This window comes from Meleagris gallopavo, chromosome 19 (genome assembly GCF_905368555.1).
Source record: "Meleagris gallopavo chromosome 19, MGAL_WU_HG_1.1, whole genome shotgun sequence".
Classification (NCBI taxonomy): domain Eukaryota; kingdom Metazoa; phylum Chordata; class Aves; order Galliformes; family Phasianidae; genus Meleagris; species Meleagris gallopavo.
This window is the reverse complement of record NC_139422.1, coordinates 4,488,131-5,039,956: the sequence shown is the minus strand read 5'-3', so window position 1 is coordinate 5,039,956 and position 551,826 is coordinate 4,488,131. Positions and strand designations below refer to the sequence as shown.

Sequence of the window (551,826 nt, the reverse complement as noted above, 5' to 3'; positions counted from 1 at the left end):
TTTTGTGTAAATCACACAAAAAGGAGAAACGCTAGGATAAAAAAAAAAAATGCATTTTGCAGTTTTAGCTCATCTACAGGTTCTACAAAGGCGTTCTTTCCACCTGCACGCTCTGCTTTGCTCCCCTCTCCCACACAGCACCACGCACACACAGCCATCACCACACCAACTCGCTGCCTGCAGGACCTCTCTGCTGCCCTGGAGCCTCTCTGGAGCCCTGCTTTCCCTCTTGCCAAGGCAGGCCAAGCACAGCCCAGGGCTCTCTGAGCTCAGTCTGTGTTTGTAACCCATTCACACAGAATTAAGGACCGACTCTGCCTTGCGTATCAGCAGCCTTCTGGTAATTTGTTCAACAAAAGCTCTTGGCATGGTGATCTCCAGCCCTGTCCCGCTGGCTTTTAGTAAATGGCCCCTTTCTGTCAGCTCATTCTTGGATACAAGAACTCATCTACTACACCAATTTACAAGGAGCAGAGAATTCAGCTTCCGTTCCAGGAAAATCTGCTCGGTTCCATTGAACTGTTCAGCAAAAATGGGGCAAACTATTTTTTCTCTGGCAGAAACAGCAGAACAAGACGCTGTGGTCATTACAGAGCACATAAGCAGCAGCTATCTGCGAAGAATTCCACCCTTTTATTGTGAAAAGCCATTTATCTTTGTAAGAAAGGCCCCCACCTCCTCTCCAGCCCTTTGCACAGGGCCGACAGCCCCTGCGCCAGGCCCACGCAGTGTTTGTTAACATTTTACACTATGTCTTGCTACAAAGCTTCTATTGTGTCGCAGTTTTTTTTAACACTGAAGAAATGTAAATGGGCAGACACACTCTGGGAGGTTTTGGCAGTCTGAAGACTTTTAAAGATTGTATTGTTTCCTTTGCGCTTCCTGACAAATCACCATCCTCACTGGGGGATGCAGGACAGGAGCTCACACTGCAGGCATCCAGCTGCCAGCCAACCTGGGCAGGTCTCCGTGTTCCTGTTGGAAGATTTTCTTCTCTGCCATCAAGAATAAAATCTCGGCAGGGTAAGCACCTCTTCCACAGTATGGCTAATCAGCAGATTAAAAAGTTCACATCTGTGTATTATGAAGTCTTAAAGACCCGTAATTTCAGCAAAGCCTCTTGATAGGAACACGTCTTTCTCCTCCCAGAACAAAATAGTCCATACTTTGGGGATTTAATCATTCAGAGAACAGTTACAGTGGAAAATCCATGCTGCTAAGCAAATCTCTGACTATTGGAAAAGTGTTTTAAAAGCCATGTGAAGATGATCATTCTGTTCTCTCCCACATCTCAGAGTAAGAGCCTTTCCTTGTGCGAGCACTCAGACAAAGGAAGAGCAATCTGATGCAGGACCTGACCCAGCAGCTGGCAGCCCTGCTAATGGCAGGGGGGGACCTGATGGTCCTCATGGTTTCCTCCAACCTGAGCTGTTCTGTGATTCTGTGAACAGAAGTTAACACTTCCATGGGATGCCAGTGGCTTCCCACTCATACCTTCCTCTGCTTTTGACTAGGAAATAGTTATGGTTTTTATTGGTTTATTTGTAATCCACTCCAAAATCTTGTTTTCTGTGCACCTCAGCTAGATCGCTCTTTTCAAATAAAAGGGGTTTTGGTGTGGCTTTCACAAGCAACACAATGACAGAAGAAATCACACAGACAGAGCAGAACACATCACCATATTTTGAAAGATATAAAATTCAATACTAACCCATCTAGCAGGTAAGTCCTGTGGAATGTGAAGATCCAAACATCAGGCAGCAGGACAGAGACAAGACAGTAAGAAGGGACAGATTTGGGTGGGAAGTAAACATCAAAAAGTTAAATCATTTAAATTTCAGTATTTCATGAAGACACATACAGAACTATTTGTAAACACACAGAGACAGAGAATCACAGGATTAAATGAAAACAGAACTCACCACACAGAACTGGCTAACAGCTCTGTCCCCCGTTTTCTAGAAACATGCTCTTCAGTTCACTGCAATTCTCAACCCTGAGGTTTTTTATTTCTACAACATGTGTTTAATATCTGCTCTCTCTCCCCCAGCATGGATATTATCAGACAGCACCCCAGAGAAGTGCCTGCCTTCAGGTTCTTTTCACAATTTCTTTCTCTATTGAAGTCCTAGTGAGATTCCTAATGTACCAGTGAACAAAGAGGCATTAACAGAAATGCCAGGAGCACTTCCTGCAGGCTGCTCCAGCTGTCTGCTCCCCACCCTTTTCAGCTGTCCTGCAGGCTAGTTGAGGAATAACTGGAAGAGAGTCAAGTCCTGGATACCTGGTATCACTACAGAAACATGAATTCAGAAGCAGGATCACTGCTATAACCTGGGGCTTCAGAGCTTTCTCTTCCTGTGGCTAATGGGGCTTCCCTCAAATCCCAGCTGTAGGAAATGAACAAATTCTCAATAGCTGCTTTTCAGCAGGAGACATTTACAACTTAGATGGACCAAGCAGACGTAAGATAGATACAATTAGCTGCACAATTCTCTAAGAGTTGCTCATGGACAGACAAACTATACCTTGTCTCCTGAATCCACTGGTGGAAGGCATTAGCATGCTGAGCAAACTCCTGGCGCAGCTTGTCGTTTTCTTCCTGCCTTCGCTGCTCCTTCTGTAGCTCCAATTCACGCTCCTGAGGAACAAACAAAAACAGTTTCAAACAGGGAAATAGGTGGATGGCTTTATCTTATAACAAAGCAAAACCAACAGTGCATTCAAGCACAAATCTGGAAGTCAAGAGACTGAGAACTCAGAAAGTGTCCTTCATAACTCACTGAGGTTAAGACCGCAGTGCAGAACCTTCCAACCAAATCCTTGAGAATTAGAACTGATGCAGCCATTACTTGACTGTATAGCCTGAATGTGAAACTTCCTCTACAGTCAGGATTGAGGGACATGTGCTTTGTCTCTGGAGAGTGAAAGATCACTGAAAATCTGAACAACAGCACAAGCTAATGGATGTTTTTCTTTACTCCCCAAATTTGAGAGATTTCCACTTTTAGTACAGTGACAAACTTTTGCATTGATTATCTGGCAGACAAATTCCAAGGAAGACTCAAAAGGTCATAAGCTACGAGAAGCAGCTCTCCAACTTGCCTTGATAATTTTCTGCAGATTCCTCCAAGTTTCTTCAAGAGCCTCCATAGTAAACCAAGTGTATGGGTTGGAGGCTACACGGAAGCTCTTGATCTGGCGATCGAGCTCTGCCAGCTGGTTGAAGTCAGCTTGGGCAGAGCTAAGTGATGAACGGAACGCATCGTGGGCTTCTCGCAGTGCTTTGATTTCTTCCAGAGAATTGCAGCGCACAGGATCCGTCAGGTCCTCTTCAGCATTCTCAAACCAACTGTTGAAGGCAGAGGCCTTCTTGGCAAAGGTCAGGAAGAGATCCTCAACCTTGCAAAGAGAAAATAAACTGGTTGTTCAATTCTGTAATGCAAATATTCTGTATGAGATTATCTAAAGTCAACAAGCTCAAGTAATAGTTAGCCTTTATTACTCATTCCTTGCAAGTATATAAAAAACTTTTAAGTCCTCTGGATCTCCATAATCATTAGCTGCAAATAAGAAAGCTGCCTAAGTGCTGAGTATTGTGCTGTTTTTCCTCCAAAGAGAACAATTAGATTTTTGTAGCCCCGTGGTTTGGTGACTCACCTTTCTGAAGTGCTCCTGAGCCTCCAAGAGTTTCTTTTTCCTGGCTGCAGAATTAGCAAGTAGCTGATTCCAGCGTTTCATCAAGGAAGCGTGCCGAGCCTCAATGGCCTTTGATTGGATATGTTTGGCTGCCAATAGCTGGTCTTTCAGAGCAGTGATGTTTGCAATTCCCTCCTGCTGGAAAGCCTGAAGTCCAGCATCAAAAGTTTCCTGAAGCATTAAAAAAAGAAATATTTTACATAGAAATATATGCAAGATTATATAAGAATTGTCAAATAAAAATAGAAATATGAATACCAAAATCTGGTATTAGAGAAGTATTGACTTGTTTCCTTGATCACTTACAGATGGAAGGCAGCATCAGCACTAACCTGTTTGGTGAGTAGTGTTTGCACAGAGGAGAGGTCACGGCCGTAATCATCTGTCTTCAGACTGTTTTCTTTCTCACCTGGAAAATGAAGCACATTCAGTAAAAATGAAAACATCTTTATCTCAAATTCTCCCTCAGTTCCAAATTCTGGTCTAACAATTATCTCACCAGAATCTATCAGGTATAACACCGCTCATTCCTTTGGGTTTATGCCTGCTTACTCTAACAAAGTATGAAGCTACACATTGAGAAATGGAGGTGCATTTCAGTTTCTTTCTGCTAGCACACTGTGCTCCAACACAGAACATACCTATCCATGACTCCACCACGTCTGCTTTCCAGTTGAACTGGAGGAAGGCAGAATTCTCATCCAATTTGGCTTTCCTCTGAGCCGCAGCTTTCTCCAGATCTGACACTTTGCCCTTCAGGCCCTTCATCTTAGCAGTTATGTTCTCCACATGGTGATTGTTCTAAATATTAGGAAAAAAACAACAACAACCCTTAAGGTCTTCCAAGGCATCCAGCAAGTGGGTGACAGAGCAAGGATTTTAGCCAAAAGACTTGGTTCTCATGTACAACATGAACATGAAACAGCTCTGAAATTGGTTAACACCAATAGCTTATTCAGCTGCAAAAAAATTGAATAGAACTCTTTTCAAAGAGATGAAAATCAGTCCCAAGAGCAGAGTAAGTCTACTTTGACATGAAGGTGTCCTGGGCAGCTTTTAAAGGCTTTTTTTTTTTTTTAATCAGCTTATATTCACCTTTTTAATGAGATCCTCTCCATTAGCACAAACATCATTCACTCTGTCTTTGTGGACAGTAAAGTCAGTCTCAAATGCTTCATGCTTTTTCAGCAAGCCCTGCAAATACAAAAATACATCAACAAAAACTTCCATATTTGGAAAAAAAAAAACCCACAACAGTTACAGCAAAGGTTCACAAAGTTCTCATCAATGATGATGCAATGAAATCACCAAAGAGCCAACAACTTCCTTCATACCTGGATAGCAGCAAGTGTATCTCCATAATCCTCACTGGCTACCAATGTCATTTTCTCATTGATCCATGCTTCCTCTTCCTCAACATTTGCTACAAACTGCTGGTACTCCAGAGACTCCTCCAGACGCTGCCCCCTGCATGGGTAAAGAAAGGTAAAATTAGCTGCAGTGTTACTCTACAGCTTTTAGATATAAAATATTTGGAAACAATACAGAAGCAGCTGAAAACCTAAGAATGTGCAGAGATTGAAAGCTAACATACATCGCTCTCACTTTTCTTCTAGGCCTCAAAACCTGCAGCTACTGAAGGATTGAAAGGACTCTCTCCCAGCAGCTTCTGTTCAGAAAAATATCCTGCTAGTGGACTTAGGTCAATTAATTTCAAGTCTCTGGTTTTCTGCTGGTGCAAGAAAAGACTGATTGCAGCACAACTTCAAGAAAAGAAACAAAAAAACCTACCTGTCATGTTGCTGTTGAGAACTATTATCACTAAAACTCTTTTCAGAAGTTTCATAAAACCTATTACACGATACTATTGACTAACCAACCATATCTAAAAACCTGAAATTCAGTACATCTGGTCCTTACAAGCCCATGTAACTGCTTTATTTAAATTGTATATTACAATGTCTCACACACCGAGCAGCTGCCAGCTGTTTTAACTCTTTCCAGTGGTCCACAAACTGAGCCAGTCTCTGCTGTATCTCCTCCTTCCCAATCGTGTTATCATCTGAAAGCTTCTTGCCAGTGTCTAGAACGCCCTGCAAAGCAGAGAAACAGATAATTAATGAAGTATCATTCGCTCTTTTCTTAGGCACTCTATTTGCATGCTTACAAACTAATTACTTGCTGAATAACAAAGAATGGCATTCTTTATAAAGCAATCTGTCAAGGAGAGAGGTATTCACCTGGATAGCAGGTTCATGGGCAGCTAATTCTGCTTCCAAGCGCTTATGTTTCTTCCTAAGGTTCTGCACACCAGTCAGGTCTCTGCCATAGTCCTCTGAGCTCACCAACAGTTTCTTCTCTCTAAAATCACGAGAGAAGAAATAGAAAATTTGAGAATTACTTGCATAGATCAAATCTCACAAAAGAAAAAAAAAAATCACTGCAAATAAGGAAATGCTCTTCACAATACAAGTCTTTGTGCTGAGCATGAGGTATCATCAAACAGCAGCTGGCTCCTGACACACAAAAGGGGAATGAGTAGGGAGAAGAAAGGAAAGGCAGAGGGTCTATCATTTCTCTATGAAGGAGAGCTTATCTGCACTGTTTTCTAAGATAGCTGCATTTCAAGTTTACCCGCTGTTGTTCAATTACTGTTTTTAATTTTCCACAAGCAAGACAACAGAATTAGTCTAATCTGAATGATTTCTATGAAGTTCACTTCCTTCAGGGAACTAACACCAATGCAGAAAGGGCATTAAGTTCACTACTACAATTGGCTAGAACAACAGCAGAAGTATTACTTCAGACTGAAAAAGTAAGGTCCAAATTTCTTCCGTGAGCTTTCCCAAAGAAGATTAGTCAAATTGCAGCTATCTGGTTCAAGGCTAATGAGTGCTACTTCTTCCAGCACAGACTTTTCCCTCTTGCAGTTAGACCACAGAGCACTGTAGATAAGAAGCCACACCCAAACTGGAGCAGAAGTCATTTTGAATATAGTTTTCCTTGACTAGAAAGCAAAGGTGACTCCTTGTAGAGACACAAGTAAGCACATGCTCTCATGCCAGAGCCTCAAACTTTCAAAATACGCACTTGATCCAGGACTCCTCGTCATCCATGTCACGGAAGAACTGATGCAGGCGGTGGGACTCGTTCAGCTTCGCGCGGCGGGCAGCTGCCATGCTCTTGATCCTCTGGAAGCGCCCGTTTATAGTTTCACGTTTATCCTTTACTTGGGAGGTATCGAAAGCACTGCTGGTCATCAAACTGTCAGCCTGGCTGTTCAGGTCCTTCAGCCGATCCTGGAAAAGTGGAGAAAAGAGAGGTGTGCATAAGGTTGTCTCATCATGATTTCTATACTGACATAAACATAGAAATCTAACTACTGTGCAGAGCCACACGTGAAGAAAACACGTTTCAATGTATGACTGCAGCACTGAAGCAGTACCTGCAGAATTTGCCAATTACTATGATTTTAATCTGGGGAAGTGGAGGCTGAGGGGAGACCTTATTGCTCTCTTCAAATACCTGAAAGGTGATTGCAGCGAGAGCAGGGTTGGCCTCTTCTCACTGGTGACAGAACGAGGGGAAATGGCCTTAAATTACACCAGGGTAAGTTTAGGTTGGATATCAGGAAAAACTTCTTTACAGAAAGGGCTATTAAGCACTGGAATGGGCTCCCCAGGGAGTTGGTTGAGTCACCATCCCTGGATGTATTTAAAAACCATCTGGATGTGGTGGGGTCATGATTTAGCAGAGGGTTGTTAGAGTTAGGGTAGTATGGCTAGTTTGAGGTTGATGATCTTTAAGGTCTTTTCCAACATAAAGCAGTTCTATGAGTCTATGATTTATATTCCAAAACTAAAAGAGAAAGCAATACTTCATGAGCAGATATATCAGCTTCCAGTAATTGGTGCTTCTTCAGAAGGTTGTTAACTGATGCCAAGTCCTTCCCATAATCTTCAGATGCCAACAAAGCTTCCACCTAGAGGTAGGGAAGGAAAAAGGAACAAAGAATGAGCTGCGTTGTATTTTCACAAAACCTCTTGAAATTATACTGCCTTTAAAATTATACAAATTATTTCCTTAACTTTCTGCAGAGAGGATAAACTTTTGTCTCATCACCTGTTTAATTTTTGTAGAGATTCAAGGCAAACAAGCTCCTCCTCACTTTGTTTACAAATAACATAAAATACACTCACAAGATTTGTAGCCTTTTCTAATGGTTGCATTTTCAAAATAAATCTATGCTTAATCAAAGATGTATAATACTCTGGAAAATCTAAAATCAGCAAAGGGATTAAAAAAGTAGAAAAACAACTCCTGCACATAAATAACCCCCATCTCAATAATTTACCTCTGAAAGCCAGAAATCAAAGTCCTTGATGCCGGTATTGAAATTCTGCTGTTTATTAGCTTCTTTCAGTTTCTGACTCTTCTCTGCTGACTTCTGGACCAGGAACTGCCATTGGTCAGCCAGGGCAGCCAGCCGTGCCTATTGTAAAAAAAATAGGACAAATGCTACAAATGAAAAATGCAAGTTTTGATAAATGCAGCAGCTGAATAAGGCACGAGTTTGGCTGCCAATTCTACGAATACAAACTACACAGTAACTACTGAATGCTGCCTAGCTATAATTCAGTTCAACATTCACATCCTTGTTACAGGATCTGAAATGTTCTCTCTCTCAAAAGTGAAGCAAAATGACTGTTCCTATTTCTACTGCATAGTTGAAATAGAAACATTTCTATAAAACAAGACTTGTTTGTAATGCTTGTTTTTCTCACCCAGTTACCCAAACACTTCAAAGCTGAATGTAAGCAGATATTCTAAGTAGATTTGTTGTACTTACCTTCACAGCATCCTCACTGCCAGCACATGCTCCTCTTTCAATCAGAGAGTTCCCCATATCAATGACTCCACGAATCCGATCTGCGTTGGCATGGAGCTCAGCTTCAAAGGCTTGGTGCTTCTGGTGCTTGCTCTGCACGTGAGAAAAAGCACAACTATCAGAAACTGGACAAAGGGCTCCTGCATTGTTCTCATGGGCCGAGAGGAGAGCATGGCTGTTGTCTAAAGTCTGACCTAAAGTCTCCCTCCGTAAGAATCCTCTTATTAATCTGGGTAAGCATCAAGCTTTGACACAGCAGAACTTCCAGTGAGCTGATGTAGATAACTCAGGCAATGTTTTCTGCATTTTACAGATGCCAGTAACATTCCTTGCACTAACACTCACTGTTCGTGGGTAAAGCTTTCTCCTGTACAGCGCCATCATCTCCAAAAAGCAGCAATTATACAAACTCTAAGCATAAACATAAAAATAGACAATCCTTTCTATTCCTACAGAAATTTGCGAAGCTACTATTTCTATTCCTAACCTACAGACAGCTAACAGAAATCACTGCTGCAATCTGACTTACACATCCTGATATTGTTCAGTCATACATGATCTCACTATACATTAAAATCCAGGATTAACAACCAAAAACTCTTATAAATCTAACTATAAAATATTGATTTTTAAAAGTTTTTCTGAGTTGAGAGCACCATGAGAACAACAGGAGCCTCGAAGTGGGAAGAAATACACAGATCTCTCTCATATATACTTGATAGATCCACCCACCAGAAAGAGGAGAATAGCACAAAAATGACACAACAGAATTTAAGAGTATTAACTGGAAATGCTAGTAGCATTGGACATGGGTATGCAACGTCCTGAGAGAATGGAATGAAAGGAAATGTTAGACTAGAAGTGAAAGATGAAAAATACTACAGCGTTGGCATGAGAAATTCTGCATGAACTGCTTTATTTTGGAAACTGAATGTCCTGACTGCTGAGATTATAGAAATATATCCTTCAAAGCAACACTACCAACAAGTAAAACTCAATTTAAGAGCTGCCAATTGCATACCTTCATATAATTACCATGACAACAAATCCAAGATGAGCATTTGCTTTAATGTGATTTTTTTTCTCAAATAAGAAAAAGGATATCTAATGTACCACAGCCTAAAGAAACAATTACTCTCTCCTTCTTTAGTCCAGTTCCTTCCCTCTCTTTGTTGTCTTCTCCTTTTGTATAACCCCATAGCTTTCTATGTGGTACATATCTTTTTCCAGAGAGCTACTTCTATATTATTCTCTTCTACTTCTCTTGCAGCTACTGCTACAAGAGGTAAGCACTTCAGGTCTACCAGTTTTATTAAATTCTCCATCTTCAACACTTGATGCTGAAAACCTAAGCTAACAGAGCTGATGTTCTGTATCATGGGTCATGTCATCACCACTCCAGATGCAGAAAGGATGACAGGCCTAGCAGGCAGACTTCTAAAAAAGGAGGCTAGCTACCCACTTCTCCAGGAGCTAAGAAACAAACAAAATCCCCACCAAACACCCTGCATCCCTTATGCACCACAAATTAAACAGATCATGCAGAACACCTGCAAAACAAATACAGAAATAAATGATGCTGTATATGCATTAATAGAAAAGCCACATCCATAACATGAAGACCGACAGCTGCACCTGAATGAAGGTCAATAACTAATAGAAAACAAAGAGACTGCATGAACTGATGGATGGAGCAACGAACTGCACCCAGACCTTGTGCTCACATATAAGCTATACAAAGAAAACAAATTCACATACCAGGGCTAGTCCAAACTACTTACCAGCAGTTTGGAAAGCTATAAAACAGATTGAGAGAAGAAGTAGTTCAGTGCACTCATACTACTTCGTAAGCCAGCATTTCAACATAGGAGGTAACTGTAATTAGTCCTTAACACTGAAGAATGAATAAAACTTTATATTTCAGAATGTAAGGTGGAGATAAGACCCAAGAACTTAGTTTCATTATTCTGTTAGGAGAAAAACAGAATAGCTACTCAGCAGTACCTTTAGGAGGCTTGCTGCTGCAGATACCACATATCTTATTAATTACATACATCAATAATTACTAAGAGACTTCTACTTTGGGCCTCTTTTTTATGCATAAGGAAATTTCCATTTTCTCTTTGTTAAAGGAAGACTGTGTCCAACACGGTGCATTATTCTCTCTCACTGAACATGAATTCCTCTGTACACATTCTTTCAAAACAGAGCATTCTTTTGAACCTAAATACCTCCTTATGACTCCTAAGCTGAGAATCATATTCACCTGGATGTTTGTGGGATCTTTATATGACTCATCACTTGCAGTTTGAAGCTTTTCACTGATCCAAGCTTCTATTTCATCAACATCACGACTGAACTGTTGGAGGGTCTGAGATTCTCCCAGCTTAGATCTCTTCTCAATCATCTGAGCTTTCAGACGACGCCACCTGTATGCAATCAAATACACGCGTAGAATGAAAAAACAGGGCTGCACAAGGCATTGCATTTAGCAGCTTAACAGTAACAGTGATGCCAAATGGCACCCTTTCACAGCTGCATCCCATCTAACAAGGCAATCAATGTACCAACCTGTCCAGAACCTCATTGCGCCTGTTAGCAATGACTCCTTTTGCATAATGATCAGCAGCGATCAGTTGGTCAGCAAAAGACTGCAAGACAGCAATTTTCTCTTCCTGTTCAAAAGAGAAGCCATCAATTAGGAGAACTGCGGTACTTTAAACTACATCAAGAGTTGAGCAGGGTCTGGAATGGAGTTTTCTTTCCACTAAGGATGACTATCTTCTATAGGACTGGAAAGATCAACTTCACAAGAGCTTTCACCTGCAGCATTTAGGAAAAGAGCATCTTCCAGACTTTTAGCAGTATGTAAATGTCAGCAGTTTTCTTCTCAAGAAACTGACAATACACCTTCTTCTATTGTAATAAGTAAGTAAATTTCAAGTCAGTAAGATATATATGCAAATACTTGCCACTCTTCCTAGAACTGATTTGTAGACAGTGAAATAACACCTGTACCTGCGGAAGGCACTGCTTTAAACTGCTGCTGCAGATGCCAAATGGCTTTAGAATGAAGCTTGAGAAGCCACGTGGTAGTAATTCATTTTGTTAACAAACCACATCAGAAAAGATATTTTCTCTTCAATTCAGCTACGCCCCTCACCTGGACATTGATTGCCTTATCGAAATCTTCATGTTTCTTGATGAGTGCCTCCACGCTGTCTAAGGAGTCTCCTTTATCTTCTGTATTTAGGAATGCCTCTCGGGCAGCCATCCAGTTTTCAGCTTGTTCACAATCCCGATGAAACAGCTGGGGAGGAAAAACTCCAAAGTATGAGACAGACAGACCATGAACATCACTCATCATTGTGAATGAACACGTTTACAAAAGAAGGAATTATCTTTCTTTTTAAAAATGCAGCAGGGTACCTGTAATTCTAAGCACTGGTCTAGCATCATTCTGCGTTGGACCCAGGCCTTCTCTAGGTCTGTCCGTTCTTGATCTAGAATATCCAGTTTCTCCTTAATCTCTGGGCTGGCATAGTGTCCACGAGCCAGAAGCTGCTGTCCAAACTGTTCAAATGCCTGAAAAGTGCCAGCCCGTGCATCTATTTCGGTGCGGTGTTCCTGCAAGGCACAGAGATTTGTTATTAAATAAAGGACAGAGCAGCAACTGATTAATTTTTGGAACTGTAAGTGGAAAGTGTCAAAAAAACAAACATCTATTGATGTTTGATACTCACTTACTATCTTTCACATACCTGATGCCTTTCCAAAAGAGCTTCAGCTCCAGTCACATCTTTTGCAAGTTCATCTGAGGAGACCAGACCCCGGATTCCATTGATCCAAGACATAAGGTCTCTGTGAGCACAGATTAATATAAAAATAATTCCCTTCCTCCACTAAAATAAGCCAGAATAGGAAAAACAGTCCTTTTTCAATCCCTCCTGTGAAATACTCCTCCAAAACACTGAGTTAGGTATACTCTTCTAGTAATAAAGCAGACAAACTGGGGAGGAGGGGGGATGGACTCTTTACCTGAAATCACTGAGGAAACGCTGCAGGTCATGAGAATCTCCAAGCTTCTCTTTGCGCTGGTCAGCACGTTTTCCCAGACTACTCCAAGCTTGGTTCAACTCAGTACATTTTTCTTGAAGATCTTCAGCTGATTCTGGATGTGACTGGATCAGACGCTGGGCAGTTTCACCAAGAGAATTCACCTAGAATAAAAAAAAGGAAAATAAACACAAAGAAGACAAAAATAATCCTTTCTATAGTGCAATCACCTCTGCTAGATAAAAGGAAAGCTTCTGCATTTCTCACCCTCTCATCCTCACCTTGTCTCCAAGAGCTGCCAAGTCTCTCTCAAAGCCTTCATGCTTGCGCTGCAGAGCCTGCACGCTGGCCAAGTCGTGTCCATAGTTGTCAGTATTTAATGCTTGATTCTTCTCTTCTATCCATTCTTTTGTTTCATCAGCATCTCTGATTTGAGTGGAGGCAAAAAGAGAATAGAAATGGAGGCCATGCTAGGATCTCTGTTACCCACCACACCTTCTCTTTTTCAGAGATGCTCAAGTAGTTGATGGATCTATTAAGCTGCAAGACCAAATTGAACTCTGGCAAAATAGGACAGCAGTTCACATCTCCCAAACCCTCAGCAGTTCCATGTTCCATATTAAAAAGCTTTTCTTTTTCTAGGCAGGATATTTAAAAAAAAAATAAACAAACTTGTTTTGCAGGTAGCCCAACTTCCACTGAACAAATTGAGGGCTGAAATACGACTTGTTAGGTCCTGCTATTTTTTAGAACTCTTATAAATAAAGTATTTTACTGAAATAAGATCAGATATGATCTAAATATCCCACCTGTGGAACCTCTGGACTTCATGAGCACTGCCTAACAGCTGGCTTCGCTCCTCTGCCAACTGCTGCAGAGATCTCCAGCGTTCATTCAGCTCCTGGAACAACAACAAAAAATAAAACCCCATACTGATACTGCAAACCACAGTTCTATAGCATTTCTGCATAAAGAAACTCTTGTATGGCACTGAAGCTTTAAGACAAACAGAAAAACCTAGTATCCAGCAAGTTTTGTTCACCATGCTTATAAACCTCTTTCTTATTCTGCTGACATCTGTGAACATGCCAACTACACCTTCTCCATGTCCATACCCTGATAGGTAATTTTTCACAATTCTACTGAGAAAAGTGACAGTACTGCTGGAAGATATTGATAACAGCTTGATTGACAGCTACACCTGTATTATTATTTAGAGAATGCAGGCAATTTTTACCAAGTAGTCAATATCAAATGAGAAGTTGAGACTGGACTTTCACTGAAAGTGAAGGTTACTGTTTCTGCTTAATTCCAGAGGGAGTACAAATTCAATTAGTCTAGTTCAGAAGAATAATTTTAAGGGCTTTTCCTGACATGGAAGAATGTAACTTGAGAAGGAAATGCTGTATGTTAAATAATTCTCTTGATACGTTTATTCAAAATGGCTTATAAAACATAATGACTGACAAAGACTATGGAAAGGAAGGTGAAATAGTTTCCAGCTTTTACATGAGGGTAGGAAAAGCTGCACTGTTACCTTGATCGAGTTAAATGTTGCCACGGTGTGTACCATCATACGTGCAGACTGTGTGAAAGGGCAGAAATAAAAATGTTGCATTAAAATTGACTTCAACCAGAGCCAAAGTTAAACTGAAAGAAAATTCCTTATTAAAAAAATAAATAAATAAAAATAAAAATTCATCAATTGGCCTAAGTCAAAACCACAGACTTTGTAAAACACAGCTTTATGAAATACATGTAGGGGACAGAAAACAACAGTTATCTGAACAGTTTCACTTCTGATTGAATCAGCAATTAATTCAAATACTTCTAGAATACAGGATGACAATCAAAACTGGTGAAAGCTAATCAGAAAAATTATCACCAATTCCTTACAACACACAATCTCCTTTTATAATAAAAATAATGCTGGATAATGGTAAAAATATTCAGAGTATTTTGATGCATCAGTAAACAGTGGAAGACAAAGATATTGCATACAGATAGATTCCTTGCTGAAGGAACATTGGCATTAGTGCCTTTGACTTTCAGGATAAAAACATTTCCTTCCCCTTGATGTGTTACATAAATAAACGTAATGCTGTAGTTTCTGTTTTATTTTATCATGGATTCAGCAACTTACCTTCCAAGGAGAGGCTGTCTTAGAATCAGTTTCGTCCTGTTTAAAAATGTGAAGAAACAGCTTTAAATACGAAGCAAAATCTGAATCTATCAGAAAATGTTTAGAAATTGAGACATCTCTGTGTTCCACCCTTAACAGCATAAATCGATTTTTACAAATATGTATTTTTGTCATTTTGGGTTATCCTGCTCAGCACTGATTTGTGATGTGGAGTACAAGACCCAGGAAACGAAGAGATCTAAGGTGAGATAATCTTTCTACATCCACTCAGAATCATAAATGAGTTCCTTCATGCAAACGGATTGCAATCATGTCAGAACTTCTACATCCCAAACTGTTGAAAATTGCCAAATGGAAATTAACACTTACTCTGGGCATCATTCCATAGACTTCCTGCAAAGGAAAGAAAAACGAAGTCTTGTCATTTCCTACCAAACAAATCAATGTTTTCTTACAGAAAGAAAAATTCCACTGTATTTGAGAAATGAAAGACAGGAGACATGCTTTGAGGCAGCTTCTTCTATTAGTCAGCTGCCAGCATGTCACAAAGCCAGCAGTGCTCTCACAACCTGCATTGCAATAGGAATGGGAGTTTGGCACTTATGCGAAGAAGCAAAGCTAATTCATGGAATCTCCCTGACATTTAGGATTACCTTAAAGAAAATTCCAGTCATATTAAAAAAAGAAGAAAAAAAGAAAAAAGGAAAAAGCTCTAGATGGTGCAACTTGCACTATTTCAAAAGAAACAGTTCAAAGGTTACCTTGTGATGGCCATACTACAGAAGAGGCAGTATGTGTCTCTAATCAGACAATAAACAGTAACAGCCAGAATGTTACAATGAAACTCCAAGCAGGATAGACTAAAGAAAGGAAGGAAATACTTTAGTTCTCAAGAGTATCAGACTAAGTCAGAAAAAGGAGCAGACCTGGTGCTCTACTGCTTGCACTTCCTCTGCCATCAACCCTTCAGACTCCAGGTCGTTTGCAACCTTGTTTATATCCTTCAGTCGTGACTCGTTAGCTTTTAAATCCTGCAGGGAACAGTTACATTCACAGCATTAGCATTCACACTGGCAAAACATGTGGATCAAGTTGGAACACCAGGGGTGCCAAGAAGTTTGATAACAGCAGGAATTTAGCACATTCAACCTTTACAGTTATCAGTGAATAAAGAATGTGCTGAGAAATCCCAGCTATCAGTGCCAAGTATCAGCGTGTTAAGAGAAACACACTATCACAGCTTTCCATACACAATCTGCAGTGGAATACAGGTCTGAACTGTCAGGTATACAGCATTACCAACACAGAGATCAAAAGTTGTCATCCATACTGCTGTAGATAAGTAATCTAAAAAGCCAGTTTTAAAAAGTACTTTTACTAAAACACTGTCAGCCAAACAGACTGACAGAGACCTCTCCATCAATCAGACAGGGAACCCAGTTAAAAAAAAACAACACAAATAAACGGAGGAGAACTTGCATTTAAATGTTATTAGATGACACATTTTAGCTTCAACCATTAGCTTCAAAAAACAAACAAACAAAAAGACACCACCACAAAACTGCTGTCATCTTCACACCTACACTATTAGGCTGGCTCAAGTTGTGTTAGCCAGCTTCCAAGCTGTAAGTGTGATAACAGGTCGCCAGCTTTTCCACTGTTAGAGTCAGGCCCTGCTGCCTTTAAGTATCCAGCACCTTACCAAAGGGGATGGAACAAATGTGCATGAAAAGTAATTCCTTCTCCTCAAGCAAAGAAATACAAACAAGTGTTGCAAACACAAAGGGGAAAAAAATAAAATCAAAAGCCTATTGGCATTTTGAAGCAGAGAACTATTTCTATATATCTCGTGAAATGCTCTACAGCTGAAAACAAAAACATATTTTTCCTTTCAACAACACAACAAAAATATAGCTTAACTGAAGGTTGTGTTGCACAAAATGGAATTCTTCCAGAACTTAGTTGGTGCTTTTCTGCTATGCTCAGATATGAAGAATTAGCACACAGATCACAACATACCTTCTGAAAATCATCAAATTTCTTCTGTAGCACCTCCACCTGCTCCAAATCAGCACCCACTTCCTCATTAGTGAGAGCAGCTTCCTTCTCATTGATCCATTGTTGAAGCTCATTAGCCTCACGGAACAGCATAAACTTTTTGCAGCTTTTTTCTAGCATGCCTTTACGTTTTTCTCCCAGCTCAAGAAGGGAATGATACCTGGAACAAGCAGAAAAGGAAGGCAGGAGCAGTCAGACTGCATTGAGCAGAGTCACAGTCATTAAACAAGTTCATGTAGCACCAAAGATGCTGGAAGTGCCTGCAATCTACACACTGCTACTCTACAGAATGACTTAGTAGTTCAGGATCAGGAAATGCAAACTGTGCACATCTCTCCTTTATATGGGTAAGCACACTAAAATGAGGCCTCCCACATTTAATGTTTCAGTGGGTAAAGGCAAATCCAAATCACAGCTCAAGGCTACAGCAGCACTACAGTGCAGGAATGACTGCACAGGATACACAAAGAAAAGAGCTAACGTTGTGAGAAATATTTTCCTATAGCACATGAAGTCTGCCATCAGATTAAACCCACTAACCTGACAGCTACTGGACACAAAGTGCCTTACCTAGCTATGGTTCAGTGCAAAATCTGCTGTGGTTAAAAGAGATGTTATTTCTCTGATAACACAATTATACTCAACTAGAAAACACATTAAACTTGTTTTACATGTGCTGCTTGTATATATCTGTGGAATTACCAATGGTATCAGTGAAATCATTTCTCATTTACCTTAGAGGCTTTATTCCACATTTATTCTGAAGTGCTTAAATTGGCTTGAACAAGCAACTGAATCATGAAAGACCAACATGAAAATACAGCAGCATCGTTGTATTTAAGAGCACAAAACCTGATGTCTCCTGTTTGATTCCTGGCAAAATGTCAATTTTCAAAGAACCTGTGCTCAGAAAAGCCTCTAACACTGAGAGATGAACAAGGCTGCTGCCAGAAAGCCTGACATCCTGGGCTGCAATGCCTGTATATTCAACTGATAAGCAGCTCTAAGTCTCTTCAGTAGCTGAGACTTTGTGGTTTCCCATCTATCCTGAATTCAACACTGGATTTTAGGAACCAACAACCTTTTGTATTAAATGGCAGCATTCTAGTCTGACTTGCATGAGCTACCGCATGCAGGAAAACACTTTTTTAAAGCCTGACTCAACTGCAGATGTTTGCTTCAGCATAGTTTTAGCTACTGAGTATTGCAAAGCTCGTAAGAGGACCAGGGGCAAGATTCTACCAGAGGCAGACATTTATGTGATGTTATATATAAAATGGATACACCAAGTATATTTATTTATAGAAACAAGTAACTGTAGCTGCACCTCAGAAAATGCAACACACACTTTTTAAAGAAAACAGTCTAGATATCACTGAACCCTCACTTGGCAAGTAAAATCAGTATAATGGAAAATGACACCATCACCAATCTAGCAGTGCCGACGTGACCAACAAGATAAGCAGCTGGCAGGATGGCTGGCTGCAAACAACACATGAAACACACATCACAACACACTCATCTAAACTAAAAAAAACAAAACAAAACAAAAAACACATTGCAGAAATTGCTTCCTTTGTGTCTCTTTGGAGCAGCTTTCCCAAAGAAAGAAAGAAACAAAGAGAATGAACAGTGACAGTATGGAGACAGCATGGTGTAGAAAGGGCTAATCCTACTCACAGTTCTTCGACCTGTTTCATACGCAGAGATACACTGCCGACTTCCTTAGTTATGAGAGTCCTGCACAGACAGAGGGAGCACAGCAAATGCATGCAAAAAATTAGTTAGATTAACCAAAATAATGAAAGCAGCAGCTCCATCCATGGGTCGTCTGTGGTAGGAGATGGTTAAAAGTTCACATTTAAATGGAGAAATTTAGATGTCATTAAGAAGCAAACAAAGCAAATCAGACCAGAGTGAAATTCATGGGAGGGAACCTCAGCAGTACAGTTGAACTCTCTCTATAAGGTCTCCTCATTTCCTGATCATTGTGCCATTTGATTTAAAACCAAAGGGTGGCCCCCACTCCTTGGCTCTCAAATAAGACACCTCTAACAGCTCTTAAAAGTTGAGGCAAACCCACAGAATAGTTACACATTATTAAAATCCTGAGCCATCCTTTCTTCTAACTGGTATAAATTACCTTATTAGTTTGGTTTACTTTAAGTCCTAGAACTAAAGCTATTAATTATTGAATGACATTGTAATAACTAGTGACTCAAAACAATTGGGTAGAAAGACATTCTCATGTAGAGTAACTATGCAAACAGATGGGAGTGTGCATTGAACTGTCAGCTCTGGCTTCCAAGTAGCTTGATAAGGAGAGCTGGTAGCTCACAGCTATCACTGACAGCCCTTGCTTGAACTAATCTATAACTACCATTTGCCTCAGGAGGTGGTTACCAAACAGTTGTGCAGTTTTCTGCATTTGCAATGGCACGTGTGTTCCTCTTTAATAAAAGAGAAAGAAGGTAGGTTTTAACCCATGTGATGGCACTGCATTTCAGGAAAAAAAATCCAACAAAACCAACTAGCTGGTGCTAGGAGAGCTGCAGCTCCTAAGGAGACATCTCCAGAGGCAGCCCTATAGGGAGGGTACTGTACTTTCGCAGCCAAATTTAAGAAAGCTTTTCAAAACAGATCACACATTAAGAAAGTGACAACTACAAATACAAGAGCTACTTAGGACAGGTATAACTCACAAACAAGTTTAAGTAGTTAGATACAACAACAAAAGGGACACGTATAATACTCAGGTCAGACAGTAAGTTGAGCTCAAGTGTCATGAATTTTACAGTCAAAAAAATGGAAAAAGCAACATGAATATCTGGAATAAGAATGATTCAGTATGGTGCTCCCAGTCAAGGAGCCTCTCTGTTTTGCTCCAATTAATTATTCCCTAGCAGAAGTGGCATCGACCTAAACTTTTGGCACATGTGAGAGCAAGGCCAACCCAGCAAACACTGGATGGGTGTCATATCTCATTAGTTAGATCTTACTGGTTGTCAATTTGCTCCTGTCGCAATGCTATGCTGCCTTGCTCTTCCAGAAGATTCTCTCGGGATGCAGACTGGGCAGGATCTAGTTTTTTCACATAGGCAGCTGGTACAAAGCCCTGACGATCATTAACTTCAACCTTCCACCAGTCCTGTAATGAGAAAATAAAAGCAACCACTGTGAGGCAAACACAGAGCATTAAGTATGCTGCGTACCTGAATGGTGGCAAAGTTAGAGGTTTCTATTAATACAAGAAAACAAGAGTTTGTCCTTCTCATGGAGGTCATTTCAAACTGTCTCTTGTAGAAACCCAGGTTTTGCTTTTACTTCTCTCCTTGTGTTTGGTCAGAAATTCTTCAAATGAAAGGAAATAAGCTTTCTTGCAGACATATGCCCTATGGCATACGGTGTTTATGACTTAGAAAAAGCTGGCAGCCAGAAGGGAGTCATAAGAGTGACAAGAAGTATGCTAAAGTGCTACATGGGAACACAGACTAAATGTGCAAATACTTTAACTTCTTTGACAAAACAAAAATAAAAAAAAAACAGAACTCAACACACAAAACCAAGTAACTCAAGCAGCTCAGCAAACTGCCAGGCAACAGCATACCTTGTTGGTGCTGTTGAGCAGGGTGAGAATATCTCCTTTTTTCATAGTCACCTCCCGAGGACTCTTCTCTTGGTAATCATAGAGTGCCAGCACAAGCTCTTTTCCAGTTTCATCATCAGTGGGAGCAACTTGTTGCTAACAAAGAAGGCCACAGAAGAAAGATGAGTAAAGATACAGAAACTTTTGCATGGTTATTACAACCAAAGCAGCGATCCTAAAAAATACTTCAGCCTTAAAGGTACTGTAAATGTTCTGAAGTGATTCCTGTTGAAATAAACGTAGCACAGATGGACTTATTTTAGGCACTTTCTGCGCTCAAACATTGGAAACATTGTTCTGTTTTCTTTCAATATAACATTGCAGTTTGTTACAATTATAAAGAGAGACAACTAATTTTTTCTTTTTTAAATTAGAAAATTAAGTGCAGTCTGCAGTAAGTTCTCAAACGCAACTGCTGCTATTAAGCTTGGTCTTTAACTTCTGCTGACCCAAGAATTTCAGCAACATGATTAGCATCCTTCCTTACCCTGCAGGACTGGGCCTGTTCCCTTAATGCCTGTATGCTACTGCCATAAGCAGAAAGATCAGACATCAAAGCTTCATGCTTCTTCAGGAGAGCCTGAAATCAAATGATAAAAATGACATGTACACCAAGCCATTTTTACAAATGCTATTTTGCTTAAAATATATTCTTGGGCTCCATACACAGGGAATGTGGGTTCTTCAGAGCTGCCAGACCTCTGATTCTCATGAGAATAGCTACATCTATTTATTCACAGGCCTGATAGCTGTCTAAATGCTTCTAATCCTTTTGCTCCACCTTAACTTAGAAGCATTCTTTTCTTCTTACCAGGAAGGAGTACCAAGTATTACTCCAGAAATAGAGGTAAGTTTGAAAGAATACCTTTAAACTGCAGTTAATTTCAATGAAACGTCAGTCAGCAGTGTCTGGCCACAGAAATATACTGGGATAGCAACTTCTGCATAAGAAAATACTTCAAAACTGATGAAGTACTCAAAGATAAACTCATACAACACTGCAACAGGCAAGAGTTTACTGATACTTACCTCAGTATACCATACAAATTCTCTAGTACAGTGAATACATTGAACAGCAAAATGACACATATAATAATAGCTAATATATAGGAAAAACAGCCATTCTACTTCGATTCTGAGTCAAAATTGAGCTTGATACAAAAATCTTCCACCCTTTTTTCTAAGAATCCTAAAAGCAGCAGAGCTCCTTATTTTCTCTGCTACTGAATGAAATCCTCACACTGTTTATGCAAAAGTAATCCAAACAGTGTCAAATACCTCAGCAGAGTCTTCATCCTTTCCATAGTCTGTGCTGCCTACAATGGGCTCCTTTTCTCTCATCCATGATTCTGCCTCATTAGCATCAGCAAAATACTGCTGAGCTTGCAGAGAATCCTCTAGATCCTGTCGCCGTTGAGATGCCTTGGCTTTCAGAGAGTCCCATTTTTGGTTTAGTTCATTCAATTTGATCTTCACATCTTCAGCAGCAAAATGTCCTACAAAGCAAAAAGAGGAAACTGAAGGACTTAGAGACATAAATAATGGAGACTAAAAGGTCACCTGTACTTCCTGGGAAAAAAAAAAAAAAAAAAATCACAAAAATTAAACCTGTTTAGACCTAGGTAGCCTATTTTGACTGCAATAAGGCAATCATAATTTAGTTCGTCCTTTTGGTTCAGAGAGATTGTACCTGTGAATTAAACTGCTCTAGGAATATTTGAATACATGCATCTGCCAAGATCAGGTGAAAATCTGTGAAAATGGTGACAGGATCCCATCAAGGAATCTATTATTATTTCCAAGTAAAAGAATGACAAGAAGCTCATCCTGCTTACAGGTACCTGTCTACTTCTCTGATACAATCAGTCAGTAATCTTTAATGGTACAGGACTAGAGAACAAAGCCCTTCACAAAGACTCCTGGATTTCTGAAAGACAGAAAATTAACAAAAACTGAGACATACCCTCTTCCACCATTGCATTTCCTTTCTGTGTGACTGCTTTAATGCGAGGTTCATGGCCTGCAATTTCTGCCTGCAAAGCTTGGTGCTTCTTTAGTAGGTTCTGGACACCAATTAAGTCCTTGCCTGAAAAACAGAAGACAGTTAACTGGTTTAAGTCTGATGACCTAAAATTAAAAATTTCAAGGAAGCTGCAACAAACGTCAGACAAACTTGCAGAGTAAGAACCACCACAGAGCACTGCAGAAAATTGAAACTGTAGAATTAACATAACAGAATATTTAAAGAACCATGTGTAAATACATAAATGCAGGCAATGCTAACTGCAGTAAACATTTTAGAATTTTTTAAATATTTTTTAATAGAAAGTTCCCTATAAGTCACAGCAATTCTAACACTTAAATCCTGCAGGTATCAGAATGGACCAACCTCGGTTTGTTGAGGCTGCAATAGGTTCCTTTTCCCTAATCCAGGTCTCTTCATCCTCGATGTCACGGAAAAGCTGCTGCAGGCGAAGAGAATCTGCAAGTTTCTGCTTACGAGCCACCATAGGATCCTTCAGAGCTTCATAACGAGCTACTAAAGCTTCTTGTTTCTTCTTGATATTGTCAGCATCAAAGTGCCCAGCATCTTGGAACTGGCGTGCCTGGATGGTAATGCCATCTATCCGATCCTAAAATTAATTTAGTCATAGTTTTACGTCACAACCTTTACAAGTTTTCAGGCTTTCTGCTTGATGCTGTGAACGTTTAAAGAGTATTTTCAAGCTTTAGCAAGTAAGTTACATTGTGGTAGAGGAAAAGAAACTCAGCTGCACACTGCCAGTGCAGCAATAATTGTTGACAAAAATTCTATCCCAGATTACATTCAGCAGAATATGTAAATTGTATTTAATCTGTCAAATTCATACAGACAAAAGAGTTTTGCAATTTCATTAGCTTTACACATGAGCCACTCTAACCATTTCAGTTCAGATTTTTTTTCTGATAAACAAGCTATGAAGCCCAAACATACAAAACATGAAAATACAGACTCTTACTGTCATCTGATAAAGTCTCTGGAGTGATTCTTTTCAAGTGAGCACATCTCAAAGGGCAGGAAGAAAAATTATTCCCCTCACCTGATGGGCAGCAACATCTGCCTCTAGCAGGGCATGTTTCTTCTGAAGATTCTGAACACTGGTAAGATCTTTTCCATAATCATCAGAAGCCAAGTGACCTTCTACTTCATACAGCCACAGCTCAATGTCCTCTACGTTGCGATTAAATTGCTGCTGTTGATTGGCTTCACGCAGTTTTATACCTGAGAAAGACAGAGTGACAAGAAGATGATTTAAGTTTTCCACTTCACTTAACTCACTTCCTTGTCTTTTCCCAGCTAAAGCCTCTAAAAAAGCACTTGAATTCTTATGGCTAGATCTTACCTTTGAGCTCAGTGGCTTCCAGAAGTTTCTTCCACAAGCTGATGACTTCATTCATGCGAGCTGCCACCTCATCAGATGCGTAGTGATTGACATCAATCAACTTCTGGCCAGCTTTCTCCAGTGCATCAATACGACTCTGATTAGCAGAAAGCTCTGCTTCAAAAGCCTGATGCTTCTGAACTTTACCTTGCAAGTTCGATGGATCCTACAGATAAAGAAAGAAAAATAAATTTTCAATCCAGAATTAATATATATAGATCTCAGAAGACATTTTTAAATTAGACGACACTTATATGCATGCCAACATGTCACAAAAGGAATTGGTGCCACAAATACATCTTTGAAATCAGAACATTTAAGCCATTGATTAGCATGATTACAGCATGATGGAACAGGGAGAAGTTGCAATTCTTCCTGTTGCCATTAATACTGCCTGTTTCAGCAAGATCTGTCTGATGCTGCTTCACATCATTATACTGATTATATTAAGCTTGGTATTGCCTTAAAAATACTCTGATACTGATTTTTATTTTTATTTTTAATACCTTGTAAGCCTCATCGGTCGCAGTTTTCATTTTTTCATTAACCCAACTCTTTAGTTCATCAGAGTCTCTGAAAAACTGCTGGAGATGGAAAGAATCTGCCAGGTGAGCACGGCGGTACATCGCTCGTTCATGAAGAGCATTTCGGCGGCTCAGTAGCTGAAAAAACAAAAAAGAAAAAATATAAGTCAAGCTTTTTTAAGTTCTTCAGTTTATAAGAAAGTCTACTGTATGCACTGAAAGCTCCAGTGATTTATCCCATATTGTAGTTATACTATTTAAAATAATAAAGCAGAAAACCTGCAAACCAAATCTGTGTTAAATACTTACAGCATCTCTGCGCGTAGCAACATCATCCATGGCATAATGGTTATTCTGAATCAATTTAGTAGCAAACTCATCCAATGCCTGAAAGTGAAAAGATTTTCCATTTATTTTGTGTAATAAAAACTGTCTGTGCAAGTCTACACAGAAAGTTAATTCTCAAGAGCTCATCAAAAACTAACAGTCATTAAGATGGCTACTGTTTAAACCCTTTTAGTCTATACCATCCTCTTACATGTGTACAGATGACCATTTATCAAAATCCATCCTCTTCCCCATGCTGGCGTGCTAAGCAAGGAACTGGGTTACTCAGCTGTCTGAGGCAGCAATCAAGCCCTATCTTAGCTTCTCCACTGATTATTTTCCACAGTGAATCATTTTGCAGAGCAAACCACGTTCTTCTCTGTCAGTCCCCACCAACGCTGCCCTCCAATCAACTAATTCATTCATTTCTCACTTCTTTAGTGACGACCCAATATAAATGTCTTACTGTGATTTTCTCCTCTTGAGCACTTAAGGATTTCTCAAAATCTTCATGCTTCTTCAGAAGAGCCTCCACGCTATCCAGAGAATCACCAAGGTCTTCATTCAGCAGAAAAGCCTAAAGCAAGGCAACAGACATCAGTGGATTTTTGTTTGTGTCTTCATCTTCTCGAAAAGTCAACCTAAGCACACTCAGTGATGTTTCCTACCATACGATTGGAAAGAAGGATGCTAATACTGGGATGGTGTTCCCTATACACCTCTAGTAGCCAAAGACTCCAAATAATTACTTTTAGCTTCTTCTTCAAACAGCATTTCACAAGAGCTAAACAAACACAAAAGCAACACAAGGCCAACTTGCCCCAGCTCATAGTTTAAGCATTAGAAAGAAACAGTCATTATAGTATCTTGGGCAGTCACGTAACTAACTGCACAGCACCTTATCCCTAGTGCATGTCCAGTCATAGGTAGAGTCACTGCCACTGGTAATTAAAAATGGTTTGTGCCTACAGAAAATTGGCATTAATGAAAATCAAACTGGAAAGTTCAAATGCATGCACTCACTTCTTGTTTGCTCATCCAGTTGTCAACTTGTTCGGTATCTCTGTAGAAAAGCTGCAGATCCATGCACTGTTCATACTGCTGCCTGCGAAGCTCCCATAGTTCTAGCAAGGCAGATCTTTCATCTGAGAGGATAGTCAGCTAAGGGGTTGGGAGAAGGAAACACTGTATTTAACAGACTGGTTCATTTACTTCTCAATGTAAAATCAAGATGGAAGTCTGAACAGAAATTGTCAGTCTTAAAAGCTCTGTAACCTATTAAGATGATACTTCGCAGCTTAAAATCTTAAAAACTTCTAAATTAAGGGACACAGAAGGAAAAAAACATAATTCTTGTAGGAGTTGCTTTCAAGTTGCCCAACTTACCTTTTCTTTAACTTCATCAGAAGCATAGTGCCCAGCTGCAAGCAAAGCCTGCCCCGACTCATCAGCAGATTTGAAGCTATCCTCATGAGCATCAATTTCTCCCTATGAAATGGAAGTGAAAAAGTTATTTCCCACAATACAGCTTACAATAGAGTGTCAAAATACTACTATTGAAAATAAGAGATGTAACAGCCTGCAGAGTTTAAAGTTTATCATTGAGGTATTTAGATACAACATGCCAAACAAGATAACTAAATTCAAATGCATCACCTTATACTGCAGACAAGGAAAGTATAAATTCACATGTTAAACAGAAACTAAGGATTGGTTTTGAGCTGCATTATTAGTTAGAGCAATTCCTCATGATGGGGAATTAAAACAGTTGTTAGTCCAACTGATTGCTATCAGGTCTAAGTATTTTTGTGAAAATATTATCATAAGCACTTTTAAATAGTTTTCAGTGTATCTACCTGCAATCAAGAACAACTAAGTAAAAAATCCTCAAATAAGAACAGTGAACTGTGTTGTACAATCCAAGGATGCCAGTGATATGACATTAGCAGCCCTGACTCAGAGATTGTGTCAGACACACAATTCAGTCTTAGAGAGCTGCTGACTGGACTTGGCTAGCCATTGTACCTTATGCTCCTGATGTCTGTCTAGAAGAGCTTCTGCTCCAGCCACATCATTGGCAAGCTCATCAGCATTTATCAGAGCCTTCATCTCAGTTACCCAGCTGGTGAGGTCCCGGAAATCTGCAAGAAAGCGCTGCAACCTTATGAAAACAAGAGAAAAAATGTTTGGGAATCATTTGCTTGCGTATTTTCTCAATCCTTAAACCAAAGGTAAACGTTACAAACACGAAAGCAGTTCCTTGGATAAAAACAAGACAATACAATACCAAAATGCAATTAGAATATTAAATAATTAAGTTTTCTCTCTAAAAGAGTCATTCAAAATTAGGAAAACACTAAGTTTAAGAAGAAGAAACCTTTCAGTGTTTCTCCAACATATGTTTTTCATATAACTTATATAGGCAGTAAAAGGAATATTCTTAGCTACAAGGCTATACATCGAAGACAACAGAAACCAAAAGACAGTTTCAAGACAGCCCAGGGCAATGCTCCTGTCACAGCCATACCAGTGTGTGTGGGGGGAAGAACTGACAGAAAGTTTCAAATGCACATGCCTCAGCCTTAGAACAAATAAATTCTCAGATGACTTTCAGCACGTTCTTACAGTTATTGCCTTTGGCACATGTTTAACACTTATCAGAAAAAATGATCAGTTTCTGTTTCTCTTTTAAACTGAAGAGAATATGCCAGTAAAGGCAAAGTGAGAATGATTACTTGGTGCAAGATTTATGGTGGTGAAGACATACACAACATGAGGGAACGAACAGCAGAAACACAATATCAGAAAAGACAAACAAACCACCACATTAGGGTAAGTATCTTATCAGCACAGCTTCTTAATAGTGATCTAATAGTTTAGTTTTCATAGAGAACCACGCAGGTACAGAAACAAGTATGGATGAAAACAAATCCCACAGCAACAAGGCAACTGTCACAGATGAGAGTAATATTTCTTTTATTCTGGGACAGTGCACCCAACAATACACCATAATTTAACTCTTAACAAAATCACAGAGACTCCACAGTGAACAGATTTATAATATGCATATTAAAAAACAACAGAACACAGTCAGATAGCATTTTGGAACGCTACCAATAAAAAGTGAACTTGTCCTAAAAATTCAAGGTGTCTTCATAATTGATGTGTATTCAGAGAATGACCTAGAGCTTTAAAGTGTTTATATAAATAGGTCTTTTTACAAGAAGCTGATGTAAAGTATCATCTGGTGACTAAGACTACTGCTGAAAACATCAGCATCATCCCAAACTTTTGGGAACAGCCTCCCTTTTTTCTATTTCACAGAGTCTTATATCAAATTTGAATATGGAAGAAAGGAAAAAAAGCCATTCTAGCAATTCAGTACTCCTACCTGTAGGAGTCATTAAGGCGAGCATGCCTCTCTGCTGCCAGAGTTCGGATCTGCTCCCAGCTGGCAATCAGTTCCTCGCGTTTCACTTGAATTTGAGAAGCATTTATTGGGTGAGACTGCTGCAAACGGTCAGCTTCTGCACAAAGGGCCTTAACCTAAACCAGACAGTCACAAACACTGAATAAGCTTCTAGCCTTTTAAAAACAGGTTACCTAGTTTAAGTAGTAGGTAAAATGCATCTCATACAAGTACCTTATCCTCCAAAGCTGCAAGATCTCTTTCCAGGCCTTCATGCTTACGCAGTAAAGCTTGCACGCTGGCCAAGTCTCTGCCGAAGTCATCTGAGGCCATCAACTGCCCTTTCTCCTTAATCCAGCTGATAGTTTCATCCACATCCCTTCAAAACAAAGCACAAATTGAAAGTAGTAAATCTTTTAATGAAAGGGGAAGAAAGCAGGATGTTTTCACTTATTGCAGACATACTTGCATTGCAAACTCTTATATAAACACTGCAGCTGATGACAATAAAAAACTAACAAACTAAAGGCACCTGAAAAGATGTGTATACATTTTTTTTAATCCCCAAAAGCACTGAAGTGCGCTGGCAGGCCATTCTTCAGATGGTGTCACCAATTGGAAACTACCAGTCACTTTTCTACCCTAGACCCCTCTCCAACCTCATTAGAAAAACTTCAAAATAGCAAGCAGCAGATAAGATAGAAAGACACTGCTCAAAGACACCCACCCAACCCCCTTCCTGCCCTGAACAACTGGACTGACATCTAGCCAGCAACAACAACAAAGAAAAACAACCTCTTTAAAGGCTCATGTAAGATAGAACAGGGGAAAGCTATCATAGTAAAGACTGGGAGAACTGCCAAGCAAAAGAATGAACAGAACTTCCAGGTGTTGAAAACTTAAAACACAATGACTGTTTTCAGAATTCCCTTTGAACAAGTATCTCAGTCACGAGGAAGAGTAAAACAAAACCAGAGTGGTAGCCCTTCTCACAATACCGTGTGTAGCTAAAAGGATCATCAGACATCTATATACAGATATGACATCACTTCAGCAGATCCAGCCAGGATCATACCTGTTGAAGCGCTGAACTTCAGCTGCCCCAAAGAGTTTTCCTTGCCTCTGTTGAGCAAGCCCCTTAAGACGCTGCCAGCTTGCATTTACTTCATCCTGTTTGGACTTTATAAGTTCCTCCTCAGGGTGCTGTTCCTAGTAAGCAAAGGAAAAAATGCCAATTTCAGATGTTCTATTCTATCAATTGAAAAACCACTGTTTTCCGAGAAATCAATTTATAATCACTGTACTTTCCAAATGATCTCTCAGTTCAGTAGTTTTCCTAAAGTGTCACTGTGTAAACATTGAATACACATGCAGCAGTCCCTCTTTGAACTATTTAGTCAACAGGAAGAGGCCAGTAAACAATATATTGCGTTCTAGAACACAATAATCCTGCCCTGTCTCCTGCCATTCAAATAGCCAGGAATCTAAACACATGTGCAGTAAACAATACAAATCTCCTACCAAACTGCAGGAGTGGGGAGAGGGTAGGGAACATTGCAGACAAAATGTTGCTGTTATATCACATCAGCCAGGAGAGATGTTCAACATACATGAATGTTTACCTGGATAAGTTTGCCAGCGAACTGGTTCACTTCATTCACTCTTTCCTCGTGAGCTGCCAGATCTGTTTGGAACTCTTCAAATTTCTTCTGCAAAACCTCAACATGCTCTAAGTCCTGTCCAAGCTCTTCTGAGGTCACTATTGCTTCCTAGCACAATATGAAAAAAAAAAAAAAAAAAAAAAAAAAGTATATTTCAGTATGACACTACCAGAAACCAGGAAGCAAACTGGAATAATCACATTTTAAACTACGAACTTTCTTACTTCAAAACATGGACCTCTCCCACCCAACACCTCTCCATAATTACAGAAAACATCCTAGGTCACTATAAGCATTATTTTTCCATCTTTGCTTTTGTTCAATTTTCAAGTGATTAAATCAATTCCATTATCATATGCTCACTGTTCTGTGCGATGACCAATGCTGCAGCCATCTAAAACACTGAAACAAATTCTGCTTGGAAAAAACATATTTTTGAAACAAGAAAATGATTGGCCACGCAGTGTCTGAAATTTATGTTTTTCAGTTACTTATGCATTTTGTTGTAGTCTTCTGACACAAGACCTATTTATGAGAAGTGCACTGCCATATTCTGTAACAGTTATGCAGGGTTTAGAGTTTGAACCCACAGTGACACAAAACCAAAGCTATCATTATGAAAGCCCAGATGATCATTTTGTGGCTTTTCTTGAGATTGTGGCTTGTGGTCTCTTTCCTCAGAGTTCAGAGAATTCAAAGCCAACAGTTCTCTTGCAGCAAGTGTCCTTACAATGTGCACCTGAAGATACTGCAATCTCAAGTAAATATGTATGTAATTCTGTACACATGGCTTGCTGGTAAGGCTGGCCACTTTCCCTAACAAATCACTTAGAACATTTATAACAAAAATTTGCTTTTACATGTTGTAGATTTCCCTTACAAGAAACCTGAATTTGATTTCTATGAAAAATATGAAGTTCTTCCTAGAGTAAAGCCCAGGGTTGATTACATCTAGCTATGCTCTCCAAAATGCAGGCTTCCTCTTACTCTAATTCCCATTTTTTGTGGCTGCAAAAGGAAGCAGAGTGGTTTGCATACCTGCTGCTGATACAACACAAATAACCTAAATAAAACGTACCAGTAAAATGAAATGACTTTAGAACTTCTCTTGGGCTACCTGGACTCCGGCTACTATACAAAGATGGAAATTTCCACACAGATAAATCCAATCTCCCAAGAAGAACACAGCGAACAGGTAATGATGTACCTTGTCATTGATCCAGTCCATGACATCTTCACACTCCCGTAAAAACTGCACCAGCTTCTGTGCTTGCAGCAGTTTTACTCCCTTCTCTCTCATTTTTTCCAGTAGTAACTCCCATAGTCGGTGCAGCTCCTGCAGACGAGTCTGGAACAACAGGATGCTGATATTAAAGTCCCATATCAGACAAGAACAAATGTGTTCCCTTCCTGTCCTTAGGATGAGGCTTTTTCCAATGTGTCATGCTCCTAAATCTTACCAAAGAGTGAAAGTACCTCATGAAATCTTCACCGCCACTAATTGATATATCATATAAATGATATAAAATAATATGACAATATAAAATTAGAAATTACTTAACTGAATATTTAAACACTTATTAATTATTGAAACCATTATACAGTTATATTCATAGAAGTGAAGTAAGCATTTTGAGATATAATTGGTTCTAAATTCTACAGTACTGTGAAGTCAGACCCAAAAACTCCAGCAAAGCACTGATGTTCCAATCTTTTAAAATTAAGTCAACTCCCAAGATGCAAATCTTGTTCTCATTTTGGAATATATTTTTATTTGAGACCACACACTTTGTTCCAAGTCAAATTTGTGCCACTTCACAGTATTTTCACTATTTGTCCTAGCAGCAGTCAGTTAATATATTTAGCCAACACTGTTAAGTATTACAGTACTTAAATGCCAGGAGCAGTTACTAGCTTTAATGTTGAGTGTCTGTGGCTGCATTCTGCCTTTCAAGACATTTGGTAGCGACTGTAAATTTTATAGACAATAAAAAGAAAAACCACACTCCCACACGGGCACACAACTTGCAAAACAGGAAAGTATCTGCTCCACCCATCACCTATAAGGCTTTGCTCATCTAGATGTGAAACTTGAAAGTCACGCTAGAGAAGCTTTTGAACATCCAAGCATGGGTGGGTACTTATTTAATCCTTTTAGAAAATTCACGTAGGTAGGTTTCAAGGGAAGAGAAAGCTCACACTACTCCATTTTCTACTGTTGCCCCAAAGGATAATGCAAGCTGTCAAGCAAGGAAGACAGAAGACATGGCAAAAAGAAGTTGCACTGCACAGCCAGGAGTTTCACCTACTCGTATGTGGGACCCAACTTGGGTGGCTGTTACTATTGGGCGCTGTGCAGTCCTGTACGGCGTGAAAGACTGAACCATTGAAAAACAAGTTATCACTCCAAGCACAACACAAGTGAGAATTTACACTGAGCAGCACAGCTAGGAAACATTATTATTTAAGGTCACTCAACCAGCAAGTTATAATGTTCTACTTAAGCAAACAAAGGCAGTGGTTAATATCCCTAACATCTGGTCTTGTGAATTGGCTGCTTCTTGATGCTGTGCCTTTTTGGGAAGAATCATAAGCATCATTCATCATTTGCTTTGTGACTTTCAACACATATTGGAATTATTGGAGATTTTCCAGGCCAAGTTCCTGAACTCTGTGGGTAGAAAGTTCACTTATGAAGCAGATCTATGAGCTTGGTGCTTAAAGTCTGTAAACGTTCCATATAGAAATTCTTTTGTGATTTCACTCAGAGTATTTGTAGAATTTTAAAATGTGTTCTAGAATGCAGAATCATGCATGTAATCTACAAAAACTGTTCTAGAAAAAGTCTGTAAAAAGAAAAAAGTTTTCAAACTCACTCTTATGGTTTCAGATGCAAAATGGCCTTCATTGATCATCTGATTTCCAGTCTCATCCAGCTTAACGATAGCCCCTGAATTGGCCTGCACCTCAGCTTCAAAGGCCTGGTGCTTCTGCAGCTTCCCCTGCAAGCAAAACATCAAAGAACGTAGCTGAGATTTGGTGCACAGCTCTCCTCTACAAATCCCTGCATCAGGATTTTTCGCTTATTTTTTTGCTATTTCGTACTGAAAGCAAACAGTACAATGGCACAGCTGACGTCACAGTTGTACCATGCTTTGTGAGTAGATACAACAATTTAGGTATGTCACTGCTGTGTTTGCTCTCACACATCTGAGATTTCTAACATCAGAAAATCCATCTTCCACACAAGTTTGTTTTCTTCAGATATCTTTTATAGTGTTTATTCACAGAGCTGAAGTGCCCAATAGATTCTAGAATTAACCCAAGCTGGTTTTACAGTACACTGCACTAACTTTTTCTATATTGATTTAGTATATAATCCGCTATCAGAAATATTCCAGTCACATCAGCAAAGACACAACGCTCTTGGAGAGCACTTTGCAAGGCTGCATGCATTTGCATCCAACTTTTGCTCACCACTCTCAGACCAAGTTACACTTATGCATTTGTTCCCACTCCAACTGACGTGGTACATCCTAATATTAACAGTACAACGCCGTAAGATAGCAGTAGGACTTGCCTGCAAATTGCTTGGGTCTTTGTAATTTTCATCAGATGCTATCTGGAGTTTCTCTTGGATCCATTTTTCGAGCTCATCTGCATCGCGTTGGAAGAACTGGAAGCGATAGGAATCTTCGAGTTTTTGGCGCCTCAGAGAAGACAGTTCCTTGAACCTGTGGTAACGGTCCAAAACCTGCTGACGCCGTTCTTGGATATCTTCTGCTGTTTCCAACACTTTTACCCCACTTGGATCCATTTTCTGAAAGCCAGAAAACACTCAGTTAACGTTTTGTTTGTATTATAAAACAAAGGTACGAAGAGATCCGTGAGAGAAGAACCTGGTTTTTGTTTGCTGACCATTGATGCGTATTTCTTTCTTTTAAACTCAAATGTGGTTTACTTACTGTAAATGTATGTAGGTACGTACACAGAACATAAATAGATAGGAGATCATGGAAAAAGAGCATTTACAACAGCATTAAACATCTACTTTTCTTGGAAAGCTATGGCTACCACTGCCTGCCCAGCAGCACGAAGGCCATGCCACCCACAGCTCACCATGCAAGCATGAAATACAGATTGTAAAAGGGTGCTTCAGAAACATGTTTGTGTGCACTTATGCATATATGTGTGTATACATACATATATTCACCTGTAGATATATAAACATCAGATGTTTCCTGGACAATATGAAAACTAAGTTAAAATACTGAGTACAGATAAGCTTCAGTAATGATATTTAATTGTGTTCCTTAAAGAACAGCTAACGAGCCCACAGAAGTACATCTGTATGCATACAGACACACACATACATGGACTGTACATGCATGTATTGATACACACATATGTGTGACACAGCCACTCTGCTCTCTCAGACAATCCAGCAGCCATAAACCCACCCTGCCACACCTCACACACATCTGCAAAAGCCAACCCAGAGGCTCAGGCTCCGTTTCACAGATCTGATGTCGTAAACAGAGAAGGAATTTAAGGAGTACTTTGTATAACCAACAATCTCTCTTCAACTGGAGATCCTTACGTATCACTTCATGCGTTGAAAGCTGTTATTGTTACTGCAGACCCAAAAAATCCTGATCATTGTTTTATCTAATTTCTATTAAGGTTGGGATTACCTTTACTTTTCAGTTCCTAAACTTTCAGAAAGCACCTTTTCAGCAAGGAACTTGTGCATTACAACAGAAGTGTGACACAGATTAAGAAGTACCATTACTGTCAAAGAGTTTGGGTACTTACGTGCTCTTTCGACAACTTGCTATGCATATCAAGCAGCAGTTGCAACAAATAATCAGTGCTTGAGCAATTATGCAATTAATATCTGGATGTACAAGTGCTTACATGTACAGCTTGGTTAATGCTTTTATTATAAATGCTGTAAGCATTAAACTAAACATACCTCCCATCAATCCTACAAAATAAAAAGTGGAAGAGAGAGTGTAAAACTGCATGGAAAGACACAGGCAATCTCTGAAATACATTGTTAAATACAAAATTAAGTTACTTAGGCACTAGCTAGCCACATGCTTTAACTAGATGCATATCTTGCATAATGACATGAAAAACTGGCCAGGGTGGAACACTATCTGCTTGGCTGTGTTTGCTGTGTGGTTTCCAAGCACTCACAGTGGGGCCATGTGGCAGAAAGGATGAGTGGGGCAGAGCCCCCTGCCCAGCACTGCTGTGTCACAGCAGCTGTTACCTGGTGAATTCTGAGCTCAGCTGCACTGCAGTGGTTCAAGGAAGGAAGGAAGGAAGGAAAGCTCAGCTCCGCTCTCTTCCAGACCTGGCTGTTCTGCTGCCAAGAGGGTTGTGGAATAAAGGGGCTGTGTAGGCTGAACGGCAGGAATGAAGCCCAGGGAGACCAAAAGCTCCACTGGATCGGTGTATCCGAGCTTTAAAAGGTCAAACCCCAAATATAGCTGGAGGCCAGCTACGGGTCATCTCCTGCAGAAGACAGCTGTGTGAAGGGCTGCTTCAGACTGTCTTTCCCCTCCAAGGAGCAAGCCAGAAAAATCAGAGGAAGTTCTTAGCAATAATTTCCTTCCCTGTGTTGCTATATTGTGTAGTAACTCCAACAACTCTCTTTTTTCTACTTTTTTCCTTTTTTAAACTGAATTCTGCTCAGCAATGATGAAGGGGCAGTCAGCCTAACCCTAATGGACCACTCCTTGTTCTGGATTTGGGCATCATCAGGAAAAAAAAAGAACCCTCATTATGTTTCAGATCACCACACAATCACCAGATCAACTGTCAGCTTATATATCAGTATGAGAAGTAACCTCTGCAGTGCAAATGATCTCAAATGACTCTAAATCGTTATTTTATTAAATAATTATTAAAATATTAAATTGTTGAAGTTAGTTAGATCACTAAATTATTCTCCATTAAAATAAATGAAGCCCCCCTGTGATTTAGGCCAGTCGCTGGTTTGCCTCTCAGCATATCAGCTATGCAATCTGGCTCCTCTTTTTGCTGGAATCCATTAAAAGAAAGGCTCCCTTTATAACACAGCAAGTCGAGCCAGTCCATTGTAAAAGAAGTGCTTTGCTCTAGCAATAATAGACTGTTCTTTCCTGCAGCAGATAGCTGACGTCAGCAAGGCGAGATGGTGCCAGAACACGATCAGCAGTCGCTGGGGAACTCTGTGCTCTGAAGTCATGGATGCTGCAGAACACCACCCTTCAGTGCCAAGGGACTCTGTGAGGTGGTTCCAAGGCTTTTTGCTTCAGTGCACCATCTGCATTTCAGCCCAGAGAAGGCTCCAAGGAGACCTTACAGCGCCTCACAGGGCCTGCAGAGACTGTGGGGGGTGTAGTGACAGGACGGGCAGTAATGACTTTAAACTAAATAAGGGTAGGGTTAGATGTTTGGAAGAAATCGTTCACTCTGAGGGCAGCGAGGCCCTGGTGCTGCTGCCCAGAGGTGTGGGTACCCCATCCCTGGAGCTGCTCAAGGCCACGGATGGGGCAGTGGGGGGCCGTGCCCACAGCAGGAGCTGGAACCAGACGATCCTTAAGGTTTTTCCACCCAAACCATGCTGGGGTCTTATGGAGGCTCCACCTTCCCCTCCAGCACACCTCCACATGCCCAGCAGCAGATGGGCTGAACAGAAGCTCTGGGGGGGACAGCAGCCCCACCCTGCAGTGCCTGCACAGGCTGATAAGCTGCATGGGGCCGGGCTGCGGGAGGCCGTGCTGGGGTGCAGTGCTCCTCATGCTGCACTGAATGGCTGCAGGAAGCGGCTCTGAACCAGGCTCTGCTCCTCTAAGAGTATCTGCTGTTCTGAATTTGTCCTGTGAGTGCACTTGGAAAGTCACTAATTGGCTCACAGGCAACCCAAAATGCTCCGTCACGCCGCGCTGCTGCAGTGGTGTTCAAAAACAAAATAAAAAGAGCACAAGCAGGTTTAAGACCAGAAAAACAACCAAACAAGAAAAAAACAACTGAAGTTATTGCTCTCCTCCTACAGGCCAGAATAGCCAGCCTGCCCCGTTATGCACACTGAGTGCTGACACACCAACGGGACACACAGCCACGGACAGCTATGGCTGCTGCAGTGCACAATGATGATGTCAGCAATAGTGCTGGGTGTGGGAGGCAGCGAGGTGGGCTCAGTGGGAATGGCAGCGATGCTGGCAGGGCAGGCATGTCAGAGGTCAGCGTTTTCCTGACCTAAATGTGGTTTCAGGGATTTAAAAACTCCAATGCAAACTACGCTGAGTGCTGCACAGTAGATTTTGGCAGCTTTTTCCAAACAATTATACAAAGCTGAAAGAAGTAAACCACTCTACCTGAAAAGCAATCAGATATCACTATATAAAGATCATTATCTTGAGATGTAGTAAAATAATGACTGCTGTCACAAGCCCTGATGTGCTGCATGCATTCAGCACCGGTGACCCCAGCAGCAGCACCACACAGTTCTGTTCTCAGTGTCAACTTGGGCAATGTGGCCCTGAGCCACGGGGACATCATCACTGCCTCCCATGGGATCCAATCACCCATGGCTTTCTTAAAGCAAAGGAACCACCCTGGCTGCTGCTGCCTGGGGAACGATGCAGTTGTGTGTGCCTCAGAAGTAACCGAGGGTATCCATCATACACACCATACTGCAGATTTTAAATGCTAACAAGGGATAATTAAGGCACAGTCGTTTAGCTTGCTATTAATTTAAATCTAGAAAATACAGAAGCGCCAAGGGAAGAATGCAGCAGAACCCTGCATCCCAGTGCTCAGGTTACCATCACGGGTCAGCCAAGGACCGCAGAGCCAAGAGACAGTAAGGCAGGTGCTGCAGCACAAAAGCCCAATATGCTGGAGCTGCAGTGTAGTGCTGTAGAATCACCCAGACCAAATGTAGCACAGGTAACGTCCTAATGTGCCCCCAGAGTTAATTTGGCATTGCAGGGACACAAAAAAAGGTCTCATTTGTGTTTGAAAAAAAGCAGGCTGCAAATGCACCAATGCGGGCTGAGGAAGGCTTGTGCACAGCCATCCATGTTTCAAAACCTGTATAGCAATTAAACACCTGCTCATTTTTCGGCACGTTAACGTTTTTATTCTGCAGCTAAACTGGTGAAGCTGCATAACAGGGTCTGAGTTTGGTGCCTTGATGCATAACTGGGTCGCTGTGCTTCTGGTGTCAGTGCAGCTCTGCTCCAACACAGCACCCCAACCGCACTGCAGAACCGCAGGGCTACAGGTAATGGGATGTTACATAACTCACCCAGCATGCTCCATTCCTGTCATCTTTTCATTATAATGCTAATTCTAGCACAGACGTTCACCTGACTCATTTTCCAAATAGAACCTGGCTGCTGTGTCACCCAGGAGAAGTGTGACCCCTGTTTGCTCTACCATCTCCAAACTGAAAATGGCACAGATGAACAGTGAGAGCACAATGCGTGGGTTATACGTTTGTGCGAGTGGATGTAACAGGAGCCAAAGCTGACTTCAAATGTATGATGTGCTATGATGTAAATCTTACCATCACTGATTTTTAGATAGCTAAAAAGACATCGCACAAGAATTCTCTAAAACAAGAAGCTCTTAGAAAATTAATCCACACCAACAGCTGATAATACTGAACTACAAAGTGTTCACACATCATGCATCGCAGAAATTAGGAAACTCAAAGTATTAGGGGAAAGCCAGACCAGAATGAACAGTGAAGTACAAATAAAGCATTTGCTATGTCATACAAACTGTCAAATCAACGGGGTTTTGTTACAAATAGGTCACTGCAATAAAGGCAGGCAAGTATGGCGACAGCACCACATGCATTACGTAGCAATACCTGGACTTTGACTTTACGAAACGATGACAACATGATGGAAGAATGCAGAGTCTAAAAGGGAGGGGGAGATCGAGATAACATTCAGCTCACTATGAGTGCAAGGACACGGCTTCGTTCTCTTGTTTCTTTTTCTAACACACAAACTCCATCACAGCACACACCCCACACCACCCCTTTGGTTCTCTGCCACACACAGCAGTTCGGTGTTACTGTTCCACGAGTGACTGTAGGCAACAGAACCCCGCATGCAAAAAGGTTACGACCACCAGCAGGAAGAGTTAACATGGTCAGTGCTAACCTTTCCAGTTAACTGAAACAAACCAAGCCCTACCATAATCTGAAAGTCAAAACAGACACTAAAGGAAGTTATCTGGACTTGGCAAATGACGCTTCTCGCGACACAGTAATCAAGTGGGGTGGCTTCATTTCAAGGCACAAATGCAACGAGGAGGTCTCAAATATCTGCAAAGATATTTACTTCCAATTGCCATAGTTAAAAAATACAAAACAACAGTTGCAGCAGGAGATATTTTTTGAGATGGCTCATTATATAGCTGTTAAGCATATCTAATCCAATAAATTTCCAGCTGAAAGCTGCCCTGCTGCCCCTAGCTCTACATTTTCCCTATGAGTACACTGCAGTCCCTGAAGCAGCTCACGGACAAGCGCAGTTTGCTGTCTTTGTGCTTGTTAAAGTCACTGCATGTCTCCCGTGGCATCTGCATAGCTGACCACAGATCAGTTGCAGCAGGGAAGGCAGGGTGCCACCCGTTTGATCAGCAATATCACCGGGCTATGCTTGGCAATCCCCACCAACAGCATCTGCAGTCTGCTCCACCCCATTTTTCTGCTGCCTACACTCCAGGGACAAATGGAAAAAACAGACTCCCACACTACATTAACATGCAGTACAGAACAGGGAGGAATTCGTATCATTTCTTCCAACACAAGGGGAGCGATCCATTTCCCCCCAGAAAGCAATGTATTTATGAAGAACACAACTGCGTGCCATAAATACATGACGTGGATAAAAACAAGGCAGCAGTGACACTGAGCTATGCGCATTAAGTTACCGGGATGAGCTATATGTGTAATGGTTGAGAAACAGGGATTTCACACCGAGGTACCACCCTGTCGTAGGAGATGCAAGGCTCCTCCTGCCTTCCTCCTGTGCAGGAGAAAAACATGCAAAGAGGGCTTAAAAAAAGACAGTCTCCACCTCCTGATATTCTTGTTATTACGATTACTTTAATTAAAAATATTACAGATACATTTGTCCACGTACATCCGCCATGGACATCAAGAAAGCATCACTCCTAGATTTGATTTTAAAAATTCTATTTCAACCCAATGCATTCAGATGTAGTTTCTCCAACCTCCAGCAGTGACAGAAATAAAGGACTTGATGCAAACAAGGTAACCTGCTCACTTGGTGCCAGCAATTCCACTGCTGCACTTACAGACCCCGCACGCAATGCAGCAGAGCGCGCCCTATTTCCAACCTTTTGTTCATTATTTATAACTTGTTTGGCACAAACAACCACAAACCATTGTTAGGTGTGTTTAAAGGCAAGAAAAATAAGAGTCGTACGTGGCAATTTAATCATTGTTTTGGAAAAAAAATTAAAAATGGAGCCTGTGAGCAAGGCCATTCAGAGAACACAGCCTTTGGAATCTTCTGGCACTTCACTCCTAACACAATGCCAGAAGAAAACACATTATTTTTTTTTACTTTTCCAGAAAGATACAGAAGCATTTCAGGCAGGTTGGGTTCCATTTTTGTTGGCTTTTTTTTTTTTTTTTTTCCCTTCCCTGATGTGTTCATTTGCCATCTCCAGACAACTCCTGCTCAGAACACACATACACAATGCAATGGCAGGGCAGATACACTGCTATCTATCTATCTATCTATCCATCCATCCATCCCTGCCATCCACCCATCCACCCCGACACCCAGCAGGGATCTGCCCTGGAACGCACAGTGCTACCCTCAGCTTTTCGTGTACAGTTCTCATCTACCGAAGCACTAACCACAGGAAGGCTGGAATTCGTTCTTCCCTAATAGAGGAAAAAAAACCAAAAGCTATTTTTTTTTTTCTTTCCCTTTTTTAACACAAAGACACATCACAGGGCTACCAGGGGACGAACGCGGCCCTGCGATGATGGAAGCCGCAATGCCCGCACATCGCTGACGGCCCCGCGCTCCCCTCAGCCGCTGACCTTGGCGTCCGCTGCGGAAGCCATTGCTGCTCGCGGGGCCGCCTGTCACCGCCGCCCGTCCCCTCCCCTCCCCGGGGCGCTGAATGGAATTCCTGCCGCCGGCCGCTCCCTGCCCGCCCGCTCTTTATGATTTATCCCCCCTCCCCCCTCCGGGCACGGCGCGCGCTGAGAGCCCCTCAGTGACGGCGCTCAGAGGCCTCCCCCGCGCCTGAAGGGAGCGTACACCTGGCCCCGCAGCGGCGGAGCGGGCTCCGCGCTCCCGGAGTGGGGCGGAGGAAGACGCCCGCCCGCCTCAGCCCGCCGCCTCACCGGCTCTGCGCGCAGTCCGCCGCCTCCGCGCCCGCCGCCCCTCCGCTACGGACACCGCGCGCCGCCGGCGCTGCCTTTTATACAGCGGCAGGAGATGACGTCAGCGCCGCAGAACGGGCTCCCGACTGGCGGAAAGTGCCGAAGGGGTTCGGAAAAAACCGGCGGGGGAAGGGAGGGCCCCACCCATCCGAGCGCAGCAGGGCGGAGAGAGAGCGCATGCGGAGAGAGCCGAAGTGTTCCGGAAAGTGCCGAGTGGCTCCGGAAAGAGCCGAGGGGCGTGGCGGGATGCCTGAGGGAAAGGGCGGGGTGGGGGCGGGAGGCGGTGGTTCAGTTTCTGGTTCTTCTGTGAGCCTTAAAATAAAATTTAAAAAATAAATAAATAAAACGGGGCAGCATCGAAAATTATTTAAAATATCAACGCAGCACGGCAGTGATGGCAATCTCTGCCGCCTTTTCTGCCCCCGCTGGGGCCATCTTCTGCTCCTGAGGCGCGGAGCTGCTGCAGAGGCAGAAGACCCGTTGCAGATTTCACAGTTAAAATCAATAAAGTCAAAGCAGCCTCAGCAGTTCTGCGTTATTAAAGATCTGAACGATGAAGGAGGCTGGCGTTCTAATGTCAAAAGTTGACAAGGGCGGCACAGCTCAGGCTCCCTGCACAAGCCATCTATTTTTAAAAGCATAAATCCAAAGGAAAATGAGCCCTTAGTATGAATGTTTGAAATAGACACGTGAGAAAGGTTTAGCCAATTCTCTCACGTTCTTACAGGCAGAACATCATCAGATCAAAATACTGAGGGGGTCTTGGTGATGTTTGATTTAATAACATTTCTATTTCAGAGTTTAAATGGAAAAACACACTGGCACTGACGCTGCATCAGAAGCCGTAGGACTGCATGGAACCATTGTCTCTAAGGAAGAGTGACTCACAGCAATCATAGTGCATCTGGGCCCGAACGCACAGCGCCTGTACACGGGAGATGCTGGCATTTGGGACATAAATGTGCGTATGAAAATACCATTTTAGTGTGAACACAAGACCTTATGTGCACTGGGGCTTCGTAACACCAAATGGGCCACGTTCAAAGCCACTAAAATAAGCAGAACAGCGTCACACATCAGCCATCAGCTCGAACAGCAGACGCGACCCTAAGATACATCTAAAAATAAATATTGGTTTATTACCAATAACAGAGAATCACAGAATGGACTAGGTTGATAAAGGACCACAATGCTCATCTAGTTTCAACCCCCTGCTCTGTGCAGGGTCACCAACCAGCAGCCCAGGCTGCCCAGAGCCACATCCAGCCTGGCCTTGAATGCCTCCAGGGATGGGGCATCCACAACCTCCTTGGGCAACCTGTTCCAGTGCCTCACCACCCTGTGTGCAAAACTTCCTCCTAATATCTAACCTAAACCTCCCCTGTCTCGGTTTAAAACCACTCCCCCTTGTCCTATCACTGCCCACCTTTATAAACAGCTGTTCCCCCTCCTGTTATTCAAAATTCCTGTGAACATTTAGAAATAGCTTCTAAATACGTGGATGCTCTTTACTGAGGCAGAAAGGGATGCTGTATTTGTTATTCACAAAAATATAGTTACGTTCCTCCTCAAAATATGTCAGAAAACCTCAGCACCTGTCAGGCAAAAGGAAGACAGCTGTGTCCTGCACATACCATCACATCAGGCAGCAGTTTCTAACAGACATTACTGCTCCCCTGAAAAAGAAAAACCAAAGACTGAGCATTTTCAAGAACACTAATTCATGCGTAGAGCTTACATGATATGTGGTAAAAGGAAACTGGGGGAGATTACCAGCATACCAGAACAGCCACCAGTAACACTCACCAAATGAATTCCAGCGTCGGTTTACAAAATACATACATCAAATATAAACATGATTTATTACTAGTTTTTAAGTCAAAGTTCAGTATTTTAAAAAGGCCCAAGTACACTATAATACATATGTTACAACCCTTTCTCAGAAAATTTTATATTTGTACATTAAAAAAAAAATAGAACATTAAATTTGTAATAAAAAAAAACAAAACCATTTCACATCCATGTACGGCCCTCAAATCCACTTTTTACAGCTTTGAATTCTGAAGTCTTCACGAGTATCAAAAAGCTACCTGGTAAAAATAAGTTTTAATTGGCAACTGTATTGTGCAAAAATCATGCACTGCCTTCTAAAACTCTGAAGCAAATTTTCTCATCTTGGAGACCACCAAAATAGTTCAAGAACAGCACTGTACATCGAAGACACCTCCTCCTACCCTCATCTCCCACATCCACTAGGAAGGAAGCCACTGAGTTTACTGACATCTCCCTCCAGCAGCTATAGAAAAGACACAAGCTGCATCAGATTAGAGAGAAAAAAAAAGCTAATACATTTTTAATATTAAACAGATTCTAAAAATGAACTGTTCTCAGAATAATCCACCATTGGCATAAAAGTATTACAGTACTTGATAAATAAAAATGGCATAACATTGAAAGAAGTATACTGATATTAAAAGGCGCTGATAAAATACAATGCAGTGCACTGCAGGAACTCAAGTGTGCCACTTCCCCCTCAAGTGATGGCAAACACTGGCAAAAGTGCTTCGATGAATGCATCCTTTCACCACTTTTTTATTAAAATAGATTATTAATTTCCATTTATTCAGTGGATAACGGACATTTCTGTAGTTTAAGGAACTCAGTTCTTTCCCCATCGAGTTACTATCCATACACCTTTTAAAACAGCAAGTCTACCTCTCTTATATGAAGAGCACCGTCTTGGAGCAAAGTTACATTCAACAGAGATAAATGTCAAGGCTGATTGGCCAAATACCTTTTACCAATCTCTCGGTAATTTCAAGATGTTGTTTGCAAGAAACAGGATGTAAATACAACACCATAGTTGAGAACAAATTATACAAATGAGATACAATAAATAACAAAACTTCAAGGTTTCCCCAGTGTGTTTCCAAGATTGATTGCTCTGTTAAGACTTCATAAAGCTTTGAGGTATTTTCACTTCCATGAACAGAACAGCACCAAGCGAATGTTTCAGTTCTGAAATCTAGAAGTAATCAGAATGCTGCACTTAAAGCATCTTCTGCACGTCTAAACATGCAAAGTAGAAATCCTCAGTGTTCCATAATTTACTATACAAAAGCCTATAAAAATACAAAGACCAGCTTCCATCATTTCCAACAAATAAAACAGGACTCTGTTCCATCCAACATAAAATTATTATTAAACAGAAACAAATTGATGGAACATAAACTTCCTGTCCATCGACGTTCAAAATGTTCAGTCAGGAAGGAGCTCTGACAGCACTGGTATCCAGGGAGGAGAAGTATGCAGCAATTCAGGACCTCCAAAAGGAAGGCTGCAGAAAGCCCTTTGGTAATGGGATGTCCTTTTTCTGTAGACTTTCCTAGTGAAGAAAAGACAACAACACAAAGTGCAAAAAGAAATAAGAAACAGATATCTTAGTTTGCCATCTCTGTATTGTTAACAAAGTACAAAAATTTACAAAAATTTCTTTGAAATTAAAGTGCAAAGTATGATGTTAAAACATGACGGCTTCAGTTTAAGACAACATTCACAAAACAAAATCCAGCATTTAACAGTCCTGCAGGCTTCTTCTAAAAGAATACCTATTCAAAACACAACGCTGCACAGATGCTACAAAGAACAGCTCCAAACATCTGCTTCCTTTTACAGCTAATCAGGGCAACAGCAAAAACAAGCAAGCTGCTGACGAAATTCAGCTGTTAGAAATGACTCAGCAGAACCCTGCCCAACCTGTATGCCTCCTCTCACTGCCACCAGTCTTCACTGAATATCCATTACATCAGCATACATTTTCACTGAGAAAAATACATGTGAGTTAAGAAGGAAGCAAGATGTTTGACATTGCAACTATCATTAAGAAGATTTACTAACCAACAGATCATAGTTACAAGGCTGGACTATCAAGCATGCTGCTAGCAGCACCAACCTCATTATTGGAGTGATGCATATATAGAACAGAGCAAAGGAAAAAAACAATCTGAGAACTAAAAAAAGCTGTTTTACCTCCAGGAATTGCTTGAAACGTGTTAAAGAGGCCTTCTGTCCAACGTTGGTAATTGCTTCAATCCTGCAGGAATAACAGCAAGTCTCAAAATCTACTTAGCGGAGTTTGATTTACAAGCCGATAGAGATGAGAAAAGGTGGAAGAGTCACTTAAGAACAAGCACTCAAAAGTAAAGACAGGGACTATTTCCCATCCCAACACAACCATCATACCGTGGGATATACTCTTCTTGCATCAGCAGCAACAGTTTCCAGAACTGACAGTGGTACTGTTTCATGAGAGCATGGCCACACACCTGCAGTACAGAAACACACAAAGATCAGATTCCAGATCTGGGCCTCAAATTAGCATGACAACTTCAATCAACTTGTTCAATATAAATCGCTTAATATTTCATCTGAACACTAAAAAAGATACCTACATCTACTGAGAAAGAAACAAAGCTCCCTGGCTGCCCCACTGCTGGAACAATCACCTGCTTCTTCCTGTTGTGAAGGGGTGGTCATCACTAACGCCAACTTGGTGTTATCCTTCCTTTCATGCCGGTGCCTACCCTCCACCCACCAAAATATAACACCTCTCCCTAAAACACCATTTGTTAAGGCACACTGTGGCCATCTCCCAGTCTTGAATACTGCAGTATGTATCCGTCAGCGTTCTTCATGTGGACAATCTATCAAATACCTCTGGTGTGTTTTGTTTTGTACTTTACTTTGGCATTTTGTACATTTTTAGAAGGCACTGGAAAAATCACAAGAGCTGCATAAAAATGCATCGTGTTTGACAATGCACCTCTCCTACCTCCAACCTTCAGATTTGGCCCTTATTTAGGACATCCCTGCATCCTAGGCTACAGGATCAATACAGATTAGGCTCCGTCCCTTTCAATGAGAAAGAATCCATCCTGTCTTATAAAGTAGCAACAGAAGCTGAAAAGGCCACAGGACCTCACTCTCTGCGCTGCACTGTACAAACTGGCACCAAATGATGAGCAGATGTTATTCTTACAGGAGCATGCAACTACTTTTAAAATATTAGGAATCTTGAACTAGATTCAGCCCCAAAGCTGTATATACCTGGAAATATTCACATTCCTTTCTGAGGAAAACATGGACAGGTTAAAAAAAAAAAAATTGCTGTTAAAACCCCACCTCAGTCAGCAATCTCTTCTTTCTCGTACTAAAATGTCACCAACTGGGATCCCTTTAACCACCAGTAATCCCTGTTACTGTCTCACCTCAGAAAACAAGCATGACTTTATTTTTTTGTAATTGAAGAGACAAAAATCCCATTTGCTTATGTTCTTTATCAGTGCTGTGCTGCTAAGTGGGCTCACACTGTGACATCACTGACCTCCAGAAAATCATACAGAAGTGTGGCTGTCACAACCACAAGAGGTTCCATGTTCAGCATCTGAGCAAGCCAGCACCACCCATAGCTCAGCCCATGAGGATGTGCCTAGAAAGCAGTAAAACAATTTAATGTTACAGAACATGTAAAATGCTATTAGAAAAAGACATATCTTATAACTTCCATTCTCTTCTATAGTTATTTTCCAACAGCCTTACATACAACTTGTGATGAAAGTACTACAAAAGCAAAGGTCTGTGCTACAAATTACTTTGTACTGCTTTGTTTGTTCCAGTTGTGACCACTTCCCTCCAAATACATCACAAGTTAGTTTAGGTTAAACACACTTCAGCTGCAAGCTGAGTTTTCAATACATCTGGGATAGCAGCAAAGTTCTGACTGTGCTGTTACACATCCATACCCCTTGTTTGTTCCCGTAAGGCCAGCGGAGCTGAATGAGAGCAGCATACAGACGAATCAGTCCGGACATCCGTTTAAGAAAATGATCTTCCTCTTCCATCTTAGAATCCTGAACTAGATACCCAAGCATCCTAAATAGAAGATGTTACAATATTAGTATAGCTAAAAACATTTATATCAATTTTTGCAGCTCTCAGCTTTAAGTCAACTGCGCTGAGACAAAGGATACTCTAAAATTGTAAAAGGTACTGCAAAGGCTGATTGTTACTTTGTGGATCATATATTCCACTGATTTATATCATACAGAATCTTTAAGTCCTGTATTGGATATTTCAGCTGAAACCAAGCCGTGGCTATTATCTGCTCTTTGGGAAGATGAAACGAAAGAACATCCATTGCCCCTAAAAATATTCCCAAAGCTGAAGGACACAGCATCCTCCAGGGGTGCAGCTTCAGGAGCTGCACACTTCTGAGTAAACCTTCAGAGTCTGTGCCAACATGGCACAGTGCCTTCGTAATTAAAGATGGGAGAAAGTGGAGTTCACTCAGGAGAATACATTCTTTGCCCTTCTACAGCTGAAGAACTTCAGTAATTAATTTACCTCTGATATTCTTCCATAGAAGCCCCCTCTTTGTATGCAGGGTAGAACGGCACAGAATAGGGGCATGTCTTGTGCAGATGAGCTAAAAAGAGTTCTCCAACTCGAGGGTGCACTTCCCAGATTCCTGATATCACCAGTGCAATTGGGAAAGCTGACTCACGGTGAGAAGCTACTTCTTCTTCTCCTTGTCTCTGGAGGGGGGAAAAAAGTTGAAGAGGGACAACAGTGTCCAAAAGAACTTCCTAAAGCACTAGCTACCTATATCTGCTCAATAAAGAGAACAGTTCCTCACCACAAATTTCTCTGCAAGCTTGTAATGAACAAAATCCAGGCCTTGTGGGAGCTGAGTCACCAATACAGTTTCCCCTACGCTCTGAACAGGCTTTCCAGAGAGCAAGTTATTGAGCTTGTCAAATATCTGTCTTAGCTGAGAGCCTGTAAATAGACCAGAAATTTAGAGACAGGAGGTCAGGAAAAAGCAGACAAATCTCAATCAGATCCCATCAATAAACCATAGATCTACGCTCTGAGGAGCGAGGCTCCTCCAACTGCTGCGATTAAAGAAATGGGATCATGATGAAGCAAGGTGCCTCTGAGGGAAGTAAGACACTTGAAAACCATAAGAATGCTGTGCTCTAAAGAATCGGGCGCTTCCTATAGCAGCTCTCTCTTGTAGGAGTAATTACAGAACCTGTGGGTACTTCGTGTCCTACCAAAATCATCACAGCTAAAGGCATTACAGTTGGATTGGGTTCTTAGCATTTTCCTGACCTGCAATGGTAGAGATCTGGCTCACAGGGATGGTAACCGCTTTCTGCAATTCCATTCTTATCTTCTTAACCTGCAGAAGAAGAACAGTAATTAAAAAAACCCACCACTACTCTAAAAACCTTCGTAGAACAAGAGGTCTGACCAAGGCTGGAAGGCAGAGCTTCAGTGATATGACAGCGTGAACGAGCAGACTGAACAGAGGCTGCTGTTAGAAACTGTTCTAATGAAAGCTCCCTCACATCCACTAGAGAGGAAGATAATCACTCTTCAGCAGTGTTAATCACTTGTTCATACCTCACTGTCTTTGGAGTGGCTCATTGCACTGAACGCAGCAGCACACTGGGCTGCAGCATCTTGAAGCTGCCGGTGCCACTTCATAATGCCTTCCTCTGCCTTAACTGAAAGTGCTGCATAAAAACAATTTAAAAAGTTAGAGAAGTTGTGCTGTCACAAGAATAAGATTCCAAAATAGCATTTGACAAAACAGTGAAACAGAGCATTAAGAGAAAAGGAGAATGAAGAGACAAAAGAAAGCCCAACCAACCTCCCTTCTGCTGCTTTCCTCCCGATGGCTGCGCAGGGGCAGGAGTCTGAGCTTCTGCCTGCTGCTTCTTCAGTAACTCCTCCTGCTTCTGTTTCTTTTCCTGCTCATCTCTCCTCTTCTTTTCTTCCACAGCTGCAGCAATTTCTTGCTGCATGCTGGAGATTAGCCCTCGCATTTCCTTCAGGGCTTGTTCAGTATTGGCCACATCCATTTGAGAAGGAAAACCTCTCTATCAAGAGACAGAGAAGGCAATATAGCACTAGTCTTTGGCTCTGCTATACGCAGACCACCATATCAAAGAGCCCAAAGCCTTGGAAGCACTAGGTTGTGTTAGAACAAGCTGCATTGGAAGAGAACCATGGGAAGCTTTAAGAAGGGACAAAGGGAAGAACAACCCACTACCTCACTGGTGGTGCGGATGAGTCCTGACACCAGCCCACAGATCTGGTTTCCTCGATTACTGTATGCAGAAAGGTCAATTTTCGGCAAGTCCTTGTGTTTGTAATTGGGATCAATCTGCTGGTTCAGCTGCAGCAGTTCCTCCTGAATTGAATAGAGGCGACGTAGTCTTTCCTGGCCTTCTTCCCTACGCAATCGCTCCTGCTCTTCCTGGCGCTGCCTCTGCTGCTCTGCCTCACGCAGCTTTAGGTTCAGTATCTGGAGAAAGGACGAGACAAAGTAACAGCAGCTTTAGAGGTCCTTTCTGTCTCAAGGAAAGGAAGATGCATACGGAAAAAAAAAAAAAAAAAAAAAAACCACCACAAAAATCCCACAATTTTTCACCAGTTACGGTCTGAATTCCCCCCACAGAAGTACTACAGAGCCTGGAAGAGCACAACTGACAAATTTTGCTGCCTACAGCACCCTTGGAACCAGAGGACTGGAGGCTCAAAGGGCATCTTAGGACTGTTTGGTACTCACAGGGTTGGAGAGAGGAAAAAAAAAGATTCAAAAAGATTCAGGTAGAAGCTAAAGACAGAAAGCATATTCCACTTTCCTCAGTAAGTCAGCAAAGTTATAAGGATCTGTCTAAGAACATCCCAACGTGCCACTTTTATATACAAGATAAAATACTCTGACTCTACAAAAGGCAAACCAGCCCCTAAAGAATAGTGCCTCCTCTACTAAAAACAATACCTTGACCAGTTCCAAAGAGTGGAACAGAAGCCCTCATCAGCAATCTTTGAGCAAAAGTTAGTTCAGTTCAGTTCACTGCTCTGCCCCTACAATGCGTGCGCCTTTACCATATTTCCACCACAATGCAGCAGGGCCAAGGACAGCACCACAAAATATCTTCTCACAGCACAACTGCCACATACTGGCAAATACATCAGTTGGCTCTTTTCACTTCCCACCACATAGCCATGCTCTTTGATAACACAGAACTGTCACACACCTTTGCTCTGTGTCGGTGTTCTTCTTTCAACTTCTCTTGCTGTCCCTGAGTTTCCTTTAAACTAAAACAAACACAGAAAAGCATTCTGTTAAAGACATGAACAAGAAAACACAAATACACACACACAGTGAATTACTTGTAATATTTTTCAAGAATGAATCCTCCCTTTGATTAAACGTTATAACGTCTTAAGGATACCAGAACTAATCTCACCTCTTCTCCATCACTTCTCGCAATTCTTGGATCTCCTGACGCCGCTTCAGCTCCTTCATTTCATCAAACCGTTTCAGCTGTTCTCTTGCCATGTCATATGCTGCCCTCACCATCTGCTCCTGCTGCTCCTGCCGCTGCCGGAGCCTCTCCTGCAGGATGCACAGGTGCCAGAAGCACCACAGTGTAGCACCCGAATTCACCAGAAGGAAATACAAACAGAGCTGTCCAGAGACAGCAACGTGGTCCACGTGATGCTGTCCTACACCAATGTCCCAGACATGGTTTAGGATCAGTCATGCTTTTGTTTTTATTTACCCTTCCTTTCATCCTGTATATCTCTTCATACATCTGAATGCAGCCTTCAACTTTTGCCATTTTAGATACAGGAGGGATTGGAAGGACTTCTTGATTCACTTCTAGCACACCAGGATCACTGCTTCCCTGCAAGGCCAGTATAATAAGTAGAATCAGTGACTGAATACAGTATCAGACGCTCATGGAGGAAACCTCTTAAACTGCACTTTATTCACGGAAAAACAGACAGCTGAGTCAACCAACATGCAATTTGTAGAGCAGTTAAATAACCCAGCCTCACAATTCTAAGGCATCTTCTGTCAGCTACATAAGGGCTGGACGATGACTTTTCCCAATCATTAAATCTGGAAGCAGAGATAGCAAGAGCTCACCGACTTAGACTGGAGGGAACCCCCAGGCTTTCTGTGCATTCACAGATGTTAAGCTGGAGGAAACCAGGATTCATTTATTTTTTTAGACTGCTCTTCAGGAGGAGCTCTCAACCTCCCTAAGAGCTTTTATCAGATCCTGCTGATATATTCCTCAAGTCTACATGGGGCCAAGATGACGCAAACCTTCACCACTCAGTATCACTGCTGTGCATGAAGCTCTCTAACACAGAGCTGCTGACATTTGTTCTCAGGGGGTTCATCAACTTCACTACTCCACAGCTCAGCCTCCCCGCTTTTGCCCCTTTAATGGGAACGCTGCTCTTCGTACCCATCACATCACCCCGGTTATGCTACAAAGAGCTGAAGCACAGCACGCCTTCCTCCACAAATTAACAGAGCACAACCCAAAACGTATCAGACGTTTCACAGCGGTGAGGAAGCTCTTTTTCTCGGTGCCGGGCTGCAGTTACAGCTACCTTGGTCTCACTCCGTGAGGGCGACGAGGGCTCCTCGCGGGCGGGCGCTGAGTTCTCCTCAGCGGGCGGAGCTGCGTGAGAAGCGACTCCTCTGGGCGCACAACCGGAGCGTGCCGCCACCTGGGCCGGCGAACCGGCCATCCTATCCAGGACCCAGCCGGCATAGGAGGACAGCACCAGAGGAGAAATGCATCCTTCCAAGATATCCTGAGGAGAAACGCGTTTTGGCGAATAAGAAACGCGTCGCGAAGGTAACGGCGCGGTAACCCGCGGCTCCGCGCAGCAGCGCCCAGCCTTACGGCTGAAAGGGGCTCCTGCCGCCCCACCCCCAGGAGCCTCACCTCATCCCTGTCCGAATGACGGAAGTATTTCAGCCGGCCTTTGCTGGAGGCGCGCAGGGCTTCCAGCGTCTCCCAGCGCAGATCCCTCGCCTCCATGGCCGACCCCGCGCCTTCATAGGCCGCGCCGCCGCCCCGCCGGGCGCACGGCGACTTCCGCTTCCCCAGCGGCGCCGCCATCGCCTCCTTGCGGCCGGGCGGAGCTCTGAACCTCTCCGCTCACTCAGGAGCCGCAGCGCCGCGCCCCGCTGGCGTCGCCTATCGCAGAAAGCGCCGAGAGCGGGAAGAGCGACTCCGCTGCCGTGCCGGTTTGCGCCGCTTCTCCTGTCCTCGCGCCTTCCACGACGCTGCTGTGTGACCCAACGGCCGCTTGTGGCGTTGCCAGGGGGCGGCTTGCGGCGCCGCTGACGTACGTGAGGTGTGGATCGCAGTGCCCGTATCCGAAGCCGGGCCCAGAAAAATAAAGCCCAGAAGCTTTTGGGACACAGCACAGTGAAGACAAACGCTCCAATAGAATCAATTAAAATTTAGTTTATTTCTTTTTATTACCATAGCACCTTTAGGATTTTTTTTAAAAAAGTTACACACAAAATGACAGAATTCTCCAATAATGATTATCTTAGAAAACCTTTACAACAAATAGTGCCCCATGACACAGCAATAAGATACAAAAGCGTTAAAAAATAAAAGCAATGTCTACGTTTGTCCCCATAAGGAACCGCTCACAGGGAGGAGCAGAAGGGCAGCACAGAGCTGCAGGAACAGCCCCACAGAGCTGAGTTTCCAGAGACACACAGTTGGGTTTGATGAAGGCATGAAGCAGCAGTAGCCACCACTCCACTCTCCAATGGGCTTTGAGGTGATCAGTATTTCACGCACACGCTGAATTCATCCAGCATTCACAGTGAGACTCGGCTGAGGTGCTGCTGAGGTTGAGCTGCAGCCTTCCTTTTGAATACAGATGGTTTGGGCACAGTTCTGGGGCTATTCAGGCTCAGGAGACCAGGATTGGGGTGAGGGGTAAAGCAAAATTAGCATCATGCTAAAAAACGTGAGGATCACAGAGCACACGAGAGTCAAGTTAAAAAAAAACAAAACAAAACAAAAATAAATCATTATTTCTGGTATAAAACTGTTTACAAACACCACAGTGGTTCAGGAGATAATCTCTTGTAAGCACTAAGCCCCAAGCATGTCCCTTATTTTCAGCTTCACGCTTCACTGAGAGGTGGGTGGAATTCTCTCCCACCATCCCATCATCCACTGTACCACCAGAGCATGTAACAACAACAAGAAGTAGAAATAGCACATGATCTCCCCCAGTACAGAAAACAGGGGGGGGGGGGGGGGGGGGGGGAAAATGAAGTGTGAAACATTAACACAAGTAAAACCACTGCTGGGTTTAAAGAGCTGAAAGCATCCAGAGCTAATAGGATGAAAAGGGCCTTTTTCACCCTATGCAAAACCATCCTGTTTTGGGGCACAGCTTACAGAGTAACACCAACTTCCATCACCAAACCAGCACTGCTAATGCTCTGCACGCTAAGATTCTATGCCACCATCATTCCATCATCTCCTGTTGCAAAGAAAACACTTCTCCCTTAAGTGACCCTGAAATTTCTCCATTTTCAACCCATTTTCTAAACAACGTATGGCTTTGATATAGGGCTCATTTTGTGCTTAAAAGCAGAGGTGCAGAGAGCACAGCCCTCAAGGAGAAGAACGAGAGCGGCTGGGAGAGCCCAGCAAGGCACTGTCGCCAAACACATTGGCATAGGAAGATTTGAGGAACTGGACGTAGTTCTGCATGCTGCGATTTGTGCTCTCTGACTGCTCCAACCGATCCTTTAAGTCCTGCAGGCGGCTTTCATAGCGTCGTTCTGCCTGTAACAAAGCACAGAACAAGGCTGAAAGGCAGCAGCGCTCATCCTCCTCACTTCTTCAGTTGTTCCAAGAAATTCTCACAGCCAGCAAGGATTAGCACAGTACTGAACGGCATTGCCACGGATGGTGCTGTAGCCTTTACCGTTTGTTCTGCTCATTCCCAACATCATTCAACAACCCAACAATAAATAACAGGAGACAACGGAGCTAATTGGTTGGCCTTTTTAAACTGATTAGCATAGTTGTGTGGAATCAAACGTACATCTCTGAAAGCTAACCTGACCTGATTCATGTGCCAATCTAATTCCAAGTAAAAATAATGTAAATGAGCAGCATAGATTCACAATATAGAAGAGTCTCACTTCTAGGATCACAATATCTCTGACACAAGTCCCATTTGAACATAATTGCTTTCCTACACACACTTCAGCTTAGAACAAGTTCTAAATGTTTTTTGCAGGGACCTCTGTGTACGGACAGACTGGTACCAGGATGCTGCCAGCATAGTGAGACTCCTCACAAATCACTCACATCATCTTTGTTCCGACGCAGCTGGTTCAGCTCTGTCTTAATCCTACTCAGCTGGGTCTCCAAATCCAGCACCTTGGACTGGGCTGCCCTCTCTCTGGATGTTGCTCGTTCTCGAGTTTGTTCAACCTGCACATAACAACAGGAAAACAACCTTGTCAAGAGTGTCTGTGGAAGAATGATGCCCACAAATCCCCTGTACATTTACTTGGACAGATTCCTGTACATAAGCACCAGGTCAGACCAGGGCTTTTCTTACTTCTGTTGCAGACAATAGTGTCATAGTGGGGGTGGCACTTCCATTTTACAGTTTGGGTAGTTACAGGAACATCAAACAAGAAATCCCTTACTTGTCGTTTGGCATCCTCAATGGCCATTTCCAGCTGACGAGCCAGGGAGCTGCACTCACGGGTCTTCTCTTCTAACCTCAGCTGGCACTGATGGATTGACTCCTCACGCTTTGCAATGACCTGAAGGAACTCCACATTCTGGGCACTCGTTGTTTCTAGTTTTCTAGGTCAAGACAACGCAAGAAAACCTATTCATTTTAAATGGAGAGTGTTTCAGACTACCTTTTTGTCAGGTCTTGACTAGCTTGGAAGGTGATTCTGTACCTTAACACTTCATTTCTCTAATCAGAATTTCAAAGACTGAGGGATACCTTTCTCCAGATGTTGTCACTAACAAGAACTGATAAACACAAACAAAAATAGTTTAATATTCCGTAACCTCAAATCTGACCGGCTAGACTGGACAAGGAGCTGGTATCTCCTGTGTAGGCACAGTCCTTTCTAACAACATTTGTCAAGTTTGCTGCAAGAACCTGAACCTACAACTCCCTGTCTAGTTCCTGATTAGAGATCCCTGTGAGATAAGCAAATGCGCAGAATCCTGGAGGCAAGTGGGGGCATGGGAACAAGACTGAAGATGTTTCAATTCTGCGGGAAAAAAAACAAAACAACAACACACAATAGTATGGAAAGGTTAATAGAACAAGAGAGCCTAATATTTCTAACCTTTCTAGCTCCTCCACCTTCAAGGTGAGCTGCTTTTTCTCCTCCTGGGCAGATTGATACCTCTCTTTTGTCATCTCCATTTTGTCCCCCTGGAGCTCAATCTAAAAATTACAGCCATTGGTTACTTTACAGAAGTCACTATACACACGACCAACCACCTAAAACACACGCCGCTCTCCAGAAGGAAATGTTCAGTTCATATTTCCTAGAAAAGGAACAGTGGATAGAAAGCAAAGCACTGAACACACAAAGCATCCGTTTTGTTGGAGCTTCCAGCTAGTGCTTAGATAGGTATGAGAAAGTTCTTCAAAACTTCAAAGGAAAAGCCAGGTTGGTAGAAGCTTGCATGCAGAGCAGACACCTCTAAGTACAGCAAAGCACACACACTAAGAACAACCACGTACCTGACAGGAGCCCACAGAGACACCACAGACTTAAACACGAGGAAGGTTTACCATTCCAAGCCAAGGAGAGTAAAGCTGTCAAGACTATAAGATTATTTGCTGCGTCCTGAGGCATGACTGTAGATGTCCTGCCTGTCTACAATTGTCCTGAAACACCTACACAGTGCTCCCAGGAACATAAAACAGGGACTGGGAAAACAACCTGAGATGAGGGTGAGAAAACAAGGTTGGGACAGCATTATCAGCAGACCACAGGAGGAAAAGCCAACAAGATGATGGAAGTAACAGAAGGGAGCGTTGACATTTGCAAGTGTTGTCACTGCTGCAGTTCAGGTCCCATTATGGTTCAGCACTGAGGGATCAGAAACCTTTCAAGCAGTAAGCGATGCCGGTAGCTGTGCTGCTAGCTTCTTGCACAAAGACATGGCACACAACTTTATTTTGCAGTGCACGTTTAATCTTTTCAACAAGAGACAAGAACAGAGACGGAGCAGTTCGAACCTTCCTGTGATCAGAAATTCATCTTGGTCTCAGAGATGCTGCGTTGCAGAAGCTCTCTGCCAGTCCCTTACCCGCTGACGAAGATCTGCAATCATGACAGACAGGTCCATGTTTTTCTTCTCATAACTCTGAAGCTGGTCCTGACATTCTGCCAACTGTGTCTCTGTGATCCTGAGGATCTCAGGCAGCTTTTCCAACTCAGCAAGCTGGCTCTGGAACTGCTTGCGAGCCTAATGAAGGCAATAAGCAATTTTCAAATGTTTAGAAACTTTTTAGTTTAGACAATATTCCTTTGAAAGCTTTGTTAATTTGCACCATGGGGACACTGTGGGTATTTGTCAGGTATTGGAGTTCGAAGTGTAATTAAGGTCTTCTACCCGCTTACGATTTGATATCCAAGGGATCCTGGGCTTCAGTTTTACTAGAAGCACAAGCTATTTTACAAGGACAGCTGTTCCACAGCAGACAACGGCACAGTTCTAAGCCACTACTTCCACAGCAAAAAAATGCACTACACAATTTAAACATCTCTAAAGAACGTTATATAGTCAAGAAGCTGTTAAGTCTTCAATAATTTTTGCAGAATGAACAAAGCCTAAAAAAAGCCAATCAAAAAAAGCAATGCATGTCTACAACACATCAGCCTTTAGAGGAATTAGTACCAGTTCGATCTCCTTGTTCATTTCATCCTTAAGTGCCTTCTTCTCTTTATCACACTTCTCCAGTTTTGCTGCCACATCATCTGCTTCCATGCGGGTCTTCAACACCTGGGCACACAAAAAACAACTATACTTTACCCATTATATATTGTTTTCAACACATGTGCTGTGTTTTGGAGTAGCTAAAACTGCTCAAGAATCACCAACAAGTTTCTTACCACCCTAACTATCACTCCAGGCTAAACTTGGAATGGAAATTCACTTTTACTTCTCCTGCCCATATCATTTGGGTTTTCTGCCACATATTCATCCCTTCTACTTTGTTCCTAAATACCAAAATGTCCAAAGTCCACTCCTCTCTCTCTCTCCCCCCACATCCCCCCCAAGAAAAACACAAAACCAAACAACAGGGCAGAACTCATCAGACTGAAAGGTGAAGAACAGGATCTCACTGTTTTCCTTTACCTTTTGAAAAGGAATAAGGAAAAGAAAAATAATTCAGGCCTGTGTTGGGTTTGTCTTTTTCTTTTTTTCCTCCTCTCCATTAATCAAGATCTCTGCCGTAGCTCTCCCTAATGATAAAGTTACCAGTAGATACTGAGGAATGGAATTCTCCCACACTTTAGCATTAAAGCACATGGCAGTCTGAATGCAAAAGAATCAAAACCACAGAAATCTCCAAGAGCAGTGGAAAGATTAACAGAATAAACCACAACAGTAACGAGAGAAAGCACATCTGTGTGAGGAAGAAATCCAAAAGGTGCCCACCTGTGACTTGTAGGTTTCAATCAACTCTTCATAATTCCTGACAGAGCTCTTGAGCTGCTGTACTTCCATGTGTGCTTGATTCAGCTTTTCCTCCATTGGGACCACACTAGCCTGGAAAAAAAAAACAACTTCCCCTGAGTATGTGAATGTAATTATTACACAAGCTGCTTAATGCCATCTAGATTGGAAAACAAACAAACAAAACTGTCAGTGTAAATTAGCAAAACTTCCCTAGCAAGCTTCCCCATCATATTCAGGATATGGTGAAACAACTTTGAAACTAAGCAGCAGCATTAGGGCAATTCACCTCAGTTGTCAGAGGCCAAGAAACTCATAATTTGTTTCTTTGTGCAGCATCTCAGCTTTGAGTCACTGACCTTTAGTCTTTCATTTTCCATTCTGAAAGAAGTGGTCTCTGTAGTTTGTTGGTGCAATTTATCCATCAAGGCATCTCTGTCCTCTCGCATCCTGTCCTCCAGGCCTGCCTGCTGTTCTAGCAAATCTGCAATACGGCTGCCATGAAGAAAGAAAATTAACTCTCAAATGAGAGGAAAGAGTGAAGACTCCTAATACTTCACTATTAGCTTCAGAGACATGGCTTTCCACTACCCTTTCATCCTCCTGGTTTATTCACATATATGTATCTACCACATTCTGTTCAGTTACCTCAATCTTCTTTGCTCACTGAAAACCAACCTGAATTGTCTCCCTGGAACTCAAATGCATTGCCTCCAAGATACACACGATAAAGAGATAATTCTCTCTTGTCTCATATCCCTACCTACTTTTTCTTCCTGCAGCAGCAACTGTAGTGATACACATTTACTATCGTGTGAAAACTGCCATGAACTAATCCCTTTCATTCAAGGATCTCAAACATCTCACAAGAAAGAAATCCCTAATTATTTAAAAGCATTAAAAAAGGCAAAGGATCAGAGAGATTTAAGTTTGAGTAAACCCTTACAGCCCACCTTTGCTGTGGCAAGTAAACAATAGAAGCCACATCTTTGTCTCCAGATCCCTCCAAACTCTGCTACCCCACTGACAGGGCTGGTTTTGCTTGGATGCTTACTGACAACTCAAATTATTTAATGATTGTATTCAATTAAGTCATCCTTAAACTACGAACTCATTCACACTCATGTTAGTTTCTCCATACTGATCTTATTTTAACCTGTTCACTGTAACGATCTCCAATTCAAGGTCGCTCTTATCCTTCACTACTTTGTTGTAGCGACTCCTCCAAGACTCCAGAGTAGAAAGTGCCTCTGCAACGTAGTTGTCCTATCAAAAGGAAACACAGATGACAAAAATGTTACTGGACTAGATGTGGGATATCTAGACAGCATGAGATGCTGGTACGTATAAGCATCATATGTGCAGAGACTTCATTAAGACTTAAAAATATCAAAGCATTTATTCTTGTTCTTCCTGATTCTTCACATAGAGGTCTTCAGCAACACTGTTGTTAGAAAATAAACATAACAGCATGGAAAGGAGAATCCTCTTTGAAGACAGCAAATGAATAACCAGGAGTACAAAACATGGGTAAAATTTTGGTACTGGCTCTGGTCTCCAGTATTCTAAAAACAAGGAAAAGATCAAGGTAGCATAATATCCACGTTCCCTTCTGACCATCTTAACTTTTCTATGTTTCTTTGATATCCTTCAGTAAGTTTTCAATAGGAAATTCCAGTGCATTTTGAAGCCTTTGTACTTTTCTGCTCAAACTACTTTGTGGATTAACAACCGACTTCATTCAGAATTCTCAGCCAAAACCATAAGTCTTTATTTTCCTGGCTTTTGTCAATCCTCAGACAGTTCCGAAGAACAAGGTGGAAAAAAAAAAAAAAAAATCTGACCTGCTAGTTTTGTGACAGCAGAGAAAACTGGATTTGTTCTAAACTTAGCACAAATGGGCCAAGGCCCTGAGACAAAAATAAACCTCATTAGCTGAAAGCAGAGGCTCTCCCCAGGGCTGCTTCCAGAAACCAAAGGTTTAGAGGTACAACCTGAAAGGAGGTCTCTCTTTGTGGATCATCGGTACCTTTTCTGCCAGCTGTACAGCCAGCTGCCCTGCACACTCCTCACTCCGCTCTGCCCGCTCCTTCTGTGCACGGAGGGCTTTCTTCAGGGCTTCTTTATCACGGTCTGCCTTCTGTCTTAGTTCCTTCAATTGCTCCTTGATACATTCCACCTCTGCCTTATGCTGAGCTTCACTGCGCTCCAGATTCTGCAGTGGGGGGAGGAAACACAGCACAGGGAATAATGTCCTTACACCTACATATCTAAAACAGCAACTAATTTCCTAGAAACAATGCAAGAAGATTGGTATATAACCTCAAACCTTCAGCCTGTGGGTACTTGCTACTTAATCTTGCCCTAACATGAACAGACACATCAGCACCAACTCTGAGTGAAAAAAGCATTTATGCTCACATGGATATAGGAAACTGAAAGACTGCAAAGCTATATATACAAAATATATATATATTTAATCCCAATGCATTCTAGAGTGTTGTCTGCTTGTAAACAAAAAGCTACAGCCTACTCTAGCTACACAAATTGTTTCACTGCAAGTTACAAAATAATAACATAGGAGAAAAATTAGCTTGAAGATGCCAAAGTTAAGTACTTCAAGAGAGTTTTTGTTACCAGTCTGGTTTCTAGAATGGCTTAAAACACAGAAATTATTCCCAGTACTCCACCTTGATACAAAAGATTTCACATATTGGAATTAAAAGTTGACTCTCAAACCTCCTTTAAGCTCCAATGGAATGAGCTCACTCTAATTTAAAGGGCCGTAACTCTTATGGCCTCTTGGTACTTCAGAACCAAACTTCTCTGGCCTTATTCCTATTTGTATATTTCCTCTTTCACAAGCTGCTCTCCAGAATACTGATTTCCACCCTGACCAAGGGAAATACGGGCCTACGAGCCTTCTGATCTACCCAAGAACATTGTTGTTATTAACTGAGGTACTTGCACATAATGCTGTTACTTTATGCAGCTGTAGAGCTTAACAAAGTGAAATACTCTTATCAACCACTTGCACACACACGTGCATCACTGAAAACGTACCCGGATCTGCGTGGTCAGCCGGTTGTTCTCAGCTTCCTTGTGTCGTAGCTGTGCTTGTAAATGGCCTCTCACAGATTCCAAAGATTTTGAGAGCTCACCTGCTGTCTTTGCCTGTTCCTAAATAAGATGCAAACAAGTCACACATATTTTTCTTCAGTAAGCAAGTGAGAAGAAACACTTTCCAGTACGTAGCCATTGGTGAAGAAATCTGATGCTGTCTCTAGCCATCTCCACCCTTCTCAGATGGACCTTCACAGCTCCTCTTTTCCAGCAAAATGGGCAACAAATAAATAACCATTTATTTTATAGCAGAGGTAAATGACTGGCCTGGAACATTTGTTCAAGTGAAAAACATCCTCCACATCTCATCCACTACACTTGCCTTTTCCTTCTTAAACAGAGGGGCAAACTGGAATTTGATATCAGGAACCCACCAGACCTTAAGCAGAAAGGTAATTCAGTAGTAGGCCCAAACAAGCAGAGAATACTGCTATTAATCTTAGTGATGGATGTTTTCTCAGTGGAATATTGAGCCCACAGCTGTGTAGGAATAGGTAGCTGTCTATTTTTATAAATATATATGTATAAACAATATATTTATAAACAAACCAGTCATCTGATTCCTTATCAACTAATTGCCTGCAAGTACAAACCCATATTCTGGACTATTTGTGAAGGTGGAGCAAGAAGGAGAAAATAGAATAAGGAAGCTACCTTTTCTTCCTGTATCTGAATAGCAAGATCGTTGATCTCTTTTTCTTTCTCCTGAAGCCTCATCTGAAGTTGCTGGAAAACAAACACTACTCAGATTTTAAGTAACAAACACATTCAGGTTAGCAGGTGGAGGGAAACAGATGTAATTGCCTCCCTCCAGGCACCATTGGATCCACAACTCTGTCTGGTATCCACAGCAACACCACCTTTAGCCTCAGAAAAAGTCTGCTGTCTCCTCAAACAGAAAGCAATAAGGAAACATAGAATTGCTTAAAAGGGCTCAGAACACCCAATTAGAAACCAGGACTTGATAGGACTACATAGTCCACAGATTAAGGACACTGCCTGCATCTCAGATGTTATCATTTCTGCCAATATAAGAACACTTTTTTCATTTTCCTCTGTAGGAACTGAGAAAAAGATGGTGCCAGATCATTCACACAGTTACAAAAGCAGGAACAGAAGGCTTACCCTCTTTATGTTTTGCTATCATTAAGGATAACATGATAAACCTACAGAAAAAATATGATGATATCTAAACTGAAGAACAACATCCCAGCTGTTAGGGTATTTTTGTAGTAGGTATTTTTTTCTTTGCTACCCTCAGTGATACCTTTTTAAAGAAGCATGTAGTATAATTCTTGCTTTGTACATCCAGCACAAAGAAAAGTCAAGCAGAATCATTTGTGCTTGAACTGAATGTGATAAGGACACACTTAAATATCCCTAACTGTTTCTCATAGCAGAATACTGCAAATCATAATAGTGTCCTTGTATGTAGGTCTCAGCTGTGATATCCCCAACCTAAGCTCCGTATTTGAAAGGCTCTGAAAATCGATTCACTTTGTAATGCAGGTTGTTAATCAGAGGGGCTCCGACAACCACGAACAAGAATACTTTTCTAAAAGGCATTAAGTAAGACCAGAAGGCTGAATACAGACAAAGAGCTTGCAATTTTCTCTCTTCCTGCAGAACAAGATATTTTGGTTTGCTTACCAACTTCTCTGTATCTGAGTCAGCCAACATTTTCAACAGCACACCTTGCTTCTGCAGTATCTTCTGAGCATCCCTCTGCCAAATAAATATGTGAGGAAAAACTGTTAACTAAAAAGCCTGCTTTTTATTTTCATTTTGAAGATGGAACTGCAGAAATCAACAGGTCTCTCCCTGGTTGCAGCAGCAACTACCAGAAGATACCAAGCATGGGATTTGCTCAGTACTTCACATATCAAAACCTATCTCAAAAAGCTTTCCCACTTCTCCCATACAAAGATGATAACAAGCAGCACAATGGCAAACTATGAACTTTTAGAACTCTCTCATTACTCAGAGTCACATAAAAGAACTCAGTCCCCTTCTCCAGTCTCACTGGTGGCTGAGAGAATAGTTAACATTGGCCTGCTTGTGTTCAAAGGGAATGAAAACTACAGGAAGAATAGCAACTTCCAGATGAGAAAGTCGACAATGCAGTGCCTGTACTTTTTCATGTAGCCAAAGGCTTAGATGCTGTGACATCCTCACAGCAGAAAACTCGATCTTATTTTAGTGAAGTAGGTAGAAATAAACAACACCATCCTTCTTGACACAATGCTCAAAGGCAGCACTGGGATAAAGAGTTACAGAGTTCTCAAACTCAAGTTCCATTTTCAGTCCATTATGCAATATTGCCTTCAGGACTCATCCAAGTTGAAGCACCCAGCACTGCTCACCTCCCTTTCGTGCTGTTCTCTGAGAAGTTCCCGGAGTGTACGATTGGTTTCTTCAAAGGTGCTCAGTTTCTGCAGCAGCAGCTCTTTCTGTCTCGTCAGCATATTAATGTCTGAGCTGCTCATGTGTTTCTCCTAGAAGAAGAAAAAAAAAAGAAGGGTATTGTTCACATGCAAACCCTGGAATTAAAGTATGAAGCTGAGAAAAGCATGGGTACTGCCACAGTCAGCACCACATGCACAGAAGGTGACTGGATGCTGCAAATAAATACCCAGTTTCCAAAGAGATTTAACAAACATCTGCAGCAAGTTAAATCCCTCAACTTCTTACATTTCTCTGGATCAAAAACTGTAACAATATATATATATTTTTTTAAGACAGCCATAGAACAGTACAATGCAGCAAAGGCCAGAAGAAAAAAGCCAACACCTACAAGATTGAGTCTCTCAATTGTATTTTTCAGGGCATGAATCTCTCTGGCTGCTGCTGCTCCATCCCTCTCTGCTTCACTCAGCTTGGACATCAGGCATTCTTTCTCACGCTGCAAGTACTTCTTCTGTAGCCTGCAATGAGAATTCTGCCATCAGAGGAACATGAAGCTTTGGCAGCTGTACAGACAGTATGAATACACAGTTATTTGGGTTAAAACTGGAAAAAAAATACACTAACAAAGAATAAAAGCTACCTAAGTTCACCTTCTCTCACCATAGGAGTTGTTCTGACAGAAGACAGTAAGTAGGCTCCGAGAGCTTGCAAGGATCACAGCTATGAAACAATAATTTAGAGGGGACAAATTTAGCTTGTACCAAAGCTTACACACACTACTAAGGCCAAATACAATGCTGGGCATCCCCTGGGACCTTAAGTATTACTGGAGATAAGACTTCAAGTGGCTCAACATGAAGCAAGAACACATACTAATGCATACAGCTCCAAGTTTTTAGCCAGAGGTTGTAACCTCAGCAGTATTCACATTTTTGGTAGAAGGAATCCACAGTATTAACAACCTGGTGATCTTTTCAAGAAAAAGAAAACTCTCCAAACACTAATGGCCCAATGGAGGCAAACTCCCCTAATTCTTCAGACACATACAAAGGCATCAGAGATCTTCAGGGATCACTAAGAAAAACACACAATTCAGGCCCTCTCATGGGGGGCCTCAGTGTGATTTTTCACAAAGGTCAGAAATTCTCCTCTAATTTTCAGCTTGGCATTTATTTGTTGTTGTATCAACACAATCACAATCCAAATAATATCTCAACATTCAAAATATTAACTGCAAAGCCACGACAAGCTCACAGCAGGCTACTGAAGCCAACCTGTTTCAGCTTCCCAACAGAGCAGGATTTTTTCCATCCCTATGACCACGCTAGAATCCTTCCCTGCAGCTACTGCCATCTGAATTCCCCTTTGTAACAGATGATAAGAAAACCAAAACCATCAGTTCTTCAGCAGCACCACAACCTAGGGTACAAACTACATCCTCAAATAACATCAGCAGTGAGGTGTCCTGTAAACACAACTCATTACAATGGAGAACTGGAGCTTTCTTACACAGTCAGATCTTTCTCTTCCCTCATGCGTTCAATATTGCGCCTGAGCAGCGTGTTCTCATGTTCTGTTTCTACCAGCTCTTGTGTGACCTCATTCAGTTCTTCTTTCTGCTCCTCCAGCAGACGTTTTGTCATTTGCTGCTTTTGCTCCTGTTTCTGCAACTTAGCCTAAAGATATTGAAATAGAATGTAAGATATTGAAATAGAATGTAAGATATTGAAATAGAATGTAAGATATTGAAATAGAATGTAAGATATTGAAATAGAATGTAAGATAAACCACAAGTTGACCATTGCTCCTCACGCATCCCCCACTGGGCAGCTGGGAGCACAGCAGCTGAAAATGCACAAGAAGAGAGAATAGGGAGGGAGGTTGAACTGGTGCACCAGGTTGGTTTGTTTATGCAGCTGAAAAGAGATCCCCCTGCTTGCACAGAATTGCAGCTAACAAAATGAAAATGATCTTACAGCACAGATTTAGTTAAACGATGCCACCAAATGTTTAGATTCAATTCACTTATTAAGTATCAAAACAGATTTTTTTTATTTTTTTTTTTTTACAATTATGCAAGTAACTTCTTTAATTTTTTGTAGCACAAATAGTATAAAAAAGGCTTAGTATAAAAAATACACTCAAATTCTATTCTCATTTACCAATTTGAACTTCATTTAGCTTTGCATAAATTAAGTAAGAATACAATCTCTGCTACCCTCAGAGGAAATAAACAGTTGCTCTTCCCTCTCTCTCCAAGCATCTAAAGAAATCTGGAAACCTCTACTATCCATTTTTTAAATGGTGTCAAGTACATGAGAGGCTCTTTAGCTGGAAAGCACAGTATCACTGGTCTGTGTATTTTAAGGGAGAATCAGAAGAAACTATTTTGAGGAATAAGTGGATTCTTCAAGAATAGAAGATCAACAGGCTGTGCTTTTCACCTGCTGGAATGACGACAACTCAGATTTTGGGCTTGTGTAGAAGATTATTTGGAAACTAAAGCACAGTGATACCTTATGAAACTGACATGGCTTAACGAATTTTCACAGTAGGGTGTAGTGAATTTTTCAGTCAATTAGTTCTGATTTTCTGAACAGCTCAGACTGATTTCTTTAATCAAAATAAGCAACAGGCTGAGCAGTCTTCACCAAGGCTCTCGTCTCCTCATGCCAAATACTCAGCTACAAAGCCAGAATCAGCAGGTTTTTACTTGGTTGCCTCACCTCATTCTTCAGCGTTCCCACCACATTCATCAGGCTATCTATCTTCCTTTCATATTCATTCATTTTGCAGTAAACTGCATCTTCCTCATCCGTAGAGAGATCGCTCAGGCGCAACACTGACATCATTTTTTCGGAATCTGGAGGTGTAATTTCCAGGCGGTGAGTTGGACCCTAATAAAAAACCAATAAATGGCATCTTTTTTTCAAAGAAGGGCATAAACTGTGTTCTAAACCTAACTACCAAAACTAGAGAATGCATCACATCACCGCAATAAGACTAGAGAGGAAAAACAGAAAGTAATCAGCTCTTTTATTTCCATTTGTGAAAGTTCAAAAATGCAGAAAGAATAAAATAGAAAAAAAAAGGAGAAACTCAAATTCTCATCCTGGAGGAGCCAGGAATTGAAAAGCTTAAGCTGACAACTAATCAGGAAGAAAACAAAAAATACTACGCAGTTGCTGCAGCTGTGAAGTAGAATGAAGATGATTTAACACACGCAGCCCTTAGCTGCTTCTCATGCCTCTGAGCCAGCCTTGTTGCTCTCCTCTAGGAGCACTCAAATATCTCAAAATCCTTTTTAAATTGTAGAGCCCAGAACTGGACACAATATTCCAGGTCAGACCACACCAATGCTAAACACAGCAGGAAATATCAAGTAAATTTGTCTGCATTCTAGAGATGGAAACACACGAGATGGACATCAGCTCTTACTGAATTTCCTATTCTTCTATACTTAAAAATGAAAAGATGTACAAGAAACACTCAAAATGGATTGCGAGTGACAGTGCCCTTCTTTCATATCAGCCCAGCTCCCTCCAGCCTGATAGTACACAACTGATCTCCTGACCTCAGCTAAAGCTTGCTTGAGGGAGCAGAAGCAGCCGTACCTCCCATTTGTAGGTGGAATCAAGGACTGATGTTTTTCCTGGGGGCATCCAGGGGGCCTTTGTTTTCACCTGGACTGCTCGGCGCACGTTCACAGCATTCCCTTTCATTTTATGTCTGTGCTTTTGCTAAAGAAGAAACAGAGAAAATACGAACAATCACTAAGACCTTTTAAGAACTGTTTACAATTTTTATCGCTGCAAAAAGAAATGGAAGATCACTCACACACACACAGTGTTATACATGGTACATCAGGTCAGATGAGCCAGCAGAGGAGGCTAACACGAGCCAGAAGGAAAGGTTATTGCACGTTCAGCTGCTGTATTCTTGCTGTTTATCATGTAAAGACTGTTGTATGACTGAAATAGCCACAACTGTGACATGATGAAAGCCTTGCGCAGCCAGCAGGGAGATTTGGGGACAGGGTATGGGGAAGGAAGTCTCCTCTGTAGGGAGATATACAAAGAATACTGCAATTAAACCCATTTGGGTGCAGAAGGAATAACCTGGTAGATTCCTTCTCTATTCCAGATTAATCTCACAGTACAGCAGCTGTATCAACTGTCAACACTACCAGAGGAAAAAGAATCATACAGTGTGATTGGTTATAAAAGCTCCTGAAGCATTTTCCTTGTTTTAGAGTCAAAAGTATACCCACATTTATTTGCCTTAAATTTGAGGTGCTCTAAATGATGAAAAGTCAAAGTGTGTTTGCACAACTTTAATACCTGATGAGCAAGAAAAGCCATTCTAAAGTATCCTATGGGAATTAATTAATAGGAGGAGGCGACTTCAGTGTCAGACCCTGATTTGCCATTAGCAGCAAAGAGAAAATTAGTGGAGAATTTGTAACAGCATGTCTGCAGACATAAGAATGAGCTAGCAACTTCCATTATTTGTAGAGAAAAACTTGACACATTCAATTTCAGAAGGATGCAAGACAGCTACAACTCAGCTTCAGTATTGCCTTCTGCCTACTGTTGACAGGGGTATAAAGAGATCCTTCTCTGCTGTGTAGCTCTGCAGATTGTCCAGGTGCTTAATGCCAGAAGATGGTTTGAATCCAGTCCTTCTTCTAAACATGTTAATTGTAATACAATCAAGACAGAATGTGGAACAGTTATTTCCTTACCCCAAACCCTTCCTACAAAAACAGGGATGAAGCTAAAGAAATAACAGTATGAGAATGCAAAGCCAAGACATAAAGGGAAAAAATCCCCCAAGCTGCATCACAATGAAAGCAACAATTCTCATAATCACAGAATTGTAGAGGCTGGAAGAGACCTCTAAAGATGATGAAGTCCAGCCCCAATTTCTTAATTAAATATAAAACAAGCCATATATTCTATAACATAATTAAATCATCTTAAACACAGAAAACACGTCACTGAAAATTCACCACTGGCTATGCATATAGTTAAAAAGGGAACTGGTCTCAGTTCTGATACTATGGCAAAACAGACCTCAAAGATTCTGTGGTGCTTCCAGGACTGTCTCCTCCCTGCAGCCCTCACAAGCACCCAGCTGCACGCTCCTACCTGGCATTTTGCAGGTGTGGTTTTCTGACCCTTTTTAATATGGACATGGACAGGGGTGTTTTCATCCACATGGACGTGCAAAGGGGGAGATGAGGAACGGTTCTTCATGGCTCTTCTCCCACAGACGGGAAAGGGCAATACAATGAAAGGAAACCTGTGAATAAGGAAACTGGAAATAACAACATTTCCCTCCGTGCCAGAGAGCAACAGTGGCCAGTTTTGGTCAAAGCATGTGCTGTCTTTCAGTAGCATCTGCCATTTTGAAGTGCATGCTACTATGTTGTAAAGCTATTAACACAAATCATTTCTCTGCTGCTAATATTTTTTGTGGCCATTAAAGAAGAAAAGCAGTTGTATCGACAGAGGGTGCCTGCAAGAGTCACTGGTGTTCAAAGCCCCAGAAAATTGAGCAAATCAAGGATTTCAGTAGCACCAACACCATCAGATTCCGAATAGAAATTTCATAGAGGAAAAGAGCACTAATTTAACAGCTTAGTTTAGAAAAGCCAACAGGAAACAAACAGATCATTCTGAACCTCTAAGTTCTTTCACATGTGCTTAACTTCAAATTCTTGAAGTTAAACCAGTGCTTCAAAGCCTTCAGATCCTTCTTCAGATTTTCTCTCTGTGATGCATACATGTAAAAATTCACACACTAATTGTCTAGTGCAGAAAAGCCCAGAGACACAAGATTAAAGAAATCAGTGTAGGTATGAATCTTTCCTTGAGGTAATGATTCTGCAGTACAACGTAGCTCTAAAGTTTAGAAAAATTCAACAGCAGAGCTCTGTCAGCCCAGGTATAATTACTTACAGTTATTTTAAGGCTTTTAGCTCCTCTTGACACTGTGCTCTGTGCAGATACTGATGTCATTTCATTTTCGATGGATGAGGGAAACCTGATGCAGAAACAACACAAACATAGAACATCCCAAGTTGGAAGGGACTCCTAAGGACCATCACATCCAACCCACGGGCAATAGTGCCAATCTCAGAACATCCTCTTCCTTTCAAACACACAGACACAAACATATCAGATGTATGAATTCAAACAAGAGTCAGCATGCCATTGCTTCCTCTGACAAGTGCAGGGTGAGGAAACAACTGAGATTGTCATCCTTTATGTACTGAGAGTTGGCTTAAACATTGGAAAACTGTTTTCTAGAATGACACAAGAGGACCTTACCCAGACAGCTGTGACGGCAACTCCTAACATCTTCAGAAAAGCTGAAAGAAAAGCCTGCAGCACAAGTCCTTGGTGCTGCACAGCCCAGCAAACACGTACAGTACTGGTGGCCAACCAGCCCCATCCACAGACCTGAACTGGGAGCAGAGTGAGCTGCTTGTCTGGTAGTACTGACGGGATTGGGAGAAAAAAGTGGGGCTGCTGTGCCCAGTGTGTACAGCTATTGGAGCTGCAGCACAAAGGGCTTCACTGCTAACCTTATGGAAACACTGCCTCAAAGTCTGCTGCATAAGGAGATATGGTACAGGCGTTAAAGTGTCATTTTGTACCATACTGCTGCTAGAACAGAATTCAGATAACCCTTCACAGCTCGTGATTAACGTGACAGTTTGCCAAGGGTGGTGTAATCCCCTGCTCTGAATGAAAGCAATACGACCACATCAGTTATGGAAAACGTCAGGCTTTGGCGAGCAGCATCATAACACAGCAGTGACTGACAGGCACCGGGCGAGGAAATGCTGCAGCACGGCCAGCATCACCCGGCTCAGGGAAAGGGCTGCTCGGACAGCTAGGAAGGAGCAGCGCTGCTCTCCTGCACTTCGTCTGCAGCTCTGCCGCTGTAACTGAGGCAGAACTTCGTGCACAGGGCGGTCACACAGACTGCAGGCGAGGAACGGCAGCGGAGGCAGCCTGAGCTACAGCGCGGGGACGGACCGGCGGTCGATGACAACGGATCGCTGTGTCACTTCGGAATTGGAAGCGCACAGCGCTACTCAGGGAAAAGCACACCGTCACCGCGGACGCGCAGCAGAACCGCTGCGTTACACAAACGTCACCACGAGGCACCGAACCCGGGACCTCCTCGGCTCCGCGCGCAGGGCAAAGGGCCGAGCTCCCCTCGGCCGCTCCCCGTCGCGCTCCGAGAGCCGCCCGACGGCCTCTCCTCCCCCTCCCCTTCCCCCTCACCGCGAGGTGCCGAGCGCGTTCCACAGCCGGGTCCGCCTCAGGTGGTCTTCGCCGGCGGCGGCGGCGATGCGGCGGTGCTCCCCGCTGCCATGGGCGCCGCACCAGGGGCAGGAGATGCAGCAGCACTTCCGGGGCCGCCGCGCCGCCGCCGCCCGCGCTTCTCCCATTGGGCGGTTCAAACCCTCCTCGGCAGCCGCGCGCCGCCCCCGCGCCGCGCCGCCCCGCCCACAACGGGCCCCGTCGCCATGGCAACGCGAGGCGCGCGGAGCCTCGTTCTGAGCGCGAGGGCGGACGCCGCACCGCCGTTCTCGGCGCGGAACGGCTCGAGCGAACGCAGAAGCGATGACGAGAACGGCAGCACCGACGCTGCGGCTGCTGATTGCGAATGTTCTTTCACCTCTGCGTCAAAGCAGAACTGAAATCGCAACTCATTCCCCTCTAAAATCTGTACACTGAAGGACAAAACAAACCAGGACTGCCCCAGTAGCGGTTCTCGCACCCAGAGCCCCTCAAAGCGCAGGGTGTGCTTACAGACAGGCTCTGCTGCCTGCAGTAACGAGCTGCTGCCTGCCCACCTTCCCCTTCCCTCAGGGAAACACCACCGACCCCGACCCCGTCACCTGTGAGGGCTGAGCAACCCCACACCCCAACCTGCAGCCATCGCTCCCACCTCAGCTGCTACAGGAGCACACAACAGAAACCCCCCGATATCCCCACCTGCACCAATCCCTCCCAACCCTCCTCTTTTTTCCCCTCCCTCAAAACAAACTGATTTTCAGGGGTGTTCCTGAGCGGCTTCGTGCAACATAAGTGCTTGGCGTAAGCGGTGTCTGTGCAGGGTGAGATGTCTGGGCACTGCAGGTAAGAGCTCACACACATCCCTGTCAGAGAAGCTTTTATCCTTGCACACCATACAGGATCATGAAAAGAACCGTTTACGTGGCAAAGCTCACAGCCTGTCAGCACAGCACGTCCCAGCAGAGAAAGGGCTTCTTTCCCAGAAATGGGGACTCTCCCCCAACTCCCACAGCACTGGGTTTACGAGATTCTATCGCAGAAGAACTCTTACTTAAAATCTAGCATCCAGTGTCTCAGTCAGGAAAAGACATGTGGATGAATGGAGGAAGACAGCTTGAAGCAAAAGCTGCTCAGAACTATCAGACCGGATCCGGCTGTAACACTCCCTAGCCAAGAAAGCAGCTTGCTCTTACAGTAATGTGCTCCGAGCATGGCTCTCACCTAAAAGAAGTCTGCTCAGTGTTTCTTCAGTTCAGTCCGAGCTTCTTCCTTCCAGCAGTGCCCCAAACACCTTTCTTTCACCTGTTCCCATCCTTCTAAATATCTCATTTACACTTACGTACTGCAGGATCCCTCTGTTTGCAGAAACTCAGGACCCTGAGCAGGACAGTTTCTGTGCCTGCATGTCAGTTCATGATGTGTGATCAGTCCATTCAACTCTTTAAAAAATAAAAACCATTCCTCCTTAAGTTTTTTTTTCCCCCCATGCAAGTACTTCAGGAAGGAGGCTGCAGTTGACATCAGGCTGCAGCTCTTTGAATGGCTTCTTCCATGCGCTGGTACCATGGCTGAATCTCGGTGTGGACCATCATGTCATCAAAGGCTTCCAGCCCCTCCATGACCCGCAGCACTCCGTACACTGCCTGTGACAGAGGATGAAGATTAGAACAACACTGAGAAAGTCAGTGGTGGAGAATGGCTTAGGGTATCAACGAGAGTGCCTCTGTAGCCCAGAAAACAGAAAGCAAGGCTCTTTACCTGCCTACAGCACGCTCCACAACTCTGAACAGTAAGGAAGACTGAACAGGCAGAAAGGTAGCATGAACACACACACTGTTTCTTTAAGGAAATAGTTATGAAAAGGATAGAATCTATATGCAGTTATGGAGTAGAATTTAAGCCATCTCAGTATCAAGTCCTGGTGGAAAAAATTTCCCCTGCATTCCAGGGAAGGAATCACACTCTGCTCCACACTGCTGCCTGCGAAGAACACCTCCTCAGCACCAAGTGCAATAAAGCCTATGCAGGTGTGAGGCTCTGTTCACCAGCACTCACTGTTCAGAGCAGTTGTTCTGATTTGCAAACTGCTTTTCTCACTCTTCCACACAATCTGTAACGCCCACCTACAAATGAGTACTGCAGGTTCTTTTTAGAGAACATTTTGCTGAAGGAAATCAGCAAATACTGTCCTATTTTAACAAAAGTGTTCTATGTGCCTGTAGCTTATGTAATCACCTTCTCTGCCTGTGTTCATATTCACCATTTCACATGGATCAACAACTGGGTAATGTGCAATATATGTAACCATAGAAACAGAAATTAACCACTTATTAACCACTTACCAAGTCAGCGAGGTTTGGCTGGCTTCCACCCATGAACAGTCTGTTCTTGCCAATGGCTTTTACCCACTTATCAACTGCTTCATACAAGTCTTCTCGGACATCATCTCGAAGGTGATGCCTAAACAAAGAAAAGAACTAGACTGAAAACATAGGTTTGGTTCTTCAACCTTTCATCATCTCTAATCTTTTGGGCTGATCTTTGCTGGGGAATCGGGAAGGTATTTTAAGGTGAAGAGGACAGCTAGTGTGTAAAGAGCAGATGAGGAGTTCAGTACCTCCACAGTTAGGGAAACACAGCTGTTACTCACACTGCATTAAGTGGTTTGGTTTCAAAGTGAGGTTCTGCTCTTTAAGCTCTGAAGTTCATAGCTATGGCCATGAAGGAATTATGATTGTGCACCTGGTGCTCAGTGGTACCAACCTTTTCTTCAGTCTCTTGCTAATGAAGAACATGGCAATGGCCCCCAAGTACTTGGCAAAGAAACCTTCCACAGTGCCAAACTTCCCCTCACGGACAATGTAATCAAAGGATGCCAAGGCTTCTTTGGGGGTGCGGTAAACATTGGGGGAGATGAGGTGAACAAGCCAATCATCTGCCCATTTTCTCCACTGCATTTCTTCCCTGCAGGTATTGAAAGAGACTTGTCAGTGAATAAGGTATGGAAATCAGGGCTAAAGGAGGCAGAGAGAATCACAGTGACATTAGCCAGAGGTTTTACCAAGGACAACTGTGTCAAAACCCCTACCTAAACACGTGCTTTGGTGACCTCTCTGAAATGCACTCAGCATTATCTTCAGCAAGGCTCCTCCAATCTCCATCTGTAATTAAGACTGAAGATAGAGCACTAGCTTCTCCTCCCCCTGAGAACTAAAGCAGCAAGTACACCCTTGGGAAACTAGGATCTCGTGGCCTTCCTCTGCGACATAAAGGCCAAGAAAGAAACTGGAGGCAACTGAAAGCTGGTATGACCACAACAGAAGGAACTTGGTCACCCAACAGCATTGTTTCAAATTACGTACAACACACAAAGCCACACTAACTACCCAGGCTTTAGACACCAAGGGAGTGTGGCAGGTGTTGTCAGCACCCACAGGATTTAATATATACACTATCCATGAGGAACTCTGGAGCTGGCTTTACACTACTTGAAGGACCCACAAACTTCAGAGCACTTACACTCTCACTTCTTTGACAGGATAGACTCGCTTCGTCTCCTTCTCATCCAGCATGAGCCAGTATTTATTCCCATACTCAAGTACCTCCTTGCCTTGCTCAGTCACAGTTTTCATGGGAGGATAAAAGGACACAATTTCTTCTAGGCTATTCCTCCTGTGGACAGTAATACAGTTAGCACCTGATCAGACCGCTACAAAACTGCGCAAGAGCAAAGAACATATTGACAGACACATACTTAAAACATATTAGTCTAAGTGCACGTGGATCCAAATTCTATATGAAATAAGTTTTGAAAAGACTTTGGAACAGCTGCTCTCAAATAACTATTATTAGTGTATCTTATTTCCCTGTGTCAGACAGGATGTTTTTGCAGGCATAAAACTTCCTACGTTTCTCAAGTGGATCCAAAGGATAGGCCACAGCACAGAAATTTGATTTCACTCTGGACATTATGACTAAATGTAATCTTAGTTCCAGGACTAACCCTAGCACATGCTTAAGCAGTTTTTATGCAAAGAAAATCTCACAGATGAGATTCACGGGACCAGTCATATTCAACTCTTCTTCCATTGTTTTGTTTTCTTACTTCGAAATGAGATAGGTCTTTATTGCACTGATGATCACCGAAGAGTCATTCAACTGCTGAAAAACAGAATTAAACAAACTTTCAGAAATTGATAATACTGAAATTTCTTAATCTTTCCCCCTATGTGCCAACACTTCCAAATTAGTGCTGCAGTCCCTTTTTCCCTCATGAATTTCCACAGGCAGCCCTACCTGCAGATCTCTTTTGCAAACACTTCAGAGTACCATTTTACAGCAACTGGACAGATCAATATGATGGGAAAGGTGTCATAACAAAGGTGTGACGACAGAAGGACCAGAACAATAGAAAAGTGTTATAAAGGAAGGGAAGAAGATTGCTCACCCACATCAGAAGATTCTAGGTTCAAAGGGGAAAGCTTCACCAAAGAAATCCCTCCCCACTGGCAGTCAGCCCTTAAATGGGGTCTAAGAGAGGTGCAGCCAGGCTCTACCCCTTCTGGTCACACAGCAGAACTGCCGTCAGCTGTGCTCTCAGGACTGACTGGGTCCTTTCCCCAGGTGTTCAGAGGTTCAGCTGTGATTCAACAGTTCCCATACACATTTCAAATCTGTCTTCCATTCTGATAACAAAGGACTTGAGGGACAGGTCCACAGGCAATACCATTAGGTTTTGGATTTAAGCACTTTGCAGCAACAAAGCAGAAAAAGCAACACTGATACTAAAAAGCCACAGAGTTGCATCATGAGTGATCTCCTCCCATTAAATGTAAGCAGCCCTTTTTATCTCTAACATGAAATGTGTGTCCTGCATAAGGCCTGAGAGAAGCCAGATAATCACTGGACTACAGAATCACTACATAAAACAACATGTCTAGAAAGACTGAAAACACCTCTCACAAGGCCACGGCTGGGGATACAACACAAGGAACAAATCTTAGCCTTAAAAGAATACAATATGATTTTAAGATTATACAATGTGTGAAAAGCCAGAGATACAAATTTCCCTAACAAAGTTCCCCACAGTAACTTACCAGAGGGCTTCCAGCATCAGCTAGCAGGATGGGCACCTTTCTGTAGGAAGAGAATTTGATCTCTTTCCTCATTATCGGGTTTACTTCCACAATTTCATAGGGCAGCCCGTGATAATCCAGAAAAGCTCGGACTTTACTGCAGAAAGGACAGGTTTTATATTGGTAGAGGGTAAGCTGCAGGTTCCCTGCAGGCAACTGGGGAAGAAAAAAGACCAAAAGCTTTTGTTTTCTACTAAAAAGTATAAACGTTATCTTTATTTCACCCTTATTTTTGTTACAAACCCATAGTCACTGAGTTGCAACACCTGATAATCAGCGTATCTCAGCTCAAAGAGGCTTTCTTTAAGCAATATCACTAACATTCACCTCACAGGACCAATAACTGTTGTGTTTTTTTTTTTCCTCAACATCTACTCAACCTACTGGAAATTCCTATTCTTATTCACAGCCAAAAAAAAAGAAGTGAGATGCAGACAGCAGACTCTTCTGCACACAATCTGGTGTTCTATAACCTCTGTGGAACCCTCGGGGCAGGGGTGCAGGAAGAGGCTTTGCTGTTGGTCGCGGTGCAGTGAGGGGACGCAGCGCTGCACCTCAACCGACGGCAGAGGCTCAGAGCCGGCAGCTGCACGAAGCTTTCAGACACACCGGCCTGCACTCAGACCCGTGGAGTGAACCGAGGGTGGCACGGGGCAGCGCGCACACGAAGCACCGCCCCAGGGCCGCTCCCTGCTTGGCTCCAGCAGCCCGACACGTGCCAGCGGTGTCACACGTTATAAAACAACGCATCCTCTCGGTTCGCTTCTCATTTGCGGTGCGTTTGGCTGCGCGGTCCTCAGCGGGCGCTGGAAACACAGCAGCGGCTCTCCGACAGGCCGCACCACAGCGAGCCCCGGCTTTCCGACAGGCGTTTCCTACAGCTCCTCTAGGGAAACGCGGCTGCAGTTTCTTTCACGTCATTTTAAACCGTTTCTCAATCGAAAACGGGCCACCGGCAGCCGCGCGCTCCACGGAGACGGAAGACCCGCCCCGCGCCTCCCCGGCCGCCCCTTCTCCCGCCGGGCCCGGCGCCGCGTTACCTCCGCGGCCGAGTGCTCCCTCAGCCGCTGCCGCGCCGCCAGGCACAGACCGGCACCGCCGCCCAGCGCGAAGGCAGCGCCCAGCAGCAAGCGGCCGCCGCCGGCGGCAGCAGCGCCCCGCGCCGCTCCGCACAACGAACGGCACGGGGCCCGCAGCCGCCAGGGCGGCAGCAGCGCTGCGAACCGCCAGGCCCTGCCGGCAGCCGCCATCTTACGGGGGCGGGAGGCGCGGCGGGGCGGGGCGGGGGTAGCTGCCGCTGCTCCACGCCCCAAAATGACGGCCGCGGTGAGGGGCGCTGGGCGGTCGGTGACGCAACGACGCGGCTCGGCTCGCTGACGGCAGTGCTTCAGTCTGAAAGAAAGGAAGGCGGCCCCCTGCGGTGTGAAATGGGACATAACGTCTTTCTTCTTCGCCCCAAATAACGGCTAAACCATAGAGCTTTGAGCCGCCTAACGCTGCCCGTTCACGGCGCGTTATTTCTGTCTCAGTCGCGTCCCTCCCGGGGACGGAACGGTTCTCGGGCGCTTGGGTTTCCGCACGGCGGGTGACGCACGGCTGTTAGCGGGCCAAGGACGAGGAGAGGGGGCGCGCTGCCTTCGTCCTTTGCGGCTGAAACGTGAAGGTGACCCCAGGGCGGCGCGAACCACCTCAGACTGCGCAGAACCGGCGCCACCAGTGCTAAGCAACGGCCTGCAGCTCGACAGCAAAGGCGGAGCTGCGGCCTCAGAACCGCAGGGCGCCACAGGCGCCCTCACCCACTGCCCGATAACCACAGACTTTACACGCAGCCTCCCGGCTTCACGTGACGCGCGCGCTGTCCCGCGTCACCCCATTGGCCAGCAGCGTCACCCCATTGGCCAGCGGCACCCCCCGACGCCCCTCCCCCCGGCAGCCCGGCGCTCGGCAGGGCGGCGGCGGCGGCGATGTCGGGGCCTAATGGCGATCCGCACGTGGCGCTGGGCCCCGCCGGGCGGGACGGCGGCGACGAGGACGGAGACGGTTTCGGGGAGGAAGGTGCGTGCGGGCAGCGCGGCCCTCCGTGCTCACCGGAACCCCCGTGTCGACGGGTCCGCTGCGGTTCCCCCGGCGGGGCGGGGCTGTCGTAGGAGGCCCGGGGGAGAACGGGCATCGGGCTCAGTCAGGAGGGGCCAAACCCGGCCCCGTGCGGCTGAACCTCGAGGCTGCGGTCGCTGCTCGGCGTCACCCCGCGGGGATCTGTGCTGTGGGTGTCCATGAAGCTGTTACCTGTTCTGCAGTTAGCTAGGGCTGCCTGCTGTGCGCATTTCTTGGCTGAGCTGAGGCCGTGGATCGCTTTCCCTCAAATAGGAAACATTATTTCTTGCCACTTTTCTTGTCAAAGGAGTAAGCGAGTGATTGCTGTGCTCGCAGCCAGTATCTCTTGGTTAAACTTCCATACAAATATAGGAGTGAAATGAGCACCTCCTCCTCATCCCTCAGCACTGCGCTGTGCCTGGCTCGGTGCTCTCTCAGAAGGAAGAGCCAGCATGCAGTGCTGCCTCCCAGTCCCCTGCCCACCATCCTCGCAGGAATCAGCCCCTGCCTCCCTGCACTCTGCCAGCCCGTGGCACTTCGGGAAGGAGCACAGCACTGCTTTGCCTGGGCCCTCCAATACATCATGGGGATTAACAGTGCTGATCCACATCTCTGTGAAATGCCATTGTACTGAAGCTAACACTTGAAACAGATTCTTTAAATAAAACATCAACTAGGAAACCAGCTATCGGGATTGTTTTAAATTAGTTTGGTTTTAACTCTCATTACCCAAAGTCTTAACGGTGCACAAAAACACTGTAGTTGGACTCAGTGCTTCACACCTCCCTTGGAAAAGGTGTGGGCAGAGCACTGGCTGTGCTGCCCACACCTGGCAGAACCCCTGAACCCAGGCCTGGGAGCCTTAGACATGTAATTCATAGAATGTAAATGCTTGGACACACTGCTAGAATGCCTCCATCCTCATCAGGAAAGTTGATCCCTAAGGCAGCTCTAACTGCTGACTTGCCCTTGGGAATTTGGTCCTGTTGATACATGCATCACTGCATACTGGTAATCACCCTATGGTCAGCTATTTACATATGAGATCAAAGGCTTTCAGGCTGCCCAAAACGAGTTTGTTGCCCCCAGGTACCTTGCCTTAGATCTTGTTACCAGTTCTCCAGCTTCCCATTGGTCTCACTTGACAAGTGAATTCAATACCTGCAGCATTCTGTTGCATTTTACTTTATCCACATGGTGGCAGGTAAGAGAGAGCCAAAATGCTGTGGGCATGTTCTGCGAGAGCATTCACTGCCATCACTGACTGCAGTGACAACATACTTGCATCGAACAACCTCTTATTTCTCTTACTTTTAGAATATGCAGCAATAAACTCCATGCTGGACCAGATCAGCTCCTGCTTGGATCATCTGGAAGAGAAGAACGATCACCTCCATGCCTGCCTGAAGGAACTGCTGGAGTCAAACCGCCAGACCCGCCTGGAGTTCCAGCAGCAGAGTGAGCAGCACAGCATGGGAGCTGACATGCAGGGACCACAGCCTCCTGTCTAGTGCACTTGCCACAAACTTTATTGCTAAGGGGACATTTACTGGTCACTGGTTTATCAAAAATGGAAGAGTTACCTCCTCCCCATTATGTAATCCTTCCTGTGGCAGTGCCCAGCCATTCACCTCCATGTTCTGTTTTCCTTAGCTGTGTGATAGGTGCACTCAAATGGGTGTAGGAGACTTGGCTCTTTTTGCTTCCAGCATTAACACAAGCACGGCCATGTAACGTGGTTGAAGCTGGTTGCAGAAAGCCTGAGGCTGTGCACATTATTTGCAAGGAAGCTCTCTTCACAAAGTAGAAAAATGATCATGGTGTTTTGTACTGCTGACTCCAGCTGAGGAATGCTATAGCTCTAGCCCCTTCCCTCACAAAGCACACGAGGCAGGGCTTGTCATGGCTCCAGGCTTTCTCTGGCAGCTCTGGTCACAGACTTGGAGGAGAGGGTCCATAGATCATCTGCTGACTTGAAACTACAGCTTCCCCATTATTCACATTCACTGTAAGTATTACAGGTAGTCCCAAATCACTGGACTTCCCTGTTCACTTCCAGGCAGATAAGATGAGCTACAAGGTGATCATTTTGACTTAGAAGTCACCTAACTCCTTGAGCTGCCATTAAGGACTCAGGCTTAGAGAGGCAGAGCAGCCTGGTTTGCCCCACTGAATTGGTGACTGTATGGTGCTGTCTGCCACGGGATGAGAGCAGAGCCTTCCCTGTATATTTTAACAGGAGTAATCACGAGCACTCTGGTTTGAAACTTTGTGAATTTCTCAGGATGGCCTGGTGCCACCACCGTGAAGCAAGTCTGAACTATTCTACTTCTGTAGAGTTAAAAGAGTTTTTTTGAAAGTTGAAGAAGTTATAAGAAATCTGTTTTATTAAAATCAGTTGAAACAAAACTTGTTCCTGAGAGTCTCCACTATGAGAACAGACTGTATTAACCCTTATAGTATTAACAGATGACCAAGATGCACATTCTTGCCTAGCTCAGGACACAGAAGTGGTCCGAGAGTGTGCATTTTTGAAAGAAAACCATTCTGAAGAGCAGAATTGGGCACAGTCTCCCAAGAAATAAACTTCTCTGCCTTAGAAGGAAGCAGAGGGGAACTACGTGGTATTCTTAGTGGAAGAAAATGGGAAAAAATGTCTGCATCCATCTACTTCATGAACCATATCCCCTATGAAAAAGAAAAATAATCACATTACATTCTTCTTTCAAGTTCAACAATCAAAGCATCAATCTTTCCACATGATTGCAGTATCCAAACTATACAAGTAATAATCAACACCATCCCATATTAGACACGCTAAAGCCAGGCTTATTTTATTCTTAAAATAAAAACAGCAGTAAAGTTGAAGGTTTTTGCTCTATTAAAAGACTCCGAAAATAAACATTTCCAGCAAATATGGTTGTAAAGGGCTCTCCCTTTAAGGCCACTCTATCTGGGTTTGCGCCTAGAAGAGCGTCTGCACCCAGCAGAGGTAAGACTGGCAGTCTCACCTTTGGCTAGGGAGGAGGGCTCTGCTGCTGCCTCCTGGCTTACGTTTGATGCCTCTTTCTGTCCCAACCCCCCTCCGCTCCCTGGATCCTGGCAGTGGTCTGTGCCTTCCCCTTGCCTGGCTGCATTGGCTTCCTCCTCCTCATACACAGCATGTCCCAGCAACTCCCCTGCGGCGCTGCTCTCTTCGGGGAGCGGGCAAGTGGCAGTGGATTTGCTCTCCTGTAGGCTTTCTTCTACAACCACGATTCCACACACATCAGTCATGCTGGCTAGGCTTTTGCTCTCTGCTACAGAGGTGGCCAGCTTGCCCTTACCCTCTGGAGACCTCAAAGCTTGTTCTTGCAGTGCTGACAGCTCTGTGCCCTCCTTGTCTATCCCATGATTAGCATTCATCTTCTGGCTGGTATCTTCTGTAGTAGTAGGAGGCTGTTTCTGATCATCTAGCAATTGGGAGCTGGAGCCCTGGGAATGCAAGGGAGCCTCCGGGTAGGCAGCTGTGGCACGATGCCTTGCTACCTTGTATCTCTGCAAACACAAACAAACCACTGTGAGAGACAAGTCCAGCCAGATACTGGCACTGCAGCGAGCAGCAGCTGATCCAGGAAAACCTGTACAAAAATAATGGTGAGTGACAGCTAGACTCTGCAAGAGCACAACCTGACTGAGCCGGTCTCCTGGCCTGGCTGCAGAGGCTTTCAAGCAGGGAAAGGTCAGCTCCTGTGAGAAAAAGCAGTGATATTAAAAATGAAATTACTTAGTGTTGAGTGAGTGCATGGCACACCTGTGGCTCCCGAGACAAAAATCATGTCTGGTAACTGTTGATCTCAGTCAGACTCAGGACTTTATAGATACAACAGTACAAGTGACAGCTCTTGCTCCAGCTGCTGCCAGAACCTAACACTGGACATGCACTCTGGGTACATGAGGCCATGTCCTGCCCTTACCTAGAGAGGAGTGGTTTAATGCTTAACAGCCACAGCAAGACTTAAGTTGAAAGCTTAAGGTTTTTTATTCTGATACAATCAGTGCAAAGCTGCTGGCAGGAATACTAAGAGATCTCAAGTATCCTCATCTTAAAAGGTACTGAGGTTATCTCCAGAATAAAGGTGAGCACACGTTCAATAAAATGACTCATTTACACTAGCTAGCATGATAAACCAGTAGAGCTCTGTAAGGAAATTAAAATGGCTACTAGCCATTTTTTCAAGACCAGATTTCAGGAAAAGTGATGCTACATAGCTAACATGCAGCAGGAATCTGCTCTTTGAAGACCCAGATGCAGTATGAAGTAAGAGAATGACACAAAGCTCCTTTCCACAGCAGTTCCCTTTACCATCAACTCCCTTTCATCCTTCTGCCAAAAGGTGCCTTGGACTGGCACTAGCATTAGACTTCACAATTCAACAGAATTATTTTGAGCACACTGGCTTTCACCACTGTAAGCAGTGCTACTGCAGTCTGCAGTGTGGAATTAGAGCACACCAGACAGACAGCTTTACATTTGACTTTAGTACATCATCACAGGCTTCTTGTTTCCCCTCTCTCAAATACTGGGATATGTGTAATATTGTAATGCACTGGAGCAAAGTCAGTGAGTCAAATAATAACAGTGTACCCACATTTAACTAGGCACAAATGTGCCAGTTTGTTTTCACAGTGAAGCTGTGAACTGCCTCACCAGCAGACAGTTCTCTGCTTTGAAATCCTCTGTGAGTCTATTCTGATGAGAATACTCTGAAATTGGAAATGATTTCACTCTGATTGTGACACAGCCAAGCAGAATAGCTGTTAGCCTGCAGATATTTAAGGTTGGACTTCTGCCACAAATAATTCCTCTAAGTCACTCCAGTGTCCATTTGAAGAGTATCTGATTTCAGTTTTTAAATGGGCCAGAAAGAAGGTATACACACTGCTGCTGCAGTTTCACTTCATGCTGATCAAAGATAAGCAAGGAAAGCTGCAAGGCCAATTCCTTCATTCCAAAAATGACTAGCTGCGGGAGAGGATGAGCAACCCTCAAAGAACAGCTGCTTCTCCTGCTATTTGCCATTCCAAATCCACAGCTCCTAAGTGCTGGCTTCTGCAGCAACCCCAACCCTTGCTGAAGGACACAGTGGTTGATTGGGAACAGTTAACCTGTCTGAAAGACTAGCGGGAAAACTCTAAAATGCAACAATGGCTGGGTCTATGGTCAGGAAACATGTTTTGTGTGCCAGCAGGTAACAAAGTCAGCATGGGAGCCTCCCCTCTTTCTAGGGTGAGGGAGTGCTGCTCTCCTACATGGGCAGTGGTAAGCAAAGGAGACGGCAGAGCCAGTGCAAACCCTCATCCACCTCAAGGCACTAATCCAGGCACCTCACCCCTAGCAAGCCAACAAGGACAGAATGAGAGAGGCAAATTCCAAGACAGCCTAGCAGGGAAAGTTTCCAAATAAGAAGCAACAAGGGGCAATGCTGCTTCTTCAGGTGTAACCAGTAAAGCAAAAGAACAGCATCAGCTGGCAGAGATTTATGCTAAGGAGTTTCTATTTCTAGGAAAGCATTGCAGACAGAATGACTGACTTCATGTTGCAGCTGACCCTGGGGACCAAGTGGACTCTTTCAGCTTGTAGCTTCCATATCTCAGAGCACTGTGCTGTTACATTTCCAGATTTCTAAGGTGAATATCTGATTTTACCAGCTCCTCCATGGATGAATCACACCTGAAATGTTGGCTAAAGGAGCAGTTCCTGCGCTCACTGTTGTACTGCATGGAAATATGCGTATGCACCAGCTCTCTTTAAAAAGAATAGCCTCTTTCTGTTTTGCTCTTTCCCCATTTTGACCCACCTGTAATCTGTCTAACAAAGGAAAGAAGAGGCTTAGACTGAACAACAGACTCTACAGGCTCAGCAAACAGATCAGACACTCTGAGGAAGACTTCCAACCAGAAACGGGCAACAAGATGACAGTAGCAGTAGCTGGGAAGCAGGACTGGACTGGTTCTGGATCTAAAGGGGTGATGGGAGACAAGCACGGAGCACATCAGGAGAAAGCTGTGACACAACGGACACCAAGGGTGATGGAAATGAACTGAAGACGAGACAACTAACGTGGCGGATTCACTGAAGAGACACGCACAGGGGTAGTAACAAATGCCAGGCCATGCAATCGCCAAAGGGTCTAACCTGAAAGTTCTCAAAATGCATCAGGGACTTGCAGTGTGCGAGCCGGGCAGCAGAGTCGCTATGGTAGAATTTGTGACACAGCCTGCAGAGGTAACCTGCGACGGGGACCAGAAAATCCAGGCCTGTGAAACGGGAGGGGAAGGGAAATCACAGATCACATTGAATGGAACTCAAAATAATGAAAGTATGTTAAAAGGGAAGTTAAACAAGGGAAGGAGGAAAGAAGAAAGGAAATTGGAAAGCTTTGCTTCTGTTAATGAGGGGTTTGCAAGATGCCTTGCTGAATATCTTGTCTTACCATGGGATGGCTGTGCGCTTGATATTCAGAGAGAAATCTGGCTGCCAGAGCAAAGAAACTACATATAGCATTAAGGGGAAAAAAAAGAAAGGAATACAATGGAAAACTACAGAGAACATGTGATCTAATGTAATGGGATCAAACCAAGCAGAAGACAGCAGGCGCGCAAGAGGAACACGCAGAGAACATTCACAGCATGAATCATTATTCCATCTGCCACACGATAGTGGAAGGTTACAGCGATATGGAAGATTGGTGTAAACAGCACTCTCCTTGGGCACAAAACAGCCTCTGCAGAGCTGCCCTCTGCACAATAAGTGGCCGTTAGAGGTTTGAAGTCAGAATCACTTACAAGGTGGGGACAAGAGGGAGCCATCTGGAGGCAACGCTGCCCACCAGTCCAGCAACGTGTCTGAATAACCACTAAGTAGACTGTGGGGGTTTTGAAGCAGAGGAAACATGCACAGTTTGGGCTCTGGCAGAGAGCTTGATGCCGTCAGTACTGTTCAGTATTTCCATGTAAGCTGCATTTCTGCTGGAAAGTGTTCTCATCAATAAGCTTTTAGGCTCCATTTTTCCAGAGCATCCCTCAATTTCTACCTAGTTTCTTCAGTACTCCTATCCCATTTGCTCTGTTTCCTGCCTTGGTAAGATATCTGGCTCTCGCCATTTCTTCCTCAAAGACAAAAGCAGTTGACAAACATCCATCACAGCCCTTATCATTGGCTTAGAGAACAACCTGGCCCTTCTCCACACAGCAGTGACCTGCAACAGTCTGATGCAGATGCTGAAGCAATATAGCCAAAGAATTTGTAACAGCAGCAGATAGAGCCTATCCTCTCTTATGGCACGCAGCCGGAGAATGTTCTGTGGGCCTTAGTGCTTCTGTGTTTGCTTACCATAGGCTGTATCTGGGCAATACTTCTCACTTCCTTTGTAATCCTCCAAAGACACTTCCTTCAGCCCACTCTGGAAACCAAAAGAGCATTAGTGCCTAGCATATCTATGTCAATTCCCTTCCCTTTTTCTGGTAAACTTTGAAGCAAAACAGAGGATTCGTATACCAGAGACGGAGTTGCATAACATCTGGCTAGTGCCAGATACCCAATGTCAGAGGCCACTTCATGGCAAGGGTTAAAAGCATCCCTCACATTCTGAGCCCGAACTAGTTTAGCTGTGTACCTCCTCTTGGTAACAGCTCTCTACTGGGAAAATTGTATTTATCAAGATAAATCCCTACACATTTGCCATGAGACCAAGCTGCTGCTATTCAAAGAGACTACGTCAATGTCTTTGATAAGAAATTTGTTCCCTTGACAAAAACACTGCTTATGCTCCTCACAACAAGGTGAATGTTTGAAGACACCAATAGGAGCTGTAGCACAGTAGAAATATCCTTCTGCATCCACACATAGTGTTTGATTCTCTTTTGCACTGTCCTGTGCTCTAGAAGAACTCCAGGGCCCTCACTCTCCTGCTGCAGGGTGGCACTAGACTCTAAACCCTGAGCTCAAGCAGACAAGAACAACCAAAGTCACACAGGCCCACAGCAGATTCTCAGATAGATCAGTCCTCATTTGCTTGGCATACCTGCTTGGCAGCAGAATCCTCATTCTCTACCAGCACTACATCAAGGTCTTCTCCCTCACCAGTTCCCTCCTCTTCTTCCTCCTCCTCTTCCTCCTCTTCATCATCTTCAAAACAGCCAACAGCATCCACTGTGATCAACTCCTCTGAATCTTCTGGGCTGCCCAATTCCTTCTCTCCCAGTCTCACCTGACGGTTACAGAAAAGAAATATCAACTCTGCATTCTCCATCTAAACACAGAAGACCCCAGGCTCTGAACAGACCGCATCTTGCAGTAGACGGGCCTGCAAGAGAGGCACAAAGCTATCTTGCTTGCAGACACATTCACTTCCCGTCCCTTTTTCACACAATTTCTCTTAAAACAGGGTTTGGAGAACTGCATGCCTTCCCTTTATCTCTGCAGTAGTCAGGGCAGCTGAAAGCTAATGAGATCTGCAGTGTAGCTGCCTCCAGTGCTGGGTGGCTCTCTACTCTGGCAGCATTACCTCTTTGGCTTTCTGTTTATGCTCAGGGGACTTCATATGCTCCACAAACTTGCGAGGGGTCTTGAAATGGCGGCTGCAGACAGTGCAGAAAGGACGAAGTGAGCGTTTGGCCAGCTAAAGAGAGAGGAGAAGACCAGTCAGTCACAAAAGGCACCACTCTGAAGAAATACAGCTTAAACTTGGGTAAAACAGTTACAGTCCTGTGTCTAAAACAGGCAAACCACAAAAAAAGTGTCTTATTTTCAGGTGAAAGGGATCACTAGCTCCTATCTGTGAAAATGATGGAAAATGTGCATGACAAAGCAAACGTGTTTTATAAAAAAGGTTTTCTAGCAATCTTTCCCTAGGAACCAAATACACACACAATAAATACAGTGGCCTGCCTAAACTTTAACTCAAAAACTTAAAGGCTGCCCACCAATTCCTCCATTCCATTGGTTAGGTAAATACAGTAGGCCATGCTTATTTAGAAAGTTGAGAATTAAACCAGAGTTGCTTCAGGCCATACTGACATAACATGACAGCTGGAAGTTCAGTCTTATACCAGTGATCAAAGGCAGGCAGCATGACAGTGCCCTCAGTGAGAGCATTACCAGCACAACTTCGTGCATCTCTCCAATCACCTTTCTCTTGCTGCTTGGGGAACAGGAGATGCTAGACACAAACTCAATCCCCACAAAAGGTCAGTGCAAAGGAGCAATCTGTGCTATGGGTATTACCTTGTGTTCTTGGGTCCTGCGATGTTTGATCAGATCCCCTGTGAAGTGTATCTGACACGTGTTACACCACCGCTGCTGGGTCTCCCTGAAGTGACAGCAGAAGCATCTGGTCATAACTTTTTACATTCCCCATGGAACACTGCAATATGCAATTTGTTTCAGCATCATTTTCCTCAGTATCACTAACTTTACTTGCTTGGATTTATCTTTTTCATTTTCCAGCCCCTTACATAGGGAATATAGCTCATGCTGACAGAAAGGCACCAGTTAAAACAACTCTCCAGTTTGATCTACCAGATTAAGAACTACACACCAGGTCAAAGTTCACAATACTATCCTTTATCAGGAAGGAACAGCAGCCTAAGGCCTCAGAAACAAGAGGGATTTTGTACGTTCTCCTGGAGGACAGGGGCACCTTGGTGTACTGAGGAATTTTGGAACTCATGTAGATCCCTGCTGAGATTGTGTTTGCTACCTCAGACCAACACTCACCCATCTTTCTCCGCCAGCAACTTCTGCTCCTTCACCATAGGCAGTAGTGAAACAAAACAAACATTGCTCATGTGCTGAATCTCCCCAAGTCGCTGCTGGTGCTGAATTCCAGCCATGTGGGTTTGGAAATTCTAAGAAAAGGTTAAGAGAAAGATCCATTTAAAAATATTCAAAATACAGAATAATAATAGGCATGAGCTACACTTTCCGTTCTCTTAAATGCTGTGTAACAATGAAATGGTATAAAAGCTTAAGACCAGGCTGCCTGGGGATCCACCCACACTTGTTCTCTAGCAGGTTGCTTGCCAGCTCCTCAGAAGGGGTTTGCTTTATCTGCATGCTTGTCATTATTTTTTTTATGCTTCTCTGGCTAACAAGTCTTGTGATGCACCTCCCCACGGCAGCTGGTCATCCAGTTCACTTCTCTGACTATCCACCCCAGTCAGACCTGTGGATTTATACCTGCTGATTGCAGCAGTTGGTCTTGCAGATGTAACAGTAGAATTTAAGGGCTGATTCAGGGCTGGAATCAGCTGTGCCCATCTCGCAGGTCCACTGCCCTGGTTTCAGAGCTGTTGTACTGATAGCTCTGCTCTCGCTGCTCTGCTGGATAGTCACTTTCAGTGAACCTCCAGAGCTCAACACCTGCCAGAAGAAGGAGTCAAGATTAAGTCAAAACTCTAAGCAGAAAACACTAAAAATAACTACTTACATTTTAGACATGCCCTAAGCTCTCTACCCCTTAAGAAAGTGCATTTAAGCTGGAATCCACAGGAAATTGATAAGACTCTCACAATACACTTCTTCTCTCAGCACTGCTAGATCAGAAATCCCTGTGTCGTGATACCAGGCCCAGTAGTACAAATGGTTGCTTCTTCAGCCTCAGTACAGTGTATGATCCACTTACTGAAGATAAACATTGTTTGGTTCCTTGGTAAGGGACACTATCAGCTCAAGCTTCCCTGCAGAATAAAAGGAAGCTCAGAATCACATCTGACAGAGGAAGAAACTCATACAAGGGCGGGTGACACATTTAATCACATCACCAAGCCACAAATGTCTCCAGCAAAGGAAGACTTGAGTCTGATTCATACAATGGGTTGATCTTTATCTGTTTTTGCAGATTTAAACAACGAAAGATCTGGTTTGACATGTAGCACATAGGCAAGATATTTCATGTAAAAGGCTCTCAGGTTGCTAGCTTCAGCCATGTCCCACCTTTTCCAAGATGCCTTTCAAAAGCACAGATTCCCACTATCTGCTCATGTCTGATGCAGTGGCAAGTTTCATAGCAGCTGAACATCTACTACCATCACCCCATTATTTTTTTTTTTACATCTACTCTTCAGCATCAAAAGGTGTATTTTTAGCTGTGTCCCTTTAATACAGATATTTGTTCATGGTTCCTTCAATTCATCTTTCCATCTGAGTACTGAACTCTTAGCAGACCCCAGCATCCACAAACAGGCAGCAGTAGGTGAGGCACGGGCTAGCAGGGTGCAGAAGCAGCAAGTCAGAGCAGACTGCACAATAATTGCAGACATATTATGCCTTATTGCTAGGGACAACAGCTTACAGCAGGAGACGGAGCTCCAGACGTGGGTGCCATCTGGTTCCCAGTGGCAACGGGCATCTCTGGGATGGAGTGGGAGGTTTTATGTTCTGTACCACCCCAGCCTGCATGAAACAGCATCTACTCACCTCAGGAGCCTTCGGTTCCTCAGAGAATTTCCTCTCTTTAGAGAGACTTTCAGCTGCGTACTGCTTTACGTTATTTGTACCTAGGGACAGAGAGTCATTTCAGCTGCCTTAAATCAAAATAGCAATGAGAAAAAAACAAAAAACAAGGCAGCAGGTGAATGAGGTCAGGGAGCTTTCCTCACAATGCTGTTGGCCATAAGCCCAGCTTACAAACCTGTTTCCAAATAAGCTCTGTTAAAGGGGAAACTCTTCTCATCATTTGCATTTGCTAGGCAACAGCAACAGCTTTCAGGGGACTATGTTTGGATTTGGTTCCTACATCTTCTCCTCCTTTCCCCACCCTTTATGTGGGGGAGGACATTTCTGAAGACTCACAGGATCTAGAGATGCTGAATGTTAAATGCAGCTCAGGCAGGGAGTGTCCTAAAAATACAAATCATGGTGTCCAGGAACTCACCATCAGCTTGGACATGGGTGCTCAACTCTTCCTTGCTGCCTGCTGCATTCTCTAATGCAGACTCTTCAGTCACACTTAAAAGACATCAAGAAAACAACCTTATTTGCAATGTTATAGACCAAGAGATTCAGAAGACAAAGGCATAGGCTGGAATCTAGGCTATCACACTCTCTGCTAAATCCCCCAAATCAGAAAGCCACTGGATGTGTATTGCAGGCAGAGATTCAGCAGAAATGAAATGAAAACAATGGAGAATGGCATTCTAGAACAGATTCAGAAGCAGCAGCCAAATAATCTGGACAAGAAAGTTAGAACTGATTCTCTGAATCACTGCCCTCTTCTGCATGAGGCCTGCAGGGAAATAAGCTCATACAGGAAATATTCTTAGCAAGAGCTCTGAGAGCTCATTCCTTTCCTGATTGGCAACCTGCAGGGAAGCTGCAGTATCTGGACATCACTCCAGGTTGCTATGTGCATGAGGGGACAGAGACCTGTTAGAACTGAACAGTTTCTCAATTATATTTCACAGGGGTTTCATCGTAACTGCCTGCTCTATTTGTTTCAATAGTGTTTAATTCCAGAGTCCCTACAGCTCTGTTTCTGGGGGGAGTGGAGCTCTACGAGACACACATCAAACAATTTTGCTTTGTTTGCTTTGGTGCTATTGATCTGCTAAGGAGAAAAAAGATCCTGAGGAGATCGCTGAGGAAAAAAAATAAGCTGACTTGCAGAGGGCACAGAGCATACTCAACAACATCTTTCTCTATCCTCTACTTTTTCCTAAAAGGTAATACTTTCACCGTGGTTTGAATGAATGCCTTCTCTTTCAGGCCAGCCCAATATCCCACCTGCCAGCATCCTTCTGCCAACAGGGAGCAGCACATTCTGCACAGACAAGAATCCAGACTGTGCAGGTACTGAATCCTGCGATCAAAATACACAAGTATCACATAATTTATCAGATTGATAAGTGATAATGTAACTGGGTTACACAGCTATAAATATGCAGCAGAGTTTGGGCAGTGCAAGCATGAAGAAAACAAGAGTGGCTGGCATTAACATTATTTGTCAAGTACTGCCAACAGGCTCAACGCTATTCCACACGCAGACGGTGTCAGCACTCCAGGGCAAGGGTTTGCAGTTTAAACTGAAAGTCTAAGGAGCAATCTAGGGGAGCAAAAGCCATCGCAAGCAGGAGCCAAGAAGGAAATGGTGTTATATGGATACTTGTCAGGCCGTGCTAGAAGAAATGGGTGCTCAAGGAGGATTTGAAGATGAGTGCTTTCCACGCTGGAATGAGGATGCTGTTCCAGGCGTACAGATGGCACATAGGAGAAAAAGCAGAAGTGGGAAGAACCTGAAGTGAAGGAGGAGGCTGGTATTCCTGGCCAATGGAAAATGAAATGATGAAACAAGAAATAAAAGTGTGGCACGAAGTGGGGGAGACCTATCCTCATCTGCGAAAGGCAACATTAGAACAGTAAGCTGTTTTTCTCAGAGATCCATCATCTGTTCATAAAAAGTAAACAAACACTTCAAAAAAGCTAAGGAGTCTTATATTCCAACTAAATACCAGCCATAAGATATGAATCTAATCTGGCACTCCTCAGCTATTGCTTTGGAAAGGATGTTCCCAGAAACAGGTTTGCTGCAGTGAGATCTGTCACCCCTCAGACTTGATACTTTTTTTATTGCGTGTAACAGGACGTTGATTAATACCTACTAAACATTAATGTAATTAAAATTAAATTAACTTTAGCAAACAGATTAACAAAACATGCTCAAAAGCCTCTGATTTAGCCTAAACTGAATTTATTCACTTTCTTGTTAGTTCACTGTCCATAATTCACAATGGTCTCTGCTCACATAATATTTATCACTCTTTCATGTCTTATACGATGAAAGTAATATTGAAACATCAAAATGATCTTGGAATATTCTCCCTGAAGCTAACTATCAATCTCTAATCTACAGATGGGAAACCAGAGAGGTGAAGAAACTTGTCCAGAACCACGCGGTGAATTGTTAACAGGGAAGATCAGAGGACCCAGGAGCCCTGACTCATAGTCATTAACATATGTTGGAGAATTCTCAAATCAGTGCCTCCAAAAATCTTTATTCACTCCTTCCTGTTCTCCCCCTGCAATAGTGACAGTTCTGGAAGAGGTACAGCACTGTACAGATGGCACGAGGAGCTCTGTTACGTGCCTTCCCACTAGATGGCAATACAGCCTTGTCTACTTCTTGCACCCTCTGGAACGACAAGACAGGCCTGCAATGGCCAGCTTGCCTAGCAGATAATAGGATTGCCTTTGTTTATTTTTATCCAACAGACAGGGGTACTGGCAAGAGAACCTTTGCAGAAGGGATGCAGAACTCAACACTCCTGAATATAGGCTTGAATACTATGGAGTATGGATTCCCTTCCCTTTCCTATTCCTCAAAAAAAACCCCCTATGTTCTCTTACTCCTGCCGTAACCTCACACATCCCAAGGCTTTTCCTCTCTGCTGGTACCTGGCTGCTCATTTCCCTTTATTGCACTTAGGCAAGAAAACTAAGAGAAATAGCTCAGAATAGTAAAGCTCTCTCTGCTTCTTAGGAGAATCCTGGCAGGAGAACACAGGAGCAAGCATTACTTTGCTGCACACTTGCATAACACTTATCTTTTGTTTTTCATTCCTATCCTTGCGCCACCTAAAACAGAGACCCCTACAAACACACCTCAGTAAGCATCACCAGATTTCCTGAGTTGTTCACGATCCTTTGAAATACCTCCTAAATGCCACTACAGTACTGCCCTAATTGCAGGAAAATAAAATTAGACAATAATGCTAAAGCCAGTAACTATTTCAATACCACATTCAATAAATACCTCTTCAGTCTTTTTGCTGCGGGCTCAGTGTTCAACATAGATTCTGCTGGAGTTCTTGGTTCTGCAGGAACACAGAAGATCTCCTTAGCAAAGCAGACCATGCCACCCTAAGCACGTCCCAGTGAATGGCCAATGTCTATAAAACTATTTTCCAGCAAATAATAATACAAATTTGCTTATTCCCAACTTGAGAACTGTAGTGATAAGGTTGAATAATAAATTAATAATGACCTAGGAGATTTGAATTTTATTGTAGATGCAATTGTAAGAGGTGGGGTTCAGTAAGAAATCTATGCTTATGTCTACTAAACGAGTCTTTGTCCTACACCAGGGTGACAAGAGCACAGACCATGGACCATTAACCAGGTGACGTGGCCATCAGACAATAACCATCTCATCATCAGGTAATTTCCTCCACCACAAACACGCTGGCCACAACCTCACCACGTGCCTGCGTTTTTAGGTTATGCACTTTTCAATCACAATACAGAAGTGGGGATATTCTATGAGATTCAGTGCCAGTTTCTATTCTGACAACTTGAGTACTCGCGTAAGTCAATTCTTCCTCAGCATGCTGATTGCAACTGGTTCTGTTTCAGGTGTTTGACTCTGCGAGACCAGTTCAGCATGGTCAAGGCCATGTGGAAGCTTGAATTTCAAACCAGTTGTTTTTTTCTTCCATCGTCTTAAAAGCACATTGTCAGGGTGCCTTTGGAGAGCCTTCCACGCAAGGGATATGGGGCAAGCTTATAAACACCAAAAATGTACTTTTTACCTGGATATTTTAACAGCACCACAAGCAGAGGCCTGTGATAGTTAATTTTGGTATTGGCAGTTAGAGAGAAGGGTAAGACTAAAGCTGTCTCCAGCCTTTGCTGCAGGAATAGCCAAGAGGAGTTTATGATCTAGAAGCATTTGTTTCACTATAGGCTCACTCTTACCTGTGGATAGGGAGTTGTTCTGCTCTGACCCTGCTCGCAGCTCCCCTCTAAATTCTACTTTCTCATCACCATGCACGTGAGATGAAGAACCTGCATCCAGCTCCCGCTTCCTGTCAGGGACCCTCTGGAAGTCCTGCAACAGGCAGAGAGTCTCAGGAGAAGGCACAGTTCAAGTGTGGAAGACTACATTATCCAGCACATCTTTTTGACAAAGCAGGAAGAGATATGGAAATGCTAATCTAAGAGGAGGGAACACTGATCAATTAATCCGAGAACCATTTCCAGGACACAAAACGGGTCTTCATAGTGGAAGGGGGGAATGTTTGGTTTTTGAAACATTCTCCAGAACATTAAGAATTGTGCTGAAATTAAATTTTATGAAATCCGTATGAACAGATATGACCCTTATGTTTAAAAAGGGAAAAAAAAAAGCAGCCCCAAAAGGCAGAGTTACATATCCATGATAGTAGCAAGCTTTTTGAGATCAACAAACAGCTCTGGGAGGCTAACTGGGTAAAACGTCTGGCCTCTGAAGAGCAAAGCATTTTTTTATGGTCATTACTTTTAAGGTATAAATTCTGAAGTTTCCTTTTCTTTTAGGTTTAAACAGTTCTGCTATGACAAATTATTTGTCCTGATACGGACGAGAAATCTTTGCATCCTAAATGTAAATACAGACGACTAGAACCTTAGGATTTGACTTGTTTCTCCATTTCTTTGCCAACAGCATGGTGCAAACTTATTTTTCATTGTAAGGCTCTCTCCTTTCTCTTTGTTCTTTATCTACAATCCGGCCAACTGCTCCAAGTGCAAAAGCAGCACTGAGCTCCAGAACGGTGCGAAGCTTTGCGCCCACCTTGCGAAACATCCGGTTCTGCCGCTGGAAGGGAAGGTTGGGGAAGCCCAGACGAGTCGGCTTTAATGAGACCCCGACAGGTGGTGGCCCTAGGAGGGAATGCCTCGTAGCCTGAGGGAAAAACTGCTGCAGTGCTGGGGCTGTCATATTAAATCCACGCAGGTTTCCTACAAATGCAAACACACAGCGCATCAGCATGCAAAGGAGAGAGAAAATCTTACCCCCATACACACAGCAGGGAGAAGGGAAGGGCTCATCCACACAAGACAGCATCCTTCCCCGGGTGCTGTACGACTGCTCTATGCTTCACCCTTTTTAGTCCCCATTGAACGAGTTGATGTGATAGCAGCTATTGCTATATATTGAGCCATGTGATTATAATTGTCCCTGCAGGCTAAGATCATTAGAGCAATTATCTGAGCACACTAGTTTTTGCATTTGCAACAAAGCAAGGTATCGTTTTACAGAATTTCTCAGTAAAAAACGAAAATTCATCCCACGTTTGTGCAGCTGGCAGCTCACACCATGGCGTGGCTGCTATTTAACATGGGCCAGCGACAGCATTTCATTGAAGACAACACCAGACTTTTCAAACAGGAGATTTCACAGTCTTCTCTGCCATCCAGTTATCATACAAGCTCAACGTGTCAACCTGAGACACTTGAGAAGCTGCCATTTCCAATTATAATGCTCTGCTTTCTGAACAGCTCTTCTCAGCATCCACAGACTACTAAGTCTCAAGAGTTCCTAATGAAGCTGGTCCATACTAACCCCATTTCAGAGGTGAGGGAATGGAAGTGCCCAGATGTCTCAGCCACTCCCTCTGACTCTGACCACCATTCTGGGAACCCGGACTTACACTGCAATTTTTTACTTCTCACTTGAATTACTGCATACTCCGACTGTTTAGCAGCTGTTAAAACAAGCCAGAGAAGTATGGAGATGGACACACAAAATTTGAAGTCAAGCTACGCTGTTGAAAACCTGGAAAACAACAGGAAGCATTCCCTCATGTCTGTCTTCAGAACTAATCTCATCTCTTACTACTTAGCATAAATGATCTCTAGCTGTAAAAACACGTAGCAGTATTTAAAAAGAAAATAACCTATAAGGCAAGAAATCATCTCCTGCTCTTGCTTTACTTCCTTTAAAGAATCATAAATATATTTCAACTGAAGTATTTATTTTTCCCTATTCCTACTGCTGAAGCCATTTACAATGAATTATTCATCCCAGTGTCTCCCAGGTTCAGAACTACTAAAGCATCAGATATTCTTACACGTAACCCAAAGCTGAAATGACAAGAAATAAATAAATCAGATCCCTAAGAAGGGCCACACCTAACACGACATCTGTACTACACGTTACCCACAGCTAGCTGGTGCAGTCACTGAAAGAGAAGTCAGAACTCAACTCAGCATGTAGAGCTGAAAAGAGAGGAACAACACTAAATCAAAGAGCTGCCGAGTGCTCATTAATAAACCTTCTCCTGTTTTCATATCTAATTTGCCTGAGGTCTTTGGCATACTAATTAAATACAACTTCTCAATAAGAGATTTTGCTTTAGAGAAAAGGCCAGGCTATGCAAACACCAATGTATTTGAAAGGAGAACGACTGGCTTGTCAGACTTCTTTTCCTCTGCCACAAACACGCACTTCAATCTGGATATATATTCAGAGTATGATTTGTTTTTTATTACTGTGAGTTTCCCTACAACCTGACAAAGATCTACAGAGAGCCACTGGAGTCACTAGAGAGCCCTCTACTAAATGGGCAAGAGAACAAAAGGCAAGTTAACAATATGCAGAATAAATCTATTGTCTACACATATGGGCGCAATTCATACATAAGACAAAAATTCAAGGCATTCATCTAAAGTAGGCACTTTAAAACTGTCCCAGGTACTGATCTTCTGTGTTGAAAACAGCTGTCAGTTTAAGATATTAGGGAAAAAGCTATGTTTTCATATCCTTATGTTAGCAATGCTATTATTAAGGCAGCTTCATAAATTTGTTTTGAAAATATACCAAAAAATCGAGTTGTGGAAACGTAATGATGGAAAAACAGTGATACTACGCTTCATACAAATGGCAGTCATTCCAGGGGACCCAAATTTCACACAACAATTGAAACCTAAATCACTTCTCACCACAATGTACTTTATTTGTCTGCACTCCACTAAGCCTGGACAAAGACAAGCACCTATTTCTGCAAACAAGTTTAGCATATACAGTCAATGAAATAAATTAAGTCCCCCAGTTGAGACAAGCAGATTTAGGAAAAAAAACAACTGTTTTTCTAAATATATTGATGAAAAATACTCTTTCCACCAATTCTATAAGAAAATCCTTTTCCAATGCATGTATTTTGTATTGATCTGGTAGCTTCTAGTGCTATCCTCGATTGTGAACATTAAGGCACGTGGGATTTTCATCAAGTGAAGAACTTTCATAATGTGTAATATGAACAAATTTGAAGGGGAAAAAGATGACAAACAAAAATGCCAAATGCAAGAACTGCAATGGTTAAGGAAGAAACAGCCATACTATGGTTTCAAGCCATGAAGAGTGATTAAATAACTGCAGTAAGCGTCTCCCATAACGACAGTACCTTGCATCTGTTGCATGAGTAAGGCCCGCTGAAGCATAGGATTGGCATTGAGTAGAGATGGTTGATTTGTTGCCCGTAAGCTCAGCATCTGCTGCTGTTGTGGCGGTGGTGGTGGCGGCGGTGGCAAACCACTGGAAAAGAAGGTATTACTCATAAGAATCCAATCAAAACCATACCCCTAATTTTCAGGCATCCGACAGAGTAGCAAAGAGTCGAGATGCTCATATACATGCATGAAAAGATACCGTACACCAACACTGTATCCTCTTTCTTCCACTCTCCTGGAATTTCCAGAGCTGACAGATTGTCTGTCAAGAAATTTGAGGTCAGAGAGAACTCCTTAGCACCAAGCCCACACAGAGCCTGTCAAGCAGCATAAAAAAAACAACCCAGGAGCTGACTGCAGCTCTACAGCATTATGCAGCAGGTCTTCAGTCAAAACCAGTGATCTAGATCAGCAGCTACATTTAACAATGACAAAAGTTCTGAAAAACAGGGAGTTCTCAGTAGCTTAAAGAACGTTTTCCAAAACCTACACCTCCCACATTGAACCAGACAGGTCATAATTGTAAATGGTGCCCCCTAACTGCAAGAACAGGGTGATAAAATGAAGCACAGCCTTTGCATTTAAAACGAGGAGGAAGAATTGTGCTGAAAAGGACTCTCAGGTCCCAAAGAGGGTGGAGCAGGCAGGAGACAAAAGTCTGAGGGAAGCAGCAGGCATTTCTCCAGGCAATCATTTCTGCAGGCAATAGCAAGGTCAGGGCCTCCTCTAAAAATGACTGCTGACACAGCTAAATCTGTCTGGGCTGGAAAGAGGTACAAACATGGATCAGAATAACCGTGTTGACAAAAAAAAAAATAAATAAATAACTCAACCTTTTAACAGAGTTTACAGCAGCGAATCCTCACGTTTGCTGCGTTGGATTGTTCCAGACTCAGAGCTAAGAAATTTATGCTGGAAAAATCATACTTTGAGAGGTACCTGAGCTCTCCATGCTACTTCTCGGTCAGCCTCATTTTGGCATGTTAAGGGTTTTAGAGATTAAAAAAAAAAAGATTTAGAGAGATTAATACTTCCACAACAGAAAGATCCCCTCATTTTCCTCAAAATTACACGCTTTATAAAGCTGTTTCTGTAACTTATTAAATCAGAAAATTTGCTTTTCTCTTGAAATCACACCCTATTGCTGTGAATTTCCACAACGTAAGGCTTCACAGGGCCCAGCGACTGCAATTAAACACATCATTTCAGAGCGTTTTTATGAGTTCAATCAATCTCAGCTCATCGGGGACGACAACTCCATCCGAAACAGCTGTTTTCTCCCTCGTAGATTTTGTAGGAAACCCTGCTTATTTGCCTCTTCGTTTTTGACAGACACCATTTGTTTTTTTTATTTTTTAAAGGAGATAAATGCCATATCCCAGTCACTCAGACACAGCCCCAGCTGTGGTACCACAGCACAGATCAGTTGTACAGCGTGCAATGACCCCATCCTGGCCAGGGGATGGGGAGGGAGGGGGATGGATAGGAGGGAATACAAAATAAAGAAAGCACAAGTTCAATCCGTGTAATATAAATGTTAAAATAAAAAAAAATACAACAGCGAAGCGCGTGCCCCTGTTTAACACGGCTCAACCACGGGTTTATTTCTGAGAAAAAAGGGCATCTTCCATTATCCAGGGACCTCCCCAGCCCCACACGCCACCGCAGGCCGGGAAGGAAGGAGGGGAGTCGAGGGGAGGCTGCTGCCTGGAGCATCCCTTTATCCCTTCGCTCTGCCCCGTGCCGTTTCAGCGCCTCAGGGCCGGCTCGCACTGCCAGCACCCCGCGGCGCGGCCTCCCCACAGCGCGGCCCGGCCCGCCGCCCCTCATCGCCCCCAAAGCCTCCGGACCTCCGTCCAACCCCCCGCCCCCGCCCGCCATCCCCCGCTCCTCTTCGTCGCCTTCCCCGCCGGCGGAGGACAGGCACGGAGCCGGACTTCGGCCGGAGGCGGAGGAGAGCGGTTCCCTCGGGACAGGCCCGCGATCCCCGGCCTCGCGTAGCGGCGCTTACCGGCCTCCCTGCTGCGCCGGGGGATGGTGGTGCTGCTGCTGCTGGAGGAGGTGCTGGAGCTGCAGCAGCTGCTGCTGGAACTGCTGCTGGTTGAACATGGCTGGGGAGCTCCGAACGGGGCGAGCCTGACACGAAAGGCGGCGGTGAGAGGGAGGCGGCGGCGCGGCTCAGCCCAGCGGCCATGGAGCGGGGGAGCCGCCGCCGCCCATTCATTCACCGCGCCGATCCCCCCTTTCCTCCTCCTCCTCCTTCCCCCCGGGGTCATCGCAAGCGGCAGCCCGCGGAGGAGGTTTCCAAACCCCACCTCCTAAAACCCGCTCCCACCCCCCCCTTCCTTCCTCTGCCCGCCGGCACTCACATCGCGCCCCGCGGCTCTCACCGCTCCCGGCCGCCCGCCTCCATCTTCCCCCGGCGGACGCCCGCCCGGCCCCGCTCCCCGGGCACGAGCAGCTCCTTCTGGAGGGCTGGAGGACCCAGCCGCACCCGCCCGCGCCCCCTGCTCCGGGAGAGCGGCCCTGCAAGGCGCGCATCACCCCCGCAGCCTCCTCCCGCACCGCCCCGGCTCGCAACACCCCCGTTTCTCGTCCCTTGCACACAGGAGCGGGGCGTCCCGTCCCTCGGGAGGCCTGGGAGGGGATGGGCACCATCTGTCCGGGGCTGGGGTAGGGGGAATTGATAACTGGCTGAAGGGAGGGAGCAGATGGTGTCCAACCGCGTTAGTTTTCTGGTTTTTGTCTTTTTAAATGGTCCAGGAGAATCCCTGGTCTCTGAAAACAACGAAAAAAATCCCCAAACAACAGCCCCTGGCCATTTGCTGTGCTCACATCTTGACGAGGCTGCCATGAGAATCTGGAAGAAAACAAGCAGCCACCTTTCTCTGTTCAAAGAGGTTGTGGATGCCCCATCCCTGCAGGCATTCAAGCCCAGGCTGGATGTGGCTCTGGGCAGCCTGGTCTGCTGGTTGGTGACCCTGCACATAGCAGGGGGTTGGAACTCGATGATCATTGTGGTCCTTTTCAACCCAGGCCATTCTATTCTATTCTATTCTATTTTACAGAGCTGCTCTGCACTGCACATGGGCTGAGATGACTTTTCTAGTAGGCCCATCCACCTGTGCTTTATTTATTTATTTTCACAAGAGTTCCCACAAAATCATCCCTCCAGCACTTGTTTTCTGTGAGCAGTGACTTAATTTTAAGCATGTCCAATGCACGTGGCCTCTGTGTGAAAAAATATTGTGCTGTCATTCCTTATATTATGCTTATTAAGGGTAAAGACGCACTTCTGCTCTTTGCCATTCCAGAGAATCCATCCTGAAATAATTTACTTTATAAATAGTCTTATTATCCACACCAATAAAGACTGCTTGACTCACTAAAGGCCCCAGGATTGATTGTTAGGTGAAAATACCGTAAGCTGAACACAACTCCTGGTGATATACTGTTAGCACTGACAGTTTTCAGCGCAACCATGTGTTGATTTTTCCTTTTCACACGGTCCCGATTCTACAATAATCAATCTGGAGATGACCATCCATATCAATCAATGAATGCCACCAAAATGCCCACTCATTTATTCTGCCACAGCTGCCTGCACACAGAGGAAACGCTCTCCTGTTAAGCAGTAAAGTTCAAGTATCATCACACGGAATACATACATGGAACAGAAAATGTGTTGAATCTTTCAAATAAATTTGCATGATTGGTCCTTTTTGCTCTTGTAACCACACTGTTACAGCATTTACCAGTTTGACTTTTTGCAGTGGCAAGATGGTTAGCTTTACAATCCTAGAGATGCACGACTTCTGCCTGTATTAACCAGATAGATAAAAGACACATTGGGTTGTAGAAATGACCACAGCTCTGGGTGAGTTGGTGTTAATTGATTTATTTTGTGTATGCTTTGTTTGTTGTCTTCTGTTCTTATTTCTAAAATCTAAGGGTTTTTTTAAGTGTTCTTGGTATGTAACATGCAGAAGTCTGCAAAGGGTCATGTTAGTGAGTATGTAAATAACTTAAGAGCCTGGTGTTTCACTGTTACATGCTCTGATATAGGCTAGATGCTTCCCTTAAAGCCTGGGCTTTCTTCTGCTTGGTCCTGTACTCCAGTTATTCAGTATATAGCCTTCCATAAGCTTTTAAACCATAAGCCTACCATTCAGTGCACAGACCCTACTGAACTGGGACACAAACCTGAACATGGATTTAGTCCAATGCACACACAGTGTAAGTCAGGGTTAGGGCTACAGAAAGTAAAAACACCTGCTTTATCAACCCACGGTCCAAAGGTGATCTTCAGAGATGCAGCAATGTACCAGACATAAGCATCATACCTACTTACGGCTTAACAGAATCCAAAGGTGAAGGTTCTACATTCACCTAATCACTCTGCTCAGTGAAGATATAGATGCAAGTTAACAGTGCAGGAAATTGGACTAGGATTCTTTCTCTCCTTTATCACAAGCAACAAAACAGCATGCTCTAAGTCGTCAGCCAAGGGGCACTGTTGTTCCTTACCGAGCGCTGGTACACAGAACTTCAGCTCTTGTCTCATGAAAATCAAATTGGTTTTGTCTTCCTTCCCCGTGAGGAATATCTCCTTCCCAGTAATTAGGCAGCTTGCCTCTCAGTGTTCAGTATACAGTGTACATATGTGTGAATACATGGAACCTTGTTTTTACTCAGTGTCTTAAGTCATAAAGACTGAGGTATCCCACGGCCAGGGGTGATTACACAAAGGTTCTCTCACTGACAATGGCAGAAAAATCAAACAGTTATAAGAATTAAAAGGTCAAGACAGGAAAATGACCCAGAAAGTACTCTTCAATAAAGAGATGACCCAGCAACTGCATTATGCTCCTACACGATTAAGTGGGGTTGTGACATTTCTTGGTAGATAAGGAGACAGACCATATGAATGGTTTTTATCTAGGAGCTGGATTGCATTATACATTAAGGCGAGATTTTGCTGGGCTATGTGAATTTGTTCCAGGGACCAGATCAGGCCTGCAGATAATCAGACATTTCTAGTTTACAGAACATGCCTGGACCGTGCAGTTGCACGTTTTAATTTTAACTCTGATAAAGAGTTGCTGTGCAGTCCTTGGTGAAGCTGCATATACTTGGATTTTCAAAAGCAGTAATCTCAATTTCTCAGTGCCTATGAGGTACCAAAAAAATCTGTTGCCTACCATTTTCTCTGAAGTCTGCAGTGTTATTACTCACCCATTTCACTAGGATATAAGCTCGTTCTCACTTCCGTGTCTCAAACCTATCAAATTCCTTGAAGAGAAAAGCATATGGAGCTAGAAAGTACTTTTTTTTTTCCTCCTGCTTTTGGAGATTATCCATTGAAATAATGAGTAACAGTGCCAAGTTGCACCAAGCCTGCCCTCAGAGGCTGACAGTACTTACCAGAGTTATTCTGTTTTCCATGTCCATTTTATCTGTAGGACCACATTCACACATGTGAAAGAAGTAGCACACAGTAATTCAAAGCAAAATTATCAGTGAGATATTCGTAACCACTCATTGTTCCATTGCTTCAGAAACCCATTCCCAATATTTCTCCACTGGCAGGGCAGGCCCTTAGCATAGGAACACAGATACTACTTTTACCCCTGTTTCACCAATGGCTAATCTGCTTCTTTCAGGAGAACAATTTGTGCCACCTCACCAGATGTGGAAAGCACAGAGAGCTCAGCTTTGCTGCTCATTTAAACTTGCATTCATATCCTAACAGGCTGTAACATTCAGATTCTTTCCTTATATACATTCTGGCTTCTGTGGAGCTGCATTAAAGACAAACCTTACCCATAGTCCTGTACTCTTTTTGAGGGATTTGCAAACCAGTTCAGCAAACTTCCTGTTTCAGAACAGAAGAAAAATAATCACTATTATGTCCTGTAAGGAAAAACACTGATCACGGCCCTCTGAGCTGTTTTTCTTTCAGATAGCTTTTCCAACCAATAAGAACACTAGAGGAACCTTTTATTTGAGACAGATACAAGAGATCAACAATGCTACCACAGTACCATCACTACTACAGTAGCATTTAAGTACCTATAAAATACTTTAAAAATGTATATGAAGATATAAAAATGCCTGTAGCAATAGAAAAAAATTGGCTACATAATATACTCTACACTGATGCATAGAGCAATAATCCTATCCCTAGTCCTGTGCAGAACTTACATTCTTTCCCTTATTTATAAACATTTCCCAAACATTCATAACTCTACCTGGAAAGAATGGAAACTGCAACATCCGTACTTCTAAGAAACAGTTTGCAGATGACTAGAAGAACCATAAGCTAATTGCATTCCATGTTTTTGCCTCTGTCTCAGAAGACTGAACATTATTTTTCCAAGGGCAAACATTCTGTCTTATTTCACAAACATCGCTGCTCTTCAGTATTTCCCCTAAAGGATGATCACAGAGCTGTTTTTCTCCTAAAGCTTGCACGTGCTGCTGTGTAAGTCACAGGCAGGAGGTACAACAGAATCAAAAGGTCTGTGTGCTCCTAACATCCTTACTAAGGTTCTTGCAGGAGAGAAAATGGAAGGTTTAGGACTGGGATTCTAAGTGCCTGCAGTTCTCATTTCCATCAATGGGAGGTGTAGGTTATCTAGAGCTTGTCGAAAATCCTCACTTTCTTCAGTGCTGTTTGGGTCTGATTGAGCTGTATGACTGCAACTGCTGCTGAAATGCTTAAACAGACCCCATGATATTAATGAGTTCTCATAGGAGTAACACTGCAGGCACATACTGTATTGTCATTGCTCTCAGAGTGCAACTGCAAAGCTGAGGAAACAATAACTTTTTTAACCTCTGTAAGAGTTCCACTAATATTGATCTGTGGAGAGACCTGTGCAAAATTCAGGAATATCACTGCAAATTTTTACCATGTTCTTCCCTCCCATCTTTCTTGTTTACTTGAAAAACACCCTGTCAGCTCCCTCCCATCACTCCAGTTACTTTTGTCCTTGGAGACCTCAATAAGCTAGACAAATGACCCCTTGATGATAGTACCACATATTTCCAAGGTTTAAGTGTCAGTTTAATAGAGAGAAAAATAAAACAGAGTGAATATATGAAAAAATACCTGCAAATATGTCAAACCTGAGCCTTTCTCCTTAAATAGCAGCATAAACTCATATTCCTGATGTCTTGAATGTCAGCTGTTGACATACTGTGCTATCAATGTTCTTTCACAAAACAAATGTATTTATTTTAGCTTTTCCATGAAGTAGTATAATTCTGAATTACTTCTAGACTAACAGTCTCACTAAGAACAAGATACCTGCTTAAAACGCTAAGGAGAAAAATATAATCTATACTGATTGATGTTTCTATTATTAGCAAAAACTGCAATTGTCACAACCACACTAACGATCGCATAACTAATGCAATAGAAGCATTAGAGGCAGGTGTGGATTCATAGGGATGAGTGCAAGGAAAGGAGAAAAGTCAAGTCCTATAAGCATTAATGAGGCAATAAGCATTGATATCAGTGAGCAGCAAGAACAGGGCTTCTCCTGAAGCAAAGAAGGAGGAGCTAATAGGTGAATCACAGAGCTAACAAGGCAGCATTACCAACCAGAGCCTGGTACCACTGCATCCAAAGGGGGCAAGCAGGACAGAGGCAGCTCAACAGAGGCCTAATCAAAGCAACAGGAGCTATAGAGTGGATATAAGGTAAAGCTAGGAAAAGCTGAAGGCTAGCAGTAGGACCAGTGATTTCTAAGCAGGTTGACAACAATGAGATATAACTAATACTAACCTAAGGTAGCAAGTTTTAAGTCAGAAAACTAAGGTAGCAAGTTTTAAGTCAGAAAAGAACCAAGTGGCTCTGTAAGCACACAGGGATGCAACTGAGCTGGAAGTCAATGTTCCTCCATAATTCCCTCAAGCAGTTACAGCCTTGGGCTGACTTTAAATACAGTGCCTAGGACCACAGAAGCTTCAGATGAAGCTAGTTAGTCATCAAGGCTTATTAGCACAGCTGTTGTATTATGTTGTATTGCAGTGACATAGCTGGTAGCTTTATTTTCTGCAGTAAACTTAGAGCCATTTGCTTAAACTTCAGGTTATACCAACTTCTAGGAATAAAGCAATTTTCTTCTCGTGGTTCTTCACGTAATGCTTCAAAGATCCTTGTGGTATGAAGTACCCTTAACACGAGCTCTGACTCATAGAGGAAGGTGACATCGCTCTTCAAATGTCTGATGCTCTTTGGTCTTTGTGGTATCATCTAAAAAAGGGCAGCTATTAACTTTTGCTGGAAAAGCAGTCTTCAGAATGGTTTAGAAGATGCTCAAAGACATTTGTCTACAGCATCTATTGAGTTTCTGCAGCTTGTTTCTTGATATATGCTAGGAGGAAAAAATAGCATCAACAGCCCCCAAAACAACCCACGTGTGCCCTACTATAATGTTACCTATGCAGATGGAGCAGATCTGCTCTCTATTCCTCCTTCAGCTGTCTGACTTGCGTGCTGGTGATGCTCCCAAGCATTTTTTTTGAGCATCTTTCCCACCACAGTGAAGCAAACGGATCCATCCACACATCTGCTGGTTTCTCTGTACACTCAGGTCGGTATTTCTGCATGGATTCCGTTTGATGGACATCTGTGAAACTTTGCCTAGAAGCATTAAAATTAAAAATAAATAAAAATATTAAACAAAACACACAGCTCAGAATCTGTTGCAGGTTTTGGTGCCCCTTCCTCCCATTACCCCCACCCCGGGGCTGTGAGCAGGAGCAGGGCTGAGCTCTGTGACACACAGCATCCCCTGCTCTCCTGAGTCACTGCAGCCGCCCATTTCTCAGCACCTGCTTTCACTGCTGCACTTTCAAATGTGGCCTCGTGTTATTTTGTTATTATAAAAAAGCATCCCTTTGGAAAGGCTAAAGGCAGCTTTATCCATTAAAAATCAGCTGTCTGTGATAAAATGACATCCCTTATTTGCATTTCTGTACAACAAGCATAGCAACAGCAGCAACAGCTCCTCTTTTGCAGCAGTAAGCAGAAATCGATGTGTTTTTCATCCTTCTTTCAACGAGGATGAAGCAGCACAAACGCAGCACTGCTGTAGGTCCCATCTGAGCCAGCTGTGGTGTTCGCGCACCCAGCGGTGCCGCAGGTCCCACCGTGACACGTCGCCACGGGTGTAAAACCTACAGCCGTAGCACTGAACCAACGGACACCTTACCCAAATCCTGACGGAACATCCACAAACCGTGCTGCGGGAGGGATGGAAGCCCGACGGGCCCGCAGCAGGTAGCTGACGGAGCCTCGCAGGTCGCAGCAGCACGCAGCCCCGACCCGGAGCCGCCCCGCACGGCTCCCCTCAGGCGGCGCCCCGACGCGGACTACAACTCCCAGCGTGCAGCGCGGCGCCCGCAGCCATAAGGCGCCCCCCTGCGGCGGCGGCTGGCGCGGAGAAGAGCTGAGCCCAGGCGGCAGCGGGCGGCATCGAGCGGGGCTGAGCGGTGCGGGCCGGTGCCCAGCGGCCGGGCGGGAAGGGGTCGGTACCCGCCGCTGTTAGAGCCGAAGCGGGAGGTCAGCGGGAGCGAGGAGCCGCGCCGCCGCCATGGGGAACCGCGGGATGGAGGATCTGATCCCGCTGGTCAACCGGCTGCAGGACGCCTTCGCCGCCATCGGGCAGAACGCTAACCTCGACCTGCCGCAGATCGCCGTGGTCGGGGGGCAGAGCGCCGGCAAGAGCTCGGTGCTGGAGAATTTCGTCGGGAGGTACGGGGCGGGGAGGGCTGCGGGGCGTCACGGGCGGTGCGGGGCGCGAGCGGAGCCGCGGGGGACGCGGGCGGTGCGGGGCGCGGAGAGCGCGGCGCGTGCGGCAGAGCCGCGGGGTGCGCGGTGCGGGCGGCGCGAGAGAAGCCGCCGGGTGCGCGAGAGATGCGAGGCGTGCGTTGAGCGGTGCACGGGCGCGGAGCTGCCGGCTGCACGCGGCGGAGCCGTTGGGCGCACGGGTGGTGCAGCGCACGCACGGCGCGGTGCAGAGGCAGAGCCGCGGGGTGCGCGCAGTGCGGGGCGCTGCGGTGCGAGGAGGGGGAGGGAACCGCGGCGGAGCCCCCAGCATTGCCGCAGCTCGGGGCTGGTGGGAGCCCCCGTTACGTAACGGGGCAGAGCGGCTCCGAAGCATCCCCCCCTTCCCCGGTCGGGTGTGCGTGAGGCTGAGGGTCAGTGTGCTCCGTGTTCCAACCCCTTCGTGGCGATGGGTGCCGCGTCTGGAGCTGCGGGAAGGACGGGGCTCTCCCTCCCCTGCGCCCGCATCCCTGCTGCTACCATTTTGTGGCAGGCGATGCACCGCTGCCTTCCCTTCATGTGACCTTCGCATTCATCATCTGCAACTTGAGTCAATGGCAGTGCGGTGATCCGCTCCAGCACAGACACACAACACCTGGGGAGGGGTTGTTCCTCAGCTGTGCTGACCTCTTTAATTAATTGCATTCAGCCCTATGCAGGTTTAGCTATCAAGATATTTTGTGATGCTGTAGGCAGCTTGCTGTTGCCTTGTCTGAAAGCAGCAGCTACTGTGATACCTGCTCAGATGCTTACGTGGGCTTTTCTTTATCAGAAAGCTGTATTTATGACAATGTCTGAGATGCTGTTCTCCCACCCCCACTCTTTCTGCTTAAACATACAATACAGAATGGCTTGTGAAGCTCTTCTGCTGCTGGGAAGGTCTGCAGTGTGTACGAGTTGTTTGTTTACCTGCAAGCACCCCAAATTCTCTTCCTCTGCTTCGAACAGTGCTGCATCCCCTGGGCAGAAGGCACAGGATTGTATCTGGCTCAGACAAAGCACAGCTGGAGCAAGATTTCTTTAAAATACAGAAACACATCCAGCATTTGGGATCCTTTCTGGCAGGCGTCCACCAATCTACGCAGTATTCCCCAGAGATGATGGGAGTCGTGCAGGGGAAGGGCATTGTGTAAACACATTTCACTGAGTCTCAGGTCATCAGCTAGGATCCACCTTTTTGTCCACTGACCCACAAGAAAATAAAAGTTCCTACCCACAAAGAGGAAGACTTGCAGCCCCACAGCTTACTGAAGGGGAAGAGGGGTCCCCTGAATGTGACAAGCAGAGTGGGTTCACCTGTTGGCTCTGCTGTTTTCATGCTTTCTAAGTACTGGCAGCCTGACCTCGTAAATCCTTTTTAGAGGATCTGTGCAGGCAGTGCTGCAGTGCTGTAATGTGTAATGGATGGCTGCTGGACCAGAGGAGGGTTTGATGAGGGATAGTGGTTGGGCTGCCCCTTTCTTTAAATTGAGAAAACATAATGGGGTCTTGGTCATCTCCTCTGGGACCAATGGGAACTGGGGAGTGTCTGCCTGCTGGAGGTCAGAACAATGAAATTGTTTTCCATTTTGTGGATGATTCCTGGGAGAACGTGTGACCTCGGTGTCCCATCAGTCCCTCCAGCAGTGAGCTATGATGGCTTTTAGGTAATGGTGGGTCCCCAGAGCAGGAGCTGTGTGAAGCTGTCTGTAGAGAAGTATGTAAAGGAAATAATTGGGCTGGAAATGGAAAACGTGTCAATGGGAGGTGGCCCTTTTCCATTTGATACCATTGAGTGCTGGCTGGGTTACAGAGTGGTAACAAGAGACATCTTGCACAGAATATATGTATATGCTGCAAAACCCAAACCTGCTAAAATAGCACTGGGACCCTGCTGTAATACATCATGTTGTTGTTTTGTGTAGGGGTTGAAAATCACTATAAGAAGCGACGAAAGAGTAGAATAAGCATGGCTCCTCATTGTGATTGTGATAGGGGTGTGAGGAGAAACCATGGCCTGCTGTACAAATGTCATTGTTAGTGTGGCTGTGGCATATGTCACATCTCCAGCCTGCCGCTGGGATGGTGGTGCAGCAGCTGCTCACTGCTCGTGGATTAAGGGTGCTGATGAGTTGCTCAGAGTGCATGGAGACCTCATGTAGTTGGACTGCATGATGTGCTTGGTAGAGATGTTTCAGCAGAGGGGCTGCAGGTTCCTGCAGGGCTGGCTTTCCCATCCATACCTGTGAAACTCCTTCCAAATTATCAAGTTGTGTTCATGCGGTAGGACAGCCTGCTGGTCCCACTGCCAGCCCCAGGCTCTGGCCGTGCAGAACTTCAGCCCAGGGCTGCTGCTGAATCTCACACATACTAAAAGCCTCAAAGCACAGAGTAGCGATGCTGACTGCAATTGGTGTTTACTTATGTGTCTTCCCAAACAAATATCTTTTTTTCTTCCTGCACGTAAAGGCTTCTTAGTTGCTGCTAATTACTCCTTCAGTGTCACTTATTCTGCTGTTAACGGATTATCCAACAGTGCAGAGCCTGTATTTATAATACCAGATGTCGACAAGGCAGCTATGTGTGCTTTTGCTGCCGGGGACTCAGCATGGTGGCTGCTGTAGCAGCTGATGGTGTTAAAATCACTGAAGAGACAAGAGAAGCTGTGCAGAAGCCAGCCAGGTGACACGTCTGTTTGCAGACTGGTTTATCCTGGGCCTCAAAACTGGTAGGAAGGTTAATCTGGTCATCTCTAGGCATTTGCTGCTGCTGTGGTTATGGGCTCAGAGGATAATTCGCATTGGAAGAGACCTCAGAGGGTCACTGAGTCCATGCTTATGGTGTTGGTGCCTTCCTGCCGCTCCCTGGGGGGAGAACAAGGCACCTCTGACTTCTGCAGAACAGATGGCTGAAGGGGGCCGAGGGGAAGGCTGTGACTGTGAGCTGGGAAGAGTGGGTGGAAGGACTTGAACGGAGGTGAAACATCATGTTTCTGATGAAGGGAGCCAAGCAGTGCCAACGCTGTGGGAACTGAATTGGCATTTATTTGATCCCAGACCTGAGCATTCACCTCAGAACCATCCTTCTCTCTTGCAGTCATTTATATCCCTAACCAAATACCTAGAGCCACCAGGCTCTGCTGAATTAACTGATGGTTGTAAATTGCCTGGAAGCAAATTGGAGGCAGGTCAGGACCTAAAACTCAGCTGTGTTGAGCTAGCCCTGTCTCTCCTGTACCACAGACTTCAGCGCTGGAAAGGTGTTCTGTAATATTGGATAAAAGACCAGGAAAAAGGCAGCACTGCCAGAGTGCTGGCAGAGAGACTAATTGCAAGACACATGTAATTATTGTATGATCTGTGAGCTGGACAAATGCTGTTGCCTATTTGCAAGTTAAAACCATAGGCATTTCTTGGAAAATGACTTATTCAGAGCTGCAGAGCATGGTGCAAGAGCCAGGAGTAGGACTCTGCTGTTCAGGGAAATGCATCATGGTTGAATGATGGACCTTCAAATGGCAGCAACCTTTAGTCCTTAGTGAAGAAAGTACCTCTTTTCATCCAGCGTTAATTAGAAGGAAGAAAAAAGCGTGGAGTGCTGTGAGAGAGTGGATAATGTGTTACAATAGACCACAAGATAAATTATTCTAGCTTCGGAGAAATCTATATAGCTTCTAGTGAACACTTGGAGGAGGAGAATCATTAGGAGGAGTAATTAAGTTAAAACAGAACATAAGATGGGTTGCTGTCAGAAGAAAAAAGAATGCCTGAATCTTTGTAAGTTTGTAGGTGCAACAGTGCCTGTATTTGTCCTCTGAATGCTTCTGTTAGTCATGCAGAGGTTGGTTCAAGTGAATACAGGTCTAATATCTTTTCTGCTTCCTGCAGCAGCTAGATGCTCTCTGCAGATCTTGCTGCCTGCCTGTTCATCTTATCTCCTCAGTAGTGACCTCGTATTTCTGATAACTGCCACTAGCCTTAGATTTTCTAGGAAAAGAGAAGCTTATAGCATGTTTCAGACTGTTCACACAGCAAAGAGGAAACCAGCTGTACCTAATTTGGAAGGTGATGCTCATGTCATGCCAGGTGGGGCTTGCTGGGACCTACTGGTGTGTGAAAGTGGCAGGAATCTGTCACCTGGGAGCTGGCAGGTTGGGAGAACAGCTTCTGTGCTAGAGTGAGCTTTCCCTTGTTATCACAGTTACCCTCCTGTTGGGGGTTTTGGAGCTTTTTGAGCATTAGTCCTTGTGGTGATTTGAGATGGGTAAATGGTGTCTTTTGTGCTTGCTCTATAAACAGTATGCTGTGGCACAGAGCTGATAGCAGTCTGCAAAACCAGTGGGGGGAAACTCCTCGAAGCATTCCCCCGTGCTATAGCTGTTGTTGTTTTTCAAAACTCCATGTGCTTACGTTATTACAGCTTTTCAGTTGTAAACAAACAAAAGCGTGCTGAAGACAAATTTTGTTTTTGAAGGCTGCTGATTGTTTCTTGTAGCCACAGATCAATACCTCGCTGGGGATGCCAAGTGAAGGCCTTGAACCCACCTTCCCCAGTGCCTCTGAGAAGACAGAACTCCACTGTACTTAAATAGAAGGTGTGGGAGTCTGTCTGCAGTGCTGTATCTGAGGCACCTTCTGAAAATGTTATTCTAAGGCAGGAAGCTGGTCCCCTTCCTGGCCATGTGAATTACTCAACATTGCTTCTTTGTGCTTCAAGTTCCAGCCTGCCTATCCAAGAGCGAGTAAAAATGCTGGAGTGAAGACTTCTTAGCATATTTAAGATGAACTCTTTTTGTAGGGAAACTGAAGAAGTAGATGACAAAGCAGAATTTAATCAAGGAAATGTAGCTCTTGCTGTGTTCTGGCTTGAGGGGTGAAACTTGTTATGATGCACTGAGCAGCAGATTTATTAGGAGCAAACCCATGAGGACTCCACCCATGTGAACCAATCCTCCAGTTTTTGTTTCAGACCATGTACTTGAGTGGCAAAAACAAAACAGTGACAAGGGGTGGTGGGCAATCGCCTCAAAGCATGTGGAGCTCAGCCTGTATTGCCCAATGTAAAGTTGTTTTTGAGGTGGCATCTGCGACAAGAAGCCTACTGGCAATATGCACAGCAAACCCTATTAATATGTCACTGAGAAAAAAGAAAAACAATTTTGGGTGTAATGCTTTCCTCCTTGGACTCACAGATCCGTAACCATATGAGTCAGAGTACTGCTGGCTGGGAGGAAGGCTAAAATGAAATCTGCCAAGAAGAAGAAAATCATGCATAGCAAGGAAACAGCGCACTGGTGGGACAATTTCTCATTAGTCTTGAGCTGAATTATTTCTGATTTCAGATCTGATGACAGATGGGCCTGGCTGGCCTGAGGTCAGAGCTGTGCTGCAGTGCTGGGGTCTGGGTGCTGATCGTGGGTACCTTCCTTAGAGGCTGTTGGTCTCGGTCACATCATGTGCACTTATCATTAATGGACACTAGAAATGACACCAGAGAAGGTTAACAACAAGAAGCAAGCAGTTTTTCTTAGCAATAAATGGAAACTCTGTGATGATGATGCAGCAGTGCGTGATGAGCCGTGCCTTCCCCACAGCAGTGGTGTGCGGGGCCTTTGCAGTTGGTGCACCTCATGTGCTGTTTGGTACCGAGCATCTTTGGAGGCTGAGGAGGCTCTGCAGAAGCTGGCAGCATGCTTGCTGGGTGTGAGGAGTTGGGATTGCTTAAAAGCACTGATACGCTGCACTAGACTGGCTGGCAGCACTACACTTGAGTGTAGACTTTGAGGTGCTTTGGTTGGAGAGCTGTGGACTTCTTGAGCTGCATTTCCATGCGTGTTGCAGTGTGGATCTCACTTCCTCTGCCAGCTGTCCTGTCAGCTGCCCTGCATCAGAGCCTCTCTGAAGCTCTGCAGTGCCCATCATGGTCCAGGGGGATGAACCCAGAGCTTTGGGCCTGGAGACCTGAAGCACTCGGGTGGTCTGGTCAGGTCTGGAGCAGGTCGGGCTCGTTCTGAAAAGCTCCAAAATTCTGTTTATATTATCCTTCTCTGCTCCTACGTAATAGCAATGGGATGAGGAGCAGAGATTGACCACCACCTCCTTTCAGGGACTGCAGGAAGCAATGAGGTATCACCTGACCAAGCTCCAAGTTACCCAATAATAAGCATAATACATGCTTTAGAAGGATAAATGATGCTCTTGTATAGATGGGACAATGTCACAGATCAGGGCAGTTAAGTTACTGACAGCTGCTTCCTGTGTGACCTTCAGGCTTGTCCTGGCTCCTGGGCTGGTGCTGGCTGCTACAGGTAACTGCTTTCCTTGCCTTCATGGCTCAGCACAAGATGAATGATCCCTGAGCCTGAAATCTCTGATCTGAGTGTTGGATGTTCACAGAGCTCTGGCAGACCCAGCTGGGACCAAACAGAGGTGAGATGGTGTTTTGGACCCTGCTCAGCAGCTTCCTGCAGTTCAGCATAACACACGTTGGATGCGGGCATTGTGCAAGCTTCTCAAACTGTTTTGCTGACTGGAAGCCAACTTGCCAACTTCTGCCACTTTTCTGCAGTCTTATGACTCGTGTGGCTTTTCTTAGAGCCCTGGGCACAGTGATTAAGCTGACAGAAGAGCAGTGCAGATTTTGTATTGAAAACATCCATTTCAGGGATGCTTGTGGGTATCCTTTAAAGAAAAGGACGTTGTTTCCTGGAGTACTTCAGGAGATAGAGCTAAAGAATTCCAAAGCTTCTGTAAGGCCTGCATTTGTCAGATGTGGGCCTTCCCTTTCTGAAAACCAAGGCTTATGTCCCTATAACAGGGCTATAAGCTCTGTTAAAATACTTGTACTGCAGCCATAAAAAATTATTCAGAGTGAAGCTTGGAATAAAACCAGTTCCTCACTCGACTGAAACAGGAATTGAATTCAAGTCTCGGGGGGTGAAAATACTATTTTAATAATTTATTGCCTCAGCAGTCCCCTTTAACACTCCGTTTCCTGTTTCTTATGGCTTCAGGTTGTGTTGTTGCAGCTGTGTTGAAGGGTGAAGAGTTAATACTGCCAGAGCAAGCAGGAGGATTGTGGAGATCCTGCCTGGCTGTGCTAGGACTGTCATCTTGTTTGTGAAACTCCCTTGGTGTAAGAGTGGCCAGCACAGTACCTGGGATGCCTGGGAAAGGACTGAGCAGATATTAAACTGATGCTGCTGTGGATTTTGGCTGAAGATCCAGGCAGTGTTGATGTAATCCTATATAAAAAAAAAAGTGTGTAAACTGCAGCCATGTTTCAGAATAGTTTTTCAGTTCCATTTGGGCTCTGAAAGCATTGCTAGGCAGAATTCTACAGAGAATTTTGTACATTCTCAACATCTGCAAGCATTTTTACAGCAGAGTCAACTTACCCTGGAGATCATTAGAAAAACAACTTTTTTGAGATTAGAGATGCAGGGCTGGGGGAGGCTGTACTGAATTTCTTAGCACAAAGAAGAGATACCTAAAGGCAGAACCTTTGAACAAGTCTTTGTTTTGCTTCTCCTCTTTGCATTCCTGTCACTCTCACATGTGTAAAGGCAGAGTATATTTGGTAGGATCTGGCTCAGGGCTCTGACAAAAATCAGCAGCCCACTGCAACTCTGGGAGCTTTGTCATCTGAGTAATTACAGAGCTCTATGAGCAGAGGCTTATAATAACTGTCCATTTGCTGCCTGCTCACCAGCACAGGAATGGTTCTCCATCAGTGAAGGAGAGTATCTGATGGCCTGTTAGCTCAGAATTAAGCAGAAAACAAAGCTCTAACTCCTATTTTTAATGGTGATATTTGGCTCCACTGACTTGCCTGTGGTTTACTCTGAACACACACTGCTCTGAGTGGGGATGGAGCACGTTAGATTTTTCTCTCTTTCTGGCTGCTGTGATCTCTAGAGTAATCTCTGGATATTTCTTAAGCTGATTGTGCTTTTACTTTTAATAGAAGCTCCTCTGTGAATAGCTGGGAATTGCCTGAGCATGGTGATGGTCTTGTGAGGTCTGCTGCAGCAGTGGTACAGCTCGAGGCAGGCAGGGGACCAACGTACACAAAAGTTGCAGAACATCCTCTGCAAAGCTGATGCTGCAGCTCCAGTGCTGAAGCTCAGGGTTACATCTTCTGCATCAGCACAGCAATTAGGAGGCAGGCAGTGCATTTCCACCATCTGGGCTCTGCTGCTTTGGTTTGGTATATGGGTTCCTAGGAGTTCCTCTACTTGATCCCACTTTTGTGTTTTGTGTAGCTTGGAAATGGAGATGTCTTCAGTGGTTTTTAAAGCAGAAATTAATGCTTCTGCACTGGCGGTGGTAACAATCAGTCTACTAATTTTTCTTCAAGGGCTTAAGAAGTAGCATCTCTGCAGCATGTTTCCAGCCAGGGTGATCCTAATTATATCTGAAACTGCAGAGGTGCAGTGCATAGCAAGGAACTTGGCACTGTTCCTGCATACTTCTCCACACAGCAGAGGTACGCATTGGCATCTTAAATTCCCTCTGCAGGGTGGCTGTGCACCTTGGCCAGGATGTGTTAGGGCTGAATCATGCAGTTACTGTGCAGAACTGCCCTCCCTGCCTGACCCACCAGCAGGGAACCAGCCTCCCTGCTCACAGCACTCTTACCTCTGCAAGGTAAATTCTCGGGGTATATGCATCCAATGGTATTCATCCACCACCTATATCTGGACAGCGATGGTACAGCAGGGCTTGAAATGCCACCTCCTTCCTCATCCAGCTTCTGTGAGTTCTTAATAGTGGGCTCAGAGTATTTCTGCCTCTTCCAATGAACCTTTTCAGTTCTTTCTGCCTTTTGTGGCGTTCAGGCTCTGAGGAGACTGTCTGGGAGTGGAGGAAGTGTCATGCTGCAGTGACGGAACATGCCTTGAGCTATATTTGTTCTCCTTGCAGCAAATACCAGGACGCCAGAGGTGAAAGAGTTTTGACAAGAAATCTAAGATGACACTTACTATGAACCTGTGGTGTCTTTGAATCTGTCATTGCACCAGTTTTCTTCTGTGGAGGAGAGAAAGGCAACAAGGAGGATAAGCTTCTTTATATCAGGAATCTCCATGTGGGGTATAGCATCAATATTGGTTATTTCTGCATGGACTGCTGGTGATCCCCAGCACAGGACAGCCTTTGCTGCAGAACTCTGGAGAGCTAGGGCAGATTAAGACACACTGGTGGTGGAGAAATAGAAAGGTTAATGTGTTGCTCATCAGTTTTAGCATCTGTTAATCCTAGTGTGTTGTAGTGTCTGTGCTTTCCCGTCAGTTCATCATTCCTGTCCCAGAGTTTTATTGTATAGCTTGTTCCTTTGTTTCCGCTCTGCTCAAATTGCAGGTGCTGTACAGGCTGTGTTTTAAAGGGCTGCCACTGTCCTGTTAGGGCAAAGCCAGGATTTGTCAGTAAATTTGTTTGTGCCAAAGCAGAGCAATACTACTGCAGAATTATGACAGATCAGTGCAGCTTGAGGAGACGAGCAAAGATGCTGGGTCATGGGTTTACCTTTTGTGGCTGTAAAAACTGGATTTCTTTTCTACAACTGGGACTGAGCTGAGTTGTTTTTTTTTTTTTTTTTTTTAGGGTATTAATGACTAGAACTGTCCTCTTGAAGGCTGCTGTCTGAAACTTGCAGGGCTGTTATGTTATAATGTTATTATGCCCTGCAGGTGAAGCTGTATGTATAGCAGAATATATTGTCTGTGACTTTTTTCCAGTATTTGTATGCTTAAGTGGGACTAAAAGATAAACTCACTTCCATATGATGATGGAGAAAAATCATCAAGGCATACAAAGTCTGTTTTGCAGCTGCTGGGACGGAGAGCATGGCATTCTGTGCTGGATTTCCTTTGTCCGTGGAGTCCTGCACCCAGGCAGTGCAGTAGGTGCTGTTCCCCCTGGATGCTGTTGCAGGGCGGCTGGGTTGACTTCTTGCTCTTAAATGAACTGAAGATGCAGAGCCCTACGGTGAAATGAGCTTTGTTTTCTTCCTGGTGGGATTCTCATCCTTGAAATCAAAGCTGTGGTTTCCACGAATGCATAATTCTTGCTGCCACATCCACTCCGGATGTGCTGGGCTGCTTTTTCCCTTGAGTTCCTGATACTGTCACGTAGAATCAGTGCTGTGTTATTCTTCACCTTGAATATCCCAAGGCGGCATGCAAGATCCAGGACTTCATTTTCTATTACCCAAAAGATCCCAGGGGAAGCCACACAGCAGCAGTGCTGTGATTCTGCAGCTTCTTAGGACTCTTCCCTTCAGTCTGCTGCAGCTGACAGTCACTGCGGCATTTGCTATAATGGGCAGTGACTTTTTGAGACCAGTCATTGCACCATAGGCTGTACCACTCTCTAAATAATCCTCCTCAGTAAAATGCAGAGCCTCTGAACAAGAAAATCCCTTTACGGCTGCTACCTGCAAAAATACGAAGAGGAAATTGGTTCACGAGTGCACCTGAGGTGTTGGAATGTCCTGCCTTCCTTTCCCATCTGTGTTTCGTTCCCCCTCATGCTCTGAGCTAACCCATCATGGCAGGGAGGGTTCTGGCAGATAAGTCAGCCCTCAAAATGGAGGAGGGGAAGGATATTACTCATTAATTCTTTCCCAGCGGAGAGGAACTGAAGCAAATGATGTTTCGGGTGAGATGGGTTTTGTATGCTGTAGGAATACCCCTTGTTTCTCCTGCGAGCTCTTGGCCTGTGGCTGTAGACACTTGTATGAAATCTGTCAGCCTCAGCAGCTCAGGGCTGATGCATGGCAGTGAGGGAGTCAGGAGCGTGTGGACATAAAAACTGATTTGTTTCTATGGAAACAAGTAGATTTCACCGTGTTGTTGGGAAGTAGGAGGGGAATTATCCCCCTGGGCCTGATTTTGGCTCTCAGATTGGATTGGCTGCTGCACTGCAATTGTAGAGCAGCAGCCCATGAAGGGATTATCTATCTAGTCTGGGATCACAAGCAGGCAGAAGCACGTGGATCCAATCTGTTCCCACTGCAGGCTTCCTCTGCAGGAATAACACAAGGCTCTGCAATTGCATGCCAGGACTCCCTGGGTCACAGCCCTCCATGGTACTTGGTAGTAAAGAATTGACCTTGGTCACTAATAGCTGGAAAGGAAGCCTGCATTCCAGCATACACAGCTGTGAATACATATCCTGCACAGATTTTCTTCCAATTAAGATGGCAAAGGTGATGAACTGTGCTCCTGCTTTACCACTCCATCTAGGTGTGCATTTCTAGCAAAAGCTGGAAGCTATTTGTGGTGTCTGCAAGGACAAGAAGTTGATCTTTCTGACAGAGGCTTCAAGTGCTGCTTGAAATCCCATCTTCTGAAAGTATTTGCCCATCTAGGCCCCAGTGATGACTCTTGAAAGGGAAAGCTTAGATTTTAGGTAGGAAGAAAGCACTCAGTGGAAAACTGGCAAAATGGTGATGTCTGTGTGCAATTGAGCCTCCTCCCAAGGAGTTCCCTTCTTTGTGTGCTTTCTCCCCTCTTACAGATAGGGTGCAGGAGCAGCATGACCTTCTGCAACAGAAAAACTGTCTGCTCGGCTTCTGTCACCTCATGATGCAAGGGGACTTTATTATACATTACATAAACCGAGCTGTGGCAATAGTGTCACAAATCCTTGGTTTGTGCTTTGTAGCAGAACTAGAGAGCTGATCAAATGTGTTAACCCTTGTTCTTTGTTGTTGTTGTTGTTTTTTTTCCCTACGGATTCATCAGAAGAATGTTGCAACACCTCTGCCTTTCCTTCAGGTTATCTTAAAACACACAGTGCATCTGAAAAGCAGGGCTGGATCCTGCTGTTGACCTTTACCATAAAGCTACGGTATTTGGGCCTCCTTGGAATCACTTCAGGCACGCAGCAGCAATCCCTGGGCTGTCTGTTGGCTGTGCTGCCCGCTCAGTGGTCCCATAGGGTATCAAAGGAAAGCGGAGCACCTGGGCTGTAGGAGTACTGACTCTGTGGGTGTCTGTTGCCATGTGAGAGTGCTGCCATGAAGCTCCATAGCTCGATGAGAGCACGGCTTGTGCACAGAGGCTGTGGTGCAGCCGTGACTCAACATAATGCATTCAGCTGTTCTCCAAATCTTGATGTTCTCCAAAGCTAGCAAAGCGAAACAGAAATCAGCCCAAAGGATTCAAATGAAAATAAACAATAGAAAAACATTCTTATCCCACTGCTTTCAGAGACCTGTGGGGAGTCAGGCGGGAGAGGGACTGAGTGAAATGCAGGGGAAGGAGATGTGGAAAGCAGTGAATGAAAAAGGCAGTAATTGCAGTGACTCTTGGGAACTGGTGTGTGCAGTCAGATAAGCCAGAGAAACTGAATTTGATGTCCTCTGGAAGGGATGGAGGGAGGCAGGGGGTGGCAAGGGAGAGAGCCTCTTCAAAGCAAATGTTTTTATAACGATTACTGTGTGATTTCCTTTTTGCTTGAGCAGACTCAGGTCTGAACCCAGCCACCAGCGCTTAAATATCAGTGAAACGGGGGAGCATTTGTTCAGAGCCTATCTCCTGTTTTGTTGTCTGAGCTCCCTCAGCCCACGTTTGGCTCAAGAAATGCCTTCTGTGTGGTGAAACCCACTTCTAATTGATACTTCTGCTCAAGGCACGTGTGTTCTCTCAGAGGCTCCCAAGAGGCACAGTCTATTTCAGTGCCCGTGGCTTTGTTCTGTAGGAAAGATGTGTTTTGGGTTTGTGGGGTGGTTGTTGTTTTTTTTTTTTGTGTTGGTTTTTTTTTTTTGCACGCTTTTGCTCAAGAAGATGACGTGGCACAGAACAGGATTGTTGTCTTTGCATATCTTTATCAATAGCTGGGCAGCTGTGCTGTGTCCCATGATGAGATGGAAACCCATACATCTGCTGTCCTTCTGGCACTTAGTCCCTGATGTGAGGGAGACAAAACTCACCACTGTGCTTGTTTGTGAGGGCAGGGATTTGACTTGCTGGGCTTGCTGTGTGTCAGGTTTACCCAGCCACCCATGCAGTCCCTTGGAGCACACCTTGTATACAGCAAAATGTGGGAGGGCTGCTCAGCCCTTCCTGGTTGCTGGCCTGGATTGCTGTGTGGGGAGAAGTGGCTCGGTGGTGGGGATGCTGCTGGAAAGCTAGGATTGCTTAGAGCAACTGTAAGTACTGTAATTCAGCACAATAGTGTTAACCTCCCTTTGCACTGCTGTAAATAGATCTCAAGGTACAAGGCGGTGGGAGGCCTTCTCTTCTGTTAATGTATATATTGTGATGACACATGAACTATTGCATGACCTTTATTTTTCACAATTGTCTTCTTGAATAATGAATTATTGTGTACAGTAATGTTGCCAGTATGATAGAATGTGGTGTGTTTACAATAGGTCTTTATTTCTATACATATCCATTGTGTGATGAATGTCAATTATGCTCTTAAGAAATACTTGCATTACATCAACTGCCTGTAGATTTGCTTTCTTTCACTAAAGGCCAAGACTAGACTCTCAGTTGTGCTGCAGAGATTGGCAGATAAATAACACATCCTGTGGCTTATACCTCTGGGCCTAAAAGTGCTAACCTTACCAAAAAGGATGTAGCTGCTTAGGAATGGGATCTAATGTATGATTACAGCTTCTGTAGGACTGCTCTCTAGGTTTGCACAATATAGTGTGAAGGAGGAGTGAAAGTTAAATGTAGAGGAAAGTGTTGTTAAGACAGCAGGTGTTTCTGTTTGTGATGCACCTGCTTTTGAATTCTTGCTGGTTGTGTTGGACAGTCTAGCATTTTTGAGTTGCACTTCTGTCTGGGAAAGGTAAGAGCTCATAAAGGGCGCAGGGATGGCAGGAAATACTGAATCTGTAAGGCAGCCTTCCCCTAATGGACTGACTGGCAGAGGATAGAACAGTTGTCCGTGCTCTTGCCCCACGTGTGGATTTATGGCAGCTTATGGTGTTGCTTGGGCATGTGCTTCCATGAAACTCAAAGGATCAGACCAGGAAGGTGCTCCCAAGGGCAGATCCTGCCTTAAGCTTCTGCCTTCTGGTCAGCCTAAGCAAAGTCCATCACAAAGGAGTCCCAGGCGTGAGTGTTTCTGTCAGCGGAAAGCTGCTGCCGTTCCTGAGGTGTTCTAGCAGTCAGTGAGGTTAATAGTGGATGTCTTTAGCCTTACAGGTATTCAGTGGCCAGTATGTTGCATAGGAGTTGTAAGGATTCCTTCAAGACATGCTGGAGTAAGAATGCTTGAAAATATAGTTGTGCTTCAAGATGAAGTGCTGCTTAGGGAGATTTGCAAGCTGTTGGTGAAATGCAGCCTGCATCAAGATGTGAGTGTTGCCATCCATTACCACTACCAGAAAAGCCATCAATCAGAGGTCTGATGACCCCAGATTGCGCTGGGATGCTCGTCATGCGTTGTGCTGTGTGTTAATGAAGGAATCTTATCAGGATGTGTAAGTGATCAACTCTAAGACCTGATGGACGAAGTGAAGCTGGTGCTGGGCCTGAGCAGGAGTGTCTGTGATCTGTGTAGCCAGCCAGTGAAATCCATAGGGATAGAAGCTGTATTTCATGCTGTGAATTGGCGCAGTGCTTTGTGCAATGAAGTTCTGATTGAATTGTTGTCCCTCAGTGCCACCGTGACACAGGAAATAACAAATACTGGCTTTAAAAACCAGGAACAGCCATGTGAAACTGGATACTGTGTGAGTCTTAATTGTCTGAAACTACTAATCTGAACTGGAGATTAATCACATCCTTTAATAACCTTGTCTGCAGATGTTTACTAAGAAATCAAATGGAAATTAAATGATCAGATGGTGTTCGTTCTTGTTATTTGGACTCCTGTTATGTCTTCATAAGCTGCTGCTTTGTTGTTGTTTTTTTAATTGGGGCTTTACCTTCTCTAGTGCATTCTAATCCAAGAATCTCAAAGGACTGACAAACAGACTGCATGAATGCTGTATTGGTGGATCTAGATCAGGATTAGATTTGTTTTTGAGCTCTCTACAGATATCTTCCCAGCTTCCCTGCAGGAGAGTAAAGCCAGTGGTAGAACCATTGGGTCCCTCTTCCATGTGAAGGAAAGGACAGTAATATGGACTTGCTTCCTTTATTGACTACCAGGGACTTCTGTTGCTACCATCTGTTATTTATGATTTATCAGTTCTCTTTGATTCCAATCTATATTTAATGCCACAAGCAATTTGTTTCTCTCCTGTGTCTTCTCAATATATTTGATCCTTGTTACCTGTAACTTCTGATGCTCTGTACCATGTGAGTCATCTAATGAACCTTGGAACTTGTTGATGAATATCTGCTTTTTCTGTCATTAATAGCACCTTTTTGTTCTGTAGGATGCCGAGATACCTCATGCATGGAGGATTCGTATAGATTGCCTGGCTTTGATTAAAAAAAAACTAGTATGGAAGCCTCAGACTTGCTGCCTCCTTAATAAATATTTATTACATGACATTCAGATTGCCTTAATGTTTGAGAATCTGTGTTCAGATTTTGTCCAAGTGTTGCTGTAGAGTAGCTGCTCGATTGCTTTCTGTCCCTCAGATAGTTTTTTTACTACTGTATTACTAATACAGTTTTCAGCCCAAATCTGTACTTTAATGCAGCTCTGTGTACTAAAATAGAAATAAGACTGTAAGGGATGATGTGATTGGGTTTGCCCCGAGGTAGCTCTGAAGCCAGGTGAGAACATGTGCAGTTCGGACTTCAGAAATGAGCAGTGCATAATATAACAGTCAGTACCTTCTCAGGTCTTTTCCCTTGCTGAACCTTTTCAGCCTGAGATCCGTCAGGATTTGCATCTTCATTTCTTTCTGTGCCCTTGTTTAGAGAGGAGATGTATTGCTGGTCAGACCAGAATTTAGCTACGAAGAGTATGAAGTGTATGTACTGAAGTCTTCCAATAAGTGTCAGTTTGGGGAATGGAGCTCACTGAGCCCAGCTAAAATGCGTAGAAGTGATACCTCGGTATCTTAAGGAGGAATTTCAAGTCTATACCTAAATGGAAGATAAGCAGATTAAGTGTTTATTTCCTAAATGCAGCATTTCTGCCTCAGTTTTAGTTGCTACTTTATTATTCATTCTGGGTGGAACTTAGCATTGGGAAGTGGCACAGGATGATGTTATTGCCTTAAAGGCACAGAAAATAAAATGCTTTCACATCATCCCTGCATGTTACGAATGAAACAGGAAAATAAAGTAGATTTTTTCCTTCTTTAGGTACAAAGTAAATGACAAACAATTGGTACTGGTAGCCTAATGAGTAGCTCGTTCCAGGCACAGCATCTTGCACAGTAGTATATGTAGCCGGGCTGCTCTTGGTGCAGTGATGGAGGCTGTCTTATTCTGGTAGGGAAGTCCCTGCTGCCCTCATTCCAGATCTGCAGCGTGTTATCTCTAGAAACGTTCTCTTTCCCCTCCCCACTCCCAGCTTTGCTACTGTATGTCTCCTTGCTAGAATGGAACAAGCCACTTTATCTAACCCTTCTGCTCTCATCTGCCCAAGTCAGCTGGCATGTCCTTATCTCATGTATCCCTCTCCTGAGTCTGGCTTCATTTCATCACTTGGTGCTGCTCTTTCAGGAGAAATCCATTCCCCTGGCTGCTGAAAAGACTCGAAACCTGGGCTGGGTGTGCTGTCCATGCCCCGTATGCTTTGTTATAGTTTCTTTACAAGAAGCAATTTATTGTGCCTGCTGCAAGGAGGGCAAGCAAGGCTGCTGTACAGTGTGCTCTCCTGGCATCCAACCAGGCACAGAATTTATGGATCTGTGCTTTTTAAAAGTCTGATCTGCAAGGCTTAGCCTGAGCAGGAGGATGAAAGGGTTTGTTCCACAGACTGTAAAGAGAGAGGATGGGGAATAAAATAATGAGAGAATATGGATGTGATGGGATGATAGTGTGTGAATACCTGTAAAGCTTTTTGGCTGGAGCTCCTATGGGTCAAGTATAGGGAAAATCTGGAAGCTGAATTGTATGCATTTCTCAGTAGCTTGTGGGTAAGAATACATTAGTTTTCTTAGATAAGGGATCAAACTGTACACGTTCAGAATGTAAGTACTAAGATAACTCATTTAGCTGACTTGTTATGGATTTGGGTAATTAACCTTGAGTTTCACTGGGAAGAGAGACTTCCTGGAGGAGGAGCAATGATGTGGCTTTATTCCTGAAATAACTCACTGTGTATGTATTTCTACTGACTTACTTTAACATTAACATAACTGCAGTGATATAATGCTGCAGGTAGGCAAGCCAAGGCTCCCAAAACTGGATAGTGTGGAATTCTGCATGGTGAGAAACTGAAGGAAAACTCCTTTAGTAACATTGTTATGTAAAGGTTGAACTTAAGCAGTGTGCAGTTCTGGGATGAATGACTCTAAAAAGGGAAATACGTAGTTAAAACGTGGTCAATTAGTATTTCAAAGGATGGGGTTAATAACAAGCAGAAATGTGTTGGCTTTATGATCACTGTTCTATTGGAGGTACTCCTGGTATCTCTTCTGCTGTTCAGAGGAAAGCTTATTGAAAAATGACTCCAACTTTTTAAAATCCTCTTTATTTTTTAGTTTTGTGTCTTTTGTGAGAACGTTGTTGTTGTTTTTTTTTTTTCCTTGCAATACCCTGGAAGCCACTCGGTGACGCAGTATGTGGTTTCAGTTTTCCTCTGATGCCAGGATCTCGATGCTGCAGAGGTTTTCTCATTCACCTTTGCTCTGAGCTGTGACAAAAACCACAGAGAAATCAGGTTTGGGACCAAAGCAGAAAGCTTTGGGAAAATGTGGAGGGGACATCATCAGGGGGTCTTAATTCCTAAAGGACTCATTCTTATAAATTCAAGTAGTGTTTTTCCTACAGTGAGGTAGAATGTAATGCTGCAAGCTGGAGATCAGTAGAGTAGTGCCTTAGTGCACTAGAAAGCAAATCTGTAGTGTAACTATGCCTTTTTCTTACCTACAGTAAAGTAACAGTAAATCAGCGCAGCTTGGATTTGTTCTTATGCTAAAAGAACTGATGCAAGAGTAGGACTTTGTCACATATTGACCACAGACATCCATAGGAATGGAGCTGAGACAGCAGAAAACTGCCTGAATGATGCAATGCCTCAAAGATTCCAGGGTTAATCCCGCTGGAATGGAAAAAAATAGAGCTGTATTTATTTGAAAAACAAATGAAAGATCCCAGTTAACTCCTTATGTTTCTGGAAGTCTAAAATAACGAGGATGGGTTACAGTCTGTGGTAGAGTTTTATCAGAGGTCACTTTGCAGTAAGCTTAGTAACTTGCAGGAGATATTTTTGAAACATTAGAGGTTGTAGGATGCTCCTTGCTCTCCTTTCACTTGAAACCACTCTGCATCCTTTTATAGTACTCAGTTTAGAGCTGAGGAAAAGGGAAATGCTCCTGCTTTCCTACTTCCTTGCAGGTTTACATAAGCAATCAGTGGTGAAACTGATTGCTGAAATCAAGTCTGCTCACTGCCTGATGTATTAAAACACAAAAGCTCATTCCTCATCTTCATTTCATCGTCAGTATTAAGGCTGTGCAGGTCAAGGCCATGGTGCAAAACACTGAGGGGCATGGATTTCTTTTCCTACAGTTACTACTGAATTAGCAAAATTATGCATTGTCACACCTATCAGTAGAGGGAGGACTGTGCCAGAGTGGAAGCAATGCAGGCAGAGCGTCTAACGGAGGTGCCACATTCATGCCGCAGACAGCACGTTCTGAAGCAGTGCTTCTCCAGTAGGTAGGGAAGCAAATAAATTGTGTGCACAGTGACTTCTGAAGAGGCACACGAATCAGCTGAGTGCTTGGAAACCAGGCTACAAACTGGCAAGGTCATCAGAAGATGTGGTGAGCGTGCCTGACTTTGCTGAAAAAAGAAAAAGCAAAGGAGAGCTTGTAGCCTGTGGGTGTGAAGTCAGCATTAGGGAATGGGTAACAAAAGGCTTCCTTCCTTTGAAATGGCTTGGAGAACGGTAGCATTTCGGGTTCTTGTGAATTTAGGAGGCTGCTTTTGCCTCGTCAATACTTGCATTTCCTTAGGTGGGAGAAGCCTTGAGTGGAAGGAGGCCTTTGACTGCTATTTATTCTGTTTCAAATAGATGATATACTGTTTGCATGCTATAACAATAGTGTCCTGTGACACCCCGAAGTATGGGTGATTTTGTTGTAGCTGGGGTAATTGTATTTTGTTAGAAGAAGGCTTTTCAGTCTGCTTCAATTTCTCAGCCTGATGACATAGAGATTAATTATTTTCTAGTGTACATATAACAGTATTAATTGGTCTCTCCTGTTAGCCTGGAACTTCATCTGAAAGAGCCTTGACTGCTAGAGACAGGGCTGGTGGGAGCGTGCTGTGAGCATGGGCTTCTTCAGAATGGTCCGTCCTCCTTGGGGAAGGGCACTTGGTCTTTTTGCCTTAGACTCTATCAGAGCCATGGCTGGAGTGCCTTGCTGGGCCCCACGAGTGCTCATAGAAACAGAAAAGCTGTGGATAGGGAAGGAAACGATCGCTCATTCATCTGAAATTTCCTCTTTCATTTCAGGGACTTTCTGCCACGTGGCTCTGGCATCGTGACCAGGCGTCCTCTGGTCCTGCAGCTGGTGAATGCCAGCACAGGTATGCAGTGCGTGTCCGTGGTGTGCTGCTGGCTTCCCATCCTAATCCTGACAGGTCTTATTTCATCAGTGGCACTGCTCAACATCTGATGCATTAAGAATTCAAAAAGAGAACGCTTCTCAGTTACTTCGTTTGAATTAAGCAGCGTTTCGTGCATACGCTTGTCATGATTTTCCTTTGTCTGTGCAGCTGTGACTCTTATGAGTGGGTATGACCCAAAACCTAGAGGAACTTGCTTATAGTCCCCTGAAATAAGCGGGTGGGATGATTCTAGTGTACTTAAAATTAAGTATGAGAATGCTGGGATCTGAAGAGGAGTTCCTGCAGAGTTCTGTGACTGGAGCTGTGGGCTATTCACTGCTTCATTCCCTTTAAGCATGAGATCTCATTGAGGAGTTGGCAAGTGACTGTTTCAGGGTATTCTTCCTCGCTCGTCAGGTGGACCCAACCTGTTTACAACAGTCCTCTAGCCTACAATAAGGAAGCAACTTGACTTGTGAGGATTTTTCATTTGAAATAGAGGGTTCTTGAATTGGTTAACATACTCAAAGACCAAAAAAAAACCCCACCAAGCAGTTCAAAACCATGTCAGAAGGGTTTTTTGCTACTTTAAGACTCCCTTGAGTCTGTTCTCATCATGTCATGCAACTGTTATTTACTCCCACTACTTTAATACAGAATTGCTCCAAGTTCTCATGAATACAAAGGTACTTCCCAGTCCATCTGTGGAAGTTGCAGGCATGTGTTAAGCTTGCTTAATATCAAAGTCTTGGGTTATTTCTTGAATGAACATGAGTGAGGATGCAAACTCTGAGACCAGAGCTGGACTGGGAAGGTCTTGAGCTTATAGATTCTCTCAGATGTTGCTGCAATTGTGGCTGCAGTAATTTCTTTGTCAACCACATAGGAGCTAGGGAGAAAGACCCTTCATTGCCACACTTCATCCCTTCAACTGTTCTTGGGTTTCTTTTTAATCCAGGGCATTTTATTAAACTTCTAGCTGTGAGTTTTTTTCACTCGTGTGACTGTTTCTAATCTCTGCTTCTGTTTCAACAGAATATGGAGAGTTCCTGCACTGCAAAGGAAAGAAATTCACAGATTTTGAGGAGATCCGTTTGGAGATTGAGGCTGAAACGGATCGTGTTACTGGCTCCAACAAAGGGATTTCCCCAGTGCCCATCAACCTCAGAGTCTATTCTCCTCATGGTGAGTCTTAATGCAGTCTCTGAAGTCAGAGGATAGATGAGGCAGATTGCTGTCCTGTCATAATGTAAATACAGAACAAAGATGAAATGGAATGTGAATGTACTTTTTTTGATTTAAATCCCCACGTGCCTGGGCTATGGTGCATCACACTGCCAGTCTTTGCCATGTTTCTAGAAGGACTTTGCCTGCCAGTTGAAGCATCTTAGAGACAGCTGATGCCTGTGCAGAAACTTCTACCTTAAAAGACTTTATTGCATCAGTGTGGACCTTCCTGTAAAGACCTGCAGTCTCTCTCTGTTCTTTGGGGAAATGAATCGCTGACAATACGACTAATAACAGTTAGCAAATAGTTATTGCTCAACTTTAACAAAAAGGAATTGAAAAACTTTGTGCTTCTGAGTTGTCTTCGGTGCGTTATAGGCATAACAAAAGCATACACTGAAGCTATGAATGTTCCTTATAGACCAGAACATTCCAACCTTAACACTCGCTTGTGCTGTCTCCTGTTTCCTGTTTACAGTCCTGAACCTGACACTGGTGGATCTACCAGGCATGACCAAAGTCCCGGTGGGGGATCAGCCCCCTGACATAGAGTTCCAGATCCGAGATATGCTTATGCAGTTTGTCACCAAAGAGAATTGCCTCATCCTGGCAGTATCCCCAGCCAACTCTGATTTGGCCAATTCTGATGCCCTGAAGGTTGCGAAGGAGGTGGATCCTCAAGGTAAATCTCTTGTTTTAGAGATTTGTTTTTGATTCTCCAGGCTGTGATTAGCTTAGCATTTTTAGTCTCCTGCCTATTGTCTTAGGTGGTGTCTTCACCAACGTATGCCCTTCTGAGAGGTGGCTTTGAGCGTTAGTGGCTACTCTAGAAATTGAATTATTCCCCATGTCTTTATTTGAGCCCTGTTTCTGAAGAGGTTGAGGGTTTTCCTCCCTTCACTTTGGTCATCTGTGTTCTGCCTGGAGAAAAGTAGGAAAATCTTCCCTAAAATCCATCTCTGTGGTAAAACACATGAGTGTTTGAACAGGGTATAGCTGAGAACTGACCTCTGTTACCTGGTCTGCTGTTGTGACCTCTTGGCTATTATGGGAACTGTGACATTTGAACTCAAGAGCCACTGAGTAGCCAAGCTGGGCAGTTTGTAAGCTTTCTGAATAAAGCAAGATATTACACAGTTATTTACTTGATCAGGTATGTTCATACTCTACTTTTTTTTATTAAGGGCAACGCACTATTGGAGTCATCACTAAGCTGGATCTTATGGATGAAGGAACTGATGCTAGAGATGTATTAGAAAATAAATTACTTCCTCTTCGCAGAGGTACGTTTCCTCACGCTTTGTGTATGGTCTTTCTTCATTTTTCTTGTATAAGGTATCTTTGTCTCATTCCTTTTCTTCAGTGTAATTGGAACATCTGTTATGATGTGTTCTTAAGCCATCTTTGTTCTAAGCTGGAATTGAGAAGCTGAGGAATAGGCATGAGTCATGCTTAAGAAAAAGTAACTTTTAGGTATTTGTATCTTTATAGGTAGTTCTAGCAGAAGCATAACCCCATGCTCTTATCTTTGCTTTCTTCATTACAGGCAAGCTGCAAAAATGGGATACTCCCTCCCCCCAGCTCTCTTATTTGATGAGATTACTGTAGTGCATCATGTGAAATCACATTGGTCTGTGCTGTGCTATGTGCTGTACGTAGCCATAATGAAATACCTGCCCTAAGGAAGTGAAAGGAAAAGTCTTGAATGGAAATAAGGTGTTCTTTGTGACTGGGGGAACAGTAATCAGTAAGCTAATTCTCAGTTGCATAGTGGCACTCCTGTCCTGCATACCAAAGTTCCAGACCCTGAGTCACACAGAGGGAATTCCAGTTTTAAACTCTTCTGATTGGTTCCTAATGTGCTTCCCTTAAAATTTCCCATTTGCAGTGTTGTTTCCTGGATAGCTTCCTTCTCAGCCTGAGCCCCACTTGCATTTTCTACCTTGCAACCGCCTGATCTTTAATCCCATTCCTACAGGTTACATTGGTGTAGTCAACAGAAGTCAGAAGGACATTGATGGCAAGAAGGACATTCAGGCAGCTCTGGCTGCAGAGAGGAAGTTCTTTCTCTCCCACCCAGCCTACAGACACATGGCTGATCGTATGGGAACCCCCTACCTGCAGAAAGTGTTGAACCAGGTACCATCACCAGTTGAGAACTGCTGCCCACTGTGCCCTTTATTCTGGGATAGCAAACTTCTCCCAATTTCATCTTAAACCTTCTTCCTGTACAGCAATTGACCAACCACATCCGTGACACCCTGCCAGGGCTGCGGAACAAGCTGCAGAGCCAGCTTCTCTCCATTGAGAAGGAGGTGGAGGAGTATAAGAACTTTCGTCCTGATGACCCTGCTCGCAAGACCAAAGCTCTGCTTCAGTGAGTGGCCTTCACTGCGTGTCCCTCCGTGGGAAAGACTGCCTAGCTATGTCTGCTATTTTCTGCTTTTGTCTGTGTTTAGGATGGTCCAGCAGTTTGCTGTGGACTTCGAGAAACGCATTGAAGGCTCTGGAGACCAAATTGATACCTATGAGCTGTCAGGAGGAGCCAGGATTAACCGCATCTTCCATGAACGTTTTCCCTTTGAGCTGGTGAAGGTACTGTTTCTCTGTATGCTGAGATCCTCTTTCTCTCTTTTGTTGATAATTTTTCCCTTTTCCTTTGTTTTCTTGCTTCTTTTTACATGTTTCACCATCTGTTTTCCCCCTCTTTTGACTTTCAATACTTGATGTTATCACCTTACTTTTACTTCTGGTTGTTTCTGTTGTTGGAACCTCATAATACTCTTCTCTCTTAATTCCTGTCCTTGTAAGACAGCTTTGTTTCCTCCCCCCACCCCCCCCAGTTAATATTTCTTTTGCTGAACTCCTAAGGCAGTGCAAAATAACTTCCTTTTGACACAGACAATGGCGCATATTCCTGCAGATATGTACTTCAAGTTGCATATAAGTGCAAACAGCTTTGAAACTTGTATTGCCATGATCTCAGGCACCAAACTGGGCCTGAATCTGCCCTAACGCATTTGCAAGAGGCAGGAAAGAGGATGTAGATATACTTGGCCTTGCTTTTTGTCTTTCCTCTATGGAAATAGTGTAGGCACTGCTCTACAGATGTCGCAGCTGAAGAGGATCTGGACTGGCTGAAGAGGATCCAGGCAGCCTGGTCTAGTGGCTGGCAGCCCTGCCCATGGCAGGGAGGTTGAAACTGAATGATCTTTGAGGTCTTTTCAACCCAGGCCATTCTATGAATGAGGTTTCCTGGACGGCCAGATATATTAACCTGATCAGAAGTGATAGAGAAAAACTTTTGTCTGTTTGAAAACATTAAGAGCCAAAATGTTCTTCTCCCCTATCTTGTGCACTTTGCTGTTTCCTTTTTCACTTAAATTCCTTATTAGTGTAATACAAGAGCCTGCCTTGTATTAGATGATGCAATTCTGTATGTGAATTTTACATCTCTTGGAGGCGTTTGCTGGAAAACAGCTGCCAAGACCTCACATTAAGCCTCAGGAGACAAAACAGTTTGTTTTGGAAAGCAATCTAGTGCTTCAATCCTATTGCTTTATCTCTAAGTAGTTCCTTGGGAGCTGCTAGAAGGTTGGCACCTGTAAATGCAGGCCCTTAGCTATTCTTATCTGTTCATTTTTGTCCAGGATATCTGCTTTGGCAATACAAGCTTTATGGCTGAACTCTGCATCCAACATCTAGGCAACATTCACCTGTCACACGATACTGGCACGGGACCTCTTTTCTGTAAGAAGTGCTGTTATGTATGCAGGGTTTGTGCCCATTTCTGATTAAAAACTCTCTTTTGGTGCAGATGGAGTTTGATGAGAAGGAGCTGCGACGGGAGATCAGCTATGCCATCAAGAACATCCATGGTATCAGGCACGTATCACGCACTAGGCAGACCACTGGCTGCGTAGTCTTGTAAATACCTCTAGACCTTCCCAGTGGAGTTGAAGACTTCAGAGGTACGGTAGGTCAGCCACAAGGGAGAGAACTTCCTTGGACACCCCGGTCGTTTGAATCTGGGAATAGGGACGAAGTAGCTTGCTTTCAGTTTCCATGTGAAAATTGCAGAAGGTAACACGGCTTTGGTGACTAGTTTTCTCCCGCTTTGTTTCTACATAAGAAAGGATTGAGGGATGCAAACCCATACTGCTACTTCACTGAGTTTTAAATGTTGGTTTTCACATTATGCTTCCATTTTTACCAACATCTAAAACAGTTGCTGGCCTTGAGCACCACCTCCTCTGGAGATCTGAGGGAGCATTAGGGTGCCCGACCCAGCAGCCCCAGGGATTGAGTCCCAGGGGACAGTCAGCAAATACAGTTGCATTCCCCCTAGTGAAGGTTAACAGCCCGAAAGTGCAGTCCTGAGACACTGAGTCCTGCCGTTCCTGGGAAGGTGACCAGGGTCTGGTGCCTGTTGTCCAGCTGGGATCCATTTTGCCCTTACATGCTCCTCTGTGGAGGTGCCAAGCATCCCTGTTTTCTCTGGACTCCAGGACTGGTCTGAGGGGTACGATGCTCCCAGCCCTGTGTGCGGGGTTTCAGTGGTGGTGGTGCCTACTCTGAGATGCGTGTGTAACGTGACGTTCTCCTTGCCCCTTCTCCCCCCCTCCTGCCTTGTCTTGTCCCCTACCCTGGGTGTTTAGAACCGGTCTCTTCACACCTGACATGGCCTTTGAGACCATTGTGAAAAAGCAGGTGAAGAAGATTAAAGAACCTTGCCTGAAATGCGTGGACATGGTTATTTCGGAGTTAATCAATACCGTTAGACAGTGCACCAAGAAGGTAACTGGAGGCAGCATGGAGCTGGCACCTTCCACCCCTCTCTCTGGCTGCGGCACAGCATTGTGACCGGGGCAGGGATTTGCCTGCAGCAGCACTCGGTGTTTCTAACCACCTCCTCAGCATGACTAGACCTGAGCGGTACCAGCCTGGGACGATCCAGCCAACAAGCCAAACAGAAAGGGAAGCACTGTGAAACGTGGGCAGTGGGCTTGTTCCTGAAGTGCTTCAGAGCAGAGGGATACTGGAGATGTCCCCTCTGTGCCTCCAGTTCCTAGCATGACTCCTGATTCCTTCCTAAGCCATGGGTATTTCTTATGGGGCCACGTTTGACTTAAATTTAGATTGAGTTTATTTTCCAAGCTGGAAACTGGGATTTAAATTTTGTTCCCTCTGCTCTCTTAGAAGTAGGAGGGTTAATCCCAAACAAGCCCTTAGTATCAGGGCAGAGTGCTCCTGGCTGAGTGTGTGGAGCTGAACTTCAGAGGCTACAGTGGCTATGGGAAGCGTTCCTGTGGTGTTTGGCTTGGCTTTTGGTTGGCTTGGTCCATATCCTGTTCTGGAAGAGCAGCACATGGCTGAGAAGGATCAAGTTAGGAAAGTCAATCCACCTTTGGGCTCTTCAAGAGGGCTCCAGACTTTGTCATTTGGGATTCATGTTGATATTTATTGGAGCTTGGGGAAGGAGCTTGCCTTAATTCTGCTCTCTGGATGTGGAAGCTTTTGTTTCTGAAGCTGGGGTTGAAAAGCAGCAAGATAGGAAGATATGTTCCATTCCTCTCAGCCATGGCTTGCTGCTTCAGCCAGGGCTGGGTGCTGGTGAAAAGACATTTGAGTTAGGATGGGAGCATGGGCACTGGAGACTGGAATCGCCACGGGCTGTTCAAGTGCAGGTAAATGGGCATTGCAGGAGTGTCTGGAGCTACCTTGTCCCTGCAAGGGTGGGGAGAGGTGCCAAGTGGTGATAGCTGCCATCACTTGCAGAGATGCCTAGCCCTTAGGGCTCGAAGCTCCTGTAGAAGGGCTCAGGCATGCAGACACACTCTTTGCCCCCTGGGACAGCCTAGAAGAGCAAAGCAGATGCAGGGAGTTTGCTCAGGTTTCTAGTGTGCTGGAGGAGCTTTCTTTTTCTGTCCTGCTGTTCTTTCTTGGGGTGTGTGACTGTGGGGAGCACCCAGAAAATTGCCATTAGAGCCTGGTGACAGGTAAGCACAGGCCCTCAGGCTGCCAAGTATCCAGAGTTGCCTGCTAACTGGATCAGAAGGGCTCTCCTTTTTGTGCCCTCTGAAACTTCTCTTGGATTGTTCTTCATCCATCAGTTACTGTTCAAAATCTCCCACTCACTGTCTGTGTTTGCCCCCTTCCATACATTTCCCACTTTTCTTCATCATTTTTGTTCCTTCTTTACTGATGATTCCAATAATGAAGAGACTGTTCTGACAGCAGCAGGTTCCTCCACTCATCAGGTGGTGGGTACAGCAGGCTGGGAGATGGGGGGGTGGAGAAGAAGAGATCACAGGACTGTGAAGGGGGAATGGCAAAGGCTGAGGATCAGTGTTCCACTTTAGCATCGATCCCACTGCAAAGAATTTGGCTGACTGCAGTGCTGGTTACTGTGTGTGCTAGTAGTCATGGTTACAGTTTTCTGTTTCAGGAAACAATATCATCATTCAGGTGGTACGTAGGTATGTGAAGGCAGTGACTTTATTTTTTTTTTTTGTTTGTTTGTTTGTGTGGGTTTTTGTTTGTGTGAGGACCTGTGAGCCTGGCCTTCAGAGCAGTGCACACAGTGCTGGGTTAGCAGGCTGCTGGACATGTAGGAATAGCTGCTAGGTCTGAGGGTGTGAACAGAGCTCCAGAAGTACCTTGGGTTTGCTCTGAATGGGCTGCTCTGACAGCTTGAGAGGCTGCTGGGCTGTGGTGTACTCTAAACCTCTTTGCTGCTTAAAAGGCAGATTACTGTTGGTCCTATAGCATGTTGAAGAGTGTTATCAGAGTGGTGTTGCTTGGGGTTTTGTAGATGTTATCTGTAGGGATACAGAGAGGTACATAACTGATTTTAAATGGAGTGGTGTTTATAATTAGCTCTGAATGCACCCCAGGTTTGGCTAGAAGCTGCACCTTTGGAATAGCAGGATTTCATTCCTGCGTCAAAGGCACATCATCCCCCTGAAAGCACTCAGAACTTATTATGCTGTGCTAAAAAAGTAACTGAGATTGTGTCACAGAGAGCACCTGGTAGAAGCTATAAAGTGTTAAAGATGTGCTGGAGAAACATCTTTGGATGCAGTAATAGTCTCAAGTTAAGATTACGTGTTTTGTAACTGCAGTTTTTGTGGTCTTTCTGCTTTGCTATCCCTGAGGATACAGACCACTTCATACAGTGTCAAGGCATGGAATACCTCCATATAAACCTCAGCAGGCCTGTACTGGGTCTGGTGCCATAGGTTGGCTGGTGCAAGGCACGCTTTGTACAGCTGTGCATGCCCTGTAGCTTGTTTGTATTTCCTAAGCATTGGCTACATCTGGTCTTACTGAGGAGTTATCTGTTGCCAGGAAGGTGAGTAAGGCAAACGATGCTCTGTAAATGGAAAGTTTTATCTGAATCTCTGAGACATATCCATTCCATTCAGTCCTCCTGCCAGCACAAGATGCAAATGACAAACCTTTGAGTCTTAGCTTAGCTCCTGTGCAGGCCTGGAATAACATGGAAAGGATAACCATGGTGTGAAGTGGAGGGGAATGCCTGAGATGAGGGGAAACGAAGCATGGTGAGCCTGTAGGAAAGAGTCAGTGGCTCGTTGTGGGAAGCAGCTATATCTTAAAATCTGAATAAGCTTTTCTTCAGGAAGAGGTTATTTGATCCCTGGGGGTTGCCATCCGTTCATCTTGCTCTTCACAGCTCACCATTTCACCAGCCCAGTTGCTTCCACCTCCGTCCCTCTGCCACATCCATTTGCCTGTAGACTCTCCTGATACTTGGCAGTGAACAGGCCCCATAGCAATGCTCACCTGGTTCAGTAAGCTAATGGAGTGAACCAAAATCTCACTTCTCATTTTGCCTTGTTTTCTCTCTTTTCCCTTTTCCTTCCTTCTCTTTCCTTCCTCCTCTGCTCTTTCTCTGCTTCGCTCTCTTCTTCCTCGTTGCTTCCTCCCACCCTGCCCCTGCCATGCAGAACGGGTCTCTTCACGCCTGACCTCGCTTTTGAAGCCATAGTGAAAAAGCAGGTGCAGAAGTTGAAGGAGCCAAGTCTGAAATGTGTGGATATGGTAGTGAGTGAGCTCACATCCACCATCAGAAAGTGTAGCGAAAAGGTAAAGAAACAAAAAACACCAAGAAAGGTCAACGCCCACCCCCTTCCCACACACACTTGTGCCGATTCTCTGCACACACCACAGGACCAATGGCAAACCTAGGGAGAGAGAAGGGATGAAAAGATGCTCTGAAGGAGAGCAGCCATCTGCAGGCGTCAGTGCAGGTTCGAAGCAGTGGATCAGGAGCAGCGGGCATTAGCTGATGGGCTCCGTGGCTGAGACGTGGGCTGGGACCCAGTGGTTCCTCTGTACTGTGCCCTCTTCCTCTCTGTGTCTCAGTGGTGTTCAGCTCAGTGTGGAACAAGCCCTTTACTGTGCCAGTCCCTGCATACTTGGAACTCCTTACTTGTTTTTGCTGGGACCCCCTCTCTAAAAATTCTACGCAGGAGAAGGGGAACTAAGCCAGAGGGAGTAAACTTATGTCCCCCCACAGCATGAGTATCAGCAGGCCTCACCTTGCCCTACAGAGCGTGCACAAAACAACAATCAGTTCAAGCTTGAAGCACAAGCTATTCTCCACGAGATGCACAGAGTAAACAGAATACTGACCCAAGAGACTTGGTGGGGAAAAGCTTTTCCATGCATGACTCCCGTTACATCATTCTCCTGCTGGTACCTCACTCCATGGACTGTGCTCAGTTGAGGTAGTGTGGACGCTTTCCTTTTTGCACTGCAAAGCATTCGAGGTGAGGCCTTGGGGCAGTTTGAAGGGAAACTGCCATAGGTGTCAGGTGCACGTTGCGTAGGGCTGGGGCAGCAGTGGGTCTGCCTCCCAGGCCAGCTTTGTCCAGGAGGGGGCACCACGTGCCTCCTGAAAATCAGGACAGATGTGGCAATTAATTTGTGTTAAATTTATGAGCAAGGGGCCAGAAATATGTCTGGCACAGCAGTAGCGTATTCTGGGAATTGAGTTGCAAGAGCTGTTTCTCTAGTTATTTTAAGCCTTTGAAAATTGCATTTCTGTTCTTGCAGACTCGCCATCCATACAGCCTCAAATTGGGAAGGAAGGGAAGAGAACTGATATGAGCTCAGTTGGTGTGGGAACTAAGGTGATGAGGCCTGGTTGTGCTTAGGAATATGGAGCTCACCTCCACTAAGGAGACATCGTTGTGCCTGAGCTCTGCCCGCTGTATTTTGTGAAGACTGCTGCTGTTGGCGAACAGCTGTGGCCAGGCAGAGTGGCTCCATTTCAGCCTGTTCTTCTCATGGGTCTTATTTGATGGCTTTGACTTCTTTGGCACTATTATCTGACAGAAGATGTCCTCTGTAGATGCTGTAGGGAGAAGAATCATGAGAACACCACCTATTGAATCTCAGCTGTGTTACTGGGTCATACTGTTAGTGGCTTGACAGCCAGAGCTCTGTAGGTTTTAACCCATGATGCGGTGGACGACCCATGGGTGACACGTTCAGAAGTGTTGCAACCAAAATATTTCCTGCAAAAACAAACAAAAAAAAAAAGTGATGGTAGGGTGTTGTGGGAAGCTAGTGGTTGTAATAAAATTTAGCCTGAGGGGCTGGAGAAGCAAATGTTAGAGATGAGTGACTCTATGAGAAATAACTGCTTGGATTACTATATCTAGTGATAGTAATATTGGGGGGGAAAAGAAAAAAAAAAAAAACTATGAAAGGAAGGCTTTAATAATATTTAAATAGAAATGTCTATGTCTGATAAGAAGGCTTATCTTGCCTACTTCTCACTCTGAAAGAGGGTAGGAAGCCAGATCTCTGAAACTGCCATAGACCCTTCTGGTTAGCAACCAATGTCAGGTGGGTTCTGATGGCTTCAGACAAAGGCTAGTCACTGCACAGGGGCATTAACTGATTCACAGTGTTTATCTTGCATGTTATAGCCTTAGCTGCTTCACCTGGATGAGAGCATGCCCTATTAGGGGAGGCATCTGGAAAAGGCTACTTCAGGACTGATGCTAATTGTAAGGTAACACTCAGCCCACTGTGGTGTGGATTGATGCTGCCTTTCAGATGTCAAAACCAAACCTTTGAACCAAGCCCTGCAAGGCTTCATGAAAGGAAGGCAGCTTGGGCTAACACCTTTTGAATTAGCTGAGCAGTCCTGTAGCCTTGGTTTGTTGCTGTCCTGAACTATTGTGTGGTGTTGTTTGTGTGCTGTCGCTATTATTTCATTTCACCCCAGATGGTGAAAAAATCTTTGTGTGTGGTTAATAAAGCCGCATAGATGGAATAATACGAGAGTGTTAACAAAGAATGTAGGCAAGCCCATCTGTTCCTTGTGTGCGATGGAAGCACAGCTTTCCTGTCTGAAGAGAGATGTGCAGCTGATTGTCAGTAGGTTATTAGAGCTGAGGGCTGAAGCACAGGTTGCCATTAACAGGCATTCTCTGCCCGGTCTGATGCTGAGCTTCTTCCAGTTGGCTAAATGGAGAGCAGCTCCAAAATCAACAGAAAAGCTGGTACAGTACAAGCACAGCCTTAGTTTTGGGAGGATAGTATCCTAGCCAGTGTCGTTCCAAAAACAGGAACTTCTGTGCCAGACTGCACTGCAGCATCTCACAAGTGCAGGGAAGGCCTTGCAAGTCAGCATCCCTTCAGCTGAAGGTCGATTTTCAGTGTGCTGGCATTGACCTGGAATGTGCAGAGAAAGGAGCTAAGAAATATCGGGACAAAATGGTTTTCAAAGAGGGCTGTGAGCTTGTATTTGATCAGACAAGAAAATCCAGCTGAAACAGAATTGAAAACCTGCTTGAACTGTGATGTGATCCCAGGCTGACAGACTTAACCCCTCGAAGGGTCCCTGCTCTCCTGTCTTTCAGAGTCATGGCATTTCTGGGTGCTGTTCATACTGCTGATAATTCCTTGTCCCTCTATGCCCTATTGCATGTTCCTTGGTGGCTGTGATTTCTTGTGCCTGTCCGTGTCACTTTTCTTTGCCTGCCCTTGCTTCTCCTATGCATGCTTGGGGTTAGAATCTGCTGCTGCATGAGGACTAATGCTGTCAATTTATTTTTGCACATTAATGTTGCTGGATGACCTGGGTTCTGAATAAACCATAATGTGTTTTCTTTGTCTGCCTTTGGAATGGTGGGGGGTGGGGGTGGCAGGGAGAGGGTCGATGTGTTTTGTTTGACTTTTTTTTTTTTCATTTGAAGCAAAAAAGCTGAGACTTGCTTAGAGATTTTCCAACTTCCTGTTTTTCTGTTTGACATAACTTTCCTATTTATCCTTTGCCAACCCTCCTTTCCCCCAAGGAAACAGGAAGCTTTGCTTGTGTGTATCTATGAAGCAACCAGCTGCCTGAACCATAAAGACCATGGAGAACACACAGTTTGCACTTCCAAGACAAAGTGATGGTGGGGGAAGCTGACTCAGACTTTTTTTTTCCTGCCTCTGCAAAGTCATTGGTGTTCAAAACAAGCTCCGTATTTGAAAATAGGCAATCTCAAAGCTAGTTCTCAAATTCAGTTCCAAGCTACTGCAACTCTCTTGACTGCAAGGGTTGCTGAAAGGTTTTGAGGCTTCGTGGTTGGTTGTTAGAAATGTAGGTACTGGGTGAAAGCCTGGGTGCTTTAAGGGTGCTCTAAGGGTGCTCATTGTGAAGGGTTTCTCATGTATGATCTCTGGATGCTTCTCTCTAAACATAGTAAAGTGCACTCAGGAATTAATTCCCTTCTCAATAATGTAGAAAAAAAACATGTGATGGGCATCATGTGAATATAGACCTGAGCTATGGAGTCTTGCCCAACAAAGGCAGAGAGCAGCACCTGGATGCCCAAAGCAGAGCACAGCCTTCCTTGCAGTCTGCCAGGCCTTCTGTCCCTACCTGCAGATGCTGCTGGAGAAGTGCTTTCACTTAATACCCCAGCAAATGGGCATTGAAATCTGGTTCTCTCCCCAACTGGGAGATGTCCCATAGGATTTAGCTATTTGTATCAACAGGCCATTCATCTATGTATGAGCTGTTGAACATCTAGAACAATGTTTAATGAGAAAAGAATCAACAAACACTAATGTGTGTTCACATCTGATGAGAGCCAGAAATGGTGGCTTTGGTGCAGGTCTTACTTAGAAGTTGCTGTAGGAGTGAGGAGGACGATTCTTTGAGGCCCAAAGCAAGAGGGAATTGAGTTTGCCTTCAGCAGACCTTCAGAAACTTGGAAAATCTGTCTGCAAGTCCAGCTTTTCAGAACTCCCCTTTAAAAAATAAACTGATTGCAGGGTGTATGTGTGCATGTCTACGTGCAGGGGGCTGTTCCCCCCGCTGCCTTTATACCTCCCTTTCCCTTGTGCATGTGTTTTCTCTCTCCTGCAGCTCAGCCAATACCCTCATCTGCGTGAGGAGATGGAGAGGATTGTGACAACTCATATCCGTGAGAGGGAAGGCAGGACCAAAGATCAGGTGGGTGACCAGGAGTATGTAAGAGGGAAGATGACATGGGGTGGGGGACAGTCTGGGTTAGAGGGCTCTGAGCCATGGGGCAACTGGCAGCAGAGGGCTGATGAGATGAGCTGTGCACAAGGCTCTGTCTGCTCCTGGTTGCTCGCGGTATCAGTAACGAATGTCTTGCTCTGTCTGTGCCTCTGTTTGGCAGGTTATGCTTCTAATAGACATTGAGCTGGCTTACATGAATACAAACCATGAGGATTTCATTGGGTTTGCCAAGTAAGCACTATTACCCTATTGTCTCTTCTTCTCTTCATGTGTTTCCTGTGGCTCTGTCCTGTAGCTGTTCCAGTAAATGGTTTGCAGAGGTCCTGGTGCAGATGCTGTGGTCCTGAAGTATGGCTTGACTCTCAGTATTGCTTCCCTTTTCAATAACTCCACATCCCAAGTCTCTGGGGAGGAGGATTAAGGATGCTTATGAAGTAGAAGGGGGAGTTAGGGCATTAAGGCTGTGTCAAGCTGTGGAGGGTTAGTGGCCCAAATGTGATTCAGGTGGGATTGAAAAGATGAGTAGACCAAGGCTGAGTGTGCAGGTGGAGATGGATTGGGTTATTAAGGCTTGGAAGCCTGTGGTGAGGGGTGTGAACTCACTGTAACAGCTATGTGGTGGGAGCAGAACGCAGGTGATCAAGAAGAGCATGAGGAGTTTTGAATGTCTCCACTGTTGTTTGCAGTGCTCAGCAGAGGAGCAGCCAGATGAGCAAGAAGAAGGCAGCTGGCAACCAGGTAGGCCAAGTTTCCATCTCCTTCACTGCTGCAAGAAGGACATGTTTGTTACCTGGGAATTACCAGGTGGACAATTGCTGGGCTGGATGCAGCAGTGTTCTAAGTTGTGGCTTTTTTTTTTTTTATTTTATACTCTGTTTACATCTGGAGGAGAATTTTTAGGCTCAGTACAGTTGTAAGGAGCCAAATGTGTAGCAACAACAGAGGGAAAGCGTCTTAGAGGTAAATGGGTGTTTGATGATCAAGATCTAGTCTCCTACAATCAGAAGGGGTACAGTACTAAGTAAGCTCACTGCCTGCTGTCTGGTCTTGATTTTCTGATAGAAATCACTATCAATGTTGTATACCTCCCTGGGGTTTCAGCCCCTCCGCTAGCTGTGCCAGCTCTTCTGCTGAGGTCAGGGAGTACAGAACGCTTGGGGTCTTGTAGATGCGTTCACATTTGAGCCAGTTAATAATAAGGTGAACTCCCTCTTCCAGTCCAATTACTGCTAGGTCTGCTACAAGACAGACTTGTGAATCCTAGTTATCTTTCCCACCGGTGGCCGTTACTTTCTGCAAAGGTATTTCAAGAGAGTTTGTGGTCTCTCTTATGGGAACCTTCGGTGGAAATACTTCAGCCCTCTGCACTGGGAGACAGAGGGTGATGTATAGCCGTTGCTGCACTGGCTGTGTGAGAACTTGCTCACTGGGAAAAAGCACAAGGGAGGAGTGGAGTATACTTACTCTTTCAGGAGTTGTAGGGATTGCACGTGCAACTAAAAAGGAGCTAATGAAACCTAGATTTGCTGGGGAAATGACAAGGCTGTCTAGACTAGGAGGTGCTGTAGGGATACCATCAAAGAGAGTGAAACAAAAGCTTTCATTTTGTCATCTTTTAAAAAACCTTTACTCCTAATATCCATTATCTTTGAACATGTTTGATCACGTTTTCCTGCACGCATGCAGACTGTTTCAGTGCTGCTGGCAGGCAGGCTGTCAGGCTGGACTGGCCAGCATCTGCTTTGTGGGATCTCAGTGCTGCTGTACTGAGCCTGATGCTCTGCAGTGCACCTTGCTGGAGAGCAGACTGTACCAGAGCACAGCGGGCGAGCTCTGCACCAACCTGTGAAATCCTTGGGCTTTTCCTTTTGGCAGGCTTTGTTTTGGGATGGGGATTGCTTTTGTTTTTGCCTGGGATATAAGTTTTGGCACCAGGTTCCGATTTATTTTTATTTTTTGAGCCTCTCTTCTCCTGCTCCGGCTTTCCTAGTAATAATTTCTCCTCTCTTTGCTCCTCTCCTGCTCTCTGCTCTGCTGCTGTTGCTATGGTTCCCCTTTGCAGGATGAGATCCTGGTGAGTAGAAGGCCTCTCAGTAGGGTGTGCTAATGAACATCAATGTTGCATCTGGGAAGGTGAGAACAGTGTATAGGAAAATTAGATCCTCTGCTGCTGAAGGAGTGCAGCTGGCAGTAGGCCCACGTGAAGCAGCAACAAGGCATAAAGGTGCTGTGTGCTAAGGAAAATCTTGGAGCTGCTGGTACATCTGCAAGTGGGTGGAGATGAAAAGCAGCAATCCAGGGATCTGGGGTTCTGTTTCACTGCCCCCTCCTGTCCGTTGAGAGAATAGGACTGTCTCCAGTTCTAACAGTGGCAGTGAGGTGAAGATCCAGTACTCCCACATTTAACTTCAGAGATGCAGGTTGAAGGATTGTGCAGCTCTGTGGTAGCTGCTCGCACAGTGCAGCTTACTGATACGCAGTGCAGTTGCTTCTTTTTCTTTGCTGGGTCACTTTCAACAAGCAACCCATTCACTGAGGTGCACACACATTGCACGCAGATGTATCTGGGTGCTAAGGGTCCAGCAAGACACAGAAGTTAATGCCTTTAAGCTGATGCATACTTGCATTTGATTATTGGTGTGTAAGGCTCTAAAACAGCAGATGGTGAATTGGAGTTCCGTAGAGACTAACAGCCTGGCTTCTCTACAGACTAACCTATAGGAACTTGTATGGCTCTGTTAATATGATTACTCAAATACATGGGTATGCTGAAGTCCAGGGTACTAATTCCAGATGCACCATTTTGTTCTCACATACTTAATGTCTCCTTGTCACAAAACTCAGTTATATCAGAGTTGCTTGCCCATCTCTTTCTCTTGAACTGTTTCCCCCCCACCCCTGAGCTGGGTGAGGCACTCCCTACCTGCAGTGTGCCAAAAGGTGTGCTGCTCACTTGGTTTTTCTCTGGGCATGCTTTTTTCTGGGTGTGTTGCTGTGACCTGATGCTTCTGTAGGTTGTGCCCGCTCACAAGGCACTCTATGCAGTTCTTCCTGTGTCTCTTTCCTCTTGACAGAGTGTATAAGGCACAGCCAGGTTCCTTCCTGCATCCTTTTTATTCCTAGCCTCTTTGAGGCAAAGGTTTTCACTGGCCAATTGAGTGGGGGGCTCTTCTGGCAGCAGCAGAGAGCACGGTGTTCCTTGTCTTTCCATATGATTCTGTGTGTAGGGGTTCCCTCTGCTCTTTCCTCTGTCACCTAAAGCTTTTAGGACCCTTGTTAACACTTACTGCTTCCAACCTCATAGGTCATCCGAAAGGGCTGGCTCACCATCAACAACATTGGGATCATGAAGGGTGGCTCCAAGGAGTACTGGTTTGTCCTGACAGCAGAGAACCTCTCCTGGTATAAGGACGATGAGGTGAGTAGCTAGATCAACTCTGCAACTTGAAAAAGCTATGGCTCTTCTGAGTATAGCAACGGGGGCTGTGGAGCTGAGGGCAGCTCAGATTCTGGCTCCTTGTGACTTTGGGTAAAATGCACTTGATCCCTCCAGGACTCAGTTGTTGAACTTGTGAAGCAAGACTGTGTCTTACGTTCCTGCACTGAGTGTGCTAAGTAATGCATTTTCCTGAAATTCTTTTGGTCAGAACACTGCTGATCAAAATATGGTGATGTGTGGAATATCATTGATATGGTCCTGTGCTATCGATTTTCTTGAAGATCTTGAATATTAAGAATTCTAGTGCTATGCTATTGGTGTCTTTCTACTTCAGCAGGAAATAATTCTGTCAGTAGACAGAATTGTCCATGGTGAATATATAATTGTCAAGTGTTTCTTCTTGTGCAAATCAAAGATAATTGTTGTCTTCTCTGATTATTATTTTGGTAGAGGAAAACTAGCTGGATAGTTTTGGTAAGGATGTGATCACAAGGGTTAGCCCCACTCTGTATGCCGGGAGATGAGAAGTGCCCTTTTGCTGCAGTTATGCATTGAGGTGTTCAGGGCTCCTGATCCCAAAAACTGCTCTGTCCTTTGCTGTGTTTTTTTTTGTTTTTTTTGTCACTCAGGTGTTTTGAGGCATGTGGTGATGTGCCTGGGAGCTGTAGTTGGGCTCGTGTTCTTATCTAGTTTATATAAGTGGGTTTGTTTCATTCTCAGCAGGTGAAAATGATGACAAATATAGTGATGAATCAGCCTCTAAATATCACCTTCTGCATGGAGACTGCAATAGCACTGCTGTGCGTGAGCAGGCAGCGATTTCATACTTGAAGAATCAGGCATTTAAATGTTTCTGCTAAATCAGTGCATCTCTGCTTTAAGACCCCTGACCTTTGTATTCAGAGTTGCTAGGGGAGGCTTCACTTTCCTCCAGGTTACATACGCTGATCGAGTGGTTATAAACATCAAGTAGTTTAATCAAAGCCAGCTGCTACATCTGCATTGTGGAGATGACCAGAACTCCTTGTTCTTCCCCTGCGGAGTGGGAGGGAGGACTGTAGCATAAACTGTTAATGGATTCCAGTTGCTTGGGATTGGGGGTTGGACCTTCCCCCTTCTTGGGGGTGTGCAGCCTTGGGGGTCAGTAGCAACTGGAGGTCTGCAGTGTTTCCCTTCCCCATGGTAAGATGTAGGGCTGCCTAATTAAGGCAATTCCCTGCCAGCCTGGGTCTCTTATAAACATAGGAGAGCCAGTGCTGACGAGGTCTGAGCAGCTCCTGAGAAAGGAGCCTTTGTGCTCAGTGAGTGGGAGCAGAGGGGAAAGGGAAGCATGCTTTTGATTCTTCCCCAGATTCAGCTCCTTGATCTCCGGCTGAGGGAGAGATGTGAAGCAACTTCCACCTGGCTCCATAGCTGAGTGAAACTACAAGTCGGTGTGTTTTGGGGGCTGCTTGGAGAGCCCCAAACATGGGAATTCCCACCCCAAACCTCAGTCCTGCAGGGCTGGCTGCAGCGCAGGGCCCTCTGTGTGCCCATCCCGGATTTCTCCTTCCCCACTGATTGAGGACTCATGTCCTGTGCGGTTCCTAAAACATTGTCACATGTTTTTAGAGGCTGCACACAGTGATCTTCAGCTCTGGGAGGAGGGGGGAGGCTTTGCCCAGCCCTGTGCTCCCTGTTCCTTGTGCTCTGACTGCTGGCTGGAGGAAATGAGGAGGGAGCTGGCTCTGTCCTGCTGGTGGCAGAGTTGTGAGAGGTGGACTGGGAAGGCAAGGGGTGACATGGTGTGGTGGGGTCAGGGGAAAGGCCCGGCTTGCAGGGAGCTGGGGGGAGTGGGGACATGGCCTCTCCCTGCCCTGTTTTGCAAGCCAGGACCAATGTCTGAGGAATGGAGACATCTGGACCCCATTAGTGAAATACCAGTCTTTCCGCAAAGCTGGTTTGTTTTTCCTCTGCCTCTGAAGAAAGGAATTGAAACTTAAAATGTCTTAAAGGGCCCGGCGTTGCGTGTTAGTGGGGAGATGGCTGCTGATGCTCTGGAGGGGCCTTGAAGGAGTGTGCTGGGGAATGGGAGGGGAAGGAAAGAGGGGCCAGACGGGGGTGGAAAGTTGGCTCCCCACTCTGCCATACTGCCAAAGCATTTGTGTGGTGTGTGTTGTGTGCTCCCGAGTTCTGTTTTTCTTCCTGTCTCCACTCAGGGAGGCAGATGTTGGGCCCTATGCAGAGCTGCCCCACGGGCAGCTGGCCTCCCCCAGAGCCGGTGACCCCCTGTGGTACCTGCACCTCCCAAGGGCTGGGGACTGCAGGCCAGTGTGGGAGGGAGAGGCAGGGAGGAGCCTGCCTTGGCTGCTGGCAATATAGAATGTTTCCTTGCTCAGGGAAGCCACAGAGTCCCCAGTGCTGGAGCAGAGCAGTACCACAGCATGCTGTCCGGCTGCTCAGTAAGCATTGTAGCAGATGTGCTACAAGGACTTTATTCAAATAGTGCTGCCTGAATCCCCTGTGAAATCCTCAGTGCTCACTTCATCTTTCCCTCTGGATGCAAAAGAGGGACTGCCAGAGCATGTGGTGCTGGGGAGCTGGCAGGCAGGATGCAGTGAGTCCTGTGTTGCTGTCAGTAAAGCTTGCTGCCTGCTGGAGGGACCCCGCACTCCCTGCTCTGTCAGTGTCCACAGGAGTGCATGTGCAGATGGAGAGATCTGCTGTTCCTCTGGCAATTTGTGTGAACGTGTGATACAGATGGACCTTCTGTCCTCAGGTAAATCACCTACTAGAAACGTGGGATTTGCATAATAGATGACTACATGAGAAGAGCATGGCCTTACTTGCTGTGTGCGTGCATGTGTTGCATGCACTGCAGCTGCCTTGTGATTCCTGTCTGTGTACAGGAGGGATGGGTGCAGAGTTCCTGGTGGCTTCAGGTTGGATATGTGAGGATGCTTCAGATTCTTTATGCATCGTGTTGGTTCCTCTCACATCACTTGTGCTTGGGCTCTCAGTGCCTTTCTTTTGGTTGGAGCACAAAGGTACTCTCTTGTTCTGGGAAGAACATGACCTCACTGACCGCCATTGGCTGCTTATCCTGTATTTTTTGGTGTTTTGTACCCAATTCTACTTAAGAAATAAATACATTGATCAATAGTGAAGTTGTTCCCCTGCAGCACACGCATGCAGCCCCCGCCTGCCCCACCTCTGCCCCACCAATCTGTGTCCTTGATGCCCAGGTTAGCTGGTCGGAATCTTTTCTTTGCTCTGATTCCCTCAAACTGGTGACGAGGTGGTGCCTCTGATCCAGCTGCATCCTGGTGTTTGCACCCATTTCGTTTAACAAGCAGGTCTGCTTGGAGGTTTTTCCTTTGCTACTTTCACAGCACTCTTAGCTGCTCTGTGAAACATCTTTACATCATCTGCGTAGCTCTTTGATTCACTTACTTTCTTCAAAAGAAGAGTTTTCCCCGGATAAACTCTTTTCTCTTACTGAGTCCTCATTTATGCTTTCACTCACTGTTTCTCTTTTATTTTCCAGACAAACATCAAAGCAAACACAACTTCCAGAACATTCAAACTTCCAACTTTCAATCCTTTAGTTTTTTTTTCTTTTTTTAAAACATCAGCATTCTTTAAGATGTGAATTCCCCTCTCTCCATTCACCTTTCTCTGCTCGATCATGCCTTCTCAGGTAGCAAAGTGCAGTGCAGTTGTTGCTCCACCAGGCCCTTCTGTTTCTCTCTGCACTTTATGGCAAAGCTTAGCACGTGAAACAAGCTATCAGCGTAGCCATCCCTGGGACAAGTACACAAAGCTGAAAGAAAGGATGGATGGCTGAGAAGGGAATGAAGGAGAGGTGGAGAAAGAGTAAGAAGAATGTGAGCAGGCTGGTAAGCAGGCAGGTAAAAGTGATCGAGCGTGGCTTCAAAGGGTGCTGTTATCCTCCCAGGCTGAGGGATGGGTGAACTCTGCATGCAGCTGCCCCCGCAGCCCACCCTCTCCATGCATGTCCCTCTGCCGTGCAGGTGTTGCCGTCCCCGTGCAGCACTGGCAGTGTGTGGTGTATCCCAGCACAGCCTAACCAATGTGCAGACTACTGTACAATCTCGTAGTCCTGAACAGGTAGTCTGAACACTGGGCAGACGGAGTGGAGCCTCTGTGATCTGCTCTCCGGCTATCAGCAGCTCATTAGTCCTTCCCCTCCCTGCCTTTGGGATGGGGTTTTGGGGGCAGAGATGGGGTGAAGGAATGTCCAAGTCCAGATGGAAGAAACATCCTCTTTTTGGCAGCTGAGAAGAGATCTCGTTCCCTGTATGCTTCCAGTTTGGAGCAAGCCTCCAAGCTCCTTCTTCCTGCGCTGGTGTCCAAAGGCTGGTACCTTGTTTCCACCTAGAGTACTCTGCACCTTCCTATAGAGAAAAGAAAAAATAAATCAATTACTGCAATTCTAGGAGGAAATGTGAAGTTTTGGCTGTCGCCCAGGTGTGCAGAACTTGTTGCTTCATTCAACTCCTCTTCTCCTTGATAGATCTGGCAGAACAGCTGGTGGAGTTGGGTGGGGAGGATTCCCAGGCCCCAAGCACCCTCAGCTCCTCCTGCCCAGCTTGTCCTGTAGATCGGCCCTTTGCCTGGAGTGCGGAGGAGAGCTCAACCCAGATCGGCCTTTGCTTCCAAGTCCTCAAAAGGGTCCTTTGACCCACCTTGGCCAGTTGCCTGTGCAGCTCGCCTTCGGCTACTGCAGGAGCAATCCACATCCCGTCTTTTTTTTCCCCCCACCATCTCTGGCATTGCAGAGCCTCCCTCCCTCCCTCTTCTGGTTTTTGCTCCCTCCCTTCTTGCTTCCCTTCTGTCCTTCTGCCTCAATTGACGTGGCAGTGGAGAGCTAACTAGACTCGAGGGAGGAGCTTGCTGGCTGCTGGGAAGGCCGGAGGTTGGCAGGAAGTGAGCCGGCTGGAGGGTAGGGTTGCGCGGGGGAAAGGAAGGTTCCCTACCTCGCATGGAAACTTGAGGAATGCCGTTGCTTTCTGCGGCGCTTGGCTCCCATGTAGTGATTCCAGATGTTCCCTAACCCATGTGGTTTGCTCCCTCTCTCCCCGGTGCCGCAGGCATAAAGAGGTCTTTGTTTTTGCCGCGTGTCTCCCTTCCAGCGTCGCCTTCTCTTCTGTGCACGCTGGTGGACGCTTATGATTTGTGGCTAAAAATACAAATACCCACAGCTCCCACTTTGGCCTTAAGCGTGTAGCCAAGCCTTTCCTTTTCCTGGAGGTGTGCAATGCGTTGCGCATGTGCGGTGCTCTGCCTCATCCAACCAACTCGACACCAGGGATGTTCCAGCTCTGCCTGCTGCTCAGGCATGGGGAGAAGTGCACACTCACCCTTTGCAAAGGCTGACGCCACTGCTGTGACTCGCTGAGGTCACGATGGGGCTTTGGGGTGTTACAGGCCCTTTGGTTCTTAAGCTGCTCAGTATTGGTATCTTTTCTAACACAAGCAGTGATGGCTTCCTAGGGGTGCAGGCAGCCCTGCACTAAGCTGCATGCTTAAATCTGCGTGTGAGTTCAGCTGCTATCTGACTCTGTACTTGTGAGCAGGTGAGAAATGGGTGTGCAGCTGATTACCATTGCTGTGCTTACTAAGCCAGCAGTAATGATGGTGATTAATCACATGAGTCCAGGCCCAGTGTCTGCAGAGCTTTTGAACTAAATCAGCTTAAAATCTTAGGATGTGTTGTTTAAGTTAAACCAATGTAGCTTTCCTTTGTAAACAAGCCATTACAGCTGCTTTGCAGCTTGGAGCGCTGATCAGTGTCCAGTAATTTATGTTAGTAAAAATTATGCTCTGAGGGTCGAAGAGTGATGCAGGTGGGCTGTGCTCTTCAAAACTGATGGAGATGTGTGCAAGGGGTCACTGGGGCTTCCTGGAAGAGCTGCAGCTCAAGAATTCAGCTCTTCTAGCTGCCTTTTCCTTGTGAAAATGAGACACAAGATGAGTGCTTGGTAGCATTTCGCCTGGAGAAGGAAGGCGTTCAGTTTGAAACACTCAACTTGGTTTCAGAGAATCCAGTCTGGTTTTCAGAGGCTTCTTCCTAACAATTACATATTGTGTATGTATCCATGAAGAAAGTTTACTCTCAATTCTGATGTTTTTCCATTTGAGAATTACTGAGGAGATCCCAAAGCGTTATAAATGATTTCACTGCAATCCCAGTCATCTCTGGGGCAGCGTTGTTTACTCCATCTTTTGTTTGCCCAACGTGAAGCTTTGCCTTTTATGAGAGGAGAGATTAAGCAGTTTAAGAAAGATGAATTGCCCCTCATTACACATGGCCACAAATCAAAACACAGCAGTGCTCCTTCCCCCATCCCCACAGACCCTCATCTCACTGCAAGAGGAGGTGCTTGTCATAACAGCTACAGGGAAACCTTTAATTACTTTACGTTCTCTGAATGCAAACTGAGACCTAATAATTCTGTCAATTATTTTCTTAAACTGTGAGTGCCAATTTCTAACCTTAGGGGAGCCCACACATGCATCTGCCAGCATTACTTCACATGTATTTAAGAGCAGAATGTAACTCGCTGCTGGGACAGTGCAGCTGAATGGAGGAAGTGCTTTGAGTCAGGCTGGCTTGCTGCCCACTGAGTCCTGTGGATTTCTTGGAGGTTATAACCGACGGGATAGCAACAGATATTCAGATAATTGTATAAACCTTCTCTGCCTCTGGCTAAAACTGGAGTTGTGTGAGATCATCAGGTTGCAACTGCAGCGTTTCTCTCCCAGCCTGCTGCTGTGGCTTGTGCCTACAACTGGGAATGGCTGATGTCCCTGAACTCCCTCCTGGCAGTGTTCACTTCTCTCTGCGTTGGTAGATGTGAAGTGCAGAGCTGCATCTGTGTCTGGCTGTATCTGCACCATGCTGGGGGTGAGGGGGTAATCCTTTGCCGTGTTCTCTGCCTCTGCAAGTGGTTTGCTGTTATCTCCTTGCAAATGGTGTAACTTGATTAGGCACAGCAGGCAGATTAGGGGAAGTTTAACCCCATGTCTGCAATGTTCCGTAGCCAGCACAGCATCCACAGTCCTTCTCGTATGGTCAGTCTGAGTGCTTCTGCCCCCTCTTTGGTCTCATGGCTCTCCAGGTTCACTTACAGACCACGTGCACGTCTTACAGAACCAACATTACGCTGATGAGAGGGAGTTTGATCCTTTTTTTTTTTTTTTTTTTCCTGCAGATGAGGGAAGATCTTACGAGCCTCCTGGGATCAGACTGGGGGCTTCCAACACCGTGTTTCTCAAACTACCTTTCCCACTTCAATATGCTCTGACTTTTTCTCTCCCCATCTCTAATTCTTGAAAGTTTAAGAGAAGCCCTTTTCCCCTCTTGGCCAGGATGCTATTCAGCCGTAGCACATACTGCTGTATTACTAACATATGGGCAGAGGGCTCAGCCAAAGTTTTGAGAGGCTCAGCCCTTGGCAGCTCGTTCCACACTTTCCTGTCTCTACATTCAGGAAATGAAGTCAGAGTGTTGATATAAAACAGGCTGGGCTGAAAACTGAGAAGCTGGAAGGGCTTAAGGGGGGAACTTACGGGAGGTGTGGGGAGATGGAGAGCAGCAGGGGCTCGTTACTGTGTGCAGCATATGTGGGGTGGGGGGTTGCTGCCTTGCAGCAGTGACCTCCAGTTTGACTGCTGTTTTTTTTTCCTATCTTGGAGCCCAAAGGCTATGATTTTCTGCTGGCAGGCAGTTACACGGGTCTTTCCTCTGGTGTATGGAAAGAGTAGCATGCAGAGATAGTGCTGTCTTGATCGCTTGGCAGCATTTATACAAGAGCGTAGAAGGGGTGAAAGTAGAAACTCTGGCAGAGAGCATGCATTTCCGTATCTGGGACGTGGGATTCCCTTACTGTTTGACTTTCATCCCTGAAGAATGACCTTATTGCTGCGTTTCCATGGAACGTTGTGGTTCTGACACCACAGAATGATTTTTCTCAGACAACTTTCACATCAGGATTTTACTGCTTCCGAGGCTCTGTTAGACATAGGGATGGGCTGCCTTGCCTGGAGAGTTAGCAGTTGGTGTACCTCACTTCTGGATCACTAGTTCAACCTGACCCAGTGCAGCCATAACTGAAAGCAGCAGAAAGCTGGAAGCTGTTTGTGGCTTACAGAGCCCAGAGTGGTCTGCGTGGCTGAGAGCAGCGCCTGCCTGGCACATCTCATCACAAAAATGCTTGCCTATCTAGAATCTAGCCTGGCAATGTTCAAAATTCCAGGGGAACTTGCTTGGGAGAGCTTTCTTGCTTTAGAGATCACTATCTTTTTGGAGAAAGAACACAGAGTTTGGCAGCTTCCCAAGTTCTCTCTTCTGTTTTCTGGATGCTACTTCTTGTAAGGATATTGCTAGATTTATGCAACAGCAATTAGCTGATATAGTTTGATCTCTGGGACTTCACTAAGCTGTGTAATGCCTGGTGTCCTTAAACTTGAGCTGATTTAACTGAAACTTTGGAGGACAATTGGACTGGTCTTGCTCTCCCGTGGGTGATTGAGCTCAGCAACTCTGTCATCTGCTGCTCTGCCCTGCCCCTCTCCTCTGTATGCATATTTGGGATTTCTGCTCGCTGGCCATCTTGTTTTTTGCTCTCATTTTGCGTAAAAGTTTTTTTTTATTTTTTTTTTTTTTCCAATTAATGAAGGTCTGCAGACAGAGATGCTCACAAGAAAGCAGTCACACTTGGATTCTTGCATACACAAGCATGCTTTTTCTGTCTGGTCTTGGGATAGTTGTGTTCTGTCTCTTGGAGACCAGAGTGATGGCTCCCTCTCTTGTTATTTTGGTGTATAATATCCAGCTGGAAAAGGTTCAGAATGGGGATTCACCCTGAATTCACACCTGCTAATTTGCTGTAGAACCAGATTTGAAACTAAGCAGGAATAATGATTTCTGACTTAGCTTTGATGTTTAGTTCAGAAGCTAAGATCGAGTTTCTTAAAAGAATGATACCTGGGACCAAAGCTGTTAGGTTGGTTTGGTGGATGCCTCGCTCTGCTTTTAGCTGGAGATACCTCATAGGAACTGTGCTTGGAAGGTCGCAGGTGGTGTTAATGGGGCTCCTCCAAGCTGTCTGAGGGTCATCACTGGAACTTTAGGCTGTGACTTCTGACAGTTGCCAAGTAGCAAAGAGCCCATTCTGCTTGAGCTTCCAATTATTTAGTGCATGGGATTTTCATTGAGTGCAATTATTTGACTTCTTTTCAACCCAGGAAGTGTTCAAGTAGCTCTACAGTATCCTGTATTGTAACCAGAGCTGCTATTGATCTTTTGATTCATGTTGTCCTTAAATAAAATATTATTGGTTACTGTGAATCCTTTTAGAGCATAGGATGGTGACGAAATGAAAATCAGCTTAAGGAGGTGAATTAAAGTCTGTGGAGCAGGAAGACCCGAGTGCTGTGCCAGCCTGGGTTGGGAGGACCTCCCTGTGCTCCTGGTGCCACGAGGGCTGCTTTGCTGACTGGAGCCTCCTCCATCCCAACTGAGCAGAGCCTTTACTAGAGCAGTGAGTGACTTGTTACTGATCTGCTTCTCAGGAGAAGGAGAAGAAGTACATGTTGCCAGTGGACAACCTGAAACTACGAGATGTTGAAAAGGGGTTCATGTCCAGCAAGCACATCTTTGCTCTCTTCAACACTGAACAGAGGTATGCTCACATCTCAACACACCAAACTGTTGAAGCTAGGGGCAGGATTTATACAATCTTAGCGAAGAAGATTAGAGATGAATGCTTTTAGAGGTGTGCATCCACCTCAGATAGCTGTCCTTTAAGGATAGTTGCTGGGAGGGATGGGGAACTCTTAAAGAGAAGTTGAAGTACAAATTTATTATCAAACATGATGGTTCTTAGTGCACAAATAGGGACATTCATAGCAGAAAGGGGGACCCAGGTTGACTGAAGAAGTCCAACAGTAAGCGGAATTGAGAAGGTAATCTTTCAGTCCCTGCTGACATCCTAGCTTTTAGGGTAGAGCTGGAGGCTTGAAGGTGTAACTGATGGGGACTCAGACCTGCTCATAAAAGATTTTCCTTCTCCCTCTGCGAAGACATCGTGAGGGTGTCAACAGGGAACTATGTGTATCTGCCTTAAAATGATGAGCAGATCCCCTGGTCATTTGATACATCTGTCAAATATGTGCAGCTGCCTGTTTTGCAATGGGTACGAGTGAAATGTTTGTCTGCTCAGGAATGTTTACAAGGACTACCGACAGCTGGAGCTGGCCTGTGAGACCCAGGAGGAGGTGGATAGCTGGAAGGCTTCCTTCCTTCGTGCAGGCGTCTACCCAGAACGCGTTGGGGTAAGTTACAGCCACGTCAGGAGCAAATCTAAGGTTTTTTGCTTTTCTGGTGCTTCCTTTAAGGAAGCCAGGCATCCTCAAAGGTAGGTAAAGCAGGCAAAGGCTGCCTTGAAAAACCCTCTCAGCTCTTATGTTCTATGGGCAATAAATCCCCAGTAGAAGGGTCTTTGCGTGACTACTAAGTGGTATGTGTCTATTGAGCCCAGGCACCATTGCTTCTCAGTGTCATTTACTGTACAGCATTATAAGGAGCTTCCCAGCTTTTCTGTAGTTGTTATCCCATTCCTTTCCCCTCCCAGTAAGGGAGTTCTCCCTGTTCCTCTTCCCTTAACCTCATCCCGCAGTGCTATTGTCAGCATTCTGCTCTGCTTTATAAGTGTTTTAGAGAACAGTGCTATAAGTTCCTGTTCCAAGTTTTTCCTGTTTCTGCGTGAGAGGAAGCTGCTATAAATAATTTTTCCATTAAAAAAGTGATAATTGCTTATCTGTTTGAATCTGCTGCTCCTAATAGACTTCTTGCATTCATCTTTCCTGTTACACTTGAAGATAGACTGCATTTCTGCCAAAATGTGTTTCCTGACAATCCGATGTGGTATGAATATGAAGATTAGGGACTGTGGGCCTTAGCAGAGACACGACTTCAAATTGGCTCTGAACCAGGCTGGGCCTGTTAGACACATTCATAAAGGCCATGTGCCACCTATTGGTGTGCAAATGGAGCGGCGTGACAAAGAAACACTGGTCTCTAGTTTGACTGTTTCAAAACCCAGTGTAGGGGGTAACAAATAACTATTGTAGATAAGTGTTAATTGCCCTTTATCACTAATAACATAATTTCCTTTGCAGAGCATCCCATTCTGATTTCCAATTTAGCTAAGCAATTACATTGTTCCTCTTCCAGAGTAACTTAGGTATTAATATGTTGTTAGTGGGATTGGTTTTCTGTCTGCTCAGTGCTATTTTAACATCTTTTCCAAATTCTAAGACCAGCTAAAAATCTTTTTTCATTTTTGTCCCTTTTTTGTTTTAATTTTTTTCACATGTGCTCAAACTGACCTGCCAGGACAAGGACAAAGTAAGTCTGATCCTCCCTATGTTGCCTTCTGGGGCTCCCACTGTATATAGTTCTTTTTTTCCTTTTGTCGCTGATTTCCAGGAGGCATTTGGTTCTCCCTTCTTTGTACCTTCTGTTGGATGCTGCTGTTTGTTTCTGTTCTTGATCTGAGTTTTCCTGTTTTTTTTTTTTTCCTTTTTATTTATCTTTTTTTAATATGATTTCTGGATCTTGTTGGAAATCTGTTTTTGTTCTTTTGACACTCATTTTTTTCTGAGTTGTCCTGTTTAACTTCCACTTCCTTTAGCTTACATTTCTCATTAAGGGCTTCTATTACTTCATTATGTAAGATATTCCTTGGAAAAGCTCAGATGGACAAAGGAATTCTCTCTTTCTGGTATCTTTTGTTCCCCAAAGCAAAAGTAGATAAGCAATCTATTTTCTGCAATACTGCAAATCTGTCACTGAGATGGTTTAAATAAAAGTTTTTCCTTAAAATCAGGTTTCTTTGTAATAAGCATTGAGAAAGGCAGCGAAGGCTTTCATGGTCCATTGCTTAGAGATTGATCTCCAATGGGTGAACCCTGGCAATTGCTTGCTGTCAGACAAGCACACTCCTGGCTTTCCCTTAAAGAAATCCAAACAGTGCATTTCAGGCAGGGGAGACAAGAATCTTCTGCTTTCTGCAGAAGAAAAGATAGCAGCAGCTGTGATGCAGGATATTCAGTTAATGTTCTGGAAGATTTTCTAGGTTATTCTGCCTGCTTGCAGTCATCTCACCTCCCTGTATCTGTTTCCTCAGTTGTATAATGATAAGGATGCAGTGTGTAGGAGAGCCTTAATTTATGGTGAGTGATTCTCAGGTCTGAAATGTATCTGGGTGTGCAAAGTAGAGCTCAAATGAAGAATCTCCCGTGAGGCTGTAAATGCTAGAAGTCAAAAGTATTGCTTTGGGTATTCAATGGAGTCGTGGCCTGTGAACATTGGTTAGGAGTTGTTGCCTTCCATCTTTTATGGGGCTAATTCCTACATAAAGAGCATCTTTACTGTTAAAGTTTTTCAGCTCTAGAGAAAGATTTGCAAGCTGAGCTGTGCATTGACAGTCACAACTCAAAAAACAGGTTTAAGTTTCCTTGCACGCTCTTCCTGCATGTTCTTCCCCCTTTTTTTTTTTTGAGCTGTTATGGAAGAACTAATTTTATACAGTGTTTGAAGAATTGTTCTGTTTCTGCCTTTCTCTGCAGGCCAGTGAAGCAGAGGAGAATGGATCAGACAGTTTCATGCACTCCATGGATCCTCAGCTGGAGAGACAAGTGGAAACGATCAGGAATCTGGTGGATTCCTACATGGCAATTGTCAACAAAACCATCAGAGACCTCATGCCGAAGACAATCATGCACCTCATGATAAACAATGTACTTATCACCCTGACTGGTAGAGATGGAGAGCCGTAGGGATGGGGAAAAATAGGGAGAGGGCAGAAACCTGAAGGCAGCTTGAAAGGAGGTTTGGGGTGGGGGTGGAATGGAATGGAATATTCTAGAAGATGCTGGCAACCGATTCCCTCTGTTCTGTTCCTCGGCAGACAAAGGACTTCATTCATTCGGAGCTGCTGGCAAACCTGTACTCCTGTGGCGACCAGAATACTCTGATGGAGGAATCAGCAGAGCAGGCCCAGCGACGTGACGAAATGCTGCGCATGTACCATGCCCTGAAAGAGGCCCTCAACATCATCGGGGACATCAACACCAGCACTATCAGCACCCCAATGCCCCCACCGGTGGACGACTCTTGGCTGCAGGTGCAGAGCGTACCGTCTGGACGCAGGTACCAGAGGCTCAGGGGGAGAGCCCCGCAGACCTGCCCGACGCCTCTTAGGGCTAGCTGGGGCCTCCCACTGAGACAGAGGGGCTTCTCTTCCCCTCTTCTGCCTGTGGATGGAGAGTTGTGGATATCTGTGCGGGGAGGCTTCTGTGCCTTGAAAGCTGTAGGGCTGCTGCATCTTTACAGAAGATGTGGAAGCAGACTGTTAGAAATGTTTCTTAGGTCAGGTGGGGACTGAAGTAGCTTTGAAGGCAACATTAAACCTGACGCAGCTCTCAAAAGCCAAGAGTTGTGCTTGAAGTGATATGGAACTAAAGAAGGAACGCTGAAAGCAGCATATGGTGATAGTGGCGGGGAGGAATCCCAGGCCTGTTGTTGCAGTTGAATGTCTCTGTTTGTTTCTCAGGTCTCCTACGTCCAGCCCCACGCCGCAAAGGAGAGCTCCCGCTGTGCCCCCCACCAGGCCTGGCTCTCGAGGCCCGGCTCCTGGGCCACCTCCTGCTGGTGGGTCAGCGCTGGGTGGTGCCCCCCCCGTGCCCTCCAGGCCAGGTGCCTCTCCTGATCCCTTTGGGCCCCCACCTCAGGTTCCTTCTCGACCTAATCGTGCTCCTCCTGGTGTTCCCAGGTAAGTCCTGAAGTGTGGATCCAGACAGGTGGGGTGTGTCCAAAATTTGGGTAGCAGTTCTGGCAGTACCTATTCTGCCTGGACTATATGAGTCAGTTGGAATGCTTGGTTTGGGTTCAGTCTTGGGCTGTCTGAATTTGATCCGTAGGCAGGAGCCTACAGCCACTCAGGTATCGTACAGATGATGCAGTGCTAAGGCAGCTCTTGAGAACAGAAGGGCAGCCTCCTCTCCGAACCAGACTCCATGCGCAGGTTGGGGGTAGTGGACCTGGTACCTGAGAGCTTTAATAAAACAATCAATTCTTCTGCTTGCAAGTAATAGGTGGTCACCAGAAAATCACAGGACTAGAGTAACAGCATACCTTTCAAGACAGTTCCCCTCTGTATAGAATTCCCCAAAGTCTGCAGTTGCCCTTCTCCTGGCAGAGTTTTTTCAAGGTGAAGTTAGAGAGGATTTTGATCTAGGATATTTAGATGCTTTTTTATTAGGTGAATATTGTGATAGCACTGGCAGGGAACCATTTTTTTGTAGACGTTTTTGTTGTTTCTGCAGTCAACTTGAATGTTTTCTAGCCTGAAGGGCTCAGGTGACACAGCTTTGCTTTCCTGTTAGGAACTGTAACTCCTGTCCTGTTCAGTCACTTCATACGCCCTTCCATGTAGTAATAAGGGGTTATCCCCTGGGAGGCTACACACTTGGTCCTGAAGAGGACCAGGGAAGCAATGTGGGACCAAGAATGTGTGTGGTTGGTACTTGATCTCCCTGTGAGGAAGAGAAAGCAATTGCAGCATAAAGAATGAATACAACCATAACCCCCACTCAGTGACACGCTTGTGGGAACATTTCCCTTGGGTGGTAGTGCCCCAGCTCTTACCTGGCACTGCCTGTTTGGACGGGGGTATTCTCAGGCTGCATGCAGCCCAGAAGCAGATGAATCCAAAGAGATAAATCTGTTCCTGACTTGGGTGTGTGCAAATAGTTTTACTTTCTTGGTGCCTCTGCCCCAGTTTTCAGCACGTCCTCCATTACCTACCCACTTGTGCCTCAGTACTGCTCCAGGGACTGCAGTCCTGCAGGTGGCACCTGTGGATGTCAGCATGCTTTTGCTGTGTATTTTTGGCTCTTGCTTCTTTGTGAACCTGCTTCTCCATATACTTCTGTTTTGTGGATTTGTTTTTAGTATAGTTACGTTTTGTCCTGTCTTCATCTTTCTACTTTCACAGTTTCATTTCTTCACTCATGAAAAATATTCTATATACCTGGTCATGATAAGATTCCCCAAATGGCTGGAATGAATTGGCCTTTTTTTTTTTTTTCTTTTTTTTTTAATGAAATCTGTCATAGCTTACCTTAATGGCTTTTCTGCTATGTGTGAAATAGAAGGGTTTAGGGGAACACGGGGAACTGCACAGGAGCAGCAGAAGAAAGTGTTTCATGCTTAGCAACCCCTTGGTGTAGGAGGGCTGGAATGCATGCTACAGACTGCCCTGATCTGGAGTTGAGAAAGTTAGTTCCTGAAGTTGTGAAGTGGAGAAGTTCTCATGCTCATTTTCTGATCCCCCCTCTCTGATTCTTCCAGTCGTTCATAGACTCCTCCGGATCCTGATACCAGCTTGTCATTTGAGTTCACTGATGAATGGAGAATTTCCAATGACAAGGGACTCTTTCTCTTCTTCTCCTGTATATAGAATAAGAATGTTCCCTGCTAGCACTTGGACTCGGGTCCTTCTGCCATGGGTGAACGAATGCCATCTCCACTGTTGCTTTTTTAATACCCATCTTTTTCCTTGCTAACTGGGCTCCACTACTTTGTGTGTGTGTGTGCGTGTATGTGTGTGAGAGAAGAGCTCATGTAGGTGGCATGAGTGGGCTCTGGGAGCTGGAGGTGCGTGGTGGTGGCTGGGTGTATGCTATGTGCATGTGATACCTGTGTAAAGTTCAGCTGTGTGCTTGTGCCACTGTTTGTGGACGCATCTGATGTTGTGGATGACAAACTTAAAGACGAATGTTGCTATACTTTTCTCGTACGCATATTTGCACAGACAAATGCTTTCACATACAAACACCACTTGGTCTATTTTCTTTCACAGGAAGGTTCTCCTGCATGTGATTAAGTACAATTAAGGCTGATTTTCTACCATGCCTCTGTACGTAGCATTTATTCAGAATTTATGCAGAAGTCCGTGATACCAAACACATACCCTTGGGAGCTGCAGATAATGCCAGGTCCTGTCTCTGTGCAGTGAAGGGCTGCATTTGGGCTGGATGCCCACTGGAGGAAATTGTTTAGTTTTCCTAGAATAGGAAGCTGTAAAGACACTCTTCCAGGTACTTAGTCTCTTCAGTGTAAAACAGTTTGACAAAAACTGTAGGTGAAAGAGTTTAGGCAAGTTCAAGGGAGAAATAAGAAAGTTTAAATGACAGTGACTTAACTACTGGAAAAATTTGTTGAAAGCAGTGATTGGTTCTCTGCTTTTTGGTAAGTCTGAGGAAAAATGGTGCAAGCAACCAGCATCGCTGCAAGCATAACTTCTGTGTTTTCAGACTTGAGTTATTCAGGAGGTCAAAGTAATGATCTCATGATTAGTGACCTTTTAAATGTCACTGTCTTCTGGGCAGTGCTCAGTGCACCATGACACCTCCTGCTCTTCTGAGCTCTCTGTTCAACTCTGACACTTAATATACGGTCAGGAAATGGTCAGAAGATATAAACCCTCAATGAGTGCCAGGTCACCCCTCCTGTGCCCAGGTAGCTGGTGCTGAGATCTGACTTGAGCAGGTGTGAGTGTGCTCAGGGTCTCAGTCTGGATGTGCCAGCAGACCTGTGTATCCAGCTGGGTGGGAGGACGAGCAGCAGCTGGTGGTGTGTGGGTAGATAAACTGTGCACGGCAGGGTTTTGGGTGTGTGTGAAGATGAGGCTGTGAGTGGATGTGAAGTCCTGCATGGCTGAGTGCAGCCCTACCCAGCAGTGCACACTTGTGTGGTGTTCTGGGAGGGGGGGGCATGCGAATGTGGCTCTGTGCAAGCGCATGTCTGTCTGTTCCACCTTCCTGACAGTCTGTTTGGCCTCTGCCTTGAACTGTCTGAACTGCCATGTTGATTTCATGTTGTCTTTCAGAATCACTATCAGTGACCCCTGAGGACTGGCAGCCACGGTACGTTTTGCACTCTCTCTGCGATGCATGAGTCACTGTGTCCCCATCCTCCATCACTTTGCTCTGCAGCTTACCTCTGCTGCCTCGTCCTTGTGTTAGTCAGAGTCCCTTGTCCAATGAATCATGTCTGCCAGGATCTCATAAAGGGAGGAGTCTAGAACAGAAAAGCTGGCTGATCAGAGATGGAGAGGCTGCTTCAGCTGCAGGAGCTAGGAAAACCCCAGTACCTGACCTGTGGTTACTGGAGGATCCTTTCTCTGCCCTCGGGTAGAGGAGGTGGGATGGGGGAATGAGCTCTGGCAACACGGTCTAAACGGTGTGTCTTTCATTTGGCTTATATCCACACTGAGTGGGAGGTGAACTGAATGAATTCTGTTTTGATCCTGTTTGTCAGCTCTGTTAGGATAGAGGTACAGATCTGGGGAGCTGTCAGTTCAGACTCCTCTGCTTACATTTTAATGTCTCACTGGAGAAGTGCTCCCTTCCTCAGTGTGCTTGTGAAAGACAGGAGATGTTTGGGTCATCAACAGCAGGACTTTGCTGTATATATATTTGGGTATAGGATAACTCTGACACTGAATGTTCCCTGTTATCCTTCTGTCCCATGATCACAATTAGAAGCAGACTCCCTTTGCTCGTTCTCCACTTGACCCTCTACCTCTTTTTACTTTTCTGCCTCTGTTCAGTCTGCCTTTCCTCCTGTGCTCTTGCAAGAGAGAGGATTTTTGTGATCTGTATTCTCCCTGAAACTCTGCTTGGGTTCCTGCCTGCTTCCCTCTCCTATCTCTCCCTGCATTTTGCAGCATTGTATTTCCTCTGTAACATAGCAGGCTCTTGGGCCAGGCTCGTGTCCATTGTGCTGCCTTACATTCAAGGGCCAGTTCTTCCTTGTCCCCTCAGTGGTGCAATGATGGAGTCTGAAGAGGGAGATCTAGCAAATTCTCTCAATTTTTTCTACTTACAAACCACTAGCCCTATCGAGCAAAGAGGGAGAGGGGTAGAACAGGGCAGATGTGACTGTTTGGGTCTCCTTCCCCCTTTCTCTATGTTTAGAAGTGAAAGGTCTGACTCCAAGAGGAGTGGAGCAGCAGCAGCTCCTGCAGTTTTCCTTGATGCTGGCTGGGGGAGCATGTGCCAAAATCCTATCTTAATAGGAATGGCACAAGTTGCAGTCCCTGTATCAGGTGAGGAGAGCTCCCAGCAAGCCTACATCTACAGTAAATGGTGTCAGTGCTGCATGTAACCAGCTGAAGCAGAGATGTGCTGCCTTGCATCACTCCAATGCAGTGATTGTTCAGTGGTTGATGTGTTCTTTAAGGGCGTCATCTGTCAGTCCTCCCCACTGATGACATACTGCAGAGGTGCTGGAGCAGTCAGCAGCTTCCTCCAATGCTCTGCCTGCTGCAGGCATCCTGGCAGCTTGAGAAATGTGCATTGTGGTAAATGCAGAGAGGCTTTCTGGTGTCTGCACCCCTCTCTGGGACTCGCTGTTATGGGGCGTTCTGTTCTTAATCTGACACAAAGAGCACCAAGGAAATAAAAGTAAAAAAGCACCCCAAGCCTTCTGATAGCAGTGTTTGGCAGCCCAAGTGAATAAATGCAGTGTTTCACCATCTCTGTTAGGTTATCATAAACAGAATTCGCAATTAACTTGCTGGTTCCTGGAGATGATAAGGGATGTGACAAGTGGTGCTGGGGCTGCTGCCAGGCTCTGCCTTCCTGCATACTGGGGGCTGCTATGAGCTTCCCAGCCAGCAAAGCTTTGCTCCTCATTCTGAAAGAAGAGATTGGTTTTTCAGTGTTGTAAGAGGGCTTGACTAGCAGCGTAGAGACAGTCTGAAAGAGCATTGCAGTGGTAAATGGTTACAGAGAGAGAACTTTTTTGTCCTAGGAAATAGTTCTCAACCTCTCTAACCTTACAGGGCAGATAGAATCATAGAAGACGATGTGTCTACCTGAGTAATGCTGATGCTCCTTTCAGCCCTGTTTGTTATGGTGGGATCTGATGGCTTCCCTTGCCAGCTTCAAGGATCCTGTTTTGAGTGAACCCACAGAGATCAGGACAACCAGACCAAACTCCTTGTGTGCAAAATGCCCTGCAAGCATTTCAAAAAGTGCCTTCTGAGATGCAGGGCAGCATAGCAGCATCTTGCCAAAACCTGAGCCCAGCTCTGTAAAGTATTAAATTCAAGTCTGCCATTCCCATGAGAATGTGAGCCACCAGGTGGTGTAGATGTGACCATACCAACTGTGAGCACTTCTGGAGGTGCTGTACAAATCCCGTGTGCCATGAAGCCCATGGTCACAGGTTTCCCAGCTGTAACTCGCTGCAAGTTTTGCTTCTAAGAGATGAGTATTTCAGCACCCACTTGTGATGCCCATAGTTTCCAGATTTGCTCTATGTGAAAAGTAACTCAAGTGCCATGCTGACAATGGGATCTTGCAGTCCCCATTGATGTTCTCAATCAGGGAAATATTTCCAAATGTTTTACTGTCTGAAGATTTGTTTTCTGTTTTTTTCTAAGGTATCAGTACCCTAGGCAAGTAACGAGAGGTTTTAGTTGTTTTGAGATCTGGGTTGAATCCATATAGAGAAATAAACTGCTGAGGTTTAATAAACTGGGCCATAGCGTTGCTGTGATTCATTCTCTGAGGTGAGGCAGTGTGCCCCAATTCATAGGATAGTGGCTCTTCTGGTACCAGTGTGATTATAGGTTTGCTGCCAGGGCAAAGCACTTCTCTATTACGTCAGCATAGCAGTGCAGATCTCCTCTGCCTTTCTCCCACCCTCCCCCTGAGCTCCTCTTGTATTGGGAGCACCATCATTTCCAGCACTCAGTTGATTCCCTGTAATCTAAATTAAAGCTTGTCAGCGTGGAAGTGTTCAGGCATTAATTTAGTGACACCTGGTTCTGTTTGATCAGCGCAGATGTTTCCTCTTTATTTACTCCCATCCTGTTTGGTTTGCACTCTGCATTCCAGGCAGCTTGGATTGTAAAACCACTCTGGATTGGTATTGAGCAATTTAATTATCGTTACATCATTGCCACGCTGACTCTGCAGGGAGCACTGAAGTAGAGGGTGAGAGCAGAGGGATTGCCTTGTACTTTATGCTGTCCCCCCAGTCCCTTACATGATGGAGATCCTTGAACGTGAACTTGTCCTCTCTGTGATTAAATTGCTGTCCTTAGACCTAACTAAAGTATCAGCAATTAGCTGAAACAATAGCAGTGGCTGAAGCCTTAATGCAGTCAGCAGCAGTTGCATTTGCTGACCCAAGAAGGATAGCAGCTCAGTGTCCTGTATGGCAGGGGGGACTCAGGCTCTCATAGCCCCAGGGGCAGAGGATGGTGCTCCTCCCAGCCAGCCCTGCAGCAGTGCATCTCGGGCCCATCCATGCTGTGTGATGTCATGTGCTTGGTACAGAAGCTCTCTGTTGGCCATGCTTCTCAACTCTCATTCCAGAGGCAGCACCCCCACTGGCACCGAGTCTGCATTTGATGAACAAATACAGCAAAGCTGTATGTCCAGCAGATTGCCTGGTGGTGATCCATGCTGTGCAGAAAGCCCAGGCTTGGGCCCCATGCAAACTGACACACCTCCTGATAGAGCTGTGCTCTTCTGGTGCTTTGTGCCTCGTTTTTTTTCTCTTGCTGGCTCAGGCGAGGTGGAGAAGCATGCGTGATTGTGACTGCGATTGCTGTGCTAACCACAGTGTGTGTTCTCTTGTTTTTTGTTTTCTGCTTTTTCACAGCAGAAGGGGCCCTGCCTCACCTACTCGACCTACCATAATCCGACCGGCTGAACCGTCCCTCTTAGATTTATAACTCGAGGCTGCAGACAGCTGGCGACGAGCGCCGTGCTGGCGGCTTCCCATCCCACCTCCCTTCCACAGCCACAGTCACTCCTCATCCATCCCACACCAGCCTCCCCCCATCCCTTCCCAGTGTGTGGTACGGCACTAGCCTAGTGATCGAGCTCTTCGTCTCCACTCGTGCGTCCCGTATTGCTTTGTGAGCGTAGTGTAGCCTTCATTCAGTGGCACGGATCCCAGAAATACGGGCTCCTGGGAGAGATCAGCCACAGGGACGTCCCTCAGTCCGCACTTGGCTGTCTGTCCTGTTCTCATCCGCCTGTCTGGCCTGGATCAGTGTCCTGCCTGCATCACCTAGCTGTAGCACCACCTAGGACTGAGCTGTAGTGAATTCCTTGTAGTTAAGAAGATACAAGCGTGACTTAGAAGCAAAAACGCTGTCGAAATGTGACGCTCTTAGGAACAGATTAAATGTCCTGTGTATTAGTTTGACTTCCAAGGTGCAAAAACTCATGTTGGGAACAGTGCAATCTACCTTATATCAAAGCGAGGCAGGGAGGTGAGGAGGGGGAGCTTGATGGGGAGCACTCAGACCTGGTGCTCAGCTCCCATCAGAGCCGGGGGATGCCGTGGGTGCAGCCATGCTCCTGTCAGGCTGTGCTCCCTCACACTGGGCTCAGCCCCAACCCGGTGGGGAGAGGGGATGGCTGCTGCTGCTCCCCCTGCAAACGGACCAACCCAATGTTTTCAGGGAGTTTGCTGCGTGATGTTCTATTGAAGCTATTTCTGCTTTGAATAAGTACATCTTTCTGTGTTTTTTGGGTACCGTGGTGACTTCTTCCGTAGCCTTTTCTTGCATGTGGATGGTACGTGTTTGGGGAACTTGTAACTGTTGCTTATCACAACTCATTCCCTTAAGGCTTGATTTCTACTCTTCATGTTATATGTATTAAAAATACTACAAAAAAAAAAAAAAAAAAAAAAAAAAAAGACTTCAGCATTAAAAATATACCACCCTGTGCATCTGGGCTGTTGTGTCTCCGCCAGCAGTGAGCCACCCGTGTCACAGCTGATTTGCATTTAGGTTATCTTTTTGCAGTGTCTTCAGTTTCTGTTGTGGTTCCTCTATTGTTCTGATGCCAATTCCTTTCTGTATTTTAACCATTGTTTTACTGCTTCTCCCCCTCTCCCTTCCTTTCCCCTTTTCCTGTTTTGTTTCCAGCCGGCCGGGTAAGGCCAGTCCCTCCCGCCCGGAGAGCCCCAAGCCACCATTTGACATGTAGTGCTGCTCCCTCCGAGACTCTTTGCCTGCTCTTAGCTGTTCTGTCCAGGAGTGTTCTGACTCAGCTCTCACCCCTGGTTTGTTCTGTTTGTATTTGTGACACACACCTATCGGCTGTGACTGTAGTAAAGCTGTTTTTGATTCCCAGCTGCTTCGAGGAGTTGAAATTGTAGTAATGAGAAACGTATCTTTACTGTTATAAATATCTATAAATATATATATATATAAAGATGGAAAATCTATATATGTCCAGGTGTTTAAAGCCGTTTTGTGCTTCCATGTGGATATTAGGAAACGCTTCAATAGGGAAAGAATATTGCTATACATATATATATAAACATCCTGAGAAGTGAACCAAATCCCAGTGTTGAATTTTTGAGCCGACTGTTCAATTCTCTGCTGTGTGCAGTTGGGTTCCTGTGTTACCCCAGAGCTGTGGGTGAACGTCTCGGTGCTGGTGGTAGCTGTGCTGCAGTCTGTGATCTACTGTCACTCTCGTTAATTGGATGAAATAAACTATTGTTTCTGTATAATGAAGGACTCTACAACTAGAATAAAACCATCTCTCTTTCTCTTGCTCTTTCTCTGGGTGATTTCCAACCTGTTTGATTATAACTGAGTCTTTTCATCCCGTAGAGCTTAGAAAGCTCTGCATGCATGACAGGAATGGAGACGCGCAGCAGCAGCCAGGCGTTGGTGGCAGCTCGGCGGGTGCAGAGGTGAAGGCCCTTCTCTGCTGTAAAGGGAGGTACAGTGAGGTGTGTCAGTGACAACACAGAAGGTGGGAGTCCTGCACACCACACGCTTGGTTCTTACGGTGGTGTTTTTGCATAGGCTTGGCTGTGGGATGCAGTGAGTGGGCAAAGAGCTGTGGTTTCCCTGGCAGGAGCTGTGCTTTGGGCCTGGCTGTGAATGCAGCCCACTGCCGGTGCTGCTGCCCACCTCAGCCCTGCCTGCTGCTGCCACGGTGTGGGGGGAGCTCCCTGGTAAGATTTGGGTAAGCTGTGTCTCTCCCTAGAGCTCCTAAGTGTGGTGGTTGCTGGGAGGAGTTGGGGAGCAGCCCACATCTCCAGCACTCCGTTCCTCTGTGCTGCAGCTGTTTCTGTCTTTGCCCTACTCTGTCCTATTGCTTCACTCTATCCCTGCTGTGACACACAGGCTTGTTCTTAAAGAACATTGTATTTCAGCTGAAACTGTGGTTAAGGTAGACAGTGTTACACTGCACAACAGAAGGGTGTTATCTGTTGGTTGTGCTGTACAGTGGGAACCTCCTGGGCCAGGCAGGAGGGCCTCCCCAACCACCTGCAGCCCCTAGAACACTTCCTGCCTCCAGCTGCTCACTGTCCACGCAGCGCTTTTGGCCTCCAGCATTTTGGGGCAGAGGCAGTTTGGGTGCTGTAACTTAAAGCTGCAGTGTCAGCTCAGCAATAGTTATCACTTGTGTGTCTGCATGGAGCTCACTCCGAGTAAAAGTAGGGTCAGGGAAACACATCTCGAGTGAAAAGGATAAAAAGGAATCAGAGGCTCATGGGTGAAGCTAAAAGCCTGGAGAGAAATCTCAGGCCTGGCAGAGCTCTGGCTACAAGGAAACATTCATGAAAGCGAAGGGGAAAGGGCAGCAGTACTAAAGCAGCAGTTTGTAGAGCTGTGCCTGTTTGTTGTTTGTTTTGAATAGGGAAGAATTTGTTTTTTGCCAGATTTCAAGGAGATCTGAACAGAACACATCTAGCCAGCACCCATCTGAATGAGTTTATTCAGGAAGCATATTTGTAACAGCACTAAGTCACCTCTGCACCAGCCTGCAGAGCTGCTACAATGGTCTCCTTCACAGAATAGAACACCCAATAAATATTTATTCCATTTATTATAATCTGTTTAAGTCACACCCCTGCCCTTTTAGTTATGATACAGATTATGAGCAGCTCCAGCCTGCAGGTCAGCCTTCCCTCCAGCAATATACAGCATTTTACACAGATACAGTATGTACACAGCTCGTGTTGTGCCATTCACAGACAGCACTGGAGACATTCAGATGAAAAGTTCAAAAAAAAGAAAAACAATTTCCACATTCCTCTGGTGGGTTCACAGGAAAGCACAAATTGTTCCATACACACTTTTCTTTTCATTGGGGTCAGGGGGGAGAAAAAACGACAAAATGAACCATTTAAAAAAGCCTTGATCTACTTTTGGCATTAAAAGAGAAAATCCTCTTACCATATTGCTAAAGCTCAGCCACCTGGACACTGAGGAAGAATAGTTGTTTTTCTAGGTTTGGTTTCTTTTTTTCCTTTGTTGTGGTTGACAAATGCAAGAATTGGTGCTGCATTCATGTGGTTGCACCTCTGTGCTTGGCAGCTCAGCTTCCACCACCACGAGCCCAGGGTTGTGCTGTGGGATTGCATGGCTGCTGCAGTCAGGGCCGCTGCAGTTCTCCCCAGAGCTCTGGTGCTGAGGCTGTAACCGTATTTCAAAGAGGCAGTTTGTGCCTGAGCCTTTAGGTGTAGGGGTGTAGGTATCTGTGCACTTCACCTGAAGTCTGTACACCTAAGGGAGCTGCATTGCTGCAACTTCAGGAGCTCTGCACTCAACGTGTTTGCCCCTTACTGAGGCTGCCAGCTTCAAGGCTTTGTTTGGTACTACTCTGCTGCTGCTGTGTGCCAGCAATGTAAGCAGGGAGAAAGGATGCTGGATTCCACCTATTTAATACATTTCTTACCAAAATGGGAGAAGACATTTAAGCAATAGATAACCTGGAGTCCAGGAATTCAAAACAAAGCATGTTTATTAAGTGGTTTCCTTTTACTTATTTCTCCCATTTTTTTTTTAAATAAATAAAACCTTCAGACACACACAAGTGAAACACATCATCCTTCAAAGTGCAGTTACATTTCCACCCCCAGCTCCCGCTAATCACATAAAGCTTTGTCAAGTAACCAGAAAGACTCCAAAGGCAGCCCTCAGCCCCGGCCCCTAGCGCTGAATGAAGCTCTGTGTGCTGCCTAGCTAGCCAGAAGCCTGCACCTTGTGGCTGTTCAAGGCTGGTTTGCGAGAGGAAGAAAGTGGGAAGTTTTAAGATGCATGGTGTGAAACAAAACCAACATCCCAAGAGTTTGTTACCAGAGTTAAGTTAGTTACTTTGGGAGCCTTAGAAGGAAGGAGGCAGGTTACAGTCGTGACTGATGGACGAGGGCTGCTGCTCAGTCACTGCTGTGAAGCTGTGGGCTGGTCAGGGATACAGGACAAGGGCTCAAGGAATTTGCCAGAAGTCACAGAGTCCCTTCCCCCCAACCTGCACCAGGCCCAGCAGGAGAGCTGACACAACTCAGCCTGTGCTCCAAGCACACCAAGTAACAGAGGGAAGAGAAGGAATGATGCTGAGTTCCATCTGATGCAGTCCCTCTTTCCTGCTGTTTTTAGAGCAGATCACCGTTCTGACCAAGGGTGCTGAGCAGCAGTATGGGCACATACAAGTCAGTTTAGTCCTTGCAGGCTCATAGAAAATCTCCGTAAATAAGAATTGGTGCTACTTAAACCACCATGATTTTGACCTCATCATTCTCATCAGCACGGTAGAAGAACGGAATGCAGGGGTTTTCCAGCAAGGAGCCCGACCTCTCCTGAGGGTTCTGGATTTCTCTGAGAAGCTGCATTATTTGCTTTGCTGTAGGGTCCTCTTGGCTTGGCTGAGCAGCTTTAGCGTCAATAGGGTAGAAACCGGGTTGATGAAGAGCAGCAGTGTCTTGCTCCGCTTCATCTGCTAAATTCACTTCTCGTAACCCTGTAAGGCACACACAAGACACAGCAGGCAGGTGACTCCTCCCATCCATGCACAGAGACCTTGGGTTATTCCATTTGATCTAACTTGTCCCGTCTCCAGCTTACCTTCTCCATCAGTAGCGTTCAGTTCGATGCGCCTCTCCACTGGCAGTGCGTTTTCATTCTGGCTTGCTGACAGCTCTGGGTTTTGAGCAGCTTCTACATACTTGCTGTACCACTCGTTTCTTTCCTTGACCAGACGCATCACTAAATCCTGCAGTTCCAGCAATTTTATCTGCACCAAAGCAAAGGAAAACTTAAGAAGCATGCATATCCCCGTGGCCACAGACAGTAGCTACAGCTTGCTGTTTTGCCACTGTTACAACTTCAAAATTAAAGCCAGCTGAAGAACAACATAAGAAGGTTTATACTGTGCAGGAGTCCCTCAGGCCTGCCTACAAGTGTACACTGTGTTTGTTGTACTACAAAAGAGATTCCTTACCTTCATCTCTTCCTTATCCTGAGCCAGCCTGCTGATGTACTCTTCTTTCTCCTGGTGCCGCTGTTTGAGGATAGCCCTTTGACTCTGGTATAATGCTATATACTCCCCTGGAACGCAACAGAAGCATAAGGAATAATGAGATTGTTGTAAAAGCCTTACTGTGAGCATAAACTTGTGCTGCATGAGGATCCAGCACAGCCAGCCCTGGACTGGAAGCCTAGCCTATCTAGGTAGCAAGACTTGAACTGCTCGGTATGTGGCAGACTCAGCTCCAAAAGCTCTAGCTTGTGTTGTGTAAACATACCAATGGTGTCTGTTTCCCCAGACAGCTGTATGCAGCGATGTTCCAACTCTTCTAGCCGTTCCTTCAGATCAGCTTTCTCCTGTATCAGATCTGTGAAACGGGACTGAACACAAAAATTGGTATGAGTCACCTCAGCTGCTCACGTACGGGAATAGCCATGTTAAAGACAGAACCCTCCACTCACATCAGTCTGAGCCTAGGGAACAAATCGTGCTGCCTTTACAACTACTACTGATTTGGAAAAAGGAACAAAGCTACAGAAGGCACAGCAAAGCATCTCTGAATTTTGGGAAACAGAAGACTGAGGGAACAAAGTGCCTTCTCATTGCGTGGCCAGCACAAATGTGGTCACACTTAGTCTGCAGATCTTGGAGAGCTCTGCTTCATCCCAGCAGGGTGAAGGTAGTCTATTTTTCAGCTATTTCTTTAAGAACAGACCATAGCTGAGTGTTAGGCCCTTACAGTCTTTGGGCAGGGTAGGGGAAGCTCTCCTATGATGAGACAAGTCGTGAGGAAAGCCTCTTTTTAGGAAGTAGCTTACCATGGAACATCTGCTACTTATTCCACTGCAATGTATGTGTGCTTCAAGAGTCTGGCACTGGGTGCAAATCTAGCTAGGTGAGGCAGAGGAGCAGAAAGGAGATCCTTTGCTTACCTGTAGTTTCTCCATGGCAGTTTTTAAAGCCTCATGAACCTCCACTGGAACACTATCCATAGTGGAATCTGGAAAGGACAGTTGTAGTTTACAGTGCCTGCTTAAGTGCGATTCATTCACAAAACCCATAGGTCTGTTTCAGAGAGGGTAGGACCACGGTGGGGTACATCTCCATACCCAAACTGCACAAAATTTACCTTCACTCATTGTGATGTTATGCTGCTGCTCCTGCCGAAGAGCTGCTATTTGCTGCAGGAGGTTTCTGCACTGCTGTTTCTGAGCAGCCAACTGCTGCCTCATCTCTTCTCGATCCTTCTCCACTTGGGACATGGCAGACGTCAAGAAAGTCACCTAAGGTGAATTGCAGAGGACTCATGTTAGTGATTGTCCTGTGTGAAGTGTGATCAATTGCGCATCTCAGGGTAAAGAGAATAACAGAAATTTACCCCATTTTATTTATGGATAGGAAACCCGTAGGACTAACCCAGGCAGCAACTACTGCATGTCTTCTCATTCTCAAGTAGCACAAATCATTTCTTCGCTGCAGGTTAAACCTGAATTCCCACAAAACTGTTTGATCACAGTATTTTCTGGTTACAAGTACACTTACAGAAAGAATTAGTCATGTTCAACACCATTTCCAAATCACCTTCCAAAGTGAGGAGAACAAATCATTACAATAGTTAGAGGCACTGCCAGCTGAGTTGTCTTTGTAATTGAAACCATTGCTGGACTTCCAGCTTGTTTTTCAACTATACTGTAGAAATCTTGTTGGTTCTTTTGGTGCTGTGAAAAAGGGACTGTAACACTTCCCTGTGCCTCAGCTGCAGGGATCACAGCTGATAAACAACTTAAAACACACTGTGGAACCTCTGCAATTTAATCTGCCTCCTCTTCTAGACATTTGCTCACAACTGAGAACGAAGGCTTTCTACCCACCATTTCTTCATGGCTTTCAAACTTCTCTGGGATCACAAACGAAGGGTTTTTCATTTCTTCAGACATCACTTCACTTTCAATTCCATCCCCTGTAAAGGAAGGGAGGTGAACAAAGAGGTAATACTCCAGAGAGCCCAGCTCCACCTCCCGTCCCTGGAGAGCAGCTGAAGCTACGCACCTTCTAGTCTGTGCAGCATCTTGCCATCCAGCTCTGCTGCTAACTGACTGATCTGGGCCTGCAGCTCTTTGTTTTCCTTTGCTACAGCTTCCAGACTTTCCTGCAAGACAGAAGCAGAACATCAGTGAGAAAGTCCCTCACCAAAACCTGTACAAGCCAAACTGAAAACAGTCACTAGCAGTAGCACCACAAAAACAAACATACAAACAAAAAGCCACCAGTGCTTCTGCTCCAGACAATTACCATTCGTCTCTAATTCACCTCTATTGCACAGGATGTAGTGTAATTAAGCATCTTGCCTCTAGTCTTTCCACTTGCCCATCTTCATTATTACCTTAGTCTGCTGCAGTTCCTTCAGGTGCATTTCCACTGTCACCTTGCCCTGAACTTCCTCATGCTGCAGCCTGTCCATTAGCTGTGTCTGAAGCAAGTACTGCTTTTGCAGCTCCTCCTTCTCAGCAGCCAGTTGCTGGTATGCCACAGTATACTGCTGTAAGTGGCCATAGTACTGGTCCCGCTGCTCCTGCAGAGCCCGAGCCTCCTGCGTTTTCACTTCCAGCTAACAAAACATGATAAAACCATCAGATCAAATCATTTCTGCCAGAAAAGATGATGACTCGTGTGGCATGATCCAAACTGTCAACGCTGCCCCAAAGCCACCAACAAGGCAGGCAGCCACCATCTGTCCCCACATGCTGGTCCCCCACATCAGACAGCAGATGACACGGGAGGGCTCCCAGCTTGATCGTTAACAATACCAATTTCCATCTTTCCATCAAAGTTTGGTAAAGTTGCCAACTCTCCTTTGCATAAACTGCTGCACACCTGCCCTGCCATCCCACTGCTGTTGCTTACCGTCTCTTTGAGCTCCCCCAGGTTCTCCTGCAGCTGCCCAAGCTTCTTAGCCAGCTCCTTCTTCACATGTTGCTCTGACTGCAGGGCACTTGTAACCTCCATGTTTTCATTTGTCTGCAAGAATTAAAACCACTGTAGAAGGAAACTGCCCCAAAAGTATATGCTCTCATAAATTAAATCAGTAAAACATGTTAATTCCTGATACAGTGGGATGCCATCTCTTGTGTTGTTCTGAGCTGTAAATAAGGGCAGTAATTAACTTTAAAAAAGGCTGAGAAGATGGGAGAAGAGCAAGGGGAGGGGGAAATCAGAGCTGGGACAGTGCCAAGAAGGGCCTGGCACACCACACAGCCTGTCAGATCCAAAGCAGATGGGTAACATGAACATCCCAAATAAAGCAGTAGACATTCAAAACCAAGAAGACAAGTTCAGAAAGATCTGAAGAAAAAACAGTGACCAGACTATGCGTTATGTGCCAGGACCCCAAAGGGGAAACTGTTACACTGAAAGAAGCAAGAGTAAGAATTCAGCTTCAGGACAGAAACAATGACAGCAACAGGACAGCAGACTATTGAGAATTTCTTCTTCATGAGCAAAGCTGGAAGAATACTTGGGAAAGAAACAGCCTGACTGCCAGCAGAGGAGAAGAAAAAGGAAACAGCTCTGGGCAGAGATATTGGTTTGTTTGCCAGAGCACCTGAGAGAGTAAGGAATTACAGGGCACTTCCTGGTATAGCAATACTTAGCACAGAAAGCTGAGCACTCATAGCCCCAAGGGACAAAAGGCAGATAATGCTTCTGACAGTAGTTTTTTTTTTTACATCTGTGCTACAAAAGGATTGCACCAACGTGGGAAATAGTGAGAAACGATTCATGAAAAGAGACATACCAATTTGACAAACCCATTCTGCAGCTCAGCCAGCTGCTCCTTCAGCTCCCGATTTTGGCTCAGTGCCCTGCTGATTGTGGCCTTGTCACTCTGCATGCTCTCCAGGATCTGCTGTCTGTCCACAGACTCCTCATTGTAGCGCTGGACTGTCTTCTCGAGCTCCAGCAGCCGCTCCTCCTGCTCCCTGTTGAGGTGGCTCAGCTGCTCGTTGTCACGGACCTGGGCCTGGTATTGCCCATGCAGTTCCTCCTTCTCGTGCTGCAGTCGCTGGATTTCTTCCTGCAGACTCAGCTCAGCTGCTGTAGGTCCCGCTGGTAAAGATGGCTCAACATCCATGGGTTTCACAGCTGAGGAGAAAGGGAATCAAAAGCAGATCAGTCAGAGGGCTGAATCACTTGGGAAGCACACAGAGCTATGCAGAACATATCCCAACCTGCAGGACTCTGTGACCCAGAAAGTACCACCAGCTGCAGTATCCAGAGGAATGGGGCATTGAGAGGAGCAAAAGAGCAAACCACCCCAAAACCACACAGTGTCCTGCTGCGTGCTGCTGACTCCCTCTCTCAGCCCCAGCAAGAATCCGGCCTGCCCAGCCTCATGGGCCTGACAGTACAGCCAGGCAGATAACTAAAGACATAAACCATTTGCTAGTCAGCTACTGGAAGTAGCTCGCCTGCTGTCTGCTAGAATTAAAGGTTTCATAGAACTACCAGTCTTTCAGCTCTCTTCATGATTTGAGAGCATCAGATCTACTTGTACATGCACAAATACTTGCACAGTGGGGACAGAATTAACCTGCTGATACTCTGCAGTACAAAACCCCACTTTGGAAGTCCTACCTGATTTGCTTAGCAGCTCTGTAACACTGCTTTCCAGCTCTTGAATTTGGGCCATATGCTTCTCCTTCTCCTCTGCCATTGTGCGGACCTGCAAGGCCACACAAGCTCAAGTTAAAACAGTGCTCATGGTGCACTTACACCTGTGTTCATTGGAAGTAGCTGTGGCACTGCCTGTGAGGTTACCTGCTCAGAGAGCTGCTGGACTCGCTGCTGCCAAATGCTCCCCTCTTCCTTCAGCTTCTCTACATACTGATCTCTTTCTGCCTGGAGCTGGTGAAGAGACTCTGAAAGCTGGTAAAAACAAAACAAGGAAAATTGTACCAGCTGAATAAATTAAAGGATGGCTGACTTAAGGGAGAGCACAGGCTGTATTCTGCCACACGCATTTCTTTACAGATTTGGATCATCAGTGTACTTAAGATATTAATAACTTACCTGAGCAATCTGGGTTTCCAGGCTCGCCCTCTCTTCCAGTGCCACCTGCAACTGCTGGTTTGCATCCACATTCCCTGACTGATTTGAGAACTGCCCACAGAAATCAAAAGGTTATGGCAAAATGTTAATATTCCATTTCTGTCTAGCCTCTCCCCTGATTTTAGCCTGCCGTTTGATCCATGTTATAGCCATCCATAGTTCTTTAAAATGTTTCAACTCCGTGTTGATTGAAAGAGAAGTGGCATCTAAAAATCAAAAAGCTGTGATTTTAGCCCTGTAAAACAAGCTGAACGAGGCAGCCCCTTGCTTCCATTTTACGTTTACTAATTTTTAATTAAGAAAATGGGCTTTTGTCAAATCATTTCGTTCAGAAACTTTGCATTTCAAGAGTCTGTGGTACAAAGACAGATCAGATGGTATGAATACTTGTGAACTTCAGGGTTGTCAGATATGCCAGTCTATGTCGGTGGACTAAACAGCAAGGCAGGTACAGGTGAGACAAAATATTTTTCCTAGAAGTGTAGCAATTGGCTTTATTTTATGGGTAACTTAAGCCACTGACTAAAAACAAAATTTTAAAAAGTGAGCAGTTTCTTCCATTGTGGGCTCACCTTAACACTGAGCCTGCTCTCTAACAGTGGCTCCCTTCAAGTTGTCATTGTCCATTTCACCTCTTGGTAGGATTGGTGCAAGCATCTCTACTCAACTTGTTTCTCAGTGACACTGAACAACAGCTGAGTAACCAGAATAGTGAACAGCAACAAGAAAAGTCACTGTATTTGCACACTTGTATGTTCAGTCACCTTCTCATCCCATGTAACATTCTTTTAGCAGACTGGTATCACAATGTCTTTCAGTCTCCTCCAAGTCCTTAAGAGCACAGCCTTCCTGCTCCTTAGAGACCTCACAGAAAACCTTTTCCTAACAGGATGGGATGTTGTGCCTGCCTTTAAGATCAATATTGCCCCCAGTGTCCAGGAAACAAGTCTTAAAATGATCAGTGTGATCTACTCCTATGTCCCAGTAGTGTGATTACCTGCTGAATCATCAGTTCAGCCATTTCCAGTTTCTTATGTAAATCTTCCACATCCAACTTCATGGCTGAGTTCTCAGAAACCAGGGAGCGGAGTTTTTCTGACAGCTCTGAGTTCTGCTGCTTTATTTCCTCACTACCTTTGCTGAAACAAACACCAAAAAAAAAAAAAAAAATCAAGTGGCAGCACTGTATTTTCTATGTGTTTGCAGATGCCCGTGTCATTAAGTTTACAACAGCTAGAGTCATAGAAATGTTGACTGGAAGAAACCTCTGCAGGTCATCTTGTCTGACCTCCCTCTCCAAGTGGGACTATGCTACCACCAGATCTTGTTACCCACAGCTCTGTGCAGCTGTTGTGAACACTCCAAGCACAGAGACTCCACAGCCTCCCTGGGCACTGTGTTCCATTGCTGTATTACCCACCTCATCTTTTGGTTTTTTAAATTATTATTTTTACATTGAATATCTGGCTTCCCAGCTCATCAACCGTAGTCAAAGCCTCTTCCTACTCTTTGTGACTCTATTGAGAAAAACTTTGGAATAATATGCAAAACAGGCTTACCTCTGTTTGTACAGTTCTAGTTTCAGGTTGTCTCGTTCCTTCACCAGCTCTTTATTATGCTGGAGAAAAAACAAATGTTTGATTCAGTTAGAGACTTTAGCCATACAAATAAAGTGTTCAAAGATTATCTTCTTTTACCTTTAACAGATTAGCTAATGCAGAAGAGGTCATAACTTGAGCAAAATCCCCAGCACATCTTCTTAGAACCTCACCTATCACTATAGTTGGCTGGCTAGTGCTGCAGCTCATTACACCATAAGACTGCACAAAGGATGGATTTGCCAGGAATTCATCTGCTCAGTCTTTCTGAACACAATGCTACTAACTGATGGTGAGGTTATTTCTGCCAAACTTCTGGATGAGTATCAATAGCAAAGTGCCTGTTTGATGGAGACCCTCCTGGGAGGAGGTGTCAGAGATTCTGCTGTGTAGAGCTGGCAAGACTCATGTGGAAAGGTGTCAGATCTGAAGACAGCCACTGGACCATATGATTAGTGGTCACAGAAATCTGAATGAAAGGTTTGCCTTGATGAGAATACAGGGCTTTACAAGGTTAATTAACAATTAACAAGGTTAATTTCAGCCTCTTCTCTAAGCAGGGACTACAGACTTCATAGTAGTGTAGTGCCAAGCAACTAGCCAAAAGCAGAGCTGCTAATGAAGCATAACGAGAGGCGGTTCTTACCTTCTCTGACTGTTTTTGCTGCATAGAGATGGAGGACAAGGTGCGTTCCAGCTCTGCTACCCTCTGGCGAGATGACTGTAAACGGGCAGCAAGGTCTTCAGCTTCTCCTAAGCGAGTCAGAGCAGAGTCAGTTGAGACTAAACCACAAAGGGATTATTGGAACAGGCTAAACAGCACTTTCTGCTTTATCAGCAAGCTCTTAAAACAGCACAGAGCTCTGTAAATTGGTAGACCTGCTTCCACTCCTGGCAGTATGGGTGATTCACCAGCAACCTTGGGCAGTAAAGCTCTCTGTCAGCAACTACCTTTCTCAGTTTTAGAGGGAGATGACGAAATGTCCTTTGCAGAGCAAGAGGCACTATGTTTTGCTTTTTTTTTTTTTTTTTTTTCTATGAGGGCAAATTGCTCAAAATTTAGTTGAGAAAGAAAGGCCTGAGTAAAACTGACATTAATGTGACAGCTGTGTGGGAGGAAGGGTGATGAAAGGGAACAAAGTTTTAAAAGAATCTGAAGAAAAGTGAGAAAAGAACAGTTTGGGGTAATCACCAGGCCCAAGCAGGGCTGACAGGGCTTCAGTGATGCACAAAAGAACCTCAACTGCCACGGGATTACCATGCTCCAATTTGGGGGCAGCTACGATGACAGAAGCGGTGACGGTGCCAAGTATTTCTCATTAAGGAACCAACGAGTGCTGTGAGCTGGCAGCCAGCAGCCATCATGCCTCTGACTTGAAATCTATGGTTTAACCAACGGCTCAAGCTGGAGTGCTCCGAGTCAATTACCTGATTTCTGCCGTGCAGCCTGCTGAGTATGTCCAAGGGCTGTCTGCAACTCAGATTTCTCAGAAACTAGGATTCCAATCGTCTGGATATGAACCTTGGAGAAAGAAAAAGGAGCTCAGCGCAGGAAATCTTTGCTCGCAACCACAACATCCCTGCTGCCACAAAGGGATAATTCAGTGAGACAAAGAGCTCTTGCATTTAAGTACAATCTAGCTAACTGGCTCCCCGTTCTCCTGAAAGGATGTTGGCTTCCAAGATGAAGAATGAGCGCTCAGTAATCCAGAAAAGGACAGCAGCCAGGTCATATTACTGTAGTGAAAGCTCTGCCTTACCTGTAGCTGTTCTCTCAGTGCTGCTTGCTCTTTAGAAAATTTCTGTTCAAACTCCTTCTTTTCCTGTATAAACAAATGATGCCTGTTCAGCACAAAATTGTAAACCCCTCTTGTTTTACGTCAAAAAAAAGCAGTGATGCATTGGTATTACTTCCAGCACCCAACGGTATCATCATTTTTAAAAGCCATACTTCAGTCTTCCATTTCTTTAACTACTTTATTGGTTATCCATCCTAGAATGACAACAGTAGGTTCCTTATGCTGGCTGTGTTTGGAATGCAAACTACTGACGAGGCCGTAAACTGTAATCTGTTGCTTCCACTGCAGCCTTCCAATACTTGAGCATTTAAATCTTAGCTTTCATCAAAACAAGCAAGCTATCTGCCAGGCCTAGCCTGTGAAGTCAAATTATTCAACTCTATGCTACAAACAGAACCGACTCCAGGATGATCTCCAGGGAAGTGATGGAGTCACCATCCTGGAGCGATTTACGAGATGTCTGGATGTGGTGCTTAAAGGCATTGTTTAGTGGTGGGCTTGGTAGTGCTGAGCAGATGTAGGACTTACTTGATGATTTTAACAGTTTTTCCCAACCTTAATGATCCTGTAAGACAAGATCACATAGGCTGGTGCCACAGTCCGCTATGCTTTCTCCTCTTCGGAAGAACAAATCTATTTCTATCTCTATCCAAAAATAGGATACTTTACCTTCTCCAGCTGATTCACTGCTTCTTGGTTCTGCTGCTTCTACAGAAGAAAATGGATGCATCACTATTAGAAGGAAATATTCTCATACTGCTGAAGCATATTTTCACTTAACTGAAGTAGGATACATGCCCAAATTAATGCAAACAGTTCCCGTTATCTTTTTAGGTAGAAGACTAAGAAGATCATCTTATCTGTTAAAATAATAGATTTGGGGCTTCCTTCATGAAGATGCCATGCACGTTTTTCATTGCTCAGTACATTACTGCAGTTATTCACCAACACCACTACAAAAGCCATGTATGCATCTGAGCATCCACCAACCTCAGTTACGCTTTCACCCCACATCTACGACATTAATCATAACTCTGATGCATCAGGATAATGACCAAAAATGCATTTAAAAAACCCAAAACCACAGCACGGTGTTGTGCTTCAGCTGAGACCTTCAACTTTTATCCCATGTGGCAACTGGCCTTTAAATCATGCAGAAGTTCACTTATGCTGGCAGGCTCCTGCAAAAGCTGGGATGAAAGAGCTGAAGCCAAATGCAGAGAAAGGGCACCATCCTGTCCCATTTTGGTCTTGTGGGTGAAGTATTTGAAAGCAGTGGCTGCACACAGTGCATCTTTAGATGTGGGGAGAAAGAGACCAGAACTGTCAGCTGTCCACCGGGCTGCCACAAAACAGTGTGAAGATGTGGGTGCAGTGGAGCATTTGCTACTTGCTGCTGTTGTCCTTGTGGCAGTTGCTCACAGATGCCTCACATCTAAGCTAGTGCATGGTGTATTTCCCCTTTCCAAAGGACAGACATTAGCACATTCTTACTACGTCAGTTTCAAGCTCACTTTGAAACACGACTGCAGCTGGGAAGCTGATGAATTTGAGGTTTGGAGGCTAAGAACACCAGCACAGAACACAACCAGAACAAAGAAAACAAGACTGCAAAGGCAGCAAAGGGCCTGTGTAATTTCAGACAGTGTTTCATGTGCCTGTCAGAAAGCAGGCAAACAAGGCACTGCCCTCACTACCAGCCACCCCTGCAGCCCAGCTGAAAGACAACAGAATGGAACCAAAAGAACTCAAAACCAAAAATAACACAGGAGGGGTTGTGGGGTGCACTGGGAAATGATGGACTTTGGAAAAAAGAGTGGTGTGAGAGGAACAAAATGGGGAAAAGGATTTCAAACCAAGAAAGGCTCTTTTCAGACCAAACAAGTCCACTTAGCTACATTTCTTGCAATGTTAAAGCTGAAGGCTGAAAAGCAGCAGCAGGAATCCATGCAAGCCAAAGGACAAAGCAGTTCATTCATAGTGCCAAGAGAAGCTGAGGATATGATCAGAAACCAGCCCCAGGCTCTCTCTCAGACCTATTGCTCCCACTCTGCTAATATATTTAGAACAGCATCACCACCTGCAAAAATAGGCTTTCACACTGCTGCCAGCACTAGAATTCTGTATTTCAGGGATTCAGACCAGCCCAGCAATAGTTGTTTTATCAGGATGCTTATCTTCCACAGAAAACACGATGAGAGCAACAGAATAAATTTAAGAGGAAACAGCAGAACTGTGCTTCTTGTTCTCAGATGAGCTAATGCATCCATAAGTGGCCTGAGACTTTGATCTTCCTAACAGGTTTCCCACACAGCCCATTTTGTTCCACTCAAAGTGCTGTGAAAGCAGCCTTCCTTGTGGTGCTATAAGAGAACCCATAACCTTGCAGACACCCAGAGAGCATGGAGGAGCAGCAGAGACAACATCAAACTGGTTGGTTGGATTGTTTCTTACCAATTCCTCTATCTTTGTAATGAGCTGTTTGTTAGTTAGATTGCTGGAATCTAGGGCTACTGCCAGCTCCTGGTAACGTGTCTGATGGGCACATGCAGGCAGGAGAAGAAGGAAGGGGCAGAAAAGGAGGAGGGGAGGAAAAAAGCAATAATTAAAAAGGACAGAAAAATAAATCATTATCACAGTTTGATAAAATCAGATTTCCCAAATAAATCTACAGATCCAACAAGAGTAGCTGGGACATTAACTTACTTGTCAAGTACTTTCTGCTAAGGCATTTTTTGACATAAAAGTGAATCAATACTAAGAGTTGCTCTGAGGCCAAACGATCCCAAGCCCCCCAGAAATACCTCAGGTACCTTGGAAATACTCCTGCTGACCACAACTACCTGAGTACAGCAGAAGGCAACACTGAACAACAATGTATGTGAGCTGTGTGTTCAGTTAGGTCTCATTAGCACAGTCCCAACAATTGGCTTAGACTAGAAAATAAGAAAATCATAGGCTCAAGACAACTTACTTCCATTTCCTTAATATTAGTGGAAGAAACACCACTTTCCCCATTCACATATGATGTAGACTAGAAGAAAAATAGTCAAGTCAGTCAGTGTTATTCCCCCAGGCAATAAATCACTATCAAGTAAGAACTGACTATCACAATACTTGTTATAGCACATTTCACTTCCAAGTACCACAGGCAGCCACAAAAAAAACACTTTCCTAGCTAAAGATAGATGCAGACTGCCCCTGTGGCAAGCTGATACGAATTAGGCAGACTGACTTCAGATTCTTTGCCACTAAATCAAGACTACATCTTTCCATGAATACGTGCTGTTCATTCACCCACTCTGCTCTTCTTCCTACTGCAGAAATTTTAACATTCCTAAAACTGGAAGTTTAGCTTCTCAATGCTTCAATATCTCATTGTTTAGTAGGACGACTGCAGACATCTCTGACACTGAAGAGTGTTTTCTTAAGCTGGCTGCTTAAAGATTCGCATCAGACCCCAGAAAAATTATTAGGACAGATGCACCAAAATGAGGCTGTACCTGAGAAACCAGGCCATTGAGTTGTTCAGACAGCTGGCGGAGACTTTCTGTTGATGACAGAGACCTGGAGACAAAGAAAGGACTTATGGTGAACATTCCTCCTAGAGAACTGCTCCCATCAGTAAGGCAGCGGGGAGTAGTAAAACTTTTATCTGTTGGACACTTTGGGATCCTGCTGCAAACACAAACACTCACCTGTTCTCATCCAAAGTGTTTTTACGATCCTCAGCTTCATGAATCTGTGGATTAAAACAAAAGTTTACAAGCCTGTAAGAAAAGCTGAGAATCATGTTTATGAATGTGTCCCTAAGGCCTGACTACATCTGGGCTCAGGTTCCACAGCACCTGTAATTACTGCTTCCCAAAGAAAGACCAACTTAAGAAAACCAGCTCATTTTCCATCTTGCCCATAATTTCTGAGCACTGAGTGCCTAGCCTTCTTGGGATTAAGAGGCTTAAGTGTTACTGGCTTTGTATGTGCTGTTACCATTTATCAGAATAATCAGCTGTGCTTTGCTGGAAAAACTTCAACAGAATCTTTATGCAGTGAAAGGAAATGCAGATTGCTCCAGCTAGCTGGAGATCTTCTGTATTATTAAGAGTGCTTTCTGCTAATTAAATAGGAGAGAAGGGGAGGAGAATCGCAGCTTTGGAAGCAGCAGGGATGTGTGCATCCTGGCACCCTCCACTCTCACGGACAGATGATGATTATGGAGAGTGGAGAACGTAGTATATTTAACGGGAGACAACGTGAGCCAGTTATGGGGATTGTCTTTCTCAGAAAAAGATGGCTAACCAGTGTGGAGATATTGATGATGACTCACAAACCTGTGTCAGCTGCATGCCCCCAGGAGCAGGCAGGACAGAAGCACAGGTAGGCAGGCTGTTGCTGTTAGATAGCACGGGGACATCGGCAGCAAGCTGGTCAGCATTACGAGTGGCAACATCACTGTCAAAGTATGCCTGTCACAAAACACACCACAGGAATTACAGCCTACGTGCAAAACGAAGGAAACACACGTGGACACATCACCTTGCAATAGGCCTGTGAGAAACACATGTGAACAAAGTCATGGAGAAACACATGGAAGTGAATCTATGTCCTCCCCAGAACAAATTGCATCAACCCACAACCAAAAGTCATCCCAGCCCTACGTCCTGCTAGATCCAGTTTGAAGAACTGTCCCATCACCACAATCACTTCTCTAGTGAGGGGGGACAATATCTCCCTACTCTAAGCTCACACGCTGGATTTGCTGCAAAGGATTTGTTAAAAAGTGAGCAGTGGGCAAAGCCAGATGGCATCACTGCTGTGTACAGCACTGCCCTTCACATGTCTCTGGGGAAAACACTGATCACTGGGTGCAAATTAAGGTGGGAGAGAACAGGCAAATGACTGCTTGACAACCAGGTTAGTCAAACTCAAACAGCAAGCTCTGAGCCAGACGTTTAGAAACAGGACATTTGGGAACAGGCCAAAATGAGCCCGGCTGGGAACAGGTGCCCACAAAGCTAGGAATCCCACAGCTACAAGAATCTAAATAGAAAAGGGCCTAAAAACTATTCCTGGACAGTGATGAAGGCTCTCATCCAGCATTCGTGGGAGGATAAATAACAGCTGACAACACCTCCACCAAGCCACAGCAAAATGGACAATTCCATCCATCCTGTCCAGCCACACAGGGAGCCATACAAACCCAGAGCAGCGTTCTGTTGGTTTATGGCAAGTAGTTCTACTTCAGCTCTGATAAATCATCATTTAATGGCACTACAAAGCAAACAATAGTCCTTCAGCAGCCAGCCCCACCAATGCATTGCAGTTCTCTGCAAACCCATCTGAAAGAGTTCCTTTTTATTTCAGTCGCTTCGTTCTTGGCAGTCTGCATGAAACAAGAACTCTCTGGGCATTCCCTATTTACCTGCTCAGCACTTCATTCATGAATCAAGCAGCCACGGGGTTACAGCAATAGTGAAGACAGATTTAATGAGAGTAATGAGCTGGAAAACTGCAGAGGGGAACAAATGGAACTGCCTCCATCATTTTTCTGGAGGACAGACACGTGTGCTCTCAAGGAGCGACATATTTTAGGGGCTTAAAGGAAAGCCAGGAATTCCCTTGCTTATGTCAGGTACAGGTTACTTCGCCTCTGTTTGTTCAGGCTATCATAAATGTAGAACATCACGTGGACTTCTGCCCAGAACATCTCAAAAACACGTCCTTCATTTGTTCTGATTGGAACATTCTTTTCGCTTAACACTTCAAGATGCAAAAGTCAGCAACACAACCAGAAGAATGCCTTTCTTCTGCCTCCACAATAAACAGTTTTAAAGTAAATATATAATAAAATAAATATGGAGTATATATAATAAATACACATACAATAATAAGGAGCTCACAGGAGGTCCTCCTATCACTTAAGCTCTGATGGCACACAGCCTACGCCACAGGATCCAGTTAGCACCTGAACACATTTCCATTGCTCACTGGTCTTCTTCCTGCCCTTCCTTCTCCAGGAGTGAGGGAAGACACTCAAGCCAGTAAATGCTGTACTCGAAATACCTGACTTCCTGCCTAAGCATATTTAAAACTGTGGTAGTTGCCAGACTGTACATCGCCTGTTCATCACCTGTCATAAAATGGGCGGCTGGAGTAAACTACACAGTTTGCTCAGGGCAGGCATGAGCAGAAACTTGCCCTTCAGAAGCACAGCACTGAAGGAAATAAAACAACACAGACCAGGAGAAATACAAATTAATAAGGCACTACTCCTTCCTAGCACAGCATCTCTCAGCAGTTAACTTGGTTTGCAGCTTCACCCCAAACTCTGTTCTGTTTTTCCTTACAGCTCAGCTGTCTGAAGGATGTGCATTGGACATGGTTAACTTTTTTGCATTTTTAGACAGAAAACAGGAGGAAACAAGCACTTACAAGTAATGGAAACGCATGTTAACAAACAGCCCCGTGTTAATAAAAACAGCCACAAAACACAGCAGACATGCCAGAACAAGGCTCCATCCGAAATCAAGGTCAGTGTAAACAGAAGCTGAGCATGCAGAGGGGACAGCGAGTCACTGAGAGGGACACGGAGCACTGCCTCACCTTCCTTTTGTCCAATGAGGGTATGGCTACCCCATTGGAGCGGTTAAGGTCTGACACCAGCACCTTCAGAATGTTCTGAATCTAAAGGAGGCGAAAGAAAAGTGGAAAAGAGAAACGGCTCAGAAAAGGACAGAGAGAAAAACGTCCATCAAAGGCAGCCAAAGAAACCGGCATCGTGCTGCTCCTGAGGAGCTCATCTCTGAACGGCAGCTCTGGGTGCATCCAGGGTTGCATTACAGCTCTGAATGCCCCAGCACTGCTCCAGCACACACCCTGACTCACAGACTGCTAACACGGGCAACTCAACCGCTCACGTTACGCTGCATAACTCTCTTCCAGTCACAGCTGTGCTGTTTGGAAACCAAAGCACGAGGCAGAGGGGTTATCTGGGAGAAGGAGTGGGACGCTCACGTTCTCTGGAGACTGCCGGTCATCGTTTGTGGGAGTCTCAGGTCTACTTCCTTCTTTAGTTTTTCGTTTTTTCTTGGCTCCCGCAGTCGCTCCAGGGCTGTTCTTCTGCTGATACTCCTTCAGCTGTGGGGGGAAAAAAAGAATAACCTGAAGTCCAAACAGAATATGTCTTCTGTGAATATAACGTCAACAAGAAAATGACAGCAGAACACTGGACAAGAAGTCAGCTGAGCTGTAAGAACAAGAGAAACTGTCCTTAAAGAGCTCCTTCTCTAGGAAGAAAAATGTACGTATATCAGAAATAGTTCAGGGGCTCTGAAAGTGAAGAATGAGAGTGATGGGTCTGCGACGAGAGACTGAGAGCTGTCAGTGTTCAACTTCAGTATCCAATTGAGGAAGTGCCCAGGAAACAACCTGATACTGCAAGAAGAAATACTTGTAAGTCTGTAACTAACAGCAATAAGGAATAAAGGATAATAACACGGAATGCAAACTGGAAAAGCAGCGTCTGGTAATAAGATGTAACAAGAACACTGAAAGGACTGAAGAAGGAGAACAACAACCTTCCAGATAATGCACTGATACCGGCACTGCCACCACCGCGGGCCGCGGGGAGGAGCAGCAATCTGCGATGGATGCCGATTTAAAGGCAGTTTTGGCCAGGCTCTGAGCAGCCCGGGGTTCCGATGCTCCGGTAGTTCCTGCGGCCCCGAGGGCGGCCATGGAGGCAGGGCTGCGTTTCCACGTCAAGGTGAAAAGCACCGGAACGAAAAGGATCCTCGGGAGGATTTCAAAATGGAAGCCCGAGCTGCTCCAGGGCACTTTCCTATTCGTTTGACTTTGACACAGGAGGGCATCGCGCCGGGACGGAGCGGGCCGAGCTGCCCCGCGAGAAGGAAAAAAGGGAAGAGAAAGGGAAAAAGAAATGAAAAAAAAAGGGAAATAGAGATATGGAAAAGAAACCCAAAAGGGAAAGAGAGCGGCAGACACGGAACGCAGGCGGTGCAGCAGCGCAGGCCCGGCCCCCACGGGCCGCCCCCACCGCCGGGCGCCGCGGAGCGCTGCGGGACCGGGCCGGGCCGAGCCGAGCCGAGCCGAGCCGAGCCTCCCCGCACCACTCCGGGCTTCCAGCACCGCTCCCGGCACGGCTCTCCGCCCTCACCTTCTTCTTGGCCGCCGCCAGCTTGCTCTGCCTGCTGCCGTCCGCCATGTCCGCCCCGCGCCCGGGCCACGTCAGCCGCCGATCGGCGCGGTGCGCTGGGCAGCCAGGCTCCGCCCCGAGCTCCCGCCCCACCCCGGGGCCGGGGGGCGGCCGCGTTCCTCCGCCCCGCTCCGCTCTCCGCCCGGCCCGCTTCCCCCGCCGCGGGGCGCGAATGGCGGCCGGATCCGCCCCGCGCCCCGGCTCGGGGCCCGCCCACGGCGGACGGCTGCGGGGTTGCGGTCCCGCGGACGCGGCGCCGGGTCGCTCCGCCCCCGGAGCGCGCGGCTCGGGATGCCCCGCTCCGCCCCGCGCTCCCGGCGCAGCACCGCCCCGCTCGGGCTCCGGAGGCAGCGCTCGGCCCGGCTCGTCCCGCCGGCACGGCGCGGCGCCGCTGCGGGGAGAGCCGCTCCTTCCCACGCGCCGCGCACCACCTCGGCGTGCCCGGCGCGTTCCCGGCGCGGCAATGCGTTCCACGGCGCCGAGAGGGCACGGCCGGGCCCGGGACTACAACTCCCAGCGTGCCCCGCGGTGCCGACATCCGGTTCCCGGCGTGCCCCGCGCCGTGCCGGCGGTGCGTGCGGGACGCGGCGGTCCTGGCGGAGCAGCGCCGTTCTCCCTCGGGGCGCGTGGCGCCGCCGGCGCAGCGGAGGTAGGAGCGGTTCCGTTCGGTTCGGTTCGCGCCGTCCCGCAGCGCCCCGCTGACGCCGCCCTGCGCTGACGCGGGGCTCCCCGCGCTGTTTCAGGGCTCTCGGCGGCTCCCGGCGGAGCGGCGGTGCCGGTTTCAGACCCCCGGTAAGCCGCTCTCCCTCCCCATTCACCCGGCGGCTCGCGGTGCCGTTAGCGGCCGCCGGACGCGTTCTGTTCCCGCAGGTCCCGGCCGCACCGTCGCACAGAGCGGGCGGAGAAGCGCCGTGCGATGACATCGAAGCGCTGAAGGAAAAGGACCGCGCTCTGGACCGGGAGATCGCGCAGCTGCTGTCCGAGTACGGCCCGCGGGGCTCCGTTATGGCCCGGCTGGTGGCGCCTTACTGCGGCCGTGCGTTGGGTTACGGGGCCCGTGAGCCGCAGCACGGAGCTCCTTCCCGGTTGTTTTTCCTAGGGCTTGGTTGGGAAGGCTCTGACCTCACCTGCTGCGGTAACGATGTGTAAATTGGGAATTAATGGGGGTATTTTTTAGCTGATGTCAGCACACGTTGTGCTAGCAGAGCTGCTGATACAGGTGGGATCTCAGACTGAGGCCATGGATCGCACCGCTGCCCAGCCCGGGCCTGGATGAGCATTTCCTCTGCTCAGTGTGGGGCGGTGTGCACTTGATTTGAATGAAGATGGGGGGTTAATCCTAGAGACATGAAGGCTGGAAAAGAGCTCTTCCATCCCAACCCCGCTGTGCCCACTGACACATCCCTCCATGCCACGTCCCCATGGCTCCGGAACACCTGCACTGATAGGGGCTCCGGCACTCCCTGGGCTGTGCAATGCCTCACTGCTCTGAGAAGGCATTTTTCCTAATATCCAACCTAAAAGTCATTGTTCTAAACAGAGGGGTTTTACCAGGCTGCGTCTGCATACCTCAGCTATCCTTACACCTTTGTTTGGCAGTGGTTTTGTTTTGTGGCTTTGTTACAGAGGGTACAGCGTGGAGGAACTGGAGAAGCACATCTCTCTGCTCCATGAGTACAATGAAATTAAAGATGCTGGACAGATGCTGCTAGGCAAACTGGGTAAGGAAAGGAAGGCTTTTAAAGATCTTGGTGAAGTAAATCTTGTTGTATATAGAGACACTGATGCCATGAAGGCAGAGCTTGTTTCAGTGTTAACAAAACAAAGTGGTGGGGGAAGGGGGCACAGCTGGAAATCCTTGGTTCCTTAGCTGTGAGTGCTTCTGTGGGATACTTAGAGTCTACTAGCAGGAAAACACAAGTCTTTTTCTGACTTATTTGCTGTCTTCTTAATGAAAGCAGTGGAATTTCTTTCTTTTCTAGCTGTTATCCGAGGAGTTACTACGAAGCAGCTGTACCCTGAGTATGACCTGGAGCTTAATGACTAGCATGGGACCCGCAGGCTTGCTGTGACCTGCAGACATGACTGTTGCAGGGCCGTTGTGTTTTGGTGTCATACCCGTTTAGAGCCATCATAAGCAGCATGAATGCTGAATTTGAAGAGATTTTGTTAGCAGCCACATTTCTCAGCAGCTTTGGAACGTGCAAGATATGGATGATACCAGCTCATTCCTGTTTGTGGGAAAGGGATGTTGAGTCTGTGAACTTTGGGATACTTTCAGTTTACTCTGCTACCTGAGAAACACTATTTCTAATCATTATTTTTTAATTGGAATGGTTGTAATCCAAGGTTGATGCTAAAGTTATTCCCAATGAGCCTTTGCTTCTCTGCAGCATCCAGGCTCTATCTGGGTGTGTTAACCTGCAGGTGGGGCAGCCTCTGGATGGATGGAGGAAGTCAGGGAGCACCGTGTGTGATGATGTGACAGCTGCTGTCAGAAAAGCCATTGGGAGAAAAGAGGACCAAAGGCTGAAGTTGTGATGGTGGTTTGGTTTTTGTTATGATTGGATCTGGAGGAGTTGGAGTGTTCAGCAATTTTGTACTTAACTGCTGTAACGTCCAGAGGTTTTGTATCATTTCTGAAGTAAACAGAGCATTGTGTTGAACTGTCTGACCTGAATTAAAGCAGCTACTGCACCCCTCAGTAATTCACTTTGAGAGCGTGTGACTCATGAAATGAACTTGGGAACAAATTCTTCAACTATATTCTATTCTGAAACAACTTTAAGATGTGTTCTTCAGATGTTTTCTGAGGACTTAATGGGGACAGTGTGGCAGCACTGCTGCTGGGAATGAGAGCTGCAGAATTACATTTACTCAATTGTAAATGCAGAGTCACTACAGTGAAAGTGAGCAGTGTCCTAAGCACAGAGTTATGCTGAGAGCAGTGTGTTTCAGTGTCAGCTCTTAGGACTGAGGGTGACTGTACAACAACCCAAGTTTGGCTGCTTTGTGCCAACTGACAAAGTGCTCTGCCCACAAATGTTGTTCCTGCTTCACTCAAGCCAACGTCCTGTCTGTTTCTACTTCCTAGACCTTCCAAGCAATTTTTCCCCCTTGCTTTCAGTCAGGCCTGTATTGCAGTCTATTCTTCGTATTTCTAAATTTGAAAGAAATTAATCTCTCTTCACAGTGCCTGGATATCAGACAGTGGTCAAAAAAGCTGCTGCTGAGAGCACAGCAATAAGGTGTTCAGAAAGGTTTTTTTTCATTGGGAAGTACATACATAAATTCCAGCACTTTGTGCAAGGTGTAAGGCACGTGGGATGAAGCACAGCCCACTGCCCAAGTTATGGAAGGTTATTTAAGGGCTGTGTTTCCTTTCCCCCCCACCCCCTCCTTGTAGAAGCACTGGGATTAACGCAGTCACACTGACATTCTGTCTGCTTAACCAGTGCTAGTTTTTGCTTCAGTTAGCACAAGAGAGCTGTTGGGGATGATGTCCTCATCTCAGACCGTTGTCCACAAAGGATAGATGCACGCAAACCAGCCAGCCAACAGCAAACTGCCCTTGGTGAGGCTCTGCAGTGGGCACAGAGCAGTGCTGTGTTGCTGCTATGCCCCACTGCTGCCTTGGCTGCTGTCTGCAGAGCAGGGAGACCCAGGACAAAATGGAAGGGTTCCAGGCTCTGAGTTAATAGCTTCAGGGACTGAGCTCTGCTACTGAGGTGCTTCATCCCTGCTCCTCCCAGAGCTGCTCCTTGTACTTTAAGGGCAATCTGGAAGATAAACTATGCTTGTCTTTGCCCAAATCCAGAAGAAGAATAGAACCAGTAATTTCTGTTGCTTTCTAGAGTATGTAAATATCTAGAAGTAAGCAAGTCTCTGGCTGGGCAGATAGCAGGAAAATAGTGCATGTTGTAACAGCACCGTTTTTAATTTAAATTTAGAAAGCTTATTTCCGTTAAGTCTAATCCACATCTAATGATCTCACAGATAACAAGTGGAATTACAGAACTGAAACCTCCATGGAGAGGCAGTACCTCTGCCTGCAGGCAGCTGCCAAAGTGCAGGACACCACAGCCCTGAGCACCCCTGGTTCATCAGCAAAAACAAACAAAGCTTTTTCTTTCTTAATTAAAGGGTCAGTGTACTTGTCTGTAGCGCTGAACTCAAAAACAGCCTCTTTCCATTCACGTCAATTTCACTTTTATTCCTTGTGTTGTTAACATCTTTGTGTCAGTCCCTCTTTCTGCACTGCACACACTCTGTCCGACAGCCGTTTCCCTTCTGGACTCGAGGTAAGCTGCCTTTCCTCCCCGGCAGCCCTCTTTTAGTCTCATTTCTGGCTCTGAAAGTGGGGCTAAAGCAAAGGCACTACTTTTGCTAGGGGAACATAGGGAAAATAAAAGCCTGTGCAGCAGTGGAGTTGTGCTACTGGTTGCAAACAGATCCATGCAATCAAGAGAGCACAGCTCTGTAAGAAGGTGCTTGTGTTTCCTGCTGCTGAACAATTTGGGAAGTGGTTTCTATATCCCATAGCAACCTAATGATCCCGAAGCCAACAGGGATTTTGGCACAGCTAACTCCTGTTAATGAACTGTTTACAGTGCTTTAAAAAAAAAAACTATACAGCCTGTCAATGAAAAAATGCCTCTCTGATTAAAGTCATTTCGAAGAAATGGTGGAAGTGAACTGCAATTAACCTCTTTCCTTCTGCTGTCCATCATCCTGTCAGCACGTAGCTGTTATTGTGTTACAGAGGGGATGTGGATGTTCCCTCTGGAGCACGTACTCAGCTGTCAGTGGTGTGGGCAGTCTCAGCATCCATCTCCTGAAGAACACTTCCATCCCAATGGCTCATTGTTTTTTCTAACTCGGTTTTCACTCTAAGCTGACAGTTCAGAATTGCATTCTGTATGCTCTGCAGGTTCCACTGCGTTCTCAGGAGAGCATCATCCAACGTGAAGACACCATCACGTGTTCTTCGCACTTGTGTGCACACAGCAGATGATTTCAGCTCCAGACCAATCTCATGGACTACTTTTCGGAGGTACTGCTGGGTCTCGTGCAAGCAGTGAATTTCTGGAAGGTCAGAGAGATTCCTTTAGAACGAGCAAAGCAATGGGACAAACTCAGACCTTGTCTGTAACGCAGACATCCATCACGCTTACGCTGAAGGAAACAGTTCAGCAGAATAGATTGCTATGATAAAGCACAGGTGGACTGTGCATTTCTGGAATACTGGGCTGTCCTAGCCCCTCCAGAAACTAAAGCTTTAAAGAACAAATCTGTATATACAGCAGAATTACAGAGATTTAGATATTTTAAAGTGGAGAGGATTTACCTTACCACTTTTGTGATAAGGTGAATGATTTATGGGCAATAGAAGATCGACTGCAGAAAGGCAAACCATCTTTCAACACCCTCCCATGCCCCCCTGAGCTGCACTGCATTTAAATATTGGCATACGGAAGAATTTTGCCCCATAGGCATTCACTTTACAAAATTTCTTGCCTCAGTCTAAGATCTGCAAGTAGCAGGAAAAGCAAAATGAGGGAGGTGTGCAGCTGGTTTGATTTGCTACAGCATCTTCAGTTCTGTGAAGGTTTCAGACAATTGCTCTCAGAAAAAGGAAAAAAAGGCTTTGCACTACAGAGATCAACCAGCAAAGGGATGCTGTGCTGAGCTTGGAAGGAACAACTCACGACACTGCAGGGATTACTGGTTGGTACCAAGCTCCTTTCAATTCATTGTGCATTAGGGCACTAAGAGGAAAGTGGGTTTTACCAACTTATATACATATACACACCAGACTTCCCCCAGTCCGTTCTGCACCAGTCCTACCTAGCTGGAATTCAGGGAGTGCAAACTGGAGACACCGGATTGCAGTGATTATTGGGGGGCTTTTTCCCATGGGGCGAATCAGCCCCTTCACAGCCAGCTCATAGGCCTCCTGTGTTTTCATATCGATGTTAGAATGCCTGGAAAAAGGAGAAAAGGAGCGGAGCAGACACTGAATGCTTCTCTTCAATGGGATTCAAAATACAGTCCCAACTAAAGCAGAGCTGCACTTGTTGTTCTCAGAACTGCCCATGCGTTAAGTTTCTGCACACATCTTAATGCTGTGCTGTTTGCAGCAGTGTAGCAGTTTGGGAGGGAGGTGCTTGGCCACGTCTATAAGATATCAGTGTAGGTCTTACTGCAACCAGCAGGTCCTATTGGAGCTGGAGGTGTCAGAATACAAAAAGGACACTTAACATTGGTCTCTCACCAGCATACAGAGCACTCTAAGTAACTTCTGTCTGTCTGATCTAGCGCTCAAACCTTCACAAGCTGTCATGGCAAACACAGCCATGTTTTTTCCATACGTACATCAGCAAGGCCTTGTGATTTGTTCCTTGGATGACGGCGAGAATCCGTTCCAGCTTCTCCCTCGTGATATGATCTGCAAATATCAAGGTAGGAACAAACTCTCAATTATCCATTTGGAAGCTGGAAGGACAGCAGCCTGAGTGGCGCCATCAGTGTTAGCAGGTCGCATCCAAATGGTTCACAGGAGCCTCGGTGTGGAGTAAGCTCTGCTCATCGGGCCATGTAAATGAGCAGCACAGTGCTGCGCTACAAAGGAAGGGTCATTTTTTCTTAATTGATTTCAAGATGCTGGCTACAGTTTCTCATACAAGTGGCTGAAGGATTTAATTCCACAAAGGCTTCTCGCTGCTACCTCTAGATGTGATATAAGCAGATCTGGCTCCCACCCACGGGAGGGATGAGGGCTCAGACTGGTTTGTGTGTGCTGCACTCAGCACAGGTGGAGAAAAACACCTTGACTGCATGTGGGCTATGTGCATAAAGAGAGGCCAGGGAGCGTTTGGAGCACTACCTTCCGTTGCTGTGCATTTTACCTGGCCAAATGCCTTGCTATTCAGCAGGAGTGCAATTTGTTTTGTGTTCTCTTGAGTTGTTTTTTTTTCTTAAACACATCGATTCAGTTTCTTACCAAACGTTGTCTTCTCTATCAGCTTCCCAGTGTTTGAGAAGTCCTCGGTAGCTTTACCAAACTGCCCCCCAACTGTGTAAACCTCCAAGAAAAGCAGAGGGCGTAATCCATCAAAGGAAGGTTCAGAGCCACTGAGTAGCATCACATCCAGCCATCAGCCCGTCCCAGCGCCACGTCCCTCAGTGCCGCGTCCCACGGGTCTGGAACACCTCCGGGGCGGCACTGAGACTCAGAACCCATCCCAGGGCAGTTTGGGTGCCTGCGGCACCGCGCAGCGCCTACCTTGCTCAGGTGGCAGTTGTACAGGTGGCTGAGGAGCTTGTTCCCGTGGCCTACACCGAGCACTGCAACACAGGAGGCACGCTTACAGCCGGAGCTGCCGCCCCGCCGCCCGTCCCGGAGCAGCGTGCGGACGGCACGGCAGAGCTGCCTTAACGTCCCCCATCACCCAGCCGCGCCGCCCCCCGCCCCCCGCTCGCACCGAAGACCCCCGACGCCTTCACGTCCAGCCGGTGCCCGGCGCCGATCTTCAGCTGCGTGAAGCGGGGCCCTCGAACTGCGGAAAGAGACGGCGGTCAGCGCGGGACCCTCCCGGCCCTCCCCGTACCGACCTCCCCGCCGCTCCCGCCGCTCACCCAGGCGGTGCTCGGCCAACACCGGCACCCGCACGGCCTCCAACCCCGGCGGCCCCGCGCTCGCAGCGGGCAGGAAGCGGATGCGGCTCCGCGGGGGCCGCTCTGGGGCCGCGTTGAGCTCTGCAAGAAACGGGAGGATAATCAGAGACGGAGCCGCGTGTGTGTATTTATGGGGGGGGTCCCGGAGCTCCGCTTACCGCGCAGCAGCCGCGTCTCCACCGCATCCCGCACGCTGTTCCACGCCACTCCCGGCGGTTTGTACACGGCGAACAGCCCCGCAGGCACCGCCGCCATTCCGCCCCGCCCCGCCGCTTCCGGGGCTGCGCCATGCTGCGGGGGGCGGCGGTGCGGGCCGCGCTGCTGCGGGCGGTGCGCGGCGCTCCGGGTAAGGGAGCCCCGCGCCTCCGGTGCGGCTCGTCCCGAGGCTGCCGTGACTCTGAGCTTTGCCACCGCCGCTCCCCGCAGGCAGAGCCGCGCTGAGCCGCGCCGAGCCCCGCGCTGAGGAGGAGGAGGATGGGGAGGAGGAAGAACAGCCGGTGGGGCGCGTCCCGCTGTACCCCGGGCACATCCCGACCAGCCCGCTGCAGAAAGCGCTGCTGGCGGCCGGCTCGGCGTGCGCGGCTCTGTGGGACCCCTACAGACACGGTGCGTGGGGCTGGGGTACGGAGTGGAGGCTGAGGGAGATGGGATGGCTGAGTGTGGAGCAGAAGAGGCTCGGGGGAGACCTCGTCGCTCCCTGCAATCCCTGAAAGGAGTTGTGGTGAGGTGAGCCGGCCTCTGCTCCTGGGGAACAGCGGTAGGATGAGAGGTGATGGCCCCATGTATGCTGAGGGGTTCAGTTGGGTATTGGGGAACATTTCTTCTCAGAAGGAGCGGTGCTGCACTGACACAGCTGCCCAGGGAGTGCTGGGGTCACCATCCATGGAGGTTTTCCAGACCTGTGGAGATGTAGCACTGAGGGACGTGTCGGTGGGCATGGGGGTGGGCTGGGGTTGGACTTGAGAGGGCTTTTCCAACCTGAATGATTCTGTGAGCCCCTGCCAAGCAGGTCTCTGCCTGCCTGCAGCACTCGGTGCCCCCTTTCCTCCCATGTCAACCAAATGTGTCCAGGTGCAGCAAATGCAAAACGTGTGCAGGATTGTGCTATTGGCGTGTCACTGTGCGGTCTCTCTTTCAGACATGGTGGCAGTCCTCGGTGAGACCACGGGCTGCCTTGCCCTGCCCAAGCTGCGAGACAGGATGAGGAATGACCCTGAAGGTTACCGCATCCTCCAGTGCGTCCCCCGCACCCGGCCCTGACCCTCCACCTGTGTCAGACCCCATCCCTCTGCCCCCTGGGCCCTGTAAAGGAGAGCCCCACACTGCTGCCATTTGAGGAGCTCAGGCATCTGTCAGCTCTGAGCCTCCCGGCTGTGGATTTTGCTCTGTGCTTAGTGCTCAGCAAAGCCCTGCAGCAGATCCAGGAGCAGCAGCACGGAGCCCCTGGGCCCTGTTTCAACATCGCTGTCTGTTCTGCTCTGCTGCCACTGGCAGGTGCTGTCTCTCTTTGTGTGGATGCAGTGTGTTTTCTCTGTTTCGTCCTCTGCAGCATTTCCTCCACTGGGGACTCCACCCCACTGTTTTGTCTTCTCCATAGGCACCTCCATGCCTTCATTCCACCACCCACGGCATCTCCCTAAGCTGTGAGATAAGACTTGATGGCTTTTGCTTCTGTGTCTGCAGGGACATGTTGGGCACAAGTCTGAGGACCAGGAGGGACTCAATAAGGCTTTGATTAACCACGATCTCACTGTCCTTCCTCTTTTTTTTTTTTTTTTCCAGTCCCTCCAGCTGATGAGGGATACAAGGAAGCATTTGCTGCAGCCAGGGTAGAGCTGGTGCTCATCCTGCTTATCTCCCTGGCATCTGGGCAGCTCCTGGATTCACCGCAGGCTTTTATCAGGAGGAGAATTTGTCCTGAAAAAGGGCTTTTGTTCCGTCCCAGTGCTGCATGGTGCCTATTTGCCACCAGCCTGGACAGGAGGCCTTTCTGTGCTTGGCCGCCACATGGCTGCCAATGAAAGCCTGAGTAGGAAAGAAGCGAAACCTGCATTTAGAACAAACACCTTCCTCTCTTTCAGGCTGTTGCTTTGAAGTCTGTCTGTTTCACAGGGGCACTGAGATCCACTCCCTGGGCCTGACTGCTAGCCAGGCTCGGTGCAGGCACTGCACTTCTCCTCCCAGAGCTGCTGGAGTGGCAATAGGTGGCAGTTCTCACTGCCAGGGCCTCAGGTGGACTCCTTAAAGAACACATCCTGGTGGGAGCACTTGGGGGCTGTGCAGGGAAGAGCAGGGAGGGGTTTCCAGGTCTTCTGCCCAGGGCCCCCAGTGTGTGGGTCCCACACGATGCTCAGTGCTTTCTGTTTCAGGGAGCGGCCTCGCATCCGCCTCTCCACACTGGACATGGCCCGGCTGCGGGGGCTGCCAGACGGCACGCTGGGCCGTGAATACGTCCGCTTCTTGGAGGACAACGTGAGTGTGGGATCTCACTGTGGTGGTCTCTGTGCCAGGAGCACAGATGAGATTTAGAGGGAGCTTGTGGCCGTGGAGAAGCCCATAGGGCAGCTGGAGGAGATGAAGGGAATTGGTGGGAGTTGGGAGGTCGGGATGTGATGCTGGGTGTGGGTGATGCATCCTCAGTGTTGTGCAGCCCGTGTGTTTTGTCTGTGTAAATGATACTCACAGCATTAGGGGCTGAGAGATGCGCTGATGGGGAGCTCTGCATTGCTGTGTGTTAAAGATTGAAATCAGAGGCTTCGAGTTCTGGCTGACCTGCACCTCTTTGCCCTTGCAGAAGGTTTCTCCAGACACCCGCATGCCAGCCAAGTTCGTGGATGATGAAGAGCTGGCATACGTGATCCAGCGGTACCGGGAAGTGCACGACCTGATGCACACCCTGCTGGGCATGCCCACCAACATGCTGGGTGAGCTGCCACGTTCCATGCTGCCCATCAACCCCAGTGATGGTTTTTGGCCCATCGGAATCCCTGATCCCCAGCCCACAGAGGTGCACAGGGAGGTTGGCCGCAATCCCTGTCCTGCACCGCTGTTGTCTGTCATCTGTGGGTGTTCAGTGCCTGCTGGGTTAACCATGATGTGGTGTTTTGCAAGCTCTGAGTGCAGGCTTAGGGGTTTCCTGGTTCCTTATCTGCATCCCCGTGTCCTTTCCCCTCATTTTGTGTCTGACTCAAAGTCACAAGCTGAGCCTTGCTGGTGAGCCAGCAGGAACCAGCATTTCTGGTCCCTTGGAAGGTTCTGGCTGAGATGTGACAATGGCTGAAATGGGCTTTCCCATGCTGGGAGATGGGGAAAGGTACACGGGAAAATCCTCATTTAGCATCGCTAAAGATCTCCAGGAGCCCAGCCTGCCTGGGCCATGCCCAGGCTTGTGGGGTAGTGACAAGCGGTGCTGCTTCTGGGGGTGGCTGCCAGGCTGTCCCTGGGGGGCAGTGCAGGGCTCCTGTCTCGGTGTGGGACCGTCCCTGTGCCTGCTCACGGCGCTTTGCTTCCTCCCAGGTGAGGTCGTGGTGAAATGGTTTGAAGCCGTCCAGACGGGGCTGCCCATGTGTGTGCTGGGAGCAGCGTTTGGCCCCGTTCGTCTCAACGCACGGTAGGCAGTGATGCTGTCTGATGAGAGTCGGTGTTAACCTGAGTTCTGATCTTGGGTTTGCTGCTGGCTGTAACCTTCCCACACAGAGTCCCGTCCCATGCTTCAGTTTCCCCTGTGAGATAAGCAGGAGTGCTGAAGGGTGCAGGGGCGTAGGGTTTGCATCTGCCCGGAACAGGGACTTGGAAGAGGAAATAGAAAGCCAAACGTGGAAATGAAAACCATTGTCTTCTGTGCCCTTTGTTGCAGAAAGCTGCAGGTCCTGGCCACCGAGCTGGTTCCATGGGCGGTCCGGAGCGGGCGCAACGCCAGCTGTGTCCTCAATGTGTATTATGAGCAGCGCTGGGAGCAGAGCGTGGAGTCCCTGCGGGAGGAAATTGGCATCTTCCCCCCTCCGGCTGTCCGTGTGTGAGCTCATGCTTTAGGCGGGGGGGGGGAAATGAGGGATCCCCCGTTGGCAGCTGTTCCCTGCACTGCTCCGTCTCCTCCTGCCGCATGAGCGCAGTGTGACTCTGCTGGTCCCGACCTGGTGCTGTTCCCTCCTGTCAAGAACTGGCAGCCCCCTGTTGGGAGAGACCTCCCCGTGCCCTGACGAAATGTGACCTCTTCTGCTGTTTGTCAGCGGGCGGAAAGATGGCCAAGTCCTGCCGTGCTTTTACAGCTGGGTTTTGCTGGGTTGGGAGTGAATGCAGACACAGCAAATTCAGGCCATGCAGGCCTGAGGCCCTCCTCGTCAAAAATGTCACTGTGAGAGGTTTTTGATAGGAATTGTCTTCTGACGGTGAGGTGGTGTGATGGGGATTAGGGCAGAGTCCTAGGGGAGCAGGACTGGACGCTGCCCTGCATCCGGGCGCTGCTCGCAGTGCGGGTTGAGGGTTCAGCGTGCCGGCGGCTGTTTGCAGAGCAGGGGCAGAGCCACAGGGCAGGCGGGGCTGCGTGCGGGGAGGTTTGCTGTTGAAATTCCTTCTTGCTCAATAAAACCTGTGGTGGAGCTGTGGTTCCTTCTCCCTCCTCCCACCCGCCTTCTCTCCCCGTCTGGTGGGGAGATGTGACGTGAGACCTCGGCACTTTTCGGGTCCGGGATTCCACGAGACTTCACCGTGGGCCGCCCCAGCGCCGGGCTGTGCCACCGCGTCCTGGGACGGTTCCGGCCCACGGGAGGTGACGTGTCCGTGTCCGGATGCGGGAGGTCGGGCAGCTTCGCCTCCCGGTTTTGCCACATCACTGCGGATTTGTCTTTTTTTTTTTTTTTTGGAGTGGTGACGACGGGTGCCGCGCTATGCCAGAAATGCCGTGCGTGCGGCTGGCTGCCACCCTGTTGCTCGCTGCGGTGCGTATCGGGACGAGGAGGTGTTTATTTCGTTCTGAAACAGAGGAGCTCATGGAGCAGGTGCTGCGATCCTCCCTCCCCCCCGCCCGGCGCAGCATCTCCCTGCGCGCACACCAGGCCACGCCGTCAGCACAGCTGGCGCACAGCAGCCTCCCAGCCGCAGCTCCGGGATCGGGCGGCTCTGCCCCGCGCCGTTCTCTCCGCCTTCAAAACGCCGACCGCCCCGCTATCGAAGGCGCGTCCACCCGCCGCGTGGTGACGGCGGGGCTCCGTGCAGCTCGCGGGAGCCGGCGGCCGCTCCGCGCCCTCGGGCAAAATGCGACTCTGGTGGGACTCGAACCCACAACCTTTGAATGACTCCCGTCACCGCCGCGCTAGAAGTCCAATGCGCTATCCATTGCGCCACAGAGCCGTCGGACAGCCCCGCCGCCTTCGCCGCCTCTTCCCGCCGCGCAGCGCCCGGCCCCGCCCCGCCCCGCGCTCGGGGCCGCCGCCGCCACCGGGAGCGGAGCTGGGAGCGGAGAAGCGGCCGAGGCAACGCCTTCCCCGCAGCGCCGCCGGAGCCTCGGAGCGTAGAGGTGGCGCCGGGTGGGACTACAGCTCCCGGCGGGCCGCACGGAGCGATCCGCCCCGCCCCGCCCCGCCCCTCCCCTCCCCGTACCGCAGCGGCGGGCGGGCCCTGCTCCCCGCTCCTCGCTCCCGGCCCCGCTCCCGGCGGCGGTGCAGGTGGCCGGGCCGCACTGTAACGCGCTGGAGCCCGGTAAGAGCGCGGCCCGCCCCGTTCTCCCTTCTGGCGGCCTCCCCGCTGGCTCGGAGGGGCTCCCGGTGCGGGTGCGGGGATCGGCGGGGGTTTGGCCGCTGCCCGAGGCGCCCCGTTGGAGGCGGTGCGGCTCCGACGGGAGGTTCGGGGCCGGTTTCGGGCAGGGCGAGGCGTGGCGGGGACTGCGGCAGCGGGAGGCGGGAGCGGGTGGCGGGAGCAGGCGGGAGGGTCCCGGTGCCGCCCCGAGCCGGGGAGAACCGCGGTGGCTCCGCAGGAATGGAAGCGCCGCCGCGCCGGGGGCTGCGGCGCCGGCCTGGAGCTCCGGGCTCTGCGGCGGATGCGCGGTGCCCCCCCGCCCTCCGCAGCCCTGTGCCCGCCGTGCGGCCTCCCCGCCGCTGTCCATCCCGCCCGCCCCCCTACGCGGAGCCGCCCGGCTGGGCTCCTCGGAGCCGCGCGCGGTGGGCGTGGAGGTGGGCGCGGGGCAGCGCTCGGTTGGGCGGCGGCCGTCCGCGCTGCCGACGGCCCGCTGTGTGCGGCGGGGATGGGAGCGGATGGCGGGCGCCTGCCCGGGCCTGCCCGCCTCGGTGTGGGCGGCGGAACGCCTCGCTGCCCACGCAACGTGCCCCCCCCAGCCGCTTCACCGCTTGTGTCCGATGCTGGAGGTGTAAGGGAGAGCCCGGGGCTTGGCTGGAGTGCGGAGGTTTGATGGTTTCCCTGTTAAGCTGCACTAAGAAGTTCTCGGGGTAAAATAAGGAGGGTCCTGTCTGCTGAAAACCACTGGGGCTGTGCTGGGGGACACTGAGCTGCTCGGGAGGAGGCTTGGAGCCAGGGGCAGGAGTGAGATGTCTGGGTCAGGGCTGTGGGACGTCCCCGTGTTGTGGGCTTGGGGCCATCCCTGCCTGCTCCGGGGTCACAGCTCGGATGCTGCATGACATGCTTGGATGCCATCTCACATGGGGCAGCCTGGGGCTGTGGCTGCCAGTCTCAGAGTAGGGAATCATCTTCAGAAGGGGAAGGGGAATTGTGCCAGAACTTCATTCCTCTGAGGCCGTGCTGGGAAGGACTGGTGTTATCTAGGAGCCGTCACCGTGCTGAGGTCATGCCATTGCCTCTATCCCTGCCTGCTGCTGCTGCCTGAGAATAGCCTTTGCTAAATCATGGTCACCTGTGAGTCCTGGAGCTGTGGCTGCGAGTGTTCGAGACGGAAATATCGCAGTCTATCCACAGGGCTTGGGGATGGGGCCTGGGTGCACCCAGCAGCTGGGACAGCCCTCGTTGCGCCTCGTGGCCATCACCCGCCCGGCCGTGCCTCCTGGCCAGGAAGCTGCCCTCTGACACGGGTTTACAAACACAGGCAGAGATCAGAAGATGGAATGTCCTCATCCCGTTGGAGCAGTGTCAGACTGAGCTCCGCAGCCCAGCAGCTGTCCTGGGCACATGTTGGTGCTGTGGGCATGGGAGAGCTGGGCTGTAGGGATCCTTGAGGCAGGGGAGAATTTGGATCTAGACTGTCCTGGGTTGGGTGTGAGAGCTGAGCTCACCCTGCCTGGCATTGCTCTGGTGCCCTCCTAACATCTGTACGGGATCTCCTGCACAGCTGCACTGTCACACCTGTGAGGTGACCTCATCCTACATCTGACACTACTGGGATGTATCCATGTCCCTGGCTGGTGTGCAGGCCAGGGTCTGCAGAGAGAACAGCCAGGCTTTTGGTGGGCTCTAAGCAGTGCCGTACTGTGCCAGTGGCTTAACTGGAGCCCATGGGCAGGGTCTGCTAACATCAGCCTGCTGGGATATGTCCTCGCTGCCGGGAGGAGTGGTGACTCTGGGCCTCTCAGGGAACTGGGGGCTGCTAATGCATCCCCTGCCCGTGGGTCTCTCATTGTTCAGTGTGCGTAGGTCGATGTTTGTGCTTTCTCTCTCTCCACAGGCCAAGATGCTACGTTTGGCTGCCTTCGCAGCACTGCTGCTGTTCTTCAGGGTCAGCCTGGAGCTGTCGTGGGCCCAGGCCATCCCTGCTCTCTTCATCTTCTACCTGGGATCAGGGGGATGGGACTTCTTCCTCATATTCATCAAGACAATACGAAGGGATGTCACGTAGGTGTCCTGTTTGGGGTGGCCCAACTGTGTGCTGGAGTGTGTGAGCATAACCCCAGCTCTCTGCTGGCACCTGGCCCAGCTTGAAGGAGATCATCTTCTGCTGTGCCCTGAAGGCTCCAAACTCTGGGGCAAAGTTTTCCCAGGAAATATAGATTTCAGCTGAGTTCTGAAGTCTTCTGATTGTCCTTGTCCTTGTACTTTATCCTGTCCCTAAAACTGCTGGCATTGCACTGGCTGCCTGGGCAGGGGCGGCTATGAGCTGGTACCAGGATGTGCCAGCTTCTGGCACAGATCTGTGTGTGGGACAGTAGTGGCACCTTTTGGAGAGCACCTGAGGCTCCAGGGTGCTCCTTTATAGTGAGGACATCCCAGTCTGCAGCCTTCCAAAACATCTCTCCCTGCCCTCATGGCCATAAGTGCCTTTGCAGAGGGCCTCTGCCTATATCCATGCTTTTCAGGGAAGCACCCAGAGCTGCTGCTCATCTAGAGTAACACCTGGAGCAGTGCTGGACTATTGCAGCTCCTGGCAAGTTCTCTGTGCTGTGCTGTTTTTGCTGGAGGAAGTGGTTTTGCAGGGCTTACTGAGCAGCTTCCCTCTTGTTCCCTTTATTTGGCAGCACGGGGCTGGTTCTGCTGCGTGTGAAGTGGCAGGTGTGGAGGCACGTGAGGGAGAAGAACACAATCGCCAAGATCTTCCAGGGAACTGCAAGCAAGTATCCAGAGAAAACAGCTCTGATCTTCCAAGGGACGGGCGAGAGCTGGACCTTCCGGCAGCTGGATGAGTACTCCAACCAAGTGGCCAATTTCTTCCATGGCCAAGGCTTCCGCTCTGGTGATGTGGTGGCTCTGTTCATGGAGTCCCGCAATCAGTACGTGGGGCTGTGGCTCGGCCTGGCCAAGATCGGGGTGGAGACAGCCCTGGTGAATTCCAACCTACGCATGGAGGCCTTGCTGCACTGCATCACCATCTCCAACTCCAAGGCTGTGGTTTTTGGAGTGGAAATGATGGAAGGTGAGACGCAGACAGATGCTTCAGGAGGCTTTCAGGCTCTGTGGATTCAGTGCTCCTTTCCTGCAGGGAATAGAGCAGGGTCTCAATTATTCAGGAATTGGATCTGATTTTCTTTCTGTTAGTAGGCAGCAGAGGTGGGTGGGTTCAGTGTTCTCTGTGTGAGGCCCACATGGATGCAAGGGTTCTTCCTTATGCTAGAGGTTTCTCTCGTGTCCACGCACTGCATGGAGCCCTGTGCTGTGCCAGGCCTGCCCTGATGGAAGGGATGAGCCTCCCCTGCTCTCCACACTGTTTGCCACAATCTTGCAGCACCTGACTTCATGTTTCAGCCTACACCCCTGCGGCTGATGGTGTCGAAAGACCTCTCAGCACCACAAAGTTTTGGCTGGGAAGAAGTGGAAAACAGGATCTTCAAGTCTCTGAAGAGGCCTGGGCTGTGGTCCCAGCTGTTTGACATAGGAGCAGCATCTGCCTGGGAGGGTTGTCAGGCCTTTTGGGGTTCTGCTGAGCACAGTGAGGGTACAGCTACCTGGGGCGTTATCTTCCCAAGGCTGCCTGCAAGAACAGGGAATCGTGCTGTACTCACCTGGTGCTCTTTCTCTACCTCTCCTCTTTACTTTCTCAGCTATGAAGGAGGTGCAGTCCTCCATGGAGAAGTCTGTCCATCTCTTCTGGTCAGGAGAAGGAAGCCTTGAGTCTGCACTTTCTGGTGCAAAGCACTTGGATCCCCTCCTTCAGACAGCTCTTCGACACCAGCCAGATCCCCCTGAGAAGGGCTTTCTGGGTACGTGGTCAGCCTTTGGGAGCCCAACTCATGGTGGTATTTCTGTGGATCATCTGGTCACAACACTGGCGAGAATATCTGCTCAGGATGCTGAGGGCAGACTTCAGCAGCAGAGCCTGCAATGTTTGAAGGGGAGCTGAAGCCTGTCTGCATGTAGTGCAGCGTCATATGCCCTCCATGTGTTCAAACAGACCTGGGGCGAACCCAGCATGTTCTTTATCACGTGACAAAATTTATTTTGACATGAGCAGAGTACACTTTGACTTGCCCCCACCTTATGCTTCAGCCAGCTCCTCCTAGATCAGGTGCAGCGATCTAGGTCACACTGCATGTGTGACTTTGTCTCCTCATTCCTCCCCAGATAAACTCTTCTATATCTACACCTCTGGCACTACGGGAATGCCCAAGGCTGCTATTGTGGTGAACTGCAGGTAAGGCAGTGGGCAGGAGCTCTGGGGAGAAAGGGGGCAGAGCTCTGCCCCATCCTGGCACCAAGCCTCTGGCCCTGCTTCTGATGTGCCCCTTGGTTCCCCCACCCCAGGTATTTCCGCATGGCCAGCTTGGTTTTTTACGGTTTTCGCATGAGACCTGATGATGTGATGTATGACTGCCTTCCACTTTACCACGCTGCAGGTAACGTGTGCCTTTGGGACCTTGCTTGCCTGGACTTTGCTTCCCCTCTGCCAAGCCCAGAGCTCAGGCTGGGGGTTGGTGAGCAGTGATCTTTGTGTCAAAGAGGAGCTGGCTGCTGCTGGCAGCGTGTGACCTCTTTATCTGGGAGCCAGGAATTGATCTGGCTGACTTCTGGAGTGGGGACTGTTGTGTGGGGAGGACTATCCGAGCCCTTGGCCTGGCTTTGGAATAGCTGCATTGTATTGCTGCCTCATGGTGAGGAAGGTGGAAGCAGTGCCCAACTTGCTGTGGTGGGATGTCTAGGTGCAACGCGCTGCCTCACATGCCACTGTCACATTGCCCTGGGGTCCTGGAGGCTTTGGCCAGACAAAGACACACCTGCTGAGAGCCAGCGTGTGGTCCCCGCCTCGCTCTGGCCGGGTGGGATCTCTGGGTACTGAGGGCTTTCCTGGCTGCCTCTCTGCAGGGAACATCGTGGGGATCGGGCAGTGCTTGCTGCAGGGCATGACAGTCGTCATCCGCAAGAAGTTCTCAGCCTCGCACTTTTGGGAGGACTGCGTGAAGTACAACTGTACGGTGAGGCCACACGCCTGGGGATCTGTGTTGAGTTAGGGTGAGCCCAACTGCTGCAAGAAGGAAAGGCATGGACTCGTTCTGCCTGTCTGTCCTGAAATACCTTCCAAAGTGGTGGAGCTGTATCCGTCCCACCTCCAGCTGTCATTCCATGTTTCCCATGCTCCAGCATTAGCCAAGTCTTGGATAGGTTTTATAAATCGGAGGAGAGTGTTTGCCAGAGATGGGTGGGCAAGGGACAAGTTGGTGGGACCCCATCCTCTTTAGGGGACTCTGTGCGTTTTGTTCCATTCCTGTCCGCCTCAAAGAACACCTTAAATATCCCAGGCCATGGTGGAGGGTCCTGACGTGTCCTTTCTCTTTGTCCCTGCTAGATTGTGCAGTACATTGGGGAGATCTGCCGCTACCTGCTGAACCAGCCCTACCAGGAGGTGGAGCGGCAGCACCGGGTGCGCATGGCGCTGGGCAATGGGCTGCGAGCTTCCATCTGGAGAGAGTTCATGGCCCGCTTTGGCATCGCCCAAGTGGCTGAGTTCTACGGGGCCACCGAGTGCAACTGCAGCCTGGGGAACTTCGACAATAATGTAAGGTTTTGCTACCCTCCCCATGCCCCAGGGGGTGCCTGCTGGCCTGGCAGGGTTTGAAACCCAGCAGGGCTGTTGGAACGAGGAACCTTGGTGTGTGTTAAGATCCGCCTGCAGGGTTTTGACTGTGCTTTTGTGTGCCAGCTTGGGGCAGAAGAGATGTTCCTGCTACTCATGGCTCTGAACACCTTCTATCCTAGGTCGGGTCCTGTGGCTTCAACAGCAGGATCTTGCCAGGGGTGTACCCTATTGGCTTGGTGAAAGTGGATGAAGACACCATGGAGCTGATCCGGGGGCCAGATGGTGTCTGCATCCGCTGCAAACCAGGTAAGGGCAACCACTGGGGTGCATCTCCTCAGCCCTGTGTGGATCTTTTGTCATGTACTTCATGGTAACTTAGTTAGGTTTAAATCCTTGCTTTGTTAAACCACACCAACCCTGTTAAACACCCTTTTTTCCTTGGGCATGAGTGGTTGCTTCTTCCATTCACCCCTTCTGCTCTACTTGCAGGGGAGCCAGGGCAGCTGGTGGGCCGCATTGTCAAGAGCAACCCACTGCAGCACTTTGATGGCTACCTGAATCAGTCAGCCACCAGCAAGAAAATCGCCAGGGATGTGTTTGCAAAAGGGGATGCTGCCTATCTCACAGGTAGGCAGGTAGTGCCCTTGTGTCTGCTGAGAGGAGAAGGGTACTTGGGTGGGCTCAGGGATGTCCCAGGCTGGTGACACTGTCCTGAGATGCTCTGGGGAAGCACTTAGCTTCTCTCACACCTCATTTTTTTGCAAATCTGCCCCTTTCCTGTAGGGGATGTCCTGGTGATGGACAAATATGGCTACATGTACTTTCGGGACCGCACTGGAGATACATTCCGCTGGAAGGGGGAGAACGTCTCCACTACTGAGGTGGAGGGGACACTGAGCCGCATCCTCAACCTGACAGACGTGGTTGTGTACGGGGTGGAGATCCCAGGTAACTGAGAGGGGAGAGGAGGACAGTGGAGACAGGCAGGCTGCAGTACTTGGGGGTGTGCCTTGCTTGTCCAGATCGTGTCCTTTCACAAGAGGCTGGACAGAGGCTCCTTGTGAGCTGGGAAGAGACTACTGGGGATGTGACTAGCAGGAGCCAAAGGGTTCCCTCCCTCAGGCAGAGGTTTGGCTGGTTCTGGCTGGTTTGGAAGGACCCTGAGTCCTTTTGGGATAGGCTGCAAGTGCCTCCTCTGGGAGGAGATGACGGTGACCACAGGGTGTCGCTGGTAGCCGTGGCTGCGGGCTGGTGACACAGGCAGTGTCACAGCTGGACATTTGATGCTTTGTACAAAGCAGGGAACGTGCCAGAGGGCTTGGTGATGTGGGGCAAACAGAAGTGATGCTGCAAGGACAGCGTGCCCAAGAATTCTCCCTTCTTTTCTGTCTCTCAGGCATTGAAGGGAAGGCAGGAATGGCAGCCATCGCTGACCCAGAGAACTCCTGTGACCTGGAGGGCTTTGCCAGCCAGCTGAAAAAGGCCCTGCCACTGTACGCACAGCCTGTCTTCCTGCGGTTCCTGCACGAGGTCTCCAAGACAAGTGAGCCACTTTCTGTGCTGCCATACAGGGCATGCAGCTGGGGGGAGCATGGGGAAAGGCACTGTGCTCCCCGGTGCACAGCGGCTGCCTGGGTACAGGGGCTGATCTGCAGCGGGGTCAGTGTTGGGATGGAGCATATCTGCCCTATGAGCCCCTGGTCCTACCAGCTTCTCTGATGGTTTGGAGACATGGGAGTGCAAGGCTGATGCTAAGATGTCTCTAGGCACTGCACAGAGCCCCACGGTTTGGCAGCAAGATGTGGTGCAGCACAGCAGGGCAGAGGTGGGAGTGCATACAGTCAGCAACCCCTTGCTCCCTTTTCTTTCCCTGTGTGCCAGGCACCTACAAATTCCAGAAGATGGAGCTTCGTAAGCAGGGCTTTGACCCCACACTGGTGAAGGACAAGTTGTACTTCTTGGACTGCAGGCAAGGCCGCTACCTGCCCTTGGACCAGGAGGCGTTTGACAGGATCCAGTCGGGACAGCAGAAGCTGTAACAGTGGGGATCGAGCAAGGCAGCTCCCCAAATCTTGCTGGGGGAAGAGGGGCAGGGCAGGCACTGGGAAAGGAAAGGTTCAAGGAGTGGTATAAAGGCACACTAGAGATTTTGTTTGACAAGTTTTACAGATCATGGGTTGGGGAAATGCAGCGGGGACTCAGGGGAGGGAGAGGTTACATACCAAAGCATAAACTCATTATGGCTTTATTTTCTACTTGGTACAATGGTGATGGTCCCATGCCACAGGAGGGGCAGGGGCCCTGGCCAGTTGGGGAGGGGTGGAGTGCCCCTGCCATTCCATTTTGCTTTTCCTGTCTTTCCTTCCCTTTTCCAGCCTGCAGCAATCCTTCGTTATGAAGCCCATGAAGGGACCATTGCTGGGCTCTTTTCCCCACTCCTCCACCATGCAGCCAGCTCCTACCTGGCACCAGCAGAGGGAAGCTGGGTGCCAGGTGCAGCCCCTGCCCCTGCGTGGCCCACTGGTGTCATGTTTGTGCTGTGAATCAGGGAAGCAGGGTAGAGCTGGGCTCAGGAGAGGGATAGGGATGTGTTTCTACTATGCCTTGCTCTCTCCTGAGGTTGACATTTCTATTTTTCACAATCACACGCACATTATACACATATATATACATATATTATACACGCTTTTTTTTTTTTTTTTTTTCAATCTTAATTTATTGTCTGTACTTTTGAATGTGTCCCGGGTTTGTGCAGTAGGTGGAGGGATATCCTAGACCTGTCCTCTCTTGGAGAGCCCTTTTTTCTCACAGGGAGATAGGATGATCGTCTGGGACTGATTCTCCTCTTCCAGCATGGGTGCAGCCATGTGTGTCCTCGTGGCCTTGCTCCATGGTGAAGGACATGAGTGAACCCTGCTATCTTGCGGACAGTTTTCTGGGTCTCTTACTTCCACCTTTCATGGATGCAGCCTTGTTTTGTGCACCTTCTTTCCTGTATAAAATAGGTGGGAAAGTGGCAATGAAGGGTTTGGTTTGCCTTTGCTTAAACGTACTCAGCACCTTGGGATCACAGAGCAACTCTAGGAACTTTCCTGCTGTGATATCTGTGTCCTGAATATGGGAGGCAACTTGCCTGGAAGGGAGAAAATCCTCCAGAGAGTTGTCTCTGTGACATCCTGATTTCACGTGCTCTGTGCCCCTTCCTGCAAGAGCCTAACCCAACTCTGCTGCAGGAGCTGGGCCTCTGAACTGAAACGTCCATGTTAAACACTCGACTTGTGCTATGTGAATTCTCTGCATTGTGTCTGATGTGAAGCAGCCTTAGCAGCAATGTCTGATTCCAGTCTTTGGAGACCAAGCAGAAACATCCGTTCCAGAGAAACTCTGGTTTGGGATTCTTTTTTTTTTTTTTTTTTTTTTTTAATGGTTTGTTTTTATGCTTTCAGCAGGGTTAATCCTTAAAATGACTTCTGTCTCTTGTGAGGGCAGGGTGTGTTTGCTCTTCTAGCTGTGCTTCCACACCACCATACCTGCCTGCCCCAGTCTGTCCTGTCCTCACAATTAAATACGAGTACGGGCTATGCTGGAGTTTCCTACTTCTTGCTTGCGTGGTCCTGCTATGATTGGGAGGAGGGAATTGTGATGGTTTGGGAACTGGGAGCTGCTACTCCCACAGCACAACCTCTGCGTGTACTTCATCTCATCTCGGGGCAGGGAGCCCTTTGCAGCTGTGTTGATGCCTGTATGAACACCACCTGTTGGTGAGACCCTCCCCTCTACCTGCTCCCCTTTTCTCCCAACCATCTTTTCAGTACTGCCATCCCAGTTTGTCCTGGATCTGTTCTTGTTTACCCCAAAATCCTCCTCCATCCCCTCTCCCTGCTTGTGCTCCTCTCCTCAACTTCTGCCATGCTTAATCTTCCACCTCATTTCTCAGCTTGCAGTCAGTTTGTGGGTTTTTGTTGTTGTTTGTTTGTTTGTTTTTGGTACTCATTTCCCTTCCCTTGCTGCCAGAACCATACTTAGACCTTCTCCATCCTGCCCTGGGGAAGGATTATACTGAGGGGTCTGTTGGTGGCTGCTGTATGGGACAGGAATGGGACAATGCCCATCTGCTCAGCAGGTGCTCAGGTCTCTTTTGGACGCTGTTCCTCTCTCAGTCTGCCAGTGGAGGGCAGGCTGGGAGCAGCAAACACCTCGTGTCCGGGGGCTCCTCAGCCTTGGGCTTGCAGCCCTTGGGAGGGGGAGGGCACTGGGACTGGGGATGAGTTAACCAAAGTGGGGACGGATCCGATCCTGCCTGGCACGGAGGGGAAGCTTTGGATAGCTATGATTGTGCTGGACGTGGATCCAGTGGGTATCCACGGTGCCCCAGGCTCTGCCTGGAGGAAACTGCAGCTGCTCCAGGGCTACCCTGAGTCTCTGGACCACTGCTGAATAGCAGCCTGATGTGATGGGCACTCCGCTACAGAGATCAAGTGAGAGTCTGACCTCCCTGAAGGCAGTCTTGGGGGCTGTTGTCTGGAAATACATAGTTTGAAGTGGTATGGGAAGCACTTTTCTCCTCAGAAGAAACAGCTGCGCTGCTGTGCATGCCAAGCTGCTCCCAGAAGAGGCACGGGGAAGGTGCAGTCCTGCATTTCCCTGTGTCTGAGAGCAAGTTATGATTCAAACAAGCAAAACTGCATTCAGAGAAACTGCATGTTCAATGCAGGTGCAAATAACATCGGAAGCTTACAGAATTATGGCAGTAGTTTGCAATTAAAATCAGTCTGTATTGCCAGAAGGACTAGAGTCTGGCTGGAGCAGGGAAGAAAAAATGAAACCTAAATGTGAGTGCCACTGAAGCTGCCACCCCACATGCTCTGCTGAGTCCTGGGTCAGTGCTGGGAGAAAATGCTTCCAGCAGAGAGGTGCTTGGAAAGGAGCAGCCAGTGCCTAATCTGAGTCTGATTGATTGATTGTTTATTCTAAATTTCTTTTTGCCTTTTTTAAGGAAGAAACTAATTGAATCCTCTATGGTTAGAGACAGCCTGTGAGACTTATCTCTCCTTTGATCAATAAGCTAAAGTCTGCCTCAACAGCTGCATATAGATAAAAGCACTATATAGAAAGTATGAGGTATTATTCTTTTTTTTTAATTTAAAAAAACTTAAAAAGCTGTTTCCATGAGGTTAGGAAAACATTAAAATCCTTTCCTGGGTTATTAGCCAATTAATTTAAGCAAAGCCAAAGAGCTTTACAAACAAAATGTGCTTTTCACCATAGAGATGACCAATTTTTGCATCAATGTCACTCTGGCCAGAGGCAATATTAAGAAAAACAAGGCTGTAACTTTCTCTCTGGTCAGCATCTCTTTCCAGCTCTCAGTCCAGCTCAGGCTGTGTTTGGTGAGCAAAACTGGAGGATGTTTCAATCTAAATGCAGGCAGGGGCTCTGCAAGATGCTCAGCACCATTCTGCCCGAAATTATTTTCTGCTGCTGAGAGCCTGTGAGCAGCTTTAAAGCTGCATGGCTCCCAGCCTCTTCCACCACTCTTCATGCGCTGAAGCCCTCGCAGACAATGCCGCCTGCTCCTCCCAGCGCCGGCCCCACAGCTTTGCCATTAAGAAACATTCTGGACCTGTCCTTTGGTGCACCCTTTAGAAATGTAAATATGTGATTCCCCTGAGTAGTTCCAGTGTAAGCAGGCCTGAGGCTGGCAGTAGCTTTGCCTCCTCGGCTCCCAGTGGTGTGGTGTCATGGGCAGCCCAGGAGAATGGCGGCCTGCAGCGAGCACTGCGCCGTGTCTGGGGGCAAGGAGCAGCCACATCCTTGTGTTGTGCAGGCAGGCCTCACAGAGAGCCTGGTAGCTGCTCCAGAACGACCTGCCCGTGGCACATAGCAGGGTGTGAGGAGTGGGAAGACACAGATGCTTCTCAATTGTTGACTGTCTCGTTTCATTGGGGCTTCCAAAATAACCGCGGGCTTGACTCTCCTTTCCTCAGTCAGTGGAAAATATCTCCCATAGGCACAACTGCTGCAAGGCCGAGCGGTGGGAGAGCTCAGGGCAGCTCGGGTCTGTCAGCACGAACCCGGTGGCACTGGGCACAGCAGATGAGGGGACTGTGAAGACGGGGTCTTCCATTCGTGGACTGGCACCACTGCCTAGATCCTCCTCTCGTGGAGCAGGATGTGCCCCGTCCTCGTGGCTCCCTGTGGTGCTGGGCTGAGCCCCATCCCTGCCGCACCGACAGAAGCAATGGTGACGTGAGCCTCCCTCCTCGCCCCCGGCCGCAGGAAGAGGCTAACGGCGGCGGGCGAGCCGTGTTCTCAGCTTGGAGTATCGCTTTCAGCTATTCTGAAGGTTAAACGCCTGTTTAGAGCTCCCTATTGAAGGTGGAGACGGGGGTGCGCCATTGTTCGGCCGCCCTCCCGCTTTGTCCGCCCGCTCTCAGGGGCGCCCTGAAAGGGAAGCGGCCCCGCGGCCCGCACCCGGCAGAAGGGCTCCTGGGGGAGAGCCGCTTCCTCCGCCCTAATGACATTCAGGCCTCCATCGGTTCAGCTCCCGCTTTCTTTCTGCTGCAGTTTAACCCGGGCACAGAGGCCGGGCTCCATCTTACTGATCTCTGCTTGACACCCAATTACCACATGAATGGCAGAGAAAGGCTGCAAAAGGCTTTAACTCCCCCTGACCCTCCTTCCCCTCTGCCTGCTTCCCCCTCGCCCTGTCCTACCCCCGCACGGAGGGAGTTCAAAACTGAGACTGGAAATCAAACAAAGCCCCGAGCAGGGAAACCCATTGTTACCGCCTCGGAGATGGCTCCCGTTTCGCCATCCATTGTTCCCCTTGAAGTTTGACTTGCTGTGTGGAAGGATGCGAGCAGCTGTTGGTGCATTCCCCTGATGTTTTATTGAAAAATAATTGAATCGTCACTTTGGGGCTCGCTGATAAAATGTTTCCTTGTAGCACTGAGCCCTGTTGTATTCATAAAGTATGTTTCCCCATAAAATGTGTTGGCAACCCAAACCGTTTCCTGCTTCGATGGAGGGATGGATGCCCCTTCGGCACTCGAGGGAGAAAACAAGCAAGCGAACTGAAAACCAAAAACCAAGGGCTGAGACAAAAGAAATTAAACCATCTTTACTGTGAGACTGAATTTCCAACCCGTTCTTTTGTTCAGTGTAGTTAAATTTGTGGGAGGGCCAGACCTCTCAGCCCCGCTCCGCTGGGGAAGCGTGGCAGTGACCAGGGAACATCGGAGCCTGGCACTGCACTGCGCCTGGAAGCAAGGACAAGATGTGAAATACTGAGTAGAAAACAGGTTTCACTTAAGTTAGCACAGTGACACGTCCATGGGCTCGAGCAAGAGGACGGTGTGTTACAGCAAACCAAACACAAGGCAGGGACCTTGACTTTATCTGTTCCTTCTTTATGTACTTGATTATCAAATGCCATCAATGCTTACAGCACTTCAGAAATAACAACATCAGCACTACACTTTCTCAAGGAGATTACATGCTTTCTTCTCACCTCCCCAAGCATATGTTGGTAAATTTGTGATGCTCTGATTTCAGCACCGGCACAGAGATGGGAATTGCTCCTCTTCCCAAGCACACATCGTCCATAAAAATGTCCCCCATAGCTCATGTGCTCACTGACTGTATTTCCAGGGTAACTGTTAACAGTAACCAGCTTTGAATGCTTGAATGAGCCAAATTGGTATTTATGATTACTATTCACTCTCTCCTCCTCTCTTTCTCTCTTTTTTTTTTTTTTTTAATTTCTTTTGCCTTTATGAGGAAGCACTAACACTAAATCTGTAATATTTTGTTGCATTTCTATAGCTCAAGAATCAAGGTTTTTAAGCAGCCAGTTCTGCTATTATTTGACCCCACAAATTATTCCTGGAAGCAGGAAGAATAGCTCGTAGAAAATCATAACTGCAAACACTGATCTGGAGTTCAGATTACCAGATCTTTTGTAAACAGAGTGCTTCGGTCACTTCTGAAGGGTATACAAATAAGATTTCTGTCTAAGCCGTCTCTTTCCTCTGCCTGTTTCCCACACAATTGATTCAACATCCTGAGCCATATCTCTGAGATACTCAGAGGCCTCAGGATTTAGTTTAGAGATATTCAAAAAGCAACTGGAATTTCTGGAGGAAGACCACAGGCAGTAGCTTCGTGCCTCTGCCATAGCATAACCCTCAGCAATGGCAGCAGCACTCGTTGTACTGGGAATTGCAGAATCTTTCCTGGGGCCCAGCCGGCAGAGTGCTCATCCCCCAGAACAAAAGGCCGCTACAGACATCACCACCTTCTGCTCTCAGGGTTAGGCGTGCCTTGACCCCTGTTAGCATAAACGTAGAGCAATCTGTCTGCGGAAATTTATGCCCGTTACATATAATGCATAATGTATATGCATCTATATGACATTTCTTTCTGAATGTGTGTGCGTGCACATGTATATTTTAAAGCCGAACTCTCCACTAAGAGGAGGGTTGGAGGAGGGAGAGTGAAGGGGCTGCAGTTTTCCTCCAGTTCCACCCAGTGCTTCGTGTGCTCCACACTGCAGAGGAAGGAGCCTGTGCCGCAGCACAGCCCAGCTGTCACCACCATGGCTGTGTCTGCCTGTGCACGTGCTTCTTTCTCCCTCTGGGGATGGGAGCAAGAAACAAACGGGTGACAGATGTGCACCATGCTGTTAATGCAGTGCAGACAGTGACCGATGCTGCGGCGATCCAAGAAGCTGAGGGGACGCCGAGCAGCCGTGTGCTTGCTGATGCGCAGCAGCGTCTTGCACGCTGATGGCAGGAGTGGCTGTCAGGCTGACCCGGCCCGGCCACTTCTGCATCCCCACAGGAACATAAATCATCTACGAGGCAGGAGGTGAAGGCCAGGCTGGCTTTGCTACTGGGAAGCTGCTGATGCAGCTCATTGCTAAAGCATTCTCAGCACGCGAATAACAACTTGGTGAATGGCAAGACGTGAATTTAATGCAGAACGGGTGTTTCAGGTTTCGTTCTGGGTGTTTTTTAAAAAGCCTATGCTGGAGCTCCCGGCAGACGAGGCTCTCTCGCAGCCCGATGGGCGCAGGCCTCCGCCCGGCCCAGCCGTTGCCAGAGTAACGCGGCGCGGCCGGAAGTTCTCTCGGGCACTTCCGGCGCGGCCTGGGCGCGCCTTCCCTTCCCTTCCCGCCCGCCGCCGCCAAGATGGCGGCGCCCGTGTCGCTGCAGGTGGAGTTCGGGTGAGCGAGGGCGGCGGCGGGAACTGGGGCCAGGGCCGGGCGGAGGGCAGGGCCGGGGCCAGGCCGGGCTCCTCCATTAAGAGCGGGCCGCGGCCGTGAGGCGGAGCGGTCTTGGCGCGGCGGCTGAGCCTGAGGCCTTGTGGGAGCCGTGAGCGAGTCCCAGGCGCAGGCTCGTGGCAGCCCGGTGCCGCGGGGGCTTGGGGCTGCCCGGACCCGGCAGGGAAGCAGGCCGCGGCGGGCGGTGTGAGACGCAGGGCCGAGCTGTGCGTGCGCATCTCACTACTCGCTCTTTCCTCCTCCCCCTAGATGATATAATTTTTAATTATTGAAATTATTAATAAAGGCTTTCCGCTTGCTTTCCAACTGTTCTCTCTGTGTACGTGTGTGTGTGCGTGTCTTCGTGCTGTCTGTGTGCTCTGTCCCAGCCCTCGGCTCAGGGCGGCACGGTGGGGTTCTGCACAGCACTCTGCTCCCAGGGTCTGCGCTGCCAACGCTGTGTGCCTGGAGATTGGAGTGCTCGTGAGGTACTCTGTGAGCGTTTGTGAGAATACTTTGCTATTTGTTAAAGCCTTCTTTTAGCAAAAGCTACAAGGCTGCTATTTATGGGGTTTTTCCCACCCTCTCACAAGCACAGAAATGTCATAACCCTTTAAATGCCTCTCTCCTTAAGAATCCTTTCCTCAGTCTTTCCTGCTTCCAGCTGCAGTAACTCTCCTAATTTTCCCAGAAGAGTGAGATGCGTTTTTGCTTCCCTTGGAAATGCATAAATGAGCTCTCTATGTACAAATTGCAGCTGAGTTCTCTACAGCGAGCGCATTACAGAAGGACCTTATCTTGCAATCTACGTTTTTCCGCTGCAACAAAGCGTGACCTTGTTTTCATTACATAAAAAAATGTTTTTCATATAATTACTGTGACTTGTTCTTCTGCATGAGTCTCAGCTCATGTTAATAATTGCTGCTTCAAATTTCAGATAACTATTTTTTGTGAGCTGGTGGAAGAACACCAACAGAGTGCTCTTTAGGAGAGTTGCTGCATATAAGTGATGCTGCTGAGGGCACAACAAGGGTTCTGTTGTGCTCCTCTATGGCAGAGCCAAGAAAACCTAGTGTGGCATTTTTAGATATTGAATTTAAAGGAACTTTGTAACGTGGGGCTGTATCTGTTGATATTCAGGTGAGGGTTATTTGTTCTAAATACTTCCTTTTATTGAGGCAGCTTTCAAAAGATGTGAGGTACCAGTAAGGGTTTCCAGAATGTAATCTCATAAGAAAAAAAAAGGCAAAGTGAGATTAGTATTTTGTGACATTCTTTCAGAACAGCTTGGCCATTTTCCTGTATCAGTTGAGTTTTGAGATGTAGATTTCCAGACAGTTCATGCTCTGGCCATTCTGTTCGGTCTGGAATCAAGAACTGACGCTGTCAGTTTCTGTGTCACATTTTGCACAGTGGCACCCCAGTTTCCTCATGTTTTTGCTCACACAGTGGTTTATAATTTTCTAAGACTGAGTTTGGCCTGCTGCCTCCCAGCATCAAAACCTATTTATATTTGTAAAGCTCAGGACATTCAGAGTTGTTCTTTTTCTTTCCCCACAAAATGGACATAGATGAGGGACCTGCTGAAGCTCATTATGTTGCAGTTCCAAAATCTTTTCTTTTTTTCCCCAAGAGTAGAAGGAGATAGGTATCTGCACTGAATTTAAATCCCACTTTTTTTAGGTGTGAAGGCAGCTCCTGTACTTGCCCATTTCTTTATCGTCAGTGTTTAGTTCACACTTCATCTCTTAAAAAGCTGTGTTTGCAGAGATCTTCACTTTGCTCTGTAGGGCTAGTCCTGCTGGTAAGCTGTGTGTGTCAGAAAAGGGGTTAGGTCGTTCAGTGGAGGAAGACGTACTTTTTACATTCACATGTAACCATCACTGCTTGTTTCTCCCAGTTAAGGCCCTCATGAGAGGGATCTGTGCTGTGACTGTGTCAGTAAGGGGTTGCTAGAACTGGAGGATTCTTGGCCCTGCCTCTGACTTGCTGTGTAACCTCGTATGAGTCACTTCCTCTCTCTGCTTACAAATGGAAACCAGGGAGATACTTATTCCATGAGAATATTACTATTTTTCACATTTTGTGAAACCCTGTGAGGCTTCTGGCTGAAAGGTGCTAGAGAAGAGTGGTGTCGTGTGGCATCTGTAGTACTGTTTGTATTGGAGCAGTGCTGATAGCTGATGGGAAAGGCATTGTTAGGCACCAAACAGCCTGTTGTGAGCTCTGTGGGATGGCAGCCATCCTGCTCTACTGTGCTGATGCACCACGAGGGCCTGGCCTGTGAGTGCAGCTTTTGTGTGTGATGATAGGAGATGGTGACTTCCCCATGGGACTTGTGGTTTGTGAGTGGAAAAAAAGGCGAAGAGAATCCTATACTAAATTAGTTTCTGTGATTTATGGTTCTGTGATCTGTTTTCTTATTGTGGCATTTACATAAAATTCCCTGCTTGTGCTGTCTTCCTTTTGACAGTAGAACAGAAACTCAGTCATTCGTTCTTTTTATTTCAGAGGTGGTGCAGAACTCTTGTTCGATGGTGTAAAAAAGCATCAGGTGACTTTGCCTTCTCAGCCAGAGCCTTGTGAGTATCTGAATCTGCTGGATAACTTGAAAGAATGGCAGCAAATGAAAATCATGTGCAAAACAAAGCTGGTTTTACAGCAGTTTTGTTGGTTTACAAGTACCGATGTATTTTGAAAGCACTTTCAGCCCTGCTGTTGGTTGGATAGCTTAGCAGATGCCGTGCAGTCCTCAAAGCAAATACCAGACAAAAGTGATCTGAACACTTTCTGTGTCCTCCAAGTAATTGTGAAGCGAGTTTTTTCTCAGGCCTTTTGCCTCCCTCCTCCTGGATATACACCAGCTTCTGAATGCTTCTATCATGTCTGCATTCTTCTTTCTCGATACGTGAAACTGCTGTAACTGCTTTGCCTCTTTTGAGGTTCCTGAAGTGCGTATGTGTGTGTGCATGTTATCTGTAGATACACGTGTGTGTGTGTGTGTGTGTGTGTACAGCAGTGTAACACCTATGAATTTTACCTTCTTTTTTGACTTTCAAGTATATGCAATCAGTCTGTATCAATGATGCAGATGCAAATGGCAGAGCTAATGCCTGAACATGATGCTGGGCATACTGATGTTGCCTTCCCTGCAATAAGAAGTAAGATGCTGTTAAGCTAAAGAGTTGAGTGTCCCAGTGATAAACTGTCATCATTTCAGGTTTGTTATCTGGCGTATCAGTACTGAGAAGTGTTGTACTGCCTCGTTTCTCCTTGTGGGTGTGCTTACTGCAGTCACAACATAATTTTGCTGCAGGTTTGTTTTGAATTTTTCCAGCTAGATAGCAATGCTTTGTGCCATTTGAGGGTGGGATTGTGAACTGAGTAGATACAAAGCATGAGGGAATGTTAACTATTAATATCTCGTGAATGGATAATACCATAATCTATGTGCTGTGAACATCCAGGCCTGAAATTTTCTTGCTATTCCTGTAATTACAGATCTGTGGAGGTACTTGGACATAAGTATGTGTAATTCAAATGTAATGGGGCACTGAAATAGTGTACTATCTTGTGGTTAGTGACAGGGACTGTGAATCCAGGAGTGTGATCTGATGCTGATTGGTACTGTGAGTTTAGTCATGTTGCTTAACTTTCCCCTGTTGCTACTGAAGTAGTAGTGATAATTTCTTGTATCACAAGAGAGCTCAGCATTAAGTTCCAGCACCGTTAAATCACGTAAGTTTCTTGAACAGAAGGTGGTAAAGAGCTGCCAGAACACTCCCTTGGTTGGTTCATAAGCTTGGGGGCTAGAGTATCATTTTCTTTACTGTTCTGTAATTTTAGGATACCACTGACATCGACTGTGTCAGCAGTATTCAAACGGTGATCAGACACTCAAGAGGAAGGGGTTATTATGCGGGGTGTTTATTCCTGCCAGGGGAAGGGGGAAATTGATACTGAGGAGCAATTCTTCCAGCTCGATGGCTGTCAGCGGTATAGTTGTGTGTGGCCTAATCCACTCCCACTTGAAGTTGCTGGGAAGGCTTCTATAAGTCTTCGCTAAGAGCTGGATTTATCCTTTGGGATTAAACTTTCCCTAAGATCTGGCTCAGTCTCAGGGTTCAAACTCACGATATTCAGTCATTCATTCCAGATTAATCTAAGATGTTATTGCTTCTGGCTTTTCACTCTGCCTTGTTTTTCAGATGCTGCTGTCCCTGTAACAAGAGAGGCAGAATGGACAGTGGGCCCATGTGATGGTGTCTGTTTTTATGTGTATTAGATGACAGGGTGGTTTCAGTTCTGAGTCTGGCTGTGCACTGCAGCAGCTCAGGAGCAGACACTGAATTGTGAAGCCTATGCTGTTGCAGTATTTACACTTAGCGTGAGGATGGGCTGTGCAGATGTGGGTTTAAAGCCTGACAGTAAGGGGTCACTGGAGACACCTGTCATAATACTCTGGATGGGAATTACGTTGTTAAAGTGAGAAATTAGCAGAATTGAATAAGAAATTTGGTAAATCCTTGCAATTGTGCACTGTTCCTAACACCATCTGTTTTCCTCATTCACAGAAAGTTTAATTCAACTGTCTCTGTGTAAATAAAGATATATGTAGTGCGTTCCCTGCTGCCCTTGTGCAGCCACAATTATAATGGTTAGAGAAACAGCTCAGCACTATGCTGTGTCCTGTTGCTTACCTTTCCTTTTGTGTTCACCACTCAATACTCTGGGGAAGGAGTTGTAGTACGAGTACTGCTCGAAGACCTGCACTCAAAGCCCCAATTTAACTGATTTCATTAGCTGCCAGGCTTATTTTTGGCCATTTTGCCCTCTCTATCCCACTCTTCCTTTCCTTCTGAGTTATTTTTGTCTTTGCCCTCCTTTTATGCAGAGCAGCTCTCTCTGGGACATGTTTTAATTTGTTTAGGCATTTTTATATATATCCCAGAGATGAGGGGAGGTAGAAAACTGCATGAAGAAATTTCTGCCAGTATTTATGTGGGGGAGGAAAAATGCTCTCGATACAGGCAGCATTCTATTAATGATAATAATAATAATTACTTCAACAAATTATGTGGTCATTTCCTTTCTCCTGGCGACAAGCACTAAGTAGAAGATGGGTGGGTTTCAGAGCCAGTTGACTTTTCATGATTTGTTTCTCTGTCCTTTTCTGATGCCTGAAGATGGACTCCTGGAGGGATTAGGAAAGGCAGGAGGAAGAAAGCTGCAAGTGGGACAAGAGCAAGCCACCAGGGGTCTAGCCATGTGGCAGGACCTATTTTTATTATCCAAGGGGCTTTTTGTATCCTTACAACGTCAGTAAAACAGCACTTCTTTATTTCCAAAGCGGAGCTGCCTTGGCCTGCATGTTGAAATTGCTAAGCAGGAACTGAAACAGGTGTGTTTTAGCTGGATGGGAGGACAGCTTTCCATCAGCCACGCTTAATGCAGGGCTGTGTAATCTTTTGGAGCTGCTGCAGGGAGGACCTTAAGTTAAACAAGAATCTTGTCCCGAGTTGCTGGCTATTTTGATGATCTCACTGATAATGCTGTTAAAGGACCTAAAGACATTAGTGCCCCGTTGGCTTATTCTGTATAAAAACAGTGTGTGGGGGAGAAAGCAGCTGGGGGAATAACGGTATTTGTCACATGGAGAGAGTATTAAATTGGCAGGGAAATCAACTTTATTTTCAAGCATCTAGGAGGCTATTAGAGACAATGGAGCATAAAAGAGAGAAACCCTAAATTAAAATCTGAAAATGTATTTGGCAGCTCCCTCCTGAAACAGGCCACAGTAATTTAACCAAGTGCTTCAGTAATCAAATAGATCATTGTACGACTGCTCTGCGAGCGACGGCGGAGCTCCTTCCTCCACCTCGCTGGGACTCACAGTGCTGGGTTTGTCTGTGGCCATGCGAACTGCGTGGATGCTGTTGGGAGGGTAGGAAGTTGCTGGCATCACTTAACCCTTGTAGTGATTTCAGGTTTAGATCCGCAGTGGCAGATGACGAAGAGCGCTGACAAAAGCTTTCTGCTGAGCCCTGTGCTGGGGTTTGGGGCTGTTTGTAATGTCTCTGTTGTGCTGCAGGCTCCCAGCCTCCCAGTTCTGAATTCTCCTGTGGTTTCGGTGCCAGGACTCATGTTTTTGGAGTAGTGGTACCTGGTTTAGCAGTGATCACTTGGCTTTTCTGAGCTAATCTAGAGTTCACTGTGTTTTGGCACGTACAAGTCTGGAAGGATGCATTTTTAATCAGCATGTTTTGGTAATTGTTTGTGGTTTCCCTTTACCAAAACCCCAGGGGAAAAGAAAACTTGTTGCTAATCAATTTTATTTTTTTTTTAAAGGGAAAATTAAAATAATCTGCCAAGTGCTGCTTATGTTAAAATCCCCACAGCATGATTTGCTCCTCAAGAGCTTTGCTTTCCAGGGGCCTTGTTCTGCACAGCATGGAGGGCTGCTGGAAGCATTCATCTGCTCAGAAAGAGCCCAGGGATCCCGAGAGATCAGACCTGTGTTACAGGCTTAAACATACGGCGTGTGCTCAGAGTTGGTGGGTGCTATGCCAAAAGGCTGTGAAATCAGGAGGGGGGGTTGGTGTCAGTTGCCTGTCGTGCCCAGCACTGTTACAGGGTACTCTGTAAAGTTAGCAAAACTCTGGAATGCATTTATTGCTCTGGTTTTCATTCCCGGTGTTTTAAGACTTGTTCCAAACTCACTGTAAAAGTGGTTTTGGTAATGCAGGTTGATGGAAATCCGTAGATCTCCTGCAGCCAGCTCCTTTCTAACCACGCTGTACTACTTGCAGGTCTCAGCAGACATCTCTTAGGCAGGTAATTGTCTGCTGGGACAGGGAGGAGGTGAGCTACTGGCTGGGATCTCAGCCTGCACTGGCTCGGCTCGGAGCCCGGCCGCCCTTTCCAGCACTCACAGTGCCAGGAGCCCGGTGAGATGAAGCATCCCTGCCTGCTGCTCCTTGTTGGGCAGGGAAGGGGGATGCCGGCAGCCCTGCAGGAGCAGCCCCAGCGCTCTCCCAGGAGGCTGCGCTGCCGGATCAGCTCATCCCAGGGCTCATTGTGGAAGGAGCTTCCCAGGCACCAAGAAACCAGCTCTTGTGTGTGACCAAATCCCTGTGATAACAAAGCCTGGCTTTTCCACCCTCCTTCCCAGCCGCTGTATTGCAGTGCAGGCACCTAGTAGGATAACCTTTCTGTGCCAGTCCCCCCCCTCCGCTCTCTCTTTTCTCTCGGTGGGATTTGCGGTGCTGACAGCACTGTTCAGAGGGTGGCAGCGGAGCAGGGCTGGGAGGAGGATCCGGGCCCTTTAAACCGCTTAGCATGCGGTTCACACGGCTCTGGGCCAGCTGTTCCTTTCTCCTCCTGCCCTCACTCGCTGGAGTTGTTTGCTGAGCTCAGAGCTCCTGTGCAAAATTGCTTTTCAAAAGAGCCACTTTCTGCTTAATTAAACAATGAGCCGCCGTCCCTCTGCACATCTGTAAAGCTCCCTCTGCAGCCCCTTTATCCCACAAACTGCTCCATTCTTACCTCCATTCACTTGTAAATCTTACCCCCCCTCTCTTCCACCCTGATCATCTCACTGGCCCTTTCTTTTCCCCTTTCAAGTAAGACTGTGGGGCTTGGAGTATCTGTGGGGGTGGCTGGGCTGGGTGGGCAGGAATCGGTTTAATGGTGCTTGCCCTGTATGAAAGTCTGATAATGGCCGAGCGGTTCTGAGCCCGAAAGTGAGAAGCAAAAGCTGGTACTCTGCTTGATTTCTGTATGTAGAGGAATAAAATCACGGCGGTCACTGAGCTGTGACACTGACTCATCCAACAGAGTGTCCAGTGAGCACCAGCAAGGCTGGAAGGGGATAAGGAGCCTGCTTCCAGGAGCTTTCCTCTCCAGCTGGCAGTGCCAGGAGAGCCCAGCTCTGGGGATTCCCTCTGCCAGGCTGTGGGGAATCCCCCTGCAGCTCCTGCAGGACCTCCTCCTGGGGTCTCACATGAGCTCCCGTAGCCTCGGGTGGTACTGAGAGGGTTTTCCTTCTTTGCACGAGCACAAAACCCACAAGCCAGGAAAATGTGAGGGAGGAGAGATTTCAGTTTGATGGGTTCCGGCTGAGTGTTATGCCTGCAGTTAGTAATGCATCCTCTGAATTGTCTTCCTGAGCAGCTTTAAAAAAAATTAGCCAGCAACATTCAAGGTTAAGCAGAATAAATGAATGGAAAAGCGATCAGGTGGGGTATCTCCTTTATCACAGGGATGGGCAGATTATCGTCAGGGTGATGCAGTATCATCCAGCATAGATTGATAGGAGTGAAGCCGTGGGTGTTTGGTGTGTAGAAGGAAGATTTCTGACTGCAGGAACTGTTGGAACTGTGGCACGGTCTCTGTGGGGTTTGGTAGCAGGACTGCATCGCTCAAGTGATGCAAAATCAGAGTGGGCAAAGCTCGAGGTGGTCTTTTGTGGCCAATAATTCTGCACTGCTAGAGGGATGAAATCACAGGAGCTATTAACCTGCTGGTTTTAATGCCTGTGATTCCTAATCTTCCTCTTTGCTGCCCGTGCAGCAGTCTCAGGCTTTCCTGGTTCCTTCCTTTGACAATTCTGCACGAGAGGCAAGACTCTGGACCAGCACTGGTGATCTGTGAGCCTAATGAAAAGAGACAGTTTGGTGTGCTGGCATTTATTTGGGAGACTGAACTGACAATAGCGTGGGGTGTTACAGGATTAGATACTCTGACTTTGGAAATGTGGAGGGATTAGGTTTACCCTGAGGATCAGCTCGGAGCTGCTTTCTGGTGCTGGGAGCTGATGGATGGGGAGAATGCTGGGCTGGGGATCCCATGAACTTGTGTTCTCCTCCCAGCAGCCTGCCGGGAGCAGAAGATCCCAAGCAGCTCTTCTGCAGCTTGTGGGAGTTGTGATACAAACACAGTGCTGAGAGCTGCTCGAGGATGGTGGGGTCTGAGTCGCTGTGCTAGCAGCAGGGCAGTGGAAGAGCCCTGTGATCCCTGCCTGTTGTATGGACACGTCGGGGTGGAGAAGAGCTCTGCTGGGGGGTTCTCTCCTAGCTGAGAAATGAGAAAAGGACATTGCAGCACAATTAAAAAATAGAGAAGCAAGAGCTTGATGGTTTTAGTAGCAGACGAGAACAGATGAGAGGAATGATTGGGATTCTCTTGTGTCTGGCTGTAGTTACCCCCTGATTTTTTCCATAGCACTTAAATCACTACGTGGCAGGATGTGCACTTGTCAGAGAAAATGGATTTTGCTCTCCTTGCTCTGCGCAGTGAGCAGCCCTTTTGCTGTGACTCCATTTCTCTAAGCTGTTTCAGGTCTTCTGCAGTTTATGGCACACCATCATCTGCTTCGGAGGAGATTTGCATTTCAGATGGGAGCCTGGAGGATCCCTCAGGTGGGCTTTTGTAGCAGCTCTCTTGGAGTGCTGTAAGATTCAAAAGTACACGGAAAGAAGGCATTTACCTGGAGGGTGAGTGGGGAGCTGGATGGCTGTTGGGGAATCAAGCTGCTTGGGCAGGAAAAGGGGGATGCAGCTTGTCTTTCCATCCATTTCCATGCGGGCAGGGGGAATAATGGCAGAGGAGCGGCAGGGAAGGGGCTTTGTCATGGTTACAGGCCAGTGGCGGAGAATGTGGGTGGAGCGGCGCTGGTCCCGAGTTAGTGACCTCAGCAGATTGGAGCTCAGCCATGGTCAGTATGATAAATGATCTTATTCTGGGTCAAAGAAATGGTACCCCATGGGGAGGTGTCCATGAGGCGGCCCAGGAAAGCGCCGTGTTCCTGCAGCACTGACCCCTTAGTGACCAGTGCTGCATATATCTTCTTTATTACAGACCAGAAGGGAATTTTCCATGGTTCACCCGTTAGAGGTTCCTCTCTCTCTCTCTCTCTGAAATAAGCTCCCAGCTCTGTAGCAGGGCCAGACACAGGGCAGTCACACCCTCCGGGTGCCCTTCAGGTGCTGCGTGCTGGTTTGGATGTGGGTTGTAAAGCAGAGGACGTGGAAGTGTCTGAGCACTGTATGTGTGTGAATCTGATCATGTCAACTAATACCAGCTGTGCAGAATCCTTCTGTGTTTCTGTGTATTCACGGGTTCAGTGTGAGGTTCCCATAGCGTAACACCAGCTCAATGTTCCTTATTCCAGGCACCTGTTTTCTCTGCACACGGTGGGTGCCCTCTCTGCTGAGATCTCACCGACCAGCCCATCAGGCCAAGGAGGTTTTAGAGATCTCAGGGAGATCCATGGATTTCAGCCCTGTTTTTGAGGATGCAAACGAAGCTGTGCTCTTATTTCAGGCAGCACTAAAATGGAGCCCCAGACACGTTCCTCTTGCAGAGGAAGCTCAGCAGATTCATTGTCAGTGAACAGCTGGGATAACGCAGAGGGCCTCGGAGGACAAGCAGGAGGACGGGGCAGGCTGTGAGCTTCTCTCCACCACGACCAGCAGTGTTTGTAATGCAGCTGGGCTGGTGGCGAGCCGCTGATGGGTCTGTGCCTGCAGGCTCACTGCAGTCCCTGCATCCTGTCTGCCTGCCTGAGGAGCCAATGACTTTGTGTCACTGCACGCACACTCTTGGTTTTCCTGAGCTGTGTGTTTCGCTGGGTGATTTGTTTTATGTATGTGTTGTGGGTTTGAGCTCCCATCTGTGCACTTGAACTAAGCAGTTTTCTCAAACGTTTGTCAGTTTTTCTTTTTTTTTTTTTAATTAACTTTAGATTATTTTTCCCGAGAATTTGGAGAGGTTTGATGTACTGCGAGCACAGGCAGCAGAGCTGTCTGTGTATACAAATGAGAGAGGGATTTCCTACCATGTGCTTCAGTCCCTCCTTTGCAGTTTGGGAATATTTTAGCCTCCCGCTCTGCTGATGCTGCCAATGGCAAGGACAGTTCATGGTAACTAGAGTGGGGTTTTGGTGCAGGTATTTGCTGCGAATTAAACTGAGTAGGCTACTGAAAGGATTTCATTGACACCATGCAGCAATAATAAAAATGGATCCATCGTTGCTGTGATGAGCTGGTGGGGCAGGAGCAGAATGCTGCCTCGTCGCAGCTCTCACCTGAGCCTCTCTCAGCCCCAAACCCATGGTTGCATCTGCAGCCACGTGCAGTGCAGCTGCACTTCTGTGAATAGCTGGTGCCTCCGTGCTGTTGAGGGGGCACTTGGAGCCCCAGCAGGAGTATAAATGTCAACTGATGTGGTGCTTGCCCAGGTCAGGGTAATTTCTTTTTTTAACTCCTTCTACATCCTTTGTGCAAGACGTGCTGTTTGCACAGCAGATCCTCAGCCCAACGAGCTGGAAGCCAGGGCTGGACAGTATGGAAAGAAAATGTCTTAGGAACGCTGCATACGTCACATAAAAGAGATAAGCAGTTGCACTGTAATTTACCTCTTATTATTTCCATCGTGATACCATGTAGGATCCTGAGCTGCTGATCAAGACTTCTATTCAAGGCATTGAGCTGCGAGATGGCTCCTCCCTGGCCCACTTGCAATGGAAGCAATTTTGTTCCTTTTCAATATCTGACTTGTGGGAGATGGTTCTGGTGTGGCTGTGGTCATTTTTCATCCTTTATAATTGATTTGTTCAAGTAATATCAGTGCACAGAATATAAAGACATGAAGGTGGGGGGGGGCTGAAATCAGTGCTGAGAAAGCAGCTGAAAGTATTATGTCTTAAGGTTGGCTGTAGAGAAGGGGCCTTAATTTCCATTGCTGCCTGGAGCAGGGAAGCTCCACGCATGGCCAGGGTGTCTGTTTTTCCCTCCAGTATCCCTGTACGTGACTGCTGGGGAGGAGTAAATGAACGTAGGCTCAGGTGGGGCTGAGAATAACATTTATTATGGAAGGAGAAGGGGTGAGGGAGCCTTCCAGTGCGGCCTCCCATAAATCAGCCCCTCCGCCCAGGCTGCTCCGAGGTGGCTGCCTTTTATCCAGCTGGTGCAGCGTGCTTCTGTTTAAATGATCTCTCCCGAAAGGTCCCAGAGGAAAGGGCTGCTTATTCCATGCAAGGAGAATGGTGCATGGCACAGCTCATTGTTGTGTGACCTGCTGCAAGTGCATAAATATGAATCAGCTCGCGGGCGGTGCTATGGAGGGACCGGTGTTCCCTTTGTGCCCCCCCACCCCTCCTCCCGAAGGCTCCTCTCCATCTTCCTTCCGCTCCAGCCTTCGTAGCTCGGTGATGGAAAGCAGGAGGGGTTGGGTGTGGGATCCTGAGGGCTTGGTGTTGCAGCAGCATTTTTCAGAGCACAGGAGATACAGTTAGCTCTCATTCTGGCCGGCACGGCGTATCTTTGAGTGTGCTCCTGTCTCCAGTGTCTGTTGATATCAAAGCAGCAGAAAATGGTCTATGTTGTGCTCCTACTTGCATATCATTATGGGGCAATCCAGTCCCACACAACTCTTTCTGCTGCAGTTGTGCAGAGCAGTGATCCCCGTTGCTCCCCTCAGCCCCACACAGAGCAGGGACAGGGGGTGGGGGGATGGAGCAGGTCGTGGAGGATCCCTCTGCCCTTTTCCCTGGGAATGAAGATCTCCATCTGCTGCAGGGCTGACGTTATTTGGAAGAACCCCAGCTCTAAAAGTGTCCACAATGCCATCAGATCCCATTGCATGTCACAGACTGAGTCGAGCCGCTACGAGTGTTTGTTTTTGCTGAAAGTGGGTGACACGTGGCAGGGAGATGTGGGGACTCTGCTGCCACAACAGCTGCAGCCCTCACTGGGGCATTGTGCCTTCGGGGGGCTTCCTCACACCTCTAAAACAAACAGAGCTCTTTGGGGGCTTTCCAGGGGCTGGTTAAAGGAACCCCAGGAGAATAAGTGGTTGTGGATTCAGAATGACGAAGTGGTTTGGGGAATGGTGGAATACAGGGAGAATACAGGAGAACTCCACGTTGCAATTTGTCAGCTTCTGTATACCCTGTAACGGATTGTGCCCCCCCACCATCACTTCTCACCTCTCCAATAGGAAATTAACTGATGCTATCACTAAAGAAATTGTTTTTGCCTCACAAAGTAAAATTGATACTATAAAAACCCGCCAGCAGTGTCTCCTCCTCCTTTTACATGAAGACAAATCCTCCCTGTCACCTACTGAAATGGAAAGATAAAGGCTGAGCTTTAATAAGGAAGCCGTAAGCACGGAGCACAGAGGGAGGGAGCTGGTGGGGAGGGCAAGGGATGGCATGGGGAGCACAGTGTGACAGCAGTGCAGTGCTGGGCAGCAGTACAGGTGTCCAAACCGTGGCAGTCGTGGTCAGTGTGCGTGTAACACAGGGCTGGATGTGTTCTCGTGCCCCAGAACTCACATGCTGCTGGTGTTGGTACCTGCAGTGCCTGTGCTGCCCGGGTGCAGGGCTGTGTGCTATGTGCTGGTAAGGGGCAGTTCTGTTACCTCCTCCTGTGGTTGGAGGTGTGCAGCTCTCGCCCTCTGCCCTGCGTGTTCCCCACGGTCTCTGTTGTGGATAAACATTCACTTTGTTGTGGCACTGCCTGGGAGCTGTCAGCCAGCTGTAAATCGCTGTCCTTTTCCCTTCCAGGGGATATCAGAAACCTGCTAAAGTGGATCAAACAGAATCTGCTGAAAGAACGGCCCGAATTATTCATGCAAGGGGAATCTGTGTAAGTACAGCTGTGTGACTCCTCCTCGTGTCTCTCTCCCTGTTGATGCCCACGGTTTGGAATACGTTTTTCCTGTTGGTTTCATGAAGTTAACATCCATGAAAACACGGGGTATGCTAACGTGATTCTGGGAGGGAATCCCCTTGGTTTGGAAACAGCTCCAAACTATACCTCCCACTGCTTCATGCAGAGCATGTCTTTCGTTTTGCAGCCCTCACCCCGACTCCTTAAGCCTTAAACGTAAAGCAGGACCACCTATAATCCTTCTGTGTTGTCACCTGGAGCAGCACAGCTCGTGAATCCTCAATTCCAGGCATGTTAGCAGGTCTGTCCGTTCCCTGCTGACATTGCTGGGACCAAAGCAGTCACTCGGAGAAGTGCCAACAAATATTTCTGCTGGGAAATGTATTTTTATTGTCAAAATGGGGCCAGCCTCGTGGAGGGGAAGGAAAAAAAAAAGTCCAGAGAAATGGAGCAGAGTGAGCCGTGCAAGAGCCATCCCTGACGGCGGGGTGGCGCTGGGGGTGCTTAACATTCGTCATGGATCTTTGTGAGCTGAAGCGTGTGCCAGGTCCCCTGGTAACAGGAGAGACAATTGCAGGACACTGAAGATCAAAGAGGGGGAATCCCTTTGCCTGTAATCAGGGGCTCTGAGTGGATCTCGGGTGTTTACTGCTGGGGGTAGTGGCACCAGAACAGCTTTCCCTGCTTTTGCATCCAGCTCTCTGCGCTCTGCTGTTTGCGGGGGTTTAATTACCTGGCTTTTCTACCTCACCGAAATGGAGTCATCCTGGAGCATCCTCAGGAATGGTGCATTTTGATTCAAATGAGCTCTGGGATTGCTCCTGTCTCCCCTTTATTTGATCTAGAAAGGACACAGACTGTACCTGTTTCTACCTCTATGCTAGGATTCCTTTTTCTCTTTGGCTTTATAGGCAGTCGGTGTGTGATCTGTGCTTTAACATCCCTCTTCTTAACTATTTGTGAAGCTTTTAGCAGCCCTGTATCCTAATTATTTCTGTGTTCTGCAGGAGGCCAGGAATTTTGGTGCTCATCAACGACGCAGACTGGGAACTAATGGTCTGTACTCCCTCCATTTGACTTTCTTTGTTGGAAATACTGCTCTGTCTGTTCTGTGGTTGCTCTCAGAGAGGCTTTTTCTAATTCTTGCCCCAAGCAAAGCATCTAGTATTTGAGAGGGAATGGGGGCAAACAGGGATCTTACCCTCTGTGTTGTACCACTGTGGCTGTTGGGAAGCCTGCACCTTCAATCTAAGCTGCTGAGTCTCATCAGTCAGCACAGGTCTGAACGGAGATGCACCCTGATCTCTGGCCCACATGTGGGGTAACAGCCTGGAGGACACCAGGCTGCCTTGGTAGCAGGTTTTGCAGCTCCAGCAGTCTTCAGACTGTGAGGCACTTCCCAGCACGTGAAGGCAGCCCTGGGGAGATCCCTCCCCAAAAAGGAGGTGGTTAACACTTCTCAGTTTCAGCCCACTGTCTCAGACAAGAAACAGTCCCTAACTATTTTCCTGCCTCAGGCAACCACCTGTTCTGTCAAAACTGTGGTCCAGAAAGTGGTGTGTTCCTGGGATAATGAATGTCAGCTCCTTCTCTGTTAGCTCTCGCCTTTGCCTTCTTTAAGATAGAAACATTGCTCTGTCCCTCTCAGCTCTCCCTTAACACCATCTTTTTATGAGCTATTTTCTCTTTGCACCTAGTATTTGGAAGTGACATTTAAACCATTTCTCATATTTCTCTTGGCCTGCAGGGTGAGCTGGATTATAAACTCCAGGACCAGGATAATGTGCTTTTCATCTCGACGTTACATGGTGGGTGAACTCCTGGAAAAAGAAGAGGACATTAATCTGAACCCTTGGGGAAACAAACATCTAAACCCACCCAAACCTCTCTCGAACTGTCTGTGCCTGATCCCTGCATCATGTTAACATTCACTTGTTAACAGACGTCCAAATAAAGCCCCGTCAGCACACAGCCTGCTGCATACTGCTACAGCATCCATCTTTTGGTCATTTCACCTCTCCTGACCACACTTCCAGGTACCTTAACAAGCAGAGAGCACCTGCTGCACATGCAACAGAGTGTTTCTGTAACAGAAGGGAGAGGTGTGCTGGGTGTTGCATAGGATGGTGCATCTATGTAGGCATCCTGGGGGAGTTGTGGGGGAGAGTGCCAGGAGCTGGGATTCTTTTTGCAAAATACTCAGCATCCTGTAGGCTGTTGTAGCAGCTACAGAGATGCCTGGGGAAGGACGATATGCGAAGTGCAAGGAAATGGGAGGTGACTTTACTAGCTCTTCTGTGAGGTGGTGGAGATTACAGCTGCAGAGCCCTCTGTACTGGCTCTCCACTTGTCTTGCTGTTTATCTGTGGGAAGTAGGCAAAAAGGCATTTTTAGTTCTGTTTGACTCTATATGCCTCCTGCATACCTGAGCTGCAGCAGGGTGAAGTACCAGTCCACAAACATCAATTTACAACCATTTGGTTGGAGGGTAAACAAACCCATGCCTGCTCTGAGACAGTGCAGAGAGATAAGGGCAACAAATTATCTTTCTGTCAACGTGATGGACAGAATTGATCAGCCTTGGTTTCATTCTGTGCAGGCGTGGAGCAGCGGGGAGCTGCACTGCTCCCGGAGGGACACGGAGCCAGAGGGCAGGTTCACAGCAGCCCTGCTGCTGGGTGACGCCGTGGCAGGGCTGTGTGCTCTGCATGACCACTCCTGCTGCCAGGCTGGGCAGAGCAGGAGGCTGAGGCCTGAGCACAGCGGAAGTGTTGAGAGCAGGGAAGAGAAGCGAGCGGCTGGTAACCCTTTCTGTTGGTGGGAGGGGAGGCTTCTCTCCTGTGAGTGCAGTGGGGCAGCCAAGATGCCACGGTGAGAGTGCAGGGAAGGGATCATTGAGGATGGTGTCGGCACCACGAGCCTGCACAGTGCTGCTGTGTTTCCTCCTCGCCCCTTCCTGCTCTCTCAGCCCCATTCGCCCGTGTTTCCACGTGGCTCTGGGAATGCACTCGCAGTGGTTCCCAGCTGCAGCATTGCTGCCGGGGCTGAGGGCTCAGTGAGGCCACGAACTGCTCCTTGTGCCCCTCAGAACTGACCTGCACTGCTGTTGCCTCCACCTCCCTGAGCTGCCAAGGAGGGCAGTGAGCAGTGCGTGGCTGCAGCGCCTGCTTGGGCAGCCCGACCCCATTACTGCTCACTGCTCTGTGCCGGGGGGGAGTGCTAAAGAATAATTCCCTGTCTGACCTCTCTGCTGACTCCTACATCATGTTCATCCCTCTATAACCGTGTAGCTCATGGGCTGCAGTGCTGAGAAACCTCAACTTCAGAGCACATTATTGAGAGCAAACCAATAGTCAGCCTTTTCCAAACCCAAACGCTGCAGCTCGAGTCCAGCTTGTGCTATTTGTAAATGGCACAGACAGACCACTGGCTCTTCTCTGCCCTGAGCTCACTGCCAGAGGCGCTGTTGGATGAGGGGAATGGAAAGGGGATTCCAGGTGATGGGGGGAGCCGGCTGAAAAACAGCAAACCTGATCAAAACGGCCTCAAACCCGACTGAGGAAGGAGGTTTGTCCTCAGCGTTGCCGCCCGCTCTGCCTCTGTGCTGCGTTTCTGCTTTAGGCTGAGCTTTTCTGTTCTGATCCCCCCGGCTGACAGGCTGAGCTCCTTCCTGGGCAGCGTTATCCCCCGGCAGCGCAGGTACGGCAAAGTGGCTCAGCCTCTGCCGTAGTAAAAGCTGCCAATCGCTGCTGGGGATGTGGAGGTGAGGGAAGCCGGGCGAAGGGAGGGGAAAAGGGATACGGCAAAACCCTGTGGCAAAGTTTCTGAAATAAAACCCTTCTAAAACATTCTTTGCCTCCGGCTTTGTCCTACATAGGCTCTTAGCGAAATTTTGCTCGGATCCTGTAATGCTTCCCTCCTCCTCCTGGGTTTCCTTGGCAGCCCCGGCAGTGCCGCTTGGCTCATAATGCCTCACTGTTAAAAGCTCCGAGTCGCGCTTTCACGAGGGCTGCGAGGCGAGCAGGACGGCCGCATCCCCGCTCCCTTTCCCGTCTCCGCGCCCGGCGCTCGGCCCTCCCCGTCCCCGTCCGCCCCGCAGCCTCCGGGAGCTCTGCGAGGCCGGGCCGGGCCGAGGGCTCCGGGGGGGAGGAGGAGGAGGACGAGGGAGGGGAAGCGGCTTCCCCGGTACGCAGCGCGTCCGCAGGAAGAAATTAAATGAAACAGAACCGCGTTTAGAATAGAAACGGCGAACGGATAAAGAGCGCGGGCGCCGCAGGGTCGGGCAGCGCGGCCACAGCCGCCCCGCAGCTCCGCAGAACCGCCGGGGCGCTCCCGGTTCCGCCGCGGTTCGGTCGGCGGCGGCCGCGGTCCCCGCGAGCGGCCCCGGTGCGGCGGCGCTTTGAGGCGCGGTAGGACGGAAGCAGCCGGCAGAGCGGAGAGGTGAGCATCGCCACCGCTGTTTATTTGGTTTCCTTCCAATCGTTCTCCCGCACCGCTCGGGGTCGGTTACCTTCAGGCGCTCGGTTGGGCGCTCCTCCGCCTCGCGGCCGTTCCTCGGCCCCGCCGGTGAAGTTGAAATCTCTGCCACAGATGTCCAGACACAATTCTTGGTTCGTACGGCTCCAGCGCACAAGAATTGCGTTTGGACAATCAGGAGCAGAGATTCCCGTCCCGGACTCGCGGGGATTCGCCGGGGGAAATTCGGTGCGATCCTGGAAAAGAAGCACACGGCGGCCCCGACCCGGCACCGCTCTGCGGCTCCGCCAACTTTGGAGCTCCGCATCCCCGTTACCATCGAATGGCACCGCGAGGGGTTTCAATCCGACAACTCGTTTCTACCCCTCCTAAAAAAAAAAAAAAAAAAAAAAATTAAAAAAAAATTAAAAAAAAATTAAAAAGTGAAAAATAAAAAAATAAAATAGAAAAAAAAAATCAACCCTTAAAAATATTAAGCCAGCATCAAGCGAAAAAAAAATAAAAAATAAAATTGTAATAATACTAAAAAAGCAGCAAACGAAAAGCAGCGGTACAACCCGCCCGGAGCGGCCGCTCTGCAGCAGGGCACGGACTCGGCTGCTGCCGGTGGGGCGCGGTGCCCCCGGGGCTGTGCGGGGCTCCCGATGGCTGCGGGATGCGGGCACGGACCGGCACCCCCCTATTCCTTCCCCCCCGGCCCCGCACTGCCGACCGCCGCAGCTTCGGAGAGCGAATCGGCCGCTCGCAACGGCATCGCCCGCAGAATTCGGGCACTTCGAACACCGCCGAAATTGACGAATTGCCCAAACGGGAAGGGAGCAAAATGAAAAATTAAGAATTAAAAAAATATATATTAAGAAAAGAAGAAATAAAGAGAAAAGAACAAAAATCCAAGCTTCTGCCCCCCCTCCCCTCTCCCCCCGGCCCCTTCTCACCGAGCGGCTCCCACGAAGTTGGGAACAAATCCCCCCCTCTCCAACGAGGGAAAATCCCGGCCCGCTGCCGGCGCTTCCCCCGCGATGCCCCCCGCTCCCCCCGGGCAGTGCCGGGCTGCGGGAGGGGCGGTCGGCCTGACGGACGGACGGACGGACGGACTCCCGCATCACCGGCGCTCCCGACCCGGCGGCGGAGGCGGCCCGCGGGGCTCCGAGTTTCCACGGGGCGCGGAAAGTGCGGCCCGCGGGGGCGGAGCGGGCGGCTCGGCGGGGCTCGGGGCTCCGCTGCACCTGCTGCCGGCCGGCACCTCCCCGAGCCGGGCCGGGCCGAGCCGAGCCGGCGCTGACCCGCGTCCTCCACGTTGTATCCAGCCGGGAGGGTCCCAAATCCGCCCGCGAGGGATGCGCACGCCGGGGCTCTGCGGGCTGCGCCGGGGCCGGGCAGGGCTTTTAGTTGAACGGCACAACAATAAATGTGTTGCAGAGCCGGCGAGAAAAGAATGGGGATGACCTTCAATTGGTACTGGATTTGAATAACACCACGGGGTGATAAATGCCCATTGTGTTTTAGGAGTAATGAATCTCCACTGTCTCTATAGCACAGAAACAGCAGCTGCAACCTGGAGCCAGCCATCTCTTAAAGACACAGCTCCCACCCGGCAGCCCCCGGCCCGGCTCGGCGCGGCCCGGCGCGGCCCCGGCTGCCGTCCCCGCTGTGGGGTCCCGGGGTTCGCCCGCTCGGGGTGTCCCCTCCCGCCCCGGGGTTTCCCCTTTGGGGGCCGCGCTCCCCCCATCGCCCCCGCGGGATGCGGCCGTGTCCCCCCCCCCCCCGTACCCCCTTATGGCCGCTTTGATTCCACCCCGGCCCCTCTGCTCCCGGATCGGGGTGTCGGTGCCCGAGTCCCGCGGTGTTGGGGTCACCTGCACCCCGCGCTGTCCCCCCCCTTTTTCACCCCCCCCATCCCATAGCAGCGAGTGCCGGGGATAAATAATGCTCATTGTAGTCCCCTGATGAATATTACCGACTCGCCGGGCCGGCAGCTGCGGGCAGAGCGGGGGCAGCGCCTGCTCCACCCGGCACGGGGGTCCCCGGCCCCGCGGGGTCCCTGCAGCCCCGGTGGGGAGCACGGGGCCGCTCCTTGCCTTCACCCGTCGCTGCCCACTGGGCCGCGGGGGGCCCCGGGCAGAGCCGCGGGGGGCTGCGGGGCCACGGGGGTCCATGGGGAGGGGGTCCGTGCCTCTCCTCGCACACTGCTTGGCCACGTGGGGGGAGGAAATGGCTCGGGGTGGAAGAGGGAATCCCGCAGCGCTGAAGATGCTCGGAGCAGTGATGTGGTGATGCTGCGTGTCCGCATCCCTGTCCCCATCCCCACTTCCGTCTTTGTCCCCATCCCCACCATCTCCATCCCCATTGTCATCGCCATCACCATCCCCTTTGCCACCCTTGTTGCCCTCTACCATCTCATCCCCATCCCTATTCCAGCCCTCATCCCAGCACCAGGCCTGCCAGGGGCCAGCGGAGGCCTGAGCACAGTGCCGGGGGCTGCGCTCCTTGGGGTGGCACAGCAACATCCCAAGGACATGGGGACACTGTGACCCCACAGCCCGGTGACACGAGGACATGAGGACACAGGGACGCAGCGCGGCCAGAGAGTGCGAGAATCAAAAGAAATCAGGCGGTAAAAAATAAAAAAAGAGCATCAGCATCACCGGGGGCCTCATGCTGGTGGCAGCCACTGCTGGGAGCAGCAAAGTGCGGAGCCCCCACACTGCTTGGGGCATCATTTCAGCACAGACCTGCAGCTTCCAGCTCCTGTTCATCCCCACCTCTCCCCCCACCTTCATCTTTTTTTTTTTTTTTTTTTTTTTTTTTTTAAGTCTCTTTCCCAAATCTCGGCCGAGTTAATGAAGTTATGTGATCCTATAAATGTTAATTGTCTCAACTTCTTCTCCCCTCTCCCTTTTTTTTCATCTTTCCCCTCCTCGCCGCTTTCTGCTCCACTTGTAATAAAGAAAATATCTTGGCCGGTCTGAGCCAGTTGCTTGGCAACCCCAATTGAAAAAAAGAGAACAGAATGTAACCAATCCAAAGACAACCGAAAGATTTTGGTGACATGTGACCCCTCCGCAAAGGGCAGCCTTAAACTGTCCCTCCTGTCCTTTGCTCCTGACCATTGGGGTACCCCCCAGCCCCCCCAGCTCCGTACACCAATAAATATGGATTAGTGAAATACTTTTTCCCACACTGATGAAAAGCCGGGATTGATCTTTCCACCTCCTTTATGTACCAACCTGACAAGTTGCTAAACAAAATTAACAGGGGAGCGGAGCTGGGTCCGCCATGGGGCTGTGAGCGCATCTCTGCATCCCTGCAGGTCGGGGAACAGAATGCATTTTTGGCCCCAAATGGCAAAAATAGAGCAGCTCAGCCCAGTGCTTCCTCCCTGTGTGTCTCGAGGAGGGATTTTGCTGCACTTTGCCGGAGAGTCCCCGCAAATTAAATCTCAGGAAAATAATGGAAAAAAAAGGAAAACCAAAGCGGGGTGGCATTGGGGTTTGGATCCGCTTTGCCCCCCCTCCCTCCCAGCCCCCCTGCTGCTGCCCCGTTCTGAGCAGGGAATGCCTCCCAGCCCCAGGAGCAGCACCTCGCCAGCTCCCATCCGCCCGCAGCTGCCAGGAAAAAAAATAAATAGGGCGAGGAGAGCGTGAGGAAACCAATGGCCGCGGTTCCAGCTCCGGCAGCGCCGTCCAGCACCGGAGAAAAATATTTCTCCTGTTTAGAAAAAAAAAAAAAAAAAAGAAAAGAAAAAGAAAAGCGCTCTCAGTGCGGCCTCAGAGCGCTGCCGCTGTCCGGGACGTGCGCTGAGCTCTGCGCTGCCGACACCGTGAGTTGGGCGCTGTGGAAGCGCTGTTCGGGCCGGTTGTGGCAGGGGTTTCGCCGTGGGTCGGGGCTGAGGGAGGTCGGAGCCGCCCCACGGAGCGGTGGGGGACCCGCGGTGGCCGCAGGGATCCCCGGTGGCAGCCGGTGGGACGCGGGAGGACGGATCCCCACGCACAATGCATCGGCCCCGCTCCTGAGCCGGGAGCCGGAGCCCCTTTCCCAGCGCCGAGCGCCTTTGTCTCGCCTTTGTGATGGAAAGAGTCCCTCCTAAATCAATGCCATGACACCGGCATTGTCTCCTCGCTAGGAGTTTTTAAACTTTTCCCCCCCGAGGTCAGGAATGCGGCCGGGTTCTATGGGGACGGAGGAGCACGGGTGGGTGGGGGGCTGCGGGGTCACGCTGGCTCGGCGGGTCAGCCGAAAACAAAACCTTTTGAAATACCTACCCTCCATCACTGCCAACATTGTCCCCTGCCAGCGGGGGCCTGGCACGGCCCTTCAATGCCTCCAGCCCGGCCGCTGTCCACCCCAGCGGTCAGCATCTGGGAGCGGACAGAAGGGCATTGTGCGGGGACAGCTTTGTTTTCGGTCACAGCTGCCCGGGCTGGGACGGGGCCGACCCGAAGTGCCGGTGGGTGGGAGAGGAAGGAGGGGACGGAGGGGACGGCAGCGCACGGGTCAGCGCCTCGCGGGGGGGATCCGTCCCGTCGGTACCGGTTGGGGCACTCTGATGTCACCGTCCGTCCAAAGGGTGCAGTGGGGATGGAGCGTGGGCAGCCCTGGGGGGCTGGTATTGCCATAACGGGACCAGGACAGCCCAGGGCTGGGGACCTGGAGGTGTGTTGGTGGCATCCCTCTGGTTTGGGATGAGGAGCAGGGGGTGTGCTGGTGGTGTAAGCCCTGATTTGGGGCCAGGGATCCCCCTGATTTTCGGCTGGGGAGCAGGAGGTGTGCTGGTGTTGTGTCCCAAGGTTGAGTCTCGGGATCAGGAGGTGCATCCCTCTGGTTCCCAGCCTCCATTTCCCCTTGCTTAGCAGTGTCCCCTGTGCCTCTGCTGGGTCCCATTTGGGGACTGCAGGTGTGGTCCAGCCCAAAAGAGCAGTGCGTGGGGCTGAGCATCCCGTGTACCACCTGCAGGGACGGCACTTGGCCGGAGCACAGCTGTGCCATGGCACAGAGCATCCCCGCTCCAGCTGTGGCTGACAGGCCCTGAAGAAGGCTGTGCCCTCCCCAGTATCTGCAACACCGCCGGATCTGCCTGGCTCAGGCGAGGGCTGACATCCCAGGGCTCAGTGTGGTGATTTTCTGTCCCATTTGCATCAGTACGGCTCCCCCCACACCCCACGGCCAGCACGGAGATGCAGCCCCCGCTGCCCCCCCTCTGCTCCTCTTGGGTGGCCCCAAATCCCCCTGGATTTTCCCAGCCGGGCAATGAGGTTTGGAGGCTCCGGGTTCGTTGCTGTTATTTTTACCCGGCTGTTGAGGAGCAGAGTGGATGGGTTTAGCAGAGCTGGAAGCAGAATGCTGGAGGGAGGAGAACCCAGCCCTGATCTACCCAACAGCTGGAGGTGGTGGAACGGGGAATGGGGCTGTGGGGTGGGATGGGGGGGGCAGGGGGTGGTGCCTCAGTTTCCTCATGTGGGGCTGTGCTGGGGACACCTGGGGACACCCAGAGTGGCAGGGAGAGCTTTTGCTATGAAATAAGTTCACAAATAAGGGATTGTTGGAGGTTGGGAGGTGTGTGCCGACCTCTGGCCACACGGTGTCTCAGTGGTTCTATTTCTATAGGTGCAGCTTCGTGTATTTATTCGTGTTTTGTGCACCCACATCTGAACCTTTTGGAGAAACGTGACGTTGGAGGAACCTGGAGCTTTGCAAAGGCTTTGCTGAGAAACGTAACAAATGTGACGGAAGGGGTGGAGACAGGAGGTGAGGATGGCCAAAACCTCAGCCCTGGAGCCAAAAGTAACTGGGAAATAAAAAGAAAACATATGGATGGAAACTTCACTGCGCGGGAGGGGGGGCCAGTGCCAGGCTGGGGCTGAGACGGGGGTGCAGGGCTGGGGCTGAGCTCCTGGGCCAGGTGGGAGTGGGGAAGGTTGAGGGGTGCTGGGCTGCCCACGACCCTGCTCTGATTTCAGCACTCAGCTGCCCAGATCAGCTCAGCACAGCTGGGAGGGCAGGGAGGTGCTGGTGGGAGACACCTTACAGCCCTCAGAGAATAACACTGGACTTTATACGTGATTTGTCCTTGAGGCTGGGTGGGAAAGTGCATTTTGGAATGGGATGGAATGGCATGGGATGGGATGGAACCCAATAGGATGCAATGGGATGCAATGCAATGGGATGTGAGGGGATAGGATGCAATGAGATGGGACATGGTAGGGTGGGATGGGATGGGATGGGATGGGATGGGATGAGTCCCAGTAGGATGCAATGGGGTGCAATGGGATATGATGGGATGGGACGATAGGATGTGATGGGATGCAATGCAATGGGATTTGATGGGATGCGGTGTGAGGGGATGCAATGTGAGGGGATATGATGCAGTGCTGCCAGGTTTGATGTTGGCTTGGAGGCACTGTGGGCTGCAGCAGCCCCATGACAGCACTGGAGGTGTCAGAGCAGAGCGAGATGAGGGGGGTGGTCACCCTGAGGCAAAAGTCAGGCAGCTCCCACTGCTCCTTCCTGGTTATTTTCCTGATTGCATGGCCAAAGCGGCTTGCTAGGTGATGTCAGACACTCAGTGGGCCATGAGAGTGGAGGGTTGTAATGTGCACAAACAGCAGTAACTGTAAGTGGCACAGTGTTTGTTCTCCTGTGCCTGTCCCAGCCCACTGTGCCTCTGTGCGCTGCTCTTTGTGTTGCTCCATGCCTCAGTTCCCCCAAGCTGAGGTGCAGCATTGGCTCCCTGTGCCCAGGGGACGCCAGGGTGAACCTACCCTGCAGGGGAGAAATCACTGTCCGGCTGCTGGGAGCTCTGCCCTCTGCTTTTCTGAGAACCAGAATTCTCCAATCTTGCTCTGGCACCAAAATCCTTCTGTGTCATTCCTATTCACTGCCCGTGACCCCTGGGAGGAGATGCAGGGAGCTGGGGGTGTGAGAATGGTGGTGTGTGGGAGAGGAGGGATGGAGGAGTACGGGGGATGTGGAGCTGTAGGGTTAGAAGGGTGCAGAGATATATAGGGGTGGAGGGATGTGGGGATGTGGAAGTGGAGGGATGTAGGAGAAATAGTGTGAGGGGTTATAGGAGTGTAAGATCAGAAGGATGCAGGGATATGTAAGGATGGATGGATTAGGGATGCAGGGGTAGAGAGATGTAAGGATGTGGGGAAATAAAAGGATAGATGTGGGAACGCAGAGACGTAGGGGCAGAGTGATGAAGGGATGGAGGAATGGAGGGATGTAGCCATGTGGAAGCGGAGGGACGCGGGGCTGAAGAAGCGATGCAGGGCGGCAGAGACGTAGGGATGCAGGGATACACGTGCGGGGGTACAGGAGTGAAGGGCTGCGGGGCCGCAGGCTGCAGACCCGAGGCAGGGATCGGCCCCGCAGCCCCACGCCGCGTCCCCGCCCGGGACGGCGCCGTCGCACCGCGCAGGGCCGGGAGGTGGCAGCAGCGGCCGCGCTGAGCGGAGCGCTCCGCGGATCCCGGAGGATCGGGGCTGATCGGCGCCGGGAGCACCGCGCCGTGCGGGGCCGTGCGGGGCTTCGGGGTCCCGCAGCCCCTCTGCATCGCTGTGAGGCGCCGGGGGCTCCGCCACAGACAACGTCCCCAAAATACTGCTCTGACCGCGGGCTGTAAGCAGAGCCGCAAAGCTCTCAGAGCTGCTCCGATGCTCCCAGTGCCCCCCGCACTCATTTTCTCTCCTTTCCTTCTCCCAGGTGCGGTTGCATCCCTTCGTCCTCAGGCGCATTTCAGCAGCAGTGCGGGATGGAGCTGCGGGACGTGACGGCAGCGGACGCGCGGCTGCACCGCGGGGTGGGTGCGAGGTTTGGTGGCACATCGCGACCCCCGGGCGGAGCAGCGGGGTCCGTAGGGCGAGGGGTGCCCGGCATGGCTGTGGGTTGGGGCTGTGGGTTGAGGCTGTGGGTTGGGGCCGGAGTTGGAGCTGTGGGTTGGGGCTGATGGGCGCTTTCTCGGTGGGATGTGGCCCCTCCCAGACTGTGCTGCGTTTATGGCTTTGGGGTTAACCAACATTTTTGGCCCAAAGTCCCGAGGGGTGGCTGGCAGCTCGGACACGTTGCAAACGCCGTAAGGCCTGCAACTGCTCAGCCGGGGCAGGGGGGGGGGGAAGCATCTCGTTGGGGCCGGGCATCTCGGGAATGAACGGGCTGAGACCCCCAGCCCCCAACCGCCCCCGCCATCCTTACTGTGCTGAGTCCCGACCTCAGCCCTGGGGGGCACACGGAGATGCATAAAGCCCCGGTAGAGTCCTCAGGGTGAGGGGGCGTTGCCCTAAAGCTGGCTGTCATCCCAGTGGGGTTTTGGGGTGCTCTGTGATGCCGGCTTTTTTCAATATAAAAATAATAACAAGAACTCCTTTCCTCTTCACGAACCTGGGAGTGTCCCCCCGCCCCTCGTCCTCCCTTCCATCTCCCGGTGTCGGGGGCGGGGGGGTCCCTAAAGGGGCTGGGCCGGGGGCGGGGGCCCATCCCATGCTCGGGACCCGCCCCGTCCCCGCCCGCCGCCGCTGCCCTCCGCCATGGGGCCGCTGCGCTGCGCTGCGCTCGTGCTGCTGCTGCTGCTGGGCACCGGGACCGGCACCGGGGGCGGCCCCGAACCCCCCCGAGTGGTGCTGGCCCTCCTGGCCCGCAACGCGCAGCACTCGCTGCCGCATTGCCTGGGGGCTCTGGAGAGACTGGACTTCCCCGCGGGGAACATCGCGCTGTGGTGAGGGTGGGGGCACCGGGAGCACCCCCAGATCCTAGGGGGATATGGGGGCGGTGGGTGGGGAGGGGCGAGCGGAAGGAGTGGGGGGCCTGGGGGAGGTACGTGGGGAGTGGGGGGCTCCGGGGAAAATGGGGGAGCGGGGACGTATGGGAGCTCTGGGGGTGGGGGACACGGGGACCGGGATCCGAGGGGGATGGGGACCTTAGAGGGGTGTCCCCATTCCTTCAGGATCCTCTCAAGGATTGGGGAATAAGGATATGGGGTGAGGGGGGATGGGGACCTGGAGGAGTGGGGACTGCATGGGGATCCCATTGGGGCACGGGGAACCCGTGGTGGTGGCACCCCGTGGCCACAGAGGGGTTGTGGCTGCTCTGGGGGGCTCTGAGCGGCTGTGGGAGCACCGGGGAGGGGGCACAGCACTGCAGCGGGGGAACAGAGACCCCTCAATGTTTCCCTCCTGGATTTGTAGGGCTGGTGTGCGTGAGAGAGCACCCTGAGCTCGTGTGGGCCCTCCACATCCTCAGGGATGGGTGCTGCTTCCCTCTCCCCGGGGGGACTGTCCTGTCCCCCCCATGGCCCAAGCACAACCTCCCCATACCCCTTTTATACCGTGTGGAGGGTGGGAGAGGAGTCCCCGTTCCTCCTCTTCCCCTCTCCTTTGCAGCCGCCACATGCTGGAGTGGAAACTTTTACGGGGGATGAGGTGGGGGCTGGCGGGGAGGGGTCCCGCTGGAGGGAGGCTGGGCTGGGGGGAGCCGAGGGGCTGCTTTGGTCCTGCCACCCCCTGGAGACCCTCTGAAGAGCAGCCGGTGGCCGTGGGCGCAGCGGGACTCAGAGGGGCAGGAGTGGTGGAATGGGGTTGGGAAGCTGACGTTGGGCTGATGGGGGCTGAGAGCAAGCGAGAGCCGCAGGACGGCGGTGGGGAAGAAATGACCCCTTTGCCTTTCCCTCTCCGGCGAACGCAGCCGTGGTTCTTCCAAATTACACGTTGCCTTTCCGAGCGAGCTCTGCTCCCCTCTGCTGCTCAGCCTCTCAGTGTGGTAGGGCAGGGAGGGGTCTGTGTCTGGTGGGGACCCCGAGGATCACAAACACCATGGGACTGACGTGTCCCCCCCAGGTGTGCGACGGACCACAACTCGGACAACACGACGGCGATGCTGCAGGAATGGCTGCAGGCAGTGGGCAGCAATTATCACTCGGTGGCATGGAAGGCAGAAGAGGGGCCCAGGTGGGGCCAGGGGGGACAACTCTGCATTGCATCCCCCTCCTTGCACCTCTCCCCTGCATGCACACGGGGTGTTTGCAGGGCTTTTTGCATGCGTGCTGCTGCCAGCTCAGCTCAGTGCTGACTCAGGCGGACGGCATGCAGTGTGTGCACTGAGTTTGTGCGTTCCCAGCCTGCACAGTTAACCCTCTGCCTTCCTCCCACCGCACAGTGCTTACCCCGACGAGCTCGGCCCCAAGCACTGGAGTGACAAACGCTATGAAAACCTGATGAGGCTGAAGCAGGAGGCTCTGAGCTACGCCCGGGGGCTGCGGGCGGATTACATCCTGGTAGGGACAAGGCAGCATGCGGGTGTCATGACACATGGGGTGTGGGTATCCCCATGCCTCCAGCACCAGCTCTGTCCCCGCAGTTTGTGGACACGGACAGCATCCTGACCAACAACCAGACCCTCACCTTCCTCATGGCGCAGAACAAGTCGGTGGTGGCCCCAATGTTGGACTCGCAGACTTTCTACTCCAACTTCTGGTGCGGGATAACGCCCCAGGTACAGCCCAGAAGCCCTGGGGGGGCTGCCCAGCACTGTGTCCTGGGCACTGTCACTGTCACACCGCTGTGTCACAGGGGTTCTATCGTCGCACGGCTGACTATTTCCCCACCAAGAACCGGCAGCGCCGGGGCTGCTTCGCCGTGCCCATGGTGTACGCCACCTTCCTGATCGACCTGCAGAAGGAGGAGACAGCACAGCTGGCCTTCTACCCACCCCATCCCAACTACACCTGGGCTTTCGATGACATCATTGTCTTTGCCTACTCCTGCCAGGAGGCCGGTGAGGGTCAGAGGTCTGTGGAGGGCTGGGGTCAGCCTCTGTGGTGCTCAACCCCCTCACCTGCAGGTGCTGAGGTCCATGTGTGCAACCAGCAGCGCTTTGGCTACATCAACGTCCCTGTGAAGGCCCACCAGACGCTGGAGGATGAGCGTGTCAACTTTGTGCATCTCACGCTGGAGGCCATGGGTGAGCTCCAAGGGGTCCCTGTGCTGTTCCTGTCAGTGACAGAGGGCTGCAGGCTCCATGGAAGGGATTTTCCATCTCTCCGCAGTGGATGGTCCCTCCATGCAGCGCTCCAGGCACATCTCCGTCCCACCCAAATCACTCACTAAATTGGGCTTTGATGAAGTAAGTGCCCCCCATGCCTCTCCTCTGGACCTCCCGCCCTGATGTTCAGCCAACCCCACGTCCCCTGTCCCACACTGCAGTGATGTGCCCCCTCTCCCCTGCCCTGGTGAGACTGTTCTCTTCCTCCCCAGATCTTCCTCATCAACCTTGTGAGGCGGCCAGACCGGCGCCAGCGGATGCTGGAGTCCCTGCAGGAACTGGAGATCGCTGTGCGGGTGGTGGACGCGGTGGATGGGAGGTGACTGCATAGTGTCACCCTGGGAGGGAGCTGGGTGCTGGGGACACCATGCTGACCCACCCTCTCGCCTTGCAGCACCCTCAACAGCAGTGACATCAAGGTGCTGGGAGTGGACCTGCTCCCAGGGTACTATGACCCCTTCTCTGGCCGCACGCTCACCAAGGGGGAGGTTGGATGCTTCCTGAGCCACTACAACATCTGGAAGGAGGTATGGGGCTGAGGGGCACAGGCACGGGGTAGGGACCCTCTGTACAACATAGGTTCTCCCTGGATAACCTGGGGAGAGGGTCTCTCCTTCAGGTTGAGTGGCCCCAGTATGGCACAGTATAGCCCAGTATGGCCCAGTGTGGTGCCAGTGTGGATCAGCAGCTGTGTCCTCCCCACAGATCGTGTCCCGGGGGCTGCAGCGGGTGCTGGTCTTTGAGGATGACGTGCGCTTTGAGGTGTCCTTCCCAGCCCGGCTGCAGCGGCTGATGGAGGAACTGGAGGGGGCACGACACGACTGGGACCTTGTGTAGGTGCTGGGGATGAGGGGTGCAGGGTGAGCGCTGGGCCGGCTCTGACTACTCACCCTGCAGCTACCTGGGGAGGAAACAAGTGAACGCAGAGGATGAAGCTCCTGTGGAGGGTGTCCGGAACCTGGTGGTAGCTGGGTATTCCTACTGGACGCTGGCGTACGCCATCTCCCTCCGTGGCGCGCAGAAGCTGCTGGCTGCCGAGCCCCTCTCCAAAATGCTGCCTGTGGATGAGTTCCTGCCCATCATGTACGACAAACACCCCAAGTAAGGAGCAGAGCTGCACTGCTGTGGGAACATGTGGTTCTTCTCCATTGCCACCATCCCACCCCGTCTCTCCCCTCCGCCCTGGCTGGAGGAAAACATCTGCAGCATGAGCTCATTCCCCCCCAGCCCCGCCTGGCCGCCGGCTGCTGGAAAATGGCCCTCTGCCAAGCACGGGGCGGCAGGGATGGAGCTGGGGTGTGGGGCTGGCCTTGTGGAGGGCTCAGCCTCACTGGGGGCACCTCACCGGGTGGGGGTCCTGGAGGGGAAGGCAGCTGGAGGTGGGCAAGCGCTGGGGGAGAGGATGTGGGAAACGGGGAGAGCAGGATGGTAAAATGAAGGGTTGGAAGGGTGGGGGGGGGCACTCTGAGCACACAGCATCTCTGGTGCCAATATCACTCCCAAAACAGTGCCATCCTCCATGCACTCACTCCATTGCTGTATTTTCCATCACTCCTTACGTGTCCTTCTCCTCCTGGTCTCCCCAGCGAGGACTACAAGCGGCACTTTGCCCCACGGGACCTGCAAGTGTTTTCGGCTCACCCACTCCTGGTTTATCCCACCCACTATGCTGGGGACAGCAACTGGCTGAGCGACACAGAGACCTCCACCATCTGGGACGATGACTCCAAACAGACAGGCTGGGTGGGCTCACAGAAGACCCTGAGGGACCTGCGGGATGGCGGGGGGTATCTTCGCTCTGCATCCCACGATGAGTTCTGAGGGTGCTGGTGCTGGACATGGACACCCCCTGGGAGCAGCCAGACTCTCCTCACCTACCCATGGGAAGGCATCGGTGAGCAGAGGGCTTACTTCTGCCTGGACCACTAGCAGGGATGCTCACTGCTTTTCTACATAGGGACCAGGCATCGTGACCCAGGGGGGAGCATCGTTGATTGGGTTCTCCCCCTGCCATGCTCCAAAGTGGGATTTGTCCCTGGAGCTGTTGGCAAAATGGTGCCTAGACAGACAGAGGGGCTGCCAGACTGTGGTGTTCGGCTCTGTACTCTCCTGAGTAGTGCAAATTATTTTTTGGATGTCGCATGTGGATTTGCTGGTTCAGGAGGAGGGGGGAAGGCCCTGGAAGTGCACATGTGGCCTCCTGCCACCCCTGCCTGTTCCATATCTGGGCTGAAGCCCAGGAGGATTAAAACCAACTGTGTTGGAGCTGACGTTCCTGGCTGCAGGCTGTGCTGGGCAGAGGTGCCCCCAGATAACACCGATGACAGTGTCTTCCCACTCATTTGTTCTGATGTTCTCAGCAGAGGTTTTGGCCTTTGGACTGAAAACCTTTTGCTAATTTGAGCACCAGGATGTGCAGCTGAGTCCTGCTGGTCTCTGGCATGTGTCACGTTTGTGGCCAGATTTGGAGTAGGGTGTTTGCTTTACAAGAGCCAGCGAATGTTTGTTTTGTGCTAAAACTTCTAGTCCCCGGAGCAAGTGAACACTGCAGGGCAATGCTTGGTTGAAAACTGGGGAAGAGAAACAACTGACTCTAGTCTGAGTGGGCTGCCAAGTCCCCAGAGCTGCTGCTCTCCCCTCTATTGATTCCGTGGCTGTGGTACCCTGGATGCAGACCTTGCAGGCGTGAGGAGATTGGGATGGGAGCTGTAAACAGAGGGTGAAGTTTGGGTGCCAGCTGGAGCAGAGGAAGGACATGGCAGTGGCACTGCAGTACGTGGGGCTCTGTGAGATCCCAGGGTGCGTTCCAGTGCCTGCTGGGATGTGGGCATGGAGCTGCTGTGCTTGCAGCTTGTAGCTCAGACAGGACGCATGCAGCAGAACACCGAGCTTTTGGGATGCTGGAGTGGTGCTGGAGGGTAGAAGGCATTCCCTAGCAGCTCTGGCAGGAGAGCTGTAACAAAGCTGGCCAGGAGCTTTCAGAAACTCCAATGTTTTGGCAGAAAACAGCTTAACTCAGAACCTATGAGAGCCTGAAACCTCCCCACTAGTTGCTCCAGTTCCGTGGGAGCAGACTGGTCTGCTGGTGAGCTAGGAAATTCCAGACAGCTCTGCCTTTCTATGCCACGAGGTGCTGGGACACCTTTACTGCACAGCCACAATGCGGGGCACAGATGCTGAGGGGAAAAGGATGTTTGTGCAGGGGGAACGTGCCAGGTGTTCTGAGGCTGCAGCCACCAGCAGGGACCTCAGAGAGGGACTGAGGACGGCAGTCCTGATGGGGCAGAAGGCACTGGTCCCCCGCAGGCAGATGAAGGGTGAGGAGACGGCGCTGGAGCTGCCCCATGGCTGCCCCGGCCGTGCGGGGCCCGACTCCAAGGAACACGGGTCTGGAAGAGGCTGTGCTGAGCTGCGCCAGGGCTGTGCGCTCCTGCCAGGCCTGGCGGCCACGCTGATTGTTTCCATGTTTGCTGCGCTGCCAAACAGCGTCAGGGAGGAGGAGGGAGAGGAGGAAAAAAGGGGGAGAGCCTGGAGCGGGGCTTCGTGGTGGGACAGGGCTCAGTGGGAGCTGGGGACTGCGAGCCCTGAGGTGGGGCGGCACTGTCCCCATCCATGGGGGTCCAAGCACGCTCCAGGGCGCAAACCCAGGCCAAACCCCGCAGCGTCCCCTGAGGAGAAGGACAAATCCTCCCGTTAGCCTCTAAGTGACCCCGAAACGGCACGACGCTGGGTCTGTATCTGCAAGGACCTCAGCCAGCAAGGCCTTCGGGCGCCCCGCCGTCATTTTGGTTGAGGGCGCAGCCGCCACCTTGGTTGTGGGCGTCTCCGCCATCTTGCTTCCGGGCAACGTCGCCATCTTGGTTGCGGAAGGTGGGGCGGGGCCGTGAGGCGTTGCGGGGCCGGGCCGGGGGATAATCCGTCCTTCTTCCCTGCGCGCCGTTCTGGTGGTCGCTGGGGTTGCCTGTGGCTGTGGCGGGGCCCTTTAGGAAGGGCAGGGGTTGGGGATGCAGCCGGGGTCGCTAGGCTGAGCGTGTGCCCGCAGGTAGGAGTGGAGATGGAGGTCCCGGAGCTGTTTGCCACAGCCGTGCCCGAGGAGCAGCTGGAGAGCGGCTGGGACCGGGCCCAGGCCCTGCGGAGGCTGTTCGGGCCCAGCCAGTGCCTGCGCAGCGTGGAGAGCCCCAGTGGTGTGGGATCCCTTCCCGCCATTGTGCAGGGCAGGATGCAGGAGCAGTAAGTGCCTGGGAGTTGCTCTGTGTTCACACTGCTGCCTTCCCTGCTCAGAATGTCCTTAGCAGTCTTTATGGCAATCCTCATATCCACCACCTTCCCTTGCTGCCCTCCAGCCACGTGTGTGTCCGGGCTCTGTGACAATCTCCCTGTTGGGCAGTGTGAGCCCAGCTCATGGCTCTGTTCTCTGCAGCTGGCAGAAAGGACGGGATTTCTCCTCTTGTGGCCAGTGGGAGGAAGCCATCATTTGCTATACAAAAGCCATCAACCTGGATCCACAGCGGGTAATGGGACCCTGGAGAGCTGGGAGCAGGAGGCAGCACTGCTAAGGCTGTAGCACTGGCATCTCGCTTCAAGGTGCTCTTTGCTATGGTGTTAGCATGGTGCCAGCATGATTCTGGGCACTTGGAGCATAGCTGGGCCCTGGCAGCATGGGCTGAGGGTGTCCATGGTGCAGGCAGAGCTGTATGAGCAGCGGGCAGAGGCTTTCCTCCAGCTTTGTGACTTCCAGTCAGCCAAGCTGAACTTAATGAAGGCGCTTGCATTGGCACCTGCACAGGAGCAGCACTGCCTGGCTCGTCTGGCTCTTGTCCTTGACCTGCAGGTGAGCAACCACTCACTTTTCCCCATCTGCAGCCCCGACTTGTGACCATGCTGACTGGCTATCCCTGCAGGGCCAGAGTCTGCTGAACCAGGAGCTCTACAGTGAGGCCCTGGAGGCCTTCACACAGGCGGCTGAGCTGCAGCCTCACTGCAGGGTGTTCTACCAGAGGAGGTGAAGCCAGGGCTGAAGGCTGTTCAGCAGGCTGGCCCTGCCTTACTGTAGGCTCCCCATAGCCTTGTCCCTCTCTTGCAGCATCTTGTGCCTTGCTGCCCTTGGTGAGTTCCCAGAGTTCCTCCGGATGCTTAACAGAGAACTGGAGGAGGATGTGAGGAACCCTGATATATATGTGCTCCGGGCCTTCTTCTACAAGCGGTTTGGGCAGGTATGACCATGTTGGTCCCTTTGAGGGACTCTGCCTGCCCTTCCTGGACATGAGGCCACAGTAGGAAGCACCAGGTCCTGAAAGTAATCGGCCCCCTGGGCAGCTGGCCCTGTGCCACCAGGACATCCAACGGGCCCTGAAGCTGGAGCCACAGCACAGAGCTGCCCAGGCTTTGTGGCAGAGGCTGCTGAGACAAGGCCAGGAGGCCAAAGCCCAGGCAGTGTTGAAGGCCCTGTGTGGAGACCTGCGTGGGGCCCTGTATGAGATCAGCTTTGCTACTGAGAGTGACCCGTTGGCTGCTGAATTCTTCACCCTCAGGTAGCGATCGTTTTGCTGCAGGTAGTTAGCTGTACTGCTGTCTGAGTTTCCTTTCTCTGTCCCTGTGTCACAGGGGGACCCTCCTCCGACAGCTCAAGAACTTCAGTGCAGCCAGCAAGGACTTGGTCAGGGCGAGGGAGCTGAGCACAGCGGGGAGCCCAGAGGCCCGGGAGGCTCAGCGGCAGCTGGTGCTCACCTACAATGATTGTGCTGTGCACTGCTATGCTCTGGGCCAACTTGATGAGGCTGTAAAGCTCCTTGGTGAAGCACTGCAAAATGAAAGAACAGAGCAGGGACTCTACGCCAACAGAGGAGGCAAGTGGCTGGGCTGGTTGTCACAGCAGGGTAATGTCAGTGGCTTGTGGATAATGCTGGGGTGTCACACGGCAGTGGCTGGCACTCAGGCAGTGAATGTCTGCAGAGAGAAGCCTTGCCCTGCAGCCCTGTGTTAGGCACCTGTGGCAAAAGCAGGAGGTGGGGCAGCTGGGTTCTCCCTTGATCCTGATTCCAGTGCACTGTTTCAGCAGCGGGAAGGGGATGAGGAGTGGTGCTACTACTCCTTCTCCACGTAGTATCTTCTGGGGCACTGCTGGCAACTGCTGCTCTCCCCCCAGACGAGGCTGCATGTGCTGGTTATTGCAGAGCAGAGCTTTTAGCTATGATGCTGAAACCTGGGGTGGGCTGGACACGAGGTGTGTGTTTCCCACTGGCTCTAGACAAAGCCCTGGGGCAACAACCAGCCCCTCTCAGCCCTGCTGAGATGGCCCTTCTTCTCTGCAGACTGCTTCTTTCGCCTGGGGGAGCTGACCTATGCCCTGGCGGATTACCAGCAGGCGCTGGAGCTGAGACCAGGGAACCGTGCTGTGCAGGGACGTGTTGCAGCCGTGTTACATGAGAAGGGCTGGCAGGACTTGGCAGCCAGGTGAGGAGCAGGGCGGTGTAGGCTGCCTGAGAGCCTGTGGTGAGCCAGACACACACTGCTGTCCCCTCGCAGGCGGTTCCTGCAGGCAGAAGCTTGCTTTTCTATGGCCATTGAACACAGCCCCCGAGAAGCACTGTACTACCTGTGCCGTGCCATGGCCAAGCGATGCCTAGGGAAGGTGGAGAGCTCGAGGGAGGATGTTGCACGCAGTCTGTGGTTCAGCCCCACGGATAGCAAGGTACAGCCCTACTGCTGCTGCTCTGTGCCCTCCTCAGGCAACGGGCAGCATTCCTGGCTTAGCTGCAGGCACTGTGCCTGATGGTTAGGTGGTTTCTGTTCTGCATCAGGGCCACCTGTAGGAATCAAGAAACATGAGCTGGGGGACCTGCTAGGCTACAGGTCCAAGCCAAGCAGCAATGGTTATATGTTGGCTTTTACAGCAGTTTGGTGTTAGAGTCATCGGACAGATCATCTTCTCCTGCTTATTCTCACTTTTTTGTTTCTTTAAATCTAATCCAGGGCAGAAGCCCTTCTGCAGCTGACTGCGGGCAAGGGGAGAGTATCCCCACACTGCTGTCTCCAGCATTGCACTGTTGTAGCAGCATGGTTCAACAGATCTGGGATTTCTTTACAAAATCAAAACCAAGCAGGTTCCCTGCCAGAGCAGGTCCTGGTGAGGCTGGCAGGTGTTTGGCTGCAGCAGGGGAAACCTGTGGTGCAGAGCTCATTGCAGGCAAGTTTTTCTGTGAGTGCTGATATGTTAGGAAGATGTTCAGGTCTTGCCTTGTTGCCACTGCAGATCCTTTCCCTTGCATACCGCCTCTTTCCAAGAAAGACTGTCCAGGCTATCCTGAGGAGCTTTGCCCAGCAAACCTTAGATAAAACACTTAAGAGTCCTCCAAGACTTCCATCTGATGACACCCAATGGACAGAAACAGTAGGTGTGTGCTGGTGGTGGTGGGGTAATTTGTCTTGGGTGTTAGCCTGCTGCTGCTACATGCGCCAAACTGGGTTTGTTCAAACTCTGATGAGGGCTTTGTTTGCTCTGGAGCACAGAAGCACATTTTGGCTACCTAACTGCTGAATTACTCTTGTTGCCAAAGGCTGTTTTTGCCATTGTCTGCACCTAAAAGGCATCAGTAGGTTGGTGGAATGTCTACATGTGGGAAACTTGTTCCAAGCAGAACCCTCATTCCTTCTCAGCCCCCTTAGCTGAAGGGTCTGATGGGTATTTGCTGTAGACCTGCAGCATTGCCTGGACACTGGCGCCTGTCCCCAGGCTGCTGATGGCAAGAGAGGATGTGTGGGTTTCACCTTCTGCACTTGCACTAGTCCTGGGAGCACGGCCTTGTATGCAGAGATGTGCTCTGCACAGGGGAAAAATGGGCTGCCTGCAGCTGTGGCAGGACAGACCTTGTGGCTTTCTTGTACCTACACTGGCTCCTCTCTACAGGGCGTCAGGACCAGGTACTCCTGTTTCACCTCCACCCCTAGGAAAGGCCACTGTCTTGTTTCCTGTTACCTAATTATAGAGCATCATCGCTATGCCTCTAAATCCCCAAAGTGCAACTGCATTAGGCAGCTGTGCCCATGAAAATGCAAGTCTAACTCTGTCCATGATAGCTGCTGTTAGGAATCCAAGTAAATGACTGTTCAACCATTTATTTCATAAAAGATTTATTTTAAAATTAGAAATACTAACATTTCTGCAGGCAGGATGGTTCTGTTGTAGATGGACTAGCTCCTGGGCTGCATTTAGGCTGTTCCTCCATTGGCTGTCCACGAAGCTGGAGTAAGGCTGGAATGGTCCTGAGTGCTAGCAGCTCATTTCAGCACAGGGCATGAGAGGAACATCAGGGACCTTCAGCAATGTCCCTGTTCACACAACCCCCCCAGGCAGTTCATTCTCAGAATATGAATAATTCTCTGACCTGTGCTCCAGTAACTGACTGCAGAGATTAAAATGGGACAAAGGCCAGCAGTGCCATACACTCCCCACGCTCGACAGCATGGAGTACAAACTTCTCTAACTTGTCCTCAGGTCCCCACATAAGTAGCACTCCTGTGAAGCTGAGCAGAGCTGGTTCAGCCAGTGCCTGCAAGGTCTGACCAGCAGAAGGACATCAAAGAAGTTCAAGAGCTCATAGCACCAATTCCTCAGCCTGCTGCAGAAATTACCACTGAATAAAAGTATTTTTAAAAACTATTACTGTCACCATGGTCTCCTCTGGAGGTAGGAATGAACTTTTTTTTTTTTTGTAGATAAGTCCTGTTTTTCCATTTCCATGGTTTGCTGCAGAGAAATCCTTTGGACCTTGGGGGAAAGATGGGCAGAAGGACAAGTAGGCAGAGCTGAGTTCTTGGCAGGCTGAGCATTGCCATATCCCTTGTTATGTTCCTATTTTTGTTGGTGCTTCCTACCAGCACCTATTCACAGAGAAAGGAAACTGGAAAGAAGTTGGCTCTAAAATTTCCTTTTAATGAAAAGGGTAATGTTGAGGATGTTCACCTGCCAGCAATGTAGCAGTCAGCACCAGCATTGTCACATTGTACAAAAGAACTGAGGTACTGCCATGCTTAAAAGATGGCTTTTAAAAATGCTAAAATGATGTATTTAAAAAAAAACAATTGTTTTTTGGGCTCAGAATCTTCATGCATTGGATAGCAGAAGCTGCCAGAAGAGGAGAGAGCTACAGATAGGTGTTGCTGACAGGGTAAGAAACCTCCCTGACACTGCAGTCTCTCCTGACATCTTTCCTTCTTCATCACAGATACGACTTGAGTGGTGCACCAGGCTGAGCATATCCACCTTCACCTGGCCACAGAATAAACGATAAAGTGCTTTAAATCAAATCACTTGCACTTGCTCACACAGCTGCATTCTGCAGTAGTGCCCTTGGGGCTGGAAAAACAAATTCAGCAGAAGAGCATTTGTGCTACTGCATGGTAACTCCTGCTGCTCATCCCACCAGTCTGCAGCTTTACAGTCCCATATCTGAGCAAGGCTAGAAAAAAAAACTGATCCGAGAGGCTACAGTTTTGCATCCTGTTGATGAAAATAATTTCTCTTCTTCTGGGAAGTAGGGGATGCTGTCAGCCACCTCCTGGACAACACCCTGACGTACTTCTAACCCTTGCTGCACAAGTTCGTTGATGACACACTGCTTTACGTGGTGGTGCTTCAGTGGGAGGAAGGGCACGACAAAATCAATGAGATGTTCATTAATAATCCCAGATTTCCAGAATCCACCTGCAAAAGCAAAAGATTTTACTTTCGGTGTCCGTGGTCCTTGGAATTCAAGGAACTGCTTTGTTTGAAGCCAGAGTACTCGGCTGAAGACAGATCTGCTCGTTTTGTACAAGGACTTAAACCAACAGCTGTCAACCCCTCCTTCCCCAGATAGATTTGTCTTTCCCCAGGAATGGTTAGGTTTAGCTGAGCTGTTCGGATTTTAAGCTCTGCTCTGCGACAAGGACAAAGCAAGGATCCGAGCAGGGAGCAGGGATTGACACTTCTCAGTGCCTTTTCAGTGAGTGTGCTGTGCTGTTTGCCATACTTTGTCTGAATACGCATTTTCTCAAAAGAATTTTGCTAAGCATGCTAACAGCTCTGCTGGCTTGGGAAGCAGGCTACTCCTTCCCTCTGCCAGAAAACCTTGAGGAGCTCACAATTCCTTTCCCTTCAAATTTCTGTCCCCTTCTGCCTGCTTAGGAGATCCCAGAGAGCATCTGCGGCTGTGTGGAGTGGGCCTGGCTCCCTCTGCTGGGCTCTGCTCCCTGCTGAAACACTGCAGAGATTCACTCACTCTGAGGGTTCTCAAACACTGCTTTGGAGATGGCTGCCTCCATGTCCTGCAGGCTGATCTCCTCCCGGTCTCGGTGGGCACGCCAGAGATCCAGTGTCATTTCATTGATCTGCTCCCCTCCTGCGTTGCTGCACAAGGATAAGACAACTTACTACCCAGGAAAATGCTATTGCAGGACAGAGGTAGATCTGCCATCCTCCAGCCTGCATGAGCTCACTCCAGGCTTGCCCTGCTGCCTGGCCTAAAAGGACTCCTGTAACAGCAAGCAAATAACAGGAAGAGGAGAGCTTTTTCACAGACACTCCAATTTTGACTGTTCATGAGGAAATAATATCTGTTGGTTTCTGCAGAAGCTCAATGCTTGGAAAAGGAAAAGCAAAATGAAAGGGTGCTCTGAAGTAGGCATCATCCTGTGCCCGTGTGAGAAGCAGTGCACGGAATGCCCTGTGATGCCCCACCTGCCACACAGGGCCATCTCACCTTATGAAGATGAAGATTGCTTTGCGGTAGTTGGTCCCATACACAACCCACGAGGGTCCCAGGAATGGCATGATCACATCAATCAGGCCCGGGTGCATCTTGTCCATCTCCTCAAAGAGAAAGACCGACCGTCCGCAGTTCGTCAAGTTCCCTTGGATCCAGTGCTTCAGGTTCTCCTAGGAAAAATATCCACCAGACCATAAAGCAGGCCTGAGCTACTGCAGTGCAAGGGTTGAGGTGAAGCACAGGAGCAGCTGTGCAGCACCACCTACTCAGAGCAGGAACAGCCAGCCCTGAGGCAGGCTGCTTTGTCCTGGACCTGGCACAGTGACTTATCTGTGCCATTTATTAGCTCATTATAGGTCTTCTATTGCAGATTTAAAGCAGTGAGAAGGAGGCAGCAAACTAAAGCTGGGTATTCAGCCTCCTACAGCACCTTACATTCTTCTCTTTCACTGCATCACAGTTCCCAGTTACTGGGAGGGAGACCTGCTTGTTGCCGCCTCCTTTTCTGGTGCAAAATTGTGTGCCTGCACCAAATGAGAACAGCTCTGCCTTTCCTTACTACAGCTGAAGTTACTTCAATGCCAACCCACACATGAACGCTTAGATCTCCTGGATATGTGTGTAACTCTTAATTGCATCGTTTTACCCAGCACGAGGCTTTACCCTACAGAGCACATTTCTTCTAAGGATGCAAAAGAACACACAGCTCCTCCAAACACCCAGAAGGAAAATATCCAGGTGTGCTGGTTTCCCCACTGCTGAGGTTTCATTTAGAAAACCTCCACCTTTGGATTTCTCGCCTCTGTCAGCTGCAGGAGCCACAGGTTAAGCTGTGTTTGGAAGCTCCTTGTTGGGTAAGGAGGGAATTATCGAGTCCAGCCATACGGAAGTTTTCCCAGCTATTGATTTGGAAAGCAAAGAGACAATTTCAGGTGAAAGGCACTAAGTGAAACACTCTGGCTGCGTATTCAAAGGGCCGTGTAAATATTTAAAGAGGGAGAAAATAACAGCAAGAACGGCCGTTGGGAAAACAGAAGCGCAGATCGCAGAGGATCCTTCAGCCACTGCGTGGAGCCTTTGCTCCAGCGCCTGGCAAGCCGCAGCCCGGCCGCCTTCAGGAGCAGCCTGAGCGTGCGCTGAGCGCCGGGACGGCCGCAACCCGCCCGCAGCGCTCACCTTGTACCGCTCCACGTGCTCCGCGTGGGGGAAGTGCACGATGGGGGAGAACTGGTGGACGTAGCGGCTGCGCAGCCCCTCGGGGAAGAGGTGCCGGACCAGCATGGAGCTCACGAAGGTTTTTCCCGTCCCGGTGGAGCCGTGGAAGGACATGACGAGGGGCTTCTCCGGGCTGCGCTTCTCCAGGAACCGCCTCAGTCCCTTCATCAGCTGCTGCCTCACCAGGGGCTGCCCCACCAGGGTCACGGCCAGCTCGCACTCCAGACCTGCGGCGAAAGCAAATCCTTTACGAAACGAGGGGCCGACGGCTCCCGTCCTGCGGTCGCCCCAACGCCGCCGTGCCACACCCGACCCAGAACCGGAACCTAACCGCGCAGGTCGGGCCCGAAGCCGCACTCGCAGTCCTCCGTGAAGCTGCAGCGCAGTGCCCACAGGTCCCAGGCGGCGGCGGCGGCCGAGAGCAGCGCCAGGCTCAGCGGCAGCACCGCCGCGGAGCGACACATGGCGGCCGCGGCTCCGGCACCGCCCGCACTACAGCTCCCGGCGTGCTCCGCGCGGCCTTGTGGAGTGGGCGTGGTCACGCAGCGGGGGGCGTGGTCCGGTCAATATAGCCCCGCCCACACACGCCCCGATGCCACCGCTGCGCCCATAGCCCCGGCCCTGCCTACACCAAAGCGAGGGCATCCCTCAATCCCCCTCCAGCAATGAGCAACCACGGCGTATCGGTGTGGAGGAGTCCCTCCAGAGGGAGAGCGTAGAAGTTTATTGTATGTAAGAACCAAGGCCGTGAGCTATGTACACGTATTTACACGACAAAATGATGAGCCTAAGTATTTACACCAGGAACTGTCCCCGCGAATCTGTACACCCAGAATGACCGTGAAAACATATTTACAGATGGGACCCAGCAGCCATGGGCGAGAGGGAGATGGGAAGGGAAGGAATCTGAAGGAGGAGACGGGCACCATGCAGTCATGGACTGCGGCAGGGCTGGGCGATGGACACTGTCCCCATCCCCTGGGGTGGCAGTGCCAAGGAGGTGAGTGGCAGATGGGAAGTGGGTGTTGTTCCTCCTCCTTGTCCCCAGATTGCCACTGTGTACCCCATGGAGAGGCTTTCTGTTGCTGGGGGGGTGTTACAGCTCACTGAAGCGCACTGCCGGCTCCAGCTTGTGGGACAGGGCAGTGAGGACCTTGTCGAACTTCTCGTAGCGCTCGGCCTGGCTGCTCTCAGCCCCACGGCTGCCCCAGAGCAGCCGCAGCTGGAACTCGGTGCTGAAGATCTCCAGCAGCTCCGCTCTGCCCTGGAAACCTGCAGGGAGGGAAAGTCAGTCCCATGGAGACAGGATGGGGACCCAGCACTGCCACCAGTGAAGGGAGAAGGGCCAACCCCATCCTTATCTTGCTTACCCTGCAGCTTCACCTCAGCGTTGGTGTGGTACAGTCCGCCATGGTGGGCCACCATCCGTGCAGCTTCCAGGTGGGCCATGACCACCTCCACGCCACTGTCTGTGGCCTCCCAGGGCTCAGGGCTGTCCATCAGCGCATCGTCCCGCTCCAGGAGAGTCACCAGGGGCATGACGTGGGGAAAGGTGGTGTTGGTCAGCGGTGGCCCTTCTGCAGAGAGAGGCTCTGTGAGCACCACTCATGACCCTGACGCTGGTGGGTACATGGCTCAGTGTCCCCACATCCTCCTCATCTTGCTCCCTCTCTGCCTTGGACCCACACAGCACTCCCACGACAACACAGCCCTATGGAGCTGGGCTGCCACCACAGCCCTGGGACAGAGTTCTCGCTCAGCTGCAGCACAGACACGGCTGTGGCTCTGAAGAAGGCTCTGCTTGAGGCCATCACCTCATCCAGCACCAGCTGGGCCTTTCTGCTTGTGTCCAGGAGAGAAGCACTGCTGTTCCTGCTCTGGCAGTCTGTGTGTCCCAGGGCTGCAGCGAGCAGTGGGTGAGCAGATCGCAGGGCTCTGCGTGTGAGGGAGATGCAGCTTTTCATCCTCCCTGCCCACAACCGGCCGCTGTCCCCTTGGCTTGGCACGCATTGCCATGCGAGCACAAGGATTTGGCTCGGCTGAGCCATGTTTGTGCCCAGCTGCTGGTTTTATTTAGTTATGAAATGCTTCCCTGGGAAGGAAGGGGCAGCTGAGGCCAAGCAGGCGCTGCTGGGGCTGTGTAGAAGCAGGGAGGAAGTGTCTGGCCCTGCTGGAAGAGGGACGCAGCTCTCCAACATGTGCTTCCCTCCTCCCCCCAAGCAAGGATGTGCTTGGCTGAACCAGGAAGAAGCAGCCAGGTGGGAGATGGGAGCTGCCCTTCTCACCTTTCCCTTCGTTCAGGCTCTTCAGGAATGGCTTCAGCTTCTTCTCATAGAGGATGGCACCCTCTGTGTGCCGCTGCCGCAGCACCATCCAGGTCTGCTCCAGCCGTGAGATCTGCAAGCAGAGGGAAGTGCTGCTTCTGAGCCCCAGCACCACGACCACAGTTTCTGCTGCTGGCACTCATGGCCAGAGACTGCATGGCCCTGGCACCAGGCCGAGCTCAGTGCTTTTTCTCCTGCCATGCCCCAGGACAGCAGCCTCCCCGTGCCGCAGAGGACTTGAAGATGAGATGCAGGGAGGGAGCAGCCATTCCATTGCCTCTGTGAAGGCAGGAAGCAAGGCTTCCCAGCTGGGCTCGATTTAAAATTGAATTTTAATCTCCTTTCATCTTCCAAAGGGAGCAGTGTGGCCCGGAGATGCTGCTGCCACGGCCTTGAGACCGATTTGTATTGTACTGGAGGGTAGATTCATTTCCTCTCAGGAACAGAGCCCAGCACAAAACAAAAAGCCCAACCACTGACAAACAATCACATCCCGGCAGCACTGGGCTGTCTGCTCTGCAGAGGGGACGGCTCTTTGCCTTCCCTCCTTACTCCCCAGCAGATGTGGCCCCACACCTCTGCCAGGCCTTGGTCCCCCTCCTCCCACCCCATGGGTAGGCCATGGGGACAGGGGGTGTTTAGGAAAGGGGTCGAGCCCAGGCCACGAGGACGAAGGCAGCATCCCCGTACCTGTGCCATTTCCAGGGCGTTCATCACAGCTGCAAAACTGAACATGTTGCCCATGGTGCTCTTCAGCTCGGCAGCCAGCTGGATGGTTTTGTGGAGCAGGGCTGCCCGCTCCTCCGTGCTGCCCGTGCAGCCCAGAATGTCCACGGCGATCATGATGGACATGGTGTGGAACCTGTTTCAGGGCGAGAGGCAGAGCAGGGCTCAGCACGGGGGCAAAGAGCTGGGGCTGCTCCTGCCACTGCCCCAGCATGGGGGTTCAGCAGGACCCTAGGAGGTGTGATGTCCCCCTGGGCCGAGCTGGGGCACACCGGGGAGCTGGGTTGTGTCGTACCGTTCCAGCAGGTCGAGCCGAAGCTGGTGGCCATGGGGCAGGGTGAGCAGCTCCATGCCGGAGCTCACCCCCATGAGCCGCTGCATCTCTGCAGTTACGCCCAATATCCGAGCAACCTGGCAAGAAAGGTGAGAGGTGATTAGACCTGAGCGGCCTCGGGCAGTCCTTTGCCCCAGCCCAGCCTCTGCCAGCTGATGCAGGCTGACAGAGCTGAGAGCAGGGATGCTCTGATGCTCAGGGATTCCAGGGCTCAGGGGCACTGTTTCCCTGTTAACCTGGAGCAAACGGAGGGCAGCAGTGCCCATCCCTCCCGCCTGGCCCCGCCGTACCAGGCAGTCCACTTTGGTGATGTGTTTGGCGAGTGTCTTCGCATCCACATCCGCCAGCAGCTCTTTAACCTTCTTGAGCACAGCCATCTCCAGGGGCTTGTTCTCCAGAGGGATGAGCAGGGACTGGAATGCTGCCGGGTTGAAGGAGGAGCACGTCTCCACGGTGGGGGGCACAAAGCCCACAAAGTCCCGCTCTCCTTTCAGCCTCTGCCCCGCCTCCGCTTCCCCAGAGCCGTTCTCCACAGTCCCTCTCTGCCCTTCCTCCACCTTTAGCCTTTCCACGTAGCTCTTTGCTGGCTTGGTGTCGTGAGCCGGCCGCTCTCTGCTGATGGGTGAGGTGGGGTGCAGCTGGCAGTAGTGCCCCGTGTCGGGGTCACTGTAGCTGTTCACAGAGGGAGAGGGGGAGGCGCGGGCGTAGCCGTGGCATGGCGTGGAGTGGGTGCTGTGGGCAGGGTCCGGCAGAGGTTTGTTGCTGCTACCCGGGCACAGCTGGGGCTCACTGGACCTTCTGATGACCGGGGAAGCCGGGGTGATCCCAGCTGCTTGGCAGGTATGAGGCTTTAGCCGTGTCACTGCAAGGAGTAGGAGAGAACTTGTTAGCAGAGCCTGGAGGCGTGCACACACCAAGGATTGCTCAGAGGGCAATGCTCCTTGCCCGGGGGCTTGTCTTTACAGCCAGCTCTGTCCCCCTCCCCGGGCTCGTGTCTGCGCTGAGCTCAGTCTGAGCCGTGTCCCGCTGTGCCCAGAGGGGTGATGCCTACCTGTGCTGTATGCGGGTGAGGTGGGGTTCTCTGAGATGGGTGACATTGGGGAGTGCAGGTCCTGGATCTGGTCCACGCTGACAGCACAGTTGCGGATGATGTCCCTGTGGTGTGGCAGGGACACGCTGGGGAAGGGAAAGACGGAAGCATCAGACTCTGAATTTAGTGCCTGAGCAAAGGCGGAGGGGTTGTGACTCTCCTCCCCACAGGCATCAATACCTTCTGTTACCAGAGCAAGTTGAGCCCATGATGAGCTCAGAAGGGGCCAGTGCCTACAAAAAGCAGAGCCAGCCCTACCTGCAAGGAGCCTGGTCCTGGGAAGAGAAAAGGGCATCTTGATGGCAAGGTACTGGGATAACATGGGATGGGATGGGATGGGATGGGATGGGATGGGATGGGATGGGATGGGATGGGATGGGGTGGGGTGGGATGGGGTGAATCCAGGGTGCTGTGGGGAAGCAGGTCCAGCAAAGGTGTGGGAAAGTTTTCTAGCGTTGTGGTGCGTGGGTGCAAGGGAGTATCTCATGCTGGGTGTGTTTTTAAATCTAAGAGCTGCATGGCAGCTAGATGAGCTGTGTTGTTCTCTCCCAAAGCTGGGGAGCAATGCAACGTGCCTGAAGCTGGACGAATGCCCAGCTGGCTCACAGTGAGAGCCAGGAGATGGTGCGGTGTTGAGCTGCATGTATGCTTCTGTAGCAAGCTAGGAGGTCTTGTGGCACTGGGGCAGTGGTTACAGCCTGACACAAACACTGTGAGTCAGTGGTGTTGCAAAAGTTGCTGTGGTGGGCTGAGCAATGTGAGCACTGCAAGAAAGCAGGGCAGGCAGTCTGCCCTCCCTGGCACAGGCTGCTGTGATGTCTTTGCAGCCCAGAGCACTACGTGTCTGTGGTGGGGGCAGGATGGGAGAACAGCTGTGACGATGAGAGATCTGGGGAAAACATGAGCGATGAGGGAAGGCTGATGGGTTTGGGCTCTTCTGGACGTGTGTATGTTCTCCTGAAAGCCCAGGTGTTTCCGTTCTCCCTGCAGTAACAGTTTGGTTGCTTGTTTTCTGCTGCTGTGGTCCCACCCTGCCCTTGGGCTGAGAAGGCTGGGGTGGCGAAAAGGCAGCCTGGCTTGCAGACAGGTGGACAGGACAGGCTGTGCCCGCTGGGGACACGTGGTGATGCAGGTCCCCTGGCCTCTACGCAGGGGTTTAAGTGTGCTCTGCCTTCCCTGGTTGGGCCTGGGCATCCTGAGGCTGCCAAAAGGAAGCCACATGAGGGAAATCTCCTTCACCCCCTGAGAAGCCTGGCTGTTGCAAGGTGTGTGTGACCTGGGCAGCCTCGTTAGAGGCTCAGTGTGGCTGTGCAGACCCCATCTGTCATCTCCTCTTAGTAATTCCTTGCAAATACCCCAGTGGAAAAGGCTCTAAAATGAAGTTTGGTCAGAAGGAAGCCACCAAATGCCCTCATGGTGCTGGCTGACACTCCTGCATCAGCCTGGGAAAGCTTTGACAAGCTCTGACACGCAGGCAATCCTGGACTGGATGATATAAAACACCCTCTGCCTTCTGGCCTGTGTGATGCCAAGCTGTGTGCTCACTGTGCGCTGCTGCGGTGGTTCAGCATGGCTGGCAGCCAGCCTGGGAGAGAGCCCCACTTCCAGCTGGGTACTGGCTCCTCTCCCTGTGCCTCTGCTGGTTTCCATGCCTGCACTGAGGCCGCTTCCACCCCCAAAACTTGCTCCTGCCTCATCCTCGAGGACCGATCCCCTGCACCCACCTGGTGGAGCACCCTTCGGCCCTGGTGATCTTATCGGCCGTCAGCCCGTCTGTCATGGTGATGCTCCTCCTCTTGATGTGCCCTCCCTTCTGGGAGGCCGGGCTGTGGGACCCCCCGTGCTTCCCATTGGCGAGCCCATAGCTGGCCTCCAGGTAGCGCAGGGGGAAGGTGCGGTTGATGGGGCAGTAGACGATGGCACCGCTCTGTTCGGAGATGGCCTTGCGGTTGCCCACGTAGAAGCGGACGAGGGCGGGCACGTTGTCAAAGCTCTCCTGCTCAAAGAGGTACTGGACGCGGGTCCGGCTGTCGCTGGACTTCACCGTCACCTTGTTGATCTTGAAGTGGAGGGGCTCGTTGCGCCAGCGGCACGTCAGCACGTAGTCACCCAAACTGGTGAGCGAGTCGCGGATGAGGAAGTCGCCGTTCCTCTGCACGAGACTCTCTGAGACCTGGCAGGGATGGGGCAACGGCTCAGGCACGGCCCCGTCGGCTGCACCGGCAGACAGGGGTGGATGCTCCACCAGGGCTGTTATTTAGGGGATTCCCCTCATCCTGGCTGTGAGTTTCAGGAGTTTCCCCGTGCCAAACCCACGCAGCCCCCGCCCTCCCCATCCTCACCTCCCGCGGGATGCGGCCGTGGTACCATGCGTGGCTGCGCAGGTCGGTGCTGCTCAGCTTCAGCTCCTCTTCCAGCTCCTTGTGAAGTTTCTCTGGTGATGAGTCAAGGATGTATTTCTCCTTGGAGAACTGTACAGCAAAGAGAGAAAGCATCAGCTGGGGTTCTGCCACAAGCAGCGCAGCCACTTCCTTGCAGGGTCTGAGGGATGCTGTCCCCTGTCCTTCCCACTACCAGCGCCTTCCACATCCACTGGATACGCTGGCTGCAGGGTCTAGGAAGGGAAGGACTGGCCCTTGGGTGCTGGTGAATCCCAAGGACAGCGCCTGTGTGCTGGGACTGCAGGGATCTCTCAGGGAGGAATGTTCCTGATGTCACCTACCAGGAGCAGACCTGTCCCTGGGGACGAATGCCTGCCCCAGCTCCCTGTCCAGCACATCCTGGGCTGAACCACTGTGGGAAGCACTTCTCCAGGAGGAAACCCACTTTGTTCCTCCTCCTAGAGACATCCTCCTCCAAAGGGTTAACTCGGCTGTGTTTAGCCTGACAGCAGCATGAATAGTAATGACAAATGTAAAGGAAACCTTCTGCATCGAAATGAGCTCTTACCAGCACTGGTGCACCTGAGCCTGGAGGATGCAATTTCCCCTCCTCCCTTCCCTGGAGAGATAAGGATGGCGTCACTTCTCCCTCAGCCATGCTCTCTGCCACCACAGTGGGGGCATTCCCTGAGGGCATGACATGCGTGAGGGGGATGTGTATCCCACCAGCACAGCAGTTTGGTTGGGGCTGCTGGGGTGTCCTGTTGTGCTGGCAGCCTCTGAGCCCTTTGATGCATGCTTCTACCCATGCCAATGTTGCTTGTGCGAGCTCAGGTGGCTCAGTGGCTTGGCTCCAGCTCCTTGGCTCCATGGTGCTTGTTAGAGTAGCACCGCTGGTGTCTGTGAGCTTGAAGCTGGTGCCCAGTGGCACTGCTCTGGCACACATGGCTGGCTTTGCATTGTTCCCTAGGGCACCAGAGGCTTCAGCCTCAGAGCAGACTCTTTGCACAGCACCTCATCTTGTGCCCTCAGCCAATTTCTCTCTGCTTCTCGTAGCACAGAGTGCTGCTCTCCCAGCCTGTGCCCTCCACTCCTGAGACTCACTGTCCCCCTGCCCACCACCTCCCTAGCCTGCAGCCGTGTGTATCAGCTAAGTTGGGCAGCAACCCCATCCCAGGGACGAGGCTCCAGGCTGGGGAGGTGGGAGGAGGAGACGGGGGAAGAACAGTGCGATGGCCCAAGCTCTCCAGGGCTTGCCCTCACCAGCCTGGACCTGCCTCTGTTCCTCCCTTCCAAACTGCAAATGAGTGTTTAAAAAAAATAAATACTAGGACAGTGGAAGTGAAAGTGAACAAACTCCTGGGTGCTCCTCCGGCTTCAGTTCCTCCCCAAAGGAGGGCTCTGCTTGCTGGAGCTGCGGGGATGTGAACATGAGACACGTGGGTCGCGTACTCCTGAGCACCTCTACTGCCCCGGGGCCCTCGAGGAGACAAAGCCGTGTGGCACAGCTGAACCCTATGAAAAATAAATGGTCGCTGGCGGATGCTGCTGAGGTCTGGCTGCATCCTGGGGGGCTGAGGCCGAAGCAGATGCCGTTTCCATGACAACGCTTTGCTTGGTGTGAGCAGCCGTGGGTGCCCCGTGCTGCAGCAGCGCCCCGCAGTGCTGCCGGCCCCAAGCACCAGGCTGCTGCCTGCACGGGAGCTGGGGGTCCCTGCTGAGCCAGACCCTTGCTGGGAGAGCTGCGGAGCTGATGCCCCCAGCGAGGGGATTAGCACCCACCCTGCTCCGTGCTGTACATCTGGCTTTTCTCCCAAATCCTCCCCATCAAATGCACAGGATAACAAACACAAACCCAGCTGAGCAGCGCCCGGCGTCTCCAAGCTGGGATTTGGGCAGCAGCCGGCTGGCAGCCGCACCAGGTGCTGAGCTGGGGAGAGGCATGCAGGGCTTTGTGCCCTGCAGTCGGGGCAGTGAGGACAGCTGTGAGCAAAGGGACCCTAAGCCACGTGATGGGCACTGTCCCTTCAGCTGCTTGGCTGGGAAATGAGGTCCCATCCAACCTTTACAGCCAGCAAAAAGCCATCGCTTGGTGACTGCAGCCACTCCAACCAGGACCCTGATGCACAGGGAGCCCTCTTCTTTGGTATGATGGCACTCTGGGGGCTGTCCTCATGCTTTACGTTGGCTTGGTGCTGCTCTGCTTGGTGCCATGTCTCAGAGGAGGCTGTGTGTGGCTGCCAGCTGGCATGGCGAGGCGGCCGGCCCAGCACCGTCAGCAGCGTGTAAGCGGATGTGCAAGCACTGAGCTGAAAAGGGCACCGCTTGGTGCTCTCTGCTGTGCCAAGAGGACATCAAAAGATGTACAGCCCGATGTGAGGTCTTGCATGCTAGAGAGTTGGCTGTGGAGAAAATCCTCGACTTCCACTACCGCACAGCTCAAGTGCGTGATGCTGGCCGCCTGCTCAGAGCCCCAAGGCTTCCTCCTGCTGAGTGGGATGGGACAGGGGTGAGAGCGGTTCCCCGAACCAGCCAAACCAGCTCAGGAGCTGCCAGAGACGGTGCCAAACTCTGCCTGAGGAATCCTAACCAGCAGCCAAGGTGGTTTGGCTGGTGAAAGGAGAGCTCCTCCATCACGTTCAGCAGCAGGCAGGCTGTTTCATGAGCTGTGGGTACAGCAGGGCTCACCGGGAGGGGATTCCCTGGGCACTTCATCCCTGCTCTCCTCTTTCCCTCTACCTGCTGCTTTCTTGGCAGAGGAAGCACCTTTGGTCGCAGCTATGGACTAGAATTGGCAGCCAAAGGGCAAGAGCTGGGGGGTGGGGGTGCTGACAGCTGTGGTCTGTGTAAAACAGTGGCTCTGCCTGGTGTGAGGAGAGCTCCGAAATCTGGCACTTGGCTTTCTCTCCTTGCAAAGGTGCTCTTATGAAACAGGAGTAATTTGCAGCCTGCTTCCCAGCTCCCCCCTCCCAGACCTGAAGCAGCTGAAGATGAAGTCAGCATGGAGAGCAAGGTGTATGAGCACCCACCCCACCCCGCGATAACATCTCCTGGCTATCCTCAGGGCACAACGTGCAGCTGCTCTCACTCTCCTGCCCTGAAATGGGACCCTCACTGGGGAAATCCCAGCCCTTACTGTTGCTTTTCCAACTCCCAACTCCTGCTGTTGGAGCAGACGTGGGGCCTGGGAAGCAGAACTAGGAGGGAATGGATTAAGAAGCCACTTGAAGCAGGCGTATGGGCAAAGCCTCAGAATCACCAAAGAGCCTTTCTTCTCTGCTTAGCTGTGCATTGGGCGATGGGCTACTTCACAGCAAAGGATTTTAAAACAAACATCCTCGTTGAGGCAGCCAGCATCCTAGCAAAGCTGAGCACTGCTCTGCTTGCCTGGTGCAGGGCTGCTGTGTTCGCCAGTCTGCCCAGTGCTGCCTGACCCCCTTGTGTGCCTGAGAATGGCCAGCCCACCTGAGCGAGGGAAAAATCAGGTTGTCATGGGGTTGCTCCTCACCTGCATGTAGTTAATCTTACTGATCTTGATGTCCCTATGGAAGAGAAATCGTTTTTCCCTCTGTACTTCAGTTGCAATGACTCTGGGTGTTTAAATAGACTCTGAGAAGGCACGTGCCCATCTCATGGGTCACTGGAGGCAGCTCTTGGCTATGCCACATCTCCACTGCTCCCCACTGAAAGCACGCAGACTCAGGAGCTGTCCTGGTGCTCGAAGCCTTTCTTAGGAGTGGTCCTGGCCATCCAAAGGGTCTCCTTTGTGGCAGCTCTGGAGCAATGATGTCTGGCTGGCAGGGGTGGGGTGCAGCTGGGAACATTGGGATGCTGCAGGGTGGGACGGATGCCCAGCTCATGCTATGGGGTGGTGCAGAGGAGCACGTCTCCAGTGCGGTATGGGGTGTGTGTGTACACACATCTCCATCCATCTCTATATTACTTATCTCACTCTGAGACGGTGGTGGCTGCTGCTGCTGCATCCCTTTTCAGAGCTGCTATTGGCCAGAAATGATGTCAGTGCTTCCCAGGCTGGGTGCACTGCCATTGGCGGCGAGCAGGGATGCGGCTGTCAGCTGGAAGCGCTCCAGTCATTCATGGGGACTTCAGTGTGTGTTTGCTGGGCACACTTGGACACAAATAGATGGTGAAGGATCTGGCAGAGCCAGGTGAGCACTTAGGGCTTCACTTTTAACTGTTTCTGTGGCCGGGATGGAGTGCCCTCCATCCCCTCCTGCATCCCTGCGTGAGGGCCAGGCACCCACCTGTCCCTCCCTTGTTCTGGCAGCAGCTCGCCACGATGCTGTGGTAGGGCACATCCCCTGCTGTTGCACGGTGGCCCTCTGACAACCAGAAGAAGCTCCTCTCCATTTGCCCCCACTCAGCGATCACAATCCCTGGCTCCGCACCGAGACCAGCAGCAATCATGACAAGACTTGAAATGCTTCCTCTGGGTTCTGAGTTACCCAGCATAATCTCTACAGCTCGGCACCCACCTCCTGGAGCAGTACTGAATCAGACTGCCAGCTCTGCTGGCTGCCAGCTCCGGGCGCTTCTCACCCTTTTTAACTTGCAGCACGCCAGCAGCTCGTGTCAGAGTCTGCATGGCTCTTGCATTGCTAAGCACCTCTGCTCAGTGGGTAAATGAGGGAACAGCTTCCTGGCGCTCTGTCCCTTTCTCAGCTTGTGTGAAACGCCAAGAATCCAAAAATAGGATGTCTAGAGGTGGAAGTGCCACAGGACAGGTGACAGATGGATGCCGGCTTTCTGTAACACCGCAGTACAGACAGACCCAGGCCAGAGAGCTGCGTGCCCGTCGGGGCCGAGCCTGCTGGTGCTCCCGAAGCACCTTTAAAGCCGAGCACTCCCCCCGACCGGCCTTCCTGCGGGCGAGGGATGCTGCTGCGCCCGTCGCTCCGTCAGAAGTGCCGGTCCGGCGCTCCGGCTTTGGCTTCAGAATCCCTTCGCATAGCGGAGCCGAAGCACCTGAGCGGGGAAGCACGAGGACGCGAGGGCTCGAACCTCCCGCGAGCCACGCAGCGCCCTACAGAGAGCGGCCCCAAGGTCAGCGCCGCCCCCGGGGCTCTTCGCCCCACGCGACCCCCACCCCGCCCCGCGTGCGGGCACCCCGGGCTGCGGGCATCCGCGCCGCTCCGCTCACCTGCACCTGCATGAAGGAGCCGCGATAGAAGCAGCAGGCGGCGGCCGACAGCGCGCTCCATAGGCTGCAGCGCTCCGTCATGGCGAGGAGCGGAGCGCCGTGCCCGGCCCGGGCTAACCCGGCCCGGCCCGGGCTGCACCGCCGCTGCCGCCGCCGCCGCCGGGCTTCAATTTCAGCCGCTTTCCCGATTACCTCATCCCTTGTCGGCAGAGATGGGCGGCACCGAGGATGCGGCTCCGCCCCGCACCGCCCCGCCGGGACCCGCGGCCGCCACAGCGGCGCTCAGCGGCCGAGAAGCGGCGTCCGTGGGGGAGCGGCACCGCGGCACCCGGGGGTCCGACCTCACCGCCCCCGGGGGAACCGGCCCGTCCGGGGGCAGCGTGTCCCCGGGAGGCTCGGGCGGCCCGCTCGGCTGTGTCCTGAAGGAGCCGGAGTGCCTGAGGAGATCCGTCCCCGCTGGGAGGAGTGGCAGCCCCTCCAGGGGACCGTCACCCCTCGTCTGTGCCCTGCCCTCCCCAGTGACACGCAGCGCAGGGACGCTCGGTCCCTCACCCCATCCCTCCTCACGCTCCTCATCCCAGTGCTGACACCGGCTGTCTGCTTCCCACGTCGGCTGTCTCCGAGTTGCGTTTAATTAAGGCTCTGCTTTGGTTTAATTAAGGCCGTGGTTTCACGGGCTGCACGAGGCGGTGCGGATGGCTTTGAGCCCCGCAGCCCCCACCGCTGCTCCGTGAGCTGGACGCGGGATCGGGCTCCTCGTCCCCTCCGCTCGGGGCCTGGGGGACAGCAGCAGAGGTGTCCTTGCTGCCACCCGCGTGGCCTCAGCGCTAATTAATCCAGCCGAGCCCCTCGCATCCCCAGGCAAGGAGGAGACAGGCAGGGCTGACGAGATACGGGTCTCCAGAGCACAGAACAAAGAGCTCCAACGCTCTCGCTGGGCCCGAGCTCTGCCCCTTCTATTATAGGTCCCCTCGATCGTGAGTGCCCGCAGCCCCAGCAGCAGTGCGGGCACCGAGGGATGGAACAGATGGGAGACGCCGCTCTGCGAGGATCCGACGGTGAATCACACGCCGGCAACGGCTGCTCCTCCGCAAAGGGCTCCGCTGCTTCCCTCCCGCGGCGGATCCGATGGAGCAGGCTGGAGCCGTGCCCGTGCTGCCCCTTCGCAGGAGCAGAGGAGGCTGCAGCTGATGGCTGGCTGGGACGTGCGTCAGCCTAACTGCGCGATGCGGTTCTGCAGCTCCCTGCCTTCCCCTGCACGAGGCTGAGCGCTGCTGGGTGCTGAGCACCCCAACCAGGCAGGGCTGCAATCAGCCCGAGTGCCTCTGATGACTCCGTCTCACGCACTCCACATTATTACTTATTTGACTAAAATAGCTGCTGTCGCTGCAGCCTTTGGGCTGCTTCCATAGCCAAAGGGAAGTGGTGTATAAATCACACATGCTGCCCGTGGGCTGCATTGGACACCGCCGGGGTGGGTGAGAAATAAAAGCCAAACGGATCACTTCTGGCACGTGCTCCTAGCTTACAAAAAATGATTCGATGCTATAGGCAAAGCCGTGCCCATTGAGCCACACCAGTCTATTAACTCATAAACCATGCAGTGTGCACCTCTGGGTGCACACACTGGCAGAGGGACCTTTCCCTATGGAATAAGATGCCCCAGCCCTTCTCAAACAGACCCCCAGAAGGCCATCACGTGGCAGCACGCCGAAACAGGCAGCTTTCCAGCCCTCCATCCCCAAAACACGGTGTCCTGGTGGTCATCACCCTGCTCCTGCCCAGCTTTCTCCACCCCACGGTGCCAGCAGCCTCCTGCAGAAGGGCCGGCTCTCCTCCGGAGCCAGGCGCCTCGCTAATGAATTTCTGGCCAGACATGAAGAGTCCTCAGGAATGTTAATAGTTTGCTGGAGGATAAGCAAGAGATTTGGAGAGATTTACACCGACTTTCATGTGACAGCCCCACGAAAGTGGCTCAAACCCTTCCTTTCCTACGTGGGGGTGGAGGGAGGAGGCAGCAGCAGTGGCGAGTGATGGGGAGCACAAAATGCAGGGAGCAGTGCTGGGGGCACCATGCATGGCTTGCATGATTTCTGGCAGGAAATGTCTTCTGAGGACAAAGAGAGCCCAGAGAAGGTGATGGTCTTACCTTCACGTATTCGCTGCCGGACTCCAGGCCATCATGGTGGCTAGAGGGGGAAAAAGAAAAACACATGAGCAAAGGGCAGCAAGTTGTGCTAAGGAGGTGGTGGCACTCAGGGCCCCACACCCTCACTGCCTGCCTCGTGCCCACTCGGGACAGAGCTTAGCCTTCATAATGCGATCAGGAAAGAATGGGCCTTTTTATGGGGTCACTCCCCAAATCAGCTTGGGGCCGTATGAGCGGGGCTGGGCAGGGGTCAGGCTGCTGGGGGCTGTACTGGGGCAGAACCACTGAGTGCTGCTGGGATGCATCACCTGGGCAGGCATCGCTGAGTGCTGCTCTACAGCTTCATGCAACTCCACAGAAATCAAGCAGTCATTGAAGGATGGGTGATGCTGTGGCTCAGACTGAAACTCCCACTCTCCTTGGTGGCACGTTCACTCTTAGCCCTACTGACGACAAACCCACTGCCTGACACACAGCTGCTCTGGCCACTTCTGTGCCATTATTTCACCGGGGAAACTGAGGACTTTTCTCTTTCCTGAGGATTTAGCAGTGCTGTGACTACCTTTTGTGCACCTGTGTGTCTGTGGATGAGCCCAATGGAAACAGGAGGAAGTCTGAGGGTGGAGAGGTTATAACAACGGAGATGGGAAGGGAGGCCCTGGGGATGCCCGAGGTGGTGGCCACCAGGTGTTGACCCTCTGGTGGCACTGCAGTGGGACAACATGAGAGCTGTGGGTGCCCCCACCCTGCGTTCTTCTCTTCCCCGTGTCCACCGTGCTCAGCGGCATGGGAGAGAAAAAGCGGGACTGGAAACTGGGGGTGAAAAAGTGAGAAGAGCATTTGGAGGGGGGCACAGCTGCCTCGGGCAGCTGCGGGCTGCCTGCCCACCCCGGCGCTGCCTCTGCAGCCTGTTTGCCTTTCACACGGCCGCAGAGAGCGCCTGGTGCTGGGAGAGCCGTGAGAAAAACCGGCGGGAGGACGGGGGCCTCCGGGCAGGAAATCAGGAGCATGAGAGCAGCTGGGAGACGCTGTGAGGAGGGGGGGCTGCTGCTGGGGAACGACAGCAGCTGCGGCTGGGGAGAGCGGGGGCTGCAGCCCCCCCTGGTCTGTGCATTCCTGGAGGAAGCGGCATTTTTTGGGGTAGCGAGAGCCTGGGAGAAATTCCAGGGCTGCCTTTGGAGTGCGGTGCGGTGGCCGAGCTGCTAAGACTCGGAGCTCCTGCTTGGGGTTTCTGCTGCTTTGGGGTCCAGAACAGCATCGTGATGACCTGCAAATGTGCCGGCTCAGGGCTGGAGAACGGCATGGTGAGGTTCCAGCCCCAGACTAGAGCCTAGGCTCTGCTTGTCCTTGAACACCAGGACTGTGCCCCAAGGGAGCTACTGTGCCTCAGTTTCCCCTCTGCATCCATAGGGCAGAGCTGCCTCCTTTGAGCTCCGGGCTGGCTGTGCTGTGCAGGGTTTGCCGGTAACGGCAGCGCCCTACCCGTGCCCTGCAGGAAGTGGGATTTCCTGTGCCTGGAGGGAAGCTGAGTCACATCTGCCCAGTGACCTGCCTGTGGGTCACCTCCTGTTGGTCACTGTGTCCCTGCTGTGTCCCTGCTGGCGTCACCGCTACTCCTGCCCGGCCACCGCCCGGCTCTGAGCATCCCCAGGGCTGGGCACTGCTCTGGCTCAGCGGAGTGCAATTCCAAAGGGACCTGGTCCTGCAGGGAGTACCCCTGCAAAAGCACTCGTATGCCTGGGCAACCTCGGCCCACCTTCCTCAGCAGCCTTAAACTCGACCAGGAGACTTGGAGATGCTCCAGGGGTGGACAATGTGCCCAAGGGCCATGTTTGTCCCCTCCATGGTCCTTCTGTATGGGTACTGCGTGTTCTGGGCAGCCACCCCAGGCCCCCCCTACAATGTCCTTGCAGGGAGGGACTGTCCCTGTCCCCAGGGAAGTGCCTGCACAGGAGGAAGGGCTGGGGAACAGCACTGTCCCAGCCCCGCTTCCGCCCACCCACTCCACAACACAGCCTGCCCATGGGGATGGCTCCAGCACACGACCGCTCCCTGAGCCTGGAGCAGAGCACAAAGACCCCCATTGCCAAGCCCTGCTCTAGTTGCTCTTGTGCCTCAGTTTCCCCAACAAATTACATGCCCAAGCTCATCAGGAGAGCAGCCCTGGATAATATAAAAAACATTTGGTGCTCGGTTTTTGGAAAGCCAAGTCCACACGCTGGCAGTCCCCAGAGCTAAGGCACCTGGGTGGCTGACAGATGTTCCCGTGCCGCTTGGTTCCCACTCATGCCAGCCTAGGAGCTAATTCATTTCTGGGAAGGAGGTACCCTCCACGGGTGTTCCAGAGTCCCCAGACTCTGAACCCCAGGGACACCACAGCCCCAGGCTGCTCTGTCCCAGCACTGGGTCGCAGCCAACGGTGGTTTTGGCAGCCGCAGGCGATGCTATCGCTCTTTTCATCAGCAAATGCCGGGCCCTCGGTGCCTCCTCCAGCATTTGCATCGAGGCTTTGTGCACCCCAAGCAAAGTCTCTTCCCATCCCTTCCTCTCCCTCCCCATCCCCTGCGCTATGCGGGGATGTCAGACCCTTACCTGCCCTGTCCCAGGGTGGGAAACCTCCTGCCCACCGCTGTCATCGGCTCAGCCAGCGTCTCAGCTCCGGGATGGGGAGAGAAGCTCTGCGGGCGCTCCCGTGCCTGGCTCTGAGCCGGGACGTGGGGCGCGGGCGGTGGCGGACCCTCCTCCTTCCCGTCCCAGCCCTCCTCCGGCCCTCCCTTCGCGGCCGACAGGAATGTGAGGCTGGTTCCCACCGCCGGCATGAATTCCTTTTCCTTGCCCCGATCCTGGCGCCATGCAAAACCCCTCCATATGTCTGTGTGTGCCTCACTGGTGCTGAGTTAGAGGGGATTTGGGGCTGAAATGGGGGTTATGGGGATAAGAACAGGGCTGGCATGATGGGATTTTGTTACTGGCGGAAATCTGGCATCTCTCACCAGTGCCCCTCAGTTCCATGCATGTTTGGGCTGGGATGGCTTTGATCCCTGTGCCCAGCTGATGGATAGGGCTAAAATTAATCTTGTTGGTTTTGAAGTCCAAAGCCGCTAAACAAGCCAACCCTCGTCTGTGAGGGCTGAGGTTCCCAAAACCTGGGGAAAGGTTTCACTGGCAGGCAGGGGGAATGGAGCCAGGGTGGCTGGGTTTTGGGATTGCCTCTGTGCCTTGACAGAGGAGGGCAGAAGGCATGGAAGTGGGAAGTGAAGGATGATGGGGATGGGTCAGTGCGGGTTGCAGATCTCTGCAGTGAGGCCTAGTGCTGGGACAGAGCAGCTGGCAGGACAAAGGGACACTCGTGCACAGCAGGGCCAAGTGGTGTTTCCACCCCATCCGGAAATGGGAGGGAGCAGAAATCCCACAGGAAACCCTGCTCTCATAGAGAGGGGCCACAGTGTGCTAGGGTCATGCTGTCCTAGTGGCCAGGTGCATCCCATGGGGACCCTGCTGTGTCCCAGCCCCTTGTCCTGCCCAGGCAGTATGAAGTGGGCAGAGCAAAGCCAATAGAGCCATACCTGTCCAGAGAGCTGTGGCTGGGGTGTTCTTGCCCCTTTTCCCGAAAATCCCCATCCGTGGTCTCTGCTTCTGATGCTGCACTGGGGCTGGGGGCCAGGCTGGGACTCGGTGCCTCCATCCCAGGGCAGGGGCTGTTGCCCGGGGTCTCTTGGTCTGTGCTGGCCTTTTCTACCCCTGGGGAGCCTGAGGGCAGAGCCTCCTCCTTCTCCTGCTCTGCTTTTCCGGAGACTGAGGACGGATCTTTTCCAAGCTTTAGCGTGCCAGGCATCTTCAGAGTCTTGGGGACAGGCAGTGGAGCTGTGCTGGGTATCTTGTCCCTGGAGCTCCCTTTCTCTCGGCAGCTTTGGGTACCCCTGGCTTTGCCCAGGCTCTTCCCTGCCTTGCCCAAGCTGAGCCTGGGCATGGTGCCCATGTGGCTGTACATGTCTGATGAGCGGGCATAGGCACCGGGGCTCTTCGGCATGGTGTTGAGATCATCCTGGGTGCTGCCGAAAGACTCTTCTAGGAAGCCCTGGGGAGGAGGCAGACCCATGCCCAGGCTCTCAGGAGAGCTGGGAACCACTGACACACGCCGTAGAGTGAAGGAACGGGGAATGTTGCTCAGGCTTTCAAAGCCTTTGAACTTGAAAAACTCTGACAAGGAGAAATGAGAGAGGAAGGGGATCAGAGCTGGGCACAGGCACCACACCACTGTACAGCCTGGTGCTGGCCCAGCTGCATCACGGATTGCTGGTCCCACCCAGTGTGATGTCCCCATGGGCTGGGGCAGAGCTGCTCAGAGTGTCTGTGCCAGATCCAGGACAAACATCCTGTGCTGCCCCGGGTAAGACAGTGGTTGTGTTTCCCTACTGCAGCTGTAGTGATGGAGGAGAAAACACTCGGCCTCAGTGAGCAGGGAATGGAGAAGGCCAGAAATGACTCCAAATCTCTTCATCCTGCTCTTGCCCCATGCTCTCCTGGAGATGATCCAGGCAGGGCTCTCTCCAGGGTGAGAACTGGGACACGCTGCATTTCTCCATGGTGCTGGGGTGCTGTGGTTGTGCCTCGTGTACATGTTGTCAGGCACAGAGCAGGAACTGGCCATCAGCTGGGCCCCATGGTGTTCGTGCAGCAGTGCCGGCTGTGGGCAGCCTCCTGCCTCCCCACTTCCTCGGCTCAGCCCCCCACAACCTCCTTGCAGCTCCCTGTAGCCACCTGCAAGTGCTGAGCTCTCAGCGTTCACTGCAGGAGTATTTATAACCCTGACGGGAAGCTCTGCATTTCACACCTCGGTGCTGTGTGCTGCTGTGGTGCATCCCCAGTGACAGCACATGAGGCAAACTGGGCTACAGCCACTGTGCTGCACAGCAGCACTGCACAGCTGGAGGCCTAGTGCTCTGGGTGCATCGGGGGTTTTGCAATGCTTACACAGCAGGGCTCTGTGCAAAGCCTCTTCCCCTCCAGGTTTGCAGGGGCAGGAAGCTGCAGGCTGCAGTAGTACCGTGCTAGGAGCCTGAGTGCTGGGATCCCATGTCCTACACAGTCTGCAGGGTGCCCCTGCTGCCAAATGGGGCAAAGGGGCTGCTGAAATCCAGAAGCACTCCTGCATAACCAAAACCTCATGACCTGGACTCTGTTAATGACAAAACTGCTTTAGGTTAAACGTCCCCTCAATGTCCGAGCATCCTCTGCATCTGGGACTGCTGCAGGGTGGGAAAGCTGGGGGCCTTCCCCATTTTCCCCGCATTCCACCACAATGGAAAATCCCAGCTTGGCCGGGGCCGTGGGAGATGGGTTTCGCTCAGTTCCTCACACAGCTCCCGGGGGAGCACAGGGGTCGGCCTCCCGCCGGCGCCGGCATCAGCACATGGAGGCAGAGGAATGCGGGGAGCAGCAGTGAAGGCAAGGTCCTGCTCAGCGCAGGGCTGGCGGCGTGCAGCCCGCTGGAGCCGCCTCTGAGGGCTTTGGGGAAAACCCAAGGTCTGTGAGAAAGAGCTCAGCTCCCTCCTGGTGGGCACCAGCACTTCCTCTGTGCTCCGCTCCCACTGCTTCGGTCCCGAGCACGGCTCCATCAATGTGGATTTACCCTCCGGCATCCACCCCATCCCTGTGCTGCAGGAACACACAGAGGGCTCCTGGACAACCCCAGCTCCAGCTTGCAGCCATGCAGTGGGGTAAATGCTCCCTGAAAGCTGTGATTTGGGGGATGAGAGCAGTGGTCACATGCTGGCACCTGGTGCAAGCAGACTGCTCCCAGTTCAATCCCAGCACCAGAGCCATCAGCACCAGGGCTTGCTCCAGCTGTGGGGATGGAAGCCCCCAGAGCCCTTAGCAAGTTTCCCAACAAAACTGAAGACTTCTTGCTTACAAGAGGTAGCCATGCTCACATTTGCACATCCCCTTCCCACCCAGGCAGCCCAGGTGAACACCCAGCACCCACCCTCTCCATCCCAATATGACTTACTGAATTTCTTGAAGCCCCCTCGTTTCTGGCCCTCAGCCATGGCCGTGCTTGGTGGAGGCTGCAGGGACCGGGAGGGACAAGTTTATAAACTTGAAGCCTGTCCCTGCCTGCTCCTCCCTTCCTGTCCCCTCCGCCTCTCGCTTTGCTCTCTCAATCACTCAGCGCTTCCTCCTCGCTGCTGCCATCTGCTCGCGTGGCAGCCGTTGTCCCCTGTACTCCTGTCCCCTGTTGTCCCTGCAGTCCCCTCCTGGCTGCTCAGGAGCCATCAATGGGACTATGCTTTAGGGCTGCCCCACGATCGCCGGGTGCCGGCCGTAGAGCGGGATGGCAGCTCCATGGATGGAGGTCTCACATGCACATATGGGGCTCAGCCCCATGGTGGAGCCCCAGGACCCCACTGCACCGTGTGCTGCGGGAGCTGCGTTGCCTGGGGGAACATTTCTATGAGGGATGCTGTGGCCCAGACCTGGTGCCAGTCACAGGGCCTTGTCCCCAGGAGCCACCTCCGTGTCCCTGCACGGCCGTGGCACTTCCTACATGCTCCCTGCTTTTGGAAGCCAGCAGCCCCAGATGAGCCATTCTGCACGCAAACAGATCGGGCAGGGGGATGTGGCTGTCCGCATTTGTTGTGGCGTGTGTTGCACTGGGGCAGAGGCTGGGGATCCCCTCCTGCCCATTGCGGTGACACTCTGCTCCGGGGGCCGTGCTCTGAGATGAGTCACGACGAGGGGACGCGGGCAGCGGCCCTAAGCGCGAAAGGTTTATCCGGGGTGACAACATGGCGGCCGACGGCGGCCTACAAATCCCGGCAGGCAGCGCGGCGGCGCGCCGGAAGTAGCGTAGCGGGAGGGCGGAAGTGAGGGCGGCGGCCGGCATGGCCAAGCAGTACGACATGGTGGAGTGCCCGTTCTGCGATGAGGTCTCCAAGTACGAGAAGCTCGCCAAAATCGGGCAGGGAACCTTCGGGTGAGCGCTCCGGACCTCGGGCCCGCTCCCGGCGGGGCCTGGCTCCTCTCGGGCCCGTTCCCTACGGCTCCTCCCCGTCCTGGGGCCCAGGCCGCGGTCTGACCCGGGGCCTTTGTGCCGGGGGCGGCCGGGCTGGGGGCTGCGGCCTCGTCCGCCTCCTCGCGGGGCCGTCCGTGCGGTCCTTTCCTTACTCACGGGTCTCTTCCCGTTCTTACAGGGAAGTGTTCAAAGCCAAGCACCGACAGACGGGCAAAAAGGTGGCGCTGAAGAAGGTGTTGATGGAAAATGAGAAGGAGGGGGTAAGTGTGGGCGTGCGGCCGTGCTGTGCTTGGGAAGGGCTGGGTTGGAGAGCTCGGGGAGGAGTGGCGGGCTTTGGAATGGCGGATTGGAGGGCGCTCCGTGGAACGTCAGCGTGTGTTCTTCAACAGTATTTACTTCTGTAATGTGCCAGGTCTTGAGTACACAGCGTGGGGGGTGGGGCGGTTGTGCTGTGGGTCGGTTGGGGCCGTGCTGTGCCCTCAGGCAGGGGAGGGTGGGTGTCTGCGTCACTAAACACCTCCACCTTGTGGCAGAATCCCTCTCCTAAAGGTGGTCTGATGGCCAATGAGTTTTGTCGGTGTCCCTATAATATTTTGAAGTTTCAGTTGCTCTTAAGTAAGTTGTTGCAATGCTACTCCTGCTGTGCTGCAGCAGTCCAATCTCTCCTGTTCTCTAGGCAGATGTGTGCTGCACTCCTAACCCATGTCTTCTGCTTCTTCTTTCCAGTTCCCCATCACAGCTCTGCGAGAGATTAAAATCCTCCAGCTGCTCAAGCATGAGAATGTGGTGAACCTCATAGAAATCTGTAGGACCAAAGGTAGCTGGCGGGGTCTCCTTTGTGCTGGCTGCTTTTGCTGAGGTGGTGTCTGTTTTCAGTCTTTGTTCATGGCTGAGCAGGCTGCTGTGTTGCAGTAGGGATGGATCCTCCAGCTGAGCACGGGCTCAAGTCTTTAATCTGGGGTGACCATACGCTCATCTGTGGAAATTCATTCTGAATGAATGCTACTGTGCTGCAGCTTGGCTGGAAAAAGCTGTTGTCAGTGCTGCTGGAGCGTGCCTGTGATGTCAACAGTGAACACTGTCTGTGTGCTGTCTGAATGGCTTTAAATAAACCTGCAGCAGGAGAGAATTTGAAGCAGAGGATTTTCTGCCTGGTGGTGGGTTTGCAGCTTTATGGTGCTGATGCTATTGGGAGCAGGAGCTGTGCTTCTGCATGTGCTTACGTGGCTCGTGGAGCTTTGTGCTGGTGACAGCTCCAGCTGGAGACATGCTCAGCCTCTCGTTCTGTGCGTGACAGAACCCCCCAGGCTTTGAGGGCTGGATTAGAAGTGCTGCAGCTTCACAGTGAGTGATTCAGTTGCTCTCTGCTGAGCTGCTGTTCCATCTCGTCGCTGCAGGCAGTCCCTGGGGAGGGAAGGCAGCATGTCTGCTGTGTGACTGGTGTGCTTAATGCACCTGGCCTGGCTCTGTTTCCAGGGAAATCATTTTAAAGCATTTCCTCAGTTTTATATATCCTTCTCTTGTACGGATTTGTACTGCAAAAGGAGTTTTGAAAGTGACAGATGATATTAAAGCCTGCTGTGCTGTAATCAGTCTTTTTGGTTAAATAAAATTGATAGTGGCACCTTTCTGCTGCTGATGTTTTCTATGCTGAACTGGTAGCAACCTCAGGACTAGGTCTGGGAACCTGGTATTGCTCCATAGAATGTAGGTTACTGCCAGTTTTTGGAACCAGTAGGTATGAGGAAAAACACCACCAAGAAGTTAATTTTTAATTCTTGGTGTGATTAAGCCAGCTGTGATGACTGCATGTTTCTGGCATGCCTAAGGTAAATATTTTTGTAGATCTGTCAAATCGTTTTGGTTTTGTTTAAATTCCAGTTTTCATCCAAATCTACTCTGACAATCTAGAAAGCATCCTCCAGGCACGCAGAGGGGAGCTGCTACATTTACTGTGCAGGCTGAGCTTAGCCCTCATTTTTTGGTTGTTGTTGCTGATCAGCAGGTTTTGCTGTGCACAGCTGATGAAAATCAGCCCTTCATTTTGGTGTTTTGCATGTGTGCTCTACGAACAAGATTGGAATTGATTGCTTCACTTGAGGTTTCCTGTTATTGACCATAAATTGCAATTGAAATAGGGGTTTTAAATCATATTGATCTGCATCAGTCTGTTTTCATAGATACCGTTTGAGGTTGCAGTAAACTTCATTTTCTAATGTTGTTTTAGAAAGATCTGCTGTATTCTTGTGAGCGTCTTTGCCTGTGCCTCCTCCAATGCTGATGCAGTGATTGTGCTTGGCTAGCAGCTGTGTGTGTGCGCCCATGGGCTGCAGTTTGTAGGCATGAAACCCCACAGCCATCGTGCGTGCAGCACAACACACAAATGAAGCTTTTTTTGCTCTTTCCTTGCCTTTCTCATGATATTTACTACCACTCTGATCCTTATCCCCTGTCCTTCAGTTGCTTGTTTTGCTGTTTTAATACTTCTTTTTGAAGGATCTTGAGGTGTCTGGGGTCCCTGTTTTGATGTTTTTCTGCCATGAGGTTTCACCTAGTGAGTGAGGATGGACGGAGGTCAGGAGGAGCTCTGATGGGACTGAAAATTGCTGACTGTCCCTCCTTGCCTCTCCTGTAGCCTCTCCATACAACCGCTGCAAGGGAAGTATCTACCTGGTGTTTGACTTCTGTGAGCACGACCTGGCTGGCCTTCTCAGCAACACCCACGTCAAGTTCACGCTCTCAGAGATCAAGAAAGTTATGCAGATGCTATTGAATGGACTTTATTACATCCACAGGAACAAGGTAATGGGCCAGATCTGTGCTGTGGTCCGAGGTGTCGTACTATAGATTGGAGGGAAGTTCTACTTTGTCCTTCATCTCCCGATTCTGAGCGCCCTGCTGGCACCTGGGTGCCCAAGGAGGTGATAACTCAGTGGCTTAACTTTTTGATGTCTGTTTTTGCACAGATCTTGCATCGAGACATGAAAGCTGCGAACGTTCTGATCACGCGGGACGGAGTCCTGAAGCTCGCAGACTTTGGGCTGGCTCGAGCTTTCAGCCTGGCTAAGAACAGCCAGCCAAATCGCTACACCAACCGTGTTGTGACTCTGTGGTATCGGCCACCAGAGCTGCTGCTAGGTAGGAGGTGATGGGTGCTGCTGGCTTCTCCTTCCTTCACATCCCAGGTGATTTACAGAGCGCCTCTGTTTAGGGGAGCGGGACTACGGGCCCCCCATTGACCTGTGGGGTGGAGGCTGCATCATGGCAGAGATGTGGACCCGCAGCCCCATCATGCAGGGGAACACGGAGCAGCACCAGCTCACCCTCATTAGCCAGCTCTGCGGATCCATCACGCCAGAGGTGAGGGTGAGAGTGTGGGCAGGCTGTGGGATCTGCAACGCAGCAGTGAGGGCAGGGACTGGCACAAGGCACTTCTGATCCTCTTCCCTCTCCTATGTGTGGCCTGTTGTGTGCTCCCAGCACTGGAGTGTGGCTGCTGCTGGCAGTGAGGCTGGGGAGGCTGCTGGGAGCCGAATGCCCAGCTGAACACAGAGCATCCATGCTGCTGTGTGTAAACTTCAGCTCTCCCATGACTCACAGCACCTCCTTACACATAAGAGGGTGAATTTGGCCTTTTCTGGGATGACTGAGTGGTGTACTTTTGAGCACTGAGAGGATGCTGGTTGCTCAGAGAGTGAAAGAACAGAACATTACATGTAGGAATCTATTCTGTGCTCATCTGAGACAAAACCCCCAAACATCTTCCGTCTTTCTGGTTTTTGTTTGTTTGTTTCAAGTGCTTTGCCTTCTTCACCTTGGAAAGCCTGTTTAGTTCTGGCTTGTGATTTGTGGTTGCAGCTCAGCTCTTGTGTGAACTCTCAGCACTTTCTCAGCTTCTTATTTCAGGGAAGTCTGCCCTGCCCTCTGGTGGGGGATTGAGCCAGGAGAGATCTTGGCCAGGGCTGTAATTACACAGGGTGAGATGGGCAGATGGTTTTGCACACAGTGTGGAGGATGATGTCTCTGTTACTTACACCAAAGGTGCTTCCTTTTGTGCCCAAGCACTTCCTGCTCTTATCTCTCCCAGACTGAGGTTGATATAAGAGCAGGTGATTGCAGCAGGCTGTAGTTTCTTAGAATAAAAGGTGCTCCGTACATCCAGGTTGTTATTTTAGCAAAGAGTTTTGCCCTTGGCCTTTCTGGATATTGAAGTTGGCCCAAGCCAGCTAGTGTTCTCTAGTAGATTTTTTTGTGTGCTTGTGAAAATCAGAAATCCTGGAGTATCTTCAGGAGTGCCGTGCCATGTGCTGTTCCCACAGCAGGAGGATTCTGTCCTGACTTGTCTGCATGTCTTTAGGCCTTAGTGCACTCTTTATTGCCTTCTTCGTGCTGTGGGAACGAGGTTTGCTGACTGGGAGGTTATAAAATGCTATTGTTCGCTCTGCAAACCTCACACTGGTTTGCCTGAGGGTGTCAGGGAGCGCTCAAGCCATTGCTGATGCTATCTTCTCTGTCCTCTCTGTCCTGACCCTTCCAGGTCTGGCCGAATGTGGATAAGTATGAGCTGTACCAGAAGCTGGAGCTCCCCAAGGGTCAGAAGCGCAAGGTGAAGGATCGCCTGAAGGCCTACGTCAAGGACCCCTATGCACTCGACCTCATCGACAAGCTGCTGGTGCTGGACCCGGCCCAACGCATCGACAGCGATGATGCGCTGAACCACGACTTCTTCTGGTCAGACCCCATGCCCTCGGACCTCAAAAACATGCTGTCCACCCACAACCAGTCCATGTTCGAGTACCTGGCCCCGCCACGCAGGAGGGGTGGGCACATGCCCCAGCAGCCAGCAAACCAGGGCAGGAACCCTGCGGCTACCAACCAGACTGAGTTTGACAGGGTGTTTTGAGCAGGGTCCTGGCTGGGCTGCTCTGCGGGATGTGTTGAGCAGGGGTGTCTCAGCATGGTCTCTCTCTCTGATCAGGGACTTCCTTCAAGGCCAAGTGCCTGGTGGCTTTACCTGAGCTCTGCCCTCCCCTCTCCTTGTGCAGCAGCTCTGCCACCAAGGAGCTGCAGCAGGCAGCTGTGTGGTTGTGTATGTGTGTGAGTGTGTGTGAGTGTGAGTGGGGAAGTGATGCCTATGAGCCCGCAGCTGTTTCCCTGTGGCTTTGGCACAGCCCGTGTCCCCACAGAGCAGTCCATATTGATTATGTTAATCTTGTGAATTGATTGCTATGGATCTGATGATGGAGAAACTGGCTCTGTCAGCACTGGGGCTTGCTGCGGGGAGCCCTGCTGGGAGCTGTCTGCAGCTCTCATTTGGTGTTAGCTCCTGTACTGCATGTCCTCTGAACGCCCAAGTGTTGGTGTAGGATGCTGCAGATGCTTCTGAGTAATGTGGGGAAAGCAGAGTGGCTCCAGGCTTAATGACCAACTCTTGCTCCAGCGTTGAAGGAGGCTTACTGGGCCGGCCACGCTGATGGAACTGGTTGCTCCATACAGCCAGGATTTACAGTAGGAATTAGCACTCAGTGTGCTTTCCTGGCTCTGGACTGCAATTAAGTTCTTTGTGGGACACACCCAGACAGCTGCGTGCTTTCTTCCCATAGTGCTAATGATGGAGCTGGAGTTGCTGTACTCAGGCTGTGCTCTGGCTTTCGCTTGGAAGCAGCCCCCTGTCCTTGTTTCACCATGTTTCACAGCATGGTTGTACTGGAGCTGCAAGGGCCGCTCTGCTTACAAACACTCCCGTGTGCACTCCTCTGTCCTGGAGCCATTTGTGTGCAGTCTGGAGCAGGGCTGCTGCCTTCCCCACACCGGGCACTGCCGGAGCACTGGTGCAGAGCAAGAGTTCCTTCCCACCTTGTCTTCCATGACTGACCTCCAGCTGGAGCTGGCTGCCTTTTCCCAAGCCACACGAATCCCCAGACTTTCCAATGAGCAACGTGTACAAAATGCAGGGGGTTATAACCTTTGCCATTTGATAAGTTGTCCGTTAACCAGGAGGAGCAGAGCAGCTCTGGGCGCACAGCAGTGGGCATTGGACTGGTGTGAGAGCAGTGGGTGAGGATGATAAAGGACACCTATAAGGTAAATGTGACACGGTGGAGGGCTCTGGAATAGCGTCTGGGTACGGAGGGGACTTGATGTCTTTTTTTTTTTTTTTTGGGGGGGAGGACAAATGAAGTTGGTTGCAAGCAATAAGCCAGATTGCTCCGTCAGTTGTGAATAAACACGGTCCCGTTCCAAAGGGCTGCTTCCTTTCCCCTGCGTGTGGACGTGCCGCCGCAGCCGGCTGCGGGGAGGGATGTGGCGGAGGGGGACGCGTGGCTCCGCTCTGCTTTTGCTGCGCTCCGCAACGTCGCGGCGGGATGATGGGGGGGGGTTGGGGGGCGCTCTCAGCGCCCCGCGTGGCACCGCTCCTTCGGGGGCCGCCCCGCCGCCCCTCTCCGTCACGTCGCCCGCTGGGACGTGGCGGCGCTTTGCCCTTTCCAAAGATGGCGGCGGGGCGGGGCCGCGGCCGGGGGAACGGCGGCGCGCGCGGAGTGCGAGGCGGCGCGGGGCGGCGCGGCGCGATGGTGGCGCGGGGGCTGCGCGCGCTGCGCGGGGCGCTGCGGGGAGCGGCGGGGAGCGGCGGGAGGCGGCTCAGCACGCGCCCGGCCCGCGTCCCTGCGACGGACTATCAGGTAGTTGGAGTCGGGGGGGGCTGCGGGAGGGACGGGGCACGGAGTCGGGCCGGAAGGGAGCGGGCGTGCGGGGTCGGAGGCCGCTCCGAGCCGGCGTTCTGCGGGAAGGGAGCGGGAGCGGCGGCGCGCGTGCGGCGGGGCGTCCGGCGGCGCTTCGGTAACGGTGAGCGCGGAGCGGGGGGAGAACCGCGGTGCGGGGCCGTCCGGTGCGGGTGCTGCACGTGGATGCCCCCGGGAGCCGCCCCGGCGATAAGAGGTCGGTGCCCTCCGCGCTCACGCCGCAGCGGGCGCGGGGCCGAGACCGCCGTGATGGGCGCCGCAGCCGCCGCTTCGTTCCAGGATGCCATCCGCACGCTGAACACGCTGCAGACAAACGCCAGTTACCTGGAGCAGGTGAAGCGGGAACGCGGGGACCCCCGGGCCCAGCTGGAGGCCATGCGGGGTTTTTTGGAGAGGAGCGGGCTGCAGGTGAGCCCACGGGTCCCGCTATGGCATCTGTGTCCCCGCACGTGTCCGGCTCCCCACGTGACGCGCGGCCCCGGGGTCTCACGCGGCGCTCACCCCGCAGGTCGAGGACCTGGATCGTCTGAACATCATCCACGTCACGGGGACGAAGGGCAAGGTGAGTGGGAGTGCGTGCTGGGGTCGTGGAGGGGACACGCTACCGTTTTGCCTTCCCCTCCCCCCCCCCGTTGCTGTGCTGATGTCGGTGTGTCCCCAGGGCTCAGCCTGTGCCTTCACCGAGCGCATCCTGCGTGGCTATGGGCTGCGGACTGGCTTCTACAGGTGGGCAGTGGGCACTGGGGGGGGGTTCTGGGGGTGAGCTGGGGCTGAACGTACCCCCAACGTCCTGCCCCCCCCAGCTCCCCCCACTTGGTGCAGGTACGCGAGCGGATCCGTATCAATGGGCAGCCACTGAGCAAGGAGCTGTTCAGCAAGTACTTCTGGCTGGTGTACCGCCGGCTGTGGGACACTAAGGTGGGGTACGGGGTGTCCTGGGGCTCGCTGCGGTGTGGGGAGCCCCCACAGCCCCTCCTGATACCCCCATCCTGCAGGATGAGGCGCAGGCCAACATGCCGGCGTACTTCCGCTTCCTCACCATCATGGCCTTCCATGTCTTCCTGCAGGAGAAGGTGGGTGGTGTGATGCTGGGAAGGGCTGCCTGGCGGTGGCAGGGTCAGTGTCCCCATGGAGGTGTGGTGTCGAGTGATGTGATGTGATGTGATGAGTTGAAGTCAGACATGGGGATCTGAGAGCTCTTTTCCAGCTGGAACTGTTCTGTGCACACAGGTGGACCTGGCGGTGGTGGAGGTGGGCATCGGCGGTGCCTTCGACTGCACCAACATCATCAGGTAGGAGCGGGTTGGGCTCTGCACCCTCTGTCTGTGCCATCCCTGTGTCACTGCCGTGCTCACGCTGTGTCCCCAGGACACCGGTGGTGTGCGGCGTCTCCTCGTTGGGCATCGACCACACCAGCATCCTGGGGGACACGGTGGAGAAGATCGCTTGGCAGAAAGGTGGCATTTTTAAGGTAGGAAGAAGGCCTCGCATCCCATTCTAGCCCTGTGTTTGGATCCTAACCACCCATCTTCCACAGCCCGGCGTGCCGGCGTTCACAGTGCCGCAGCCCGAGCAACCGCTGGAAGTGCTCCGGGACCGAGCACGGGAGTGTGGGGTGAGCTCAGGGGACAGCGTGGGGCTGAGCCTTGGGATGGGGGGCCTCTATGGGTCCGGGCTCAGCCTCCTGTCCTCACAGTGCCCGCTGTACCTCTGCCCCGAGCTGGATGCCTTTGAGGCGGGGACGCGGGTGCTGGAGCTGGGGCTGGCGGGCAGCCACCAGCGCTCCAATGCTGCTCTGGCTCTGCAGCTCTCACGGACGTGGCTGCAGCGGCGCGGTTACGAGGGTAAGGCCCCACGTGGGGCTGGGGGGCACGGCCTGAGCGGTGCTATCGTGGCTCACAGTGTGCCACCCCCAGCAGGTACCGATGTGCTGCAGGACGTGCTGCCCGGAGCGGAGCTGTCGGCACAGCGCTCGGTGCCACTGGCACCCACGTTTTGCCCCAGTGATGCCATGATCCAAGGTGCAGCACGGGCAGTGGGGGGCTGTGCTTGACTGTGATCCCCCTGCCGTGACGTTCTGGTGCTGGGGATGGCAAGATCCAGCCATGCTTTTTCCTCTCCCCCCCCTCCCCCCCCACCCAGGGCTGCGGGACACAGAGTGGCCGGGCCGTACCCAGGTGCTGCCGCACGGTCCTGTGACGTGGTACATCGATGGGGCTCACACCACCAGCAGCATCCAAGCCTGCGTCCGCTGGTTTCGCCAGGCAGCCCTCAATGAGGACAAACCCCAGGAGTAAGGAGGGGACATGGGGAGGGGGTCAAGGATAATGGGGCATAGGCAGCACCCACCCATCCCTTGTCCCTATAGTGGCTCTGAAGTGCGGGTGCTGCTCTTCAATGCTACGGGGGACCGGGACACAGCTGCACTACTGAAGCTGCTGCTGGTGAGGTTTTGGGGTGCTTGTGGGGGAGGTGCTGTCCTTGGGCCCCACTTTGCTGCGGGTGCTGGGAGCCACATGGTGGAGCTTCATCCGTCTGTCTTTCTGTCCTGCTGTCCTGTTGTCTCCCAGCTCAATGTCCCCCTCCTTTCCAAGGGGTTCACAGCCCCAGCTGCAGTCCTAACACCCTCCACCGAGCTCTGCTGAGCTGGGACAGGTCCTGGTGGCATTGTGATAGCAGTGGGGGGCCTGTTCTGGGAGTTTCTGTGTCTCCTGCCCCGCTGATCTCCCTTCTCCCCACAGCCCTGCCACTTTGACTACGCCGTCTTCTGCCCCAACTTCACAGAGGTGGCGGTGGCTGCTAGCGCAGGTGAGTACCGGGCTCTGGGGGTGGTCCCTCCCCATAGCCCCATCCCTGAACCTGCCCTCGTCCCCCCTGCAGACCAACAAAACTTCAACGTGACACTGGAGAACGCCCTCACACGCTGTGTGGAGAACCAGAAGACGTGGACGCGGCTGATGGAGGAGAAGGGGGGCCCCTGGCTGCCAGCCCCCCTGGAGGTGGGGGGGCTGCTGCAACCGGACCCCCTGCGGGGAGCCCTGCTCCTGGTGCCCCCGGCTGAGCGGCCGCTCAACTCCACCTCCCTCGTCTTCCCCTGCATCTCCCACGCGCTGCAGTGGATCACGCAGGGCCGGGATCCCCACCTGCCCCTCCCTGCCTCCAAGGTGGGGGCTCACCCGCACCCTGTGGCCACCAGCGGGGCCGTTTTGCTGCAGGAGGCAGCCGCCATCCGCGTCCTTGTCACCGGCAGCTTGCACCTGGTTGGGGGGGTCCTCAAGCTGCTGGACCCCACGCTATCCCAGTAGTGGGGATGGGGGCTTTGCACCTCCTTGGACTTGAAATTTGGATGATGCTTGGAGGCGAATAGGATCCCCTCCAAGTTGGGCTGTCCCTGGCCCTTCTCACCCCAGTGCCTTTTGTCTTTGCCAGCCCAGGTAGAGGCTGTCCCCATGAGGGTGAGGGGACACTTGTGATGAGATGGACTCAGGGTGCCCCCGGGCTCTGGCAGGGAGACTGTGAGTTCCCTGACCCCCCCCCCTCCCAGGGCAGGTTTTGGGGGTCTGTGTATGCTCTGTGCCCTAGGTATGAGTGATGCTTCAAGGCTCTGTGCCACTAATTTAATGTAGTTTAGGTTTTTATTATTATTAAGTTTGTAACTTTGACCTGGAGCTGGGCTGGGGGGCCTGGGTTGATGTCTGTGCACTGCCCCGAGCTGAGGAGGCAGAAGCGTGGTGCTGCCTGGCCCCCAGCCCCCATCCCAATAAACCATCTGCTGCTCCCAGTGCTGCCCCCCGCCTCCATGGGACAATGCCGGGGGGGGGTCACCCCATCGGGGCTGCACCCGCTGCCCCCCGGCTGCTGCTCAGCGTGCATTTGCTCCGCATTATCAGGGGAAGGATAATGCAGGGTCTGTGGGTGCTGGGGTGCAAATGCTGCCTAAGTGCCAGGACACATCCTGGGGGCACCCACTTTTTGCCTCCAACACCCCCATATGCTGGGAACCCCCTGGAGGGGTGTTGCATGGTGCCCCCCCTTCCCCGCCTTGGGCTGCCTTGGGGGGGCCAAAGCATTCACTGAATGAGTAAGGGTGGCCCTCGGGACAGCGTGGGGCCACGGCCCCCTCCAGGCTCAGCCTGAGGTTTGGGGCAGAAAAAGGCTTTTATGGAGGCTGAGCCGGTGGTGGCGGTGGGGTGATGGCCGAGGGGGGGGCCGAGGGGGTCAGGCCATGCTGCTGGTGGAGCAGGGGGTGCTCTGGGTGCTGCCGATGCTGTGGTTGGTGCTGCTGCTCTCCGAGGCTGGCGCCGTGGTGGAAACCGGCTGCAGTTTGGAGATGGGACCTGCATTACGCCGCCGGTCCAGGGAGGGGGTAGGAAGGGGGGGGGGAAAAGAAAAATAATGTAGGGCCAAAAAATAAAACTCGGCGCCGGCAGGGCCAGCAGGGGATGGCTCATCCTGGATGTGACCTTTCCAGCCCTGATAAGGGACCCGTCCCTGGCGCAGGGCTCATGCTCCCCGGCCAACACAGCTCTGCACCCCCTCCCCGCCCCCGATAAGATGAGGGATGGCGATGGGTTTTGCGGGGACCTTGGGGACTGCAGCTGGCTCACACTCATGAGATGCCTCGGCCAAAAGGGATGTCTGGGTGATAGCAACATGACAGCCCCCCTCCCAGGGACATGCGGGAGGGTTGGGAGTGGGGAGGAGGATGGTTTTCCCAGCAATGGGACGTGCGTATGGGCCCCCCTAACTCCTCCCGAGAGATACTCACGAGTATGCGAGTAGATATACCAGAGCCCAGCAGTGAGGAGTGCGCCGATGAGGAAGGCTCCAAAGGTGATGCCCAGCACAGCGGACAGCCCCAGTCCCTGATCTGCAGCGGGATGAGGCCGTCAGTGTGGGGATACCTTCCCCAGACCCCAGACCAGCAGTGTCCCCCCACCCTGCCCTGTGTCCCCAGCTTACTGTTAGGTGGCCTCCAGACGTCTTTCACCTTCACCTCCAAAACCTTCTCGAAGATGGTGTTGTTCTGCCAGGCAGAGGGTTGGGGTGAGCATGGGGATATTCCCGCCAAGTGCCACCATCCCATGGGGATGTGGTTTCTGTGCCCTGTGCCCAAGGATCCTGGGGACCAAGGGTGCTGTTCCCAGCTTGGTGATAAGCCCATTGATATGCCTAGGGGGACCGTGGTGCCAGATGGGGGTGATGCTGACCTGCAGCCCAGCCTTGCACTTGAGGGTGGCAGAGAAGGGGACGTGCCTGCCCTCGGGGATGGTGTAGGTGAAGCGGAAGCGCCAGACCTTCCTGGTCCAGTTGCTGGGGGGCTCCTCCAGCATGGCCACGCTGGAGCTCTTCGCCTTGTTGCCCTGCACCAGCAGCATTGGCTCCATGCCATGGGCCATCAGATAGCACTCCTTGAGCTGCAGGTCGGCCAGGTAGTCCTCCAAGTGCATGGATGCCTGCATGGGGACAGGGTGACCATTAGGGATGCCGTCGCCCCACGGTGCGGTCCCCACCCCGGTGCCTGGGCCCCATGCATGGGTACCTGCACAAACACCTCCTTGTTGACCTCCAGCTCTGTCTGTGGTGCCTTGAAGTCAGCGGTGGGGAAGAGGCGCAGGAAGAGCTCCCGTGGGATCGAACACTGAAAGGCCACCTGCAAGTCGGGACGGTGTCAGCCACTATTCTGCGTCACCCCCAGTTGGTGACACAGCCACTAACACTTACCCGCACGCTCCGGAGCACCGAGCCCTTGGACAGGCTGAGGATGAGCTGTGAGGAGAGGAGAGAAAGGTTCAGTCAGCCCGGCCATAGAGGTGTCCCCATGAGCATCTCCACTGCTGGGATCTCCTCATGGGGTTGGGGTGGCTCCAGGGTCTCCCCATCAGCACCACAGCCAGCTGTGCTCACCTCATTTTTGGCACGGCCGTGGCTCTCCACCAAGGTGCCGCAGCCGCTGAGCAGGGTGTGCAGCATGAAGTGCGTGGCGTTCTTCTCTGCCTGGCAGCTGATGTCCCGCAGGGTGATGTTCACCACGTCCTTGATGGGCTACAACAAAAGCAACAATCGTGCCCAGCTCCCTCTGGTGTGCCCGGCCAGCCCTCCTCTCACCTCTTAGCACCTGGAGCAGGTGCCCTCACCTCCAGGTGGGACCTGGCGATGACAATTTCCATGGTGTCATCTGTGCACTTCCAGGGGCTGAGCATGAGGAGCAGCGTGCTGGACATGAGTTCAGGGCTGGGGGCTGAGGAGGTGGGCACCGTGGGCGGCTTGGACGGCTTCCTCAGCACCTCTGCAGGGAGAAGGCATGGGGTCTGAGTGAGGACCCCCCCACTTAAACCCCCTGACCCCATTCATGTGCTGTGGACTGACCACGCTCGTGGATCTTCAGTGTGATGTGGGGGCTGATGGGGATGACGGAGTAGGAGGCGATGATGCTGTAGTTCTTCTCAAAGGCTTTGGCGATGAGGCCCTGCTCTGTGTCGGGCAACAGCTCCCCTTTCTGTGGCCCCATGGGGATGTGCAGGATCCTGTAGGTGCCGGAGATCTGCAGGGATGGTGCAGAAGGGAGTGAGCGGAGACAGGGATTGGGGCAGCAGTGGGGAAGTGCCACGAGGGCCGTACCAGGAAATTGAGGCTGCAGTTGTTCAGCATCAGGAGCCAGGTGACGTTGGCTGGGCCCTGCAGGACGAGGATCTGGTTGTTCGGCTTCTGTTCGAGGCAGCTCAGGGTCAGGTTCACCTCCGTGATGGGCAAGCTGCAAAGCCACAAGATACCCTCAGTCCAGCATTAGGCCCCTCTTGGGTGCCCACAAGAGATCCTGACCTCCTCCCCAGTACCTGGGCTTGTGCAGAAGATGGACAATGTGGGCAGCCCTGGCATTGTAGACACTGCTGCTGGTGCAGCCCTTCACCTCACGGAAAAGGACCTCAGCCTCGAGGTGCGGCGTGGCATCAAAGTCCTTCTGGGGAACGCAGTTCAGGGGGCTGCTGCTATCTGCGGGGAAGGCAGGCAGTGCTGGTGGCCACCAAAACTGCACCATTGTCATGGTTTTATGTGACAACCATGCTCAGGGTGCCCACAGCATCACCCCGTGTGTTTCCAGCACAGTGGAGCAGGAGAAGTGCTGTGGTTATCTCATCCTCCCAGAGCCACCCAGTTGTCCCTCCCCTACCAGCCCCCCCCTCCCGCTCCCTGTGCCCCGCCGCACTTTCGCCCAGGTGGAGGTGGATCCTCTGTGGGTCCTTCAGCTCGCTGTAGGATGTGATGCCCCTATAGGTGTTCCGCACCCAGTCCAGCAGATCTCCCTTGGCAGCCTCCGGCAGCTCCGTGCCCTGCACCTTGGGGCTCAGGCAGGCGTCCTGCAGGTGAGCAGCACAAGGAGCTGAGGCAGAGCAGGGCGCACAGATGCATCCCTCTCTGCCACCCGGGAAACACGGGATTCCCACTCCTGGCATGGGCGGTGCTGCTCTGAGCCCAGATGGATTGGCATCTCCAGAGCACTGACTGCATTGCGCTTGGGGTCACACTGCAGGGATTTTAAGCGGCCAGCAGCACGCGAGGAGCTCGGCCCACTTTATTATTAGCCGCAAACAAAGCAGGAGGTTTATTTTGCTAACAAAGCTCCCGGCCCCGGCTCAGCTCACTGGAGCCAAACCCCATCACTGACCTTCCTCCCGGCAGCCGGAGGAAACAGGAGCTTTTTCAAGCGCCATGCGTCATTCGCTGCCTGGCCTGCCCCATGCTCAGATCTGCTGCCAGCAGCCAGCTGTCCCCCAGCTGTGAGCATCATCCACCAGGAGAGGGGACCCAAGCACCCCAGGGGCACCCCCAGGCCCTCCAACTCCTCCATTGGGTCTGTTGTGGCACTCACAGTGCGGATGAGGAGGTCCTGGCACGGGGAGGTGATGCTGGCTGAGCACTGCGGGCACTGGAGGATGAGTACTGCTTGCCGGGTGCAGTCATCAGCTCGTGGTATGATGGACACATTCAGCATGGGAACAGGGGTCTGCAGGGAGCAAGAAGAGGATCAGCACTGCATATGGCTGGGATTGACCCCCCTCCCGTGTCCCCACTGGGACAGCAGAGAGGTACATCGGGCTGGCCCCAAACATGAGCCATGTGGGAGGCAGCAAGGATGGGAGATTTGGCCTTAGGGCAGCGGGAGGGATGCAGGGATGCCACTTGGGTGTATACACACACCAGAGTGTGACAGACCCATCTGGCTACCCCCTTATGGCCCACACTGGGGAGGAGCATCCCCATGTTGTGGCCCTTCATAGGGGTCAGAGCACCAGGGACCAGGTACTGTGTACCAGGCAGCGGGGTGTCACCCAGTGGGGACCGGAGCATCCCCGCAGAGCAGCCCAGGACATCCCCGCCCCATGACCTGGAGCATCCTCACATTGCAATTGGCTCATCCTCACCCCATGCAGCAGAGCATCCCCATCCTGGGTACCGGGATGTGCCCCTGTGGCTCTCCCAGCCCCATCCTTTCACTGTGGCGCCACTGCAGCCCTGGTACAGCACAAAGCAAACGGCAGCAGCAGCACGGCGTGCAGGCGGCCGGCTGTGACCCCATAGAGCTGTGTGGGTGGCCGGGGACCCCGGGTGGCCCTGTGGCGGCAGGAGGAGCCGTGCTGGTTTTCCTGCCGCGTGTTTTGCGGCGCTCCATTGTTTCGCCCCCGCCGAGTGCAGGGAGATGGAGGAGCTGGAGGCTGCGTCTCGCCCTCCGCAGCCTTTTTTTAGGTTTTTTCTTTTTGGTGTTGTTGTGTCGTGTTTTTTTTTTTTTTTTTTTTTTTTTTTTTAATTGCTTTGTGGGATCTGCTTATAGAAAGCAGTTTCCAGTAATTCTTCTAGGAGTGGAGCCAGGTCCCTGCCCGGCTCCCCAGGGCTCGGTGCCGGCGAGCCGAGTGCCACAGCCGTGACATCACTGTGTGTCCCCCGCCGCCTCTGGTGACAAAGCCAGGGCACCCCCGGCTCTGACGCTCACTTGCAGGCGCCTGCGCCAGGGCCAGGCTTCCTGCTCCCCTGCCTGTGCCCCAAAAAGCAGAACCAGGAGAGCTGGGAGGCGGAGAGGACCAGAACCCGGTCCTGCGTTTGCTGGTGCCTCAGCAGCACAAAAGAAGCCCAGCCTGGTTCCTGCAGCCAATTTTCCCCTAATGCTGCCTCCTCCTGCCCAGTCAAAGCCCCCCCACCTCAAGGCTGGGCAGTGCAACCAGGCAGGGGAGCAGTCCCAGGCTCACTGCCCTGCTGTGCCCGGCCTCGAGCACCCACAAAGCAGTCACCATGCTGGGCACGCTGCCTCGACCCAAGTGACTTCCTCCATCCCTCCCTGCATCCATCCACCCCTGTGGACATGCGGGTACCTGGAACACCCAGTGCAGGGACAGTCCCTGTAGCTCAGGCTGTCGCCTTTATAAAGAATTCAAACTGTCCCTTTAGGGGACAGAGCAAAACCACAGCTTCATCTGAGAGGGGAAGTTGGGACATGCAGGGAAATTGCACTGTGGAAAAGGTTAATCTGGTTTCTCTCGCTGCTCGTTACTCAGAGGAAACGATTTTGACAGCAGTCTCAGCTGCATTCACTGCTTGCTGGTCCCACAGTGCCAGGATTGCGTTTCCCCAGGGGGAGCTGGAAAAGGACCTGGCTCACCTTGGACCACTGGATGCTGAGGACGTGCACTTCATGTTCAGTGTGCGTGGAGCTGCTGCTGACGCAGCCCCGCAGCACCGTGCTGGTGGTGTAGGTTAGCGTGATGGGAGGCTCTGCTGTCACCGGCTGCAAGTCGCAGTGCTCGGCTGGAGCGGGATCTGGGCAGAAAACAAAGGGACATCGGTCACTGCCTGGCGGTGTGGGGACAGGGGACGTGCAAGAGGGGCTGTGCTGCGACACCCGCCTGGAGCTGGCGAGTTTGGTCCCATTAATGATCCTCAGATCCGGTCTGGAAAAAAACACTGTCCCCGTGCGGCTTCCCCCAGTGATTGGCCCTCCCCGGCCCCCGCTGCGGCAGGAAATCGGAAGGGCCAGGTGTGGAAATGGCACCGGGCTGTCCCTGCGGAGGTGCGAGGCGGGCGGCGCTGACACTGACCGTCCCGCGCTGCAGCTGCCAAGGGAAATCCTGACTGCAGAACGCTGCCTGCAGCTCCAGACCTGCAAACGCGGAGGTGACGGCCTGGGGCACTTCCCCTGCTCTGGGCAGCGCCGTCCTCGAGCTGCTGTGGATGTCCTCTGGGGCTGTGGGTGCTGCGTTTGGTTCAGATGTGACCAGGAGCACCATCCCTTCTCTGGGGGGGGCCCCCGATGGGCCACCAAAGCAGGAGGAGGCGATGCCCTGTGCCAGGGACACCCTATGTCGGGGACGGGGCGAGGGCCACGCGTGCCGTCCCAGAGCCACGTTGGGGTGGTGAGGCCGAGGCGGCGGGGTCACGGCGCAGGCTCCGCGGTGACGCTGCCGAGGTCCCAACCATTGTCCAGCGCTTCCTCCCCCTGGCGCAGCAGTCGCAGCATCGGGAGGAAGATAAACAGCCTCTTATCTGGGCGCCGCAGCCCGCGGCACTCTTCCCTGCACTGCTGCCCCGGCGGCACCGGGCACAGCCCCGACCCCCGGCATCACAGGGCACGTTGGGTGGCTCGTCACTCCTCTGGTGACACACTGCCAGGAGATGAGGATGCAGCCGTGCAGCCCCACACAGAGTGGGGATGTTGCAGAGGGGCACTGGGGCAGTGGTGCCAAGTGGGCACTGTCCCCAGGGGCAGGCAGTGCTCTGCAGCATGATGTCAGGATCAGATAAGGGCGCTCAGCTGGGCCCAGCCTGCGCCCGCGGGGTCAATCAGATAAGGGGGCATTTATTTTTGTACTCCAGGAAATGTAAAAAAAAAAAAAAAAAAAAAAAAAAAAAAATTAAAAGAAAGAAAACCCACTTGATGTTTTTCCAGCCTCCCACTGCCCGCCCTCGGCCTCTCTGCTGTGTCGCCCCGGCGTGTGAGGGATTCCTGTTTTTTCATAGGAGCAGATCAAAGGCTCCAGGCACAGAACAAAGCCCTGCGGTGCCGGGGTGCCAGGCCTGGGTTCCAGGCTTTGAGGGCTCCAGCAGGGCTGGATGCTCCTAGGCAGCATGGTTTGCTGACACTCATGCAATGAGCTGGCAGGGCTCAGCTGCGCCAGGAGTGGGAATGGAGGGAGTGCAGCAGCCTGGGAGTTGTCATCCCTGGGCCATCACTGACTGCTGTGCCATGGGGAGGTGGCAACGCGGGGTGTACAGCACAGCTACATAAGGCACGGGGTAGAAGGCACAACTACGTGGCACAGGGGTGCTATGGTGCACCCACATAGGATGGGAGCCGTATAGCACAGCTGCAGGTGGTGGGCATGGTGTAGCACTGTCTGTATGGCAGAGCTACACAGGACAAGGACTGTAGAGGCACAGTTACATTAACAGGGGCTTTACTGATTGGTTGTATAGGGCAGGAACCGTACTGAACGCTCAGGACAAGGACTACATGGCACAGATAAATAAACAAAGGATCGTACAGCAGATAGGAAGGACAGGAACTACATTACATCACTATGTGGGACAGTATGGCACAGCTCCATAGGATGAGGACCATATAGCATACAGTACAGCTAAGTAGGACAGGGGCTAGAAGGCACAGCTGAGTAGTATAGGGACCAAAGCTACACAGAACACAGCTCATGTAGCAGAACCATGTTAGTGCAGGGACTGTATGGCACAGCCACACAGGATGCAGAGTAAATGGCACAAGTACAACGGACACGGCACAGCAGCTGTTTGGTACAGCTGCTCAGGACAGAGACTGATTGCACAGCTGCAAAGGATGGAGGCCCAGCAGCACAGCTATATGGGATGGGGAATATATGACTGCTTCACAGGACACAAACCATATGGCACGGCTACAGGATGGGGACCATACCTCATTGCTGCATAGCACACAGACCTTACTGCACATCCACGTAGGATGGGGACCACATTGCACAGCCATAGGACAAAGACAGTATGGCACAGCTATAGAGGACACAGTTTGGCACAGCTACATAGGACGTGGACCTTATGGTGCAGCTACACTGGATGGAGATTGTATGAGACAGCTATAGGACAAGTATGACACAGCTACATAGGATGGGGTCCACACAAGCACAGCCCCATAAGGCATGGCCTGCATGGCACAAACCCCAGGACAGGGACTGTAGGGCATCCCAGCACTGCTGTTGTCCTAGCATCGCTCTGTCCCTGTCCCATCCCAACATGGCACGTCCCCATGTCCCCAGCCCTCTGCCTGCTGGCTGCTGTGGGTGCCCCACAGACCCTCCCTGTGAACCTGCAGCGGTCACGGGGTGAGGGCAGCGTCAGCACTGCTGGGGCTGAAGTGAAGGCAGCAGAACAGTGCCCATCTCCATAGCCACCAACGGCAGGGTGCTTTTGGGGCTCCCTTCCCTGCGCAGCCACCTGGGCGGGTGTTCTGGTGACACTGGGACCACCCCAGGACCCGCTGTGTGCTGTGGTCTCAGGAAGGGAGCAGCAGCCGCACCGCTCTGACACATAGCCGGTGACACAGCCCGGCTTTGGGGCCGCTGGAGGGGTCCCGTGTCAAAGGGGTCCCGTGTCAGCAGGGTCCCATGTCAGAGGGGTCCGTCCCATGCCGGCAGGGTCCCATCCCCGTGCCCGGTACGTGTGCCTCAGCGCGGGGCACAGCTCCTGGCGGATCCCGCCGCGCTCCGGGCGCCTCCTCACCCTCGTCCCCTCCCGTGCCCCGCACACCACCGGGACCCCCCGGCCTCACTCACCGGGACGGCCAAGCAGCGCCAGCAGCAGCGGCAACAGCGGAGAGCTCCGACGGCACATCCCGGCCTCTGCCCCGAACCCAGAGCGCAGTGAGCGGGCGGCGGCGGCAGGAAACCGACTCCCTTCGGCAGGAGGAGGAGGAGGAGGAGGAGGAGGGTCGGCGGGCGGCGCGGCTCCGTGCCGGGAGGAAATGCCGCTCAGCAGCGCTGGAGCCGTGCCGGGCGACGGGGGAGGGGGGCGCGGGGGGCTGGGGTGAAGTGAGGGGGGCCAGTGCCTCGGTTTCCCCGTTGGGGAGTCAGTATTGCTGCCAGCGCTGAGTCCCGAGGGATGGGGTCAGCGGGTTTGCCCTGGAACCCCTTTTGGGGTGGTGGCACAGAGCAAGAGTGTTGGGGATCACAGCTACTGCTTTGAGGATGTTCAGGTGCCAGAGAGCCCATCCTGAAACAACTCCACACGTCTTAGGAGTGTGGAGGGGGCTGCTCCGTGTGCTACTGCCCCAACACAAGGGTGACACGGGCTGCCCCACAGTGCTGACACTCAGCCCGTGCATGGTTATGTTGTTCCCCAGCAGTGAGTGCCCCGCAGCTTCGGGCGCCAGGTCTGGGGCTGCTCGCAGATGAGTGAGGCCCACAGCAATGCCACCAGCCCTGTGCATGCCCACAGCTAGGAACTGCCACGGCATCCCTGCTTGCAGGCAGGTTTGGGGTTTGGGGATAGTCCTGGGTCACAGCAGTACCGAGGTGGGAGCCAGAGACCAGCAGGATGCTCACAGGTTTCCTGCAGCCTTGCCCCATCCCTGCTGGATGCACACCGGGGTGGCTCCATCCCATTCCAAGGCCGTGGGGAGGAAGCGGCGCAGGGACCTGCAGGGAAGGCAGCAGGCCCGTCCCCAGCAGCAGCACGTCCTCGAGGTGACCGCTGTCCCCCCAGCACGTCCCCGGGGCGAGCAGCAGCCATCTCCAGCGACAGAGCACTGCCATCTCCTGGGGACCGCGGGGACGGGTGCAGGCAGCAGCGCTGAGCCTGAGCATCCCCCGCACCCCTGTCTCCACGGGAGCGATCAGGACGCTGTAGCCCTGCTCACCATACGGGGAAACTGATTCAGGCTCACCTCACACCCCGAGAGGGACGAGGGCAGGAGGGATACTGGCTCACTCCATCCCCCACCCGGCTTTAACCCGCGGCCCCCCGCCCCTCCTGGCCCCTCTCCCCCAGCGACACGCGCCTCGCGGTGCTGGCAGCTCCCCAGCCCCGGCCGGATGGCCGCATCCTTCCTGCCCGCCGCCTCCCCGCAGCGCCACGGCCCCGCCGTTGCTCATGGTTGCTTCACCCCTGGTCACCCGATTGACGTCCGAGCCTGGCGTGCTTGGAATTGTTTTTTTTTTTTCCTTCAGAAATTTTTCTAGGGGAATTTTTGTTCCTCCCCCTCTCCCCAGCACGTTTCCTTCCTCCGCACCGTCCCGGCGACCTCACTTGCCCCCGAGCTGCTGCCCACCCCGTGCCTGATTTACGGCAGCGCCAAAGCCAGCAGCACCGGGAGGTCATGGCTCTGTCGCCTGCTGCCCTCACCCTGTCTAGGAACACCAAGGAACTACACTGCAATTGAGCACACTGCAGGCAGCTCTGGCACTGGGGAACCCTCAGTTCCGTGTTCCCAATGCCAGCATCCCTCAGCTTCAGTTCTGCAGCACATCTCTGAGATATTCAACCCCCCATTAGGACCCAGGTGCTATCCCCCACTCATGAGGACACCAATTTGGTGGCTGTGCTAAGACGCACGTCTACACAGCATCCCTCTGCCCCAGGTGACATCCAGCCCAGAGGCACAGCGGTGACACTGATGACCGTATGTGCTTGGAAGGAGGGCAGCCAGCAGCACAGCCATGCACCCCAACGGGCAAAAGCAGCGAGGAGATGATGGAAATCCCCATCCTATGAGATGAAGAAGAAGGATGAGGGCATCCCAAAACACCCCAATGGACAAAAGCGGCAAAGAAACGGTGGAAGTGGCAGAAATCACCATCTGATAGGATGAGGAGGAGGGATGGGGTGGGATGCTGCCCCAGGGATGCAGAAGCAGAGCAGAGGAGGCAGACGGGGTTGGGGGGAGCGGGACGGGGCCAGGACGCAGCCCCAGGGGCAAGCAGTTGGGATGCTCCCTCCCTTCCTCCAAGCAGCCCCCGGCCCACAGCATCGCAGCCGGGATAAACACCCGCTTCCTGCCCTTAATCAGCTTCAGAGAGGGGCTGGCTGAGGGAAGGAGGGGGGGGTGGGGGTGGGGGGCTAGAAACAAAAATCTCTGGAAAGAAAAACTCATTTCCTGCGACAGAAGAAAAAGATAAAGTCCGGGCTCATTAAAGTGAACTTTACTGGGGAGAGACGGGAAAGAGCCAAACACAATGTCCTTGAAATTTCCTTCGCGCGGCTCTGTCCACGAAAACAGGATAAGGCCACTTCCGCTGTCTCTGCCCCGCGCGTGCGGGGGGAGCGCAGGGTGGGGGGCGCAGGGCCGTCACAGCTTGTCGAGGTAGGAGCAGACCTGCTGGAAAACCTCATCCACGGTGCCCTCGGCATTCAGCTGCGGGGACAGCGATGGGGTGCTGGTTCTCTCAGCAACGCTGGGGGGGGGGTTGGGGCTCGGCCACCCCCACGTATTGCTTCCCCCCTCCCTGTATCCCGCTCACCTGGCGGACGATGCCCCGGCCCTTGTAGAAGGCGATGACGGGCTCGGTAGCCTTGTAGTAGGTCTCCAGGCGCTTCTTGATGGTCTCCTCGTTGTCGTCCACCCGCCCGCTGGTCTCTCCCCGCTTCAGCAGCCGTTTCACCATCGTGTCCTTCCCCGCATCCACGTAGAGCAGCAGCGTGGGGGGGCCAATCTGCAGGGACACAGCTGTCACCGTGTGGGTCTGGATGTCCCCACATCTCCTCCGGGTGGGGCTGGAGGCGTGAGGCTCGGCAGGAGGGAACAGCACGGCCATCACCCCAGTCACCCTCTGCCAGGCCCGGGTGCAGCCCAGATGTCCCCTCGCCCAGTGCCAGCACCGTGCAGGCCGCAGATGGAAGGTGGCACAACACAGCATGGTGCACACCGGGGGAGCTGCCCTCACCTTCTTTTCAAACTCTTCTCCCTGCTTCACCTCGCGGGGGTAGCCGTCAATGAGGAAACCCTTGGAGGTGTCTGCCTTAGCCAGCATGGCGTCCCGCAGCATGTCCAGCACCGTGTCCTGGGGAGGGGGCACACGGCTGTCAGGGTGATGTGGGACCACGTGCCCCATTCCTGCCGCTGCATCACCACAGTGTCCCCACATCACCCTGCGTTCGTGGCCACAAACTCACCAGAGGCACCAGCTCGCCCTTCTCCATGATGGCTTGCAGCTTCTTGCCCCGCTCTGATCCCGAGCTGACCTCTGCCCGGAGCAGATCCCCGGTGGAGAGGTGAGTGTACCCATACTTGTGCACAATCTTCTCGCATTGCGTCCCCTTCCCCGAGCCGGGGCCACCTGCAATCACACCAGGGCCACCGTCATGTCCCATGCCCCATCTAGTGGGGGTAGGAGGAGAGGCAGCCCAGACCCATCAAAGCCTGATGATGAGAGGAGACAGGATGGATGGAAAGAGCTGTTGGGGTGGCGTGGGCTGCTGGTGTGGCTGATGAGCCATTGGCACATGGGCATCATCGCCCCAACGGCACCAGAGGCATCGTGACCAATATCCAAGACATCACTCTCATGATGGCACCCTGGACATCACCACCCCATCAAGCACCCATGACATCACTCCCAGGAGTTTGCCATCACATCACACTGGATGCTGGCACCCCAAGCTTTGCTAGACCCCGCTGGTCCCAGCACACCCCACACCGGCCACCTCTGTCCCAAGCTCACTTACCCACCACAAAGATGATCTTGTGGTGCTTCAGTTTTTCTGGCGGAGAGAAAAAAAGAAAAAAACAACAATAAATCTAAAAGCTGGAAGTTACACCAGGGAGCAAATTGTCCCCAGTGGCAGGACTGAACGAGGAGTGGTGGGGACCAACCCCAACCCTAGGGAGGGCAGAGTTGGAAGCATCCATCCCTGTCACCTGGACATCAAAACTGGACATGCTCAAGCACTGAGACCCCATGGTGCCTTGGCAGCTGTGGACCTGTGTTGTGGGCTCAGAACTCCACTGCATCCTGGAGACGGTCATTGGTCCCACTGAGGGATGGGAACCAGCAGGGACAGCCACATCCATCCCCATGGCCAGCTCCTAGTCCTGCCTGGTGCAGCAGGGCACGGCATGGAACAACCCCGTGGGGTCTGATCGTCCCCAGAAATGGCACAGCCCCATCCACTTGGGGCATTCCAGCCCACACAACGGGGGGGTTTTCCCTGCAGGATTCCCCCCCTATCCCCTCGCAGAATCCATCCCTGCCACGCGTTGGGATCTGACAGTGTAGAGGGAGGGAGCTAAAAATAATGTGAGCCACCTCGGGGCTCCGCTGCCCATCTCTGGATCTCGGTCTTCTGAAATTTCAGCTCCTCCAGCAGCCGGTGAGCCTGGGGCTGGGAGGGAGCCAAGAGGCTGGGGGGGTGGGGGGGGAAGGGGACATGGGGTACGTGGGAGATAGAGGGAAGCAAGGGGGAGAAACAGAACAGAGGCAATGGTGGGACAGGGAAAGGATGTAAGTGGGACGGAGGGGAGGGATGGAAAGAGGACACGGAACGGACACGAGGGGGAGACAGAGGGGACGGGCACTACTGGAGAACATAGAAGACGGACACAAGGGGGGGACACTGGGGATGGATGAGAGATTGAGGACTTGGACACAAGGGAAACAGAGGAGAGAGATGGAAAGAGAACATGAGACACAAAAAGGGACATAAGGATCAGATGCAAGAGGGACAGAGGTGACAGATACAAAGAGGACACGGGAGACAGGGACAAAGGGCTGAGAGATCAGACGAAAGGGGAGAAAAGAGATGGGCATGGCAGGGGGCAACTGTACAACATAGGAGGATGGGGGGACAGATGGATGGATGCAAAAGTAACTAAGGGATTAGATGCAAGAGGAACAGCAGGAACAGATGGACACGGGGATGGACACAAGGGGGACCGAGGGTTTAGATGCAAGAGGGACAGAGAAGACAAATGGAAGACAAATGCAAAAAGGATGCAGGAGATGGACACAAGGAGGAAAAATTGAATATATACAATGAGATATAAGGGATGGAGGCAACAGGGGTTGGAGAGGATGGATGCCAAGGGAGATCGAGGGATCAGGTGCAAGGGGGGTGGATGCAAAGGGGATGGAGGGAATAGATGCAAGAGGCACAGATGCAAAGCACTCACCTGTAGACATGCTGCTGCTTTCTGGGTGGAGGAGCACTTCAGGCTGCAAGGGAAGCAGAGCAGAGTGAGCAGCACGGCGGGGACACAAGGGGACCCAGCACTGAGGCCTGGAGAGGATGTTGCCAGGACAACAGCTCTCCCTTTGCTTCCACGATGGGATGGAGCAGATCTCAAATTGAGCTCTAGGGCCACGCTGGGGGACGGGGTTTCCCCCTGCCAGCACTACTGTTCCCCAACTTGGCCCTAAAATATATAAAATTTCTAAAATACACAAGAAAGGCACAATGCTGCCTGAATTCCATGGCTCCAGGAGCTGGGACCTCACTTCCTGCCATCGCCTACCTCGCTGCCGGCAGCCACCCGCCCTGTGCCGGCACTGCCGGGTGACGCAAGGCGACAATACCAGCACCCTGCCCTGCCCTGACCACATCCCCATGCCCGGGGTGCTGCCTGGCAGCCGGAAGCCGGCTTGGGGTCACACATGGCACCGGGACACCGAGAGATGGAGGCGGTATCCTACGTTCCTCCAGCTCCCCGCGTGCTGGAGGGGATGCTTTGGAAGGGCTCAGCCTGTTCTCGGTGCCCAAGGGGGGGTTGCCGCACCCTGCTGCCCCTCCAGTTCCTTGCTGTGGGTTTGGCCAAGCCGCCTGCCCGCACCCAGCCCCGCAGCACCCCACCTGCTCAGCCACACCGCGTCACCTCGCTGTCCCCAAACCGGCCAGACCGGGGCCGAAGGGGCCGTGACCATCCGTCAGGTCGTGTTACAGCCGGGAAAGGGCAGAGGCTAAGAATGGATGGGCTGAAATCCGCACCGGGTCACGTCCCGCCTGCGCTGCGAGGCTGAGCCCGGCATCGCCCCATAGGAAGGGCACAACCTGGGGGCTCCCCGGTGCGGGGGCATCGAGCACAGCTGGCAGCAGCCCTCGGTGGTCTCACGGCCTGAGCCGGCGTGGTGCCGTGCCCGGGGAGCGGGCGGCACAGGACTGCCCGGCAAAACAACGCTGTGATGTGCTCCCCAGAACTGCGTCCCACCAGGAGCTCCAACCACACGCTCTGCCCGCACCCACCTCCCATGCGGGGGCTCCGGCACCCTGCAATAGCCCAGCACCCCCCGCAATAGCACGGCAGCCCTGCAATGCCCCCCCGGTGTTCCCCACCGTTCTTCTCCTTTCTGCCCCCCCCCGGGTCCCGCTCACCGGCAGCGATGCTCACATCCCCCCCGCACCCCCAGCCCCACCGCTCAGCGCACAGAGGGGGGGGCGGACCGAACGCTTCCCCGCCCCCGAACAGAGGGGCCGGGCGGGGGGCAGCGGTGGGGGGGGGCCCGAACGGCGGATGCCGGAACGCCCTCCCCAAGGTCACCGCGCGGCTGTGCCCGGGGGGAACGGGAACAAGAACCGCGGTGCAAAGCAGCGACGGGGCTGGGGAGGAGGGGAGAGCGGCACTGACCTGCGGGGGGGCGGTGCGGAACGAGGGGGGGGGGGCTGCTGCTGGCCGGCAGCTTCTGCCGTACCGCTAGATATATATAATGCTGGCGGCGCGGGGCATGCCGGGAGCGGGCAGCGGGAAGGGGGGGCACTGGGGGGGGGGGAATGCTGCCCCCCCGCAGCCCCCCGGTACAGCGCCTCCGCAACGGGAGGAGCTCGCGGATGAGGGATGGAGCTGGAAGGTCCTGCACCCCAAAACTGCCGACCCCAGCACCGCTGCGGTCTGGGGGGGGGGGTCCTACGGGGTCCTATTCCCTCCCCCCCCCCCCCGGACCCCAAAAACGCATCCCGCAGGCACGATCCAAGGCAACAGACTGCAGCGAGGTTTATTCCTGTACAAATCGATACAAAACGCGGTGCTGAGCCACCCCCAAGGTGTGACCCCACCGGGGCGTCCAAACGCTTCTGAATAGTTTGTGAGGGGCCGATGAGTGACGAGCATCGCGTGGCTCCACGCTGGAAATCCAAACACAGGGACCAGGAGGGAAAAAAGTCCCCCAAATCCCACGGCCAGGTTACAAAAGGTTCCGGCAGTGCTGTGTGGTGTTGCTCCCCTACCCACCTCCCCTCCCGGCACCACGTTGGCAGTGTCATCCCCTTGGTCCTCACTGGGGTGGCTCTTGAGGTCTCTGTTCTGGGGATGGTGACACTGAAAATGTTAGGATTTGTGCTGAAGGATAGTGGGGGGGTGGGGGCGAGAATTTTGCCCCCAGAAGCAATGCGACCCCCATGCCAGCCAAAGGGGACCGTGCACCTGCACCCCCCTGTGCTCTCAGGGTGATGGGCTGCAGTGCAGCCTGGGAGGTTCTGAGCTGGGTTCCCATGTCCTGCAGGACACCCCAAAACCCACAATGTCACAGCTGTGCAGAACCCATGGGCACAGCCGTGGCACGTGGCCCTGATGGTTGTGTCAGCCCTGGGGTGCACGGTGCAGCCTGGACCCCAAGCAAGGGGACTTCGAAGCAATAGGATCCCAAACCAAGGGGACTCCATCCCATGAGAGACCCCAAGCCAAGGAATCCCTGAACTAAAAACTAAGGTGGCTCCAAGCCAGGGGGACCCCAAGCTAAGGGGATCTCATCCCACAGAGATCCCACCCCCAGGGGAACCCGTCCCAATGGGACCCCAAGCCAAGAGGATCCCATCCCAAGCTGACCCCGAATAAAAAGGGACCCCGAATCAAAGGGACCCCATCCCCAGGGCTCCCTGCTCAGTGCAGCTGCCCTAGGGCCAGGTGGGGTGAGAGAAGGTGATGTTGTAGGGGGCGGCCCAGCTGGCAAAGACGCGCTTCTCGGTGATGAAGCGGTGGTGATTGCCGCGGCGGCTGCGCTCGTTGTGGATGTACGTCGTGCACTCGTCGGGGCCCTTGGGCTCGTAGTAGTGGTAGGCCATGCGGCGGGGCTGCGGACGCTGACTACAGGCAGACCATGGGCTGAGCCCCGTGCTGTGCCCTGGGGCTGGGATTTGGGGATGGGGAGGCCCTTACCTGCAGTAGTTGGGGGGCACCATGCCGTAGACGTGGACGGTGTCGCACAGCTCCACCGCAATCCCCATGGTGAACCAACCCGTGCTCAACCACGAGCGCGATTTCTCTCTAGGGCACAGCGATGAGGTGACCCTCGTGGTGCTCAACCCACCAGTGGGGACCCACAGACCACAAGAAGGGGAGGAGGAGCTCCCGGTACCTGTCCTTCCCTGTCTCCCCCCGAAAGAGCTCATCGAACTGCTTCATGCGGTGCGGGGAGACGATGTAGGCTGTCATGTTGGGGAAGGATGCGCCGACGCGTTGGATGATCTTCAACAGCCCCTTCTGCATCTTGACCGGCGGCCCCCAGAAGATGAGGATGGTCTCTGGGGTTTTATTGACGAATTCTTGGGGCCGCTTGAGGACGCGGTAGACGCTGGAGTGGGCCACCACACGGAAGGTGGTCTTGTTGCCCACATCGGCCTCATAGCCGGTGGTGGGAGCGTCGTTCATGCGGATGGTGCACTCGGTTTGGTCGATCTCGGCGCCCAGGTGGGTGCCCAGGAGGTGGCTGGAGCTGGTGATGATGGCGCATTGGTGGCAGTGGGCAGTCAGGCTCTGAGGTGATGGACACAATGAGTCCAAACCAAGGAAACCCCAAAACACGGGGACCCCAAACAAAGGGGAGTCCAAACAGTGGGGAGTCCAGACCAAGGGGCTTTCAGTGTCCCACCCACGGGGACATCCCATCTCCATACCCACATCCTGTGCCCACCTTGTTCCCAGACACGGGCAGGTACCCGCCGCTCACCCCCCAGTGCCGCAGGTGGGGGGCCGCCGGGCTCTGCCCCGCAGTGCGCTGTAGGGGAACACCTCGGTCCCACTGCTGGAACTGTAGATGATCAGCAGCATGAGCAGGGCGAAGAGAAGCACGAAGACGGCGGCACGCTGGCTCTGCAGGTGGGGGACAGTATCAGGGCCCTTCCCCAAAGGGACGGGGATGGAAATCACTGGGATGATGCGGCCCAACTCGATCTCCCCTTGCTGGCCACAGGGAGCCGGGATAGGGATGAGATGGGATGGGATGGGATGGGATGGGGACGGAGATGGGGATGAGAATGGGGATGGAGATGGGGACATTCCTGTCCTTCCCTGCCCAGCCACACACACAGTAGTAGCTCTCCTAGTAGCGGCACTGCTTGCATGGCCGCAGGGCTTTAAGGAGAGAGGAGGAGGAAAATGCTTTACTGCGTGAGCGCTCCTCTGAGCTGCTGCCAGATGATCCCTGTGCTGGCATGGCCGCCCCCAGCTCAGCCCTCCCGAACGGCGTTAAGGGGACTCGGGGTCCCACTCACCGTGCTGCCGCTCATGTCTCCGTGCTGCCCTCAGTGCTGAGTGACTGCCGACGTCCTGCGAGCACCTGCAAGGCATGCAGTTACCCAAAAGCAGTGGGATCCCGTCCCCAAAACCTCACCATGCCTTGATCCCCACACCAGGCTTAGCCCTGGGCTGATTCCAGCGCCCTGAGGAGATTGGGATCTCCCGGCTCAATCCTATTAAACTGGCCCTGGAGTGCTTGGGGTGCTCCCATGGGTACTTGCCCAGCGAGGGGACCCACTTATCCTCACTTCTCCCCACCCCCATGAACATATTGAAGTCCTTCTCAGTGAGTCATTGCCACTCCTGCTGGGTCGTCGTCGTAGCAATTAGAAATTAAAAACAAAATGAAATCTGATTGTCTTGGGAGGAGCCAAGATGGAAAATTACACAGCAGCCGGCACATAACCCTCAAGGGGGCCCCGAAAGGCTTTGGGGCTGGGAAGGCGCCAGCGTGCCTGGGGCACGGCTGGGATTTTCGGTGCCAGGAGTCCCAGGAGAGAGGGAACAGAGCTGGGAGCTCCGTGCATGCACAGGGCTGAGGGGGCAGGAGAAGCGTGCAGCAGGGACACGGGGCGAGGGGGGGGGAGGTGGCAGCTCCGGGAGCCCCGCTGGTCACCCCGCTCCTGCTGTGCAGGTCCCTTACCTGGGTGGTGGCACTCATCTGCAGCGGGTGCTGAGCGCTGCCGGGGGGTCTCCTCCGCCTCCTCCTCGCCGCGCTCCCCCCGGGCTGTGCGGTGCTGCCGGGCCCCTCCGGCTGGCAGCAGGGCCATGGCGGTGCCCCGGGGTCACATCGCGCTCTGCTGGGGAAGTGCCGAGCGCTGCCTGCACCCCCGGTACAACAAACCCGGCTGCAGCTCCGCCGTACAGCCCCCACGTGCCGATCTACCCTTGCCGAGCACGCAGACCCCCCCGCGCCCCCACAGCGCAAATCCTCCCCCAGCCCTGGAACGCATCTGCCGTGCAACCGGGGATGCAACCCCCGGCACCCGCGATTCAAACCCACCGCTCCTCGGGACGCAGCCCCCCGGTTCCCGGGACGCAGCCCCTCCATCCCCAGAAATACCACCCCCCGTACCCAGCACGCAGACCCACGGACCCCCCCCCGCTCTGTACGGCCGCGTCAGGCCGGGCGCAGCCGCATCCCGGCGAGGCGGTGCCGGTCCGTTCCCCGCACAGTGAGTGCCGCCCCCGCCGCCGCCGCGCATCCCCACCCGCACCGACGGCCCGAGCGCGGCCCGAGCTTCGCTCCGCTCCGCTCCGCACTGCGCCGCCGCCGCCACCGCCGCCTCCGCGCGCTCCCGAGGCCCGCGGGGCCGCGCCGTGCCGGGGGCGGGGGCGCGCGGGGGTCCTGACGCCGCCCGGCCCGACGGAACGGCCCCGGATTGGGCTGCGCGGGGCGCGTGGGTGGGTGCGCGCGTGACACTGCCGGGATACGGCGCAGCGCCGTGGGCTGAGCTCATCTCGCGGGGCTGAGAGGCACGGGGGGGCCCACGGGGCTCTCTACCATGGAAACCGACACGAATCTCCCTCCGCCCCTCCGTAGATTTGCTGCCCCACAGCCTCGCTGCCCCCATCCCTCGGCACACCGCAGCTCCCAGCATAACCCCGTCCACGGATCTCAGCGCCCCGCTCTGTGCTCTGACCCCGACTCCGTCGGATCTCCACCCTATTTACGGATGGACAAACCCAGCTGCCGCCCCGACCCCACGCATCTCCGTGTCCCAGCACTGCTGCGGCTCAGCGTGGACTTAAAAATGCTTTTAATGGGCAAGTTGGCTTTGGTCTGAATCCAAGGGCACTTGTGGCAAGGCAGCTCAGGGCTGCGGGCAGGGGATGCTAGGGGGCTGTGGGACAGGGAGTCCCGGCCCCACTCCACGTGCCCTACATGTGGCACCAGGTGCCAGAGGATCAGGGTCCATCCCACATTAAACATCCATCCTGCACGGGTCCAATCCGGCTCAGGGCCTGCAGCTGGGGGGTCTCGGTGGATGCAGCCCTGTCCCATGTGCTCCAACGCAACGGGGTCCCCACTGCTGCCCCCACAGCAGCTGCAGACCCCCAATACCGGGCATACCGAGGGGCTTCCAACCGCACTGCCGCCGCTCCTACCCCCCTGCCCAAGACGGGTGGGTGAAGATGATGTCCTTCCTCTTGGCCCAGCGGGAGAAGATGGTTTTTTCGGTGATGAAGCGGTGCCCGGCGCGAGGGGCCTTCTCGTGCACCAGGTACATCCTGCACTCGTCCAGCCGCCCCTTCTCGAAGTAGTGGTAAGGCACACTCGAGTGGTTCTTCTCCCTGCCGGCACGGTGGGGGCTGAGCACGGTGCATCCCCCGCAGTCCCCACTGCCACCCCCAGCCCCGCACCTGCAGTAGCTGTCGCTGACCATGCCGAAGACGCAGATGTGCTCGCACAGTTCCATGGCCAGGATCATGGTGAACCACCCCGTGCTCAGGAAGGAGCCGGATTTCACCCTGCGGGGCACAGCGGTGGGATGGGGACACGCAGACGGATGGAAGCAACATGACGGGGGCACCCAGCGGGGCCACGGTACCTGTTCTTGCCTGTCTCGTTCTGGAAGACGTCGTCGCAATATTCCATCTTCTCCTCAGTCAGCGTGTAGAGTTGCAGGTAGGGGTACATCTCCAGCACCTTCAGCAGAGCTCGGTACGTCGGGCCGCCCTTCTCGCGGCTCATCTTCCTGCTGGGACCCCAAATGACGTAGACGGTGTCTCGGGACTGCTGGAAGAAGTAGGGCTGGTTCCTGAGCAGCAGCGGGACGCTGGTGTGCGACACGACGCGGACGGTGCTCCGTGTGCCCACGTCCTCCTCGAAGCCGGCGGTGGGGGCGTGATTCATGCGCAGCACGCACTCCTGCCCGTCGATCGCCCGGCCCAGGTGCGATCCCAGCATCTGCCCCGAGCTGGAGACGACGGCGCAGCGGCGGCACGGAGCTCTGCGCAGCGGCTGCGGGGATACGCACCGTCAGCACCGAGGATGGGGAAAACCGAGGCGCGGGGGACGGGGCCGCCCCACGGACCGACCTTCCCGTCGGGGACGCGGCTGTAGCCCTGCAAGCTGAGCGCTGCGGGCGCGGTGTACGCCGAGCCGTCCCTCTGCCCCACGGCCTCACGGCACAGCAGCACGTAGAACACGGAGAGCGCGGCCGCGCACACCAGGACGAAGAAGACGCGGACCTGGAAGCGGAGAACCGGGGTTGCGCCGGGCTCGGCCGCGTGCCCACGTTGGATGCTGGAGGCAGCGCAGCCCGGCAGCAGAACTCTGCGAGGAGGGAGCACCGGGCTGCCGTGACTCACTTCCTGCACACGGCCGGAGCCCACGCGTGCGGCAGTGACCCCCTCGGGTTCCACTGTCCCCGCAGCGGGGACCAAGGGGTGCCCACCCGGAGCCGCCGCACGGCCGGTATCCGGGCGCACGGCCCCGCAGCGCTGCAGGCTCATCCAATCCACCCCCGCGGTACTCACCAGCATCTTTATCCCGCGGGGCTGGGGCGGCCGTGGGGCGCCAGGGTCACAGGGAGGGTTGGGGCGTGCACCCTGCACACAGAGCGGGGTCAGCGGGGGGGATCGGGGCCATCATGGCTGGGGACCCCCCGGTACCCAAAGCCCCCCTCCCACACGCAGGATGCGCACCCTATGCTCGGCGTCCCCCTGAATCCTCCCATGCCCCAGACCCAACCCCCCCACGTCCCGGACCCCCTCCATGCCCTGGGATCCCCCGCTTTCAGGACTCCCCCACACCCGGTTCCCGACCCCGTCCCGCCCCCAGTCCCGTGCTCGGCGCCGGGGGAGGAGCGCACCCCGCCCCTCCCGGCCCCACTCACGACTCCGGGAGCCCCCGCGGGAGCTGCGGTGGAGGTACCGCTGCCCACCCCCGAGGGCCGCCGTCGGGTCCCGCATCGCGGCCGGGCCGCGCCGGGAGCACCGCGCTGCGCTCCGCTGGAAGAACCGCGCCGGGGGGAGGCGGAGCCGAGCTGCACTGCCGGAACCGCCCCGCGCAGCGCCCCGAGAGCGGCACCGGCGCAGCGCTGCGGAGCCCGTGTGCCACCCGTGTGCCCACCGCCCTGAGACCCGCCCCGTGCTTCCCGGTACCGACAGAGCCGGCACTGACCTCAACTCCCATCGCAGTACCAACCCCACCACTGCCCTGCGCCCCGGTTACCTCCGCCCGAACACCTGTGCCCTGTTCCTGGTACGGACATCCCCAGTGCCGGCCCACCCTGTGAATCCCGGCACGCACCCGGCACTGCTCTGTGTGTGGCGGTACCGACAGACCCAGTACCGACTCCATCTCCTACATCAGAGCCCATTGCCCTCATTTCTCTCCCCCTCCCTTCGCACTGTGCCTCCCCCCCGCCCTGGGATCCCCTACATCCAGCTCCACATCCCCACCTCACCTCCATGCCCCACCGACGCGGGTGTTGCTGAGCTCAGCGCAGTGTTGAAAGCCCAGGGATCATTTTGGTACCAGGACTGGGGCCTCCTGCCCTGTGGTGCTGCCAGATGGCCTTACGTCAGCTACAGACAAGCTGCAGGACACGTCACGCAGTGCTACCCCCCTCCCGCTGCCTTGAGGTGTTCCTGGGGTTTTCCCCAGCCAGCAATCAGGAAATAAGAAAAACAAACTTGAGACTGGTTCCTACTCCCAAAGGGCTTTGGCAGCGATGGAAGAGGCAGTGACAGCGGCACAGCAAGCAGGGTGCAGGGATCCACATACGCAGCATGAGGCTGCATTCCATGGCTGCACCCCACCAGGTGCCTGGGCTGGGGGCACAACACCGCGTGCTGAGAGGTGGTGAGAAGGAAAGAGGCACAGAGCCTGCGCAGGGACACGCAGTGCCATGACCTTCAGCTGGAGCACAGCCACCTCCCATCACACCAACAGGGATATTTTTAGGGGTGCTGCCCTTTGCAGCAACGCAGCCCTTCCCTGTCCCACACCAGGAGCCGGATACACAAACAGGGCTCAGTGCTAGCAGTGTGCACTGTCTCCTGCCCTTCTCCAGCAATGAAGCTCTGCACAGCTGCAGGAATTGGGCCAGGGTGATGGACTGGCACTAGAAATTGAGGTCCTTTAGCACAATGGGGGCCAGGGCAACGGGCGGCCAGAGTGCACTGCTCCCAAATCCCTGCAGGTTTGGTTCGTCCCCGCCTCAGCAGCCTGGGGGCCTGGTGCCTACTGCAGCCACCATGTGGGCTCACACCCACAGTGCAAGCAGCACAGCAGGGGAGAGGGCTGGAGCAGCACCTCTGCACTTGATGTGGGAGGAGAACAAAGACCTTAGAGACCTTTATTGAGGATAAATCCAGCTCACTACAGACACTGGGAGCTGCTGGCAGCCCAGGTCAGGGCTGGCCCAGTGCAGGCAGGAGCCCAGGCTGCAGCTGACAGCTGTGGTGAGAACTGCATTCAGGGGCAGTAGAGCCAAATGCTTCCTCTGCCACGCAGGGCACGCTGTGTGCTCAGGTGGGTGACTGTAGGAGGGAATGTGGGTGCAGCATGTGCTCTACAAGCACAGCTCACAGGGCCCTCTTCAGAAATATCAGAGCTCACAACACCATCATCAGCAATTCCAGTTAAAAAAAAAAAAATCCCAGAAGGAGTAAACTACTGTATGCAGCAAGAGCAGAGGGGAAAGATTACCCAGAGACTGAGCACCTAATGGGGGCCAGAACTGAACTCACACTCTGCAACTACAGCTGCTGGACCCTGACAGATTCCTGCACGTAGCCTCAGCTGGGGTGCAGATTTGTCCTAGCTGGAGCTCTGGTCCCTCTCCTGGTAAGTCCTGTAGGTCAGTTTTGCTTCCCTTTAGTCAGTAAGTTGTAAACTATGCAAGTCTGCATCTTTGGAGGAAGGAATGTGGGAGACAGAGCTGCCAGCTTGGTGCTGCTGCTGCTTCGAGAGCGCTCTGGAGGAGGTGGCTGCTTGGTGCTGCAGGCTGGCTCCTCCAAGCCTGGGTGCTGCAGGGTGGGGGCCTTCTCTCCATCCCTCAGTTGGGCCTTCAGTCTGATTTGCTGGCAGGTTTTCTGCTCTTCCACATCACAACCATTATAAAAACACCTACCATGAGAGAGAGAGAGAACAGACTCAATCCAAAAATATCAAAAGAAAAGCACCTTTAAAACACACAGTGAGTAATGGAACCTCAACAGAGCACAAGAAACTATTTTAATGCCCAGAGGAACAAACAGCTGAAGTTACACGTGTGTGCACACAAATGCTTGAGCCAAATTAAGCCACTGCAGGAACCATGAGCAGCACATTGCAAGTGTCTCTTCTCTCTTCCCAATTTAGAACCCTGTAATTAAAGCAACCAAAATAACACTCACCTATAAATAGCAGCAGCAGAAGCCCAGCCACCATGGGGATGATAACTGCATATTCCCTGGGCAAGAAGTACCGGTGGATGCTGTGGTCACTGTCAATGAAGGGCTGCAGAAACAGAGTGGGGCATTAGCAGGTGGTCACAACATGAGAGCAAGTCACCAACACGTGTGGCCCTAGGGTTTCAAAAGCAGATCGGAAACATGGGGCTCGAGGGGATTGCTAATAAAAGAGTGTCTGAACCTGCACGTGGTGAAGCCTCACACAGCAGCATCACAGCTGCAGAGAATGGCTGGAAAGTGGACTCCAGTGCTCAGATGGGTGATGAGGAGAGAGCGGCTCAGCCATGGCCCTGCAGTGCTGGGTTTATGGTGAGCTGTGTGGTGTTGGGCACACCAACCCCCAACCTTCTGCTTTCTTGAAGGGAAAGGCTGATGCTGCTCTCTCACACTGATCCTGTCATGGCTCCTTTGCTGAGAACAGCAGAAAACTTTGGATGCTAGAGTGCACTGCAATGATTCCTGCACTGTGTGAACACCTATCCCACAGCTGTGTGCACATCTAGGAGGGGAATCCAAGGTCCTCAGAAAGGAAACAGCCAGGAGCTCACTTGCAAGTCCAAGGCTGAGCTGGTAGCTGGAAAACTGGCAAGGAGACATTTCTATAAAGAACACCACTAATGACCCCAGCTGCTGCATCCGGAGGAGCAGTCACACTGCCAGACTGACACTTCTCCAGAGCTCGGTGTTACTGAGCCCTTCTCCTCCCTGCTGGGCTCCAGTCTAAGTGAGAAGCATTTCTATGACTCCATCTGTCACCTCCACCAGCACCATAACTCTGAAGATGTGCACAAGGCCCTATGAGCACCCAGGGTCCAGGTTTGGCTCGCCCTGACAACCCCCACCATCCCCAGGCAGTGAGGAGCACTGGGAGTGAAGCCAAGCTCACCGAGCCCGGGTCGGGCCAGCGCAGCTGGAGGTTGAGGGCTGTGCCACCAATGCCAGGAGGCTCTGCCCCAGCACTTCCCAGCAGGACGCCAGCACAGCGTGCTCCTTCAGCACCTCAACAAGATCTGGAGGCTTGACGTTACCAGGCCCTAAGAACCAGCGCGAGCCCCGCAGCCCCGTACCAGCACGATGATCCACAGCGTGTAGTACACGAAGAGAATGAGGCTGAAGGCTACCAGGCCGAACCCCACCGCTCGGTCCGTCGCTGTGGCCTGCAAAAGGAGAGAGATTCAGGGCTCCGCGGGAGCAGCGGGAGCGGCGCCGGCTGTCCTGCCCCGGGCTGGAAGGGAACCCGGCCCGAGAAGGGAAAGGAAGGGAAGAGAGTCCAGGCCCAGGCCCCACTCACCATGGCGACGGCCACCCCCAACCCTTCCGCCAGCCCTGTTCTTCCGGGAGCGGTTCGCCAATCAGCGCACAGAACTATGCCCACGTGATCTCCGGGATGGGAAGAGCGCCCAGCAGAGGGGGGCGGGCTGAGGAGCGCGAAGCATTGTGGGAAGCACGGCTCGCCCGGAGCACGATGGGAGCTGCAGTGCTCCACTGTAGAGAAAATGGCCAAATTCTGGGGGCCCTGCAGCTCTTAGACAATATTTCTGAACAAAAAAATACACTTAGAACAACAAAAAGACCACAACAAAACCAGAAGGCTCAGTGTGAAGTACCAAAAAAACAAACTTTATTTTCCCCCAAACCATAACAACATTTGACGTTATATTGATTTCCTCATATATTTGTTATTTCTCTACGTTAGGAACCAGATACAGAAAATACAAACACGATCTGTTGAATCAAAGACGGCACAGCATTCCGTTAGAAAATGAAACAAAAAAACTAGAGGAGCGAGATAGAAATGGTGAAAAATAGTCCTTCCCAGCCCCAACTTCCCAAGAATCATCATCAAAATAGAGCAGTGGAAGTAGCTTCTCTTTCTAAACGCACTTCTGCTTTAAGAAAAAAGTTAGAGATTTATCTTTAGATTTCAAAGTAAAAAAATGTTAAACTATCTCTTCAAGCAATTTTGGAAGTTTGCATAGAGCCGTTCCCTTTCCAAAAATATCAGCCATCTCTCTATAGAATCTGATATAAATCAAGTGCCTCATCCGAACATCGCCAAGCTCAACTGACTCTCATGAAAATAAAACAGGATCTCCCCTTCCCGTCCCTCCCCCCACAAAAATACGGGCTCTACTATTAATCCTTACAGTCGAGGCAAGCGAAAAGGCTCAGCCACACCTCCAGCTCAAAGCTTCATCCACCCTCGTTCCTTCCATCTCCCAGGTTTTCAGCGTGGAGGTGCGGTGGGCTGATGGATAATGCAGCGATTGGGAGGGGAAGGGGAGATCTGCATGCGTCCCCCAACAGCCAGGAAGTGGTTTTTCAGTACAAACACTTGCGACCAGGCAGTGTTTGCTGTAACCTGCCCCTGGGGACCAGCCTTGTCCACAGGGCTAAGTCACCAGGGCATTTACTCAGCTAAAGCCCAGGAGGGGTGCAGGTAGGGATGGGGGGGAGTTTGCAGCCCCCGGGTAAGGCAGCGAGCAGGAGAGTGAGGGGAGGGCAGGACGGCCCCTCACCAGGAGGGGTTTCTTTCACCGAGGTGCTTTAGCGTACCTGGAGTGAGGTTTTCCCAGAGGTTCACAACAGCATGTGCAGAGTCCAGCTGCACAGCCACCAGTTTTAAAAAGAAAATAGCAACAACAAAATAAATTAAAAAAAAAAAAACAAACAAACTCAACCCCTCCTATTGAGATTCAAATGAAAGACGTTTCTTCGGGTCTCAGCCCAGTTCAGAACCCTCTAAAAACTGAAGCAAACATTAAAAAAGGGCTTTAACTTTCTGCAGGGGGCAAAGAGATGTGGCAATACGGGGAGGGGAAAAAAACAGATCACAAACTTGCTGCCCATCACTTCACGGACAGCACGAATCCTCCTCCCTCCCCCCCCATTTAAAGTGCCAACCATTCCCCAAACAATCAAAAGAAACCCCAAAAAACAGAGGAGCAACATCCTTCTCCCCCTTTTTTTTCAACCACCATTTCCAAATGATTCTCATTTCCTTCACCAATTCACAACCAAGCCTATCCCTTTGGACATGTACTCAGTTCAAACCGGTTTTTAAAAGTTAGTTAAAAAAAAAACAAAACAAAAAAAACCCACGACACTGAATTTTCCAAGCCTTTACATGAGGCTTCCACCAAAGGTCCAGGAGCCAAGAGCAGAGCCCACACGTCTTGCCTGGCCCTCAGCCTGGAGCACAGAGCCAGCTCTGCTCACCAGGGCCAGGGACGCAGGGTGTTTGTTGCCAATAAGGCCCTTTTACTTGTCTAAGTCATCTCTGAATCCCCTGAGATGGAAAACAACGTGGGGAAGAAAGTCCTCTCTTGGCCCCCCAGGAATAAAATATCAATGAAACAATAATGCAATCAAAAAAAAAAAAAAAGAAAAAAAAGAAAGAAAGAAAAAAAAGAAAAAAAAAAAAAAAAAAAAAAAGAAAATACACCAGCCTGCTGGGTTTATAAAAAAAAATTATGAACTTCAAGACAAAAAAAAAAAAAAAACCCTAAAGAAAACTAGCCAGAGATTTGGGTCTGGAAACTGATTCACTTCTTAAATGTTCAAAATCCAACAAGGAACAGACGGCAGCAATGCCAACAAGGAGAAAGTGCGTGCAAGATGCAGCTTCCCAAGAGACCAGCACCTGGTGTGTCTGCTGCTGGCCAGGGGCGGAGCAACAGCCTCAGGTGGATCTGGAGAGAGAAGCAGGCTGCTCCTTCCTCCTTTGCATGGCTCCATCCTGAGCACTCCAGCCCCAGCTGTGCTGTATTAGGCTCAATGACAAGGGCTGCCTTCTTGTTCAAAATGAGGGGTGGGAGAGCTAAAAAGCTACATACAGACCAGGACCTGTGCGGTCAATAACAATGTAGAACAAGAAAGAAATACCCCATGAGACACAGTTATCCAAAATGCAAGCAGTGATGTGCCAAGCTGCTGGAAGAGAAGCCAGAGATGCTTCCAGGTTGGCCACAATTACATGATGGAGCAGGTTACAACTCTGCCAGCCTGGAAAGCTTTCTGTATGGCTCAGCTCTTTTTGCTTTGCTGGAAAGAGATCCCTTCTATGTCCCACAGTGGATTTCACAGCATGCCTAGCTGCTGGTGTCTCAGGGCAGCAGACTCTTGCCAATCGAAGCCCAGAAGAAAACGCTTGGTTCCCAATTGCTCTGACAGTAACTATCATTGTTTTCCACATGAATAGAAGCAAAGCAGGAGGACTGAGACAGGTTTGGCCTCTTTCCTGACTTATTTTTTTGCTTTTTTCAAGTTCTGGTTGCTGCTGTTGCAACTCTGGCAGTGTCCAAGACCTGATTTCCAGCAAGTGCCGTGTTGGGAGCAGCTGGACAGCCAGCTCCCACTGCTACCTGCAGGCTAGGCAAGAACACACGGTGCTGTTTGTATACTTCTGCCCTTGCACTGACCTGACCAGAGAGACAGGCGAGGCCCAGCTTTCTGGCAGAGCCCCAGGAAAGAAGAAAAGCAGTCAGCTCTCCCCTTCCTGCACACACGCAGAAGCCCTGGAACAGGGCACCTCTCACCCAGAGCAAGCAGGAAGCTCACCAGCCTGCAAGCGAGTGCCAAACCTACCAGTCTGAGATCACAGTTAAAACACCAGAAAGTGTGAAAGAGCTTTTGTTTCAGGCAGAATCAAAAGATCCAATATTACTTCCCTACATTAAACCAAACCTAAGTGTTTTCTATACCCCTTGCAACTGTAATCCAAATTTACTTCCCTTTGAAGGGAAAGGGGTGAAAAAGACCTATATCTTATGCATGGTCATTCCAAATACAGAAAGAAGCCTCTTGACTTAAGGAGAGAAACTATTAAAACACAGTAAGCAGCTGTACAGCTCTGCCTCACAGCCTAGCACCCTCCCCATACAGCCATCCTTAGCTAGCAGGGCGAAAAATATCAAGGCCCTTTCATTCCTCATCTCTCATTCTGCCAAATTCCCTTTCCAGTAGCTCATCTGCATGCATTCTGGCCACAGAGACCACTATTAATCCTTTTTTTTTTTTGTCCTTTTTATAAAGGCTTTATGATAAGAATTTGAACAACAATGTGATCAGTTACGAGTCTTTCCTCACCGAATGAAACAGTGTGTGCCTGTGAGAGTGTGCACGCACACGTGTGTCAGAGAAGGGCATGTTCTGACCATGCCAGGATGGTGCCTGTGCCATTACTCGAGGTGCACGTCTGCTGAGTGCTACTACAGTACACCGGCAAAAGAGGAAAGGATACTACACAGAAATAGCTTATAGGCCGCGAGTCGCCGTACAGGAAAGGCTGAAAGCACAGCCTGCTGACAGCCCACGGCTGCACAGATCCTCATCTGCAATTCAGCTGCCAGGAGAATCTATAAGTGAGAGCTGAAAGGGACTGACATCTCTGCTGCTCACATCGAGGAAAAGAGGCAGCTGAAGTGTCAAACAACTGCAGAAAAACCCGAAGAAGAGCAATTGAAAGATCAACCAGAAAAGCTTGAAACCTTGTCAGAAAAGTTGACTCTTCACAGAGTGGCTAAGAACAGCTGCTGTAGAGAGAACAGCAGAAAATATCCCATCTACCTCTGAAGGAGAAGGTAGCGGGTTTATCTTGCCCTACAAGCAGAGCTTCTCTCCAGCCCCAGAAAGAACCAGCTCAGGCATAGACTCCTACTGACAGATCAAGAAAGGACAACCAGCACCAATTACCTTACTGGCCCAAGCCAAGAGAGGCAATTGTTAACCACCAAACCAAAGAGACCACTGCAGAAAACCGCATCCCGCTCTGGCCCAGGGGATGGTCATCAGATAATGAGAATCTTTTCACAGTCCAAGAAGGGCAATTCCCTTCCTAAGCCAAAAAGGAGGCAGTGTATTCCAAGATCCAACAGTGATTATTTGCTGAATCAGTCCAGCAAATATGGATTATTCCCCTGGAACAGCAGAGACAAGCCTCCTCCAGGTAAAATCTGGAATCTCTAAAGTGCTCCTGCTAATGCTAATAGATGAACACTGCCCTTCCATGCCCAGCAGTGGAAGGGTGCAATACAGTTAGTGGTATAACAAGCACTAGCATTTTAACCATTTATCAACTCCCATCTGGATTGTGGTAATTTTCTGAAATGTACTTTTGGGAGATACTTCCTATGAGAAAAAGAATTTTGGGGTTTTAAGTGTAGGAAGGTGAAGTGTACACCACTGCATACCTTGTTCAATAAAACTGTTGCCTTGGAAGGTGATGCTCCCTTGCAGTCAATGGAAAAAAGCATCCTGCAAGTAACCATTTCACCGTGTCATCAACAAGCAGCTCTTGGTTTGGTTAGAATGGTTCCCCCCCAAGTGGTTTGAAGAGTTCACAGTGGCATAACCCAATGTTCTGGGGAGACAAGCTGAGAAATCCCCCGTTGCAAATGGATGGGTGTAGTGAGGGATGCAGAAGAGCAACATGCTCTAGGACTAAGGATAAGTCCAGCAGACACTTTGCGTCTGTTCGCAAACAGGGGGAGGGCAGGCACTGGAAAAATTGGGAAGTGAAGGAGGGTACTGCCAACACAGGGAAAGTGCATGATCTGGAGTGGTCTCGGAGTAGTTCTGCAGTGCAAACATATGGGTAGGGGCACGGAGAAATCCCTTCTGGAATGCTGCATGAAGAGAGGTAAAGGTTGGCATCCATGTGGCAGCGGATTGGGTAGGGGGCCTGTTTCCAGCAGCTCTACCCTGTTCTTCACATTTAGTGGGTTTCAATCACCACTGGCTCGTAAACTCCAGATGAGACCCTGAAGACGCAGAGGAGAAGATGAGAAAGCCAAGTTATTTTCCCATTACTAAATGCAAACAAGTTTGTATTCAGAGCTTTCCTCTCATGAACACTGTCCTCTAACCTCACACAAAATACTGACAATAACTAGTCAAACTGGTGAGAGGTCAACCCGCGTAACACAAAACAGACAGTTACATGCAAACTAACACTAGAGCTTGAAAGAGTTGGGTGAAACAAATCCTTTTAGAGGACAGAGGGAAAGGGCTTGGGTGGAGTATACTGTGCAAAGAACAAGCATTCCTGACTCTGCTCCCAATTTTGCCACCAACTTGACTCATCTTTGTGTTTGCCATTATTGGTTTTTGTACTACAAAAAATGCTACAAAACTTAAAACAAACAAACAAAAAAACTAGTCAATACACTGTAGTAAGGGCTATAGTGGCAAGACAAAGTTTTATTCTCCAGAAGTCTTTATTGAGAGCACAAGTCCACACCACAGATGGAGGTGTAGGGAAAAGGGAGTTACAGTTCTGCTGCAGTCCAGCAGGAGGCAAAACTGCCTGCGAGTGCAAGACCAAACAGGAACCAACCTTTACCATTGTGTCCTTCTACTCCTCACTTATTTCCGTTCTTGGATCTAAAAACTAGGATCAAATTCTCTCTCCGATTTTCCACTGAGAACTGCACTCATGCTCCAGTGCAGCTGCAGACTGTCACCACAGAGATCCCAGGGGTACGAATGTGGGAACAAAGCCACCATGTAGCACATGATGTTTAGAAATCCTTCTGTTGCAAAGGTGAAAGTTTTCTGCGTACCCAGAGCTAACTAATCTGTCTGCAGTCCTTTCAGGACACCTACCTGTTTCCCAGCTGAATACCACTCAGTGTAGTTGTTCCATCTCTGCTCACAAACAACCGCAGGTTGCTGTCTGCAGATAGAAAGGGAAGTAGGACATCAAAGTACAGAACTACTGATGGTTGCCTGGTTCTCCTCTCCCAGCTGCATTACAGAACGTTCAGCATAGGAACAAGTGCATTTCTCTGAATCCATATGCACACTATATGGTGTTCCTATAGCAATAGGACCCCTAAGAGTTCCTCCTGCTTTAAAAGAGAGCCTCATATACAGATCAAGCACAACATCAAGCTAAGAAGAAAGAGCAATTTTTCCCCTTCTCACCCTTATGTTTAAGTTACTGTTTTACCTTTGCTGTGGCCTGTAGAAGAACAATGGCAAGCACTGTTCCCAAATTGATGCACAGCTCTCAAATCCACAGTTTACTACCATAGAAACACCTAGCAACCACTGAAAGAAAATTTCTGTCAAAGGGGAGAGTCTGTGGCAGACCAAATCTGGCTATGTACAAGGTCGGCAGCTTTGCTAAGGAAACAGCCAAGATTTCCCCTCTTGAGATTCATGCTCTCACCTTCAGTATTGCTGACATCTGTGAAGTCCTGACTTTGCATTATCTTCTCCACTATGTCATCTGCATCGATCCTGGTGTCATCCACTCGTGTTGGGTGACTCTCCACTGAATCCTTTTTCCTCCTGGGGAAAGAAAATCAAGGGAAAAATCAGCCTTTAATGGTGGACATTTAAATACTTCTTTTAGGAACAATCCTTCTCCCAGGAGCTAATTCCAACCTAATGCTGCCTGAAGACCAGAGAGTAGATCCCATCTCAACTTCCCAAAGATGGGGCTCTGCACCACAGTTACCTACCGGGAGGGTCTGTCCAGCAGAAGAGCTGGTCTGGGGGGGCGAGGTGGCTTCTCTAGTTTGTGTTCCCGCTCTCCCTCAGGGCACTCCACTGTCATACTCAGCCCCCCAGATGCACTGCTGCTGGTGGAGGTGTTCCGGCGATGGGTCAAGTCAGACATACTAGAAGAACGGGAGTGCTCCGTGCTGTAACCTGCAAATACAGCCTGATTATAAACCACACCTTCCCTCTTTCCTGAAAGCAGAGTTAACACGCAAGGCAGGTTCTGCTCTTGTATACTGAGGTTTATACGTACATCTATGAACTCATCTGCAGATACTGACCAGGAAGCTCTGATATTACAGAGCTGGGTAAGAGAGAAGGCTGCAAGTCACTCTCACAAGAGCTTGCTGAAAGAAAAAGATGGGGCCAGTGATGGCACAACCATGTGGATCAATATTTACCAGAGATCTTGGACTGCTGGCTGGCATAGCTGGAGTTCCGTGAGTGCCCTGAGTGGAAGACTTCCTCTGGGCTGGACAGATTCTGATCTGGCTCTTCAGGGACACCTGCTGAGAAACAAGGCACTCCAGTTACACCACAACCACATCAGTACACTGCCCGCAGCCTTAGACTAGATGTTGATCCTGGGCCACTAGATTAAGGAAAGTGAAAGTCTGTTAGTAGAAGCTTGTTGTACAGGCTAGCAAAGAGCTTACATGCACTTCGGAACTAGAGATGACAGCAACAGTTTCCTCTGTTAAGTTCATCATTAATTCTAGTACCCAGTGCCTGAATTAACCTTGGCCTTGAAGGACCTAGAAGGACAGTGTCCAGAGGTTAATGACTTTAAGTACAGATAGCTAACAGCATGAAGGCATCAAATAGCCACCATCAGTGAAGTATTACAATTTCCGTTTGGGCGCTTCTCCTGTTATGGCTTTTGTTCTGCTATTATTTGTGAGCCCATACCATTTAAATGGTATCTGAGCTTGATACAGAAACTTCAGGATAACCTCTATTTTTTCGCCCTTGCCCCAGCTTGCCTCTCTTGCAACAAGTTTATCTGAAAGTGTGCAAGTGTAACATGCTGGCAAGCTTTTTAAGAACAGCACCTGGGCACTGTGCTGTCACTGAGGTTATGTGACCAGAGCTCTATTTTTGTGCAGTGTCTGCCTGCGCTTTTAGAGTACACTGGGAAGAAAAAAGGCAACAGGAAAACGCAGTGTCCTTGAAAATGGGCTCATACAGAAGCCAAAGAACTCTGCATCAGCAGCTGGATCAAGGCCATCAGATCTCAAACCAACCTCTAAAACCTTCAAAGCTTTTCTAGAAGAATAGCTGAGTGGAGAACAATGATGAGTGTCATTGAACACAATGGAAGGCAGAGATGAACGTGATACATTAATTATTAATTCCTCAGGAAAAAGAACAGACTGCTTTATCTCCACTACCAGAGGTATGGATGTGGCAAAGATTCATGCTGCTTCTCCTCAGACCCACTTACTGAGTTTTGTTTTTCCTGAATTTCTTAAATGAGTTGAGAGCAATGAAAATGGGTTTGAGAAATCATGAAATATTGAAGAACTTCCCCGCTTGCAATTGCTGGGAAAAAGAAGAGAAAGCATCCAAGTACAACTGAGCATGGCTCCAGGATGGGCATTCCTACCCGAGCTGAGAATGGTTGCTCTTGGCTTGGTCTGACGCAGAGAACCAATTGTGGCTGAACTGCTGTTGCTGCTTGTGGTTCCCTCACCCTTGCAGGTAAGCTGCAGGGTAGAGTCCTGCCCTGGTATGGTGATGGATTTGGCAGTGGAAGGTGGCCTGTAATCAGAAGAGAAGAGTTACAAGCCGTGAGGCAGGGCCTGGGGTTCATCCCATCACTGGGGAGACTCACTGAGCCAAGAGGATCCCCCCAGCCTGCCCCCATCCTCACAAGGAAGGAGGGAAGCTGGCAGCCTCTCTGCCCAGCAGCACAGTGTAACATTCACTGCTCCCCACCCTCTCTCCCCCCCCCTTGCCATATACAATATTTAGGTCTTCCCCATCTCATAATGCATCTGGACTGCAGATGCAGCATTTTACAAACTGCTGATTACAAGGAAAAGCAAGTTTTTGATGTAAATTAAGGCAAAAACGGAGCACTCAATCATTTATGCAGGACAACCTCACTGTCCTCCAGGAAACTATCCAGAGCTGCCCTTTTCCCCCAGCACATGTTCCAGCAGCCAGTCAGCCTCACAAACAGGAACCAGTTTGCTTTTGTCCAGCTCTAAATTCCAGCACCCTTCTGTTACATCTTTGTAGCACAGGTCAGAAAGAAGCCTTCCATCCCCCATCCCCCTATGAGAGCACTTTTACAATGCTTAAATAACCTTTCCATTTTTTAATCTGATGATTTTCAGCGAAACTAAAGTATTTTTACAGCTGTCAAAATTATTTTTCTGGTTATTTTGCGTGCTCCCAACATCCCTTTGTAAATGCTGGCTCCAGGATAGAACTGCAAGTGCCTGGAGCCCCCTCCCTTCCTCCAGAAGTGTTTTTGAGTAGAAGCCATGGCATGTGCAGCACGGCAAGGTTAATATTCCTGTTGGAGTCCTAACTTCCTTATAGCCTGAAGTCTGAACTGCAACCAATGGATTACAGTACGCTTGTTAAGCAAGGAGTGAGAAAGAAAAACTTCTATTTGTCTTGCTTGGAACTCTGAGGCCAGTGAGGGTAGGTGCTACATGAGAGGATCTTTCCAGTGTTTTGGGAGAAAATACTGAAGACATTTCTTACGGCAGCCAGAGAGCTATCAAGGTTCCAGGAAACCCACAGCATGCCTTCCCCAGGGGAAAGCAAACTAACAAAAAAATAATAGACAAACAGAAAACAAACAATAACCACCAAAAAGCCTCCTTCCTAATTGCATTATCAGTGATTTACATGCAGCCAGGTACTTCAGGGACTCTGTTTCACAGGTTAACAAAGCCCTTACTGCCTTAATCAAGCAAGCTGTTCCTGCAGCAGCTGCCAGGTCAGGCAAGCAGCCCGCACTCCCCTCTGTGTGACACCCAGGAGAAGCTCTGCCTCTGCTGCAGAAAGCAAGAGCTCAGCGAGCACGTTCAGGAGTCATTTCCCAGCACAGTTTAATTCTTGCCTAATCCTCTAATGAGTGTCATTTCTCAAAAGCTCTCCCGATCAAGGACTATTCTACATGCAAAGCTTCCATTTTTAGACATTTGCACATCATCACCATATAAAGAAAAGAAATAGGATGACTGCAAAAATCCTTTAAGAAAGTAAGGAGGTTTGACTTTCAGACTGACCCTACTCCTATTAAATTGATATTTATATTCCATTTGGTATAATTTTCAGGCAAAGTGGTGGGGGCTTGCTTCCAGAGTGGAAAAGCAGCAGGTATTTTTGTCAAATGTTATTGTCAGACATTATTTCAATTTATCATTGAAACTAATCCTGATAACCTGGACTCAAAACATCTGTCACTTAAACCAAAAATGGTTTAAGATACTCAAATTTTCCTCCTGAAGTTTTTTTTTTTTCCCCAGAATGAGCTGGTACTGCATTTATGGGTTGAAGATGTCTCTGCTACACTGTGGAAAGGTATTAACAAAATAAAAATTACATCAAGAGGTACGTGGCACTTTATAACCATGCAAGCTAATGCATGCACTTCAAGCCAGCTCCTAAAATTAGACCTTATAGCCCGGAATATTACTGCTACAAGAGATGACCTTAAGGTAAAGCCTTCTCTCTCTGGAGTCAACACAAAACAACTCAACTAGCATACAGCAGTCCTGTGTGTGCAGTCACATACCTTACAGCACACTACTGCAGAGCCTTGCTACCTTATCCTGCAGTATAAAGGCACATGGTACTGCTATAGCTGTTAACTGATGCTCCAACAATTTTTAAAGCAAACAACTGCATCACAGTTTCATTGTATTTCTTCTTTCTTATCACAATGGACTTTAAAAAAAAAAAAAAAAAGCATGGTGACAATTTCTCTTCTAATCAATACAAATTATGAACGTAGGCCCCTATAGAAGAGCAGAGAAACTGAGATGTTTCAGCTTCGCAGTATTTTTGTTGCTGTTTCAACTCAACATCTTTATCTTGCATGGTATGCACTAAAATATGTTCATTCCCAAGACTGTTTTCTTCACTGACCTTTTTTTTTTCCCCAGAGGTCACCAAAACCATCCCCAGAGCTATGAGAAACTCCATCTTTCGTGCACAGCACCACATTTGTTAAAACTCATTAGTTTCTAAAACTTAACCAACATTAAGAAAAAGAAAATGCTATGTGCAAACAAGCCTGTATCTTTCCCAGGGAAAAAAAGGGGAAGAAAGCCCTAAACAAGGCAATCCCCAGTCCAAGGGATCCAGAAATTCAGTTTGAGTTTTAAAGGCTCAAAAACACTTTTTGAAATACTGTTTGAAAAAACACTTCATCCTCATATCATCTCATGGAGCAGCAGTGAAAACTGACTCACACACACACACACACACACACACACACACACACACACAGCTTTTGCAGGTCACCCCTGGCATCTCCCAACACTCACAGATGTTACCACAGGCTTTGAAATCCAGGATTCCCCTACCCTACAGTAGATTCTTTCTTTTTATAGCTGGGAAAACAGAGCAGAGAACAAATGAATCAAGAATACAGCCCCATTGTGCTATTCTAGCTGATTCAACAGTCTAGACCACCAGTTTCAAGCTCTTCCCTGTATTTTCTAATCTCAAGGACACCTTTTTCCTCTCCCCTGCAATTTTAGTTTCCAACAGAAAACTAGAAAAGCACATGGTGTTCTCATCTCCCAAAACAAGGTAAGTATTCAGAAACTCACGTTTTGAAGCAGGGGTCCCCTGAGAGCAGGGACATCCCGATGGTGACCTGGAGAGAGGGAACAAAACACGTCATCAGCCATACTGCTCAGAGCTCCTTGCTTCAGGAGGAGGCTAAGGGCTAGGCGTAAAGCTTAGTGAGACCTACTTCCTCTCAAAAGGAGATCAAGCTTCAGGAATTTAGCAAGGTATTCCCTCCCTCCCCAAAGGGCTGGCATCAATATCTGCAGGTTGCAGTGGCTCAGCAGGAGGTAGGCTAGCAACCCTGACCATGCACTTTATCTTTTTCCCTGTTTATGCTTTCTTTGATGACACAGAATGCTACTGAGGCTCAAATGGATGCCAATGTATCAAAGGGTGACTCTGATTATGACAACCTTCCTGAATCAGACTAGCAGCATAAAAGCAAAACCCTATCTTCATATATAGCAGGACCTTCTTTCAGGCCCAGCAATATGCTCTGGTTGGGATCTTTTGGAATTCAATAGTAAGATTTCCACTGTGGCAACGCCAGCTGCTGTACCTTGAGGATGGAGTTGTCCTGTCGTGTGTTCTTAGTGTCGTATCCTTCCAGCAAGCAGCAACGAACGGTGGATCCAGAGCCAGCAAATTCTGCCAGATTTAGATCAGCAAAGCCCAGCTGCCATCAAGAAAAGGGAAAGAGGAGAGAACAAAAAACAGTAAGAAAATCAAATCACTCAATAGAGGAGATGCACAGACTAAAGGAAGACAGCACCTCTGTGAGTGAGGGCAGAAAAACAAGCCAGTGCACACAGATGTGGTTGTAGAGAGCATTTGCACCTGAGAATGGGAAGGGACACATTCCCCATCCCCAGCCAGGTGACTCAGAGGGACATCAGACATCAGCTCTGTGCAAGGAAGGAAACATAGCAGTGATGCTGGCCAGGACAGCGTTAATCAGCCTGTAGCCATTGCATAACCAAGGACATGGATGGCACTAGGTCAACGATGTGGAAAAAACAGAATCACACATACACAAACATAATAAGGTACTCTTTGTATTGGGCCATGCCAGAATGCAGTGGAGCATGTGAACCAGGAGATGAAAGGATATTGTTACAGAGGAAAGTTGACGCTGTCCTGAAATACAAAACAGAGCTTTGCAGCACAGCAAGCTGGAAGTCAAGAGCCATGCAGTGATGCATGAGCTTCATTGCTACAGATGCGGCTGGGAAACTCCTGCACCACAGCTTCCTCATATCTCTAAGATTTAACTAGCAAGTAGCACACTTGACAGTAGGAAGAGAAGAGAGAGTTAGCTGTGAGCTCTCTGAACATTCTTTAGAAAACAGAAAACAAATACGAAAGGTGACAGGAAGTTAAAGATTACAGGTAAATTCAAAGAGGGTATTTGATGTCTCTAGAGTAAAACACAATGAAGAAGAATAGCTTTGCTTATCTGCTCTAACTCCTACTGTAGGAATACAGCGCTTTCCCGAAAGAAAAAGTTACAGCTTCCTTCAAACTCAACAGAAGTCAGTTGTGCCTCACCTAATCTAACCAGAAGTGATGTTGTAACCCACATTTGATCAAACAGTCTCAGCACAGAAAGTCTGCATCACTTCAGCATACAGATCAGCTGCCACAAGAACAAGAAGGTGGAAAAGTAAAAGCTCAGATCTAGCTATTATTCTATACATTAAGTACATTCCTCCTGTCCTGGTGGTGACAACCTGGATGATACAACTCAACTGTGAGCCTCAAACTGTAACTCCATGCTAAGGAAATGTGGCAGTCCCACCTGTGGAAGCTGATGGGAGTTACAGCACAAACCACAGCCACTGCTGTGTGACCTCTGGCTCTCATTGTTCCAAATCAAAAGTTTAAGCTGCAGCCTAAACATGCCTGCACAAGAAGTATGATTCAAGGGATGACAGCAACAAGATTAAGATACCTGCTTTGCTTCCTTCATCTCACTCTGAAAAGGGAACAAGTGCTGATGGCAAAGAAAAAAAAAGGGGTGGGATAGAACAGGAACCTTTCTGCTCCAAAAGAAAGAAGAAAAAAAAAGAAAAAACTCCACTCCCTTCTTAAGGATTCCCTTAGCTCAAGTGTTTCTCTAGCCCTTGCTGTACATCTTTTTCTCCTTATCTTCTTGTGTCAAGGGCTATGTTTCTTGCTGAATATTCAGCAATAAAAAAAAAAACCCAAACCAGTGACTTTCTAATCTTTCAGAGATGAACTGGTGAGGAGAAAGCCACACACTGAGCTGCAATGCATCAGAACTGGAGGACAGAAGAGGTTCTTCTGGTGTGGCTGCATTGTATAACATGGCTCAGGAGCGGCCAAGACCCAGATCCCCATTCCTCCACCAAAAGGCATTAACAGAGTGCCAAGAGCCTCTCAGAGACCAACACCAGAGCAGTGTGGGAGAACTCTCCACCGACCCACAGTGTGTGCTGAGGTCAGACGCTCTCCTCAGGAAGCAGACTCCCAGTATATAGAGGAAGGATCCCTTAGCAAGAGGATGTTTTCAGAAGTAACCTTTCCTAATAGCTTCCTCAGTTTTCCAGCCAGCTGATGGTGTTTCTTCCAGCTTGGGAAAGAGTTTCCGCTTTATCAGTCCTTCCTGTTAGTTTCCACTCTATAACCCCTGACACTGAAGTGACAACAACGTCAAACCAAAAGGTGCACCAGGCTATGGAAACTCTGTCTTGAGCACAAACAGCTTCAGTGCCATTAGCCCTGCTGAAGTGGGAGCAGGTAAACGTGGGCACTTCTCTCCAACTCATCTGCACTCCCTGGACAGGCAGTTCTTCAGGACAGAGGAATAAACACCCCCTCAGTGTGAATGTAGTGGTGGAGAAACTGATGGCCCCAGAGTCCCTGACTTCATTAGCCACAAAAAAGGAACAATACGGATAGCGACGTTATTCTCTGCGACACAGCAGTATTAAGTGTGAGTGCAGCCTTCATCTCAAAGCCTGGTACATCCATGGCCCCAGGAAGGACATCGATTAGAAGAAATTCTTACACAGTTGTGTGTGACCCAAACATCTGTTTATTAGAAACTAGCACCAGTGACTCATTCTCAAACATGGATTCGGGCTCTGTGTGAACTCTGCTTTTAAGCCAACATTGTCTCTTGTTCCAGCACAAAGAGAAGGGGGTGGCATCCAGCCCATTATCTCTCCCACAGCCTGAGCAAGAAAATGGGGAGGATAGGGGTGTAACAGAACATTAAAATAACGTTCACTTCTTGCCTCAGTGTCTCCTGTGCCTTGGGAAGGAAGTGATTTCTGCTGCAGGTTTTTGCCTGTGTTCACAGTACAATGAAGTGCCCACCCCAGCCATAGCTGCTTACTGTGCTTCGGAGAACAGAACTTAGTCTGTATTTCTTCATTAGCAAGACACTGCCAGAAGCCAAAGAGTTCACATCTGACTCAGAACTTCCCCAAAGTTTGAGGACACGCAGAACATCTTCCCAACCCCCCTCCCAAATCCACATCCAGTACAATCTGGATCCTGTCCCCGCCAGTAAGTTTTTTTGGAAAATCACTTAACTCATGTCTAAACTAAGAACCAATGACTGTTTCTCCAGACTGCTTCATGCAGCAGCCATGCTACTTTGACTGTTCAGCCACGGCTTTACAATGGCTGTAAAGCACTAAGAGCACACACCACAGTCAGCACTCTGTCACATTTGCCCTTTCTTTGCTCTTACCTTGGAGTAGGTTTTTCCGCCCTTCAGCTCCTATAATGGGAGACAAAACAAACAGGAAAAGCAGCTATTACATGTGCTAGGGAAACAGGGGGAAAGTCATTACTCAACCCTGGAATTTGCTGTAAGGATTTCACAAACTTCTGTCTCTCAAGTGTACCAACACCCTGCTCTCTGTTAAGTACCCTGGCTGGGAAAAAGGCTCCGTGCAGTTTGTCCTAACCCAAACAATCCTTCCTTCCCACCACAGTCCACCATCACCATTCTCCTTGCTGTCAAAAAAAAGCAGCTGGGAAGCAACACCAAAATAGAGGTGGTACCTGCCAGAAGCAGAAGCTGGTGCTTACCTTACGGACGGATACTCGGCAGATGCAGGGGTCCAGGAGCCCTGTGGCTGGGTTGGCACTCATTTTACACACAAAGGTAAACTTCTTTTTCCAGCGGACACAATTTTCCTGGACTTCTTCTCTGTGAGAACACAAAGAAAAATAAAACACAGTTTTCAAATGAAAATACAGAGCCTTAGTTATTAAGAATCTTTGTTATTGACTGGCAACATTGTCTGCAAAGATCCTCTACCAGGTAACTCAATCCACGCCACCTGAAACTGCACCAAAGAGTGTTACCTTAGCACCAACCAATTTCACCAGCCAATGCAGATCAAATCCATCTAGGTTACAGGGCAGACTAATCATATCTCACCAACATTTGCCTTAAGTTCTCTCCCAAGCTCTTCTCTGTTTCCTGCTTTGCTGGTTTAGTTCATTCACTGTCCAACCCAGACAGAGCCAGCCTCTATAACTGAACTGGGCTGAAGGTCTGTAAGCTTGCCTTTCTATATGTTGTCTTTGAACAGCTTTCTGTGCAGTAAAATAGCACTCTTTCCTGCACAGCTTTTCCTTCCCATCCTGTCTCATAAGCCAGGACTATGTCCATGAGAACACCTGGCCTGATGGAGGACAAAAACACAGGTGGAAACACTCTTGGGTGCATGCAGACAGGACCATGCCAAGCAAATGCAGTATGCTTCACACAAAGGTTGCGGATGTCACTGCAACAAGAACAGTCCCAGCCAGACAGAGCAATCCTCACACAGCTCTCACCATCCTGCCCCAGTCTCTGGGTGAGTTGGGAGGCTGTGACTCAGGCACGCACCAGAGCCACAAGAGGAAGACGAGGAGGAAGAAGAGGCTCTCTGAGCACATGAAACGCTTCAGGTGCAGATTGGCTTTCTGCAAAGATCTCAAAGAAGGCTGAAATTCACCTCCCAAAGAACGTGGGTTCCAAGGAGCAGGAAAGGAGGTGCGGGGAGCCTTCTGCAAGGCCCTGGGCAGTGAGTGATCCTCAGCACCAAGTGATCCCCTTACAGCTCAGGCCTTGGTCTCGAGCCAATTAAGGGGAGGCAGGCACCGCTGAACGCTGTGAGTTAGCAAGTCTGCATAGAACTCTTATCTCCTCTCAGCACAGGACAAAAGGGGCAAGGGCACAAGATAAACTGTTTGCTTTGGCAGTGAGAGAAAAGCTTCCTGCGGTCTGACCCAGGCACAGTGTAGGCTCAAGATATTGGGGGAAAAGGGAAGAAATCAATCCTGGTATTGACTCGACTCCTCCTGAGAAGGAAGGAGCAGAAGTCAGCCCAACAGAACCCTTGCACAACCCTGACACAAAGCCACGGGCTGGAGCTTACAACTTCCAGGTTCCCACCAGTCCCCAGCTACCCTGATAGACTTCAACGTGCTGGCTGGAGCCAAGAGCACAGCCCAGAGGAGGTGTAGGTGATAAACTAAAATCTGTAATCCCCTGTAATGCAGAGGGCTGATCATCCTTCATTAAGAGGTGGGAAAACAGGAGACAGCAGCTCCTTCAAGGCAGCAAACTTAAAACTCCCACCTGGAAATGGAAGCCATTGAAATGTTAGACGTCTAAGTGCTGAAAATACCTTTGGATTTGGGATTTATTCAAGATGAGATCTGGTTCTCATTGCTCTACTCAAGTCATCCCAACTCCTCCAGGCAGGAGAAGATAGATTTCCAGAGGGATAAAAATGGTGTTGCCTATTCATTGAGCCAGCCATAGTAGTTGAGTTAAATTTCGTATCTGAGGTGCCTTGAAGCTGATACAGCGGGAGATACATCAAATGATCTAAAGGAAGGAAAATTCAGGTACTGATGAGAAGAAAAAAGAATTCAACTGAACAGAAAAGTGTTTGTAAACTCAGGTGCTTCAGAAACGCAAGGGATGTGCAAAGGATGCAAGAGACACCGATCATTTCAGCAGCACCGGTTTCCTATCCTTTGAAAAGGAGCCACTGGTTCCTTGACAGCAAGGCCGGTGCTCTCTTTGCTAACAACCAGCGCTTCAAACCAAAGCTCAGAAGGCAGCTTCACACCCGATGGGTTCAGCAGTGCTGCTGCAGGCCCGACTCACCAGCACGGACTGGAGCTTTGGCTGCATGCACAAGTCTTACTTGTGATTCCCTCCTGTATTACAGTGCAGCTATGATGAAGCGTGTGCTGGATGCTGCTAAATCCAACTGATGCTAATTATTTCAAAATGTGGCAAAAAGTACTGATTAGTAATAAAAGAGCTCCTTCATAACTAACCTGCTGTTAGCATAAGAAACACTTTGTCACTTGTGAAGGAGATCTGCTGGCCTTCCAAACCTGCTGTAGACAGCATTCAGCTCAAGTCATTGGCAGAGACACGGTGTGAGGCGGCACTGCAGACAGCCCCCAGCCTGCAAATGTTCAGCAATGACTTCCAACATTTTTTCTGTTAAGAGTGGCTTTTATGGGCGGGGGCTGGGGTTGTATCATTAGACAAGGGAGCAGCATTGTTTCGAGTCACACTGTAAGAAATTAGTTCCACATTTCCAAAAGACAGCGTGTAGTGAAGCAATGGGCTTTGCCCATCCACCTCCCATCAAGTTATCGTAAGGATGGTAATTAGGGAGCACTAAAATAGGAAGAAAGTGGACTCAGATGAGAAGCATTTAGCTTCAGAATATTCTCTGATGTACAATTAGCAACCATCAGACAAATCAAAACAGCGCCCAAAGCACCCACAGAGGTGTTTCCTTCCAGCATAATCACACAGCACCTAAAAGCAAACCCTGAAACTAGCAGCTGAAAACCAAAAGGGCTCAATTTAAAATTTTACTCTGTATTTGAAGCATCAGAAATAGACCAAACCAATGCTGGGTACTAGCTGTCAATTCAGTTGGCCTTCTGAAGTTTTATTTAAATAATAAAAAAACCAACCAACAAAAACTGTCCTATTTTACAGCAAAGCCCTCAGGAGGCCAAATCCCCTCCAGGCTCATCTTTGCCCTCTCCTACCTCAAGACTTATTCAAAGCTATATAATTACTCTCCCAGACCTAAATATACCAGCAGAGAACAAACCAACATGAGCCTACAGCAGCTTTTGGGACAAGCAGTGTCCCAAGGGTAATGCTGTGGGGCATTTGGGCTCCTGGGCCCACGTCAGCCCCGTGCCAAGCAGTGGGACAGCCCTGACCAAGCAGGGTGCAGACCAGGGGTGCTCCATCACAGCACATCTGAGCCTCGCTCACGGCAGTGATGCACAGCTGTAACTCATTGCACTGCATGCTGTTACGTCCCAGTGTAGAACTAAGAGTGCTGGGTGAAAGCCACAACAACGCCTCTTTGGGCCCAGATCTCACACAGCCCCACCGCAGCTCTGAGACAGGCGGAAGAAAGCACTAGGAACAGATTTTATGGACGAGATGTTTACCAACTGTGATTTCAGTGCCACAGAGAGAGCAGCACTGCTGCAGAAAGCCGCATCGCTAACTGCGAGTTAGCTAAATCGAGCACACAAGGAAACGCTCCTAGAAAAGGCCACGTATGAGACCCACGCTACTTCAGACCAACATGAGTCCTGCCCCACCAGACACCACAGCAGAAATTAGAACTTCTATTTACAGCCTCGCAGCAGAGCTGTGCCCAGCTGGGTGCAGTGCCTCCAACACAGCCTGAGGAATTAATTTTGCCTTGCTGAATTGTTTAGAAATGCAGATGCATCACCCTTACTTTACAGCAGTAGTTGTATGTAAGACAGCCAGAAGCATAAAACACAAGAGCTATAGGCTTACTGGGAAGGCAAAGACCACACAAAATAGCTTTTGAAACACCAAACATTTCAGTGGAGCAACGCGTGTCAGTTTGATGTTTCGTACATGGAGCAGATGTGGGAAAACCTCAAGCTAAACAAGACAGCACATAGATAAGCATACACAAAGAGCTTCTTATTCAGATCCCCTCCTCCTCATTAGCACAAAGGCTAGGGCAAGCTCTCCTCTTGCTGCTGCCCAGCCCACACACCCCCAGTCCTGCATCAGATCCCTCAGGCAGAACAAATCCCCTGCCTTGCTCCCAGCAGACAGTGCTCTGCTCCCCTGCCTGGTTCACCTCCTACAGCAGTGTGCCATCACCGATCTCACATCTCCATCTGATAAGGCACAGAAAGACAATGCCATCATCAAGATGCCACCAAGCCTCAGCTTAGACTCATTTAAAGGGCAGCCAGTTGAAAAGAAAATTCTGAAGGGGCTCTGATGTCCCAGCAGTGGGTCTTCTGGGGAAGAGGGTAGCGTGGGCACAAAGACATTCCCACAGTTACTGAGGAAAGTAAAAAATAACTTCTTTCAACAGACTGCATCTGAATGATGATGCCATACATCTCCTCCAGCATTTCTTTCCACGCGTACCTTGGCTCTTCTCTCAGCTGCAGGGACACATTGTTAAGGCTGCCTAATGTATGCCCCAGCACTTTTGAAGGCAGAATTAGAGCAGGATTGCTGACAGTCCCTTAGCTTAGAAGGCCTGGAACAGTCTATGTTACACTCTGGAGAAGGCAGTTTCTATTTTAACCAGGTTATCTAGTGCAAAGCTGCAAGGAAAGAGACACCTCCTGTAAGGCTTAGCACAAACACTTGAAAAACCCATTCTGTACCAGCATTTACACCATCTTATAAACATGGCAAGTCCTGCTACAAACAGAAGGCCTAATCAGTGCCCATCAAGCACAGATAATATAAAGGTAGGTGAAAATACATGCAATAGAAAGCGAGCCTTAGGGCTTAGGACAGAGCACTTCACTGCAGCACAGATGTTATTAAAAAAACCCCTACCTCCGAGGCTTTGCCATCCAGATGCCTTGCAAGGAAAAGGAAAGAACCAGGAGCCAACAGGAAGGAGGACTAGCAGACAGAACGCTGAACACTTGTGTGGGAACCTGCCACGTTCACAAGGACCAGGGGCTGCTGCCTTCCTTCTACCTGCTGCCAGGCCTGTGCGTGCCAAACGCAGGTCGGAAGCACAGCAGCCTGCTGAGTGCCAGGAATTTCAGTTAGAATATCTCGTGCAGGATTGGTGATAGATCATATTCCTTGGGGAACACCATACAGGCTTGTAAAGACAACAATAAAGCAGCTGGAGATGGAATACAACAAAATCCAACAGTTTGACCTGGAGGGGGAGAAGTGCATTATGGAAACTTATTTACATGGAGGGATTTCAGGATTTTTTGACCAAAACGAACAGAAAGGACAGCAAGCAGCTCTCAACAATAAAGTGACTCTGTTGTGACTGGGCTTACATCACTGACCAAAACAACAGCCAACCCAAATAGCTGGATGCCTCCCCTGCTGCAAACAACCCTGTATTCTCCAGCTGACAAGTGGTGGTTGTTGCACGGTCGACATTAGCAGTTATGATGGAAAAATGGCTCAGAGAGAGATGATGCAGACCGTGTTACTAAGAGAACTAAGCAAGTCTTTGTCATTTGAAACAAGTCTTATTTGGATGTTTCACTGCAAGCGTTTCAAACAAGGGTTCAGTAGTGAGGTCATCACATCCACCAAGCGCTCGTAAAATTAACTTCTGAATCCCCAGCAAAGACATTCCAGTGAACTGCGGTAGGGAAGGACCCTACCCACAGTCCCACTGATTGATGGAGCCCTTCATTACACCAGAGGGGAGATGTTTGGGCTCTCTAAATGTCAAACTTGAACACCAACACCTTTAGAATGAATTATTCACACGCCCCAGAGACAAACGCGGGAGAAAACAGAAAAAACAGTAATTGTACAGGAGAGAAAATTGAATGGAAGTGACTTCAGCCACAGCTGAGAAATGAAGGCAAGAGACTCCAAGGCTGTCCCACTGCAGGGGAGGACAGCTTCACACCTGTGAGAGGTAGGCAAGGGAAGAGCCAGAGCAAAAGCGAGCTGAGGAGGGAAGCATGACAAGGTTAATATGAAATCATAATAGGATACGAAGTTCTCCATAAAAATAAGCTGGTATCTACTAGGCAAGTGATTGACTTTTTATGGCTTTAACCTTATTCCCAGAAGAAGCCCATTTCCGAAGACACACAGCTTCTGAACTGCATTACAGCTCCCTCGAAAGCAGTGATCAATCTCAATAAAGATCCATCAGTGTGAGGCAGGGAACAGGAATACCTCCTGGAGATCAGGGGGAGCAGTCAATCACAGGAGAAAACCCTCCAGCATCAGCATTCCTGGTTGTGTATTAACAGCTTCTTTGGAAGGCAGTCAGTTACGCTCAGATTCCATGCACCCAGACCTCTCTTCCTAACACAGAGGATGTAAAAGAGATACTAGTAGAAAAATAGAAGTAATGAAAAAATAGCACAACAGCACAGGTTGCATAACAAAATAAAAATTGTGCCAAATGAGAAGAAAGTCACAGAACAATGAACCTGTAAGACTTAAGCTATAGAACAAGTCTGATGACTTTTGGAAGGGCAAGTAAGGGTGGAGCATGAAGAAGGCAAGAAGAAATATTCTAACAGGCTCAGCTATAGAGCAGCAAAGGATGGATACACGCACAGCACAGCCAGTCTACTTTGAGGTCTTCATATTCTGTTTGTCGTCTTGAAGCAAAGAAGCTGGACATCAGCAAAACAAGGACAAGAAGGGCCTGTAACAGTAAATATCATGCAGCACATCTCTTCTGTTACAGACTGCTGCTGACAGACCAACCCAGAGCAGGACATCCAAGGACTTCTTGCCACATCTCCACAACACAAGTTCTCTCCGGGCCAGGGATGCGTGCCAGGAGCAAACACATCACAAGCAAAGGGCCAAGCTTTAAGTGTAAAGAAAGGAATAACTGGATGGATGACTCAGTTACTGAAATACAAGTCTGTAATAATGTGTGTATCGAACACCGAAAGACGCTTTTGCTTTTTTTGAACTCTGATCATGCACTGAGTCACCACCCCAACTCCTACTTCTATTGTTCTGACAGGCTACACTGGAGCTGGATTAGCCAAGGAAACATCACATGCCACACTGCCAAGCTTTCTTCTTGTAGGCAAATTCACAAGTATTTCAATGACAGAAAAAGCCAGAACGGGTCAGCGATGCAGGTTTCCCTTGGCCTGCCCAGCTCAGCCATGAGCTGTGACACTCACTGACAGCTCAGGTGCTGCACGCTCTGGTCTCTGACGAGCCATCACTGCTCAGTGCTGCAGCAGTCTGGGCTGCTTTGCAGCTCTCATCCAGCATGCTTCGAAGACTGTCTGACCCTGGGCTAAAACATCTTGCAGATCTGAAAAGCGTGCTGTGTGTGAAGCGAGAAGGGAACAGCCCAGCTTGGAACTGCTTCTGAGCTCCCACCTGTGATCCCAGCCAAGTCAGAGGGCTACAGGGGCTGAGCAACCCAAGCTGGAAGCTCCATGGCACTGGGGGACGTTGGCACAGAGGGAGAGGGCTCAGGATCACTAAGTGCACCATGCAGTAAAAACACCAAACTAAGATTAGAAGAAAAAGGAAAGCCTCCTGACCCTCCCAGCACCCATTTGCCCTTTGGACAAATTACAACTGTAATTTCCCTTGTAGTTCTAACGGATGAAGGAACCAAAGCTTCAGAAAAAACCCTGGATTCGTTCTGTACAGATGCTTATAAAGCAAAGGTCGATTAATTCATTGCATCTCAGAGAGAGTTTCAGTAACACTGCAGCTTGGAAAGTCTTTTTGCTTGTGGGAGACTGTAGATATGAAATGAAGATTTACTGATTATCTACTGCTGATATATTTATAAACTTCCTCCATCCCTTAAGTGTTAGCTGTCATTCTGAGACATTCCAGACCTGCCTTTTGCTGCCTAAATTTAAACTCCCAGCAAAGAAAGACAGCAACATAGGACTCAGCAAGGAAAACTGAAAATGTCTTTACTGTGCACAGTACAAGAGATGGCTACAACTCCATGCTCTACTTGCAAACGTGGTGCTCTTTTAAGGAAAAAAAGCTATCTTTCAAAAGAACAGCAGAAAACTCATAAGCACACTAAGATGAAAAAGATCAAGACATGGCTCAACCCAATATTTCAGGGCTCTGCTGGGCAGTAAGTCTGGAAAATGAAGATGCTGAACAGAACGAACACAAGACTAGGAACAAAGTTCCTGATGCAGTGACGTACTGAAATGAACCTCTTGCCTCTAAGGCAGATTTGTGGCATAAAACAAAGCTAGAATAGTTAAGTGACATTTTTGGCTAATATCAGCCCTTTTTCAACCAAGAGTGTTTGCCAACATAGTTGTACTAGGAAAGTCTTTACAGTGTAAATTAACCTGCACAGGAGGCCAAGTTCATTTCTGGAATAATTTCATTAATACCGTGTGATGTAACATCACTGCAACTTGGCTCAAGTATGCCGAAGAGCACTTCAGTAAAGAAGCTGCCTGAAGTCAACCTCAGTGCTAAAAGTAGGATCAGTTACCCAAGAGGTAACACCCTACTGCGCCCAGACATGTTTTTCTGAGTCACTCCTACATGGTGCACATTTAGTGAAAATCAATAGGAGAAATCCCTTTATATATAAAGAGCAGCTTTTTATCCCACCATGAATACAAATGTTTTATGATGGTTTGTTTATAAAGGCATTATTCAGCATTACAAACCAGGTCACTGGTTTTAAGGACAAGGTACAAACGCATTCTCTCTGAACTCACACACCCTCCCATCAATATCAATATTGCTGTTAACCTGCAGAAAGGCCACTCAGTAGAAGAGCTCTGCAAATTACAGAAGGCTGCTGAGCAAAACCTGCTGCAGCCCTGGCTCATCATCCAAGTAGCAACAGGCTGGAATTCTTGATATTGCCTTCCTCCTTCCTACCTCTTCTTCTCACCTTGACCCTGCAGAGTCAGACCACCATCGTGCTGCTTCAGTATGCAAAGCTGGCAGAAAATGACTACCTGCCTTCTGGTTAGATTTTCTGTCGGTTTAACATTGAAGTCATGATGTCAGAGGAGCAACAGAGCCAGCATGACAGGAGAGAAGCAGGGACACGTGCAGAAGGCAGGTCAGCTTTTGTTTCTCTAGATCCACAGCTCCAGATAAAGTGACTCTCAGAAACACCAATACCTGGTGACGTAAGTAGCACCCCGCTGACTGCATCCTAATCAAAGAGAAGTAATTACATAAATTACATCTTGGGTAGGAGCAGAAGGCAGGAAAATGCTTTGCTTTGTGACAGCAGTTTGTGCTGGTTATGCCACTGGGAAGCATTAGAATGGGCTCCTGCTGCCTGGCTGCCAGGAGTGGGGTTGTGAGGATCAGAGCACATTTACCTCCCCTGTGGCTGTCACCATCAGCTGCATTCAGATGCACATCCTTGATTTCCCACTAGAGAGAACAACCATTGGAGATGAGTATGAATCACTTCTGGAGGAAAGACAACATGCAGATTTGTTTTGAAAGAACAGTCACGCTTGGATGGAATGTAGAAAAGCCATTGCTGTAAACCTACATCAGAAACCAACCTAAAGAGGACAGTGCCCAAGCAGAGTATGATCAGCCACCCCAGTACAGAGGCTACAAGGTACTCAGCAAAGCAGGAAGGCAGCAAACATTAAAAAAAAATAGGAAATACACTCCTCCACAGCACAGCATTTCCCTTGTGGCAGTGAGCACTGAGAGCTACTTGAAGACATAAGATGAGCAAGGCTGTACTTGAAAGGAATTCAACATTTATGCAGATGCAATTGCCTGGTGTTACTGAAGTATGAAATAAAACATAACGGGTCCCTGACAGAAGTCGGGAAAAGAGCTTTCCTACAGACAGGTTACTGCATAATCACCTGTAACACGGGCAGGCAGCCTGTCTCTGAAACAGCCCTTACTGCTTACTCTGGAAGCAGGAGCTGGGCTGCCCTGGTACAGCAAATCTACAACTACTGCTTCGTTCCAGAGCAGTGGAGCATTAAGAGACCCGAAAAGATTGCTCGATTATAAATATCCCACATTACCCCCTCACAGGCAGCAACAAATACCTACGTGATAACATGAAGAATGGGAACGAGCAGGAGAAACAAAAAGCACAAAGAAAGAAAAACAGCCAAGCTGGAATCCTCACCCCAGTTCATACAGGTGCAAACAAAAATCCACTGCAAACCCTGTAAGAGACAGCAAAGGTGAGGCTGGATGTGTTAAGTGCAGATAAAGCCTGACAGAGTCAGATTTTGGGGGGGGGGGGGGGGGGAGGGGGATTCAAAGTTTTTTCCAGGCAAGCCTTTTCTTTCCCTCTCCTGGCCATCAATCCTTTCACTTTGATGAGCAGTATCATCCCTTAGAGTCTGGAGACAGGAGTGATTGGACAGAACAACACAGTTAGAACCCCTGGGCAGGAGCCATTCTGGCCTCATTTTGCAGCACTTGCAGACCAATCTACATTTTCTAAGGAAAGGAGCTCCAGATGCTGTGCTGATGATGGTGGGCTTTGTGCTGATCCATCCTGCAAGCAACAGCAGGCACAGGCAGCGAGCCTCTGTTGATCATTAACCCAACAGCCATTAGTGACACACCTTGCAGTCACTGCATACAAAGTTTTATTCTGAAAGCAAAATGGAGGTAACTATCCCAAACTGAAACCCTGAGGCCACATCCCATTTACAGACTTTCCCCTCTGGGCTCCTTGTTCTGCTTTGCCATTGCAAAGCCAGTCTGGAGCACAATGCGTGATAGTTTCTGGAAGAGAAGGGATGTGCCTCGCTTTGGCAAACATCAGCTCTAGGAAGCAGTAATCACCAAAAAGTCTCGTTTCAGCTTTGTGGTTTTATTTCTTTTTTAGTTTTATTTTTTATTTTTGAGAGCACATTTCAGGGTTGGTTACCAACCACACGCAGGGTGCTGGTTTCTGTCGGTCTCTGAAGATGCATTGCTAATTTACACTGCAGCTTTCTAGTCCTTCCAGCACAGCAAATCCACATGCTGTCTTCCTTCCTCCCACGTGAGCAACTCCAGCACTTTCAGGCTCAACAAACAGCATTCATTTCTTATTTAGAATACTTACATGGAAGTATTTTTAGCTCCAGCCCCATCTCCTACAACAGCATGAGACCTACAACAAGGCCTTCCCTCATCAGCAACACACAATAAATGCAGCTGAAGGAAAGACACAATCCTGCTCTTCTGCCATCTCAGCTATTTTCCGTCCGCATGGAAAGCATCCGTTATACAGGCTGTATATGTTCTGGCTTATCTAGAATATCCTGTCTCTTCAACATTTGCCTCCCCCCAATGCTCTGGTCTCCATGCACATCCTCTTCATATTCCTCCTTGCCCCCACAGCTCCATCCCATTTCCTTTATATCTTTTCCTCATCTCAATTTTATCATTTGAATAATGCAGGAGACTCCTACAAAGCACATGAAAACGACATTCATGAAGAGCAGCAAATTCAAATCCCACAGAACAATTCCCTTTGTTGCCCTTCAGATTGAAAACACACCAAGCAACAGGGCTGTTTAGCCAGCAAACACAGGCCCAACTGTTTGGCCAGTGGGAAGTGCCTTTCAAAGCCAGGCACTAAACTGAGATACTGAGTCCCAGTGCGTGGTACCAGAGATCACGACACGGAGGCAGGAGAGGCAGGGATGTGCACCATGCCTCCCAACCAGCACACAAAGGCACCGTGTGGACAACCCGCAAAAACAAAAAGCCTCCCATCCCGCAGGTGGAGCAGCCGGCACAGGGTGGGTAACACAGCCACCTGAAAAAACACTGATCGCCCTCACCGCGTGGATTACTGGTAGGTCACAGGTTGGTACAAAGGAGAAAGGAGATCAAAATATTGATCTGGGACACTCCTAAAGGCTGGTGCTTCATTACGTGAGGAGGAACAGCTAGAAATGAATTCGTGACCCGTCTTGGAGGCAACTGCACCCCCAGCTCTGAGCGGGCAGCTCACAAAGGATGCAGAATACATCCTGTTTGAGAAAGGAGGCCGTGCACAGAGCCACATCCGTCTGTCTCTGCATAGAGCAAGAACTTACAGAGTCAAGCTTGTGCGATGCTGCAGGAGCTCGCTGTGCTATTCCATCATGCTGGCAAGCAAAAGAGGTTTCTGGTCTGAGGGAGAAGCTCTCCCAAAACACCAGCAGGTGTATCTTCCTGCAGTGACACTAAGCATAACTCCATACCTATCTCATTCATCTAGAAACTGGCACCAGAACAACTTGCTACTGGCAACTTATGGCCTATTAGAGTCCTAACAACTGCGCAGTGAGACCACAGGCTCCTGGAGGCATGCATGAATTCCTCAGAAATACAGCTTCAAAGCTCGAGTCAACACTGGTGGCAGCTAAAGAGCACAAAGAACAAACAGCCATTTAGGTTTTCCCCATATATCAGAAACAAATACAGGTCTTAAAAGGGAATTGGGGCACCCTCTCCTCCCTCTTTGTCCTCAGCCAGGGCAGATAGCAGTGCTGTTCTGTAAGCCAGGCAGGCCACAGGGCCCCAGTCTCAAAGCAGAACACACTTCCCAGTGAGTAATTTTTTGAGGCAGGCACTGTTTAAGTCACGCAGACAAGGCTGTTGCTAAGAGTTAGCTGTCAAAGCACTGCCAGCTCAGAGTCAGCTCTACGGGGGAAGTTCAAAAGCAGCCTGTGAGTATGTGAGCACTTACTGATGCTGTGCACACAGCGTACCACTTGGAGTTTTAGGTCAATAAAGCAGCCCCTGCGTAAACAACAGCAGGTAAAACAGGAGTGCCAGCTAGAGCACCTACAGGGACTGCTGTGACCCAGCAGGATACAGCTTCCAGTGCAGGGAAGTTTTAACAGAACTCTGTTCATCTCACACCAGGCTCCAGCTGGTGATCTGCAATGGCTGATGTGAAGCTCCCTGCATTGCAGGGCCCTCCTGCCTGGTCCTGCAGGTGCAGCAGCCTATGAGAGCTCGTGCTGGTGACCAGCCTTACACTGCTCTATCATTTCTGCACTTTTTCTAATACCCCAACTAAGCAGAGGTTAAACCTCAACAGCTGCTGCTGTTCTCACAGCTCTCACCAACATTTTGCCATATTGCTGTAACGAAAACCCCTTTTCTCACCTTTGCTGTGTAGTTTCTCCAGTTTTGTTTCAGCATGCAAGCAGGGCAGGTACTGTGCCTTATTACAGCCTTGGATTAGGCTGTGTTTTACTCCAGAGTGTTTCTAGAGGCTGCATTCAGATACCTCTTCCATTAACACTCCCAGTCCATTCCTGAGGCTGCGAGAGGAGGTTAGCATGTGCAATGCAAAGAAGCTGCTCTGCAGCACTGAAACTTACTCTTTCAGTCCATATATTTGGAATATATTTATACATAGGGAAGACTGGCATTTATAGACATGTGCAACAAGAACACTGTTGAACTGTTTTCACACCACACGCAGCAGAGGACAGAGCCAAGCACACGTTGTACTAACTATGGAAGTGGGAGAGCCATTCAGAGCCACAAAGTTCCTCACTACACCAGGCAATCCCACTTGAGGCAAGATGCAGAGAGCAAACCTCTCTTCTCATTGCAGATAGCTGTCTATCCCTCTTGAAGAGGCTAGCTCTAGAAGAGACAATTTCACTATCTACCCTTTGCTTTAAAGGAGACAGTAGTGAAGATTTAAATCTCAGCTAGTCTGAATCCATCCTTTGATCTCTGATGAGCCAAACCTAACGCTTTTCTAGTCAGAAGGAGACAGATATAATGGCAATTTAGGCAAAGGCAGTGAATTAGTTGACTTTTGACTTGCATCACAGAGATGGTTGCATTTATGAGGTGGTGAAACTTGAATCTCCCCTAAGAAAAGCGTTGGAATCACCTATCAGCTGTTAGCAGGGCAGTGCCTCTCCCCCTCTATTTATGTCCTACAGAAACAAAGTGGCACCTATGATTATGCCTCAATGGCTTTTCATCCCATCACAGGAGGGAAGCAAGCAGCTTTAGATCTGTGCCCACACCAGGATGCAGAAACAGTAACACAGACATTAATCCATGTGGAACTCTGGGTGTGAGCAGCCTCCCCCAGTATCAGTATTTCCTTTGGCATTCTGCATGCAGCTTTCCACACGCACACAGTGCAGGAAGTGGATTTCACTGTTCGTTACAAATTGCAAGAGCAAGAACATTCTTGGTTCAGGCTATGGCACCGAAATGCTTTCAGGCCAGACCACCCCAGTAAGGTCAATTCTTCCCCCACCACCACTGCTCCACTCCAGCCTGCATACAGACAGCTGGTGGGCTGCAGAGAACAAACTCTATTCTCCGGTTGGTGCAGGAGTGCCAAGATCAGAAAACCAGGCTGAAACACTGCACATACTTGAGAAAGCAAGTTCTCTATGGAAATACAGCTGGAGGGGAATGGAACCATGGGTTGGCTTGGTAGGCAGCACTTTTTGCCTTCAGAAGACAAGGTGGAAAGTGGGAAATGCCTGTAATGTCGTTAAGCTCTTGCAAAACAGTCTTCCCGTTAGAGTAAGCCAGGGGTTTTCAGAGAACAATTCCTTCCTTCAAATCCAGAAATACCAGAGCAAAAAAACTGCTGGCAAACTAACAGAACAATGTAGGATGAGGTGTTATGAGTGCGTGGATAACACCTGGCTTTCCACTTCCCTTACATCACACACCAGCTCTACTCTCTGCCAACATGCAGACAGGAGTCATCAGTACAGAGGTAAAGAGCATCTGGCTGCCACTCAGCATTAGCTGACACTGTAGGCGGGGGGGCAGAATGTGAGGGGGGATTTAATCAAGTCTTCTCCAGTAATACCCAAAGATGTAACTGCACGAGCTGCAGCTTTCTGCCCTGTTTGGATGTCCCTGCTTCCAGCTGCATGGAAATGCTTTCTTGCCCAGCAGAGCCGGCACCTGCACAGATCCACAGACCCCAGATGAGGCTGTTATGTCATTTATCCAGGAATAGAGACGCACACAACCTCTGAAAGCTTCAAACTGGTGCAAAACGCAGCAGCCCATCTGCTCTACAAAAACGGTTGCCATGAATACATCCCCACCGCTCCACGCCTGCTATTTTTAAAGCTACTTGGGAGGCAACTGAATTCACTGGTGGTTGTGCTATTTTAGTATCTGGATTAATAATATTCAAGGCATACACTGGTACTGCTCAGTGGGGAAATACAGGATCTGTCTGGCCCACACCTGGCTCAGATGCGCTTTCAGAAGACCAGCTTGTAAAGGAGGGCAATAAACCCAGGGATGACGGATGTTTGTTAAGCAGAGCCCCGTTACTGAAACTGCTCTTATCCTCAGAAGCCCTGCTAGAGCATAAGGAGAAGATTTTACACACAGAGGAGGGGAAAGGAAATTTATAGCTGCAGGTTTAGTCACTAAAATATTCACAGCCTAAAGTGAGGTGTTAACCCAGCAAGCATGGAAAAGGGACACCTGTATGCAAGAAGAAAAAAAAACAACACAACAAAACAAGACACAGATCCTCAAATTAATGTGCTGACAGGACTTGGACCTTTTCCAGAGTGCCCTGAATTCCTAACCATGTTAATTCTTGGTGCACTTCAGGCAGGTTCCCCTCTCAGCGGGGTTGCTTGGCCCCTAACCCACGACAGGAGTTGTAGGGGCTTCTGCTCTCATTTGCCCCTCTGCCCCCGAGGCCCCTCCAGACTCATGCTGGAAGGTGCAGTGTGAGTCTGTAATACATACCTACAACCCAGGCCCCGGTGGACTTGGGACAGGGTCAGATCAACACAGCCACCTGCTTCTGCCCGCAGGTGAGTGTAACCCAGTGCCACTCAGCCAAAAACTGGGAATACCACATCCCCACCCTCACACCACAGTCTCCGGAGAACTTTTACCTTCTCATATCATAAGCCACTTAATTGGGGAAAAAAAAGAAAATCTGAATTAGCATGCCCTATACCTTCCTCTCCCTGCTCCACTTGCAGGGTTACATGGGGCACCTTGGCTACATCAATTCTCTGAAAACACACCGACAGCAAGAGCTACTTTGATCACAGCTGCATACTTTTTCATTGCCACAGACCAAAGAAAAGGTCCAAACTGATTGCAGAGCAAACACTGAAACTTCCTGCGTAAGCTGTTCATCCTAAGATGACCCAAAAGACCTTTCAACTCCAAATCAATCATTTTTTGAAGTGGCTGATTTAGGAAAAATGATCACAATCCCTAACTAAGTGCACAAGCTTTTCATACAACACAGATATAGCACCAGCTTCCCTACGTTTCTTCAGGTCCACGGAATTTCAAAAAGATCACGGAAAATGACTAAAGGAGCACAGAGCAGAGCCATGGCAGGAGCTGGAAGCCTTTCCATGCAGTACCTCTTTTCCTCACCACTCCTGGAAATTCATGAAGTTTCTGTAGCTGCAACAGGGGAAAATATTTGAAAAAGGTCAAATGACTCAATACCATTGAGACCCGTAACTTTCCCAGCAGGAACAGGTTTCCATGTGCTTTCAGTTAGACTACAGCCAGGTCAGGGGGAAAGGCAGCAAGCCTAACAGCCGACTTCCCCTTTGCTCGTTTATAAGCCATCGAGTGCAATGGATGTGTTTGGTTTGAATTACAGATGAGTTTGTTGCTGGAACACATCTGCAATCTGCAACACACTGTGCACTGAGAGAACTGCTGAACCCCAGCCAGCTCTGAAAACAACCAGACACGGCCTGGATGGCTGGCAGTGTCAGCAGCCACCAGCAGCGCGCTCCTAGGAGCTGCTTTCAAGGACAACAAGGAGATGGAGATCGACATTCCTGCTGCAGGCTTTTTCTGAGCCACCCTCCACTTAATTCAGCTTATTGTGGCTCCGGGAAGCAGAGGGGTTAACTTCTTTCTAAGTTCATATAGTGTTTGAATTCCTTAGATAAGCTGCTTCCACCAAACACAAGGATGTAGCCTCAAGAGAGTACAGTGTAAGGAAAAGCTCTTTTGATAGATATTCTTCAAAAGAGAAATTAATTCACAGTCCATTTTTGCATGTGTTCCATGCTCACACTTCCTATACACCTCAGATGAGGTTGCAACATGCCTCTGGAAAAAGAAACAAGCTTTGAACATTGCCCTATCATTTCTGTTTCCAAGACAGAAATGTTTCACTTGCCCAATTGAATCTCTCCCAGTACAGGAAAGCACAAAGCACTGCACCACAAAGAGCAAAATCAGACCAAACCAGGCTTTAGTTCTGGTATCAAACAGTTACCAGCAAGCAGAAGCACACGCTGTACCTTTAAAATTGAGTAGTTACTCAGGAAAGTTAAAAAACAAGTTTGAATGCCGTGGAAGGCTTCCTTCACATACTGGGGCAGAAAGAAAGCAAGTCCAGGCTGCTATGGAATTTGCATTTGCATAGTGCTGGTGATAATCTATGTGCATAGCTGGAAACAAAGCGAGTTTTTATTAGCAATTAGTAGCAGGAGTGGGGACCGGTCTGCCCGAAGGAGCCTGAGGAATGCCGATACACGATGACAGAAAAACCTTATAAAATATGTAGCAGAATGATCCCACTATGACAAATCGTTAAAAAGAAAATACTGCAGCTGTAAATTTGGGAGATGCAATGCTATTTGTTCAAGGAGATAAACTGTATCTTTAGCACTGACAACTTTGACTCCAGGCAGCAGTTCTCCCTTGCACAGCAATTTGCAATGCAAAGCAAGCTACTTCCACTCTTATCAAGAACAGTAACTTCGAAACAAACAGAGTGCAAAGCTGGGGAGGGTTGAGTTGCTTTTATAGACACAGCTTTCTACAGAGTTGATTTTCAAGCGCTGCACGAAAGCAGTACAACACAACATCTAAAACAGGACATGGAAACTTGGGTAAGGAGGGCAAAAAAAAAAAAATTATTATGTGGGCTTCAACCTGAAAACCCATCTCCTTCAAGTGTGCGACCTCCTGCTCCTCCCGCCCCTGTGTCTCTGAAGATCACAGTGCAGCTCTATCAGCCAACGATCTCCAGGCTTTGCTCTCCCCTGTCTCTGGAAAATGATATGGCACGTGGGGCCCAACAGCAGAACTAGTGAAAGCATATTAAAGGATAGGCAAGTGGTAGCCACATGCCAGAGCAGTCGAGTGAAAAATAATCAGGAAAAAAAGAACATCCAGGAAGCAAATCTGCAAGCAGCTTCTTACCTGGTAGATAAGCTAGCAAAGTCTCCTCCATCTAACAGCCTGATTTTGCAGAACAGAACCCCATTCACAAAGGGGACAGCAGTCAGCTCTTCTAGAGTAAAACTTGTCTGAAATTTGAATTTCTTCTTCTTCATCAGGAAAGCCATGGGCAAATTCAGTGTGGAAAGCCCAGGAACTCCAAACAAGATGAGGGAGGAGTGGCTCAAAACACACACAGACAAGCAGAGGAACAGTGCTTGTTCCTGGAGCGTAAGCAGGGAGTGAATTCCAGTTCAGTTACAACGACGGCCCAGCCTCAAACGAACAATCTTCTTCTCTTTGGTGGTCGGATCTGGCTGCGGGATCATTGCCACGGCAGGCTTCAGGTGAGGAGGAAGAGGTCAGATTAAATCTCTGCAACATCTCCAAGGGAAAAGGAAGGGAGATAAGTAAGTCTCAGCTCCAGGCCAGCAGGAGCTGTTCCAGTTAGAGGCTGCAGTGCCCTGACTTCAGCAGAACCCCTCCAGCAGGCATCTCTTGCGGGAAGTCATCGTGAGTTTCTGAAGAAGCCTTAAGTCTGTGCGCAGCACATACAGAATGCTTCCAGGTTCTCTCCCCTCTTCCTGCGCTACTCCTTGGTACAGGTCTTCAGGTCAGCCTCTGGGAGGGAAATGAGTAAATTAGTCCCAGGCAGTCCTGGGCTCCTCCTCCTTCTCTTAAAACCTGTTTGGATGGGTAATATTCAGCACACACTCATACCAATCTTAAGAGGTATGGCCCCAATTAGCCTGGTCCCAATATCCTCTTTCCCCGGTTTGCCTACGGCAAGCTTCACTGCTGTCATGCCCCTCACAACTCCTGTTTTGCAAAGCAGCTAATAAAAATCTGTTCTATTTTCACCCGTCATCTTCTGTTCACAGTTCACAGCCCACATCGCTCCAACCACACACGTAACTCTGTCTCAGGAAATGCAAAGTCTGTTTCTCTTCTGGTTTTCCAACCAGCCCTAAGTGTTAGCACCTGTATCTCATAAACAGAGAAACCGGCAGAGGAGAAAAAAAAAAAAAGCAAAAAAAAAAAAAGCAGTCTGCTCCAGATTACACAGCACAGCAACCAAACCAGGTCATCCGATGCCCATCCGCCAGGCTCGCTGAGCTGTGCTCTTTCCCCCAGCACCGGGTCCGCACCAACAAGTGCCCCAACAGCTCCGTTCGGGGGCCAGACAGCTGTTTCGCTCCACCTTGATGCAACAGCCAAGCCATCGAGGCTTATCAGCATCAAAAAAGCAACGAGGCCATAAACGCCGAGCGGCCAACGATCCTCACCGATACCGAGAGCTGCAAAGCGGCGCTCCCGCTGCCCGCAGGGATGCGCGGTTGAAGCCTCGCTCCGCCGCCCTGTGAGGACGCGAAGCTCAGCCGTGCTGCAGGGTCCCGCCGCGCGCCCCGGCTCTCGGTCCGCTCCCAGCCCTCGCTCAGCTCCCCAGGCCTCAGCCCGCCTCCGGACCCGCACGCTCGGCTGCCCCGAGCTCGCAGCCCGCCTCCGGCACCCCCCGGTCAGCTCCCAGTCCCGCTCCCGGCCCCTGCCCCACGGGCTGACCCGCGGGAAGATCTCGGCCGGCCTCCCGGCTCTCTCCCCGGCCTCTCGGCCCGCTCCCTGCCTGCCGAGCCCGGCTCGCACCTCCTGCCCTCTCCTCGCACGGCCGCCGCTGCTCCCCGCCACGGCCGCCTCTGCTAGCGCTACGCCAACTGCGGCCGCTACGCCAACGCCGCAGGCAGCCCTACGGCAGAGCAAAACCACTACCGCACTTCGAGAATACGGAGCCGACACTACGTAACCCCCTTCCACCGCCTTCCTCCCCGGGGACGGGGGGAGGGGAGGACGAGAGCCGCGCTACCTGATTGGCAACAGTTAAGAGGCGGGACGGGAAGAACAGAGCTTTGATTGGTTTATTTTACTCGGGGCGGGGAAGAGAGGGCGGGGATTGGAGGAGGCGGCTATCGGTTCAAGCAAGACCCGCCCCCCTGGCTGAGGGAGTGGGCGGGACGCGGGGGCTCCGTAGTGGCCTCGGGGTCGCCTCAGCGGGAGGGCGGTTCGCTGTGGCCGTTTGGCCGCTTCGGACGGCACGGAGAGTTGCCATTCCCGTCGGTACGCCCCATCACCGTTCCTCAGGCTAAACAGCTCTGAGGCGGCTCTGGGGTGCGTGGGGCTCGCTGAGGAGACGGCAGGCCTCTGCCCGTGGAGCTGGGTGCGAGCTGAGGTGTCTGTGCCTCCCTGTGGGTCCAGGTGAGGTGACGGCAGCTCTGACAGATGTCAGCTCTGTGGCCTCCTTAGCACTGCAGCTTGCCAGCCTGGAGCCTGTCCTCCTTCTCACAGCCTCTCTGCCCAAGCAGCTCTCTGAGGGAAAGGCCCAGCTGGCGGCTGGAGTCTCACTTTCCATGTGTGAGATGTGGCAACCAGCTGAATGCATCTGCCAGCATGGTTCTCTCCTGTTGTTACGTGCTCCTGCCCTGTCCCATGCTGGGGCTGGGAGCCCTGGTTAGGTAGGATTCCATTGTTTAAGGGCAAGCGGAACAAAATGTCACTCCTTGTCCTGAAGGAGTCTGCAATCATTGACTTGATTTGCCAATTTGTAAAGTTAGGGATGTGTTGCAGAGAAGTTGAGGCTCACATGGTAGGGACTTTTCCCAACCCTGCTTTGCATGTTTGACAAAGCTTGGATGAGAGCCTGAAAGCCCTTACTTTGCCTGGCTTTGATGCCCAGATTCCTCCCCTTTAATCTTTGCCATCCATACAGTGCTATCAAATAATTCTACCACAGCGTGAGTCTTTAAAAGGAAATTCAGCTAGGAAAAGTACACAGCAACATGTGTGGATGGAAGATAAAGGCTGGGTTAGAGCAAACACTGTTAAGAGTTCCTGCTCACCAGGTTAAATAGACACAAACCTATGCCTGGGAAAGCATTTCTAGTGTTGGTACAGTGAAACCGTTGCAGGAGATGTCAGTGTTCCTACATTTGTTTTGTGGAGGCTGCTTTTAAAGGCAGGGCCTGAATCCATCCCCTCAGTTGATATCCAGTGTTTTCAAGGCCTCATGACATTGGTAGAAATGGGCTGATTTTTTTGCTTTCTGTGTCTTAATTTATTGGGAAAGAGCTCAGCTTCCAAATAGGTAATATTTGCCAAGATGGGATTCCTGAATGCTGGAAGCATCTGAAGAATCCAGGCCGGTCCTTCACACTTCTCATTCTCTAAGCATAGCAGTGACAGACCTGTCGATCTTTCACTTCCATCACTAGGTAAAGGACAAATGATCTGTCTGTTTGCTGTGTGGGAGGAGGCCTTGTGTTATCTGATATGATTCACTCTGATAAATAACCTCCTCGGAGGATTGCTCTTGTTTATAGCAACAGCCTCAGATGCTAAAGTTTGCAGAGATTGTAATCCTTGCTGTTCTCACGCATGTTTACTCTGCAGTTTTATCAGAAATCTCTCTTGAAAACCTCAGTGTTTTTATAATTAATTGAATAATGTATCTGATGTTAAAAATAAACTGATTTGGAAAAATGCCCAGTGAGCTGCTGAGCTATGTGTAATAGAGCAACCGTAGTTCAATTCTCAGGGGTACGTATATTTTCCTAACAAAGGCAGTCTCATGATTTAGAGATTAAATCTTTATTAGTTCAAAATTCACCCTGTTGATTTTGCTGTGTTTATACTGCATAATTGTTTATAGACAAATCCACCTTTTTTTAAAGGGACAGTACTTCTCTGAATGTCTCTGTTGTTTGCTGCTGGGAGGGATGTTGGGGTCCCCAAGGCATCCTGAGCCCCATGCAAGGGCTGTCAGAGGGAACAGGGCATGTTGTATCTCTGTCCACCCACCATCCTACCCCCTGGTTTTATATTCTTTCCCGATCCAGGTCCAAAACATTTATTCAGGGTGTCCCTTGATAATAGATGTTAAATCTGCTTACCCCAGACTGAAATGCTCAGTTCTTCCTATGCTGGTGCTTGCTGTGTCATCAGTCTTGCCCCACAGTGCCTTCACCTCTGTTCTGTGAACCTCAGCCACGTCCTTACCCTGTGCTCTGCCTGACCTAAGCCTTTCCTGGTTCCTCTCCCAAGTGCTGCCACCACTTCCTCAACTTTTGCTGTCTCAGGGCATTATCTTATCAGCCTCAGATAATTTATCAGTTTGGGCTGTGCTTTGTGCTGGGCCTCACCTCTGCTGTCACTGAAGAGGGGCTGATCTCCACGCTTTGCTTGCCTTGGGACCAAGGTGCAAGCAGGAACAGAGATGGCTTTCCATGCTTCCTCCCTCCCAGCTTAGAGCACTGAGATAAACAGGCAGGGAGAAAATGAAGCAAATTGAATTCAGAAGGGACAGAACTGAGAGGAGTGAAGTGAGATGGATCCTGAGAAATGTATGTGGTGAGCCATCCGATTCTCTTTCTTATCCCAGAGGAATTCCAGATACACGAGCAAATCATCAGAACCTGTAATCTACATCATTAGCATCTTCCGCTGGAAAACATCATCAGACTAATTCATTTGTCCTGGCAGCCAAATGATTAAAGTTTGAAAACCAAATTATACACCATTGCTGCAACAGTGTAAATACATAATTGGCTTTCCTCTATTAGATCTGTAACTTCTCATAATAACTGTAATGAGCTTCTAGTCCTGTCATCCCATCCTACCCCCAAAACAACAAAAAAAGCCTATCACACAATGCTCTGTGCTACATTCTTCACACCGTGATGGCCAAGTGCCTGCAATGCACTGCAGCTGGGAGCTGTGGGCCGGTGCCTTGCCCAGTGCAGGGCTGGGAGTGCTGACCCCTGGCAGGGCTGGGTGCTGGTATGAGCCCCACGTGCTGCTGGAAACCCCAGCTCCCCATCCCATAGGATTTTCCTGCAATACGGAGTTATTCAAAGCTTGCCTCTTCCCAGTTTAATAACAGGCTGCCAGCTCGACTTGCATCTGTGTTTTTCACTAGTTCCATATTTAACTGAACTTATCATCGTAAACCCAGGAACTGTTTCACTTTCTGTGCCAGGCTTGGTTTCCTGTTCACCTGCAAAGGACACACCTGTCTGGTGTGTTTCTGACCTGCCAGGACTGGGGATCCTGTTATCCAGAGACAAAGGGAGCACAGGAATCTGGAGTCGGTGGATTCCTTTCCCAAGGCATGTGGCCAGACCTGAAAGCCCAGCTGCCTGGCTCTTCTGTGTTTACTGGTTTCCATATCTGCTCCATATTTCATGGGAATGTGCAGCAGGGCTCTCCATTTGTTTCTGGGAGGCCTGACAGTGGCATGGGAACAGCTTTGCCCTTCCGAAATCCTCAGACTGGAGCTCATGTTGCCTTGAGGCTTGTGTTTATGAAGCCTCATCCTGCGCCTGGATCTCCACAACCTGGGGGCTCATGAGCCCAGTTTGCAGGTGACTGGGCTTTGGGCTGACTCCCAGAGCACAGCTTGGAAGCTGTGCTGATGTCTGTGTGGAGCTTCTTGTCACGTGCTTGCAAGAAATACAAAGAATATTAAATGCTTCGATTTTCATAACAGACCAGACTTCTGTTGACAGTATCTGTTGGCAACAACCTCTCAGATGTCAAAAAAAAAAAAAAAAAAAAAAAGAAAAAAAGAAAAAAAGAAGCAATAAACCAACAAGAGGATACTTTGCCAAAACAGGCATGACAAACTAAAAACATGTTGGAGGAGGCAGGGTAATTGAGGCGAATATGCAGATGATATCATTCTGCCTCTGTGGGGACCAGCTTCCAGAACTGTGATGCACCTATTTCAGCATGCTGTACCTGTGGGATACTGACATATTTATGTGTTGCCTTGTAAAAAATCCTAAAACCTGCCCCAGTGCTTATAATGAAGGAATTAATGTGTATCTTGTGCCTGCCCGCGTGTCTCTGCAGTGAATTCACTGCAATGAGAGCTGTGAGCCCAGCAGCACCGTGTGCTCTGGGAGCAGTGTGTGAGCACAGGCATCTCTGCTCTCCTGTTGAATTTCTTCCTCTCCAGGCTTCCAGTCCTGAAATGATCCAGCAGTGAGGAGAAGGCGGGGCACAAAAGGTCTGTAGGACTTCTGGAACCATCTCACCAGGTCTCTGCAATGCACTCTGCTCTGCTGCTGCAGACCGCAGCTCAGGATCCCAGCGCCTTGCCCCATTGTGCAGTGCCATCTCCTGGAAAGCTGTGCCTGCGCTGCACACGTTGCTCGCTGCCTGAGCTTCACAACCAGGCTTTTGCTCCTGAAGCACCTAGCAGTGCCACAAGCAGAAAGCCACAGCCTCGAGGTATCTTCTGACCCACCAGAAGTGCTCCAGCAGACTCCTTTCTCCAGCAGCAAGAAGTACAAAGTACACTCGCTCTCCCCTCTGAGGAGCCCTGTGGCAGCACAGCCCTGCACGGCTCCTTCCAGCTCTGGGTGGTGAATAGAAATCCCTAGGTACGAATAAACATCTGAGAGATGCTGTTCCTTACTTTTTGTTCAGCTTTGGGCACAAGTTCTCTGCTCAGTGAAACGCCAGGCACGTCAGTGCCCTGTTTACCTGATCTTCCTGGTTTTGACTTTAAGTGACATATTTTCTCTCTTCTTTCCCAAGTTTGATGACCTCGTCATGAGCAACAACCAAGCCCCTAATCACACTACTCACCCTGCATTTAAAATGTTGCTACATCTTTTTAATGAGACAAAAATGTGCACGTGGAACTTGCTCCTGAATGCTACTGGCTTGACTAAGATCTTTATTTATCCTGAAAACACACGAAAAAATGGGTGGTGCTGAGGGCAACGCGTTTACTCCTAAGGAACAGTAACAGAGCTTAAGTGCTTAGTCACTGCAAAAATGAACACAGCAATTTAAATCCCAAGGCTGGTATTTCATCCATCATTTTGGGCTATTGGAGCGTGTTCTGAGCAGCTGGGAGGTTAGCATGCTGTGGTAATCTGTCAGATGCAATGAGCTAACTAGTGAGCCAAGGGAAAGCTGCAAAGATGTTATTGGAAAAAAAATAAAAAGGAAAAAAAGACAATTATATAAATGTAAGGCCACAAATTTCATGAACAAGGAAAAAACGAACACACATGGCTGCTTACAGTTTTCTTTGACCTTTTCTGACCGAGTCCTCTGTGTTGCCAACTTGTTTTCACAGACTCACTTTTCTCCTGGAACATGCTGATAAACTGAAACAGACTGTTTACCAAAAAACTTTTCTTTTTTTTTTTTTAATTAAAAATCATATTTGTAAAGGAGAGATCATTACACAAACGAGGTAAAACAACATTTATGACGTAGTTTTCTGCTTTAAAAATAATTTTCAATTGAGCAGTTGATTTGACTCCATAAAGTCTGAGAGAAAGAATCAGGAGAGCGTTACTCACATGGCTGGATGCCCAACAAGGTGGGAAGGAGCAGCTGCTGCTGCCCTGACTCAGCACCAAGATGTCTGTGTCAAAGGGTCAGAGCCTCCCAGGGCCAAAGTTCTAAAGCTGTTCTTTTCTCACCCATCAGCCTCACAGAGGAGAAATTACTGAAGGGCAGAGGTAGACAGCAGAATGTTCACCCACTGCTCTAACTGGGGGTCCTCCAGCAGCATCCTGCCATAAAATATGTAAGGGTTTCATGTGATTGTGCAAATTCAGTCTTTGCTCACACTTCTCAGCCCAAAAGGAGACTTAACAGTGAGAAAATATCAACTCTGAGAAAGTTTGGCTTCAAAAGCAGTATCTGGCAAGCAACAAGCCTATTAAATGTGAAAGGTATGGGAAAAACTTACACTTTTTCTTTTTCCTTTTTTTTTGAAGTTAGCTTCCATGCACCTACAAGTGGAGCTTGTCATCTAAAAGTTTATGAAGCTACTCCAAGTCTGTAAGAATCACACTCACCATCCTGTGAAATGGAGCTGTCTCAGTGCGGACCAAGCCCAACAGCCCCAACAACTCAAGGAGATTAGGGGCTGCAAATGCTACTTAGCCCTGTTTAAATGTGAGAAAATAGGTGAGGTGAACCTCAGAGCCAGTTCTCAGAATCCCAGTCAAAGCCAGCTAGCAGACTAACGAAGAACTGCTGGATTTGCTTCTGGCTCCTAACAAGTACAGAACAAATACCACCACCAGAACCAACTGACCAAAACTCACTCACTCCAATCAATGGCTGCCAACCTCCTAAACGTTGTCTGCTGGGAACTGTTGTGTGGCTGAAGCTCTCCAGACCAGCTCCACTTGGAGAGGCTGAGCTATTACGAAGGTGGCAAACTGTGCGTTATGAGACAGAGAGGGTGTTTTGCCTGTAAACCCACCTGAATTAATTTTTTATGTGTCTTTGTGTATTAAATATACTGGGACAGGTAATTGCTTCCAATACGTATCCCAGGACAGTATCTGGTAACCAAGGCATGACATTTTCATCACATCTGCTTTTAAAGTTGAATTTCATGACTGCACGCAGATAGAACATGAGGTGAATACACTATTTTAATCCCATTTATATCCTTGGGGGATATGGGTGGGATTTGAACTGCATATAGTAGGCTTAGTGCTAGTCTGTGTGGGTGAACTTTGTGCTCCAAGAGCAGTATCCACAAGCTCTCAGTGCAGAGAAAGGTTGTACCACCTCTGATACCACGTTTCCAGTAAATGCTTTCATCAAGAGACAGAAATGCATTCACTACCAGACACTACAGTTTATGATAACTGTACGTTGGCAGCTTCTTTGCTGTGACTTAATAGCAAGACTGTCCATGTTTGAAGTCAGTTAAAGGCTATAGATCAAGGCAGAGGAAGAAAGATGTGTCATACTCAGAAGAGCTTTTCAAACAGATAAAAAAATAATTGTCTTTTTTCTCTCCCTCTTTTTTTTTTTTTTAACAAATCTATTTTTCTGAGGAACTAAAGCAACCGATGTTAGGTTCCTTGTTTATTAAATCTCCTGCTTCTGCTCTGTATGATGGGTCTGAAAAGGCAGATTAGCATAAGATTAGCGGAGAAGAAAGCTGTTCAGGCTCAGCAAGGCTCCAAGGCGAGCCATTGCACACTGACAAGAGCCAGCACCCCTTACTCCGTGTCCAATGGCGGCAGGGGCAGATTTTTTTCCAATAAAGAAGTCCCACTGCTGTTTCTTTCACTGGATAATGCCATCTTGCTGCCCAGTCTGGCTGGGGTCAGCGGTCACCGAAGGACTGGGTGTATTGCTCTGCAAAAATCGACGGAAGTCCTTAATCATGGGGCGGAGGACCTGGATGAGGGCACTCAGTGCAGCCTGTGTTCCTTCCATGGCTTGAGCCTGGCGCTCCTGCGCACATGCCTGCACCTCCTGAGAGCGACGGATCATCTGAAGCAAGTCATTCTGCTGCTCCAGGTGCTGGGCAATCTCCTTCACGTGTAAGTTGGTCACTCGCTGCTCCTGCAGGAGCTTTGCTGAGTTCAGAGCAATGCGGCTTTTCAACTCCTGGGGTTTTGCAGATACTTCGTGTTGATGTGCCATCATCTCCAAGGGTGCTTCGGCAGTAACTGTGGCCGGGGCTTCTGTTGTGCAGTACTCCACGACCCCATCCTCCAGACTGTGGTAAGTCGTCTCTGCAGGAACTGAGAACAAAGGACAGAAAAGGGGTAAGGAGTAGCTGCAAAATGGGTGTTTTTATCTACAGGACTATTCAAGGAATGTAACAGGAATACTGCCTGTTCTGTGAGATAACATACAATAAACAGTGAATGCACAAAATAACTTAAGTCTACTCCACCCTCATCCAAGTTTCCTTCTCGGATGTACAGAGCAAGATCCAAAGGAGCAGGGTGCGCCATATCTGTCTAGATAAAATCTCTTTCCAACTTCTAGTTTAGAGCACCATTAACCAACTGACACAAAGGCAAAGAGAAGGCCTAGAATGGCACTTATCAACAAGATGGCCCATTTGGGGCAGATCAGGAAATCAGCTCTGGAGATATTCCTCCCTTTTACTTTAGTTCCCCAGAGAAAGGGACCAAAGGCTCCTTGCTTTCCTTGCTTTAAGGCTGACCCCAGCTGTTAAAGCTGACTTTCACGCACATCTCCTAGATGCTCCCCTACAGCACAAATGTGTTTTCACGACAGATGGGCGCTTTGTTTTGACAGGAGCTCCCTGCAGAGGGATCACGAGAGGATGCTAGGCCTCCCACTGGGCCATCAATCCGGAACAGAGCATCTTCACTGAGCGCAGCACTCACTCTGGGTCAGCGTGACGGTGGTGGCGGAGGCGGTGATGGGGATCTCGGTCCCGTCGGCCGCCCCGCAGTCCCCGCTGGGCAGGCTGATGATGGTGGCCTCTCCCAGCAGGTTGCAGATGCGCTGTTGCATGGGGGTGAGGATGACGGGAGCGGCCGTGGCACCGCTTGGGTCCTCGCCTTCCGTCCCGGCGCCGCCGCCGTTCTGGCTCTCGCTCCCCCCTTCCATGGCGGCTCGCACTTGGGCCACTTTGCGCCGCACCTCGGTCTTGAGGTCGGACCATTTCTTCTTCACTTCGGGCAGCTCGCGGTGGCAGGTGGCGACGGCGTTGACGCGCCGCAGGATGTCGTGCCAGGCGGCGGCCTTGGCGGCCAGCGGTACGCCCGCGTTGAAGTGGTTGATGAGGAGGTGCTTGCCGCGCTCCAGCTCCTCCACGATGATCTCCACCTCCCGCTCCGAGAAGTTCATCTTCCGCTTCTTGGCCGGGGGAGCCGGGGGCGACGCCATGGCCCTGAGGGGAAGCGGGGGAGGTGGAACTCAAAGGGCTCCTCAGGGCCCGGGGGGCCCCGCTGCCGCCCCTCGGCCCTGCCCGGCCTCCCGCGGGGCCCCCCGGGCCCGCTCGCCCCGGGCCGGGGAGGAGCGGGGGGGGCCCGAGGCCCCTCGGGGCCCGGAGGTGTCGCTCCCTCCCCGCTCCCCCCTTTGGCACCGCCAACGGTACGCAAATTGCGTACCGCAGCCACCCAGCAAGCCCCGCACAACGGCCTCCACCCTGCGACACTGGCGTAATGGCTTCCAGAATCAGCCCCCTTTCCTTCCTCGTCTGATTGGGCCGACCGCCTGTCTGTTAGATGAAAGTCTCGCCCCCCCGCGGGGAGGGCTGCGCCGTCATTGGCCAGTCGCGCTGTCCATCGAGAGGGGCTATAGCCGGCCCCGCCTCACCGCCTGCTTCGGGCCACTGGGCCTGCGTGAGTCCAGCGAGAGGCTGGGCCGCCCGCCTATTTCCCTGCTTTAATTCCATTGGGTACTTTTCCCGTCTATCAACGCAGAATTCGCCCTCCTCTGGAAGCTACTGGATGCATGCCATGTCCATCAAGATCCAAATGAGGTCCTGGCTCCCAACCTGATTGGAGCGGTTGTGCCTTTACCCTCGGTTACGCGTTTAGCCAATGGCACCCCGCCCTAGGAGTTTGTACCGCCTTTTTCCGGCCGCGGCGGCGCTGCGTTCCGATTGGTGGAGGGGAAGGCGTCTGTCTGACGTCACACCGCCCACTCGCCGGGTGCGCGTGGAGGGCGGGCTGTGGGCGGCGGCGCGTTGGCCGGCGGGGGCCGCTCCCATTGGTCGGCGGGGGGCGTCACGTGGCGGCGGCGCCGTGTGGCGCGAAGGCGGAAGCGCTCCGCGTCGGTTCCTCGCGGCGCCGGTGGCGGAAGCGTCGCCATTTGCCGGCGGCGGGCGTGAGGAGCGGGCGGCCGGCGGGATCATGCCGGGGGCGCGGCGCTCGTTGGCCTCCCCGGTGGTGAGCGGCGTGCTGTGCCCCTGCGGCTCCCCGCGGGCCGCCGCCACGCCCGGTCCCGGCGCCGAAGGGAGTGGCGGCGGGTCCTGCGGAAGAGCGGTGTGCGAGGCTTCCGAGCAGGATCGGCGGCTCCGCGCCCTGTTCCAGAAGTTGGACGTGAACCGCGACGGCGCGCTCTGCATCCACGACCTGGCCGTGGGGCTGGGCCGCCTCGGGCTGCACCGCACGGAGCTGGACCTGCTGGTGAGCGGCGGCGCCGAGGCTGGAGGCGGCGGGGGGTAACGCTGCTCCCGGGGCTTGCGAGGGCGGAGGGCGATCGGCACCGAGGTGCGGCGCTGTGCGTAGAGGGCTCCGAGCTTCGGGGTTCGGCACGAGCAGCGTGAGTCGGCGCCGCGCCTGCCCTCGTGTGCGGCTCGGTGCTGCGCGGTGCCTCGGGCGCAGGGCCGGATGAAAGCCGAGCGCTGTGGGACGGCGGCGGTGGGCACGCGTGGCTGCGGCCGGGGTTTGGCACTGCTCAGCACATCCTTCCTGCAGGAGGGCGGAGGGCACTGCTGAGTCCCTGAGAGCTGACCCAAGTGACAGCTGTCACTGCTCCCAGAACCGGGATGGTGTACCTCCTTCCAGCCCCTCTGTATGCATCCATCCATCCCGAAGTCGACGCTGCCTTTCTAACTTTGGCTCTCCGAAGCCTTGTTTTCTAATAGTGCTTCTTGGTTGGCGTCTTCCTCGGGAACGCTTTGGCAGCGTGAGCATCGTATGAGTGATTTAGTTGTGCTACTTCTAAAAATAATCAGTGCCATGGTGATTTTCTACAGCGTGCACTTCGGTAACAGAACCTGACTGTGCCCCATCAATCACCTCTCCGTGCCCCGTGAGATCTGTGAGATGCTGACCTGCTGCCACCCGTGGATGCCCGATCCCTTAGTTCTGGCAGCAGGCTCTCACCTGCTTGAACAGCCTGTGCTGATGCTCACCCATCTCACTTGGCATTCCCTCTTCTTTCTGAGCCTGTTATCCAAATACAGCCTGATGTTTTCCAGGCTGGGAGGATGCTGTGCGAAACAAAATGCTTTCTTGCTTTCCAGCAGAGCTGCTCTGCTTGCCACGCTGCAGGAGCAGCAGAGAAGTGTTCTGCAGAGTCTGGAGCTGCTCTGTGTGGAGGAAGCACTGTGGATGGCTGTGCTGCTGCTGTGAGCCCTCAGCCATCGGGATTGTTCCTCAGCCCTTTGCTTCCTCTGCTCACTGTTCAGCTGTGCAGGAAGCAGCTGGTTGGATAAAGGGAGCTGATGGGGCACTGCTGGTATTGCAGGGTTCCATTCAGCAATGTGACAATTAGCATCTGTTAAGAACGAGGATGCAGAGTTCTGAACTCCAGTTTGATTCGTGAGAGCAGCCCTTGGAGAGCTGACTGGAAAACCTCTGCCTTGTGTCATCTTTTAGGCAGGATTGAATAAACTTCCTGTTTCCCAGAGAGTTCTATTAATAAAAGCATTCTTTTTTCTTTCTCTGTCCTTAGCCAATAATGACACTCAGACATGTGGGCTCAGCAATGTGAAGTCACATTCAAGAAAAGTGTTTAAGGATCAGGGTGAAAACGCAATATTTAGAGGCCACGTTAAGCATAAGTCACATGGGTTGTGAGTAGTAAATGACTGTGGCTCAGGTACCTTGTATCTCTCTGTGTCACAGTGCAGCGTGCTGGATGTGGGTGCAACCCTCCTGCCTTGTAATGCCACGTTGTCCACAAGCTTTGCTGATCTCTTGGTGTCAGTTGGCCAAAAGTCCTTGTGGCAACAGTGATTGTTTTGGGCTGCAACTTGAAAGGAAAATGAGCAATGTTTTGGCTCCTCCAGAACCTGAGAGTTCTTACTGAGATAAAGCCCTCTGCAGCACTCAGAACATCCCTGCCTCCCCAGGGACGGCCTTCAGCACGGCCAGAGCAGGCAGCCACACATCCATGCCTTCTGAGGTGGAATTTGCTGATGTCATCAGCGAGTTTTTTTTTTAAATTCCTGCTGTTATCTTGAAGCCATTTGACAAATACAGGATGCCAGGGCAGTGAGCCTTCCAGAGAAACGCTTGTTTGAGCTGGTTGCACAGAGCAATTCGCATACCTCACTTTGCTTGAGCAGTAAAGTGATAACCATGTGAAAAACATTTTACAGGTTTCCTTGTCCTGCTGCATAAAGGGACGTTCTGCTGTTAAATTACATCTGCCTCTGGAGCAGTTGAGCTCTTTTTACTACTTCCTAAGTTCTCTTGAAGATATTTGTGTAGATTTATGGAACTGAAGTATGTGTTTAATGGAAATAAGGGTCGTTGAACCGGAACTGTTCTCTATTTTTTATCTGGAGATATATATGTGATGTAGCTGAAGGCTGTGTAGTCAAAATATTTCTGCATGTGCTCATGTGATTGTTTTCCTGCTGACCCTGACCTGGGGTGCTGTCTGGAGCTTCCCTGCTGCTGTGGGCTGGGCAGCTCTGCCCTGGTGCATAGAGACAGCAGAGTGCAGCCCCTTCACAGAGCTGAACCTCCTCTGGGGGACTAACTCTGAGTTAAGAAACAGAGCAAACATAACCCTTGTTTCTTTGCAGTCGTAACGGTCTGTGTACCTTTGCTGTAACTGGGTTCTCCTCCTTGGCCTTGAGATGCTGTTGTCTCTTGGAGCCATGCAGGTGACTGCCCCTTGCTGCCTGGGTGTCAGCTCCTCCGTCTCACTGCTGAAATCTTCACGTTGGCTTTCATCACCGTGTTCTTTGCTTATTATCTCCTCTGCAATCTCAAAGCTCTGTCCGCTCAAGTTCTGCTTTCACCTGTACTGAAGGAGCATAACTGCGCTGCTGCAAAGCTTGCTTGGCTCTGGGCTCCTCTGAGCAGCTTGACTTTTTGGGATAGGCCTTGGGCTGTTCCAGCTGCTGGGAGCACTGTGCCCTCCTGGTCTCTGCTCAGTTAGCTCCGTTGCAAGTGATTCTGTGACAGAAGTACTCTTCAAGATTGTAATTGATATGATGGAAAGATTCAATCTTATTTCTTCACTTTATTTTTAATTTAGACTCTTTATTTCTGTAACTGTTTTACTCTCTGAACTTTTGACTGCTCTTTACAGTGCATAACGTGCCATAACTCTGAGCAACTGTAAGGGACTGAGAAGGCCATTCCTGTGCAGTGCTTTCACCTCATTCCTACTGTCAGTCATCTGGAAGTAGGTGACCTGAGTTCTTATTGAGTCACAACACCCTGCTTGTGATTAAAAATGAGCAAAACTCTGTTCTGTAATCTAGACCAAACTATCTCTCTGAAGCCATACACATTTAAACAAGATACAAACCATAAAGATGTGCTGAACCCTGCTGGGGCAGTTGGAGGCTTGTAGCCAGGCCCTTGTAATTAATTGTTAAGGGTTGAGCAATATGAGGTCATAATCAAACAAATGGAGCAGTGTTACAGTCTGAAATTCCAGCTGATCGCCTTCCTGCTGCTGAAAGTATTTGCCAACAGCTCTCCAACCACCCACCTTTTACTGGCTGATCCTGGGGGACTGAGTTGGACGTCCCGAGCAGTCTGCAGGCGGTTCCACCTCGCGTTGTAACACGTTAAATAACTTCAGATGTCTGTGGGTAATGTCCTTTCGGAACAGGGAGCAAGGAAGATGACGTTCGTTCGCTGCTCCGCAGGGAGCTGGGACCTGTTGCTCCTTGCAAGTTATGAAATGTGTGGTTTGAGAGCCTTGTTTCCACGTGTTTGGGAAATGTGCTGCAAGAGCAAAACCGTGGGTCAACGATTTCATTGTAGATAAAGCCTTCAAATCTGTGGCAGGCACAGGAGTTGTGTGCACTCAATGATTTAGATGCGCTAAAGGCACGGATGCATGCTTTGTAATCCAGCAAATGAGTTCCTGGCAGGTGCTGCAGGGCCTTGGGAGCAGCGTAGGGCAGGCTGGTGCCTGTGTGACTGGTGTCTGCTCACCAGGCATCGCACTGCAGTCACTGAGAAAGGCTGGAAGCGAGCTTTGGGTGTAGATGTATGCAAGGGGAACTCGCTCTTGCTGCGCCATTGCTCTTTTCTATGCACGTAAACCTCAGCTGTTGCTCTTTGGTTGTGTACCTGCAGGACAGATGTGCAGCCCCTGGGAGGTGGGACCCAGCAGTGTCCTTCCAGCACGGTGCTTTGCCTACCTGGCAGCTCGTGGGTTTCTTTAGCTGGGACCTTTACCCCAGTTATGGCCGATAAGGGCTGCAGGATTGCAGCCGAGCTGCTGAGATGCAGACACAGCTTGGGCTTGAGCACACTGATGGTTAACACTGGTGTGATGAGATGCAGCCTTGCAGAAGCACTAGGGCTGTGTTCTGCTGAATTCCTTGGGAAGTATAATGTGAAATGTATCCTCTGGATCCGGGCATTGACTATGGGTCAGCTCAGGGAGGGGGGAAAAAATGAAGTCGTTACTGAGAGATAGCAGCAGGTGGAAAAACCCGGAGCTGCAGAGTGGTTGGTGGGAGTTGGTTGGTAAAGAAGCAAAGGCCAGTGACAGTTCTGACTGAATACTGAGCCGAATACTTGAGTGGTTGACACACGTTAATGAAATAACACCAGAACTGCCATAAGGGCTTGGTGTCCTGCTCACAAGCCCTGCAACGTGGGGAGCGCTGCAGTTCTGTGCCCGTATTGTGGTGTGGTGCTGCCAGGGGGAGGTGGGGGAGGGAGTGTTGCCACAAGTAGGTCTGAAAGAAAAATGGTAAATGAGTCTTTGTTCTTGTTCATGTCCTATGGCTATATTTGTCCCTCTGAATGTGGGACATGAGCACGCTTTAATGACGCCCCAGACTTTGTCTCGAGTGAAGAAAGCAGATGCATCATTGCTATGGGACGGCAGTGGAGGTGCCTTCGTTTTCTTTTTCCTGCATTCCATGTGGTGAGCTGAGGCTCCAGGCAGGAGAGCTCTGCTTTAAGAGAAATTGCTGAAATTGTTGGATTGTGAGGTGCTGGAAAGGCGAAGCTGTTTGGTATGCGAGGCCACATTGTGCAGAGAGCCCAGGCTGGGGGGATCATTTCCCAACAGCCACTTTCCTGTCACTTTGATACATGGCATTCTTGTTCCTTTCTGATTTCGGGGTATTACAGATGCCCTTTCTCTTGGTCAGTGCTCAGCCTTCATGTGATGGAACCCAGTGATTGGTGTCTGCTTGGCACTGGCCCCATTGCCCAGTATGGGCTGGGGCAGCTGGTGGCTGCGCTGGGGTTCCTGCAGAGAGGTGGCCGGATTTTGTTGCAGCACTCTGTTGTGTCACCTCAATAAATTAACGTGGCTGAATGTCACCAGACAGCTTAATTATTTAAACAGCAGCAGCCAAGATGTTTGGCAGCGCGCTGTAAAAACCCTGCACAGCGTTTCTGGATTTTATTTCAGCTCTCTTAAAAAAAAGTAGAATATCCTTACATTAAGTCTTGTCTTTCAGGAGTGACGTTTGGAAAGATGAGAACTGGGTGTATGTGGCCAACCTCGGGTGCCCCACGCGCCGCAGCCCCTGCTCGGGTGTCCTGGCAGCTCCTCCTGCCTGAGTCACTGCTGGGGTCACACCAGGATCCCAGGAGGCGACCGCTGTGGCAGCTCTCCTGCACCGGGGGATGGGGATTGCTGCTCCCATCCCTCTGCCCCTTCCTCTTCACCCTCCCTCCTGCATTTTTTAAGTGTGAGCTAGTTGTCTGCTCGGATTCTTGCTGGAAAACGCTGTGTGTTTGCTCAGAATTCTTCCAAGGGCCATCTGAAAGCAAGTATCCTGAGGCTGGGCTCTGCCCGGTGCCAGCAACATGAGGGGCACGGTGCCTGCCCCAGAGCGTCTGCAGGATGGGGTCAAAGAGCTCACAAAATACCTTGGTTTTGCTACTTGAAGAGACCTCCCTTTGCCAGCATGCAGTACAAGGAAAATACTGCTTCAATTAAGCACACGTCATTCTTTTGCTCTTTCCTTTCTCCTTTGTCTCCATCTGGATGGGTTGCATGGCTTCATTGCCCTCTTCTCCTCTGGTTACCCAAGGACAGCCCCAGCGGTGATGCTGGGCACGGGGCTGCTGCCCTGAGCACCTGCTGCCTGCAGCCACCTGCAGGTCCCTCTTAAAAATCTTTTTGGTTCATGGAAACAGCTGAAGACCCGAGGGGGGTGTGTTGGGCAATGTGTTTTGGTATGACCTAGGCTCGTGATTTCTAGATCAAATGAGTGTCTGTTCCTCATCTGTTCCCCTGCTCTGGTTCAGGCTGGACCCGACCTGCTGAGTTTGTTGCACCTTTTACGTGTGAGTGGTTGGCTGCCTGGTGGTGTCAGTGGGACAACACTCGTGTCCCAGCTCCCTGCAGGGAGCAGCTGCTTTGCCTCCGGCTATCATCATCTCTCCATTAGTCGCTTTATTGTTCTGACCTAATAAAATTCCTCACTTGGTAAAATAAATGCTTTTTTTTTTCCTTCCCTTTTCTAAATATGATTAGAAAAGGCTGTGTTCTCCAGGAGCCGTGTGGATTAGCGCGGTGGAAGAATTCCTCTGAGGTTTCCTTCAGCAAGGACAAAGGCTGAAGAAGTGTTGCTGTGTTTCTGCTGTAATTGCACCCTGGGCATGTATTTTCTTGCACAAATTACTATTTTACCATGCAAATTCTGCATGAGCAAAGGAAGATGGGGTCTGTGCCATGTGTACACCCCAAACATAAGAACATACAACACAGAGAAACTCGGTGGTTGTATCCTACAGTGCTAGCTGCTCTCACAGGTCTCTGATCCTAAGTCCCACTCATCTGCTTTGCCTTCACGTCTTCACATCTGTGCTTGCTGTGGTCTATGGGCTGAGCTCCTGGAGCATCAGTGTCAGAACAGCTCGCAGCTTCTTGGCACTCTATAGCCTTAGGCTACTGAAAGCTGATTTTGATGAGCTGTACCAGTTCAGGACGTCTGCTTTGTTCCTCCTTTTGGCTCAATTAGAAACTTCAAAACATCACCTTAAAGGATCAGAATGGCAGCGTGTTAGAAAGCAGTGTGGGGGCATGGCACAGACCAGAGCGGGGCTGTAGACTTTTATATTTAAACTGCATTTTTTTCCCATTAAGTAATGCTGAAGCGTATTTGCAGAAGAATTCTTTCTTTTACGTGAAGTCTTCTGTGTGCTTGTCTCTTTTTCCATTACTCAGGTCGGTGAAAGGAATTCGGCACTAACAAGTTCCTGTAAGAGTGACGCTGAGTGTTCTCCCTAAAAAACGGGCTGCCTGCAGCTTGGAGTTCTTCCAGTTCGGGCATGTACTTCCATATCTAACAGCTGTAGGACACAGGTTCTCTGTGGGCTCTGCTGTCAAACGTTAAGAAGTGGAAGCAGCGGTCTGGCAGAGGCCGTGGAGCTCACTGCGGGCAGGGAGCCTCGGCATGGAGCTTTGCTCTGTGCTGCTGCAGCGTGCTGGAACCCAACAGGAGAGTGGCAGTGCTGTGCAAGTAGGCTGTGTAATGCCTCCTCCTGCAGGTGTGGGGATGGGCAAAGCCCTGGGCTGCAGAGGAAACTTGGATCACAGAATGGCTTGGGTTGGAAGGGGCCTTAAAGATCGTCCAGTTCTGAGCCCCTACAGCATGGAAGGGCTGCCAACCTCTAAATCAGGGACCAGCTCAGGTTGCACAGGGTTCCATCCAGCCTGGCCCGGGCTCCTGCAGGGATGGGGCACCCACAGCTCTGGGCAGCAGTGCCATGACCTCCCTGCCCTCTAGGTGAACAATTTCCCCGTAATATCTAAATTTCCACTCTTTTAGTTAAAGCCATCCCCCCTTGTCCCATTACTGCCTGCCCATGTAAAAAGTTGATTTCTCTCCTGTTTACCCGCTCCCTTCAAGCACCGGAAGGCCGCAGCGAGGTCTCCCTAGAGCCTGCTCTTCTCCAGGCCGAACACCCCGTTCTCATAGGAGAGGTGCTGTGTACTGATGGCACATCGCTGGGCCGATCGGCGATAGTTAACCACAGCCTATCGGCCCTCGCGCAGATGAATGGCCGTAAACGCTTTGCAAGCGCGTCGCTCTGAAAGCCAAATGGCAGAAGCATAATGCAAGACCAAAGAGCTATTGTAGCGGAGGATGAGACTATAATAGAGCGGAGAGAGAGGGTGCAGCTCGAGGTTAATTCAGCCGCGGCCAGGAAAAGCGCTCATCCCCGCAGAGAACCATCTGCTGCCGGAACAAAGCCCCACCGCGGAGCCCTGGGATCGGAGCGGCGATGTGAGCGATCGGAGCGGCCCCGAGCCACCCCGGGGCCGCAGCCCTCCACCCTCCGGCGCGCTCCCCGCGGTGCCGGCGCGCTCCCGGCTGCGCGCTGCTCGCCCCGGAGCCCCGCGGCGCTGGGAGCGGCGATTGGCTGCGCGCTGCTGCAGTGGGGCACAGCCCGGCGCTCGGCCCCGTGTGCTGTCGGGACCCGGCGGGTCTCTGGCAGCGCCCGGTTTGAGCTTTCCTCTTTTTCTATCTTAGCGTTCTCCAAAGCTTTGCTCCTTGGAGTACGGCAGGGCTGGCGCTTTGTCTCGTTGCCGTCGGAATTGTGAGGCTCTTGTGCGATGAGCTGCTTGTCAGGCCGGGCACGACTGCAGTAGCAACAATTTCAAAAGGCAGGAAGCGTCTGCGGGAGCGGGGCTGCGCGCAATCCCAGCCCGTGGAGTCGCCGGGTTGGAGCTCCCGCTGCCTGCCGTGCCGTTCCCATCCCGGTAGCGCAGCCCGGGCGGCTCCCGGCACACCGGCTTTGCTCGCCGGAGCAGCGATGCTGCAGAGCCTTTGGCGTTTTCTATCTAGCTTCCTTCCCGGGGCCACATGCCAAGGTCCTGCTGATGGAAAAGACGATGAGGCCAGAAACACCACCCCGCTGCCAGGCCCCGGGGAGAAAGGGCCAAAGGTGCTGGGGAAGCCACAGGACAGAGGGACTGACCCCACTGAGAGGAGACCAACTATCCTACTGGTGGTTGGACCCGCAGAGCATTTTCCAAAGGTAATGGGATGTCCTGAGGCCGGAGCGCATGGTGTGCGGGAGTGTGGGGTTGCAGGGGAGTGCAGTAGTTGCTGTGTGTGTGTTTTGGGAGGGGATCAGCAATAGTGAGTGGGGTCCATGTGTTTGCATGCTGGAAGCAAAGGGACCGAGGTAATGACTGCAAGGAGGTGATGTGACCTTGCAGGCATGGTGTTCTACGGGGAAAAAATGGGGAGTCTATGGGTCTGGAAGGTGACTTGCAAGCAGTGTAACTCAGACTGCTGGCAGTGATAGTGAAGGTTGGTGGTGAGTCCTTGAGCTGCACCAGAGACTATTAGAGAGTCCAACAGATCCCAGAATCTCCTGGTCAATCCCTGGTCATTTGGCACTTGCCACAGCTCCATAAGAATCTAGTGTTATTAGGAGCAAACCAGTACTTGGTGTACGGCTGGAATGGCACAGCCTGCAGATGGCAATGGCTGTCCCACGGGAATGAGTGGCATAAAGAAGAGACCTAAATCTGCGTGAGGATGGGAACTTCCCGGGGTGGGGACGTGGTGGGTGTGTGCAGTTGGCAGAGGATAACCAGTAAGGCTTTGTCTGGGGGGAGGTGAACAAAAGCAGCTCAGTTCTCTGCTGGCCGCCTAGCACCGTGCTGGCTGACGGCAGCTCCAGGTTATCCTTGAGAGGGAGGGAACGCTGTCTGTGTCTCCTGAGGATGGTGCAGTCAGCTCTGACTTCATGTGGGTTGTGACCAAGGGTGTGAGCTGAGATTATTGGGGAGGGGCTGGGCGATGTCCCCTGTTCAGCTAGGAGGGCTGCAGCACGGAGTGGAGTGACTGCAGGATGCGTCTGCTTGGGGAGGGAATCAGTGCTGCTGCCGTGGGATTGCTCTGTGAAATAGGGAATGAACAGGGTCAGCTTGCAGGAGGCCTTAATGCCCTTTGCTGATGTTTCAGAGGGAAGCAGCAGGGTGGCATCTCTGTTCTGCGGAGCAGATGCCACTCCCTGCCTGAATCGGGCTGAAACATCTGCAGGGACTTCTGCCTTCAGCCCTACTGCTAGCAGCTGGCACGTGCATCTCCTCCAGAACAGGGAATGTGCACTTAGAGAAGGAGAGGACTTTTGTGTGCAGAGGTTGAAGAAGGACAGAGGCTCAGGACTGAAGGAGGCTGTGATGAAGGAGCAGGGCTATAGATCTCTGTTCCTTTCTGAGGGAACAGTGCTCCTTCAGTCCACGAGAGCCCATCTGTTCGCACCTGCAAATGGAGCTCTCTGACACGGGGAGGGAGTTGATACTGATCTCTTGCTTGTATGACCCTGAGAAGCTTTGCTGTATAGGAACCCTAAAATTGGCTAATGCAGAAATAGCTGGGGGATAAGGATGTGATAAAATGGAGTTATTGCAGCTTAGGAAGTAACTGCCCATCTGCTGGGAGGTTGTGGCTGTGTAATTTTAGCCTGCCCTGATTGTGAAGTGAAACACTGAGTAAAGCTCTTCTGCTGAGGATTATGCAGATCTGGTTTACCTTGCACTGCGGACCAGCTAATGCTGCACCCTGTCGCCGCGGCTCAGCTGACGGCCAGTAACTTGTGAGGCTTGATGATATATCTGTGCTCTGATTGCCCATCAAGGAGAACCATTGCAAAAAGTCCAGAACAGCATAAGGGATAGATGATAACTCGCTGGGTGAGCGACCAACGCTATATGATGTGTAAGGGAACTGGGGACTCATGGCTTCTGTTCTGCTGTGGAACGCCGTGACCTTGGGATAAGTTAGCTGGGTGCCACGTTGTGCTGTCCGAGCTGCTGTAGGTGTCTGCTGAATCATCCCGAGCACTGCCTGATACTGCAAGCAATGTAGGTGTGATAGACCTGGCTGGGGAGGCTTCATCCCAGCCCTTCTGCTCGGGGTGACTCAGCTGTGCTCCTCCTGCAGGTAACGGTTCCGACACGCGGTAGTTCCCATGAGTACAGAAGAAAATGCTGATTGAAAATGTCCCGTGTTGGCTCTGGGTGTGTGTGCCTGCCCCTGATGTCACCAGCTGGACTTGTAACTTTGGATCTGTGTGTTGTCACTGCACAGCTCACCCCTCCTGCTCACCTTTACAGCACGTTCTGACGTTGTGGGTCAGCCCTTCCTGTCCGTTCCCTTCCCCTCACAGGGCTCGGCTGACTGCCGCTCCGTGCTCTGCTGGGGTCTCTTCAATGATTAACTCCCCTCCTTCCTACACAAAGGGTGTCTTTGTGATTTGTGAGAACCTTCTGTACTGGACAATTAATTATAAGCTAGCCTCCAGAAATGACAAACACCAAGTCAGCAGGACCAGCAGAAACTTCCAGCATAGGTGCACCTACCCAGCAGGCTGCTCTGCCTCCAGAGGAGGATGTGAGCTATGTGACTGTGATGCGTGCTGGCACTTGGTATTTTTAGAGACTTTTTTTTTTTTAGCGGAGTAAATTCAAAATTAAACAGCATCCTTGTATGGTTGCATCCTCCCATCTCCGGGAGGTACCTTCTGGAGCTGATGTAGTTCAGCAGTGATGAAGCAGATGCCTAAAAGAGTAGAAATGACTAGGAAAGGCCAGCGTTGGAACAGCGGGGTGTCATAACTCATGCAACACTTAAACGAGAGCCAAATCCTATGAATAAAATGGACAATGAGTTTGCAGTGTCCCTGACAGCAGGAAGAGTGAACATCCCATAGAAGGTGTGCGTTTGGCTCTCCCTGCAGCTGGAGGCATTGGTGAGGCTGCGTCCCATCCACCGCCACCCGCAGGTCCTGTGCCTGAGGCTCCGTGGCTGTGCAATGCTGGGTCCTGGGCCTGTCTGGCTCCGGGCACTTCCAGGCTTACCAGGATTATTATGATTATTATTTTTGACGAAACCTAAAAACCTGCTAATGCTTTTTTAAATTCCCTTCATCATTATAACCTGAATTGCTGGTATAAACTTCACTCGTAATCCATCTCTCCTTCTTAGCTCCCTCTCCTGTAATTAATACCCTGTGCAAATCAGCTTTCTTAACATCATTACCTCTCTCCTTTCCTGTGACGTAGGCAGTAGGCTTTCTTCCCTAAAATGTGCAGATTCTGCCTTTTGTTCTCGCTGCCAACTGGAGATGGAGTTTATTCGGAAAATCTGCATCATGTTGGCATAGCAACCGAGCTGCCGAGCAGCTCAAATAGTGATGCTTGGCAACTCGTGGGTAGGAGCACAGAGGATCTTGAGGCTCGGTGGGCAAATCTCAGTTATATTTGTTCCTTCGGCACCCGCATGTGGGGCGGGGGGCTGCTCTGGGTGCTGAAGGCACTGATTTTGTCCGTTCCCATCTATAGCATCGGAGTAGTGGGTGGACGCTGTGGGTTGGCGTGCAGTGAGCTGTTGCAGCTGATCCCTAAGAGGATCTGCAGCCTGAGAAGATCCCATTGCCGTGCGGGGACGTCAGCAGGAGCAGGTTAAGCCTGGTTAGGTAACGCGGTGGCAGGTGAGGTGCCAGAAGGGCAGAGGAAGCCTTCACAGGTCACGGCTCCCAACGGCACGCTGCTGCTGGCACCCCGTTTTAGTAAGCCTTAAAATAACCCCTCTGCTTGAGCATTCCCACTTCAAGTCACTGCTGTGCGGCTCCACGAGCAGCTTGTTACAGACCTCGGCTTTCTTTACTCCTAAAGGACAAAATACCCTGCATGGACACACCAACCCCAGTGCACTGAGGTCCGAGGAGGAGCGCCTGCTGGACTTTGTGCTGGTCGGCACTGTTTGAGCAGAGCAAACACGGGATAATGTTGCAGTGGTCGGGAAAGCAGTTAGCAGGGCTGGCTGGAACCAGTTTGACAGACATGCTGTGTTACCTCGAGTGCAGATGGCATTATAGTGCTTGGAAGCTGGCTAATGGCTGTGTGCTCTTGGGTCTTCCCCGTGTGATGGCTCCTCTGGCAAATATCAAAGCTCGAGCTTCGTTGTATGGTTTATGTTGGCAGTTGCAGCTCTGCACCCTTTGGTACTTTCGCCCCAGAGCTGAGTGCTATCCTGTACGTTGAGTTCCACTATGTGCTCCAAAGCCTGTAATTACACAAAGTGATGCATGTGCCACGCTCCCTCCTTGGCCGGACTGGTTATCCATGAAGCCCAGAAAGCTGCTTGCAGAGTGGTTACATCCACAGTGGCAGGAACTGGAAAAGGTAGTTCTGCCCGGCATCTGTTCTCTGTAGGCCATAACCAACCACTTAATTGTCACTGGGAGAGGAGGAAGAACAGGTGGGGGGCTGCAGCTGCTGTGGCGGCCGGGCTGGGAGCAGCTGGGGCTGTGCTGGAGCTCTGGGCACGGCCTGTTTGATGGCAATCCTCTCAGCAACACCACTCAGTTCTGGCACGGCACAGTAACCTCTCTAAGTGTGGGATTCCAGAGCTTTTCCTTAAGCCGGACATTCCTGGGAATTCAGGAAGAGGAAGGTAGTGAAACTCTGGTGTCTCACGGAGGGAGAGGCAGTGCCCAAGGCCAGGCCCTGCAGAGCAGCAGGCAGACCTGGGGTGAGACGGGCAGCAGGCAGGGCCAGCTCCAAGGGCACCAGGAGCGTACTGGGAGCCCAGTGCCAGTGCTGGGAGGCCTCGTGAGAGGCTGCTGGCAGCCGTCTCCATTGGGGAGGGCCGTGGCTGCTACCGCTTCCCTTTTAAGTAGAAGGGCAGGGCTTGAGCAGCCAATCCCGCTGGAGCCGGGGAGCTCATAGGCATGTGTCATGAGACACGCCGGCATTTCCTTCCCACCACGCACTGAAATTAACTCCGGGAGTCTGTCGGCACTGCGTCCTACCCGGCCTGTCCGAGCAGCGCAGCCGAGTGTGGGGCACAGGAAGATGCTCTGCCTCTGTCTCTATGTGCCGGTGCTGGGGCAGTCGCAGGCGGAGTTTGAGTACTTCGAGTCGAAGGGGCTGCCGGCCGAGCTCAAGTCTATCTTCCGCCTCAGCCTCTTCATCCCCTCCCAGGAGTTCTCCACATACCGCCAGTGGAAGCAGGTATGGCTGTAGGGGGAGCGGGGCTGAGCCCCTGGGCTGTTTGGAGTGTGGTGAGCTCCTTGGGGCTGCGTTGGATTTGGGGCTGCGTTGGATTTGGGGCTGCGTTGGATTTGGGGCTGCGTGCCGCTTGGTGGGGGACTGCTGTGAAAGCACACCTCATTTTGGATCTTTTGATTCCAATCTGAGAGGAGCCCACCACTTAAACCCATCGACCTGACGCAGTTTAAATAGAGAAAAAGGGGTTTTCCAAACCCTCCGCTCACGCTGAAGGCTTCATATCCTCTTCCTTTTCCTCCCCCGCACGCTGCCCTGTGACGAGATGAGTGGAGTCTGCAGCAGCCACGTGTTGCTGGCGGGGCTGTGCAGGGTGTGCTGCTAGGAGCTTGTGCAAGAGCCTCTCCATTCCCTCTTACAGCAGCTGTGTGGGCCTGCTGTGCCCTGTGCTCTGCCCCGTCCTGTGCCCTGTGCTCTGCCCTGTCCCTGCACACCATTTCCCAGGAGCACAGGAGCTGAGGCTGAGCTGCTGAGCTGGCTGGCCTTCTTATGCCTTTGCGCAGGTGCACAAATGGAGATGTGTGGGGCTTCTAGATGTGTGGGGTCCCGTGTGTGCTGCAGGGCATGCATAGTGCGGGCAGATAGAAACACCTGCAGTGAGCACCGCTGCCAGCGAGCCGATTGCTGTGCTGAGATGTCATCCTTGCTGTTAAATCCAGGAGCTGTGGGCTGAGGTCTGTCCGCCTCTCTTTGCATTCTTGTCCTTCACACATGCACGAGAACCCTTGCAGGTCGCTGCTGTACAGGGGCAGTGTATTTCCTGCCCAGGGCAGCAGTGGCAGTGTGCAGTCTCTGATGGCTCATTGCACATTGCTGCTGCTGGGGAAGCAGAGAGGTAGAGCAGAGAGTTGCACAGTCACATCTCTCCTGCAGCAAACGCCTCTGAATTATTTGTGACTGTCAGCTGCTGGGGGTTGCCAGCGAGAGGGAAGCCCTGATTCAGCTGTTGGATGCCAACCCGCTGACATGTGAGAGGTGCTGCTCTATCTTTAGCCCACAAGGTAGATGTGGGGCCGTGTCTGAACTTTACAACTGTCATATGATAAATTGCAGATTAAGAATACTGGGCACACCTCAAAGGTCAGCACAGCTGGGACAGCACTTTCTTATTTAAGGCTCATAAGATGGTTAGAACTAATCCTCATAGCATCAGGGCTGAAAGGACAGGACGTGATGGGGTGAGAGGAAGATAGATTTTGAACGGTGAAGCATTTAGTATCGAAACCATTGAAAACAGCATTGAAATACAAGCTTAAGGCTAATGAAGGAAACCATTGTCCTTGGGCTGAGGAAATGCCACCATAAGCTTCAGAGGTAATAGATAAACCTGAGCAACCTTGAACAAAATACTGGTGATCAGAAGATTGGCCTTGGTTTGAAGCCTCTGTGACAGCCCAACTGCTGCACGCCTAAATGTTACAGGAATTGCAACCAAAAAGTAGGTGATGAAGTGATGAAGTGCTCTGAGTCACACCTCTTGTAGTGGCACTCCCTGACTCGTGTTGAAAAAGACCTCTAAGCTGTCAAGGGCAAGTGACCAAACAAGAAGGGAAATGGGAACTCCCTGAACTGCATTCTTGCAGCCTGGAGATCACCTCTGCTGTCAACAAGTAGCCTCGTGCCCTGAGATAGCTCAGTTCATCTGCCATTGCCCCATGCTGGAATGAGTTAATTTGTCGTTACCTCGTCCCTAGCTGTCTGACACAAGCTAATTGTGATGTTGGCTTTGTCCTACTGAGAACTTCTCTTGTTCTATATGCATCTCATGGAAACCTGTATAATTAAAGCACGTAGCTCCAGGGTGCCTAAACCAGTTCATAGGGGTTTTTATCTTTGCTGTGCCCACTGGGGCTGGACAGGCTTTTTCTGGTTGAAGTTGGTTCTTGCCAGGGGTAGCATACTTCCCTAGGGATCATATTAGGCATGACATTCCTTCTCCTGTTCAGGCTTATTTTTTTATTGCTTCAACTTTGGCAGTTAATTTTCTATGCAAATGTTGTTGCTGCACGCTTAGACCCTAAGGAGGCTCTCAAGTTATGTCGTGTAAGGTGTTCATCAAGATAGAGGACTGCGATTAGATACTCGATAGTTGCAGCGTATTCCCAACAAAAGCATGAGGCATTACACCTGGCTAACTTTGGAAGGCAGTTGCCTGGAATCAGGTGGTCTTTCTACTCTCCTGCTTTCCTCAAATTTCTTGGGGGAATTTTCATAATTGTCCGTTGCTTTGTGAGGGGAGAAAAGCCAAAGCAATTTAGGAAATGATATTTAATTACGGTGGAAGAAGGGGCAGATCATCAGGATGAACAAAGGAACTGATGTTTTTTGATTGTCTCCTCAACAGAAAATTGTGAAGGCTGGAGACAAGGACCTGGATGGACAGCTGGACTTTGAGGAGTTTGTTCACTATCTCCAGGATCATGAAAAGAAGCTAAGGCTGGTCTTCAAGAGCTTGGATAAGAAGAATGATGGTAAGCAGCTTTCTCTTGCTCACAGACAGACTGCTTCTTGCTTCAGCTTGTCATACAAATACTTGAGCTCAGTGCCTTCTCTCTGCAGGCCGTATCGATGCCCAGGAGATCGTACAGTCTCTTCGGGACCTGGGAGTTAAGATTTCTGAACAGCAGGCTGAAAAAATACTGAAGAGGTGAGGGTTCAGCTGGTTGTTGTGTCTTTCTGAAAAGATCTTCAGGTTGAGAGGGGACAGGGAACGTTTCTCCTCTTTTCTACCCTGTATCCACTTTCTGGAGACTTCAAATCCTTCCTTTTGCCTGTTACTCTTCATTTTGATTTTTTCCAATTAAATAACACTTTTAATGCTGAAATTTGTTGTGGAGAGTTGCTGTAAGAATGTTGTGCCTTGCTGGCCTTTTGTGGGGAAGGGCTTGCACCTGAGCTGATGGCATTTGTTCCTGTCTGATGTCCTGCTGCCCTGTGCTTGCTGCTTTGAAGAGGGAATGTGCAGTTGCCCTTTGGAAATGCTGAGTGCGTTTTGCATGTGGCACTAACATGTTAACAACCACTTATTTGTGCTGTTTTTTTCCTCTTTCTTTCCTCTGCAACCCTCCCTCTGTCTGTTTGCCTGTGTGTCAGAATAAGGACGGGACACTTCTGGGGTCCTGTCACCTAGTAAGTATTTTTTTCCCTTCAGTTGGGAAACTAGCGGTCCTAACTTTGATAGGAGGGGGTACAGCAACTCCTGTGGTGCAGTTAAAGGGGAAATAAGGGAGAGAAAGAGGGAGACCATGTCTATCTCTCTGCAGTATTTGGTGTGGAGAAGATTTCTTGGCTTTGTCTTGTGTCTCTTTGGAAGTCTTCCAGTAGTTGCTTTGCAAAGCTTTTTTTTTTTTTTTTGATGTAGGTCTGAATAATCAAAGGGAAGGGGAGGAGAAATTTGTCACCCAGTGGGAGTCTGTACTCACTAATGATAATTTTTTTAGCATGGATAAGAACGGGACGATGACAATTGACTGGAACGAGTGGCGAGATTATCACCTGCTGCACCCAGTGGAGAACATTCCTGAAATCATCCTGTACTGGAAGCACTCCACGGTAGGTTTCTCCACAACAGCTCGTGGTCTTTTCCCCAGGTTCTCAGTGAAAGCCATAACCCCAGGGAGCTGCTATCAGCAGTCTCTATCATTTTCTTCATGGTTCGATTGCTGCTTTGTAGCCCTTGAAGCCCAATTGCTTCCTGTCCTGTCCCTTTATCATGCCACCCATCACTGGCATTGCTTCTGAAGCCTCTGGCACAGGTGATAACAACTGTACATTCTGCAAGAAGATGTATGTTCACTTGGCTTGTGCATCTGAGAGCTTGTACCAGCAGCCAGATCCTGCCAGCTTAGAACCTGTTAAGACTGAAATTGACTTGACAGGCAGCCGTCCTTCCTGGTGATATTTCAGTGTGTGCAAATAGCATGTAATGAGATAAAACTGGCTGCGAGCTCTGGAGGTTCCAATGAGGCCCAATTGTGTCCTTGTACAGCTGCCTACAGTTGATCTTTTTTAAATTTTATAGATACAGTTGATCGTTCTGTTCATTACTGTGATCCACAGTGTCTTAATGAAGACAAATGTTTAGCAGTTCCCAGCTTCCCAAACAAATCTGCTAAACCTTGGTGAGGTGGTTTAGCACTGGCAGTCCCGGCGACCAGACACAGCTGTTAATGATTACAGATATGCTGCTGTCATGAAGTACTGGAGAAGCTTATTCCAATACTTAGCACTGACAAAGAGAGGTAAAACTGCAGCAGTTTTGCTAGCTGATGAGACAGTTCTCAACATCTTCTGTTCTTTTGCAGATCTTTGATGTAGGAGAGAATTTGACTGTCCCTGATGAGTTCACAGTGGAAGAGAGGCAGACAGGGATGTGGTGGAGACATCTGGTTGCAGGTGGAGGTGCAGGTGCCGTGTCCAGAACCTGTACAGCTCCCTTGGATCGCTTGAAAGTGCTCATGCAGGTATGATGGAACAGTTCCAGTTTGTTTGAATAGCCTGAAGACTGATCCCCTTAATGTTCTTGCCAAAATGGTATCTAGGAGGTGATCCCGTTCATTAACTTGATATAGCACTTTGGCTATGGTCAATCACTATATTGATATTTTGGAAGTCTTTTTGGGTGATTTGAATGGTCAAAGTCGTGTCAACAAATTGTCCTTCATTGACTAGAAAAGATAGAGAGAGGCTTTTGGGAGGTAGGCATGTGAAAACTGCCAATAGTTGGAGAGTTTTGTGGTTCAGAGCACTGGATGAATTGGATTTTTGTGAAACAGGTTCAAGTTTTGGGTGTTGAGTGGTTGTAGTGGTGAACTGACAGAGCTGGTGTTCCATGCAAGTGTTGTGTGTTACAAAGGAGTTACAAAAACCTAGTTTTAGTTTGCCTTCTCACTGTACCTGCTCTCGAGTCATCTGAGAAGTCTGTTCTGTATAGCTGGCCCAATGCTAGGTATTGGAGATGGCTGCTTAACCTTTCCCCCCATTTCAGAGGAGTATATTGATTAGATCCGTTAGTTAACATTGGACTTCACAAAAAGGAAGAGGAGCTTGCTTTTCTATTGTAGAAGTTATTGAGAAGGGATTAAAGCCTTGGCAAATCTCTGGGTAAATAAAAAAAGTGCCCTTTTGTCCCTGGATTACAGAAGAACGTAACACTGTCGTAATCAGGACTGGAACTCATCCAAATTCACTCTCTCTCTCTCCCAGGTTCATGCCTCCCGCAGTAACAACATGTGTATCATTGGTGGTTTTACTCAAATGATCCGAGAGGGTGGAACAAGGTCACTGTGGCGAGGGAATGGCATCAACGTGCTGAAGATTGCACCGGAATCCGCCATCAAGTTCATGGCTTATGAGCAGGTAAGTGAAAGAGCTTGGGAGGAATCTGACCGCAGCGGGGGCTGCGGAAGGACGAGCTGAAAAGAGTGGCTGAGGAAAAGCCAGCGAAGCTCAATGTCTGTCTGCCTTGGCTTCCACAGATCAAGCGGTTCATTGGTACTGACCAGGAGATGCTGAGGATTCACGAGCGGCTGTTAGCTGGCTCTCTGGCTGGGGCCATTGCACAGAGCAGCATCTACCCGATGGAGGTGAGACCACTGACACTGCAGCCCCTGGAGGGTCATGGGAGGGTGCCAGGATGAGCTGATGTTCTGCCCGTATTTCTGAGAACTCGTTAAGCAAGCTGATACCAAGTCATGCTGCTCACATGACACCCGCTGCAGTCCTGACTGTCCTGGCTCTTAAGAATTGCATCTCTTCTCCTGTTGATTCTCCTGTAGGTCTTCATGGCATTCATTCTTGTCTTCTAGGTTCTGAAAACACGGATGGCTTTGAGAAAGACAGGACAGTATTCAGGCATGTTGGATTGTGCCAAAAACATCCTTTCCAAGGAAGGAATGGCTGCCTTCTACAAAGGCTACATTCCCAACATGCTAGGAATCATTCCGTATGCTGGCATTGACCTGGCAGTGTATGAGGTATGGAGCTGTTATTGCTTCTGTAGGGTTGTGCTGCTTCTGTAGCTTTATCAGTCAAACCAGTCAGATACTACAGGAGTTTAAATAACTTATTAAAGCTTTTCTGATCAGCCTTAAGGGGCACAGATGAAGTTTTTTAGTCAAAATGGCCTAAAAGATTATCTAGTAAGATGATTTTCCTTTCATAATTGGCATCATGCTTGATTCCATGTTTCTTTTTTGAGAGAATTGCAGCAGCAAATTAAAAGTTTTCATTCTCCCAGCCCCCTAAAGTGGCAGTAACTCAAAAAGATCTGAGAAGCCTGGCTGATATTGCACGTACCTCCCTGGGCCTTTGTGCTAGATCTTTTATGTAACTTGTTGTTCTTTTGATTGCATCTTCACTGCTAACATCCAGCGTGTTCCCTCCAGACACTAAAAAATGCCTGGTTGCAGCGCTATGCCGTCAACAGTGCTGACCCTGGAGTCTTTGTCCTCTTGGCTTGTGGCACCATATCCAGTACCTGCGGACAGCTTGCCAGTTACCCCCTGGCTCTTGTGAGGACACGCATGCAGGCCCAAGGTGAGAACTTTGGGGAACTCTGTGTAGTGTGTGAACTCCTGCCACGGTCTCTGAGCAGGGTAAAGGTCCTCCGGTGCAAACACTGCGGCAACAGCCTTAACTGGCCGTGCTGCTGAGCAGTAGGCTGTGTGCCACGCTGGACAGTGGACTTTGTGCTGTCCTCTGGAGCCAAATGCTTCGGGGACAGAGCAGTTCTGTTTTCCTCAATCAAGAATTTGGGCTAGTGGCATCTGCAGAGCAGTTTGGGAAGATGGCTGTGATGTGCAGCACAACCATGGCTCGCTGACAAGTTAGGTGTTCTCCTTAGAGCCCCTTTGGTCTGTGAACATCCGTGGGAAGCGCACGATTAGAACTGCCCTTTGAGACAGGTGCTGGCTTCGTGTTCTTGTGGCATAGGTTGCATGATTTATTGTGGCTCTTTGCGTTGCAGCTTCTGTGGAGGGTGCTCCCGAGGTGACGATGAGGGGACTGTTCAAACACATTCTGAAGACTGAGGGAGCGTTTGGCCTTTACCGTGGGCTGGCCCCAAACTTCATGAAGGTGATCCCAGCCGTCAGCATCAGCTACGTGGTTTACGAGAACTTGAAGATGACGCTGGGCGTGCAGTCACGGTGACCAGGAGATGCCGAGGACTTGGAACTCTGAAATCTTGGGGTGCGATCCCAAGACGTGCAGTCATCTCTCATTCTGTGAATGTGTCGACACTAAGCTGACTAAGCAAAGCTGTGAAATCTCTGATAGTTTGTGAGTCAGGAAGGGGAGGGGAGGATCTGGTGTCCTTTGCCATCTTGCTACTCAGAGCTCTACGGAAACCATCACGTGGTCCTTTTTGTTGGGCCTCTTGGGAGGCTGGGAGCTGAACTCCTGTCCCAGTCTTAAGGCATTTGTTCGTTTGAGGTCAGTTCCCAGCAGTATGGCAAAGTAGCAAAGATATGGGGAACAGTCTGCTTTCAGCATATTCGTGTACAGAGCTGTTTGCCTGCAGATGAGCACCTTCTGACTTGCTGGAAGAGCTTCTTTTTCCATTCAGTTGTTAACTTCCTACCTGTTGTTCAGATTTGTACAAACCTTGTGGAGGAGCTGCTGCCACACCAGGCTTGTCATTATGTTTACATATATTCCTTTGGGTAGGAGATATTCGTGTTCTGCTTCCAAGACTTGACATGAAAAGTGATTTTTTTGGAACTATTCTGATTTTGAGGGCTGGTGGGCAGTGGTTTATCCAGTCAGGCTGAAGGTTACTTAGGCCAGCCTGATGAAGGATTAGGATTATTTATTTTTTATAGATTTAAGTGTGTCTCATAAATCCACTAACAAGATGCACTTACTAACAGAAGCAGCAGCCTAGAGCCTGCATGCCTGTATCCTTTGCATGCCAGACTGGCTTGTCTTATACTCAGCAGGAGCTTGGAAAGGGGAAGGCTGGAGAGCCCTGGGTGGACTGGCACCTCGATGCATGGCTTCAATGAATAAACAACTATTCCACAGCTCCTGTGCAGCTGTGCTCCCAGCACGACACGAGAGCCCCTGTGCAGCGTTGCATGGACCTGTGCATTCCATTCTGCCTGGTGCCCAGGGTGCCTGATGGACCTTTCCAAGCCCCGTGCCTATGCTGCTACCTATCTCTTTAGACCTCTTTGTAGTTTGATGTTCAGGTTTGCATTAGCGGGATGGAGTCCCCAAGCCAGGAGTCTGTCTGCCATGGGGAGGGCTGCAAGGGAAGGGCTGGTTGTCACTGGGAGACGTCAGTTCAGTCCTGAAAACACGCTTGCTTTCCTTTCAAAGGGTGCTTTTCGTAGGGCTAAGGGAAAGGGACGGCTTTAAAATTTCTCTGTGTTACGGGCTACTTTAGTGGATAGGATCTGGCTGCTGAGGCCTGGGAGATCCTCATCCAATTCTTCGTTTTGGGCAAGATGGACCACCGTTGCATTCCACTGTTTTACTGCTTAAAGCATATTTATTTTGTATTTATTTGAACAGATTTATGCCAGACTATTTTTATAGACTTGTTTAAATATTGTTACTGTGCTTGTATTTCTCCTGTTTCGAAAAGTTCTCTCTCTGTTTTCATACATCACACAGCTGAGTCGTGGGGAAGGCACTAAAGTCGGTGGCGTCCCTTCCCCGGGGGTCTGAGCTGCCTTTCCCCAGCGTGGGGTTGTTGCTGGAGGACCTCAGCCCAGAGAAAGGCTGTAGCAAGAAGCCAGGGGAGAGAAGGGAGCTGGTGAGGAAGCAGGGATGAGGGCAGAGGGCTCTGCGGGGCTCGCCTTGCTTGGAATCGCCTCCACGCGTGGCTGAGAGGGTTTGGGGGGAAGTTGGGAAAGTAGGTCTGTGCATGTTGGGTGTCACAGTGGCTGAAGGAGAGCGATCCTGGGGAGTCTGTGAAGGAGGAGGAGGGGGAAAACTCGGGGACTGAAGAAAACGTGACTTTCCATAGAGATGGGAGGGAATTTGCCCTCGGACACGAGATGCTGCAGTTGTGTTTCGGATCAGCAGATCCTGCTGCTGAGCCACTGCTCCTTAGTGGGCGTGGTGGAGAAGCGTGCCAGAAATCAGAAAAGGATTTGCTGGTACTCAGCAGCTGAGTTTGGTTCACAGAGAGTCTTCCAGATGAGGCTCTGTCCTGACAGTGCTGTCAGCATCAGCCGTGTGGGAATCCAACCGATCCACAGCAGTGATTAAGAGTTTTTTCCCACCTCCCTCTTTCTTTCTTTTTTTCCTCCTTTCTTTCTTTTTTTTTTTTTTTTAATTTAAAAGATCTATGGTAAATTTTTGCAGTGGCTTCTTCCTACCAGTGTGGCCTAATGAGACAATGAATATCAGAATGCAAAAATCAATGCAAATTGACAACTGTCTTTGTAGCTGTAACCACAAATTGTTATAATGCAAATCTAACTCAGATTCTTCATGTAGGGAACAGTCTGCTAATAAAGGTCTGTCAAAGAGACCCCTCGTGTCCACATCTCTCTGTGGGGGGTTGGTGCTGCCTGTGATCAGATTTTTCCTCCTTGGGATGATTGTCACCAAGGATGCTGATGGTGGGAGCAGTTTTCCCTACAAGGACCTGGGAGAACAGAATTCTTCCTGATGGAAAGAAGAGTGGAAATGAGATTTAAAAAAACCAATTAATGGTGGTGAAGGGTCAGAGGTGGGTGCTGTCAGACTTTGCTCATTTGTTCAGTGTCTGCACTCAGAGGAGTGTCCTGGGAAATGTGGGGGCTCTGCAGTGCACTTGTGTCCATGAAGGAACCAGGCTTTAGAGATTCTCAGAAGAGGCTTTGTTCCATTTCTGTCTTAAACAAAAACCACCTGTGAGCTGAAAGTGCCAGGAGCCCACAGCTGGTATTGCAAGTGGCCCCTGTGTCCAACAGTGCGCAGCTGGGGCTGTGCTGGGGTCGGTTCCCGTGTCTCCAATTGCAATTCAAGGCTCTTACTCATCCATACATCTACTTATCAAGTGCTGCTCCTTGCAATCTGAGGACTGCATTCCTTGATGTCACTCAGGGTGTTCTCAGGGCCCCTGGCAGCACCCACTGCCCTGCCCTGCCCTTTGGCTGCCGGCCTGCAGCGGGGTGCGGGGTACAGCTGATGGAGATGTGTTAGCAGAGCGTCGGCAGCGCCCTGCCCTGGGACCAGGAGCGGATCTGCTCGTCTCGCTTCGTAGAACACTTCCAGCCCAGTTTCCTTTAGTGAGGGCTGAACAGAGCAGCGCTGCCTTACAGGGCAGGGACACCCAGCCCCGCAGCGGGGGGCAGGGCAGGGCTCTGCTCTTCTGCGTCCTTTTTAAGGAGATATTTTCAGCGCTTAATTGCTGGATGAGAGCTGAGCCTCAATTACCTTCCAGCTCAGCCCTGGCCTCGTTTAACCTCCCGCTTCCACAACCACAGAGCAACCGTGCTGCCTGGGGGAGGGGGGGGAGAAGGGGGGAGCTGCCAGGGCTGCACCCCGGCACTTTGCCATAACGCACCGAGCCCTTTTGGGAGGAGCAAAATCCCGTGGGATGGGTGAGATCCGCAGCCGGGCACAGCTCACGAGCGGGCGCCGATTGCCCTCTCCTGGTCAGCCGCCACCCTGCATGGATCTGCTCACCCGGCGCCCAGCAGCGCCCAGCAGCGCCCAGCAGCGCCCAGCAGCGCCCAGCAGCGCCCAGCAGCGCCCACTGCCGGCCCCGCAGCCCGGCTCGCTGCAGGACGCCTTGTCCCAAACGCTGGGGCAGCGACACACAAAACAAACCAGGCGCTCGGTTCCTTATTGCAGGTCCTGCTCAGATGGGGCTACAGCTCTGAGCAAAGCGTTTATTGCTGCCGGCTGCCTGCCGGGGTGCTCGGCAGGGCCGTGCCTTGCGCTCCTCCATCCTTCCTTTCTTCCATCCTTTCCTTTTCTCCCGGTTGGCACAGCTCCTGCAAAACAGTCACCAACAAAGGGATAAATGGAACTGTGCACGGCAGAGGTCACCCAACCCTCTGCCCTGATATCCCACACCTGTGCTGATTCCCCCACCTGGGCCTCTCTGAGCATTTTTCACCTCACCCGAAGCTCAGCACCCTGCTGACCCCTCTGTGCCCCCACGTCTGACAGGCACAGCCCCAGGTGCAGCTCGATGAGCCCCACGCCGTCCTGCTGTCCCAGTGCCATTTGGGCATTATCCACCCACAAGTCTCCCTGCGCTCCCAGCTCCAGGCAGGGCTTCTACTGGGAGAACTGGGGTGCACCGGGTGCAGCTGAGTCCTGCAGGGAAGGACGTGGAAGGTGGGTAGGAGGCTGGCGCGTGGCTGGGCTGTGCGGGGGTAACGCCGATGTGGGGTTTTGTTATTGGGTGGAAAACGGAAGGGAGAAGCTCCATTTTACAGAGAGCCACAGGGGTGTGGAGGTGGGCAGGCTCTGTCCCACAGCAGCAGGAGTCCTGTCTGGGGCCTTCTGATGTCAGGGGGGCTCAGGGCTGGGGTTGTGGCCACGAGGAGTCTCAGAGCACCCCAAACCATCGAAGCAAGGCAGTGCTGAGGATGCACCTTCCTCCACGGCGCGTACACCACGGCCCCTCTGCTCAGCCCCAGGCTCTCTGCATGCTGTCCCAGCTCGTCCTGCTGCGTGCTGCTCACTGTCCGATTGCGGGCTGCGAGGGCAGAGGCTTTGTCACACATCATCCCTGCCTGCATTTTGTCTCCGTGCTCCCACGGATGCTTTTTTTTTTTTCCCCCTACCCTCCCTGCTAACTGTAACCAGTTGCACAAAACTCACTGGTGATTCTGGGGTGCAGGAAGGGATGCATGCCTCAGGCAGGTGTATGTTTGCCAAACGGGGCTTTGAACTTTAAGTAATGACTCTGCAGCTTAAAAGGGTAGTGGGGGGGTCTCTGTTGGGGAGGGGATTTCTACTGAAGGACTCTATGGGGGGACTCAACTGGGGAGCTGTACTGGAGGTCTCTATGGGGGTCTCTATTAGGGAGCTCTGTTAGAAGGCTCTACTGGAAGACTCTTGGAGGGATAAATCACAGCCTGGTGTGCCACTCTATGGGGCCACGTGTGGGTGCAACCAGCTCTGCCCATGCTGGTGCTGCTCTGCACTGGGAGGCAAATACCAGAAAATCCCAGTTGGCTTGAAAAGACAGATTTCACAACAATATTGATAGTGAATGGTGTGCTTCCTATTCTTCGTAAATAGGTTTTGTCTTTAATTCACTCTCTGCTCAAAGATTTAGATTTTAATGGAACGTTGATATATTCCTGTGATCCTTGTGCAGAGGACTCAGGAAAATCACAGGTTGCTGTTGGAGCTGCTGTGGGTTTGCCTGGCAGCTCTTTGTGTGCACAGCTTTAGGTCACTTGAGGATGGGGTTTGCATACCATAGAGATACAGAGCTGAATACATCCTCTCCCTCTGCACGTGGTGGTGGATGAGCAGAGTATCCTCAGAGCTGAGCTTTGTCACCATCCCCAGGATGTGCTGCGTCTTGGCTTTGAGACAACAGAGCCAGGGTTGGGAGTGAGAGCAGCATTAGTGCTCTGAGATGTGTCACAGCCCTTCCCGAAGGGTTGTGAAATGATTTAAGAAGCGAGGCAGCCCCTTACATCCCGGAATAAAAGTTTGATTCGTGCCCTCCCAACAAACGCACCCAGCCATGGCCCCACAGTGCTCACCATCCTTGAGCAGCGCCGTGCCGTTGGCACCCAGGTGGACGGAGGTGGAGTTGTTGGAGAGACATCGGTCACCCCTGCAGGGAGTGGGGATGCTGGAGCACACACAGCGGGAACGGGGCGGGAGGAAAGGACCGGGGATGGAGAGTGGGTGCCTCACACTGCCACGTGCTGGGTGATGAGCAGCTCCTGCCCGCTGCTGGGCTCCACGTGAAGGTGGCCGTGATCGATGAGCAGCAGCTCCAGGAGGTGCTGGGGCAGCTGGGCAGCCCCGGCCACGTACTGCCACATCCCCAGCAGCTGTGGGAGAGGTGCGGGGTGGTGGGGGTTCCTTTCCAGCCCCCACTGTGTAATCAGTGGATATAAGGATGTTATATTTAAGAAAGTTAGGCTAAACAGGTTATCGTGATAAAGAAGAATGGCTGGAAAGCTTACCTTTATCCTGGGCTCGCTAAGAAGTCTCCAAGAGGAGCAATCTCCAAAAGAGATCGTTCCCCCATGGCAGTCAGCTCTTAAATGGGGGTCTAGGAGAGGTGCAGCCAGGCTCCACCCCTTCCAGTAGCACAGGAGAATTGTCTTCACCTGTGCTCCCAGGGCTGACTCATTGCTCACCTCAGGTGGTCAACCAGATTCAGCAGTTCCCAAACACCCTCCTGCACCCAACCCCTCCTTACCCACGGCATCGTTGCGTTGGCCAGGCTCGGAGGTGCTGTGGGTTTGTGGGGAGCGGCGGCTGCAGACAGCAGAGCGGTGAGGATGAGGATGGCGGAGACGCCGGCTGGTGCCATGTCTGCTGGGGGGAGAGGAGCGAGAGAAGCTGCCGTGTGGATGGACAGATGGACACTGCTCCCTCGGCTGTTTGTTTGTGCTGCCCCACTGCGCACGGCAGGGCCGTGGTGACGCAATGGTGCTTTTCGGGGAAACGGCCCTGGTGGGAGCCAAGCCAGCATGGTGCTATCAGCGGCTGGAGGAGGTGATGGGGCAAAGCACTTCCTGTAAGGAAAGATGGAATCTGACCTGAATTTCCCAATTTCAGCCCTGTTGTTGCTCTGCAAATTTGGAACTGTGCTGCTTACTGGGATATGGGGCGTAGGGAGTTGCCAGCTCTGGGTCTGAGCCAAATGGTGCTGGCAGGGCTGTGGGGGCTGCCCCAAGCAGGGCGTGTGTGCTGGGGCTCACCCTGTGCCTGAGTCCCAGCTGGAAATGTCAGCTGCACCACTGCTTCTCCTCACAGGTTTTCCTTTGTGTCTGATCTAAACCTGAAGGGTAACCACGTTTATCCTGCTCTCGGTCATGGCCATGGGGCTCAGTAGCTTCTGTCCTGCTCGTGGCCCCCCACATCATCCCACACACCCACTAGATTGCACACAGCAGTGCCTTGGGGCTGCTCATGGAAGCAAACCCAGGGGTTGGATCACTGCCTTCCTGAGCCGTGGCTCATTTTGTTGAGTGTGAGCCATCCATCCTCAGGATTTTGTCTGATTTGGGGCAGGGATGGGGCCCAAAGCCAACGCTGGTGCTGCCCACCCACACCCATTCCACATGTGGGCACAATGAAGGTGCGCACACGGCAGGCAGGTGTCACACACAGCTTTATTCCAGGTCCACGTGAGAACAGAAAAGCAGCAAATTCCTTCTGCGAAGGGCATCGTGAAGTCCTTGCTGGAAGACATAAATCCTCGTCGCGGCATCCCGGCAGAGCGGAGCACAGGAGGGATGTGGGCTCACCCCTGCTATGGCTCTGCGGTGGCTGTGCTGCCTTCGCCCATCTCCTCACCAGCTGCAGGACAGGCATCCTGGAGAGGGGGGACAGAGCTCATTCCTGCACTGACTGCCCCCTCGGGGAGCCCTGTGCCTGCAGGGCCGTACCTTGGGGGAGGTGATGAATGCCTCCTCCAGCTTGAAGCCGTGGCAGCGCAGTTGGGCTTCGAATTCATCCAGCTGCTCCTTGGTCACCTTGGGCGTCCGTGCTGTAGGAAAGGTGGTGTAAAAGCAGGAAAAAGGGGAAAATGAAAGGGTCTGTGTGTGCTTGGGGTGCTCCCCGGCGCGGCGTGCTCACCTGAGAGGCTCAGGCCCACGTGGTTATCCTTGAAGTGCTTCAGGATGAACAGGTCCTTGTCGCTGTGGATCAGCTCTGCCATGGACACCTCCTGCCCCTCCTCTGGAAGACAGAGGGGCCACGTTCCTGTAAGGCAGCGTGGTGGTGGTTGGGGGATGGGTGTCAGGAGGGGCAACAGCTTTACCGTGTGCCAACGTGGAGTTGTGCCGGAAGACGTGGATCTTGCTGGTGTTCCTCACCACGCATGTTTCGTTCCTGGGGAGGCAGAAGGTGAAACAGGACTCAAATCACCCCGTGTACACCCAGAGGGTGTGCCATCCCACCCACGCTGCAGCCTCCTCGATGGGCTGGCCAGACCACTGCCACCTGTCTGTTCCCTGCCCACAGCTCAGGGATGGCTCTGACTTGCTGCCTGTGAGCACCCCACCATCCCATCCCATCCCATCCCATCCCATCCCATCCCATCCCATCCCATCCCATCCCATCCCATCCCATCCTTACACCCTCATGATTTCCGTCACATTGAACTCGTCCTCATTCCTGCCAGGGAAGAGGGTGAAGGTTGCATACTTCAGCTCCTTCATCTCAGCCATGTGCGGGGGGTACTGGGAGGCACCCATGATGTACACCCAGTGCCCCAGCAGCTGCCAGCAGAGCAGAGCAGAGCAGAGCAGAGGGTCAGGGATTGCAGATGCATTCCAGACCCCAGTTTGGCTTTGAGGGTTCCCAGGGATGGAATGCAGCACTTCTTACCCCGTGCACCGTTGCGTTGTCTATTTCGGCAGGGACGAGCGGGGCGCAGGTGGGGGAGTCGGTGGCATGGGCATGCACCAACCCCGTAGTGAGGGTGAGGACAGGGATGAGGAAGGCCAGCATTGCTCGCAATGGGGCTGTGGTGAGGCTGCAGTGTGGATGGGACGCTGCTGCACGCTGGCACTTATATACAGCCCTGCCGCAGCCTGTCTGCTTATTTAACCGCAGGGCTGTTTGCTCAGGCATGAAGCAATAGCAGGTGATGGGAATTAAACTGGCAAAAGATTGTTTTCTTCCAGCAGAAAAGGTGAAAAAAGCTGTATTTCATCACCGGGGACTTTTGTTCTCAGAAAGCATGACTGATTGGGCGGGTGTTGGGCCGAGTGCCGCGGGTTTGTTTGTGCAAAGTGCTGCAGGGCAGCGAGTGCCACTGAAGGCGTTCGTCCGTGTCCTGCGCTGCCTGGGGCAGCAAACACCCGTCCTGGCACTGGTGGTGGCACAGCGTGTGTGGGGGCTGTGGGGCTGAGGGCTGTGGTTTGTTCCGCCCAGAGGAGGATGAGGGGGTCCTCATGGCAGCACGCAGCTCCAAACAGTGATGGGACCGAGGGGACGGCATGGGGCTGCCAAGGGAGGGTGAGGAGGGGCTGGGAAAGGCTGCACCCCAGAGGGTGGTGAGCACAGCCCCGATGCCAGAGGTCAGGGAGCGTTAGGACCCCACTCTCTGCCATAGGGTTGCATGGTGCTGTGTGGAGCCCTGGGTTGGACTCTGCGGTCCCTATGGGGTGCCTCCCAACTTGCAGTGTTCTGTGATCCTATTCTGTGAATCCTCCTGAGAGAGGAGAATTTGGGTTTCAGTCAGCTTGGAGCCATTGAGGTGTGATGTGTTGTTCAGCACTGAAAAGGTTCGTCTCTCCCTTCCTCCTTGCCTTCCTTTCCCCTTTCCCCTTCTCCTTCCCCCCTTTTCCTTCCCCCTTTCTCTTTTTCCCCTTTCCCTTTTCCCTTTCCTGTTCCCTTCCCTTCCCCTTCCTTTTCTCCCACACTGTGTCAGGATGGGATGAGGAACGTGCTGGTGGCCACGGTAAGGGCTCGCCATCAGTTAACTGGTGTCAGGATGGAGGATTTTGGGGCTCCCTTGGCTGCTCACAGCAGCACTCACACCCCCAGCAATAGGGCATCACTGCTCCTCGCACCCACAGCTGCTTATCCCAAGAAAAAGCCAAAAAAAAAAAAAAACAAACAAAAAAAAAACCCCCAAAAAACAAACCCATAAAAGTCCCATATTGTTGCCTCAGTTTTAAATATTTATTTAGAGTCCAAATTAAAAATTAAAAAAAAAAAAAAAAAAAAGAGAGGAGAAGGAAAAACAAAAAGCAGTAATGAGAACAAACGGTAACTGCGGTCTGGAGCAAACACAGAACAGTGGGGTGAGGATCTGTGAGCGGGGTGAGGTATGTGAGATGGATCCTGTGAGCCTCAGTCGATGGCTGCTGGCAGCCCACCGGCGGGCAGTAGGAAGGGAACACACAAAGAGAGACACGCATCCATTTTCTTTTTTCTTTTTTTTTTTTTCCTCAAAAAAATAAAATCCATAGTCCTCAGGAGACGTGAAAACCCCAAACAGGCACTGAAGCATTTCCGATACAGTACAGCTCCGATTACATCAATATTATTCCTTATATAGAATTAAAGATTACCATAATTATCCTCTTTAAAAAAAAAAAAAAAAATCCTCCAAATTTACATACAGAGACTAAATTTCTACACAACTTAACAAAACACAACCCCTGCGAGCCCGGCCGTGTTCTGAAACAAGGCATCATGCTTTCAGATGTGGCAGAGGGGCCCGGACAGAAGGGGAGCAGGGCTGGGTTTTACACACGAGTTCAGAGCTGCATGCATGGCTTTGGGTCAATGTCAGTACAGCAATTGAGCTCCGGGGCAGCTGACCCCATGCAGCGCTCCGAGGGTCACCCTACAGCACTGCAGGTGAGCTGCAGCCCTGCTCCCCAACCAGAGCAGTGAAGTGCTGATTTAAAAACAAACAAACAAACAAACAAAAGGCAAATTTGCTTTTAAAATCGTAGCCTGAAAGGTGCACCTCGGACGCGCTCTGAGCTGTTGCGCAGGATTGGCACCCGTGGCAATGAAAGGATCCCTTTAAAGGTGTTTCTGTGATTTAGCTGTAGATCGTAACCTCCTCTCTTCCTAGAGAGGTGGTCCTATGGGCTTTTTTTTTGGGTCTGTGGCAAGCCACTGTAGCACCTTCACAACCTTAAATAAAATCATATATATAAAATAACACACTTTTTTAAGAGCACCAGAGATTTCACAGTGAGAGGTAGAAACAAATCAGACGAGCCCATCCTCTCTCTCTATTGTAGCACCAATCTCTTCCCCTCTCCTCCTTCCATTCCCCCCTTTCAGCTTTGGGACTCCCTCACCCCAACACCACGCACATGAGAAGGGACGTTGGTTCAACTCACCCATGGAAGGAGCAACTTTAGTTTTTTCCTTTTTTTTTTTTTTTCCTTTTTTTTCTTTTTGCTTTAAATAATATTATATATATATATATATATATATATTTTGTTTCTTCTAATATTGCACATCAAAATGGTTCCGGTGCGCAGAGCAGCCAGCGTCGCACTGCAGCTCCTCCTGGGAGAGCCCGGCCATCCAGGAGGCGCCCAGCTCTGCGAGGGAAGCCCTATCATCTCTGAATTACTTGTCAATGGGAAGAACATTTGGTAACTCGGGAACCAGGTAAGGCAAAAACAGGGGGGGAGGGTGGGGAAACCACATGCTGCCAGTTGCTTGAGGTTTCTCTCAATGTTTTCTTCTTTGGTCATGGAAAAAGCTTTGTGTGTGGAACCGCGTGCGACACCTCGTCCCCTGATCCCTTTGCACTGGTCACGTCCCAACTGACACCCGCTTCCCTACGTCCTTCGTATTCCTCCTTTCAACAACCTGCTGAGTTCAGTAGATCACGGGTTGTTTGAGGCCTTGAGCCAAAGGCTAGAGCAAGAGTTGACCCAAAAGATACAGCCCAGCTGTCCTTGCTGCAGAGACCCTGTGTAAAGACATAGGCCAGAAGTGGGGTCAAAGCCTTGGAGCCCGGGTTTGATGGCATTGTTCAAAGGAAGCACACGGGGCCGACCTCGAGGTGATATTGCTTTCCTGGCTCGGATGGGGGAAGGTTGTAGATGTTGACGATTGGCAGCTGCTGGGTGTCCTGCGTCCGAAAGGAAAAGAGAGTCCGATGCCAGCGTCCATCCTTGATCTGCACAGGGGGGAGGGAAAGACAGACAGAGCTGCTTAGCTGTGGGACAGATCTTACAATCAGACCATCATTGGGAAGTTGGAAAAGACCTCTAAGAAGTCCAACCACCGACTTCATCCCTACCCACTGTGCCCACTGACACAGAATCACAAAATCACAGAATGGCCTGGGTTGGAAGGGACCTCAAGGATCATGAATCTCCAACCCCCCCAACACAGGCAGGTCCACCAACCTCCACTGCCACGTCCCTCACTGTCACATCTACGCAGCTCTTGAACACCTCCAGGGATGGTGACCCCACCACTCACTGGGCAGTCTGTGCCACTGCTCTTTCTGAGAAGAAATTCTTCCTAATATCCAATGCAAACCTCCCCTGGCTCAACTTGGGGCCGTTCCCTCTTGCTGGAGATGATGAGTTTCACTGTACCATATGACTGAAAAGCCCTGAGTAGGCCTAGTTCAGAAAAGCATTCTGAGGAACACTTTCTCCCGGTTGAGTCAAAGGTAACATCTTGAAATAGCATCACAGAGCAGGTAACCTAGACCCTTCTCCCCCTTTTTTAGAGGTGGCCATGGAATAAAAAGCACTGGCACAAGCTGAGTCTTGCTGTGTGTGCTGGCTGGGTTCAGCCTGGCATTTCTCTCCTCTCTTTGGGCACAACATACCTTGCAATCATCAGCTGCCACCTCCGGCTTGAGCTTCCCCTCTGCCTCAAACATTTGCCCGTTCCACGCCTTGAAGCGCACGGCTTTCTGCGAAGGTTTCTCGGCAGAGCCCTCCCCCCAGACAGAGGTGTTCAGGCAGTGGATGGTGATGTGCTGCACCACCTCCGAGCTCAGCAGGCGCAGGAAGTTCATCTGGACTCTGCCGATGTCAAAATCCAGCTGTGAAGGTGACAGAGGTGTTAGCGAGGCTGGGAGGGAGAACGGTCCTTCAGTGCAAGGGCAGAGGTGTTCCCAGCACTCTGTGAGGTGGCCACGCATGGATGCCCAAGCCCAGAACTGGTTCTGGTGTCAGGATGGGCAAGAGGACCCAGCGCAAAGTCAAGCTGGATTGTTGTCATGAGGAGACAGCAGATCCTTTATTTTTTGGAATTAACATGCAGGCCCTTAAGCAGGAGGAAAAAGATGAGTGCTCTGAACGTGCTCTGGGCACTGCAGATGGACCTGGATATTGCTAGGGGTATTTTCTGTTACAGGTACTTCCCCAAGAAAAATCCTGTGCCATTCACTTTGGTGGACACTCGTGTATTTAAGCTGACCTCAATTTTTCAGGCAGTAGAAAACAAACGGCAAGAGTGACCTGAACATAAATTAATCCAACAAAGCCTTTGGGAGCAGCATGTTTGCTAAATTACCGGCCTCTATTAAGGTTATGGGTTAATTAAACACGACTGGAAACGTACTGCTCTATCTTGCAAAGAGTCAACAACACCATCTTAGGTGTATTTTTTAACCTCATGAGAGCAGAGCTGAAGGCCAGCAGCAGAGCTGTGCTCACTGCCACCAGGATAAGCCAAGTGCTGTTACAGTGGTCACTGTCCTGTGCTCTAGCAGAACTCAGCCGTGGGTAAACATTTCCTAATGTGTGCATGGGAAATGCTGCACAGGATGAGGTGTGTGTACCTTGGAGACGGTGATGGGGCTGAGACACGTCTGTCCACCATTGGTGAAGTTGCAGATGACTTGTATGGTGTCTGAGGAACAGCCGAGATTTGGGTCAATCCAGTAGGTACCTGAGGAAATGGAGGATGTGGGGATTAATGAGAACACTTAATCTTTTCTGTGCATAAGCAATGACAAGCTTTGGTTTCTGCATGACTGCCCTCAGCGGTCCATCTGGGGCCATGTAAAATGGTCCTAGGGAGGGATACAGCCTTCTTGTACTCAAGGCTTCCTACCATCCTTCATCTTCTGTTCACAGTTCATGAGGTCTCGGCAGATGCGTGCAGGGTTTTCCTTGGTGCCCAGGGGTCTCTTGATGCTCTGAATGAGGTTGCTGAGGTAGTGTAGAGTCTTAAAGATCTCCCCTCCATGGTCCAGCATGAGAAGGTCTGGATGTTGGTAACCCTGGAATGAAAAGGAGGCACCTGGTACTGAGACCGCTGAGGGTCTGCATGGGGAATTGCTGAAATGCTGGCAAAGTCATGAAGTTTGGAGCTTCAGTAACAAAGAACGCAGCAGAATCACATTCTTTAACCTGATACTCCACAAAAAACAGCAGACAAATCAAAGCTTTGCATATAGAAACTTCAAGCAGACAGAAAGAACAAGCATGGCTGTGACCATCCCCAGCCTACAGCCTCAGCAGAGACCAGGCAGTTCGACAGAAGCCCCGTACCTCTGTCTTGAGCGCCGCGTTGGAGTCAATCAGTGTCTGGAAAGCGGCCCCAAAGCCATCTTGTTGCTAGTGTGGGGCAAAACAGACTGTGAGAAGCTGAACATGCCCTCATGCAAGCAAATGCTGCTTGGTCTAGGGTTGTGATTCAAGCCTTGCTCTGCTAATGCATCTCTTGCTGGACCTGAACGTACGTTTTCAAGGTCCCCACAGCGCCTACCTCTGCACGACTTACTATCATCATTACCATCATTACCAAATGAACAGAAAACAGCAACTTACAAATGAAGCTGAAATTCCCGGCGGTCCCTAGAAATCAAAGCAAAAAAGGGGCATCAGCTGAAATATGGGCAGCCACTGCTGCAAAGATATTCATTGATGTCCTTCTGAAACCCTCTCTCCCCTGGGGTCCCTTGATGCAGAAGGGCGAGACAGGCAACAATGCTGTCTCTATAAGATATTTGGAGATGGTTTGGACCAAAGCACAAGAAACACTGGTCCATTCACACACATGCATTTTTGCATACGAGGAACGGGGCTAAGCTGTAATTTGCAGTGAGTGAGCAGTCCCTCTGGAGGGTATCACTGCGGTAATTTTAGCTTGTTTCAATAATGTCTTTGAACTCTTTCCATGTATACGTACCGGAGGGCCAGGCTGTCCTCGTGGGCCTGGAGGACCCTAAAGACAGAGTGGCATTAGTCAGTGAAATGCTTTCAGTTTGTATTTCCACTTCTTGTGGCTGTCACCAGAACTGAGTCTGTTCCCTGCTGAAATCCTCCCCATTTTTGGTGTCCTCTGCCCCAAACACTTCAGAGACTGCCCTGTTTCCTCCGTCTCCTACCCCTGGGTGCATCTCTCTGCACCTGGTTCAATCCTGCTGTGTCTCTTGTTCCCAGCCCTTCATTCTTTAAGCATCATGTTCTCTGTGTGAACAGTCACCTCCCCTCCAGCTTTATATTTGCTAGAAGTAACCGTTTTATTTAAATAAGAGATATTAAACAAAGTGATTTAAAGACTCACCCTTGGGCCCTGAAACCCCTGTAGGGAAACAAACAAACAAACAAACAAGGGAAGAAGCTGTCAGAAGATGCTCAATTCTAGAAGGAAATCTCTCAATATGGTCATGTGCAAGAATGACTCCTGGTCATGCAATCTGGTGCCAAGATGGCACCTCGGTTCTTGTGGTACCAAGGAGGATGAGCAATATGTATCCAGTGTAGATGTGTGCATCTTGCCCACAGAGGAACCCAGTACCCAAGAACAGAGGTCCCTCCCAGGCAAGGAGCTCACTTACCACGTCCCCACGGCTGCCCTTGTCCCCCTTCGGCCCCTGTTGAAGTACACAAGATGGCTGTTAGTGACTGCAAGCTGTGCTGCTGCGTGCAATGCTGCTCAGAAGCACCTTGCAAGGACCAGTGGGACTGGGCTCATCTCCCTGAGTTTCCTCTCTGCCAACTCTGCCTCTTTGTGCTGAGCTCTACGTGACTTCATGCTCACATTGTTATGAAGCCCTGACCTGAACTGTATTCTGTGGCATTTGGAGGCAGGCAGAGATTTTCAGCACTTCCCTGAATCCAACTGTGCCCAGTTTAACACATTCATCAGATTATTATTATTATTTTTATTCTTCCCTTGGGGGCTCCAATGCTGAGTTCTTTGGAAAATCCAGTGACTTGCTTAAAAAAACTGAAATCACATTCTTGTCTTCCTGTCTGATCCCATCTATCTATCTCAAAACTCGCACTTTAATAGAGTTGTTCCTCACTTTTAAGCTAATAATCCCAACTACATAAGCAGCTGGAGACTAACCCTTGAGCTTAAGCTGCTCGTCTTAAAGACCATTTTGTTCCCGTCATTACAGAAGGACTTGGAAGGACTTTACTGATGCTGGCCTCAGGCATGCTGGATCTCAAATACTGCGATCTAAAATCTACAGGCAGAAGAAAAGGCAGCTACTCACCGGGCTTCCTGTGGGACCCTGAATGCCAAGCGGACCAATAATTCCTTCTTTTCCCTAGAAAAGACAAGCCATGCATCAACCACCACTTGGGGATGGATGGACACTGCATCTCTTTGCTGCTTTTCAGCAGCATGATCATGGTGTTTGCTGTGGCTGAAATAAAACACAGACCCAGAGACACAAGCCCTCACAGTGTGGTTGCCACAGTCCATGTGAGGCCTCAGAAATTCCAGAAACAGAAGGATTTTGGCGTAGCTGGAGTGATCTGCAGCAGTCCATATAGAGGCAGAAGAGGCCCATGATCATATGGAAGGTGCAGATGTGCTCTGGCAGCACTATGGCCACAGATTAATTGCAAGGCACCCATCAAACCAGCGTGTCGTGCTCATTATGGGAGTCTGCATCCTTACAGATACAGAGGATGGAGGAAGTAAGAAAATCTTCCCAAACCAAACATATGGAAAAATTACTCACCATGAGGCCAGGTGGGCCACGTGGTCCCTGAATGCCCTTGAAACCGGGGTCTCCTGGTGGTCCCTGCAAGCAAAAATGAGGTGTCAGAGCCCATTAATAAATGTACCCCACGTTGATGCTCTGGCTTACAGCTCTGCTGCCTCTGGTATATGGGAATTGGAAGGTCTGATTAAAAATGTTCTTTTCCCACTCCTGTTTTGCAAGCCCTTTACTTCCTACAGAAAACAGCCCAGTTCCCTTTCCCCATCAAAATTATATTTTGGTCAAATGAGCCCCAAATGTCCAGTCAAGTCTCTCAACTGATGATTAATATTGGAGAATGAACTCGTGCCACTGAGTGATGTGGCTTAGTGGGCATGGTGGTGATAGATTGATGGCTGGAGTTGGTTATTTTAGTGGTCTTTTCCAAGGTTATTGATCCTATGATTCTATGATTGAAATATGTTCAGGTGGGGGGGGGGGAGGTCTATAGGACATCCATCTTCAATCTACTATGTACCCACTTTAATAGAAATAAGCTTTATCAGAGTATATGTCAATGCATACTCGAGGATTATTTGAAGATATATAAACTTAATAAAGTTGGAATCACAATTGGATTTCAGTAGTTTCTGCAGAGCTGCTACCAAATAATTTTCAATAGGTATTTCAGTGTCTGTTCTCAGCAAAGAGACTGGGAAGCCAACTGGTCACCAGGTCACCTCTTACCTTTGGCCCAAAGATGCCTGCAATCCCTGGGAATCCTGCCTCCCCAAAGTCTCCCTGGAAATAACAGCCAAGACAAACACAAGAACAAAGAACAGCAGTAAGTTCATGCTGAACCGGTCACTCAAAGACACGCCAAGATTTCAGCATAGTATTCCTCAGTCTAAGCAGGACTGATGAGAAAGAAGTACGAGAGAACTCTGAAGAAGGCGTTACACAAACATCAGGGTGGAAGCAGCTCCAGAACATCTCACAGACTAAACCTTTTGCCCCCAAGATGAGAGGCATACCTACAATATTTCTAGCACATGCTTGGCTGGTTTGGAGGGCTTGGAGGACAGTCAGCAGTAGCAGGATGAAGAGCTTCTACTCTGAGATTGATCCTACAAGTCCATGCTCCAATCCCATTAAAATGAGCACTTATTTTATTTCTAATACCAACTGGACTGCCCTATGAAGGATAATTTCAAACATGCTTATTGATGCTGTCCAAAGGAGCGTGTGTTCCTACAACATCACCTCCCACTTAAAACCATGAAAACCATACAAATCCCAATTCTTTTCCTACACAACACTGCAGGATTTTTATTTTTTTTTGTTCCTTAAGAAAAGCAAAATATTTGCAAGACCATCAAGCTTGGATTAGCATACAGCCTGCAGTCTGAGAATAAAGAAAAAACACTGGGTAGCACGTCCTTGCATAAACACCCTCATTTTACCATGTTTAAGATGCACGTCCTATGATATTTCTGGGTTTCTCAGATATCAAAATGCAAAGTGATGCAACATTAAAAAAAATGGGACAGAAACATAGGCCAGATGATTAATTTACAGTCTCAGGGACACAAGAGATAGAAAAGGCTCCTTTGGCCTCTCAGCTGGACTATGTGACCCATGCTGGATTGCACATTATGGGATGTTTTACAGCATCTTGTTCAGCCCAGCTGTAAATGACTCAAGTGATGGGGTTTCCACTGCCTCTATTACAGGGCTATTCCAGAGTTAATCTACAGCCCTTACTGTTAGGAAGCTTTTTCCTGCCATGACAATGAAAAGCTGCTTGGCAAGAAAGGGCTTAGTTGGACTTGGTGGAGTGTTAGAAACTTTCCAAGCACACAAAGTGGTTTAACTGCCCATTTATGGATCCTGGAAAGGAAACATGCTACTAAGAGAAGGACTACGGTCTTTTCTGTGTTACAAGAACCAACCAAGCCTTCTTTCTGGAGGAATTCAGGGCAAAAGTAAAGGAGAAGTCAGAAAGGTTTTAGAGCAACCTAAATGCCACAGAGTCACCTTTTTTGAGGGGATCTGGTCAATACTGATGCAGCAAAGCAGGCAACAGTAATACTGGGCAAGGGAACTTGCCATGTGCAGGAACAAGAGGCAAAACATTGGTGTTGGTGGTTACCTCCCTTTGGCTGGAATACTGCTGTCAAATGCTGGGCAATCCCACCAGCACAATGAAAAAGAACAAAGCGTTTTGCCCTGGAAGTAGGTGTGCTTCTCCCCCAGCATGCTCTGAACCCACATCTCCACCACCCTCAAACCTCCATGGTGATGCCTACATCTCCTGGGTGTCCCTATGGAGCTGCAGCCCATTCCGCACCGTTGGGATGGTTTGCAATGCACGGGTTTCCCACCGTAGGACTACCAGCACACGTGGTGCCATATCATAACAACAGGCATGAGGGTGCTGGGAGCAGTCACAGTGTTTTGGGGAACGCAGGCTGCTTAGGGGTCCCTGCCAGGTGCTGCTCACCGGCTGGCCTTTGGGTCCTGGATCGCCGGGGCTCCCTGGGAGGCCCATTCCTCCCAGTGATCCTCGCTTCCCTGTTTGGCCAGTCTGTCCAGGCAATCCTCTTTCACCCTAAAAATAACAGAATTCAAGTAATTCCAAAGGACAGGAGCTAAATATAACAACATTCAGCTGAAATAACCATAGATGGAAAGCTGGGAAAAAGTGGTGCATCGGGATGAGGAATGTGGCTCCATTATGAGATGCCTCAGGTCTGCAGGGGCAGATGGGTGCAGGATGGTGGCATGGCAGCAAAGGTAGTGGGTGCTCGGGATGGTTGAACAGGAGGACAAGGGGCAACCGATCTCTCCCAAGAGGGTGAGTGTGGCATAATTCCACAAGAGTCTCTCAGGTCACTTCTGGAAATAGCCTGTTATTCTACCCAAGGCAGCTGGAGGGCAGCAAGTGACAGTTTAAGAGTGATGTGCTATAGGAGGCATAGTTTAAATCAGACCTGATAGCCTCTCCAAACCCCGCTGGAGTTTTCCTAATTACAGTCTCTTTTTACAAATGGCTGAATTGCTGTTGGAATGGTTAGATCCTGCGGCCCACCTGGACCACTGCAGGGACCAGTAAGAAACCCCACTGTCATTAAAGCAGCTTTTCCCTCCTTCCACCTAAGGCAGTGCCCAAGTCATACTGGTTCCAGCAATCCCAGCACGATAAATACATGACAGAAACAAGCTGCACAATTTTCCTGCACCATTCAGGCTTTGCAAGGCAGCAGCTGGAAGACATCCATGCTTCAATGCCCATTGTGGGTCTCCTACAGGCAGGCTGCAGCAGATCCCTTGCAGCTTCTCTAAGGTCACATTTCTTTACCAGGTTTCTAATGAAAGGAGTTAAGGCGTTCACAGTGTGGGTACAGATATTTATAAGTTCCTGAGCTGAGAGAACTTTGACAAAGACAGAAAGCTGGGATGTTCAGTGGATGGATGGATGGATGGATGGATGGATGGACAGAGAATCAGCTGCTGAGCTTCCAGCTAAGTGAAAGATGGCAGCAGGAACTCAGACTTTGTTACACCTTGGTGAATTCAAGCTCTAGATGCAGCAGGCTCACAGACTGCATTGCTCATAGCAGTATCTTGGTCAGAAAGTCACCTTGAATCCTGGTGGTCCCTGTGCCCCAGGCAGTCCTGGTACGCCGGGGTTCCCTCTTTTGCCAGGCATCCCTATTAGTCCTTCTTCTCCATCATCTCCCTGCTCTCCCTAGAAAAGAAACACAGGAGAGGTTATGAAACAAAGCACTCTCTCCAGCTCTGTACATCTTCTACAGGCATGGAGGAGTAGTATGATTCTGCCCTCAGCCAGCAAGCATGCAGCTGGGCATGGGAGGACTTGCAGATACATGCATGCAAAAAGCTGTTTGTCAGACTGGATGCATTGGTTTGTTTACAGACTTCACCACGCAAAGGCAAAGTGAGATACAATGAGCAACATATGATTCTCTCTGGGTATATGGAAAGTGGGATATTTGTAGCTGGACTACATCCATTTCTCCTACGTTACCTTTTGGTTTTTCAGCTCTTAAGTTGCACTTGTTATTAATGCTATGAGGTTACAACTGCAAACTCACCAGCACCCCAGGCACGCCATCCTTCCCAGGCACTCCATCCACTCCAGGAGCACCTTCTTGGCCCTGCCTTCCCACCACTCCTCGAGGACCAGGTAGCCCAAGGGTGCCCTAAAATCACAAATATGTCAGCGATGGAGCTCCTGGACAGCATTTTTTGGGCAGAAAATGGATTTTTTTTTTACCTACCGGTGAGCCTCTGCTCCCTGCGCTGCCTCGTGCTCCTTGCTTTCCTTTTTGACCCTGCAAAGAAAGAAAGACATCTAAAATTGCAGCAGTTCCAGCACAAGTCCACTTGGGCGCCTGACTTCAGGGTGTATTTTTGGATAATGGTTGGAAAGAGTTTTATAAAAAAGAGATTTATAAAGTCAGTTGCTCCAGCACTGGAGAATGAACTGCTATTTGGTTTTATTACAAGTGATTCTTCGTATGTCTTGAGAGTTCTAGGGCAGGAATGAATAGCTAGAAGGCAAGGACCTACATTTTTCCTAATACAGAGCAGATGAGGACAAATAAAGCAGGATGAACTCGAGGGAGGACTCAATGCACTGACAAACATTAGAACAAGATGCCTGAAACCTGCATCCTCTGTCAGTTCATTGAAGCACAGCACAGACCCACGGCACTGGCAAGTCTTCTGCAGGGCACTCAGAGAGAGCATTTCTTTCCTAAGTAGCTCTCTCTTATTTTGGAGAGTTAATGGAAATGGAAGGGGTCTTGTGTCTGAAATTTGCAATGCTGCTTTGTGAATAAAGACGTAAAAGAAATACTCCTGAGGGTTATTAGCTGTAGAATGGATTAATTTCTGTGGAATGAATGGAAAACTCAGCCTCATCACCTTCACTAGGACTCTCTTAGTCAGGTCACGCATTAAAGCACTTTCAAATTGAAGCACTGCATTTCCTGTGCACTGTTTCTCCATCCACTGAGGACCAGGCAGAACAGCTACATGAAATAAATACTCCTGGGGGTGCTTCCTCTGCTATCCATTACACCTAAAGGTAGTTCCAGGTCATCCAGCGCTAGGCAGAGCTCATTAATCTCATCAGCTGGTACACTCCTTGCCAGGAGCACCTACTATAGACTATCTTCTGCCAGTATAGACTTCTTATCCCAGTGGGGTCGGATTAAAAATCCTGACATCTGCCATCAGGGACCAGGAATTTGCTGAATATTGAGGACACATACTTACATTTTAGCAAATAAAGGCCCTATATGTGAGAATAATTAGCATGCTGTCATTACAACCAGATGTGGAAGTCAGAGTAGGTACCACACTGAACCTCAAAGGAGCTGTGTGCGCTGTGTTTTCTTGCTCAGCAAGGGCAAGAAGTTAGAAAGTCTCTTCCAGGAAAGAAAAGAACCATATGGACTCCAAACATGGAAAGTTTCAAGCCAGAAAAGTTTATGGTTCAAGTGAAGAAACTTGCCTGGCTCAGATCTCCTTAGGGGCAGACCAGCTAGCTGTGGCTGCAGCAGCACACGCAGGGTTATGGGAAAGAGACACAGTTATGGCCATGACTAAAGACTTGCCCCAAATTCACCTTCCATGCTGGAGCTGCTATTGTCTTAGTCCACTCCAGCTCTATGAAGCCAACCAGCCATTGGGGTTGGACACTTAAATACATACTTGCAGCCCTCCCACTAGGTTTTCCATAGTCTTTCAAGGTGTAGATCTTTGGCCAAACCACACGTGTTGGGATAAAAACATTCAAGTTCTCTTAATCAGACATTTTCTTCAAACTTAGGATGCTACAAATCCATCCTGCTGAAACCTACCACATCACCTTTGGATCCCTTTGCTCCTGGCTGGCCTGGTGGTCCAGGATTCCCCTACAAAACACAAGCATGAAAAATCTGCTTGAAATTCTCATCTGGCAATATCTTGCACGAAGTAGAAAGAACAGCATTTTTTTGTGCCCTAACAACACTGACCGTATGGAAACAATTCACGGGAACAGCCTGTGCTCAGACAGGCCTCCTGGGGGAAAGAGAGCAAGGAATTGTCTCCAGAGATCATTTAACAGGGTATCAACTGAAGAAGAAGCAGTGCTACCCCCTCACTTGGGTGGTGCTCATGTTTGGGGAATTGGTTTGCTAAATTCCAGACCGTTCCTGGAAAACCGTGCTGAGAAGTGAGGAGGAAGGAGCCTGGTTTGGGAAAGGCCCTGCAAAAGCTACGTGCAGAACGAGAGCTTCATACAGCGAGCACATCCCCATATGGGTACTACCTCTCTTCTGCATGCTGCAGCCCTTTCCTTGGTTTGGCCTGGATGTCAGACATCAGGGAGCAACCCTGATGGAGAAGTGAAGCAATTCACCATCACACATCCCTCCATCCCCCATCACACATGCTTTCATCCCTTCTTCTGGCCTTCTGGATTTTGTGTGCTGAGAGGAAATGCCATGCAGGCTGAATGAAATGGTCCCACACTGGAGCAGCTCTCCTCAAAAGCACCATTTCCAAATGGACCCTTCCAGCATCATGGCCATCCTGCACTGCTCATCTCCTAAACTTTCAAGTCCCTCCTGGCCTGTTCAGAAACATTGTTCCAGGGGTAGGCTTTTCGGGGTGCCTCCTGTTCTATCACCTAGTTTTTGGTCTCAACATATGGCTCAAACTGTCCATTTCAGAGGCATGGGTTATGGAAATGCACACGCTGCATGTCATAGCTCAGCACACATCCCCTACTACAGCCCTTCCTACCCTCCTGCATCTGTTTTTCACACGCATGTGACACTGGGTAGCTTACAGTAAAGCAGGATTTCTTACAGGTAAGCCTTGCTGTCCAGGTTTTCCTCTTTCTCCATCAAGCCCTTCTTGGCCCTTAAATAAAAAAAAACAAGAGAGGGAACATTTGTTTGTCCTTAGTCCTCTTTGTGGCAACGATGAACAAACACAGATGCAGCATGCAGAGCAGGGCAGGGGAAGATAAATATATCTGCATTCTGCTAATACACAAATGTTGAAGCTCATGGGTAGTGTACGTGCTACTGTGGATGCACACTGGAAAGAAGTAGCTCAGAGAACTGCTAGTCACTGTGTAAGCAGGAAGGAGTATCTTCTAATGCACAGAGCATCAGTTTAAGTTAACAATTGTAGACTGCTGTCTACAAAACATGGCAGCAACAGAGCTGCTCTGTTGGGTTTAAACTCTTCTGTGCGTTCCTGGAATGGGTTGCTCTGATCAGTTAAAGCAACTGGATTTTGGATGGAGGTGAGAAAGCCCATAGAGCCTTTTCAGATCAACACCAATTATGTCCCACATAAAGGGAATCCTCACAGCTCTGCTTTTGAGAGAAATCTTGTTAAGGTTTTGGAAGCTTCAAAATATCCAAATTAGCAGAGATCTTCCTGTGAAACACTCTGCAGCCATTGGCACATCAGTCTTGAGTTTTGTCCGGCATTACATGACCTATCTCACACACATCTTCTCCAGGGTATTTCCTCGATAACCACAAACCTTCCCAAGACAATCATTTCTGAATCACATACTGGGAACACGACTCACAGGATAACCAGGGTCTCCGGGCTCCCCTCGATCTCCTCTGTCACCAACAGGACCCTACAACAACACGACAAAGGCATAAGTTAGATGTTAAAAGTCCTGTTATCTGCAGAATCTCGATGGCTTTTGTATGTTGCGTAAGTAAGGAAACAAGTCAGCTCATCCCCTGGCAAAACCCAGGCCAGCATTGATTAGGGAAGGGATTTAATATCTTACTCTGTCTCCAGGTGGACCCTGTGGGCCTTCCACCTTCCCGTCATCGCCTTGTTCTCCCTGTGAGTAAAAACACTGTCATTAATACAGTCTGCAGCTGATATGGCAGATGTTTCTGTCTAGACCTGATCCAGTTTTCTCATCTCATGGGCTCCTAACTCAAAGTCTGCGTTGATTTCACCAACTTTTCATCCACACAATGTCAAAATTATCACTATTATTTTGTCTCACGTCCTCTAGCGTGCTGACTGTTCATATTTCTTCCCTAATTTCTTTGCTGGTGGTTTCTGCCCAGTCTAACCATCCTCCCTAAGGAACCAGGTACACAGAGTTATTCTCAACAATTCCTAAAACGAAGAAAGAAGCACGTAATTGGGAAAATATGGGAAACAGTTCTCCCTCTGAATTTTATCACCAGCAGTCAAATCAAACTCTTTAATCAAGCACTTCTCCACTCTCACTGAGTGCAGCCATGGCTGGTTGGGCTCCTGCCTTTTGTGACCCCACTGTGGGCTTCTCTGACCTTCTCTGACCTTCGCCCAGGTGAGAGGGTCTGTCCCTTACAAACTAATTGCCTGAGCATCTCTGCTCATTGATGGAACGGCTCCCAGCAGGAGCCCAGAGCTCATGGTTTGGCTGGCAGATAACTGAGCTCTCCCTAAAATATCCAGAGAGAGATCCCTCAAGGGTCTCCACACAGATGCTGTATTTTAAAATTCAATTGTGTAAGTCACTTGGGGTCACGGTGTCCTGTTTTCTCTGGAGTTTAGCTCAGACATGGCTGTTTCTTTGCTTCCCATAGAAGATAGCTATATTCCAGCTCCTCTGGTTTTTGGCCGCTCCCTATCGCTGTGTCTCTGGCACTCTGGCTCTTTGGGACGAAAGCGTCTCACAGCTCCTTTGATGTGCAGCTCCTGGAGAGAGGAGGGCTGGGGGATTCTGGCACCGTGAAGCTGCAGTGTTTGCTCTGTGCTGGGCTCCTGGCACCTTCAAAGCCCAAGTCTGCATGGCTATGCAGAGCCATGTTTCCTTCAGGCTCCTGCAATCCTCAGCAGCTGGATCACCCTTTCTGGTGTATTTATGACTGCCTTTGAGTTTCTCTCCAGTACTCTCCTCTTCTGCTGGTGCTGGAGCTGCTGATGGTAAGGATACCTGTGGTTCCTCAGTGGGAATTTCTCTGGGAGGTGCTTGGGTGCTTTGCTTATATGTGAAGTTTGGCAGTAACACATCTGGATCCGTAAATAACCAGCAGGGAGAAAGATCTTTGATGGTGATGCCAAGGCTCGTTTTCTTTAGGAACTGGGCACACTCTTTGGAACCAGAGCAGTACCACTCCTGAGACATGCCGACCTACTCTGACTTCTCATGGGGCTGAGCACCAGGCCTGAACTTTGCAGCTTGATAGAATGAGACTCGAGATTTAGCAATCTCTTGGAGTTAACCCCAACAGGTAGAAAACAGCTCAGTACATCTCTCTCCATTAAGTGCTTGATGACAGTGGCATATTCTTCCTTTCTGCTTCCAAATTTGTTGGATGAGCGCTGCCAGTAACTCCCAGGTGGTGGCTATGCATGGCCATAACAGATCACGAGATGGGTGGCGAAATCCAGTCTTCTTGGAGGTATGTTGGTAAACGAAATATGTGGGAAGAAACTGAATGGCTTGAAAATACAGTGCTGAGCAATATGGATGGAGAGATTTGGGGGCAGAATAGAGGAAAAGCAAAGCAATGCCTAAAGGGCTCTGCTAACAGTTATCAATGCTAAAGAACTTGCTGGGTGAAGTTGACAGCAGAAGTCCTGGCAACTGGTTCACTTTCATGCCACTAACAAAGGAGTGCAGGAGAGAGGGGAAACAAAGACACCATTTCTCAGGTCTCAAAAAAAACCCCAAACCAATCCCAGTAGACATGTTACAGTACAGCAGTCTCGGCACCAGCAGGATGTGAACACCTTGCCATGCAGAGCCGAGGTGGGTGTGATGAACTCAAGGAAGGCTCAGAATTCTGGGCAGTGCCAAAACTCACAGACTCTCTCCCCAAAATCCGTTCTGTGTCTCCTTGAGTCTAATTGCCACTTTGTGCTTTGTCTTCAGAGAAAATCCTGCGGCAGTGGTCAGCTCTAGGGCTGCGAGACAGAGCTCCTCCACGACTTCCTGATGCCTCAGCTGCTCGAGAGGGAGATGAAAGGTCTGCACTAATTCTTTGGAAAGTTGCAGTGAAAAAAAGTTAGAGTAAAGGGCAGCAAAGTAAACATGTTGGGATACAAATGGAAAATGCATGGAGAAGAAGGGAAGGCTTGTTATTGTTGGCTCCTGTCCCAAAGTGAGATACGCCAGTTTGTAATTTTTAAAAGGATCCCATCTGGACTGCTTTAAGCAGCTGCCAAGTGCAGGCGTCTGCTCAGAGCAAGGCCTCTTTGAGGAGCTGTAAATGTATTAAATGTAGCCTGGTAGCTGGTTGGGATGGCACAATGGAGCTGCGTTCGCAACAGTGCCTCTCTCCACCCCATTTTCTGCTCTGGAAAAGAAAAGACCTTCCCCACCATTACATATTCTCCTTCTTCACCAAAGCTACACTTAAAGCATAGTTAAAGCTCACAGAGCAGCCACAGTCCTATTTTCATTTCTTCTTCTGTTCTCAGATTCAGGCTTCCATTTTAACATTCGGATGCTTGCGTGAGGTAAGAGATGTCGAGAAGAATCTGTCCTTGGGCTGGGATCAGCCTTGGGAGATAAGAAGGAAGGATGGGTAAGAAAACTTCTAGGTGCAAGTTTTGTGGAGCAGCTGGGTGGTGCAGGAGGTGTTGCTGGAGGCTGAGCAGGTGGCACCGGGCTCTCCTGGTTTGGCTGCAGCTGGCAGCCTGCAGCCCTACCATCCTGCAGGGACAGGGTGAGATTTGGCTGTCAATGGCCACAAACAGCTCTGACTGCTCTCAGCAGGACATGCTGGATGCTCTGAGGTCCTTGGCAGGGTTCAGATTGGAAACTGACAATGAGTTTGTTTACTCATTCTTGGATAAGCTGTTACATGCTGTTGCTGAGCTCTGACAATAAAAGATCCACAATAATACAAGTCTCATGTTTGGAACGATGGCTTTCAAGAAGATGGCAAATTTAAATGTGCAGAGATCAAGAAAAGAAAAGCGGTAGTCAAAATTTAAGCAACAGACACATATCTGCACATCTCTGCCTGCTCTAAAGCCAATGGTGACTGTGCTGTTGGTAGTCACAGCTCTCAACTTTTGCAGGATGCTCAAGTGTCAGCACTGGAGCTGTGAGAAGCCTCTGGCCAGGCTGTCAGCTGGACAACGTGCTTGGCTGTGAGCCCTTGCATCACCCTGGGCTGTGCGTGGCTCCCATTGGTGTACCTGGGCACGCTGCTGCAGGAGGCAGCAGTTCTACTGGGGAGGGCAGCATGAGAGGAGCTGGGGTAGAAATCCAGTAAGGCAGTGATAGAGATGTGGATGAAACAGCAGGAAACGAGAGAAAAAGCAGCGTGTTCTTGTGCCTTAAGCAAAATTTATGAGGCAGGGGATGTGTGTTAGTGGAGCACAACAGCTCGCCCTGCCACATCGCCTCCTGGCCACCAGCACGAGGAGTCTGAAGGCAGAGCAGTGTGAGCAGGGTGTCCTGACACGGACACGATGCACGCAGAGCCCCAGCAGAGACGCGCCCTTGGGACCTCTGAGTCTCACTGTCTCCTTTTGCAAGCAGCAAAGCTGCGGCTTGCGCACGTCCGTCTGCAACCAGACGCAAAAGCTCTCAGCTGCAGTGCTGGGGAGGTGGAAAATGAGCAAAATGAATTCATAACATCTTTCCGTTTCCCTGGGACCCCGGCACTGACCGTTCCCAATCCCCACCACCTCCCTGCCCATAATGGGGGAAGGAGCATTGCTGCTGCTACCACAGCACGTGAGGGGCTCCAGCAGCACCGTGCGCGGCCAGCTGGGTTGGTTGGCCTGGGAGCATCCAGCCCTGCCGACAGGAAACCATTACAGCGTGAGTCACTGCTCCAGCCTGAACTGGTTACGGCCGCGCTGACTCAGCAAAAGGGGGAAAAACGCAAGGGGAAAGCCGGTGTGGAGAGAGAGCTCTGAGTCAGCCCAGCACCCCTCGGCGAGCCCCTCGCTGCAGCTGCGCTGAGTCACAGCAGCGAGGAGGAACAAGGGGCGAGGGCGATGGGGACCAGCTCTGCTTTGATAACCTCCTCGGCTGGCTGTAGCACCGATGGCAGTAACTCAAGCACACGTGAACTTTGAGGTATGGGAAATCTAGTGCTGAAGGTGGCGAGGGCAAGACCCTCTTTCAAGAACAACACTGGCACATGTTTTTTTGCTGCGGGATACAGCCGTTTCTACCCTTGCCCAGGCTGTGCAAGCCTCCAGGGGCCAAGCTTTGGTGCTGATGCTGTAATGGTGATGCTGCAGAGCCGAGCAGTGCTGCTTTGCATGCACTGCAGAGCTGCTCTGCTGCCTTACCTTCTCACCCTTCGGCCCTGGTGGTCCAATTGGCCCTGGTGGTCCTGCGTGTCCCTGCAGAGAGCAGACAGCGCGTGAGGAGATGGGAAGGAGCTGTCTGAGCCAAAGTCCTGCTTGGATTTCTGACATAGCCACATGCTGGAGTGATACATTTGTTACAGTTAAGAACTATTAGGAGATGGAGGATGAAAATGGTATCTCACCTGGTAACCCTTCAAGCCAGGCTCCCCTTGAGCACCCATCCTTCCTGGAGCACCCTGCAAAAGCAAGCAAAGGAAGCACCATGAGAGCAGCCTGCAGGTGTAACCCGCAGGCATGGGATGCACTGGGTATGAATTCTTCATTTGTCCTTTTGGACATCTTTATATCCAGATTAGCACTGTGCTAGGGAGTCCACCAGTGAGACCAATCCCATGCATGACCTAATCCTGAACTGCAGGGAGGAAACCTTTTGGTGTGGGTCCTGAGGGCAGGAAGGGAGTTTTCTGGGTTGTGATGAAGGCATTGCAAAAGCTCTTTGTTGCATCTCTATCAATCTGCACAAAAGGGTTTAAACCAGATCACCAGATTAAAATGAACTGCAATCTTTCCAGATAAACCCATTTGGTGTGGAAGAAAACCCTTTCCTCAAGACAGGCTGCAGACACGTGCTCAGTCCAACGCACTGCTGCTCAGACACTGCTCTACTTGCTGTGAAATAATCCATGGAGATGTTGCCAATGAGTACAAAGGGAGGACATATGGGGTGGCCATAATTTCTGATGCAGGAAAACACTATCAGCAGAATCCTTATTCCATCATTCATTTGCTACTGTTCTGAAACATCACCACCATTCCTAGTTCATAAATAACTCCTGATCTTTCACTGAGTTCAACCAAACGAAGTGCAAAAAGTTTCCTTACCAGCCTGCAATACACGAGGACGTTCTTGTTACTTACTGCTGCATAATGAATTAATTTGTCTCAGGTAAATTAACTTTCTTCCCTCCCTGTCATACTACTGTTGCTGAAAACCTCACCTTCAGGCCCCAACTCAAACTCTTTCCCATGCTATATTTCCTCTTGTTGCAATTATTTTAGATAAGTAGATGAAGAGTGGGTGTAGAAACAGGGCAGAAATCCAAGGCAGAGTTCCTTCTATCAACACAGTTTGACTTAAAAGTGCACTGAGTGTGTAGTCTCAAAGGGAAAGATCTTAGCAAAAATAGCTGTCAGACCACTCCATTTACAAGCAAAAATCCCCAATATTTCATTCTGTCCGGGGAATTGTACAGAACCACCACAATGCAGTGTGAGCTGGGGTCACAGGGCATCACTGCCACCACCATGGAGCCTCTCCTCTGCTGCTCAGTGCAAGTGTTATGCCCTTTTGGTCTATTTAACATTTCACTCCCTCTGATCTGAAGGCCCTGTTGGGCTCTCTGCTCCACGTAGGCCCATGCCCAGCACAGCTAACCACATTTCTGGTGTTATGTTCAACCATTTGCAGAGCTCTTCTCACCATAGGTCCCAGGGTACCTCGGGATCCTTTAGGGCCTTGGTTCCCCTTCGGCCCCTCCTTCCCTGGAGGTCCTGTCTCGCCAAGCTGCCCCTGGTAGCCCTTGCTGCCCTGCAGAATGAAAGCACAGAGGTTAACAAAGTTCAAAACAGCTTCTGCAGACAAATACAAGGGTGCTGAGGCACAGTGTGAGGGTGGTGAGACGCTGGCACATCCAGAAGAGTTATGGATGCCCCATCCTTCGAGGTGCTCATGGCCAATCTGGATGGGGCCCTTGGCAACCTGATCTGGTGGTGGTTGGTGTTCTGTTCACTGCAGGGGGCTTGGAACTAAATGATCCTTAAAGTCCAACTCACACCATTATATGATTCTATGATCAATGATGAGCAAAGAAAATGAGATCCAGAGGAGGAACTGTTATCAGTGGCAGACGTTCTTACCTTCTGGCCAGGCTTGCCCTTTTCCCCCTGTTTTCCTGGTTTCCCTTCTGGTCCCTAGGAGAGCAGGAAAAAAAAAAAAAAAAGCTATTGGAATGAGAAAGCAAATAAATCCAATCCCAACCAGCATGCTGTTCACTTTGCTGGTGCAAAGACAACGCTAACAGCATCCTCACCCATCCTTTTCACAGTTCCCAGGTACTATAGCATGGCCAAGTTCGTCCTTGAGTTGCTCCATCACATGGATGAAAAGGAAAACTCATGGCTTAGAGAGGAAAGATCTCTGTGCCCAGTGACTACAGAACATTGCTGAAAGGAGATGCTTTTCATCTGCTCATATCAAGGACCTGCAGGTGATGGAAAGCCACCACCACAAGTCTGTCCTTGAGGATGCAAAAGGAGAATTTCAGTAGTGTTCAAAACATGGGAACCACATTTCCTCTGACTTCTACACAACTCTTCCTCTGGCCCATGAGCAGAGCAGCCATCTGTGCACTGCTGCTCATAGAGCTGTACTGCTCACTACCAACTAATGCACTGAATTGGATGTCAGTACTCTGATATGGCTCTAGAATAATGGCAATGAAAATATTGCTTCAACAGCAATTCTTTATCTTCCCACTACAAAAACAGACAGTTGTTTCATTGTCTATCTAGCTGTCATACACAACTTTTTGATTACAAAGCAAAAGCTCACCCTTTATGCTATTATTATTGCAATAGACAGCACACAGAAATCACAACATCCTGATCTCAGCTAGAAATAGGTTGGGATGGAAAACTTCAGGTAGGAGCCACAGTGCTGAGAGAGATGCTGGCCTGCTTTGTGCACCTACATGGGTGCCTTGTAGCACCCTTGCAGCAGACCCTGCCAGCCATCCTTGCAGATGAAACGAGCTGTGGCAAGCACAGAGTTCAGCAAAGTCTCCTGAGGGAGCCCAGGGAATTTATTTTTTCAGTGTTTGGCCCCGCTGGCTGCAATGCAGACAACATATTTTGGATCTGGCTGAATCAAGCAAAAGCACCACTGAAGAAAATAATGGCAATCGTGAGGAACATTTCAGCAGCATCTACACACCAGTGCAGCATCTCTCCCTCTGCAGGGTCGGGTAAGAAGGTGTAGTGCTCACCTCTGCTGATGTCGCAGAGAGCTATTGGTCTCTCGGGTGAACAAAAGCAACTTATAAATGGGGCCATGCCTGAGGGTTTCTACTCCGATCTGAAAAATGGGCTTCCTAAGTGCCTGCTCTTAACACAAAGGAGCAATTCAGGCTTCTGATAGCCCTGAAGAATCGTATAACTCCTTCACCTCCCCAGAGGGAATAGCTCCACTTTCGGTAAGTCAAACACTTCAAGTGCACACTTTGCCAACACCTCCAGAGCTTCACAAAGGATGGGTCCCTGTGAGGACTCCACAGGTCCTGTTCTGTCTTCTCTTCCATTTTGCTTGGGGATTTGTTTGCTATTTTCGTGCTGCGCTTTTCCAAGAGGCACTTTTGCAATTAGTTTCCCACAGGCGATGAATTGAGGGTCACCCACGTGCTGGACACTGACTGGAGCACAAAGACATCCTCACCAATGGCAGCATCCAACTGGGCCACCCCTAGCTCATTGTGCAGCCAACCCGAGACGGGACGAGGAACCAGACACCCAACTTTGCCATGTATTCATCACTGGATATGTCAGATAGGTATTGGATATGATACATATTGGGTATATATATGTCATTGCACAGTAGACCTTCTCTGCACCAATACTGAGATGCTTATTGGCCCGAAAATTTGGAGACTGAGTCGCAGTATCACTCACAAAACAAGCCATGAAGATTAATGATGCAACTGAGATTTCTGATTAGTTGCATCACATTTTTTCTTCATGGACTGCACAGTAAGATCTTTTGGAGTTGCGGGCAGTGGATATTTCTTGTGAACTGGAGAAAGCCCATTTTAAGCTAAATCTGTTCCTGGCCCTGGTGATGGCTGAGTTGCCAATCTTCTCCAGCAGAATAATTTTGCACACTGAGATGTGCTCTTGGATCACTGTGCTGCAAAGGCCCTTGAAACAAAGACTTCCATCTTATTTGTACATGCCTCCCCAGGATCAGGGTGTTACATTTTGAAAAAATGACAGGTACCCCTTATAAATGTGCAGGGCAGACAGATCCTTTGTTCCTGCAGGAGGTCACAGGGATCCCACAGACAAACTGAAGGCGTTGTTTGTACAGCCTGATTTCCACTCCTGATGCATCTCCCATAGAAGCCACGACTGAAATTCGCTTCTGCCCTGCACCCAGAATGTCTTTGCCTTCACTCTTCCTCCTAAGAGACATTTCCAAATTGCTCCTAAAATCTGCATTCAACTTCACGCTTGAATCATGAAGTGCAGATATAGGGTTAGAGTCACCTGGGAGAAGGGAAAAGCAAAACAAATCCCATCTTCAGCAGCCCAAGTCCTGTGCATAACATTAAACTCGATCCACAGAAGACTGTGCTGTGTTCAGACAGGGTCTTGCTGTCCCTGGTTGTTCCAGATCATCTTTCCATGTTGGTGGGGTCTCAGCACAGGGGTGGGCTCTGATAAACTCCTTGGTGTGCACTGACCTCAGTGAGCAGGGATGTTCACCATCTCCAGAATGTTCTCCTGACTCCTCCAGCTGGGGTGTGCTTCTTCTTCATGGCTGGGAATGAACTCTTGGCAGCACCTCAGCCTCTGGGCAGCGATAGCCGTGAGCCCAGCTGTCACTTGTGCTCAACCAGAAATCATCCCGTGAGGCTCTCCCACCAAGCCAGCTCTTGCTAAAAGCTTTGCTGGTATGAATAAATGGGTTCAACCATATTGGCAACACTGGCAGCAGAGATGTGGCTTGGATCCTGCAGTCTCAGCCACCTCCTCAAATGGAGCAAGCTCTATCAGCTAGGGATATTTCCATGCTCCACCAGCACTGCTTTCTAGGACTTTGGCCAGAGGAGCTCTGCTGGTGAGCGGGAAGCCTACCATATGGCTGGTGTTCCTGGATGTGCTTTCTCCAACTGCACAGGAATTTAGCCCAGATGAATGTAGAGACAGCTCAACATTTGCCTGGGGTTCCCAGAGACTTGGTATCTTTCCTTGTGTCGTTCCCGATACTGTGGATGTTTGCTGCAATCCCAGATACGTCTTGGTTTGCAGAGTTCCAGGAAATCACTGCACTGACACATGGCAAGGACACACAGGCCATGGCCAGCCCAAAAACCATTTGGTCGCCTTCAAAAAAGGTCAGATTTCCCTTTTTCCTATTCTTCTGACTCATTTATCCAGGAATGGAAAAACTGGGGCCAGAAGAGGGGAAAAAAACTCAACACTGATAAATCAAATTCCGTAGGATAGAATTTGTTCTGAATACATTCTGTGATTCGTGCAGGGTCTCCATAGCCCCTCAGGGATCTGGCACCTTTTGGTGCCTATTTCACTGCAACTGTGAAGTTTCCAGGCTTCCCACTGTCCTGAGCAATGAAGGGCGGAAGATGTATAGGAGTTTATACGTCAGAATGATTCATTCCAGGTTCTTTTTGCTAGATTCAGATCAACTGGGTTAGCATGCCAAGGCACTAAACACTTGATGCTTTTATTTTTGAGGTTTGTAGACGTTTTGTTGTATGAAAAAGCAAATCTTCCCTCCAGGCTTCTTCCGTGAGCAAGATTACTTCTAAATGGTGATTTTGTGTACTGCGCTCCTCATTAGAGAAGCATGTTAGTTCTGTCTGAAGATAATGGTATTAGTGACCAGGAACAGCAGAAAGCAGCAGTTTTAACAAATTCACATGCCTTGAGGTATGCTAAAATATCCCAGGGAAGCAAAATTCCATTGCCAGCTTCAATAAGGACCCAATTCTTTAAGATCTTGCAGTACAGCATTAGATGATCGCCTATGGCAGAAGCTGAATGATTTATTTTTCAATGCAAATTGATGAGTTTTTAAGGGAAAAAAAAAGAGGCTTTGGGCTGCTGATGGCCTTGGCAGCAACGTCGGATCTCTCGCACAGCACAGTGTTAATGTGAGCAAACAGATGCGCAGCCCAGCTTTAAATTCTCAAGTCATCAACAGTTGAAATCTATGTTACAACAACAGCACGGAGAAAAACAAAATAAGGAAGTTGAATGAACTGCAGAGAGATATGCCTTAAACAGAGCCAAGCAGGGCTCTGCTGCAGACCCAACTTCCCCGGCGCTTTGCGATGCTCTGCACATACGCAGCGGATGTCAGGAAGTGATCTCAAGGACACGACTCACCAGCCTGGTTGGACCCAAGGAACACGACGACTCTTGGCTCTTCAGAGGTCAACTTTCCTTTTTTTCTTGCAGATCACAACTGGAAGAGAGCATGGTGCCTGGAAAGACACCTTCCCAAATCCCATCTCGGATGGGTTCAGCATTACTTGATGCTGTTATGCAGAATGTTTCCAGATGTTTTGCGTGTCAGTAAGTGGAGGTCTGAGGTCACTCCTTCCTATCAAACATGAGGCAGGAAGAAATAGAAGAACCAGAACACAGCCAGCGAGTAAAGAAAAGAAAGTGCCAATGGTGATGGGCAAAATGGTGGTAGTTGGAGGCACTGGAAGCAGGAAGGGCAGAAAAGCTAAAGCAGTGAAGGTAGTAAGCATGAAACATAGGACGACCATGCCCATATTGTTCAAGGCCCAGCCAGCCAGCTCATTTAAAGGGAAATGAAAAAGCCCCATATCATTTCCTACTGCTCAGCAATGTCTCCATATGAGAACCTCTACTTAATAAACTTTGATCGAGAGAAGCCTGCCCCGTATAGGACAGTTCACAAGCACTCAGGAAATTAGTGGGATTATTGGGGCCGGGCATTTGAAGACATAAATGTTTTGGATTTATAAGAAACACATTTCCTAATCTCTATGCCTAGCCGTAGTTTGAAAGCGGAGGAAACACAGAAGTAGCTCCTGAATGGGTATGGGGAAAGAAGAAAGACTCAACTATTCTTGAGAAGAATGATCTGATTGTACTGTAAGGTTCAGAGGGCTTTGCTGGGAGCACTGGGGAGCGCTGGGCCCTTGGCTTGCTTGTGGAAACCCGAGTGGTGAGTGCAGGTACAGCTGGCTGGTTGACTTCAAAGAGAAAGTGAGATGGGGAAACCCTACAAGAAGACGTCGGATGGAGAAACTACTCTTAGCATCACCATGACCTTCTTTTCAGCTGAGTTCCTCAACTTACAGTATGGAAAGCAAACCAAAACCTTGTACCCCAACCTCCCTGCTTCAGAGCGAGTCCTAATCTGCATGCAGATGTTGCTCTGAAATATTCAACTTTTGATTTTCTGGATGAGAACATTTATTTGACTCATTCTTTTCTAAGCAGTCATAGCATAAGGTAACAAAGAGGACTGTGCACAGAACTGTGCTCTGAGTTGCTCTGGTTTGGGCCAATAGCTCTGAACTCCTACTCATTTGTTGTCTCTGGAAAAGCCTTTTTTCCCCTTTCTTCCTCTATTTCCTCATCCCTAAGGCAGCCCATGAGACAAAGATGGTGGCTTGATGGATGGATGGGGGGTGCAGGAGAAGTGCAAGCCCTCAACCACTGAGCTTGGAAGCTCCATAAAAGAAGTTACCAAAATGCCCCAAAGAATTGGCCATTTTGGAAGCTGACAATTGGGAAGAAAGCAACAGAGAGAGCACTCGGGTAACACTCCTATTTATGCCAACGAGCACTACTCGGGTCATTTTTTCCTTCCTCAAACAACAGGGGTTAACATCTTCCTTCTGAAGGACACAAACGCCCTGGGGTTGTGGAAGAGGAGGGGAATGAAATCCTCTCTCTTGCAATAAGGAGGGGAATCTTGGAGTAACTGCACAAAAAGCGCGTCTCCTTCGTCTGAGTCAGGAAAGAAACTGTGCCAAGTCAATGGGATTTATTTCAAATTCTGGCTCATTTCAACTCCTATTAACTCTAAATGAGGACCAGCTGGGAGCAGCCTCCTTCCCAAGCGGCAGAGGCCATGCAGCGCCGACCAGCACGCATCCAGGACCGATGGGATGCAGGGATGGCTGCACACTCTGGGGGGCTCAGAGCATCGGGTGGGCTCAGCCATAGCACCTAACTGTAAATCTTCCAAACAGCAAAATCTACGTACCTCCCCATCAATTTCCACAGAAGACAAACCTGGGGCCATTGGAGAAGCAGCTGTTACAAGAGCTAAAGAAGGACTGCAGATGAGGGCAGTGTTGCCCTGGGATTGCAGCACTGTTCCCAGAAGGAGAAGGAGAACCTGGGGGGAGCTCTTCACCAACCCTTGCTCCAGCCCTATTCAGAGCAAAGGGCTTAAGCACGTTTACTTCATTCCAGAGCTGCCCCATTCTCCTTTGATTTTTGATGCAGCTCAGCCAAGGACAACCCCATGTCCACGAGTTTAAGGGGCTTGTTTCAGTAGAGGCTCCACGGACCAGTGCACAAACCTTGACTTTTCCAGGAAACAACAGCTCAGCACATTATCAGAAAAACCCCACAGCTTCCTGTATGGACAACTGAGGCTGAAGCCAGAAGTGGCTCCAGGACCCAGTATTTTCAGAAAGCTGAGTGCCATGTCACTGCAGTGGTGCTGTCATCTGTGGCTGAGCTCATGTCTTCACAGTGAATGGCTGGACTCCGTGACAGCAGAGCAAGGAGCTTTGTTGCAGAAAATCTTTGAATCATGTTTTCAGTGGCAAGAAACAGAAAAGAACAAAGAGCAAAAAACCACTCTGGGACAAAATCAGCTGTAAGTGCTGTTTGGACAGCTTTATACTACAGCAGTGTGTTGGATGAGAATTAGCTTCTGCCCAGCTCAGCTCAGAAACCAGTTCATCTCAGCTGTGTCCACAGTGTGGTGATTCTGGAGAGAAAACATGAGTTCAAAGCAGAAGGTCCATCCTGAGCACTTCAGGATTTTAGCTTGTAGATGATGGGGAAGAGGAGCATGTGTAAGCCAACGGGAGAGATACTGTCCTCACGACACCACCCAGGGCTGTGCGTGGGGAGTGACACAGCTGAGCCCATGAGGCTGCAGCCAGGAGCCTCGCATGTTCCCAGTGCTTCTCAGCAGGAGAGTGGCTTTGCCCTTTCCAAAGCACTTTGAGTTCCCTCAAAAAGCCTTCTCAGATCTCCACTCTGGTCCAGTTCTGTCACTCAACCTTCTGGAAGAGCAAACAAAAGTACTTTGACCATGTCACACCCGAGTAAAGGGATTTACCAGCCCTCGGAGCTCCTCTGGTTTGTTGATACTCATCTGCACCATACAGCACACACAGCCAGATCTGCTCTGATGTAATTGTTTATGGCCATTTTTACCATTGGAGCATCTGGCTCAAAGCTCTCTGCGTCCTGATGTGGCTTGAATGACACTGCAGATAGAATTTCGGGTTAAAAAGGAAGTGGAAAAAGAAAAGAGCTCAGCTCCTAATTTTGCTGAACAATGAGGGATTTTCTTGTTTCGGAGCATGTTGCATTTCATTACCTACAGGCTCTCCAATTGCTTTCCTGGAACTGTAAAAACCTTGCTATCAGATGTCGGCTTTGTATGACAACCAGCACATTACGAAAACCACAGAGCACAGCCACGGAGCAGCTGGAAACCCACCGCCTGCCTCCTGCCAACTGGCCTGGGCCCTTCGTGCAGCCAGCAGCGGGTCGGCCTGCACTGCTGGCTGCAACCTCTGCTTCTTTTCATCCTTTATTGTAAAGCATGCGATTGACAGGCAGTCAGATCCTTTGGAAATGCACATTATTCTTCAACAGTGCTCAACATGCCCAACGTTGATTGGGTATTTTGGACTGCATGGCACTGTTCCCCTTATATGATTACCAGCTAGGATGAATTAGCTTTTCATTTCGGTGCACACGGGTGCTTGCACTGCTGATGAACATCTTGCTGGAGCTCAAAGAGCTGCTCCATCTTACATGCATCCCCATCCCACCTTGCTGACTCTGCAGGGGACAACAACCTGCTGTTGACCTGGACCTGCATCTCCAATCTCCAATGGGGGATGCCCAACCTGCTACTCTGCAAGAGGAAGAGATTACCACCTCCTTGTTGCTCTCACTTGGTCAATCAGAGGTCAAGTGGCCAAGTCTGGAAGAATCAAGATGAAGTGACAGCAAAGAGTAGGCATTAGAGGAAATGGGAAACCACTGCAAAGAGATATCAGGTGGGACAGCAGCTCAGAAGGGATGCACATCTCTGATGGAAATTCTGAAATCTCAGCTGGATCCTGCACTTAGCTGTACGTTAGTGCTTCAGATGCTTTGACTCCTCCCTCCTTACCAGAGGGATAACTGGCAGAAGTAGGACCTAGAGCTGAATGGAGTAGTGTGAACTTGGACAGCGTGACCAAAAGACAGAGGAAACTTGTGTGTCACAGCTCCAGCTGCCTCGAGCCCTGCCAGCCACAGCTGGGAGACTCATGGGCCATCTCCGTTTGTTTGCTGAAATCCACTGGCTTTGAAATGTGCACAAACTATCCCTGGAGACTCAGCTGGGGCCTCCCTGCTGCTTTTGTTTGGGATTTAAAAACCGGTTTGCAGATATGCTAACAGTGGGGATGGCTGAGCCAAGTTCAAGCTAATGATCTTTGAAAAACGTTTCCTGAGCACCCAGGCAGGCTTGGGTGCACTTGGTCAGTAATGTACCAGCTTTGGCATGGCTTCCTGGAAAACACAACCTTGCTCACGAAGCCAGACCTGTAGGACCAATTCCTGGGTGAAAGCCTCTTTCTGCATGACCCAGTAGAACTGCATGGCTCGAAGCAAGCACTGCCTCTTCCCATTCCTCTTGTTGCTCCGTCGCCAAGCGGTGTGTGAGTTCCTACGAGCCCAGCCAAGTCCTACCTGCTCTGGGGCCACGTGAGGAGCTGCCAGCACCAGGCCTTTCCCCCAGGCCAGTATGTGCAAAGCAGGCTGAAAATGTATGGCCATATCCTCATTTCCTACATGTGTCCAGAACATATAATGCTGAAGAGCCTTTTTCCTTCAGACATAAGCAAGATCATGATGAAGACTAAACATGCCCTTGGTGTTAAGGAAAATTCTTCAGGAAGTGGTTTAGCTGTAGTGGTTTGCAGGGCGAGAGCCAAGCCAAAGTGCTGGAGAAGTTTGTCTATGGCTGTGCATGAGCATCATCTTCTTGAGGCAATATGAACCTCTTCCAGCAGCAGAAGGTGAGCTGCACACTGCCACATGCAGATCAGTTGGTTGGCACAGTGAACCAGCTGGATCCTGGTGTCTCTGCCACTAACAGCACAGAAGCATTAACATCTCCACTATCACCTTTGTAGATGAGCAGGGTATCTCAGCAGTACTGGAGCAGCTCCTTGCAAATTCTGGTCAGAAACTGGTCACTGTGCAATCTTAGCATTTGCCCTTGTGTGAACATGTTCAAGTTTTTCCCCTGGTTAGACTCTTCCTATCTTTCTCCGTCAGCCTTGAGAACACCCATCCATGCCTGGATGATGGTTGTGGTGTGCCTTGAAGAGATTGGTTTAACCTTTCATCACAGCTTCCATTCCTCACTTGGAAAGAAGTGAGTTGTAGCTATCACTAGTGATTTGCATCTCTGATCCATGAACTTGGCAGAAATCTAAGGAAGATCCCACCAACACTTTTTCATTTTGGTGGTGATGGATCAACAGTTGGACTCAATGATCTTAGTGATCTTTTCCAATCTTAACAATTCCCTGATTCTATGACTTCCTCCATGGGAAGCTAGGATGAAAAACTCCAAGAAAGAAAAAAAAAAAAGGAGGAGAAAAATTATTTGTACTTCTGTCAGAGGACTTCCATCTCTAGATTACCTCAGCAAGCATGGAACAGCAGCCTGTGCATTAGGTAATGGCCCGACGCTTGGCAGCAGGCAGCGCTATCTGGAGCCCTGTGGTCTCTGAAAGTCTGCTCGAGTTCAGACATACGGATATACAAAGGAACATATTAAAATAGTAGATGGAAATATAGCACTTTGCAGTAAAAAAAAAAAAAAAAAAAAAAAAAGGAGTGATTATGAGCGGGAATCTTGGCTCTGTGGACTTTTTTTTAAAATAAAACAGAACGGCATCATGTTCCCAGGGACATGCTGGCAAACAGTCTGCGAGAATCTATATTTTATATGCTATAACTTCATATGACTTTTGCATGATTTTAGCACTTTTATTGGTTCTTAACTGTGCACAACATAAACACATGGAGCTGCCAGAAGCTGTACCCACCCTGCTAAGGGCTCCCTGCGGGCTGTGGACGCATTTGGGGCAGGATTACAGCCTTGTTCTATATATCTATGGAGTTTCCACCTTCAAGTCAAGTCAGTGCTCCAATCCCCATCTCAGCCCCAAAACAACAAAAATTCAGCCCCTTTGCTCCTCCGTTCCTCACACTTTTCTCCCTGCCTTCCTTTGAGCCAGCCTCAACATCACCGAAGGCACAAACGATGTGCTCTAGCATTGAGCACCCACCCCGTGCTCAAGGGCACTGCAGGAATTACGAGAAACAAATCACTGATAGGCTCCCCACTTTGGGTAGAAGGATCTGGCTTTGCTGCAGAGCAGCCTGCTGGCGCTGGGCAGCGTTGCTCCACACCCGGTACCACTAAATGAGCCCCAGGCTGCATCCTGCCCTACTCCTCCAAACAGAAATGAGCGAGAGCAAATCAGAAATGAGTGAGTGATCCACATCTTGATGACCAACCCTCCTCCTATTTGCATGTTCTTTTTTTTTGCAAAAACAGTTTACTTTGTGCCAACACTTGCATCGAGTCATATCTTGGACAACATCCTGTCCCAAGCAGAGTCCTGGTTCACTGCCTGCATCTCCCACTCAATCTGCCCCCACATGTTTTGCTGCAAGATGGCATATCCTGTCACAGAGTATTAATATCAGTGGTAATAGCTATCCTTGGAATAATAAATAAAATGATGACTTAAGAAAAAGCATATTTTGTTCTTGCTAGGGTTTCAGTGCATTCCAGCTTCCCAGACACAACATTGCTGCTTTCATTTGTGCCATGGTTGCAGAAGGCTCTCAGCCCTTTGTAGGAACTGGTTGCCTTCTGCAACCCAGGGCTCACTGTGTGCCCCACATCTGAGCAGGGGTCACAAAAGAGAGCCCACACTGCACATCTAGGCCATGCTCCAGCCACGAAGGTGAAAATCACTCTACACACAACAGCTAGAGACAAGAGCACGAAGCACTCATTGCTGATCCCCCTGTGGGATCACCCCCCGTTTGGGATCACACAGATGACCCTATGGAGAGGTGCAGGAGCTGTGCTGGGCTCATGCACCCACCCAACTACCTGCAATACACACAGGCTGCCCATGCAGCCAGGAGGAGAGCTCAAGTTGCTCCAGGAACCCCACAGAGGTGAGCAGGATGCTTTCTCAGACTCACTCGGACACCTGTGATGCCGGGATATCCAGGAGGCCCTTCTTTTCCCTTCAGTCCTTCAGTGCCTTTTTCTCCCTTCTCTCCATCCAGGCCTTGCTCTCCTTTGTCTCCCTGTGGAAAAGAAGAGGTGGGAGTTTGCATACCCACACAACACATGGGTCACCATACATGGCTCTTGCGAGGAAAAAAAACACTGTCCATAATTAATATTTCAGGAGTCTGGGAGGAAAAGAGCCTGCAAGCAAAAGGATGAATGAGGATGAGTCATAATACACTTGACATTTAACAAAATGAGCAAACCCATGTTTTTTTAAAAAAATCTCTTGGCTGGAGGAGGAGGAACTCCCCCATTACATAGGGAAATGTGAACTTTGCTTCTCCTGCAGTGAGGCCTGAACCTCCCACGTGAATGAGACAGTGAACAAGATCTAAAAGAGTCCCCTGCCTCACCCAGGAGCCTTGCGTTCCAGATGCTGAAAGACTGAATGGGTGTGATGGGTTTGTGTGGAGGGGCACCTGGCTCTTGCAAGGGCTGGGATCAATGTCATGAAGCTGTCACCTTGCCCTGAGAGGGTCTCGTGGTTGGAGGATTGGATTATGGCAAATCTCTGCTTCTCTGCTTTTACAGCTGATGGCACATCTCATGGAGATGATCAAAAGGGCCAATTCTGCATTGACAGTGGCATCAGCCTTGATGCCAGCACTGACAGCCAAGTGGTTGCGGTGGCTTTGTTACCCACTGTGCTAGAGCAGAGCCACGTCTCTACTGGTCACACCAACATCTCTGCAGCAAGCAGTGGCTCTTCTGCTGCCCAGAGACATGCTCGGGTTGGACTGATCATCTCCAGATGTCCTTTCCAGTCCTTGTGGTTCTGTGAAACCTGGTGTGGTTCAAGAGCTCTTAGGGATGGCAAGAGAAATCAGAGGATTTGATTGTCTTTAAGGGCGAATCTTTTGGTCCAATGTTCAGAGATAAGCAGAAATGAAGACACATGGCAAACAGCTTAATCAGAGCAAAGCAATAAAGTGCATTGTTGTGGGACCGGCTGCTTTTTCTTTCCATGGAACAAAACAGTTGGCCTGTTTGGAAAGACTGGCTGTGCAAGGACAGAAATGGAATGCTGTTCCAAAGGCAAGGTAGCAACTCACAGCAGTTAGATAAAGAGAGCAATGCAAGCTCTGAGCAAGCACCTGGGACTATGCCAGGAGGAGGGGGATCCAATTTCTTTCCTTGCAAACAATGCTCTCGTCAGCAGTACAGGGGGCAGTGATGGACAATTTTTTGATTTCCCCTGCCAGGCCCAGGAATTCCTAATTAGTTGGAAAGTTAATCTGTAAAAACTCAAATAAAACAGACAAATTGTTGGAAACTATATATTAAAGAAGTTGACCTTTTTGAAGATTTGATCATATGCCAAAAATGTGGGTAGAGGAGTAAAACACGAGGAGTCCATTATATGTGTCTGCAGAAAAAAATATCCTGACTTCTTATTTCTAAATAAGTTAAGCCATCAAAGAAGCAAGGGGGTAAGGGAACACTGCACCAGAATACCTTCCCTGCTGCCAAACCCATACATCCCAAAATTTACCTTGGCTCCATCTGGACCAGGTGGCCCACTGTCCCCTTCCAGCCCCATTTCTCCCTGCAAGACAGAAGCAAGTCACATAAAGCTGTGCCCAAACATACTTTTCCCCCATGCTTTCATCAGATGACTCTTGATCTTAGCCCTGAGAAGGGACAAGAGGCACAGCCAGCTTCAGGCTCTGCATTCGTCCCTACTCCCTCCCACAGAGCAGCCAGTGTCTCCCTACTTGGTGGAGCATTGAGAGCTCAGCTCAAACCAGTGGGCTCCGTGGGGAAGGCAGAGATTCAAGTGGGGCTGGGAGGGTTATGGGATGCCTGGGAGAGAGGCTCTATGTCCACAGATAGTGGGTGAGCACGGACAAGAGCCTCTGAGGAGCTGATGAGATGGAGAAGTGCCACCAAAAGGTGGGTACTCACTCTTTGACCAATGAGGCCTTGCTCTCCAGGAACTCCCAGCTGGCCAGGATCACCCTAGAAAGAAGGCATCACAGACAAGGAAACGAGCTGCTTAGTGATGGTGAGCATGGGGCACTGAATGCCTGTTGGGTGATAGAGGCTGGAGGGCTCTGGCAGGGGTAAAGAAGTGCTTTATGCAAATTGTGACCTGTTCCACTGATGGCGTGGAGGGACAGCCAGGAGCACAGGTCAGGATGCCATAGACTTGCTAGCTCTGGTGAAGCCTTGGAGGATTTGCCAAGGAAAAAGAGGCATAGGATGGGGCAGGGGGTAGGGACTGAGGAACAGCATAGAAGAAATCGCATCTAATCCCCACAGAGTCTGCTCACAAGCTCTCTATGTAGGAGCAAACCTTCAAACCAAGCACCAGGGGGGACAAAATAAAATTAACCTCCCTGTGAGCTGCTCTGCACAGGGACCTTTGTCAAATAAAGAGATGTTTTCTGAAGGCCTTTCCGTGTAGACAAGAAGGTGCATTCATGGCCCTGAAGCAGAGCACCCTCCCCCATAACCACTGGAGAAGCTCAGTCCCCACAGAGCTGAGGCTTGGGAACTGGTGGGACTTTGTCTGAGGGTATTTTTACACTTGAGACCTCGGCTCTTCTTGTTCCATGTTGGAAGCTGCCTAATTCTCTGGGTCTTGAGGACTTCCTTCTCCACTCAGACTTGGGATTTATGACAGAGCCAAAATTCATTAGCGAGCTCCTTCTCAAGCTCTGATAGGGAAATTGCACAAATGGTTTTTCTTACCTTCATGCCAGGTTCACCTGGGAGGCCAGGTTGTCCCATTGGGCCAGGCGGTCCCTGGGAAAAAAAAAAAGAAAAAAAAACAGACAATGAAAAAAACCTTTGTAACCAAGCAGAAAAGAAGATCAAAGACATAATTCCTCTAGCAGAGACCTCCCGGGACAGCACAGCCCTGGTTGCAATGCAATCACCGCCCCGGAGCTGGCTCAGGGTATGCAGCATCAAAGAGGCACAGCCTGGCTCCTGCGAGGGCTCTGTGCATCTCCCACGCCCCCATTCTCCCCTGTAACTCCTTCCAGCCCTCTGCTTGCTAAGGCTACTGATCCTGGCAGAAAGGCTGGCACCCCACAGATAGCCAAAACCTATGGGAAGGCATGCAGGTAGAGGGAAGGTGCTCTTCCTTGATGTCACAGCTTTGCAATAGTGGGGCCACTCAAATCTTTGGCACCAATGCCAACTGAGAGCTTCAATCTTTGTCCATTTTCTACTACCCTGGGAAGAATGACAATCTGTAAGACGAGACCAAAGCCTGTCTTTAAAGGATTCCAGGGGGTTATTTACTTAGGATATTTGCTTTCCAGGCAGCACTCTCTCTACTCTTTGCAGTATGGAATAAAGGAAAAAAGAGCACATAGTCAAAGAGAGCACTCGGCTGCCCAGGGAAGGGAGCCAGTTCCTGGCTTGCTGCAATGGATTTGGGCAGAGGAGGGAGCAGGGTGAGTGTTGGGTTTATTAACAAATGGTCAAGTCACGCAATGAGAAAATTCAGGATCCAATGAAAGCAAAAATCCTGCTTTGGTTTCTCCAGAGGTGCCAGTGCAGAGAAAGGCTCCTGGAAGAGACACAGATTTGAATAAAGCTCTGTACTTTCTTGGTTGGCAGCATCCATAGTGGCTTGGTAGCAGCTTTCCAGCTCCCCAGTGTGGTTTACCATGCTCAGAGCCCGCTCCATCCAGTCTAGCAGCCATGAGAATGGAAACTTTCATGACTCATACACTTCGCAGTAGGCTGTATTAAAAGGTACCTTTGCTGCTGTTTTCACAACCAAGTGAAACATCATGGCTGCTTTACAGTTTCCATACAGGGATGTATGGAAAGGAGCTACCAAGAGGAACTGGTACACTCAGACAAAAATGCTGATATTTCATGGAGAATCAAATAGAGCAGTCTGTAGATGAGTTAGGGGGAAGCCATGGGGCATCTCCTGCAATCCATCAGGACACTGTTCAGCAGCTGCTGCTGCTTTGGTTATGGTGTGTTTGTGCCATTGCTTCATGGCAACAATAACCCAAAAAGCACTGTCAGCAGCAAAGGTGTTTCTCAGAGCTCCTTTCATTGCCTGCAGTGACTTGAGAAGGGACTGCTTGGCCATCCACAACTGTGCCTTGCCAGCAAACGGACCAGTGAGCAGGACAGAAAATACCACTTCTCAGTTCGAAGGCTACAGTTTGTTCCTGGCTCTGTATTGTGGTATGGTGTGGTGGTAAAGCCATGCCTGGGATGTGCTTGTGAGAGCTTTGAAATGTTGCTCTTGTTCTGAAGATGGGGAGGCCCAGATACCAGCTGTCTATGGCCCGAGATGAGAATGATGTTTGAATTTCTGTCTCTCACTGTTTGCTTTGGAAGTTGAAATTCAGACTTGAGGGAAGTCTTTCCTGCTCACATCCCTGGGTGTGGAAGGTTGCACCTCTGTCATCTCTGTTAGAAGGTGCCTCTCTCTAGGTGAATGAAAAAGAAATAAGAGCAAAGACCAGACCTACCTTATGGCCAATTTCTCCCAAAGGTCCAGGTGGTCCCTGTGGTCCTTGTGGACCCTGGAAAACGGAGACACAAGGTCCTTTTCATACAACTGTTTTTATTTCTGAAGGGCACCATTTCCTGTAAGGTAAAACACCAGTTCCCTCCCACATCATAGCAGAGCTATGGGCAGCAAGATGGAAAGACCACAGTGGGTGTACTGAGTCACCATAGCAGTTCAGAAGGCCCTTCACCATCTCTTTCCCACCTGTGACTATTGCAGTTGGTAACCTGGAAGTGTCTGGTATGCTTTCCTGTCTCTGTCCTGCTCCATCCCAAAGACACAGATGGCAGGAGATAACTCAGCCTGCTTTAATGAGGAGTGCCCTTCCCCAAGTCTGTGTCTTCATCTGACATCTCCCAGTGCCTTCCCCAAGGCTGTGGGCTCACTTCTGGCACTGCAGCCTCCCTCCTGGTCCCCATCGATCCCAACTTTCATTACATCTGACCCTGTCTCAGACCCAACCTTGCCTTTCTTTCCTCCATTTCCTTCCAAAATCCAGCCCACTCCTACAATCTCCATGCTGATCCATGCCCCTTTTATGCTTTTCAGGGATCTGACTTCATCTTTCCTTGTACCCTGTAGGGCTCTAGCCAAGTCTTTCACATCTCTGACACTGCAACTGGCAGAGACAGAGAAATTGGAAGTGGGAAGGAGTAGGGACAGAGAAAGCAATGAGATGTCTGAGTGTGACAGATGAAGAGAGTCATAAGGCACTTGCCGGGTCGCCTGGTGCCCCTTTTACTCCTGGAGGTCCAGAAGGCCCTTGGATACCCTAGGAAAAAGAAACACACCAAGGTCAACTCCAACCCCACGGCAATGCTCCATGCCTCCCAGCAGTAACATCTATCTCAAAAGCACCAACAAAGAGTGAGAGGTGGTCTGTAAGTATGAGATGTCTGAGTCTTTCCTCCAGAATCAGGACCCAAAACTTAGGAACTGGAGTGAAAATGCGTTTCTAAAAGGGAGCACTCTCATGGACACTTACTGGAAAGCCACGGGATCCTGTCTCCCCAGTCTCGCCCATCTTCCCCTGTGAACACACAGTGACAGATGTTAGCAGCTGGATCTGTGCTCAGACACCTGTGGTGCTTTGGCCAGGAGAAGCTGCAGGTCCCTGGGCACTGTGTGCACCCCTGGAGGGGTTTGACACCTTGCCACACTGTGCAGGTGCTGGCTGCAGGACGTACCTGCAGCCCATCTGGCCCCATCTTGCCTGGCTCCCCTGGACGGCCCTGCAAAGCAAAAAGACAAACACACATTGGCAGGAGCACAAATGGTATCGGTGATGCTCTTCTGCACCAGCCTACCTGCTCTTGCATTTTTCTGCACCAGATATCCCCTCCAGATCCCTGCAGCTCTTGAAAGGCTGATTGCCCAGCACCCTGCCCTGAGGAGCACCCCAACCAGCAGGCAGTTTGGGCAATGAGCGACATGACCCAAGTCTCTTTGAGCAAACACTGCTTTGGAGGAAGATTCTGCTTTTGTTGCGTAAAGGACTTGTTCCTGCTGGCTGGTGCTCACGGTGCCATTGTGACCTTGGTCTGTCCACAACACAGCCAAGAGCAGTCTCAGCCAGGCTGGTGCTCACCTTGGCACCTCGTGACCCTGGCTCGCCTACTGGTCCATCAGGCCCTCTGGCACCCTGGAAAAAGGCAAAAGAGAGGAAAAAATGAGGGTTTGGCTCACTGGGAAGTACAGCAGCACCCTAGCTGTGGGGAAGCCAATCGTGTAGGGAGGCTGAGAAGGGTAGTCCAGGGCTCAAAAGATCCCTTCTGTGCTTTGTTCTGTTTCACTTCCAACCATTTGCCAACATACAGCACCAGAACATTTTTATTCCCTTTTAAACTTAATTACCAGCTGCAAACCAAAGCCAGAGGAGAAAGGCGTGTGAGGAACAGCCTTACTTTCAGGCAACACTTACACAATGACGGCTTTGCAGTGCACAGGCTTACAGTTCTAGCCTTATTGATATCAGATCTCTTCCTTCCTATAAACACTGCTTTTCCAACTGCTCCTTGGCGTATCACACTGCTTCATGGTCACAACTGGGACAGTAAAGCTACAAAATGATGGAGTTGCCACCCTTAGAGATTTTCAAGAACCATGGAGATGAGGCACTGAGGGACATGGTCAGTGGGCATGATGGGGCTGGGTTGGGGTCTTGGTGATCTTAGTGGTCTTTTCCAAGCTTAGTGATTCCATGATTCTATGATAAAACACACAGAAAGGTACATGAGCTCCCAGCTGAAGTTACAGCTCCCTGCTCTTTAGGGAAGGGGCTGCTGTCAGGAATCAGGCAGTGCTTGTGCATGTGCATGCCAGAAGAAGAGCAGCTGGCCATGCCTGCTTTGTCATCTCTGGTCTTGGGGCCAGCATCTGTACCTGGGTGCATACAAGTTGCAAGGGAGACCTGAGGTGCACAGGACACCCAAGGTGCTGATGGAACCCACAAGAGCCCAGGTGCCAAGGGATCCCGGTGAGCTCATGGTGCAGCTCAGGCGTGCTGCAGGAGGGGAAGGTGTTCTTCCAGAGAGTCTGAGCTGTGAGAGCCCTGGTCTTGCAAAGAGGACCCATAACTGAGTTTCGAGCTGCAGCAGAGCTGAATGCACAGCCCTCCGCACCGCTCGAGCCCCAGAAACCCACATGTCACACTGATGGAGAATAAACAGAGCCGTGGTCAGGCAAAATAAAACGGTATAAAAAGGGAATAGTGAGAGACTGTATTAATGCACGTCATGTTCACAATGAGGCTGTGATCTCAGCTGGGACTCTCAGGCGCTACTGCAATATAAATAATAAATAATAACACAGAGTGGTGCTAGAATGTAATGGTAAGAGGAATTCTGAGAGTGGGCCAACGCGGAAATAGAGAAAACAGGAGCCAATGTGCTTAATCGGGATGCGAGCCCAGTGCCAAAAGTAATAAGAGCATCAGGGAGCCAACGCGTTAGAAAAGCAACTCCAAAATGACAGGCACAGGGAGAGACTCACAAAGAACGGCAGTGTAACAGCAGAAGATGTGCAGGAAACTTGGCCAAATTGTTACAGCAGACAAACGCTGTCAATATAAAATAATGCAAAAACTTCCACCGTGCTTGGCAAAACCCTGTGCCGCCAAGCATACCAGAGACAAACTAACCAAAAGCCTGCACTGCATGTCAGTAAGACACAGCTCTGCCTGGGCTGCGGGACAGACGGACGGAGGGACGGTGCCCCAGCACAGCGTTGCAGCCAGGGCTGTTTGCTGTATCCACGTTTCCTCCAGCAGAGCCCTGTCAGCAGCATGGCAGGACCTGCCAGGGCAATCACCCTTCGCAGCAGTCACCTGGCTAATCCCATCACAACACATCTCATCAGCACCTGACCCAAAAGAGGAGAAAGTGACCCCGTGTTCGCAAATGCATGTGGCAAGCTTCATCTTCCCCAAGCCTCCTGTGCTCCGGCCCAGGATGAAGGCTTCCCCTAATTCGCCCTGACAGGGAAGGCTGCATTCAGCCAATTAGTGAAATCTTCAAATCTCTCTTCTCCTGACAGCGCTGGTTAGAGAGGGGTGAGCGAGGCCCTGGCAGCTCTCCAGCCCATCCTGTGCCAATGCTGCAGCGCATGGCATGCTGCCTTCCCTGGGCACACGAGGGCACGCAGGGCACGGACTCATCTTGAGAATGGGGTAGGAGATGCAGTGAGAATGGTTTTCTTGCTGGTGTCAGCATGTGAGGGACATGGTTAGTGGGCAAATGGCGATAGGTTGATGGTCGGACTTGATGATCTCAGTGGTCTTTTCCAGCTTTACTGATTCTGTGATCTCCAGGAACCCACGGAACAGTGAAGGAAGCTTTGCTTTGGTCCATGTGAACATTTGTAAGGCAGTGTACAGCTCAGGGAAGGTTCTGCTGGGCCACAGCTGCACACACAGTGTGAGCTCTGAGCAGCTTTGCAAAGCAAATAGGAAAAAAAAGTGGGGTTAGATAGAGACCTGTCTGTTCCTTTGGGCTGTGCAGAGAGATGCAGGTTCACAGCGAGGGAGATCTGAGAACCTGCTCACCTGCTGGGGTCAATGCTCAATGGCATTGCTATGTCCATCTCAATGCAGCACATCCAAAATCACAGGGTCGTGCTGGGGCAGTGCCACCAGACCAGATGACACCTTTTATCCACCTACTGACATTTCACTACCATGGTCCAGCCAAATGAAAAGCGAGCAGATGCCCTGACTGAAGACTGGAGACATCACCAGCCACAGATCCATAACTAACTCTCCCTCAAACATGCTTAATGCTTTTTCAGCCAACTATCCAGATCCCTGGGAGCAAACCAAAAACACCTCTGCTATTTCTCCATAGGCAATTTTTCAGCTGGGCCTGGAATAAACAACCACTTCCAGGGTGCTTACATAACACCACAAGTTCCTTGTGCTCATGAATTCCTGCAGTTTGTGATGCTGCAGTGGGAATGGCTGGCAGTGAGACAGCGGTCCTCCACCAGGTGCACAAGTCCCATCTCCTCTCTGCAGGCTGCACCTGGGCAATAGTGACTGCAGGACGTGGTGGCAAGCTAGAAAAGAGAAATGTCGCTTTGGACTTGGAAAGCCAGCATCGCATTCAGCAAGAGGAGAAAACTCCACAAACATGGCTATTTTGGCTAGAAGAATGGAGCACGGCCACTTCACAAAAGGTTAGGCACATGTCCAAGAGCTACACTGAAGAGGGATGAAAGGAAGGAAGGCTGGAGTTTCAGGTCCCAATTCCTCATCCTTTGGGAATCAAAGAGGGAATGTCGTGTCTGTGGAAGACTGCTCAGTATTGGTTGGATGCACAAAGAAAAGAGATGGGGAGGAACAATGCCTTGTCATGACTGAAAAGAAAGTCACAGTTCTTTAAGGATATTCTTTTCAAAAGTTGTACTTCTGTCCTGACAACTCAAAAGCTATCGCAACATAAATACAGACCCCAAAAAGGCTCCATTGTTCTTGACAATCAAAACCATATTTGCTATTTACGTTTTCTTCAAAAGTGAAATTGCTTTAATGAAGTCTCCACAAACAGAGCTCATGGAATCCACAAACATCTGGCAGAGGCTGCCTTCATGTTTCCACTCTGAATTGAATTACATCCCTTCTGTAAGTGGGGACAGACAGAGGGTAACGTCTGAAATTACAATTGGGGACCATTTCCCCATCCTGAGAAAACCAAGAGCCAAAATAGCAGGACAAAGCAAGCAAACACAGAATACTGTGTGCCTGGAATATCTTCTGAGAGTACGAAGAGAAAGAATACGTGAGAGACAGAGATACAAACCAGAAATCCTCCAGGCAGGAGATCTGCTGGTCCTTACAACAGCAACTTTCCTGCATCATATTCACTGAAATCTGTAGGATCCAAATTCTCTGTCTCTGCTGGGGTTCTTAGAAAGGATGCCCGTCTTGTAAATTCCATAGGGATTGTATTACTGTGGTTCTGGAGAGGAAACACAGCCCATGGCTGCCAAGCTGAACATCTCTGACATGTGGTACATCACTCTGGGGATGGACATTGCTGGCAGGAGTGGTGTGCTGCAGGATTGCTCCTGAGGGCTTGGCACCCCACCTCTGCATCCAGCTATATCCAAACCCAGCTCTCTGCTGTGCCAGCCGACCTCTGTCTTGGGAACTGGATCCAGTTTGGCTCTTGCTTTTACAAGTGTGATAATAAATATCTCCTTCATCCCTCCTGCTGGTACAAGCGGAGCTGAAAACGGCCCGGTCAGGCATACCTTCCCGGTGGCTCAAGGACTTCAGGCCAAGAGAGACGTAAGAAGCTGAAGAGGATTGGACCTGATGAACGTTATGGGTCCCTTCCAGCTTGGGTTGTTCTACGATTGCATGACAGGAGCGAGCCTTGCACAAGTCAGAAGCACAACACTACGATGGTGCAGCTGCTGCCATGAGCTCAGTGCTGGCAGCAGGGCAATCCCGTCCCAGCGCACATCAGAGCCTCTGGCAGACATACCCAGTGTGCTCCCACCTCTCCCAGAGCCCGCACAGCCGGCAGCCTGGGATTCATTCAGAAGGCATTTCCCGTTCAGCTCCCTGCTGCACTTTTACCTTGAGATATTTTCTTCCCGCAGCGGAACGCCTCCACTTTCTCATCTGTCTGCTCACGGACAATTAATCGCTGTGTAGCACACAGAAACCAGGATCCCAGAGGTGCTCTGAGAGCAAGGACACAGGGAGTTTCCTCTGATGGGAGCAGAGGTGAAGATGTTCTGCCCAGCCCTGAACTCAAAGATGAATCCCCATACACATCGGCTTGGCTTGGATGTCATTGGTGCCCTTCTAGCTGTGCTTCTAAAGCATAGAGATGTTCCAGGGTACATAACTGTGGTTATAGTGCTTTCTAGCTGGTTATTCCATTTCCTTTTGCCAGTCCCAGCTATTCAAATGGAGTATTAGCTCTGGTATACAGAAACATATGCAGCCCTGGGATTTCCCAAATTCCCCAGGCAGGAGTTGCAGTAGAAGCAGAGTCTGGGGGTGGGCAAAATGTTTAGTTTACTTCAGCCTACGTCTTTGAAAATGAAACATGGAAACAGATATCATAAGGTCCTTGGAGGGAGAAATGCAAAATATGTTGTTACTGGGGCCTTCAGCAGAATATGTGTGTGCTTGTTATTAATACTTTGTAAAGCAGCTGGATAAGGGGAAACAACCCACAGCAGAGATGCTCCTGCCATGAATGTCCTGTTGAGGAAGAAGAAAGACTGAGGAGCTCAGTGGGACGCGGGCAGGAGGACACAGCCAGGAAAACAAGCAGCTTTGGCAGGTCTGGAGGTCATTGTACTGTCGGCTGTCACCCAAATGGAGCAGGAAGAACCACAATGAGTTGACGCTGAGTGTTTGTGAAATATTCACCCAGTGCAATGTGCACTCGTAGCGCTGTCAGCAGTGCTCAGCAGCACCGTGCCCCAGTGCCAGGCTGGGGGCCAGCTCTCCCCAGGCAGGGCAAGGGTTCACACGTGCTTCACGCTGGTGCTGTTGGATACACACGGATAAAGTCAGGGCCTTGTGTTATGGGTTGGAAAAACACACAGGAAAACAGGCTGTGCTTGTAAATGACAGTGCCAAACACACCTTTCTCACAGCCCTGCAGAACACTGGTAGCACAGGCACCTTTCCCACTCCTTTACAGGCACTCCTCTCCACAGCTGTGACCCACCCTCAGATGACCAAATCTTCACATCCTCACCAGAAGCAGCCACAAACCCTGTCTGACACTGTGGGAGGCTGGGACAAGGCTGAACTCCTTTCACAACAGCACACTCGGATAACCTTCTGCTCACCCCCATCGCTTGCAGACTCACCCCGTGAGACTTGTTTCACAGCATCTCAGAAATGGGCCTGCAGAGGTGCTGCCCCAACCTCTGTGAAGATTTGCACCCCAAAACCCATCAGCCAGATTCACAGAATCATAGAATTGTTAAAGTTCACAGAATCACAGAATTGTAGGGATTGGAAGGGACCTCTAGAGATCATCGAGACCAACCCCCCTGCCAAAGCAGGTTCCCTACACCAGGTCGCACAGGTAGGCGTCCAGGCGAGACTTGAATATCTCCAGAGAAGGAGACTCCACAACCTCCCTGGGCAGCCTGTTCCAGTGCTCCGTCACCTCACCGTGAAGAAGTTCTTACGCACATTCGTGCGAAACTTCCTATGCTGCAGCTGATGTCCGTTTCCCCTCGCCCTGTCTCCACGTACCACTGAAAAGAGACTGGCCTCACCGCTATGGCCGCCACACCTCAGATATTTATAAACCTGGATCAGGTCCCCTCTCAGTCGTCTTTTCTCAAGGCTAATCAGACCCAGTTCACTCAGCCTTTCTTCATAGGGGAGATGCTCCAGGCCCTTCACCATCTTTGTGGCCCTCCGCTGGACTCTTTCCAAGAGATCTCTGTCTTTTTTGTACTGGGGAGCCCAGAACTGGACACAGTACTCCAGATGAGGCCTTACCAGGGCAGAGTAGAGGGGGAGGATCACCTCCCTCGACCTGCTGGACACGCTCTTCTTAATGCACCCCAGAATGCCATTGGCCTTTTTGGCCACGAGGGCACACTGCTGGCTCATGGCCAACCTGTCGTCCACCAGGACGCCCAGGTCCCTCTCTGCAGAGCTCCTCTCCAGCAGCTCATCCCCCAGCCTGTATTGGTGCATGCAATTATTCCTCCCTAGGTGTAAGACCCTACACTTGCTTTTTTTGAACCTCATCCGGTTTCTTACTGCCCAGCTCTCCAGCCTGTCCAGGTCTCGCTGAATGGCAGCACAGCCTTCAGGCATGTCAGCCAATCCTCCCAACTTCGTATCATCAGCAAACTTACTGAGGGTGGCCACTATCCCCTCATCAAGGTCATTGATGAAGATGTTGAACAAGACCGGACCCAGCACAGACCCCTGGGGGACACCACTGGTTACAGGTCTCCAGCCAGACTCTGCACCACCAACGACGACCCTCTGCGCTCTGCCAGTCAGCCAGTTCTCAACCCACCTCACTGTCCACTCGTCTATCCCACACTTCCTCAGCTTTGTTATAAGGATGTCGTGGGAGACAGTGTCAAAGGCCTTTCTAAAATCAAGGTAGATTACATCTACCGCTCTTCCCCCATCCACCCAGCATGTGACAGCATCATAGAAGGCCATCAAGTTGGTCGAGCACCCCTTGGTGAACCCATGCTGACTACTCCTGATAACCTCCTTTTCTCCCAGTTGTCTGGAGATGGTATCCAGCACAAGCTGTTCCATCACCTTTCCAGGGATGGAGGTGAGGCTGACAGGCCTATAATTACCCGGATCTTCCTTCTTGCCCTTTTTGAAGACTGGAGTGACAAGTTGGAAAGATGATATTCAACCCCAGCCCACACCCATGCCCACCCACACGTCCCTCAGTGCCACATCTCCACAGGTCTGGAAAACCTCCATGGATGGTGACCCCAGCACTCCCTGGGCAGCTGTGTCAGTGCAGCACCGCTCCTTCTGAGAAGAAACGTTCCCCAATTCCCAACTGAACCCCTCAGCATACGTGGGGCCATCACCTCTCATCCTACCGCTGTTCCCCAGGAGCAGAGGCCGGCCCACCTCACCACAACTCCTTTCAGGGATTGCAGGGAGCGACGAGGCCTCCCCCGAGCCTCCTCTGCTCCACACTCAGCCATCCCAGCTCCCTCAGCTGCTCCCTACAGTGCTGTGCTCAGACCTCTCACAGCTTGGTTGCCCTTCTCTGGACACACTCCAGGGTTTCAACATCTTTCTTGCCTTTCTTGATCCCTCTTGCAAAGGCCAGAAAAGAAGAGGCATTACAGCCTGCAGGGAGCACTTACCCGGCGGCCCTTCACTCCTCTGATCCCTGGTGCACCACGGGCTCCTGCCGGACCCTGCAGGGAGAGGGAGCACAGTGAGGATGTGGGAGGTGGGCAGGTGATACCCCATGTCCCCTCATCAGCCATAGAGCCCCTACTAGCAGGTGGGCTCCTGAGCTCCTGCCAACCCACAGCCACATCTACTTGGCTGCAAACAGTCTTTTTCTGAACTCACTGATTGTCTCTTGGTTATCAAACTTAGGCCAAGCTTTCTGGCTGAGGTCTGTATGCTTGAGTTGTCTGTGTAAGTGGTACCGTTTGAGCATCCAGTTGAGCATCCAGAATTCCCTCCACAACTATTAAAAGCAGCTGTTGCACTGTGTCAGCACAAAACATAATAATAACCAGGACGTTTTCTTCACTTATCCAAATACAAAATCAAACACCTCATCTTAGGTATCCAAGTTTGCCTTTTTCAGCCAAACTGATTTTATTTTTGAGCAATTGTTGCCCTGCGAATGCTGCACAAATATCCGTGCTGGCAGACAGATGCTGCTTTCATTCAGACTATTGGTGTCCCTCTCACCCTTGCAGAAAAGCTTTGGGTTTTCTTTGTTCTCTCTTGATTCATTGAGTGCATATGTGAAATACAGAAGAAAATTTAAGAGCTTTCTTTGGTCAAAGTGCGTATCAGATTCAGAGATGAGGGATGTGTTCAATTAATAGGACTTATGTCTGTATTACAACTTTAGAAACCAATACATGAATTCGGTACCCTTCTGCTGTCAGAAAAGAAAACCTCAGACTGACACACTCTCTCAAAAATTCCACAATCAAGTTTGCTATTTATATATTAACAGTTTCTGCCAACTGTCAATGCTGCAAGCTCCACCAAAGACCAGAACAGAGCTGGGCTATGATCTCCCTACTGCTTGTACCACAGCTACTCATAAAGATCTTGCTTTTGGAGCTGAGTTATTCTGCATGGCATGCATGTCCAGAACACAAACACTGAGCTGTTCACACTGAAAATGGAAAGGTTGGTTTATGTCAACTCTACTTCTAATCACAGTAAATCTCCCTTTGGCTGATGAGGTCAGTAGTGAGTGGCACAGGCAAGCAGTAGACGTGTCAGATGCCTGCTTTATAGAGATTTTTATGATAAACACGTACTGAAATGAAATTCTTTGTTGGTACTTGGAATATCCTACTGAAAGTCTATCCCAAATAGCTCATTAAAAGATTAATTGAGGTGGCAAATTTGGAGGGCAGAAATTAGATACCACACTGGAATGTGAAGAAAGTATTAGAGAAGATGAGTAACCTTTAGTTACCTCTGTGTATATACCTCATCTTCAAAACCACAAACTAAACAAAAAGTATACCGTGATGCTGAGCAGGAAGGGGGAAAAGGAATTCAGAAACCTCAGTGAGCTGAAATCAAGGGCAGAGTCTCATACTATTGACTACACCTTTGCTTCCCATTTACCCTCTGCTGAATTAATCAAGCTCACTGCATAGCTTCCTCTTGAGGAGCATAACAGTTGAGGACAAATAACAACAACATGCCACAGATCTGGCTGCAGAAGTGAATAATGAAGGGTTGTTTGGTGGAGAAACAGGAAGAAACAGCTGGAGCTAATAAGAGCAGGGATTTAATATTAGGAGATTATTTGATTTGCTGGCTTTGCTGGGAAGTTTGTCTTATTGAATTATGACTTTTTAAAATGCAACCTTGTAGGAAACATTTTGCTTGGATGAACCTGCTGGTCGTTTGCCTGCAGGAGAACAGGGCACTGAAGGAAATGGAAGGACCGCTGCCTCTGGTGGGCACTGAGCATCCCCACGTTCCCACACCAGGCAAAGCTGCCGTGAGGCTGAAGGCCAAACCTTTGGCACTCCCCACTCCACTCCTGTAATCTTCCTGATTCACCACAACGTGGGAATTCACATGCTGAGCAAAATTGGTTCATAAACTGTCCTTCAAACTCGAATCAGCTGAGACAGTTGTTTGATTCAACACATGAACACCCAGGATATGGGATGCTGACTGCTGGTATGCACTGTTACAGGGATTAGAAGTTTTACTTACTGCTGGTCCAGGTATTCCGGGAAAACCCACTGCTCCTGGTATCCCAGGGTGCCCCTGCAAGGGAAGGAAGAACATCTGGTGTGAGTCTCTGGAATGTGCCCAGCCCTTTCCACCTCCAAGTGAGAAGACAGAAAATGAGGCACTGCTGCTGCTTGCAGGTCAGGCAGGGCTGTTATTTGCTGAGGTAAAAGAGCTTATGAGCAGATGGTCCAGGCCAGCTGTCAGCCCAGCCCCAGCTTTGCTAGCAACTGAAGCAGCTAGGTTTTCTGAACAACCAGAACACAGTAGGCTGAATTACTGCAACAATCTGTCTTTGGATCCTGCATTAGGGTACAAAGGGGGTGCATGTCAGAGTAAGACAGGATCTCATCAAGGTCCCTTCCTAAACAAGCACCCCCAAGGAGAAGTGCAAACAACACTGTAAAGCAGCATGGTGTGCTGCCCAAGCAGCTCCACATCTCCAGCTGCCTCTGACAACACAGCAGGGTGTGAACAACAGAGGTCTGGAAATCCCTGCTCCCAAACCGATCTGTTCAAAAGCCAAGATGCTTGGAAAAAGGTCATCATGAAACAACAGAATCCTTAAGGTTGGAAAAGATCTCTAGGATTAAGCCTAACCATCAACCCACCCCACCATGCCCACTGACACGTCCCTCAGTGCCACATCTCCATGGTTCTGGAACACTTCCAGGGATGGTGTACCCACCACTCCCCAGCAGTCTGTGCCAGTGCAGCACCACTCTTTCTGAGAAGAAATTTCCTTTAATATCCAATCTGAATGTTCCCTGGCACAACTAGAGGCCTGCAGGTAATCCTTCAGGTGCCACAGCTCGAGCTTCCTAGTTGTCTCTATTTGACACAGGTCCTCAGCTGTGGAGATGCAGAACACATGTGGAAACCCAATGTTTCTCTGCAGGAGAAACTAAGGCTGGGGAGTGGCGATTCCTCAATAAACAATCAAATGGCATTCCTATCCTACAGAGACAGGAAGGATTTCAGCTATTCTCATGCAAACCCAAAGACCAGGATCCTTCATCCTTCCCTAGGACAGAGAGAGAGGCAGCAGCAAGAGCAAGAGAATGCAGACTTACTCCTTACCATCGACCCCTTGATTCCAGGAGGGCCTGGAGGTCCCACTGAGCCACGATCACCCTGAGAGAGACAAAGGTTTGGAAGGGAAAGTGAGGAATTGTGATCTACACATAATGATCTACAGCAATGAAATAACTGAAAGATTCCCACATTGCTGCCTGTGCTACCAGATTTCTGCCAGGAAGGCTTCTGGCACAGAACACAACTCATCCTCTTTCAGGTATCCATCTCATCAGAGCAACTAATGGACAACAACAAGCATGAGCTGACCTTCTGTATCTGAAGAGATGTATTTTCAAACATTGAGGGATAAGAATTGAGCAACCAAGCCCACCTTTGAGTCCCTACAGTGCTGAGGCTGGATCCCAACCATGGCACCACGTGATTCTGTCCTACACCACCATGTTCTGATGATTTCAGGGACACTGATTGGAGAGCTGTGGACTTGAGGGCTGAGAACCACAGTGACAAAACACAAAGAGACTGCCTGGAATGGGTGGCTGTGCTTTCAGGAGACCGCAGGCATTTCTGGGGGACCCCTTGTCCTGCAGGGCACACACTGAGATCACAGCACAAACACTAGCCATCTGCAGACCTGTGTTTCTGGGGAGCCAGATGAAGGTACCAGCTCTTTTAAAACAAGCCAACATTTGGCATTAAAATAAATAACATACCCCACCTGCAGAACGTGTCACTTCTCCAAGCACACCCTTGGCCAAGGATGGGGGATGAGGCACAAGGCTCTGTGAGCATCACCATGACCACTGGTGTGTGGCTCCGGCCATAGGATCTCAACTGCTTCTTTTTTGGGGACAGCCAGCAATTCCCACCACCACTGCCCCCACAGCCCTGGCAATGCACAGGGAATTAGGTGTGTAATGCTTGTGTGCTCGGGGGGATGAGGAAGGAGGAGTCAGCAAACGCTGCCAAGCAGTTTACGCCCAAATTCTGACCTACCTTCCAGCAGTTATACTGTAAGGGGAAATATTTTCTGGGCTCTAAGCATCTTATTAAAAACAAGCTCCAGAGTGTGTGTTGTCACCAGTTGGCCCTTGTAAACCAGCATACTTTTTTTTTTTTTTCCTGTGAATGTATGGATTTTATTAAGTATGTATTAACTGTATTGTTCTCTTTGATAATCTTTGGATCCTACTGGCTTCAGTCTTAAGTTTTGCAGCTCTCAGGGTAGAGATTGCTGACTCAGCTCTGTCTAACGAAAGCACATTTCCCACTTCATTTAGCTCGCAGCAACATAGTAAGCTGCAGGACGCTATGCCAACTGGAGGCCTGGTTGAGGTTTTGATTTGATGATAGCTATTTTTGTCATCCCTAAGTTTGTGTTGGTAGAGAAGGAGACGTCTGATAGAAATCGCAGCTGTGCTGAGGATCTCCTAGGGCAGATTTTCAAAGGGTTTGCCTTGACACAAACGTAACATGGCCATGTACAGAGTCAATCTGTAGCAGAAGGATAGCTCACGTGGTCATTGGCTTAGGAGTCAGTAGGGCCAGATGGGAATTTACTTCCCACATCTCCTGCATGGCAGACTCCTCATTCCTCACTTAGTTCAGGGCAGCAGATATAGCTCTCAGATACTGAGAGACAGCGACTCGGATGCTCCACGGTTTTATTTCTGTTTTCCTTCTGTAAAACACAGCTCACACCACATCCTCTCTTTTACTCCTTGCACGCTTTGACAGTTTGGACTGAGCCTGCTTTTGCTACTGCCCCAACACAGCAGAGAGGGCACAGGGCTCTCAGGGCTGCTGCAGGCAGCAATGAAATGCACCTACAGCAAACACAACATAATGTCACAGAGATGTGACATCATTACCCAGAGGACAGCACTTGAAGGGACAGAAGAGAGAAAGAGCTGAAGTGTGGAATGCATCATATTGCACTCTAATGGAAAAAATGAATTAATGGGCATTTACTTCTTTTTTGTAGAAAATAAAGTCATTTTTCCTCCTAGAAGAAGCAGGTAACAGTACTGCACAGCAGAGGGCACCAGCCCTTAGCAGCATGCCCAATGCAACCACCAGACAGGCAGACAGCGTGGGGCTGGTTAAACGAAAAGGGGAGGGGGTCTGGAGCAGCCTTTGCTTGGACATGTGTCTGCACTTGCACTCTGAGAATTTGGTGAGCCTCTCTGTTGAGCACAGGCTCAGCCCCGGTTCTGTGTGCCCCTAATAACAAGGCAGCAAGCACATCTCTGCACACATCTGCAACCTGGTCTCCTTGGACTCACCCCTTGACCAGGAACCAGGGATGATGGTTCCTTTCATTCAGCTCCTTTATTCCCAGAAAAAAAGGCAGAATTAACTGTCAGACACAAGACTTCTGGCAGATTATGAATGAATAAAACTTAAAAGATTTGGTGATTTCAGAGAATATTTAACAACCTCTCCTTGGAGGGTAAATGCACGCTAATTTGCCTGGCCCAAGACAAGCTCAGACACTCTGGACATGCTGCATTCCCAGCTGGGTGCTGCACAGAAAATTAAACCTCTTCAATACTTCCCCATCCCAGTCTCTCTCATCCTGCAAAGTTAAAGCAACTGATTCATTGCCAGCAATCTTACCTTTTCTCCCACTATTCCAGGCTCCCCTACTGGACCAATGAATCCCATTAGACCCTGAGGAATGAGAAAAGCACAATTAATTCTCGGTTCTACTTGCTGGAAAGTAAACAATTTGTTTGGTTTGCTTTGCTGGTTAAGGCAGTCCAGCATCCCCTGTGTGCTGCTCAGCAATTCCTACTGGCTACCAGAGCAGATAGGGTGCTCCCAGCCATAGCAGCATTTAACTCCACAGCTGGTTTTGCTTTGGACCAGCTGGGACGGCAGCACTGGGATCTGTGAGAGCCACAGTGCACACTATAGGGGATGAATTAAGCACATTTCCTAGAGAGGCTGAGCTTGTAGCGTGGCTTTTTTTGCAAGCATTTCCCTAAATGTCAGCACAGCTTCCCCAAGAGCATTGATAGCGGGAGCTCCCGGGTTGCACACACTGGGAGTCACCATTATTTTCACTGCTGCACTGGCTAGATTTCCTCTGGGTTAATTGGACCTTTGTGCAAACTCATTTTGCCTTGGATAGTGTCACATTATTGGGATGTCGGCAGGAAATAAAGGTCTGGGGGGTCAGCAGGGCAGCAGGTCTGTCCCAGTACTCACAAACTATCTTGGGAAAATAACCCAAAAAACAGGCTAAACATCATTTGTCAGCATTTAAAGGCATTTGGGATAATGAAGAAAACACAGACCTGCTGTTAAACAGGGAGATGAAACATGCCATTTCAAGATAAGGTTCTGAAGCATTGATGTACAGCATGCCTTCCTACTAACCTAGCAGGTTTCTGGCTCTGGAGATTTGAAGGATTGTCCTCTGTGCCACCGTCAGTCCTCACTATGCAGCCCTCATGATTTTGTCCCCAGTCTCAGCAAGGCTCGTTGGGAGACAGATATATCTAGGTAGTTAATCCAGTGAGTCTGTAATGGAGGGAATCCATCTGCTGAAACACCTCATAACCTGCCCAGGGCTGGCAGGGTGGTGCCAGTTCAGCCATGCTCCAGCTTGTTTGGTTCTGGGAGGCAGCCTGAGTGCTGCTGGGAGGTGGCTGCTGAGCAAGGCATGGACAGGATGGATTCTCCATTGGTATTGCCTGGATGAGAACTCCAAATGCCAAGAGACTTCATGCGTTAATGTTCTTCTCATTAAATGCCATCCTTTGAGCATCACTGAAAATGGGAGCTCCTCATAGAGGCACTGATGAGCTCAGCAGAAGCAGTGAGCAGCCACACATGGCTCCAGAGCTGCAGAGCCCTTGTCATGCTCATGGGAGCAATGTCCAGGTGAGGAGCGTTTGGAAAAACTCAGGAGAGCTCAGAGCCTGGAATGAGGTGCCTGCACTAGAAATTCATCCAGGGCAGATGTCCTAGGCACCTGCCATGCCACTGTGCCATGATGGAAATATCGGTTAACTATGAGAAGACATCCACACGATCAGGATAGCTTTGCTATCCCAGTGGCACCAGCCCTTCCAACATCAGCACAGGCTGCAGAGACAGGAGGACAATGGAGACCCAATGCAGGAACCACTGGGACAGCAGGCAAATGATCAGCATTTGCATAAGCAAGGTTGCCACTGGGTGGCATTGCTGAAGGCTGATGGGTCAATTACCCATCCAATTAGGCACAAGTGCACATACTTAGCTGATAACTGCTGCAGGTCACTGAAGTTTTCCAGTATTTAGATATAAGAGCCAGAAGAGTCATTGCTGGCCAACATTAAACCAAAGCATACATAAACAGCGGACATTACACTAAAATGGCTGCAGCATAATGTATTTTCCCAGGTTCCTGGGACTGGAAAGATGCCCTGCACCACACACAGCTCCAGGCAGTGCTGTGTAACGGTGCACGTGAAGTCCCAGCAGCGGTGGCTGCGCAGCTCACGGGCAAAAATGTAAAACATTTATATGAGACGGAAGGTTCAGCATATCGCTGTGATTCCGGCTGCACACCCCAGCCAAGGGCATGGCGGAAAAGGGATGGAGATTGTTAAAACATTGCTTGGGGCTTCGGGGGATGGAAAGGGGGAAACTGGTGGGCTGCAATTCCTAACTCCCGGCTGGTTTTCCCCGTTTATTCTCCAACGCTGACATAATTAAGCCCCCCCGCCCCTTGCTCTCATCAACAGAGAGCAAGTCGGCACTGAAGCCCTGCATAAATCATTGCCCATCTGAGAGAAAGGACGGAACGGCAGCGCAGCGTGAGCGGGGTCTCCTGGGGACGGCAGTTGCTCCCAGCAGGATCTGATCGTGGCCTTTCTGTTTTACTGGTTCGCCAGAACTCAAAACAAAACAAAGCAGGGACAAAGGGCGGGAGGGAGTAAATGTACAATCCTTCCATTCAGATGAAAGAAAGGGAAAGTAAAACAGTAAATATTGCATTTAAGGGAGGACGCTCTGACCCGCATAGAGGAGCCATGTGGTTTAACCCCCTGCACGCTGGAGCTCAGCCATGATGCGGGGCTGCGTCGTGCTCCACTCTGGGATGTGGGTGAAGGGAACGTGTGCCCTTGAGCGCCTCTGAATCCCTGAATGGGGATTCCAGAGAGGGCTGCAGCTTGGAAAGATGTCGGAGGGAAAGGTGGATGCTTTGGGAAGGCACTGCTCAGAGAGGTGCAATTCTCTGCTCTGTGACCCATCCACCCCTACCTCTGTGTGTCAGATCTCACCTTCAGAACTGATGCACCTCCCTCCTTTGTGAGAGCATTGCGAGGAAAATGTGTTGCAGAGAGAAGCGACGGTGCTGGTTTCCTTTGACAAATTATTTCAGAGTAACATTGGCTATCAGGGCAATATGCTCCCTCCAAGGAAGAGAGGGACTTCTGTTGACTGCCCTTCTCAGAGGGGTGTGATGGGGACGTGGCCATAACATTGCCATGTGAGCTTCTGTTATAGGAGGTAGGACTCCAAAAGCTGTTCTGCCACAATAAAACCTCATTCCCATGAAGGAAGTGGGTCATCCCTCGCCTTTTCCAGCTGGCACAGATCTCCGCTGATATTCTCAGCCTCTAGTGCAGAGCTGGTGAGTTCATAGGCTGGTGAGACCCTTCCCCAGTGTGCTGTCTTGGTGTTCCAAGCTTCGGAAGGGCAGGCTGGTGACTCTTCATATTATTCTGTCTCTATTCGCTGGCAAGGAAGGGTTAAATCACACATTTTCAGGGTGCAGAAGAACTCAGCAGCTGGAGTCCCTCCAGCATCTGAAGGCAACAAGCATCTTATGAATGCAATTCCCAAGTCAGCATCCTTGCAATGGAAAAACAACGTACCAGAGACTGCCCTCTGGCTTAAATACTCCTCTTCTTAAACAGAGCTCAACTGCCACTGGAAACCTTACAGAAATTCCTATGTTTGCCTCAACAGGTGTCCACACAAAGAGAAGAGAGCTCCGCTGGGATGGATGGCAGATCTTTCTGCATGCTGCCCTGCTGAGCGTTTCCAGCCAGATGGGACTGCAGGGAGGCCTGTGCAGCAAGTCTGGAGCATCTGGGCACCAAGATCTCCGAGGAGAAAACAGGGATAAGCTGAAGATTTCAGTACCGAGTGACCTTGTTAGCTCAACCCTCAGAGCTCTGCAAAAACCAGCCCTGCCTTACCACCAAACACTGGAGCTCAGGTGGAGGAAGGAATGAGAAGGTAACACTCTAGCATTGTCCAGCAAAGGTGTGATGGGAAGGGAAGTTATTTCTCACTAATCTGGCATGACATTTTTGTTCTAATGACTTAACTGGTATGGAAATGGAAATTCTTTCTGGGTGATATTTCTAGACAGAGACTAATTGACTAAGAATAAAACAGGCAGCTTTCATACCACCGTGCTGGTCTCAGTGTCAGCAGAGGCCAGCTGTGTTTTCTTTTCAGTGAACAGTGCCTACGGTTTTCATCCAAGGTCAGTCCTGAGGGACGTTAAAGCATAAAAATCCCAACGATGGCTTGTCTTTCAACATCTTGTTTAAGTTCTCAAAGCACTTCTAAACATTCCTTTTTTAACTGTGATACAATAGGTGCCTCCGGAGAACAGGAGGCATCGTGGTAAGCACTGCCAGAGCCAGGTGTTTTTTGCCAGAAGTTCTCCTCTTACTGAGCCCTGGACCTGACAGCTGCTCTGTGTTGTGTCTTCCACAGCAAGGGAAACTGAGCCATGGAGCAGAGGAAGACATTACCCAAGAAAAGGTGCTAAAAGCTGCAAACAGCACTTGGGGCCCAACTTCAGGTGTGAGGAACATCTTCGTTTTTCCAGTTGTTGCTCTTTGTGGAGTAAATTATTAACCAGAATATAGAAGCAGTGCTCATTTCCAGACAGAAACAATCACCCCTGACTTATACTGAAGCTTTGGTACTGAAAAGTATAGGATCCACTGTGGCTTGTTGGACGGAGACCCATGAATAAGCAACCCCCAAGCTGCTGGATTCAGGTGAAGTGGACAAGTTACACCCAACCAAAGTCACCAGCCATAAGCAGGGAAACTGCTGTGCTGAGCAGCATCACTGTCCTTGCCAGGGCCAGCTGCTGCCTCCAGCATGGTGCGGTCATGTAGGAATGCAAAGAACACATTGGAGACTCCATGGCTGCAATTTCAGGGTTGGTGGTGGACAAGCTGGTTGGTTTCAATCATAGAGACATGGGGATGGTTGTTTCTTTTTCTTCGATGCCTGTGGTTACCCTGAAGCCTACAGGGATGATGAATGTCCCCTGGTAATCCAGCAGAACATTCTCTCTTGTGGTACAATGCAGCTCAGTGCCTCTGTTACCCAGCGCTGCCTCCTCTGAAAGCAGCACAGCACATCAGGGCAGAGGTGCTTCAAACCTATATAAGCAAAGCTGGGAATTTCCCTTTTGGAAATAAGAATAGGCAGAAATCCGTAATCTCGTCAGTTTCCACAGCTTCATCTTCAGAAGCACAGCCATTCCTATGTGCTATACTGAACCGTGACTTTATCAGACCGCCTATGGGAAAACTTCCAATTTAACACAGACCCCATGGCAACTGTCAGTACTGTTCACCAAGAGCTTCAGCCTCACTACATGACTTGTTTCTCACTGCACATCCGGAATACCAGGACCACAGCCAGTTTCAAGTAGCCAGAAACCCCTAGCCACCATCCTCTGCCTGCACCCCCATCATCCAGGAGATGTTGAACACAGGAGATCATCAAATAGACATGAAAACAAGGAGTTTACCTGCTCACCAACTTTCCCTGGCCGGCCATGGTTTCCTGGCTCGCCCTGTGTCACAAAGAGAGAGGAGGGACATGGTTACTCAGTGCTCCCAGTCAGTCCCTCGGTACAATGTGATTCTGTGAGTACCCACAGCAAGAAGCTCCCTTAGCTTTCAAGGATCATCCAAAGCAAGAAACACAGCTGACATGAACATAGAGGAAACATCCACAGTTCTGGAGTGAGATTCCCATAAAAGCAGCTGGCCCAATAACTCAGTTATCTAAATAGCTGACACAAAGTCAAGCTCGGCCATTGAAACACAAGCTGCCTGCCTTCCTGTGGCACAGCCTAGTCCTGGGTGACTTATCCCCATGGTTAACAAGGTGTGAGTTCTTGTTGGGGATCCTCTTGAAACTGAGGTGTTTCTACCCATACCATTTCTATCAGAACAACTGAGTAAAGCAACAGCCCAAACACAGCAGCTAAGGTAAGGGAAGAGAGAAGGAAAGGACCATGATTAGCCCAAGGATCTGAGCAGAATCTGATGAAAGCAAGAATATGCGACACTGCAAGGAGGAACAGTTCCTGAGTGACATAAGGGATGTAGGAAACTCTCCTGCTAATGGAAGGAACAAAAATAATAAAAAGCAACTCGAATATTCCCAGGCAGTGATGACCTTGCTCTTGCAAAATCTCAGCCATAGGCACATTACTGTCACACAGAGCATGAAAACCACAAGAACGACTCACATGAGCTAAATCATAGTGTAGGATCAGAGAAATTCAGAGAATGAGAAAAATGAAGGGTGAAGAGGAAAACAGGAGAAAGGGGAGCATTTCAGATCTGCCAAGGATATAGGGACAGTGCTGAAAGCCAGCACCGTGCCCTGGATGGGCCATCCAGAGGCCACTCACCACTAAGCACTATTGTCTCCGGGTGATGGCAGCTGTATTTTCTCAGTAGGCAGATACTCCAGATGTGCTGCCAGACCACATTTTTGGTATTTACTGTTTGAAGAGGTTGTTTTTGTTGGGTTTTCTCTTTCCTTTCGAGTGCGGGTTTGTGGAACGGGCTGCTCTGGGGTACCTCCTGCTGCTAATTAGGCAGCAGAGATAGGAATGATGTGCATTGTTTTAGAACAAAAACGTGGAGAAACAATGGAAAATAAGATGAAGTGATGGGGGGAAGATGTTAATATCAAAAGAGGAACACTCTTATTTATAATAAAGCACATGGCTTAAAAAATGCACCATCATACTTTTTGCTGAAAATCTCAAGTGAGAACTGAGATCCCAAAATTCAGTGAAAAAGAAAAACCTGAGTTTCCTTTGTCCTCTCTGAACTGAATACTCTAGGCCTGGAGAATGGTGAGGTTGAGAACAGAGGCATCCCTCTATCTGTTCTTTCTTCCACTCACTGCTTCTCTGATCATGAACAAACATGCTGCTCACCTTGGGACCGTCGGGACCAGGTCTTCCTGGAAATCCCTTCCGGCCAGGTCGACCCTGAAATACACATAATAATAATAAATATAAAAAGCAAAATAATAATACTCCTGTAGCTTCCCTGGGTTACAGCAGTGTGCTTATAAACCCATACGACAATGTGCAGCTTACAAGAAATGCTCCCATGGCTCAATTCCATTGCTTAAACATCACATCAGAAACATTACGCATGGACTATAATCAACCAAGCCAAGGGCCTTCATAAGACCCTTCACATCGATCCTTCCCTCTAGCTAGGACAACACTCATGTTCTTCCAGGCACTGTTGTAACTGTATTTGTTGTGTTGCTCCAAGAAAGGAACAGAAGCGTCTACTAGAAAGGCAGGGGAAATACAAGATAAAATATTTATTTCCTGATCCTCCTAGAAGCTCTCAGCACAGCTTCCAATTTACAAGATATTTCACTATCACGCAGTGACAACTATGAACACAACCACTATAAAACCCTGAGCTGGCAGGCTCAGAGGTATGATAATATTCTTGCTGCTCCTCCTAACTGTGGTTCTGCAGTATATCACTGTGTTCTTTGTGATGTAGACGACAAAAAGGACTCTGCTTCAATATCTTGTCTTTTTCCTTCCTTTTCCTTTTACTCTCATTGAAAAATACTATAAATCAAAGAACCAATTAAGGCTGCTTAGAGAAATGGATCCCAGTTAAAGTGCTTTATCTAGAGAATGAACAGTAGAGGGTTTTTCAAGGTCTGAGACCTTAAACAAGTTATAAAATCAGAGTCACGCTCAACACCTTGTGAAAGACTATTCCTTGATCTTCAGCCACCCTGGATCAAGAAAGTGGACCAAGCTATGGACAATACATTATTTTCTAGAAGGGCAGAAAACTTCCCAAACCATAAGGTCTGAAACTTTACGTTGTTTTAACTACAATTTCATTGCAAGGTGAATGGAATTAATATTAATTCAGTAATCCACTAAAACCTACCTCTGAACCAGGGACTCCTGACGGTCCTAAGGGTCCTTCATCTCCCTGAGGTGAAAAGAAATTAAAATAATGAGCAAAGTAGTGACAAAGACTGGACTCATCACGCAGTAAGAATGAAAGGTCTGCGGGATGAACAATGGTTAAACACAGGCTGTGTGCTCAGCTGTCACATTTTAACAACAGAGTCCCTCTGAACCCTCGTGCAGGCAGCTCAGCATCTCTGAAGCTCATCTTTCCTCATCTCAGAAATAAAATCTGAAGTCAAGTCCTCCTGGCAAAGACCACCCAAAATTTGACCGAAGTCAACATCAGTAGTGCGAGCTTCTCATGGCTGGATTTAGCCCATGGGATATACTGGATATGCTCACAGAACTACTCTACTTCATCTGATTTGGCAGTGGTATGGATGCTGCAGAGCCATCTACTCTTTTTCTTTTATTTTCCACAAGAAGAGCGTTGCAAAATTTCCCACAGAACCACTTGGCAACAGTGTGGAGGTTTCCCTTTTGCCTTCAAATGGGACTACACATGCTGCAGGATGGAGCTATCTCAAAATCTCACACAGCAATTGGACTCAGCTTTCTCTCTTGGCTCTACACCAACTGTGATAGAATCAGATCTACAGCTTCTAGGAGACCTTCAATTAAGCTTCACAAAAATTATCTCAAGTGTTCAAAACCAACTGCCAAGAGAGAAATTAAAAGCGCCCTTGGCAGCCGCAGTTCTCGCTGCTCTCATTTTGGTGGTCAAGCCATGATAATGAAGTGGCACGAGCTGGCGGGCTGAGGTTGGGACTGGAAGTCGGGCACCCAGCTCAGCAGGCTCAGACATACACCCACACTGTGGCACACTTCTAAAGGTGCAACTCACAGCCTCGGCCTGGGCTAACAGCAGCACTGTGGTGTGCTCTGGTGCACGTTCACAACCCTTCAGCTCAGCTCACGTTGAAGTCCATGTCCATGTCTTCAGTCTTACTTTTATGCTTGCTAACTGGAGTAAATTGAAGGCAGCTTGGTCATGCCTGCCTGAACCTGGAATGCAAAGCTTTGATTCCCTTTGCAAATTGCCTAGAATTTTTTTTTCTTCCTATTTCAGTGCAAATAAATGAGCTAATTTGCATTAATTGCATTTAGAAGGCAAGCAAAAGAGTTCCCAGAAAAAGCGAGGATGGTTAGTGCTATTACACCGAGCTCCTGCCCATGTGTGCACAGAGTATGTTTCACAAAATGTTTCATGACTCCAAACACTGGTCTGAGAAGAAACCATGCTGAAGCCCCCACAATACAGCCATGGAAGCTGCTATATAGTATGTGCAGATCCAGGACAATTAAATCAGTGGCAATTGTCCTGTTTTAATGACTGGCAGGAAGTTTCAGGTTTTCCCAAGCAATGAGAGGTGAAAGCTGCAGGCTCAGAGGTGCTGTGTCAAACAAATCTTTGCAGAACAGCAGTTTCAGCTGATGTGCTCTTTTTACAAATCATATTGCTCCGTCAAGAGAGCGGAGCCTGCAGGTCTCATAGTTGAAAGAAAACATACTTAAAAGGAGCAGAAAGCAAAAGCCAGGTCAGGGCATGCCCGTGCAAAGGGGTGTGCAGGGAAAGGGGCATTAACATCCGTTTGAAGTGAGTGTGGGTGTGGGGGAACAGACTGATGAAGAAAAGCCAACGGAGTGATTCAGGTCAACAGATGTCAGCAGGGACTGGAAGCAAAGGGCTGCAGCCATTGGAAGCTCCTCTGTGTGGTTGTGACTGGTGAATATAAGCATTTACTTCCAGATTCAGAAGGAATAGAGGATTTCGGATCACAGGCACCACTGCAGAGTGCATTAATCTTCAAAACGCAACATTATTCTCTGAATCCCACATGCTTTTGGTCTGAGGATGCTCACCTCTTGTCCAGGCAGCCCTCTTGGCCCAGGTAAACCCCGCGCTCCCGGCTTCCCCTGAGAAAAGCCAAAGGAAAAGATACTCAGAAAAACAGTAACTTAAGGCCAGAAAGGCCATTAGAAGGAGAAATTCTCTTTCACAGCCACAGGACATCATCCAATGTCAATTTTGTTTCAGGAAGAAAAAAAAAAAATCTCTAAAAAAAAGAAAACTCCACTCTTGGAGGGACCTCAAGTCAAACAGCCCAAGCTGAAACGCTGGCGAGAGCAAGCCGGGGGGACCTGCAGGGCTCTCTGCCCTCCCCTCCCACCCCTGTGTTTTTCCTGGCTCCCTCCCACCCCACACAGAGCTCTGCTCACCTTTGGGCCTTCGGGGCCGTTTTCTCCCGGTGGGCCGATGTCCCCTGGGAAGCCCTGAAGAAAACGAGAAACCATTGGGTCACACATTGAGGATGGCTGCAACCAGCAGCTTTTGTGAGAGCCTGAAGGAAAGGCTGAGCGCTCAGACATCGGGTCCGTGTGTGGGCCATCCCCAGGGAAGGCCGGAACACAATGGAGCAGCTATCGGCACTGCGGCCCTCCCCGCCGCTCCCTCTCGGTCCATCCTCAGCAGATTTATTGCTACGAGGCCTTCCTGTCATCGTGCGGCTAAAAACAGCAATTTGGGTTTTAATTAATCTTTACGACTCAGCACATAATCTCACTGCTCCCAGAAAGGAACTGTGCGCCTCGGCGACAAAGGGCGGCAGGCGGGGAATTAGGAAAGGTGCTGACACGCTCATTAGCTGGGTGGCTCCTGCCCTTTGCCCAGGACACAAAGGAATCTGTGGTTATTTCCAATAGCATCGGAGCGAGGATTGCTAAGTGGCAGCACTTGACCGAGAGCCCTTCCACATCCAGCAAAATACCAGAGCACTGATGAAGGGAAAACAGAGCAGCCAGTCGGTGCTGGAAGAGGCTCTCCAGCATTACGTGGATGTGATTTGGTTGCTTATGTGAGAGAAAGAATGTGATATGCTGGGAGAAGCTGATCCCGAGGGTAAGGTATCACTGCAACAATTATTTTTGGTTAGGGCAGTAGAGGTTTTCTGCTTGAAATGGGATTTTGCTGAAAAACGCCTTCAGGATATCCATGACAAATAGAGGAAGGAGAAAGCAGGAAAACATGAGATGCAGGATGGGCCATGAACCTATTTTGGTCCTCGCCTCTCCACAGCCACACGTTTTCCATTCATACCCTGGAAGAGGAGTGGAGAGCCCTGGGCTGACAAGAATCACAGAATCATGAAGGTTGGAAAGATCTCCCAGATCCCCAACCCATCCCACTACACTCACTAACACGACCCTCAGTGCCACACCTCCACTAGAACCTCCGGGATGGTGACCCCAGCACTCCCTGGGCAGTTGTGCCACTGCATCACTGCTCTTTGGAGAAGAAATGTTTCCTAATATCCAACTTGAAAGTGCGGGCAAAATTCAAGAAATGAATGTTCTGCCCCAGAAAGCAGTTTTAGAGTCAAGAGAACACCATGGTGATTAGATAGAGCAGTGTCCATGCGGACGGACTGGGGACTGGAAGACAGCCTGGGGCTCTGTTCCAGTGCACCACTGGCTCTTCTCATGTGTCTACTGGAATATCCCTTTACTTGAATCTTTCTTCTGCAAAATGACAGGATGTTCTGCTTTGTACTGAATGTCTATCTGCCAAGGTGTTCAAAGTGAAAGATGAAGAGAGGTGATAGGTTGTGATATGCTGTTTGCTGGGAGAGAGGCAAACTTTGGGGTTGATTTTTCTGAAGAGAAGCTGAAAAAGTTGTTACATACTGGACTTGAAAGCAACAACAACAAAAAAGGCTTGGAATAGTGACTGGAGGACAGGTGAATTGAGAGAAGGGCACAAAATAGACAGCTTGCCCAATTTCCCAATCTGAACAAAGGAGGGGAGTACATGGGCTTGCTGAAGAAAATAGCAAAGGAAAGGTGGAAGAGGAGGTGGTGGGACATACCTCAGGGCCAGGTGGTCCTGGAAACCCCATTGGACCTATGTCACCAACTTTTCCCTGCAGAAATCAGAAAAAAACACAGAGAGAAGTGAACTCCTGGCTGCTGGCTTTTCTGTTTAGAAGAACACAGCTCTGCCCAGTTGGGTGCTGGACCTCTGGAAAGGGACATTGGGGAGCAGAAGACGTTTGGTTACCTACCACAGGCCCTGGTTTCCCTCGTGCCCCAGGGACTCCAGGCAAACCATGGCTACCCTGAAATAGAAAGACAGAGGATTTTTCAGAAAACACAACGAAGCATCAGAAAATACCAACTTTCCCACCTCTAGTCCTTTCCCATCATTTTTATTATCACTTATTTTTATTATATCTTTTTAAAATTATGAATAACAACAAAATTCATGAGTTGTAGCAGAGTACTCCAAATGAGAGCTATCTGAAGAGGAGGACCTTTTGGCCTGAGGAGCCAAAAAAGCTGATGGCCACACAAACTACTCAGGCAAGGAAAAAAACTGATGAAGAAAGGGAAAACAATTACCTTGTCTCCTTGGAAGCCAATATCTCCTGGAAGACCTGCTCCTCCTTGATCACCCTGGATACACACCACCAAAGAGAGTTAAAACAGACAACAGCAATGGCCAAAATGCCCAGCTCCATGATAGATGGTACATCGTATAGCAAAAGTCTCATTCCTAGTTCCATTCAGAACTGGTGACAAACTGTAGATCATATTCACTCTAACAATAATCCTAAGCACTGCAGGCATTTCCCAACACTGCTTCTGAACTGGAAAATGATATTGCAGGGAAAGAAAAATATGAACGTGCAAGGCTTGTGTTTCCATGCAAGCTGCAAGAAGAGTGGCACGTTCCTCTGGCTAACAGCAACCGTGAAGGTGGTGAAATGTTTAGATTCAGCTGAGCAGAAGAGTTAGTTAAGTTTTTGAGAAATTGACCTTTTCTCTCATAAGGTTCTAAAGCAAGGGAAACAACACTCAGGAGTCCTACTGTTGGCACCAAAGGTCAGTCCTCTTCCAAAACCAAACAATAGTAGCTTGCAGTAATGCTTTAGAACCACCCCACTGCCAGTATCTAGGCTGAGATTTCCAGGACTGTAGGCTGCTGTACTTTGGGATGGAGTCCCTAACTTCGAGCATAGCACCAGGCACAGTACCTTCTAGCTGAGCTCTCTTTCCCCTCTTCAGGACATTCTAACACATTCTGACTCCCTAGGCAGAAATAAGTATCCCTGTTCCTAAGGGAAGGATTTCTGGGGACAGTAGGCTATCTTGTGCTAACCCTTTGCCTCGCTCTGTGTATCAGATAACCTCTGGAAGGCACTTCCAACCTCATTTATTGAGTTCACTCAAGTGAAGGGTAAGTCAAGGATGGGGCAGAGAAAGAAAATTCTACAGGGGAAGTCATAGAGGAATGACAATAAAAACTCGGTACACTGACGCTACCCAGCCAAAATAACTGCTGGAGGAGCTCTGTCCCATGCACAGCACATGCTCTGAACTTGGCTCCCAAGTAGGGGAACAAGCCATGCAAGAGCACAGAGCTGTATGGTTAAATGTACTTCACATGGAAGACATATGGACTGTGCTACAGAGCCAAAATCTACAGAGAGACGACAGAGGAAGTCTGCTTCTACCCCAGCAAAAACCACCCACGTGTTATCAAAGAGTTGAAATAATTATTACTACTGTGGTAACTTGCTGGGGATAATGAAATTGTGAATGGTTTCTACTTCAATTGGGAAAGATTTGTTGGATGCAACTTTTCCAGAAGGAAAATACTAAAGAAGTGTGCAGATCCAATGGCAGAAACATTTCATGGCTTCATGCTAAATTAGATGTTTTGGTAAATGTTCTGAGAACATTGCACTGAGCCATCTTCAAAACAAGTCTTCTGTATAGCAAAATTGAAACGCTCTTCTAAAAAATGTTAAGTGAATTTTAATCCTTTTTTTTTTTTTTTTTTTTTAAGCCTGAAGTATTTTAATTTGAGTCAAACAACCGGCATTCTGCTTCATCCAAGCTACTTTCCATCTCTTCCTTTTCTTTTGGCAAAGCATGCAAATGGAAAAAATCAGCTATTTACACAGCTCCTGTTCGGATGAACTGCAAGTATCAGAAGCAGTAGAGATGGCCAAAAGAATACTGCACGATCCAACTCATTTTACAGCCATTGCATGATTTCTCTCATCTTCTCTGAATTTTCCACTTATTTTACCTACTCCATGGCTTAACACACCAAAATCAGCAGGCAACCAATTCTGCCAGAAAACAGCAGGAAAACAGGGATTTTTTGAAAGTGAAATCTTCGCTCTGAAATCACAGCCTTTATCACCTCTACTGAGGATGAAAATACAAATCTTTAATTTTCTACACGGACAGTGTGAGACACCAATGGACTCTGTTAGTGGGGATGGGAGGAGGCACAATCTGAAACTGCAAAGAGGATCTGCCTGTGGGACACTGCCTGTGCTTTGTGTTTCACCTATAAAACAAAGGCAGCTCCAGAGATGCAGAGGCCCCTTTTAATGCACAGTGGGCTGTGAGGGGAGCGACCGACTGCAAACATGATGCAGGTTTGCTGTCTGCAAGATGCAAAGGTCTCTGTGCAAAAACCCTATATTGCTCTCGTTTGGGCATTTCTCTATCTAAGGCTTTCTGCTTGGCAATGTGAGGGGAGCTAACAATGCAGACCCGTAAGAGGCATCTTACTGAGCCATGCCTTTCACCAGCTGCACACGTCCTGATTCATAAAACACCTTTCAATAAACCAGCAGCTGGGATTTCCCCTGATTCTTCCACCTTTCCTCTGTACTCATCACCTCATGTGGTTTCTGAAGACCACTCTGTTTCAGGGTTATACAATTTCATCTCTCCCTGTAAGAGCAGCCCTCTCTGCTCCCTCTCCTTACCTCCGTGAAAATATATAAATGGAAACATAAGAAAGACCCATTCTGTGGGAGAGCTGAAGCTGCAAAACCCACCATTAACTTATATGAAGGATGCAGAATGAGCTGCCTAGCTCCAGCATGCTCTGCACTTGCCTGCCTGAGTACAAAGATGTGATTTCTGCAGGAGGAGTGAGACACTACCCCTTATTCTACCTCATACCTGAGCATGCGATGCATGCATTTGGGTTAGAGAATGGCACCCTGTAAAACACTGACCAAGGCAACATAGGAAATAAAGCCTAAAAGACAATGAAGAAACCCTTCCATGGCAAAGGGCAACAACAGCAGCATTCCTGAAGAATGCAGCATTGCAGGGAGCATCTGTCCCAGCTGGGTGGAGGTGGCAGCCCCAGGACCCTGCACACTCAACCCAGCCACCCCACACTGCATTTGGGTTTTAAAGACTTCCGATCTGGATGCTTTTAAGTGAAGGGAGTTTTCCTCAGCTACAAAAAGACAGATCTGCACAAGGCCACATGCTTGGCATGTGCCCAAGGCAGATGGACTGTGCAGGGGACTGCGTCATCTAATTAAAGCTTCATCAGCACATCCACAGAAAGAGCATCCATGAGTGGTGGCCTGGGCTGTGCTCCAGGTACCCTGAGGTGCTGGGTGCAGTGCAGGCAGCACCACATGGGTGTGCAGGACAGGCAGGAATATAATGGGAAAATGACCATCCCTTGGCAAGTAGGACATGGGACACTCTGAAACCCCTGACTGCCCCTCAGGTGTGGGTGAGTCCAGGAATGGTGGTGGATTCAAGGTGTGAGGCCCCTCATCTGCTTCACGTTGCTAATTACAGATGGTTACTGACTGATGGCAGCACGGAGTGAGGTTTGTTGATCTCCACCTCTGATGATCATAGAATCACAGAATCAATCAGGTTGGAAAAGACCTCCAAGATCCCCAAGTCCAACCCCAACCCATTCCACCATGCCCACTGACACGTCCCTCAGTGCCACATCTCCACTAGAACACCTCCAGGATGGTGTGCCCACCACTCCCTGGGCAGCTGTACCAGTGCATCACCACTGATATCCTAATATCCAACCTGAACCTCCCTGCACAACATGACACCATCACCTCTCATCCTACTGCTGTTACCTGGCAGAAGAGGCTGACCCTCACCTTTCTAGCACTTCTTTTTATACTTGAAGTCTAACTGCATTTACCAACTTCCTGGCACCGTGATGGAATAGAAGAGTTGCTGTGCAGTAGCTGGCTGTGATTTCTGACTAGTTAGCTAAATTCAACTTGGTACTTGCACCCTGAACATCCAACAGGGAAGGGAACTGCTTTTTTGGGACATAACCAGGCTATGAATGAAGATCTCTGCAGAGGCAGATTTGCAAACAGTCATTGTCTGGAAATGTTTCAAGAATGGCAGGAGGCAGACTTTCAGCCTGACAGACAGAGGGACTAAATACACGATGCAGGCAGGTTGTTTATGTTTCTGGTCACAGCCGAAAGATAGCTTTGTCTGAAGATGATGATGGAGAGTTATAACGAAGTCAAAATCTAACAGGCAGAAAAATAATAGTAAGCAATCAGGGAAACCAGTCAAGCTTTTGCAACCTAAAAATAACAGCGGCAGAATCTATCAGTGACAGAACTGCATTTAGACTGTGAGCCCCAGAAGGCAGAGATTTTCCCTTGCACAGACTGAGCAACTGCAGCGAGAGCAGCTGCCATTTGCATTTCTCAGTGGTACCGCAGCGTAAGCAATTAAAGCACAGTGTAAACAAGCTCTAAGAGGGGATGAGTTTTTTTGCTCATAAAGGCCAAATCAGAATGAGAGAAAATAAAATGGCTTAAAGGCACAATTCACTAAAGAATCATGGGAGTCAGTGAAAGCCAAGAAGGGAGACTGTCCTGTCCGAAGGAAATGCAGTGGGAGAGGCAGCAAAAGAGGGAGAGGAAAGCTTCCCATCAGCCCAGCAGGGAGCCAGCAGACAGGGCTGTTGGGGGTGGCGGATAGTTCTGCTCTTGGGGCTGTCATGAGGATAACCCTTGTGAGAGATGCAAATTGTTTGTGTAACATCACAAGAAGAACTGGAGAAATAGTGGGGATAAACACAGTGGTCTGTGTAAAGTGATGGAGACGGCACTGGCCATGAAAGTTGATTTTGCTAAACACTGACTTAAATGCTGTCCAGTTCTGATTGCATTCAGCTGTTTCTTCCAAGGAGAGATGAAGAGACTGTGGGCTCTGGGAACTGGTGTTGAGCCAAGAAACCAACTCCAATGTCAAACTTGTCCTAGAGAAGAAGACTTTCTCTTGCTCTCTCATTCCTCTCTACAGAAGTGAAAAGGCAGCATGGGAGAAATGGAACTGCAGACAGGAGCCCTGGCAAGGAGCTTCTGTAACGTAAGGAGAGTGGAAATAACTGGCTTGACACCACTTCCTCCATGTGCAGTTCTGGGCTGCTAAATCATTCTCTAAAAGCAAACATCTAATAAGAGAAAAAACGTCACACAGAAGGAGGAGAATACAATTAATGGTCATTGTGCATTGCCCTCCTAAGCAATCAGAGTGATGACTGCACCTCCCACTCCTTTAGACTAAATAAATCCTGCAGCTGAATATCTGTAGGAGGATGGTTCTCATGACAATGAGACATTTACACACGCAGATTCATGCTGATTTAGCTCAAGCTGCGTGTTTTTGTGCCAGCAGCACTAAATCATTGCAATCAATGCCCCTCTCCTCTTCTCTCTTTCTAGCGTGATTTATATCAGTTTGGCATAAAGCAATTTCCTCTTGGCAGGAAGCGGTGGTGAGGTGAACCTCTCGGAGCAGGAGTAGAGATACTGAACACATCCTGGGGACCAGCGAGCTGTGCTGCTTTGTCATATCATGTTTTCCCCAAATGCATTAATGCAACCTCACTGTCAGTGCTCTTGGGCTTTCATCTTCCTCTCTATCCCATCACATAACCAATATAAAAACATAGAAGCCCAGCAGAACACCAGATGATCATATAGCTACCAGCACTCCCACTGGGACAGAGAAGCTCCAAAGAGCTCAGCACAACTGATCTACTCTAGGGCTATGTGAAAAAGAAGATGGGACAGATATCATAAAAGAAAGAGAAATCCAAACTGCACTTTCAAGAGAGAGGAAAGATGGAAGGATGGGAGCAAAGAGAGCCAGAGCGGAGGCACTACCATGATGCTGAATGAGAAACAGAAGCTGGAAAGGGGATTTCACATGCAAAATTAAAACACAGTGCAATAAGGGAGTATTCAGATCACCTTATCACCTTTCAGTCCATGTTCTCCAGGGTTTCCCATCAGCCCCTGAAACAAAAGAAAGCCCAGACTGAGATCGAGCCATAGCAAAGACTTGCTCAGGTCCATGTCCCCAGTGGTACTGGTTGCTCAGACCCTCAGCACTGGCCCAGCACAGCCCCATGGCCCCATGCCTGGCTGCTCCCTAAGCACACTCACTATGGACCTTCTTCACATAGTTTGTTCTGGAGGCACATGGGGACAATACCCCTGGCATCCTCCAGTAACTTACAGCTACTGCAGACCACCAGCAGGATTTTGGGTCCAGCAGTCCTGTGCCTGGGTGAGGAGACAAGCACTACTGCTGCCCATCTTCTCCTTCAGGATGGTCACTACCACCCAAGGAAGGAACAAAATGATCTTCAGTGCTGCTAGGGAGGGACAAGAGCTCACACGGCACTGCTATTCTCTCACCTTTAAGCCCTTTGGTCCTGGATAACCAATAGGTCCAACAGAGCCCATGTCACCCTAGTGAGAGAAAGAAAATGACCAAAGACATTAGATTCAAAGCCAATGGGTTCAAACACCTCTCCCATCCAGTCCCTTGGTATTCCTCAATTCTTCCCGATTTCTGAATTGATTTTCTTTTCACTGTTTGAAAAATTAGAGTATTGGATAAGGCTGCCCTAGCAGCATGGCCATTCTGCTGCAAAAAGACAGCACAGCATCATATATTGGGACCTGCAGAAGAAACTACAGCTCTGGAAGACCCTGGAGTTCACAGCGCCTGTGTGTACCTGCATGCACACGTATAAAGGAAAGCCTTCAGTGGCCGACATTTAAATGGGCTTTGATTGCCCTCAGCCCATGAAGGGAGGCAGTGATATGCATGGCCACGTGTCAATAAACAGGGCTGGCTCTGGCCAGCCGTCAGGGCCCCAACAGATGCCCTTTTCATGCCTCCCAGCATAAAGGCTTCTTGTAGAAAGGCATTTACTTAAAGCTTTGCCCGCACAGCTAATTAGGGGAGCAAGAAGCTTTAGTTTTGCTTAATTCTGCTCTCCAGCCTCTTTCAAACAGGGAACTCAAACACCTGCAGCGTGCGGAGGGAACAGCCCTTCCCTGGGGGGCTGTGGCAGGGAGGAAGGAGGGCAGCATGGAGCAAACACCCAATGCGTCTGCATGCCCTGCAGAAAGCTTGGGGCAGGAGATTTGGGGAGAAGAATGTGGGGGGAAGGGCCCCATCTCCCAGCAGGGTGGAGGGGGTCACCCTTAGATCAAAACTGCTGGAGCACCATATTTGAGGGACGTGGTCAGTGGGTACGGTGGTGATGGGCTGATGCTTGGATTTGGTGATCTTAAAGCTCTTTTCCAAGCTTAATGATTCTATGATGCTAGGATTTTCTCTGCTTTTCCTGCACACTGAGTCTAGAATTCCTGGGTTGGGTGCTCTATGTCCACATGAGTGCCCCTGGGACCTTGCTCTCAGCTGGCTCCTGTAACTCAACTACTGAAAGGCATAAGCAGGCTGTTTTTAACCTTCATGGCAAGTCAGCTTTTCATGGATGATCACAGAAAAGGAGCAATTCTGAAAGCTGTAGAGCTAACAGGACCTACCACTTCTTGTGCAGGGAATGAAATACCTTAAAACAATCTATAGTAGGCCCTAAAATTAAACTCTAGTATGTTCAGCTGGGCATTCCCTAACCCCAGCACAGCTGCCAGCGATGAGCTGCTGCCCTTGCTTATAGACATTTATCTCCTCCAGGGAAAAGATGGAACAAAGGATGGAATTTGGCTGTGCCTGTGGTTACCTGGATTAGTATTGGGATGGTGGGAGCATGCATGACATTCCTGCGTACCCAGAGAGCAGACAGTTCCTGCTTGTGGTCTCCCCAGTGAGCAAGAACTGTGCACCCTTAGATTGCTGCTCAAAGGGCCTTGCTTTGTAACAGACAACAGATTCTGGTGTGGAATTAATACTGCATCTTTGAAGAAATACCCTGGTAAATGCTATTGAAAGGGTGAGTTATCTAGCAATAAGTGCACAAACAGTAAATATTTTCTGTCTCCTTTTTGCTTAGAGAGTATTTGCTCCTCTCCACCTCCCACCCTCCAGCCATCACACCTCCCCCCCACACAGCCATCCCCTGCACAGGAAGGAGAAAATCTGTGTGCAGTTATGCACCCTGAAAGGGTTAAAGTCCTGAGAAGCCAGATCTCCATTTGTTTTTATACTTACAATGAGTCCAAGGACTCCAGGAGGACCTGGGGCTCCCAATTCTCCCTAAAAGGAAAGACAGACCAACACGGTTACAGACTCTTTGTAGACAAACAGAGGCTGAAAGGCAGCTCAGTGTTTCAAGGGCTTGAGGGCAGGGAAAACACCATCCCTCCCTCCTCCTTCTGTTCCCACCCCATGCAACTCCTTCCTCTAGCCAAAGTGATGGAGAGCATCCATCGTGCGGGTGCTCGGCCTCTCCAGACACTGGGCTGCTTGTTGTTCCACAGCTATTTGCAGCTGCAGTCCTCTCCTGGATGGATGAAAGCAGTATTTCACACACGGGGCAGGCAAGGGAGAGATTGGAGCTGCCCCAGGCAAGGGGAAGGCTCAGGAAGAGAGGGGTCAGCAAGGTGAGGATGGGATGGAGAGGCAAGCTGCTGCTCTGGAGCAGAAAAGGTGAGAGGTTGGGGGTGGTTAAAGAAGTGTAAAGCTTGTTATAAAGGGAGACCACAGAAGAAAATTAAACTGGGCAATTTGGGGAGAGAGTTTGCTGGCTTTTGTGCTGGCTGACGGGCCCTGGAAGCGCGCTGTGCACGTGGGGTAATGTGAGCTGCTCCTCACCGAGAGCACACAGGTAGGGTAGGGTGGGGAGCCAGCAGCCTCCTGTAATGCTGTCTCACCCAGCTGGGCTCAGAGATCCCCATTTTGGGCACAGGCTGCTCTGAATTCTCAGCTTCACCACAAACCCTTCTGTGCCAGCCTCCTAGGGACAGGCAGGTGCCCAGGGTGCCAACAAGCGCTGGTGGCATTCCAGGAGGAGTGCAGCAGAGAAATTGTGTCAGACCCACAGCAAACTAAGTACCCAGGTACTTTAGCAATCCCTATGGGATGCTCAGCCAGTCCCTGGTCTCCCTTGCCACAGTTCCAACACCCTGGCAGTGGTTGTTAGAGCAAGGCCCTGCCCTTGCACACCTCCATCTCCAGCAGTGCCTCTCCAAACAAGCGCAATGGAAATCCTAAACTTCCTGTTGGCTCAGACAGCCCTTCCCCTGCTCTGGATCACGCTGGCTACTCTGACAGAGCAGCTCAGTTTACAGTGCACATCTGGTGGAGTCCCCTTCGGTACAATAAGGCTCCCCTTTTAAGGAAGCTTTGCCTAGTGAGAGAATGAAAGAGAAGGGGACACAACGTGACTGACCGTGCTCAGCTTTCTTGTGCAAAGGGTTACGTGTGTTTATTTTATGGGAAGTGGAATAAAGGACTGTTGGGCAAGCACACACAAAAAGCGTTTCATAATCTCAACCAGCCAAAAATTGCTTTTTTATGGTCAGTTCCTTTCCTGCATACTTGGGACATCTGTGGAGCAATTGTTCCTCACGGGTGGGATTTCTATGTCCTCAAAGCTACTGTAATAAGGTCAGCTTTGAGCATTCAGTCACGGGCTGGTGCTGGCAGAAGAGGAAACATCCCCAGGGTTGGCACAGGAGCTGTTCAGTTCCCCAGGAAGCTCTGCAGGCTCTGTAGATGGCTGGGATGAAGAGCATGTGGATGCTCAGCTCTTGGTCCTAACAGGCACAGGTGGGACCACCTCGATTTCTGACTTATGTCACATGGGTATTCCTCAAGAGAAAGGGTAAAAGTGGAAATGCATGGCCTCATGCCTAATGCAAAAGGATTTCCTCTTGGAAGAGGAGGGGGTGGATTCCTCTGGGAACCCAGGCAGGACCAGCTGGTATCTGAGCTGTTCCCTAGCCTGGGGAAGGGGGATTTACAGGTGCTCCCTTCCCAGCAGTCAGTCAGGACATGCTGAGCCCTGACTTGCAAGAGGAATCATGCTCCATCCTCCTTTGCAGCACATAAGTCTGGCACCGGGACAAGAGACAAGAAGATGAATCAACAGTCCACGTCTAATTCTTGTGATTAAGAGACTAATTGGAGTGGCTAAAGCGCTCCGGGAACCGAGATCTGGAATGCGATGGCTCAACAGTTCTCAGCAAGCTGGTAGGAGGGGAATCACATCCTGTGGTTGTGAGTCTTTGCTCTGTCTGGTGGTGATGGAAAGAAGGTGAGAGGCTGTCAGCTCTGCCATCCCCATGCAACAGCAGCAGCAGAATGGAGCAGCTTGGGACCCAGGACAGTCCGCCTACCATTTAGCTGCATACCCCACCTAGCAAACTCGGCATATTTGTCTGTTCCACAAACAGACTTTCTGGCATTTTTCTGCGTCTGTGACTCCGCTTGTGACCCTGTGAACCTCCCTTTAAGTCAGCCCAAACAGTCTGTTTTCATTCTACGATCTCCAAGGCACATTAATATTTAAAGGCTGTTGATAAGATGAAAGAAGAGCGATCCTTCTGGATGAATTAACGGAAAGGACATTCGCTTCTCCCCGATGCTCTGGGAACTGGCATTCAGCTAACTCTGAGCCCATATTCTGAATGGACTTAAGACTATTTGCAAATTTAAATGAAAACAAAACAAGTTATTTGGAAAAAAAGGACTCTTTCTGACCTCCCTGCTCTTCCTGGTGGGCTGGTTGGAAATAGCAATACAATCTAGAAAGTTTTCTGCTTTGGGACTACTGATTCCGCTCTGACCCATGGCTTATGCTGATTGAAGGATGGGAAAAGTCCTGCAGAAGTATTCCTTGGGAATCTAGTTCTTTCAGCTCAATGCAATTGTAACTGTCGTGCTAAGTTCCCACAAAGGATGTAGCATGGCTGAGCTTGGCTTGCTGGTTAGAGTAGCTTGGGAAAATAACTTGTGTCTGCATTCATGATGAATGGGAACTTGAAGACACATAAGGAGTGCGTTACCTCACACATTGAACACCATGAGTGATTATGTGTGAATAACCAAGACAGTATGAATTTACAAGATGAATCAGAACTCCTCATCTGCTAATTGAAGAACTGAGAAAGCCATTCAGAAAATCATTTCAGATAGTTAATACATGTGGGAACTTATACAATCCAGAAAAGCAGAGGAAAACACAGCACGCACCCAACTATTTGGTATTAAGTGCTAAAAGAGCAAAGCAAAATAAATCTCATCAGCATCCAGCTGCTTAAACGGTCCTTGGGACCATCCTGACCCAGTTCCCAGGAGACACATCTCATTCTTAGAAAGTCAGCAGGGGTGAGATAGAGAGTGGAGAGAGGTCAAGGACTCGGGAGCCTGGAGATTTCTCCCAGCACCATGCTGGGCCAGCTGAGATCCAGGCAGGGCAGCAGGAGCCAGAGCACCAGCTCTGCTCCTCAGTGCACCCAGGCTCCAGAACAGGCAATCTGGCACCTCTTGCGCTACCACTGATGCTCACTTCTGATGAGGAAAGGTACTGAGCTTGGAGCACTATGACAGCGCGTTCCTCTGTCCTGCTACGTTCATGTAAAGCTCCATCCAGAGCATGCTGGAACCAACAAAATGATTCCTGTGGCTCTGTAATGAGGGCAACACCTTCCAGCCGTGGCTTGCTCATCAGGAGCAACATCCCAACCTTTTCTTATCTGACTTTTCTTCTAGTCACATAACATCTATTGAGACTGAGGCACTGGGAGGGTGATGGAACAAGGCAGAGCTGAACAGCACAGGATGAGCTGGCAGTTACAGGATGCAGGGCTGAACAGAGGAACTGGGAGCAGAGCAGGGTGTAACTTTGTTTTTCAAGAGGGACAACAAAATATCAGCAGCTGCCACCACATTGAATGCCTTCTTTCAGCTCTAACTAGCATCACATAGCAAAGCATGCTGTCTACCACAATGGAAAGAGGAAAAGCTATGAACTTACTGGGTTCCCATCGATGCCTGGAGGTCCTCGTTCCCCAAAATCACCAGGAAAACCCTGAGGAGAGGAGGAAAATATTAGTGTTACTGGTACCAGCTTGAAAACTACTCCCCTTGCATTCAGTGCAGCACTTCAGTAGCCAGCAGATCAGAAGGAAGCCCAGGCCAACAGCCCCCTGGTCATACCCCACCCACAGCACACTCAGCAAGCTGCTCTGCAAGGCCAGGAGCTGCTTCCCTCCCCTCTCCTGTGGCCAATGAAGGGTAACGAGCAGTATCATTTACCAGGCTCAGCCATCAGCTGTGCGTTAACCAGTGGGAGCCTGGGGAGGAAAAGTCAACGAGGAAACAGGAAGGCTTTTTGCTTGGCCGTGCTGTGGAAAGCACCCATTGCTGAGGCTGCTGGGTCTGATGCGTTCACATCAGCCTTGCCTGTTCCTAACAGTGTTGTCAGCCCTCAGCACACTTCATACAGCAGGCAAGGCTTCGGCAGTGCCAGGTAGAAAGTCAACGTGTGCAAAGGGGAGAAAGGTGAAAAATCAGCGCTTCTCTTCTGGTTCACCCAAGTCCTTCCATACGTCCCAACAAGGAAAATGCAGCCCTGAAGGTTACGTTGTATAGTTGACAAATGAAGAGTTAATCACACGTTTGCAAGACCAAACTCTGCATCTAAATATTAAGGAATGTTCTACTGATAAACACAGTGCCTCCTTTAAAGTCGATCCTGAATCATTTATATTCTGGAAGAGTTCATAAACCTTGCTGCAATGACTGTCCTCCTCAAAAACGGACTATCAGCCTGAATTATTTCCCACTGGTGACAATTGTTTTAACAGTGTCTCCTTCTCACAGGACAGATAAATGGCTTAATGCCTGTTGGATCCCATAATGCTTAATGGAGCTGATCAAAGATGCATGGAGAATTCTCTCCTGTGCACCCACGACCTTGCAGCTTGCCAAAGGAATGAACAGTTCTGAGCTCGTGATGGTCCACATTCTGCAGCCACAAAAGACCATATTTACTAGATGAAAAAAGTCACCACTTACCAAAAGTCACCATCCTAATTTATTACACTATCCTGACTGTGGACATCAGGATGGAAAACTAAGGACTATAGTCAGAGCCAGACCTCCATTCACCTTTGGTGGCTCACAACTCCCAGCCAACACAACCCCGTAGGAAGATACCTGCTCACAACCCAGGTGAAATATGGGAGACCTGTTTAAGACAACTAAAATTTTGTTACTGGCTTCTGAGCCAGGATTTCACCTCTCTATACCACTTCCCTGGGTAATCAGTACACCCTCATGAATGGATGCAAGCTATTGCTTATTTGCTTGGATTCCATAACTCTATTTTACGGGCATCACTGCAAATGGAAAAGTTGTCTACCTTTCCAGCTGGGCACTACATCCCTTAAGCCTGTGCACAAGCCAAGGAGCTGTGGTAAGCAGCCACTGCAACAGCCTTCTGCCACCTAGAGACAAAGATGTCAAATATAACAAGAAGGGGAGGACTGGAAGAGGGTAAAATCTTCTTTAATAAAAAAGAGAGGAAAAATAACTCTGCTACATGCTGAATCAATCAGATCAGAAGAGATATATGTAAGGAAAACTCATTGCTCAGGCAAGACAAAAAAAAAAAAAAAAAAAAAGAGTGCCTTGTAAGGTTTTGCTGTTTACAGTCATACAGCTGGCCAAGGAAAATATGAGCAGGCACAGACTGATACTGTACTCACACTGCTGCAGACAGCAGTGCCAGCCTTCAGCAATCCCTCATCCTTCTTTCTGCAGAGGGCACAGAGGGACCCACTGATGCCATCGGACCCTGGGGCTGCTGAGGTGTCCTCTATGGAGCCAAGGCCTTCCCAGGAGGGAAGGTTTCACTCGTTGTAAGTGGAATTAAATCAATATAGCTACAGCTGCATAGTATCATCTAGTGAAATATTTGCTTAAGAAATGTGGGTTAAATCTCTTCCACAGTGATACTAACATTGCACTTTTCTGCCAAAAAAAAAAACAAACAGAAAAAAAAAAAACACCAAAAAAACCCCTATCCAGATAAGAAACTATTTAAAATCACGCTTCCCACTAATCTCTTTTTATGTCTCAGTTTCTGTTCTAACCTCACTGCTCAAAGACAAAGACACGGGAGATTTGAGGCACTAATAGAGTTAATACACCTCTCGCTTTTCTAAGGCTTTCCAACAGCTGATCTCCAAACATTTAAACAAGCAGATGATTCCCGTTTTCAAGGCAGAGCTGTGCACCCAGATGAGGCCACTTGGCCAGCCTTACCCAGTAGAGGTTCAACAACCAACCCCCTTCATGGTGCACTGTGGTCCCCATCGCGCAGCTGTGTTTTCTTCCCATCCTCGAGATGGAAAGTGGTGAAACTGGCACGAAATTGAGAACCTTTCTCATCCTGAGCCCATAGTTCTCTGGGATGGTGCTTGGTCCCATGATATTTTTTGGCTCACATTGTAAAATAAACCCAGAAGAGGAGACAATGGAAAAAGCAGCTTTAAATCAATGGACCCCGAACATCCTCATCCAGGCTTTGAGCTTGGCAGCACAAGGATTAGCACTTTAGCAGATTAAATGAGACCAAGGCTGGTGACTGGCATAAAGGAGGATGTTTCAGCATCCCTTCAGTCTCCAAAGGCTCAATCCGGGTTGTGAAAGCTATTATAGCACAGTTCTGGTCACAGCAGGAGGCAATCAATCTGTTAAGCACCTAATGAAAAGAAAGCACTTTCTTTCCATGGGGTAAGCAGTAGCAGCTTAAACCACAATTACCGTTCCAGTGACCACAGTGTCCTAAATTCATTGGCTCTCACATGTCTGCAAAAGCTGTTTTTTTCAACCCTCCTGCCTCAGCCTTGAGGACAGAGATGTTCCTCGGGAATAAAAGCTGTGCTATTCAACCGAAACAAGGAGCCTAGGAAGTACAAGAGGACTTTGTTATCCCCTTGGTTCCATCCCCGTGGTGCCGGAGAGCGGCTTTGTGCCCCCTCCCCTGAGCTCTGCCCCAACAGCCCCGAGCCCAACCTGGCTGGGAACACTCGGGTAGGTGGGCTGTCTGCTGCAGGAGGTTTGTGGAAGGGATTACAGAGCCCCTGCTCTCCCGACCTTCCCAAAGTTGAGTGCAGAGGGTTGGGTTTTTTTTTTTTTTTTTTTAGGTACAGCATAATCCATTGTTTTCTCAAAAAATTGGGATAGCAAAGAATAACACCCTAGTGGAAAACATCCAGCTGCGCATCCTAAGTGCTCCCGGGGATGCATGGAAAAAGTCAAGGACTGGGAAGGGACAGCAAAGGGCAGCAGAGCTGGAGGGAAACGCTCGCCTAACAAGTTGTGCCGGCAGGGAGCCAGCTCCTCCGCAGTGACTGCAGTCAGGTATGACAAAACTTTTGGCTCCATCTCTCAGCTGGGAAATACAGAAGGTAAAAAAATAAGAGAGAAGCCCAGCTGAGTGGATTTCACATTGTCTAAAGGAGAAATTCAATGAAAGAAGCAAGGTGGTGCTTGAAGAGGGGTTGGAGAAAAGCCATACAAGCAGAAGCAAAACCCAATGACTCTGTGCTCCCCTCTGTCCCCCCCCATGCAGTGGCTGCAGTTTGTCCTCACATTACTGGAGTGGGAGCTGAGACAAAGAGATGCAAGCTGGTTTATCCCAGATAAAACCAAGAAGTCTGAAGCTGAACCAGTAAATAAATCTACACTTTCGAGGTCCCATAGCTGTGCCTCAACTCCTGTTCATCCATGCTCCCTGCAAAGGGCATCCTCTCATACACCATGAGACAGACACTGGAATCAGCTCCTTTGCAGCAGGGGATAACATCCCCTTCTATCCCCCCCTTCTTCCTTTGCTTAAAACAAACAGAGCAGCCTGCCCTTGCTTGCTGTTGTCAGCCAAAGGGCTGCTCCAGGTCTGAACACATGCCACCAGCTCTCATCCCTGCAAGGCACTGTCCCTAAGGAAGCAGGGCCAGGTGATGCTCTGAGTCCTTTGCTTCCCCAAGGCCCTCTCAGGTGTGCGCCCGTGGGTGGGTGTGTTGTATGTATACAACATCTGATTCAGTTTAGAACACTTTTCCTGATGGAGTAAGGGAGGCAGTCTGGCAGCTGCTGCTCCGAGGAATCCTGGCAGCTCTGCACGCCAATAGAATCCTTCTCCAAAAATAGGATTTTATTTTCCTGTTGGCTGAAGGTGAAACTGCTCAAACCAACCAGCCCTCCTGTCTTGTCTGCAGAAGGCTGCATCTGCCAGTTGGCTCCGTCCAGGTAAGTCTCAGCCCAGGAGCCTCCACAGGGATGGAGCGTGCAAGTCCAACAATTCAAACAACAACAAAAAAGGTAATGGTGGGGAAGCAGGGCTGAGGGTGAGAGAAGGCATTCACTGGGGGGGAAAAAAAAAAGAAAAAAAAAAAGAGGGAGAATAAAATAAACAAATGGAGCTTATGTTGGCAGCATCCACCTCTGAGAGCGTTCCTGCTGGAGAACGCAGACATGAGCCCTGCACCGGCGGGCACGAGGGCTGGCTCACACCCAGCAATGGTTCCTTGAGTGGCCCTGCAGGGATCCTGGCAAAGCCCCCATGCCCAGCCCACTTGCCAGCTTAATCCATGCAGCTACACAGCCTTTGCCTTTTGCTCAGTGTGGAGCTGGGACTGCGGCAGCCTGCATCCCAGCAGAGAGGGGAGGTGCCACCCACAGCTGGGGACGGGGCTGGTGGCCTTGCTACTTCACATCTCCATGTCACATCCTCTTTGGATTAAAATTTCATGGCATTTTTAGCATAACTGCCCTTCAGTCCCACCTGAACGAGAGCCAACGTCCACTGAAGCCCTTTCAGCCAAGCACCACTGAGGTTAACTTGCAGCCCTCCACCCTCCCAACCTCCCATCTCACTCCTTCACACACGTACACGCTCTCTTCCCGCTTCTGTCGGGCTCTGATAGAGTGCAGATTACACAGACTCAATTACCTAATGCTCAAGAGCACTGAATCTGCCAACACTCCTAATTATTTACGGCCAAGATTTCCAAGTCTAGCAGCCTCCTATTTAAGAAAGTCAAGATCAAAATGCTTTCAGGGTCGAATGTGATAGTTGCATTAGTTTATCTTATTTCTAATGAAAAACACTTTTGGTCTTTGCTCTGACTTATAAATGAACATTTCTCTAAAGGAAGAAGGATGCTCTTGTGCTTAGGAGATACTGATGTAATTCTTCACAAGCTTTCAGAATGATGATGGATGTTCTTGGAAACAAACAGCTGAACCTGACCTGGGACACTGGTTTGAAGGAATCTTTGTGGTCTGCAGAGCTCGCCAAGCGCTCTGGTGGCTCAGGTGCATCAGGCCTGAGCAGCCTAGCTATGGAAGAGCAGATATTTTCTGAGGACACATATACTGACCATAGTGACAAAACACACACGGCTGGGGCATTAGCAGCCCATGTGGACTGTAGGTGAGAGCTCTGAAGGTGTAATCCTAAGTCACTTTCTTACAAGAAAAGCCATACGGGCAGCCTTTCTGCACCCTTGGGAGCCCACTCAAATGAAGTACAGTCTGGTAGTTATTTGTTAAATAAGAGGTACTTGGAAATGCTGTCACCAGTTTCCCAATCTCAGTTTGTATGTTCTTGCTTGGTTCTCTCCAAATGCAAGGAAGGACCTTAGCTGCATCCAAAGCAGAGAAAAGACTGGAGTAAGAAGAGAGGAGAGGCTTAAAGCCTCAGTCTCTGCACAGAGGAGCCAAATTTGTTTTCTCACTGATTAGGGTTATGCCAGTCTTTCCAGACACATCGCAAGACAGATCTCCCCCATTGTTTGCATGGACAACAGCTGTAGCTGTGTAACTTGGCAAAGTAGTGTGCAGTTACATTCACCACTGAGTTATCTCAGCCATATATCAAAAGGTTGGAGGAGGCTGTAAAACGAAACCTTCCCAAAGTCTGCCCTGCTTTTTGCTATTTCAGATGATGCAACAGTCTTCTCATTTCAAAAAGGAGTGCACGGGTACTGCATGCTCTTCTAACAACTCATCAGATGGAGAAAAAAGAGTATTTTGAGGATGAGTGTTCACTGGAGGCAGAAGTTAAGACATTAACGTCATAAGTCAAGATGGAAGAAGACAGCAGACATGAAAAATAGTCTAGCAAGAAGCTGTGCTGCATTACAAGCTGAGAGCTGGCAAAGGGGACCTCGGCTGTGGTCAGCTCATGGGAAGCGGATGCCAGATTAGGCAGCTTGCCACCGTGCTGATGCTCACAGCAAATCCTGAGGCCATGTCAGTGGCTGCCAGATCACTGCTTGCTCTCACAACCTCCATGATGTGGCCAACAGGCAGAGAGAAGGGAGTTCTGGCGTCACCTGTGCGCTGATTCCTGACACTCAACACCCACATGTCACTTCATAGATCCTCTTTGCACAGCACCTGCACAATGGACCTGAGCACACAAGGAGGCTTCATGTGGTTGACTGAGGTCCAAGCAGGGGACCAGCAGCAGCAGCAAGTCCTTAGGAGGAGAGAAAGAGATGTCTTTGCTTCAAACAAATCCAAGTATTACTAAGAACGTCATGGAACAAAACTTTGTGCCTTTCTATCTCTTTTAAAATAATACTGCTAAAAAATCACATTATAAGCTAAAAGCAGGGATGAGTGTTGATAGTCTATATATGAGAGAAAAGAACGAGACACAAGCGTCCATCCATAACAAAGGTAAACCAGAGAGAGCTCAAACCTCTTCCAATACATTTCCTAAAAGTTCTCCTGTAAGTTTCTCTCTCTAGCAGAACTTGAGACCTTCTGAATATACTATATTCTATTTGAGGCTTAATACAATCTACACTGCAGCTATTTCTTGCCCAGGGCTCACCGGTGCCCAGCTGCTGAAAGCACATCTGCCTCCAGTGCTGCAAGGAGAGCCGGGTGGGAGCCGGAGCTGCCTGCTTCTACGACAGATCCACGATGTCCTTCATAGCTCTGCAGAACTTAAGTTCCCTGGAATGCTTTCAAAATCTGACTCATGTCCAGTTCGTCTATTTTAATCATTCGCTCTTACATCATTCCAGGAGGCCCACGGTGTCACATGCGAACTCCCCCTGCTCCTCTGAATCCGCTGCTGCCTCATACCAAGCAAAGCTTGGTAGGGAAACGTATTTGATAACAGCTCCTTCCCTACTCCCAGAGCTTTAACCAGCCTTGGATGGTAGCTAATAAGGGCTTCCAAGAGCTTTCCATTGCAGTGACAGCACTGAAGCAGAACAGAGCCAGCCAACCTAGCAGAGAAATCACAGCCGGCTCACTCACACTGCAGCCCGGCTGGGAGACAGCAAAGGCAGGAGATAAGTGCTGGAAAGGGAACCACGTCAGCTGCTTCCTCCTTTCCATTCTTCCAGTGATTTCCTGACTACCTCTGGGTGCCACAGAACCTCTTAGCTCACGCTCGGAAGTACAAATTGACAGCATCTCTCCATTCGAGGTTTCCTGTTAAACCTGATATCATGAAACAGGGATGGAGCCAAAACCCTCTGAGCAGAACACAGGCGCTCACTTCTCAAGATCCCAGCCCAAATGCCTCACTGGGTGAGAGATTCCCCGCAGATCCCAGAGGATCACCAGACACAAGCTCTTCTTGCCTGGAAGACCACGAGCAGCAGCCAAACAACAGCTGGAAGGCTTTGAGCCTACAGCGTGCGCTGCACAGCGAGCAGAGAGCCTGTACCTAACGACAGTTGCTTTGTTTGTTTTACTCTGGTCAATGAGTCATCCTTACATTGCCTGGCTCGCTGCACTTATTCATTGCAGAGGTTTCTGGTACAATTTGTGGATTAAAAGCTGTAAGATTCGGTACAGATTTCCACCACTGCTGTCCCCCTTTCCAAAATCTGCTCCATCTCCCCCCATCGCAGCAGGAGGAGAGCTGCCAGCCCAGATGAGTGTGGCACTGCGGAGCTGAGCTGTCTGCACAGCTTTCACTGCAGGAACACCAAGCAGTGGGTGTGGGATCCTAGAAAGCACGCACTTGCATGCAAGGAGGACAAGGGGAAAGTGCTGGATTTTTCAGTGTGTGGGTGAGAGGACGTTTTACAAGGAGCCTGTGAGTGCAATGATGTCAGGAGACCGAGAGGCACTCAGGCCAACACGAAGAACAAGGTGCAAAGGCAATGAGAGACACCAGAGCACGCACACGTCTGCTCTCTGCACTGCCTCCTGGAGCAAACAGCTTGATGCAGTTTGGCAAAGGAAGCACGCAGGAGAGCGTGGAAGAAGGCTGATATGGGGACAACTTTCCCTTCTGGCCTTCCCTGTTTCCTCTGCTTATTTCTGTACTTTTCCCACCTACTACAGGCAGCACAAAACCCCTTCTATGCGTCTTTCAGCTCCATCTCATATTCAGTCCTACCTGTGTCACCTCCCCCTCCTGGCCAAGCTCTCAGATTTGCCTGGGCACAGCAAATACCTCCTTATCTCTTCTGTCATTGCTTTAATTCTGCTCCACCACCAAGGGCAGAAAAGTCTCTACACCAAAATGCACTGGCGTTATGCAAACCAGGACAGCACAAAGGCTGAAGAGAACCACAATCAACAGAGGCAAATATGATGGGATGGGTGAGAGCACAAAAATTAAATGTAGCAGAGCAATAGGGACCCGGGTGCTGCTGTCACAGTGGGGAATTAAAAAGCATAGTTAAGGAAGAGGCTGTCTGGAGGGAAGGTATTGGAGAAGAGAATCTGAGCAGTGTAGGATCCAGGGGAGCATGGAGAGAGTGCAACAAAGAACAAAAGGGCAGAGCATGAAAGAAAGGAAGAGAGCAGCATTTGTATCTTCGGCTTTCTTCCTGCTCGAAAAAAAGAGACATGGAAAGGTTTGTTTGATCTCCCCATTTAGTTCCCAGCAGAAGATATCAGGGGGCCCAGCCAGAAGCCAGATGTTTTGTTTTCAGTTTCATTCAACAAAGTCTGCATAATAGACGAGGAAAAACTTTACCGGCCTACCCATCTTGCCCCTCTTCCCAGGAACTCCAGGGATCCCCTGCAAGGAAAACACAGAGAAAAAAAGAATAATAGGTCTGGTTGAGAAAGCAAACAGTCAACCAACAATGCAAAACTCAACGAGAAGAGAAAGGGGAATGCAAAACAGGCTAATGACTGCGGCATTGTTCGGGAATCAAAATGTCAGCGAGAGCAGAAGACAATTAACCTTCACCCACTAACTACAGCCCTCCCTGGGGACGCACGCAGGCAGCATCCACACCCAGGGCTACAGGCTGAAGCTTAATGCCTGCTGGAGCAGTCATTAAGCTACTGGGCTGGAACCGACTGAAGGCCACCGCCAAGGCACTCGCTGGAGAACTTCTGTTTATGTTTCTTATTTAGTTATACAAGCATTAAATCAGCGACTCTCGAGCACAGGGCAGTCCCCTCCCAGGCAGGCACACTCACTCCCACATGCTCCTGGGGCCTCTCTGGTTTCTGGAGCTTGCATTTGAAGAGGAAAAAGTGAGAATGAAACAGTCTTCATTTTACAGTGCCCTTCCTTAGGAACTCTTGCTGTGGGAAGAGGGAGTCCTTGGGTGGGTAGAGATGAGGCAGGTGGGAGTACGTATGGGAGAAGAGCAAAACAGCAAGGGAGGTTCTGCGAAGCCCTGAACGCGTGGGTTTGAAAAAGACATGGGGGAAGGGTGGGAGGAAGGGAGGACACGTGGGGACAGCAGCCACAGGTACCCTTCCATGGGCTTGACTGCCCAACTTGATGCAACTGGAATGAAGCCACCATCAGAAAACCCCAGTGCTGCTCTTCCCAAGAGGCACACAGCTCCAGCTGGACACCATGCGGGCACAGGGAATTCCCACTTATGTTCTCACCATGCCCAATCCAACTAAGATGGACTTAGAAGGAGAAGGAGGAGGGCAAGCTTGGAGTGAAGGACAATACAGAAAGACTCCTCCCAGTGCTTCAGCATAGTCTGATGATCCTGCCTAAAGGCTTGGTTTCCCGCAGCCAGTGTCATACAGGGAAAAAGGTCTTCTTGTAAAGGCAGAGACAGGCTGAAGAATGCATGTTCAAACACTAGGCATGCTTGCCTCCTTTCTCAGAAACAAGGGGTAGAGGTTACAGCAGGCTCTGAAGAACTGTATTCATGCAACACACCAAGGTTTTCTTCACAAAATACTCACTCGTTCTCCATCAGCCCCTGGGAGCCCAAATAATCCTGGAAGACCAATATATCCCTAAAGAAAAGAGGAAACAAGTAGTCAAATACGTTTCTCCATGAGCAGCCAGTCAATCTATCATCTCTGAACAGCAGAGCATCCTCCAGCGTTGGTCAATGGCAGCCGTGATGAAATAAACCTTGAGGCAAGTGTATATGCCCATGGACTGCATGGTGCTGGCTTCCACGATGTAGTCCAAGGGCACATACCCTCACACCAGGGATCATGAGGATTCCGGGGAGGAAGAGCCAGCAGTAAGAGACCTTACCTGGGCTGGCTATGAGTGTACCTGAGGGAAACGGAGCTCGGTTCAATGTTAGCAAGAGTGATAGCAAAAGTGACCCATTCCTTTCACAGTCACCAGCGATTGCTGCATTTTCAAGCTTGCAATGTTTCTGTCCAGCTTTGGGATCCTGCTCAGACAGGACGCACTGCATAAAATGCTACATTTCCTTTCCCTCTCAACAATTGAAGCCTTGTGTTTAATCCTCTTTGCTCAGCAGTTAGCACAAAGTTACCTTGTGTGCTGGTCCTTTGCAAAGGACCGCTTGTGCCAAACATGCAGAATCGAGAGGAAGTGAATTTCAGCGGGGAGCCCCCTCTGTGGCACCTTGCTGTTACAAGAGCCAAATGCTAACAGTGACTTTCTCTCATCTTTCTCTCTCCATCATCACTAAATCTCTTACAGCCAATCCCACCAAATTCTTTCACTGGTCCATCACTCCCTTTGGGTCGTGCTTCCTTTGGGGATGACATCCCGCTGGGAAATACGGCCGTAGCAAAGGATGCTGATACCTTTGCCTCCTGAGCACCAAGACAAACCATCCAACTCCTGTTGGATTGCACTGCAGTGGGTGCACCAGGAAGAAAGTACAGAAGTGAGGTGAGCAGGCTGTGCTCCCCCAGACCTTCCTCCCTCCCTCCCCAGCTCAGCATACAGCTAGCTAGAGGGTCAGCAGTTGTTTATGCTTTGCAGTTTTTCTAGTGATGAAATCCAGCTGGTTGAATTTATTGCCTATAGAGGAAGTATCACGTGTCAGGGAAGGAGAGGATTTTATTGGGTCAGAAGCTCGTTGTGAATTTATAATTGCGGGAAAAGACCAAAATTTGATTAATGGAAGATGTAATTGTTAAAGAAAGAGAACAAAATCTTTAGCAACGAGGGAGAACTCCCAGAAATTCAATTTGATGAGCAGAACGGGCAGAACAGAAATACTAATATTTATATTTGCACATGAGTTAAAGACGCTGGCTTGCTCTTCTGCACAATGATATAAATCAGTCCCAAACTTGGGACTGTACCCAGAAGAGTCCATATTCAGCAGGATGGAAGACCACAGAGCCACACTTATAGAAATTAAATAGGCCTCAGGGAGCTGGGGCTTGCGGGAACCTCAGACTGGGCTTCTGTAGGAATCTGGATTCTGTTCCTCCCTCTGCTGCACCATAAAGGGTAGTGACTTCACATCCTCAGCACTATCAGTGATCTTTGGTCTTGGTGCATTCAGAGCTTCATTTCAAGAATGTAACAGTGCCTCAGAAAACAAGTAAGTTCATTGAGGGCCTCTGCAAACAAGGTGTGCAGTCCGAATCCCTCAAACCCAACAACTTTGAAGAACTTGTCTCAGGATTGAAAAGTTAAGCATAAAAGTTCTTAAGAAGCCCTTAGTAAAACCAAGCAAACACAAATCAAAGGCTGCTTACCCGACTGCCTTTTGGACCAGCTTCCCCTATGGGGCCAGGTAAGCCCTAGAACAGAAGGGAGAAAACAAAGATAAATGTGGACGGGCTTCCATTTGCTTAATAAGCACTGCCAAGTCCCCAGCACTGTCCCTGCGTGGCTCTGCTTCTGAGTCCAACGCTTATCAACAAAGGCGAAACGAGCCAAAATGACACCAAAATCAATTCTCTTGCAGCTGGGGAGCTGTGGTTCTGCACACAGTGAGCCCTCCCTGGGGCTGAAGGAGCCCTGATGCAATGAGATTCTGATTTCTACAGCCAACAAAGCTGCGCAGCAGTGCAGGTGCTGCATATCTCCAGCCCTTCGCAGCATCCACAGCTATGGAAAGAATTAAAAATACATTCCCCATTCCCCTTTCTGTTCCCTCAAAGTGCAGTGAAAAGGAAACCTATAAAAATGCATAATGAATTTGCACGTTTATTGTCCTCCAGCAACTTTCCAGATCGATACTTTACCAGTTCCAAATGCTGCTGGGGCTTTTTTTTTGGAAGGAGGAATAGTAACGATTAAAAAAAAGCTAAGCCTGTATTTTTCTTAGTTGGCAGCACTGCAAGCTCAGCCTGGGATCTGAAAGTCATGTTGTGCTCTTTTCTGGCTCATGCACTGTTGCCAGTCAGAGGTTTCAGCCATCGGGGCGAAGAGAACAGCTCTGCCAATGATGCACAAACCAGAGCAGAGCCAAACTCCCATCGCACAGCAGAGCCAGCACAGCTGACAGCAGTAACAAGTAGTAAAATCTCATTAAAGTAAACAGCCCTGATGCTGGATACACACAGCGTTCAGATATGCTGGAAAAAAAAGCTGCTTTTTCTTTCTTTTTTTTTTTATATAAATAAAATAAAAAGTCGCTTTCTTGACCCAAACCACATAATAAGAAAGTGCTTTTGTCCCTCATATGTCAAGCACAAATATTTCACCCTGCCTATCTGATGGGCAGCACACAGCTGTGAACTGCTAAGCAGCATTCATTAGCCTTGTATGTCCATTATAGCTCAGGCTGCTCTATATGAGCCATCTAATGCACGTTCACACCTAGCATGCAAATCTCTGAGAGCCCTTCAGCACGCAGTCAGGTGCACAGAACTCCCACCCAGTCCCACCACCTCTACGTGCCACCTACCATCAGTCTGATTTTGGATTTAGAGCAGATCACACTGCTGACTGTGGGTGGGGGGCAGCTGTTCTGCATGTTTCGCTCACATTCAGTCCCACGCTCAATGCATTGGGGTAAGAACTCATAAATGAACTCTCTTAACGTCAAGAAGAAAATAGAGGGTCTGACCCCAACCTATTTCCCTTCACACACTCCTCCAATCCTGAAGTTTTCTTAGAGCCTTTTTTCAATGGAAAACAAAGACTTGATTTTCTTTCATCTTTTTTTTCTTGACAGCTGCAAATGACTTACATATATTGATGGTCTGTGTATAACTTTATACAGATGAATATATACTCATGCTAGCAAATGTGAGATTTCAATCAAACCTTTTCAATCAGCAGCTTTCTGCCCCAGGTTTCTAACTTGTTCATGTCATACATGCAAGGATTTGCCTAAAAGTGATGGGCCAGCAGCTTTCAAGCACACTTTTCTGCTCTGCTCTGCTTTGTTTTGTTTTCTTTCTTTCTCCCATTCCTAGGCAGACTTTGCTACAGAAATTCAAGTTGTATCAACCCTACGCACAACATCCTTTCTAACATGTGAGTGAGGGGTCATGTCATCACTGCACTGACTTTAGTGGGCCACGTATGCAGCAGTGCATGTGTTCACTGCCTGCACACCCACAGCCCTACTCTGTGCACAGCACGATGAGATTTACTGCACCTGCCTGCCAGGATAACCTTTGGCACCAGGGCTGCCGGCTGGTCCTCGTTCACCCTTTGGAAAGAAAAAAAAAAGAACAAGGTAAGGGGATGGCCACACACCTGGGGAGCATTTTAGCTGCTTTGAACGGGGGTGGAATGGATTAGATCTGTGATTTAATCATAAAGCTGTGATGTAAATCTATAGAGACAAAAATGCGAAAGGCAAACTGTGGAATAAATGGACGAAGAGCAAAAAGCAAGCAGGAAAGGAAGGCAACATCATCCACACGTCCAGCACGTGTCAGTCTGTGCCCTTCTCCCTCCATCTGCAGTGAAAGCAGCAGATAGTTTGAAACAAGGAGGCTTAGAGAAGGTGTAAGGCTGCATCTATATCTGGCATATGGAACCGTTTTGCTGCTGGGGAAGCACTGCCAAAATTCTTCAGAACTAAACGGATTCATGTATAATATCCTTTAACATCATTGCTAACAGGGCCTGCTATTCATTGCCCTTTTTTTTTCCTGAACTGCAAACATCAGACCTAACCAAATAAAGGGGGGAAGGGGGAGTGAGGAATGGGCTCTGGGAGGGAATTACATGTTAGTACTTAATCCGATGCAGCTAGTAAACTCCAGCTGAAATTAATGTAAGAGAAGGAAGGGGGACCAGGGTAAGCTGGTATTTTTTCCACCACACAGACCTAACGTGGTTGAGCAATAAAAATTAGAAATTAAATTTAGAAACCCCGAGGCAGCCTCCTCCCACCAACATGCAGACTGATGTGCTGTGCCTCCCATGTGTGCGTGGAGCTCCCTGCTCCCACTGATGTTGTACAGCACCCAAAACAGCCACAGTCATCCCTTCCCTCTCTGTAGGTTCAGTGCTGGGAGCTGGGAAGACTCACCTGGTCTCCAGGGTGACCTGGTGGTCCAGGGTAGCCTTTGTATCCCTGTTGAAATAGGGTAGAAAAGATGAATAAGAAAAAAAAAAAAGGTTTTGGTCTGAATTTCTCTTTGCAAGTAGGACTAATGTTCAGGGAAGAGGCAGTTCCTTGGGTATGGAATGGGACCACACCACCACAAGCTTTTACCACGCGTTGCCCAAATCTTGCTGATGTTCTCAGGCTGTTCTGGAGGCTGCTCAGCAAGGATTTGTTCCATCCACAACCAGAGGGCTGCAGCTACACTCAGGTTTGTAACCCACGCTGTTCCCCTCAATCCTTAGGAAACCACAGGCTTACAGGGCAGAGGGTTTGGGCAGGTAAAGAGATGTTTGCCTTCAGAAAAGCCTGCATCTCAGCTGTAGATCTGAAGGCCGTGGTGAAAGCACTGATCATTTCTGTACCATTTCACCCAGCCATCCTTGCTCCAAGCCCTACACATCAGGGGTCTCCTGCATTTTGGGGAAAACCCTCACTTTTGTTTTAGAACTGGAAATGCCACAGGAAACACTAGCAAAACCATTTACTGTCACAGGGAACTTCAGTTTGGTTTCCAGCTCGAACTTGTCTCGCTTCCAGCTTTTCTAATCTAATTATTACAAGGTGTGAGAAGATCCAGAGCCCTTCCTTATGGAGCTACCTAAAATGGTGAGCAAGCTGCCTCTTAACTCGCTCTCTTCCAAATTAGAGTTCCTTAATGCAACTTGCTAGCAGGCAGGTGTTGCAGGCTTCAAATCACTCTCACAGGTCTTTCATAAATCTGCTTCGGTTTTTCAGTATTTTTTTTAATGCAGAACAAAGGCAGCCTGTTCAGCTGCAGACTGATCAGCGTGTATTTGGAGTCCTCTTTCCCCAGGATTTACCTACAGTCTCTTTCCAAACACCAAGGAAATTCTGCACATGGCAAGCATGTCAGGTTTTTTGTTTTAGAACCGGAATCTGTTGCTTCAGCTATTTAAAACTCGGTTCCATCAAGTGGAGTCAGAGCAGATTAAGAGATTACAACAGGAGTGGTGAGGCACTGGGGTAGGGTTAGAGAGGTGGGGGATGCCCCATCTCTGGAGACACCCGAGGTCAGAGCTGGATGGGTGTCTGAGCACCTGCTGGGGCTGTGGGTGTCCCTGTTCACTGCAGGGAGTGGGACCAGATGGCTTCTAAAGGTCTCTTCCAACCCAAACCATTCTATGACTGCATTCAGTTACAAAGGTGTTTGTTAGCTGGGCTACTAGAGAGATTAAAACAAGGCAGAACATTAAACTTGAATCGAATGGAGAGAGAAAATCAACGCAAAACAATCCTTGCACAAATACTACAGGAAAAAAAAAAAAAAAAACCCAAAACCAACAAACCCCAAAATGCTTTCACAGTGGGTTACGATTGCTCTTTGCTGCTCTCCCCATCCCAGCCCGGAGCAGCTCACACACACTGGGAGTACCCCATGTCTGGAAGCCAGCACCAGGCTCTGACTTGGTCAGCTCTTGGCCGCCTGTTTCCCTCACCAGATGAACCCAGGGCTGTTTTTGCTCCCAGCTCCACACCTCTGCTTAACTGCTTTTTTATTCTTCCCCTGGGCTATTCTAGACCTGCAGCCTAAGCCTTTGCTGGCGGAGGTATGCAATGTTCTCAGCCATCCTGGCTACTACCCACTCCCCTTTGCATTCCTCCTCACTTGTTATTTCAGACATTTTGGCCTGGAAAAATGTCGATTCCCTTTTCACCCATTCTCCCCTGCTCGACCTCGTTGAGGATCACGGCTTCTCCTTCTGATGGAGCTGCACTCCCCAAAGAAAGCACTGGTTAACCTGAGGACCATTGGGATACTGGCTGTCCCTTCTCTGGACCTCCAAACTGCCTTTTCTCTGAGTGCTGTTTGCATGTTTTTGTCAGCAACTCCTGGAGCAGGACCAGTGAGATGGGATCAGCAAGGTGGGATCTGCTGGAGACGGGAACCTGGCCCTTGAGATCCCAGCTTGCTGATCTGCTCCCTGGCTCTGGTATTCCCTCACTCAGCATCCCCTGAGCTCATGTCAGCTCCGAGCACTGCATTGCTCTCTCTGTAATGGTAATGGTAAGTGAATTGCACTCTACTTAGGTACATACTCTACTGCTGTTGCATCATATTAAATACACTCCTTGCTATTTATAGTGCTCTGAATGTGTGTTTTTTTCACATATACTGCAGTTATTTTTGTCTCGGGTTAATTATAATGAGGAGAAAACAGAAAAGCTTGTATAAGCTAAAGTTGGCCGGAATGTGAAAGCATTTACCTGTTAATCCTCTTCAAATAGCACTAAAATGACAGGGCACAGGGTATGAAAACAACAGCATTTGCTCCTTTATCCAAACACTTCCTGATGATTACAGGGTGTTCGACACAAAGGACTGTGATTTAGGAAGGAAATTGCACTCCAGTGAAAGATTTGCTCATCTGTGATGATATTTATAATCCACACTCACCCAGCTATAAAGGGCCATCCTGCACTCCGATAGGAAATAAGGAGTGAAGAGGGCAGGGAATGAGATCTGCATGACTGGATGTGTTTGCAAGCACTGAGCACCTCCCAGCTCTGCCTGTAGTCCCCAGATAACTTCAGCAAAGCTTCTAAGAATCACAGAACCCTTATGGTCAGAAAAGACCTCTAAGACCTCCAAGCCCAACCACCAACCCATCATCCATCCCATTAACCAAACCCTCTCCCCGCTGCTGTCCCACACAATCTGGCACTTTGCTGCAGCCGTGGGCTCTGCGCAGCCCTTGTGGCTGGTGGCAACAATGCAGCATGATGCTGAGATGATCTGCGTGGCAGATCAGACTCTCCAGCCCTACAAGGAGCAAAAGGTTTGCATCCAGAGGGCCGCCTCCGTGCTGCAGGTCACACTGCCCAAAACCATCTGCCGCTTGGTTGTGACTCCAGCTCATCCTACTGAGACGTGTATTTTATGTAGTGAGAAAAGTGTTCTCTTTCTTCTGCCTCTTTGAAAGTTTCTACAGAGAGTTTTCAGATCAAAGCCCTCAGAACTGCCCTTCCATGCAGTGAGCGGGAGGGCCGTCCATTTCCAAGGCGTTTCTGCTTGCTGGTAGCCAAGTTGTGTTGCCTATTTTCAGCCAAACACCAGCATATTTTCACTGGGAGGATGCCAGCAGGGAATCCAGATAAAAAAAGATTTTTTCCAAACATTTCTCCAACAGCTGTAATTTTTTTCTTAATGCAGGATGCTAATAAAAGCCAGGTTACACCAAAACCACTGCCAGGCTAGTGCTACTGGGAAGTGTTTTTTTAAGCTGCACCAAAGGAAAAAATTCAGCATCCAACTTGCTCATTACAGAGAGAAACAGAAGCATATCCCTGCCTCTGCCCTGTCCTGGGGGAGCCAAAATCAAATGTGAAGGCCATGTGCTGGGCTCAGGAATGTTGGTTCAATCTCCTATTCCGTCTCCACTTTTTCCCACCATGAGGCCTTGCTCTCCTGACATTGTTTTGCTGATTGTAACCACAAGGTTTTGCTTTATGAGCTGTTATATCAGGAAAACGATACTCTTTGCACTGCGTTTGTTAGAGTTTGTGACTGCAAAAGAGCACTAATTAATCCCCATACTGCTCCTAGCTCCACACAGCACTCAAAGCATAAGAGAGAAGAAAACAAACAACCCTAGCTCTTACTTCTTCCAGCTTCATTACAATACAAAGCATACAGTGAGCGTGGAGAGGGAAGGTTTCTTTCAGCCTTCTACACATCTTCTTCCTCTCCCCAGAGTGTTAAGGCATACATGAGTGGGTGTTTGTATGCAGCTAATTGGGCTAAGGAACAGCAGCACAACTTCAACGGTTCATTTACCAATGGGGCACCCATTTACTGATGAACCCAACCAAGTTGAACCAAGATCCTAGTTTTAACCATCCAGCTTTGCTATGTCAGCATCGGCTCCCTGGGGTGGGGGGTCACATCTGGTGAGCCCAGCTATCAACCAACAACCTGCAATGGCTTCTAGAAAATCAACCCAACCTACCAACACAGCCTGGAACTGGAAGGTCAGCTCAAGTGCCCTTGATACAGAAGACCCGTGCTCTCACACTCAGCGTATGGACTGCTGAGGTGCTGCTATGAGGACTTGTACACTTGAACACGTGCACACGCTCTGCTGCAACATAAAGGCGAGGATGGATCTCATGTTCCAACCCCACGAGTGATTTTCTAGGTGTAGGTATATTGCTGGTGATGCTAACGTTGAAATGACAGTGTGGTAGAGGACATTTTGAATTAAAAATCTTGATTTAGTTCACTAGAAAAGGACAAATGCTTACCTTTCTACCAGGTGGCCCAGGGAACCCAGTCAGACCAGGTAAGCCCACGTCTCCCTGCACAAAACAAGAAACTCGCATTAGTTTTCAGCAACATTTTCCCTGTGCCTAATGTACTGTTACTGAAGTTATTTTGCCTACAGCAGTACCCAACTATTGACACTTCTGATTCTAATTGCAACTCTGCCTGGATAAGAAGTGCATATTTAAACACCATCTCTATTAACTGGCTGATATAAATAATAGACCCAGTTAATCTGACAGCCGCTGCTGGAGTCCAATTTTCACCAACAGAATGAAAGCTTAAAAAAACAAAAAAAAAGATCTCATTCAGTCACATGCTTCATTTGCCTTTAGTTGGGTGTTTAAATGGCCAGGGCAAGAAAAATGCAGCTTTTAAATGCAACAGGAAGGACAGGTACCTCCTGCCAAACCCTGTGGTTGTGCTCCACACTGACTCAGCCCACAGCTCGGTTCATATGACTGATGGTGGAGATACTTCACCTACACAACACAAACTGCACCTCTGTGGGCTGCTGGTGGGAGAGATATGTCAGTGGCTTTCCCTTCTGGAAGGGGATTGCATCGTATCCCAGCTGATGTACCCAAACCATCACAGAAGTGAGAAGGTCTTCAGTATGAGCTAACATCCGATCCATTAGTTCAAGCCCATTTGGGCCTCCTTTGGTTAGGATGAAAAAATCCTTCCAGGACTCCAGCATTGTGCTGTGCCTGCTAAGTGAAAACGCATTTGGAGTATCTAGCTTGAAAATTAGGCATCGCTCCAAACTCCTGCTGGAAATTCCTTGTTTCTATCACTGCTAACAGGAACAAAGCCTTGTTAACATGAGCTAAAAGCAATCTGGATCTCTCCCCTTCTTACAATGAGCATGCTTGCAAGAAAACAGTTCCAGATTGTGGGGGTGGATGGTTTCCATGTGATGCCATTCTGATACAGCCCCAGACATTTCCAAAGGCACCTCGTGCTGTTAAGTTAAACGTGTCGTTTCAGACTCAGCCATCTCAACGTTTGTGAGTGTCACCCTGCAGCTCACAGCCCCACAGAGCACCGAGGCATCTGGTTTCAAACGCAGGGTCCGAGCTCTTCATGGCTGATGCTTTCTATTAACGGTGCACTTATAGCAAGGCTTATGATGAAAGGGAGAAAACCAGGCCTCTCGTCCTGGATGTGAATTATGAAGTATTGTGCAGCCACCACGGAAAGAACTAATTGAGGTAGATCCTGTGAAGCCCTGATTGCCTTTCTATTCATTCTAGACCTCTCTGAGGTCTTGTGGCCTCTGTAAAATTCACTCAGCTGTGAAACTGCAAAAACAGGGCTCGTTACTCATTGAAAAGAACTGGCAGAGCACATGGCCCTTAACTCAGCTAACCCGCTTTGGTCCTGAATCCAGAGTCCAAGTCTGAAGTTTTAGTCCCAAGTCTACGCGAGCAGCTGTGCTGCCCATGGCTGCAGCATGGACCCCTCCACGTGCAGGCACAGGGCTGGAAGCACAACGTGACCTCGATGCCATCTCACCTTTGGTCCTCTGCGAGCTTTGCCAGGCGACAGCCCAGGATCACCTTTCTGACCCTGAAATGAGAAACTTAAATTAACGACATCACCCAGAGAGCCGACCCATACATGTGGTCTTGTTTTCATCAAGCCCCCAACTCAGACTAACTTTTTGTTTCACCTCTGTCTTCTTCCCATACCTCAAATGCATGAAAGCCCTCCGGAATAGCTCTGTTTTGCCAGGGCTGGTTTTGACAAGTTAATACTGCTGCTAAAGCACTGAGTTTTAAATAGTATTTGACAGTATTAAATTGACTAAAAAAGGATGTCTGGAAGAAGGCGATGTCAGGACTTTTGATACTTATTAGATCAGACAGCTGTGATTTCTTCCTTGCCTACAACTACCATCACAAAAATAATTACCAAGCTATTATTGTAGATAAACCATCCTTAACAACTCCCTAGCTGTTGTTTTCTTTAACTGTGGGGAACAGATGAAACAGGAGAGAAAGTTACACTAATTAGACACCAGCAGCAGCCAGAGCAATTGGGAGGCGTTCAGGCTGGCAGAGGAAGAGGCACACTTTATCTTAAGTGGCAGTATGCATTATTTTCCTGTTTAACAGCTGTGACAAGAGAAAGTACAACCAAAGGCTGATCTTCTGATAGGATTTCAGCAGCTGGTCAACAGCTAATTCCAGGAGAGTCCTTGGAAAATCCAAGGTTAAAATCTTAAAAGGTGGAAAGGTGGGAAAGAGATAGAAGCAGGAAAAAGGGGATGAGATTTGCAGTATGCCAGATTCTTCTGGAAGAGATAATTATTGGTTGCCAAGAGAAGTGCTTGGAAGGACTTGAAGGACTTGGACCTTACAGAAGAATATTATTATCTGCTAATTGGTGTTTGTCATTAGCAACATGAAGGTCTAGCTACGGCCAGCTGAGCAGCTTCTCCATGCAGCATCACTGCATCTGACACACCTTGCACACCCTCTTCTCCCCTCCCACCATCCACCACAAGCTGTAAGGCCTGGGGAGTGAGACTGCTTGGCTATGGACTGTAGGGAGCGCTGCCAACTCAAGGCAGATGCATCTGTAGAGTTTCTGAATGAAGGCTGCCTGGTTTCCAAGCACTACATGAAGTCATGCAGACAATTTTGCTTTGCATGCAGCTGTTTTCAGGCAATTTTCCCACTCTGAGCTGCCTGTGGGTGCTTGAGATCACTGCTACTCGCTTCAGCAAAATTAATGCAATGCTGCAGGTAGACATCCACCACCTCCACAAGCCTTCCCAAGTGCTCAGTGAGATGTCTCTCACATTGCCCCCTGGTGAGGTCCAGATCATGTTAGCTGTCTGTTCCTTGTGTTCTACGCTTTACACTGCTCTGATCCTCACACTGGTGGGGAGCTCAGCCACGGTGGGATCACACTTTCCTAAGATTAAATAACAAGAGTGCATCAGGGCCAGCGAGACAGATGGCTGATGTTGAGGGCTGAGGCTGAGGAGTGCCCAGCTCCTCCTGTGCAGCAGCCACACGGTGACGTTTACCCTAACCTCATCCATCAGCCCCTGCCTACAAGCCTTCCCGTCCCAACCGATGGAGCACATTTCCTTGGAAAGGAAAATGCTTTCTTCTGTTTTTATCCATATCTGGGAGAAGTCGACAGCTGTGAAATTTAAACACCTCCGCTTCGCAATCCCACTAATAGTATTTCAAGCATCAGTGGCACCACAGCCAAACCATCCGCTAAAAGGAAAATTCAACTTTGCCTACCGCAGTAACAAGGAAGATTCCTCCGGAGCAGCTAAGCAAAACACACTAACATCTGGGGCCAAAGGCTTCTGTATGAGAGGTACAAACCCAACTGCTGTGATGCCTTTGGAAAACACAGCCTGTGTTTGCCTGAGTACCTCCAGTCCTGATGCTGCTGGGCATCCTCAGTGTGGAATCACGTCCACTGTACTCATGCACTGTCTGACCTCATGAGTGCTCTGTTAATTCAGCTGATAAAAATTATGCCCCTGGGTTACTTCCTCAGTGACAATACTTGCTGTTAGTCATTGTTTCCAAGCTCTATCTATCTGGGAAAGTTCAGCTTCCTTTTTGAGCTGCTTGTTTTTTCCACGTGGTGAAGGGATGCTGAGGGCAGACGGAGCCCACTTGCAGGCACCCAGCAGTGGTTCTGCTTGGGGCTGCCCTGCCTACAGGCACAGGCCAGGCTCTGGCCATGGGCTGAGCATGCTAAGAGGATAGCAGGTCCCAGGAGCAGATTTGTGGACCCTGGTGAAGGGGATTTAAAATGTAAGAGGATGAAATACCTTGATTTTCTGTGAACTCCAGCTTCTGGGACTGGTATAGCAATGAAGAAATGAAAGGAAGGAGGGAAATCAAAGCTCTGGGAACCTTACAAAAAGTACTTCATATGCAAAGGTCTTGCAATCACATCTTAGAAGGCTCTCATTGATAGAGGTGGAGTGACAGCTGGTTCTGTTACAGCAGAGCTGCAGCTCTTAGCTCCCATTGCAAGCCCAGTGTTTCTTGTGACACAGCATCATAGAGAACAGCCTAATCCTGCAAACAGTGTCAGAGCAAAATTAAGTGGCATAGTCAGACTGGTGGCCCCACATCTCTGCTGCAGACCGCTACAGCAATCCATCCACCAAAGGCTTTTAAGCAGCCAGCCAGGATGGGAGAAAAATACTTTTATTTCTAACAAGAAGCCAGCTGAATACAGCTTTATGGCCATGTGATGATTTCTGAAATTGGGCTAACGTTAAAAAAAAAAACACCCATAGCACAGAAAAGCATTTTGGCTGCACAGATTGGATCAGGCTGAGTTTGTACGACTAGAAGTTAGGTAAAAAGGACTTTGATTTGACTTGTAAAACTCAACAAGTGTGATCTGGAAGTCACCGATGGAGAATAAATGCAGAGCACTGAAGATGTAGAACTTACACTGCCTCACTTTTCAGGCCATACAGCTACACTGCAGAATTTAAAACAGCTGCTGTTCACCAGCAGGTCTCCAGTGCCTAATTTTTAATCGCGTAACGGCAGCATGCCAAGTTTCCACAATCTTTTTCCCAGAGCATCAATAGTGCTCATAATATCCCTGCCTACTGATGAGATCATAAAAAGAAAGGATTCTTGCTTGCACCTACAGCCTGCTTGTGCAAACCTCTGCTAAGCGCTGCCCTTCGAATCTCAATGACTTTTCGGCCCCAAACGAGACCTCATGGGAGAGATGAGGACATGTAGGAGGCAGCAATGGGATCTGATGGGGAAGAGTTCCAGCTGCCCAGAAGCTCTGCAGGGGGAAGGGGAGGTGAGGGAGGAGGAAGCGAGAGGAGAAGTGGATGCTGCTAAGCCCCTGCTGCTGATGGATGCTGTGAAATCCATGAGAAATAGAGTGAAGAAATCAGGATGTGGTGGGATGAGAGGTTCCACTGCCCTCGTTCCAGCACAGCAGCTTGCTCCCTGCCACAGGCATAGCTCAGACAGGATCCTAATTAGGAAGTGCTTGAAATTAGAGAGAGCTGAGAATCGAGGTGCACAGCGGGGTCTCCTGTAAGCACAGGAGAAGGCTCTGACTGTGTCCAAGCAGAGGGGAGGGGATAAATGACTTCAGCTACTCTTTGTTCTGCTGAGAGCCCCACTGGGAAGTATCAGAAACACAAAGGTAAAGCTCCTCCTGCCCATCAGTGCACACTTACTTTCAGGCCTGGGGGTCCAGGTGAACCGGGGTTTCCGTGGGGACCCGGAGGACCCTAAAAAACACAACAAACACAAAACGAAGTCAAGAAGGGTCAATAATATTCATCAGCACCAGCTCCTGCCCACCCTTTGGGAAGGCAACACTTGTCTGTCAATGCAACATCCACCATGACCATGAGATGGCTCAGTGACACTAAATATCCCCCCATCCAGGCACAGAAATACCTTGGGGTCAGGGGAGGGGAAGCTGTGCAAGGAGCCCCAGAAAGGGCAGGAAGTGGGCAAAGGGCAGTGCAAGTGTGTGGGGGTGGGGACGCTTTGTTGGGTAAAAATGAAAGAGGATGGAAGCAGTTACTAAAGGGAAATTTAAAATTGCTCATTATTTATTTAAGATTAACTCTTTTCCCCTACAAGGAAAAGAGATTTTTTTGTCTTTAAAGGGAGAAAGAATGGATGGCAGGATGGTAAAACAGGCGGAGTGGAGGCAAGACCCAATTTAAAAATAAATACCACTTAAATCCGTGTTTCTGCATAACTCTTACAAGCCAGTGACACCGTTAGGGCATCTACCTTAGATCACATACACCAGCATCTCCTTTCACATCACATTTTGAAAGCACTTTACATACTTTCCGACGGCTATTTAAGGAGTTATCTGGAACACCCAGCCAAGGATAGTTTATCCCAGGATTGTATATAGCACAAAAGTTCTGTTAACCTTTCAGGCAGAAGTAGAAATAATTCTAAGTCCTCTTGAACACGTTCCTGAGAGATGAAACAACCTGAAGACTTAGTTCCAAGGGCTTCTGTTCTGCCAAGACTGTGTGTGAGCTTCACACCACAGTCAGGAGCACAGTAATGTGCCCTCCAGTTAGGAGGAGGATGGGCTGGGGGACAAAAAGCCACTCATGCACTTTCTCACTAAGCTAAACTCTTCCCAATGAGCTTCCTTCAGAGGATGTGAGGCCAACATCTCCAGGGTCTGATGTCCAAGGACGATCGCTGCCGTTAAACATGCGACTGCCACCCAAGTGCAGAGCTCTTGCCCTCTTTTGGAAGAGTACCAGAGAGCTGATGTTTATTGTGTTTTATTTTTACTACACTCTAATAGGAAATAATGGCTTTTTTTGTCTAGCTATTGTATCTTGTGGTATAGAAAGCTGATGAGTGCTCAGTGCTGTTTCACAACCTGTGCACCTCTGCTCTCCACAAGCAGTTCCATCAGAAGGCTGAGGCTCAGCTTTCCAAATGACATCTTTTACCCAAATATTTTCATTGTCCCTTTCTTAATTCCCTCCCAACTTTTCAGCCTGAAATTCCCCCATACCGTTAAGCCTGGCTGTGAATTTTCAACAAAACTGAAGGAGTATCAAATGGTAATTTGAAAACCCATACAGGTGCTATAACCAAGTGGTCTTGAATAAATTCATTTTCCCAATAAAGTATGGCATAGTCTGTTTGTCTCACTGGGTGGGATGAAAGCTTCATGTACAAGCCTGCAGTAGCAAAAGCACTTGAACTCAAGTCTTCCAGGTCCTAAATAAGGATGAAAATCAATACAAGTGGCAGAAACCAGAGCAGTAAAGTCTCTATAAAAGATGGGTTCCTAAAAAGCACTTATGCATAAGCAATAATCTGGGTAGCACTGAGCAGAGTTCATAAATTCTGACTGCTGTTAGATTTGAGGAGGGAATTCAGCTGTTATTCAAATTTGGAGCAGGGCAGCTTGGCTCATAGCCCACGTCAGTGCAGTTAGCTGAAATCTGTGCTTTGCCATTGCCTGGGGCAGGCTTAAAAGAGTTAGGCTGGAAGGAACGGCACGGTTTGGTGACTCCTAGCTGACAGGGAAAGTTTCCAGGAGGAAAGCTGGAACGTAGGGAGCTGGGCTGCCCACCAAGAGCTCCTGGTTAGGAGACTCGTTGTGTCTCCAGCCAAATTTGGTGCAACCTCTTCCAGACCTAAACCAAAGCACAACGCAATCATAAAGCCTTAACCAAAAGTGGGATTGTAAAGGGGGGAAGATGAGAGGAAGAATCTGGTCCCCTTACCCAGTGCTAAAACATGTGATTATGAGAAAACTGAGGCTCTTGACATACAAGACAGAGGATTTACCGCTGAATTCAGTGAGACTCGTGGTGTGTAACCCGAGCAAAGGAAGAACAGAAACCCATCCTACTCCCAGAGACCAATGTGGTCTCATGCTGGTGAAAAGCAGCCACATCCTGCTGATGAAGTGACAGTGGGAAGTCCAGTCTGGCACACCAGTGGCTGCTGTAACCACGTCTGGGGATTGTGCTAGACATTTTAAACTGCTCTCGTAACTGCGGAGAGAAAAGGGCGTAGTCTGGCAGTAGTCCTAAAAATGGTAAAAATAACTGATCTCGATGTGTTCCAACACGGTTAGTCGTGAATCTACGCTTCCACCCACATTCTTGGCAGACGAGGAAGATGCAGTGTGGTACACTGAGTTGGGCTGGGGGACAGAAGGTGTGGGACAGCACCGCCTTGGGAGCTGTTAGCAGTACAGCATCATGTAAGTAAGCCTCCCACATTAATCTGCTTATCTATCTGCAAACCCAATGACTCATCATGCACTCAAGCTACACACACTTGTTCTATTAAACCCACTCTGACCTTCATTCCTCTTCTCCTACTGCACCCAGCAGAGCTACCCATCTCCAGTCTGTGCTTCCTCTCCATGGAGAAGCTATTCAAGAATTAATTGCTTCATAGTTCTACAGTTAATCACTATATTTTACTCACATTATCCTGGATTTAGTTCATTTTACCATATCTAGAAATCATGATTCTCCTAAGAATGTTTATTATCATTTACAGTCATCTTTGAAGGTAGCCAGGCTGGACGGAGCTCTGAGCACCTGATGGAGCTGTGAGCGTCCCTGTTCTTTGCAGAGAGGTGGACCAGACAACCTTTAAGGGTCCCTTCCAGCTCAAATGATTCCGTAATTCTAAGATCATTTCATTAGTTTTGTTTCTCTCTTCTATACTCAGGATGGGACAACTTTGAGACCAGTCAATCAAAAAATCCCATAGCACTTACTATGCATTTTACTACGTGCAATTGTGCATCTCTTCCCGTTCTTTTTGTCTCCCTTATAATGGGCATTATAATGGCTGAACCAACGCAGTCTAGAGCCAACCTGAAATGGCCCAAACCTCACACCAGAAATGCCACGGAAGATGTTATCCCAGAAAGCAGCAGCCCAAGGCTCAGCAACAGAGCAGCCAGAACAATCCCTGAATGTGTTCTCCAAGTGATGAGGGCTTCCCAAAGGTGACAGCTTTGTCATCTCCCTGGAATGTAATCCACATGAATGGCAGCCACGTGGGAGCGGCGCTGTGCGTGCAGTTCTGGGTGACGTGCCTGGAGATGGGACCCGGCTGACAGAAGTGCTTTTATGCACACTGCTTCACAGCCCCCCCAAATTAACAAAAGTGTAACTGTGCACGGCTGCCTTCACTGCCTCAGCATTCACGAGGGGGGAAATATCCTCAGAACTCCTGCTAAATGTGAGAAAGCTCCAGTCAGAGGAACGGCTGCTCATTCAGGACTCATTATGCATGGGGCTTTCCCTTTTCTCTGACCTACAGATCCCGCTCTGACCTTTGGCTTGCTGAAAAACAAGCGAAATATTTGAGGTGAAACCAAACAAACTGTTTCTTTAAGCACTTCTTTTCAGAAATGGGAAAGTCTTCCTTAAGGAATGAGGATACGGGGAACCCGAACAGCTGGCTGACTCCTTGCTTCTTTCAGGGGGAAGCAGTGCATTTTGAAGGCAAGGGAGACTTTCTGCAACCACAGACCAAATGTCGCAGGGATGTGTCACACTGGGACCTTGCAATCTTTCAAGGTTCACAGGAGCATGGTAAGAGCATCCTGAAGCACATGTGAGTGCGTTTCTCCTGCAGCCATCTGACAGGTCAAACAAGAGCGATGGCAGCGCGTCAGGCTTTGTGGCTTCCCTCCAGACTCTGCCTCCAGCCTGTTGGGTGGCCAGGGGTAAAACAGACTCCTTGGGGAAAATGTGTCCCCAGCACCTGAGTTTGCTCACCTGTGTTAAATGGGGACATTGAGTTTGAGCAGACCTGGGGGTGTGTTCAGGTTGGATATTAGGAGGCAAGGGATCCCTTACACGACAGTGAGAAACACCCAACTTTTATTTAGTAAACCCCTGTGTCCTTATGGCTGCAGAGAAGGGCATGCGAATATTCTGTCTCCATGGATATCTGATGCAGAGTGACTGGGTCGTTCATTCACTTCATTCTCCTAGAGTAGAGGTAAACTTAAAAATCAAGGAAATATCTTTTTTTTAGAAAACATTAGAATTTATCTGGCTTCTACTCTGCATTGCATTTGAGCACTGTGTCCCACACCCTTTTTCAATCCTTTATAGACTGGTATTTGTTACTGCAAATCGGGGGCATTTGCTTACATAGAAGAGCAACCTTCTGGCTGTAAGGCGAGGCTAGAGATATTTATCTGCTGGAAACAAGGAGACAGACTCATGGGAGCAGCCAGCTTTCCTTACAAACCATCTCTGACCACAATCTCACCCTCAAAGCAAAAGCTGATCTGAGCTTTCATTTAACTCTGACCAACACGGGGGGAGAAAGGGAAATAAAACAGAGGCAATACAGAATTCAAAGGAGTGGAAATACTGCGCTATATCAGCAAGACAGCCACTATGTGGGCTTCACAGCTACAGAAGGTCATGAGTCAAATGCTGCAGCAAGTCTTTCAAATAAACCAAGTTATTGTACAAGCATTAATAACATAGGAATTATGCAAGTTACAACAAGGACAGTCATGTCAGCCATGAACTGCACTGGTGACAAGAAGAAACCTTTCTTTCCTTTCAGCATCCAGCACTGCAAAGCTGCATGCAATGCTCACCTCCCCTCAGCAGTCCATGCTTGGGGGACAACTTATGGGGCACCCCATGGATTACCCAAGGGTTGGTACAAGAACAAGTCTGCTTTACTGGAGAATCAAGTGAAGCAGAGGTAGAACATACCCTCAGCCATGCTGCACATTTATTTTGAAGTGACTCATGCACAACAAAAACAAAAGATGCAAGAATTCCCCTAAGCCTATCTTAGTTTCTGGCAGGTCCTCTTCCTTGTAGTTAAGTCCTTAAACCCTGAAGAACCACAAGAAAAAAAAATACTAAAAACACGCTGCAAAGTCAAAACAACTCACGCACAGAGCAGTACTGTCTTCAGTGCTCCAGGCCAGACATTTACAGGGTGACCCTTTTGCCCCCTCCCAAAATTAGCACAGCCTCTATGCAACAGCCTGAGCCAAGCCAGGCTCAGCTGTGTGAGCACTTCCTAACTGGGAACTCTTCCCTGGGCTGATTCTCAGCACCTCTGGCAGGGGCTGAACTCAGAGATCCTCTGTTGCTTATTGTCTTTCAGGGGATTGTCTTAAATATAGGATGGGGAGCAATGCCAAGTTGTGACATGGTTTTCCACAACGGTTTTTTTCTCCTAGGAAAACTGCAGTTTTGGCAGATAGTGGAATTCGGAGGTAGAGGTGAAAGTTGGTCATTCACACAGCTGGGCCTCCAGACATGGAGCCTGGTTTGCACACCACAGGACTGCAAGAAGTAACACCAAACAGCTGCTTGGGGTTGGGGCTGGGGTAAGAACGACCCTGCAGCCTTCATGGGGACCTGCTGATAAAGACAGAGTGCAGGCAATGTGCTGATGTGATTGCTGCTTAGGTATTGATACACAGAAGGCAACGGAGCTGCATAGCCAGTTGTGCTGGTATTTCACCAAAGAACATCTCTGATGTGGAACACATTATCTTGTCCATAAAACACAGCAGCCTGAAGCTCTCTGATGCCTTGGGACTCAAATCTGTATTCAGGTCTGCAGATATCCATCCCATGCTGCAGTGTTACTGTTACAGAAAGAAAGTTCATTTACCTCCCAGGACCCTAACAAGTGTCCCCATGAGCGCACAGCCTTCCCGCTCTTAGCCTCATGGCTGCTCCTTAAAGACCTTACACAGGATTGAGTTTTAGCCAAACAGGTCTGCTGCTCCATCTCTGCTCCAGGCCAGGATGCTGCCTGGGTCACGGATCCAAGTATTCCAGAAGTACAGCCTCGTACACCTATATCTGCTGATTCCCAACCCACACCAGCTCAGTGCTCAGGACCCAGGCTCCATAACTGTACCCTGTGGGACAGAACCTTGCAACCATGAAAATGGTGCCAGTGCTTAACTGTACGAGTAGGGCACACTGCCTACTGGAAACAAAATTAGACGGGCAGAGCTCATCCTTCTGACAGCCATTTTAAAACACTCTCCCACAGCCTTTGCTGCTGTAAAATCATAGTTTGGAGAGGCTGCAGGTCACCAAAAGGTGCCTTCCTAGAATCTTTAACAGGGAATGAGAGAAAGCAGGAAGGGCAGACCCCAGTGATAGGTCTTAAAGCAATCACTGCTCAGCCACAGGACCACACAGTAGCCCTTGGAGCAGAAGGACAGGTGGCAATAGGTACAGATGGAGAGAAATAGAAGTTCTTAAAGCACTTACTCGAGAACCCCTCTTGCCTGGTGGTCCTGGTAAGCCCGGCAGACCTGGTGGACCCTAGGAAAATAAAAATAAACGTTACGGATTGTTCTAGAGCAGGATGATTCTCCTGAGTGTTTTAAGGAGACCCATTTGGATAGACCAGGCAACACAGGCAAGCTATAACAACATACCCAGAACTCCTCTTCAACTTCTGCTATTGCTATAAAAGCCTGCCAGCTGCGCACAACAACACCTGCAGAAGCATCTGTTTGCAGAGAGCAGAGCGTTCACATCTTTCCACCACGGACCACGTTTCTGTGAGCACAGCAGTGCTTCACACTCCGTTTCCCAGACCTGTGCTCTATCACAGGGGTAATACAACTGCCTCCAGCTTCAGAGCTCCCTGCTACGTGCCAGCACCCACGTGTTAGCACCACGGTGAGCAAGACACGCTATACATTATTTTATACCAAGATTTCAGACAGAGAAAACTTGCCTGAACCTAATTCTGATAAGAGACATCCATCCAAACCTTGTCCCTGTGGGAAAAAGCCAGGGGGGAGAGTAAGCAAAGCCCAGGGCCAGTCTCTCCGTGCTGCTAATTTGATAGGACATCAAATGAATTGGAACATTTCTTTCTGAAGCTATTTCTATCAGCAGTACAGGTAATAAGGAAATGGTTGCTTTAAAGGTGTAAGAGCCTACACAGCACAGAACTGGTAATTCTCCACACTGAGATGCACAGGGCTGCACTTCTGCACACTGCTCCCTGTCCTGGGGCTTTCCACTCTCTGCAGCCTTGATCACTTGATCTGACCCCTCTGCAAGCTGCTTGCTGCTGGCCAACATGGTGCTACCAGTCCTTGTATCAGCAACACTCATGATACAGCTGACCCTCATTTTAGCAATACACGTCATTTTATTCTGCCATTGTGCCAGCCCAGGCTCCCGTGCATAACACAATTATACAGCTGTGCCAACAGACAGTTGTTCTTTCTTTTCTTTTTTTTTTAAGTCTTAAGTAATTGCTCTCTAGAATCCAAACTTTTATTTTAAAAAAATCCTCGTGACCTTTTAGTTAGGAAGATAACTATCAGAACATGCACCCAATGCAACTGATACAGCTGGAGTTTTAATGGAGCTTACAAAAGATTAATTCAAGTCCTTAAGCTCTTCTCCATCAGAAGCCATTCCCCCGTACCCCAAAAAAAAGACGCAAAGGAGAGGATGCAACTGCCTGAGAAGCACGTTTCTCAAGTACCAGACAGGAGGTGACCTCCTCCACCTCCCTGCTAAGCAGCTGCAATTGCACTTGGCCACATGAGTAAAAACGTTCTCCAAAAATGTGCGCTGTTCAGAATAAACTGGAGCTGACAAAAACAAAGGAGAGAGTTAATACCTGCACTGGAGTGGGGATATGGAGTTAGGGAAAGGCATATAGAAAAACAGTATGTAATTCAGGGATATAGGGATAAAGCGACTGCAGGATAAGTATTGCAGAATTACAGAATCACAGAACAGCTTGGGTTGGGAGGGACCTTAAAGATCATCCAGTTCCAACCACATCCCCTGCCGTCAGCTGTTTGCCAGTCAGCACACCAGGCTGCCCAGGGCTCCATCCAAATAGCCAAAAGGCATCACAACATGGTGGTCAGTATGCATAGGGCAAGGGCACGTCCACAAATAAATAAACACGGCGTGGAGGAGATGACAAAGGTAGCTGTATGAACACGTGTAGTTGCTGTGAAACATGACACGAGGCCACGCTCCCGCTCCTCACATGGTTCTTTGAGAGCTGGGTTGGATGGACGTGCACCGTGCCTTCCCAGTGACTCATCCCTCCTCTGCCTCGTGCCCCATGCACAAGGCTCTGTGTCATCCAGCTCCGGCTTTCAGACAAGAGGCCCACGTCAGACAACTGGAGAGAGCAGCGCTGAAATACACACGGAGAAAAATGCACATCCGCAGAGGCAGCCAGAGAAGAATAAGGCTGGAGCAGGGCCCAGCTACTTACAGACAATGGATGCTGTCCCACTTCAAACATAAAGCTCTGAGACGTGAGAAGAAAGAGACATCCATCAGCACAGCACGCCTCTAGAACCTGCCTCAGGTTGGGTATTACGAGGAATTTCTCCTCAGAAAGAGCAGTGGGGTAGTGGCACAGGCTGCCCAGAGGGACGTGGAGGTGCCGTCCATGGAGGTGCTAAAGGAAAGGGCAGGTGTGGTGCTGAGGGATGTGGTGTATGGGCAGCATTGGCGGTAGGTGGACGGTTGGATGGAATGATCTTACAGATCTTTTTCAAACCTTAATGATTCTAATGCCTCTAGTGTCCCTACACTCATCAGAGCATCTCCTCCCTCACTCTTCTCACAGGGATGCAGGGAAGAGTTAAACAAACCACGCAGAGCCTGGGCAGACCTTTCCGCTGTAACCCCTTCGAGCATCCCCAGGGAAACCCATTGTGAGCAGTGGGAAGTGCTCCGAGGGGCAGGAAGGTTTCCTTTTCCTGGCAGCTGGAGGAAGATATCGCTTCTGCCCTCTCCTTGCATGGATGCCCTGTGGGACCGGCAGAGCTGACAGCCTCCTCCAGCACTTTGCCTCTTGTCCCTGGCTTCTGTCCTGCTCCTCACTGCAAACTGATGGTGGAGAACACACACACACTCCGTTATCACACCAAGCAAACTCAGAGATCAAGGAGTAACATGGCAAAAGCAGATCCTCTCTCTTCTCAAGCCAAACAGCAGAGCTGTGAACCAGCCCGAACAGCTCCGTGATCAGCTCATGGCAGCCACATGAAAGTTTAACCCTTCTGGGTTTCCCACGGTAGCGTTAGTGATGATGACTGATCCCACCAAATGATTATAGGATTTATTCTAAGCTGCTGCTGGGAAACTTGCCGGCGCAAAAAGGATGCTTTCTGTAGCTTTCGGAGCTTCAAGTTGCACACGGAAAATTAAGCTAGGTTGTCTGAAAGTGAAATACATCGGACCCTGAGGACAAGCGAAGTCTCACCGCTTCCTCCTGCTGCTGAGATCAGCTCAGCTCATCCCTCCACCTTTCCCACATCATGGCCCTCCCCACAGCTTCCCCTGCCTGCAGCAACACCCCTGGGAGGAGAGCTGCCTTCAGATCTCAGAACCTGAGCAAGGCTGAACCTGTTTGGGGAAGGTTTCAAGTGAACTGTAATCGGTTCAGGAATCGGTGCTGGCGGTGTGGGAAATGATTCTCTTCCTTTTGAATGGTTTCGGATTCATATCGCTCAGGTTGCAAACTATTTCTGTAATTGCTCCCCCAGGGGCAGGGACGCAGCCTAGCAGCAAATAGCTGATGACTGCCCAGGACACGATTCAGCCACATTCTAGAGCACACTGACAGATGGACATGCCTGTGTTTTAAGGTCTCCCCACCGTACTTGTGTCCCCCACACTCTGCCCCCTGAACATCCCATAATAACTGGCTGCACGTCACAGGAGGGCGTGCTGCTGTGTGCAAACAGGAGATGGAAGGCCAAATGTTATTCCCTCTCAATTGCTAACGCACGTGGTGAAAGCCACCTTAAAAGTGACTTCAGCAAATGCATCAAAAGCTTTTCCTTATGCTAGCACCATAAACAGGGATGTTTTTTACCCCTGCAGACAGAGAACCTGCCCTGCTTTCCTCCTGGAGGAAGACAAGGTGCATTTCTTCCATCAGTTCTCTGCCACAAATCCATTATTTAGTATTGCACATCCAGAGAGCAGTGGCACGGAGGGACTGAACAACTTGAGGGGCAGCACCAGCATTAGATTCTCCCTGCTCAAGAGAATGGAAGATGAGAAGAACTCATCCCAAAGGATACACCAGCCCCTCTGCATCTCTTTACCCTTGCCAGCACTGTGCAGAGGAGGAGAGAAGACCCAAACCCTTGAAATTCTGGCACAAACCAAGATGTTGGCAGAAAGCCACTCCTCTAACATGATTTCTGGAAGAGAGACAGGTGTGTATTCTGGGTTTGTACAACAACTACTGCAGAGAAGTTTTGTCCACAGCTGGATTCCAAATTGCGTGGCAGCATTATACACAACCAAATATTAGTATGGCAGTTTGATGAAAACAGCTTTTCTACAGACATAGCGGGAGCAGTCTCTGCATGAGAAAGTCAGTCTGGAGCAGTCCCAGATCCTGCAAGGAAGTCTAAAGGGGCATGGAGAAATAAGGGGATTCCATACTCCATCACCCACTTTCTGTTCCTAGAGGTTGATGAAACACCTACATATGCATTTACAGGATATATCTCTGCATCCTGTGCTGCACATCTGTCTCAATTACACTCTCAACTACTCTTCAAAATTAACTTCATCTTATGCAAATAGAGCTGTCTGATGCTTAGTCATTTGCCTACAAGATCTTTTCCCTTTGAGGATAATTCTGGTTAAATTAGCAATAAACTCTGATCCAACAGCATGAGTGAAGCTCAAACTTTTCCCATGTATTATACAAAGCGTGCTGTTTCTTCCTTTCAAGAGAAAACATGACTCATTCATTAGGAGACATTCAAACACATTGTGTGTTCTTAATTTATCATAGACTGTCAGCTGGAGCAGCCTTTTCTGGTACAAGGAGGACTGGAAATAGGCCCTTCATATCTGATCAGTGTTCCCATTCACCTCTCTCTCTCCTGATTTCATTGGCAAGGATCACTTCCCTGTGAAAGGAGCTGCACTCCAAAACAAACCGCTCGTGTGGAAGATGGCAGCTGGAGCAGTCTAGACTTGGGATGGGCTCAGAAACATCTGCCTTTGCAATGACGCTGCCTGCCAAAGCCTTGCCACACCTCTGTCTGGGCTGCTGCCACCGGCATTCGGACTCAGCGACCCAGACAGAAACTGGATGATGATGCTGCTGTGCACAGGGCTGGATGATAAGTGTGCTCGCCCAGGCACTGCAACCCGGCTGTGCAACAGCAAGGCTTTGCTACAGCTCTATGACATGCACAGAGCACATCTCTGCTGATAGGGAAAGTGAAGGACTGCAGCACTCTATGCCCTGCAGCAAAGCTCCTGCATGCACAGTGCCTGCATGCGCCCTCCCCAGCAAGCAACACTTCCCTATCCTTTGAAAGACTCCAAACACCTATCCTTGAGATGGCTTGAGATGCTGGCCCCCAAAGTCAACATTAAACATTAGTTGTGGCTGCCATAGCTGCTCTCAGCCGTGTGCTGGGGTCATGCATGATGCTGGCCAGCCCCAAGTAGTGCCCAGGTACTGACCTAGCATGGCACTCGGGGGCTCTTTATGCTATTTCCCCCTCCTCTCCAGAAGAAATTCACAGCAGAGATCCCAAATGCTTGTGGTAATTAATGGTTCCCAAGCAATTTTTCTTTTTTAAGAGCATATTATCCTCCCTCGCAGTAAACCCAACATTCCTGAAGCATTAATGCTCTGCATGTGAGACAGTGTCAGCGCTTCCTGTTGTGCAGCACCGTGGTGGTCTTCTAGGACAGATGAACCCGCAGGCGGTGCTGTCTTTTGGTTCAAGGTAAATGCATCCCTTCAGCCTCCTGATTGCACTCCTCTAACCATGCAGACACTTCCCTCAGCTGTGGGGAAGAGGCCCCTCTGCATGGCTGAGGTTACACCACAGTTATTTTGGTACCGCTCAGAAAAAGCACAGAGACCACAGCGCCTGAGTCATCACTGCCTCATCTCCAGCTGTCAGTCACATCCTAATTTTGGGATGATCAGGATGAAGGATGGTCCTTTCTCCTCTCTTGGTAAGATGGAGAGCGCATGAATGTCTCTACACATACATCTTAGCCATGGTAGTCCCAATCCTTGATTTTCCATACACTCTTCTCTGCCCATAATGGGATACTGGGTCTTGAAGAGACCTTGAGTCAGGCAACACAACCAAGCAAAGGAACAAACCCTCCTGCCCTCCCCGCTTTGTGCTCCACGCATCACATCCCAGCCATCGCATGCAGCACCATGACCAGCCCAAACCTCATCAGTGTCTGCCTGAGCACCAGGATGCTGCCAGGCCATTACTCAAGCACAGAGCATTTATCAGCTCTCTCCGAACACACTTGTCTGGCCGTCGGACTGCTGCATTTCTCAGTGTGTCAGCCCCATTCTGCTCTTTTCTCCCTTTTCTGTTCCCACGTCAGAGACATTCAAGGAACCATTGTACAGAGATCCCCGATGAGTCACAGCAGCCAGTTCCAGCCATAACCTTTCCTCCCTAAGTGCTGACTTTGTTTCCAGCAGTTGGAGAGGACGGGGCCAGGCAGAGCCTCAAGATGTTCTCCTTTCCCTCAATTCAGGACTGCAGTTCTCGGACCAGATGGAAAAATGTTGCCATCTCTTCCCTCAGTCCTCACAGCCTGAATCAGTCTCTTTGCTATGATTCACAAGTTGAGAGGGATTTTCCACTCCAGTTCAATGATTCGCTCTTTAATCTGCAGGGGGATGTGGGGACTTGGAGCCTGGTCACCCTCAGCACAGTTCAGTCCAAGACTTCTCTGGGCTCAGCACAGGCCACACAGATGTACCCATTGCAGGTAAGGAATGTTTTAAGAGAAGTTCACAATTGCTGAACTTCTGTTCTTGGAATTATGCCTGAAATGTTACTCCGTGAAACACTGCCCACAGATAAATCTGCGGAAGCTCATTCTGCCTACTCAGGGATTTTACAAAACATCTCCAAATGCAATGACTATAGAGGGATGTGCCTGTGCAGCCTGGCATCCTTCACCTCTCCCACAGCTGGGAACCTTGGAACGAAGCACACCCCTCAGTAACTCCCCCAAAAACTACCAGAAAGAACCAAAAGTGAGAGGCAGGACGCGAAGATGAGCAAAATATTGGGGGCTCACCAAAACACAGCCCTTGCATTTTAGGGGTTGCAACAATGAGCAGCACATCTGCAGTCACAAGTGCTGTTGATTGTGTTCCTGGAGCTTGTCTCAAATTTTCCATTGTATACCCTTCTTTCACTATTTTAAGAAGTCAGCTGTAAAAATTTGCTCTAGGCTGGAACTTGGCAACCAAAATCTCCGTCTGGGAGAAACTTATACATGTACAGCCCCTCTCTCACATATATATTACAGCAAAAGGCTTGGGTTGGAACACCAAATCCTCCTGAACGTTGGCCAGATTAAAGATTCTGTTTGCATTCTTACATTAAAAAAAACATGTTAGCAGATAATTAGTGTGGCCTGACTGCTTTTAGCATTACAAAATGTGTGTATGCTCGCCATGGCCAAGACACACACACCCTGAGAGCACGTGGAATGCTGTAGTTAAATTTATAGAGGAAACTCTTTGGGTGTTTTAAAGAATAAATGAAAAACAAAACAAACAAAAAGCCATTACACAATACAAATAGAGAAAGGTTTTTTGTTTGTTTGTTTGTTTGTTTTAAAATCCTGAATCAATCTCGGTATTTGCTTTTCTGGAAATGCCAACCCAGCTGAGCTCTGGAACTACAAAGAGTCAAGAAGTGCTCAAGCTTACCTGAGGTCCTCTGTCTCCTTTCACTCCTGGGTATCCCAGTAAAAATGGAAACGGAGTGGGCCCAAGGGGGTCGAAGATCTGATAGCCATCAGTCGCAGCTGGGGTAGTGAGGTTGAAGGCCTGAGCCTGGGCTCTAGAGACAGGACGGGCAGCCCCCAGGGGTGGCTTGGTGTACACCAGGGGGACATTGCCAGGATCCCCTTTCCTGGTGGGGGGTGACACGTGCTTCTTTGGAAGGGGCCCGGTGGTTGGGGTCTGTGGGGTTTGCTTCAGGGTGACAAAGTGGATGCTGCTGGATGTGTTGTCAGTCCTCCTCCTGGTAGGCTTTACAGTACTGGCTGCTTCAGAGGACTCAGAGGTTGGTTTTTGGTTGATCTTCTTTTTGGTCTCTTGCTTGGTCTCTTTCCTGCTGGTTGTGGCAGGGCTCGGGCTTGCTGGCAGGGCGTTTTTGGCACCGGGCAGGGGAGTTTTCTCCGTGTGCATGCTGGAAGTAGGCCGAGACACCGTGAGGGTCGTCACTGTCCCCCGAGACAGCGAACGGGTGGGCGGCTGTGTCCCAGTAGTCGATGGAGCGGGAGATGGGGCCACTGCAACCTTCGTGGCTTTGGTTGTCTGTCTTGGAAGTGGCGGCTGGGACGAGACCAAGGCAACAGTTGTAGCACCTGAACCCCGAGTCTTGAGGGGTGCGGTGACCCTGCCGAACGCCAAGGATGGGGTGGCAGTGGTCAAGTTTTTCAGACCCTGAAGCGAGGGCTCCATATGCTGTGGAGCACTCGGGGAGGCACTGGGATCCCTGGGCAAGATGGGGATGAGCGGGGGAAGGTTTGGCCGGTAGGTGTCTGCTTGCCTGCACTGTTTTTTCAGGTATTTACAGTAATGATGAGCTGCCTTGGCGGAAGGATAAATATCGAACTGGCAGATGGCTCCTTCAAACTGCACGGAGTGATGGTTCATCTTCCCAAAAAGGAAAGATCCATGTGGATCCAATGCCTCATCCTTTTTAAAATGCAAATCCGCATGTACTCTGTGCTTCCCACAAGAAGTAAATAAAGTGACTGTCTGGCCACGGATATTGATGGCCATATTGTGCCACTGGCCATCGTGAACATTGTAATCAAAATATACAGAGCGCTTGTGGCCCACGTACACTATTATCTTCCCGGGCACAAACTGAACCCCCAGTTGCAGTTTTTTCTTTTTGCTCTTGACTGCAAAGAGGAAAGCATTGTTGATGCGGTGGGAGCACAGGCTCAGCACTAGGAGCAGGTCAGTGCTGGAGCCTGCAGGGAAGATGGTGCTGATGGGTGCTTCGACGCGTGCTCGCTGAGTAAAGATAACCCCTGATTTGAGAGGAATGACCCCTTGAGGAATGGCATGTGATAAGGATAGTCCGCTTGATGGCCTTCTCCCTCCCAGGCCCAGCCTCTGAAGAACATCCACATCTGAAAGGGAAGCGACAAGAAAATGTGAGTTGGTGAGGAACCCAAGGGCTGGATCCGTGTAAGATGGCTATGAAACCAGTCTATGCAGAAGTGCAACAGGTTAGAAGAAAGCTCTACCATCCTCTGACAAAGACATATCCACGATATCAAAGCTGAGCACAGATAGTTCTTTCTCCTGCACACAGAGTGAAAAGCAAGTGCACGCTCAACTCAGTCATCGGCAATTGCCAAAATGCATCAGCTCCATGGCGGATCTGCCTAGCTGTCCTGTCCCAGCAGAGACCAGCTCCAGATGTTCTGGAGGGAGCTGAGCTCATGGCAAGGCAATTTCCCACCAAGCACCAATACTCCACTTCTCTGAGATGCAGTTCTGAGTACTGACCACACAGCTGGAAAGGAATTTGAACAACAGGCTGAGCAAGCATTGCAAAATGTTATACCCCCAGAAGGCGAGGAACAGAGCTGTCAAAGGGAGCAAAAGCCTTCTATCTGTCTCTCTACAGATCAGTAAGCAGCAGCTTTTGATCTTAGAGACTCTGGAGAGTTTTGGGAAGCAAAGGTGCCTCCCAGTATGAAAAAACTGCACCTACACTTCACTGAACTTCAGGTTCTCAACAGCAGTGCTTTTTTCTCAGCGGATCATCTTACAGCCTTACATTATTTGAGCAAGTTGGAGGGATCAGGCTTGGATTGTGGAACGCTGAAAAACTAGCTGTGACTGCCATTGAATGACTGCCATTGAACAGGTGGGATTTGCTGGGTGCATTGTTCAAGAGAAGACAGGATGCTCGCTGTCCACAGCATCCATCTCTGTCCACTGACGCTGGGAGAAGCCCGTAGAGGACGTGCAAGCAGAGTCCTCTGGTTTCTGGCTCTGAAGTCTAACAGAAGTCACACAGCCTGGAGTCCAAAGCAGATTAGCAGGCAACAGCAACACAGCCTGGAGCCAGCTGGCTGCAACTTCAGCTGAACTACTTCACTGGGGGAGATGCTCAGGTCTATGTGAGAAGAACTGCAAAGGTACATGTGCCCAGACCTGAAAAAAGGGCTCAGAAGCCTGTTCTCTTATTCCAACTCCAACTTTTAGTCTAATAAGGGATGTTAACTGCATGGTAAAGACACATATAAAGATACATAAATGTAAGGCTAGAGTGACGAACATGATGTTACTACTGTTGAAAAGAAAATAGGACAATAGTTTTTCCTTCCCTCTTCCCTGCCCAAATGCAATGCCCATTACTCGATGACCATTTAACTCCATCTTTAAGCGGGGAAACAAACCCGGGCAAGTTTCTTTTCTGCGCTGCCTAGCCCAAATCCTGATCTCTCAAGGTAAGAACAAAATGATCAGAAATGCAGCAGTGCCATTCATGGATGCACATCAGTTAACACCATGGGATCGCAGCTTTCCCATAGGAAAATAAAAGGCAAATGAAAGGTTGTCCAAAGAAAAAAGCCAGCTGCTTTTCTAGAGGGGCCTTGGAACTTGGCCGCCTTCACCCTCAACTGTTTAATATTCAGCACAATTCTCAATATTTGGAGAACCAGCACTAGAAAGAGATCCTCAGTTTTGGCCAGAGGGGATGTAGACTGAAGCCAGTCTGAGGTCTGTAATGTCTCTGGCCAGGAAAGGAGGAGAATAGCGAGAAAACCTCCGTTCTTTGACTTTGGCAAAAACAATGGCTATTTCTGTACATAAGAACTAGTCAATCAATATTTATTTTGTCTGAGAATGGCTTTATTCCCACCTCCCTTTTACAAGGCAGCTGAACTCATTTTCTAGCAGAGACTGTCCTGGAGAAGACGTGTCAGATGAGCAAGGGGATGGAAATTTCCCCACTCTATGCAGAGGAGAGGTGTTAATAACGGCCCTTCTCCCACACTGGGGAGAAATCCTTGGTCCCCCACTGTTTCTCTGTAGTATTGCTCTACAGGGTTTGTCCCTCAGCACAGCAAAGGTAGAATCTGTGCACTGAGGGGAGGAATCGCAGCCATGTCTTCAAGCTGAATCTTTTCCAGAGCCCATGAAATGGTAAAGGCCAAAGCCTGGCTCTTGCAAACTCCAGTGGGACCCCTGCCACAGACTTCAAAGACACCAGGATTCAGCCCTAAGGAAATAAGTTCACTGCTCAAACTGGGAGCTAGGCACCAGCTTCCAATTTCTGCGTGTATTTTTAGGTTCTGTCCCAGAGACAGACTGTGGTGTGCCTCCACTGGGCAGAAACGCTTCACGCTCTGAGTGCTATTTGCTTGGTAGCTGCTCTGTGAAGACATAAGGATGTTTCCCTGCTCAGAGCATGCTGCTACTGTTTGCAACGCCGACCCAACTGCCTTGTTAGCAACTGCCTCAAACAGTGCTGCTGAAAAAGGAAAAAAAAAAAGCACGATATCCAACCTCTCCTCTCCCTAAATACCCACAAAGGTAGAGCCAAATTCTTGATGCTTACGCAAAAGAATCTGAATCAAGCAGACCTCATGCAGGACACGGGTGTGGATTTTCCAGCCCCAGGTCCAGGCACTCAGCTCCAGACTCCTGCACACCACGGCCGCCCTGGGCAGGTGGGGCACATCCCCAGGGATGGTGGGATGTCATCGGCTAATGCAAAACGCAAGGTAATTTTTGCTTCTTTAAATGGCTCCAAGTTGAGCAAAGCATTTTTTCCTCTTTTGCTTTTCTTTCTTTTTTTTTTTTTCCTCCGTAGATTTTTTCCATCAAAACACATTATTTAAAAAATCCGTTCACTGAGAGCTGCCTGCTCCCAGGTGCCTTGAACCTAACTGCTGCATTCTGCCAACAACACTTGAGCAACAGAGAAAATCTTTTCTAAGTGAGATGCACAGAGATTCCTGCACAAGTACATAACTGCGTCCAAAAAAGGGGATAAAGGCTTTCATTGCTATCCTGCTCCTCTTTCACCTATGTAAAAATCTTTATCAGGAAGGAAGCCAAAATGCAGAAGAGAAATAACTTGGAGCTTCCCAGATTCCAGCAGCTGAGATCAGATGCCCACAGCTAAAACTGGGTAGGATAAACTCTACATTTCCAAAAGTTCTGCCCAGTCCCTTAGTCAGTGCACATCAGATGAACTCACTAACCTCATGATCTTTTGGATTTGTAATGCTTAGGGAAAAAACCACCCTCTGTGCTCCCTGATTTTCCACTGTGCAGGCGGATCTCTACACCTTACAGTAATAACTGCGGTCTTTTCAATATCCCACAGCATTGGCTTAATTACATCCTCATGCAGATCCATGAACAAGCTCTTAATTGATTTTGTAAATCTCAAATTCAAAAATCCTGAGCGATAACACAGTCTCAAATGGCCAATGTTCCCTTACAGCCTTCCTTCCTTGGAAGACTTTGGTTCCCAGGAGAAGAGCTTGACTCCGATTCTTGGGAAATTGAGCAGAAATGTTTAATTATTTATCATAGGGGAACCATCTTATTGACACAGGCTGCCAGGAAGTGGTGGAGGGGGCATCCCTGGAGGTGTTCAAGGAAAAGGTAGATGTGGTACTGAGGGATAGGGTTTAGTGGGCAATAATGGTGGATGGATGGGCTGGATGATCTTAGAGGTCTTTTCCAACCTTAATGATTCTATGATCTCAGACGGGATGGCATCTACAAAGGTAATGTAGCAAAGACAAAGTGAAAGAGTTTCCTTTGAATTGTTGGCAACGCTAAAAAAGACAACACCATCCCATAATTATCATGGGACTAAAAGGATGGATAAAGATGGATCCAAACAGCATATTAAAATCTACTCGAAAGAGAGACGCCAAGAGACAGTATTTGTTCTGCCTCTTTATGAGCTGACATAAAACTTGCTCTGAAAACTGCTTGACTAAGTAATTCAGCCAGATGTTCACCTCTTCTGCATTGAAGGAGAATTCGGAAAATATTACATTTTTCAAAATTGCTGATGGCAGGGATGTTATTTTATATTTTTTTTTCTGTAAGAAGTGCTCCGTGGGCTGGCTTACAGCTGAGCACTGACCAACTTTCTATTTTTCCTTCATGCTTTGGAGACTGAGAGGAGAGCCCTGGAACCTGCTAGTCCACTTATTGTTGTCTCCTGGTTGCAGGAAGCTGCTCGGTTCCAGCATGCGCCCGTGTAAAACATCCATGTGGAAGAGGTGCTGCTATTCTAGGAGCTGGCTCCCTGACAAACAGATGTTGCAGAGATGCTCGGTTACCACTATCAGCTGTAAAATATGGATTTTTTTTTGTTTGTTTTTGTTGACTCTAAGCTAAGTTGTCACTGCGGGGGTTATCGCAGCCCAAACTCTTGTCCTGTCTCCAGCAGCACCAGGAAGGGATGCCTAGAGAAGATGAGTGAAGGTATATGGTCGCTCCCTACAAAAGGCTCTTCCTGCAGCACAGGGGCTGAGGCAGACACAGAAATTCTCCTGTAAACCACCCCCTGTGGGATATTTCCTCCTGAAATTTGCTTTTCATAGAATCATTAAGGTTGGAAAGGACCTCTAAGATCATCCAGTCCGTCCATCCACCTACCATCACTACTGCCCACAAACCACATCCCGCAATACCACACCCACTCTTTCCTTGCATACCTCCTGTGAGCCTGTGCCACTGCCTCACTGCTCTTTCTGAGAAGTTCTTTCTAATGGCCAACCTCCTACTTTCAGAACTCCCATCATTTCTACACGCGCTGCATCTCGTGTATCTGCACAGGCATGACTGGGTTGCATCCAAGTCAAGAAAAAAATTGTTTGCCAGAGACTCTTAATTCCTTAATGGCCTGGTCTCAAGGGGCACCTCCTAAAAGCATTTAAGTGCGAGCTAATGCAGGTAGATGCCAATGATATTTTAGATACACCAAAGTGCTTCATTCCCAGTTGCTCCACCAGGCAGAAAGGCACTTCTGAGAGTCCTGTGGGGCACGTAATCACCTGTAGAAACCCGGTTCCTTTGCCAGCTGTTAACTGCGTCATCTACATCATCAGTACTGCAACGATCAGCAATAAATGCACTTAATTCTCCACACTGGGCTCTGGAATTATTAAATGTTTGCCCCTAAAATTATATAAAAGCCCTCGGCTTTTAATTTGATTAAAAAAGGAAGAGGGGAGAAAAGTGTGATTTACCTTCAGAGTTTCCCTGTGTGAATCCCAGGAACCAGCTAAAACATAACACAGTCCAGACAAAGCAGAATCCCCTAAAATTGGAAGAGAAGAAAAAATGATGAGTTTCTACAACACTGGTACCAAACTCAGCCCTGCGAATGGACTTCTCCTGAATCCTCATCTGGTAGCAGTGTCCACATTCTGGGATAAGGGTGCTCAATAGAAGGGATTGGGCAAAGCTTTCTGTCTTAGCTAAGCTTTAAGCATCACAGTGCCATTGAAACAGCAGCAGAGAGGAAAAGTTTTAGCAGAAAGACATCTGAGCCCCCCCATCCCCGCCAGCTTCCCTGGTTTGTGGCCAAACAACGAACATAGGAAACTCCTCGGTTAAGCTCACTTAAAACTGTCAGTGGAAAGTTTGGAGATTGAATTCCCTCGTCTTCGAGAGCTGAGATTTAGCAGCTTGATCAGCAAGGGCATTAGGCAGCTGGAGGAACGGAGACAAAAATGTAAACTACAGACAGTCCTCAGCCAGAGGCAGTGTGGGACGTCCACTGGTTGTTCTTCATCTCAGCCAAACCAGAGCGAGCACTGGGATATGCAGAGCAATGGCAAAGTGCTGCTCGCTCCTCTCTTAGATCTGGCAGAGAGGAATCATTTATCAATGGGGATTAGAGACCACTCTTCTCCTGCCATCAAGTCTCAGGCTTTAGCACAGGAAAATATCCTCTGAGACAATGCGTTGCCCCGGGCCAGATCCTCACCTGGTGCAGGAGACCCTTTCTTACAGCTTTAATGAAGCTGCAGTGATTTACGCATCAGCGGGGAAATCTGGCCTTGAACGTAAAGCTCCATGCAGGAATCCAGCCACTTAGTTAATATTTTAAGGCTCGAAGGGACAAAATACTGGAGCAGCCCCACATCGGCTGGGAAACAAATGAGATGAACCACATCACTCTTGTACTGTTTCCATTACCCTGACACCAGGCTGCGCATTTCAGGAGCTCTGGGGCTGCTGTAGTTCATGCATGAAGGAACGGCGGCTTGGAACAGCAAAACCTTTCACCAAGTCCTGCAGCCAAGCTATATGCTAAACAGGAAAACTTCCCTGCACTCCAGAGATCTCCAGTGGGGAGATGGGGCTGTTTTCTGCTCACTGCAGCCCATGAGATGCGGCTCTTGGTACTGCAGGCCTGGGAGGTAGGAAGGGAAAGGGAATATGATGACTCCTCATGGCCACCTCTGCTGAAACCTTTTTATGACTTAAATGAGGCCAAAATCTACATCACAGGAAGACTAGCACTTCTGTGCTCGCCTCCTAAGGATCAATGGAGCATGGGGACGTGGACGCTGTTCCCACACGTGTGTGGAGCGAAGGTTTTGTTGGGTGCCACCAACTGGGCTAAACTGCTTGGTGGGAAGGCGAGGGGAAGGGATGAGCAACACAAGGTTGTCAGGAGGAGCCCTGGGCATTAAGAACACCTTTGCTCTGGTGAGGATCTGACTTGTAGTGCTCTGTGCAAACACGTGGGCACACAACGCACAGGTTTCGGAGGGGTGCAGGAGCACCTTCACAACCCAAATCTGCTTCCAAAATTCCTGTTGACCAACACGGCGAGGGGAACAAGCCTCAGGGAAAATCCAGCACATAATTCCATTCTGGTGACAGCGACGGGGCCATAAAGGAGACGAAGGCACGGGATCCAGCTGGCCCCAGCTCCGCTCCTGGACCCCGCGCACTGTACGAGCTGAGAGCAGGGCCGAGTGCCAAAGCACTGAAGAAAAACACTTTGGCAAAATTTACCAACTTAATGGAAAAAGCACAGGCAGCTTCCAAATGGCAGACCTGCGACTGATGGGGCTGTTAATTATTGCAGGATTTTATAAAGCAGGCTCTTTTTCCGTTACAACTCCGCAGCGACAGGATTGCATAAGCAGCTTGAGTAGTAATAGTGAAGGCTTTTCTCCTTATATAGAGCTATTGAACCCACCTTGCCTTCATCTCTGCTTCTTGCCACCACCAGCGATTTCCACAGAGACTCCAGCAAGAGGCACCCACTAAAGTAATTCATTTCTTTTATAGCACAGGGCCTTTGAATGCCCAAATGAGGATCCCACCGCTGTAGCTACCAGGTGAAGAAATGCCCATAAACACCAATGACCGAAGTTCACATGAACCCTAAAGGTTTTCCAGCAGAGACACAAACTCCCTTTACAGCAAACTGAAGCTACTGACTACGTTACTTTTGGCAGATGCCAACGATGAGTCCGTGAGAACAACACGAGAACAAGACAAGAGAAGGACTGAGAAATACAAAGGCCAACAGTGGCACATCTCAGCCTATGGCAGTGTCTTCAGCATTCCCCAGTGTGGGGGTTGGCATGCAGGTAGCAGCAGAACAAACACGACGAGGAGTTGCTACAAAAAGCAATCAGAAGGTGTAGGACTACTTATGCCAGGGCTTCAGGATGTTAGGAGATGACTGCATCATCCCAGATGCTCCTTTTTGCTTAAACAATGGGTCGAAACTGAAACAAAATATATTATAAAGGACCAAAGGAGCATATTTATTTATTTATTACCTTTTTGCACTCATTCACAGTGCAAAATGTTTTGGAAACTGCAAACATTGTTGAGATTGGAGAAACAATTCCTCCCACTCTCTCCTATCCAGGTGTATTTATTTCTGTTCAATAGATCAGATAGCCAGCTGGGTGCTGCAAACTGCTTTTCAAGAAAGGCAAATCTGCGTTTCCAACTGCAGATCAAACGATAATTCTTAAAAAGAGATCATTTATGTGTCACTTAAGATCTGATACATGTGAGCGGAGGTGACTTTTAATAAGACTTCCAGGCAGTTCTGCAGCCAGCAGGAAACAGAAATCACAGCCTACGTACGGAGGCTCCAAACTGCCCCATGGAATCAGCCCCACTCCCAGGTGTTGGAGGTGGAAATCTCATTTGGTGTGCCTATCGCCCTTTGCACAAACTGCTGCTGTCTTTCCAGGACTTCTGGAAAAGACAGTGTTCCTCTGAGAGAGAGGGCTGGGAAATGGGAACCTATCGTTATGCGGATGTCCCTGTTTTGACCCTGCATGGTTCTGTGGGTTGTTTTTTTTCAGTGTTAAATATACATACATACATACATACACAACACACGTACAACCAGCTCCCCCAAATATCCAGCACCAAGTACACAAAACAATTTCATCCAACCCACTGCTCCTGGGTACGACTCTATATAACCTCAGCTACAACTACAAACTCACTGCATGCCTAGCCACAAAGAGGGAGGATCAAGAAGAGCGATGGAGCACGGGCGTAGCCAACCCCACTCCTTCAGCATCCCACCTCGCTCTTGCAAGGGTTTATGCTGATACCTGCAGATGAAGGGCTGGTGGGATTCAAGCTCCCAGTCCCCATGCTTCTTCCTGGGAACCAGAGCTTGTGTATTCATTGCACAGCCCGGGCCCAGAGCTTCTCTGAGCTCCTGCTGCTGACAGCCTGCTTCCTCACTTTGTGGATGAAGGACAGACAGGCTGATGAGGCTGTGATGACTCAGACACCCTTTCAGATGCCCCCCAGCAACTTCCTACAATAGGGGATCTTACTGACAGCATGCTCCTTCGTCTCCTCTTTGCTCACCAGCCCTGTCTGAGTTACTGGCTTTGCTGCTAAATGATATGACAACACTCACTGCAGCCGTTCCCTTTGTGTCCTCAGCTAGAGGGACCCTAACTGGAGCCCTCAGCAAACAGAAGTGCTAAGTGTGATCTGTCATCCAACTCCTTTTTTTAATCCTTCCAACAAACACCTTTGCATTCCTTCATGTTGTGAACGGGGTTTGGCAGAGCCATATATAATTCCCCATTATTTCCATTTGCACTTCACTAAACATCCACCTTCCCCTCATGCCCCCAACAAAGTGGCAGAGAAAAAAACCTCTCTTCTCTCACCGTTTAAAGATTTCATCCAACTTCTTACTGCAAGGCCTGGGTGTCCCCTGGTCTTTAATGCAACCTCAATGAGTGCAGGTTTGAAGCAGGACAGATGGGATGAGGCTGAATCAGAATGGCAGCAGAAGAGTGACCAGCTGCAGGACCTCAGCCAATGCCTTGGTCATGATGCTGTGACCCTACCTCTCACCATTCCAGGACACATCTCCACAAGGCTGTGCAACCACCTTCTCTTTGCTGCACGTCCCATTGACCTGCCTGCTGCTGAACTTGCCCACTGTTGATGTAATTTGTCCCAAATTGCTTGTCCTGCCTACAGATCCACCTTGTCCCCTTGAAACGTGGGCAGCACACAGCGCTGGGGCTGGAAGGGGCTGGGGGTAGAGCACAAGTGGTGTAGCTTGGACACACACTCAGCTCCCAGCCACCAGCCCTACGATGGGGATGTCAGCGGAGTGCTGGGATATGTGGAGCCCCAGGGACGTGGGGACCCAGCGCTTCATGCATAGGCACCAGAGGGTTCCAGGAGTGTTGCTAAAACCGAAGGCCTTGACAGGAAGAGCCAGCAGGGGAATGGCAGGATGCACAGCACCGCTGTGCCAAGCAAGTTGAATCCCAGCACCGAAAAGCCCATCGGGAGATAATGTAAGAGCAGCAAGCGACCTCTGCCGAGGAAGGAACGGATCAGCAGCACGCTGGCAAGGTATGTAACCCAGAGCAGACCCTGGGAACAAAAGGCTCTCATATCCAGAGTTGCCACGAGCCCACAGAGCACACTTCCCATGGCTCTGCTCAGTGGGCACTGAGGTGCTGGCGCAGACCCAGCCCTCCTGCACACACAGTCCTGCCTGTGCCCAGCTCCTAAACCAATCCCTAACCCAGCATCAGCACGGTGCTGGGACCCGAGTGGGATCTCCCTGCCCACATCTGCAGCGTGACCACGGGTAACCCTTTCACCACGCTCACAGTGCAGCACCATGGCACCTCCAAGGATCCCCCCAGCACTGTGGCCCTCTGAACACCCCACCGCACAGCTGTGCTGCTCTCGGTCCTATGCAGCACTCCTCATCCCCCGCTCCCCTTCGGCCTTCTCCATTTTTGACAGACAGCCACACTTGCACGGACCCAGGCAGGCGCTGCACTCAGACTGTGACGGTGTTTAAAAGGTGCAAGCGGGAGATGGTACAGCTACAGCATCTCCTGATGTGCCACAGCCACGTCTGGGCAAAAAAAACACCCACTCTAAAGCACTGAAATACAGTATAAACACACACACACACACACGCTGCTCCAGGAGAGCTGAGTGCAGGCTGTGGGAGCGGCTGGGATCACACGCGGAACCCTACACGCACAGCACATTGCAGGCAGAGCGTGCGTCCAGCCTACAAAGGGAGCTGCACATTCGTCCCGGCTCCGGCACCGCACGTGGGGTGGCTGCAGGCAGAGGGGTGACCCTTGGGGTGCCCCCAGCCCCCCACCCGTCCTTTTCCCCCATCTCGCACCCATCCGGCTCTGGCAGAAGCACAGCGATCCTGTACACAGCTTTTTCAAACTGCCAGGCAGAAGAATCCCAGTCCTTCCAAGGGAGTGTCGGTAAATCATCATTACATCCGACAACGCAACCAGAGGGATTAACCCTTTGCTCGGCCTCAGGAAAACAACAACAACAACAGCGACAACAAATTCAACGATGAAAATGACAAAAGCTGCCCCTGGCTACAAGAGAAGGAGGACAGGCAGGGTGCGGGTTGTGATTTTTTTAGCTATGCGTGGATACAGATAGATAGAGATCTTTGTGCGCGCGTGTGTGCGGCGAGCACATGAAGAACATGCCACCACGCACCCGTCTCGGAACGTGCCTCAGCCCTCCCCATGGCTCTCCCACTTTTTGGAGGACCACAATACTGCTCTCCAGGTACCGGTGCCCCCCATCCCGCGGTGCAGGGCTGGATGGCGGCGCTTCCGTCCCGCTCCTGCGTGGGGTTGGGACCCTCCCCGTGCCCACCCGAGGCGGAGGTGCTGGGGACACTGCAGGGAAGTGGAATCGCCCTCTCCAGCATCTCGATGCGGGTGTGATTCCCGTGCCCTCCCCGCAGATCAGTCCCTGGTCCGGGAGCCCCTTCTCCCGGTGCTAAGAATTGGGGGTCCCCCTGCCATCCATCCCAGCGCCGTACCTCCCCCCCCACTCCGCTCCCCACCGCCGCGCTCTCACCCCCGGCTGCACACCCCAGTCCCATTCCCACCCTCCTGCTCCGGCTCCAGCGTGGCCTCCCTGCTTCCCAGCCCATTCTCCTCTCCAGCCCAGGAGTTTTCACATCATCCCCTGGCAGAAGGAATGTCTTCCCCCACCCCAACCCCAGCCGCCCCAGCGTGCGGGGCTCCCTCCAGGCACGCTCTCCCCACCGGAACCCTCCCGGCACCCCCGGGACCCCGTCCCCACCCGGGATGCCCTTCCCCAGCGCCGGCAGAAGCAGCACTTTGTACTCACCCCCTGCCTGCTGCTGTAGCTCTGAGTCTGGAGACCGGCTCTGATTCCGGCTCCATCACGTTTAGTGCATTGTCTCTTTCGGGCAATTTTTGCGGCAATCCATCAGAAAAAGGGGAACAGGCCGGTTTGTGGGTACATCCTTCCCGGGAGCTCAGCTCTCTGCCTCTCTAAGGGGCTCAGCTGTGTCAAAGACACCCCCTGGCCCGGACGGCTCACTCCTTCCTCCTTCTCTTCTGGGTCCTTTTGCTTACACAGATCTTTTAATCCCATTTAACTCCCTCTCGGCAGACTGCAATTACCTTGGGAAAAAGGAGAGAGAACAGAAAGTACATGCTAGGAAGCCACGCTGGCCCATGGTCGCTGGATTTCTTGCCTCTCTCTCTCTTTTTTTTTTTCCTCCTCCTTATTAATAGCACAATTTCTGTTACTTCTGGTTTCCAAAATCCTTGATTAGTGTTATTTTTTTCTTAGCTGTAACTTTTTGTTGTTGTTGTTGTTGGTTGGGTTGGTGGTTGCGATAGTTATTTTTATTTGCAGTGCAGATGTGCCTCCCACCCCCCCAAGGATCTCTCCTCTGGACTTAGAGAGAAGAGGAAAAGGCAGATTTTGAGAAATGAAAATTATTTAAGGATGTCCCCGCTGCCTCTCTCTGCTGCCCTCCTCTGTAATACCGAAGCATTTGCAGAAAGTAATACAACGTAAATAAATAATAAAAAACTCTTCGGCTAGAAGAGCTGCAGAGGAGGAACCGAGGATCCTTTCCGGGCTGTGCGGAGCAAGAGAGGAAGACTCCGTGGAGGAAGGTCCCAGTGTGGGGAAGGCTGCTGATGGAGATCGCTGCGGGGCTGCAAACCCTGTGTCCAAAGCAACTCGGACCTATAGCACCGGCACAGCTGGGCCCCACATTACGAGGTACCCAACGTGGCTTCTGCTCTGGGTGTGGGGCTCGGGATGGGGGGAGGAGGGGAGCACACAGAGGGGCTCGGATATGCAGGACCCCCCACGTCCTTCCTTGAATTGCACTGCTGCCATGGGGAGGGAGGGACGGGGACCCTGCACCCCTCTACTCCCACCACCACGTGACAGAAACCCAGAAGGCAGGGAGGGGGGGAACGAGATCTCTTAGACAAAATCCATCAGAGCAAATCAGATCCCAAGTCACTCAGCCAGCTGTGCTACAAGAGGGGACTCTGTGCTGGCCAGCATGGGTAAAACTCACACCCCTTTGCTCCCTCCTTTCCCAACAAGCCAGGACACCCCAAGCCCTGGCTGACGTGAACAGAACACCAGGACAGAGCAAACCCTCAGCTCCGTGGGCAGCCCTGCTCCTGCCTCCCCCCACACTCGGGCTCCCCCAGCCCTGCCTCTCACACAGCAGCTCTTCTTTGGGCACTTACTTTGCAGCGAGGAGAGAGGCTGTGCAGCGTCTCCTTGCAGCCCCACCTTCATTGGCATTCATTTGTCCCAGCAGCTTACAACAATGTCTACTTCTTAAAAAAAAATATATATATAATAATAATAATTAAAAAAAAAAAAAAAAAAAAAAAGGAAAAGGAGCAAAACCAAACCAAAACACCCCAGGCCCTTTCCTGTCTCCTTCCCCTTCAGCCTCAAGGTTTCTCCTGCGCTGGAAGCCAGCGGGTGCCTGCCAGGCTCAGGGGTCCCCACAAAGCCTGGGGTCCCCCGAATTCAGCAGGTAATCCTTTCCCAGTGTGCACACGAGCAGGTTCCCCGCGGGTCGCTCCGCTCGAGGGTCATTGATGCTGCGGGAATCCAGGAGAAGAGATGGGTTGGGAGCTGGCGCTGGGAGGGACATGGATGTGAAAGAGGTGGAAATGGTGAGGCTGCCCTCGTCCTTTTAAATAGCTGCAGCCAGGGGACTCCGCTCGCTGGCTGGGGTGCCCCAGGTATCCGGTTTCAGCAAACATCAGCTAATGAGCACAGATCCAGCCTCCGAGGGGCAGGTTCAGCGCTGCCGTACCGCACGGGAGGATGGGGGCACCGGGGCTCCCCCGGCGGGGAAGGGGCTGCGGGGAGCGGGCGCGGAGCTCAGCATCGCAGCTGAGTCCCTGCGGGGCTCTCCCCACGTCCCCCACAGGCGCTCAAGGAGCGGCAGAACCAGAGCCTGTCCGTCTGACTGTAGGCACAGACCTCGGGTACCCCCCCGAAATAAACAGAGCCGCTGTCCCGCGTCCCTGAACCTGGAGCTGGAGAGGAACGCTCTCACGCTCACAGCAGACAACTCCAGGACCCGCTGGTCTGACTCAGCAAAGAGGATTTCACTCAAAAAAGCGACCCCAGAATGCAGCCAAAAAATATGCTTTGCCCCATAAATTAGACCTCCTGCATACACGACGCCTTCTGTTACCATGTGTGCTGAGGACTTTTCCTCTTCAATATGTGCCTTTGGCTGAGCCATGCTTGCACGCAGGGGCTGTGGTTTTGCATCTCCCAGTTTCTATAGGCACAAGATTTTATTCATACCTTTGCTCTGAAACATCTGCATTTCGCTTTCTTGCTAGAATAGATGAAGCTTTAAGTAACAACAGTAGAACACCAAGGAATCTGAAGTAAGCCATGTTATGAGTGGGGTAAATAAGCAGCATCCTCACGGCCTGCTTCCCTCCAAGAAACCTGTCCAGAAGCAAGCAGCCAAATCACACTTCCACAAACCTGCATGGATTCCTGTACAGCAAACCCTGAGTGCTCCCCCAGCCCACCCTGAGCAGCTCTTTGACTTTGGGGACAACAGGCACTCACACGCTTGTCAGAAACCACATCAAATTTCTATTTTCTCTGCTATTTTTTTTTTCCCCAGCTGTTTCTTGCATGTTTTTCAGTCATGCATTCTTTGCTCAGAAACACATTCTAGCCAAGTCTAAGTGTTTAAGTTATTAAAAAAAACAAAACCTTGTAACTTTGCACAGAAATGTGTAGAATCGAGAAAGAAATGTGTGCTGTTGACTACACATTGCAGCCTACTGCTCTTTCCCACCTCTTCCAAAACCAATGAGTATTTAATCACCTCTCTCACCCCTAAACGAGCCAGGCTAACCCAAGGGGATCAAGGCTCAGCTTCCTAGAGCAAGGGACAAGGAGGAAAGCAGGAGGGGTGCTACAGCTCTTTGCAAAGATGAGACCAAAAGCAATGCCAATATTGATGGACGTGCTCAACTTTGCTCAGATGAGCAGTTTCAATCCAAACAGATGCAGAAGGGCCCTGTTGGCACACAGAAATCAGCATAGCACAGCAGCTGGGATAAGGGAATGAGTTTAAAACAAAAGGAAACCCAGTGTCGTTGAAGCCAAGAGTAGTGCCAAGTAGATTTGGGTCCAGAAATTAGACCTCGTTCTTCAAAAAGACAAAAGTTGCAACATATGAGCTGAAGAGAAACATATTTAGCAGATCTATTTTCCTTCCTTTCCATATTTAAATGGAAGCTGCTTTAAAATACTAAATAAACTGCAGCAAATTGGCACAGCAATGAAATTAAATAAATAATAATAAAAAAAGTGGCAGTTCTAATTTAATTAGCCAAAATAAGAACAGTTACAGGGGGGAGGAGATGCCACCGGAACCACACGGCACGGGGAACAGAGCACTTGTTTTGGACACTGGGTATATTTAGATCAATGCCTCGTTCAGAGGTAAGGCTGTGGCGTGGCCACAGAAGGCACGGGCAGTGTGAGTCCAGGCACAGGAAGGGCTTGTGGGAGGGATCAAACAAACAGGGAGAGGGGATAAAGGGCCTTTCACAGCCCTCCGGGCTGCATTTATCCGGAGCTGTTTGGGAGAGCTGGGCAGAGGGAACCCACCCTGGGGAGGTGCTGACACGGAGAAGCTCTGCTCCTATTTTAGGGACTGCTGTTCAACCTCTATTTGGTGATGCAAAACCATTGCACGTTGCATTTCTTGTTCCTCACACGGAGAGCATCAATCGTGCAAGGGACGTACGGAGAGCTCAGAAACCATTTTGCGACCCATGCTCTGCCCTGCTATCCTCCCCCCCTCGTCCCAGCCCGTGCCATAGGCCAGCAGTGACATGTTTGAACTTCTGCAGCCGTTTGATGTAAAATGTTTTAAATTCTTTTGGGGAACACTAAAGGCTTTTGTCTCTTGACCGGTGCTGCGGGGATGCCACGTCTGGCAAAGACTGCTCTCACAGTGCTACTCAGCTCTACCAGATCCCATTGGGCTGCCCAAGAGCTGGGAACCACTGTTAATCATTACACATTGGAAAGAAGAGAAACACAACACGGTGATGCAAGCCCGAGCCCACCTTCCCTAAGGAAACGCTGGCTGCTGGTCACAATTCTGCCATACATTTCTCTAAAGAACTGCAGCTTTACAGGATGGCTGAAAGCTGCTACAGATGAGTGGCAGCCAACCATTAAGCCACAGCAGAGCAGTGCACTGCATGCTTTAGGTATGAAGGTATTACGTCTCCTAAACCTTGACCACCAACATTTAGGATACCAGGCAAAAGCTGCCTGGTTATGGCAATGTCCCTTTCTATTTCCCTCAGTTGTCCACCTGTTCCTATGCTGAATTTGAGCGCTCTTTTAGGGACGATTCAGTCACCAGTGCTGCTGGAAAATACAAAAGTAAGCAGCATCCCCAGCTCTAAGCACCAGCCCAGGCTGTTGTACTGCTTTTGCCATTGGGAGGTGATCCAATACTACATTTTGTTCACAGATAACCGAGGCCAGTTTCTCTCTTTCTCTGCAAAAAAAAAAGAACCAAAAACCCAACCCACCATCCAAACCAACGCCGGGCTGCTGCACGTGGAGCAGTAATTCTTCCACAGTTGGAAGGTTTGCTCGTTAAGTGTCGCAATGCATCAGCAAGCACTGATGTTCTGCCCAGTGCTGCACCGGAGGACCCTGCTGGGGCGGTGGGGGTGGGCATGTGCTGAACTGGGCAGGATGGGTGATGCAATCGTTCTCTAAAGGAACAGAACATTTTTTCTTCATGAAACAGAACCACCCTGAGAGCACCTTCTCCTGCAGCAAGGATGGACATGAGCCCAGAGCTTCAAAGAACCTGCTGAGCTGCATTACTTCCTGCACATTAAGGATAGCTGTGGCTACAGCAGCACGTTGCTGAGACAGGGAATGTCAACCAAAAGCTTGGGTTGGATTCTCAGTAACTTCAACAGGGAGGGGAAAGGAAGAGGGGCTTACATAAAGCCAGACCAACATTCTGGTGTGACACGGTGTTTAAGGGCAATGGTATTTAAGACAGAATGATAATAAATGTGGTTTGGTTTTGTTTGTTACTGACAAGTTGAACATGATGCCTTTTTGGGGTTTGGTTTGATGCTGGAAGTGTGCAAAGGCGTGGTACTGAGGGATGTGGTGTATGGGTAGTAGTGGGGGTTGGTGGATGGATGGGCTGGATAATCTTAGAGGTCTTTTCCAACCTTAAATGATTCTATGAAAGGAACCATTTTAGCTGGGACAAGGAGGCACCTCCTGCGCTCACACACACAAACGTTATGTTAAGGAAATCTTGCACTCTACTACATTCTGAAGCACCAGCACCAAAACAACTGCATTGTGATTTGTGTACAGAGTAACTCTGAGACACAAATCAACCAGACCAAGCAATTGCTTAGCTTCACCTTGATAGGACGGGGGGAAATGGTTTCAAGCTAGAAGCGGGGAGGTTTAGTTTGTAGAGACTTCTTCCTTATACCCATAAGGGCAGTGAGGCACTGGCACAGATTGCTCAGAGATTGGTGAACGTCCCATCCCTGCAGACATCCAAGGTCTGAGCTGATGGGGCTCTGAGCACTGATGGAGCTGTGGCTGTCCCTGTCTACTGCAGGGACCTGGACCAGATGGCCCTCAAGGGACCATCCAACTCAAACAATTCTGTATTCTATGATCTAAGCTAAAACACGCTGCAATGGCATCGCTTCCTTCCCTGTGCTCAGCTATCTCTGCAGCCAGATACTCACTGCAGTGTTCTGCTGCCTCCAGTGCAGAGTGCTGCAGGTGGCTGTGCAGGCACCTCGCTCCCTGGCAGCTGCTTGGGCCTGGGGGTGACAGCCTGGATGAAGCCATGGCCAATGCAGGGCTGCTAAGCCAGATCCCAGCAGGGCTCAGGTTTGTTTGCACGATCCTGGTGATCTACAGGCTGACCTGAAGCAACAGATGCTACTGCTTTTGTGCCATTACTTTCTTGCCTCTAGAGTGGAGCTCGTGGTATAGATCATTTTATGTGCAACGATGTTTAAGACCTTTGGATGCAAAGCACTGCCAGTAAACTGTTATTACTGTGCTGTGAAGTTGGCAGCAGGCTCTCCTGCAGGAAGGAGTGTAAATCTATTTCCCGACCAGCTTTTACATCCACCACAACCTGCCACCGTGCAGACACACAGCTCATTAGGGACGGTTTAGCTTCATCTGGCTGAAAAGGGCCACAGGAAAAAACCTGCTGATTAAACATGCAATTCAAATACATCTTCTCGAGCACAGCAGACAATTCCTAGCACTTTTTCTGCACCGACTGAAACACAATCTGTGCCACTTAGAGCAGAACAATACTCGATTTCTCCAGACTCCTCTTGAATTGTTAACACACAAAGCAGAAACACAGCCTGTTTTCACAGAGAAGTTATCTTCTGACACACGACGTTAACTGAGTGTGTACAGATCTGCTTCAAAGCTAATAGGCTCCTCTCCTTCCAGCAAACACACTTCTTCACGTCTGCACACTCTTGCTCTCTCCCCACTTTAATAATGATAGCGTATGGTAAAGCTCTCCAAACTGGAGCCGCTGCAGAAAGGCTGTATTTACTTATGTTTGAGTAAGAACTAATAAGAGACCTGGTTGTGTCTCGGCTCCTCCAATTCCAAAAGGGAAAAAAAGCATCGAGTCAATATTTATTCACCCAGTGGTGAAATAAATCCCCTCCTCCCTGGAGGAGAGGAAAATAAAATGTAGTGATTGAAATGGGTTTCACGGAAGGGGATTTTTGTTTGTTCGCTTGTTGGTTTTCAGAACTTGAGAGGTTTCTCCCTCTCCCCGTTGTGATTTGAATGGAATAGGAGTGAATGAAAGGCATCATAGCAGCTTCACGGTGGGATCTGCCTTTGAGGGCCTGAAGCTCAGGAGCCTTTGCGCACTTCCACTGATGGGTGCAGCACTTGTGTGCTTTATGTCACTCCTTTATCCCCTTATAGGGGATAACAGAGGCATCAGGTGCTCCAGTCCCATTGGTGTGTCTGTTGAAGGTAGTTGGACTTCCAGCGGCGCCTGGGCCAAATGCCACAGGTCTTTAAAGCACAGACACTGGAGCAGCTGTTGTAGTGCAGTGTTATCCACCTTCCCAGTGCTCCTTAAGAGGATGTAAACTACCAAATTCATTCTTTGTCAAATGTAAGTGGTCAGAGTGCCATGACCACTGCAACTGGGCATCCCCCATTCACAGGTGGGGGAACTGGGAGCAGATTTGTATCTACCTTCAAACAGAAACACATACACAAATACTGAAAACACTCATTAACTCCCTCTCCTTGCCCTAAGAAGAAAATACATGTCATGGAGGAGTGGATGTCAGTAAAGTCACTTGGACTTCACATTTCAAAGCACACCATGGAGACAAACACAGTGAGTTCTTGGTAAATTGTCTCTGTCCAAGTAGGGCAACTTCTGCTGCTTCCTAAAGGCAAATGGATGGGGGTTGCATGAGCAGCTTCAGACACAGCACAGCATTCCCACTGCAATACAGCAAATTTCAGCTGCAATCTATGTCAGCACAGTGGCACAGAGAATTTGACTCTTAAATACTTGAGAAGCACAGCCAAGGGGGCAGGTCCTCATTCACACAGCAGCATCACATAGAGGGGCTGTTGTACAGACCCAGCTGAGGCATTTTTAAGCCTGTTTCCCATTTCCCCAAAGTCTCTGGCACTGAAGAAGTCTTGTCACTGACCCGGGTTAGATGGGGGTCAAGGTTTACACTCCAAAAACCAAGAAAGAAATACTGTTTACTCTCCAGTTCCTCAGAAAACAGTCAAATCCCTCTTCATATGGAACATTTCATTCGCGTGTCATCAGCAAACATTTCCACTGGCAAACTCACTGTGCTTCAACATTTTCTTCATACACAGACCAACTGTGTGCTTTATCAGTGCCATCTCGCTCCACGGGCAGCCTGACACCTGCCTTTCTCCTCCTGCATTGCTTTTCTCTGCCATTTCTTTATTATGAGCTCACATTAAACGGCTGTTAATGTGAGGAGTGAATCCTCTCCCTTGAAGCATTCAAGACCAGGCTGGATGTGGCTGTGAGCAACCTGGTCTGCTGGGAGGTGTCCCTGCCTATAGCAGGGGTGGAACTACATGATCCTAAAGGTCCTTTCCAACCCAAACCATTCTATGATACCTTGTTTAGATTTAAAAAGGCAACTTTTAATTTCACTGTGTCTTACGATGCTCTTCTCCAAACGGCACTGTTGATTAAACTCTTCTCCCACCAAATCTCACATTTAGCTCATGAGCTGGACCAAAATGGACTGCAAGACTTTTCATTAATCAGCAGAATGGAATACAAGAGACTACTTAGCATTTTACATCTCCAAAACCCTGAATAAGCACCAAGGCTCAGTGAGTGACGTTGGGAAGGGAGAGGCACAGTGCTCAGCAGGGCTGACACACATGCGATGGCCCCACTGCTATGGGGTGAGTGCACCCCTGGGCACCCACTGATGTGGGCAGCATGGTTCCCACCTCAGAGCAACAAGCACAGGGCCCTGAGCCAACCCTTCCCATCAAACGTGCAATGAATAGGGAGGTAGTGCAAGAAAACTCTTTGATGCACCCAGCACACCTTTCATCATTGCATCCTAAAAGCAGTTGGTGATTATTAACATGAGCCCAAACTCATCACCACCCACACGGTTTTCCTTAATTCACCAGCTGAATGTACAGAGAGCCCCAGATACTTAAAGGTACCACTCTGGAAGAGAAGAACACGGGACTCCTGCACTGAGCCACGACCACATGGAGCTTCCACACCCACCCACTCTGCATTCAGCAACACTGCAAACTGCACCCCTGTCCTACACATGGTCAGCAAAGGGAACTCACAGAGAAAATCAAGTTTCTCTCATCATCTTGAGCTGTTTTTAATTTTTTTTTCCTGACACGCCATTATTAGGCAACAGGAACAAACTAGTTTCTGTGCGAAACTTTCCCTGAAGTATTTGGAAGATAGAGAGAAATGGCAAGCTTTCTATTTTCCTTCTTCTTTAAAGGAGAAATAGCACTGAATTAATATAAACAGCACTGATCAGCATTTTATTTTCTAGCTACGACTTAATTTTTTTTTAGTCCTACAAAGACCACCCTCTCCCCATAGCAATGCTAGGAGGGGACTACGCTGAAAATTATAGTTTCCAGAGTTTGCAAGAGAACCACAAACGCTTAATTATAGTTATTGACATAGCAAACACCCACTGCAGGCTTAATCTTCTCTTGGCCAGAAATAACCACACCAAGCGAAGGTAGCAAACCGACATCAGCCCCAGCCAAGGACAGCTCAGAAGTGCACAGGCATGAAGACGTGCCTTGCTCCTGCACAACACCAGGGAGCCAGCACACCAGCAGCACTGGCCTGGCATGTTTGGACTGGGTTTGGTGTGAGCTGGGTTGCTCATTTTGCACGCCTTTCTCCCAGTTAAGTCTTGAAGAGCTCCTCTATGTGCTGAGAGCAGTAGCTGTGCTCTGCACCGTCAATGCTCTGCACATCCTTGCTGTGAGCATCCCATTCTCAGTGGGTGCTGGTGACAACGGTGTGGAATGGAGGCAGCTCTCAGCTTTGCAGTTGGAGGTGTGGCACTGGGAATGGGCAGATGTGGGCACTGCTCAGCCCCAGGCAGATTTGCTCACTGGCTGTGCTGGCAAACCCTGAAGGAGCAGTGCTTGTGGGCAGCTCGCTGCCCTCTGGGCAGACTTCACGCCGCCAACAGCTGCAGTCACATCAAAGCTCGTATGTCTAAAGCGATGCTAAAAGGGTTAGAGAAGGTGAAGCATCAGCTGGTTTTTCCCAGGGAGCCGCAGGAGGCTGCTGAGTGTTGATGGAGCTTCACAATGTGGCACTGGCCAGGCATGCAGCTAACAGCCCCGCAGACCGAGAACACGGCCTTGGAGAGGAGCAAGAATAAGATGGGAGATGAGGTGCAAGCCTTGCAAGGATCTGACCATTGTCACAAACAGCTGGGGGGATAAAGCACTGAGCTACCAGAAATGAACCATGGTGCACCAACATGGGAAATCCCCATCATTCTCCCAGCAAACCATGAGATGCTGGGGGATGGGAGAGGCAGAGCAAAGCAGCCCAGGTGGCACAGAGGCCCTGAAAACCCACCACTGAGGTCATGTAGCTGCATTTGTGCAGCACTGCCCTTTCCACACAACAACAGGCTGCACCACAAAGCCCTCATTTAGACCAGAGTGGGAGCAGTCATGTAAAAACATTAAAAAAAAAAAAAAAATTGCAGCACAACCTTTAGAACCCATGGAAGTAAACAGCTGGTGGTGGGAGCTTCACACCCATGTTTTGCACCTGCCCAGGGTACGCGTGGCACCAACCCTGCGTGCGTGGCTGCAGCTGAGCTTGGTTCTCTCCATTACAAAAGGGATCATAGAAACCTCCTTCAGTCTGGAGGAGAGAAAGAAAACGGGATAAAAGCTAAATCTGAACGGGCTGGTTATTGAAAACAGAAGTGCTATACTTATTTGTTTCTCATCTCCTATGCACCAGCTTTAGTTTGCTGAATAGCTACAGAATTCACTGGCATTATTCCTAATTTTACAATGATTTGGTAGAGAGGGGACAAAGGCAAGCAAACAAAGCTAATTGCCTTCAGTGTTCTGTTTATCTGGTTTTTGTTCAGCCAAACAAAGAGGACGTTCAGGTCCAAGCTGACTGTGGAGCCCACAGTTTGCAGTTTTGGCATCCGACATCTTCAGCAGCTACCCCTAGCAAGAACTTCCTTATCTCCATCTGGTCACTATGGAGACTCTGGTGACTTCACTACTATTACTACAGATCGATCAACCTTGCAAAGTCCCTCAAAAAAGCAGGGAGTCCTCCAAAAGCCAATCCTTTTTTGTCATAAAAAGAACAAAGCCAGGACTAGATTAATCACTGGATGTTATTTCCAATACAAAAGTCCAAGCAGAAGAAGTTCCAGTTCTAATAAAGCTATGCATTCTCACCCATCCATACCAGCATGCTTTTGTTCTTTGTGCCAGAGAAGAACACTCTGAGCAGAAATGTAAATAATATGGCATGCTCTGCAGGGAGAGCACGCTGCTGGAAGCAAGCAGCAGACTATGGGCTGTATGAACCACAAGCAACCAGTTTTGCCAGGCTCTGCATCAGCCAGCATCTATGATTTCCCAGCACAGCCTGAGCGAGGCTGCAGGGCTCCCTGGCAGCACGTGGTTGGAGCAGAGGAGCAATGTAAGGAGGAGGACAAAACCCCAAACTGCTATGGTTTTTTGTGCCAAGGGTGCTAAGAACTGAGATCACCTATATGTGCAAAGTCACCGTCCCAGAGCTGTTCAGAACCACGGAGATGAGGCACTGAGGGATGGGGTCAGTGGGTTGAATTGGGCATCTGAGAGATCTCTTCCAATCTTAATGATTCTGTATTCACAGCTTGGTTTTGGGGGGAATGGAGGCTGCAGGGCCGGGGTTGAGGATCAGCAGCTCTCTACTGCTGTCTCAGAAATGTGCAGTAATGGAGGTTTCGTAAGGCCCTGGGATGGTGACTATCCTTTTCTCATTCAAAAAAGGAATGAACAATGCATGGGTAGCAATTTGTATCTCTAGAAGAAGAAAAAAAAAAAAAAAAAAGCGAGACATTTAAGACAACCACTAGAAGACTGAAGCCAGAAGGCAAAGAAAGGAGCCTCACATCTATCAGCTTCATTATAACATCGTGATCATAACACTGGGCCATCTCCAAGGAGGCACTGCCAAGCACTGCCCTATGGACACCAGCACAGGCAGCAGGAACAGCTCAGCTAGCATTGCTCAGACAGCATCCCACGCCCCAGTGCCATGGGATATTCCATGCTGGGACACTGAAAAAAAATCAGCCTTACATTCAGCAACCAGCTGGAGTTATAGCACATTTTCCTACCCCTTACTCTTCTTGCTGGCTTGAACACCTTGCTCAAAACAGATCTTAAAATAATGACTCGAGTTACAAAGTTTGGAAGTTTGGGGATAATTCCTGCTGGCTGCTTTTACCTTCCTTGAACACAACAGGCTGTCCTGGGGTTCTGAGCAGAGGATGGAGTTGGATGAGCCTTTTAACATCCAGTACAGACAAGACCAAGGGAGCTGAACCAGTTCAGGACTTGCTGCTCAGCAACCAAAGCTGTTACAGCACCTGCTCTGCAAGAATTCACCATTCATCCCTCCAGCTCAGCTGTAACAGAAAGATTTGCTCTTGTAAAATATATATATATTTTCTATCTGCACAGACCTTTTTGAGAGCAGAGCCACAAGGAGCAAGGGAAGGCAGGGAGCGAGGAGAAGCCAATGCAGACAGATACTCTAGGACAGACCCTTTGAAAATCAGGGAAGTTTTAAAGATTTCTCTTTTGAGCATCCTTCACCCAGCTTGTGTCAAGGAACCAGCTCACAGAAGCCAAGGGAAATTCAAATAAATATCAGCTGAAACCCCCAAGGTCAGTCATGATCCTGTTTCCAAAGGGAAAAGTTTCTGCTAAGCTTGACTGAAATATAAGCAAGATAGGCTTCAAAGAAATCAAAGGGAGAGAACATGCCATTGTCCAAACCCATCAGCTTTTACAATGTCCAGGAAAATGAGTAAGAAAAATCAGATGCAGAGCATCACCTAAAACACCGTTTCACACTGGGATGAAAGCCAGGAGGGGGAAAAGAAAACGTCAAGTTGGAGCCAGATCTGCATTTTGACAAAGAGATTTTTGGGTCCCTCATTATTTGTAAAGCTCTTAAAAACCAGCTTTCGTTTACAGAATGGAAGCAAAGCTCTTCATCTCACTTTGTAAACACAGAAAGAAACTGCAGGTTAAAGCCAGAGGCTTGGGAAGTGACTGGTTCAAGGTGCTTCCACTTCTGGAACCCTCTTGGTGACCCCAGAACAAAAGCCATTGTTTCAGCAGCTTCATTTGCCAAAAGCACTTCATATTTACACCCATAAGAACCTAGCCATTTTCCTATGCATAGGAAAGCATTTCCTATGTTCAAAAATATATTCTTGATATCCTAACACTTTCCCCATCTTCTCCCATCTATTTCTTTCTATCTCCTCATCTATTTCTTTCCACCCAGCTGTAAGACTGCTTGGAAAACACTGCAAATCATTTTCACAGTCTTCTATCCCTTTTCCTACACTGTGAGATTCCTCATTTCCAGTGACACCGACAATCAGCAGAAAACTCAGCATCCCATTACCACAAAGCAGTCTGGTTTCTGGTTTTCCAAAAGGAAAAGAAGAGACAAGCTGGGTCTGCCATCTCCAAGCCTATTGCTGAGGGCTGCCCTCACCCCTCCTTAGAAAGTGTTCTCCAAGGAACTGGGTGCTCCCCTGGATTTGGCCAATGGTGTGAAGATGATGGCTGCTCTACTAAATGCCTCGGATGGCTTTGGAGGATCCCTGCTGCGTCCCAGCCCTCTGCCCTGGGAAATCAAAGCATGTTCTGCACCATCTACCCACCATCGCAAGCCAGATCAAGGCTTTGCCTCAGAACATCCAGCCTCCCTGCCTCGCACGTGGGGTGCATTCAGACACAACCCAGGTCTTTCCTCAATACAGTGCTTGGCAGTTGCAGCATCTACAAGTTTCTTCCTGGCTTGCACGTCCCAGAGCAAGCACTGACATGGATTTATGGGAGCACAGAGATCATACTGGATGACGAGAGACATTCATCATGGGTTTGGAAGCTCCAAATAGAACTTACACCTTCTTTCTGGACTTGCAGTAATTAGCACTGCTTTACATTCACCTCTTCCTCACTTCTGCACCTTTGTGTTAGCCTTTTTTTCTACTACATTCATCTTTTTCTGCACATCCTATGAACTAGGATAGATTTTCTTGACTTGCTATTACACCATACACATCAACAGAGATTATCAGTGTCCTTCAGGGATGCATACAGCAAAACATACCCCCTCTACCCTGTACCAGAAGAAAGCTAGTCATATCCAGCCTTGTTCCATTATTCAGCACTTGACAGAAACTCCATGCACAGCCACAAAAATTCAGGCACCAAAATGCAAACACAGAATTGGTTCCACCATTGCAGAATCGAAGGCAGTGGGGGCTCAGGATGTGGACACCCTGGTGCTGTGGGGAACAAGCATCCCACAGAGCTGCAAGCATTGGCTGCACCTTTACCCCAGCCCACGGTGGGCTTTTGGCTTGGCTGCAGGTTCATTTGCTGTGAGGATGAGCATGGAGTTCATCCGTGCTTCCTTGCTCATTATGCATTCCTCCCTCCCTGTTCCAAATTAATGAGAGTTTCTGCTCACTCAGCAGAAATTAGATGGATCTGCTTTTAAAAAAGGGCAATTAGCTCAGCAGAACCAGTGGTTCCTTCCTGCATGCCAGGTGAGAACAGCAAGCAAGCAAAGCTACAGCTATGGGCTCCAGGAGTCTCCAGGCACCTGGCTTCTCCAGCAAGCAAATTTCTCGTTGGGAAGTGCCAGGATTTCTTCCCCACATAACATTTTCTTCAGGCTCATTTACCTCATTGTGCTCAAGTGTGAGCCCAGCCTGTGGATGTGTGGCTGGCAGCAGGAGGAGGCTCCCAGCACACAAACCCCGCTGCACGCCTCCTGTCCCCGACCCCTGGGGATGCCTAAAGCCTGTCTGTTTGCTCAGGCTTTTCCTGATCAAAGTGGGGAAGGCTCTTTCCATTCTTGGAGCCGGGAAGGAAAGAACTACTAGCGCTGTCGGTGTTGCTTGCCAATGCAATTCATCTTTTGAGGCTGTAAAGCTGTGGTTATAAGGACGCAGAGGGACGTGTCATGTCGCTGGAACGAGATGCTCATACAGATGTGGAATCACTATGGTCCAAAGAGCAGAAAGGGGAGAAAGTGGGGAAAGGCAGCCAAGATCTCCATTCAACTTTCCATTTTAGAAACGCAGAACACCACATTTCCTACCAAAGGGCACAGGGGGAGAAAGATGTTTGGCACTTTTGAGAATTAATCAGCAATTTCAAAATAAACAGAAATTAAGACAATAACAACTCAATACAAAGCTCACTTACGGGTATTTTCAAGTCCTTACATGACTGCTGAAACCCCATAATCTTCTACATTGCTACATAAACATCCTACGTAGAAGATCACTAGAAAGCTTCATTCTTATTCCAGAACTCTAATTCCATCCTTGAACAGCAAAAACATGAACCTGTCTTTAATTATAAATGACTGTCTCCTGTTAGCTTAACAGTCGGTACTGAATTTATCATGAACTAAAAAGGTTTTAGCATTGGTTGGAGGGAAAAAATGGAACTAAAATGCCTAAAAAGATTGTTGTAATGGCCCTAGCTTATTATTTCATGAGTTTAGCAGACTTCAGTTAAACCCCTGGACAAAGGGAGGTGCTTTGGGATTTCTCCCCTATTCCCTACAGAAGGGGGCTGGAACTCTTCTCACCTTGCCAAGACCTGACTTCAGAGCCTCCTGCCTCTCCTCCAGCAGCAGCCAGCCCCAAAGGGAGCAGACGCAGTCCTGGGTGAGAGGAGATCCTTTGGACACGAAGGTTCACAGCTCCTTGTGGTCAATTAAAGCTTTAGCCATGGGTGCCCCCTGGTGACTCGGTGAGTAATTAAGCACGACCGTTGGGGTCTAAAATGGCACATCACAACTGATACGGGTGTGTTTGAGACACACGGATAATGTGCTGGTGCTTCATGGGGAGCAGATCTCAAGTTCCAGGGAAGCCAAGCCTGAGCACCTGTTGCTCTGCAGCAAGGTTTGGAGGACCAGCTGTCCGTAGCATCCCCCAGAACGCACTGAGGCTGTGGGTCAACAAAGCTTTGCTGTGACCAATGGGTGTTTTGCTCAGCCTCCCACAGACAACTGCACCTGAGGGAAGCAACCAACATGGAAGCAACTCAGAGGGTGGTGACACACTGGAACAGGTTGCCCAAGGAGGCTGTGGATGCCCCATCCCTGCAGGCATTCAAGGCCAGGCTGGATGTGGCTCTGGGCAGCCTGGTCTGGTGGTTGGTTACCCTGCACATAGCAGAGGGTTGAAACTAGATGGTCACTGTGTTCCTTTTCAACCCAGGCCATTCTATGATTGTATGTTCCCAGGAACAAAGCTGCCCCTGAGGTCCCTGATGCTGTCAGACATCTCTCAGACCAAAACAAGTGCATAACACACAACCTCCTGTCCTATATCTCAGCATTTCTTCCTAAACTCTCCATCTACTTTATGGTCACCCATTGGCTATCTCTCCAGAAGAAATATCCAGCATTCAGCACAATTTACACAACGTGTCAGGATGGAAGCAAGCCATACCCACCATCAGCATCTTGCAGGACAACATAAAGGCCATGCAGGATGCTTATCTTCACAGCAGCATCTTTCAAGGTCTCTGGCATTTGGGCACAATTAAAGATGAAGTTTTCCTTTGCTACTACTTGGCAGCTCATCGTCTGGGGCTATTTGGTTCTGTTCTGATATTTCTGCTGTGTATGAACACTCCAGCTACTTCAGTTCTGAACCTCAACTGAGACTTAAACGGGCTTAATTTTCTGGCTTTTGATCAAGAAGTCTTTAGAACAGCACATCTTCAGATATTGCCACTGGTCTTCGAAAATAGGGAGAAAGAATAAGACAGAACTTTTGCTCCCTCTAATCCATAGCTTCATCTCAGGAAACATAAATGGGTATTTTGTCTCTCAGAACCCTGCACAGTGTACAAATTCAAAATGTGAGATTTGTAGTCCAAGCTGAATTTAGCTGTGACCAATTGCATGAGTCAAGTTGTCTCTTTTTGGTACTTCAATGAAGGCAACTCTTTTAATGGTGGCAGCTTGGGGAAAATACACCAAAATTATAAAACCACCCATAAAATAAATAAGGAGTTCCACTGCTATTTGAATCCCTCAGTACATACAAATGAGAGAAACAGGGTTAGGAAATGTTAGACTGCTTTTATAATTCCTTCAGGACTAACCAGACAGGCTGTGCTACAGATGATTGCTGGAAATATTAGGATCATTATAGGAATACCTTGCAAAGATTAATTCTAGTGAATACAGAGTTTAAAGCACTGTTCTGTGTCTCCCATCACCAAAGTCATTGTGCACCCTACATGGCTTTAGCTTCTATAGGACTCAATAGAACCTCACTAGGTTTCATTTGTTTGGTACCACAGATGTAATAAGATGTTTTGGGAAACCAGTTTCAAGACCACATTAAAGAGCAGCACCATCATGGAGGATGTCTGCTTCCATTTGTTGAAGCAAAGCTATCTTAGTTGCATCAAATCTATGCAAAGCTGAAAAACCATAACTCCTTTACAAATGTGGAAATACCGCAGGAAAAGCTTTATGAGTGTCATGGCACAGCTGTACTGTTCTCATAGGCAGTGCAAGTGCTTGGAGTAGGTGAGCTCCAGTGGTCCCTTCCAGCCCAAACCATTCTGAGATTCCGCAGTTTCAGAGTGCCAGAACTTTCTGCTCGCTTTCAAAGTTCATTTCAGAAAAAACAAAACAAAACAAACAAACAAACAAAAAAAAACACATTAATTTTGAAATGGAGATAGCAACATTTCAATGTGTAAATACAGGTTTGCTTCAATTATTCTGTCTCCAGCTGAAAGCTACTTAGAATTGGGCAAAATTCAACAACAACCGTGGTTGACCTGACATGAACAACTCTTAGCATGTACATTATGTGCATCACAAAGATGTCTTTGCTCAGTTCCAAACACACACATCTTACACGTTGTTTTGCAGTGCAGGTGGACCTGCAGCTAAGAAGAAACGTCTACATGAAGATTTCCATCAGTTACACACAAGGCTCCAGACCTGCATTAGCAGGAGGATCATTTCCCTGTTGCTTTGGCCTCAGTTTAGGGGCTGTTGCAGTGGCAAAGCTGATGCCTGAAGCCCAGCAATGCTGCTGGGCTAAAATCAGGCTTGCTTGCATCTCTCTCCCAATTTTTGGGGCACCAAACCCACTCTGAGGTCCACATCATGGGGTCACCACTTCACCATTCTTGCTGAGCATCATCTCAGGAGACTGCAGCATCAAAGAGGGGGAGGGTTTGTTCACAGATTAACAGTTAACAGCGTTATAAGGCACTTCTGGAGATGTGCACCCAAGTCTTCTGTTCCTCATTAAGATTAATGAAAGGTTTGGATTTGAATCCCTATGCTTCCTCGGAAACCTCAGTCATTGTGGTTCAGAAGTCATCTCTGTCCTACAAACCCTCCCAGGATGATTTACGAAGTGATACATGTGTTATTTATTTATTTTTAAAGTCACAGTTATTACTTAAAGCTAACTTGCACTCTGGGGTTAAAAAAAGAAAGAAAAAAAAAAAAAAGAAAAGTCTTTAGGATGCACTGATGGAACAGATTCGATGAAAGGGATCACAGCATTTTAGGGGCCAAAGCATCAATGACACAAAAAGCAAAGAGAGCTGAAGCAGCTGTGCTGAGCATGGGGCAGGCAGACAGCAGGGACTGCTCAGATCTGAGCATTCAGTCTTTGTTACAGCACTCACAACGACAAGAGAGAAACCAAAGAGCAGCAGCAGGAGGAGAGCTCTGGGTCTCTCCTGTGCTCAGGGACAGCGAGTATGTCTCCAGAAGTTTCTATCAAGCCTGTATTTTTAACACATACCATCCCCTCCTCCTCAGATGCTCATGTTTTCACAGCAACCATTTCTCCAGTTCATTTTCCAAGAGCTTCTCCTTTGCACCAAGCTTCTGCTCAGAGCGGAACATGAGTGCCGTGAATGCTCAGCAGGCTCAGGCTCCGAGGGTTGCCATTACCTAATGCTGTGCCATTACACACATGTCGTTGTTAGGAATATTCCAAAGGCTTGGGAAGAGGCTTACAGGAGCTCACAGTGTTCCTGCTGCCCACCACAAACACTGCCTTGATCCACGGAGGAACCACGCTTGTGCTCCTGCATGGAAAAGCCAAGGAATGACCTCAGAAATGTTGAGGAGAGGTTCCCTCAACCCCCGAGAAGACTGGTTCAGTATGTTATTACCATTCCCTGGAAATTGCTACGTAGACATCACTGGAGCATAACATTTCATCAGGAGCCTCCGAAATATCCCTGAGTATACATGCTGGGGAAGGCAAAAGAGACCTCATAGGCACAGAAGATCACAGAAAACCTATTATCTGTCTGCAGCACCGAAGCATCGATCTGTCAACACGGAACCTTTTGGAGAGCATTGCAACCACCCAGTAAATGGGTTTTTGATTAGCCATAGCATTTAAAACAACCACAGACTTCTATGGCAAACGCGGGGCTGCCAGGCAAAGGGTCAGGCCCAAAAAACTCAGCCCAGCTTCATTGCATTCTTCCACTGCTTCTGGGCTGAAGTTCAAGTGAACTTCTTGATGGGGAGATGGGTTTAAGTTTAAAATTGGCAACCCTGCCTGATTTTATCACAAGTCTCATGACGCTCAGCACGTTGCTTAAAACCTCAGCTTTTGGAAACTGGCACAATGAATTCAAGCTCTGCTTACAAACCCGCAACCTCTACTCCTTGTAGGTACAGGACATGAATCCTACACACACAGGATCCAGAAGGAAAGGACTGCACATGATGCTTCATCCGTCTCCTTATTTTTGGGAAACGCACTCACAACTTTTTGAACATCTGGGATTAATAGCTTGTTTCTGGAATAAGAACATGAGAATTTTATTTCAAAATGGACTAACTTGTTTGAAATTTTGGAGATATTCGCTCAAAAAATAAATAAAAAAAAAAAGCAAGAGAAGAGAAAGGGAAACAAAACAGCAAAGGATGTTGAGATGTCTTTTAAGAAGCAATGAACTACTCGGTCCGTCAAACAAGTGACTGCATTTTATTCTGCAGTGTTTTTTGCTGGAGAAAAGGCTGTAATTAAGGTGCTCCCAGCTGCCAGTTGACCACGGCAGGTCGGGCAGGGCGTGGGACAGGATGGCACAAACCCACCTCCAACTCCTACTCAGTGATCTGCTTTACAACAGCTTGCAGTCTGACCCCAGGTAATCCCACAGAATCTGCAGCAGCAACTGGACCTGAAGGCAATTTAGGAACAGCGACCACAATTTAGGCTCTAACAGAGCAGTACCTGTGATCTCCTCCTGGCACCTCCACCACCATTTGCTTTCCAGCGCTGGTATTATCTTTCCCTTTTCATCCTTCACTTCTCCCCCTCCCTCCTTCCTCATACAGTGGCTCTTTCAGCTGCTCTCAGTAGGTGCTGCTTTACCTAATTAATTGACGACTCAACAAGTGCACTTTCTAATTAAAGTAAATAAGCCCACGCTTGGAACAGTGGCTCACAGTGTTACCCAGCACTCATTCCTCAGGAGCAGGATATTATGGGCTCCACCTCCTATGTGCCAAATTAATGCATTAAACTAATAGAGCAGAAGCAAATAAAAGCTTCCTAGAGCATCACTTAGGAGCGTTATTCTGAAACAAAGCGATTCCCAGTCTTGAATTGCTGAAGCCAATGGGATCATCAGTATTAGCCAGACTTTACAAAGAAGGGAAAAAGAACAGCTCTTTCAAACCAAAAACTCAAAACCCAAATTTCAAACCCAAAGTCCCATCTGGTACTTCCAGTGCTGTTGTTGTAGATGATTTGTGTTGGGAAGAACTGAGGGAACAGAATCTCAGGAGGTTCTTTGTTATCTCTTACGGTGCTGAATGACTCGATCTGTCCCATAATAACATCCCATATTAAACGCTGCCCTCCTCTTCTGTGCCGCACATTTAAGACGGGAATTTTCCAGACAGCCACACTAAAGCTTCACCTGTGCTCACCATTTCATCTGCCCTCACCATTCCCACGTACCTGAAGTTATGAGGGTCTCACCCTGCCGTTAAGCTGGTGATGATATCTCCTTAATACATGCAACCTAGCGTGCATTTAAACCCAGTTTCACCTCCTCCCCACACTGGCTGAGGCTGGGAAGGAAGAGCCCTGTCCTAGCACAGGAGCCAGGCACGTTTTGGCTGCTGAGGGAACATCAGAAGCGTTCCCTCCCTGGGAGAAGCCTGCATTCGTGATGTCCTATTTGTCAGAAACATCAGGACAAGGCTTGAGACACAAAACAGGACAGCGAGGCCAAATGTGTCACACAATGTTTGCACAAGGAAGAAAAATAAAAACCTCTTTCCCCCTCCAGTGCAACCAGTTAAATGAAGCAGCGGGGTGCTGGGGAGGTGGTTGGCATCCAGTTCTGAGCACAGAGGGATCAGCAGTGCCATCTGCACGTCCTGTGAGAACCCCAGCAAAAGGTACATTCCCAAAACAAATCAAACCAACCATCATCTTCTTCTATTGTTCAAGAGTTGTTTTTGTTTTTTTTTTTGGTAGAAAAAAAAATATAAATTCAGAGGATTTCAAAATATTATGAAAATGGTCAAAAGTGCTTCCAAACCAGCATTTGAGTTGGTGTCTGCACTTGTTTCCACAGATGGTCTGGGAGCAAGGCAGTGTTAGTTTAGGCCTTACGTACTTAGAGTTCATTAAGTCAAAAGAAAGCTTTGTGCCTTTGAGTAGTTTTTGGATGAGCTTACAGGTTTCAATAGCCTGGACAGTGCAACGGGGAAGGGCTAACGTGAAAGGAGGAACAGAAGTGCATTGAGAAATGAGGAGTGTGAAAACGGGGTGACAGAGCTGCATTTTGCATCAAGTCACTCTCAGCTTGTTGCAAGCTCCTGGCTTCGAGCAATTAGCTCAGAAATAAAGATTTGTTTGTGTTTTCACAGTCCCTCACTGTTGTGGAAACCAGACAGAAAGCCAAAAAAAATGGGGCTCTTCCCACTGCATTTCCTTCAGCAATAAACACCTTCTTCATTTCTATATATATTTAAAAAGAAAAAAAAAAAAAAGAATTGGAGCTGAAATCTCGTTTAGTTACACACAAAAATCGCACCAAAACCACCCTTCACCAAAACAAACATCTCAATTTTTGAAACATCATTTCCAAGAGATCAGGAATGACTTTTCAGCCGCTGTTGCAGCTCTGCTCCATTTTCAGGAGGGAAGTTGCTCTTTTTCAGCAGGTCGGAAGCCTTAAGTTACCCCTACAAATATGCATCCACTTGCCTTTTTCTGGCTAGAATTACAGCCAGAAGAGAAACAGCAGCTCCGCCCCAGCCCCTGACATCCTGTGCTGTAAGAGGAAGAGGTGAAGCAGCTGAGAGGCAGCGCAGTCACACTCAGACCCGTGCCCAGCAGCTCCACCAACTCACTGCCCTTTATTACGGGGTTAGTCGCTGGAAGCATGACACGAACAGCAACATTTTAGTGGCATTGTGCTGTTCATTTGGCTAAAAGCCACCGCCTTTTCCAGATTGTCTTAAAATAACCATTTTCTACTGAAATCTCTTCCTTTCTCCCCAGCCAAATAACAGAAATAGTTGGGTTTGGGGATGCGGGGGAGAAAAGGGCCCCGGGTTGCTTCCAGTTTTTAAGCCCGTGGAAACTTAACAGAACATAGACCAAAGAAAATGACGAAAATCCAAAGGGGTGGACAAGTTCAGCGCTTGTTTTTGTCCCATCCCTGCCAAGGCAGCAGCAGTTGCCCATTCTTTCCTTGCTGCCTGGCTGCTGGATGGATGAGCCTCGAGCCGTGGTACCACCACAGGGCGTTGGCATCTGGACACTGCTCTGCTGTCCTGAGCTGATCCTTTTATTCCATGGCCCTCACCTCAGATGTATTTCAGCTGGCTTGGTGGCCTTGCCATGCAAGTAAAAACCTGGATGAATCACCATCAGTTTATACACAGAGGGAGTCACAAGTTTGCTGCTCCTGTTTGTGCAGCGTGCCAACACACCCACCCAGTTCTGGGTGTTTCAGCCACTGGAGTCACCAAAAAAAAAAAAAAAAAAAATCCCTCCTCCAACAGGGTGGACTTTTTCACAAAGTTCAGTTTGTCCTTTGAAATAAAAATCCTCACCTCTCCCTGTGGGTTCTCTCCCATGAGCTGCCTGCTCACTGATTTTATTATCCAAGCCATATTTCCTTGGAAATCCTTTCCATTCATTCAGTGCTGAAGCAAATAATCATCATCATCGTCGGGTTATTTTGGTGCTGTAAACACCAAATTTTTTTTGCTTTTGCACTGATCTGAAGCATATGGAAAGAAAGTCAGGAGATCCCAACTCAGGATGTACTTTGGATTGGGCTGTTTGATGCCTCCTTACCAAACCCAGAAGTGAGGAGCTTCCTTTTGTCAAAGCCAGACAGTAACTTTGAGCCAGTCTGATCCCATCCTATAGGTAGTTATTCCTGCTGCTACTGAAACATGGCCTTGTGATCCTATGGAAATATGGCCCAGAAATCACCCTGAAGCCCCGATGTTTTGTCATCATCTTAAATAGAGCCAGAATTTTCTCCTAAATCCCTTTGTAGTGGAAACAGACATTTGCTCTGCTAACAGTGAGACTGTGAGGCTTGTAGAAGAAAAGAGGATAATTGGTAACACCTCAACAAAGGCACTGCATTGAAGAGTGACACCTGGACATGACCCAGCAAAGGCGAAAGTGCAGCAGCAAATGTAGAATAGAGATAGCATGTGAAAGAAGCACTGAGAGCTCAATGCAACCAATGTTTGTGGGACTCATCCTAGGGTAGCAAGCAGCTATTGATGGACACAAAGCATCGCATCCAGCGGACAGGCTAACAAGCTTGATCACATCAGTGCAGATCTGCAGAGCAGGCGTAGCTCCGGGGAGGTGAAAACAGCCCTACAGTATCTGAGCAGCAAAAACTTGTGCTATGGAACATGATAAGGAAGAATTGGAAAAACCTGTTGGCAGGTGTTAAATCCAAAAGGCGCCATCACTGGCTGAGGAAGCCAATAGAGTGAAGCTGGTGGAAAAAACACACATAAGGAAAAAGTTATGGCTAAGTGAGGGTCATTACCCTCTTCCCGGGTAATGCTTTTGCTAGGGATGAGAGCACAAGGCTCAGCAGAGCTGTACTCCACCCTCCTACACTTTCAGGGTCTTTGACCCACCACACAGAGACTGCCTTCACTCCAAATTAGCATTGCTGATTTTTCTAAACAATGAAAGTTGTGCTCCTGCCATCTGACTTTGTCTGGAGCCACATCACTCTGCCTGCACCACGAGTGCAAAGCGTAGGGCATGGCACAAAGGGGCTCACTGCCATGTGAGAGCAGAACCATCACAAACACTGCACTTGTACGTCATCTGGCAGAGCTTCTTCTCCAAGCTAACACAATCTGACCCAAAACAGTGAACAAATGCAGCTCCTTTCACGTGACACAAGCAGCACACAGATTTCAAACCCTGGCTTCTCGAGGGGCTCAGGGAAAGCCACGAGCACACAGTGCAGGAGGGGCACCAGCAGTATGTCTGTATGGCACCTGAGCACAGGTGAACTGCTGCCTGCATGGAGTCACAGGGAATGGGAGAGCTGTGGGCTCTGGTCACCATCCAGCGTGGATTAGGAAACCAATTACCATCCCCAGGAAAAGCAAAGGCTTCTTGAGCTGCAGCCCCCACAGAACACTAACACAAACCTCCCAATTCAGGTCACCTCTTTGTCCTCGCCAGTGAGCCTCTTTTTCTTCAAATAAGCAGAGGACTGCTCAGATTGATCCTCCACTTCCCAGAGTAATTCTGTAGGTACATCAGGGGGCTTTAGGGACACCAAAGGCCTTGAGAAATGCCAAGCTGCTGGCTCTGGTTGCTTCCTGCCTGGACATCTCCTTCCATCACTGGTGCACACTTTGCTTCCAATCCCACAACGATCAGCCTTGGGACCCTCAGTGAAACAAATTCTATAAGCCAATACTATTTAGCTGCATCTTTCAAACAGCAAGCGAGCCAACACAGTCATCTCCCATGTGAGAAAAAGGAGTCTGAACTCGAGGTCTTGCAAAAGCCCACGTCCATCACCTGAAGGAGGACTTTTGGATGTCCTCCATCACTTTGGCATGGCACAGCAGCTGGAGATGGCAATGGGATTTGCATCAGCCATCCCCCTTTCTACCACTCTGAGGCCAATGAAGAGATTTCTTGTCTGGTGGCTGAGCACCCTGCTGCAGAGCTCAGCCCCCAAAAACCCATCTCCTCTTCTAGCACTAGTTTCCCATGTGCTCTTCCCAGGCTGCTCTGTCTTCTAATCTCCTTCTCAGAGACCTTTAAATATATATATTTTAAATTCCAACCAGATTCTTGGACTTGGCAGACAAACCGTGCGTCCCATAAGAGTCATATTTTCTTTGAAAGCCCTGAATGAAGCCTTTATAAAAAACTTCATTAATATTGCTACCTATATGCCTGCTCCCCACTTCCTGTTCAAATCCAAACAGATTCTCCACACAGAAAGACTTTTGAAATTTGCGTATTTACTTCCCCCAAACAGTGAGAGTGTTACTGAGGAGTTTGTGGTAGAGTCAATCCACACGTGTGTTGTCCTGCTGGAGTTTATAAAAGATGAAGACTGCTATTCATTGGAGATGTAAAAAAAAAAAAAAGAAAAAAAAAAAAGCAAGAGGGAAGCTAATAAAGCCAAGGAGATCAGGGTTCTGGAGTTCTGTACGTTGGATTTGGGCCACTGACAGAATTTGGTTCATTTCTGCGATTAGATTAAATGACAGTAAAGAGTCATTACACAGTACTGTGCCTATAAGGGTGTTAAGGCTCTTCCTGCCAGCAATAGTCAAAATTAGTAAAAGAGTTGTTTCAAAAGTACCAGAGGTTGTATTCCCCTCCCATACACACAACATTTTCCTGCATTCAGCAGCAGCAGCAGATGCCCAGCTCTCAACACAAGCCAACCACTGAGCCCCAAGTGGAACCCACAGAAACCAAGTCCTGCTCCCACCACAGCCATGGGGGAGCTCCCTGTGCTGGGAAATGGGATGGAACTGAGCTGGGATGCAGAGGAAGGAGCATGTAGCAGAGGAAAACAGATCTGACCTCTCATAACACTGCCATCTTTAAAAGTCAGCTCCTTTTGGGGGGGGTCACGTTATCAAAGTTTGAACAAGAGCAATTAGCTACAGCCAGGAAAGGGCAATGTGCAGCCACCAGGCTGGATAAGGGAGAGACAGCCAGACAGTGGGAGCTGCCATCTGGGATGCAGTCCCAGCTCTGTCATTTACCAAGCTTTCAATTTCCCTTTTGCAGCACAAGGCCAAAAGATACGTAACTCTTCTGAAGAGCTCTGCAAGCTACAGCCTACATGCCATGCCATGCAAGTAATCCCTCTGAAGGCTACTTACATGTTTAAAATTGTTAGTGTTTTAAATATATCACAAGGAAAACAGTTAGTACAAGAGGAAGGTAGTTAAATCTTCCAGACTTTAACATACAGCACGTAAAATGGTCTGCAGGTTGAGCAGCCAGGTGTGCACATTTGCAGACCTCCGTTTCCATTTTGTTAGAGCCAGCACAACCCAAGGATGAGACCCAGGAATGTGATGCCCCACACCTGGAGTTCTCATCTCCTTTGACAAGGAACAACTCATGGATGGCTTCAGAAATTCTCCCTTGATCAGAACAGTCCAAATTATTGAAATACTGAAGCATACTGCAAGCTTGTGTATTTGAGCAGGTGCCTAGAAGTGGAAAAATCTTCATTTTAAAAGGCTTAAAGATGGAGGATGTTTTCAACATGTCAACAAGACTTTAAGGGAGCAGTTTGTTTTAAACTGGGCTGTTTTAACTAAAAGGTGGCAAGCAAAGGAAAACAAAATAGGGAAGAAAATCCATGCAAGTTTTCCAGTAGAGAATTAGATCTCACATTATGAGTCGTGTGACCTCTTCTTCCAAAGAAACACCAAAAAATTTCTGAACGAAGCCCAAAGCATGATTACAGCTTCCCAGGAGAAATGTCAGTTCATTGAGGTCTCTCTGCTCCTCACCAGGCAGCATTCCAGGCACAACGCATCCCTCACAGTGCGAGGGGCTCCCACGATGCAGGGACACATTGGGGAGCACCCAGAACAAGTGAGATGCCCTGCTGATGAGCAGCAAGAGCACAATGCAAAGCAATACAGAGGACCTGGAGTTTTCTGGATTTGAGATATGCCTCCAAAAAATAATAATAATAATAATAATCCCATTGGGAAGGAGGACATTTTCCAACCAGTTCTTGTTTTCAGTTTATTTGTCAAGGATAGTCGCAGCCCACTCCAATTTAGTTTGCGTACATAATCAGAATTAGAATTGCATCAGATTTTGGCTGCAGTGAAGGGATGCAGAGTAGCTGTTTCAACACCACGCAGGGAGAGCTTTCTCTCACCCTCTTACCCCAGTGCTTCAACCAACTCACCATCTGGCTTGAGCTTGCTTTGCCTTTGCACCATGAGGCTGGGGAAGAGTTCCTAGGAGGGCTGCAGGCCCACAGTGCACAGCTGCCATCTGCCCTCAACTCTGCAGGGAGCCCACTTCCAGTTCCAGGACTTCTGGATTGTTAGTGATGCTTCTACACCACAGCACTAAGGAGGAAGTTTGTTTCTTGGCAGCTTGGAAGCAGCCCAACCTTCTTCCTCAGGAATCCCAGGATGGCATGGTTTGGAAGGGGCCTTCAAGATCATCCATTTCCAATCTCTGCCATGGGGTGGCTGCCCACAGCTCCTTCCATAGCCTCGGGCACCTCCAGGGATGGGGCACCCACAGCTCTGGGCAGCACTGCCAGGGCCTCTCAGTGAAATACTTCCTCCTAATATCCAACCTGAGCCTCTCCTTTTTAGTTTAAAACCATTCCTCCTTGTCCTCTGACTCTCGGTCTATGTGAAAAGCTGCTCTCCGTCCTGTTTGTGAGCTCCCTTTAAGTACTGTAAGGTCACAATATTGTCTCCCCAGAGCTCCACAGAATTACAGAAGGACAACAGTGGTTGGAAATAGCCCTGAAAACCCTCTTTCTTCTATCACATCCTTAATGTTAGGGAATACATTGGAAGACGCTCTTAAATTCGATCAGAAAGTCTCTTTGGAGCACAGGTTTCAACACGTAGCACTCCCATATCAGAGTACCACAATAGCTACCCATGACACATACTCTGCCCTAGCATTTGGGATGGGAAATAACATAGCAGATCCAAACTGCTACCATCTGGGGTAAATGTTCAGTTTCCAATGGGAACTCACTATGATAAGAGAGAAAACTCCAGTGCTATCTAATGCTTTGAAACTATTGAAGTACTGTGAGCACTAACATCTCAGCAGAGAGCATGAGAAGGGTAAATACCCACATGCAGCATAGCCAAAGATCATTGTTTAAAAGCACTCAACAAATAAAATGTTGAAAGATTAAGATGTTTGTGATTTTTTTTCCTCTTTTTTCTTTTTTTTTGGGGGGAAAGGAAGAAACATCTGTGGGAAGTATTTATGAGACATAATGCACCTCACATAGCACCCTAAGGGCCATCTTCAGGGTGGAAAATAAAGCTTCCATACTAGGAGTTTGTTAACATTGTGGCAGGAATCGCATGCAAACATAAAAGCTCGCTTGTTCTGTAATGACTTGCTGAGATAAGTGTCCCTTATCAGCAATACTGTTTTCTTTTGGAAAGGAAGGGACTCTGTGTGTACAAGCAAGGGATGGAAGTCAATGAAAACAGAAGGCTGGAGAGGTTTGAATGGGTATTTTGTACTGTAATTCTAGCTTGGGGCTGCTTTCTTGGGTGTGGAAATATCAAACCCTGACCTCCCACTGATGGTCCTTGGCAGTGGGATAAGTCACTCATTTATTTTTACTCAGCCACAAAGCTGCTGTGTAACATGGCAAGGTCCTCGCAACCCTACACAGGCCCAATACATCTCCCAGGCAAACAGCACCCAGCCCTCGTATGCCCCTGCCCAAAATATCACTGAGCCCGAGCCCACAACCAGGTGAGCCCCACAGCACTCATCAGGCAGCTCTTTCAAACCGGGAAGAAAAGAGGATCTGTGCAGAAAAAGGTTGGGGTGGGAGAGGTAAAGGATACCGTAGGCATCCTCTGTTATAGTCAACAAAGCCCTCAATAGCAGGGACCTTTGGTGGTGCAGCTCTCCTGCTTATAACCTGGGAACCCAATATAGACCAGGTTGAAACTAGTTGGGAGCATCACATACACAGGAAAAGCAACGTGTGCTGGAGCTTTCCACTAGATAAAGTGGTCACCTTTACATTCTTCTAAATGAGGAGGAAAGAAGGTTTATAGGGGGGTGGTGACCATCTCTGATTTTAGGCTTGCTCAACAGGAAGGCAGCTGTGGGCTCTTCCGGGGCTTGGCTCAGGCCTGCTGCCATCCACAGGGAGTTCTGGTTTGGTCTCGGGCTGCTTTAACACCAGAGAATGCTCTGCTATGGGCTGATGATACATTAATAAAGTGAGAACCTTGGAAGGGCTCAGTTTTTCCTTTGAGCAATGCAAATTTCAGATATTAATGTATGGCATCAAGATTCAGGATAAGTGAGGCAAGAGCATGACCACAGAGAGTTCTAGTCAAGTCTCATCAGAACAGAAATAGTCTCAGCATCTGTATGCCCACAGGAGAGCACTTCAGACCTCTCTGCTGCATCAGGGGGTGCAGTCAGAGGCCCTAATTGCTCTCATCATAGTGTTGGACATGTAGGAGGCTGCGGATCCTGACAGACATCTCTGGTTTAAATAAAAGGAAAACAGTTTTGATCACCATCAACATATCAGTTAACACCTTATTTCCCCACTGGCTTCACATACACAGAGTACAAAACTGGAGGAAACTTCCAGCATCACCCTGTCAGGTGACAGAAGTCAGCTTACTGCAGCCAAGTCAGCATGGATAATTGGCCAAGACACCGTAGCCAAAATTTACCTCTCAATCTGCAAGGCTGCCCAGCTCGGCCCCACTCCGCCTCCAGAGCAACCTGAGCTGGAGCATCCTCTGAGCATCAGGACATGACTCTCTTTGACCTGTGTCAAGTACAGCCAAAAACATTTCTGCTTGTCCATTGCTAATTCAGCCACTAATACCTACACAGACTCTGTTCCATAAACAAGTCTGAAGCCAGACAGGGGGATCAAGGGATTTCACAGGATTCATATGCTTCAGCCAAGGAATGCTCCATCACCACTGACCATAGACAAGCAATTAAAAAATTGAGGAAATGACAATCACCAAGAAGGCACTCATGCAAAGGTATGCTTGGAGCTTGATGCAATTGTCGCCTTTGGATGCATTTCCTTCTGACATGGATTCTGAACTTCTGAATCTAGAAATCATGGAAAGGCAATCATGAAAGAAATGGGTTTTAGATGAGTAAAGGCAAATTCCCTGAGATGGAAATCCTCCTAACCAAGCCTAGAATGTCTCTGTCAGAAAACTTGCAAGCAGGAAAGGAGAACCAACTAGATGCCCCCAGTGACTCCACATCCATCAGCCAGCTGGATACATACATATAGGGAGCAGCTGCTGGCTGGGGCAGGACAGGGGATGGGAGGAGGCTGTCAGACCAAACCAAGGTCTGCTGTGTGCTCAGCACTGACCAGTGCATGCTGGTGCTAAACATTAGAAGTCCGTATACCTCTGGGCATCTCGTTTAATTGCGTTTTATGGGCAAGTTTATGGAATTTGTTGGATAAACTCTGCAAGTAGCCTGACAGGAGGCTTTCTGTTGGCTGGCTGGCATGCAACAAGATGGCTTGTTGAGGCCTTCTGGCTATATACCAGGAGCAACAAGAAACACAAGCTTTTTGGTGCAAACTTCCTCTCTTCGGTGTGACTTTGATGGTAAAAAATAAGGCTCCACAGTGCAGAGGTGACAGACTGTGCTTATGCACTTTGAGGCAGGTGGTGGAGGAGCTGAAGGATGATGTGCAGGCATGCTAAATACACAGGCAGGAGTGCACACTGCTATCTTGGCTGGAAGCCTGCCAGGGCATATCTGTCCATGCAATCAAGGCAGTGGAATTAAAAGCTCAGGACACGAGAGGCATACAGGAATAAGCAAGCTTCTCTGTCTCCACGTAGCTGGCATCTGTTTGGAGAGCTATGAGAGGCTGAGAAAGTTCATCTAAGTTAACTTACCAACTCCTTACACTTATCTGTCTTGTCTCAGCTCTGTAAAGCAAGACTTCATGGGAACTTTGAGAAGTTCGCTTAGTATTTGACATTACAGAGAGACATTTCAGCAGATGCAGACAGCACTAGTTTTTGTACAAAGCATTTTATCAGCAAGACAAAACATTTATATTTTGCAGCCAGTTCTTGAGTGACAGCCATTCTGCCCCCAGGAAGGTTAACGTTGCCATGCTGGGTAAAGGCACAGGACCCCTGGATCTCTGGTCTTCTGAAGGAACCTCAGGCGTGGCTGAAAACTCAAGGAAAAAAGCAAGACAGAACCACTTCATCAGAGCTCTGATGAAGGGCTCTGGAGAAGTTCCCAAACAACAAGTGCAGGCAGTTACATCCTAGGCACTGCCAGCAGTCTGCTAGAAGAGTAGCTGAAGACATCACTGTCACAGCACTGGTGAGCAGCAGCAGGAGGAGCCCTGGCTGCCAGATCACATCATCTTCCCATCCCAGCATTCCTACTGAGCAACAGCACAAAAGCAGGAGAACTCAAAACCTGCTCAGCTTGGTGTCTTGACCAATTCTTCTCAGCGTTAAGTGTGGTACCCTCACCTCCCATTGCTTGGCCATTTCTGGGGACCTCCAGGAGAAACCAACAGCTCTAGTTCGTCTCCTCATCACAAGCTGATGGCTCACCCACTTTGCCCTATTTTTCCTCCTGTACAAAATTGGGTCAGTCATTTATGGAGGCCTTGCCCAAGCATTGGAGCCGAAGGGGACTCCACAAAAACAGTGTTTTGGTGGGTGGGTGTCTCAGCGTGCTGCTTAACCTGTCTCTTCTTTTCACAGTCGGACAATACCTTTCACCCACGCTCAGTTTGTGATTCTTAACAATGTTGGATTATATTCTGCAAAATCAGAGCCCAGAAAGTATTCCCTCCTGCAATCCCTCAATGGACTGCTCCCAAATATACATATATACACACATGCACTCATCCATGTTTTTAGGGAATCACTCAGGATTTGGTTTTCATTTAGGAGGGATTATTTCAAGATCAAGCTGAAAACCATCTTCCAGCATTCTTGAAACCCTTCCACTCTTCTGTTACTTGCAACGTTTCTAAGACTATGTCCTGCTCTATTGCTCAGTTCAATAATGAAGATACGAAATGGTCCTAAAACCAGGACAAAACTTCAAACTTTTTTTTTTTTTAAACCACCTTGGAACATGATTTCAAACCTCCTCTTCCCATATTCTTGAAACAAACCTGCTCGTTTTAGTGGGGTGTGTTTCTGACAAGGCTTTGATATCCAGAAGGTAACTCTAGGCAGGCACAAGCCATTCCTCTGGTCCAGAAAACAGAGGTAAGCTGTGGTGCCTATTTTCCCCTCCACTTTTCAGAGCCAAGTACAGGGTTAGCCTTACAGTTTTGTGTAGCCTAACTCATCCTCAGCAGCCCTTGAAAGGAGTCAGGAACAAACTGGTGCTCAAAATCCTCTTTGGCACTGTTCTGAGTGCTTCAGGGTGTTTTATGCCAGACAGTTACCTAAATACCTCCAGTGTGAGCCCACTCCCTCATCAATGCCTGTAGAGCATTAAGTGCAGTAGTTAACTGGCAGCTCCCAGTTAACTGGGATTACATTCCCAATGTTTTCTTTGCATTTACACCCTTCGTAAGTCAGTTTTTAACAAACAACAGTGACCAACTGAGACAAATGACAAAAATCACTGTGATCTGGGAGGTATGCAAAGATACTGGTGGCCATATGTTCCATCTCCAAATGGTACATGATTTATGCTTCCCACCAAAAGCTGCTGCTCTGGAAGCCTCTTCGACCCAGTTTAAACCTAAGCAGTCTCAATCTCTCTGCTCCCAGCTAAAGCATGAGAACAGCATCTCCTCACTGGGAGAAGGGTGTGATCTGTGGTCAGGGAGGGGCAGCCAGGACATGACATACACACAACCCACAGATCCCATCCAAACCGCAGCCATTCATGTGGAAGCAGCCCCACAGTGCTCAGCTTGCTACAGCACAGGGCACACAGCTCCTCTGGAGTGCTGGAGAAACACCACAGAGTCACACTAGTACCACGACATCTCCCCATTGCCTCTACATTTATACTCTTTTCCAGCTGTGCTTTGGTGCCCACCATCCATAGGCTCCTGCAGAACTTGATCCTCAGTGCCAAGTGATGGATGCAGGCAGCCAGACACGGTTGGATGTTTTCAACCTGGGCACAGGCCAGCAGCACTCCCACACTTTCCTCTAGTTGCTAATCCCTCTCCTGCAATGAGGCTCAGCCCAAACCTCTGATGAACAGAACGGCAGCTCACAACCACCTCCATTAGCATTTAATCCTTAGCATCTTCTTGCCTTGTGCAACACATCAAGCCA

At 49.2% G+C, this 551,826-nt stretch overlaps 30 protein-coding genes, 3 long non-coding RNA genes and 1 other non-coding gene across 97 annotated transcripts in view; 13 read left to right on the top strand and 21 right to left on the bottom strand.

Moving 5' to 3' along the window:
• Positions 1–41,394, bottom strand: part of SPTAN1 (spectrin alpha, non-erythrocytic 1) — a 45,878-nt gene extending 4,484 nt beyond the window's left edge. For 2 of the 9 annotated variants that reach the window (XM_085239570.1, XM_085239574.1), the window contains exons 1-51: positions 41,238–41,332; positions 38,709–38,759; positions 33,414–33,653; positions 32,710–32,835; positions 31,041–31,181; positions 29,795–29,941; positions 29,248–29,381; positions 28,407–28,551; positions 28,155–28,309; positions 26,789–26,924; positions 26,150–26,251; positions 25,787–25,924; positions 25,230–25,340; positions 24,746–24,823; positions 24,419–24,574; positions 23,874–24,078; positions 23,571–23,752; positions 22,880–23,123; positions 22,454–22,576; positions 21,769–21,986; positions 20,978–21,070; positions 20,452–20,586; positions 19,844–19,992; positions 18,525–18,584; positions 16,806–17,004; positions 15,713–15,817; positions 15,156–15,179; positions 14,787–14,822; positions 14,181–14,228; positions 13,453–13,544; positions 12,925–13,069; positions 12,626–12,807; positions 12,349–12,448; positions 12,017–12,214; positions 11,751–11,897; positions 11,159–11,262; positions 10,854–11,016; positions 8,549–8,680; positions 8,054–8,191; positions 7,577–7,681; positions 6,790–6,998; positions 5,940–6,060; positions 5,671–5,792; positions 5,034–5,166; positions 4,795–4,893; positions 4,341–4,500; positions 4,032–4,108; positions 3,661–3,870; positions 3,106–3,402; positions 2,529–2,641; positions 1,712–1,729 (exon numbers count right to left, since the gene is read on the bottom strand). In XM_085239570.1, the coding sequence (XP_085095696.1) occupies positions 1,712–1,729; positions 2,529–2,641; positions 3,106–3,402; positions 3,661–3,870; positions 4,032–4,108; positions 4,341–4,500; positions 4,795–4,893; positions 5,034–5,166; positions 5,671–5,792; positions 5,940–6,060; positions 6,790–6,998; positions 7,577–7,681; positions 8,054–8,191; positions 8,549–8,680; positions 10,854–11,016; positions 11,159–11,262; positions 11,751–11,897; positions 12,017–12,214; positions 12,349–12,448; positions 12,626–12,807; positions 12,925–13,069; positions 13,453–13,544; positions 14,181–14,228; positions 14,787–14,822; positions 15,156–15,179; positions 15,713–15,817; positions 16,806–17,004; positions 18,525–18,584; positions 19,844–19,992; positions 20,452–20,586; positions 20,978–21,070; positions 21,769–21,986; positions 22,454–22,576; positions 22,880–23,123; positions 23,571–23,752; positions 23,874–24,078; positions 24,419–24,574; positions 24,746–24,823; positions 25,230–25,340; positions 25,787–25,924; positions 26,150–26,251; positions 26,789–26,924; positions 28,155–28,309; positions 28,407–28,551; positions 29,248–29,381; positions 29,795–29,941; positions 31,041–31,181; positions 32,710–32,835; positions 33,414–33,653; positions 38,709–38,741 (6,728 nt within the window). In that variant the 5' untranslated portion in view covers positions 38,742–38,759; positions 41,238–41,332. Of the gene's footprint in view, positions 1–1,711; positions 1,730–2,528; positions 2,642–3,105; positions 3,403–3,660; positions 3,871–4,031; positions 4,109–4,340; positions 4,501–4,794; positions 4,894–5,033; positions 5,167–5,670; positions 5,793–5,939; positions 6,061–6,789; positions 6,999–7,576; positions 7,682–8,053; positions 8,192–8,548; positions 8,681–10,368; positions 10,384–10,853; positions 11,017–11,158; positions 11,263–11,750; positions 11,898–12,016; positions 12,215–12,348; positions 12,449–12,625; positions 12,808–12,924; positions 13,070–13,452; positions 13,545–14,180; positions 14,229–14,786; positions 14,823–15,155; positions 15,180–15,712; positions 15,818–16,805; positions 17,005–18,524; positions 18,585–19,843; positions 19,993–20,451; positions 20,587–20,977; positions 21,071–21,768; positions 21,987–22,453; positions 22,577–22,879; positions 23,124–23,570; positions 23,753–23,873; positions 24,079–24,418; positions 24,575–24,745; positions 24,824–25,229; positions 25,341–25,786; positions 25,925–26,149; positions 26,252–26,788; positions 26,925–28,154; positions 28,310–28,406; positions 28,552–29,247; positions 29,382–29,794; positions 29,942–31,040; positions 31,182–32,709; positions 32,836–33,413; positions 33,654–38,708; positions 38,760–41,237 lie in introns of all 9 variants that reach the window. The other 7 variants (XM_085239569.1, XM_085239573.1, XM_085239571.1 and 4 more) reach the window with 7 other exon arrangements.
• Positions 41,395–43,111: 1,717 nt separating this feature from the next.
• Positions 43,112–52,524, bottom strand: GLE1 (GLE1 RNA export mediator). Its single transcript, XM_010721132.4, has 16 exons — positions 52,106–52,524; positions 51,765–51,971; positions 50,918–51,043; positions 50,603–50,751; positions 50,390–50,450; positions 49,396–49,650; positions 48,994–49,222; positions 48,744–48,856; positions 48,450–48,519; positions 47,971–48,113; positions 47,679–47,869; positions 47,078–47,207; positions 46,660–46,764; positions 45,519–45,601; positions 45,306–45,369; positions 43,112–44,661 (listed from the first exon to the last, which is right to left on the bottom strand). The coding sequence occupies exons 1-16, from the start codon at positions 52,280–52,282 to the stop codon at positions 44,593–44,595; spliced, it is 2,172 nt and encodes a 723-aa protein (XP_010719434.2). The 5' UTR covers positions 52,283–52,524; the 3' UTR covers positions 43,112–44,592.
• Positions 51,877–53,444, top strand: LOC146543120 (uncharacterized). Its single transcript, XR_014887253.1, has 2 exons — positions 51,877–52,015; positions 52,097–53,444. It is a non-coding gene; the product is annotated as an uncharacterized LOC146543120 (long non-coding RNA).
• On the bottom strand, positions 52,614–70,892 carry ODF2 (outer dense fiber of sperm tails 2). Of its 4 annotated transcripts, XM_003211240.4 has the most exons (21): positions 70,711–70,784; positions 69,373–69,457; positions 68,560–68,713; positions 67,024–67,149; positions 66,136–66,306; positions 64,919–65,085; positions 63,798–63,927; positions 63,367–63,498; positions 62,654–62,728; positions 61,658–61,729; positions 60,944–61,060; positions 59,910–60,095; positions 59,037–59,146; positions 58,240–58,375; positions 57,863–57,973; positions 57,098–57,202; positions 56,507–56,665; positions 55,531–55,631; positions 54,865–55,027; positions 54,518–54,643; positions 52,614–53,986 (listed from the first exon to the last, which is right to left on the bottom strand). In XM_003211240.4, the coding sequence occupies exons 3-21, from the start codon at positions 68,665–68,667 to the stop codon at positions 53,813–53,815; spliced, it is 2,469 nt and encodes an 822-aa protein (XP_003211288.2). In that variant the 5' UTR covers positions 68,668–68,713; positions 69,373–69,457; positions 70,711–70,784; the 3' UTR covers positions 52,614–53,812. The 4 variants fall into 4 exon arrangements, with proteins under 4 accessions (XP_003211288.2, XP_085095323.1, XP_085095324.1 ...); XM_085239197.1 differs by lacking the exon at positions 68,560–68,713 and having other exon boundaries at positions 70,711–70,892; XM_085239198.1 differs by lacking the exons at positions 68,560–68,713; positions 69,373–69,457; positions 70,711–70,784 and adding an exon at positions 67,247–67,435.
• A 698-nt stretch (positions 70,893–71,590) lies between these two features.
• On the bottom strand, positions 71,591–77,160 carry PTGES2 (prostaglandin E synthase 2). The gene is made up of 7 exons (XM_085239212.1): positions 76,904–77,160; positions 75,825–76,019; positions 74,834–74,889; positions 74,248–74,400; positions 73,492–73,692; positions 73,071–73,188; positions 71,591–72,371 (listed from the first exon to the last, which is right to left on the bottom strand). Exons 1-7 carry the CDS (start codon positions 77,111–77,113, stop codon positions 72,249–72,251), a joined length of 1,056 nt encoding a protein of 351 aa, XP_085095338.1. The 5' UTR covers positions 77,114–77,160; the 3' UTR covers positions 71,591–72,248.
• Positions 77,161–77,643: 483 nt separating this feature from the next.
• BBLN (bublin coiled coil protein) lies at positions 77,644–80,366 on the top strand. Its single transcript, XM_085239218.1, has 2 exons — positions 77,644–77,918; positions 79,275–80,366. Exons 1-2 carry the CDS (start codon positions 77,828–77,830, stop codon positions 79,466–79,468), a joined length of 285 nt encoding a protein of 94 aa, XP_085095344.1. The 5' UTR covers positions 77,644–77,827; the 3' UTR covers positions 79,469–80,366.
• A 397-nt stretch (positions 80,367–80,763) lies between these two features.
• Positions 80,764–99,801, bottom strand: CIZ1 (CDKN1A interacting zinc finger protein 1). 5 transcript variants are annotated; one of them, XM_085239206.1, is made up of 17 exons: positions 99,573–99,801; positions 99,215–99,339; positions 97,408–97,465; positions 97,158–97,288; positions 94,547–94,713; positions 93,691–93,823; positions 92,750–92,810; positions 89,876–89,949; positions 89,419–89,498; positions 88,180–88,362; positions 87,718–87,848; positions 87,226–87,310; positions 86,507–86,620; positions 86,024–86,209; positions 85,333–85,402; positions 84,136–84,257; positions 80,764–81,494 (listed from the first exon to the last, which is right to left on the bottom strand). In XM_085239206.1, coding segments are annotated over exons 1-17 (2,310 nt in total). In that variant the 5' UTR covers positions 99,575–99,801; the 3' UTR covers positions 80,764–80,906. The 5 variants fall into 5 exon arrangements, with proteins under 5 accessions (XP_085095332.1, XP_085095334.1, XP_085095333.1 ...); XM_085239208.1 differs by lacking the exon at positions 97,408–97,465 and having other exon boundaries at positions 99,594–99,799; XM_085239207.1 differs by lacking the exon at positions 97,408–97,465 and having other exon boundaries at positions 99,573–99,798.
• Positions 99,802–100,750: 949 nt separating this feature from the next.
• Positions 100,751–106,665, bottom strand: LOC109370471 (uncharacterized). The gene is made up of 2 exons (XR_014887254.1): positions 106,428–106,665; positions 100,751–105,856 (listed from the first exon to the last, which is right to left on the bottom strand). It is a non-coding gene; the product is annotated as an uncharacterized LOC109370471 (long non-coding RNA).
• Positions 106,666–106,808: 143 nt separating this feature from the next.
• Positions 106,809–166,531, top strand: DNM1 (dynamin 1). 8 transcript variants are annotated; one of them, XR_014887245.1, is made up of 21 exons: positions 106,809–106,969; positions 126,580–126,653; positions 127,710–127,859; positions 128,380–128,583; positions 129,086–129,184; positions 129,880–130,040; positions 130,136–130,278; positions 130,361–130,496; positions 131,719–131,786; positions 132,560–132,698; positions 140,299–140,385; positions 140,579–140,649; positions 141,105–141,156; positions 143,723–143,836; positions 153,437–153,546; positions 154,087–154,198; positions 155,262–155,273; positions 156,497–156,667; positions 156,838–157,053; positions 157,483–157,701; positions 164,616–164,959. XR_014887245.1 is itself a non-coding variant. In XM_085239204.1 (21 exons), exons 1-21 carry the CDS (start codon positions 106,809–106,811, stop codon positions 165,953–165,955), a joined length of 2,586 nt encoding a protein of 861 aa, XP_085095330.1. In that variant the 3' UTR covers positions 165,956–166,531. The 8 variants fall into 8 exon arrangements, 5 of the variants coding, with proteins under 5 accessions (XP_085095330.1, XP_085095327.1, XP_085095326.1 ...); XR_014887244.1 differs by having other exon boundaries at positions 164,613–164,959; XR_014887247.1 differs by lacking the exon at positions 164,616–164,959 and adding an exon at positions 159,282–160,802.
• Positions 166,532–168,718: 2,187 nt separating this feature from the next.
• On the bottom strand, positions 168,719–187,053 carry GOLGA2 (golgin A2). Of its 5 annotated transcripts, XM_085239194.1 has the most exons (28): positions 186,919–187,053; positions 185,757–185,879; positions 185,346–185,426; positions 183,074–183,208; positions 182,441–182,484; positions 182,246–182,309; positions 181,717–181,776; positions 181,197–181,277; positions 179,412–179,450; positions 178,704–178,766; positions 178,372–178,465; positions 177,590–177,696; positions 176,905–176,963; positions 176,343–176,484; positions 175,307–175,396; positions 175,055–175,162; positions 174,872–174,959; positions 174,033–174,379; positions 173,144–173,257; positions 172,623–172,847; positions 172,289–172,388; positions 172,111–172,199; positions 171,369–171,522; positions 171,172–171,239; positions 170,517–170,619; positions 170,213–170,319; positions 169,837–170,005; positions 168,719–169,732 (listed from the first exon to the last, which is right to left on the bottom strand). In XM_085239194.1, the coding sequence occupies exons 1-28, from the start codon at positions 186,964–186,966 to the stop codon at positions 169,482–169,484; spliced, it is 3,153 nt and encodes a 1,050-aa protein (XP_085095320.1). In that variant the 5' UTR covers positions 186,967–187,053; the 3' UTR covers positions 168,719–169,481. The 5 variants fall into 5 exon arrangements, with proteins under 5 accessions (XP_085095320.1, XP_085095319.1, XP_085095321.1 ...); XM_085239193.1 differs by lacking the exon at positions 181,197–181,277; XM_085239195.1 differs by lacking the exon at positions 183,074–183,208.
• On the top strand, positions 185,875–189,669 carry SWI5 (SWI5 homologous recombination repair protein). 3 transcript variants are annotated; one of them, XM_085239210.1, is made up of 5 exons: positions 186,465–187,606; positions 187,701–187,749; positions 187,828–187,940; positions 188,584–188,678; positions 188,940–189,669. In XM_085239210.1, the coding sequence occupies exons 1-5, from the start codon at positions 186,552–186,554 to the stop codon at positions 189,002–189,004; spliced, it is 1,377 nt and encodes a 458-aa protein (XP_085095336.1). In that variant the 5' UTR covers positions 186,465–186,551; the 3' UTR covers positions 189,005–189,669. The 3 variants fall into 3 exon arrangements, 2 of the variants coding, with proteins under 2 accessions (XP_085095337.1, XP_085095336.1); XR_014887250.1 differs by having other exon boundaries at positions 186,280–187,606; positions 187,828–188,678; positions 188,940–189,088; XM_085239211.1 differs by lacking the exons at positions 187,701–187,749; positions 187,828–187,940 and having other exon boundaries at positions 185,875–187,606.
• Positions 189,670–191,143: 1,474 nt separating this feature from the next.
• TRUB2 (TruB pseudouridine synthase family member 2) lies at positions 191,144–194,925 on the bottom strand. 2 transcript variants are annotated; one of them, XM_085239213.1, is made up of 8 exons: positions 194,793–194,925; positions 194,596–194,715; positions 194,442–194,516; positions 194,243–194,304; positions 193,961–194,042; positions 193,333–193,405; positions 192,805–192,941; positions 191,144–192,042 (listed from the first exon to the last, which is right to left on the bottom strand). In XM_085239213.1, the coding sequence occupies exons 1-8, from the start codon at positions 194,887–194,889 to the stop codon at positions 191,753–191,755; spliced, it is 936 nt and encodes a 311-aa protein (XP_085095339.1). In that variant the 5' UTR covers positions 194,890–194,925; the 3' UTR covers positions 191,144–191,752. The 2 variants fall into 2 exon arrangements, with proteins under 2 accessions (XP_085095339.1, XP_085095340.1); XM_085239214.1 differs by lacking the exon at positions 194,442–194,516.
• On the top strand, positions 194,635–199,232 carry COQ4 (coenzyme Q4). 2 transcript variants are annotated; one of them, XM_085239216.1, is made up of 7 exons: positions 194,635–194,754; positions 195,061–195,240; positions 195,773–195,869; positions 197,004–197,106; positions 197,429–197,558; positions 198,151–198,244; positions 198,491–199,232. In XM_085239216.1, exons 1-7 carry the CDS (start codon positions 194,676–194,678, stop codon positions 198,651–198,653), a joined length of 846 nt encoding a protein of 281 aa, XP_085095342.1. In that variant the 5' UTR covers positions 194,635–194,675; the 3' UTR covers positions 198,654–199,232. The 2 variants fall into 2 exon arrangements, with proteins under 2 accessions (XP_085095342.1, XP_085095341.1); XM_085239215.1 differs by lacking the exon at positions 194,635–194,754 and adding an exon at positions 194,862–194,980.
• A 658-nt stretch (positions 199,233–199,890) lies between these two features.
• TRNAR-UCU (transfer RNA arginine (anticodon UCU)) lies at positions 199,891–199,983 on the bottom strand. Its single transcript has 2 exons — positions 199,947–199,983; positions 199,891–199,926 (listed from the first exon to the last, which is right to left on the bottom strand). It is a non-coding gene; the product is annotated as a tRNA-Arg (tRNA).
• Positions 199,984–200,174: 191 nt separating this feature from the next.
• Positions 200,175–209,619, top strand: SLC27A4 (solute carrier family 27 member 4). The gene is made up of 13 exons (XM_085239209.1): positions 200,175–200,331; positions 202,262–202,428; positions 203,049–203,443; positions 204,069–204,227; positions 204,589–204,658; positions 204,769–204,860; positions 205,327–205,436; positions 205,808–206,017; positions 206,218–206,344; positions 206,528–206,665; positions 206,822–206,986; positions 207,435–207,581; positions 207,920–209,619. The coding sequence occupies exons 2-13, from the start codon at positions 202,268–202,270 to the stop codon at positions 208,075–208,077; spliced, it is 1,932 nt and encodes a 643-aa protein (XP_085095335.1). The 5' UTR covers positions 200,175–200,331; positions 202,262–202,267; the 3' UTR covers positions 208,078–209,619.
• A 5,508-nt stretch (positions 209,620–215,127) lies between these two features.
• Positions 215,128–230,950, top strand: URM1 (ubiquitin related modifier 1). The gene is made up of 5 exons (XM_085239217.1): positions 215,128–215,267; positions 217,815–217,885; positions 228,874–228,955; positions 229,987–230,035; positions 230,727–230,950. The coding sequence occupies exons 1-5, from the start codon at positions 215,233–215,235 to the stop codon at positions 230,793–230,795; spliced, it is 306 nt and encodes a 101-aa protein (XP_085095343.1). The 5' UTR covers positions 215,128–215,232; the 3' UTR covers positions 230,796–230,950.
• An 11,009-nt stretch (positions 230,951–241,959) lies between these two features.
• Positions 241,960–246,756, top strand: CERCAM (cerebral endothelial cell adhesion molecule). Its single transcript, XM_085239726.1, has 12 exons — positions 241,960–242,165; positions 243,283–243,393; positions 243,602–243,719; positions 243,803–243,937; positions 244,015–244,219; positions 244,286–244,405; positions 244,491–244,567; positions 244,699–244,805; positions 244,881–245,013; positions 245,192–245,319; positions 245,384–245,587; positions 246,073–246,756. The coding sequence occupies exons 1-12, from the start codon at positions 241,978–241,980 to the stop codon at positions 246,305–246,307; spliced, it is 1,761 nt and encodes a 586-aa protein (XP_085095852.1). The 5' UTR covers positions 241,960–241,977; the 3' UTR covers positions 246,308–246,756.
• Positions 246,757–246,890: 134 nt separating this feature from the next.
• On the top strand, positions 246,891–253,145 carry TTC16 (tetratricopeptide repeat domain 16). 5 transcript variants are annotated; one of them, XM_010720839.4, is made up of 11 exons: positions 246,891–248,716; positions 248,907–248,997; positions 249,171–249,317; positions 249,388–249,488; positions 249,570–249,699; positions 249,803–250,017; positions 250,091–250,332; positions 250,798–250,939; positions 251,012–251,177; positions 251,739–251,880; positions 252,981–253,145. In XM_010720839.4, the coding sequence occupies exons 1-11, from the start codon at positions 248,541–248,543 to the stop codon at positions 253,046–253,048; spliced, it is 1,620 nt and encodes a 539-aa protein (XP_010719141.1). In that variant the 5' UTR covers positions 246,891–248,540; the 3' UTR covers positions 253,049–253,145. The 5 variants fall into 5 exon arrangements, 4 of the variants coding, with proteins under 4 accessions (XP_010719141.1, XP_085095850.1, XP_019476974.1 ...); XR_004161659.2 differs by lacking the exon at positions 251,012–251,177; XM_085239724.1 differs by lacking the exon at positions 252,981–253,145 and having other exon boundaries at positions 251,459–251,876.
• TOR2A (torsin family 2 member A) lies at positions 252,600–257,076 on the bottom strand. The gene is made up of 5 exons (XM_010721125.4): positions 256,778–257,076; positions 256,408–256,673; positions 255,226–255,401; positions 254,746–254,873; positions 252,600–254,189 (listed from the first exon to the last, which is right to left on the bottom strand). The coding sequence occupies exons 1-5, from the start codon at positions 256,908–256,910 to the stop codon at positions 253,945–253,947; spliced, it is 948 nt and encodes a 315-aa protein (XP_010719427.2). The 5' UTR covers positions 256,911–257,076; the 3' UTR covers positions 252,600–253,944.
• Positions 257,077–257,127: 51 nt separating this feature from the next.
• On the bottom strand, positions 257,128–276,774 carry SH2D3C (SH2 domain containing 3C). Of its 3 annotated transcripts, XM_010720837.4 has the most exons (12): positions 276,622–276,774; positions 274,178–274,811; positions 270,612–270,651; positions 263,263–263,391; positions 262,645–263,093; positions 260,882–261,006; positions 260,121–260,692; positions 259,792–259,907; positions 259,461–259,632; positions 258,732–258,843; positions 257,817–258,023; positions 257,128–257,718 (listed from the first exon to the last, which is right to left on the bottom strand). In XM_010720837.4, the coding sequence occupies exons 1-12, from the start codon at positions 276,659–276,661 to the stop codon at positions 257,543–257,545; spliced, it is 2,772 nt and encodes a 923-aa protein (XP_010719139.1). In that variant the 5' UTR covers positions 276,662–276,774; the 3' UTR covers positions 257,128–257,542. The 3 variants fall into 3 exon arrangements, with proteins under 3 accessions (XP_010719139.1, XP_010719140.2, XP_085095842.1); XM_010720838.4 differs by lacking the exons at positions 274,178–274,811; positions 276,622–276,774 and adding an exon at positions 273,204–273,362; XM_085239716.1 differs by lacking the exons at positions 270,612–270,651; positions 274,178–274,811; positions 276,622–276,774 and adding an exon at positions 268,463–268,659.
• Positions 276,775–277,432: 658 nt separating this feature from the next.
• Positions 277,433–283,870, top strand: CDK9 (cyclin dependent kinase 9). Its single transcript, XM_010720836.4, has 7 exons — positions 277,433–277,587; positions 277,805–277,886; positions 278,353–278,443; positions 280,262–280,428; positions 280,593–280,764; positions 280,838–280,986; positions 282,164–283,870. The coding sequence occupies exons 1-7, from the start codon at positions 277,496–277,498 to the stop codon at positions 282,527–282,529; spliced, it is 1,119 nt and encodes a 372-aa protein (XP_010719138.1). The 5' UTR covers positions 277,433–277,495; the 3' UTR covers positions 282,530–283,870.
• FPGS (folylpolyglutamate synthase) lies at positions 283,571–288,147 on the top strand. 4 transcript variants are annotated; one of them, XM_085239719.1, is made up of 15 exons: positions 284,057–284,306; positions 284,646–284,774; positions 284,875–284,928; positions 285,028–285,092; positions 285,170–285,284; positions 285,362–285,439; positions 285,597–285,658; positions 285,735–285,837; positions 285,904–285,981; positions 286,063–286,210; positions 286,286–286,387; positions 286,509–286,659; positions 286,735–286,810; positions 287,108–287,174; positions 287,247–288,147. In XM_085239719.1, exons 1-15 carry the CDS (start codon positions 284,118–284,120, stop codon positions 287,669–287,671), a joined length of 1,842 nt encoding a protein of 613 aa, XP_085095845.1. In that variant the 5' UTR covers positions 284,057–284,117; the 3' UTR covers positions 287,672–288,147. The 4 variants fall into 4 exon arrangements, with proteins under 4 accessions (XP_085095847.1, XP_085095843.1, XP_085095845.1 ...); XM_085239718.1 differs by having other exon boundaries at positions 284,059–284,306; positions 286,283–286,387; XM_085239721.1 differs by lacking the exon at positions 284,057–284,306 and adding an exon at positions 283,571–283,710 and having other exon boundaries at positions 286,063–286,387.
• Positions 287,983–297,332, bottom strand: ENG (endoglin). 2 transcript variants are annotated; one of them, XM_085239723.1, is made up of 15 exons: positions 297,170–297,332; positions 294,019–294,176; positions 292,237–292,371; positions 291,574–291,724; positions 291,203–291,359; positions 290,988–291,120; positions 290,736–290,910; positions 290,504–290,655; positions 290,274–290,411; positions 290,091–290,135; positions 289,909–290,019; positions 289,577–289,822; positions 289,329–289,392; positions 289,135–289,236; positions 287,983–288,703 (listed from the first exon to the last, which is right to left on the bottom strand). In XM_085239723.1, the coding sequence occupies exons 1-15, from the start codon at positions 297,225–297,227 to the stop codon at positions 288,585–288,587; spliced, it is 1,944 nt and encodes a 647-aa protein (XP_085095849.1). In that variant the 5' UTR covers positions 297,228–297,332; the 3' UTR covers positions 287,983–288,584. The 2 variants fall into 2 exon arrangements, with proteins under 2 accessions (XP_085095849.1, XP_085095848.1); XM_085239722.1 differs by having other exon boundaries at positions 287,983–288,683.
• Positions 297,333–299,518: 2,186 nt separating this feature from the next.
• Positions 299,519–304,019, bottom strand: AK1 (adenylate kinase 1). 3 transcript variants are annotated; one of them, XM_085239388.1, is made up of 7 exons: positions 303,949–304,019; positions 302,500–302,542; positions 301,056–301,091; positions 300,504–300,667; positions 300,275–300,391; positions 299,852–300,043; positions 299,519–299,745 (listed from the first exon to the last, which is right to left on the bottom strand). In XM_085239388.1, exons 2-7 carry the CDS (start codon positions 302,507–302,509, stop codon positions 299,680–299,682), a joined length of 585 nt encoding a protein of 194 aa, XP_085095514.1. In that variant the 5' UTR covers positions 302,510–302,542; positions 303,949–304,019; the 3' UTR covers positions 299,519–299,679. The 3 variants fall into 3 exon arrangements, with proteins under 3 accessions (XP_085095514.1, XP_085095515.1, XP_010719135.1); XM_085239389.1 differs by lacking the exon at positions 303,949–304,019 and adding an exon at positions 303,696–303,764; XM_010720833.2 differs by lacking the exon at positions 303,949–304,019 and adding an exon at positions 302,842–302,997.
• A 472-nt stretch (positions 304,020–304,491) lies between these two features.
• On the bottom strand, positions 304,492–308,288 carry ST6GALNAC6 (ST6 N-acetylgalactosaminide alpha-2,6-sialyltransferase 6). The gene is given in 8 exon segments (XM_085239620.1): positions 304,492–305,400; positions 305,473–305,580; positions 305,672–306,069; positions 306,227–306,279; positions 306,282–306,405; positions 306,807–306,871; positions 307,475–307,653; positions 308,043–308,288. Coding segments are annotated over 6 exon segments (888 nt in total). The 5' UTR covers positions 306,822–306,871; positions 307,475–307,653; positions 308,043–308,288; the 3' UTR covers positions 304,492–305,210.
• A 286-nt stretch (positions 308,289–308,574) lies between these two features.
• ST6GALNAC4 (ST6 N-acetylgalactosaminide alpha-2,6-sialyltransferase 4) lies at positions 308,575–311,408 on the bottom strand. 3 transcript variants are annotated; one of them, XM_003211227.5, is made up of 6 exons: positions 311,247–311,408; positions 310,315–310,386; positions 309,874–310,026; positions 309,384–309,796; positions 309,196–309,303; positions 308,575–309,126 (listed from the first exon to the last, which is right to left on the bottom strand). In XM_003211227.5, the coding sequence occupies exons 1-6, from the start codon at positions 311,250–311,252 to the stop codon at positions 308,937–308,939; spliced, it is 942 nt and encodes a 313-aa protein (XP_003211275.3). In that variant the 5' UTR covers positions 311,253–311,408; the 3' UTR covers positions 308,575–308,936. The 3 variants fall into 3 exon arrangements, with proteins under 3 accessions (XP_003211275.3, XP_085095745.1, XP_085095744.1); XM_085239619.1 differs by lacking the exon at positions 311,247–311,408 and adding an exon at positions 310,674–310,845; XM_085239618.1 differs by lacking the exon at positions 310,315–310,386 and having other exon boundaries at positions 311,247–311,270.
• Positions 311,409–312,126: 718 nt separating this feature from the next.
• Positions 312,127–314,679, bottom strand: DPM2 (dolichyl-phosphate mannosyltransferase subunit 2, regulatory). Its single transcript, XM_010720830.3, has 4 exons — positions 314,531–314,679; positions 314,307–314,396; positions 313,183–313,285; positions 312,127–312,913 (listed from the first exon to the last, which is right to left on the bottom strand). The coding sequence occupies exons 1-4, from the start codon at positions 314,531–314,533 to the stop codon at positions 312,855–312,857; spliced, it is 255 nt and encodes an 84-aa protein (XP_010719132.1). The 5' UTR covers positions 314,534–314,679; the 3' UTR covers positions 312,127–312,854.
• A 159-nt stretch (positions 314,680–314,838) lies between these two features.
• On the bottom strand, positions 314,839–350,500 carry EEIG1 (estrogen-induced osteoclastogenesis regulator 1). 9 transcript variants are annotated; one of them, XM_010720828.4, is made up of 12 exons: positions 350,321–350,499; positions 348,662–349,300; positions 330,574–330,694; positions 330,230–330,259; positions 327,068–327,184; positions 326,547–326,593; positions 323,354–323,508; positions 322,149–322,256; positions 321,708–321,897; positions 321,413–321,534; positions 320,845–320,914; positions 314,839–320,000 (listed from the first exon to the last, which is right to left on the bottom strand). In XM_010720828.4, the coding sequence occupies exons 2-12, from the start codon at positions 348,805–348,807 to the stop codon at positions 319,955–319,957; spliced, it is 1,152 nt and encodes a 383-aa protein (XP_010719130.1). In that variant the 5' UTR covers positions 348,808–349,300; positions 350,321–350,499; the 3' UTR covers positions 314,839–319,954. The 9 variants fall into 9 exon arrangements, with proteins under 9 accessions (XP_010719130.1, XP_010719131.1, XP_085095738.1 ...); XM_010720829.4 differs by having other exon boundaries at positions 322,149–322,253; XM_085239612.1 differs by lacking the exon at positions 314,839–320,000 and adding an exon at positions 320,413–320,771 and having other exon boundaries at positions 350,240–350,500.
• A 5,374-nt stretch (positions 350,501–355,874) lies between these two features.
• NAIF1 (nuclear apoptosis inducing factor 1) lies at positions 355,875–359,680 on the bottom strand. Its single transcript, XM_010720826.3, has 2 exons — positions 358,867–359,680; positions 355,875–358,248 (listed from the first exon to the last, which is right to left on the bottom strand). Exons 1-2 carry the CDS (start codon positions 359,369–359,371, stop codon positions 357,785–357,787), a joined length of 969 nt encoding a protein of 322 aa, XP_010719128.3. The 5' UTR covers positions 359,372–359,680; the 3' UTR covers positions 355,875–357,784.
• Positions 359,681–360,015: 335 nt separating this feature from the next.
• On the top strand, positions 360,016–383,900 carry SLC25A25 (solute carrier family 25 member 25). 3 transcript variants are annotated; one of them, XM_085239608.1, is made up of 10 exons: positions 360,016–360,618; positions 376,761–376,887; positions 376,976–377,063; positions 377,857–377,968; positions 378,721–378,879; positions 379,622–379,774; positions 379,894–380,001; positions 380,224–380,391; positions 380,803–380,953; positions 381,384–383,900. In XM_085239608.1, the coding sequence occupies exons 1-10, from the start codon at positions 360,031–360,033 to the stop codon at positions 381,566–381,568; spliced, it is 1,839 nt and encodes a 612-aa protein (XP_085095734.1). In that variant the 5' UTR covers positions 360,016–360,030; the 3' UTR covers positions 381,569–383,900. The 3 variants fall into 3 exon arrangements, with proteins under 3 accessions (XP_085095734.1, XP_003211264.1, XP_010719127.1); XM_003211216.5 differs by lacking the exon at positions 360,016–360,618 and adding an exon at positions 368,822–369,369; XM_010720825.4 differs by lacking the exon at positions 360,016–360,618 and adding an exon at positions 374,025–374,362.
• Positions 383,901–385,197: 1,297 nt separating this feature from the next.
• On the bottom strand, positions 385,198–388,311 carry LOC104913666 (alpha-1-acid glycoprotein 2-like). 2 transcript variants are annotated; one of them, XM_031556177.2, is made up of 6 exons: positions 387,762–388,311; positions 387,248–387,432; positions 387,091–387,164; positions 386,797–386,907; positions 385,963–386,066; positions 385,198–385,353 (listed from the first exon to the last, which is right to left on the bottom strand). In XM_031556177.2, exons 1-6 carry the CDS (start codon positions 388,035–388,037, stop codon positions 385,249–385,251), a joined length of 855 nt encoding a protein of 284 aa, XP_031412037.1. In that variant the 5' UTR covers positions 388,038–388,311; the 3' UTR covers positions 385,198–385,248. The 2 variants fall into 2 exon arrangements, with proteins under 2 accessions (XP_031412037.1, XP_031412038.2); XM_031556178.2 differs by having other exon boundaries at positions 387,248–387,387; positions 387,762–388,255.
• Positions 388,312–388,661: 350 nt separating this feature from the next.
• On the bottom strand, positions 388,662–390,079 carry LOC100541166 (alpha-1-acid glycoprotein 2-like). The gene is made up of 6 exons (XM_003211214.5): positions 389,900–390,079; positions 389,648–389,790; positions 389,331–389,401; positions 389,147–389,248; positions 388,957–389,057; positions 388,662–388,883 (listed from the first exon to the last, which is right to left on the bottom strand). The coding sequence occupies exons 1-6, from the start codon at positions 390,020–390,022 to the stop codon at positions 388,821–388,823; spliced, it is 603 nt and encodes a 200-aa protein (XP_003211262.1). The 5' UTR covers positions 390,023–390,079; the 3' UTR covers positions 388,662–388,820.
• A 1,108-nt stretch (positions 390,080–391,187) lies between these two features.
• Positions 391,188–519,716, bottom strand: COL27A1 (collagen type XXVII alpha 1 chain). Of its 6 annotated transcripts, XM_031556174.2 has the most exons (62): positions 519,581–519,716; positions 518,184–518,482; positions 511,760–511,830; positions 505,209–506,650; positions 497,735–497,788; positions 491,165–491,218; positions 487,477–487,530; positions 485,940–485,993; positions 481,599–481,643; positions 480,714–480,767; positions 478,858–478,902; positions 477,118–477,171; positions 475,928–475,972; positions 466,934–466,987; positions 463,165–463,209; positions 461,397–461,450; positions 460,947–460,991; positions 455,263–455,316; positions 454,926–454,979; positions 454,731–454,784; positions 453,085–453,138; positions 452,728–452,781; positions 450,839–450,883; positions 449,842–449,895; positions 448,411–448,455; positions 443,241–443,294; positions 440,667–440,720; positions 439,569–439,622; positions 437,498–437,551; positions 429,744–429,797; positions 429,343–429,387; positions 429,141–429,185; positions 428,874–428,927; positions 428,115–428,168; positions 426,358–426,411; positions 425,569–425,622; positions 425,156–425,209; positions 423,570–423,677; positions 412,164–412,217; positions 411,727–411,834; positions 410,429–410,482; positions 410,226–410,279; positions 405,751–405,807; positions 405,538–405,591; positions 404,799–404,852; positions 403,805–403,858; positions 402,215–402,268; positions 402,029–402,136; positions 401,554–401,661; positions 400,414–400,521; positions 398,658–398,711; positions 397,950–398,012; positions 397,476–397,529; positions 396,810–396,845; positions 396,536–396,553; positions 396,158–396,193; positions 395,797–395,823; positions 395,518–395,583; positions 395,078–395,246; positions 394,803–394,912; positions 393,843–394,061; positions 391,188–393,176 (listed from the first exon to the last, which is right to left on the bottom strand). In XM_031556174.2, exons 2-62 carry the CDS (start codon positions 518,237–518,239, stop codon positions 393,030–393,032), a joined length of 5,244 nt encoding a protein of 1,747 aa, XP_031412034.2. In that variant the 5' UTR covers positions 518,240–518,482; positions 519,581–519,716; the 3' UTR covers positions 391,188–393,029. The 6 variants fall into 6 exon arrangements, with proteins under 6 accessions (XP_031412034.2, XP_010719123.2, XP_085095347.1 ...); XM_010720821.4 differs by lacking the exon at positions 519,581–519,716 and having other exon boundaries at positions 518,184–518,773; XM_085239221.1 differs by lacking the exons at positions 518,184–518,482; positions 519,581–519,716 and adding an exon at positions 513,730–513,755.
• Positions 516,950–523,469, top strand: LOC104913665 (uncharacterized). Of its 4 annotated transcripts, none has more exons than XR_014887259.1 (4): positions 516,950–517,610; positions 518,721–519,095; positions 520,282–522,788; positions 522,880–523,469. It is a non-coding gene; the product is annotated as an uncharacterized LOC104913665 (long non-coding RNA). The 4 variants fall into 4 exon arrangements; XR_014887260.1 differs by having other exon boundaries at positions 520,282–522,998; positions 523,165–523,469; XR_014887257.1 differs by adding an exon at positions 519,792–519,879 and having other exon boundaries at positions 516,954–517,610; positions 520,282–523,469.
• Positions 523,470–551,826: the final 28,357 nt, after the last annotated feature.

Coding starts and splice junctions, on each gene's coding strand:
- GLE1 (XM_010721132.4), bottom strand. CDS start 52,282: ATGGCGGCGCCGCTGGGGAAGCGGAAGTCGCCGTGCGCCCGGCGGGGC. Junction 48,520..48,743: donor GCCACTCCAAAGACAGTGAG/GTATGAACAAGT, acceptor CTTCTTCTGCAG/GTTAAGAAGATAAGAATGGA. Junction 46,765..47,077: donor CTTACGGGAACAAACAAGGG/GTATGGATGTGT, acceptor ACTGCTTTCTAG/GCACATCCTCATGGGCTGAG.
- ODF2 (XM_085239197.1), bottom strand. CDS start 70,877: ATGGGAGAAGCGCGGGCGGCGGCGGCGCGGCGGCCCCGGAAGTGCTGC. Junction 66,307..67,023: donor ATTCCACCTACAAATGGGAG/GTACGGCTGCTT, acceptor GTTTTTTATTAG/GGTCCAACTCACCGCCTGGA. Junction 58,376..59,036: donor GAGATCGTTACAGTGAACAG/GTTAAAATAAGA, acceptor TCTTCATGGCAG/CCGTATTGCAGATTTGCTAG.
- PTGES2 (XM_085239212.1), bottom strand. CDS start 77,113: ATGGCGGCTGCCGGCAGGGCCTGGCGGTTCGCAGCGCTGCTGCCGCCC. Junction 74,890..75,824: donor CTGATGCTGGAAGCCCTCTG/GTAAGTTACTGT, acceptor TCTGTTTTTCAG/CAGTTGAATGACTCTTCGGT. Junction 73,189..73,491: donor AGCAAGAGACTGAAGAAAAG/GTTGGTACCACT, acceptor TTCTTTGTTTAG/GCATCACCTTCGAGATGATG.
- BBLN (XM_085239218.1), top strand. CDS start 77,828: ATGTCGGGGCCTAATGGCGATCCGCACGTGGCGCTGGGCCCCGCCGGG. Junction 77,919..79,274: donor AGACGGTTTCGGGGAGGAAG/GTGCGTGCGGGC, acceptor TCTTACTTTTAG/AATATGCAGCAATAAACTCC.
- CIZ1 (XM_085239205.1), bottom strand. CDS start 99,479: ATGACCCCGGGGGGAAGGAGGAGGAGGAGGAAAGGGGGGATCGGCGCG. Junction 89,950..92,749: donor GCAGCAAAAAGACTGAAGAG/GTATTTATTGAA, acceptor ATGTCTTTTAAG/TGTGACTGAAGAGTCTGCAT. Junction 89,499..89,875: donor CACCCATGTCCAAGCTGATG/GTGAGTTCCTGG, acceptor CTCTGTCCCTAG/GTACAAATAACGTAAAGCAG.
- DNM1 (XM_085239200.1), top strand. CDS start 106,809: ATGGGGAACCGCGGGATGGAGGATCTGATCCCGCTGGTCAACCGGCTG. Junction 106,970..126,579: donor CTGGAGAATTTCGTCGGGAG/GTACGGGGCGGG, acceptor CTTTCATTTCAG/GGACTTTCTGCCACGTGGCT. Junction 140,650..141,104: donor GATTTCATTGGGTTTGCCAA/GTAAGCACTATT, acceptor TGTTGTTTGCAG/TGCTCAGCAGAGGAGCAGCC.
- SWI5 (XM_085239210.1), top strand. CDS start 186,552: ATGGAAGCCCGAGCTGCTCCAGGGCACTTTCCTATTCGTTTGACTTTG. Junction 187,750..187,827: donor GTGCCGGTTTCAGACCCCCG/GTAAGCCGCTCT, acceptor CTGTTCCCGCAG/GTCCCGGCCGCACCGTCGCA. Junction 188,679..188,939: donor GATGCTGCTAGGCAAACTGG/GTAAGGAAAGGA, acceptor TTTCTTTTCTAG/CTGTTATCCGAGGAGTTACT.
- GOLGA2 (XM_085239194.1), bottom strand. CDS start 186,966: ATGGCGGACGGCAGCAGGCAGAGCAAGCTGGCGGCGGCCAAGAAGAAG. Junction 183,209..185,345: donor CCTCATTGGACAAAAGGAAG/GTGAGGCAGTGC, acceptor GTTTTGTGACAG/GCATACTTTGACAGTGATGT. Junction 171,523..172,110: donor TTGAAAGCCATGAAGAAATG/GTGGGTAGAAAG, acceptor AATTCACCTTAG/GTGACTTTCTTGACGTCTGC.
- COQ4 (XM_085239216.1), top strand. CDS start 194,676: ATGCGGCTCCGCGGGGGCCGCTCTGGGGCCGCGTTGAGCTCTGCAAGA. Junction 194,755..195,060: donor AATCAGAGACGGAGCCGCGT/GTGTGTATTTAT, acceptor CGCTCCCCGCAG/GCAGAGCCGCGCTGAGCCGC. Junction 197,107..197,428: donor TCCGCTTCTTGGAGGACAAC/GTGAGTGTGGGA, acceptor TTGCCCTTGCAG/AAGGTTTCTCCAGACACCCG.
- TRUB2 (XM_085239213.1), bottom strand. CDS start 194,889: ATGGCGGCGGTGCCTGCGGGGCTGTTCGCCGTGTACAAACCGCCGGGA. Junction 194,043..194,242: donor ACAACTGCCACCTGAGCAAG/GTAGGCGCTGCG, acceptor CTTTTCTTGGAG/GTTTACACAGTTGGGGGGCA. Junction 192,043..192,804: donor ACTCCCTGAATTCCAGCTAG/GTAGGACTGGTG, acceptor CTGACCTTCCAG/AAATTCACTGCTTGCACGAG.
- SLC27A4 (XM_085239209.1), top strand. CDS start 202,268: ATGCTACGTTTGGCTGCCTTCGCAGCACTGCTGCTGTTCTTCAGGGTC. Junction 202,429..203,048: donor ACAATACGAAGGGATGTCAC/GTAGGTGTCCTG, acceptor TTTATTTGGCAG/CACGGGGCTGGTTCTGCTGC. Junction 206,987..207,434: donor GTACGGGGTGGAGATCCCAG/GTAACTGAGAGG, acceptor TCTGTCTCTCAG/GCATTGAAGGGAAGGCAGGA.
- URM1 (XM_085239217.1), top strand. CDS start 215,233: ATGGCGGCGCCCGTGTCGCTGCAGGTGGAGTTCGG. Junction 217,886..228,873: donor GCCTTCTCAGCCAGAGCCTT/GTGAGTATCTGA, acceptor TTTCCCTTCCAG/GGGATATCAGAAACCTGCTA. Junction 230,036..230,726: donor ACGCAGACTGGGAACTAATG/GTCTGTACTCCC, acceptor CTTGGCCTGCAG/GGTGAGCTGGATTATAAACT.
- CERCAM (XM_085239726.1), top strand. CDS start 241,978: ATGGGGCCGCTGCGCTGCGCTGCGCTCGTGCTGCTGCTGCTGCTGGGC. Junction 244,568..244,698: donor CTAAATTGGGCTTTGATGAA/GTAAGTGCCCCC, acceptor CTTCCTCCCCAG/ATCTTCCTCATCAACCTTGT. Junction 245,320..245,383: donor CGACACGACTGGGACCTTGT/GTAGGTGCTGGG, acceptor CTCACCCTGCAG/CTACCTGGGGAGGAAACAAG.
- TTC16 (XM_085239724.1), top strand. CDS start 248,541: ATGGAGGTCCCGGAGCTGTTTGCCACAGCCGTGCCCGAGGAGCAGCTG. Junction 249,489..249,569: donor AGGGTGTTCTACCAGAGGAG/GTGAAGCCAGGG, acceptor CCTCTCTTGCAG/CATCTTGTGCCTTGCTGCCC. Junction 249,700..249,802: donor TCTACAAGCGGTTTGGGCAG/GTATGACCATGT, acceptor CCCCCTGGGCAG/CTGGCCCTGTGCCACCAGGA.
- TOR2A (XM_010721125.4), bottom strand. CDS start 256,910: ATGTGTCGCTCCGCGGCGGTGCTGCCGCTGAGCCTGGCGCTGCTCTCG. Junction 255,402..256,407: donor AGCACGTGGAGCGGTACAAG/GTGAGCGCTGCG, acceptor TATTTTTCCTAG/GAGAACCTGAAGCACTGGAT. Junction 254,190..254,745: donor AGTGTTTGAGAACCCTCAGA/GTGAGTGAATCT, acceptor TTGCTTTTGCAG/GTGGATTCTGGAAATCTGGG.
- SH2D3C (XM_010720837.4), bottom strand. CDS start 276,661: ATGGCTGAGGGCCAGAAACGAGGGGGCTTCAAGAAATTCA. Junction 263,392..270,611: donor CCGGCAGCGAATACGTGAAG/GTAAGACCATCA, acceptor TTTGCTGTACAG/TTCTCCAAGGAGAAATACAT. Junction 257,719..257,816: donor CGCTGAGGTGAAGCTGCAGG/GTAAGCAAGATA, acceptor CCCTCCCTGCAG/GTTTCCAGGGCAGAGCGGAG.
- CDK9 (XM_010720836.4), top strand. CDS start 277,496: ATGGCCAAGCAGTACGACATGGTGGAGTGCCCGTTCTGCGATGAGGTC. Junction 277,588..277,804: donor ATCGGGCAGGGAACCTTCGG/GTGAGCGCTCCG, acceptor CCGTTCTTACAG/GGAAGTGTTCAAAGCCAAGC. Junction 278,444..280,261: donor AGAAATCTGTAGGACCAAAG/GTAGCTGGCGGG, acceptor CCTCTCCTGTAG/CCTCTCCATACAACCGCTGC.
- FPGS (XM_085239717.1), top strand. CDS start 284,118: ATGGCGGCGGGGCGGGGCCGCGGCCGGGGGAACGGCGGCGCGCGCGGA. Junction 284,929..285,027: donor TCACGGGGACGAAGGGCAAG/GTGAGTGGGAGT, acceptor GTGTGTCCCCAG/GGCTCAGCCTGTGCCTTCAC. Junction 285,440..285,596: donor ATGTCTTCCTGCAGGAGAAG/GTGGGTGGTGTG, acceptor CTGTGCACACAG/GTGGACCTGGCGGTGGTGGA.
- ENG (XM_085239722.1), bottom strand. CDS start 297,227: ATGTGCCGTCGGAGCTCTCCGCTGTTGCCGCTGCTGCTGGCGCTGCTT. Junction 292,372..294,018: donor TCAGCATCCAGTGGTCCAAG/GTGAGCCAGGTC, acceptor TGCTCCCTGCAG/ACCCCTGTTCCCATGCTGAA. Junction 289,237..289,328: donor CGTCTGGAGGCCACCTAACA/GTAAGCTGGGGA, acceptor ATCCCGCTGCAG/ATCAGGGACTGGGGCTGTCC.
- AK1 (XM_010720833.2), bottom strand. CDS start 302,982: ATGTGTGACCCCAAGCCGGCTTCCGGCTGCCAGGCAGCACCCCGGGCA. Junction 302,543..302,841: donor GGGTGGCTGCCGGCAGCGAG/GTAGGCGATGGC, acceptor CTTCCCTTGCAG/CCTGAAGTGCTCCTCCACCC. Junction 300,392..300,503: donor AGGGCGAGCTGGTGCCTCTG/GTGAGTTTGTGG, acceptor CCCCCTCCCCAG/GACACGGTGCTGGACATGCT.
- ST6GALNAC4 (XM_003211227.5), bottom strand. Junction 309,797..309,873: donor GCCGCGTCCCCGACGGGAAG/GTCGGTCCGTGG, acceptor GTATCCCCGCAG/CCGCTGCGCAGAGCTCCGTG. Junction 309,304..309,383: donor AACGAGACAGGCAAGAACAG/GTACCGTGGCCC, acceptor TGTGCCCCGCAG/GGTGAAATCCGGCTCCTTCC.
- DPM2 (XM_010720830.3), bottom strand. Junction 313,286..314,306: donor CGCTGTGGATCATCGTGCTG/GTACGGGGCTGC, acceptor CTGTTTCTGCAG/CCCTTCATTGACAGTGACCA. Junction 312,914..313,182: donor TCTGCTGCTGCTATTTATAG/GTGAGTGTTATT, acceptor CTCTCATGGTAG/GTGTTTTTATAATGGTTGTG.
- EEIG1 (XM_085239612.1), bottom strand. CDS start 348,807: ATGGCTTTCCTGATGAAGAAGAAGAAATTCAAATTTCAGACAAGTTTT. Junction 327,185..330,229: donor GCGGAAAAACCTACTCCAAG/GTAAGAGCAAAG, acceptor TCTTGATGGCAG/CTGGGCTTTGCTGATCTAAA. Junction 326,594..327,067: donor AGGACAACTCCATCCTCAAG/GTACAGCAGCTG, acceptor CCCTCTCTCCAG/GTCACCATCGGGATGTCCCT.
- NAIF1 (XM_010720826.3), bottom strand. CDS start 359,371: ATGGCGTCGCCCCCGGCTCCCCCGGCCAAGAAGCGGAAGATGAACTTC. Junction 358,249..358,866: donor CACCGTCACGCTGACCCAGA/GTGAGTGCTGCG, acceptor CTTTGTTCTCAG/TTCCTGCAGAGACGACTTAC.
- SLC25A25 (XM_085239608.1), top strand. CDS start 360,031: ATGGCACCCCGCCCTAGGAGTTTGTACCGCCTTTTTCCGGCCGCGGCG. Junction 379,775..379,893: donor AGTTCATGGCTTATGAGCAG/GTAAGTGAAAGA, acceptor TGGCTTCCACAG/ATCAAGCGGTTCATTGGTAC. Junction 380,954..381,383: donor GACACGCATGCAGGCCCAAG/GTGAGAACTTTG, acceptor TTTGCGTTGCAG/CTTCTGTGGAGGGTGCTCCC.
- LOC104913666 (XM_031556177.2), bottom strand. CDS start 388,037: ATGCTGGCTTGGCTCCCACCAGGGCCGTTTCCCCGAAAAGCACCATTG. Junction 387,165..387,247: donor ATCACCCAGCACGTGGCAGT/GTGAGGCACCCA, acceptor CACTCCCTGCAG/GGGTGACCGATGTCTCTCCA. Junction 385,354..385,962: donor TGTACGCGCCGTGGAGGAAG/GTGCATCCTCAG, acceptor ACTGTTTTGCAG/GAGCTGTGCCAACCGGGAGA.
- LOC100541166 (XM_003211214.5), bottom strand. CDS start 390,022: ATGCTGGCCTTCCTCATCCCTGTCCTCACCCTCACTACGGGGTTGGTG. Junction 389,791..389,899: donor ACAACGCAACGGTGCACGGG/GTAAGAAGTGCT, acceptor CTCTGCTGGCAG/CTGCTGGGGCACTGGGTGTA. Junction 389,402..389,647: donor GTGACGGAAATCATGAGGGT/GTAAGGATGGGA, acceptor CTGCCTCCCCAG/GAACGAAACATGCGTGGTGA.
- COL27A1 (XM_031556174.2), bottom strand. CDS start 518,239: ATGGAGCCGGAATCAGAGCCGGTCTCCAGACTCAGAGCTACAGCAGCA. Junction 410,483..411,726: donor GAGGTACCCTGGGACCTATG/GTGAGAAGAGCT, acceptor TTGCTTTTGCAG/GGTGCTCCAGGAAGGATGGG. Junction 394,062..394,802: donor GCCCCATCACCGTCTCCAAG/GTACACACACCT, acceptor TCACCTTCACAG/CTGGATTTTGACATCGGCAG.